Source organism: Poecilia mexicana, unplaced genomic scaffold, assembly GCF_051168715.1.
Source record: "Poecilia mexicana isolate PSO_F unplaced genomic scaffold, ASM5116871v1 scaffold_23, whole genome shotgun sequence".
Lineage (NCBI taxonomy): Eukaryota > Metazoa > Chordata > Actinopteri > Cyprinodontiformes > Poeciliidae > Poecilia > Poecilia mexicana.
In genome coordinates this window covers 16,402,166-16,938,688 of record NW_028263392.1, presented here as the reverse complement: position 1 = coordinate 16,938,688, position 536,523 = coordinate 16,402,166, and the positions used below count along the sequence as shown (strand labels likewise).

Sequence of the window (536,523 nt, the reverse complement as noted above, 5' to 3'; positions counted from 1 at the left end):
TCTTCAGGATTGGCCCGTGGGGATTTTATTGATTGATGATAATGCCCGACTTTTTATCGTTTTTGGGGAACCAATAAGCATCCTTAAAATGACTGGGGGAATGCCTGGAGTACGGCAGCATTTCTCCTCCGGGGCTGCTGGTTGAAAGCGAACGGCGGGAAGAGCGCTGAGGTGAGCGGATAGCCTGAACAGGGCGGGCGGCTGAGTAGCTGATGCTTACCGTGTAAATGTAGCTTTACCGAAGAACCGCACAATAAATTTCATATCCCGGTCTGAAGAAACAGGTGGCGGAGCGCATCGTACATGGCTGGTAGATGAGTTTCTGAGTGTGACCAGTGAAGGTGTCGTAAATATCCCGTATTGCTTCCCCCCGTGTTCGTCCCCCGGTCTAACGGTTCGTCAGTCCGCTGGTCTATTTCCTCCCCTCCACCCCATGTTCGTTCATTCGCCCTCTCCTCCCACTCCAGGCGGCATTTCCCGTATTTTCAAACCCAAAGCGTGACAGGTTAGGTGGCAAGGTGAGTTTAATTAATCTATTAAACTCACTGAAGATGAATACATAAACTAAAAGCTGGATTGTAGACATTTTTTATAAGCATATTTGTGAGCCTGCCTCTTTGTTATTAAATTCAATATAATTTCAAATTTTTCTATAACTTTTCTTCTGGTTAACTTAGAAAGTGAGCTATTATTGTTACAGGTTAGTTTTCTAAACTACAAAAAAGCAACTGTTAGGGATGCTCAAATATGAAAAATTGGACTGATAGTAACACCGACCGGTATTATGCCAGATTTACCAATATTTAATTTTATAATTTTTTTTATCCGATTACTCGATTAATCGTAAGAATAATCGATAGATTACTCGATTACTAAAATATTCGTTTACAACAGCCCTAGAAACAATACAATTTTGATCTGATTTAACTTCAGACAGGAAGGAAGAAAGGTTTATGTAAACCTTAGCTAAAACCTTCTGTCATAATATTCCAACAGTTTAATGAGCATTTAATCAACTTGTTATATTATTATATTACTCCTATACCTATAAAATTCAACAACAATAAAGAGCATAAAACTATTTCTACTGAGTGTTTAAGTCATATCATTCTGCTTAAAGAGTTAGTTTGTTAAGCTTTAGAAATGAAGTTGTGTAAATATATAACAGGTGAAGTTTCTCTTACCTGTAGTAGGAAAATGTTTTAGCACCGTCTTCAACAAATCCTAACAAATGGTGGAAGGATTGAAGCTAGTAGGTCACAGAAGTCGGCCTTGTCAGCTGAGTCTTTCAGGAACATTTTCAATCACTGAAACCAACAAAACAAAACGCCATCAACTGATGTGAAATCACAAAGTTTACTCTGTCTTGGGCAGATTCATACTACCAACAGCATCATAACTTCATCAGTGATTCTTGAGAATAGGGACAAAATGGGTTTTAATTTTCCCATATTTTTTTTTTTTTGTTATTTCTCAACCTTATGTATGCAAATATGACAAATAATGTTTAGGAAATGTAAAGATGCTAAGGTACAGGCTCCCAGATGCAACATTTTTTTTAAAAATAACATTTTTAATTGACCCGACCTAGAACGTTGTCATCACAATCTGACAAAAATAAATAAAAAATATTTTTTAATGACCCTATTAGTGATATTTTACTCATTTTACAGACAAATGCTTCTCAAGAAACAAAAGAAATATTATTTAAAACCAAAAACAACCAAAAGGCCATCTGACGGGGTTGACACATAACTGAAGGTGGTGACAAACTAGTGAATAAAATGAAAAACTTGATACATGTGAAGTAATGCAATTCATGTAAAATACATTAAAATGAATTATTTGCACATTTAAGTGAGATTTGACAACAATTTCACTGAAAGAGTCAGAAAAACTGATGGAGTTTAAAAACAGCCAAACCACCTGAATTTATATGATGTTATTCTGAAGGAGGCCATATTGTAGCTCATCAGGTCCATAAAATCTTTACAGTTTACCAGAATTAAGCTTTTATTTCACAAAATTTCATCAAAGTTTTGTAAATTGTCAGTTATGGAGTTGACACATCATGGTTGTGACAAGCAACTTAGGAATAAAACAGAAGAAAAAACTAAAGAATAACTTAAGCTAACCAGAGCTAACTAGCCCTCCTAGCAAAGGAAGAGGAAGGAAGTGGTCATGGGGTCCTCATAAGTTCTGGTGCCCCCCAATAATGCCTGATTTTTTTTACATTCTTTTCATTTCTGACGGTGTTGACAAAAACTAGGGACAAATTTCAGTGGAGTTGGAAAATATAAAAAAATGATTTTTAATTCAATTTATTGATACCTCTAATTATTCATATGACTACTTATACTTAATTGTTACAATATATAATTTTACTATTTCTGTAATTATTTTAAACTATTATAATGTATTGATTTCTGCTCCTGGTCAAGGGCTTTTACAGGCACCATCCACTGACTACAATGTTTAAAATAAAAAAATATTCAGCAAATACCTGGAAAATATACATTGTTGTGCTCACATGATCCAGGTTAGTTTAGTCAGATATTTGAAAAAATTATATTTTGTGTATATTTTATTCAAATTTTGTGCTTTATCCATAGGACCTGTTTTGTCCCTATTCTCAAGAATCACTGTCATATGAAAATACTGAAAAGTATTCAGTTGTTCAATGTTAACATCTGCTTATATAGTGATGTGTCCCACTAATGCCAACATTTTTATTCCGATTCTTTTTAAATCACTGAAATCAGTCAATTTCATTGAAACCTGAGTAGATTTTAATTTGCACCACTCAAAGAACTTATTTAATCTCCAACAAGCTCAATATTCAAGTTCAAGTATAAGAGTTTTAGATCAGCTAGAGTTTTAACCAGCCCAATTTCACAAAGCTGAAGTTGGTTTCCAATTCTAGCTTCCAATAGCTAAAGGGCGATTCCACTTAATTTTTCACTACTTTCCGCATCTTTAATCAACTCTAGTTTAAAAACTACTACACCTAGACTCTTGAAACCTGGACTAGGTTATTCTACTCTAATAGCAGAATATTTATAACCATGCTTGGGATTTGTGAAACATTTCTCTGATTTGTGAAAACTCAGTAAAATTCGAATTTCACCATATTTTTTCATCTGGATCACCATAAATTAGCTTTAATTAAAAAACTACTACAGCTAGACACTTCAAACCTGGTATAGATTATTCTTCTCTAATAGCAGAATATTTAAAACCATATTTGGGATTTGTGAAACCTTTTCCTGATTTGTGAAATCTCAATGAAGTTCAATTTTCACCATTTTTTGTCATCTGGATCGCCATAGATCTACTCTAATTAAAAAACTACAACTCCTAGACACTTCAAACCTGGAATAGATTATTCTCCTCTTCAAGCTGGATACTTAAAACCATGTTTGGGATTTGTGAAACATTTTTCTGATTTGTGAAAACTCAGTAAAATTCGAATTTCACCATTTTTTTCATTTGGATCACCATAGATCTGCTCTAATTAAAAAACTACTACAGCTAGACACTTCAAATCTGGACTAGATTATTCTGCTCTAATAGCAGAATATTTAGAACCATGTTTAGGATTTGTGAAACTTTTTTCTGATTTGCGAAACTTCAAAAAAGGACAATTTTGCCCTATTTTTCAGTCTCGATCACACAGTACCTGCTCTAAATCCAAGACTACAAGACCTAGACTCTTCAAACTTGAACTAAATTATTCTGCTCTAATAGAATCATGTTTGTGATTTGTGAAACTTCAACAAAGGTTGATTTTACCACTTTTTTGCATCTGGATCACACTAGAACTGGTCTAATTCCAAATCTACAACACCTAGACACTTCAAACCTGGATCAGCTTATTTTCAATTAATAGCAGAATATGTAAAACCATGTTTGGGATTTGTGAAGCTTTGTTCTGATTTGTGAAACTTTCAAAAAGTGCCATATCACCACTTTTTTTTAATCTCAGTCACACGAGAACTGCTGTAATTCCAAATCTACAACACCTAGACTCTTCAAACTTGGACTAAATTATTCTGCTCTAATAGTAGAATATTTAGAATCATGTTTGTGATTTGTGAAACCTTTTTCTGATTTGTAAAACTTCACTTAACAGACCTCTGCAAAAGAACGGTCCTTCCAACAGCCATTATCATCTACAATAACTCTTTGAAAAATTTATGAGTTACACCAACATTTTATTTCCCATTGGGATTAATAAAGTGGTTTTGATTTAGAATTGAATTTGAAAAAAACTGCATGGAACATATATGAATAGTAAAGTGAAGTTTCACAAATCACATAAAGGTTTCACAAATTCCAAACATGGATTAAAATATTCTGCTATTATAGCACAACAATAAAGTTCAGGTTTGAAGAGTCTAGGTGTTGCAGTTTTGGAGCTGGAGTGACCAATATCCAAAACATGTCCGAAATCAGCCTTTACTGAAGTTTCACAAATCAGAAAAAAGCTTCACAAATCCCAAACATGGTTTTACATATTCTGCTATTAATTGAAAATAATCTGATCCAGGTTTGAAGTGTCTAGGTGTTGTGTATTTGGAATTAGACCAGTTCTAGTGTGATCCAGATGCAAAAAAGTGGTAAAATCAACCTTTGTTGAAGTTTCACAAATCGGATAAAAGTTTCACAAATCACAAACATGATTCTAAATATTCTACTATTAGAGCAGAATAATTTAGTTCAAGTTTGAAGAGTCTAGGTCTTGTAGTTTTGGAATTAGAGCAGCTCCTGTGTGATCGAGACCGAAAAATAGGGCAAAATTGCCCTTTTTTGAAGTTTCACAAACCAGAAAAAGGTTTCACAAATCCCAAACATGGTTCTAAATATTCTGCTATTAGAGCAGAATAATCTAGTCCAGATTTGAAGTGTCTAGGTGTTGTAGTTTTTTAATTAGAGCAGATCTATGGTTATCCAAATGAAAAAAAATGGTAAAATTCGAATTTTACTGAGTTTTCACAAATCAGAAAAATGTTTCACAAATCCCAAACATGGCTTTAAATATCCAGCTTGAAGAGGAGAATAATCTGTTCTATGCTTGAAGAGTCTAGGAGTTGTAGTTTTTTAATTAGAGTATATCTATGGCGATCCAGATGTCAAAAAATGGTGAAAATTGAACTTCATTGAGTTTTCACAAATCAGGAAAAGGTTTCACAAATCCCAAACATGGTTTTAAATATTCTGCTATTAGAGCAGAATAATCTAGTCCAGATTAGAAGAGTCTAGGTAGTAGTTTTTAAACTAGAGTTGATTAAAGATGCGGAAAGTAGTGAAAAATTAAGTGGAATCGCCCTTTAGCTATTGGAAGCTAGAATTGGAAACCAACTTCAGCTTCGTCCCGATTTCAAGGTTGTCTACAGATGCTAACTGGAGCGGAAAAGCCATTTGGCCGAACCAGATGCTAACTTAGCCTCGACAAAAACAAAACACCACTTCATCACTGCTAGCTTCATAACAACCAATAACAGCAAGATAAAAGCGCTCTAAACCAAACCCGCTAAACAGTCAAAAGTTAAACAACTGACAACCAAAGCATATTTTAGATGCAAGATACGCTAGCAGGAATGCTAACGGTCGGTCATCCGCTAGATTAACTTCGACATTTTAATCTATAAACTGTAAACCTTTACATGTTAAAAAGTTAACGTAAAACTTACCAGCTTTTACGAAGACTGCGAACTTGTTATATTTTTCATTCTGCAAATAAAAAGGTTTTTCTTTGGTTGATCCTTTTTGTTTGGTACAGGTATAGTAAGAATCAAGATGGCGACCGGAAGTGACATAAACTTCCTCTACATGTATTTTTTTTTCTTTCTTGCCAAAGACGTTTTTTTATCCATACTTTTAATTTATAAGCATATATAAATAACACATTTTGTTTCTATATACTTATTTAGTTCAGTTTTATTTAATTAAATGTATTATGATTTACTTATTTACAGAAAGATAATTATTTTTCAGATTATTGGACTTTCACTTAGTAACAGTGACTTAATATTATAAAATGTTTACTTCACCCCTCCATTTTTTATTTTTTTTTATTAATTTCTTGCAAGAAATTGAAATGATCAAAAATGCACAGATCACAATCCATATATTTCTGGTATTTTCTTCATGAAAACAAAACATCTTAATAATGACAGTAGGAAAATGTCTTCGCTAAAAAATTTAATTCTGAATTACAGTATAATTTACAATGCTTACAGGAACAGCTGCATAAAGATGCACAGGCACACCGGAAACAAATATTACAATTATAAATTAGATATATTAAAGCATAAGCATATTATGTCATTTATGTCATATAAAGTATTGTTCTGATTATGCCACTGATTAGTGTCACACCATTCAGCAGCCCTCAGGCTTTTGTGATTTTTGCAATCAGAAAACTACTGCTACAAAACCTTTACTGATTGTTCTGCTGTTGAACATTACAGAACCGTTTTTATTCATTTTCATCATGAATCAAACTTTGATAGTACAGAAAACCGTCAAATCAAGGTAAACTATAATTTTTCTTTTAAAGAGCAACATGAATGTAAAACTTCTACAAAAGCATCCACAGTGGATTGTTTCTGCAGCTCTTAAGGCACAAAATGGTTCTGAAGTTCAGTCTGGGCAAAACAGATGTAATGTTTGGGTGAATTGAAAAAAATCAACCTAATTGCTCCAATATGTAATTAGAAATATTACATATTTCTAATTGAAATATGTAATTTCAATTAGTGACCAAAGATCACTCTATACTAATAAAGATGTTTACTAAGACATAACCTCTCCCAGAGTGGGTCAGTCATGAACTTTTTCAGATTTATGACTCCACACAGGTTTGCGTTTCTCTAAGAAGGCCTGGATTCCCTCCTGTCCATCTATAAGAGCCAGGTTGTCCACCATCACTTTGGAGGCAGTGGCATATGCTGTGTCTCGGCCTTGAGCCATTTGTCTGCAAAAGAACCAGAAACACAAGAAGTTAATGCAATCTAATGTGTCAGGTATTCACTGCAAACCATTAATAACAGCGTACCTGTGGAATGTGGCCTTGCCAAGAGCTACAACAGGTCGACTGGACTGACACACTCGCTGGGCGATGGCTAATGTCTCCTCCTCCAACCGCTCCTCTGGCACCACCTTGCTAATCAGGCCATGCAACAGGGCATCACGGGCTGAGACAGGAGACCCTGTCAGCAGCATCTCCATGGCAACCTGTTCACAAAAACAAAGTGATAAGAGTTCAATCGAGGACTTTAATGATGTGGGTGATTTCCTGTGGATCAACTAAACAGCAGAAAAGAAGGTTCTCAATGATCTCACCATACCTCCAAGTAAATATTTTAAGCAGCACAAATAATTTAAAATACCACATTTTAAATTATTTCCCCAATACTACTTTGATTCTTGATATAAATGTGCAACATTCATTGTGAATAAACAGCCACCAGGTGGCGCATGTATCAGGTGAAAAAATATGTCATCAATTACACAAGGAAAAATGTTGCCAGGTTCAGTAAGAACTTCTGGGTTAAATCCTACCCCTGCTGAATATCTCAAAAGTGAAACAAAACCACTTTATGTCAGCAGAATCCCTTCAGTTCGTACCGTAATAAAAGTTTTGAAAAGTATCCGTCTGTACCTTTCTTGGCACCGCTCTGCCGATGGCCACCGCCGGCGTCGAGCAGAACAGACCCACATTGACACCCGGAGTGGCAAAGCTGGATTTCTCAGTTGCAATTGCGATGTCACAGCTGGCGACCAGCTGGCAACCGGCTGCCGTGGCAACGCCGTTCACCATGGCGATCACTGGAATAGGGAGGTCTTGTATCAGAGTCATCACCTGAAACACAAACGTTACTAACAGCTGAGGTTATGAACACGTGAGGCCTTGTTTTCATACCTGCACTAAACTCCAATCCAACAGGTATTTTATGTCAGAAATGTTTAAAATTAGATAAATATTGACAAGTTCAGTGCTTGCTTCTCTGATGTAAGGATTTATTTCCCAACTGGAACATGTTTTGACTCTTCAGCTGGAGTTTCAGTCCCATTCCAGACACAAACTGACCTCTGAGCAGGTTTGAAACACCTTGGTGTGGTATTCTCGGCCCTGAGTGGACGTCAGCTCCTTCAGGTCGTGTCCCGACGAGAACACCGGACCTTTGGCTGAAACAAACAGCGCAAACGTAAGACAAACTGCTTCCTGTCTCTAACATGAACTAGCAATTAAAAACAGACCTGATATGATGATGACTCTGAGATCTTCGCCATCAACGTCAGTCAGGATGTTCTCTCGGAGAGTTTCCAGCATGGACAAGGACAGAGCGTTCCTCTTCCTAGGGTTGTTTAAAATGATCCTCCTGGTAGAAATGTAGATTTTTAACACATTAGAAAATATTTTAAAGAACGTTTGTCACAGTAATATTCTCTTAAACTGACACTTTTTTATTGTTTACATACCACCATATGCGTACAGTACATTTAGTCAACTCTAATTTATTTCATTTTATAAATTATTGCCAATTGTTTCTGGACATTGTTACCTTTATGTTCACTATTTGAAATGTTTCTTCATAAGGTTCTTAATTTATTACTGTATTTTAGTCTTACAGTTAACACTGTTTTTTATTACTATCCAATTACAATTAAATTGGTGACAGTTTGTGTTATGTTTAGTTTGTTAATATCCAGAAAATTTTACAGTTACAAATAAACCTTGAAAAATAATAAACAGTCAGCTCTCTGCCTTTCTTTTTTATCGACTGTCGGCAGCAGCTGTTGGATCAACGATCAGTTACTCTACCCAACTGGGTTCAGAGTCATGTTTGCTCAACTGACTGAAGTCGGTCGGTTCTCCTCTCACACAACTGATGCAGACTTTCCCAGGCTGGGAATCGGGGTAAAATCGGGTCAAACTTGTCTTGTCCAGGACCAAGTCCAATCCGGATTGGACTTTATTGAGATAAATATGCACTCCAATGTATTTCTGTATAATTGGGTCCATTTTCCTTGTAGAAACTAAACAAAGTGAATTTAATTTAAATGTATTTAATCGGGAATGAGGTACAGACACCAGATTCAGGGCCAATTTCTTTCAGAGGTTGTCATGGTGATAAACTGCTCTGCAGCCACTTTAGCGTAATATCATTCTATTTTTACTGTTTATGTCTACTCAGTACAAAATATCCTTATGTGTTGAAATATTTCAACATGTTTTTAGTTTTAAATACAAATTAAAATTTTAGATTGCTATATTAAGATTGTCCAAGACATTTATATAGATGCAACCCTGACAAAACTAAAACGGGAATTTAGTATTCCCCTTTTTGTAGTTTTGTATAAACTCTGTAAAAAAATGTAATTTATGTAAACTACATTTCAGGGGATATTCAGGTTGTTCTATTGCATAATAAATTTCGGACCTGGACATTTATGTCCACTTCTATTGAAGTGAAAGTAAGCTCTTTACACCAATAATAAAGCGAAATGTCTTAATTTACCACAAGGCGATAATGACCGCGGTAATATTTCAGCCGAATTTCCACTGAGACCGATTAAGATGTTCTGGTTCAGTTTGTGGACCACAGAAAGCAGCTCTCTTTACTGAATCCTCAGTTTCTCCTTAAATGCTCTGTTTCTACATGAGGGTTCGGGTTGGTGAAGCGACGTGTTTTTAATGGCAGCACCTGATTCCGTGCTTCTGTTCCCTCAAAGTCAGCGGTTCCGCTTCCGACTGGGAGTAACACCGGGGAGCGGACAGCAGTGGTATCCTCCTGCTGAGCTGAAACGCAGAAACACCTCTACACAACATACTGCGAGCCATTATTCAACCTTCTTTCCACTACTTCCGACTTATGACGTCACGTGGTCAAACAGACCCGGTCTGCGCATGTGCAGAAATCAGACCTAAAAATCAAAAACAGGTTCCACGGAACAAACAGGAGAACATTTCATCTTTCTGCTAAAATATTTATTGTAGTCATAAATTAATCAGATGATCTTTCAGTTGTGCTTGATTTTATTTCATATTTAAAACGATAAAAACATAAAATTACTTGCAAACATCAACAGTGACATTTTGTTTAGACTTTTCCTTGTCCTAACTGATTAAAAGAATAGTAGAACCCTCACATTCCTTCAAACCGTTAAATTTTTATTTCACAGATAATTACAAATTATAACACAGTTATGTTACAATTAGTTTGTTTTGCTGTCTTAATTTTTACAGCTGGCCAAAGTCAGAATCACAGTTTTTTACACTGATCAATTAGAAACACCTTCATAAAATAATTAAAAATAAAAGGAGTAAAACCTATTATAATCCCTGGACATTCCTTCATTGTAAACTTAATAATTTACAATAAGTTAAACTAAGATTGTATGAAGTAACAACTGATATTATTTGTAAAGTTCTGAACACAGGCAGTCATCCATCCACTGCGTACATTCACCTGTCCTTGCTCAGGATGTGTCACCTAAAGAACAAGAAACGGTTGCAGAAAGTGCAGGAAAGCAGAGTTTCTAAAGATGCTCTTCCACTGCAGCAGTGATTTTCTGCGGTGCGATCTTTATTGGGACCTCGCTCCAGGTGCTGATGTATGGAAACAACCTGTCGGTGAAAGTGTGTGTGAAGGTGTGTATGTGTGCTCCAGTTTCTGCGTCTGAAAACAACAGCCGTCCTCCATCATAGTCCAGGAAAAGCCGGATCCTTCTTGGGTTTCCCTTCACAGAGACGTCAGATCCCAGATCTGTTGGGGAAAGTGTTTTGTATTCTCCTTTGCAGAACATGAGCCTCCACAGTCCGGGCCAGATGACGCCTTTCCTCACATCCGACCCCACTAGCACACCCAGAACGTAGGCATCGTTTTCTCCTACCTCCACCTCCCAGCTGTGACATCCTGAGGTGAAACTCTCAGAGCCAACGACAGAAATAAAGTGGTCAATCCTCTCTGGATTGTCAGGAAGTTCCTGTTTTCCCGTGCCCTGCTTCAGACTGGTCAGATCGTCAGACAGAGTGAGGTCTGGATGGGCCGTGTTTGGATCCAGGACGACAGGACTGAAGGAGATCATGTCCTTCATCTTGCTCCAGACGTTGAAGCTCAGGTTTCCCAGATATCTGGCCTCATCGATCAGCGCTCCAGAGATCAGGTCCGGATCATCAGGAACCGGCTGCTGCTGGATTCTCTCCACCGTTTCTTTGTAATTCAGCAGAAACTGAACATCTTTTGCTCTCAGTTCGTTTTCTGTGGTTTTAATTAATCCTGACAGATCTGAGATCTCTTTGTTCAGCGCTCTGATCTTCTCCTCCATCATGTGACTCTTCTGCTCCTCTTCCTCCCGCAGTGCATTCAGCCTGGCCTCCTCCTCCTCCTCCAGAAACTGGTGAAGCCTCTTAAACTGCTCTTTGATCTTCCTCTCTGTGGCTTCAGCCTGAGTTTTGATGTGACCTGCAGTTTGATCACAGCTTCCCTTCACTTTATGGATGAGCCTCATCCTCTTTCTTAAGGGCTTCAGTGAATCCTGCAGCGTTTTCTTGGCCTGCTGTCCGGCCTCTTCGGTGAGCTGGAGCTTGTGCTCGCTGTGCGTCTCTGACTTCCTGCAGACGCGGCACAGAAGCTGCTGCTCATCCACACAGAACAAGCTGAGTGTTTCTGCATGCAGACTGCAGAGCGGCTCAGATCCTGACGCTCTCGCCTCGTCAGACGCCATCTTTAGAGAAAAGTCAGGTACAGGTATTGTCTTTGATGACCTTCTCTTGCAGACCGGACACTCGGTAGTTTCTCTTTCTGCCCAGTTTGTCTTTAAACAGGAGACACAGAAGCTGTGCTCACATGTCAGAGTTACTGGATTCTCAAAAATGTTCTGGCAAACTGGGCACAGAAGGTCTTCCCTTTGGATTGAAGCCATGACTAGACGTTCCTCTGAAATACGCAAACAGTTTCGCTTTTGAATAAATCTTCTAGTTCTTGTTTTTCTGCCAGCAGCCGATCCGTTTTACCACCTGCAGCATTCCTGGTGTTTCTCGAAGCATTTCATCATCCTTCAAGAGAAACTCTTGAATTTGATCTCAAAGTCGAGGTTTTTGTCTTCTGTTGGTTTATTCCAACGTCTCTGTTGAGGAAATCAGCAGGTTTACTTCCTGACTCACCTGAAAGACAGGTCTGACCTGCAGGAAATGCCAGCCCCGCCCCCTGACTCTGATTGGTTGTTTTACATTTCTTCAGACCAGTAGCAGCTGTGAGGAGGTGGAGATCGATCTTTTTACAGATTATCTGTCTCATGTTAAGCTGTCATGACATGGTGACAGTTTTAACCAATAAAACATTTTATTTATCAAGATATTTTTGTTTACTTGATTTGTGCTTCAGGTTATAAATTCAGATTCTATCAACAGTTTAAGTTTGATACGAAAATCGTCTTCATTTTCAGAAACTTCTGCTCAAATTTTGACAAAATGTGACAATAGAAACGATATTCATAACAAGTTGGTGCATTTATTGTCAAACACAAAAATACAGAACATTAGTGATTGGCTTGTTATAATTACTGTTAAAGAATGAGAAAGTACCTTCATGTCTGCACATCCAGAAAGCAGAAACACTTTGAATAAGTCAGAAAAATGAGATATGAGATATGAAATGACGCCGTTTGAGCCTAAACTAGCAGTTATTTCTACTTGGATTAGCATTTTGATGAGCATGGTTGTGCAAATTAATATTTTCTGAACATAAAGTGCTGCTTGATGTTATTTACGTGGTTTTGTTCTGAGAAAACATTCGGCAGCTCTTTATGAGAAGGAGAATACTGACATAGCAGCATTTAGAAACATGAAGGAGTCTTCATGAACGTCCATGACTGTTGTCATAAAGCATCAGTCGGTAAATAATGAAACGTTTAAAGCAAAGTTCCTCCAAAACCTGCATTAAAAGTGCCATTATTTACCAAATGACACTTCATGACAACAGTTATAAACATTCATCAAGACTCCTTCATGTTCTTACAGATGTTATGTCAGTCTTATACTCACCCCTTCAAACAAAGTGTTACCAAACATCCCATAAAGGTGTGTGTGTGTGTGTGTGTGTGTGTGTGTGTGTGTGCGTGCGTGTGTGTGTGTCAGTGCAATCACCTCCTAATGAAGATAATAACAATAATAATAACAACAACAACAGACGCACTGAGACATGAGTCTCGTTGAGGAGGGGAGCAGGAGCAGGAGGAGTCCCGTCAGAGAAACAGTCCTGCTCCTGGCCCGGAGGAACAGCGCACCCTGCAGGAGGAAGGCCTCATGTCAGGTGACGGCGTTCAGGCTCTGGCCGCCCTCCGTAGGGGTGAAGAACTGCACTTTGGGCGGAACCAGCCCGGAGTTGTTCCTGCGCAGGCTGCCGCCGCTTTTCCGCATGGAGTTGTTGCGTCTCATGGAGTTTCGCTTCCTGAGGGAGTTCTGGTGCGACAGCTCGCTCTTCTGCAGCGTCTGGATCAGGATGTACGGCTTCTCGTCCAGCTCCCGAGCGCTGCAGCTGGGCGTGCTCACCTTCAAAACAGCAGCCCGCTTTAATTATGCTACTTAATGTAGTAATTATTGAATAGTGACTAAGAACATTCTTACATATGTTCTTACATATCTGTGCCAGACGTTAAAGTTTGACCTGAAGCACTCACTTTAACCGTATTGCCGAACTTGGAGTAGTCCACGGAGTACACGCCCTCCTCCTCCGTAACGATGGGAACGAAGCGGTGGCCCCACTGGATCTCCTCAGAGACATAGGAGGTCCGGGCCTGGGTGGTGATGCCCGTCGTCTCCACGACTCCCTCCAGGATGACGATCACCTCCAAGTCGCTGCACTGCAGCTCCATGGCCGAGAGGTCGTACAGCGGGCTGAGCGGACGAAACATTCACAGAAAACACAAGAGAAAAGAGCAAAAAGTCCTAAATTAGTAATCAATCAGAGGTAAGAGTAAAACGACTTCAAAATTACTCGAGTAAAAAGTATTTGACTAAAAGTCTACTCAAGTACTGAGTAACTGATCAATTTATCAATCATCTAATATTTAAAAATTACATCATTAGATGGACCAAAATATAAAGTCAAGTGGAAATTTTGGTATTTTAAGTGTGAAAATGACATTAATTTACGTAATTAACAAAAAACACAATCAGGCAAAAATAAATTTTTCCAAATCAGTTTCTTTCAATAAAAAATGAAACTTTAACAGAACCTGCAGCTCTGAGTCTGGTGAATGTTTGGCTAAAACATGTTTGCTTTTCATTCAGAGGATAGAAAATACATCAATTTTACTCAAGTAAGAGCAGAAATACTTCAGAATAAAATAAAAATAAAAGTACAAGCATAGTAAAAATACTCCTAACGGTAAATTTTTCTCAAAGTTACTCAAGGAAATGTGACTCTGCATTTAATTGATTTCAAAGGCACAAACTGAACAAAATTGAATATTGTCAAAAAGTTCAAATATTTTTGTTTCTCATTTCAGAAAGTGAAACTAAATATTAATTTGATTTATTAGACAGTAAAATATTCCAAGCATTAATTTTTGTTCAATTACAGAAAATTAAAACCCAACATTCAGGATTTCTGCAGGTTTCACCAAATCAAATTTAAGATTTTTTAAAGACTATTATTAATGAAATGTAAGACCTGTATTGCCTTAGTTTCCTCAAAAAAACAACAATATTTAAGACTCGTGATTAATGTATTTAAGGCTAACTTGCTGTTTTTACTTAACTTAAGACATTTTAATAACTTAATTCTAGATACATCAATTTATTCAATTCAAGGCTGTTAAATTTTGCCTGTGTACAGATAATTCTTTACGATATTCTGATATTTTGAGAAGAAAGAAAAAGTCTCCACAGCTAAACTCAAGTTTAAAGAGGAACTGGAAAATGGAGACGTAAAGTTTTGCGGTGAACCTGTTTTTGTCGATGACGTGGCAGATGATGAGCGGGGCGAGGAGGAACAGGCTGTTGCTGGCGATGGCGCTCTCAGTCTGAACGTCGATCTGGTGGATGGGGATTATCTCGCCCTCTGGAGTCGTCGTCTTCCTCACCACCTGCAGGCCAAACCATTTCAACCAATCCTGAAACATTTCCCTTTCTTCTGTGTAAAATATATTACAAACAAAACAGATAAAAAAAACAGACCTCGGAAAATATGTTGGATATATGAACCTTTAGCTGTCAAATGTTGGTGAAAATGAAAGCAAACTTTATCTATTCCTTTGCTCAAATGCTAAAAGTTCATTTTCTCTTTGTGCTCTGGATAAAAATAATCTAAACCCACCTAAATGAATCCATAAATAAATGAATTATTAATTCAAATTACACTACAGTACATAAATAAATAAATAAATAAATAAAGTACATTATTAGCATCACGCCGCTAAGCTACCAACCTGTTCTGCTGAGCTAAGCTAGGCTAGTTAGCCATTAGCATGCTGCCCTTTTCTGTTTACATTTTTGTTGTTTCAACACAAGGAATATGTTTCTAATTAAACAAACTGGGTCTGTGAATTGTTTTGTTACAAAAAGATAGTTTTATTATGCAAAGAAAAATATTTGGGCTGGGAGAATATCTTTTGCTAAAGCTAAAAACTAGAAAAACCGAAGTTTTTACATGCGTTTTTCTGACTAATGAGTCTTAAACTGTGAGCTAAATGTTAAGATCCAATGTTCTAATATTATTCATATAAATATATAATTGCACATGTTTTGTTTCTCTTTATTTATTCAGTTATTAATATTAAAGGACAGACAGCAAATTGTCCTTGTTATGTGTTTTTTAATTTCCATTTTCTCATAATTAATAATCAAAGGTGAATTTTATTTGATGTAAAAGACACCTGACTGTTTTAAGGCCGGATTTTCTATATAATGCTCTTTGTGTACCTCTGTTGTCCATTTTATAGTTCCAATAACAAAAAAGAAAAATAATAAAAATACTTAATTATTAAGATTTGCCTAATATTTTTTTTTATTCCATTATTCTTCACTTTAGTGTTGAATTAATATAAATATAATGTTTTAATGTCAGCTTGTTCTAAGAATCAGACACCAAAAAGAGCTACAATATTGCTACTAGTTACAAAATACTGTCAACCAGTTTAATCCTCAGAGGTCAAAGGAGATAATCCAAATTAACAACCTGTAATCTGACGGTTGCTCCAATAATCATGCTCTTCCTCAGATCTCCAATGCGAATCATGAAGCACAGACGGTTGTTCCTCACGGCGATAACGGCGTGGCGGCTAAAGATCAACGTCTCCGCTCGGCGGTTCGACTGAGCCGTCTTCATAAAGATGCAGCCTGAGAACGGAGAAACGCCCAATAATATCCAACTCTTATAGTCTCTGATTCGTAGGTCGTCTCTGCATCAGCAAATGAATGTTTCTACCCAGCATGACGGCGTTGATGATGAGTCCCACTATGTTCTGCAAGATGAGGACAGTAATGGCCGCCAGGCAGTGTTCTGTTATCATCCGACCTCCGAAGCCGATGGTCACCTGAACCTCGATGGAGAACAGGAAGGCTGAGATAAACGACCTGGGAAAAGAGAAAACACTGAAAAACTCAGACATTTTAAACAAAAAATCACAGTAACACAAACCTATCAGGTTATTATTTTAATAATACTGTTTTACACAGAAAGATATGTGTTTTATCATTGGTGCTGTTAAATGTGCGCTCTGTGTTTTTCTGCATCACTTTTTTATAAGTTAGGTAGGTTCCATTTTGATTGTTACAGATTAATTGTTACAACACTCCACTCAGGTCATTTCTACAACATGAAGTTGTGTTAGAGTACTGCATAGGCAGAAAATTGTCATGTAATGTTGGAATATTTTGGGCTGGAGTTTCCATCTTAGATGTTTCAGTTGTCATTTAAGAGATCCTGTATTCTCTGAAACCAGTGGTGAAGTTGGATGTCATCTGCATAGACAGAATACGATATATTTTAATTCTAAATATACCTTAAGATGAGCAACAACAATGGATGCAGAGTTCCCTCCACTGGCTATGGGTCACCATGTGTTGGTCGGCTGCCATGTAGGACAGGCAGTGACCAAAGACCTTGGCGGTTTGATCACTTTATTGTTGAAGTTGCCTTGCATTGATCCACAACTGCAGGAGCTGGCTCCCAAGATGTGTTATACCTCTCTGGTAGGGAAGGAACCTGAGCTAGTGAGTGAGGTCGAGAGGGTCCAGCTAGATACTGTTGGACTCACCTCGACGGGTCTGGAACCAAGAGAGGGGATGGACACTCTCCTGCTCTGGAGTTCACCACTAGCAGGAGTGGGCATACTCATCGGTTCCTGTCTTGACACCCACATATTGGAGTTTATCCAATCAGTAACTCAGATTGCTCATTCTTTTTGGAGTCTGTGCAGGGGTTCCTGGTAAGCACTCCTGCTAGGGACTCTCTTCAGCTGCTGGGGGATTCCAAGTCTCACGTGGCCATTGACAGTGAGACCTGGAGGGGGGTGATTGGGGGGAATCTGAACCAACCAGTGTTTTGTTATTGGACTCCAGCACTCTTCATGGACTGCCCGTAGTGAAAACCAAGTTCAAGCATAAGAGTGTCCATATGTGCCGCAACTGAACGACCGACTTTGTTGATGTTTCATTTGATCTTCGGTCGCATTTGATCTTGGACACTCAGGTAAGGAGAAGGAACAAAACTGTCAACCGATCACTACCTGGTGGTAGAGGATGCTGGTCAGTCCCAACCTCTGGTGCTGAAGCCTCTGAGGTGATTGAAAAGGTTCTCAGTGGTAGGGTGGATTCGTACAAAGGTCCCCAAGGTTCTAGATGTTGTAGGGTTGTGTTGGCTGACATGTCTCTGCAATGTCAGCCAGTTCCCCTGGATTAGTAGACCTCTTAGTTGGTTCCCCAATTTAAAAATGGGGGCTACAGAGTGTGTGTCTACTACAGGAGAGTCACACTCATTAGCCTCCCTGGTCAAGTCTAGTCATGGGTTCTGGACAGGAAGGTCCGCCCGATAGTAGAACCTAGGATTCAGGGAGAGTGGTGTGGTTTTCATCGCACAGGGTCTTTGAGGGTGAGTAGGAGTTTCCCCAACCAGTTTACGTGTTTTGTGGACTTGGAGAAACCATTGGACCGTGTTCCTCAGGAAATCCTGTAGGATGCTCCTGGAGAGAGTTACCAGGTCATTCTTGGATGACTGGTGTCAGAGCAGGGTCTTGATTGTTCCTGGTGAGAGTTGGACTCGGTCAAGGTTGCCTTTTGTCACCGATTCTGTTATAACCTTCATGGACAGAATTTCTAGGCACTGCCAAGGTGTTAAGTGGATCCTTTTTGGTTGCCCCAGAATCTGGTTTCTGAAGGTGATGTGGTTTTGTTGGCATCATCAGATTATGATCTATAGCTTTTCCTGGAGTGGGAAGTGATCGGGATGAAGCTCAGCACCTGCTAGTAATAGACCAGGGTCTTTAGCTGGAAAAGGGCAGAGTGCCTTCTTCAGGTCGTAGAAGAGAGGAAGAGTTTTAAGTATCTTGGAGTCTTGTTCACTAACGAAGAAAATATGGAGTTGGAGATCGTAGGACAATGGTGGTGATTGTTGGAGGAGTTTGTCACCAAATTGGTGGGTTGCCAGTTTGATCCCCCTCTGTCAGAAAATAATACTGTATAAGTAGAGACTATTTACCATCAATAGGCAGATTGGTGATGCCTATTGATAGGAAAGTTGATAGCACCTATCAACTTTCCTATCCTCATCTGGGACAATTACATCATAGAGTGAGCAAATTTAGCAAGGCCTGAAAACAGAACCCTGTGGGACACCAGTTTACAGACAAGTAGAAACCTGGCAAGATCTGGTTAAAATGAACCACCAAAGTTAATTCACAATACCATCATTATTAGCCATAATTATTTGGTGTTTGCTATATAAAACAATAACCGTTTCTACTTTCTTCTCATTATTATTTTGAGCTGCATTGTTTGAGAAAATCAATTTGAACCACAACTTTTCCCGAATATTTCCAGTGAAAGTTAGTTTGTGCCTGAGATTTAGGCAAATACGATTTTTGCTTCATTAGCAGCCAAAAGAAACGAACATAGAGTTCAATAGTCTGATCACAAAGCAGAGAACATCAAGAGAACTTAAATAGATGGATGCTGAAAAGTAAAAACATTCTGAAACCTTTTGGGAATAATCTATTTAAAAATCTAACAGGTTGAGTTTTTTCTCCTCATCTTCCTCTGCTGCGTTTTAAACGGAGAAAGAAGAGGGAGGGAGGAAGAGATAACTTACACTAAACCTACTTTCACTGTTCAAGTTTAACTTTTTCACTTTTCTGGCTCTTTGAGAAGTTTCTTACTCGACATCGGTGACGCAGTGGGTCTCGTTTTTCCGCGCCGGGTCCATGTCTCCGTGCGCAAAGGCCACCAGCCACCAGCTCATCGCGAACAGCAGCCAGCTGCTCACGAAGGTCGTGGTGAAGATGACGAGCGTGAAGCGCCATTTAAGGTCCACCAGCGTGGTGAAGACGTCCTGCAGGAAGCGGCCCTGCTCGCGGATGTTCTTGTGCGCCAAGTTGCACGAGCCGTTCTTGGCGATGAAGCGCGCCTTGTTCACGCGGTCCCGGAACACCGGCTTCCGCGGCAGCCGGGAGGCGAGACCCGGCAGCCCGAACTCCTCCGGGATGATGCTTTTCCTGGCCAACATCTCGCTCCTCTTCCTCAGCCGCCCTGAAGCCCAGATCCGCCTCACTCAGTGCGCCTTTACGCGCGGAAACATGCCGAAAATGCGCAAAAGATGAAAACGTCCCGACTTGAGAGCAGCGCGCCGCCTCTGCTCCGCTCCTCTGAGGGCTGGGACAGTGTCCTCTGTCCTGTTGACGTCGTCCAACTTCCAGAGTCCAGTCCCGATCAGGACTGGAAGCTGCTGCTGCTGCCTTCACGGACTCCACCAGCACCGTCGGAAATCATACAAACTACGCGTAACAGAGGAAATATTGGATTATAAAAACTATTTTACAGCATAATTTTGATTAGTTATGGACTTTCAAGAACCGATAAACTAAAACTCATATCGGAAATCAGAGTTTATTAAGCTTTTCTGCTATTCGGTGGGCCGATTAAATCCACATTTTCCACATCTTTTTCAGCTGAAACATCAAAATGTGTTTATTTTTGATGTCATGGCTTTCCTTTATTTAATTTATTATAAATATAATCTTCGGAATCGACCAATTTTCTCTTAATCTGCCCCGAATGATGATCGGCAGAATTTATTTCCTGCTCTTTCATAAATTATAAACTAAAAACATAAAGAAAATCTCTATTTCAAATCGAATAAAAATCTTATAAACGTTAAAAACAGCATAAATAAATTGGAATAAATCTAAACAGACCATAAATTAATCAAAAATAAAGCTAAGAAATTAAAGCATGAGTCATAATTATGTAACATGGTGACAATAACATCAAAAACGGTTTTAACTCTCAGTTCTGTAAGAGCAATTCACAGATTTAACGCCAGAGGGCGCCATTCCGCAGGATATTCCATAACCTGCTTTCTGAGTTTCAGCTGGAAAACAGAGTCCGACTTTACTTAAAACGGTTTTATTGTCATTTCATGTGTAAAAAAAATAGGCACAAACAATAAATCATTGTTTTATGTTATTAAAACCCTTAGATATGCAAACAGAATTGACACATGCTTATAAAAATCATATAAAACTTGCATTTACCGTCTCTAACAGTCGAGTGAATTCAGAACAAGTGAGACTTTCTGCATAGAGTTGCTGATGTCACTGAATTTTTTAATTAAGTCACAATAATTTGTTTCATCTTGTTTTCATTGCTGCCGTTTTTCACAGACAGTTTGTTGTGTTAAAGGAGTCCAGCAGAGACGAATGCAGAAGAGTAAATATGCAAAAAATTGATCTCAGCTGCAAGGATAACGCAAAACAAAGGGAGAACAATGTTAAGAACTGAAGAGGAAAGATTTTAACATCAGTGAGTGAAAAAACAAACCTGGTGATGTTTAACTGAAGCAGAAACGTCTTGAGATGAAACATCAAAGAAAAGACTGAAATAAATCTAATAAACCTGGTGTTTTCTCCTGACAGAGGAGAAGCCATAAAATAACATAAATAATATAAAAATAGTTTAACTAACTAGAAAACAGAGACAGAGAGGTGAAAAAATGTTGCTGAATTATTATAAAATAGCATAAAACTAAATACAGTAAAGGCCATAATTATGACTTATTAGTAGTTTTGACTGTAAATACGTGAAATATGTTTATTTTAACTTAGTAAAAGCAAATAGCAACAGTTTATATTTAAAATATCATAAAAGAACATAAAATAAATGTTTTCAGGTCTGATTGGCAAATAGGAAAAGTTATAAATTATTTTAGCAGTAATTAATGCTCTGCAGATGAAGATTCACCTGAAAACAAAAGAACAGCCAGTAATAATCAGATTATCAGAGCAAAATTATTAATAGGAATATAAACACAATGCAAATTGCTTCCAGAAATACAATCTTGTTTTTTTATTTTAAAAAATATATAAAATGCTGGCAGCAGGTTAAATTGGCCATTAGAAAGTTTTTAGTTGGTAAAACAAAAGATGCAACAAAATGTCTTTTTAAATCACGAAAAACTTTCCAGTAAAATTTAACCAATCATTATTCATAAAAGTTTCTCCCAGAAGCTCCACTTTATTTCTAACTAAATGAACGTAATTTTTAAAAATCATATTAGAAAAAGTTTTAATCAGACTTTACAGAAAATCACCTCTCAGGTACCGAAAGCCAAAAACGCTCAGCAAAGCACGACTGCAGACAGACAGCAGGGTCAGCGGCTGCAGGCGGAGCCGCGGCGCCTTACAGTGTTCGCACTGACGTCTGCACAGAAATACGACCGACTGAGCGACAACATGCAGCAGAAACATGCTGCAGGTGAAACAGATTGTTTCAGTCCAGAAGGTTTGATGCTTAACAAAAAAATTAATAAATCAGAGCGAGAAGTTAATTTTTTTAATTAAAAATGCCAATTATGCAACTTCAAATATTTAAGTTGTATTATTTTAGTGGTGGGACTACATCGACATTTTTAATGGAGTTAATTTTAGGGTCTGAAATCAATTAATTGTAATTAATCAAAACCAACATAACAAAATAAACATTTCAGTTAAACTTTTTGTTGCCAAATTATTGAATTAAATGAGCTCAATAAAGATATTTATTGCTTTTAATCTGTTCACGGAGCATCTTTAGAAATGTAGACTGTGGACGCTAACATTAGCATTAGCACAATTAACATTAGGCTTAAATAGCTTCGCTGATTCGTTAACTCATTTTAGCACATGAACACAACAATAGTCTTTACCAATCAGATCTTTTAAGAAGCAAAAATTAACCCGCAGTGGGCTGAGAGAAGCGACTTTGTTGTCCATTACTGTGTGTTAGATTTACAGCCGTACCAGAAACATGGAAATTCAAAGGTTCCGGTTTCAGGAATCACTGAGAACCCCCCCGCCTAAAAAAACAACAACAAACGATTATTTGTGTTAAAATTTTAACCCGTTCTTTGTAATTAATTAATCAAAGTTAACGTGTCAAAGTACCAACTCTAATTATTTTATATTGTGCTCATGTCCTCCCTTTCCTGATGCCACCCTGGACAACTGCCCATATCAAAAACTACTTCATGGTTAATAATCAATACTAGGAGCAATATTCATCATGACAGACTGAAAAGATTAGAGGGAATATTTTCAGGTAATTATTAACCTTTTTTGTTTGAAAACAGTTTCTGATCTTGTGTCACTAACAGACAATGTAACCAAATATATAACAATCTGCTGCTCAGGCTTCATCCTCTTCCTCCTCATGAGGAACCAGTTCAGTCTCCTCTATCAGTCGTATTTCTGTGGCAGAACCTTAGAATAAACATAAGAGTAAAATAAAAACAAAATAGTGAGAAAAACTGCATGAAGTACCAAACACCAGCCAAAATTCAAACCTTCTGCATTATTATTGCTTAGCATCTGTGTAAAAATTGATAAAAGTCTAAAAGTGTTGCAATATGTAAAAGTTAAACAGTTTAAAAAGAATGACATCACAAAAGGTCCTAAAAGCACAGAGCCTGTACAAACTCAGCAAGACAAAGAGGTAAAACAACTGGGGGCTCGTCCGGGATCACCAATATCAGGGTAAATTTCACTAAATGTTTAAAAATCCAAGAGGCACAAAAACCAGTGACAGCAGGTTTTAAAACCTTTAAAGAAACACTGAACTCATCTGGGACAATTTAATGTGGCGGATTAACGCACGTCTTCCTGAGTGTGTTTGCAGTTCAAAGATGCTAAATCTTGAATTCTATCTGGAGTAATTCAACTTTTGTTTTTTGTAGAATCTGCTGAAAACAAGAAATAAAACAAAATAAATGCAATTAACCGCATGTTGGCCTTAATCTTGGACATATTTGGAGGCATTTGTATTGGTCGTGAAACCAAGAATAAGAGTTCATAGAGAAATATGGACAACATTCTAGATTGGAGAAGCCCGTCAACACTGATGGGGAGACTCCCGCTAATCGTGGAGCTAATTAAAATAAAGCTCGACATGCGAGTGAAGTTTTAATTGTTGACTGTTTGGCTAACGACTTTGAAGTGGGGGAAACTCTTTAGCCTATGCAGCAGTGTTAGCAAAGCAACTATAAAACTGAAACCATGAGTGAGAAGTTTGTTTCAAATAATCTTTTCCTGTAGTGCAAACAGAAGTGTGTAATGACAAATTTGATCCAGTTGAGGGCGCTATTCTATGATGTAGCTCATGTTATTGACACACAGTGGGGATCATCATCATTAAACTTAGCGCTTTAGCATTAGCGTTACATACCCGGCTGGTGTAGCTGCTTAGCGTTAGCAGAGCTAATGTTTATGATTAGTGATTTAGGGTTAGCACAGCTAGCTTTTTAGTTAGCACTGCCCACCCGCTACTAATGTTGGACAAACTTATAGCCACACAAGGAACCACAGCCTTTAACGTAGTAAATTTATTTTAATTCTCCACTTTCAGGTTTAATTAAATTTATTGTGTATAAATTATTATTTTTTGTAGAAAATGCACAACTAAGATTTAGGCTAAATGATCTAGACTTTACAGTAATTTGGGGTTTGAATTTATTCTACCTCTTTATTTAATCTAGTAGATCTAATTACTGACAAACACCTGATAACTGTGGTTTTACTGAAAACCCCATTGATGTTCAAAACCTTTAGAGATGATGTATAAAACTAACTGAAGTAACGAGACGTCTGTGTTTAATGTGAGACTTTTCCTACAGATTGTGAGCATGATGCTGATCCAAGATGAGATTAACTGGATTAACACGACCAGTTTCAGCTTGTCCACAGCTTCCTGCTGCATCGTCGGTTTAGACGTGATGTTTCTGTGTGTCCTTGTTGCAAAAATGAGTTTGAACTAAAGAGTCGAGGATCAAACCGATCCGTCGGTTGTTGGAGTCTACATGTCGGCTTTGACGAAGGAAGCGAACATCCCATCTTCCTGCTCCAGCAAAGTGTCCGGTGTGTCGTACTCCAGGATGTTTCCTCGCTTCATCACAATGACCAGGTCAGCGGTTAGGATGGTGTGGACACGGTGCTGCAGACACACAACAACGGGTTAGCTTCCTGTATCGGCAGGTTAGCTTCCTGTTTCAATCCATTTATCCATCTTTTCATCCGTACTTTGCAGATAAAGGAGAACTGAGTTTAATTTTTCCTGTAAGGGTTTCTTGAAACAAGCCGTTTTAAATATTGTTCTGTAGCAGAAGTTCAGTGCTGATCAGAGAGCATGCAGCAGTTCATTTGGTACCAACCAGGCAGTCAGCGGCAGTAAGGCTTCAGCAGGGAAAATCAGGAAAACAGACAGAAACCAGAAACCAGAGGTCGGAGGTCAGAGGTCGGCGTTGGGTCTGAGCGGATCCAGGTCTACTTGTGAGTCCTCACTAGCACACCGAAGAGGCTTTCTTCCTGCGCTAGGAGGTTGGGGCCCGAGTCACTTTCCACCAAAATCCCAGAGGAGAAGACCAGCACCTGCTCCGCATCCAAGATGGAGGAGACGCGGTGCTGGAGGTCCGACGAAGAGGAGGAAGAAGAGGAGGAGGAAGGAATGGAGAAGGAAGAAGAGGAGGGGGTGACATGACGCAACACAGAAAAAGGAAAGCAGGTAAAAGAGGATGAAGTTTGCAGGAAATGTATTCAACGCGAATGCAGGAAAATGAATTTAGTTTGAAGGAGGAAAAAATCAGGAGAAATGCTTAAAGCTGCAGTTTGTAACTTTCATAAAATATATATTTTATGAAAATATATATTTATATATTTGTTAAAACATGTCGTGGCCGTTTAATATGAGACAGATCATCTGTGAAAGGATCGGTTAGTCCTGTCTGAAAAAAATGCACCAAAAACAACCAATCAGAGCCAAGAGGAGGGGCTTAGCGCTACCAATCACCCTCATGTACTCACCACTAAATGTGCTAATGTCGGAAAAACAACTGACCATTACAGGAAAACTGTTTATCTGCCTTTATGCTAACTAGCCTTAGCATCCATGACAGGTGATTCTGGCTAACGGAGAGCAAAGGGGAATGATTAACAGCACTAAGGCCCGGCTCCTGCCTCTGATTGGTTGGTTGTTTCTAGCTAGCACTGGAAGAAAGCAGAGGAGCTCAATTATTTCAGATTGTCTCACATACCAAACTGTCGCAACATGGTGACAATTTCAACAAATATTTAAAAGTATATTTTTAATAAAAGTTACGCAGCCTTAAAGGAAAATGATCAAAAAGCTACAGATCTGCATCGATCTCAGCATTTTGCAGCGTCAGAGTTTTATTTACAGCCGAAGCGAAGCGACGACTTACTGCAATCGTAACGACGGTTCTGTCTGCGAACGCCGTCATCACGACTTTCTGCAGGATGTTTTCCTGCAAAACACACAAAACATGAGGGATAAAAAATAACTCAGCAGAAAGCATGTAGCAGAAATATAATGATGTATGATTACACCATTATTAATGCACAAATATGACTTTTCAGAAATCTGTCTTTAAAGAAAACTGTCACATTAATGTTCTGTCAGGTTTTAAAGTAGCGTTTAATCCCAAATCCATGGTTTCAGAATTATATCACTGGTTCAAGTAACAAATTATTTTCATGCAGACGAAGGAAACGTTTGCACATCTATCTGTGTCTTTCTAAACTTCTATTTCTGGAAAGACGATTTAAAACTAAAGTAAAATTCATTACACAAACAAAATAAAAGTGTTTTTTTCCAACAGGGTAATAAGAAGTTTGGGCATTTTAAATATATAATTTCTTTTTAAAACATGATTTTCTTTTTTTAAAGTAGTTTTTTAACAATTTTATTTTTAAACATCTTTTCATATTGTTTTTTCTTAAATATTTTTTAAAAATATATACATATATAATACATACATATTTACATATATTTTCTTTTTCATATTATTTTCTATGTTTTATATATTTTTTTAAATTAATATTTGTTTTTTAAATAAAAGTAATTTCTTAAAGGCTACAAACAGATTTTGAGTTAACCATGTCAGCTTTATGCTTACGCCCTTTTGGTCACATTTATTAATTATTTTTACTATTTTCATGTCTCCTTGTCACAGACTGTGCATCTCTCTTGATTAATGACAATCATGTCTTTATTCTGGTCAATTAAATTTTAGACATGGCAACATGACTAATTCCTCTCAAATTTTCCATCATTTCTTCTGGTTTTACTGTATTTATATCATTTGATTTGAAACTGATGTGAAAAATGTCTGAATCTGTCGTAAAATCGTCCGTCTGTCCTGGTTTTCCTCATGCTGGGGGACGAACCGTCGCCATGTCGATGGACGCCGTGGCTTCGTCCATGATGAGGATGCTGCTCTTCCTGACGAAGGCTCTGGCCAGGCAGAAGAGCTGCCGCTGCCCGACGCTGAAGTTTTCCCCTCCTTCTGTCACAACGGCATCTGGACACACAGAGGCAGGTTCACTGCACCTGAAGACACCTGAACGATCGATTAGTTATCAGCAAACATACCGAGTCCTCCAGGAAGCGATTTGACCAGGTTCTTCAGCTGAGCGATCTCTAGCGCCTCCCACAGGCGGTCGTCAGTGCACATGCGCTCTGGATCCAGATTAAACCTGCAACAGGATTAATTTACAGATTATGATGAGTAACAAACGACGACAGGATCTCTGGAGGAAGACAGACATGAAAACGTCAGTTTCAGTTCGACACAAGCAAAATAGACAGAAAAAAAACACTGAAATTTTCTAGGAATAAAAATTTCTGAGTTTGAAAAGTTGAAAATTCTAATGAGAATAATTTTAAATATTTTATTTATATAATTAAAAAAAATATTTCAGAAAAAACATGGAAATTTCTGCCTTTCAAAAAGTTAAACATTTTCAAGTTTCGAAACTTAAAAATGTTCAGAATTATTTTCCTTTCTAGGAAATTTTTGACTTTTCATACTCATATTTTCTAGGAAAAACGTGGAAATTTCTATGTTTGAAAAGTCAAAAATTTTCTAGAAAAAATTCAAATTTCGCAATTAATCTTAGAAAAATGAGGAAATAAGAACAAAATTTTACTTTAAAAAGTAAAGATTTTTTGACTCCAAGTTGCAAAAGTGGAAAATTTTAGACTTTTGAAACTCAGAAATTTCCACATTTTTTTTCTAGAAAAATCTATTTTTTTTCTAGCAAATCTTTTGACTTTTCAAGCTCTAACTTTTTTTTATAAGTAAACTTTTTGTTTCAAAAGTTATTTTCTAGAAACTTTCTGGCATTAATCTCAACATCTGTGAGGTTTCCATCAGGTTTTGCTCCTTTGTCTCCCTATAACTTCCTTTTTCTGCCGCTGTGTTTTAACTGAGTGACTCTTCGTGTTCCTGCTGAGATTCTCACTGTCTGAGCATTTGGTGCTTTCAGGAAGTGAGTGAAGCAGTTACTGTCGACCATTCACCCCGGCCTGCGCCGTCTCTCACAGCGTTATCTGAAGCAGCGTAACTGTCCAAACAAACACCACATGCTCCGTCTTTTTCAACAAACAGTCGGCGTGATTAACTCGTAGCACAAACACGAGGAGGAGGACGGAGTCGGGGCGTCCTTCGTCTCCAGTGACCTCCTCCGTCTCTGACGTCTGTGACAAAGTCGGGTCGTTTCAGTCGGAGCTCCTGCTGCGTTTCAAACCCGCAGCTGGAGCCGCCGCCAGCTCAACTATTCTCCTTCTTCACACACATTTGGAAGCATGAATTTTTGTTTCTGCTCATTTTGGTGTAAACTGATAATTTTGAACTTGAATAAAAGAATGCCCATATTTAGACTCGCTAACAGAAGCTGGAAATGTCAGAAATGTTTCAGTTTTGGTCCCAATCAAACCAAATCTACCGGAGGGAAAACAGATGATATTCCTACCAGAACCAATTAAATTTCTGTAATACTAACTGTATTTGTAACTAATTATGAGTTATATGGCTCAAAATATAAAATCTGTCTCAAAAATAACCCGGTGCTGGACTGAACATTTGTGATTAAGCAACAAAAAAACTCTTGAATCTGTTGTTCAAAACCACATTAGGAGATTATAAGAAGGTCTGGCTGCTTAGAAGGCAAATATTATTGTTGTCTTTATTATTTATGATTATTATCTGACTGGAAATCACATCATGGGTCCATTTTTAATCAGGATTTTGTCAATTCTGAACGAATGAATCGTCTCTGATTTCAGTTTTTTTAAAGAACTTCAGGTTTCAGAGTAAAACAAGAATCTGTTAGAAAAGAAAAACTCCAGTTTCATTTTTAAAAATACAAACAAGCCTTTTCTGGTTTTAACCTTCATCTTTGCGAATCAGGAGAAACCAAAATCATAAACTTGTGTTGCTTTGATAGACAAACATAAAACAGGAAGAGGAAGCTGTTGGGTCCTGATGAGTCCGGTGGGACGGCGCGGGTCAGCAGTGTGTGTTTGTGTACCTTATGGAGCCGCTGAACAGAACCGGATCCTGCAGGATGATGGAGAGTCGAGACCGGAGCGTCTGCAGGGGAAGCTTACAGATGTCGATCCCGTCGATGACGATCCGCCCTACAGAACCAGTCCAGGTCCAAATCATGATTGTTTTAGTTACAGGCTGGTTCAGCTTAATGGTCGTCTATTTCTAGAGACGGCTGGCGACCGGGCTTCGCTCCAGTGCCAGGTCTGAGATTGTTTCATGGAGCTCTGGTTAGTGTACCATAACACCAACGCTGCTTCATCGCTCCAAGGTTTGCTTACAAATGTCTGAAGGTAAGGAAGAGTTTTAAAATAACTATACAGATTTTAACGTAATTAATCACATTTTTTTCCAGGTGGAACCATTTTATTTGTGTGTTTCTGGTACACCCATAAATCTGGTGCACATGGTTCTAACAGCGACAGGACGAAGCCGCTTCTCTCTTCGCCCCACTGGGTTTTAGTTTCTGCTTCAAACGATCTGATTGGACGCTGGAAAAGACGATTGTTGTGTTCAAGTTGTGCTAAAAGGAGTTAGCTCATCAGCAAAGCTATGCTAGCCTAAAACAGTACGTCAAAGCTAACCATGTAGCTAATGCTAATGTTAGCATCCACATTTCTAAAGAAGCTCCATGAATGATCAGAGCTTCAATCTGATGGCTGAATAAAAGATTAAAAACTTTAAATATATTTGTTGTTCAGCTCATTTTTCTTAAAGTAATAATTTAATTAATAAATTAGCAGCAAAAATTGATTTTGAATTGAAAAATTTGCTTATTTTGTCGACAAATAGTTGAATTAATTACAGATCCTTTAATAAAGTTCCACCTCTACTTTTTATCTAAACTATATTTTCCTTTGGTGTCTAGAATCGCCGTCTGCAACCTCTGTAAGCGAAAAGAGACGTTTTCATCAAATAAAACTTTATTAGCTCCAGAAATGTTAAGCTTATAATTTATGATTGATAAAAATATTGTGTTTTAAAAACTGCCATTTTATAAATTCAAAGAAAAGTGCAACTTATGTGCATAAAATTATTTTGTATAAAATATAATACAAAAATATTTACTACCTACAAAGTTTATATATTTATAGTTAATGTCAAAATTCTTGTTTAGGAACAAAATTTCAAAATTAGTGAAAAAAAAACAACTACAAAACATTCCTGATTGTTTGGAGTCATTATTTTGTGCAATTATTCCATCATAAAAGTGCTAAAACTTGCATTTGTTGTAATAGTTTTAATTAAATATATTATTTTGTTCTTTATTTGTGAAATCTAGTGAAGCTTGTTTCTACTGAGTGTTTTAGTAAATATTAAGGCATATTTAGTGTTTAAAGTATTAAAATGTGTATTTATAAATGTTTTAGAGGAAGTCTAAAGTATTTGTGGATTGTAGTGAATCAAGAACAGCTGTGTGTTTAAAATTGATTTTTTAATTTAAAAACTTGATCTAAGTTTTCTTATTGTTGAAATTCAGAATAGATGCTTTAGGTACTTTGCTACTTTAAAATAAACATAACTGAGTTTTTTTTCTGAAATATTTTCTCTGGTTTAATGCAAACCTGCAGAACACCAGCAGTTGATTCAGAGCAGCCGCCGGTTTTACTTCACTGCTTTATAAGGAAGCGCCGCTGACACAAAGCTCTTAATTTACAGTGTGATTAAATAACCGCCCAGCTGTATGTGCGTATGGAAAAAGTGACGGTGTAATCTTTGAGAAACCTGCCAGGGAGCATCCATCATCCCTCAGAGCGAAAACAGAGAAAGCTACAGCTGGCTGCGGGGCTTTATCGCCGCTGTCCTGCTGAATTATGACCTGCGTTTCTGTTTTGGTTCTGTTTTAATCCTCCACTTCAGGTTGTTAAACCCAGCAGACACAAAGAGCAGGAAGGAGGAGCTGCAGGAGTGTTTACAGAGAGCGGAGCAGCAGACTGAAACAGTTTGTGTCGCGTAAACAGGAGCCGCTATCAGACACCGAGGATGAAACATGTTTAAATATGAGGCGGCCATATTTAATGGAACAATGCAGGAGTTATTTCACTGAACTAGACGTTCAGTTTGACGAAATCAGAGTCTGAAAAACTTCAGAAAATCAACAAAAACTGATGTTTGCATCAATATATTTAGGCTAAAATGTGTATTTTGTTTCTTTAAATTTATGTAATTATGCAGCAAATTGTCTGACTTCAAGTTATAAACTGCAAAAACACAAAATTATAGCAAGTATATTTAGTCTTGTTCTCGCGCAAATACCTTATTACACTTGATAAAAGATACAGAAGCTGGTTTAAGTAAATAATTCCTAAATACTGATGAGAAATTGGCAGATAAATTTACTCATAACAAGACAATTTCCTCATGTTTGCAGTGAAATAATCTGATGTTTTACATCAATATTAAGTAATTATTGACTTAAACCAGATTCTATATCCTGCCCTTGGGTTAGTTTTGTCTTACTTCAAGAGAACTAAGATATTTGCACGGGAAACGAGACTAAACACACTTGGTAAGACTTTTTTCAGTGTGTTGGTGAGCTAAAGTTAGAAACCAGATCTGAAGGTTGCATCATTAAAAATGGGTGAATCATTGGAAAAGTTTCCATTTCCAATCCGGTTATAAAAACAGGCCTGAAAGGAGAATCGTGCTTCATCCTGGCATCAGATTCACAGATTCTCATTCTGGAGGCAGAAAAAAACGCAGATCTTACTCTGAACAATGAAAATAATATTTTTTTTAACTTCCTGATAGATCTGAATGATTGTTTTTCCAACATGGAAAGATTAAACGTTATAAAACTGCATGAAAAGAAAGAAATCAAAATCAAGACCTGGATGTCAACTCTGAGGCACGGTAGAGGAGGCATCATGGTGTGTGGTCGTTTCAAGCTTCTGGCATAATTTTGTCTCCATATTTTACCACCTTTACATTAAAAACCAGCCCCACACAGCATGATGCTGCCACTGGTTGACATCAAATTCTTACTTTTAAATTCGAGCCCAGTTTTTAACGATCTTTGAAAATATTTATTATTATTATACGTCTTTATATGATCTCAAAGTTATATTATCTTTTATTCAGTTGCATGGTTTCTATTGTCACTTATTGTAAATAATATTGTTTTCTGCACATTTTAAAATAATCATTTATCAATGAAGCATAAAGGACAGAGAAAGGATCAATAATTTAAAACCCACCTTCAAAAATATCCACCATGTTGAAAAAGGCGAGCGACAGAGAGGACTTCCCGCTGCCGGTGCGGCCGCAGATTCCCACCTGGGGAGGAAGAGGAGCGAGAATCAATAACCTTCATCTCGCTTCGCGCCGCCACGACACAAAACTCACCTGAGTGCCAACCGGCTGGAGGAGACGTGATGCTGCTGCCCAGGTGGGAGTTTACACCTTTACCAACCAGAGTCATTCAGAGTCTGGTTGGCGTTTTGTAAATATTCCCACAAACTTCAATTAATTTTAATAAGATTTTATATTAAAAATAAAAAATCTACCCAAAAGTAGTGGAGTTCTACTGGCGTTGCTAGGCAACAGGGCGGGCTCCACTGGGGTTGCTAGGTAACGGAGCAGTGTGACTCAACATTCCGAAGGTTTTTGAAACGGATCATTTTTCAGACACTAAAAACCAGATTGGTGGGTTTTTATAATTTTAGAAGCAGTTTAAACCAAATTAACAAAAATGTTCACAATGTGAATTTTGAATACTAGATCCTCTTCCAGGTTTTTTTTAAATTGTAGCCCATAGAAACATTTAATAACAGTTTTACTGTTTAAAATTCAACACCAAAGCCGACAGAAAGCTGCAGGTGTGTGAATTACCAGCTATGCAGAAATCTGTCACTTCTGTGCAACTTTTAGCCTCAGTTCTTCGTGAATGTAGCCTGGAAATAACTTTTAGTTTTATTAACGGTCAGTCGGGGGTCGCAGCAGCTCCTGCGACCTTTCGCAGCATCGTGTTAATTACCTTCTGGCCCGGCTTGATGTAGGCGTTGACGTGCTTTAGCACGGGCTTGAGCATGGGGTCGTAGCGCACACACAGGTCGTGGATCTTTATCTCACCGTCATGAGGCCAGTTCTCAGGGACCTGAGAGGCGTCTGCAGCCAGAGGACAAGAAACACTCAGGATTTTACTATCTGCATGTCTGAGATCACAGCAGCGAGGGAACAAGACCACAAACCGCTGCCAGCGGCTCTGCACTGCAAAAACACAACATCCAACAGAACATTTTTATCTAGATTTAAATACAAATATCTTAATGCACTTTAAATAAGATGAAATTAACTTATAAGTAACTTTTCAACAAGATCTGAGATTGTTTTATGTAGAAATTCTTTAATATTCATTAAAAAACGTAGGGCTGAAATGATTAATCGTTTTAATTGTGATTAATCGGTCAATGACATTATCAACTAATTTAGTTGTTTATCGCTAACAGAGACAAAAAGAGGCTATTTACTAAAAAACAACATGTTTAAAGTTGTAATTACAACAAATATATACATTTTGCATCTAAGATAAAAACTTTAAGATTAAAATTAAAGGAGGGAATTTTAGGCAATAAAATGTTTATTTCCTGTTTTAAAAAAGGAATTGAAGTATTTGTTTAGATTCATATTTTATTTCTAATTTTATATAAAAAATATTAAAGTGGTTAAATGAAAAACCTGCAGAATGAGGTTTTTTTCTTCATTCGATTAATCGTCAGAAAAACCTATAGAATAATTAGTGAGGAATAAATCAGAGATATTTCCTATCCAGATGAGCAGAAGTTACCCATCGATCCCTCGTAATTCTCGGACTCTGTGCCGAGGAAGCTGTTGACTTTCTTCACCGCTGCCATCTGGACCTCCAAGTCGGCCAAGTTCCTCACAACCCAGTTCAGGTAGTTGGTGATCTGCAAAAACACAAACAAAACCTGAACCATCTTTTCTCTCATTTTCATAGGTCACAGAGAGCTCTATCCAACCATTTTAATAAGAAAGTTGAGTGGAAGGATGAACAAGTAATGAATACCAGCCGCTTTGAGAGGATTTTGAGGCGGTCTATTAAAGTAAACAGAACAAATACTGAGTGTAAATATTACAGTAGGCCCACAATACTTCATTAAAAATACATTTTTACTGGTTACAATGAGCCAGAATCATCAAAATAAACAGAAAGGTTCAGATGTGCGTATGAGAGCCGACGCTCAGTGACTCACCGTGAGGGCGTAGGTCAGGCCGAGGCCCACCAGGCCTTTGGCATCGTTCTGACAGGTCCAGATGGAGGCGACAGCCACCGTCAGGACGATCACCGCGCCCAGGTAGTCCTGAAACCCAACAGAGAGAAGAAGAAGAAAACGCCTCCGGGTTTTAACATCTTCTCAGAACCGGCTGCAGTCGAGGCTCAACAGTTCACTGAAAAACATTTTAGTTAACTGGAATGAATAGAAACCTTAATTAATGGGAAAAATGTGTGTTTATAAAACAATCTGAGTTCACAGAAATACTATCCATTATTTTCATGTTTATTAATTTATTTATTGGCCTTTTGAACTGATGTGAACATGATTAACCCGTCAGAGGAACCCATCTTTATGTCTCATTATATAAAAATGGTTGTCAATACGAGACATAAAATGAGAAACGAGTTTGTTTTATGAACGTTTCTGTTGGAAGGCGATGCCGTTCTTGAATTTATTTCAAACGATGGAGATTAAACTCTTTCATCTGGATGTGTTTAAATAAATGTCAAAGTTTTTATAATTAACTAAAACTAACAAAATAAAAACTGAAATTGATCAACCTTAACACATAAATAAAAACGGTAATTAACGGGAACTATATTGTGCATTTATAAAATTAACTAAAACATGACAACCAAACTGGCTGTTATTGTTTGTTAATATTCTTTGTTTATTAATCGATTTATTAGCCTTTCAGTTTGATGTGAAATGTATTTTTTCTCCAAACTGTTTACGTCACCGTCGTTTCGTCTCTCCTTTCTCCTCCATCTTAGTCGGCAAAATGGGAGAAAACGACGAAATCAGATGGTCTGTTAAATATTTATTACCACGTCGATGTAAACATAATCACAATACTAAAAATACTAAAAATTTACTAAAGCATGAAAACTATATAACTAAACAGTATTTAATTAATAAAAATGAGCAAACACTATTTAAAACTAGATGATTTAGACCAACTAAATAAAACTAAGCTTTAATGAAACGAGAGCTGTTCTCCGGCTGGTTCTGGTCGGCTCCTCACCGTTCGGACCTCCAGCCAGCGGTTGGCAGCAGACAGAAACAGGTAGGCGGTGTTGTTGGTGTCTGTCAGCTCCAACATGCGCTGCTTGAACCTCGCCTCGTGTCTGAAACAGAAATCTGAGCTTAAAACTGTAAACAGGAAGCAGGAACAAAACCAGTCAGCCATGTTGTCTGGAAAAGATGTTTTTCTACCACGGAGACCAGTGATAATAATGGGAACGATCCCCTGATTTACTGGTTCTGAAAGATGTTTACTCGTGTGTGAGATTGTGCTGAGCGTTGGTGTGTTGGTGGGAAGGAGAAATCCTCCGGGACAGAAAGCGTGAGAGCAGCTTAAAGCTGGACAGCAGCACCGATGGGAAAGAGACGAGAGACAGAAATACAAGCAGGACACAGAAAGAGCTGCTCTGCTGCTGGAGCTTCATGAAACAACCTGCCAGTCCTGCTGGGCAGCCATGTTCACGGCCAGCATGGCGTACCTGAAAGCTCTGATGGTGGTGAGGCCTTCGGCGGTCTCAGAGAAGTGGCAGAGCAGAGGCAGCTGGGTGGAGTCATCCAGGTCCTGCAGGTCCCTGTCAAAGCAAGCAGACATCACAGGGGGACAAACAAAACTTTATGTGGCTCTGAGACGCCACACTAAACGCTTAGCTAGCAAGCTAAACAGCTAAACGTTTAGCTAGCAAGCTAAACAGCTAAACGCTTAGCTAGCAAGCTAAACAGCTAAACGCTTAGCTAGCAAGCTAAACAGCTAAACGCTTAGCTAGCAAGCTAAACGCTTAGCTAGCTAGCTAAACGCTTAGCTACCAAGCTAACAGCAACCAATAAGTAACGTCACTGTTTCCACAGGGAATCCTGATTTACTGCAATTTGTCCATGTTTAATCAAAATAAAAGATATTTTACTATATCTATGAACATTTCTCAGATGAAACTGTTTTGTTAGCTAACTCCCTAAACAGTTTAAACTTTGCTCTGCAGACTCACTTGGAGGCGACTCTGAAATACTTCTGAATAAAGTAGAAGGCGACGGCGAGCGGCACCAAAGGTACGAGGAAGATGGGAGTGATGGAAGCCATGACCCCGATGGCGGACAGGCAGAGCAGGGTCGACCGCGTCAAAGACTCCAGCGTTGGAGGAATGTGCTGAAAAACAACAGAAACAACCAGATACATGATCCGTAAATCTACAGTAAATCAGTCAATAGCTACAACTCTTCACTCCAGAAGAATATTTGTCTGCGTTTACCTGGTCGATGATGTTGGTATCAGCAGAAAATCTGTTAAGGATCTGCCCCAAAGGTGTGACGTCAAAAAACCTGAGAAAAATCATCAGGAAGGTTTAAAAATAATAAAAAGTAAAGCACATTTCTATATGCTAAACTGGGGTTATCGTTTTTATTGCTTCTACAAATCAGCCCTGATGAATAACATGGATTTAATATCAACATGAAAACTAACTTCTACAAAGTGACTGCAGAAATATTTACTCCTTTTAAAGTGACCTAATCCAACAGGTCCAGTCAGTTGGTGCTTCCTGTCTCACAATGTCTCTAATTTCTTAGTTTGTGTTAAATATTTTTATTTAACCAGTTTCCACTTTGACGTTAAACTTTTTTTTTTTCTAATTCTCCATTGGCACAAAAAATAATTTTGTTGATTGTAACAGAAATAAAAAGGTAAAATTATTCAAGAGGGTGAAAACCGTAATTTACCAGAAAGCTGGACTCCACTCATTTACAAGTAGCTTTAGCATTCGTGACAGCTAGCTGCAGTGTAGCATAGCCTGTGATCACACTGAGGTGATTGACGGCGCTAAGACCCGCCTCCTGGCTCTGATTGGTTATTTATAGTTAACACTAGGAGAAAGCAGAGGAGCTTGAACTCAGATTATCTGAGTCAAACTGTCACAACATAGTGACAGTTTCAACAAATCTGAGCAGTTTTTGGGAGCTTTGGGTCCCAAAACGTTCCCTGGACCTGGTTTACCTGATGGGGGCGTGGATGATCTTATTGAGCAGGTTGTGATGCAGGTTGGTGGCAGCAGAAAGACCCAGAAACTCCACAGAGAGGGAGGTGATGAGGCACAAGGTGATCCCCGCCGCGCAGAGGACGAAAAACACGTGTAGGTAGTACATGTTCTGCTGCAGGGTCATAAAAACACAAAAATTCATAAAACAATAAATAAAGCAAAAACTGACACAAACAGTCAATTAATGATGGATACATAAATACCTATAAATTCTAACAAATTCTCCTGATAAACAATAATATTCTTGTTTTCAAACCATTTTTGAGTACAATAATGGTAATAATGGCATAATAATACAAGAACACATTTTCAAAGTTCAATCAATTTAAATTCTAACAAACATTTAACAATAACTGGAATACATTTTAAATATCCAAAATAAATAAAACAAATAAAGTGAACAATGAATTCATCCTTCAAAAACGTCTAAAACTGGAGATTTTAATCATCCAGTGTTCGGTAGAAAGAAAAAAACAATAAATCACAAAAATGAAAATGCAATTTATCATGTGATTGATTGATTGATTGATTATTGCAACAGGCCTGAAGAGAAATAGATGTTTCTGTTCCAGCACTGAAAAGACATTTATTTTGATTTATCATACTTGGCAATTTAAATACTTTTTATCCATAAATATTCTGATCATAGGAGAGATGACTCTCAATGCTTCACACTTTTAAATCCAAATATTTTATATTTTTGTTGTATGTGGAAAAAAGATGGTAATAAAGCACAGCTATAGCACTTTATTAATCATTATGCTAAAACAAAAGTAGTGACCTCAGGCTGAGGAGAAACATCGGTGGAGTTTATGGAGTCGGTCCAGTTCTGCAGGAATGCTGGCGTCTGATTGGCTGCGGTCCAGTTCTGCAGGAATGCTGGCGTCTGATTGGCTGCGGTCCAGTTCTGCAGGAATGCTGGCGTCTGATTGGCTGCGGTCTGAAGGTTTGCTTTCGTCTTATTGGTGGAAGTCCAGAGAGCCAGGCAGTAGTCAATGGCAACGATGACCGAGTGCTTCAGCAGCTTGGACGAAACCATGAGGAAGACCATGAAGAAGCCTCCAGAGGAGAGGTAGCAGCCGCACATCTGGAGACACGGAGCACAGAGCGGAGAGGCAGACATGCCCACAAGTCAGCTTCTACCAGCCCAAGGCAATTCCCAGCAAATAAAGTCCCAAGTCCAGCTTCAAGTCCTGAAACTAGACTTGGACTTCTCTCACAAGGACTTGCCTAAATCAAGTCTCAAGTCTCTCATGTCCCAAGTCTTTGAGGGTCAAGTCCAAGTTAAGGCAAATTTACTTGTGTAGCATAATTTGTGTGCAAAACAATTCAAAGTCCTTTACAGAAGAATCAAGAGAAAGAGTGTAAAGCATAAATGAAACCAGTCAAGTTCCAAGTCTTAGTCAATTCTGACATCTTTTATTTTTATGACCAGAGTCAGAGTCTCCAACTGGTTACCTTCCACGGGATCTTGGACCGTCTGCTGGTTGTGGTGGAGAAATTATCGTCATCTTCTTCCTCCTCTTCCTCCTCTGGAATGAGAACGATCTGATTTAGTGAAAAAGCTCAAAGCAGCAGCAGAAGAAGAGAAAGTTTCCATCACCTTCGTCCTCATCGTCCATCTGGTTCTTCGGTTCTCTGGAGTAGAACGCTCTGCGCAGCGTCTTCCTCTCCAGAGTCGTCTGACTGTCCTGCTGAATATCCTGCAGATTCAGCAGGTTAAAATCACCACCAGTCCCAGGCAGGGCCGAACACAGCATTTTTGGGGCCCTAAGCAGGTTTTTATTTGGGGCCCCCTTAACAACATGCTAGCACCATTAGCTTTATCATTGCTAAGCTACTCTATACCTGCTATCATTAGCATAATTAGTAATTCGCTTATTCCAGTTTATTATGGATATTGATTCTAATATGTAGCAAACTAAACAAAACATTTGGATTTTGAAATATAGGGTGGTATTTAATCTTATATTTCCTCAACAACTATAAATTGTTCTCCAGCATTTAGTTTGTTTTATTCACTGTTACTTTAAATCTATACTTCATCATGTTAGCTTGGTGCTCTTGGCCCCCCTGGTGGTGGAGGCCCGGCCTGATCCCAGGTCATGTGGAGTGAAACGGTGCTCTACCTTCTCCAGCTCCTGGTCCTGCCTGTTCATCAGAGTTTTCCAGTGATCGTAAAGCTCCGTGTCGTGAGTCTGAATGTCCTTCAGGGTTCCCTCTCTGAGGACCGAGCCGTCCTTCATCGCTATGATCTGGACACAAAACGCCAACAAACAGGACAGAAGGACTCACATCTGGTCACCAACGCAGCTCCGCTGTGCGTAGCAGCTGGTGTGCGGCGTTTGTTTTGATTGGTTCCCTCCAAACATCGTGGTCAACTCTTCGTTCTGCCAAACGGTGCTGCAGGCCTTCTGGAGCTTTGCTAACCTGGAACTACCAACTTTTTCATGGCAGTCCGATTCGACCAATTCCGATCTTTTCACTAGGTTTGGGCATTTATCTTATCGTTTATCATTTATCGTGATAAGAAGTTACTCAAGCAAATATAAATGAGTAAAAGTAATTACTACCAAACTCATTTTACTTATTGCAACCGGCCTACATACATTATGTACATATTTGTTCCTTTTATTTGAACTTGTTGTCTCCTCTAAAGTTGATTTATTTATTCTTAAAGTCTGCATTCTGCTGATGTGTGAAGCTGAAGTCAAATTATTTGTTTCTGCAAACAATGTTGTCCAATAAAGATGATCTTATTCTGATTATATAAGCTGCAGAGGACTTTAGGCCTTATAACCCTTCACAGATTGGTGGACAGACATTTACTTCTCTAAAATTCATCACTGATGTTTTACCTATGCGTTTTCTTCTTTGGCTTTGTTTTCGCTAATTAAATCACAATAGTGTGGAATCTTTCACCTGTTTTTTGACCTTCATGGTGACTTTAGCATCAGTTTTGGATTTGGGAGCCTCACCCAGTCTGCGTGTATGAGGTACTGCAGCTTGTGGGTGACGAGGACCACGGTTCGCTTATCGTCCTGCAGAAACTTCAGGATTCCCTCCTGCATCAGGTGATCGCTCAGGTGGATGTCCAGCGCTGAAAACGGATCGTCCTGTATGACGTGGAAACCATGAACGCATCACAAACCAGATCGCAATCAGAATCCTCGGAGAGAAAAAACCCCCCAGCAGCAGCAGAGAGCGTGAATACTTCAACGCCTTTCCTGAGGTTTTGAGTTTACACGGGGTGTGAGTTATCTTCACTCTGTCTGGCGCCCGACTCTGTTTGGATAATTAAAAATTCAGCCACACCAGAAAGCGTCTGCCAAGCGTCGGAAACGTTTTCCACATGATGCTGAGAGCGCCTGACGTCAGATCAGATATGTTCTGTCATATTCAGACGACGTCAAGGAAAACACAGAGCGCTGCAGACAGCGAGGGCGCAGCGCAGCGCCATGACCGAGATGGGAGTTAATGTGGAATATCTGCCTGATAAGAATTTAAACCAACAGGAAATTATACAATTCAATTAGGAGCAGATTCACATGTGAATTCTTGTTTGTCTCATTTAAGAAACTCAAGGCTTCCAGAAGGAACCGCAGTGGATTCACACACCAATGTTAATAGGAAACCCTCAAGCTTCCATTGTGACCTTTAACCTTTGTAACTATTATTTGGTTTGACATTTTTTCTGTTATGTTGCAGATTAAGGTCCAGATTCTGGCTGAACCGATCTGAAACTTTTATCTGCTTCTGGTGAAGCTAATGCTGTTAGCTCTAGCTAATGCTGTTAGCTCTAGCTAATGCTGTTAGCTCTAGCTAATGCTGTTAGCTCTAGCTAATGCTGTCAGCTCTAGCTAATGATTTCAGGTTCTGCAAATGGTATTAGCTCTTGCTAATCATTTTAGATGTGGCTAATAGTGTTAGCTCCAGCTAAGGGTGTTAGCTTGACCTAATTTAGTGAACAGTAAATTCGCTGATTACTTTAGTTGGTTCTGGTGTCTAACTGCACATAAAGACTTTGATGCAGAAGACGTATGCTTTTATGTTAAATGTGCTAAATTTGAATTGTTCCTCCATTTTCATACTTTGTGCATTTCAGGGAAACGGTAACTTACCAGGAAGACAATGTTGGTGTTTTGGTACAAAGCCCTGGCCACACAGATTCTCTGCCTCTGCCCCCCACTCAGGTTGATCCCCTGAAACACAGACATCACAAAACATCAGGACAGACTCCGGGATTACTCCACAATATGACAGTAAATATTTATTACTTCAGTAATAGATTACAGACACCAACCCTCTCCCCAATCTCAGTCTGGTCTCCAAACGGCAGCAGGTCGATGTCCGGCTGAAGGGAGCAGGCATCGATCACAGCTTTGTACCTAAAAACACCCGAACCCAGAACAGAAGTCGGAGTCAAGACAGAATCGGAGCTGCTTGTACTTGAACGGCCAAGCCGACAGTTTGCTGCACAGAACTCCAGTTTCTAACTCCAGCTGCTTATTAAGCAACATTTCCTCCAACTTAATAGTTACGTTACAAAGACCTAAAGATCATGATAATGAATGAAACGTCCATTCATTATCAAGATTTGTTGGTTTCCAGGTAGTTCTTGCTAATGGTGTTCGTTCCAGTTGCAGGTGTTTGCTTAGTTAATGGTTTCAGATTCTGCTACTGGTGTTAGCATTGCTAATGGTCTTAGCTCTTGCTAACTCTTTAGCTTGTGCTAATGGATTTAGTTTCAAATAATGGTGCTAGCTGTTGCTAATAGTGTTAGCTCTAAAAATAAATTCAACAAAATGTAGTAGAACTTCAGTAACCTAAGCTAACCTTAGCGACCCTTGACCTTTTTCCTCAGTTTGTCATACTACAATGACAAACCTGAAGGATTTTATTTACATTTTGCAAACAAACTGCGGTGATGTGCCAGACGGAGGAAAACTCAGCGTTACCGTTGCTTGTTGAAGGGACTGCCAAAGGTGATGTTGTCCTCCACCGTGGCGTTAAGCAGCCAGGACTTCTGGGCAGCGTAGGCTACAGAGTTCCTGTTCTTGCTGGAGGAATTATGGGAAATGGAGGCAAAGAGACATTAAATGAGAACCAAATGTTCTGCCTCCATGAAGCTTCAGAGAGAAGGAATGCTGATGGCGAAAGGACGACGACGTTTGGAAAACGGTCAAACTCCACAACACAAAAAACAATTCACCAGATATGAGGGATAAAGGCGGAGGATGGAAAGGGTTAAAGATGACCTGCGGGAAAAAAATTAAACCAGGATCGGATAAAGCAACTCATAAAAATAAACCACCGTAGCGCCTTGCTGGGAGTCTCGACTAAACGCTGCTGAAGGAACAAGAACTCAAGAAGCTCAGTAGTTTATTCTGAAACATCATTTGATGCCAGATCGTAAATCGTTCAAATGTAAATCTGCAACATTCTGGGGTTAGAATAAACTTATCTTGAATTATCGCAGCTTTAACAGGCATGGAAAATGGAAATAATCAAAACGATCCGGGAACAATAAAAAGATCATAATCTCATTTACATCAGCCATGTTGGGTCCAAGTTAATCCAACTCCAATCCGTTTGTCTTGAAAGTTCGGCTCAGTGGAGAAGGTTTGATAAATCGGACCAAAAAAATCAAACTCTGATCCGCCTACAAACTTTTAGGTTCGGCTGAAGTGAACTCTGGTTTGGTTTGAATCTATATGTGAACACCAAGCAGACCAGAGACCGCTCCAAAAGCAGGAAGTGGACTACAGCGCAGGGCATTCTGGGTAAAAACAACCAAAGCTAACGTGCTAGCCTAGCGCTAGCAGCAGAAATGGCTCCTGGTCTTTAGCCTAAAGAGAAATCCTCCAACCGCTAAAATCTGACGCCTCCATCTTGTTTCCATCTGGTGAAGAAGGAAGTTGCTCTCAGTGTCTTCAGAGGTTTTTGTGTCGTTTCCTTCAGTGGTTCTTGGTGCAGCGCCCCCACAGGCCAGGAGGGGAACAGGTTGGTTTGATTCAGAGCCACAGCAGCTGGAGGTGGAACAAACTGGATCCAAGTGAGTTTACCAAACTATTGGGTGTGAAAACACCCTTAGAAGAACATTATCAAACTTTTTTCGAATATTATATATAACATTTTCCATACCATCTGTACTTTTTCTGATTTTAAGTTGCAGGATCATCTCTATTGAAGCATAGAAACAGCTACATATGTCAGATATTAGCGTTTTGTTCAGCAGAGCGACGACTCCCAGCATTAACAAAACAAACCACTCCAGGATCAGATGGCACAAACTGACGGCATTCTCATGGGAAACCAGCAGCAGATTCACTAGATAAAGCTCTGCAGACGGCGGTTTCTCCTAAACACACGAACAACGACAGCAACTCAGCAGCAGAATCTGCTGGTAGGAAGACTGTTCATATTTTTACAGCACAGGAGAAAATGTGAACAGTCTAAAACCAGTTTGTCCTGCAACTTTTAGATGTCCTGAATCAAAAAGGGAAGATTTTATCCTCAGCATAAAGTTCTTCGAAGAGATTCAGACACAAAGAAGAAGTGAAACATCTAAAAGCTGTAGAATGCTAACTGAACTTTAGCTACATGTTTCACCTTTTATAAAGATTCACAAATGCAACATAAAAATAAACATGGACAGTATTTTAGTACACTTGATAAAAAATGAAAGTAGTTTTGCACATGCGTAGGTGTTCATGAGCAAGTTCAAACCAGCATCCTCTTTTTTAAGAGGCACAAAAATGAACAAGGTTAGAGCGGATGAAGGGAGGAGCAGGAGAGGCGAACGACGGGTCAAACGGGTCACGATCAGAAGAGCTTGTACCTCCCCACGTCCTCCTCAGAGTCCTCTGTCTCTGACCAACTGTCAAAATCAGTATCTTAGTCAGAATTCACCCACGACTCAATTATCCGCCATTGAAAACGAGCAAAAACAGACAAAGCAGCGAACAGAGAGAGAAATGCATGGACCTCAACATAAAACGAAAAGCTAGCATGTCAAACTGCAGACGGTGATTATGTGTTATTAGATGGCCAGCTGATTATCACATTAACCTTCCCACCCAGGAAAGAAGAGTAAGTGATGCTGTCACTGCCTGTCTGCCTGTGATAATTAGGTTTTGTGGCTTCTTCGACAATGATGTCTCATATTTATGGGCTTCAGGGATTTAAAGCAGCTTTTATTTACTTTAGTTGTGAAGTTTGGAAGCTGGGTAAAGTATTTTAAGGGTGACTGTTAATCATAACATGCTTCATAAAATAGATGAGCACTTTGCTTGTATCTTGCGTATTTGTGCATGCTTTTACTTGCTGTGACTCAAATTAAAATACTCCCCTTAACATAAGCTGTCAAAAGAACAGTTAAAGAAACTGAGGATAATTTTAGACCCTCTTATAGAGAGAGGTAACCTAGCAGAAACCTTGCTCACTGTTTCAGGATGAACACACCACGGACAGAAATAAAGTACCTGATGTTCCCTTCGTGGGCCATCTCACAATCAGGCAGCCTGATTGGCATGAAGGCAGGAAATAAAGTGAAACCAAAGACACGAAAACAGACAAAAACACAACCAAACATCTGCAGAAACGTTAGTGTGCAGCTCTGGAGCATCAAGATGTTCGTTAGAAACTAGGATAGGAGAACGTTTGAAAATCACTTGGACTTCTCAAACAGACCTTAAAGTTTAAATCTGTAACTGTGATTAAATTAAATTCCACTTATATGAGTCTACTCAGGGACAGCACATCACATTCCCTAAAACCTCCACTTTCCTTATTCTATCTATTTCTGTGTTGCTTTTTAATATTTTCTGTCTGCATTCCTTCATAGCAATAAGGCCTGCTAACATTAGCAGCTATCTGAACCGGCTAACAAGTCCAAAATAAGTAAAATCAATAACTTTTAGCTCCAAAGCTACTTGTTTACCTGAAGCAATTAGCAACAAAACACAAACTGCCACATAAAGGTGCAACAAAAAGTGTTGCCCTAATTTATGCCTAATGTACCAATTTGAGAATTACTAAGCTATTTATTCTGTCAAAAAGGCATAAAGGTGGATTCCTGTGTTTTTAAGACAATAGCACAACAGTAACCACACTTTCTGTTAGCAGAGTTAGCATTAGCAGCTAGCCAAAAAATGTCCTAAAACCTTTGAAGTTTACTTTTTTCTTCCAGCTCTGTGAAAACAATTTAATTTCTCAAATCAGTTTTACATTTTTTTTAAGTTTTCCACTTTTTGTTTTTATAAACAAAAGAAAAACATTATTAACATTATCAAGAATAACATTCACAAGCAATTTTCCACTCCAACTTTACATATATTGTGGAAATATAGGTTCATACTTCACTTTTTACACTTAAAAATGTAGCAAAATGAGTCAAAAATAATAACTAAAGAATGTGTTTCATAGTTAGCATCACTGGCTAGCTCACTAAAGCTGTCCTATGAACAGAGGAGAAATGCAGCTTTTACTTCCCACTCTAACACAACTGAACCTTTATGTGAACTTTCCATGGATGACATTTGAAAAGCAGTGAAAGGTGCATCAACACAGCAAATGGAGCCACATTTTTGGGGGAAAGCTAGCATTGGTAGCTAGCCTTGGTTAGCCACCAAAAATTGACTTAAAAACAGGAAACTGTGAGGTGAATTTTAGCTCCAGTTCTTTAAAAGCCACAAATTCCACAAATTAATAATAAAAAAATAAAAGTTGTTTCTGTTTTTGTTCATTTAAAAATTACTTTAGCAAAATAATGACCAAACAATAAGTAGCTTTATTCTAATCTCGCATCTGTTAGATGTTGCAAACAAACATTTTCATTTAGGAAAAGTGCTTAGAGGTGTAAATACATTTTTTTTACATTCCTGCTTCTGTATGTAAAGCACAAAACATAACAGGAGATATAACTAGCAAAGTTAGCATTAGTGGAGAGCTAGAGAGCTAGCCAAAAAACAAACAGTGAAGAGCAGCTTTTATATAACTGAACATTTACTTGTTGAGCTTAATGTGGCTTTTTAAATACAGTGTCTGCAGCAATGCCATGTTCTCTACCTTAGATATTCTCCAAATGTTATTCCACTGACTTACTTGCTCCAGAAAACTCTTCCATCGATTGCTTGCATCTCACCCAGCATGGCCAGCAGCAGGGAGGATTTCCCACATCCCACCTGACCCACGATCATCGTTAACTGACCTGGGATGGAAACAAATAAAACACGAGGTGCATGTTTTCATCTACTGAGCAAATTAATGACAGTTACATTAAAAGAGCAATATTGTTCTGCTTCCTGTGAGTACTGTAAGCTATAAATTTTAATTAAAAGAACATGTATGGGTTAAACTGCAGTAATTTGAAATGTAAACAGGTCACTGATTTTGTTGCAAACATCCTGGAAATGTTCCGCCTCCAGTGACTTCGTTCATTACCAGTGCTACATTTAAACATATGCAGAACATGTCTAAACTTAGCCGTCTTTCTGAGTCAACCTTGCAGATTTGATTTCTGAAGTAGAAACCTTTAAGATGTCCAGTTACTTCCTCTTCAGCACTTTGGCAGAGAAGAAAAGCGCTGGAGCCGCTGCTTGCTTAGTAGTAGCATGACTGGGATTGCAGGGAAGTCACATCCCAGAGGACGACTGGAGTGAGTGAAACTCTGCATCTGTCCGGCCCGACCCGGCTTCCCGACACTCGATCTGCACGCGGCCCGACTCTGGTTCAGGCCTGACTGCTCAGCTCAGATTTAAGCAGCATGCTAACCTCAACTCTGAACCATTTACCTGATGCTTCAGCTAATCAGAAGCTTTTGACTCCAGAACAGAAAGTTATTTTATGTCCTCAAATAAGCCAGCTTGCTAACTTCAAAAAACGGTTCTAAAAAGTTTAATTTTCTCATAAAATATAACTGAAAAAGCTTGTTTTTATTTAAATATCATACTGTTTAAATAAAATTAACACAAATACTCATGCAGATGGACAGTTTGAGAAATTCATCAACACAATCTGGTGTGGAGTTTTCCTTCTCAGTCAAGGAACTGGCCTTTAGGAACTTAAAGAAAATTTTTGTTTTTCAGGATAATTTTATGATGTAGTGCCAATTAATAACTAGAGAAAATGGCCAATCTAAGTGCTTTTTGCACCAGTTTAAACAATGTTGCATTTAAAAACTGCCAGTCAAACCTAAAGTGCATTATTCCCCAGAAAATGTCTCAATCGCATTTATAAAACCTTAATGTTTTCCCTTCATTTGACTCTTGACTCAACTGATTCGGTTGTTGCAACACATTTTATTTTTTTATTCCATTCACTCAAGAAATATGAATAGTTCATGAAATAACTAAAATAAATATATGAAAAGGAACAGAAAGAAGTGTTGTGACTTTTTTACACTTATATGTTGTTCAGTATATTTTGCATGATAAGTGACTGATTTACACTTATATGTTAAGCATAATTTACATGATGATTATTATTAATTGTATTGAACATGATTGTATATAATTACAAAGGTGAAGTGGAACATATTTAAGTGTGAGACATGATTTATTTGAATAGAGGAAGTCTTTTATTTTGAAGAATGCTTAACAGGATCTGGTTCTGTTTTGTCACTATCTTGCTTTTGTTGATTTTTGGTTGCTAGGTTACGAATTAGGAACAGCTGTTGCCATTTTTCTCTTCAATAAAAACTGAACAGGAAGGTAACATTTTGGTGCCGAAACCCGGGAAATAAGGACTTTTTTTATTTCTCTGAACGAAGTGAACTTTGCAAGTTTACTTTGCATAAACTTGCAAAGTATCCAGGTCGGGTTATTCCTGTCACATCAAATTTAGCTGGATGATAAAATTGTTGTTTTGAGACCATTTTCAACTAATATAAAGGCATTAAACTATAAATTCTAATGAACATGGAAGATATTTTAAACATCCAAAATAAATAAACAAAACAACAGATGAAATTAAATTGCTAATTGTGACAGGCCAAACCATCACCCCTCCACCGCCGTGCTCAACAGTTCTGCATTGACATTATTTTGTGTTGTGGAGAACCCAAACACAGAGACAACCATGAGAGCTTGATAAACATTTATTTTTAAGGCAGAAAGGGAGGCTGACCTGTGGGGATGCGTATGCTGATGTCTGACAGCGTCAGCTGGTTGTTTCCCCAGGTGAAGGAGCCGCTGCTCACCTGGGCGGAAACAGAGAGGAAGCAAACTGTGACTGCATCGTTTTGGAGACATTTCGTAGCAACAGCAGATGTCTCAGCCTGACTACGTGCCGTTTCACTGTTACGCACTGACCTACAAGAGCACAGCACATGACCCGACCCGAGTTTAAGAAGTCCTGTGAGCGAGTTCACAGGAGTGGACAGTGGTTAGATAACAGCTTCACACAAGGAACGACACGTACTGCGTTCACAACACGGGGGAAACCAAACAGCTGTCAGCAAGTCTGGTTCTGCAAAAATACCAGAAAATCTGCAGAAATAAAGTTCACTGACTTTCATCAGAGTTACATGCTACAAAAACAATGAGCTGGAAATTTTGAGGTAACGATAATAAAGAAAACTAGAAATGTTTATTAATTTAAAAGACAGGTTAAAAACATTGATTTAATGTCCATCTTGATCTTTAAATTTTCCCTCTAACAGGTTTTCACTGTTTTTCTTTTGGACTGTTCTTTCCACTCATTTTCAGTCCAGTAGCTACAGTACAGCTTAAATAACAATGACAACAAATAAAAACGAATACAGTATTTCACCTTCTTAAACCCTCCCACATTCTTGTGCTGAAAAAGTGCTGAAATTGGCTTGAGTAAAACATAAAAAGCAGTAAAAGTGAAGTTCCTACATGCTTGAGGTTGCATTATGTTTCCTTTATTTACCAATATTAGCCAGTAAAAGTATTTTAACACATAATAAATGTAATAAAAGGATGAGTTGGCATGTTTAACAGACCATAATCATTAAGCAGCAGGAGGATTTTTTGTGATTGATGTCTGCATAGTACTTATTTCTATAATGGATAACAAACAATTATGATAATAACTGAAGTGTGAGATGATCTTTAAACTGAACCAATTATACAAAATTCCCATTTTTTGTACATTTTTGTGCTGCTCTTTATGTCTCTACTGCTTCCAAAAAAGGAAAACCACCCAGAACATTTATTGGCAATAAATTAATGATTGTTCATGTTGGAGAATTAGCCATTTCAAAAACCTCCCATTTGTTAAGTCACCGGACCGTTACCTAGCAACCCAGCCCCGTTACCTAGCAACCCCAGGAGAGTTCCAGAACATTTGGTCAGACTCTATAAACTTGTTAAAGGAAGTGTAAGACTGCAGCAACAGCAGCAGAGAAGTCTAATCACTGAAACCTTCTTCCTGCTCAAACTGTTTACATTCCTCCCATCTGTTGCTTTTACATGTTTATTTTTATGTTTATTTTATCTAACAAGAACCCCCCCAGGTTTTTTATTCCACAGTTCCCCTCGCCACATGTTACTGGTCCCAACAGGAATCTAGAGAAAGCAGCATCTTTTGTTTCTGTTAGGGAAAATACTCACGATAAGCTGCTTGGAGTTTGTTTTTGTTTGATTTGGGGAAAGATTTAAATAATAGACGGAGAGAGACGCCGAATATATTAGGTCACATTTGATGCACATGGAGAAAGTGCACGGATAGATGCTTTGTGCCCAGATTGCAGAACTGATTTTGGTTATTTTTTCAGATTTTTATAAATTTTGTGATAATAAAAACATAAAAAACCAGAACACCCACAGATAATGAACAATAACAAACATAGTGGACATCACAGACTGGTGCCAGAGCTCCCGTGGGAAAAATTAAGAAAAACAGGAAAATGAGGAGAACACATGTAACAAAGGGCGACTGAAGTCAGAAAATGAGTTCAGGGTTTGACCAGGATTCAATCTAATTACACCAGCAATGAAATAATCCAGTACAAGCTGGAAAACATTCTCCTTAATAATTAGAAAAAACTTCAATTAAAAAAAGCCAATAAAACCCTTCATATTTCTGCTAATGTTCATGTCTAAATTCAAAATGTTAAAAACTCATTACCAGACAATGGCAGCTGGAACAAACAGCTGTTTGTCTTCTACATAAAAACAAAACTGCATCCATGAACAACAAATTAGTTTTCTGCAAAGTTGCTCCAACGTTGCTGCGACTAACAATTATTTCAATACTTAGTATTTATTATTCTGACTATTAACCGGATAAAAAATGTCTCATTCTTCAGATTTTTCAACCACATAAGCCTTTTTTATACAATATTAGAAAAAATATTAAAAGATATAAATAAATGAATCCAATTTTAAAATCAGAAAATAAACATTTTATTGCCTAAAATGTAAAAATATAGCATTCCAGGTGAAGCTAAAACTGCCACATGAAAAGTTTTGGCTAAAACATATTTATAGACAAAGATTTTTAACTTAAATTAAAAATGTATATCACCACTTTTATCCAGTCTGTTTACTCTAGATGAATCGATTACTAAATTAGTTGACGATGATTTCAATAAACGATTAATCACGATTAATCGTTTCAGGCCTGAAAAGTGAAATTATTTTTCTTTTGTCCATGAAACCTGAGTCCTGATGCTGACTGAGCGTCTAACCGAACAGAAACGGAGAAGTGATGCGGGTGGGAAGCAGCAGCAGATTCTGCTTTAATCAGCCGACGGTCGTCTGGACCGGAGCGTCACTCCGCAGGGATGGGACAGGAAGAGCAGCGTTTACAAAGCGGCTGAGAAAAATCTGGACACTTTCACAAGACCCTGCAAGGGGCAAATAATTCTCGTGTGAATTCTGCATTTCCTGTGCAAGACGACGCACAAACTCAACACACGCAGAGTCACGTGTTTACACACTTTTTACATTTTAAAATTTACATGTTAGAGCATAGCTGCAATAAATGCTAAAAATTTTGCCTCTTTTTTTGTTTTCTTTATTTAACAATTTGAAAAAGTTACCAATCAAACTGTTTTCTGCTCTTTGTGTGTCTACTTGTTTTGCTTTTTATTTTATTTTGTAATTATTTTTTATTTAGTCACGTTACCAATCAGTTTTTAGCCAAGTTACAAAACTGCTTTTCTGTTCTTTTGGTTATTTATTTATTTATTTGGTTGGAGGTTTTTTATTCTTACACATTTTCAGTCACGTTACCAATCAAGGCAGTTTTGTCACTGTAGGTAATTTAATTCTGGCCATGAGAGTCATCAGACTTAAGAGGTTTAAAGTAAAAACAAAGCATTTCTAACTGGGTCCAGAGGTGAAAACTCATCAGAAAGTCCTCTGATCTTTCAAACTGCTTTCCTCCTTTACTGATCATCATTTCTAGTCTTGAAAACTGAACAAAGAGTTTAGGTTTTGTTTGCTGTATTAGCTTTAACCCTTTCAGAGCTGCTGAACTTTGACCCTCACCTTTACGGCCACATCCTCCGTCTCGATGGGCCTCATCGCCCGCCGGCTCGGCTGCTCGTAGTTGTCCATCTGGTAGCGCATCGGCTGCTTCCTGTTGATGGCTTTGGTCTTTGAAAGATGTTAAACATTCACCATGAAACAAAGTCTTTACCATTAATGCATAAACAGAAAAAATAAGAAGAAGTGCAAAAAATAAAATCATTTTGCGACAAGATAAACAATTTTTTACTGAATTTTGATGATAAAACCAAAACTCAACTGGAGGGAAAGCTCTAATTTCCAACTATAAATCAGAACCTGAAAGCCACACTTGCTAGTTTTTCTGAATAATCTGTTAAGAGTAGCGCTCACCATCCCCAGGTGTTTCTTCCCTACGTCCAGGGAAACTGATATATCTCCATTTCTCCAGCTGTCGTCCCCGATTTCATCGCTCTGGAGAAACTCGCCAAGCTTCTGCACACTTTAGGGAAACACACACAAACACACACACACCGGTCTATGAGAAGTGTGAACGGTAAGAGTTTAATACCAGCAATCTCTCAGGAGTTTAGAGTTTCTGTTCTCTGATGTCAGCCTTTCCATTCAGCAGATGCAGCAGCTGAAACATCTCCATGTTTGGTAACGTCCAGAACAACCAGATCTGCTGTCCTCACCAGTAAAACACCCACCTGACCAGAGCCTTCACCGCAAATCTGACCACAGTGGAGAGCAGGAAGAGCGGCGTGACCAGGATGTGGAAAAGCGCCAGCGCTGCGAAGGCTTGAGAAGGACTGGGAATGCTGCTGGTGAGGAAGTGATGAACCCCAAACGTCTGGACAAGAACAAATTCAGATTTCACCTCTGATAGCTGCTGCAGAAATCAAGATATGAAATAATTAAACTTACAGCAAGAACGGCAGCAATGGGAATCGCAGCGTTCATGAAAACTGCAAGAAGAAGATCAAACAGGACATCATCCACAACCCGAGGAATCTGTGGCATCCTCTGCCTGGATGCTTCACCAATCAATCGGTGGAGTTCATTTAAACTGGGTGGATTTCTGGGACAAACCCGACTACTGGGAATATAACACATTTTCTCAAGGATTGAGGGAAGACCATTTCTTACGATGGACCAAGCCCTATTTTTGGTTTGTTTTATCCACTCCAGGACCAGATTATGTGTGTAAAGTGGAGTCAAGATGAGGCTTTCAGGTCAAAGAACGCCGTCCCAACTGGACCCGCAGTGGAGCAAAGGCGGACGGCTACTTGGCTTGCATTCCCACCAGCTGTGTTTTAACACAACTCCACTCCGTTTGCCTAGGAAATCCGGTTGGGTTGTGAGGTACAAAGCCTACGAAGCTCGGTCTGATTCGGTTAAAGTGTTTCAGGTAGTCTGGTAGATCACTACAGGGGAAAACAGCCTGTACCTCAAGTGAAATGCTGGACGGTTAAAACCTGACACAAAGATACGTTTTCTTATGGGGATAATGAGTTTTAACCGTTCATTAAGGTTTTAATCGCCCTTCGTTCCTCTGGCAGTAAAACCCTCCTATTGGGAAAGCCTCACCTTGACTCCTCCAAACATATTTCTCATCACTGAGAGAATATGTTTAATCAATCTTTGGAAAACAACTTGGTAAATTTTAATTAGCTACAGAGAAAGGGATGACAGGGCTTAACAGATACTGACTATTTTCTGTAAAGCTTTCAGGAACAAGGGGTTGGATCTCTAAGGTATTTCTTAAGTAAAATCTTCTTATTGGAAATCTTTCTTTTGTCATGAACTTCTGCAGTTTCCTGTAAGAAGGCCATCCTCCATTCTTTCTTCTTTATAGGGGATGAAATCCAACTTTCTGTAAAAGAAGCTAATGTTTGTAGAAAACCTTCATTAGGCCCATCTAACGACTACCAAACAATGCCTGAGCTTTTGTTTGCCGTCTTACTGGACATGGAGGTGTAGAAAGCAAACGTCCTGAGGCTGGTCAGCTCTTTGCCTCTGGTTTGCTCCACGCTGTCGCAGAAGATGTCCTCCCAGGCGTAGAGCTTCAGCAGCTTTATGCCCTTCAGGATCTCTGTCGTCTGTTTCAGACGGTCTGTGGAGTGTTCCTGCAGGACCGGGTCGAGACACGGCCAGTTTAATACCCATTCCTTATAACGTGTCTGTTTCAGTGTGCAGAGTTTCAGGAAGTGATCGGTCATGGAGCTGTTTTAGAAATGCGGACTGCTGACGCCAACATTAGCATTAGCTTGAATGGCTGCGCTGAAAGTCTTTTCTAGCGACCAATCACAATAAAGTCTGTTTGATTTCAAATCAGTCGTTTGAACAAGACAAAAGAAATGGATTTCCATACTTATTTCAGTTTGTGGTTCTGATGTGACAAATGTAAAAAGCTTAGAGGTTTGAATACTTTTGCACAAAAACTGAACAAATATTCAAGTTTACTGCTTACCAGGGCGCTCTTCTGAGTTTCTGCCAGCTTTGTGGCGATGAGGTACTGAACCGGCGCCAGCAGAACTATAACCGACGCTCCAACTAAGGCGCTCCAGCTCAGGAAGTTGTAGAGCAGAATCACTCCCATCACAATCTGAAACGAAGAACAGCACAGACTGAACCAGATCCACATTTACAGCTCAGGTTGACGACGTTTGTCAGGAAAGCAGCCGTGATTCACCTGAACAGGCATGGCCCAGAGGTTGGGGCAGAGGAAGAGGAACCACATCAGCTGGTTGGTTTCTATGGCGACCAGGTTGTTTATCTGCCCCAGAGTCATCTCCCCCATCGACATGTTGGAGGTGGACAGTCGTAGGATTTTGTTGTAGATCATCGCCTTGGTAACGAAACATAAATACAGACCTGAGGATCACCAGGTGATGGCGAAACATTTCTGCAAGCAGCTAGCAGTGAGACGGAGATCCAAACTTCCTCGTGTGCTCTCTAAGCCTCCTGAAAGTATTTACACTTTTACAATCTTAAGAAAAATCCTCTGGAATATTTAAAGGTTTTAACATCCGGTCACAGGAAAGGTAAACAATGGCAGCAAATAATCTGCTGTGCGTTTTGTGGCCAACAAAGGTGCAGAGTCTGGTCCCTTACGATTTGTTGGTCTACTCCCCCTAGTGGTCTGGAGGACTTACATTTTGTAGAGGAAGTTTGCACCGTTTCATATTTTATTTTTAAATAAAGGTGCAGCATTTTGTTTATTGATCGCAGCATTTTTTTCTGTGATTGCAGCGATTTTTGGTTGCATTTGTTTCTTTGTGTGTTTTGGAGTTTGCATCATTCCTTGTATTGTTAAAAACTGGGTTTTCTAGCTGAACTGTCACATTCTCCGGTTTCCTGATGCGTCCCTCACCAGCAGAGCGCCCCTCAGGTTGATGCCCGTCTCGATGGTGACGTAGTAGGACGCCTGCAGGAAGGTTCTCTGCAGGACCAGCGCCAGGAAGAGGAGGATGGCCAAGACGTAGCTGTTCTCCAGGAGCTCGGTGGTGTCCATGAAGTACACACGGAAATGGTTATCCTGCAAACACAAACAAGTAAACAACGTTCAATTTACCAGGCGATGCTCGATTCAAAAATGTTTTGTTTTGAAGATTTAATTAAATTTTTTTCACCCATATTTCAAAGTGATGTCAGGGCGGCCATCTTGTTTGACGAGATGACAATAATATGAGAATAAAATAGTAATGTTATAAGAACTGCTACATGAAAAATAAAAAAATTAAAACGAGTTGAGCATCTTGGGAAGTTATATGTTAGCATCGGTTTTACAAGTAAGGAAAATATAATCTTTAACAGAATCTAATTATTATCAGCAGCAGGGCGTTGAAACGATTACGAGAATATTGAATAAAGATCCACACAGCCTGAGCTGCTCATATCTGATAAACGTACTCAAGCTTCTTGTCATTTTAAGCTGATATTTAATTTTTAATAATTGTAGTCCCGTCATAACACACCTCACAGAAAGGAGGATGAAAGCGAAACTGCAAAAACACAAAATATGTGTCTATATTTTTATTCTAGTTTCTAGTGCAAACAGCTTAGGAAACTTAAAATATATATAAACAAATCAATTTTAAGATATAGAAGGTTTAAGTAAAACATTAATTATTGGCAGATTATTTCACTTCGTCTGGTTATAAGTGAAATAATCAACGTTTTCAACATTAAGGATTTTTTACCTCCAATATCTTCCTGAAAAGTTTCTTGTTAGTCAGTTTTATCTTATTTTAAGTCTACTAAGATATTTGCACTGGAAACTAGATTTTAGTTTCAGATTTTATTTCTAAGCCCTGCTGATTTCTTTATTCGTGTTTCAGCTAAAGTTGTGTTAATATTTCAGATCAAATTTTCATCCCAAAGACAACTTGAGCACTTTTTATATTTCAAAGACAAATGAGAGAGTTGAGAGAGATGCTGAGCTCTGCTCTCTGTCTCTGCAGCCCAGCTGGACCCACTAAAACACACTTGACAGCATCTCCAGTAAACTCAGACCAGACAAACCAAACGCAGGAAAACTTCCTGTCTGCACAGAAGCGTCTGCGCTGCTTCTCCGACTTTCTGAGGCTGGCATGAACTAACGAGGTGCTAACGTCTGCTTTCCGTCTGCTTTCCGTCTGCTTTCCGTCTGTCTGCTTTGCCTCGTTTACGCTACAAAAGTTTTAAAAAGTCTTGAAAAATGAAGCAAACGATCTTCAGCGTCCAAATATGGCTTCAGGTTTCGCACAGCTGACCCGATAACGACCTCGTTCCAGTTCCTGGCATCGGCCTTTGGATTTTTTAAATAAAATCTCCTGGTATTTCAGAGTTCATGATGCCATGAACTCTAAACAAGTGGAAAGTAGAGAAACAGACCCAAATCCTTTCATTAGAAAACTTCAAATGCATAAAATCGTTTCATCATTTGAAAATGCAAAAATATAAATAAAATTGTTTCCATTTTAAACCAGAAAAAAACATGTTTGTGCACTGAATGACATGTTCTCCTGTCTTTCCCATTTTGAAGGGAGTGTAAAAGAAATGGGTCTCAGTTTTATACCATCAGGAAACAGGAAGTTTGGGATTTCAAAGTAAAAGTTTGATTTAAGACACAATGATCACCTTTAAACATAAAATCAACTAAAAACTGCTCTGAAAAATAAACTTGATTTTTCCAGTTAAGTTACTAAACGGTGCTGCTATTTTGTCTTGATCTCAACAAGGTTTTTTATTTTTAATCTCAAATTAATGGTTGGATTTTTGTAATTTTTAGTGTGAGATTATGAAGCTGCAATAAAATCTTTTTACATGAGGAACAGAAAAAACAGAGAGGCTTAAAATATCAATTAGAAAGACGTTTGCAGTTCTTCAACACTGAAACTAAATCACAGTGCAGCATCAGGCCTGACATGATCAGCAATTATATGAATATATGATAATATTCAGATAACTTTCAAGTTATTTAATTGTAATGACGCAATAAAACAAGAGTAATAAATTTTAAATTCTATTGGATATATAAACACTGGAACTGGACGATATTAAAATATCCAAACTAATTAAAATGAATTATGAAGTCTGTAAAGTTAGACTGAAGATTTTATGGAAAAAGAGAAGAACGATAAATCATGCAGATGGAAATGATTGAGTTGTTTTTAATTCATTGTGCGTTTAATTGATTTACTGCCTAATGATGACGAGCTGCTGGTTCTCATTTTGATCCGGCAGGAGGAAAGCCGCGCTCACCGTGTTCTTGTTCGCCGACGTGTTGTTGTTGTTGTCACCCAGGTTGCGAACGATGCCGTAGATGCAGAGCGGCCCGGCGAAGCCCAGCAGGTCGGCCAGGTACCGGAAGGTGCTGCTGAGCAGGATCGGCCGGCCGAAGGCTCTGTACATGGAGCGCCAGATGGACGGCGCTCGGTCCGGGTCTTCGCCCGTCTGTGTTGAGGAGAAACGGGCGAATTAAAGCGGAGCAGCAACCGGACCCGGTCGGACCGTCGCTCGGCTCACCCTCTGATCCTCGTAGGCGTCTTTCAGCCTCAGGTAGTTGGTCAGCGCTCTCATAGCGATGGGCAGCTTCCCGATCTTCTTCAGCTCTATCGGCCTCTTGTGGGCGCTAATAATGAGAGGGTTCATCCACCAATACGTCGCCTAGACAGCAGAAACGGAACAAGAACAAACTCCGTTTTCTAGGATTTACATCCAGATTCAAATAGATTTGACAAAATATATCTTTATTCTTAACTCTCATGCAAAACGTAATTATTACTCCTCAAAAACAAAAGTATTTTGGTCTGATTTCTAGTATAAATATCTCTGTACACTATAAATAAAATAAAACTAACTTACATGTAACTTTTCATCAACATTTAGATGCTTTTTCTAAACCTCCCACTATGCAAAATTCACATTTTGCACATTTTTGTTTTTCCATCTGGATCTGAAAAGTAGGCCTGTCATGATAACTAATTTTGTTAGTTGATAAATTGTATCAGACGTTATCCCAATAACTGAAACTATAGTTGCTTTGAGACAATTTTCAAATGATTAAAGGGAATAATAACGCAAGAACACATCCTCAAAGCTCAACAAACTTTAAATTCTAATGAACATGTAACATGGAACTGGAAGACATTTTAAATATCCAAAATAAATAAACAAAACAACAAATAAAATGAATTATGGAGTCTCTGGAAACAAAATTATCCTTCAGAAAAAGGGTTAAATTAAACTCTTAAAACAAAAAATGCTCATCCATTTTTTGGTAGTAAGGAAATGTCTTTTGGTGTCTAGAAAGCGAGGCATTCCAAAAGCTAATTTTGAATTAAAGCTTAAAACTTTAATTCAAAATTAAATTCAAAAGTGCTTTATTGATTCTAAAGGGAAATTAAATGTCACATTTGCCGTTACCTAGCAACCCCAGCAGAGTTCCGCCCCGTTACCTAGCAACTCCAGCTGAACTTCTGTAAGTTTGGTCAGCTGGTATTACTAGGGCATGTGATGTACAATGGCTGCTGAAAAAGACCAGTGTTTTGTTGTTTATTTGCTATCCAGAAACCATTTACTGCATTCTTGTTGGTTGTGCAGGAGGTTCCACTTCTGCTTTTCAAAGATGTACGGTTGTATAATTGCACAAAATGTCATGTTTTAACTGAAATAATCTGCCAGGAAGGTAGTATTTAATATTCAAGAAAATTTAACTTAAAACAAGCTCTTCTATCTTCATGAAAAGTTACTTGTAAGCTAGTTTTGTCTTCTTTCAAAACTTGGTAAGACAAAAAAACTTGGTAAGATTTTGTGTTTTTTCAGTGCAGTTAATTATAAGAAGCACCTTAGAGAGCAGATTGACGAACGGCTGCAGGAAGCGGACGCCCAAGTCCTGTAAATCCTCCGGCGGCTTCACCTTCTGGGGGTTGGTGAAGAAAACGTATTTCTATAAAAAGAAAAGAACAAAATTAGGGAGGTAAAGCAGATTGTTGAGGTTTTTCCAGAGCAGGAGGGAATGCTGTGGCGAACCCGGACTCGGATGACGTTGATCTCCACGGCCATCAGCAGTCCGTACAGGATCACCAACAGGGCCGTGATGCAGAACCGCAGGTACTGGAACCAGACGCCAAACTCTGCAAACTTCCACAGCTTGATGGACTTGGTTATGAACGCCAACACCCAGTAGATGAAGAGGACTGGGAGCAAAGAGAGACGGTCAGAAGTTTACATACACCCCGTCTGGAGTTACATCATCTCCTGTTTCAGGTCTGAAGGTTGGTGGAAGTAACGAAACTATTTCTATTTGCTAAAAGAAACAATAATGTAAGGAAGGAAGGAAGGAAGGAAGGAAGGAAGAAAGAAAGAAAGAAAGAAAGAAAGAAAGAAAGAAAGAAAGAAAGAAAGAAAGAAAGAAAGAAAGAAAGAAAGAAAGAAAGAAAGAAAATGTCAGATTTATTTATTCATGTCTCTGAGGTCAGAAGTTTACATACATCTCCTCGGTGTTGGTAGCGTCTTTAGATGTTGCTTCAATACTTCCACTCACCTTCAGTTGGGATGGTTCAAGCGTCGAGTGTTTCCTAAAAAGGTCATGATGGCCTTTATGTCCACTTTAGGTTCATCTTGTCTCCAACAATGAAGCTGTTTGTCTCTGTGGACATTTGAACTGTTTCTTTTGGGGTAACGGCTTCTTCCTCGCTGAGCGCCCTTTCAGCCCAAGTTGGCAGATCACTGGATATGCTCCTATTGGATGCTTTTATTCTTATTATTTGTTGTAATATATCATATGTATATTGGTTGTACCCTGAGGGTGTACAGATGAAAACTAGCCTATATGGCTAACTCTGGCAGATTATGTGATGTGATGTAAACTTCTGATCACAAAGACATCAATAAACACATTTCTGACCTAAAAAAAGAGAATTTTGATGTGATTTAACTTCAAATAATGAGAAATCTTACCCAGCAGCAGTTTGGGGAAGTTGGACGTCTCTATGTTGTGGTAGTAAACAACTGATGTTGTTGCAGCGATGAAACCCATGAAGGCAGGCATGAAGAGATGGAGGTGGTTGGAGGTCATTGTCCTGCAAGAAAGTCAAGACTGTCAGTATCCATGAGGGGACAAAATGTCCTCCGGATGCTAGTCGTCCTGCAGACTGACGTGTTGGAGACGATGCCCTCTGCGAACTCGCACACATGGACGAAGAGCAGCAGGAAGGTGAGGATCCACCGCATGTTGTGTCCGGGGAAATGAAGCCATGTGTTGTGATGAATCTGAACCTTGGAGCTCTGGCTGCCCCAACCTGGAAGACAAGATGGATGCTCTGAAAACGCCTGGCTGGACCTAGCCCCGCCTTCGAGGCGCAGCTCCTCCCCCACTCAGCTCCTTCAGACTAGCCAGCAGCATTTAGCAAACACCCAGACACAAATACACACCTGCAGTTTTTGTTAACGTTTCGTAAGTTTTTCATTGAAAGAAAATAATTTGGAAAAATGTTTTTTTTTGCCTGACTTTATTTTTTGTTACTTATATGAATGGTTGCCATGTTGATCCTTAATAGTTCCACTTTGGTCCATCTGATGATGATGATCCCTAAATATTAAATGATTGATCATTTGATTAGTTACTCTGTCGACTTTTTACCAAATACTTTTTTACTCAAGTAATTTCTTGCATGGCTACTTTTTACTCTGACTTGAGTAAAAATATGTTGAAGTAGTGCTGCTCTTAGTTGAGAACAACCTCTGTATTTGATACACAGCATTTTTATGACAACTAAAGGTAAAATAGATCGAAACACATAACTCTGCCCCTTTAAGGTAACAAAAAAGCAACAACATCGTGTCAAGCTAGGCTCAGTTTGGGACATTTTCTCCAACAACTGATTCATCTCCAGCAGATCTCTAAACTCCAGTAATCCTGGTTCAGCCACACTTTAAAGCTGCTTAAAGTTCTCACAGCGTGGCGGGTAAAAACAGGAAGTTAATGCCAACTGCACATCTGCCTTGTGGAGATTACACCAAGCTGCACCTTCCCACCCAACTCAATGGGGGCACAGAAACCAGATCCTGTTCTAGAGGATCCAGATTGTTGCCACCATCCCGTTCCCATCCTGAACACATTCCAAACGCTGAGGAAGAGGAGGTCAGCCCTACCAATGAAGAGGATGGGGAAGGTGATGAAGAGCAGGAAGACGTGAGGAACCAGGTTGAGGGCGTCCACAAAGCAGCCATTGTTGAGCACACTGGCGTTGATGCCGTATGCACTGGGAAACTTGTCGCCACAAAACGACAGCGGCATGCCAGCAGCCATTGGTTCCTCCCAGACCCGGAGTCAGACTGGCAGAAACAGAAATCCGTCAGGTCAGCGTTTTACTGCCATGGAGCGTCACAACACCGGCATGACACTCAGCCGTGTGAAGCCGTCAGAGCTATTTTAGGACAGTGTAAATCAGGGGTCTGCTGATTTCAGGACTGGAGGGCCGGTGAAACTTTCAGATCCATCTCTGATTCAACACACCTGAGTTAAACGATGAGGTCATCAGCAGGACGAAGGATGTTCGCTCAGGTGTGTTGGACCAGGAAGTCGTCTGGAACTGAAGAACCTGCTGACAATAGATGACAAAACACAAAGGGATCTACTGGATCGTTTTACTGTAGCAAAGAGTTTGAAGCTGAGCTAAAGATGGCGGCAATTTTTAATTTACATTTATAACAAAATATCAGTGTTACTAGATGGATGGAAGGATGGATGGATGGATGGATGGATGGATGGATGGATGGATGGATGGATGGATGGATGGGTGGGTGGATGGATGGATGATATTGTTTTGGGTTTTTCTCTAACATAATTTGTCAGTATTTTTTAAATTGGAACTTCTTCCTGTTTTCTTCATCTAAATGTTTTATTTATAAATAATCAGATCAGTGAAAAGTTACAAGTGGATTTTTTTCTCCAAAATCAATAAGCAACAAGATACTAATCTAATTTATTTAAACTATTTTAAAACAGTTTCCCGTTTGAATCACTTAAAATTGTCATTTCTAAGTCATTGTTTTTATTCTTTGTTTCCATCTTTATTCTTATCCAATTTCCACGTTTAATAAAGCGAATTATTTTTAAATAAATAAAACTTGACGATAGTTAGATAAACTAAATGGAACATTAATATCTGGGGTTTTATCAGAACAACATTTACTTGCAGCCTAATTTACCAACACAAACAGTTCTACACTTCAATAACCAAAATAATTCACAAAGCTAACGCACATTTAGCTCAACAGAGTTGCTAAAATTAAGAAAATTTATTAAACCTTCGATAAGAAAAGTGTCTTACCTGGGAATAAAGGGATTATCCCGACTGGCACCGTTTCATTCCGGCTGAAATTTTATTTTAAAAATACAGCAGAGAGAGAAAAGAAGAAGAAGAAACAAAATACAGTGAGAGTTGGAGAGTTAACAGAGGGGATTATTTTTAGCCCTGGAAGTCAAGAGCGAGATCAGCTGCTCCAACTCAATGCGCGCTGCCGACGGCGTCAAGGTAGGACGCCCACGAGACACAACTTCCGGCTAAGACCTTCAGAATAAAAGCGTTAACTCTTCCTTTAAAGATAAACGTAAAACACATTAAAACGCTTTTTGTGGATATACACAGACTTTTGATGGTTAAAAAATTAGCCAACAAGGAGCTTCTAGCTTTTACCCAAATATGTTTGGAAGAAAATGTTAGCATAGCTTTGCTAGCTAATGTGGTATTTTTTACACTTAAACACTTAAACTTTGAACTTGTACCAGTTCAGAGACATCAAATGGTTTTCAGTCATTGGGAAAATCTATAATTGTGTGTTTCTGAATTTAAAATCTCATGGCTGCTATGATAAAAATAACAGCTAATAACTATAATTTGTTTTTTCACTGTCCTTTAAAGTAACCTTCAAATTCAGGTATGTCCTGTTGCCTATAGCAAACACGATGGCTCACCAGGTGGTGAAAATGGAGCTCAAACTTAAGCTGAGTTTATTTTTAATACTTACTTGATCATCTTTATTAACTAAATAGTGAATTGATAAAATAAAATAATTCATAATAAGGTTCTATTAAAGCTACAATTAAAACTCTACTCCACTTTTCGCTTTGTCCGCCACAATTACAAGAACAAAAATCTCTCATTGCTGCATCGCTAATTAGCTAATTTAATGGCTAAGGGACTAAAGCTAACTGACATTATTTCTGTGTAGTTTATCAGTCATGTTCACAAACAGATACTGTAGAAGTAGCAATACTAAATAAATTTGTATTTATGTTTAAATACTAATTTCATGCTACTTCTACTGCGTTTGATATGGCAGCCATGTTGGATTTTGAGGGTCAGGTCGCTAAGAGATCTCTCCAACTTACAGCTCTGAAATATTAGCTTTTATATACATGTCCAAACTTACTTGCTGTTCTGCATTTCAGTTCATTTATAAATCATTAAATCAGTTTCACACATTATCAAACATCCATTAGTTGCTTTATTTGATAAGGAGATAAACAGATACAGATGGTTGGACAAATTAATAAAATTAAGAAATAATAGATATCCTCCCTTCATTTCATTGTAAAATATTCCAAATTCTGTGAAACAATAACGTCACACTGAAAGCCTAACTACACTGCAAGTACTTCTCTGCTTTGAGTCATTGCTTTATTTTGAAGTCAAAAAATGATTCGTTTCCGCTAACAGTCCGTGTAATTTCTGCTAACTTGGTGCGATGCTGCCTCATATCAGATTTCCAAACTTGTACCAGTTTGGCGGTGAGAAGAGAGTTTATAATAGGCTTCCTCAAGGGTCCTGACATGAAGGCCAACAAATAAAGTTTATAAAAATAACTATTTGCATGGCTGATCGTTCCTGAAGTTTTTATTTATTTTACTTAAAAAAAAATACAATAAATAAATTATACCAACCTTGAGTCAAAAAATGTGATTCACTTTCTGGACAGGGTTTTTAAGAAATATAGATGTTTAGGATTTTTTAATCAACATCTGAAACGCATGCAGCAGGCAGGAGTCCCACGCTTGCTGTGGGATGTGGGGGAGCAGAAGGACCTTGGATGCGGTCAGCGGGGTGAAGTCATGCAAGCTGCACGTTTCAGAGCAGCGACAAGAAGCGCAACCCTGCCACATAAATATGAAAATAAATGATCAGAGCGTCACAAAACGATTTATCCAGCAGCGTCCTGCTACGTGACTCACTCCTATTTACCAAAATAGCTTTTAAATATAAATAATTAAACATTTCACTAAAAAACAGAACAATATGTGTTGGTTAAATTTGGATTTGGGTTGAATTGAACATCTAGTAAGAAAACGTTACCTATAAATAACGTACATTTGAATTTTTACGTCTTAAGCTTCCTAGATGAGTGTAAATTAGTATTAAAATCTGCAAAAATACATCCAATCAGCGCCTTTAATAGAAGCCGAATTTAACTCCTAACTGCAAATATTTTAAACATTTAATGAAGTTTATATTCAAGCCGCAGTTTTTACCGAGATTTAATTTAAAAATAAAAATAGAGTGATTCTTAAATGAAGTCTGGTGTCATTCACGTCAAGAGAACGTTCTCTCTGAATGGAAGACGTCGCGTGTCAGCCTACCGAGAGGATGCTGCTGCCTCAGTGTGACAGAGAGAAATCCCGACCTCAACACCAAACCGGCGCAGGATTTCGGGTCAAAGCGTCCCGTCCTCCCGGATCTTTACGTCCCGTTTGCGGTTTCTTAAAAAAAAATGCGGTTTATGCTGAAGGTGCGGCGACAGGAAATGCCTACATGTTGAAATTCCTCTTCAGTTATGGCGGAGGACGCGCAGGCAGATTGAGGATTTTAGCGATTATATTATTCGTAGCTCATGAAAAATAGGTCAAACTGAAGTAAAAGAAGCACAATGGACTGATTTATGATAAAAAAAGAGAGATAATGATAATTAAAAGGTACTCACCAGCATTTTCAGCCTTACAGAGAGACTCTCTGGTGGGAATTAAAGAACAACAAAGAAAAAAAATAACACCTGCCGACCTTCTCCAGGGGCGTAGCTAGACACAGGGCCACGCTAGGGCACCCCGCCTGGAGATTAAGTTCACACTAATATTAATGTCAATATTTATAATGGGTGTAATAGCATTCACCAGTCTGATAGTTGAATAACCTAAATAAAAGATTAAGTCAATAAATATCCTTTTTGTTGAGCTCATGTCTATTTATTCAAGAATTTAGCAGCAAAAAGGGTTTTTGACTTTAAAATATTTTTTCAATATACATTTTTCAATTGAAATTAAATTCATTTTGATTAATTACAGTCCTAGAACCTGAGCTATGATAGTTTTGAATTTTTCATTATAGTTTATTTTTATTTCGTTGAGACATTTTTGACTACTTTAGTTAGTTTTTTAGTTTTTATTAGTTATGGAAGTACTTTTAGTTTTTCCGTTCTTTGGTAAATTTTTAGGTGCAGAATTTTAAAAAGTCACAGTATTCTGATTATGTTGGTAATATAACATAAAATTAAGAAGTGACTGTTCTTAATTTTATTGTTTTATCAATTATTGTTGAACAACAAACTGATTCTGGTGTTTTGTTCCCAATTGTTGCGAATACCGTTAGTGGAGTGCCGTAAATCGCCGACAGCTGACGTAAACTGCTTGTGTTCTTGGGGAATTTTTTTTTTACATCAGCTCAATAGGCTAATAAATAAAATTAATAAGTACAAATTATATCTGTAATTATTTCAGTATGTTTTAGTTTCATAAATGCATAATATAGTTCCATCTAAAAATCAATTCTCCATTTAATTGACGTTTTTATTTCAGTTAACAAAAATCTTTCTCAATTTCCATTTTTGTTATTTTATTAGCTTTATTTCACTGTAACAACCTTTATTAAAGACTTATTAACATCTTAAAAAGAAAAAAATTAATAAAAACAAAAACATCTCCCCTTTATTCGCCTTCAGGGTCGATGACATTCGGTTTTCAGAGCAACGTTTTGCTGCAGAGACATATTGAATAAAGGTCAGCCGTTCTGGATGGAGAGCCTGGGACTCCTTCTGCTGCAACCGGACCAGAGGAAGGGCAGAGGTGGGAGGATTTGTGTGTGTGTGTGTGTGTGTGTGTGTGTGTGTGTGTGTGTGTGTGTGTGTGTGTGTGTGTGTGTGTGTGTGTGTGTGTGTGTGTGTGTGTGTGTGTGTGTGTGTGTGTATGCATGTGTGTGAGTTAGTGAAAGAGGAGATTCCCATCTGCAAGTGTTTCCCAGGAAACAGTGAAGGGAAGAAGCTGACCTTCATCTTCTACATCCACACAATCATTTCCTGTAGACTCTGACCCAAACTTTAAACCCGACGATAAAGTCAGATGTTTTACAGGAAGACATGTCGCTTCAGGTCCTGACATCGTCTTTCTACCAGAGAAGAAGAAAAAAACAACAGTAAGAGAAACCAAACACCTTTAATCCTGGTGTCAGTTTCACTGTGACCCAATAAAATGGAGAGTTTAATATAAAAACTTTTCTTTAGATGTTTTAAAGTTGGATCAACACTCCCTAAATTAGCCTATTTGTATAAAATTTGTGTTTATGTTTCCAGCATCATGTCATGTTGAAGTTCCAGCGTGAGAAACATCAGAGCTTGAGGCCGGTACAGGAAGTGACTGTTCTTTCTGCAGATAAAAGAACCACTTTAAATTACAAATGAATCATCTCCAGAGAGCAAAACCAAAATACCAAAAAAAAAAAGACTAAACTTCCCATAAATATTTAAGGATCCCAAATTCCTCCCAGCAGGAAAGTCTCCTAAGTTTGAACTTTATCAGCAGAAATACAAAAATGTTCATGTAAAGAAAAAGAAAATGTGCTGACCTTTCCTATTTTAGCTACAAGAATATTAATGCTGCATCCTTTTCTAGTTATTTAAGTCGTTATCATTGTTGCTTTCCATATTCTTATAGAAAGAGCAACATTTTGAAATTTCAAAAATAAATTTGCTTAATGGAAACAGGACAATTTCTAAAGCAAACCTTGTTTTTTGATAAAAGTTTTTGCGATATAATGAGAAATGTTTTTTTTTTTGGTTGTAACAAAATTGCTTTAGTTTGCAAAACGTGAAGAGAACGTGAAGACTTTTCACTTTGGATCTTAATGTTCCCACCACTGTGGTTCTGATCCGGGGATCCTCACTGTGGGAAGAGCTCGGTCCAAACCTCTACAGAGAAGCACCGAGAGGGCATCTTGATAAAACCGCATCAGATGACGCATTTAGAAGAAACTCAACTTCAAACTCTTTTCTTGGGTTCATTTCAGAAACTTTTCAGCCCAAAAAGATATTTTTCATTTACCACATTTACTGGAGTAATATGCAAGAATCGTTCTTTGTTCAAGAACCTCAGGTCAACAATAAAACTATATTTATTAGCTTAAGTGAGCAGAACATGTAAACTTAAGCAGCTACAAACAAATAATCATATTTTATTTTGTCTGGTTGTCCCACAACAATCTATAACCGATTCTGGTCAAATTACAGTCAAATCCCTGCGTGTAGAGAAAATCCGCTCAAATGATTGGTTCTGATTTCATATGACTGAGACAATATCGCCCTCTTGTGGCCGAGGCAAAGAATAATAAAAACAGAACAAACTTATGACTCAAACTGTTTATTGATTTCTCCATTTTATGACATTAACATACATATCTGGATTAAATCTGATCGTTATTTATGGAAAATTGGAGAAAAAAAGGAGGATCTAACCCATTTGTAGATAAATTTACTGACTCTGTCAGTGTTCAGTACTATGGGTGTTTTTCTCAAAACAATCAAAACATCAATGATTAAACATTAAAGATTAGGCAATAACCACAATTGAATTTCTAAGCAGTATATGGATATTTAACAAAAGAAATTAAGTGGAATCAATTTATGTAAATTTTAATTTTTAAGAAATCAAGATTCTTTATTTTTATTTTTTCTTAAAGATTTTTTATTTTGTTTATTTGCATAAATATATACAGCAAAGCAACTAACAGAAACCATTTGAAATAAATTTTTTAAGTCATCATTGTTACATTATTTAGTTCTGGATGAATTTGAGTCTATGATGTCTCCTGGTTCACCTCAGGGAAAAAAAATATTTAAATTTATTTCAGAAAAGAAAATCAACAACAAAACCAACTGGTTGGCAGAGAGAACTAAGGTTTGTTTGGCCCTGTCAAAATAAAACAGGTTCATAACGGGTCATTTTTCAATTTGAAGCAAACCAAAAGCAGCATAATAATATTAATAATATTCTTTATCATTCTATGGAAAAAGAAAAGAAAATACAGATAAATCTTAGGAAAACCATCCCAGTTCACAAATGGGACTGAATCTCATTATTAGAGGATTATTCTATTAATGATTCTTTATAAACCCAGTAAAGATTTACCTCCAGGTTATAAATCCTCAGATCGGCTGCGTCACTGGTGGTGAAAACAAAGAAACATGATTTTATGGCGATATTGGCCCAAAGTTTTTGTTTCTGATCCAAACCTTCTCAACAAAGCGACCGCAGCTTGTCTATGTCTGCGACGTCTCACCTGTGTGAGTTTTGGTGTGAGCTCTCAGTTCGGTGGTGCTGCTGAATTTTTTCCCACACGTGTCGCAGTCGAACGGTTTCTCCCCGGTGTGCCTCCTCACGTGATCCTTCATCTGGTGCAGGCGGATGAATCTCTTCCCGCAGTGCTCGCAGGCGTGAGGTTTGCCGCCCGTGTGCGACATCATGTGTCGTTTCAGCTTCGAGGCGTTGACGAACTTGTTGCCGCACAAGCGGCAGACGTACGGCCGCTCGCCCGAGTGCGCCCTCCGGTGGCACAGCAGGGTGTTGCTGTGTTTGAACTTCTCGCCGCAGATTTTGCAGGCGTGCGGTTTCTCGTCCGTGTGGATGGTCACGTGCCTCCTGAAAGCCGACGGGTCGGCCATGCTCTTTCCGCAGACGTTGCAGAGGTACAGCTTCTTGTCGCCGTGGGTTCTCGTGTGGAGTTTAAGGTGGTCGCTTCGTCTGAACGTTTTCCCGCAAGTCTTGCAAGCGTGCGCCTTCGTCCCGGCGTGGGTTCTCATGTGGACTTCCAAAGACAGACGGAGCCGGAAGATCTGTCCACAGCTTTTGCAGGAAAGCGGCTTCCTGCCCGTGTGAGTCCTCATGTGGCGATCCAAACCGAGCTTCGTTAGAGCCTGGCCACAAATGTCGCAGAAGCTCGCCTTCGCCCTGCAGAGGTTCTTCTTCCTGGAGGCGTCGGGTTTCAGAGACTCTGGATCAGACCGACTCTCCACACTCTTCAGCTGTACCTGCTGTCCCTGTTTGCTGGTGCAGGGCTCTTCCTGGTCTTCCTCCTTAATGGGTGTTGCCTCTGGATAATCCTCCTCCTCTTTAATAATCTTTTCATCAGAAGTGGAACTCCTCTCCTCGTTAGAAAGCTGCTCATCAGGCACAAGCTTCTCTTCTTCTTCTTCTTTAATGTCACGTTGTTCCCGAAGGTCTAAAAAAAGTGACAAGAAAATTCAGTCATTCAAGTATCTTCAAAGATTATTGTGCACAGCGATGCTGTGGGCAGGAAGGATTTCTAATAGCAGTCGGTCTTGCATTGATTGTGAGGAGGCCTCTGACTGAAGACTGTTGCTGTGTGACAGCCTCATGACCACCATGACACGCTAACAGCTCGACATCCAGGCAGCAGAGACGATATTCCACAGTAACAGGTCCTGGATCACATGATTAGCTGCTAGCATCTCTGCTAATCCACCTCCTTTGCTTTTGCAGTTCCTCTTTAAACAGGAGGATTGTGATCAAATTGACTTGTTTTGAGCTTTGTATCATTTCTTTGATCAAACCAAAACAGTTCAGCCTCAAAAAGAGGGAAAGTAGTTTCCAATGAGTGGAAAATGTTTGGGTGGCGGCAAAACTTTATTGAAGGTTAGCTAAAAAGTGAAGCTAATCATGGAAGAAAAGCTAATCTTCTAGGAAGATCTACATTAGCGTGCTGCTGTTTTTGTTTCGCTAATTCACTGTAGCTAGCGTTAGCGGTGCTGCTGAGGCCTTTTAGTGTGAAGCTGGTTTTTCTTTGTTTTTATTCTGATGCTGTTTAGACAATAGTTTGATGTTTTCCTGAGAATGTCCCAACACGCACACCGTACTCCTCAGCAACTCCCCAAGCAAGGTTAACGTGCAAGGAGGGATTGCAGAGAAATATGAAGGAGAAGGTGAGCTCTTATGGAGTTCCTTTCCGCTTCTGAAGGGAACCAAATGTTGTCAAAGCCACGTGATTTGTTGGTCACGATGAGAGGAATAAACACAGTGAAAGCCTTGCGGGTAAATGAATCTGTTCCCATTATGGAGCGGGAACAGATGACCTCAGCCCCGAAACCAACTAAATTCTGGTTTCAGTTCATCACCAAAGAACAGATGTGACATATTTTCCCTACCTGCTCTCTGCGCATCAAACTCGGACTTCATAACATCGATCATCTTCTGCTGAAGACGGCTCTGCTCCTCACACCGAACCACGGTGTCTTCACACGCAGAAAGCACTTCGTCCCCGGCCGCCGCCAGCCGCTGCGTCAGAAACTCCCTGAAGCCGCGAAGAGCCGCCATGACGGCCGCAAAAGACGCAAAACAAGCCGCAAAGCTAAGCTAACTGTCTGCAGACAAGCGAACAGCAGCCCCAAACCGATGTTCGCATTGTTTCTCTGTCGGTTCTACTGATTCTTCTTCTTCTGAACAGTGAACCTCATGGCGCCCTGCCGCCACCAACTGGTGAGGAGGGGTATTGTCTTTGTCAGGCCAGTAAGAGCGCTGCGAAAATAATGCAAGAAAAAGCTGATTTATTTGGTAATTGAATTGAAACAAATATTTAAAAAAAAGTTGATGTGTTGATCAATGTCATGTCGCTGATATTGTTCAACGTTTATTTCTGATTATTCAGAAATAAACGTTAATAGAGACCCAAACATTAGTTAATGAACAAAGTTAACTAATGTTAACTTTAGTTAACATTAGTTAACTAAAGTTATAATAGAGACCCAAACATTAGTTAATGAACAAAGGATTTATAAAAATTCTTGTAAAAATGATACATTTTGATCCACAGAATGACCAGCTGTAAAACGGACAGTCACAAAGGTTACTTGGTAAAGATGGTTGTTCATAAAGTAAAATATTAAATAAAAACATTTATTGATCCCAAAGGAAAAGTAGATTTTGTTGTAACTCATATTATTCAAGTTTCATAAAGATTTATTTTGTAAACGTTGATGGTCATGGGCAGGAAAGATCTCCTTCAGCAGGAACTGTATTTTAATCAGGAAGGCAAAATCGCCTCATGTTGATTTATTTGGTACTTGAAATCAAAAATGAAAGAAAAAACACTGGTTAATCTCACAGAGACTGATGTAGTTCAAAGTTTATTTCTGTTTATTTAAATTATTCTGGCATAGCCAAAATGTAGATATCAAAAATTAGAATAGCAAATAATTGTTTTATTCTAGTAAAGTGATGTATATTAATTTTAAGCATCACCTCCAGGATCCACAGTCGTCCCCCGAACAGAAAAGCCTCATTTATGGACTTGTCGATCCAAGTGGCTGCTTCTGATGACCAACAGATACTGGAAATAAACGGATGAAGTAGCAGCAGCAGAACCGCTGCTACCGCTGGTGGCATCAGCATGATGATGCCACCAGCATGGTGGTGGCATCATCATGCTGTGGAAATGCCTTTGAGCGGCGGTACGTCCTGGAAGGTTTCCGAAGGCAAAGGGACGTTGATGCAGAACAACTTCAGCAAATCCTGTAAACAAACTGTTAGAACGACGGAGGAGATTTAATAAGGCATCGACTCCAAGAGCTGCAGAAATAAGTTCACAGACAACCGGGCAGATAGTCTGGAGAGGCCAAAGCAACACAGAGGTCAAAGTCTGAGACGTAAGAAAAATATATTCAGCATATTGACGATTTTTGTCTAAAAAAACCAAACGATGCTGTCCACATGTGCACTAAGAAAAGCAGCTAAAAGGATGGAATGCACCTTTATGTGAATGTTAAAGAAAAGTCACTAATTAAACATGAGCTTTAAAAAAAATCCCACTTAAGCAGAATAAAATAAAAATGCACAAAGTTTTAGTTTTAACGGTTAAAGAAACATGATCAAATCAATAAATGTAAAAATCTGTGCGCAATAGCAAGACCAAAAAAGAAAACTCTGGGAAAACAAATAAAAGTGATGACCTAAAAATAAACAATTTCCAAAAAAAGGGTTAGGGTTAGGGTTGAATTATAGATGGACTGTTTTGTTTTAGCGAGTGAAGGTGATCAATCAGATCACAGACAAAGGAAAGCTAAGCAGTAAGATCACTCAGTTGTTTTTATTTGGTATTTAGGAAGAGCAAAGACTGATGTATTATATTTGTGAATCAGAAAGCGGTTTGAGTCCGCAGTCAGTCCTCCGTGTTGACCAAATGTGTGAAGGAAGAGAGGACCGCTCCGGAGAAATGAGCCCTGACCGGCTTATTCACCGACAGCGTCCGTGTGTTTACTGGCAGCAAAAAGCTCGCCCGTAGCGATCCAACAAATGGCTGTAGCGCGATATTTTCACCTGTACTACGCTCCAACATGCCTCTGCTAACGGAAATAACAGATTTATAGTTTGTGTGAAGCGATTTTATGTATTTTAGGAGACGAAATGTGTAGAAAACCCGGCGCTCGCTGCTGCAAATCACAGCGTGTGTGACAGGTCCGAAGGGTCCTGGGAGGAAAAGAGAAAGTCCTGCGAACCAAACCAGGGGTTAGTGTTCAGACAGGAGGGTTTTCTTCCGGTTACCTTAAGATTTACGTGCCAAGGGTTGAATTAGTTTGTGATTTTGATCGTAAAACGAAGCGGAGAAAACACAAGTGTGGCCATGTTTGAGGCAGCAGCAGAGCGCGCGGGCTGAGTTGTCTCTTCACGGTTCTCATGGATGTTATAAGTGCCGCCTCCTGCTCTGAGCCGGACACGTTGAGAGGAAGATTGAGTGAGAAAGATGGCAGAAGAAGCTCCAGCAGCGGTGAAAGCCCCGGCGAAAGCTCCGAAGAAGAAGTCCGCTCCCCGGGCCAAGAAGGACGGACCCAGCCTGTCCAAGCTGATCGTGGCCGCCGTGGCCGACTCGAAGGAGCGCAAGGGAGTTTCTCTGGCGGCGCTGAAGAAGGTGCTGGCCGGGAAGGGCGTGGATGTGGCCAAGGCCAACAAGCGCATCAACACGGCCGTCACCAAGCTGGTGACCGGAGGAACCCTGAGCCAGACGAAAGGCACCGGGGCCTCCGGCTCGTTCAAGCTCGCCAAGAAGGAGCCCAAAGCGGCCAAGCCGGCCAAGAAGGTGGTGAAGAAGAAGGCTCCGGCCAAGGCCAAGAAGCCCGCCGCCAAGAAGGCCAGCACCCCCAAGAAACCCGCCGCCAAGAAAGCGGCGGCAGCGGCCAAGAAGTCCCCGAAGAAGGCCCCGGCCAAGAAAGCCGCCGCGGCCGCCAAAAAGGTGCCCAAGAAGAGCCCCAAGAAGGCCGCCGCCGCCGCCAAGAAGCCGAAGGCCGCCAAGAAGCCCGCGGCCAAGAAAGCGCCAGCCAAAAAGCCCGCAGCCAAGAAGGCCAAGAAGTAAACATCTGCCCCCAACACTGCTTCGCGCACCAAAGGCTCTTTTCAGAGCCACCACCTCCACGCATTAAGGCATCGTTCCTCACGCTGTGAAGTTACTCCATGCTGCACTTGGAACAATGTTGTATAGAAATAGCAATGTTACAAATAGGTGACGATGTTAAAAGTAAGTAACAATGTAACAAAATTTATCCAACATTGTTACATTTTGGTAGCAAATTTGTAACATTTCTCACTGGGTTCAACTGCTTACAATGTTGCATTTTACTCTATCGCAACTCAATCCCGTTCAACTAGTGGGATTTTTACCTCCAAACGATTTTACTCTTGATTGCAAAAAAAAAAAAAAAAAAAAAAATCTGTTTTCATTCAGCTGACGGTAACATGCACGATGAAATTATGATTCATCCCATGGATCAGCACCACAGTGAACAGTTTTCATTAAATTATTGCTTTTAATTTATTTTTTAAAGAGAAGCATGTAAAGTACTGATACAATCACATTACTGAGCCCGTCTTCATTTATATTCATTTCTTAGCTGTTGGCCAGATCACTGAACCTTTTGAAATGAAAAGAACTGATTTAATTTTCACAGACATGATTCTGGATCCGTTTTACTGAGATTGTGCACATATATTATATAATGATTGATGTCCTCAATCATTTTAATACTGAGCATTGCAGTTAAAAAGCAAAGCATTTTGTAATAAGGATCCGTCGGTCGAAAATCCAACTTTGTTTTCCCTGAAACTGTAAACGCCTCCTCTTTTGTTAGTTAGATTTCCATGGCGCTTTATTTTGAAATTTCAAATCTAACCAATAGCCGAGTCCGCTGCGTTTCACTACGTCAGCAATGTGAGCCAATCAGAAGCTCCCTCGCGCCCCCAGCGTCCTTATAAAGCCCCGCCGCCCGACTGGAGCATTCACCCGTTCACCAGTGCAAAACGTGAAGCAGAAAAGCGAGTAAGCGCTATGGCCCGAACCAAGCAGACCGCCCGTAAGTCCACCGGAGGGAAGGCGCCCAGGAAGCAGCTGGCCACCAAGGCCGCCCGCAAGAGCGCCCCGGCCACCGGCGGAGTGAAGAAGCCTCACCGCTACAGGCCCGGTACCGTGGCTCTGCGAGAGATCCGCCGCTACCAGAAATCCACCGAGCTGCTCATCCGCAAGCTGCCCTTCCAGCGCCTGGTGCGAGAGATCGCCCAGGACTTCAAGACCGACCTGCGCTTCCAGAGCTCCGCCGTCATGGCTCTGCAGGAGGCCAGCGAGGCCTACCTGGTGGGTCTCTTCGAGGACACCAACCTGTGCGCCATCCACGCCAAGAGGGTCACCATCATGCCCAAAGACATCCAGCTGGCCCGCCGCATCCGCGGAGAGAGGGCTTAAACACTCGCCCGGCCTCCACACGGAACCAACGGCTCTTTTAAGAGCCACCGACGTGCCGATAAGGACAAACTTCCTGCTTTGTACTGAAGACATTTAGCCGAAGCCGTCTACGCACACCAACATGATGCACTCCAACACATTTAGACACTTCAGTAAAACATTTACAGCACTATATCCGACAGGGGAAACGAGCCTCCTCTGTAATAAACGAGAACACGAATCGCTGCAATTACTGCCACCTACTGGCGCTGTTGAGCAATCACTGCTGTTAAAATACGGCAATTATCCACTCGGACTGAAGAAGAAACTCTCCTTCATTCATTAGGAAAGCAGAATTGATTTAACCGCCTAATTCAGCTGCTTGCTTCACTCTACGTCACTTCTTTAAAAGACACAAACCCGCCCACTTTAAAAATCTGCATTTCATTTTTATAAACAAACTCAACAATAAGGCAAGGAGAACTTCACTAAAACCTTGCAAATAAGCCAAGCTGCGGCATTTTCAGGACTAAATGTCGTTATACCTGGACTGAAACACTGGCTTCAGCATGGATATCACATTATTTAACATGACAGTAGGAAGACTACAAAAACATTGATTTCAACATATGTAGAACTGGACCAACATCTGGAGATCTTTCATTTAGGGTGGATTTAAAAAGCGCCAAGATCTAAGAAATTACCTAAGGAAATATTTACAAAGCTTAACATCACTGGAGTTATAAAGCTCTCCAGGTTAAAATCTGATGTATAAAATCAGTCTGTTCACCTTCAGGAAACCTGCTATGCACACGAAGTAGGGCAAAACACTAAGGGCTTAAGCCTTTTATTTTAGACAGTTAAAGAGAAATGAACACAAGCAAAGGTTCCGATCAGACAGACAGGCTTTTCTCTTAGGTCCATTTGTGTGGCCCTTAAAAGGGCCGTTGTTGTGTTGGTGGCAAGCGGCAGGTTTACTTGGAGCTGGTGTACTTGGTGACCGCCTTGGTGCCCTCAGACACGGCGTGCTTGGCCAGCTCACCGGGAAGCAGGAGGCGCACGGCCGTCTGGATCTCCCTGGAGGTGATGGTGGAGCGCTTGTTGTAGTGAGCCAGGCGGGACGCCTCGGAGGCGATGCGCTCGAAGATGTCGTTGACGAACGAGTTCATGATGCTCATGGCCTTGGACGAGATGCCGGTGTCGGGGTGGACCTGCTTCAGCACCTTGTAGACGTAGATGGCGTAGCTCTCCTTCCTGGTCTTTCTCTTCTTCTTGCCTCCTTTGCCGGCCGTCTTGGTCACGGCTTTCTTGGAGCCCTTCTTGGGCGCAGACTTGGCGGGTTCGGGCATCCTCACGGCTTCCTGGGAAACAGGGACAGCGAATGAAGTGCGCAGGCGCAGGGACGCTTCTTATGCAGGCTGCACGCTAATCTCACTGTGCCGTCGCCTCGATCTCATTGGCTCAGCTCGTCACGCGCTCCAAGCGGCCGTTGGCTGTCGCGTCTCCGCTGTCTGAGCCCTGCTTCGGCTTCTCCGGTTCACGACTTCATCACCGGCCGCTTTCTACCCGTCATTGCCGACCTGGGGACTCAAATGCTTCAACTCGCTTACGGCTGTATTTGTATTCTCGCTCGTCTCTGATATAAAACAGAGCTGAAATATTTAAACATCACCGGATAACGACATCTGAAAGCACTTGATCTCTTCCTAAAGTCACATTTTTCTCTTACTGATGGCTCACAGTTGGCTTTGACGTGGTCACAGCACTACGCCAAACTAAAACACAACCAAAAGTTCACCGAGACAGTGACATGGTAAATTAAAGTCATAAAAAAATATATATAAAACGTCCACTGGCTAATCCAAGACTTTACAAATAATCTCAAGCAGCCTCTTGACTTAAACTGGCCTTTTAGGCCTCCAGCTTGTCTCAAATCATGCATGATGCGATATAAAACACATAAACTACATTTATGGCAAATAAACACATTAGAAGACAAACGGATGAACCCATGTGTGGTTATATTTAGTCATGTTCAGATGCAAATATGATGTTAATGAAGCTTTTGTAGAGGGTTGGTTATAATGACGTCAGGTGAGTTTATTGAACAGGTTAGTTTATTTCTCAAGAATTTCACGAGGGGCTGGAGAAGGCTCCAGGAAATCATGCAGGCGCAGACAGAGAATACAAAATCTGTTAGAGCTCGAGGCCGGGGGGCCAAATCTGGCCCGCCACAGCTTTTTATGTGGCCCTTTAGGCTCCAGGTTACATCAATGAGTCCCTCCAGTTTTTCACAAATCTGCAAAATCCACACAAAATCAACAGATCCCCACATGTCCTGATTTTTAATGAAAATTCTTCTTGAAATTGTCTGAAAACACTGGGTTTAACCCTTGTGCGTGCGAGGACTGAGGCAAATGATACAAGTTTTATGTGTGTGGGGGGTCGGTTGGGCCCCATTTCTGGACACAAGGGTTAAGTGACTGCTGCCCCTCAGCCCTACTTGATGTCAAGCCATTGTCCGTGACCAATATGGCGAGTAATAACAGTTACATTTAAGCATCATATATTAGCAAAAACAAACCGCAGGCATTCACAAAATCCTGGACGGGCTGGTCAGTGTGAAGAGATGTTCAATATTTGTTTTGAAGAAAATGACACAAACAGCCTTCATTGATATTTTAACAGCTTAGTGTTTTTTTTTGTTTTTTTTTACATTCTGGCACAACCGGCCCTTTAAGAACGTTCAGGTTTTTGATACGACCCGAAATGAAAAGCCCCTGCATCGGATCAGTCCGTTTAGAACACGACATCTGACAGCAATAAGTGTACAAACAGGTCGGCGTCATAGTTCCACCACATCTGATTATTTCAAGTGTTGTCAATAGACCAGTGTAAAATGGAGGAAGCATGTCTTGAGAAGTGTGGGTGGCTCTTAAAAGAGCCGTTGTTTGTTTTGTTTGTTTGTGGTCGGGTCAGATTTAGCCTCCGAAGCCGTACAGGGTGCGGCCCTGCCTCTTCAGGGCGTACACCACGTCCATGGCGGTCACCGTCTTCCTCTTGGCGTGCTCCGTGTACGTCACGGCGTCACGGATCACGTTCTCCAGGAACACCTTCAGCACGCCGCGGGTCTCCTCGTAGATCAGGCCGGAGATACGCTTGACTCCGCCGCGGCGAGCCAGGCGGCGGATGGCGGGCTTGGTGATGCCCTGGATGTTATCGCGGAGGACTTTACGGTGCCGCTTGGCGCCGCCCTTCCCGAGTCCCTTGCCTCCCTTTCCACGGCCACTCATGATTCTCTCGTTGTGCGTCGATGACGATACACTGACCCCGGAAGGCTGAGCGTCCGGATTTAAATACATGTCGCGGACCTAAGTGACGACAGTCGACCAGACACGTTTCTACTTCCGCCTCAAGTTGCCAACTTCCAGCGGACACATTTCCGCTCAGAGAATTGGATTGGAAAATAAAACACCGTCAAACTAGGAAGTACCTGCGGAGTTGTCACGTCTCAAAGTCTCCTCGTGATTTCATGTGGAAATAAAAGCAACATAGAAACAAAACAAAAATTAATTTGACCGCAATAAATCCCAATTGTCTGTTTTCCTCTCATGAATCAACCAACAGTTCCAACCGTCTCAAAATTATTAGGAACCGTCCAGTAAAATTACTGCATTTTGCCTACTTTGCTAATTTCAAAAGACGGCCACAAGTTTGCTTCTTCAAACATGTTGAAAAAGCATACTGCTCAAAAAAATAAAGGGAACATTTCACTTTAATTTTGTGTGTGGCTCCAAATCCAGGCCTCCATTGGTTAACAAATTTGATTTCCATTGATGATTTTTGTGTGATTTTGTTGTCGGCACATTCAACTTTGTACAGAACAAAGTATTCAATGAGAATATGTCATTCATTCAGATCTAGGATGTGTTATTTGAGTGTTCCCTTTATTTTTTTGAGCAGTGTACATAACTTGCTAAAATTATAACGTGAATTTCTAACGGTCACGCTGGTATTTTGGGCTTCCTTTACTCATTTTCCTCAGGTGTTTGTGTACATGCAAAAGCTTATTGACGAGCAGCAGATTCTTCTCCAAGAACCACTTAAAGGATCTGGATCTGGTGCTTCCGGATGTTGCCGGACTGATTTTCTAAAGGCGGCACAGAGCAACGGAACCAGAGTTATAACTGAAGGTCTGTTAGATTTGTGAGAGGCACTTAGTAATTTCATGTTTATTCCCTTTTAAGGTCAGTCAGCTTTCCCTCGGTTTTCTCAACTTCAGATGTCCGGTGTTTACCGGGTTTCAACCCATCTCAGACCTTATACATTTTAAGTGAATTCTAGAAACTTTGACCCTTCAGACGGAAGTAGGTGGCTCTTAAAAGAGCCGTTGGGTTGTCGCTCGGGCTGCGGACGTTTACTTGGCCTTGGCCGGCTTCTCGGTCTTCTTGGGCAGCAGGACAGCCTGGATGTTGGGGAGGACGCCTCCCTGAGCGATGGTCACGCCGCCCAGCAGCTTGTTGAGCTCCTCGTCGTTGCGCACGGCCAGCTGCAGGTGGCGGGGGATGATCCTGGTCTTCTTGTTGTCGCGGGCGGCGTTCCCGGCCAGCTCCAGGATCTCAGCGGTCAGGTACTCCAGAACCGCAGCCAGGTACACCGGAGCTCCGGCACCGACGCGCTCGGCGTAGTTCCCCTTGCGCAGCAGCCTGTGAACACGGCCCACGGGGAACTGGAGCCCCGCACGGGACGAGCGGGTCTTGGCCTTAGCTCTGGCCTTGCCACCGGTCTTTCCGCGTCCAGACATCTTGTTTCGATCAAATACACTTTCGCTCTCACCAAACAGGAGGAAAGAATGCGTCAGAACAGGAGCGTCGGGGATTTATACCTGCCATCTCTTCACTGATTGGTCGCACTTCAGCACAAACGTAATCCTCCAATCAGAACAGCGCGCGTCAAGCTCTCACAGTAGACACAACACTTCCGCTCACCGCCGGATGGGGCCTACAAAATAAAACCCCGACGCCTGGCGGCCTAAGTGATGCTTACGGAGCACAAAATGGCTGAGATAAAATAATATTTGCATATATTCTCCTGTATTTATGATGTGACCAATAATTAAATAAAAATTGTTTTCATTAAGAAAGCTTCAGGCTTCAGGTCAATGATGATCTTATTTTATAGATCATTTATTGAATCTGTGCTGACCATTTTAATCCTCTGTTGTTTTGGAAATCTTAATATTAGGTTAGGAAATGCATTTAGCAGAGTAATACATGTATATTTAATAAGATCTTAGGATTTGAACAATATACACTTACAGAACTGTTTAATAAACAGAAAAGCTAAAGACATTCTGACAGTTTTACAAGCTGATTTCCAGTTCCAGTCCTCAGTATAAAAACTAACAGCTACAAACTTTTTTGTGTTCGTAAAGCATTTTTTCTTTTTAATGCAGGACAATGCAGGGATTTTTTTTTACCATTTCTTTTAGATTCATTTATTTTATTTATTTCATAAGCTTAAATAATTATTTTAGAAAGACCTAATTTTCTTAATTTCTTTTAAGCACAAAAATAAATCAAACGAGAACAAAGACCATTCAGTGAGCCAGTCCTCACGCGGTTTTCCTGTCACATGATCAGCCGTACGGCTGCTGCTCACCGGTTCGGTGGGAGACTCCCGGTCTGATGTGTGACTGGAAAAAAAAAAAAAAGCTTCACCTGGTAACGCGCTTTGCTAAGTGGGAACTGGTCTGTTTTACACAGGCCATCGTTCTGTTCCTGCTCCAGATCCTGATTCCTGATCTGGATTCCAGTTCTGATGCCTGTTTCCCTGTGGACCAGACGAGCTAACCACCCACTGAACCAAAAGAACCGTCACATCCCTGCAGCTCCTTCCAGTCTGGTCGGAGGTATTCTCCTCATCCTCACTCTGCACGGAACCAAACTGAATTTGGATCCGTTCCCATCATTCCTCTCACCTCCATCAGCTGAACGGTTAAATGTTGCCTTTGATAAAGGAGGGGGAAAAAAGCATTTCTGGTATTTCATGGACTATTTAAAGTACTTCTTTGTGTGTATTGTTATAAATATTTAATACACTTCAATAATTTTGCGCTGTGTGGTTGTCTGTGTGTTTATCTCTCCCTCCACCAGTCGAACCAGCCTCATTATTAACTAACTCATAAGTAATCATTCTACTATGTAACATGTTACAATAAGGGAAGCGCCTCATGCCGGGCTGTTGGTTGATTATGATTTTTGTTGTCAGTCGAAAATGATAACATTTCTGTACAGATCATGTATTGATTTATATTTGATGTCTTTTTTATTGTTTTTACTTTTTAGCTTTTCATACGTTCTTAGTTTTTATGCGTGTTTATGCAAAGAGTATTATAAATATAGCTAAATTCCTGCTAAAATATGTATCGTAGTTATAATGTGATGAGTGTGTTTTAGCGCCCTCTTCTGGTTGGCTGTAAATATGTTAGGAAACCGGAAAGTCCCCGGTTTGTTTCGCGCTCTGCTGTGGTAAGTCATACATTCCGGTGCTTTTTGAAAAGTATTATAAAATATGTTCAAAGGATAACTTGAGATTTGCTCTAATTACGCATTCAGGACAAACCAGAGGAGCAAAGCGCTTGGTTTCTGTTTTCCAGTAAAATCCCATCTGATCCAACCCTCTGGCCTCAGAGTATTTATGATATGAAACTATTTATATTCATTAATCTCCCATTCGGGATTGTAATAAATCTGAATCTGTTATGTAACACACTCTTAAACAAGAATCAGGTTTTAGCATCAGTTCAGCTAAACTTTGGAAAAATAATTACGGATCACTTTGTTAGATAAAATATTCAGTGAAATTAGTAAATGTTCCAACAACATTTGCTCTTTAAAACAAATAAAGTAAGAGCAAAGACAACTGGAGGTAAATTACTGTCATAACCTTCACTAATGACGTCACTGATATTATTGAGGATTAGGTTAAATTAGTTTGCTGCAGCTTCTTGAGGTAAATTAAAATAAGACAACTCAGAAAAACTGACTTGGAAAAATATATGACACCTTATTTTTATATTATTTTTGACAAATAAGAATCCTATTGTACCTTAAACATTTTTGGTTTATTCTGATTGATTTAACAAGAAATCTCTCAATGTAATAATTCAGATCTATTCGGTTAATGAAGCAGGATAATACGGTAATAAAGGAATATTTAGTTGTATTTATTACATTTCATGCCGTCAAAGAAAAAGGCCACAAGGTGGCAGTATTTTATTGGAAGTCCCACTGCAGCGTTGGAATTTTTTTAATCTTTATTTCAAAACAAATAGCATTGACATACATAGAGGATCTTTCACACAAAGATAAATATCACAATATTATATAAAAAAAAGAAACAATCACAGACATTGACAGTGTGGATCTTAAGGTTTTGCAATTGTCAAAGTACAATGAATAAAGTAAAAAAAAAAAAAAAGTTAAATCAATCAATGAAATTTTATTTGTATAGCACATTTCAGCAGGAAGGCATTTCAAAGTGCTTTACATAATTAAAAAACAGTATGTCACATTGAATAAACAGTAAGAAAGAGAAAGAGATTTTGAAAAAAAAATATTAAAAAAGATAAAAACATTAAAACCTGCACCCCTTTTCAACCAGGGGGGACGACACCCGCACCCCATCCTTATCTGGGACTCTAACCCTCTGGGACTTTAGTCAAAATTTCGTTTGACCAGGACTCCAACCTCTAGGTTTTTAGTTGAAACACCGTCAGCTGGGACTCTAAACCCCGTAGGACTTTAGTTAAACGTCATTTAAGTGGGACTCTAACCCACATTTTACTCAAGGGACTCTAACCCAAATAGGGCTATGAGTAGGGGACAGTACCCGCGACTCTCAGGGGGGGGGGGGGGCTGTACATTATTAAAAAACTAAACACAGCATAAACAGTGAGAAAGAGAAATAAAAATAAATTAATAAATATTTAAAAAGTAAAGATAAAAACATTAGAAACATTGAAGACATCAAAACCCGCACTCCAACCCTTATGTCGCCATAAGCAGCTCTAACCAGATGGTTTCAAGTTGAGATTTAACGGCTCTCAGTGTTTCAGCTTTTTTACAGTTTTCTGGAAGTTTGTTCCAAATCTGTGGTGCATAGAAGCTGAATGCTGCTTCTCCTCGTTTGGTTCTGGTTCTGGGGATGCAGAGCAGACCAGAACCAGAAGATCTGAGGGGTCTAGACGGTTGGTACAGCAATAATAGATCTTTAATGTATTGTGGTGCTAAACCATTCAGTGATTTATAAACTAACAGTATTTTAAAGCCTATCCTCTGAGCTACAGGGAGCCAGTGTAGGGACTTTAAAATTGGTGTTATGTGCTCTATCTTCCTGCTTTTAGTGAGATCAGCAGCAGCAGCTTCTGGATCAGCTGCAGCTGGATGATTGATTTATTAGTCAGACCTGTGAAGACGCTGTTGCATTAATCAATGCGGCTAAAGATAAACGCATGGATGAGTTTCTCTAGATCACGCTGAGACATCAGTCCTCTAATCCTGGAAATGTTCTTCAGGTGACAGAAGGCCGACTTTGTGACTGTCTTAATGTGGCTCTGAAGGTTCAGGTCAGAGGTCATCACTACTCCCAGGTTTCGGGCTGATCGCTGGTTTTCAGTTGTAAAAACTGAAGCTGCGCATTGATTCTAGATCGCTCCTCTTTAGGTCCAAAGATAATAACTTCAGTTTTGTTTCTGTTCAGCTGGAGAAAGTTTTGGCTCATCCACACATTTATCTGTTCTAAGCATCTGTTCAGTGATTGGATGGGGTCAAAGGTCACCTGGTGACATCGTGATGTAGAGCTGTGTTATGTTAGTTATGGTAGCTGATCTTATTTCCTGTTATAACCTGAGCCAGTGGGAGCATATAAATATTGAAAAGAAGGGGCCCTAGGATTGAACCTTGGGGTACCCCACATGTGACCTTTGACCTCTCTGATGAGAAGTTCCCGATTGAAACAAAGAAATCCCTGTTCTTTATGTAAGACTCAAACCAGTTGATCACTGGAGCGGAGAGTCCAATCCACCTCTCCAGTCGATTCAATAAAATGTCCTGGTCAACAGTGTCGAAAGCTGCACTGAGGTCCAACAGAACCAGCACTGTGGTTCTCCCACAGTCTGTATTTATATGGCTATCATTGAACACTTTTACAAGGGCCGTCTCCGTGCTGTTTAGTTCTGATAAACCTGTTTGTAAATTTCTGTTGCATTATATTTGTTCCTTCGATTGAAATGGAGTCAGGAAGGTTTAGATCGTTTAGATGTTTTATGCTAAACAATGTAAACTATGAAGAACCGATTTAATGACCAATTAAAATTATTTTTAGATATATCTATGTCATTATTGTTAATGAAATGCTTATATACTATTGAGGATTTGAAAGGTGGCTATACTCTTAAATATCTAAGTAAAAGAAATAACGTACAGAGACGTAGTTCTTGCTGCTAGGCCATAGACGAGCCGGAGATTTATTACACAACCATGGATACCTCGTTACAGTTTCTTCAGTTCAGTACAAAATCTTCATCGTCATTTCTTGTCACAAAAATCTCCCCGAAGTCTTAATCTCGACCTGTTTTATACTTTTCCATCTTCATCAGTGTGTTGGAAAGTTTCAACCAATGGCGTGCTACTGTTGTTTTGCAGAAAGATTCTGGCACGCTTTATACTGAGTGTGTATTGGGCGACCTTTAAAATATTTTGGACCTCACGAATTCAACATCTGCTCCATTTCAGAATTGCTGAATAGCACAATTTATCTCAAATTGTTGATTTTATCTTGCACAAACAGACATCCTTTCTAGTAAATTCTGGCTCCATTTGCGCTTTGCACGCAAATGGAAGGAAAGAATTCGGTCAGGTTGACTTAGTGCAAAGCCAAAGTCTTCGCCGAGGCGCCAATGTCTTTTTTCCACCAAACAACTCCTTAGATAGTATTTCCCCTCTCACAATACCACTCACCATTACTGGTGAGTAACTGATTATCAAATTACTATTATTATCAACCCATTTATGAAGAAACAATCATTTGTTTTTATGTATTATATAAACATTGTTCCATGTCATGCAGTAATGACAACAGTAGTTGTGTTTATATAGAAAATGCCAACATAGAACCTGCTGATGAAATTGAACTAACTTGACTGGAAGTTTTACAACTGAGAATCGACAACACAATAAAACATTTAGAGCGACGAGTTTACTGAACCGAAGATTTGGGAAAATATTCCACATGGAGTTTTGATTGTTTAGAAATCTCTTAATCCAATTAATGATTAATATTAGATTAACGACAGTAAATATCAAAGCATCTAAACCTCCTTCAGCTAAAGAGTTTGAGAGCATTGAAGTGTTTTTCTACAGATATTAAAAAGCCACAATTTAGTTGTTTCCACATTGTTTCTACACTTTTAAATTTTGTAGAGTGATTATCAACTTTTTCCATAATACTGTAATTTACTTGCTTTGCATGTCTAACAGAACTATAAAGTTTCTAGTTTATCTTTATTTTTAATATTATTATTATTGTCGTTTTTAAGCATGAAGATTAATTATTTGTCTATCAGTAAATCATGCAAATATTATTTTATCTCAGCCATTTTGTGCTCCGTAAGCATCACTTAGGCCGCCAGGCGTCGGGGTTTTATTTTGTAGGCCCCATCCGGCGGTGAGCGGAAGTGTTGTGTCTACTGTGAGAGCTTGACGCGCGCTGTTCTGATTGGAGGATTACGTTTGTGCTGAAGTGCGACCAATCAGTGAAGAGATGGCAGGTATAAATCCCCGACGCTCCTGTTCTGACGCATTCTTTCCTCCTGTTTGGTGAGAGCGAAAGTGTATTTGATCGAAACAAGATGTCTGGACGCGGAAAGACCGGTGGCAAGGCCAGAGCTAAGGCCAAGACCCGCTCGTCCCGTGCGGGGCTCCAGTTCCCCGTGGGCCGTGTTCACAGGCTGCTGCGCAAGGGGAACTACGCCGAGCGCGTCGGTGCCGGAGCTCCGGTGTACCTGGCTGCGGTTCTGGAGTACCTGACCGCTGAGATCCTGGAGCTGGCCGGGAACGCCGCCCGCGACAACAAGAAGACCAGGATCATCCCCCGCCACCTGCAGCTGGCCGTGCGCAACGACGAGGAGCTCAACAAGCTGCTGGGCGGCGTGACCATCGCTCAGGGAGGCGTCCTCCCCAACATCCAGGCTGTCCTGCTGCCCAAGAAGACCGAGAAGCCGGCCAAGGCCAAGTAAACGTCCGCAGCCCGAGCGACAACCCAACGGCTCTTTTAAGAGCCACCTACTTCCGTCTGAAGGGTCAAAGTTTCTAGAATTCACTTAAAATGTATAAGGTCTGAGATGGGTTGAAACCCGGTAAACACCGGACATCTGAAGTTGAGAAAACCGAGGGAAAGCTGACTGACCTTAAAAGGGAATAAACATGAAATTACTAAGTGCCTCTCACAAATCTAACAGACCTTCAGTTATAACTCTGGTTCCGTTGCTCTGTGCCGCCTTTAGAAAATCAGTCCGGCAACATCCGGAAGCACCAGATCCAGATCCTTTAAGTGGTTCTTGGAGAAGAATCTGCTGCTCGTCAATAAGCTTTTGCATGTACACAAACACCTGAGGAAAATGAGTAAAGGAAGCCCAAAATACCAGCGTGACCGTTAGAAATTCACGTTATAATTTTAGCAAGTTATGTACACTGCTCAAAAAAATAAAGGGAACACTCAAATAACACATCCTAGATCTGAATGAATGACATATTCTCATTGAATACTTTGTTCTGTACAAAGTTGAATGTGCCGACAACAAAATCACACAAAAATCATCAATGGAAATCAAATTTGTTAACCAATGGAGGCCTGGATTTGGAGCCACACACAAAATTAAAGTGAAATGTTCCCTTTATTTTTTTGAGCAGTATGCTTTTTCAACATGTTTGAAGAAGCAAACTTGTGGCCGTCTTTTGAAATTAGCAAAGTAGGCAAAATGCAGTAATTTTACTGGACGGTTCCTAATAATTTTGAGACGGTTGGAACTGTTGGTTGATTCATGAGAGGAAAACAGACAATTGGGATTTATTGCGGTCAAATTAATTTTTGTTTTGTTTCTATGTTGCTTTTATTTCCACATGAAATCACGAGGAGACTTTGAGACGTGACAACTCCGCAGGTACTTCCTAGTTTGACGGTGTTTTATTTTCCAATCCAATTCTCTGAGCGGAAATGTGTCCGCTGGAAGTTGGCAACTTGAGGCGGAAGTAGAAACGTGTCTGGTCGACTGTCGTCACTTAGGTCCGCGACATGTATTTAAATCCGGACGCTCAGCCTTCCGGGGTCAGTGTATCGTCATCGACGCACAACGAGAGAATCATGAGTGGCCGTGGAAAGGGAGGCAAGGGACTCGGGAAGGGCGGCGCCAAGCGGCACCGTAAAGTCCTCCGCGATAACATCCAGGGCATCACCAAGCCCGCCATCCGCCGCCTGGCTCGCCGCGGCGGAGTCAAGCGTATCTCCGGCCTGATCTACGAGGAGACCCGCGGCGTGCTGAAGGTGTTCCTGGAGAACGTGATCCGTGACGCCGTGACGTACACGGAGCACGCCAAGAGGAAGACGGTGACCGCCATGGACGTGGTGTACGCCCTGAAGAGGCAGGGCCGCACCCTGTACGGCTTCGGAGGCTAAATCTGACCCGACCACAAACAAACAAAACAAACAACGGCTCTTTTAAGAGCCACCCACACTTCTCAAGACATGCTTCCTCCATTTTACACTGGTCTATTGACAACACTTGAAATAATCAGATGTGGTGGAACTATGACGCCGACCTGTTTGTACACTTATTGCTGTCAGATGTCGTGTTCTAAACGGACTGATCCGATGCAGGGGCTTTTCATTTCGGGTCGTATCAAAAACCTGAACGTTCTTAAAGGGCCGGTTGTGCCAGAATGTAAAAAAAAACAAAAAAAAACACTAAGCTGTTAAAATATCAATGAAGGCTGTTTGTGTCATTTTCTTCAAAACAAATATTGAACATCTCTTCACACTGACCAGCCCGTCCAGGATTTTGTGAATGCCTGCGGTTTGTTTTTGCTAATATATGATGCTTAAATGTAACTGTTATTACTCGCCATATTGGTCACGGACAATGGCTTGACATCAAGTAGGGCTGAGGGGCAGCAGTCACTTAACCCTTGTGTCCAGAAATGGGGCCCAACCGACCCCCCACACACATAAAACTTGTATCATTTGCCTCAGTCCTCGCACGCACAAGGGTTAAACCCAGTGTTTTCAGACAATTTCAAGAAGAATTTTCATTAAAAATCAGGACATGTGGGGATCTGTTGATTTTGTGTGGATTTTGCAGATTTGTGAAAAACTGGAGGGACTCATTGATGTAACCTGGAGCCTAAAGGGCCACATAAAAAGCTGTGGCGGGCCAGATTTGGCCCCCCGGCCTCGAGCTCTAACAGATTTTGTATTCTCTGTCTGCGCCTGCATGATTTCCTGGAGCCTTCTCCAGCCCCTCGTGAAATTCTTGAGAAATAAACTAACCTGTTCAATAAACTCACCTGACGTCATTATAACCAACCCTCTACAAAAGCTTCATTAACATCATATTTGCATCTGAACATGACTAAATATAACCACACATGGGTTCATCCGTTTGTCTTCTAATGTGTTTATTTGCCATAAATGTAGTTTATGTGTTTTATATCGCATCATGCATGATTTGAGACAAGCTGGAGGCCTAAAAGGCCAGTTTAAGTCAAGAGGCTGCTTGAGATTATTTGTAAAGTCTTGGATTAGCCAGTGGACGTTTTATATATATTTTTTTATGACTTTAATTTACCATGTCACTGTCTCGGTGAACTTTTGGTTGTGTTTTAGTTTGGCGTAGTGCTGTGACCACGTCAAAGCCAACTGTGAGCCATCAGTAAGAGAAAAATGTGACTTTAGGAAGAGATCAAGTGCTTTCAGATGTCGTTATCCGGTGATGTTTAAATATTTCAGCTCTGTTTTATATCAGAGACGAGCGAGAATACAAATACAGCCGTAAGCGAGTTGAAGCATTTGAGTCCCCAGGTCGGCAATGACGGGTAGAAAGCGGCCGGTGATGAAGTCGTGAACCGGAGAAGCCGAAGCAGGGCTCAGACAGCGGAGACGCGACAGCCAACGGCCGCTTGGAGCGCGTGACGAGCTGAGCCAATGAGATCGAGGCGACGGCACAGTGAGATTAGCGTGCAGCCTGCATAAGAAGCGTCCCTGCGCCTGCGCACTTCATTCGCTGTCCCTGTTTCCCAGGAAGCCGTGAGGATGCCCGAACCCGCCAAGTCTGCGCCCAAGAAGGGCTCCAAGAAAGCCGTGACCAAGACGGCCGGCAAAGGAGGCAAGAAGAAGAGAAAGACCAGGAAGGAGAGCTACGCCATCTACGTCTACAAGGTGCTGAAGCAGGTCCACCCCGACACCGGCATCTCGTCCAAGGCCATGAGCATCATGAACTCGTTCGTCAACGACATCTTCGAGCGCATCGCCTCCGAGGCGTCCCGCCTGGCTCACTACAACAAGCGCTCCACCATCACCTCCAGGGAGATCCAGACGGCCGTGCGCCTCCTGCTTCCCGGTGAGCTGGCCAAGCACGCCGTGTCTGAGGGCACCAAGGCGGTCACCAAGTACACCAGCTCCAAGTAAACCTGCCGCTTGCCACCAACACAACAACGGCCCTTTTAAGGGCCACACAAATGGACCTAAGAGAAAAGCCTGTCTGTCTGATCGGAACCTTTGCTTGTGTTCATTTCTCTTTAACTGTCTAAAATAAAAGGCTTAAGCCCTTAGTGTTTTGCCCTACTTCGTGTGCATAGCAGGTTTCCTGAAGGTGAACAGACTGATTTTATACATCAGATTTTAACCTGGAGAGCTTTATAACTCCAGTGATGTTAAGCTTTGTAAATATTTCCTTAGGTAATTTCTTAGATCTTGGCGCTTTTTAAATCCACCCTAAATGAAAGATCTCCAGATGTTGGTCCAGTTCTACATATGTTGAAATCAATGTTTTTGTAGTCTTCCTACTGTCATGTTAAATAATGTGATATCCATGCTGAAGCCAGTGTTTCAGTCCAGGTATAACGACATTTAGTCCTGAAAATGCCGCAGCTTGGCTTATTTGCAAGGTTTTAGTGAAGTTCTCCTTGCCTTATTGTTGAGTTTGTTTATAAAAATGAAATGCAGATTTTTAAAGTGGGCGGGTTTGTGTCTTTTAAAGAAGTGACGTAGAGTGAAGCAAGCAGCTGAATTAGGCGGTTAAATCAATTCTGCTTTCCTAATGAATGAAGGAGAGTTTCTTCTTCAGTCCGAGTGGATAATTGCCGTATTTTAACAGCAGTGATTGCTCAACAGCGCCAGTAGGTGGCAGTAATTGCAGCGATTCGTGTTCTCGTTTATTACAGAGGAGGCTCGTTTCCCCTGTCGGATATAGTGCTGTAAATGTTTTACTGAAGTGTCTAAATGTGTTGGAGTGCATCATGTTGGTGTGCGTAGACGGCTTCGGCTAAATGTCTTCAGTACAAAGCAGGAAGTTTGTCCTTATCGGCACGTCGGTGGCTCTTAAAAGAGCCGTTGGTTCCGTGTGGAGGCCGGGCGAGTGTTTAAGCCCTCTCTCCGCGGATGCGGCGGGCCAGCTGGATGTCTTTGGGCATGATGGTGACCCTCTTGGCGTGGATGGCGCACAGGTTGGTGTCCTCGAAGAGACCCACCAGGTAGGCCTCGCTGGCCTCCTGCAGAGCCATGACGGCGGAGCTCTGGAAGCGCAGGTCGGTCTTGAAGTCCTGGGCGATCTCTCGCACCAGGCGCTGGAAGGGCAGCTTGCGGATGAGCAGCTCGGTGGATTTCTGGTAGCGGCGGATCTCTCGCAGAGCCACGGTACCGGGCCTGTAGCGGTGAGGCTTCTTCACTCCGCCGGTGGCCGGGGCGCTCTTGCGGGCGGCCTTGGTGGCCAGCTGCTTCCTGGGCGCCTTCCCTCCGGTGGACTTACGGGCGGTCTGCTTGGTTCGGGCCATAGCGCTTACTCGCTTTTCTGCTTCACGTTTTGCACTGGTGAACGGGTGAATGCTCCAGTCGGGCGGCGGGGCTTTATAAGGACGCTGGGGGCGCGAGGGAGCTTCTGATTGGCTCACATTGCTGACGTAGTGAAACGCAGCGGACTCGGCTATTGGTTAGATTTGAAATTTCAAAATAAAGCGCCATGGAAATCTAACTAACAAAAGAGGAGGCGTTTACAGTTTCAGGGAAAACAAAGTTGGATTTTCGACCGACGGATCCTTATTACAAAATGCTTTGCTTTTTAACTGCAATGCTCAGTATTAAAATGATTGAGGACATCAATCATTATATAATATATGTGCACAATCTCAGTAAAACGGATCCAGAATCATGTCTGTGAAAATTAAATCAGTTCTTTTCATTTCAAAAGGTTCAGTGATCTGGCCAACAGCTAAGAAATGAATATAAATGAAGACGGGCTCAGTAATGTGATTGTATCAGTACTTTACATGCTTCTCTTTAAAAAATAAATTAAAAGCAATAATTTAATGAAAACTGTTCACTGTGGTGCTGATCCATGGGATGAATCATAATTTCATCGTGCATGTTACCGTCAGCTGAATGAAAACAGATTTTTTTTTTTTTTTTTTTTTTTTGCAATCAAGAGTAAAATCGTTTGGAGGTAAAAATCCCACTAGTTGAACGGGATTGAGTTGCGATAGAGTAAAATGCAACATTGTAAGCAGTTGAACCCAGTGAGAAATGTTACAAATTTGCTACCAAAATGTAACAATGTTGGATAAATTTTGTTACATTGTTACTTACTTTTAACATCGTCACCTATTTGTAACATTGCTATTTCTATACAACATTGTTCCAAGTGCAGCATGGAGTAACTTCACAGCGTGAGGAACGATGCCTTAATGCGTGGAGGTGGTGGCTCTGAAAAGAGCCTTTGGTGCGCGAAGCAGTGTTGGGGGCAGATGTTTACTTCTTGGCCTTCTTGGCTGCGGGCTTTTTGGCTGGCGCTTTCTTGGCCGCGGGCTTCTTGGCGGCCTTCGGCTTCTTGGCGGCGGCGGCGGCCTTCTTGGGGCTCTTCTTGGGCACCTTTTTGGCGGCCGCGGCGGCTTTCTTGGCCGGGGCCTTCTTCGGGGACTTCTTGGCCGCTGCCGCCGCTTTCTTGGCGGCGGGTTTCTTGGGGGTGCTGGCCTTCTTGGCGGCGGGCTTCTTGGCCTTGGCCGGAGCCTTCTTCTTCACCACCTTCTTGGCCGGCTTGGCCGCTTTGGGCTCCTTCTTGGCGAGCTTGAACGAGCCGGAGGCCCCGGTGCCTTTCGTCTGGCTCAGGGTTCCTCCGGTCACCAGCTTGGTGACGGCCGTGTTGATGCGCTTGTTGGCCTTGGCCACATCCACGCCCTTCCCGGCCAGCACCTTCTTCAGCGCCGCCAGAGAAACTCCCTTGCGCTCCTTCGAGTCGGCCACGGCGGCCACGATCAGCTTGGACAGGCTGGGTCCGTCCTTCTTGGCCCGGGGAGCGGACTTCTTCTTCGGAGCTTTCGCCGGGGCTTTCACCGCTGCTGGAGCTTCTTCTGCCATCTTTCTCACTCAATCTTCCTCTCAACGTGTCCGGCTCAGAGCAGGAGGCGGCACTTATAACATCCATGAGAACCGTGAAGAGACAACTCAGCCCGCGCGCTCTGCTGCTGCCTCAAACATGGCCACACTTGTGTTTTCTCCGCTTCGTTTTACGATCAAAATCACAAACTAATTCAACCCTTGGCACGTAAATCTTAAGGTAACCGGAAGAAAACCCTCCTGTCTGAACACTAACCCCTGGTTTGGTTCGCAGGACTTTCTCTTTTCCTCCCAGGACCCTTCGGACCTGTCACACACGCTGTGATTTGCAGCAGCGAGCGCCGGGTTTTCTACACATTTCGTCTCCTAAAATACATAAAATCGCTTCACACAAACTATAAATCTGTTATTTCCGTTAGCAGAGGCATGTTGGAGCGTAGTACAGGTGAAAATATCGCGCTACAGCCATTTGTTGGATCGCTACGGGCGAGCTTTTTGCTGCCAGTAAACACACGGACGCTGTCGGTGAATAAGCCGGTCAGGGCTCATTTCTCCGGAGCGGTCCTCTCTTCCTTCACACATTTGGTCAACACGGAGGACTGACTGCGGACTCAAACCGCTTTCTGATTCACAAATATAATACATCAGTCTTTGCTCTTCCTAAATACCAAATAAAAACAACTGAGTGATCTTACTGCTTAGCTTTCCTTTGTCTGTGATCTGATTGATCACCTTCACTCGCTAAAACAAAACAGTCCATCTATAATTCAACCCTAACCCTAACCCTTTTTTTGGAAATTGTTTATTTTTAGGTCATCACTTTTATTTGTTTTCCCAGAGTTTTCTTTTTTGGTCTTGCTATTGCGCACAGATTTTTACATTTATTGATTTGATCATGTTTCTTTAACCGTTAAAACTAAAACTTTGTGCATTTTTATTTTATTCTGCTTAAGTGGGATTTTTTTTAAAGCTCATGTTTAATTAGTGACTTTTCTTTAACATTCACATAAAGGTGCATTCCATCCTTTTAGCTGCTTTTCTTAGTGCACATGTGGACAGCATCGTTTGGTTTTTTTAGACAAAAATCGTCAATATGCTGAATATATTTTTCTTACGTCTCAGACTTTGACCTCTGTGTTGCTTTGGCCTCTCCAGACTATCTGCCCGGTTGTCTGTGAACTTATTTCTGCAGCTCTTGGAGTCGATGCCTTATTAAATCTCCTCCGTCGTTCTAACAGTTTGTTTACAGGATTTGCTGAAGTTGTTCTGCATCAACGTCCCTTTGCCTTCGGAAACCTTCCAGGACGTACCGCCGCTCAAAGGCATTTCCACAGCATGATGATGCCACCACCATGCTGGTGGCATCATCATGCTGATGCCACCAGCGGTAGCAGCGGTTCTGCTGCTGCTACTTCATCCGTTTATTTCCAGTATCTGTTGGTCATCAGAAGCAGCCACTTGGATCGACAAGTCCATAAATGAGGCTTTTCTGTTCGGGGGACGACTGTGGATCCTGGAGGTGATGCTTAAAATTAATATACATCACTTTACTAGAATAAAACAATTATTTGCTATTCTAATTTTTGATATCTACATTTTGGCTATGCCAGAATAATTTAAATAAACAGAAATAAACTTTGAACTACATCAGTCTCTGTGAGATTAACCAGTGTTTTTTCTTTCATTTTTGATTTCAAGTACCAAATAAATCAACATGAGGCGATTTTGCCTTCCTGATTAAAATACAGTTCCTGCTGAAGGAGATCTTTCCTGCCCATGACCATCAACGTTTACAAAATAAATCTTTATGAAACTTGAATAATATGAGTTACAACAAAATCTACTTTTCCTTTGGGATCAATAAATGTTTTTATTTAATATTTTACTTTATGAACAACCATCTTTACCAAGTAACCTTTGTGACTGTCCGTTTTACAGCTGGTCATTCTGTGGATCAAAATGTATCATTTTTACAAGAATTTTTATAAATCCTTTGTTCATTAACTAATGTTTGGGTCTCTATTATAACTTTAGTTAACTAATGTTAACTAAAGTTAACATTAGTTAACTTTGTTCATTAACTAATGTTTGGGTCTCTATTAACGTTTATTTCTGAATAATCAGAAATAAACGTTGAACAATATCAGCGACATGACATTGATCAACACATCAACTTTTTTTTAAATATTTGTTTCAATTCAATTACCAAATAAATCAGCTTTTTCTTGCATTATTTTCGCAGCGCTCTTACTGGCCTGACAAAGACAATACCCCTCCTCACCAGTTGGTGGCGGCAGGGCGCCATGAGGTTCACTGTTCAGAAGAAGAAGAATCAGTAGAACCGACAGAGAAACAATGCGAACATCGGTTTGGGGCTGCTGTTCGCTTGTCTGCAGACAGTTAGCTTAGCTTTGCGGCTTGTTTTGCGTCTTTTGCGGCCGTCATGGCGGCTCTTCGCGGCTTCAGGGAGTTTCTGACGCAGCGGCTGGCGGCGGCCGGGGACGAAGTGCTTTCTGCGTGTGAAGACACCGTGGTTCGGTGTGAGGAGCAGAGCCGTCTTCAGCAGAAGATGATCGATGTTATGAAGTCCGAGTTTGATGCGCAGAGAGCAGGTAGGGAAAATATGTCACATCTGTTCTTTGGTGATGAACTGAAACCAGAATTTAGTTGGTTTCGGGGCTGAGGTCATCTGTTCCCGCTCCATAATGGGAACAGATTCATTTACCCGCAAGGCTTTCACTGTGTTTATTCCTCTCATCGTGACCAACAAATCACGTGGCTTTGACAACATTTGGTTCCCTTCAGAAGCGGAAAGGAACTCCATAAGAGCTCACCTTCTCCTTCATATTTCTCTGCAATCCCTCCTTGCACGTTAACCTTGCTTGGGGAGTTGCTGAGGAGTACGGTGTGCGTGTTGGGACATTCTCAGGAAAACATCAAACTATTGTCTAAACAGCATCAGAATAAAAACAAAGAAAAACCAGCTTCACACTAAAAGGCCTCAGCAGCACCGCTAACGCTAGCTACAGTGAATTAGCGAAACAAAAACAGCAGCACGCTAATGTAGATCTTCCTAGAAGATTAGCTTTTCTTCCATGATTAGCTTCACTTTTTAGCTAACCTTCAATAAAGTTTTGCCGCCACCCAAACATTTTCCACTCATTGGAAACTACTTTCCCTCTTTTTGAGGCTGAACTGTTTTGGTTTGATCAAAGAAATGATACAAAGCTCAAAACAAGTCAATTTGATCACAATCCTCCTGTTTAAAGAGGAACTGCAAAAGCAAAGGAGGTGGATTAGCAGAGATGCTAGCAGCTAATCATGTGATCCAGGACCTGTTACTGTGGAATATCGTCTCTGCTGCCTGGATGTCGAGCTGTTAGCGTGTCATGGTGGTCATGAGGCTGTCACACAGCAACAGTCTTCAGTCAGAGGCCTCCTCACAATCAATGCAAGACCGACTGCTATTAGAAATCCTTCCTGCCCACAGCATCGCTGTGCACAATAATCTTTGAAGATACTTGAATGACTGAATTTTCTTGTCACTTTTTTTAGACCTTCGGGAACAACGTGACATTAAAGAAGAAGAAGAAGAGAAGCTTGTGCCTGATGAGCAGCTTTCTAACGAGGAGAGGAGTTCCACTTCTGATGAAAAGATTATTAAAGAGGAGGAGGATTATCCAGAGGCAACACCCATTAAGGAGGAAGACCAGGAAGAGCCCTGCACCAGCAAACAGGGACAGCAGGTACAGCTGAAGAGTGTGGAGAGTCGGTCTGATCCAGAGTCTCTGAAACCCGACGCCTCCAGGAAGAAGAACCTCTGCAGGGCGAAGGCGAGCTTCTGCGACATTTGTGGCCAGGCTCTAACGAAGCTCGGTTTGGATCGCCACATGAGGACTCACACGGGCAGGAAGCCGCTTTCCTGCAAAAGCTGTGGACAGATCTTCCGGCTCCGTCTGTCTTTGGAAGTCCACATGAGAACCCACGCCGGGACGAAGGCGCACGCTTGCAAGACTTGCGGGAAAACGTTCAGACGAAGCGACCACCTTAAACTCCACACGAGAACCCACGGCGACAAGAAGCTGTACCTCTGCAACGTCTGCGGAAAGAGCATGGCCGACCCGTCGGCTTTCAGGAGGCACGTGACCATCCACACGGACGAGAAACCGCACGCCTGCAAAATCTGCGGCGAGAAGTTCAAACACAGCAACACCCTGCTGTGCCACCGGAGGGCGCACTCGGGCGAGCGGCCGTACGTCTGCCGCTTGTGCGGCAACAAGTTCGTCAACGCCTCGAAGCTGAAACGACACATGATGTCGCACACGGGCGGCAAACCTCACGCCTGCGAGCACTGCGGGAAGAGATTCATCCGCCTGCACCAGATGAAGGATCACGTGAGGAGGCACACCGGGGAGAAACCGTTCGACTGCGACACGTGTGGGAAAAAATTCAGCAGCACCACCGAACTGAGAGCTCACACCAAAACTCACACAGGTGAGACGTCGCAGACATAGACAAGCTGCGGTCGCTTTGTTGAGAAGGTTTGGATCAGAAACAAAAACTTTGGGCCAATATCGCCATAAAAACATGTTTCTTTGTTTTCACCACCAGTGAAGCAGCCGATCTGAGGATTTATAACCTGGAGGTAAATCTTTACTGGGTTTATAAAGAATCATTAATAGAATAATCCTCTAATAATGAGATTCAGTCCCATTTGTGAACTGGGATGGTTTTCCTAAGATTTATCTGTATTTTCTTTTCTTTTTCCAGATTGATATTGAACTTTATATACATATATAATTAAATACAATGTTTGTTTTTTTGTTTTGTTTTTTTACTGAAGTTGTCCAGGAGATATTAGTAAACAAACATTTTCAGTTTCATTCTTATTAAATCCTAAGAACTAATAATCTAACAATTATGTCTTAAATTATTTTAAAATGATTTCTGGTAATTTGTGACCCTGACTTTGGGAATTACAGGAGTCTACTTCCTGTATATTAATGATGCAAAATAAAAGAAATACTTTCAACATCAGTTTGTTTTCTCTTTACTGAGATGGAGTTTAATATATATATTGCTTAAATTTGCAGACAGTAATTCTACTTAACTTCCACTGAATTTGCTTTAGTTTATGACTTCAGTTGTTTATTGCTCAAGAATGTTGAAAACTAAAATCTGCTTCAGAGGCAATACAAGGAGAAAACCAAGAAATAATAATTTAATCTTTGATATTTTATTGATGATTTGATCAAAAAGAGGCAATAAACCCTGGCAGAGAAGTGATGAATTGAGCTGAAACTGGGTCAATTTCTCCTGCAGTTTCCTCATACTTCTCTCTAATATTTGCAAAAAATCCAATTTAATCCTGATGTAAATATTAAAATGGAGAACACAAACAGTTTGAGATTTGATGTTTGATTTGTTTTTATCATTCTTGGCTTTGACCACAAGAGGGCGACTCTGTCTCATATTTTTCTCACTTAAAGCATTAAATAGTAGATACTTGAGTGAGGCTGCAGTTTTTCTGTTGGGTTATGAAATCAAAATTTGTTAAATATAAAGTAAAAATACAACATAAATGCAGATGAGAAAAGTTTGGTAGAACCCAGAAAAAGAGGTCAAAGTTCATTATTTAACAATAATCGGACCAAAGACAGAACAATGGATGCCCCACATTAGCTGAAAAGCATCTTGATGATGCCTGAAACTTTTTTTAAAAAGACATTTTTTAAACAAGTCAAACCTCAGTTTCGGGGCAGCAGGATCTCATACCTTAAATGTTCCACTTTGCAGGAGTTCAGACATGATGCTCCATCCTCATTATTTAGTTCATTTCAGTGCAGAGGAGCAGCAACTTTACTCTGAACCATTCACAGATGACTGACTGCCTCACCTTATCAGGAAGCCGTTCTGCCTCTTCTCTCCCTAATCTCGTTCTTTCAGTCTCTGCCTTCGACTCGTGGCCACAGGATGTAGATTGGACTTTGATCATGACGGATGGCTCCAGTCGACATGCTGCCTCCCAAACAGACACGTGGAAACTTTCTGGATCCTAAAAAAATCAGGAGAGAAAATGCTCTGAGGGTTTTAAATGTTCATCTTCTGTGGCTGAACCTGAATTTCTTCTTCTATTTTTAGTTTTCTGGAGAAATATGTTGTCAGAGTTCAAGTTGCTTTGTGTCACATTTTGATTTAAGACTCAGCTAAAATTTGCACCGTGGGGATTTGTTCCTTAAAGCAACCAGTCCGACTCCAAATGGACTTTCTGTTGCTCTTGACCTTTTTCAAGTTCATTTTTACCTTCAAATAGGTTTACAATAGTTTTGGATTTTTCATTATACCTTGGTTTGTTGTGACTTGTTTTGTTAAATTCTTACTTAAACTTAAGTTTTAGAGTGTGTTTGCTAGTTTCTATGAGTTAAATATTTAGCTTTAGTTTAGTTTTTATTAGATAAATTAGTAGTTCAGTTTTTTCATGCTTCGGTTAAATTTTAGGTTCAGAATTCAAACAGGTTGTGATTATGCAGTAATGAACACTCAACAGAAGACACATAAAAAAAAACGTATTCAACTGAATTTGGTGGGGGGATTTTCACAGCTTTTGTAAGTGCCGCCAAGAGGAGTGCCGTAATTTGCCACAGTTGACGTAAACTGCTTGTGTCGGGGAAAATCAATATCACATCGGATCGAAACTCGAAAATGAATGGTATTATAATTGTAGCATGTTTTAGTTCGTTTGATAAACGCAAGATATAGTTGCAGTTACTTTTTCTCCAGTATATTTTTATTTATTTCAGTTGTTTCTAAGTTTTAGTTTTTGTCATTTCCTTAGTTTTCGTTAACAACAGCCTTGCTTTAAATACAACCATGTTCAGTAATTTATAAGTTTAGTTTATAAGACTAATAGTGTATTTTGTTAACACGTTGTTCCAGGTTTAATGTGAGGCATTTTAGTAAGAAGCTCCAGAGTCTAGTTTAATCACAAGCCAAACACAATCTTTTACACGCAGTGACAAGTTAAAGCTATAAAATCTGCTCCTTTGAAACGACTTTTCCAATAAAACGGCTCCATTCTTCGAGTCGGCCCAACCTTCTCTCTTGTTCCATTATGTTTTATTAAACAAAACACCCACAATTTCATTTTTACTACATAAAAAACATATTGTGGCCTTTATCGCCTTAAATTATTCAGCGCATCTTGTCACAAACGGAGCCTCAGGACAGAGAAAATGTTACATATGAACGAATCGCAGTTTTTACGAGCAGCGCAGGACACTGAGCCGCTTCCTGCGGATGAATACTAAATAAGGATTTTTTTTTTTTTTTTTTTTTTTTTTTGGGTGGCTCTGATTGTGGATTAGCATCGAAACTAAACTGGCAACATCCACTGCAAGCAATCCCTGCAGAGCAATTTGAGGGAGCAAGCCGCACACAGTGCAGAGTTCATCCCGGGTTGTACACAGGCTGTAAAAGGCAGCGGCTGTAATCAGAGAGCACCGTGTTTTCCGCAGCGCAGTAATTCATCAAAGTGACGGCTGCCAATGAGTCTCCGTCAGCCGATCAGTCATTTCTCTACCTGCTCTTTGTTTCACAGCTGTCTGATGAAATGTTTCAGCAGCTGCAGATCCATACGGATGCTTTTTCCTGCACAGTTTGGAGTTTGCTAAAGACAAAAGTAAAAGTAAGGAGGAAAAAATAAAAAACAATGAGATCAGCTGAGTTGCCATTAGAATTAGCCAAATTAATTTTTTATTTTATTTTATTTTTTAAGTTTTTCGTTTTGTGTTTTGTGCTAGGATGAGATGTAATTCCCAAAACTGCGTTTGGAAACTGTTTTCGCTTCACTCCAGTCATGTGATCAACAACCGGATGTTACTACTGGCAGAAACAACGAAGAAGACAAGAGGAAGTGGTAGGAGGATGATGGATTGTTTTTGTTTTTTGAGACAATGCAGCTGCCTCCACCAGATCTCTCACAGCATCACACAGTTCATAGAAAGTTGTTCATCATTCCAGCATGTTGAATCCATAACCCTTCTGAATAAGTGTATTCACTCAGTGCAATTTATTCATTTTTTTTAACGAAACATCACAATTGTGAGAATGTGATTTTGTTTTTCGACAGCAGAATATAGATAAAGATTTGTGCACATTTGTAATGAAAACGCAGCTAATGAGTTAAACACGTTTCTTCAGATCTGCTCAGATTCAAGACGTTTAATCTTCTGGTGAATTCATTCTTTATTGTTATGCTCAGTTCAGTTAATTTATATATCGCCAATTCACAATAAATGCCAACTTGAGGCACTTTACTAAATTAATCCAAGTTATCAAAAGGTACAGTAAGTTAAATTAATTATTCAAAGGAATTAAAAAGTTTCTAAGGAAACTCAGCAGAGCATCGAGTTGTTGACGTCCTCGCTCCTACTGGACGACCAACAGCAGAAAGTCACATGATGAACCCCAAGGTCCAATTCTAGGACCCTCATATTCAATATTCTCCCACCAGCTCAGGAAATAATATTAGCTGCCATAATCACGCAGCCACAGTTGGTGCCTGTATCATGATTTATTTTGTTTTCATGTTTGTATGATTTTACTCTTTGAACTGCCCTGTTGCTGAAATGTGCTGCACAAATAAACTCTGATTTGAGTTTGAGTTCTGGGTTTCATATTTTAGTTGTTTTCTTTTGTTTAGTTGTAGTTTTTCCATGTGTAGGTCCACTAATCACCTCCTCAGTATTTATGAGCCAGCCAGTTTCTGTCACTCTTTGCCAGATCACTTGCTTTCTCTCTAGTGTCCCATTTTGTTCCATTTTTGTTCTGTTACTATTTCTGACTCCAGTTATTCCTAATTTTTAAAAATTATTTCTGTATTGATGTCAATAAATCTTCTCTGTATCATTTTGTTTCATTTTGTCACAAAGCAGATCAGTGACGGCGTTTTTATGCAGTGAGGGAGTTACACGTCCCAATCTGCTGGATCTGGAATAATAACAATGTTAAGATCACTTTTCTGGACATTTGTGTCTATTTAAAGCCAAATATAGTTTTCAGAGCAGAGCAATAAAGTAAGAGTCTGTGAAAGCACAGACAGTGGGATGTAAATTAAATAATGCTGAATGGCAGGACGATAATCTGGAGCTATTAAATTCAGAATATTATTTACTGGTTTGTGATGTAATGAGGCTGTTTTACTGTAACTGAACATAAGAGCAAAGAATAAAAGTGTATTTCAATAAAAAAAATTGCAGGAATATTTAAGACGAGCTGTTAGTTGATGATTGCTGTTCAGCAGTCAGTTTTTTAGAGCTTCAGCCAGCTGTAGTCGCTCCTTCTTTGATTTATATTTCTCTCTGACAGGATCCGTGATTGGAAAATCGAACGGTAACGGATCAAACAGGTCTGCATTCATCTTCTGTGTAATTATGGAAGCAACAAATTGAGCGATTCTTAAAGTCCATTAAGGAGCAAATCAAATATCAGTGCAGCATCAGCGTGGGACTTGTTAGCAGCGCAGCTGGGAGTGATTACTTACATCACAGATATCCATCTCTGGTTGTGTAATGAGATCTTATCAGGTCTGAGGAGGAAAATATTATTGGAAAAAAATGATTGCAGCAGTCAAGATCTCTTGATGAAATGTTGCACTTAACAGATCCGGTTAGCTCTTAAAGGTATTCCTACCTGCTGCACTCTTTTAGTTTTTGTGTTTCTTTCTATAGTACAAACATGTTTGTGTTTTATTCTTCAAAATCCTTAAATTCTGGTTTTCTTCTTCAAACAAAACCAGAAAAATAAGCAGAGGATCCTTTCATTTAGCTTTAATTGAAAGTTTATTGAATAAAACTGAGTGTTAAAAATGACTTTCTGATCCAGGTGAATATGAACATGCATGTTTATTGAATTGTAATATGAGCTGTACAGACTGAAAGCAGGAAAGTGATAAAACAAAATAAAACAAAGAAAGAGGAATCTATAAAAGTGAATGGTTAAAGTTCAAACAGGGCCGTATTTATTTATTTTAAGGCCCAAGGGCAAAACACGACCAATTGGGCCCTTTAATTCTCTTCCCTGATTTTCAACCTTTTTTTTGGTTTTGTTTTGTTTTTTTATACAATCAGCTTTTTTTTCTGCCAGATGATTTTCATCTGAAACTTTTTAACTTTTCATCAAAGCACTGAGCATTTCTTTGTCGAGTCACACAATAATATTACCAATGTAGACCTGCTGCTGTTCTTTAATATTATAAAACACAGCAAGTTTGAAAAAATATTTGAAGTATAAAACACATTTTCTTCCTTCCTTCAGTTTTTACTGAGGTTTGTTCCCACATGCTTCTGTGGTCGACTCCCCCTGGTGGTCTGGAGGACTTCGGTTTTGTGGAGCAACTTAGTAGCATTTTATTCTTGCTGTTGTTTTTGCTGCAGTTTCCTTTTTCACAGAGGAACATTAGGGCCATTCTAGATGGAAGAGCAGTGAATTTCCAACAAAAAAAAGAAGAAATTTTCATCTAAGAAATTTTATAGAAAAATATTTGGAAAAAATCTCGACTGGTGCAATTCAGTTTTTTTTTTCCAGAAAATTTCAGAAGTTAATCTCCAGATATCTGAGTTTTCTTTGAGTAAATTCTTAACTTCTCAAACTCAGAAGGTTTTTCCAAAAAATTCTTAGGCTAATCTCAAAATTAATGGCCTTAACACTTTTACTTGTATTTTCTTGTGGTTGTAGCATTTTGTCTTTGTTTTTTGCTTTTTCTGTTGCATATTTTTGCTTGTGTGGTTTAGAGTTTGCATCATTCCCGTGTTTGCAGCTTGTTTCACTGTTTGCATCTGTTGACAGTAATATTTGACATTTTAACAATTAAAATAATTTAAAACATTTTTAGAGAGAGGTTAAAGTATTCACTACTCCTTTTTTTAAAAACACATTTAAGCATCCGATTATGCAAATACAATCTGATCTATTAATATCTATTAATTTCTATAATTACTATTTCTGTTAAAGGTCATTTGAGGGAGTTTCACAGATAATCTAAGCAACTTATTTTAGTCAGCAACTCAGCTTCAGAATGATAAATGCCTCCATTTTCTTCCAGATTTCAGCCTCCGTGGTATAAGAAGTTTATTTAGATTGTATCAACTCTCCCTGGAGGTTTATTAGAGGTGTAAACTGGAGAGTAATGTGAATGGCAGCTCTGACAGCCGAATATTATGTTTGTGCAGATGATTATCCAGCTTTGCTCTTCACTGTCCTTCAGCGGTCCAACAGTCTTATTTACATACTCATAAATCATTCACGTCCAGCTTCCCTCGCGGAAACAGACCCACCTGTGGGTTGTTTAATAATGAGCTGCTTGAGCGAAAACAGACACATTCCTATGGATTACCTTAATTTGACCAAAGTTAAATAAAACGGCTCTGACCATTCTCATTAAACCGTATGAATATTAATTCGATGTAACTGTTATTTCTTCAGCAAGCTGAAAGTTTTGTGCATTTTCTGATAACTCAGTAAGATTGGATGGAAAGCATCATTGAAATGGAGTCACTTCTACGATTAAAGGGGCGATAAAATGTTGAATTATCTTTTTTGAGTTTTCCTTCATGTTTTAATGTTTTTTTTTATCATCAAAAACAAACATGGAGTGTTGCTTTGATCAGTTTATCTCTATGGCAACCATTCAGCTGTGCAAAACGCCTGGGTGGACCTAGCTCCGCCTTCGAGGCGCAGCTCCTCCCCTACTCAGCTCCTCCAGACTAGCCAGCAGTAATTAGCAAACACCTGGTGGAACTGAGGTCATTATAGGAGCTGCTGCTCAGAGCCACACTGGTAAAAACATTGTTAAAGCATAAATAGAGGAACCATGTTGGGATGACTTCCTGAGGCGGAGCTTCAGAAAGAGCAGTAGCTTCTTAAAGAGACAGAGGCCCATTTCAAAGCATTACATCAGGAGGTAAATTTTCTTTTAAGTCACAATTGGTATTCATATATATATATATTTATATATATACAGTGGGGAGAACAAGTATTTGATACACTGTTGATTTTTCAGGTTTTCCCACTTGCAAAGCTTGTAGAAGACTGTAATTTTTATCATAGGTCCTCTTCAACTGTGAGTGATGGAATCTAAAACAAAAATCCAGAAAAATACAATGTATGATTTTTAAATAATTAATTTCCATTTTATTGTGTGAAATAAGTATTTGATCATCTATCAACCAGTAAGAATTTTGGCTCTCACAGACATGTTAGTTCTTCTTTAAGAAGCCCTCCTGTTCTCCACTCATTACCTGTATTAACTGCACCTGTTTGAACTTTTTACCTGTATAAAAGACACCTGTCCACACTCAATCAATCAGACTCCAGCATCTCCACAATGCCAAAGACCAGAGAGCTGTGTAAGGACATCAGGGATAAAATTGTAGACCTGCACAAGGCTGGGATGGGCTACAGGACAATAGGCAAGCAGCTTGGTGAGAAGGCAACAACAGTTGGTGCAATTATTAGAAAATGGAAGAAATACAAAATAACGGAAAATCTCCCTCGGTCTGGGGCGCCATGCAAGATCTCACCTCGTGGAGCATCATTGATCTTGAGGAAGGTGAGGAATGAGCCCAGAACTACACGGCAGGACCTGGTCAATGACCTGAGTAGAGCTGGGACCACAGTCTCAAAGAAAACAATCAGTAACACTCTACGCCGTCAAGGATTAAAATCCTGCAGTGCACGCAAGGTGCCCTTCCTCAAGCCAACGCATGTCAAAGCCCGTCTGATGTTTGCAAATGACCATCTGAATGATCCAGAGGAGGAATGGGAGAAGGTCATGTGGTCTGATGAGACAAAAATAGAACTTTTTGGTTTAAACTCCACTTGTCATGTTTGGAGGAAGAAGAATGATGAGTACAACCCCAAGAACACCATCCCAACCGTGAAGCATGGCGGTGGAAACATCATTCTTTGGGGATGCTTTTCTGCAAAGGGGACAGGACGACTGCACCATATTGTGGGAAGGATGGATGGGGCCATGTATCGTGAGATTTTGACCAACAACCACCTTCCCTCAGTAAGAGCACTGAAGATGGGTCGTGGCTGGGTCTTCCAGCATGATAACGACCCAAAACACACAGCCAGGGCAACTAAAGAGTGGCTCCGTAGGAAACATCTTAAGGTCCTGGAGTGGCCTAGCCAGTCTCCAGACCTGAATCCAATAGAAAATCTTTGGAGGGAGCTTAAAGTCCGTGTGGCCCAGCGACAGCCCCGAAACCTGAAGGCTCTGGAGGAGATCTGTATGGAGGAGTGGGCCAAAATCCCTGCTGCAGTGTGTGCAAACCTGGTCAAGAACTACAGGAAACGTCTGATCTCTGTAATCGCAAACAAAGGTTTCTGTACCAAATATTAAGTTTCATTTTTCTGGTGTATCAAATACTTATTTCACACAATAAAATGGAAATTAATTATTTAAAAATCATACATTGTATTTTTCTGGATTTTTGTTTTAGATTCCATCACTCACAGTTGAAGAGGACCTATGATAAAAATTACAGTCTTCTACAAGCTTTGCAAGTGGGAAAACCTGAAAAATCAACAGTGTATCAAATACTTGTTCTCCCCACTGTATATATGTGTGTGTGTGTTTAGTTCTTATATAAATGACGCATATGTTGTTTACATAAGAATACTTATTTGTATAGCTTCCTTTTAAAAAAAACGTTACTGTTGGGTTCCTGGGTGTTTCCTGTATGTTGCTGGGGTTGCTGTTTCTCCGTCCATCCTTCATGGGGCGCCTGGCAGTCATTGGAGGGCGTGGACCAGCTGATATGAATCACCTGCACTGCATGATCTCATTTGGAGGAGCATAAGAGGAGGAGGCAGCCTACACACCAGTGCCAGAGTGTTTTGCCAGTTTTGGTATTACAGGCCACCTGAATTTCTCCAGTGATAGCTCTTCGTGAACTCCTAGTGATTTTTTTTTGTGTGCCTCCACAGGAACTCTCACTGTAGAAGCTGTGAAACCCTTTGTGGAGATCCAGCGCAGAACCTCTCCTTGTGACGCCGGTGGATTATACCCACTGGATGCCCAAGTCCCTGTGTCTCACCTTGGTGATCAAATCTCCACGCTCGCTGCCCTCCTCTCTCCTGCCGTTAAGAAACCCGCCCAGACCTCTTCCAACCCAGAAGCACCGATTCCACTCCGGACCAGTTTTTTCCCCTTTGACTGTTATTCTCTGCAATAAATATCATTTTACTGATTCCCCTTCTACTGTGGGTGTTCTTGCATGTGGGTCAGATGATTAAAACCCGACATGACAGTTACAGTGTTTTACATTAAAAAAAATAAATTAAAACAATATCATAAATGACAAAAGAAACACAAAAAGTATACCAAATCAATTACAATGAAAGACAAAGTGAAATAATAAAAATTATATTCACTGAATTCCCATTTAGCATCTTGTTGCTATGTGGTTTCCTAAATGTAATAAATTATGTTAACTTATTAGTAGTAGTTTTGCTTGAGAATAATTTTGACAAAGTTTAATTGACTCTCATATCTTTTCAAGCTTTTTAACACTAAAAACAACAAATTGCTTCTTTACTAACTTCCCGTCTCAGCAAGCTGTGCTACCGTATAAACAACTAAAAATGTGTTGGCTAATATGGTTTTATTTCTACCTTGATCTATAAAATTTGAATCTAACTTTTTTTTTTTTATTGTCATGAAAAAATCTTAAGTTTACTCTTGAAAGTTGAAGTTCAGAAGCTGTAGCATTCAGCTGCCACAAGAGGGAGCTGCAGCCTCAACAGCCACTTATTTCCGTCGGAAAGGAAACAAAAAGTCAATAACTAAACAATGCATTTTAGATTAAATTACATGTTCACATGTTTTTTTACTGCAAAGGGAATACAAATCTATTTTATACTATTCTACTTAGCTGTTTTTGTTGTTTTTTTCAGTAGGTATTTACTACAAATATAAAAGCTATCTCATGTATGAGAAAATTAACTTTTCAGTAGCAGAATAAGCTGCTTTTTTGTGTGTATTGATAATTTTTACGCCTATTTGAAATATTTTCTTCTTAGTATAAACAAAATACCAAGAACACCAGCAAAGATTTAAGTGAAATAAACTCACATTTGTACTTGAATAATCATCTCTCTGCATTTTCTTTTTGAGCTACTCTGGTTCAAGTTGTTCCCGTTCACTGATGCTTTCTGTAAAACTCAGGAGACTTATGAAACAAAGGGTCAGGCCTCCGAACGGCTCTGTGTCAAGGATTACTTCTCTCACAAATTCTCCAATAACAAAGCCTCCATTGTGTCCCAGCAGACCCTCAAATTAGCAGCGGGAGCGAATGAACGCTTAACTGGGCTTGACAGCTCCGCCACCCTCCCGGAACTCTGATGACTTCTTATTCCGTCCCCTAAAATTAGAAATGATTTGAAGTGTGAGCAGGAAATAAAAAAAATGAACCCAATTTATATATTTGAGAAGATTAAACAAGTTGTTCTTAATGTCCACCAAAGCAGGAGTCAGTCTGAAAATGAATAGGCTGCAGTTTTTCTAACATCTCTTAGAAAAAATATTGGGGTTCATTCAGGCATTTATGACCCAGCATGGATTTATTTTTTGGTTTTTATTTTTAAATTCACACAGTCAGTCTCAGATTTTAATTACACTTTATATATATATATATATATATTTTAAAATTCTCTTTAATTTAAACCAGAATTTAATTTGTGAGTAAACTTTTTATGATGCAGCTTGTCTTCCTGAAAGGAATTTCAAAATAAAACTCCATTTTGCTTCTTGGAAACAAAATTAAAGAGCTCAGGATTGTTTATTTCTCAAGGCTGTGATAATTCTTGCTGCTTGATCACTGTTTTTCCTTCCACTAAACTTTCAATTAATATGTATTGATCAATCAGCTACTTAGGTAAAACTTTTAGCTGGTGGTTGCAATAACTGCATGCTCTACCGCTAAATCTAGAACTGCAAGTTTCTCATAACTTTGTCAAAAACAAACAAGCAAACAAACAAAAAACATAAGGAATTGAGCAGTATTTCAAGATCTAAACTTAAAAAATAATGCTAACCTTACTATTTCTTACACTGATAGTGTTGGGATTATTTTTTGCAATGTATTTTTTAAATCTTTGATGTCATTCATGCTTTCATGTGGGGTTGTTTTCTAAAAACTAAATGTTCCATTAAAGAAAATACGAAGAATCCCTTTACTTTAAAACCTAAGACAAACTTAAAATATTTTTTTCTTAGCTTTCTGTTTTAATTAGTTTAGGCTGCTGATATCTGACTTAGGTCTTAGCACGACATTTCTATTTTAAAAAATAATTTATTTATTGGTCTGATGTGGTATCATTTTCTGAAAAAGGGGTGCGGGTTGGAGTCCACCTTTCACCCCCTTTTTTGTTTTTTTTGATGAGGCACCCATAAGGGCAGAACTTCGACTCTGCAGGAAATTTAATGTTTTTAATTGTTGATTCAATGTTGCATGACTCTGTGTTTTTGTGTTTAATGATGTAAAACACTTTGAAATGCCTTGCTGCTGAAATGTGCCATACAAATAAAATTTGATAGATTGATTGATTGAACATTTTAATTGTAGGAATTGATTAGCTTTAAGCTATTCCTCAAAATAAATAATTGCCTTAGATATATCACTGTCTGTGTTTAAGCTTCTCTAAAGTAAATTGCTATATTAATTAGATTATGATTTGTCCAAATATGATTGTGAATTGTTTTTTATCCACTTTTTGGGTGTGTTTTTCTTCATTTTCAGTTTTCGTTCGGAAGCGTTTTACTTCGAAAGTGAGCAGCCGGAACTTCCGGCGGTAACTCCTGTGTACGTGACGCAGCTTCTCCTGCCTCCGGGGAGTTTAGTGAAAGGAGGAGGAGGAGGAGGAAGAAGAAAAGCTCTGCTCCCGTCTCATTTCAAAGCTCCTGGAAGGAGAACCAGTTGGACGTGAGCTCCTCTTCTTCTGGACTCTTTTTCGGTCGCAGCGGACTCGGACATGTAGATTTAGCCGAGTTTCAGGGGGACGAAGGAAAGAAAAAGAAGTAAAAATCTCGGTTTTTTAATTAATTTATTTTTTGTCGTGGGAATGTCGTTCAACTGAAACTTCAGGAGACACTTTCAAGGATTCATTTCGGCCCGAATCGCTTTCCTCACAGCAGGATGTGAATTTGGAAACTTTTCCGGGAGCCGCCAACCACCGGGAGTTTATTTGAAGCGCATTTTCTGGAATATCGTGAGGAAAAGGCGGCGTGTGGATTCAGAGGTTGGTCCGTCTTCTGTCACTTTCAGCCGCTGCTGTCAAGACTGACAGACAAGTTTCCCTCATTTTTTAAAACTACGTTTAAAGCTCCAGGGAGAATTTAAAGAGAGTAAAAGCTTTATTTTAAGAGCTCTGACTATTAAACGTGTTTGGATAATCTGAATTCTGACCTAAAATAAGATGCTGTATGAAGTATTGATTCATCAGTTAGCTGTAATGGCTACAGCTGCTAAAATCATTATTGGAGCAGAAAAAAAGCTTAAGAATGGGTCAAAATGTTGTTTATTGTGTTGAATCCAGATGTTTCTGCTTCTTTGACTCCAAATGTTATATAAACTGTGAATTTTGTCCTCATCTTGTGAGTTTGGACTAAAATAGACTCCGAGCTGCTTATTGAGAAACATCTGCAGCATGTTTAGACTCTGCTTTGCTGGTATTATGACTAACAGGAAGATCCAACCAGTCCAGCGTGCAGTTTGAGGATTTATTATCCTGCTCAGCTCTATTATAAAACTTTTGACAGGGGGCTTGGCTTGGAGCAGATACAGGAAGTGCTTCACATTTTTGGACTGTTTGGTTGCAAACTAAACCCTTAGCAGAAGAAAAAAAAGAGGAAAAATAACAGTTGCATAATCTGAATCTGCAGGACTGCTGGGTCATCATCAGTGATCAACCCAATGATGCCAAGTTTTCCTTTAATGTCTTCAAATCTTTTGAAACTTATCCAGAAACTTCCAGCAGGAAGGAAGGTGACTTCATTACTGATTCATTTTCTAGTGAAGTGTTGCTTTATCCTTACATAAATCAACATTCTTGTGACGTGAGCGGTAAGTTAGTCCAACCAGAACCTGCTGTGGTGAAAACTTCGTTAATGATTCAAAGCTAAACAGATCCAAACTCGCCTTGACGCTGGATTTACAGGAATCATGTGGGATGTTTGTAAGTTTGGACGGATCGCACAGCGTTTCATCATTCTGATCTTTCCCAGTGTTGCGTGTCGAAGCCGTTTATGAAAGCTGCCGACCTCGATGATGAACTCTGTGGACTGTACTATAATAGATTAGTCAAGACAGATCAAAGGGCTTTACATTATAAAAACACAATAACCAATTATGGAACAAACAATCACAATTACACTTAGTCAAATTCCATCATCACTGGCAGCTCTAACCAGCTGGGTTTTTAGCCTTGATGTAAAGGAACTCAGCGTTTCAACTGTTTTGCAGTTTTCTGGAAGTTTGTTCCAGATTTGTGGTTGTAGAAGCTGAATGGTGCTTTTCCATGTTTGGTCCTGGTTCTGGTTCTGGTTCTGTTCTGCATCCCCACCAGAAGACCTGAGAGGTCTGGAAGGTTGATACAACAGCAGCAGATCTTTAGCTGTTCAGTGATTCATAAACTAACAGAAGTATCTTGACGTTTATTCTCTGAGCTACAGGGAGCCACTGAAAACACTGTTGCAGTAATCAGTGCGACAAAAGATAAACGATGAGTTTCTCTAGATCTTGCTGTTCTTCAGGTGATAGAAGGCTGGCTTTGTAACCGTATTTATGTGTTTCTGAAGGCTCAGATCTGAGTTCAGATTTCAGCCTGATCTGTAGTTTACCCTGTAATAACTGAAGCTGTGTGTGTTGACTCTCCGTCATTCTTTTTTAACAACTTCTGTTTCTGTCCATCTGAACAAAGTAATGACACACATTGACTTGTGATTGGATGGGTTCGGAGTCACCTGGTGACATCATAATATAGAGCTGTGCATCATCTGCACAGTATTAATCTGATTAATTGTTGTGGTCTGAGCTATTTAGATGTTAAGTAGAAGGGGGCCCAGGATTGGACTTTGGGGTACCCCACATGTGATTTCTGTCTGTACAAATAAGAAGTTACCTGTTGACACAAATGGGTATTTAGGTCAGACTGGAACCCGTCCAGTTCTGTCACCTAATAATGACTGAAGGACTCCGCTGAGGTCCAGCAGAACCAAGACAAGCCATTTATTCTCAGGAGGTTAGTTTTGTTTAACCTGAAGAATTAAACCAATCTTGTCTAAAAGTTTGCTTGAGTTTAGAGTCAGACCTTACGCTGATGATGTGATGGTTTTCTTGAGTTCTGAACTGTTGCAATGACTCATTCGTTCTCAGGAAAATGTCAGTCAGCCCTCCCAAAATAGATTTATTTCACAATTTTGTAAGTAAATTGGTTTAAAGGCAACGTATTTGCTGAGTCTGGGAAATTTCCAGCCTGTCGTGTTGAAAGAAAACCATTCTTGACCTCTGTTCCTCCATTTTCCAGCACCGTCTTGTAATGTAACTGAGTATGCTAATCAGAGCAAACATAATGAAATCCACCTACATTATCATATAAATATCCCCACTTACAACGTCTGTTTATACAGACGTACATTCATCACTTTCAGCTCTAGTTAGTAAAAGTTCACACGATAAAACACACTGTCCAGGAACAATGACGAGGTGGTTTTATCCGGTTTACAAGCTTTTTATACAGGAGGCTTTGTCAACCATGAAAGAAAATAGATCCTGGCAAATCTGTCTGATTATTAAACGTGGCTTAAGTAGAGGGTGGAGGTTCTGTTGGTTTGTTTATAAACTCAGCTGTCAGAAAATGTTGTCTACACTGTACGTGTTTCAGACTGAAACCTGTTTGGAGGAATGCTGCTGGTGGAGTCGCTCAAACAAACGTTTTGGTCACAGGAAGTTATGGTGGTGAGGTCAGAGTTGACTCAACCCGGCCTGAGAATATGATCTCATTTTAGTTTTCAGCAAAGTGAAAACTCTTTGCAATCACATCAATTCCTTTATGTTTTATGTCTGAATAATTCCATTTAATTGACCGATCGGGTATTTTGTTGATATAAATAAATATTTCATTTTAAACCCTTTTTGCTGATAAATTATTAAATTAATAGACATATGAGCTTAACAACAAAGGTGTTTATATATCCGCCATCTTTATCCCTTTATTAACTGGTTCCACTAAAGAACATTACTAGTTAATCAATTTGAACTATATTTAAAGTAGTAAGCCATTAATTAACAATTAATGGTAAGCTGATTAATTGTTGGACCCAAAAACAAATGAGAATAATTTATCAAATCAATCTTAAATATTTGCCACCTCCTGGTGTGTTTTGTTTGTCCAGCTGGTAATGAGCTGCTGTGAGCGCAGCAGTGATGGAGGACGGCCGTCTGGCTGATTGCCGATCTGGTCTGCCTCCTCTTTAGAAATGATAACATGTGAAACACCTGTGGCGCCGGTGTTCTGGGAGTTAGCTCGCAGTGACGCTGTGGGATGAACGTTGTGGGGGTAAATTGATGCGTTGGATTTAAAAAGGGTGTAATGACCGCAGCTTTAATTGCACGGCTCGGCGTTCGCCTCCGGTGGATGCGGTCCGGCTGGTCTGGTGATGAATCAGTGGCGTTCCTCCTGTCTCGGCTGCACTTTCCTCCCCATTCACGGATCACTTCACTAATTTTCTGCCATTCAAGCACAATTTAAGCAGCTTTGAGGGAATCCAGCATGGAAGTGAGGTGCATTGTGAAGCTGAGGCCCTGCTGAGGAGCTCAGATGGTGAGGCCGGTCTACATCACACATATAGACCGGTCCTGATTTTTCATCTCATTGTTCTCACTCTCCATTTCCAACAATGCAAAATATCCAAAGGGCTTCAAGTCCCAGTTTCTCTGTAATATTCATCTAAAGTCTTGGTGAGGAGGTTTGTTCTCAGAAAAGTTCAGAACTTTACTTTTTACTGTTACAGACTTTAATAAATTCAACTTTTGAGTAAGATCCATTTTTAGTGTTTATTGAAGGACAAAATCCCATGAAAATGACAAAAACTTTTCGACAGATTATAAACCGGTGTGAAGCTGTAAAGATCCAGTAACCAGTTGTGATGCAGAACCTTAAACTGCTGCGGCACAAGTTACCCAGCAGGCTGTTGCTAGGCAACCGAAGAGTGAGCCAGTTAGTTGATTCCAGTTTAGCTTAGCTAGCCGTGAGAGGTTGAGCAGCAACAGCATTTCCTCTGCCTACATCTCCCAGAATGCTGTGCGGTTCTGGACCTGAGTCCAGTGACTATTCTATTTATTGAATATTCCATCTGATAGTGTGTCTGTCTTGATACATATTGTTATTTATTGTCCACCATAGATTTAGCTTAAAATCTTTTCGGGTCTCCTCAGGTTTTCACAGTAAGTGACGGCGTGTTGCGTCTGCGGCGCTGCAGCTTATCTGTGAGTGAAGGACAAGGTTGTATGCTGACCTCCAAGTAAGGAAGTCAGGAATGCGCGGTTCTGGCAAATTCTATCTGGCGCCGGCGTTGTGAAGGGGAGAAATAATAACAGCACTGGTTCAGAGAGGATCCCCTGCTGTGCGTGCCACGATCTCCAGAAGCACAGCTGCAGCGATTAATTGCTCTGTCACTCAATCATTTAGTCATTAATGGCTATAAATTCCTTTATGGGCTCAGAGAAAAACACCTGAAACCAAACCCAGCTGGCTGACTCCTCAAACTTAGCAAGTATTTTTGTCTTATTTTCTACTGCAAATGTCTTAGTACACTTGCAATAAGACTAAACTAACTTACAAGTAACTTTCTAGCAAGATGGAAGATAAAATAAGATAAAACTGTTACAATGTCTGATTATTTCACTTGTAAGTTTGCAAAAATGTTTCATTAGCACCAGTGAAACTAGTACTTTTAAAAACATTTTATTAAGGAATTATTTACTTAAAACAAGCTTTTAGACTTTGCTGAAAATCTACTTTTCAGTTAGTTTTGTCTTATTTTAAGCATACTGAGATATTTTCACAAAATCGAGACCAAAAATAAGTGATAAGTTTTTTCTTGTTTTTTGCAGTGCATCTCATTTTCTGCAGCTGGTTCAGTTTGTTTTATTGGAGTCAGTTTGGGAACAGCAGAGCCTGGTCATCAATCAGATGCAAAACTGTACATTCACTGCAAAAACACAAAATAGTTCCATAGTTTTGTCTTAATTCAAGTGTACTAACTTGCAAGTAACTTTTCAGCAAGAAATATGAGCTTGTTTAAGGTCAATAATTCTTTAAAAGATTATTTCACTTCAAACATTTTTCCCATGTTGTAAGTGAAATAATCTGCCTGTGGAACTACAACTTTTCCTTATGAATATTAAATAATGACTTACTTAAACCAGCTCCTGTCTGTTGCTGAAAAGTTACTTGTAAGTTAGTTTTGTTTTATTTCAAGTGTACTGAGACATTTGCAGTAATTATTAGACCAGATTTTTGGTCAAACTTTTAGGTTTTTGCCTTGGTGTCATAATTTTCTGCAGCTGGTTTAAAGTTTGTTCTTTAGAACAAGAGAGACTCGTCGGTGACATTTTCAATTCAAATGCAAATCGTTATGTTTGAGCCTCCGCATTGTGACAAATCGTGAAATAATCTGTCGATTTAATGTCGTTCATTTCTGCGACTCTGCTGAAGGAGATTTCTGTGGTGGTTATGGAAGCAGTGCAGAGATGTAGACGTTCTGCTGATCGTTCCCTATTGTTTCCTTATTTCAGTCCGTCGGCCGCATTGTGATGCTCAGGGAGCGAGAGGGGAAAAATCCCATCAACACACCCCACATTGTCTTGTTGATGGAACAATTTGTACATCAGTTTTGTCAGCATCACGCTTTTGCAAAACTCCCAAGAGTGCAATGTCTGCAGTCTTCCAGCCGTGAGGCGTCATTTTATTTCACCCCAGACGGCCTTTAAGCTTCATCATCTTGACTGGCGATACATATGCACGCCGCTTGTAGCCACCTGTCACGCACTCAGCAGCAAAGCATGATGGATCCTCCTCCGCCGCCGAGTGAAGAGCGGCGAGCGCAGAAGGCCGTTTAGCAACCTGGGCGCCGTCTCCGTCTCTCCCCGTTAATTCAGCATCCCGTCAGTCAGAAGCGAGGCGCTGCACTCCAGAAAGACAGAGTAATCATTAAGTGAATAAAAGGCTCTGCTTGGTAAAGAATGGAAACATGAAAGGAGATGCAGAGACAAAAAGCAGTGGAGGAGGAGAACTACAATGCCCTTCAGTCGAATGATTCCAGCCAACTTCTATTTCCATTTCTCGTCATACAAAGGCTTTAATTACTGGCTGTTCCTGTTGTGTAGGTCTATTGTGTGGGTTTGTTGCAGAGGATCACAAGTTCAGCATGTAAAGAGATGGATCCATGTGAAGCTCCTGTCTGACGACGAGCTAAAAAAGACCAACAAGTTTCACGATCTTAGACGTTCAGTCTGGGGGAAAATCCCCAAAAAGGTTTTGAAAAAGAGTTTCTAAATTTGTGTTAATGTTGAAAAATATGTTTGAAAATACGTAAAAAAAATTAAGATGAAACAAACAAAAAAATGAACATAAAAAGAAGTTTTAAGATCTTATGTGTTCAATATGAAAAAAGTTTTAAATAAAAGAGGAACAAGTTTGTAACTAAATTAAAAATATAAATAAAATGTAAAAATTAAAAGGAAGTCAAGTTTTGTGATAAATGTTCAATAAGAAAAATTTGTAATGAAATAATTAAAAAACAAATTAAGTAGAATATATTTTATATTTAATTATTTAAAGTAAATAATAAAAAAATACTTCCAGCGTTATTTAACCAATGTCCAACCCAGTTCTCCTCAGGGTTCTGGTCACTTTAATTGATCAGAATCAGACGGATTATAAGTCATTTTAGTCCAAATCAAGAAATTTCATTCAGCCTCAACAAATCCCCCTGAACCGTTGTAAACAGGCTCCTAATTAAAGGAAAAGTTAATAAATTTCCCGTCTTCTTCGTTTTCTGCGTCCTGAGGGGCCAAACTGGCAGCGAACCACCAGAGGAAAGAGACGGTTTGTAGAAAATTAACCTGGAGGAGAGTTGCTGCTGCTGGGTGGAGGTTGCATCAGCATGAAGGTGGGTCGTTCGGATCTACTGCAGATGAAATCAGCCCCAAAACTTAAAGTTTAGATATTTATTTATAAAATAACAGAATCTAGTTTCTGTGGCTTCAGCCCAGCTGAACTGAAACAACATTTAGTGGTTTTACAATCAGCCGTGAAAAGAAAGTCAGATTAACAGATTATATGTTGGCTCAGCTGCAGAACCAGAGAACGAACGTGTTTCTATCAACAAGTGACCAAAGGTCGTGTTTGCAGAAGATGGAGCTGTGTGTGTGTGTGTGTGTGTGTGTGTGTGTGTGTGTGTGTGTGTGTGTGTGTGTGTGTGTGTGTGTGTGTCCTTGACTCCTTTCTGTTTGACGGCAGCATAAAAGCTCAGAAGCTCGTTCAGATTAGCTTCTGTTTTAACCCAGGTGTAAATCTTAGTTGTATTTTCTCCTGAAACAGAAATCAGAAAGATTTTTTACATTGTTTTGGAAAATATGGATCTTAAGCTACATATGCTAATAAGGTCATGCTAACGAAACTTCAGTTATGATAGCATGACTGTGGTTAAAAATGATTAATCTGCTACTGATTAGTTTGCATTTTCACAATCTTAAGACATTCTGCTAATATTACCATATTTTCATAATTAAAAATTCTTCCCCTCAGAGAAATGACAGCTACTTTTGGAACATATTTTCTGTCATTTCTAATCTTTCTTTTGGCTAAAATCAGAGGTTTCATTTTTAAATCCAGGTCATGCAGTAATCTGGCTGGGATGTGGAAAGTTTTCGGTTTCCAGTGGGAATGTCTGTGTTGAGGAAATCCTGGAACATCAATCTGGTCTCGGCGGCGGGTTTTCCTGCCGCTTCACATCTAAACTCTGAATTTCTGCACACCTGGACCGTTTGCTGACATCCCAACCTGACCTGCCATAAGATCTGGGGGAGTTGCACTTTTGCCAAAGTGAAACCCTGTGCGTGGCGTGAAGGGCATCAGGTCTGCATGGTTCTGGGCTCTTAAAGGTGACGAGGTCTGTGTGTGTGTGTGTGTGTGTGTGTGTGTGTGTGTGTGTGTGTGTGTGTGTGTGTGTGTGTGTGTGGGCTCTGATTAAAACCATGTGTCGCCTAATGACACGCCTGCAGGCTCTGCAGTTTGTGGGGAGGAAACGGCTCTGAAGGCGAGACGACCAAGAACTTATTCTCTAATTTTTAAGTTTTTATTGTTCAGGCTTTATTTTTTTTAAAAAGAAAATAAATTACAAATTACAGAAATTGCTTTCAAAAAGTGTCTTTTATTTCAGTCTTCCATTCTGTGAGTTGTATGACAGATTATCAGGACGAGAATAAAGTCACAATAGTAGCAGAATAAAGACGCAATTTTACCAGTAAAACCTTCTTAATATAGTGAAACTTTGGTGGAGTTATCAGGGTTTTATGTGACCGGCTCAGGTCAGAAATAAACACTAAACTGTTGGATTCAAAGTCCTGATAATTATTTAATGCTGATTTGTTAAAAATTAACACATTTATACCAAGTCTAAAGTATGAGACTTTGGAGTTATATTAAAGTTATTCTGATGCTCAACATTCCTGATTTAAATTTTAACATATACTTTGTACTTACTTTGATATAAGTACAAATAAAAAGGCTGAGTTTAGTGTTTGATCATGGCTTTTATCTGCCGCTCACTTCCTGTCAGAAATCAGCTGAGACTGTGGCGTTACGTTTCTGTCCATGTGGCGAAAGCAGCAGAAAACTTCCTCACATCGAGCTGCAATCAGTAGTTTTATCATCCATCTTTAAACTGGATGATAAATGTAAAAACTGTTATCATAAAGTAATTATTATACTTTAGTATAAGTTATACTCATCATTTACATTGTTGGTGGTTTTTTGGTTTGGCGTTCTCATAAATTTACTACTTTATTCTGATAATATTATGACTTTCTCTGGTAATTGAAAGAGAAAATCGGTTATAGATTTGAATTCAAAGTCCAAATAATTAGAAGTTGTATAACAAACAAGATGGCTGCCTTGGGTGTGCTGACTTCACTCTGAACTATGGAACCCCAAGGAGCGCATTGATGAGACAGTATCCAGATTTTACCAAAGTTCAATCTTCAAAAAGCAAATATTTGATGAATTGTTAGCCGATAATCGATTAATTGTGCGTTGCGACTGTGTTTTCCCGGCTGTTAGTCGAGGTGTGTGTTCTGCAACATTAAGAGCCTGCATGGTGGCCTGCGAGTGTGAATGCATGTCTGTGTGTGCAGCTTGTTTCACATGTGGTCTGCTTCCTCCCCAAACACTTGGTGGTGAAGTTTGCACACAGACACCAGCTGGAAAACGCGCTGCACGTTGATCTGGCCGCGGGCTGACCTCGCGACCGCAGGAAACCCCAACCACATTCCTCTCCTCCTCCGCTCCTTCAGGAATCATCTTCTCTCATGTCGGGTTTCTTCGTTTCTGATCATCTCTCGGTCATTTAGAGCTCATTCAAATGACAGAGAATGAGCAACGAATGAACGGCTCAACCAAGACCATTCATTCATTGGCCTTGGTTGAGCAGAGTGGATCAGAAATGGTAATCATTATGAGAGACAAAGCATTCAGATTTTAAATTGGTTGTTTTATAAGTTTATAACTTTGTAGGGAGCCATTCTACAAAATTCACATTTTGCATGTTTTGTTCTTCCATTTTGGTTTTTGCTGCTTTTAAAAACAGCCTGAGCACTTAAAAACATCACCCAGTTATGGTTTTTCACATCTGGAAAACGAGCCATTTCAAAAACCTTCCAAATCAGCAGGCACTGCCGTTACCTAGCAACCCCAGCAGAGTTCCGTCCGTTACTTAGCAACCCATGTGGAGCTCCAGCATGTTTGGTCAGCTAGTTTTACAGCTGTATTCACTGTATAATAGTGTTTTGTTGACTTTCCATCCAGAAACCACTTGCTACATTCTTGCTGGTTGTGTAGGAGGCTCCACTTCTGCTTTTCAAAGATGTATGGTTGTGTGATACACCCTGTTTTTTTTAAAATAAGATGGATTTTTTTCAGTCTTGTGACGCCCCCGCTGGATGCCAGACTTCCTCGTTGTATCTTTAATGTCATTAGATCAGATGAAGTGTTGTGACTTTGGATCCGTTGGCCTACTTCATGTTGTCAGACAGGTTCTTGGTTCTGGGCGTGGCTACGTGGCAAATTAAACTATGTAAGTGTTTTTTTACCGGTTGCTTTGTAGACCTTTTTCCTTGTCATAAATGACTCATTATATTCAGATCCGTCATGAGGTAAGGGAGTTGATTCTCTTTTGAACATTGATTTTCGTTTTGGACAAACTGGGATCAAAGCCGGAGCTCCTTCAGGGCTGCAGCTCCTGGATGTTTTCCAGACTTTGTGAGCAGAAAGAGCCACACCTTGCTGTGTAAACAGCAACTGAAACTGGTTTATTATTCAACTATAGGGCTGTCATTGTCTGATCAGAGGGAACGTCTAACTGTAACCTGAGTGTGAGGCTTTGCTCTGATGCCCTCTGTAACGCTGCTGCCTGTCTTTAACTCTGGGATCCTCAGAGACGACTTCGTCTTTGTTTCGGTTCTGACCCATTTATGAAAGCTAACAGGATTACCCAGCTGTGTAGGAAACAAACAAAGTCTGTTTGCTTTGTGGTGAAGTCCTCCAGATCAGATTAGAAACACTTAGCCCTGAGCGATACGACTTCAAAATAAAAGCTGATTTTTTTTTTTCATTTTTAAATATTTTCAAAAAGTGTTTTTTAGTTTTATCAGTGGTACGATGGAGTTTTAGGACCAAGACACGAGAATTTCTGTTTACTTGTGAAAATATTGTCATAATAGCAGAAAAAAGATGCAATTTTACCAGAAACAGAAAACTTCGATAGTTGATGTCATCACTTCAGCCTCTGTGGCTCTTTCTTCGTAATAAACTCAGTTGTTTGCTTGACGTTTCAAAGTCCTGCTGTTGATGATAATTTGATGCTGATGTGGAGAAAAAACTGATTGCTTTATCTGCAAAACACAAGAATAGCTTAACAGGATGCCCAACATTCCTCCAAGTTCTCATAAGATTAGCGCTTCATCCTCCTGACATTACAACTTTATATTATGACTTTGTCGTATTATTACTCGTAATAAAAACTTATTCTGTAGCTTTTGACCTGAATTCAAAGTCCAAATAATTAGCAGCTGTAAAACAAGATGGCCGCCCTGTCCACGCTGATGTCATCATGAACCACGGAAACCCAACGAGCGCATTGGTTTAAAAAAATCTAGGTTTTTCAAAAAGTGTCGATCAAACCAATAAACTGATTTATCGTCTGTTTAACATCCTGAAGTTGTTTCTTTGGTGATTTTTTTCTGCCAGTTCCTGTCAGAAGTAGAACATGTCCTTGCAGATGCTCCTTGTTTCAGTTTTTCTTTCTGAAGTCACCCTCACACCCTGACTGCTTGGAGTCATTTTCTGGTTTGAGTCATGTTGGAGGCATCAGGTCACATGGCGCCATAACGGCAGCGCTGAGCCTTTGGTTGTGCGGTAAGCAGGCGTGTTGTGCAACAGCTGCTTACAGTGAGTATTTGTGCTGCGTTTCTGTGTTTAGTTTGCTTACAGTTCATGTTGTTCTCATTTCCTGTGAGTCGGATCCCTCTCGGCTTGGCTTCAAGCCTTCCTCTTTATTTCTGCTGCTTGGCTTCGTTCTTTTACCTCCTCAGGTTTCCTTGTTAGCCTTTTCTCAGGAACATTAAACAACAAGCTCACAAAGTCAGAGGCAGCTTTTCTCCTCTGCTTCTCTCAGCCACAAAGTTCCCTTTTCTAAAACTTGCTTATCTTTGCTGTTTAATTTAGTCTTTTAATTAGAAGAATATCTTCCATGTTGGGACGTTTCTCACTGGCTGCTATTTGGTCTGTTAACAAAAAAATAAAAATTTAAATCTTGTTTATGTTGAGTAAATTATTGAATGGCTGGCTAACTTTTATTTTTGAATATATAAATTCATTTATGTTTTGTCAATAAGCTGTATTTAAGTTGCTGCTATGGGCTACACTATTTCTTCTTTTTAATATTTTTAAAAGTAATTTTTATTAACCATACTTGCTCCCATTTGTACTCCAATTTCACTTTTTTTAATTAGCCTTTTTTGTGTTAATTTATTTTAACTAAATAAAAAATGGATAAATCTACTTTATTTAGTGATTGAAAATAATTTATCTAAAAGAAATGAATACAATTGGAACTAATACGAATTAAATAACATTGATTTAATTAAATAACATACAGTTATCAATTTCTTTATTTGATGGAAATAAATGAACACAAAAATTCAGATTGTATTTAATTACAAATTAATACCATAAAATTGAATAAAAATTTTAATTAAAAAGTCGAAATAACAAAAGTAATCAAAGTTAAATTTAAGTTAACAAATTAAATAAATGGAGACTCAACTATTAAAGTAGATTAAAATTAAAAAATAAACTAATTAATACTACTCAATAAAAAGACAGACTGCAGATTTGACAGGATTTTTCTAATATAACTAGAGAAATAAATTCTTTGACCCAGAGTAGCAAAACAAAGTAAAACTTTATAAAATGATAAATTCCCTAATAAACCAAAATTTGCAAACTGATGTCATAATTCAGCAATTAAAAAACTAATTTAATTTAATTTGTTTATTTAAATCTCTGAAAGATTTAAATAAACAAAAAGGGTTCAGTTTGTTTTCTTAATGGGGTTTTGTTGAGCGTTTATGAGCGGTCAGTATCTAACCTGCAGCTGATAAATCCGTTCATTAGTTTGTTGCTTCTGATCCAGTAACATTCAGCACATCTCCCTTCCAATCCCAGTTCTTCCAGCTCCTTTTACTGGTTACAGATGTAATCTGGAGTTTTCGCTTGAATGTGGATTTAACCCTTTGTCAACCTGAATCATAGTCTTCTTATTAATCTTCTTTATCAATAAAGATAGGGTAATAAAGTCAGATTTATTACCTGCACTTTTTCTTTTTAAATGCCAGAAAGAATAAATGAGTTTTTGAACTTGAATAAATCTTGATCCATCCTTGTGTTTGTTGTTTTTTTTCAGTCTTTATTCCTTTTATTCCTCTGTGTCCAAAACAAAGCAGTAAAATAAAGCTTTAGCAGTTTTTTGCTGCTAAATGAAACCAAATGTTGTTGTTTTTTCTGAGCAGCAGCAGCAGACTCCGGGTCGGGTTTTAATGCCCTGCTGTGAGTTGTGTCAGCAGTTTTCTGATTGTTGGTTTGTCTTTTTAGAGAGACTTTCTGTGTTGTGCATGAGGTAATTTTAGCTTCTCAGTGGGGATTCCTGGCAGAATTAAGAGCAGATCAGAGGGTTGTGGGAAGGTCAGGACATCAGTGCTCCGGTTCCGTCCATGTCCTACAGATATCCTGTCAGTGTGAATTAAAACCTCGTTTCCATGCAACTCGCCGTACGTGGGTTGAATAATTGGTTGCACATTTATTTGGTGAGATATGAGCGGATAAACATCCTGCAGCTGGGCTCCAGGAAACCAGGCGGCTGCAAACCGAAAAACTGAACTCAGCTGATGTTCAGGAGGAGTTGTAGTTCGGGGTTTTAAATTGTACTTTAGTTTTATTTTTTTTGTGAAGTAGTTTTTACAGTGAATTTCATACTTGCCAAGTATTTTTGGTTTAGATTCCAGTGAAAATATCTCAGGACACTTTCAGTTAACTTTTCATCTGGTTTTAAGTCAATAATTCTTGAATATTTACAAAAAGAACTGGTTCCCCTGGCAGATTATTTCACTTATAAATTTTTCACAGGTTATGAGTGGAATTGTTGAATATTGATTGCAGTGTGAATATTTTAAGTGTCAGTTGAGCCAGTTCTTTTTGTCAATATTCAAGAATCATTGACTTAAAACTAGTTGAAAAGTTAAATGTAATTTAGTTTTGTCTTTATTTCAAGTGTCCTGAGAGATTTGCACTGGAATCTAAAGGAAAACTACTTGGTACGATTTTGTTTTTGCAGTTAATGGATAATAAACATTACATTTTGTCAAAATGCCATCAACAGAATCAGAGCAGATATGATCAAATATATTGATCAGTGTTCCAGATCTTATGAATCAGTCGGCTCTCGGTGGGTTTTTAGCTGTAACTTAAAGGATATCAGTGTTTCGGGTGTTTTGCAGTTTTCTGTATTTTTGTTCCAGATTTCAGGCTCATAAAAGTTTATTTTCTTTTTAAATCTGTTTTTCTTGCTACAGGAAAGACATTTTTCAGATCTTGCAGCTGAAATGCATATTTCAGTTCTTCTTCTCTTGTTTTTTAAAAACAAACCCAGACGTTGGTGGAGGGAGGAATGGTTCTGATGAACTGCAAAGGTTTTTTTACTGGTTCCTCCCTTTTTCTCCCTCTGGGATTTTTTTATGACGCTCGTTTCAGTAAAGGCCGTTTGACCTCAGAGGTGACTGATCATATGGGTTCTTCTCTCCCTCTCCACTTTTTCTGTTCTTTTCTCACGTCTTAGACTTTCCCTCTTCCTTTTTTTTCTCCTCCCTCTGTAATGTGAACCCCTCCACTGCCAGATAATAAAAACAGGAAACTAAAGGAGGATTTCATTAAAATGCTGCATTAATTGAGACAGAAAGCCCCATCAGTGATGTTTACTCGTCGAATTAGCGACTGCGTCCTCGCTGATGAATATTCTGCGTGTCTCTCGCTCTCCAATGAGCTTAATGTTGTGTCAATTAGAGAGGAGGGGGAGGGGTCGTAAAAGGCTGTACACACACACACACACACACACACACACACACACACACACACACACACACACACACACACACACACACAGATGTGTTTACATTTCCTGGCTGCCGCTCTGATTATGAAGGAATGTGAGGATGCTGCGGTCAAGTCGCCATCGTTTGAAATGCTCAGTTTGAAAACATTACACCCTGATGGAAATCGAGGATTTATGACCTGAGATAAACTGAATGTTTTTACTAAAGTAAAAATGTTTCTGGACGCATCTTGTTGACACTGGTTAATACTCACTGTGTTCTGGCTAACTAAACCAGGGAACGGTTATTTACAAACTATGCTAGGGCTGCAGCTAAGAGTCATAGTAGTAATCGATTATTCTGACGTAGCTAATGCTAATGTTAGCATCCACATTTCATGATCAGTTTGCTCCGGTCTGAAATAGGGCTGAAACGATTAATCGTGATTAATCGACTGTTCAAATATTCATCAACTAATTTAGTAACTAAAAAAACCCCCCAACATATTCAGAGCAGTAATTAAACCAAAACTATACATTCAGCATAAAACACATTTCTGTAAATATGTTTTACCAAAACTCCTCCAGTGGCTTAGTTTTAGTTTCACCTGGTTCAAATTCACTAAACATTATTGCATTTTAGGAAATAAAGTATTCATTTTCTTATTTACAAAAGGAATTTAATTATTTTTTATTTGCATTTTTTAATGATTTTCTAATATTGTATAAGAAAGTTTGAGGTTAAATGAAAAATCGTGATTAATTGATTACTAAAATAACTGTTGTTTGGAACTCGCTGAATAATCTAACAAATTATAAATAATAAATATCTTTGAGTTCACGTCTGTTTGTTCAATAATTTAGCAGCAAAAAGGGTTGAGTTGAATTGAAAATGTTGCTTATTTTGTTAATATATAGTTTGTAGTTAATTTGAACCTGAAATTAACTTAGTTTTTTTTAAATATTTTTGAACTATCTGTATTACTGACGCTTTCAAAATTAACTGTTTTAGAAGTAGCAGAACAATAAATATTATTAGCATAGCAGTGATAAAAGATATAACTGAATAACTGAAGACGGTGGTGTAATGATCCAGATTTAAACTGTTTATTCTGCATAAATAAAATGTAACCAAGACAAAACCCTGCAGAACTCCAGGCTTATTTGAAATTGAATATAGGAGCAGAAATATTTAAGTGAACCAGTTCAGAGCCTCAACATTCAAGATCTGATAAAAGACTAAAAAGTTTCACAGATTTCATTTAAATAAACGAAGGAAGCCTGGAGTTGATCACATCGCTGTTACACACAAATAAATACGGACTGAAGCACATTTTCCTTCCTCATCTCGTCATTCCAGAAACATCTTTTAGCTAAATTTAAAAATAATGAGTGGAGAGCCTGACTGGTGTGAGGTCAAGGTCCTGGGAAAGTTACTGGATTTGAAATGGAAATGTGGTGAATGGCCTGGAAGGACGTGGATGCGAAGCAGCATGTGTGTCTCCACAGGAGGCGAACGCTGCATCTTATTAATGACCGAGTGGCAGAGTGGGCTGATGCCAAATAAAACGACAACAGAAACATGTTTTAAGGTCTTTTCTCAAGGACGTTGGATGCTTATAAAATATGACAAACAGCACTTTTGGTTACAGTTTGCAGAAACTGACATGTTTTATTCTTGATTCATATATTTTAATGAATCTTGGTGGTTTTGTTAAAAAAGATCATAATAGTGGTGGCCGTTTATAATTTATCGTGAAAATGTTCTTTTTATAAGACTTTGATTCATTCTTATGATAAATTTCAGCTATTAATACAAAAACAAAATGATCAAAAATGTCGTTTTTTCAAATTTCGCCACTGTTTGTTCCACAATATCAGTAAATTAAAAAAAAAAAAGATTAAATGCAGTTACTGTGCATAGTTTAGTGAAATAAATCACTTTTTAGAAGGAAGCGTCGTTCTGGAGAAGGAAATATTTCAATACAATTCATGAATGTCCTGAATGATCCTGTTTGGTTCAGATGTTTGGACTAAAGTCCATCGGTTTTTAAATTAATTTAACCTCATAATTTACCTTCACTCCTCATTTTGGGGGCATAATTTCATCCTGTGATGATAATCGGCTTAAATAAACACACAGAAATGAATTAAAGTAGTCAGACATGGGATATTTATATTCTCACTGTGTGTTAACTGTATGTAAATATTACTAGTAGGACTCGATAGATATTTTTTAAATTCAGTCTGTAATGAATTAATCAAAATTTGTCACATTTTAGCTGAAAACTATATAAATATCTATAAATATTTTGCTGCTAAACACTTCAAATGGCACCAATTAGATGGTTGAATAACCTAAATAACATAATAAAAACAGCATCTTTGTTGTTGATTATTCAGCATCAAAAAGAGTGATGATTCTTAACTTTCTAAATAAACATTTTTATTGGGATTTTACATTGAAATTAAGTATTTTCATCAGTTTTGTGCCAAAAAAGCCCAAACAAAACGCTGCAACCACAGGAAATACAAGGAAACGGCTGCAATCAGCAAAAAACAGTTATTTTTTGCTGACTGGATGTTAGGATTTCACAGGATAACCGAAAGAAAGAAAAGCTTCATGACTTTTAGAAAGAGAAGAGCAGCATTTTTATGTAGGTATTACTGACTCTGGACTCCCCCTGCTGGTGTGGAGGACCTCCAGTTTGCAGCATTACATATTTGTTGTTTTTTGGTATTTGTGGCATTTTCCTTGTGGTTGCAGCATTTTTCGTAGACTTCCTTTTGTTGCATTTGCTTTTATTTGCACTAGTTTGCCACCATCCCATGTGATTTAAAACTCTACTTATTTTATTGCCTTCTTGGTGTTTGCTTGTTTTCTTGGCGTTTTATCTGTTTTGTGGATGTTTTTAGTTGTTTTTTTATTCCCTTCTATCTGTTCAGCGCTTTGTATAAATAAAGTTTTGTTTGAATGTAGCTGCACCATTAATGGTTGGTGGAATCTCACCAGATTCATATATTTATTTAGAAAGTCAAGAGTCACAGCAAATATTTAAAACAGTTATTTAGAAAAAACTGCAATGTAAATTATTATGGTTTAATAATCACAGTGATGCTATAGGATGGATTTTTAAAATCTAATCATAAATTTACATTCAGAATGATAAAACCCAACATGGCAGTAAATCCATTGTAAGTTATTTGCTCTCCGTTTCCCATACAACTCAATAATAATCACGTCTGCCTGCAGATTTCTGCCTCTGAGGCTGGAGGAAGATTTTAAAGTTTTCCTCAGCAGTGATTGCTCCATCTTGCTTTTCTTCTGTCGCCTCCATCAAACCAGGTGTCCTAATTTTCACTTTCTATTCACCTCAGACTTCTTTCTTATCTTTCCCTCCCTCTGCTTCTCGTTTTCCTCCCTCCCAGCGACGCTCTTTTCTTTTTTCCCTTCCTGTTCCTGTTGTTGTCGCTGAGCTTTGGACTCTGGCTCTCGGTGACACAGACAGAATGATCTGCTGCTCCGCTCAGGAAATTAGACCTTCAACAGTCTGTATATTGGAAATGAAATTCCTTTGAAAGCCGCTGATAACACCCGCCTGGATTTAACTGGACGGTTTTGTCTGCAGACTCCTGATTAGCGCTTTAATGATTTCTATATTTTAAAACTGTATTTCTGCACAGGTTAAAATGGAAAATGATCCATCGGATTGCGTTGAAGGGTGGATTCTCTGAGCAAATTACAGTCAACATTCCCTGTGATTTCATGGTAAAGACACGTCTGGACGTGTTAAATACAGTCTTCAATCTCTGGTATCGCTGATACCGCAGCAACAGAAACCAAAAACACATTTCTTTGTAAATTTCTAGTTTCTGTTTGCAAAAACTCAATTTGCAGTTGTTTATTTTCTGAAATGTTTCACCTTAATGTCTAACAAAACATTTCTTATCTGGGTACTCTGCAAAAACACCAAATCCTACCAGGTATGTCGAAGTACGATTGAAAAACAAAACTTTGTTTGGAGTTTATTTGCAGTGTAATCCTTATTTGTGACCTTAAAGGTGGTGAATTTGAATATCTTCACTTCCCATCTGCAGATAAGAGACATCAACGTTTTGTTTCCTAAAGCAACTCTTTAGTAATTTTAGATTTGACATTTCCAGGCTGATTGTGCAGCTTTCTGTTCACCATCAGTCCTGCTCTTAGTATTAAAATTCTTTGGTCGAACGCCTTCAGAACCGTTCATTTCCATCGCCGCAAATTTGCCAATTTGTCCTGCAGGCAGTTTGTAACCCTGAACAGAAATCCCCATTAACCTTGAGGCTGAAGCGTTTTGGGAAGCTCCAATTAACCACTGCACCTGCTCGGTTTTTTGCAACAGCAAAGATTGGAGGATAAAGACTCAGAACTTCAGGTTTTTATGATTGGAGAATTAATTTTTTTCTCTTTCTGGATTATTGGTGAAATAGTGATCATAAGTTAGCTGGATGATGAGCATGACCATAATGTGGTTTGGGGGATTTTTTTTAAAGCTTTCTTTCCCTGATAGTATTAGAAATGTAAATATCCATAAAATAGATTTCTGTTCCTCTATGGGAGATTCTGGGTTGAATTTCTAACGCCGGATGTTTATTTTTAGACTCCAGTTTCCTCCTTGGTTTCAAAACGGTCAGAATAAAAACGGAACAAGATCTTGATGCTCGATTCCATTTTTTTTGGCTGAAATCAATTTATTTTTTTCATGCTATTAAATAAATGCGACTGCAGTCAGACTTCTTTACGAGCTGCTCGCGCAGAAGAATTGGTTAAATTATTATTGTTCTTTATCACGTTATTTTATATGTGGAGCCACAGCCTTAAGCCAACAACCCCTGCTCAGATTGCTAACAGAGCTAATAGCAACAGTTTAAGGACATTAATTGTAGCTAATCCTAAACAGCTAATTATGCTAACTACATCCTGTGATATTAAATGTAGCTAACCATGCTAATTATGCTAACAATGCCAGTGTCAAATGTAACAAATCATGGTTAATCAATGGCTAGGTTATTTGTTTTAGTGCAAGTGTCAGAACAATGCTAATAGTGCTAAAAAAACAACTGGTAGTGGTATTAGATGTAACTAACCATGTTACCGCGGAAACATTGCTAACAGCTAAAAGCTACTTTTACCTCCATTTCTAGCTGGAATAATGACGGTAATGATGCTAATAGCTACAGTTTTGGGTGCTAACTGTAGTTCATGCTAATTGTGCTAACAAACGAAATGACCACCAGGATTTGAACACAAGCTTTTATGAGCCTTGGTGTTTTTGTAACTCTGATTATAGATGATTATTTGTGTGTATCAAAGTGTTTTAAATCTTTGCCAAGTTCTCCTGTTTCAAGTTCACAAGTTAAAGTTTATTTTGCACATGGTGTGTTCAAATGTTAAAACCAACAGCCTGAATGTGATCAGGTTCCCTAGAGGTGAACAGTATGGCGGATGGTTCTGACCTCATGGGTTCTTAAATACTTATTTAATTTTGACATAATGTGTAACAAGTGGCAATTTGTCGGATGAAGTTAATGATGCAGCTTGTTTTCCCTGCTTCTTCCACCATCAGTTCTTGTTTCCTTTGTCCTCCTCGTTCTTCAGCAGCATGTGTATTTTCATCCCAACCTCGTTCTGCTGAGTGCCACCATACAGCAACTCTGAGCTTATTGAATAAACCACAATCCTGCTTCAGAGAGCCTGGAGGACAGATTAGATTTCACTCTGTTTACTTTCCCTCCTGCGTCTCCTGCTCAGTGTTCTGTGACCATCCACTCGCATCGTGTAAAACTAATGGAAGCATGTCCACCCATCCACAAACACGCATGCGAGAGACGGTGAGGGTCAGCGAGTGTGAATGGGAATCTGGGGTCATCTTTGTTCAAACTGACCAGGCTGCAGAGCAAATGCAGGCTGATAAACATTTGTTATTGGAAAATTGCCACAAACAAAATAAGATGGAAGTTGGGGTGAAAACGGTAAATGTTTGATTTGGTTTCTGATTAATATTTGGAGCCTCGTTCAAGATCTTCCAACATTTTCCAGAGTTTTTGGTGTTTCAGTGTTTAGTAGTTGATTGTAGGCCTGTCAGAACAAGCAGAGCATTTGGTTTGCAGACACTTCATAATTCATCTTATTTGTTGTTTCTGTTTATTTATTTGGGATATTTAAAGTGTCTTCCAGTTCCTGTATTAAATGTTAATTAGAATTTAAATTTAAAGTTTTCTTGAATTATTATGCCATTATTAACATTTTATTACTTGGAAATGGTCTCAAAACAACAATATTATCATTTATCACAATAACTTTTGAGACAATTTATCGTCCAGTAAAATTTCTCATTGTGAATAAGGCAGTTAATTATTCTGATAATTAATTGGATAAAAATAATTGGCACATTCTGCAGACCTTTTGTTTAGCTACAAGAGAAACATTAAAAGATGCAAATAATTCAATAAAAATCCAATAAAATAAACATTTTATTGTCTAAAGTGCAATAACAACATTGGTAAACACTTGATAATTTGCATCAAAGGATACATCTGCATTGTCGTCGTCATCTGGGTTTACCCAGAATGCCCTGCGTTGTAGCCCACTTCTTGCATTCAAATCTCCCGAGTTCACTTCAACCAAACCGAGACGGAGGAACGCAAACGGACCAGAGGTCGATTACACGTTCACATCTCCCCAAACGGACTTTCTAGACAAACGGACTGGAGTTGGATTAATTTGCGAGTTGTAATCTGCTGCAGAACCCGAGAGAACAGAAGCTGAAGTGAGTTTTCATACCTGCAGGAATCTGTGGCTCTCTGGTCAGGCTCTTATCTGCCTCTAAATCAAGATGTCGGCTGCTCTCGGGGGGAACGGGACGTGTTCTGACTGTTTGTGTGTCCAGATTTCTGCTGGAAGAAGACGCCTCCTGTCAAACATGATTCATTGAATTAGTTCCTCAAAACCCCGAGAGCGCTCCGTGTTAAACTGAGGAGATGGATGAATAGTTGGCCTAATTGTTGCTACGACTCTTCTGCTACAGTTCATCTATCTGTGAGATCGCTTCTAAGGTCGCAGTGTTTGGAAACTGCGGCGATGGGCGTCTCAGAAGAGCAGCGGTTTGATTGAAAGTGACACCAAGCAACTTATTTACAATTAAGATGCTAAATGTTCTATTTAAGCAGAAAATGGCTGATTGGAGGCTGATTCTAAGGAGAAAACCAAACACCAAGTTATACATAGTTTTAAAATAAAATCTAATTTTATTTATTCTCACCTCATATTGCTTCTATTTTGGTTAAATTGACTCGATAATAGATAAAAACCATAAATGTTTGAAAGTGGAATCGCCCCGCTGTGATTGGCTAAAATAAACATTATTTAAAAATAAAGCTACAAAACAATCAGGCTGCAGATGACAGATTGCTCTGAGCTGATGAGGTATTTGTGGTTTTGTAGTAATTTGTTTAGTTTTGAACACATAAATCTATGGACATGCATTATTGTGCATGTTTTAAGTCTTTTAATTATTTTCTATGTTGAGCATTTTCACACCTTTTGCTACGTTTTTGTCCAGTTGACCTGCAAATTTTGATTCAATTTTTTAACTGTCGCAAAATAATAATTTTAGATTTGAGATGTAGATTTTCTCACTGCTTTTTAATTGAAAATCATTGTTTCTGAATCCATTTTAATCTCGGTTCCTTTTCTCTTTTTGCTGATCTTGTTCAGTAAAACATTTTTAAGCACTTTGCACATAAATGTCTTATTCTGTCAGTTCATTAAGCTTCAGTGAGTTTAACTTTGTTGCAGAAAGCCATCAGATTAACTAATTCATGATTGATTTGGGTTTTCAAAGATCCCAAATGACCTATAAATGAAAACATTATTTATGACAGAATAAATACATTTGATGACCAAACAGATACCTCTGATAAATCTCCCATCTGGTTTCCACACTTTGTTTTTATTTATGCTCTAACCCAGGCTGGACGTGTTCAGTCCAGCTCCTCTCCGTCTGAAAGGGCCAAATAATTTATGACTTTCTTGAATTTCTCTTTAGTCAAGTAGTTCAAAACAGGGAGCCCAAAGAATCTTATCACACAGAGCGAGTAATGGTCGAGTCGCTGGTATTGATCTACGGCCCCATCAAGCCCAGCAGATATATGGTGGTCATTTCTCTGCTGTGGGGCCAAGTAGAAATCTTTGTTATGGCCGTCTTAAAATATAGATGCCAGCTATTAATGAAATATGACTTTTCCCTGTCTTCCCATCTGTAAACTGCCCAGTCGTAAAATTAACATTTTGCACAAAGCTGGGACAGGACGCTGTTTGACTCGACCCAAAAAGACGAGACAAATGAAACGGCAGCGTCTCAAAGTGGCTTTCTGGAGTCAAATCTGCTGCGAGGCAATAAAAATAATAGTTCTCAACACGGCTGTAAAAAAATATTGATTTAAGAAGGTAAAATTAGCACAGGTTGACGGCTCTCCACAGAGATCTGCATGGATATTAATACTACTCTCCTTGCAGACAGCAAATTTCATAAATACCTCCAGCTCATAACTTTTTAATCGCTTCCTTCTGACTGATTAAAACCGATTATTTGATATTAGAAATAAGCAGATTCAGTGACGGACAGTCTGGATATGATATATTATGCTTCCAGCAGTCTAATGAGGTTCTGATTGGCCGCAGGAAAGACGAGGTCATAAAGATGGAGAGGGTTTAATAGACCACCAGCTGGGAAACGAGGCGGTGAAGAGCTTCAGTCAACCTCCTGGAAATCTGCTGAGTCTCGTTTGTTTTTCCTGTCATGTTGGTTCTGAGAGTTTCGTAAAGCGTTTTTAAGCCAGGATTTGATCAGTTTCCAAGGGAAAGATGCACAGCAGGAGCAACGGGGCAACTATTGAAATTTTATGAGTGACGCTGGGTTTGTTGAAATCATTTCATGTTTTTACCCATAACTGGAGTTTTAAGGGAAGAGTTAACATTGAACATAAATGAAACAAGAAAACGCAGCGATGGCAGGACGTAGAAGCAGAAGGGAAAACACTGAAATGGAAAAAAAGGGCAAATATAAAACACTGATAACTCCTCCTGGCCACTAGGGGAGCCGACAAAAAAGTCATATGGGACTGGATGTTGCGATTTTAGTTAGAAGAAAGTTGGAGGAAGGAAGAAAAGCTCCGTTATTCTTCATGTCGTCGACCGTATTAGAGAACAGCAGCATGTTTACGAAGGTAATGTTACCTACTCAAGACTCCGCCTAGTGGTGTGGAGCATATCACCAGAATGATTGTAATATTACTACGATAAAGTTTACGACAATATTTTATATTAAAATATTTGCTATAATATGAAAAAAGCCATAATGAGTCATATTACCAGAATAAAGTCGTAATAATACAATAAAAATTTCATTATATGAAGAAAATAGTACAAGACAAAGCCATAATAATACGAGAATAAACTCATATTACCAGGAAAATGTAGTAATTTTATGAGAACTTCTAAGCAAAAAATGCTAAAAAAAAAAAAAAATAAATTAAGCTTGTACAGTTGTACGTTGGTATCAATTTTACAAATATAGAAAAAATAATCTTTTTAATTATTTATCAGTAACAGGACTCAATAAATTAGTCATCTTCACCTTTTCTTTAATTAAAAATAACTTTTCCTGCTCAGTTTTACAGTTTTTTTCTGGTAACATTGCATCATTATTCTGTTAATATTATGACTTTTTATTCTCGAAAGTTCAAAAGATTAAATCTTAGTCTGGCCCTAATACTCCTTTGGAGAAAACGGGTAATTATGTCAAAAACTCATGATAAATATTTTAAAGAGTGGGTGTAATCTCTGCTGCATGCTGCATCATCACCAGATTCAGTTTGTTTGGGGTTGTTTCATATTTTCTTGCAGTGGTAAAGCTCCATGGTGGCTGTTTGGTGATTTCCCAAACTCCATTCTTCTTCTATGGTTTGTATTTGTGTCATTTCCCCCCACCAGATCTCCCTGGTTTCTTCACAATGAGCTTTCCATTATTTATGTGAGAATTCGTCTGTTATTTTCTACCATAAACATCAATTTGCCTGAAGACTTTCTGAGAAAAACACAAAATCTCCACATTTTATGACCAAAGAAGCTGATTTTTACCAACTGCCTGAGTGGAAAGAGTGACATTACGGCTTCACATCTCAGCTCAGATGATTTGAAGCGAGTTTCCAAACTAAGAGCTCCCCTGCTGCTGTGACAGGATCTCTGAAGACGGTTTGTGATGTAAAGCCAGCAAAGGAGCGAGTTCGTGCTGCTTGTCCTGCCTGCTCTCCGAGGAAAGACGGATCGGCTGCCATGACGGCATTTCAAAGCTGTCAGAGAGGGAAGATGAATACCAGGGTCTCTCTCTTGCTGTGCAGAAGCACCTGAACAGGTATCTGTACAAATCGCAGGATGGAGCTGTTGGTTTCTGACAGAACTTTGCTGATATTTCAGCATCAGAAACCATTTCTCACAGTTCCAGCTGAAAATAAAGCAGACTAAAATATTTATCATCTCAACGCTAAACATGTTGCTAATGCTAATGTTAGCATCCACAGCCCACATTTCTGAAAAGCTCCATGAAGGATCAGGACTTCCTGAACCTGAATAACAGATTAAAAACTATAAATATCCTTATTGTTGAGCTCATATGTGCATTTATTTAAAAACTTGATCAGAATTCTCTCCAATGAATGTGGAACAGTGATTTTTTATTTTATGGATGTCAAAAGCTGCCCTGTTGGCACGGCAACCATGTTTTACACCACGGCATCGTTAGGGAGGAGGGCTGTAACTTTTCACTTTTATAGAAAACATTTGACACCAGTAAATCAGATCAACTGCAGGAGAAAACCTAGGACTCAGCTTTAAGGTTATTTAACCGAATGGGTCAGAGATGGGGTTTTACAGCCGTTACAGGCCGTAAATCATAATTATCTATGACGTGGATAATTGGTGTAAACATTACCAAAACCCAAAATGCAAATATAAAAATATTCGTGGACCAAAATGATGTGATTTGAGTCAAGTGTGGTGTCGGGAACCAAAAAGCTCCGGAGGAATGCTGTGGATGTTGACGGTGAGCGTGTCGAGGTTAAAGGAGTTCATGGTTTTATTGGTTTATTGGCCCGGCTGGTCCTGGATGAGTCTCATCTTAACTGGTAATAATCCCCATCACTGTGGAGGTAAAGTGATAAAACGCGCTGCCTGATCAGATTTGAAATAATTTATCTTTTTCACCAGAGACCCAGATGATCGCAGCAGCTTTTAAACTGTAACATGACGTGTCTGAGTCACTAAATCTCAGTAAAATCATCTAAAATGGTTTTTGCTCGTTAAGCTTGTAGATGGAGTTTATAGGTGCAGAAATAAAGAGTTTCATCAAGGTCATCTACAAGATGTGCAATTTATTAAATCAATGCAATTTTAATGGAATAAAACTCTTTAGTGAAGGTAAAGGTTTGAGATTTCTCAATAAATCAGAGTTATGAATTAGGATGAGTAGGATCCCAGTGATGTAAAACTGTCAAAATAAAAGAGACGGTGAAACCTTGATCTGATTTCTGACCCAATGACTAAATATCTCAGGAAGCTTTTCATTAGAGATGCACATGATGTATCGTGACTTTTTGGACCAAAACTTCATTTTTCTGCAGAAATCTGAACTTCTCCATGCAGGAATGTGTCCCTTCTTTTCTTGATTTGGTCGACTTTTGCGGTTATAGAGGCAAAATATTGTGCTGCATATCTGATAATTGATATCACTGCAAACGTTGGAAGTTTAAAGAGTTTCTGACAGTTTGAACCATTTTTTATTTAAAAAAGTGGCAGGAAAATCTGATAACTTCTTGTTGTTGTTTTATTGTTATCCTTGATTTTCTTGTTTAATGAATTAAAGTGACTGAGAAAAACCTACAAATCTAGTTTGAGTTTCTAGTTTTAAACATGAGTAAATGTCCAAACCATGGATATCAATTGGCTGTAATGCTAAGATGGTTTCCGTTGTTTGTATTAATGGATGTTAAGGTATATTTGGTGTTTGAGCTATTAGAAATTACATTCTGCTTGGTTGAAATCAACGGTTTTCCTGCCGTGAAGCTGTGAATCTTTTCTCTCTGAGCTCTCAGTGTTTTTCTTCTAAAAGGTAATTTAGCACTCATGGTCACAGAGAGCAAATGCTACATTTAAAGTTGTGCTTTTTTATCCATCATGTCAGAAAAATGTTTTTTCTTATTTTCTCAGCTGTGTAATTAGAGGTTATTTTCTGTGGAAGATTGTTTGTATCTGCTGTTGTATAAGCTATTATTATTCTGGCTTGTTTTTATGCTGTCCAGCTGCAAGAAAATTGATTTTGCTTTAAATTCTAATCAATGGAAATGTGCTTCCTATTGTAAATTATTTATGAGTAGAAACTGAATCAAATTGAAACTGTGCTCCAGGAGATTTTCCTCCTGACGATATAAAACTAGTTTGTTGTTGACTTGAGTCAGATGATGGTCTGTATTAGTGAGGCTGGGACAAATAAACCTGCAATTTAAAGTCCTAATAACCCACAGCTATGATTGGTTTGAAACTACCGCTGCCATTTATGCTACTGTTGGATACATAAAGTTGTATTTTATATAACCTCTCAATTTCACACCGTATGTGGAACAACATATCTGAAGCATTACTGCATACATCTTTACAGCGATTCAGTCTTGGAGAATTTTGTGCATCTGGCTTGAAAATATTTTTCATTTTTGTAGCTTTTTAAATTTTATTTTTGTAAATATAGATTTTCTAAAGCAGCTTTGTAACTAATACACATTAAATTACATTTATCTCTTAATAATTACCATGATTAGCATGTTGTCATGTTGGTGTTTATTAAAAAACCTTTAGATTTCCGTTGCAAAAGTAAAATTTTTATAATTGCATTGCTTAGTGGTGAAGCAAGTTGCTTCTTTTCCCATGTTTTCCTTCTTGTGTTGCCAAGTTTCTCTCCAACTTCAGCAGGGGGTATTTTCCTTAAAATGATCACACTTTGGAACAGAAACCATGTTGGTGTTTGGAAAAGCAAAACTTTGAGGTGAAGCCAGAAATGAGACCAAAAGGAAAGAAGAAAACTGGCATATATTGCAACTGATAATGTTATTGCAATATTTATAAATGTTATCACCAGACAGGGCTTCAATATTTACCAAAGTTATTGTCGTCACAATATGTATCGTTATCGACATCGCAATACTTGCCAACATTATTTTAATCGCAATATTCACCAGTTTTATCGTCATTGCAAAATTTACCAATGTTATTGGGTTTCTAACATCCTGCAGATCTAATTGATGCTTATTGTCTTATTTAAATGAAGTATCTCCATCTTGATCCTGGTGACTTCGACTCTGAAATCCCCAGTCGCATCAATAACGATAAAATCCAAATTTTCTGCTCAGTTTTGTCTTCTCCCTCAGCCTTTCCAACCTTTCAGGGCTGCAGAAAATCAATGCCAGCTACTGGACAGTTCTCCACTTGGATAATTACATCTGTTTACTGGCCATTCGCTCTCCTCCTCCAGTGGATGTGAACATGAACCCTGACGCCTCTTAGGCTGATAAAGTGTAAGGCTCTGTATCATATTTCCTCATCTTGGCACCACCAGCCTTCCAGTGCTTCTCACCTGTCAAAGTACTTTTCAGCTGATAATGGTGGAAAAGTTCAGGTTGTCTGTGATGCACCTGATATATAAAAATAATTTGTTCCATTAAATTTCTTGCATTCCTCTGAGCATTGATGTTGCTGATTTAACAACTGGATGTTCTCCTGTCTTCCGGCGAAACTCCGAGTCCTGATACCATCTGGCATCCATGTTGCATACCATCCATCTTTTTTCCTCTGGATTTCCCAGCTTTTCCCACTCAGCTATCCGAAGCATCATAATAAAGAATAGCGCTCAGGGACGCGTCCTGGCGCTGCAATATATCACTGTCGCATTTAAAGTTTTTTTCTTCCCTCCAGTTCGCATGCTGTTCAGAGCTGCACGAGTTCTCTCAGTGCAGATGAAAAGTGAGAAAGAGCGTAGCCTTGAGTCGCAGAATGTGAATCCACAGCAGAATTTTATCATTATGCGCTGCATGTATTTCCATAATGAAACCGCTGGGGAGAAAAAATGATATTGATACCAGAAAGAAGTGCTTGGCTTTAGTCTTTGTGCAGGTAGTCTTCAAAGGCCCGCCGTAAAACCTCCGGATTTTAATCGGATGCTGTGCAGACGCCTCGTTGTAATTATGTCCCAACATATTCCCGCCTGCAGAGACACGTGGGTGGAGGGTGGTCGTGTTTGTGTCCAGCTGGTGTCTCCTCAGGGCCACTTTATAAGCCGTGTTTTATCACATGTGGGCCACAGGTATGATATTTACACAGATGTCTGTTGGTCTGTGTGTGTTTACTGCTTATCTTTTCCACACTCTTCACGCAGAGTTACTTTGGTCTCAGTTGGATGTGAAAGGAAATCTCTTGTCTGCAAAGCTTCCACTACAGGCACAGACCTGTGCAAGTGTGTAAATGAAGCCTTTTCTATGCCACAGTGGATTAACCACTGGGTCTGATCTGCAGCTCTGAGGCTGAGAGAGAAACCACCAGTGGAAAATATTCACAGCAGATAAACGGAGGGGAAAGAATGGGACGTTTCCTACCAAACAACAACAATTAATGCAGTTACGGCTGCTTTAATAGTCAATTTGGAAGTAATTTTCTTTAATCTGATTGTCGTCTACTGCATGAAAAGTGGAGCAGAGTTTTTATAGCAGGTCTGGTCTGATTTAGCTTATTTCATCAGTTATCTGAGCCACAATGTTTATGGTGTGTTTTCACAAAATAACAGCAACTGTAAAAACATTCAACTGCAACTTTTAGTAATCGATTAATTGATTATTCTTAAAAGTAATCGATTAATCAGATTTTAAAAATTAACTGCTTAAGCTTTTGTATACATTAGAAATTGGAAAATTAAAATATGCAAATACATACATATTTCTTTTATTATATGAAAATAAACATTTTATTGTGTAAAATGTAATAACACTCTTAGTAAATCTGAAGCTAAATTTATTTATATTTTTCGTACAGTTTTTCTTAATTGATGCTCTGAATGTCTTTTTGCCAAATGGCCCTTTTGAATCTTCAGCTAATAGTTAATCGATTGCTAAATTAGTTGATTATTTCAACCGATTAATCACCGTTAATCTGATTAATCATTTCAGCCAAGTAAGATATAATTATAGCAGAATACTGCAAGTGAAAAACATCAAAATGCATCAGGAAATTGATACATTTTTGATCTTAACTTTGCCTGATTATTAGTGATCATCTGCCAGAAACAAGATTTATTTTTATTCCACCATAAACCACAGCTGATTCATTTCATTTGCATGTAAACCACTAATAAATGACCAGCATATTCACCGTGTTTCATTGCAGGAAATGTAATAATGTCATATTATGTTTTGCAATCTTTTCTTTTTCTGTGCTAAAAGTAAAGAATGACTAAGTTTTGTCCTTTAGAGGAAGATATGAAGGTTTACACCTCCAGATTGCCAACTTCTTTCTTTCCTGTATAAGTCGAAGCTGAAAAACATGTTGGATGTTTTAGACGAGGTTTTTTCTCAGATTTACCTTTCTGAGCCTTCAGGGAGGAGACAAAGGCTTTTGCATCCAAATTAAGTGCTCAGTTTCCCACAGTGCTCTCAGAAAGCTGCAGACAATTCTGTTTTTTATGCTGCTTTAAAGAAAAGCCATTTCTCATTCTTTAGCTGTAGGCCTGATTAAAATATTCAGGTTCACCAAGAATCATGAAACAGTGCAGGCCTGCGGCTGCCTGACCAGATACTTAATCAGAAGAATCAGCATGCTGGGAGTTTCAGAGGATGATCTAAGCTTCCAAAGTAGAAGTGGGTGGTTTGGTTTGCAGAAACTATTTATATATTCAGAATGTGGCCTCTGGATCCAGCTGCTTTCTGTGCTCAAAGCATGAAGAAGCTTGTTTTCAAACTGGCTCTGCTCTTTGTTCTGCCACGCCAGACTGTTACTCAGTTCACTTTCAGCGTTTCTCAGCTGTTTTAACTTAAAGAAGTAAAAACGTTTCATTGGTTTCATGGAAGTTATCTGGCCTCCCAGCAGCTGCAGGCCAGGTTGATGCTAACGTTTCCTACAGTGGGTCTTAGTCACACCTGCAGCAGCGGCAGTGAGTCCAGATGGTTGTTTACCTGTTCAACAGGTGAGGTAAAGTCAGTTAGTTTTAAAAAATATCAACGTAAAAACTGATTGAAGTATTTACTAACAATATTAAGTCATATACATCAGACAGTCCTTTCACAGTTTAGCTTGTTTTGTGGAGCATAAATTCAAACCAGACTTTTTCAGATTTTTTTTTTTTGTTGGTAGAAAGAAAGTAAATTGGTATACAGCAGTGATTGAATTACGGTTGGATATTCATTGTGATGAATTTCAAGTTTTGATTCATTGTTCCCATGATATTCTAATTAAAACTCCCCAAACTGTCCGTATTCTTTCTTTATTCAATCTTTGTTCAATGAGAGTATCTAGAAATATCACGACGTTTGAAAATATGATTAATACAGTAAAATTGTTCAGTTTAGTGATGCAAGTCTGACTTTTGTATATGATTGGAGTCCTGGAGAAGCACATTACAAATGAGAATGTTTTTTAAGAGCTGTGTGTGTTCTGTGAGAACCACACCTAAAAAAGGAGTAAAAAATATTTTTTTATCGTGATAAAACTAAGTCCATATCGCTGACCACTGGTTCACATATACATAATTCTCATGTGACGTCACACTTAAGTGAACTTTGTAGCTGGCAGCCATCTTGGTAGGCGGTTGCTGTGATAACAATAAACAAGCCACAAGCTAACTAGCTCTTATCTCTGTGCCACTCTAAGTGAAATATTGGTGCTGTACTAGCAAGATGAATGTAGCTAACGAGTTTACGAGGTCGTTAACTAATCGTAGTTGGAGATCGGAGGCAGCTGGTCCACACCGTCTCATACGGGTCGATCTCGACAGCAGCCATCTTGTTGAACTTTGGTTTCTTTTTGTGATCTGCGCTGCGCTTGCCTACCAAGATGGCGCGGATCACTTCTGGTTCAGACTTATGGGAGTCGTAATAGTTTTTGTTTCATCTGGTTAAAACCATTTAATATTTTTATTTCTGATGCTAAACTGTTCCTGATTTATCCTCCAGTCGTAGTCCACACTTTCTGCTGCTTGTCTTTTTAACCTCTTGTATTGTTTTGAACTGCGCTCTCCATATATAATGCATGCAGTGGATCGACTTCTGCTTTTATTGCATTATTTATTTTCTAAAGCTGCAACGTAAAGTGAACAGCTGATATGAATATTTACTGCATCTGCCAACAGATTCCCGGTGCTGCCAGACTTGCTGGGTGGCAGCATGACGTGTGCTCCGCTCTTGTTTTATCTGGCCGTGGTTTCCTAACGTTTCATCATCATATTCCCGTTGTGATTTCCTCCTCACCTCGCCGCCTGATTCCTCGCCGCTGGTTAATGAGGCGAAGGCTTCATGTGAAGCGGCTAAGCTGCCGCTCCGCTCCGCTCTCAGGCTGCAAGTTCTCAGATAAAGAGAGCATGCACAGCTGATTTATAAGGCTCCTCCACTCCTACTGTGAGCCTTTTAGCTGATTTAAACAACTTTAACTGTAATAAACTATCGTGACAGGGAATGTGCATCAGCCTGCAAATCACAACCCGGCGTTTACAGTCTTTGTTTGCTTTCCGGGCGTTTCTCCGTGTTTTCTCTGCAGCTTTTCAGGTTTATATGTTTACCTCCCTCCCATGTCTAACACAGCCTTCCTCCCTTTCTCTGTAAGCTGAAGTCATTTGATGCCGGCGTCGATATTAACTCCTCCTGTTATTGGATTTCCATCCAGAAGGCTCCTCCTGGTGTTTCCACAGCGCCTCGGCTCGTCTGTAACTGAACATCAAGCCGGAGAGAGTTCATCTCATTGATGTTAATCAGGTCGGCGGCCATTATTATCATGGAGGAAATCAATGAACATTGCAGAGCAGCATCAATTTATTACCTGGCTGCTAGCAGATTTACAGCAGCTGGGGCCAGTATAAATATGAACATTATGACATGATGTCGTATTAGAGCAACACATGTTTAAAGGTATAGCGACTTATTTATCGCCACTAACACGTTTCCCAGGACGTTCATATCTGCCACATTCAGTCTGAATAAATGTAATAAAACACCTGTACTTTAAACTGTTGAGGAAAAGGAGCCTTTCAGTTTGGTTTGACATCAGAACCAGAGGCGACGTCACACTGTGTGAGAGAGAGCAGTCGGTTTTACTTTGCTAAACTGGGTTTCACTGATATTTAAAAGCAAACAAAATAATTAGAAGTCACAGCTAAAGCTGTATTATATAACTTTTATGAAAAATATGTTTTTTACATAATTGAAACTTTCTCCATGTTACAGTTGGCTATGAGACAAATAATCTGCGAAGAGATCAGAACCGGTCCTGCTGGTGGTTTTCTGTTACTCTACTGCTGAAGGAAATGAATGTGTGAACATGTTTTAATATAAAACAGTTTTTTTTAAAGTTGCATGTCTGTTGACGTTCTCAGAAATGCTGAGTCAGCTCCGGTCCGCTTCCTTTTGCATCATTTCGCAGTAAAATGTGATGTTTTGTCTGGTTGGGTTGAGTCACAGCGGGGGGCAGCTGGAGATGACCTTTGAACCCTGGTGTTGATGTGTGATCTTAGATTAAATACGTCTACATGCTACATATTAATTAATAATGACACGTTGCTCTGTTCTGGAAAACACTTGAAAATCTGTGGCTGTAATTTGATTAAAGAATATTTAGAGTTTTCTGTGAACAGAGAATAAAAATGATTTTGTCTTTTTGTGCAGGACAGCGAGCCGCTTCATGTCATGAGAGGCTGAAAACTGAACAGGTGAGGAAGACGGTTGTTTTCTGTCTCTTTTGTTTTTGTTTTTCTTTCTCTGTCTTTCACTGTCCCGTTCCTTCTCTTTTCTTTCTCTCTTTTTCTTTGCTTTTCTCTCTTCCTCCCTCTGCTGTCTTTATTTTTCGACAAGAAGGTTTTAAAAGTTTATTCTCAACTTCGCCACAGTCTCCAGTTAATGAGGTACACCAGGTTATATTACAGTTCCAGTGTTTTTACCTCTACGATAAAATAAAGAGGGTTTTCTCAAATTATCCTCCCATTGTCAATAAATGGCTGAATGTCTCTAATGAAGCTGCACCCAGAACCACAAACTTTTTATGGCCATTAGTGAGAGTCTGGTGTATTTTTAGGAGCCAAGTTCATTTAAATTTAATTGTTGTTTGAAGCAGACTCAGATTTGAGGCACCAGGTCAACGATTGTTTGTTTGGAATAAAATTACCAACGTTTCATCTATCTGACTCTAAATGTCCGATTTAGATAAAGAAACGTTCACAAGAGATTTTTACTAAAGAGTAAAGGGTGTATGTATACATTTGAGCCCTTTTATTTGCAGTCTGTGTAGGCTGGAGGAATTTCCTCATGAAGTTATGTGTCATAAAACCCTAAAGTCACGTTTTATCATCGTTCCGCCCTTAAAAAAAAGACTCAATCTTGGCAAAGAACCAGTTCTAGTGACAGAAACAACTGGTTCCAGTTTCTTCAGCTGAATCGGTTAAATCAGGGGTGTCCAAACTTTTCGCAAAGGGGGCCAGATTTGGTGTGTTAAAGATGCAGGGGGCCGACGTCCTCGGACGTTCTTTACATAGAACAGCAACATATTTAAACACATGTCAGCAAGCCATTCTGTTTTACATTTGCTGTTTTATTTTAACTTGAGCGATCTTAAGGCTTAGGTTCATTTGAAACAAGCATATCATATGCAATTGAATATTCACTTAACTTCACTTTTTAACACTAAATTTGACCCCGGGCCGCATTTGGCCCCCGGGCCGGACTTTGGACACGTCTGGGTTAAACGGACCACAGACGACACGGTTTGCCCTCATGGTCTGCATGACAGGCAGTTATTGATGAAGGCTTTAAGGCATTTAGGACGTTGTTAAAGCTGCTTTCTCTTCTCTTCTTTAAGAGAAATCTGGTTTCTGCCTCACTTCTGTTATTTTATAGATAAATCGCTGAACTCACACAAAGGCCTCCTGCTTCTCTTTCTCTTGCTAACATCATATAAAAGTTTGATAAGTCTGAAGTTGCTGTGTCAACATGTCTCTGCAGAGCTGCTGCTCTTATTTCAACAGACTGTTTCTGTGCAAACACATCAGAGCCTCTCTGGCTGGTTTAGAAACGGACCGCAGGAAGATCAGGCTGATAATGGCACCAAGACGGGAAGTAGTTCTGCTGTAAAGAAAACATTTATTAACCCCCAAAGATCTCTGAATATCTGAGTGTTTACCAGACTTATGTGCAGCAAACAGAATAATTTAGGCTGGAAATTTTCTGTATTTTGTCATGTTTGTTGTCAGAAGGATACGTTTTCCTCTGAAAGCTCAGTATGGATTCATCTTTTAATAGTGTCTGTTTCTCAGGAGACCCTGCTACTAAAAGGATTCCCATGTTACCCAAATATCAATTTAATGTAATAACTATGATCTTAACCTCATGCAACACTATGCAAACGCTTAGTGAAGATGCACTCACCTTCAGATGCTGGGTGCTTGAAAATCAAACTGAAACTGATGACATCACCTGATTAATCACTTTACTCTTGTTGACTTCTGCGATGCTGCGTTCGATGGACAGTTTAAAAAACTGATGTTTCATTAGCACAGGAACTAAACAAGGTGACGTCAGATTCACTCCAGATGCACGTCTTTAGTTTGGAGGAAACAGGAGTGGAGGTGAACAATTAATCATGATTAACTTAACTGGAGGAAACAGTTAAAAATGCCATTTGCTGAAAGAACAACATATTCAGAGCAGTAATGAACTCAATACTGTACAAAAATAAAAACATTTCTCATTTAAGACAATAAAACACATCTTTACCTTAATCTACTCAGAAATCCTCAAGTCTCATTTTTAGCTTTGCCTGATTAAAATTTTGTAACATAAAAAAAAATTAAATCTCCTATTAAGCACCTTTTGCTATCAATTATTAATCAGTTAATCTAAGAAATAATCAGCAGGTTTGCTGAACTTTGACAGAAGAAACCAGAGAATGACAACAAATGTGACAAAATACAGAAAATTTCCAGCATATTTGATAAATGTTCAGATATTCAAAGAGTCTTTTCCTGTTTTGTATCTTTTCTCAGCCTGTAAACTTCTGGAAGAGTCTTTCTCTCCAGAAAACTTTAGAAAAAGTCAAATTTTCCTCCAACTTCCGTCTGTTTAAGTTTAAATATTAGGCTGCCGTCTCCCACAGAATCACCTGAAATCTGCAGCAGGTTTCCATGTTTGCGCAGACGCGGTTCACTTCGTTGCAGATTTCGCCCTGAGGGAGGGATTTCTGTGGCTGTAGAGAGGAGATTGAACGCCTACGTTTTGTCTTGGTGGAGATGTTGCATCCTGCGGAGAGCGATGAAGGACATTGTTCCCAGTTAGTCGGTGGATCGGGTTTATGAGGGAATCTGTGTTTGTTGGATTAAATATGCTTTACATTTTCATCACACTGGATGAATTTGGCTCATTTTTTAAAATCATAAAATAGTGAGGATTTTTCAGCAGCTTTTTCACTACGAGGAGTATTTTCTTTTCAGTATTTTTAGAGCAGAATTATGAGCATTATTACATGTAGAGCATCTCTGATAATGATGTCCTAGGAGACGGTGTCATGGCATCAAACATTTGAGCAGCATGGATCTATTTCAGGGGAAACACTGTGGGGGAAAGAAGGACCTGACTTCCTAAAAAGTAAATGACATGTCCTAAATATTTTAAGCACAGCTGCTTCTTCATGACTGAAAAAAAAAAGCAAACCCAAAGCAAAGTTTCTGTTTTATCTTTGAAGCAGAGCGTGGAAAGGCGGCAGCTCTTCCTCTGCTGGTGAATGACCTTCCATTATTCCTTCAGGGCCTTTCTACCAATTTTTAATGATGTTTTGGTTAGTGAGATCAGACACGATCATCTGGCCATCTGTTTAATGCATGAATTAATATTTGCTTCCAACTTTGTCTCCGTTTGTTAAAGAAGAAAAAAAAGTTTTAGAAATCACATCCAGCTAATACAGGACCTGTCTGACAACATGAAGTAGGGTCTGAAAAAGCAACACATCAGAAAATTAAGAATGGATGAGAAACAAAGTCATTCATTTCAACTATTTAATGATAGTTAGTGATGCCAACAGTTCCTCTGATTTTGTCTCATTTATTAAGAAACTCGTTGCTTAATTTGACGTCAAGACAGAAAACGGATCATTCTGCACTGACTGCAACTCGTCTACGATGGACATGTTCAGCACATAGAAATAACCCAGTCATGACGAATTAATATTTTCATATCAGGACATAACTGGATCAAACCAGAGGTTGGACCGGCATAAAACCTGAGTCGAAGGTTATCCCAAAGTTTCTACTGGTACATTTAGACAAAGATCTGCTTCATCTTTGTAGTTAATTTTCTCTTCATTTAATTGAAGAAAACTATCAGCCTTCATGCTTTAATTGAATCCAGATATTTTAGTAAAATGTAGAGTTTCAGAGATATACAACTAGATATCATCGGCATGGGCATGATGGGGAATATCCTTAAAATATAGAACAGGACAAAGAGGAAACGGGTAGAAAAGAAACAACCAAGGCCCCAAAACAGAGCCCTGTGGAACATGAAAAGTACAGGAAGGGGATTGTTCGTAGATGTAGCCAAGAACGTTGATCTATCAGACAGGTGAAGGTGATTTCACACCTAATAGTCCAGTAGAATAAAGTGCAACATTTCCAGCTACTGTGGTTCTTTCCCTCTGCTCTGAGTCAAACCAGTCAAACCTTTCCCCTCCTGGCCTGTGGGGGCGCTGCACCAAGAACCACTGAAGGAAACGGCACAAAAAAACCTCTGAAGACACTGAGAGCAACTTCCTTCTTCAGCAAGAAGATGGAGAGCCGTCAGATTTTAGTGGGTGGATGATTTCTCTTTAGTGTTTGTCTAAAGACCACAAGTCATTTCTTCCGCTAGCGCTAGGCTGACACGTTTGTTTCGGTTGTATTTACCCAGAATGCCCTGCGCTGTAGTCCACTTCCTGCTTTTGGAGTGGTTTCTGGTCCACTTGGCTTTCACATATGCATTCAAACCGAACCAGAATCACTTCAACCAAACCCAGACCGAGGTTTGTTGGCACAGCAATGGTCAATTTTGGCCGATTACACGTTCACACCTCCCCAAACGAACCGGACGTCCTAGTCAAACAAACTGGAGTTGGATTAAAGCAGACTGAACAGAGCCGGTGTGAATGCACCCTCTGTCAAAATATTGCAGAAGTAAACAAATTTCCATGAGTGAAATCTATATCAAATGTCGAAATTTGCACAGAAGCATAAAGCTGGGACATGCTGGACGGACTCTGTTCTGGACTTTCCTCCAGAACCTTTTATCTTTGTGATAAGTGAAAAAGATTTTCTGACTTTTTGACAAAACATGTTGAAAGAAAACTCATCTGAAAGATTCACAGATCTTTGTGTTGATCTGTGAATCCTGTTCTCTCCTGTCAGGACTAAAGGGTTTGTGATCTATTCCTAGACGTCTTTAGAAAGTGGCAGCAGACACTGAAAGCAGAGATGGTTACAGGAGAGAGGTGGGAGCAAGCACATCTGGTTCTACTCAACATGACTGAGATTCCTCAGAGACGGGGGGAGCCGGAGCGAGCGAGCGAGCTGGTCTCCTACACCACCGCCTGTCCGTCCCAAAGGACTTCGGATCAGAAACAGAAATCCAAGACGTAGAAAATCTGATGCAACCAAAGGGTGTGGAAACATTTCAGACTCTGGACTTCAATCACACCCACTTCAGTCAATTCTAATGTTCTTTTCCACGTTTCAAAGTGGAAAATATTTTCATGATCCTTCCAGCTTCTTCCTGGCAAATCTGCAGCTAAACATCAGATTTTTAGGACAATCCAAGAATTCCCAGACAAGACTAAAAACAACCCGGAGACTGAATTTATTAAACCTGCTACTAAAGTTAAAACAGATCAAGGTTGAATCCACTGGAGTTGCACCAAATCATCTTAAACAACTGGTCCCTGGTGGTTTTTTCCATTCTAGTAAAAGTTTTTGGTCTTTATTATCAGATTTAACCGAGCTAAGAGGTAAACCAGCACCAGCCTTTCACTGGGAAACAATCATCTGCACCAACATCATGATCATTAGTAGTTTGATTTATTCAAGTTTCCAGCAGTTTCCCTGTAAGCATCTTAATGTTCTCTGGTTAAAAAGGTCAAACCACAAGTGATCCATCTATCAAGACTGAAGAACCACGTTGGGGTCAATGGAAAGTAATGAGCTTAACGACCAAAAGAAATCTCTAAAAATACACCAAAGACGACTGACGTCTGTCTAAACCAGGAGTGACCTGCCTGACCCTTGGTCTGATAGCCAATCAGGGAGGAAGATGAGTTGTTTAGTCTTCTGAGATACAGAAGACTCTGTATCTCAGAGTCTTTTGAGACTCTGGTGGTACCAGAGCTTCTGGTACCACGGCGCACCAGAAGCTCTGGTGGACATTAGAGACGTCTTTGTATCATTTTTTTGTTAAAAATACTAATCAAACTCTTGGCATTGGTTCTTCCCAGTCGGCCATGTTTGTTTACCTCAACTCACGTTCAAGATTTTGAAAAATTTCCCATTTGACGTGAATGTTGGTGAGTGAAATTGGTTCATGTGTGACGAGTTAATCCTGCTGTGTAACTCAACACCACACTGTACAACCAAACCTGTTGTAGCTAAGATTTTCATCGTCATTTGTGTGATCTCTCAGGTTTTGAAAATAGTCAGATAATTTACCAGCCTTGTTGTGTGAACCAAACAAACAAACAAACATGTTTGGAAATTTAATGTTTTTATAAGTTACCTTTAGGAATTGATTATAAAATGACAGAGTCATGGGTGGATAATTTACAGTGTCCCACTGTTCAGGACAGGGCATCTTACTTTATGACGTTGTTTTTTCCTCATACATAACATATGATTATTAGGTAGGTGATGCCATCAGTTTCAAGCATTCAGCATCCCAAAGTGAGATCATTTTCACCAGTCCAGATTGAGTGTTTGATAAAATACCACTGCAATTTAGTTAGCATTTTTCACACTAGTCCAGATGAAAATGTTGGACCTTCTGGATGACAAGCAGCTGAGCTGATGCAGTCATACTAAAGATGACCATAAATGTCTAGAAAGAAGATTTATGGACATAGTGACCAGAGAACATTGAGAAATATAGAAAATATGTAACTGTAGAGTTAATGACCTGCTTCTGTCTGATTTGTGGTAATCAGACAGATTTATTTTTAAGTTAAAAGCAGCCCCTCACACCAAGGCCACCTCCACAGAAACTAATCGCGCATGCAGAAGGCCTTTAAAAGAAATAATATTCCAAACACACAATCTAATCAGAAAAGAACAGCAACCTCTGAAAGCTGCAGCAGTGGAAATCTTAACTTGTCTCTCTGTGTGCCAGAGAAAATGAAATGCCAAGCCTGGCTAAGGACATAATGAAAAAGCTATTATCAGCATAAGCTTTCATCAGCACAGCATTCAGCCGTGTTCAATACGAACTGATTCTCTCATCTCGTGCCGTTCCAATCTGAACGCTGGGATATAATAAAGGAGGTGAGATAAGAACGAAAGATCACTTTTTTCCAGCTGAAGACATGCATCAGCACATTTACTGATGAGCCGGAGCTTTCACAAACAGACGCTCTCGCAAAGGCCAAGACAATCAACGCGTCGTCGTCGCTTTAATTCACGAAGCAACTCTATGCATTTAAAAATCTAGATTTGCTTCCACTTTTTGTCCCGCTTCTCATTTTCCTTCCTTTACTTTGCATCTAATTATTGGCATTCTCTTCAAGTCTCCATCCATCAGCCAGGTCCAGAACTACAGTCTGAATTCAAATGTAGCCTCCTCATACAATATTCACAGCTACTCTGAATAATGCATATTACGATACAATATTCGAACTATATTCAGGGTGTATTAGGCTCTAATGAAGATGGGCTGATGTCTATGAAGGAGGCATCAATTTGTATAGAAAATATCAGAAAACCAAACCAAAATGGTGCAGAAACGTTTAAATATTGGCTATTTAAACACTTTCTTTTCTGGCCAAGACTCCTGAAGGTTTTGGCCAAGCAGTTACCTTCAGTCACAGTTTTATGAATCCCATTTAATTGAAACGGTTCTACTCAGAGTCTCAAACCTTTTAATGCAGATTGATTCAGGTAAATGTTCTATGCTGCTTATATTAAATCTGATGTCAGTTTTTGGCCTATTGACAGTCAGATAGTTGGGTGTTCCAGATTCTGCTTTTAGATTACAGTTTTGTCTACTTTAATTCAGCTCCAGTCCGTTAAAGTCTGATTCATGTGGGGAGGTGTGAATGTGTAATTGGACCAAAAAAAATCTAATTCTGGTCCGCCGACAAACCTCGGTCTGATTTGCTTGAAGTGAACTCTGGTTCGGTTCGAATTGATGTGAATTACAAGCGAACCGGAGACTGTTCCAGAAGCATGAAGTGAACTACAGCGCAGGGCATTCTGGGTAAATACAACTAAAACAAACGCATTAGCCTAGTGCTAGCGGGAGAAATGTCTCGTGGTTTTTAGCCAAAGAGTAAAACCAAATCCTCCAACCGCTAAAATCTGGTGAAGAAGGAAGTTGCTCTCAGTGCCTTCAGATATTTTTGTGTCATTTCCTTCAGTGGTTCTTGGTGCAGCGCCCCCACAGGCCAGGAGGGGAACAGGTTGCTCAGAGGGTTTGATTGGTTTGACTCAGAGCAGAAACGGAACCACAGCAGCTGGAAACAGAACAATTGAACCAACTGTACTCAACTTGGTTCAGATAGTGGCTACTGGAGTTGAATTTTGTAGGCCACGCCCCTCAGTGTCTCTGACCTATGAACTTCTGGTACTTCTAGGAACTCCAGATAGGTGTCGGTAACGACATGACTGGAAGATGGTGGGTTGCTGGTTGTTTCATGCTTGATTCTCCTCTACTTGGAAGATAGTTTGTAACTTTTTTCTCAACACGTTTCTTGCGACTCTTTTTACAACAAATTGTTTGATGTTTCTTTGATCAATCCCCTCTGAGACATTTGGTTATTTTTTTACTTTTCAGTGATTCTCTTCTCGGTCTATTTGGCCTAAAATGGACCTCTTTGTACCTTAGATTTCTCTGGAATTGTTTTTCCTTTTCTATGTGTCTAACTTTAGCTCTCCTAACATACCACCATGCTTCCACCGGCACAAATCTGTTTAGTTTCCACATCACTTCAGGCCCGGGATGCCTCCACGGCTGGATCAGAGCATGCCAACAGATTCAACATTCTCAGTCGGAGGGTTAAACAAACGCCTGCAGCTCCATTCGATTTTATCTCCTCTTTATCATTTCCAACCTTCCACATTCTCATTCCATCCTATCCATTGGCTTTCAGGGGAATTTTATTGTTTTTACTGGAACCAAAAACTCTCTGGGAGTTCGAAACCTTCAGAATTAAATATTACAAATATAGATACTTACTTTCATCTCTGAATTGTCAGATAATTTACCAATCTTATTGTGTGAACCAAACAAACAAGCATATTTGGGAATTTAATGTTTTTATAAGTTATCTTTAGGAATTTATTATAAAATGAGAGAATCACAGGTGAAGATGTTGTTTTTTCCTCACACAGTGTTAAGAAAAACATCAGATTTTCCTCCGATCAGCTCGTCTCTGTCAGTATTTAAGTGAAAAGCTGATCGTTTCCCCTCCTGATGAGTCTTCCGGTGAAGCAGGGAGTCGCACAGACCCAGAGCAGAACCCCAGAGGGTTCTGACCCGCATTCCTTCGGCCTCATAAACAACCTGATTAGCTGCGTCTGTCCTGTGATCCGGCGACACGGAGCGCCGGCGGTCGGCTCTGCCAGCAGAGGAGGAGACTAAATGCTGTTTGGTGTTTGGGAAACGGGTTGAGAGGAAGTTGGGTTTTCCAACTTGTGCTTATTTTTCGTGATGTTTTGCAGCTGAGATTGAGCCGCAGGACAGTGTGGGAATTTAGTATTTCTGCATGCCTGCAGTCCAGAGGGAGCCCAGCGCTCCTCTGCTGCAGCTTCCTGCTCTAATTGTTAAAACTCCCACACAAACAAGCCTCCACACACGCTCGCATTTACTTACTCATTCACTCATTTTGAGTGCTTAGCTTAAGGGGAACTTATGCAGATGATTGTAGAGTTTCCCCAGATCAACACTGCAAAAACACAGTCATACCAATTATTTTTATTTAAATTTTAATAAATTGTAATTTAAATTTGTTACAACTGGCTGTAGCTAGTTTGATAACTAGAGTAAATATCTTAATGCACTTGAATTTAGATCAAACTAACTTACAAGTAGATTTTCAGCAAGATAAAGGAGCTTGTTTTAGGTAAATAATTTCTTGACATTGATGAAAAAGTAGTAGTTCTATTAACAGATGATTTAACTGATAATGAGGAAAATTGTCTTGAAACAAACATGAACACCTTAATGTTTGTTTCATCAACATTAATGAATTGTTTACTGAAAACAAGCTCCTCTGTTTTGCTGAAACGTTACTTAGTAGAGGTGTGCCGATCGATCGGTCACCGATCACAATCGGGCCGATTTTCGTGAAAAAGTGCATGATCGGTGATCGGCGATCATTGTCTCTTTTACCGATACCGATCACCTGCTTCTTATTTCCAACCTGCTTGTGCAGCTGGTCTCCTCTTTCCTTCACTCTGCACAAACGCGCAGCAACAAATCCTAAGCGATGTGTAACTATAACGCGCTGAGTGAATGGGAAAGTTTGCTGCGTGTTGCGGCGGAAAATTGAAGCAGGTCAAAATGCATCAACACGACGAATCTAGTATGGAATAAAAACAAAGCCATACTTGACGGAGTTTGGCTACATCGAGGCTCACTGTAGTAAAAAAGACATATGGAGGATCAGATAGCAGGTAAAGCAGCGCACAGCTACAAACAATCACCCGGATTAGCATGACGGTCAGAAAGCTAAACAAATAACCCGCAAAATTATTTAAGTCTTCGAGCTGCGATGTAAGACGCTGGTTCTGCTCTCCTGTTGAACCGCCGCTACGCTACAGGTAGTAATATTTGACAGACGGAGCTTCGCTTCTGCTCCACTGGTAGCGACTCTCACACCGAACCTGCTTAAAGCTGCAGCATCTAACCTAAAAAAATACATTTTACATATGTATTAAAACTTTCGCTGTACTAACATGAGACAGATAATCTCTGAAAAAATAATCGATCTCCTCCCTGATCTGCATAATTACTCCGCTCAGTCAGAAACAGCCAATCAGAGCTAGCAGTAATCAGCTAGCCGCCATGCTAACAGGAAGTTTTCATTCAGTAACTCAGGATTGTTTATTGTAATGGAACCTGTTTTTGCCTTTGAATGTTAAGTTTTATACTTGAACTTCTTGGCAATGTTGAGAGGTTTTATTTTGGCTCTTTGTATTATTTAGCCTCTTCAGAGCCTTCATATGTTATCAGTCTGTTAAAGATAGTTTTATCAATAGCAGTACAATTTGCACAATGCCTGTTTTGTTTAGTTTTCTTGGAAAAAGTTATTAAAAAGTTTTTGTCTAAATTAAGGTGAATTCATGGTTCCTTTTTCCACATAATGTAACCAGTAGTGTTTATGATAATAATAATTATGTGATCGGTATCGGTGATCGGTATTGGTGTATCGGCCCTCATGGGTGATCGGTATCGGGAGGAAAAAACCTGATCGGCACATCCCTATTACTTAGTAAGTTAATTTTGAGTGATTTCAGGTGTAATAAGATGTTTACATTAGAAATGAGTCTAAAACTACTTGCTAAGATTTTGTGTTTTTGCAGTGAAGCGCCGTTTTTATGCAGCGTTTTGTGTTTTCAGAAGCAGGTGCCTCTGCTTTCTGAGCAAACATGCAGCACGCTCTGGGTGTTGATGCTGCAGCCGCTGTTTGGATTGTCTTTCTTGGCACATGCCTGCTGACCCGTGGTGTGTGTGTTTGTGTGTGAAACAGAGGGTGTGTGTTTTTTCCTGGCATCGGGGTCAGGCGGCGAGCAGATCTGGACCTGCTGAGTGAGTCTGTCGTCCGCCTGCCTGAAGGCTGAAGGAAAACTGCTGTCCACTCCTTCAACATTACGCTTTGAAAGTCATTTTCCACCCAAATTATTTACATTGTTATATTTACGTTGTTCCTGCTACGTCCATAAATCTGACCCCCGTCTGTCAGTTACTCCTTCCATCCAATCAACTTCAATCTGCCCACACCTGGAGATTTAAGGCTCACATAATGTCGAGTTAAAGATCTTCAGTCCAGCTAAAGGACAAAAGATGAATATTTATTACTTTTTGATTTACTTTAACACAAATTGAACAAATTACATGTTTCATTTGTTCAGAATGAAGTCATTTTAACACTTCTAAATGATGGGAACCTAAAATAATGGAAATTATCAGGTTTTTTGTCAGTTTTTGATGTAAATCGCTAAAATAGATCGGTCATTTATCTTTATCTGTCTGTTCATCCATCCACTGGTCCATCCATCCTTTTATCCATCCAGAACTTTTATTCTTTCATCTGAGCCAGAATGGGTCGATGGTTCTGGAAGCTTGGCCATGTAGAAGCAGGAAATCTGTGGGAACCTCCATTGTGTCCAGATCAGATCGACTCCGGTCCAAACACTAATAAACCCGTCAGCTCCTCTCAGCTCGGCCTCACTGGGTCCAAATCCTTTCAGAATAAAATCCTCCTCATCATTAACCGGATCCTTTAATCCCAGCTGATGCCGTATCGGCTGCCAGGACCGTTCCCAGGTACTTTGAGATGATGGAAGGGAAAACCGGCGGACTGATGCGCTGCCATCTGGATGTTTGGATCAGAACATATGGCCGGCCCGGCTCTGCCATCCAGAAGCATATGGCTGCCTGAGATAGAGCAGAGACAGAGCGGGCGGTTCTGCTGGGCAGCACCGAGGGCCTCCGGATCGTTAGAAGTGCTGCCAAACAAACTTCACAACACACACACACACACACACACACACACACACACACACGCTCTCTGCTCGTGGCGGCGTGCGCGCGACACTGATTCTCGTCCTCCATGAGCGAATAAAGCTACCTGTAAACTGGGGCTTATTCAGCATTATTTCTCTTTCTCCTCGCTGCGTCTCATTTGCAAATAGATGTTCTCGTTTTAAAAGCGTTCGCTCTGCTGTTGAGCGTGTTATCGTTAGCGGAGGAAACGCAGCGACTCTGCTCTGGTTTCAAATTAAAATGCCTTCAGTGGAATGTGTTTCCTGATGAAAGGCCGTGTTTGAAGCGGGCACCGCTCCAGCTTTGCTCCATTCTTTCTCTGCTCCCAGATAATACAAGATTTCTGGCCGTTTGTTTGAATTAATTATGAGAAATAATTATGTTTTACATTTGTGGGTCTGAGCCTGGTTTCGTTCTGATACAAAGGCGTCTCTGTAGCTGCATTCGTGATCACACCGGCACCTCCAGGGGTTTGGCTGGACCCGGATGTTCAGACGGTTCTGATGAAGGAAAATAACGGCTGGTTATTTTTGCTAAACTTCAGCTGAAGATGTTTTCATGGTTCGAACATCTGGTGTGATATTTTAGGTTGCTCTTTGCTGTGTTTGTGGCCCCAACTGCAGTTCAACAGATATGTCTGTCTCTTTCAGGAGATCGAGGTCATCTGAGGTCGCTCACTTTGATCAGGTAAGGATGCTTTTATTTTGAAATCATCAGTCTTTGTGGACTCTCATAGTTTTTCCTTTCACCCTGATGGCTGCGTTGACGCTTTGACAGTCAGTATAGCTGCTTTCTTCAGCTGAATCTGTGTTTCTTTGTAATGATTCAAGGTCAAAGGTTAATTTCAGGCTCCAGGCTGTTTCTCTAACACTCCACACAGAGGCGAAGTCATTACTGAAACAACACACTGTTTTTTGTTGGTTTTTATCTTTTACTTTTATCACCTCAGGGTATTTTATTGTGACTTTATGCGATAAAGCAGCAGAAAGCGGCGCATAATCGTGACGTGGAAAGAAAATTATACTGCAATGTTTTACAAAAACACATTTTCATTCACCTCATTTAATCCAAACCTTTTAAAATTCCCAGATTTAGTGAGGAATCATAAAGACAACAACAAAAAAGGATTATAATTGGCACTCAGAGTGATTTTTATCATAGCCCCACAAACACAAACTCTGCTTTTGAATACATTTCTTTTGGACACGTCACATAAAAAGTGATTTTTATCAATAAACTGCTCACAGCAACACCATTTAATTTTATTTTGACAACTATTGATATTTATTGATACTTTAATTGAACAAACTGGAGAAAATGGTGAAAATAATAATTCTGACAGTCATTAACTGGAATTTATTGTGACAATGAAAAATCAAAATTCTTATCATGATGATAAATTTATCACGATAAATGATAAACGATACGATAAATAATCACTTCTAATAATAAGAGACTGAACGCACTGTCCCCACAGCAACACACGGTGGTGGCAGCATCATGTTGGTCAGACGCCATATAATCCTAATCAGACGCTGCAGAAGAATTGAAACTGGGGTGAAGCTTCACGTCCTAGTCAAAGCCCAGATCTGAATTTATTTTGAAATCTGTTGCCAGGCCTGATTAATACATATGTTCTCCAGCAGACTGAATTTCCTCTGTTTTATGAAGGAGAATGAGCAGAAATCAGACCTTTTCCGGTTTTAACACCAACAGACTCTAAATTATTTCAGTTTTTTCCTGCAGAACAGAATCTGAACAGTTTTTAGACCAGTGGAGTCATTTATCAACACTTCCAGTTCAGATACGGAGCCAGAGGCATCAGAAACCCTTGCTGGACCAGAATCAGCCCTCCCAGTGTGACCAGTCGATTTAAATGGCCGTCACATCTGAATGTGTGGTTTTCTATGATCCGCTCGCGCTCTGCCAGCTCGGATTAAAGCGTGACGCCTCTGTGTGAGACTTTCCTCCCTCCATCGCCCGTCATGGCCGTCGCTTCCAACACAACTTCTACTCAGTCCTTTCTTCAGTACACACCTTTGTTTTCTGTCTAATTCAGTTTCATTTCAAGTCTGGATTGGATGCAGATTCCTTGGGTTCAGTTGGCTCATTGCTTTATGAATAAGCTGGCAGGTTGTGTTTATTACCTGGACAAAAGCTACAGAAATTACCTTTAGAGATGCACCAATCCGCTTTAATCCGACTCGTCTGTTTGCCTAGAAAGTCCGGTTCGTTTGTGGAGGTGTGAATGAATAAAAATCCAAACCCTGGTCCGCCGACAAACCTCGATTTCGGTTTGTTTGAAACTACCAAAGCTAACATGCTAGCCTAGCGCTAGCAGATAACTTGTTGTGTTTAGAAATAAATTTTTGTTTCCATTTGGTGAAAAAGGAAGTTGCTCTCAGTGTTTGTTTTGTATCATTTCCTTCAGTGGTTATTGGTACAGCGCCCCCCACAGGTGAGGAGGGGAACAGGTTGCTCAGAGGGTTTGGTTGGTTTGATGACCAGAACCAAGTCAACCAGAACCGAGCCGGTTCTGATAAAAACAGCCTTTAAATGACCTTGGAAATACAAACTTAACGTTTTAAACTGAATTTGATTATAAGTGAGGATGTTAGCAGTTCATAATTCATCCAGGTCTTTAAGACTTTCCTATAACTTATAGAAACCCCTGAGTGCTGGAGTTCATTCAACTATTTCCTGGTCTGGAAGTGCTGTTTCGAGCTTTGACTAGGCCGTTCTGGAAGCTAAATGTTAAAACCAGTTTGAATGTGTTTGGGATCAGGGTCCATCTGAGTCCAACTGTTGATTTCAGTTGGTCTGTTTGGAGGTTGAGTCCTTTTTATTATTCCATCTGCTTTTTACAACGGACCAGTAACCCCTCAGCATCATGCTGCCACTGCTGTGCTCGACAGTCAGGGCAGCGTTGAGTTGTGTAAGATCTTCCTCTTATCAGCATTCAGTAGAGACTACGAGAGAAAAGCTGAAGTACCAGAAACCGGAGAAAGTTTTAATGAAGCCGTTTCTGTTCAGTCAGTCGGGTCAGAGCTCTGGTCTGCATGTGTGGGTCCAGCTGACTGTTGTGTTTGGCCAAAACCCAGTGTTTTTAATGGCCTCCGAACCGGACCGGAGTCAGCTGGACCGGAGTCGGAGCTCGGTGTGTGTCCATCTTCTTCACCGCTTGTTAATTTATGACCTCAACCATGAAAAGAGAAGAAGAATTAAAGATGGAGGGAGAAAACTGGGATGATGGAAAAAGTCTGGATGGTTTAAATGTGCAGAGAAAGAAAAGAGAAGAAAGGCGAAGGCGTGACAGACTTGGAAGGCGAAGTTGATGACTTGGAGCGGAGTTTTATCAGCTGCCAACTGCTGCTGCTGGGGTGTGTGTGTGTGTGTGTGTGTGTGTGTGTGTGTGTGTGTGTGTGTGTGTGTGTGTGTGGTATGAGTGAATGGTTTCAGGCTTGTCGTCAGTGTTTTACTGGGTTCAGTCTGGATGCATGAACGCTCATGTGCTTTTCTCCATTTTCTTTCCTGCAGCCTTTCTTTGGTTGTGGACCAGAGGGGCAGCGGAGCTAGCCAGACGTCTGTTTTCTATCAGCGCTGTTGCTAAATCTTAATGTTCTCCGTTTTAGAGCTGAGCAGAAAACAAAGCCGCTGCTTTTAAGGATTTGGATCCGTGTTCTTCTGCTTTCAGGCTCCGTTTAGTTTGGATCCGATTCTAAGAGAGAATTTGTGTTTTGGAGCTGAATTGTGGTGTGGATGAGAAATGATTGGCGACTTCTCAGAGTTGTTGCAAAGAATAGTCTGAAATGTGTAGCATATATCTGAATTAATCGGTTAACTCTGGCCTTTTCTTGTCTAAACATTTTGTCATCAAATAATCAAAAGTACTTGCGGCTATAGGAGCTAAAATAAAGGACATAAAATGGTCTGATTTGATTTTTTTGTGGTATTGGATCTGATTTATTGTAGATCCAAACCTTAAAAAGTATTTCGCACGTTTGCTAAATGTAACCAGTTACCAGATTTGGGTACTAACTAGTTACATTTACCTTAGTAACTTTTTTTACTACGCTGCACTTTTAACTTTTACTGGAGTAATTTTATGAAGAAGTATTTTTACTCTTGAGTAAAATTTCTGGATTTTCTACCCACTGAATGAAAAACAAACATGTTTTAACCAAAACTTCACCAGTCAGACTCACACCTGCTGTTTCTGTTAAAGTTTCAAGTTTTTTCTTGAAGGAAACTGATTTGAAAACTTTTTCCTTTGTCTGATTTTGGTTTTTTGTTATATAAATTGTCATTTTGGTCCTTAAAATGCCAAAATTTCCACTTAACTTTATATTTTGTTCCATCTAATGTCATTTTTAAGTATTAAATGGTTGATAATTTGATCATTTACTCAGTACTTCGGTAAAATCTTTGGGTTCTCTACCCACCTCTGCTAGTTACTACACAATGCTTTGTATTATATTTGTTTATCTGCTGTTGATGATAAATTTGTGTGAAAATGTGCAGAAAACCCAATTCAGAGGAGACGCGTTTTGTTTGTCCTTCACTCCTGTTTAGCTCATCTCTGCGCTTCTGGCTTTCATCAATCAGCCATAATGAGAACCTAAAGAGCCCTTAATAGCTGTATTAATAATAATCACGGCTCGTGTGTCATTTTTAGCTGCAGGAGAATCACAAACACCCAGCAGCTGTGTCTTTTCTTCCATCTGGCGCCCGCCCCGAGGCGTCCCTCTATTGTTGGTCCGAAGCAGCACTTTGATGTTTCCCAGCAGGAGTTGGCTGTCGGTCCTTTGATTGCTTTTTCTGTCCTGAAGACGGCTGAGTCAGGGGTACCTGCGGCTCGCTGCTGTTAAACAGCAGACTGAGAAGGTTTCAGTGGAAAGTGAGGAAAAGAGGAGGAGCAAGGAGGCAGACTTTCTGCGTTTAAAGATGCTTTCACACCTGATAGTTCAGGATAGTTCAGTAGAAGTTTGGTTAGGGACCAAAATGGCAACTTTAGTTACATTTTCAGCTTGTGTGGTTCAAATTTATATTTAACCAATTGAAAAACCTGTTCCCCTCCTTGCCTGCGGGGGCGCTGCACCAAGAACTACTAAAGGAATCAACACAAAACATCTAAAGAAAAGACTGAGTGCAACTTCCTTCACAAAATGTAAAGAAAAATGGAGTGTTATCAGATTATAACAGTGCAGGGATTTTTTTATTGATATACATGACAGGTTTGTACATCGCCTGTTAGCCGCTAACGCTAGCGACGTTCCTCAGGCGCCATTACGACGCACTGAGTCATTCCGTCACATCAATGTTCGTAGCGCTGTTATTCTTACATGATTCCTATGAATAAGGCTTAAATTAAAGTTGAGAAAAATTTTAAATATATTTTCTCCCTAGATGTAAATAAATCTGTAAACAGTTTGGTTTCTGTCACAATGCGAGAGTACGAAGCAAATTCCTCCTTTATTTTTCTCAATAATTGAACTTTACATAATTGGCACTGCTAAAATTAGCTTAAAATTTATACTTTATGAAATGTTTCTTTCTATTTGATGTTATATTATGAATATCGCCAGGTTCTACAAACAAACCCGGCAGTTAGTCCTGTTTTTGTTTGTTGAAGGTTCAAAAGTTGCAGTGGCTGCATTGTGCTGCAGCGAAGGGAATATTACGGCGATGAAGAACTAGAAATACTTATATTCTGCTTTTTATGTTTGTTGTTTATGTCTGGCTACGCTACACACAGACTTGTTGCCATAGCAACTGACGACAACGCCAATATATTTCAGGATTCAACATCAAAAAACACTCAGAGTTGGTATTTAGGTCACTTTTTATTATTATTTTGTAACTGAACTGAAACAAAGAATTCCACAGCCTGTCTACGGTTACGGTTGTCATAGTCAAGCTAGCATGACCTACTTCCCTCTCCCTTGCTATTTTTTTTTCTTCATTAAAACTTTTTCCTGACCTTGTTATCTAGTTGTAGTAAAAAACATCGTGTCCCTTTCTCTTTTGTATGTCAGGCGTACATTTAAAATTTAGTGTGTTATATGAATAACGGCTAAAACCAATGCTAGCCATCATTAGCAAGCACCGTCTTGCCCTCCAGCAGGGAAATGGGGCAGGATCTAGCGCGCATGATGTCCATAGTTAACTTCCTGCTTTTGGAGCGGTCTCTGATCCGCTTGCATTCACACTGCATTCAAACTAAACCAGAGTTCACTTCAACCGAATCAACACAGAGGATTTTAGGTGGATCGGAGTTCGCTTTTTGGGTTCGATTGCTTGTTCACACCTCCCAAAACGAACTGGAGTTGGATGAAAGCGAACTGAACAGGGCTAATGCTGTAATGGATGACAGCAGAGATGCTGTGCAGCTCTGATGGCTTTAGCAGCTTCCTCTCCACTCTCTCATTCTTTCATTCCTCTCTCTGTGAGCGAGGGAGTCGGCCCGCAGCAACAGGTTCAGATTTAATGCCTTTCACATATGACGACGGAGCCCAAATGAGTCATGCTGCAAGTGAAACGCACGTTCTTTTCTAAATTAAATCAGCAAATCTGTGTTCAGCACAAAGTTTTATTAGTCATAAACAAACTGAAGCATTTTTCCCACCCTGTACACAGACTATGCTGAATTTCTGCCTGGAAATTGAATTCTTCAGCCAAACTAAATGGCTTTTAGTCCCAGTGGGTAAAACGCACTCAAAGAGAATTTTAAGAGAATCTAAAACCCCAAAGCTGGAGGTTAGAATAAAAATACCTAAATTAAAGCCTTAAGTAATGATTCTGCAAAGATATTTAGAAGTTTCAGATGAGAAATGACATGGCAGTTAGAAAGCCGATCAATATACGATAACGTTAATCCAGAATGGAAATGGTGACAGCAAAACGGAGAGAAATCTGTTTGGTTGCAAGGAAAGAACACGTTTCAAAAGTCTAAATCAGAAAAACATAAAAATAATTTAAAAGATTGAATCAAATCAAACAAATTTGCAAAGTCTGTCTCAAATTACAGTGGCAACTTTTGAGCTTTTTATGTCTAAATACATTATTATATAGTTTTTCATTTAAAAGGTTTGAAATAAACCAATAACAAATTAAATAATATTCATTGTTTTAATGCAGGCCAATTACCTTATTGGGATATGAATAAAGCGAGAAACATTTATTATTTTTGGTATTTTCTGTGTATTTTTGCCTTTTTGACAACTCTACACTGCAAAAACACAAAATCTTAACAGTTTTTTTTTTATCTAGTTTCTAGTACAGATGTCTTACCAGTAACTTTTTAGCATGAAATTGGAGCTTTAAGTCAATGAATCCTTCATATTGATGGAAAATATACCTGCTGCGTCGGCAGATAAATTCACTTTATAACATGGGGAAAATATCTTGTTGTTTGTGAAAGAATCTGACAACGTAACTAGCACTTTTTCCATCAATAGTAAGGATTTATTGACTTAAAACAAGCTCCAATATCTTGCTGAAAAGTTATTTATAAGTTAGATTTTCTTATTTTAAATGATAAAAACCAACTTTTAGTTGATTTGGTAAGTGCTTTGACTTGTAAGTGAAAACACTCAGACTTTGATTTACCAAATACTTTCCTACTTTTGAGTCATTTCCTGGACGGCAACTTTTTACTTGAGTAAAAATCCTTTTGCTTGAGTATAATTTTTGCGGCTAACCTCTGCAGAGGACTTCCTGTTGGTGCGTTCAGCATTTCGTTGGGATAAATGGCCGACAGCAACCGGAGGATCGAATTATTCTGTCAACATTACATTCTCAGATATGAATTTCTGTCGGTTCGTCTCTCATTCTTCTCCCAGCTCCAGTGATAATAAAACTTTCTAACGTTTGCCACAGGCTGGATTTTAATCTCGTGGATCGTTTTGATCTCCAGAATCATTCGCTGTCATCGTTTTTGAATTAAAGCCGCCTTGAATCTCTGCAGCTCTGCCTTTATTCACAGGATTGTGCAGCTATAAACAATCACTTTTCCACATATTCGCCCCTCTGGGTTCTGTTAGTCAGAGTGTTTGTTGGCTTGTGAAAGTCTTAAAATGTCTTTAACGGCAGACTGGATTCCTCTCCAGCTCGGCATTTTGCTTATAAATGAGGTTTTATTTGTCTTGTTAGAGCAGCAGCAGCAGCCAGATTTAAAATGATTTAGAGACAAACGAAAGACACAAAGTCCTGAGAAGACGAGATGAAGACCGCAACGTCCGTCCATTTGACTATTTATTCATCTACATATCCATCCATCCGTTCATTACCGTATTACCTTAAAATGGTTTCAAACAACAATATTATTGTTTATCGCAATAACTTCTGGGAAAATTTATTGTCCAGTAAAATTAATTATCATGTCCGGCTTATCAAGAATCTCTTCCTGTTGTTTCAGCTTTTTCCAACTCAACTTTCCATGATTATCCTTGTAAACTGCCTCCAATAGCAGCTATCTACATGTTTGTAATAATCATGTTTATCATCGGCTCCATTAAATTAACCACAAACCATCAGTAATAACAATTTTAAACTCGTTCCCTCCTGTGTGTTTGCTCCGGCTGTTTCATTTTGGAGTTGCTTTTTGTTGTCCTGCAGAATGAAATGTTGTTTCTGCGGCGTTCGGTCGGCGCCTGGAGCCGAGCGCTCAGCCGTGCAGAAAAGACGGCAGCGACTCCGAGAGCGGCCGCACCAAATGTGATGAATAGTTTGAGTCGCCGGAGACGCTTTGTTGCTCACAAATCATGATTGGATTTTCAAAAAGGAATGCTAACAGACTCTTATTATCAGCAGCCAGTGGAGGAACGTGTGTGTGTGTGTGTGTGTGTGTGTGTGTGTGTGTGTGTGTGTGTGTGTGTGTGTGTGTGTGTGTGTGTGTGTGTGTGTGTGTGTGTGTGTGTGTGTGTGTGTGTGTGTGTGTGTGTGTGTGTGTGTGTGTGTGACCTGAATGCTGTTTTTTCTGCCCTCACACTCGTCCCTCAGGAATAAATTGCGGGGTAAAGTAGATGGACTTCATTTGCTCTCTCCTGGATGTGGAGTAAGCGCGGAGGAGATGATGAGCTTTTGTTCCCCTCGCCGGCGCTCCGAGGATCTCGGCTCATCTGAGGTTTCATGGCCTCCATTAGAGATGAGCGGCGTGTCGCCGGCTGCAGACCGGCTTATATCGCCTCTTTAAACTTCTCGGCTTGGGATAAAAACCTTTCAGTTGAAGTTTTGCCTCCAGCTGGTTTAGAGCTGGACATCAAGTTTAACTCCAAATTAGAAAATATCAGTAGATTGTAAATTACCTTTTATTCGCCAAATTATTTGCGCAAAATTAGCATAATCACTGATTTCATTACATTATTCTTTTCTTGGATGCTTTTTTCTTGGAGCTTACTTAAAATATTGGAATATTTTTATATAACTTTAGTTTGTTTGTCTAGAAAGTTCAGTTCATTCATGGAAGTGTGAACTCTAATCAAACTCCAATCCGCCTACAAACCTCGGTCTGGGTTCGCTTAAGTGAACTCTGGTTCGGTTCAGATGCATATGGACCTGAATGTCAATTGGACCTGGACTGGGGCGGCTGTGGCTCTACTGGGGCGGCTGTGGCTCTACTGGGGCGGCTGTGGCGGCTGTGGCTCTACTGGGGCGGCTGTGGCGGCTGTGGCTCTACTGGGGCGGCGGTGGCTCTACTGGGGCGGCTGTGGCTCTACTGGGGCGGCGGTGGCTCTACTGGGGCGGCTGTGGCTCTACTGGGGCGGCTGTGGCTCTACTGGGGCGGCGGTGGCTCTACTGGGGCGGCTGTGGCTCTACTGGGGCGGCTGTGGCTCTACTGGGGCGGCTGTGGCGGCTGTGGCTCTACTGGGGCGGCTGTGGCGGCTGTGGCTCTACTGGGGCGGCGGTGGCTCTACTGGGGCGGCGGTGGCTCTACTGGGGCGGCGGTGGCTCTACTGGGGCGGCTGTGGCTCTACTGGGGCGGCTGTGGCTCTACTGGGGCGGCTGTGGCGGCTGTGGCTCTACTGGGGCGGCTGTGGCTCTACTGGGGCGGCTGTGGCTCTACTGGGGCGGCTGTGGCTCTACTGGGGCGGCTGTGGCTCTACTGGGGCGGCGGTGGCTCTACTGGGGCGGCGGTGGCTCTACTGGGGCGGCTGTGGCTCTACTGGGGCGGCGGTGGCTCTACTGGGGCGGCTGTGGCTCTACTGGGGCGGCTGTGGCGGCTGTGGCTCTACTGGGGCGGCTGTGGCTCTACTGGGGCGGCGGTGGCTCTACTGGGGCGGCGGTGGCTCTACTGGGGCGGCGGTGGCTCTACTGGGGCGGCTGTGGCTCTACTGGGGCGGCTGTGGCTCTACTGGGGCGGCTGTGGCTCTACTGGGGCGGCTGTGGCGGCGGTGGCTCTACTGGGGCGGCTGTGGCAGCTGTGGGTAGAGTAGTCGTCTTGCGATCAAAAGGTTGTAGGTTCGATTCCAGCTTCCTCCTGCCACGTGTCGATGTGCCCCTAGCGATCTGCGTATCGGTGTATAAATGTGTGAGCGTTTGTGAGTGCGAATGGATGAATGTGACTCTAGAGCAGAGGTTCCCAAACTGTGGGGCGCGCCCCCTAGAGGGGGCGCCGTGCCATTGCAGGGGGGCGCGGGAAGCCGTCTGGATGAAAAATAAAAAGGCAACATGAACGCTGTATGCGCTGGGTTTTTACCTTAGAATGGCCAACTCTCTGTGGCCATTCTAAGCCATACAGTAGAGGCTTCCACACTTCCCATATTTGTGTCCTCTGTCACTTTTATCAGCAGTTAAAACTGTTTAATCCATTGTTAACATGTTGTAACCTGTTTTTCCGACCTGCCTTTAAACGCAACATGAGCGCTACGACGCTAGCGCTGGGTTTACACCTGTGTGGCAGTGAAGGAGACCTGCTGCTGCTGGGCGGAGCTACGTAGGTTTGTGTTAGAATCACGGCAGCAAACCAGCAAAACGCAAAGAACTTTTCACAGTTTTTCCCCCAAACTAACAGACTGTTGAGTAAAGCTGTTGGATGCAGGTAATGTTAGCTAAAGGATGACTAGCTAATATCAATACAGAACCTTAAGCTTAGTAGCCTGTAGGCTACCGATGTTGGTGTCTATGTCCAGCTACGTATTATGTTCCCTCCCCCCCTGCCCCCCAACACACACACACGTCGTTCAACCAGACAGCTATTTGTAATCCATAGGGGGGAGGGCCAGAAAATGTTTGGAAACGGTTGGGGGGCCCAGGAGAAAAAGTTTGGGAACCACTGCTCTAGTGTAAACGCTTTGAGTGGTCAAAAATGATTGGATAAAGTGCTACATAAGTTCAGTCCATTTACCACTGGACCTGACACCGCTCCAAAAGCAGAAAGTGGACTACAATGCAGGGCATTCTGGGTAGATACAGCCAAAGCTAACATGCTAGCCTAGCGCTAGCAGCAGAAATAATAACTCTTGGTCTTTAGACCAAATAGAAATCCTCCAACTGATGAAATCCATCTTGTTTCCATCTGGTGAAGAAGGAAGTTGCTCTCAGTGTCTTCAGAGGTTTTCTGCCATTTCCTTCAGTGGTTCTTGGTGCAGCGCCTCTAGTGTAGAGAAGCCTCTGTTCCCCCACAGGCCAGGAGGGGAACAGGTTGCTCAAAGAGTTTGGTTGGAAACCAGTGCCTCAGCAGGTTAATGTTGGCATATTCCTGTTATTTTGATCTCAAACTTCATCTCACAAATTCAGTTTTCTTTTCACTTCTTTTGTTGTATTTCTACAAAGTACAGAGAAAATCTGAGCGTTTAAAAAGCATCAAAGATGTAAAAAAACATTCACCGATTAAAATAATAGTCTAGCTGGTTTATGACTTGCATGAAAGTGCTTATTCATCGAGTTTTGCAATAAATCAGTGACTTCTTCTGCTGTGTTGGTCTGTTTCGGGTTCATGAAGCGTCCCGTTTCTAATCACCTCTAAATGCATCGTAAAACTTGTTTGTAAGGCGACATCTCTTCCTCCCTGCATCACTCTTCTCTCCTTTTTGGGAGGTTCTGACTCGTGTCTCGTCCCCTCCCCTCCAGACCGGCCAGGATCATGAGGATTACCCGGGTTTTATGTTTCAGCGAGGAGAAAGATGAGGGGGAAGAGGAGCGAGGAAGAGGAGCGTGTTGGCACACTAAGTGAGGATGGAGGGATAAAGATGGAGGAGGGCAGGAACTCCGGGGATTCTGGAGTTTTTCCTTTCCTTTATCGTCTCTGCTGTTGAGTTTTTCTCTCGCTGCGCTTCGTAAAGCTCAGGCTTTTACAGACACAACCTCATTATGGCAGCCAAATGTTTTCAGACTACAGAGTGGAAATCCAACACCAGACACACCCCAAACTGTGGGACTCCCACACACACTCTATCAGCTCTGATTTACAATAAATCATATTCAGACATCGCCTCAGAAACGCTTCATTTCTGCTTACAGTCCACAAACAGTCATCATTTATTATGTTTATGCAGTAAAATGGAAAAGAAAACATGAAGTTTTCCACATTTTGTCTCGTTTTAACTACAAACTTAATTATCGACATCCATAAATATGAAATATTCGACCCCTTTATGCTGATGATTTCATGATCTCTCACGATGATAAAAATCAAATTGATAAAATCGCTACTGTTGCAGAATGAGCAAATTATTGTTGAACATCATGACATTGTCTACAAATAAACTGACATTTTTCCGTATCCTTTCCAACGGAACACTTTGGGAATGATGTCAACCTTCCAACTTATGTTACAGCTGAAGCCAGAAGTTTACATACACCTTCTTTTCTTGTTTTACTTTCTAAAAGCCAGGAAACGTAACTAGAACATATTAAAAGATTTATTTTTCGGTTGCTTTCTTTGAACTCGTCAGTTTACATGCATTTGGTTGATATCTTTTAAACTTTGACTTTGGTCAGATGTTTTAGTTTCCCTCCACAAACTTCTAATTGGTTAACTGACATGTTTAAGGTAACAGATGCTTGATGAACCATTATACCCAGTACAGATATGATGGGAATGTCCAACCATTATAGTGCTCAGGAACGAGACAAATTCTGGTCCAAATTGACTCCAGAACTAAATCCGGAGACCTTGAAGATGCTGCTGAGACCGATGAGTCCTGCACCGACATGCTCTGAACAGCCGCTCTGCAAAAGAACCAGTTCCCAGTTCTCTACTGGGTCCAACACTTTCATTTCTGGAGCTAGTATCTCAAATCTAAAACTCTTTAAAATATGTTCTTTTAGGTTTTCTGGCTTTTAGCAAACAGAAATCATTTTGGTGATTCAACAAAAGCATCAAAATGAAGTGCTTCCTCCCTGAAAAGTATTAAAAACAGAATAAACTGTAAACATGAAGTGAAATTACCACAACTTAAATCAAATCAGTAGCTAAATGATCACAAAACAAAGTATCAGAATAAGAAGGCCCAGTTTGACTGAGAATAATAAACAACCCACCAGAGGCGCAGAGGAACCATTATGGGTAAATGACTGCAAATAGGCAATAAAAGCAGGAGAAACAGAAGAAGATTCAAGAGAAACATTAAGGAACCAACAGAAATGAGAGGAAAACCGAACCCAGAGTGAAGTGGAGGTAAAGAAAAGCTTCCCTCCATCTTAGAGGTTTTATTTCAGTGGGGAGGTATCGGGGTAATTAGCCCCCTGCTGGTGACCTCAGCACTCTGCCGTGATGAATGGACCCGTCTGCCGCTGGTTCTGCTGCAGACGCAGAACCAGCGGCAGTGTTGAGACGTTTTCATTACTTTTCTGGAAAGCTCTGGACTGAAAATGAAGGAAAAAACACCAACTCTCCGCCCCACTTACCCTGATGCTCCAAAATAAAACGGCGCATGTTTAATTTCATTACTTTAAATGATTACTTGACAGTTTTCCCTCCAACCTCCTGCAGCTGCTGCACTGAAGATGAAACAGAATCAGAACCGTGTCGTTGCATCGGATAACATCCTCCTATCTCCTGGTTTGTCCTTTATTCTGTCTGTCTTTCTCCATCTTTCCATTTGTTGCCATTCGTCTCGTCTTATCTGCGTCCCCGGCTGTCGGGCAGCATCTGCGATAAGAAATGGCAGCTGGATCGGCGGACAGACTGCAGTCGGCTTGACGACTGTCACTTTGCGTCTTTAATTTGGAAACGATTTGTCATACAGCCACCTGGCTCTGGACAGTGGACATGCTCTTCCTGCTAAATACGGGAAAAAACGAATTCTGAGTCATTATCATTAATCAGATTCTCTGTGGTTTAGTTAATTATTTCAGTAACTGAAAAAATGTTTTGAGTCTGAATACTTCAGTTAGAATGTGCCAATTTTCTTTTATCCAATTAATCGATTAATCAGCAGAATAATCGATTAAGTCTGTGAAGATGAATCATTTATCAGAATAATCGCTTTCTCAAACAATCATTAGTTGCCTCCCTGTTCATGATGGTGTGAATACATATTGTGTTTGTTAAACTACATAACAAATGTTGGAAAATATTTAGTAAATCTTGACTTTTAGTTCCTTTAACTTAAAGTTTAACTTTGTGGTTTTATTCTCCATAAAAATGTTTAATTATTTGGACTATGATTGACTTTATGCCCAACATTAAATTTGTTGAATTATGTTTTTTACTTTTAAAACTTAATTAATTAATTTAACATATTTTTTTAACTAACTTATTCATAACTAATTTTACTTTAACTTTAGGCTTAAATTTAAACTTTAAACTGAAACATTTTTTTCATGCTGATATTAAATGTTAAGCTTTGAGTTTTGGTAATCTCTAAATTAATTTAAACTTTAATCTTCCACTTCATGTTTTCTTTCTGAGATTTTAACTTTTAACATCAACCATTACACTCAACCTTAAAACTTTGCGTTTCTAGAAAATTCCTGGTTAAACTTTTATCTTTATCAAATTGAGCTAAAAGTTTAACTTCAAGCTTTAGACTTGAAAAACATTTTTGCTTTTATCTTTAAATGTCACTTCAAGCTGTTTTTTTTCTTCTCCTCCCATCTGGGTTTTTATCCGTTTTTATTTATTTGCTTTAAAAATTAAGTTTTATGTTGGAAATCCATGTCCAATATATTGTTTTACCATATTTCTTTTTGCAAAATGTGCTGTTGTGATTGGCCAAAGAGTCAATTAAGCAATTTATCAATCTTTGGTTGATACTTTTTCATAAAACTGTATTTTATTTTTAGTTCTGTCTGGACATTTTCTGCACCATAGCTGTTTTTTGCACCAGTTTTCCCAGCCTGCATCCGAGGCTGAGGTGGTTAAAACCCGACAAGTTCAGCCTGAGACTCTGGAACCATTTCAGTGGAAACCAGGAATGTGTCTCTCCGTTTTTCTTCCTTATCTGGTTTGGGGTATTGAATCAAAACGGTGAATGTCGGTAGCAGCAGAAGTGAATCGATGAGATAAAAGATGCTGAAGAGCTCGATAGAGATGAGGCGGAACTGCTGGAAACGACTGATAATCAGCCGAACTCTTTCAACTCCTTTAAGATCGCCCATCTTTGCTACCCGATGGGGGGATTTTAAAGTTTACAGGGTCTGACAGATAAGACTAGAGTGGCTGTGTTAGGAGAAAAGTTTTTAGAAGCAAAAACCTCCCATATGCTAAATACTATATATGTTTCATATTAACCCAGTAAGGACATCAAAGACTTTTATAGATGAGCTTTAAGGGCAAAACATTCATAACTCTGATGCTTTATTTATATATTTTTACCCCATTCTTTCATTAACAGCTCAAATTAGGACTTCACGACATAAGAAGATCTTGAGTTTTCAGCTAAAATATCTGCCTGTGTTCTTCTTTTCTCTCTTTCTAAGCTGTCTGAACTTTCGCATTTTTGAAATCTGACCTGAACCTTCAGAGACACATAAAGTCAGTTACCAATTCAGCCTTCCATCGTCTGAAGAGCATTTCCAGGATTAGAGGACTAATGTAGAGAAACACATGTATACATGCTTTAATCCTTGGTTCTATTGATTTCTACTGTGTTTCTATTCACCATATATAATTGCACAATTTGACATTTTAAAAATAAATAAATTTTCTTAAAGGAAGCAATTTTGAAGAAACTTGATTAAAAAACGTTTTGTGCTAGGATGAGGTGGTGTTTTTGGTAGTATCAAATTTTATTTCATAAAACTGCAAAGGATTTTTTTTTTCACATTTTATGAGTCGCATGATCAACAACCAGATCTTACCACTGGCAAGAAGACGATAGGAAGTGGTTGGCATGTCATGGAACGCCATGTTTTTTAATTATTTCAACTGATTCATGTGATTTTAATTATGTTATTTAATTTTTTTTTTTTTTTTTTACATTAGCATACATTTTAAAGAAAATGCAGCTAGCATTTTCACAGGTCTGCATAAAAAGTCAGGCATCTGATTCTGCACGCGTTATCACTAAATTCCCATTTTCAAAATTCTCTTTTGTTAGTTTATAAATCACTGAACTAATTGGCACCAAAATGAATTAATTTAAAAAACAAACAGCAGCTAATGTTTATTAGAAATCAACTTTTTTTCCCAGGAAACATTCAGATTTTATTAACGGGACAAAAACTGATCAACTGACCCAGATCTGATGATTGTTGATTTAAAGTTATTTATATTACTGCTGTTTGGCGCTAGAAGTCGAGCTCCAGTGTTGTTTAAGCAGAGAATTAACATTACACACTTAAAGCCTTTCATCGTCGTCGCTGGACCATAAAATTTGCTGTAACTGACAGCAAACGTGACCCCCCCCCCCCTCCTTCCTGAGGTTACGACCTCCTGGGAAACATTCCTCCGCTTCCACAGAAAGGGAAGTCGTTGGCAGTCGACTGTGCAGGAAATTAGTTTTCATCCATGTCTGGGCATAAAGAGGCAGGAATGTGGTTCTGATTTAAACCGAGCTTTTTGGAGCCGTTCTCCATAAACAGCCAAACGGAGCGAAGAAGAACTTTAACATTATCAAACATTTAAAAACACATCATCAGAAGTGGTTTTCTGTACTTTTCTAATATTGTTCCACTTTATTCACTGTTGCAGACATTAGTTGCACCATATTGTGGAGGTCTGGACTTTGACTAGACCATAGCAACGCTATTATTCTTTTATTTATCGGCCATTTTTCTGTAGATTAGCTGCTGTGTTTGGGATTACTCTCCTGTTGGTGACCCGGTGTGATCCAAGTTTTCAGTTGGTTTAACTTGAAAATGTCTGTGCATTGAATTGAGGGACAGCCTTCAGATTTTCCATCATAGTTTAAATAAAATGAGAAAAGACAAAAAGTATTTGGTTAAAGTGACCCCTGATGGTTATCTTCAACTTCCTGCTGTGCACCACGGCTATTTGCACACCGGATAGTCTGATAGATTCAATCTTTGTTATATTTTCAGCTTCTCAAACCAACCAAACTATTAGAGCAACCTGTTCCCCTCCTGGCCTGTGGGGGCGCTGCACCAAGAACCACTGGAGGAAATGACACAAAAAAGAAGCTGAGTGCGACTTCCTGTTTCACAAAATGTGAACAAAAATGGAGTGACATAAGATTTTAGTGGTTGGAGGATATGAAAAACAAACACAAGCTATTTGTCCCGCTAACACTAGGCTAACACGTTAGTTTTGGTTGTATTTACCCAGAATGCCCTGCCCTGTAGTCCACTTCCTGGTTGTCCTTATAAATGTATAAACGTAGTTTGCCTTCTTCAGGCTGAACCTACTATGCTAAAACAAATTACTTGATGTTTATTGGACTGTAAGGCGTAAAAAACAATTTCAGACTTTATAATAACAGGAAGAAGTGGTTGATTCACAAAGTGAGATGATGAAAAGGTGAGAGACAGAAAGGAAGAACAGGAGCGAGAGGAGCTAAATTTAAAGTGAATAGGTGTGAAAGTTCGACAGGGTGAAAACTGGGAAGAGAGTGGAAATATATGAGGAGAGGTGAGGTTACACGACGCTGACGGAGGGAAAGGTGATGAAAAGTAAATTAAATGAGAACACCTATTGGAGCTGTGATGAAACACGTATTCAGGCTGCAGATGCTTTTTATTAAGTCACACAGCGATTCAGTCGGCCATCGCATTGGATTGTAGTTTCAGGCTTTTCTGCTGATATTTAATCATGTCACAATCCTCCTGCTCACTACTTTACTCTCTTCTCCCTGCAGTGTAAAATTAAATTTAGCAAAAACAAAGATTCTTTTTGTAAAAACTAAAGTTATAGTGTTTTACTGTCTGAAATTCAGTCAGGAATGTTCATATAGTCCCATAAAATCCTGGAAATTACCTGGAAAAATACCAGATGAAGCTGCAGAGTTTCAGAATGAGGACGCACCGATCGGCCGACCCGATACGGAAAAACAACTGAACTGACTTAAAACATTTCTTTTTTAAACACAGACTTAAACATACTGAAATACAAATTTATGTAATAACACTTAGAAACAACAGCTTCACAAGTTTGGTCAAATATGTACAAACAACTTTAATCCTCCACTAATTTCATACAAATTAATTATTTTGAGCTTTTTGATTTCTGTTTCTAAGGAAATTAGGAAATTGGATCAGACTAACAGTAAAAAATGTTTCAGAAATGTAATGTTCTGCTGATTTTAATGGATTATTGTCTCAGGTTTTCCTGCAATAGTCCATAAATATTGAAGGCTGTATTTATGGGATGTAGAGAGGAAACTGAGACTTAATTTCAGGTTTTAGTTGGATGTAAGGAGAATCAAACCAGGTTTATTTTTTGAATTGAGCTACATTGATTTTAGAAATTTCAGCTCATTCAGCTAATTTTTTGTAAAAACATCCTCATGTAATTGCACAAATCAAAATTACGAAAATAAATTAGCTTTGTGTAAACAGTCAATTGCGAAAAAGCTTTTGAGCCAGGATTAGGTAGTTTTTCAGCTTTATTAAAATGATCCAATTTTGCAAAACTGTGATGGAAACACTTTTTTCGCATCTAAAGAGTCGTGATCAACAATCGAATGTTGCTACTGGCGGAAATGACAAAGAAACCGACAGGAAGTGGTCGGAGGACGAGGTTTTTTTTAATGAGCTGTGATTTTAATTGCGTTCCTTATTTAATAGAAATTGTAAAATCACGTTTTATTTCAACATTAGCGAAATAATAATAAAATTTCTTCCATATTTGTAATGGAAACTCAGCTAATGACTGATAAAAGTGACCTTAATGTCAGATTTGACTCTGCAGGCCTATTTTCTCAGCTATTAAAGCAGCTGCTCCTCTTTTGTGTGCACACTGTGGTACTGCAGCTTATTGTAGTTTATAGAGCTCTTTTTGCTGCTAAAGTCCAAAGAAAACGTTTAAAGTCCTTTCAGATAGTCTGGGGAACTATTGATCTGACCACTTTAAAAGATTACAAGAAAGTCTTGGTGCTTTAAAAGAAAAACTTAAAGAAACTTTGGCTAAAAAAAGTTTTACTCTTTTATATATTGCTTAGGATTACATAAATGCAATAAGTACTGAATGCTAGAAGAACATAAACTTTGCTGTGGTAAATGAGAGAGCAACGTAGAAGAGCAACTTTCACTTCCAAAAACTTCAGTAATTGGATTTTGAGAGAGGAGGAACTGCCGTTCACCTCTCAGGACGATGGATCAGATAGAAGCTGGAGAAAATGACCAATTCCCCGCGTCTGCCTCCCCATGGGTCGGTTAACGCGCCCACAGTTGAAAAGTTCAAAGCAATTTGTCTCTCTCCCACTCAGTCAATACAGCGAGGAATATTTACAGCCTCTGTGTTTTATTATAACAGGGCAGCTACAGACTGAACAGATGTAATTCTGACCCACCAGAATTACAGAGATATTTGGTTGGAAACAGAAATGAAGTTGTTTCATGGTGTTTCCTGACTAGTTCACAGATTTAATGCAAAACGATGTGAAATGATGGTTTATTATACATCTATTATGAAAACTAAGATTTATTTTTCTATTTTCTCATTAAAACTAGTAACCTCTGACACTCAACCAACAGTAGCTTCGCTCTTTCATTTACTTTGTGATCGCCAATAAATTCTGTCAGTTTTTTAGTTTTCAAGCTAAAATCTGCTACCAGGCCCTCGCTTAGCATTCTGAATGAAATTAGATGCTTTTTACCTTTTTCCTTCTTTTCTTTTATTTCCTTTTTACTTTTTTTTCTTCTATTACCATTACCAAATGTCCTGTAAATATAACTAAAATAATCCTATTAATAATATTTCTTTTCTAGGACAGAATAACTGAAATATGTTCAGAAAAATATTAATTGGTAAGGGGATAAAAGCATAAATTAAAAACCGTAGGCCTTAATATGTCCACCATTTCTATCATCCTTGTGGTTCTATAAACAGAAAATGTCTGTGAAACTTAATTTTACTTATTATTTTAGATAAGTTATTGAACGCGGTTGATGGTCTGCTGGTCAGATTATTGGAGTGAATAACTAACAGTTGTGTCGATTCTTCCTGGAGTTCATATTTTGTTCATATTTTCATAAAAACCTTGGAAATTTTAACATTTTCTTATTACTCTGTTGAAAAAGACGATCAAAATGATAAAACCACTGAGTTGTATGAATAAGGCAGATAAAGAGAGTAATGAGAAAGCCAGTTACTGTGGTGCTTGATGTTACCTCCATGGTGGATAACAAAGTGCATTAATGATGCAGCGTCTGAACTCCTGAGCAGGAAACTAATATCCAGCTATTGTCGGGTTTGGAGGAGAACTGAGGGGGAAACCGTATATTAAAACGGCCTGTGGCGCTCTGAGTCCATATCGCTTTATATTCCAAACCAAATCGTCTCAATATTGCAGCTCTGACTCCTGCTTACTAAAGAGATGGTCGTCTTGGCTTCGCTGCAGCCTGAAATGAATGTTGGCAGCGGCTGATGGGAATCGGATCGGTTCATCGTTTCCTCACCTCCATCTTTCCAAACTTCTTCCAGAAACATCATTTCTTTATTTTCTGCTTCCGTTGCATGAGGTCTTCGTTTCCAGGAAAATGATAAACAGCCTCAAAAAAGAGAAAATATTTAGAAAAATCTTCTTCATCTTTCTCTTCATGTTACTGTCTTGTATGTGTTGTAGTTTTTTACTTTTTAATAATTTCCTAAATGTTTTCCAGCAGTTTTCTGCTTTTCAGTTTTAATGGTTTGACACTTTCTCCACCCTCTGATTTTCCTCGTGAAGCAGAGGATCGTTAACGAACTTTTTCATCGACCGTCTCCTCCTCTGCTTCCTCTCCTCTCTGTGCTCATCAGCAAATACAGGATTTCTACTAACTTCACCCGTTTCCCTTTAAGAAGTTGAAATTAGCTCTGTCTGATATTTCGACTCAGGAAAGGAGATGTTGAGAGAACAGAATAAAACTACAAAATGGAGCAGAAAAATTCAGGTTTCTTAATTAGGAAGTTATTTAATGACAAATCATTTTAGTGTTTTGAAGTCTGAATAAATGAATTAAACACAACAGAGAAAATAAAAGCAGACTTGCACCAGTAGCCACGTTTCCATTAACCTTAAAATGGAGCAATTTGACATTTCAAAAATAAATTTGCTTAATGGAAGCACGCCGATCTTGCAGGGGTGCGGGGGGGATTTTTCTTTCAAATCACGAGTTGTAATTAACAAGATGTTACTACTGTTGGAAACGACAAAGAAGAAGTGATAGGAGGAGGAAAACTGTTTTTAATGAATTATCACGTGAACAATTTTATTCACGTATGAATTTAATTGTTTTTTTGTATTAAATGAAAACAGTAATTGTGAAATAGTTTTTTTTATATATTATCAGAAATCAAAGTTTTGCACACATTTGTAATGGAAACGCAGCTAATCAATCTTTTTTGTCCTACCACAACAAATGTAAACAGCTAATCACTCTACTTACTTCAACTGGAACAAATGAGATTAAGTTGAGTTTTTCACAAAATATCTATTAATCCTAAAGGAGCAATTTAGAATAAACATAAATATTGAATTATATTCAGATTATATTAAATTCCCACTGAATTGTGAATTAGAGTATTTTCAACAAAAGCAGCAACAATGTAAACTTAAAATCTGTTCCTGATGCTCAGTAGTTTTTTATTTTTTAATGTTTCATCACAAACACTGTAAAATCAGATTTTTAAACTCTGTAGTTGACTTTAGGAAAAGCGTTTCTCCCTGCGCCTCCACTGAGTTTACAGAAAACAAAGAAAAGGTTGATGATATACAGATTTTTGCCTTTCTGTCTGAAGTTAAATCAGATTAAACTTTTTCTGTTTTACGTCGGGTACAACCACCAAAATCATTTCTATTTCCTAAATAGAAACCCTGGTGAGAATACTTAGAGATTATTTTGTAACGTTCTTTGCATATTGTGTTTAAGCATTTCATTTATCTTAACAGGATTTGTTTGGATTGTTTCAGTGTAACGAATATTTATTATTCTTTCTGACTCAATGATTGATTTATCATCTTATATTTTATATGTTAAAGTTATTAAAATTACATGATTTTTTAAAATTAAATTTGTGTTCTCACATCAGTCAGGCCTAGAGGGCGACATTTTAAAACATGAAATTTTGTTATATTTTAATTTACTTTGCCCCAATAAAAGGCCAAAAACTGATCAATTATATCATATAATAGTGAATTCTTTAGTGTTTTTATCTCCAAAGTGTTGCTGGAAAAGTTTAAACAGCTTGAATTTAACTGTGAGAAAAGTGTTTGAAACCTGAACTCTTACTGACATCAGATTAAAGATTTCTGAAGAGTCGTTTTCCCGTCAAACCGGTTTTACTGGAGGCTCAATATTTTCTGAAAACATTATTAAGAATTTGAGTTTCTAATCCCAGTTTGACCCCAGTTGGATAACCAGCTGCAGCGCTCCTTGTCCCTCCTGCAGCTGCAGCTAAATCCTCCTGGTTCATCATGTTTGAGCTGCTTGTATTCGTTTTGGATCCAGCTGGCGCCTGCGATGGATAAGAATCTGCGGGTTTTTGCATTGCAGCGTGTGTGAATGAATATGAATCAGCACTCTCCATCAGTCACCTTCTGACTGCATGCTTCCCTGCAGCTGGAGGTTCCTGCTTTTGTCACAGAAACATAAACACACGGTGTGTATCGGCAAACAGCAGGCCTGTAACATCACACACACCTCTGCTGAACCTAATTCAGTCTCCCACGCTCACGTCTTCTCTTATTGGCTCTTCTATCTCCCAAAACGTGCATCGCCTCAGATTGCTGCAGTGAGCCGGCCCGGCTGGTCCAGGCCGGGTGGAGACGCTCTGAAAATTACCACCTGCATCAACCCGCCATCACTGGCGTCTTCCCGCACATTATCAGACGTCCCAGCAGCTCTTTTCTAATTAGCAGTAGGGTGAGCTAACTGCGGCGCGGCGCTGCAGGAGGTGTGGCCCGCTGCGATGCTTCTGCGCTTCTTTTTTGGTTCGCACAGCAGGTGTGACACACCTGCGGTTCGTGATTGTGTGTTTTTTTTAAGGCATGCAAGTTCATTTGTTCCTTTTAAAATGGAAAAATAATGTGTTTTTATGAGGAAAAACACCAAAAAGATGAAGTATTATGATTGTTATGTGCAATTTAAGCATAAAACGCAGCAATTTTTGACCAAATATTCACACAGGATGCAGAGGCGATAACGTTTGAAAACAAAAACGAGACAAAAAAGTTTTAATCCACATATATCTCTGTTTAAATATCTCAACCGTAGTTTTTTGTAGCCATTAGCAAACGTCCGGCATCATTCTGTGTTGATAATTGGTCATTATTGTCATAAACAAGTCGTGTGTTGTTCAGTTTGTGTGCATAAAAATTAAACGGTGAGCCGAGCTTGTTTCCCAGCAAAGCACCACGCTCCTTTATTTTGGAAAAGATGAGTGAAAAAGTGAGTAAAACTGCCACAAAAATAATGGAAATGAAATGAGAATATAAACTTACATCACCTTCAAAAAGATGAAAAAATATTGATGAAAAATTATTAGTTCCAGTGGCAGATTATTTCACTTATAGCATGTGAGAAATGTCATTTTATAAGTGAAATAATCAGCCACTGGATCGATATTCAGGAATTATTATATTATAGAACTATGACATATTTTTACTCAAGTAAAAGTAGCCACCAAAGAAATTACTCAAGACTAAAAGTATTTGGTAAAAAGGTTTCTCAAGTTCTGAGTAACTGATCAAATTATCAATAATTTAATATTTAAAAATTACATCATCAGACGGACTGAAATATAAAGTTGAGGAAACTTTGGTATTTTCAGGACCAAAATGACAATAATTCATATAAGTAACAAAAATAACAATCGGGCAAAATAAAATTTTAAAAAGTTTAATTTTTTCAAAATAAAACTTAAGAAACTTTAACAGAAACTGCAGGTCTGTGTCTGGTTTGTTTTTCATTCAGTGGGAACAAAATCCAGAAATTTTACTAAGTAGAAAATTACTTGAGTAAAAGTAAAAATACTCCTAAAAGTATTTTCTTTTCTAAAAAGTTACTCAAGTTACTACCAAACTCTGAGAATGAAGGTTGGTTCTCCGGCTCGTCTTCGGACCAGAACCGGCGCTTTAAGGCGGCAGCGCTGGCGATGACTCGGACGCCTCCATGTTGGTGCCAACAGGTTGGGCGGTATGCAGCGTGTTTCCAGGGCCGCTGTCATCAGGGATTAGTTCCATCGTGTCCCAGATTGGAGCGTTTTAAACGGGAAGATCTCCTCGTTTCTCTCCCTTTTATCTCCGTCCAGCTCATTGATATTCACGCGGATCTTCACCTCTCCGCGTCGCCGTCTCCCTGGCGGTTCCTTTGCTTTCTAATAAAGGCGCTCTTTCACAGGCTGGTCTTAGTTTAGCATCTTTCACAGGAATAAAAATGTGTCTGCAGACGGCGGTTTGCTGCTTTTATTTACAGGCTGAAGGATTTCTGGGTTAAAACCATCAAACGGGTCCAAATTCAGGGAGACGAATAAGAAAAAATAACCTGATTCATAGTGTTATTATATAACAATCCATCCATCCATCCATCCATCCATCCATCCATCCACCCGTCCATCCATCCATCCATCCATCCATCCATCCATCCATCCATCCATCCATCCATCCACCCGTCCATCCATCCGTCCGTCCGTCTGTCTGTCCGTCCGTCAATCCATCCGTCCGTCCGTCCATCCATCCATCCATTCATCCATCCGTCCGTCTGTCCGTCCGTCCATCTGTCAGTCCATCCATCCATCCACCGGTCCGTCCATCCATCCATCCATCCATCCATCCATCCATCCACCGGTCCGTCCGTCTCTTCCTTTCATATTTCCACCTGTCAGGTCTAATTATGTTCATCACTGAATTAAACAAATGTTACTAAAAGAGTCAATAAATTTGGTACACAATGATTTAAAAAGTGATTCTTCTTTCATCCTCTCACCTTTGGTTGAGTTTCAGTTTAGATGAAAATCTCTTCTTACTATTAAATGCATTTATCTCGTCTCCCACCTGAATATCACCAAGTTTCTATTAAACGTCCATCTGGTTGGTTTAATTATTTCCCTGCTGGCAGCTTGGATGTTTGGTCTAACTACATGATTTACTCTTCATCCTTCCAGAGACAACCAGACCGAACATCTGCTTCTTACAGAGATACATTTCCTGCTCCATAATTCACCACTTCGTTGGTGGTGTCTGCACCTCTTCCTCCTCATTTTCACTTCATAATTAAAAACTGCTTTAAGCGGGAGAAGAAACGCAACATCCAGCCTGGAAAACATCAGTCTGCTTATATCTGGTTTGATTTAATAGACAATAAAATTAATTTTCAATGGAGTCGATGCAAAACGAAGATGATGAGCATGCAGCTCGCGACAATAGGAAGGAAAAATTAAGAGTTTATCTTTAGTAAAGTTGGATTTAAAGTTCTGGCCTAGTTGGGCTGAAAATAAGTCAAAATGCTGGCCACTGATTGGCTAGACTCAGGGACACAGAGTTACTAGAATCCCTTTATAAAAATTCACAGCAGCAACTGAGCATGTTTGGATATTTAAGGATGTTTAACTTGTTGCGTTTGCTTTGTTGCTATGGTAACCCTACTCACACAGAGCTGTTGCTCAGTTGTAACGGAAAATGTCCCAAACTGCATAGAGCTGTTTCACACACCGGACAGCGGTGGAAAATAGTTTAACTAAATAAACTTTGTTTTGAAGTTAAGCTGTGTAAATTAATTATTTAAGGTGCAATATTTATGTTCCTTTGCAAATTTTGACTTTTTTGTGTAAATTTAGTTTTTACTCAGTGCTGCCCTCTTTGGGCTGAAGGGTTGCTACTGCGGTTGTTGCACTATTTCAAATGCATCTAAATACAGCAGAATCCCATTTCCACGCAGTCCCACAAGCTGTTTGCATCATGAAATCAGTTTTACAATTTGAATTTCAACATATATTTTTGAGAAAATATAGATGTTTATTCTTCAACTCAATATTAAAAAATCCCTTTACCCTTCTCCCCCTGATGCTTTTATCCAGTTTCTCAATAAATTAAATGTTACACACTTTTTTATCATTGATTATAGTTTTTGAAGATCCTTAGTCAAAATACATGCACATAATTCACTAATTCTGCAATTATTATTAATACTGGTATTACTCGTTTCATTCCTTAGTGGATGAGTGTCGCTAAAAAGCTTCAAACCTAAAATTCAAAATAACTTTTAGAATTTTGGTTGCATGTTGTATTTAGAAGACTTTAGTCAGGCTAATGTTTGTTTGCTCACACTTTGACCATCAGAGCTCTTCTTTTTGTCTGTATTGTTAACAGTGAAAGCAGTTTGGAGCTAATTAGCCTCAGCAGCTCATCGGGGGTTAATCCAGTGGGTTCATTTTAAAACTCCTTCCACTGACAGTAGGAGGTTTTTGGAAAATGTGCCGAACGTCCAACAGGTTAAAATCCTCCACATCTCAGAGGAATCATTGTTCTGGCTGGATTTTAATGAGTCGGTGTGCGTGTGTGTTTGTGGGTCTCAGCCTGGGAGGGAGCGTTATCTTTGTTTTAATCAGCCTTGAACAGAGAGAAAAAGAGGGCAGGCTCTGCCTCCTTCTCTCTCTTTGGATCTGTAATAAGCCTTCTTGCTCTAAATCCTTTAATCTGAGCAGGAATGAAGGCCATATCTCTGTCTTCTGGCTCCAGAGAACAATCACTCTCTCTCTCACACACACACACACGCATCGTTTCACCAGCCTTGTTAACATCGCGGGAACTCTTTCTGTCTGTATGCATTTGTATTGTATGCATTTCTGAGGGTTAGAGTGAAAAAAGTCTCCCAAACTTTTTAAGTCAGCAGATGAAAACAGTTAAATGCTTGAACAGAAACAAGCTGATGTTCTGTTGTGAGAAGTTTGAGCTGAAAATCTGCAGGATTGGCTGCAGTCTGCTTCCCGCTCCGGAGCCTCCAGGCTGATTTAAAATTTATGAATTTAACAGAAAGTTTCTCCTAAATGATCCAGAACAATTTGTTTGTTTTTTGTTTTCTGGACTAATTTTTTTCCTCTTTTTGTGTCTTTTTCCCAGGCTCGACTCGTGGACTAATCCGCCCTTCAGACTGAAGCTGTGATTAGCCTGAATTACGAGGTGATTAATTATCCAATTGTTAAATGAATTACTTCCTGTTTGCTCCATCAGAAGCTTATCTGAAGAGGTTTTCATTTCCATTGTGGATTTATGGTTAATAATGAAATAAAATGATTGGGATTGTTGGCAGGATGAACTGCCGGCTGCTTTTATCTCCTAACTCTCTCCAGTAGTGACAGTAATTACGTTTTCGATGGTTTAACCGGCAGCAGCAGAGCAGGTGGGAGGATAAGAAGTCATTTCATGCAAGGAGGAAAAATAGGATTCATCTTTTTAGCTGCAGAGTTCCTTCACAACCCTAAAACACATTGAACAATATGGAGTTATTTGGGGATTTTCAGAGCTTTGATGGAAGCAGCTTGACTCCAAATGGATCATTTTTCTCCTCTGACTGATCCATTGTGTTCATCACTGATGCATTTGTATAATTAGATCTTTTCATAACTTTTCTACTAATTATGGTTTTAAATAAAGCTTGCAAATGTCAAGAAAATCCAACTTGAACAGTTTATTTCAGATTATATTAACAGTTTATGACATAAAATGAAGATAATAAGATACCAACTGTGTGATTAAATATTGTTTTATCAGTCAGATCAAAGCAGGTTTTTTCTGTTTGCTGCTGGATTTCATCAGTCATTCTTGCGCTTTTTCAGGCTAATGATGAATTGTGAGTTTATTGAAAAATTTTTATGCAAACGATGTGTCAGAATAACCTGTGACCAAAATTATGAAAGTTATTTCTAATTTTGGGTTTGAGGCTTTTTAGCAACACTATAAGGAATGGAAATGAGGAATGCTGCTGTTAAGATATTAGGAAGTAATATAATTTAGGGATAATTGTAGAAATAGTTAATTATGCTGATTATGAAAACGGTGACTTGTTTTCATAAGGACACAGGATATAAAAGCTTCCAGCTGTATTAAAAACCCTGCAGGATAAAAACCTGAAACCTTTCAAAAATACGTAAAAATTCAATTTGCAACAGTTTTCATGAACAGCAGTGGGATTTATCCGTTTGAAATAATGCAAGTATAAAAAAGCAATGGCATTATAGGATATATTTGACTCAATTTCAGTTTGAGCATGAACAGCATCAATAAAATAACTTTAGTGCCTGGTGGATCTAATTAGCATCATAGCTAAATTTACACTATTTATAGCTCCAGTGTTTAAAATTATCTTTAAGTTAAAAAGAAGTATGTTTTGGTTTTTTGGGGGTTTTTTGTAATAAAAAAGAAGTGGTGCAACGTTTCTCCTGCTGCTCAGTCGATATTCTCGCCCTGTTGGAGACGAATCTGATGATTTATATTTTACCATAACTGGTTCAGCAGGAGAAGATGGAAGATCACAGATCTAACTAAACGTGAACATCAACCTTTGACTCATAAATCCAAAAAATCTGAGGTCATTTTATTCAACCTAAAACTTTTTTGTTGCTTCGTTCACCGATAGTTTCACATTATCAGCAGATAAACAAATAAAACTCTTTCGCTTTGTTTTTGGGAGCTGATTGATTCATTCCAGCTCAAATCGGCTCTGACGTCCTTTGATCCGTTAAAGGCAGCGACAGAACACCTGTCAGCTCCGGGTTTTCTCCCCTCCTTCGAATCCCAGTTTCATCTTTTCATGTTAAACGTCTCGATCCGGATCCGGCCCCACTGAGGGCTTCACTCACAACATCATAAGGACTTCAAAATGAGTTGACATCGGGACGCGCTGACGGCGTTTCAAACGCGAGCCGAACGGGAAGAGCGACGGCCGCTCCAACGGGAACGCCGGCAGATGTGTGGATTTCAGGATCTCTGCTCAGGTTTCGGTTAGTCACTCGGTCCGGCACCAAATTACATCTGCATATCTGTCCGCAAATTTACTGACATGAGTTGGAATCATGTTTTTTTTCTCCTCTCTTTACTCGCGGCTCAGCAGAAACACGTCTGGGTATTGATCCAAGTCATATTTATTTAAGGAGATTGATTCCTGTCCTTCCCGCCGCTCCGCGGTTCTCCATTCGTTCCCGAGTGATTAAAGAATAAATTTAGTTTAGTTTGCTGATCCGACTTTGGATTTACACCTGCAAGGCTCCAGGAAGCAGGAAAACCTTCAAAAACCTGAAAAAATATTAATACTCCAAAGATTCCCAATTAGATTTGTGTGTACTTTGACTAGACCAAACATCTGCAACCCTTGCAATCCAAACATGCCCACGTTCCTTCCGTACAATACCAATTTTATTTATAGAGCATTTTAAACAGCCACAGAACCAGTGATGTACACAATCGCATAACATAAATATGATCAATTATATTAATCAATAAGCAAAGTAATATCTAAATAAAATAGTAAAAATGATTAAATCAGAAAGTCACAACATTTGTTTAAAGCCGCAAATGTTGCAGAGCCTTCTTTTAAAAACTCAACTTACAATTTTTGATAAATATTTGCTATAAGAAGTTTTTCATTTTTTTAAAAAATCCCTATTTTTCTATTTTTCTTTATTTTAGTTTTAAAATAAAAACATAAATGGGGCTTCTATCTCTTTAAGAAGCTCCTGCTCTATCCTATCAGTAATCAGAAAAATGCTTTAATCTTTTCATATAATTGTATTAAATTACATATTATATGAGAAGTTTGGTCCAGTTAACGTCAGATAAATAATCCTAACGTTTAGATACTTCGGTTTCTGAAAGGTTGAATTAATTTTTTCAACAAGGACAAACAGAATATTTGGGTTCTGGTTTCTTGTTTGGCTTCAAAACTTTCGTATCATCATATTTCCATCTCTGTGGAAACTGGGAGCAAACTGGTTGACTGTTTTCCTTTTTGTTGCACCACTGGTCTGAGTGGCCCTCTGTTTTTATCTCTCCTCCCAACAGTCGGCCTTTGTTCTGATGCCGACCCGACTCTGTTTCTGCTCTCTGTGCCGCTGCCCTGCTGAGATGTCACCAACTTGCACTTTGCAACCAGAACTTTCAATGACAGCCTGCTTTAAAGTTGATTTATCAGCAGAAGTTGCAGAAGCATAAACGAAGCAGTTCATCAGCCCTCCTGCCATTTTCCTCTGATGAACTCTGGGTTTATGTGGCAGGATGTTTGTCTCTTTGGAGAATAAAATCAGGCGAAAAGACGCCGAGTCGGATTCAGAGCAAAGCGTTTGTCAGGTTTAGTGTTTGTTGTTGAAACTAAAAGTACATTTCTGACTCTTTTATTGCCTGAATCTTCAGAGGGTTCACACTAAATTGAGACAAACCAACCAAACCCTTTGAGCAACCTGTTCCCCTCCGGGCCTGTGGGGGCGCTGCAACAAGAAGTGCTTTTTTTGTTTGGCTTTCCTTCTAGTTCCTAAATTTTAATGTCTTTCGTTGTCCCTTCAATATTTCTACCTAATGTTGTTGTTTCCTTGCGATGCCATCTTGTATATTAAATGAATTCATTTCCAGTTGGGACCTTGTAGGATCTGGTTTTTGGAGATTAGGGTTCACTTTGTCTAAGTTGGCTTGAATTTTGGCATAAATTAAAGCACATTTGATTCATTTATTGTTTGACTAAAAGCTGTCCAACTTCCATTAAACTCCCTTACAGTAATTAAGTTGTGATTTAATCCTAATTATCATTAAGAACTCAGCCCGCTCAGTTTTGATTTTACTTCTTGGAACCAAACATGGCGCCCATCTCTGATGCTTTTTGGCCGCCGCATGAATCCCTGCCTGCTGATAAATGTTATCGGTCCTTCGCTGCCGTTTCCCCTCCACTGAATCGGTCCTTTTCACTTCTTATCTGAGCCGGGGAATAACTGGACTCCCTAAAGAAACTGCGGTCACTGAGCTGCTGCTTCCACAGACGGTGGAAGGGAAAGGAGTCACAGCTTCCCTGCATAACATGCCAGACACACAGGGCTGCAAATAACCTTTACTCTATCGATTATTCCAGTGATTGATTGGATAAAAAAGTTAGCACATTCTGCAGATTTTTTATTTAACCACTTAAATATATTTTAAACATTAGGAATCCATAAAAGATGCAAATAAACAAATAGTTCAAATCATTTTTAAATACGAAAATAAACATTTGAATAAATGCAATAACCTTTAGTGAACATTTGATCATTTGCTGCTAAAAAACAGCTTGACTTAACAGTTTAGGGCTGATCTGCTCAGTTTTTATTTACAAAATATGAACCTTGTGAAGCTAAGCTAGTTTTTTATTTTAAATGCAAAATGGTTGTATTTTTTGTACAGTTTTTTTTATTAATTAATGCTTTATGTTCTTTAGCAAATTGCCTTTTTTAGCCTGTTTACTCCATTTATCAATGAATCGATTACTAAATTAGTTGGCGATTATTTCAACAATCGTGTGTCTCGTCTCAGCTTGCAGCTGGCAATTACTTTCACATAGTTGTTGTATGTAACCATGGCAACCAGGTGTTTTTACAACCGGGAGCAGCTAATTAGCATCTAAAAGCTCAAACAATACCTGAACTTTGACCCCTAATGCCAGATGAGGAGAAAGACTTCATGGACGGAAAGCAGACAAAGAGGAAGTTCAAATCATATCCCCCACTCCAACATCTTCTCACCATCCAACCAGACAGAGATTTAAAGGGAAGCAGCAAAAGCAAAAGAGGTGGATTAGCAGAGCTACCAACAACTGATTCTTCTTAAAGGAAAATCAACAGGGCTTTAATCCGTGTAAGATTTAATCTTATTGCAACCAAGAAATACACAACCAAACATGTTGCCTCGTTTTTTGTGGCCATTTCTTTCACCAGAAACCTTAAGATTAAAATGACTCTTAAAAAAAAAAAAAATATATATATATATATATATATATATATATATATATATATATATATATATATATTTGTTAAAACTGTCTTTATGTTGTGACAGTTTGAGACAGAAAGTTTGTGAAAAGATCGATCTCCTCCCTGAGTTACTGCCATCTGAAGAAATGCACCAAAACAACCAATCAGAGCCAGGAGGAGGGTCTTAGTGCTGCCAATCATTCTCATGTATCCGCTGTGAACAACTTACCATTACATTTATCTTTGGTGGCTATGCTAACTGGCTTTAGCATTCAAGTCAAGCTAAGCTAGCTGTAGTGTAGCAGAGAGGGGTAGTGATTGACTGAGCTAAGACCCGCCTCCTGTCACTGATTGGTTAACGCTTAGAGAAGGCAGTGGATTTATTATTTTCAGAGATTATGGTGACATAAAGGTACATTCTGCAGCTTTAATGTCGATTTAGTATTAGAACTGAAAATGGACACCGGCTAAGGGTCAGATTGGGTTTATAAACACATTATTATACAAATAATTACCAACCAAATTCGCTACTGAGCCACAAAACTTGCTTATAGTTAAATAAAGACATTTTAAAAGTTAAAAGTTAGAGAAGTTCTGCTGAGGAGGGAAGTGATCGGACCAACTCTAACCAGGCAGCTGTTCTCAGATCAGCGCCGTTTCATCGCATCGGTTTTATTTTCCCCAGGAACTCCTCAGGTGCCGTTTGTTCCTCCAGACTGCGTCGTCTCTGGGACTGATGGAGGAGATTGCCTGTGTGTGTTGATAGACGAGCTCTTCCTGCTGTGTGTGTCCGTCCTGTTTCCTGCTTTAGCTTCACTTTCCCTCGCCAGGCTCCTTCATTACCGCCAATAAGGAGTCCATTTTCCCCCGGGGTTCCTCCAATTACAGCCACTGCGTCCCTCCAACTCTGGCCAATCAGCATCCATGTTCCTCTGGCCCAATGTCATGAATGGCTAATGTTTCCCCAGCGGTGGGCTGGAATGTAAATCAGGCGTTTTGGAGCGAAAGTTGAGGTGAATTCGACGATAATGAACAGTTTTGGTTGCAGGGAGGTGAATAATGAGGGAAAACATGGCGGTTGTCAAGAACAGCATCCAGTCAAGGTAGAACATTTCAGCAGCAAACATCAATAAATACCATCAAAGTCAATTATTGTTGATCATAAGCAGTTTTAAAAAATTTACTGTTCTGCAGTTATCTGCAAGTTTGTTCCACATTTCCGGTGCACAAAGCTGAATCAATCATAACACATTTCAGCAAGGAGGCAGTTCAAAGAGTTTTACATCATAAAAACACAGCAATAAAAACACCAGACAGTCACAAACATTAAATTTTTATCAAATGCCATCATCAATAATTACCATCAAATTCAGTTATTATGAATCAAAGAGATCTCTAACTAGGTGTGTTTTAGTCTAGATTTAAAGGAGCTCAGTGTTTCAGCTGTTTTGCCATTTAGAGCTGGATGATGTGCTCCATCTTCCTGGTTTTAGTCAGAACGCCAGCAGCAGCATTCTGGATCAGCTGCTCTGAAGGTCAGAGTTCAGCCTCATCTCTCTCCTTTTAACCTTTTTATCATCTCCTTTCTGGTGCACCTCCAGACTTGGCAGCATCTCATCCCTTCAGAGGAAAATATTAGACATCTGAATTGTCTCCAGGCAGAGAGTAGATGACTTTTAACCACATTCATCAAATGCATGTGATATCAGATGAGTTTTTTGAGACAAAAATGCCAGACAGAAAAAAGAGACATTCAATCAGCAGACTCAACCACGGTCGGCCTCAGATGTGCGCAGTCCCGGTGGGACGTCGAGTGTCAGAAAGCAAGGATTGTTTGAAGCGGTTCCCACGGGTTGGGATGTGGAGGGAGGCACACGCAGAGAGAAACATGCGAGTGATGAAGAGACGACTGAAGGAACGAGGCTTAAGGAGGTTAGACAGGAGCAGAAAATCTGTGAGGTTTTATTCCCCCGACTGGAGCTTCAACACACATTCCTAGATTCAGTTTCACTACAGACTTTTCAGCCAGAGCTTTTGGCTTTTAAAGACTCCCACTCGTTTCAACCTGTGTTTTTTTTTAAAGTTTCCATGACCATGTTTGTACATTATTCCAGTTTTCTACCAAATAGGGCTTGCTGGTGTTCGGAGAGGCGAAGGCAGATTTGTTGGCAGACTTCTGTCTGACTCGTAAATCCTTAAATCAGACTTTTAGATGCATACTGGCTGATCGTTTCTGGAAATACAGTGGCAGAGCAAATATTCAAAACATGTCCTGGCCTTAGGAGTCTGATAATTCAGAAGCCCCTGATTGCTACAGATTAGCTTCTCTAACATTTGGTGTAGATCTCAGGATGGTTTCACACCTGATGGTCCTGTAGTTTCAGTTCGATTTGGAACCAGAACTCCATCATCTGCTCCACCTCCATCTGCTGTGGTTCTCTGAGTCAAACCAACCTGTTCCCCTCCTGGCCTGTGGGGGCGCTGCACCAAGAACCACTGAAGGAAACGACACAAAAGCCTCTGAAGACACTGAGAGCAACTTCCTTCTTCACCAGATGGAAACAAGATGGAGGCGTCAGATTTTAGCAGTTGGAGGGTTTCTCTTTAGTCTTTAGTTAAAGACTATTAGCCATTTCTTATGCTAGCGATAGCCTAGCACATTTGTTTTGGTTGTATTTATCAAGAATGCTATTGTAGCCATTCAGCTTTCCAGTGTTTCAGGAAGTCCTGATCAATCATTGAGCATCTTTAGAAATATGGACTGTAGATGCTAACATTAGCATTAGCAACATGTTTAGCACTGAGATGCTATTTTAGTCTTGAATAGCTTAGCTGATAGGCTAACTCCCTTTAGCACAACTGCAACATGACAGTAGTTTTTTTCAGCGTCCAATCAGATTGGTTTGAAGCAAAATGTAACCCGCAGTGGGAGAAGACGCTTCATCATTCATCACTGCTGTTGCTTGTGCGTCTGATTTAATGGCGTACCAGAAACACACAAAATCAAACGTTCCATTGGGAACTTTTGTATGGAAAAAACAGAAAAATGTAATTAATTGCGTTAAAATTTCTTAATAAAAATTAAAGCCCTGACCCTAATTTAAAAGCTTTTCAGACTCTGAAAGAACAACTCCATTTTGAGGGGAATAATTTAACTGCTACACCTGGAACAAAAGTCAAGATTCCTACATTATCTGGAGCTGTCCAGAACTTGATTTAGTGGAGTTTTCCAAACTTATTCCACTTTGTCGAAATGTTTCATCCATCTATTCAAATGTCTTGACTGAGTCAAAAAGTCTTGAAAAATGTTTAGTTCAAAACAGTAGCAAATGTAAATGTTTTTCTACCGTGTTGTCGGGTTTCACACCAGAATTTTTCTCCTTTTTAAAGCTGCATAATCCAGCAGTTCACACATTAAAAGTGTCACTCACCTTTTCTCCCTTCAGGTAATTTCTTTGCTTAACTGTAGGAAGTGGAAATAATTTCCGGTTCTCAACGTTACCTGTCAGATCAGTCCATCCGTCATTCAGTAAAAATCCTTTTCATCCTGAAGAACACTGCAACGATTTATAATGGTGAGCCGGTGGCACAAAGGCTTTATTGAGGCCGCTGATCTTCTAAGTAGTGATCCTTCTGTTTGCGATAATTATCCTAAAACCTCATAATAACCCTTCAGTGGTTTAATTATGTTTATATAGTGAGGCAAGGTTTTTATCCTCAACAAGCTCTGAAAAGGGGCTTTACCTAAACGTTTCACATCCATAAAATCCCATCTGTTGTTTTCAAGAGAAACACAAACACACCTTCGACACAAACCGAGTTTATTTCAGCCCTGACAGCAGTCAGGCTGAACTGGAGGATGAAAAACGCTTCAGAGAGAAAAGAAAACCGGCTGAGATGGCTTACGGAGGAAACAGAAGATGATTTTAGCCCTTTGATGTTGCAGATCCTTAACAGGACGAGGCGGGGAACATACCTGCTGGGTTTGGCTTGTTTTAATGTTACAGGGAGAAAAGGTGTGACATTTAATGACAGCGACAGATTAAATTTATGATAAGTGTGAGGCTGACTCTAATAAGCTCAGAATGTTTCGGTTCACTGACTGAGAAGATCCTGCAGCCCAATTCAAAGATAAATTCAATTTAAAAATACTTTATCTATCTTATTGCTTTCCTGGACGATAAATTGTCCCTGTAATTTCTGCGGTAAACAATAATGTTGTGATTGTGAGACAGTTTCAAGTAAAAGACCAATAAACTTTAATTTAAGAACACTTAACATTGGAACTGGAAAATAATTTAAATATCCAAAATAAAAAACAACCAAACACAAAAGTAAAAACAAAATAAAAACCAGTTAGAACTGAAACTGACAGGATTAGTCACCACTTACATCGCCCAGATGTCTTCAGTCGCCGTGGAAGGTGAAGCTGCAGGCAGAAAGGATCTCCAGTAGCAGTCAGTGTTACAACAAATCTAAAAAGGCCTCTGACTGAAGGCCATTGCCTCATGACATGCTAATCCCCTCGTTTAGACAGATGTTGGAGTAGGGGATACGATCCTAACAAAAGAGATGGTTTGAACTTCCTCCTCCTCTCTGCCTCCTTTTCAACTCCACTGGGATGATTTGGGGTCAAAGTTCAGGTGTAGTTTGAGCTTTTGAGATGCTAATCAGCTGCTCAAGGTTTACAAAAAACTAAACACCTTGTTACCATGGTTACGCATCATATAAACTGCAAATAAAAAAAAACAAGTGAAAAGGTATCCTAAAAATTAAATCATATTCTGGCCCATATATTTAATGTCTTAGTAAATAGAAGCTGTAAAACAAGATGGCCGCCCTGGGTGTTTTGACATCTATAGAAACCCAACAAGTTCATTGGTGGGGAAAAAATGTGTATTTTTCCAGCCCTCTATATGTAATGTAAAATTTGTCACCAGATTATCGATATGTATTTTATTTAAATCTACTTGTTAATTTGTTTTTAATTAAACTTTTCATTTTTGTATATATTATTTTATTTTCATTAAGCTTCTAGAAACATTTGTGTGAACATTCATCATTTCTCTATTTTATTAAATATATTTAAATTTTGATTTATCATGAAATTTAAGATTTAAAATAGTTGACCACTAGGGGCAGCGTTCCAATAACTGATGTCAGATTGATTTTTTTTTTTTTTGCATTCTGAAATCTCACCACTAGGTGTCACTAAAACTGTAATTATTTAACAACCAGCTGGTATTTTTCTGGTTTTGTCTTCCAGACACGATGGAGCGGTGGTGGGCGTGGCGGCTCATTGTGGTTGCCATGGTGACGGCTCACCTCGCCCCGTGCCGCAGCGTGGACGCGAACCCGGAGTTTTCGTCCACCACGCTGATCAACAACGTGGTGGTGCACCCCGCCACGGGCCGGCTGTACGTGGGCGCGATCAACAACCTGTACCAGCTGAGCGCCGACCTGGAGCTGGAGTCCAGCTACGTTACGGGGCCCAAACTCGACAACCGGCAGTGCACGCCGCCCGTCACCACCGTCTCCTGCAAGGACGCAAAGGAAACGCCCAACTACAACAAGCTGCTGCTGCTCCACCCGGCCAAGAACCAGCTGGTGGTGTGCGGCAGCCTGTTCAGGGGCCTCTGCTCGCTCAGGAGCCTGGACAGCGTGCAGGACGAAGTCTACTTCAACGACAACAAGGGCGAGAAGTCGTACGTGGCGAGCGCCGATGAGACCGTCTCCGTCGTGGGAGTGATGTCATACTACAAGAAAAACAACGAAAACCTCACCGTTTTCCTGGTGAGGAGGAAGCACAAGCTCCACCCACTTCTCTGTGTTTAACAGAATAAAATCAAAATATTATGAGAATAATGTCAAAATAAAAATATGGTAAAAATAACAATAATGGAAAAATATTACATTACTATTGTAATATTTGCACTATTACATTAGTAATGTAATATTTTGCGAATTAAGTCAAAATATACTTTGTCAGAATACGACTTTATTCTCGATGTAAATAACCCAAATTTAAGCTCCTTATTTGGTGTATAACATGTGATTGACTTCTGGTTTTTGATTTAATGCTTTTATTTTGATAAGAGAGCTTCTGCTGTTTATATTTTAGAACGACAAAAGGAACGAAAGACAGCGAAGTAAAAATGTATCTTATTAGCGACCCATCTCATTATTTTGAATCTTTAAAAGAGACAGATGCTCTCATGGTGAAACTGGGTTTACTCCCAGTAAACCTCGCTATTATTATTATATTTATGAATAATAATGGCAAAAAACAACTTAATTTAAGAAATCTCCAGACTTACATTTGCAGTAATCACAGTAAAAACCCCTGCTTGGTGTGTTTCTCCGTCAGGTTGCCAAAGGCCACAGCAGTTTGGACAACATGAAGCTCATCTCCACCCGCGTCCTGGAGGAAGAGGGCGACTGGGACGTGTTTGAGAACATCATCGAGACCGCGGCGGTCCAGTCCAATCCCTTCAACGTGAAATACGCGCACGACTTCCGCTTCAGCTTCAAAAGCAACGGCTTCGTCTACTTCCTGTTTTCCAGGAAGCTCAACTCGCACAACCACAAGAACTTCACGTTCATCTCCCGGATCTGCGAGGAGGATCACAACTACTACTCGTACACGGAGCTGCAGCTCAACTGCAGCGCCGGCAATGAGTTCAGCAAAGTTCTGGTGAGGAGAACCAGCCGGTCCGGATGTTTATTATTGCTACTCATATTTATAATAAACCAAACTTCAATCTGCTTTCTCTGATTTTCCAGGCGGCTTTTGTTGGGCCAGCAGGCGAGACTTTGGCTGAGAGTCTGAGCCGGTCCCCTCGGTACGGCTCTGAGTACGGACCCATCTCGGCTCATGACGAAGTTCTGTTCGCCACCTTCAGCAACGAAGACGACAACTCAGCCATGTGTATGACACACTTTCATGTTTTTATAGCTTTTTTTATCAGTTTGGTCTCAGAAAAATGTTTCCTATAGATTAATTTGCAGTCAGATTCATAACAGACGCCACCTTCTCATTCTGTTGTAAAAAAAATCATCCTTCATTTTATTTTCAAAAAGAGAGGGGTCTTCAATGCTTCTGTTCTGTTTGTATCTTTTTCCTGTGACTGTTTTCAGTTTTTTCAGTGAGTAGAAGAAGAGCACTTGTTGCTCGTTGTCTGTGGGGCTCAGCACTGCCCCCTGTCAGTAAGACACGGTACTTTCTCTGCACATTTATGGCCAATCAGAAAGATATATTAATTAAATCTATCCATCAGGAATATCAACACATGTAGGAAATGTGTAATTAAACTAGTATGTTAGCTATATGATATATGCAGCGCCCCCAGAGGTGAGGCACGGCACTGCACTGCCTCGCCTCGGTCTTCAAAAACTTTTTATAGAAATGTTTCTCATCATTGTTAGGATCTATTTTACTTCTCGTTTACTTCTCCACAGTGAATCAAAAGATGAAACACTGAGCTTTCTTTCTGTGTACACAAAATATTTTAACACTGAGTATTTCTCACAGAACACTATAAATGAAACACTGTTGCTGTTTTCTTCTGAAGTAATTCAGTAATTGGGTTATTTTGGCAATAACTTTTATAAAGCTGGTTCATTTGTGCTCTTTTGGACCTCCAGGCCAGCAGGGGGCCCTAAGCAGTGGCAAAATTTGCTTATACCTCTTTCTTTTTACATAGTGTTGTGGAAAACTATATAGCCTTTACATATTTCTTATGTTTTAGCTATTTTGATGTTTTATTTTCTTAATGTTTCATATTTAGCTTGAGTGGAGACGGATTTTGTTTCTGCTCCTGTTTTCAGGTATGTACCCTTTAAAGTTCATCGACGCACAAATTTATAAAGTCATAGACGCCTGTTACAACCACGGGGGCCTCATCAACAACCAGCTGGCGGTTTATTCGCCTTATTCTACTTCTAATTCCAAGCCTGAGGAGCTGTGCAGCGGAACGGTACTAAAATCCTCTCCTGAAACGAAACTGAAACACAAATCTGATGTTTTAAATGGAAAACCTGCTCTTTCACCAGAGAGGCATGGAGAAATGTGGAGCCGAGCATCTGCCCTCACCGCTGGCCAGTAAGGCCGAATTCGCCTTAGTGGCTGAGCCGTCATGGACGCATGGGCGTCACCTGACTGCTGTGGCTGTTGCCGTGGAGATGGACCATGCTGTGGCGTTCCTGGGCACCGTCGATGGACAGGTGACAGATTTTTAAATCATGACTTTATTCACTTACTGTTTGTGGGTTCAAAATTATGCTAAAAATGCATTTTGGTTGACAAAAGCTAGCAAGCTAACATTAGCCCCAGTCTTTACAAATGTTTTTATTCAAAGCTACTTAAAATATATGCAAATATTTCCTTGTGTCATCTTGGATTGTCTGCATATCAACTTGTTGTAAATGTTTTAATCCGTTTCTTTATGGTTTTCGGCTTTATGAGGGACTCATATGATAAATTAAACAAACTCGATCATTTTTAATTGCATAATTTATAATTTTCTCCTTTTCTACCAAAAACTGGATGACAAAAGTTTTCAGTTTTTTTTATTTTGAATCTTTAAAATGTCTTTCAGTTCCAATTGCTCACTAGAATTTAAAGTTTATTGTTCTTGTTTTATTTCCACTAAATTTCATTCATCACAGTATCTTCTGGTTAAAATGTGTTTTAGCTGTCGCCGTCCTGCTGCCACTGTGGTCCTGCTCTGCGCTGGCGGTAACGTTTCCACTTTCTGTTTCTCCTCTGCAGGTGCTGAAGCTGCATCTGTCGGCTCAACCCAAGGTTTACGGCCAGCCGCTGAGCAGCACCTCCAGGCACAAGGTCAACAAGAACCTGCTGTTCGACTCCAGCCTGCAGCACCTGTACATCACCACGGACAAAAAGGTCGGAGCCCATTGATTGTTCCGTTTGCCGGATCCATCGCTCCGCGCTTCCACCCGTCCAGAGCGACCCGGAAGGTCGCGGCGGCGGCGCTAGCTAGCTCCTGTTTCCCCCTTTCATCCATCAAGCTGCTGATTTAATGAGCCCTTCATTTATTCCCTCTGTCCTATTTGATCATTTATTCTCTGTCGACTAACACCAACACATCCGTCTGCATTACCGCACACAAGTCGCTGCTTGATTTATTCACTCCGTTTCTCTTCCTCTCCGTCATCCGTCTTTCTTTGCTTTGTCCTTTCATCTTTTCCTCAGCCGAGGTGAAATAGATGTTATTGATTTTAGAAATGAATTAATTACAAAGCACTTCAAGAGAGCAATTTGCTTTGATCAAGTCGAGCGACGATGCTGGAGCTCGTTCCATCTGCTCATTTAAATTTATTAGACGGCGCTCAGCCTGTCAGAGAGCAGAGCCGCTTGGAAGATGCTCAACTTAAAAAAACATCAGGAGGAAGAATTAAAGCTGTTTTAAAGTAATGAGAAATCTGGGATTAGGATAGAATTTCAAATTTTATATATTTTTTTACTGAATTTAAACATGAATATGTAAATTTTTGGTGTTTTTTGCAGCCAAAGATTCTCTTCAGACAGAAAAGTCAACAAGTACAAAACTATTTATAGTCCTTAAACTTTTACAAACTTCAGTTTATTTGATTAACTGAGATTAATCAACATAAAGTACCAAAAATGAAGAAAACATTAAAACTGCAACAAAGTTCTGTACAAGATCATCAAACACAAACAGCCGATCAATAACAACACAGATCAATAAAATACCATCGATAAAAGCAGCTTCCAGATTCTTTAAAATAAAATTTTGAAAAATCATTCAGTTAAAATCATTAAAACATTTTAAGAATATAAAAGTTTAAATATAATTTATTTGCCGTAAGATTGATTAAATTTTTTTTTATTAAAAAATGTTTTAAAATTATTTTTGCATGAGTTTTTTATGACCTGCTTAGGATTGTAAATAAAGGATTTTCTGGAACACAAAACAAAGTTTAAATCTGACTTTGTGATTGTTTAGTAGTTTATGAATAAAACATTCTAATAAGATTAATTTATTTAAATAAATTCAGAAAAAATATATATATACATATTTTTATTTATTACAAAATATATATGCATAGAAATAAATTAAATAATTAAAAACAATTTAATGAAAAAAAAAGAATTAATTACAATAATAATGAAATTGAATGAAATGAACTTCTTGTGTGTCCAGATCACCAAGGTTCCGGTCCAGACCTGCCATCTGATGACCGACTGCCACTCCTGCGTTCAGGTGAAGGATCCGTACTGCGGCTGGTGTGTCCTGGAGGGAAGGTGAGCGACTCCTGAACCGCTGCAGCCTGAAATGGGATCCAATAAGCTGCCGGAAATCAAGCCGCCATGTTGTTTCTCCAGGTGCACCACGAAGCAGGCCTGCAGCAGGTCAGCAGAGAGGAACGCCTGGCTCTGGTCTCCCAACGGGAAGTGCGTTGAGATCGCAGCCTTCGACCCGCCGGACATCAGCTGCAAGAAGACGAACCAGGTGGGTGAAAATCCCAGCAAAGAATCAGAACAAAGTTTCTCTGATGAGACGCCATCTTTTATTTGATTTTAAATTGTTGTAGTTGGTGCTTCTTATTTCTGTGAATTATGCATCAGCAGAGTTGAGTAGTAACTAGTTACATTTTCTCAATTATAGTTACTTGAGTAACTTTAGAAGTATTTCTACTCTTGAGTAAAATTTCTGGATTCCCTACCCACTGAATGACAGAGACAGAGATTTTCCTTGTGGGTTTACGTTAGCTATGTGAAAGTCTGGTTAGCCAGCTAGCTGCTAAAGCTAATCTTAAAAGCTGTTTTAAGTTTTAAAGCCTTATTTTAAAAAATATATCTTTATCTGGTGAGCTTTTCTAGACTTACTAACCACTAACCGTAATTAGGGAGCTGTTAAAGCTAACATTAAAAGCTCGTATAATGTTGGGTTTTCATACAGTAAACTTTTATTTTACACGTCAGAAGTATTAAATTTAAATAGATTTCAGTCGTTCAGTTAGGCTTTTAATGACTTTTCTCCTTAAAAATGAATAAAATTATATCTCATTCTGTCTTTTCTCGTATCTAAAAAATCTAAAATATATATTAGAAAATAGATTGAGAGTAGCACGTAACGATTAAGTAGATAAATTTCAGTATGAGCGCTGTAGCCCATATGTTTTCATTAGCTGAACTCCTGCAGAGGATGTATGATTCTGTCTGAACCTGAATTAATGGGACATTGATCCAAGGGTCCGGGAGGCGCAGTGTCCTTCAGCCTGAGTTTACAATGTAAAGTATGAGTTCTTTTTTTATTTAAGGAGAGATAGAGATGCGTTTTAATGACATTAAATTAATCAGATGACATGAATATTTGCTTTATGCAGATTGCTGCATTAGTTGATGGCGCTCTCACAGTCATCCTCATCAGATGTGTGATAATGCAATCAGATCAGGCTATAACAAAACAAAATGCAAACAAGTTGATGTTTGAATTATTTTAAAATGCAGCAGTAAAGACATTTATCTCCGTTTTCTAATCGTTTTTAGAAAATTAGGAAAGTTTTTGCACAGTTTTAGAACAAGCAGAAACATTTAATGAACAGAAACATAACTCAAAGTGAGTGATATTGCACATATAAAGATTTCAGAATCGTGCATTAATTTCAGAATATTATTTAAATCCAGGAACCCAGAGATGAATTATGAGAGCTTTGCAGCAGAGCCCTTCCTGCATTCATCTTGTTTGCCCTGTTGAACAGGATCCTCATGAGATAAATCAGTTGTTTATAAGCGACACTTATTTTTAATCAACATAATGTGATATTCTTTTGCATAAAAATGTTGGGTTTTTAGAAATATCTGAAATAATTACATGGAAAGATGATTAAGCTTTTTGGGAATTTAAAATAATATTTCAATGACATCAGGTGCATATTTAGCCTCCTGCTGTTTAAAATAATTGAAGATTATAAGTGGAGATGAGCTTTATGACTGTGAATAATAATTTGTCATTTTGAAGAATGAATACTTACAGAAATAAAATCTTAATCAAATGTAAAGAAAACTGAGAATATTTCAGTCTTTTTCTCAGACTGGAGGATTAACACTGATTAACACCAGTTCTAATCTCCTCACTAAATAATGGACTCAACAGCATCTGGCTTCTTTTGGTGCAGAATAATGACATAAAAGTCAAATAAAATGAATTTTAAAAAGTTGTTTGACAGCAGATGCTTTAAAAACTACTGGATATGTGTCCAATCTAGTTCTTCATAAAAATAAATCTTTTTGGGTATGAAAAGATCTGAATTGGTTCAGATTTTCCTCATTTATCCACAGTTTTCACTTCAAGCCGTTTTTTTATATTTTTAAGAAGATTTGAAGCACGGAGGAGAAACTTTAAACTCAGCAGACTGTTGCTAGGCAACCAAAGTCGGTGAACTTGAAACTTCTTCTTACCCAGCAAGTCGTTGCTAGGCAACCAAAGAGCGAGTGAGCTAGTTGATAACACTAGACTAGCTTAGCTAGCCGTTAGAGGTTGAGCCTCAGCGTGGAGTTTGCTTTGATTAAATCTGGAGTGCTGAACATGACCTGCAGAAAGACAACAATGTAGAAATCCAGTTAATTTAGTAAATTTGACCTTGACCTTAATGACTAACTTATGAGGAGTTCTGGCCTCAGGTTTTAATCTGATAAGAAAAGCGAATCTGAAATCTCCAGTGTAAGAAAAGTGACTTTGTTCTGGATCTTCTAAAGTTCAGAAGCTTCAGAGGATCAAGAAGTTTGAAATTAGAACTTCAGCAGCAAAATTAAAACAGTTGAGGTCAGCAAAGAGTAATGAGGAGCTCATGTTTGAATAGCGGAGTTGAATCGTAATTATTACTGCACCACACACACTCACACACACTTTCATGTGCCCTCACTCAGTCAGGGAGACACATTTTATCAGGTTTAATCCAGTCTTGCTGGCCCGTTTTAGTAGAAACATTGCTGCAGACGTTGAGGCGTGTCTCTGTCCTGTTTGTCTCTGCAGGTGAGCATCAGCGTCCCCTCTCTCCCCCGGCTGAGGTCCAGCGACAAGCTGCACTGCGTCTTCAATTCGTTAAAATCCGACGCTGTGACGCGTAAAGATGATCCAACGATGGTGGTCTGTTCGCTTCCCGACCCCGGAAAAATCCCGCCCACTCCGGAGCAGCAGGGTACGATTCACCACAGATTCTTATTTAAACTCTCAGGCGTTTTTATTCTGTAGACGTGTTGCATGCTGTTGTTTACATTGGGAAATTTCAGACATGCAAAAATTAACAAATTGAAACCTGGAGATGTAGCTATTATTAATTCAGTGCAGTGCGCCACAGCACAGCGAAAATACAGCAGAAAAACTGCTGAAAAATAGCCCTAAACCACTGATATTCTTCTTTTTCTCGCTCTGTGTTTTCCACGCTACAAGCAGACCCATTGTCATGGCAACTGACTTACAGCAGCTTCACTATATGTATCAAGATTCAACACCAAAAATCACTCAAACATTTCCCTCACAGAGTACAGAACATTCAGAGTGAACATGGCAGGCTGTTTGCAGGCTTGATGTTTATTTTATGATTATTAGAAACTGAGCGCTGTGGTAGATTAGCTACTGGTGATATTAGCTAAGCTTGATTAGCTAATTTAAACAGCGGCTCTACTGATGAACAATCAGTTGGTGTGTGAGTCAACTTTATTTTTTAACTGACCCGAAACACAGAATTCCACAGCACATCTACATGTTAGGTTGTCATAGTCAAGCTAGCATAACTGAATTTCTTCCCTCTCCCTGTTTCTTAATTAAAACATTTTCCTGACCTTGTCGTAGTGTTGACAATTAGTAGCAAAGCTCTGCGTCACTTTTTCTTTTATACGTCAGGCATATATTTAAGATTTTGTGTTATATTTAGAACTTAACAGCTAAAACCAATGCTAGTCAGTGTTAGCAGCAGCTTGTTGCCCCCCAGCAGGAATGGGGTCGGGGTTTTGTGCTTGTCATGTCACACTGCAACGGGTTCATACGAGAAATGCATAAAAATGCAAATAAACAAAAAGTTTTTCCTTTTTTTAATCTAAAGTACAATAGCAGCATTCATTTAGTGAACGCCTCAGCCCCCAACTACAATTCCAGAATTATGCAAATTTATTTGTAATTTTTATCAAAAAAATATTTTCTGCATATCTGTTAAAACTCTCACCATGTTGGGACAGAAAAGATCGATCTCCTCCACTTCCTCCCTGAGCTGCTTTTGCTACTGAAGAAATGCACTAAAACCAACCAATCAGAGCCAGGAGGAGGGACTTAGTGCTGTCAATTAACCCCAGGTCCTCGCTGCTAAATGCACTCATGACGGATAAACAACTTACTGTAACAGGAAAACTGTTTATCTGCCGTCATCAGTGGCTATGCTAACTAGCGTTCATGACGGGCTGTGCTAGCGGTTTCTGTCCTGCTACCATTCTCCATTCTTGTTCACAAATGGCCCCACGCCGCAGTTTGGACCCCTGAACCTCTGATTCTTCCTCTGTGTTCAGACTTCGTGTCCGTCCCGATGAAGATCCTGCTGAACGAAACGGTTGAAGTGACGTCTGGAGAATATCACTTCTACAACTGTGCAGCTACCGTTTGGAAGAACCCCAACACACCGTAAGCTGCATCTCTCTCTCACACACGCACACACACACACACACACACGCGCACACACACACACACCTACACACACACACACACACACACACACACACATTAACACCCAGCATGATGCAGCCACATGTCCCACCTGTGTCCAGGTGCATTTCCTGTGTGACCAGTCAGTGGGGCTGCCAGTGGAACACCAAGGATTACACCTGCGGTGATAAAGTCGAAAATCCGGAAGATCACATAGTCAAACCTTCACAGGTAAATTTCTTACCATAAATTCAGTCACCAAAGGTTAAAATCCTGGTACAAAATATATAAACTCACATTTATTTCTCTTCTGAAGCGGGAAAATTGTCCTCAGTTTGAGTCTCCGGAGCCATTGCTGATCCCTGTCGGCTATAAGGTGCCCATCGTCTTCCAGGGCAGGAACCTGGAGAGCTACGAGGTGCAGCTCAGTCACACCTGATAAATTCACAATTACCACTCAGTCAGCATGATAAGTTAATCATTTTCATTTAAACAACAGTCGTTAAGGAGATTCTCCCCTTTGATATTGTTGAAAAGCCGCCATTTTGACACCTTGTAGCTAGTTTGCACTACCTTCCTCTTTTGCCTGTTTAAAAAAAAAAGATAAATAATGATGATTAATTTTTGAAACACAAGACTTTATAATCCATTTTATTTGTTGTTTTGCGTGTTTTGTTTATTTATTTGGGACATTTAATATGTTTTCCAGTGTTAAATGTTCTTTAGTATCTCTATACTAAAGAACAAAATGGCCTTAAAATGACAATATTGTTTATCGAATCATTTCTAGGACAATTTATTGTCTAGCAAAATTCGTCATGATGTGCCTACATGTGCAGATTTACAAACAATGTATCTAAAAACCATTTATTGTGTTTTAAAATACAATTTACCTAAAAACAAGCAAACCTGTTGGTGGAATATAGTTAAAAGACCCACTTTTTGATGATTTTCTAATCTATTAAGATGCAAATTAAATGTTTTTACTAATAAGGCAAAGAGTAACCCAAAATAAGCAAATAATTTAAGTATTTGAATTGCATTTTTCTGCAGGGGAAGAGCTTCACCATCGGCACGGAGCTGATGGGGAACACTGAAGAAAACGTGATGAAGACTGAAAACTCAAAGTTCAGATTCAACGGTTACCAGGTGAGTTTGAGACGCAGATTTATCCCCGAGTCTGTAAGTTTGTGATTCAGATTGTTAAAATGATTCAGAGAATAAAGCATCTTAAAGAAGAGTAATCAATGTTGTGGGCAAACAGCGACAGATTAAACCCGTTTAACCCGCTTTAAGAAACACTCTGATTATTTAATTGAAACATCAGCAGCAGCAGTCAGCTCTTCACTGCCTCCTAAAATCAGCCACTCTGATTACTGTTGATTTAGAAGTTGCTCAACATGATTGCAACATTTATTTTGTTAGCTTAAAACTCAGTTTCATTATGCACTTCATGATTAGTTGTTTATATATATATTTTGCTCATGAATGTAGATAAAAAGTTGACGTTTCTGCTAAAAAAAACGGCTAAATGCTGTTTGCTTCCACCTCGTTATCTCTCCCATTTTCCTCCCCCTGATTCTCTTTTATTTCCTCCACTTTTCGCTGTTTATCCTTTTTTTTTCCTGAAAACCTCCAGAAGAAAACATCCTCTGATTTATGAGCACAATTGTGCGTTTGAGTTGACCTTCACAGTTGGACCGAGGCGGTATAATTTAGAATCGAGCTGCAAGCAGAAGGGAGACGAGGTTTTGTTTGTGTTTCACCACAAATCCAAACGGGGACGTTTGGACTCATTTTGCTTGTGTTTTGAGGACATAAATGTTTTAAAAGGTCACCTGACGCACTGCACAATCGCACATCTTTGAAAATGAGACAAATCCTCACTTTCATAACATCTATTCAGTTATTAATATTTGTCTCTACTTCTATTTTGAGCATTTTCTATATAAATGAGGCGTCGTTGTGATTTGTGCTGCACTGAAACTGTGACGTTTGGTTCAGTAAAAGCTGCTAGTTTTCTACTGGATTTCAACTTTAATGATTAATACTAAAATGTATTTTCTGAAAATCATGTTTCTGCATAAAATCAAGCAGAAATTACATAAATATTGTTAAAATTCTACTAGCCCCACCCACAAAAATTCTTGGCTCCACCCATTTTTGTGGGCGGAGCTTTGTATCCCCTTTTATCATAATAAAAAAGGTGTTTGAGTCAAATGTTGAAGTGATGAGACTAAGAAAAGTGACGCAAACTATTTTTGTGTAGTCGATAAATGCTAACTGTTAGCATTTTTCTTCGCTACACAATCCTAATTTAGTAACAGTTAATGAAATTGTGGAAATGTTTCCACTGACAGTTGCTGAAATGACAATTACTTACACTTGAGGTAATAGTTTCCCTGTTAGCACAAATACCACTGCTAGCTGACAGCTATCATTAGCATGGTATCTCAAATACCATTAGCTGATAGGTTAACTGTTAGCATTTTTACAGGCTATAGTCCAATAAAAATGAACTGTAGCCTGTAGCACAAATACTGTTAGCTAAAATGCTAACTATTAGGAGACAGTTGTACTTTTAGCTAGCAGTTTATTTATTCAGATGTTAAGTCTTAGCTGAAATAGTATTTTATCCATCTAAAGGTTCTGCTTCAAATCAATATGTCAACAATCAGACCTGACTTTAGTCATTTAAAAAATGTAAAAGTTAAACCTGGACAAAAGAAAACTAGATGTTGCAGCAAGATGAGTGTTGTAAAAATTAGTTTTTTAGCTATAAAAGCCTTTGCAGCCGCACCTGTAGGAGTTTTGTTTGTACCTGTGAAGAAACAATGCTGTATGTCTCTGTATGCAGTTTGCTTACAATGACCAGCAGGAGGTGAACATATCTTTCCATATCAAAGACCAAGACAGGAACGCTAAGATTGACAGCACGCTGACAGGTTGGTGTGTCACTCTCAAACACACAGAAAAGAGAAACAAAGAAGTTTTTCCTCTTATTTTCAGTTCTGATCCCCTCTCATCTTCTCCTCCCAGTCACGCTGTATAGCTGCTCAGTGGGAAGAGAGGACTGCAGTCTGTGTAAACACGCCGACGACAAGTACAACTGCGAGTGGTGCGAAGAAACCCCTCACGAAACCAATGATAAAAAAAACATGAAGTGTGTATACAAGGAGATCTGCAAGTCATCAGAACCGACTCCATGTCCCGAACCGACTATTACTGACGTGAGTCCTCAAAACCAAAGTCTCCTCCTGCTATTTATCATCATAAAACACTGCACCACCACACAATACACCACCAGAACTTTGAGGTACTTTCCAAGAGCTTCCAGGTACTTTCATGTAACTTACTGGTTGCTTTCCTGAATTTTAAGCAAAGTATTTCAGAACCTAACAAGTTTTTTTTCTGGGAACTTGTTATGCAAAATTCACATTTTACAATTTTGTTAATTCCATTTAGAAGATTTCAACTGCTTCTAAAACCATCCCAAGTTCTTAAAAAAACCCAGAAAAAAAGCCTCGCATAGAACGGCTTTTGACAAAAGTTCATGATCTTTTGGTGTCTGGAAAACGAGCCGTTTCAAAAACCTCTGAATTGTAACGTCAGGAATCAGCAGGCGCTGTCCCATTAACTAGCAACCGCAGAAGAACTCCACTGTTACCTAGCAACCCCAGCGGAACTCCGCCCGTTACCTAGCAACCCTAGCAGAGTTCCAGCATGTGTGGTCAGCTAGTTTTACCGCTGTATGCGCTGCACAATGGCTGCTGGATATGACGGTCTTTTGTTGTTGACTCACCATCCAGAAACCACTTGCTGCATTATTGTTGGTTGTGCATAAGGCTTAACTTCTGCTTTTCAAAGACCTATGTTGCATGGTTGCACATCTGTTTGCAGCCGTCGATTTCTTTAAAGTTCCCAGAAGAAGAAGAAAAAACTGTTAAATTGCTTTGTACATTCTGTGAAACTTCAAACTCAGTTTTTGTTTTTTTGTTCAGGAATTTGTTCAAGGTTTGTTTGTTAGATTTTTTTAAAACTTTGCATCTTCCCTCAATGTTGGGGAATCAAACTTTTAATGAAATTCCTGAACCCCGAACTTCTCCAGCACTTCCTATTAGACTTTGACTTGATATTCACTTTAACTTGAACAACTTTAAATTGTTGCTGCTGTTCTAACTTTCTGTATTTGTCTCACATTGCAGGATGTAGTAAAATATTTTAGAATATCAACTTCAGCTGCTAGATGATGCAATTGTTTTCTGCTCTGGCAGTTTTGGGGAAATGTTTTCACCCCCAATAGTTCAGAAAATATTGAAGTTTGTTTTTGTAAACAATGCAACATAAAATATCTCCTCCAGTGATCATAACTCAAACAAAACTACATTATATATATGAGCTTATTTTGGGTTTTTTTCTCCATTTAGAGACTTTTCTCTCCTAGAAAACAGATTACTGCTGTCAACCACCAGAGAATTTCTGCACCTCTTAATAGGGCCGGCGATTCATTTTCTGTTTCAAAGTCCTTTGTGGATATAAATCACAACATTTCATCTGAAATACCACATAATGTAAAATCACCACAGATAAATGCTTCTGGGGATTCCTGCATGACTGCTGAAAGATTTCACACACAGAAATGAGAGGCAGAAATCAAAGACTGAAAGCATAGAAAGCTGCGTATTACAGGATGTACATGGAGGCTTTGGATGTTGTTTTCTTTTTGCTAGGTATTATTTTGCTATATAACAGTTAGCTTTTTTGCTAGCTGAGCTAAATGCTAACTTAACATTTAAGCAGACAGTTCTCTTTTTATCTTAAATGGCAACAGTAAGCTTTAATTATTTGTATTATAGTGACAGTGTAGCAGGTAAACTGATACGAAGGCTCACACTAGCTGTAATGGATTCTTCATAAAATCAAGTAAATTACAGACGACCCTGAACGTCTTTCGTCAGGTTTGAAGTGTTTCTGTCGATCGTATGTAACTTGATGTCCATTATTCCTCCAGGTCATCCCTCGCTTTGGGCCGCTCAACGGCTCAATCGCAGTGACCATCAAAGGCTCCAACATGGGAATAAAGAAGGAAGACGTGAAAAAGATCACCGTGGCCGGAGTGAACTGTAAACACCTGGAGGACAGATACTCTGTCTCCACCAGGTAACGACGATAAACGCCACGTAGCTCTTCACATGAGCAGGATCTTTGATCTGATGACATATGGAAACCATAGCAGTTGATTATGGGTTATTGATTAACTGCTCTTTCTGTCCAAAGTGTGGTGTGTGAGATCGGTCCCAAGCGAACGCCGCCGTCCGACCTCCCGCCTGACACGTCCAGAAGCGGACCGGTGATGATAGAGGTGGAGGGAAACAGAAGCACCATCTCTGGAATAAGCTTCACGTATCGGGTGTGTTTTCTTACATTTCCTTAATAATTAGAAACATTTCATCTGTGGTGACCAAACGTTTTGCCCCGGCCCCAAAACTGGCAAATTTAAATTATTGGCCGGCCACAAAATTCATTAAAATAAAAATGTAAATATTTAAAAAATAATTATTTTTTCGTTTGACCTGCTCAACAGTAAACAATAAAAAACTGAATATCATTAAAGAGAGAAAACATTAAAAGAGCTTTAATCCGTTCACTTATTAAAAGAAAAAACATTTCCAGTAGTTTCTATTTTTACTGTTCTGGACTTGAAGTCAGAGTCCAGATAAAATCATCTCCAGGCCCAAAAATGGGCCCCCAGCCACGCTTTGGACACCGCTGCATTGCATCATATTGAAAGACAGAATTGAATTAAACATAAACCACTGACATTAAAATTCGAAGGTATTATTGATCTACATCAATCAATCCCTCCAGTTGTTCATGATTCCATAATTGCACTTTTTCACACTAATGCATTACTCTGAGTTCACTGCAAATTTTCCGCATAGATGGGCAAAAACGTTGTTTCAGTGATGCTAACTCCAACCTGTTGGTGGCAGTATTTCACATTTCTACTTCACTGCTGCCTCAGCTTCACTCAGCATCACGTGTTCATCCATTATTCATACGCAAGCAACAATAAGTCACATTTATGAGCGCACACATGAACGCAAATATTGCAAAATTTACTGAAAATATTTCCAAATTAGCTCCTCAGAATTAGAAACTAAATGGAACTGAAGTCAAATGTCTTGTTTTTATGCAGAAACTTGGCTGATAAAAATGATTCTGACAACAGGAGGGTTTTAAAAACAGTTCAGTCTTGTCAGGAAACCTGCTCTCCACGTTTCAGTCGATAAAATACTCAGAGACACTCGAGGACCCACAGGTTGAACCCCAGGAACTTGAAAAAGGTTTGTGATCATGGAAAAATCTCCCTCAGCGACACCGAGATATCAGCTCTCTGCAGAAGAAACGAAGCGCAAATAAATCCCTCACAGGCAGATTCGCCGCTGCGCACAACTGCATTTAAATGTGTTTTTATTCTTTCCTCTCTGTCTCCCGCAAACAGAGAAACAAACAGGATCGAAATAAGTTTCACCTGCTGTTCTGTTTTGTTTCCTTAAATATCGCTGTTCACTTCTGTGTTTCCTCTTTGTTTTGAGGAGCCAAGAAGTAATTACAGAAAACCGCTGAGACAAAAATGATTTACTCCACCGGCGGTTATTCCGCCTGCAAGCTCTCGTTTCAGGAATTTAAACTTTCGCTTGCTCCTTTGTTGGTTCTTTCTGACATCAAAACAGGAAATATTAAACACTTGAGGATAAAAGTTTCAAGGTTGTAAATGGTCCGCTTTGATTGTGTTTAAAAAAAAAGAACAATTCAGTTATTTCAGATGCATCCAGTTTCCTGGCAGATTTTTACCTAAAATGTTCTCACAAATCAAAAACAGTTATGATGTCATGAACTAATACATGATTTGTTTTTTCTTTGTTTTATAAGGCCTTAGAAGATAAGTTAAAGGGCACCTATTATTCAAACTTCACTTTTTACAGGTTTTAAGAACATGTAAAATTCAAAGCACTTTAAAACAAAACACCAAGCCATTTTTTTGGCAATAGGTTAATTTTTTTAGATTTTGGAAAACAAGCTAACTCAGTAACGGGGTAACTGAGGTTACCCCGTTACCGAGTAACCTCAATGGAGTTCCGCCCCGTTACAGAGTAACCTCAGTGGAGTTCCGCCCCGTTACCGAGTAACCTCAATGGAGTTCCGCCCCGTTACCTAGCAACCTCAGTGGAGTTCTGCCCCGTTACCTAGCAACCCAAGCTGAGTTCTGAAACATTTGGTCTGCTGATATTACTGCTGAACAATGGCTGCTGGAAAAGAACTGTTTTGTTGTTGACTTGCCATCCAGGAACCACTTGCTGCTTCCCTGCTGAGTGTGCAGGAGGCTCCACTTCTGCTTTTCAAAGATGTACAGATGCATAGTTGTGCATCTGTTTGCATGCGAGTGTACCGTTGGTTTGGAGGCGTGGCCAGCAGCAGCTACTGTGGATTTAAAGTGACAGAAGGCCCTAACGCAGCTGATCTCACCAAAATCTGGTTGATTTGTGCTAAAAATGTAAAGAACATGTTTTGTGTAGGCCATATGCCTATCCTAACCTGTTTGGGGAAGCATAACGGATTCAAAAGCTGCAAACCTGCCTCCAACAGTTAAAATATTTCATCACCTCCCGGATCCCCACATCTTCTAGGATGAGTGGAAGGAAAACGTTGAAGCTTGCTTTGAAATCTGGAGGAAACCGACGCCGAGAGCCTGTTTCGGTTTTCAAGCGTTGAATCAGGCTCCCGTGTTCAGATCTGTCTCCTTGGTGTCACAGTCTGAATAAAGACTCGAAGGCGACGCAGTCGCCGCCTCCTCCTGCGCCGCTGCGGTGAAGCTGCTCTGAGTTTGTCTCTCTTTGGAGATGTTTATTTTTATTTCCTGCTCTCTTTGTGACAACAGCAAGAACAAATCTGGAGCGCAAACAAGACAAATGTGCAAAGCACAGCTGGACTCCTTCACTTTAAATTTGTTTTTATTTTTTTTGAGTCCCTTTAGCCCTGCTGTGTTTTAATCTTTGAGTTAAAGTTTCCAGAGTTGAACCAATTAGCTTTTTATCCTTGATTTCCTCCAACATTTATACATATATGCATTTTAAGACAGTTAAATTCTTTTTTTGTGCACAAAACCTTTAAAAGTGATAAATACGTCCAGATTTTATTTTTATGTTTTATATTTGATTTATATTCAGTAGAAAATTGCAAAAAAGTTATTAGATTTTTTCTTTTGCACAAAATCATTTTTAGATTATGAGATTTTGTTTGCATTGGAGCGCCCCAAATGAACAGATTCTCTGACTCCAAACGAACAGATTCTCTGACTCCAAACGAACAGATTCTCTGACTCCAAACGAACAGATTCTCTGACTCCAAACGAACAGATTCTCTGACTCCAAACGAACAGATTCTCTGACTCCAAACGAACAGATTCTCTGACTCCAAACGAACAGATTCTCTGACTCCAAACGAACAGATTCTCTGACTCCAAACGAACAGATTCTCTGACTCCAAACGAACAGATTCTCTGACTCCAAACGAACAGATTCTCTCACTCTAAATGAACAGATTCTCCGATTCCGAACACACTAACCCGTTCCCAAACTCTGAACGAACAGATTCCCAGACCCAGGGTAAACAGATATATATACACACTGAAATTACAAAATCGTGGGGGGTTTTTTCGACATTACGAGAATACTAACAAAGTTTTTTGCACATTTGTAATGGGAAAGCAGCCTCTGCGTTGTGAATTACCAGCAGGAGTAAAACGCAAATAGTTTTGGAGTCAAACCGGATGTTTTAAATGTTTTTGTTCAGGATCCTGATCCAAAGTACATTCATCCGAAGGAGGGTCCTGCAGCTGGAGGAACGAATATCACCATCACCGGAGACAATCTGGACACGGCAACCAAAGACGACGTCACCGTCTCCATCGGAGGCATCGCCTGTGACGTGTAAGCTGAAACTTTCCCGTATCGTAAATAAACCGTGACAACCCGCGTTCACTTCCTGTTTCCTTCAGCTTATCGTTTGGGACGAGCATCATCTGTAAGACCGGCAGTTTCAGCGCTGCTGCATCTTTTCCGGTTTCTTTGAAAGTGACGGTGAAGTACGGAAGGAACACAATCAAAACCCTCCTCGATCCCTTCAATTACACCGAAAACCCAAAGATCACCGGCTACAGTCCCAACACCAGCTTCTTTTGGTGAGTCCGTTTATCTGCCTTGATCCTCCTCCTCCTCCTCAGCAGTCAGACTCATTACTCCTGCAGTATTTTACTTCCCGTCTCATTTCTCTGGTTTTAATCTGCAGTGGCGGTCGAAGGATCGTCGTGACGGGAACCGGCTTCAATCTGATCCAGTCAGTCTCCATGAAGGCTCTGTTCAACACCAACAACGGCTCCACTGTGGAGGTAGGAAACTTAACGAGGTTTTATTCAGGATTTGATTAAAATTAGGAAAACAGTCAAAAACTGATCCAAACTCAGACATTTGACTTCCTTCTTTATTTCCTTCATTTTTCCTCATATTTATAAGAATAATCATCCAAATCTGGCCCAAATATGGCGATTTGTGTCATTTATTATTTTTATGTTGGGTTTCTATCCTTGGTAAAATCTTTAATGGCAGCAAATTGTCACCTTGATGCTCCTCCATCTTTGTTCAGAGCAGGAAGTCGCCGGCGGTTTCTGCATCTTTCCGTCTGTCAGGAAAGATGGCGGAGAGTCACCTCTGTGGGACCAACCAGACCCACAGGAGGAAATAAAACATTTTCTCATCGTCTCTTCATCTTTCATGTCTTCCTCAGAACAAGTCAATGTGTAAAATAATGAATGACTCCGTCCTGGAATGCAACTCACCAAAGGTGAGCAGCCAACCTGTCATGACTCAGCTGCACCTGGACAACGTGAAGGAAAACCTGACCTTCAAGTACTACCCTGACCCGACCTTCAAAGTCGACACCTTTACAGGCCTCACAGACACCAGCGTCATCGTCGTCACGGTGCGTAGAGACTGAACGCCTGACGATGAGAAGCAAAATGTCTCACCAAATGAGAAACATGGACGGGCCTCTGCGGGTCGCCCGGTTTCTCGGTCGCCCCTCTGCGGGTCGCCCGGTTTCTCGGTCGCCCCTCTGCGGGTCGCCCGGTTTCTCGGTCGCCCCTCTGCGGGTCGCCCGGTTTCTCGGTCGCCCCTCTGCGGGTCGCCCCTCTGCGGGTCGCCCGGTCGCCCCTCTGCGGGTCGCCCCTCTGCGGGTCGACCCTCTGCGGGTCGCCCGGTTTCTCGGTCGCCCCTCTGCGGGTCGCCCGGTCGCCCCTCTGCGGGTCGCCCCTCTGCGGGTCGCCCGGTTTCTCGGTCGCCCCTCTGCGGGTCGCCTGGTTTCTCGGTCGCCCCTCTGCGGGTCGCCCCTCTGCGGGTCGCCCGGTCGCCCCTCTGCGGGTCGCCCGGTCGCCCCTCAGCGGGTCGCCCGGTCGCCCCTCTGCGGGTCGCCCGGTTTCTCGGTCGCCCCTCTGCGGGTCGCCCGGTCGCCCCTCTGCGGGTCGCCCCTCTGCGGGTCGCCCCTCTGCGGGTCGCCCGGTCGCCCCTCTGCGGGTCGCCCGGTCGCCCCTCTGCGGGTCGCCCGGTCGCCCCTCTGCGGGTCGCCCGGTCGCCCCTCTGCGGGTCGCCCGGTTTCTCGGTCGCCCCTCTGCGGGTCGCCCGGTTTCTCGGTCGCCCCTCTGCGGGTCGCCCCTCTGCGGGTCGCCCGGTTTCTCGGTCGCCCCTCTGCGGGTCGCCCGGTCGCCCCTCTGCGGGTCGCCCGGTTTCTCGGTCGCCCCTCTGCGGGTCGCCTGGTTTCTCGGTCGCCCCTCTGCGGGTCGCCCGGTCGCCCCTCTGCGGGTCGCCCCTCTGCGGGTCGCCCGGTTTCTCGGTCGCCCCTCTGCGGGTCGCCCCTCTGCGGGTCGACCCTCTGCGGGTCGCCCGGTTTCTCGGTCGCCCCTCTGCGGGTCGCCCGGTCGCCCCTCTGCGGGTCGCCCGGTCGCCCCTCTGCGGGTCGCCCGGTCGCCCCTCTGCGGGTCGCCCCTCTGCGGGTCGCCCGGTTTCTCGGTCGCCCCTCTGCGGGTCACCTGGTTTCTCGGTCGCCCCTCTGCGGGTCGCCCCTCTGCGGGTCGCCCGGTCGCCCCTCTGCGGGTCGCCCGGTCGCCCCTCTGCGGGTCGCCCGGTTTCTCGGTCGCCCCTCTGCGGGTCGCCCGGTTTCTCGGTCGCCCCTCTGCGGGTCGCCCGGTTTCTCGGTCGCCCCTCTGCGGGTCGCCCGGTCGCCCCTCTGCGGGTCGCCCCTCTGCGGGTCGCCCGGTTTCTCGGTCGCCCCTCTGCGGGTCGCCCGGTTTCTCGGTCGCCCCTCTGCGGGTCGCCCCTCTGCGGGTCGCCCGGTCGCCCCTCTGCGGGTCGCCCGGTTTCTCGGTCGCCCCTCTGCGGGTCGCCCGGTCGCCCCTCTGCGGGTCGCCCCTCTGCGGGTCGCCCGGTTTCTCGGTCGCCCCTCTGCGGGTCGCCCGGTCGCCCCTCTGCGGGTCGCCCGGTTTCTCGGTCGCCCCTCTGCGGGTCGCCCCTCTGCGGGTCGCCCGGTTTCTCGGTCGCCCCTCTGCGGGTCGCCCGGTTTCTCGGTCGCCCCTCTGCGGGTCGCCCCTCTGCGGGTCGCCCGGTCGCCCCTCTGCGGGTCGCCCGGTTTCTCGGTCGCCCCTCTGCGGGTCGCCCGGTTTCTCGGTCGCCCCTCTGCGGGTCGCCCGGTCGCCCCTCTGCGGGTCGCCCGGTCGCCCCTCTGCGGGTCGCCCGGTTTCTCGGTCCCTCGCTCTGCGTTAACTTTTCTCTCTCTCTCTGAACAGGGCGAAGGTTTCTCCAAGGCCATCACGATCAGCGAGGCGAAGGTCTCCATACAAGACGTACCGTGTAACATCAAACTCCTGGAGGTATGCACAGAGTTCATACAGGTGCTTGAAAATCCTTGAAAGTGCTGGAATTTAAGTTGGTGTTTTCAAGTTTTAGAAAATGTTTGAAATTCAAACTGCACCTTTTGTAATAAAGTGCAATTAAAAGCCTAAAATTGAAAACTTACCTATTTGTTCACTTAATAAAAAGTAACATAAATATTTTTTAAATCAGAATAAAGTTTTTAGGTCACTTAGAATCATAAAAACTTAGTAAGGACGTTTTTTTAGAGCATTTTTTTACTTTCTTTGTACTTTGTGTTTGGATTGTTTCAATGTGATGAATATTTAATTTTCATAATGACTTGTTGATATTTTTATATTTTTTATGTCGAACAATGTTATTGAAATAAGAAATTAACTTCATGTTTTCTTCAAGTACATAAAGCGACATTTCAGAACATAAAATTTGATATAAATCATTCTTAGAATAATGTCTGCAGCTACCTAAGAAATAAGTAGTAAATAGTTTTTATGTTAATTTTTATTGTCAGAATAATACTACTAAATATCGCCCACCATTATTAATAACTGTAAACTTTAACTTTTTTTAGTCATTTGTATTTTTTTTATTTCTGGTGTGTGTGGTGGAAAAGTTTGAAAACTCACCTTGAAAATGCCTGAAAAGTGCTTGAATGTCGCCGTGGCAACGGTGCGTTCAGCAGGTTTTTGGCGCCTCTGATGGATGAAGTCATGATGCGAAGGAACGGGAGGCGAGACGGTCGCCTGTTTCACGCTGAAAGCTTCATCTGATTCCCTTTTGAAATGCGACTGGAGGCGACGCCGTCAGGCTGATCCGAGGCGTTCGGCCAAACCGAACTCTCAGCGCCGCGGATCAATCGAGCCTCGGATCAAAGGGAATCGGTGAAGTTTTCTACGCCTTCGCTCAAAGTTCAAACTCGCCTGAAAATAAATTTCCTTCATGGTTTCCTCTCGTCTTCCTGTGACTGACGGAAACTTTGCAGGAGTTTCTGTTTCTGCGCTTGGATCAAGAATCACAACACGGATCTGGGAGGAGAACGGATTCAGGAACCGCTTTTAAAAATCTGGTTCTGATCAAACTGGATTCGTTCAGTTTGATCAGAACCAGAGACTTTCTCTGCGATCAGCAGCTTGACCCAAATAGTTCTTTCTTTCTCGTCTCTTTGTTGTTTGTCATTCATTTATTCCTTTGTAATTCGTTCTTTCATTTTTTTCTGGCATTTGTTATTTTTTGATCATTCTTTTGGCATTCATTTGTTCTTTATTTTGTTTTTCTTTGTCCGTTCTTCCTTTTGTTGCCTGAGATTCGTTGCTTTCCATTCAGGAGGTTTTCCCGTTTCTTCTCCTCTGCAGGACGATAAGTTGATCCTGGGGGCTCCTTCTTCTCGGCCGACACCCACATCCAAGTCCCAGAGCGCAGAAACGGCCGACGACACGATGGACCTGGTGGTAAGCAAACCGACTCGGTTCTGTTTCAGTTCTGCTCCAAACGATCCCAACACGGTTCAACGTTCGGCTGAAATAAACTCTAACTGGGAAACATGGAAAAGCTTGGACAATTAAAACTAAAACATTAAAGATTTTAGTTTTTCCAAACATTCGGGGTTTATAAATTTCTCTTTCCTTCCTTCTTTGCTTCTTTATTTGTTGACATTTTTTCTCCTTTTTTTCCCTTTTCTGCTTTGATCTTTTCCATTTCTTCACTCCTAACTTCCTACATTTCTTTCTTTGTTTCTTTTTTCTGCCTTTTTTCTTTTTTTTCTTTGTATTTTTTCTTTTTTTCTTCCATTTTTTCTTTACTGTATTTTTTCATTTTCTGCTTCTTTCTTTCTGTCTTTTTTCTTTTCTCTTTTTCCATTTCCCTCCCCATCTTTCTCCTTGTTTTTGCAGATTTTCTTTTAAATTCCTGTTTCTTCAGAAACATCTGCACTAAACTCAAAGTGATGTTTCACATTTATAATTCAATCAATGTAATTATAATTTGAGTTTAAAATTGTTTGAAATTAGGCTCTCATGACTGAATATTTTTACATTTTCTGAAACTTTCAGTAAAATGGGATTATGATTGTTGCTGTTTTTAAACAGAAGGAAACATTTACTAATCTGAATGTAGACAAATCTAAGATGCTGTTTTTATTTCAGGTGCAGTTCGGTGATGGGAAATGGATCGCAGGAAAAGTTTCATTCACCAGGGAAGTAATCATTCCTCTCCCGATCATCATCCCAGCCGTGATCGTCCCCATGCTGGTTTTCATCGCCATTTCCATCTACTGCTACAGGTTTGATAACGTTCTTAAAAATGCAAAAATGTGGCGAGAATAATAAAGAAAGCAACAAACCGCTTGTGTTTGTTTCCCGTCAGGAGGAAAAGTCAGCAGGCAGAACGGGAATACGAGAAAGTGAAACATCAGCTGGAGAATCTGGAGGAAAGTGTTCGAGATCGCTGCAAGAAAGAGTTCACAGGTATTCATCCAGAAAGCCGCAAATTTAATTTAAAACACAGAATTAAACCTAGTTTATGTTTATCAAGTTAATTTTACATCTTATGCAGGTTTTCTGCAGCAGATTCAGTAAAACCTTCTCTTTATTGACATTACATCACATTGAATTTAGAAATTATTCTCCTTGACAGCTTGTCTCCGTCTTATGAACCTCTGCCAACTCAGTTCTGTGAAACCAGCAGCTTTTTGGCTCAACTCGTTAAAAACTTCGCCTCAGATCTTCTTGGCACTCTCTGCAAACGGTTTCAGATTAATCTGACTCTTCTGTCATTCCTCAGGACAGTAACTGCAGATCTGAGAGCCAGGGACCATTACAGCAGAGTCATCGATACTCATAAATATTTATCAATACTCAGAACACAAAAAGATTTATTCAGTTTAACTAAATTATATTGTGAAATTCCAGCTTGTCACAAAATTAGCCATTAATCAGCTAGTAATAATTATTATAAAACACAGATTGATTCAGATCTCTAAATTATGTTTTACCTGTCGCTGGATTTGTTATTTTTACCCGTTTACTGGGTGAAAGCTTTAGCCTAGCTTAGCTCTGAGTTAATGAAAAGTTATCTGTGTAATTATCATTTTTATCGTCTGTTTACTATTAAATGTTTGTAGAAACTAAACCTAGCACTCATCCTTAAAGTGGATAAGTTTGACAGGCCTCAGTTCTGTTCCGCCGGTAACAGTAATAGTTTTTTGTTTTACTAGCTAACTAGGCATGGATGCTATTTGAATAAACAATGGAAACTTTAGCTTTATACATTTTTTAATTAAGCAAATTAGTAGCCAATAAACTTCTGATTTGTTGATAATAATCTAAATTCTTCAAAAGTGAAGGCGATTCTCTTCCAGTAGCAACAGTTATGCTAATTTATCTTGCTAATACAAGGTAACAGACAAAGTTAGCCTTATTTTGGTGTTAAGTTTGCAAAAGTAAGTTTCTAAATAGTAAAAATATATATAATATGGCTCATCACACAGTGGGTATGTTTTCTGAGACCTGAGTTATGTTCTGTCACTAACAGCAATCAGCTAACTTTACTAGCTAAACAAGCTAGCTGAGAACGTTAGCCTAACTTAGCTCTATTCATTGGTTTATTGGTAATGGTACGAAGTAAGTCTTACTTTTGTCTCACTTGTGAGAAAGTAACACAAGTTAGTTGATAATAACCCAATCACATCCATGGATGGTGAATATTTTTTCTAAAATCTGATTTATGTTTTACGAAGATTTTACAGGTTAGCTAAAAAACTATTAGCTTCTGTAGTGAGAGAGTTTCTGTTAGCTGTTTTTCATAATGTTTGATTCTTTTTTGTTGCAGATCTGATGATTGAAATGGAGGACCACACCAGCGACCTCAGTGAAGGTCGAATCCCTTTCCTGGACTACAAAACGTACACAGACCGAAACTTCTTCCTGCCGTCCAAAGAAGGCGATAATGACCCCATGATCACTGGAAAAATACAAATCCCAGAGTCCCGCCGGGCTACTGTGACTCAGGCACTCAACCAGTTCTCCAACCTGCTGAACAGCAAACCTTTTCTCATCAACGTGAGTTTTAAACTTTTGGTAGCATTCCTGCTTCCTGAGATGCTAAATTAGATGCTAATCATTTTATTATCATTATCTACGCTGATGAAGCTGAAATTAATGTCGTCTTTTTTCCTTCCCAGTTTATTCGCACGTTGGAGAGCCGTCCGGACTTTAATGCCCGGAATCGGGGAAATTTCGCCTCCCTCCTGACGGTGGCGCTGCACGGCAAACTGGAGTATTACACGGACATTATGAGGACGCTGCTGCTGGAGCTGATGGACGAACACGTTCAGAATAAAAACCCCAAACTGATGCTCCGGAGGTGAGAACATACCGAGGAATTTTATTAATTTGACTTATTTAAACTCAGAGGTGGGCAGAGGAGCCAAATGTACTAAAGTTAGAGTAAAAAGGTATTTGGTAAGAAGTTTACTCAAGTACTGAGTAACAAATCAATCATTTAGTAATAAAAAATTACATCATCAGATGGACCAAAATATAAAGTTAAGTGGAAATTTTGGTATTTTAATGACCAAAATGACAGAAATTCAAATAAGTAACGAAAAATAACAAAATCAGGCAGAATAAAACTTTTACAAATCAGTTTCTTTAAATAAAAAGGTTTTAAAATATTAACAAAAACTGCAGGAGAGTCTGGTGAATTTTTGGTTAAAACATGTTTGTTTTTCATTCAGTTTGTAAAAAAATCCAGAAATCTTAATCAAGTAAAAGTAGAAATACTTCATAATAAAATCACTCAAGTAAAAGTAAAAAGTATAACGTAGTAAAAATACTCCTGAAAGTTACATTTTTCAAAAAAGTTACTCATATAAATATAGTTAATATAACCAGTTACCACCGAACTCTGGACCAAAGCGTTTGATAACAATCTGATGCTCAGATGTTCTGTTCAAGACGCCTTTTTGTCCACCAAGCCACCTTAGTATTGTTAATTTAACTGCTTCTATGAAAAAATAAACAAACAACTCCAAAGATTACTGGCGGGAAACGGCGGCCATGTTTCTTTTCTGGCTGTCAGTTCCTGCTCAGCTCTAACTCTAAAAGTACTTTTTGTTTCAAAAAAGTAACTGAAGTAAGTGTAACTAGTTGGTCCACAGCTCTGTTTATATTTGCAGATGTTGTTTGGATTCCCTGCAGAAACTCTGAGCCGTTTTATTTGCTGTGAATTGATGATTGCGACTGCAGAGGAAGTCGCTGCAGCGTCGCTCTGAAGCGTGGAAGTAATCAGGCTGTCTGACTTCCTGCTGCGAAGCTGACAGCTTTGTGATTGTGCAGCGGTGAAAAGTGAAAGCCTCCTTGCAGCTGTGAAGTGATGAAGATGATTCCTCCTGGTGTTTCTGTGGATCTCATGTTTCTGTTGCTGCTGCAGGTCGGAGACGGTGGTGGAGAGGATGCTCTGCAACTGGATGTCCATCTGCCTGTACCAGTTCCTCAGGGTAACAGGCTTTTCTCTACTCTGTTATTCAGTATTCTCCTATGAAAATAAAGTTTTTTAGACCAGATTATTACTTCCAGATTGCATCAGTGTTTTATTACCGTCTCTGTAATTAAACGCATTTCTGAGAGCAGTGGATGTGATCTCTGTAACTTATCTTTAGATCAGATTTTTAACACAAATATTTGATGATTTGTTTTATTTGCTGGTAAATTTAAACATATTTTGGTTGATATTTGAATTATGAACCTGTGCTGTAAAATATGGAAGCCCATTCCTGCCGTGAAAGAAAAAATGAAAGCCCAAAGGGAGTTTTAAAATCATAAAGTCAGTCAAAATTACGAAGTTAAGGTCATAATTTTTAAATACAAGGTCATTACTTTAACTCTCAATGTCACAATTATGAAATAAAAAGTCATAATTTTGATGTTACAAGTCATAAATTTGAGAAAACATTTATAATTTTCAAATACAAGGTAAAAATTATGAGAATTTTAAAATGTTATGAGTTATAATTTTTCTATCTAAAATTGCTATTTTGAGATATAAATTCATAATTTCAACTTTAAAGTCATAATTTTGGCTTTCAAAGTCATTAGTTTGAGATACAAAATATTAATTTTGAGATATAAACTCGTTATTTACAGTCATAATTATGAGGTGGTAACAGTTTCTCCAAGGAGGCTTTGCTCTAATTTCATGATCATGTCTTTAAATTTCATAAATATATCTTTAAAACTTGAAATTATGATGTCGTATTTTTCTGGTTTATTTCAAATTATTAATAAAAGAACTGCAGCAGATATTTTCATTTTCATTCAGTGTTAAAAATTCAGTTTGTGGTCAAACTCCGACCTTAAAGACGACAGAAAAGGAATCTTTTCTGGAAACGCCTCATAATTCCAGCTGATTAGTGAATATATTTATATATACAGAATCATTTGGTGACTCTGTGTGTTTGTGTCTCAGGATTCGGCCGGGGAGCCGTTGTACAAACTGTACAAGGCCTTGAAGCACCAGGTGGAGAAAGGTCCGGTGGACGCCAGGCTGAAGAAAGCCAAATACACGCTGAACGACACGGGGCTGCTGGGAGACGACGTCGAGTACGCCGCACTGGTCAGTCTGCTTTCTGACGGCTTTAGCATTTAAACAAAGACAGGAGGAAAAAATGTACTTTTTGGAAGTTAGAAGTCGGTTTTATGGTTTAATGAAATGAACCGTGGAAGTAAATGTTCTTAGCCGAATGAACTTCCTCCTGACATCAGGAAGAAACAGAAGCCAGGAGACGCAGCGCAGACGGAAACCTGCGCTGTGTGTTTGGGATGAAGGTGACAGGTGTGTGTGTGTCTGTCAGACTCTGCAGGTGCTGGTTCACGGCGAGGGACCAGACGTGACGCCTGTCAAGGTGCTGAACTGCGACACCATCACCCAGGTGAGTTTCTGTTTCCACATGAAGGCAGAGGAATCCACCGCCTGCTGTCTGATGTGTTTGTGTTTCTGCGTTCGCGCTTACAGGTTGTGTTTTGTTTTGTTTTCTGTTTCCTGCAGGTGAAGGAGAAGATCATTGATCAGGTGTACAGGAACCTGCCGTATTCACAGAGACCAAAAGCAGAAGGCGTCGCGTTGGGTGAGACATGCTAACAAAAATAAAAACTAAAAAATTACAAGAATAAAGTCATAAAATTATAATTTTATTTTTTTAATTTCTTAGTATGGCCCTAAGTCAGCAACCTGTTCGTTCTTAGTGTGGGAACCTGTTCGTTTGTTCGGAGTTGTGAAATCTGTTCATTCATGGTCTGGGAATTCATTCGAAAGGAACTATCATAGTTTCACATTTGCTGTGTTTCCATTAAATAAGAAACACGATTAAAATCACGTATTTCAGTTTGTTAACATGATAAATCATTAAAAATCATCATCCTCCTTTTACTTCCTGTTGTCTTCTTCTTCGTTTCCTCCAGTAGAAACATCCGATTGTTGATCATGTGACTCGCCTGATGTGACAAGTGTTTCCGTTGTAGTTCTGTGATTTTGACACAGCTGAACAACCAGCTCATCTCAGCATAAAACATTCACGTTGTTTTTAATTGTCATGTTTAGCAAATGTATTTTAATAATTGCAGTTTCTATAATTTTATGGTCAATGGAAGCAAATATTGACAAAGTTTTGTGTAGATTTGTAACAGAAACTACTGACTGCCTGGTAAATTAATGGAGATAAATTAGAGCCAGTCAAACGTATTTTATCTCTGAAATCCTCGTAATTCTCCTTGTAATTCCTTGTTTGTCCACAGAGTGGCGCCCCGGCTCCACGGGTCAGATCCTGTCTGACATGGACCTGACATCGCAGACGGAGGGGCGCTGGAAGCGGCTCAACACGCTGGCCCATTACAACGTGAGTTCAGCCCATTCCGGTTGAATTGGGTTTTAAATTAGATATTTGTAAATTTATAAATGAATGAATAATACAAAACCCATTTTTCCTCTTAGTTCTGGCTAAATAACCAAAATTATTTCTATTGATTTTTGACTGTAGCTGCACTCCGTAGAACGTGCCGTTGCTAAATCTTGTAGTTTAGATTAATCTCCTGTTTACCAGCTGCACTTTTTAACAGGTTGAAGTAAAAATGTTTCTCCCTTAGTGCCAGCTTAACCTTGACGTGAGGGGTCAAAGGTCAGCCTCACCATGACTTTAGGTTTTCAGGTTTTCCTCTGACGTGTCTCCATCTCATCTTCTGGCGTATTGAACCAGAGCAGACTCATGATGCTGCCACTCCTTCCTGATGCTTTTAATCAGCTTTGTTTCAGCAGAGACCTTTACTTTTTCACCCAAACAACCGAAAGCTGAAGAGCAGGAAAATGTCGAGCCACTCGAGACTCGTCTGCACGCCGCTGCAAAACCAACAGAAACTAAATCACTCCTGCTGTCCAGGCTCTCCTGACATTTAAGGAGGATAATTAATTCACAGGCGGATTTTGCCTCTAATAACTCTGTAGCTTAGTTAAACACTTTTCTCTCTGTTTGAACAGATTTTTATTTTTTATTTTTGCAGGTTCGGGACAACGCCACGTTGGTTCTGTCCAAAGTTTTGCACACGCAGTCGTTCCACCAGCACCAGGACAGCCACGATGAGAGTACGTCTCCTCGTTTTTATTCCACGTCTGGGACTTTTAACTGCAGCATTTCCTAGTGTTTACGCTCGTTTACCGCGCTGTTAAGTTGTTCTGGATAATGGATGGAAAAAGTGATCAGAGATGTTAAAATTAGGCTAAAAAAATCGTAAAGTCGTCTGTTTTGTGTTTGTTTATCCACTAATCAAACATTTGCCAACAAAACTAGTTAAATACCTAAATAATTAGTTTAACTTTAAATTGACTTTTTCATGTCTGCATAAGCAAAACAACATTAAAAGTTTTTCCTCAGCATTTTTGATTAAAAGTTCACCGCAATAACAATAATAACTAACCTTATAATTTTCTCCAAGGAGTCATTTATTTTAACTTATTAACTGGAATAACTACATCTTCTAATTAGTTTTAGAATAATCTCACCATCCCAGAAGAGGGAAGTTTATAAGTGGAATGTAATAAACCAGAGGAGGTTAATGTGATGCAGAAAATGCCTTCAGAGGTTAATTCAATCATAAATCATATGACAGCAGGGCTAACTTTAATTTCTATCTTTGTTAAAACACATAAATCCTAGAATATTAAAAATATATTAAAAGGGGAAACTTCCATTTGGGTCTCAACTCCTAATTAAAACTTAACATCCAGACGACATTTGGCAATAAATTTGTGTTTTTTGGTGAGGCGTCTCAAAAACCTCTCAATTGTTAATTCACATTCCAGCAACCCCAGCTGAGCCCAGTCCTGTTACCTAGCAACCCCAGCTGAGCCCAGTCCTGTTACCTAGCAACCCCAGCTGAGCCCAGTCCTGTTACCTAGCAACCCCAGCTGAGCCCAGTCCTGTTACCTAGCAACCCCAGCCAACCCTAGTCCCGTTACCTAGCAACCCCCGCCGAGCCCAGTTCTGTTACCTAGCAACCCCAGCTGAGCCCAGTCCTGTTACCTAGCAACCCCAGCCAACCCTAGTCCCGTTACCTAGCAACCCCAGCCGTGTTCCATAGTTCCATAACATTTGTTCAGTTTTTTCCCAGCCACTCACTGGTCTGTTGTTCAGTAGCCATCTTGTAGCCCCAACCTGAAGGTGATTTTATGATGTCGGCTGCAGAAAACGCGCTGCTGGAGGACGACAACACGTTCCACCTGGTGAGGCCGACGGACGAGATCGACGAGGTGAAGTCGAAGCGAGGCAGCATGAAGGACAAGGCCATGACCAAAGCCATCACAGAGATCTACCTGACCCGGCTGCTCTCCGTCAAGGTGAACATCCACTTTAAACTCGCTTCACTGACACGACTTTAGCATTAAGCTAAGCTAAGCCTCTTATTATCATATGAACACTTTGCTGTGCTTAGCTGTTCCTTCATATATGCACATCAAAATGTTGAGCTTCTTCTGGATATTCCTGCTATGTATTTTGGTAACTTACGTTTTTATAAATTTTGAAATATTTAAAGTTTTATGCAAATTGCAGCCCATGCATCAAGATTTTTTGGATTCCACAAAATTCAGCAAAAACGTTTTGACCCTCTTTGACAGCTTACAATGTCTGCCTGCTTCAACTTAGAAACTCCTTTCAACTTCTAAACAAGCCACCAGGCATCCAGCTGTCTTCAGATGATTCAACCTTTTCATATCTCTTAAAGTTTTTCTAAAATCATGATTTGAGTTTTGGCCATTTTCAGATTTACAATGTGTTTCAATGACAGAGTGCTCATTTGTCAAACAAAATGCTGCTGTTCGTACGTATTTCACTCTCCAAAACGAATCATGCATCAAAACGCAGCCATGAGTCTCTGCTCTGAGGAAGCAAAGGGTCGATGCAGAGTGTTTATAACGATTGTCTTTAAAACACTCATGGAGTGTCTGCAGACATGTCTCCCCTCCTCCATTGGGTTCTTGGCCATTTTGTAAAGAACAGAAACTTTTTCTAGCTATTCTTGTTCTTGTTGTGTTGCAGGGCACCTTGCAGCAGTTTGTGGATAATTTCTTCCGCAGCGTCCTTTGCACCACCGCTGCCGTCCCTCCGGCCGTCAAATACTTCTTTGACTTTTTGGACGAACAGGCGGAGAGACACGACAACGTGGACGAGGAGACACTGCACATCTGGAAGACCAACAGGTACGCTGACTCAGACCGCAGAATATTTATCAAAATAAATACATTTAAATGAATTAATAGAAACTAGATTCCAACGCCAAGATGGCCGCCAAAGACCAGGCGTGTCTCTGAAAGAAACTACCCAACTTGTACCTCCTGGGTGTTTCCTCAGCCTGCCGATGCGGTTCTGGGTGAACATCCTGAGGAACCCGCAGTTCATCTTGGACGTTCACGTGACGGAGGTGGTGGACGCGTCGCTGCACGTCATCGGCCAGACCTTCATGGACGCCTGCACCAAGACGGAGCACAAGCTCAGCAGAGTCAGTTCGACTTTACGCTTCTTCTGGGTCAAACTGGAGTCATTTAAAAATGTGAACAAACTGTGATGGATTAATGGTAACAAAACTAGAAAGTTTGTTTGTTTTCTGTCTACATTCTTTGAGTTGAGATGTTTTTTTTTTATTCTTATAGCGATTAACTAATAAAAAATAATCTCATAGTGGCTGAAAATGAACAGCAGCTATATATAAATCAACTGAAGTGATTAATCACATTTTTTCGATGGCGTATTAGAGGTAGGCTAAGGAAAATAACGACTGAATCTATTTTCGAGTGATTTCTTATAATTTTGCGACAGTTTTTGGTAAACCGCGTGTTATTCTGCTAACATAATGACTATATTCTCATAGCTTAAGTAAAATTCTCATATCCTTCCCTAATACTCTGTCAATCAACTCACAGAAGGGATGATTGAAATAAAAGCCACATTTTGAAAACATTTCTGGGAGAGAAAGAGAGAAAAAGAAGGAGACGGATTAATCAGCCCTGAGGGACGCCAGAGACCAGCTGAGGAGTTTAGCCAGTTACTGCCAGAGATCAGCGTGTTTGTTTCTGTCTGCAGGAGTCTCCGAGCAACAAGCTGCTCTACGCAAAAGAGATTTCCACCTATAAGAAGATGGTTGACGAGTGAGTTCACAACACCGACTGTTGTTCTGACCCAGTTGATTCCTGCATGAACGAGTTTGTTTGTTTCCCTCAGTTACTACAGAGGCATCAGGCAGATGGTTCCAGTCAGCGACCAGGACATGAACACACACCTGGCCGAGGTGTCCCGGGTAGGAACCGCTTTACCTGTCTGCAAAAACCCTCCAGAACCAGAGATTCTGGGTCAGAACCAGCTGGACCGGTTGGTTCTGGGAGGTTATGAGTAACAGAGCGACCCACAAAAGTATTAAAATGTTCATCATTTCACATTGCGTTACAGATGAAAATCTGAAAAGTGCGGCATGCCTTTGTTTTTTTAGCCTTCCCGAGTCAGTACTTGGTAGAACCTTCAAGTCTTCTGGGTTTTGTCAGATTAGATGAGGAGAATCTGTGGGCATCAATTTTTAAATCCTGACACATTCTCATTTGGATGGACTTTGACTAGACCATACATTTGGGGTGAACCTCCAAACTAGTCTCCGGAATTTATCGGTGGAAAGGGGGTGAATAAATAGATGCTTCATGCTTATTTATCTACAGATCAAAGTTTTTTGTTTCTCTTCATAGTGTTACATAAAACTGAAGCTTGTTTGTAGCGTTAGCATGTTGGGGAAAAAAGAAAGGGTTTGAATACTTGAAAAAGGAACTGTAGTTATAGATGAGGAGAGATTTGTAGCTAGAGCGCCCTCTACAGGTGTTTCCAGCTGAACAACAGAAGATACTGAAGTGTTTAATTTACTAATTTTTAGGTAATTTTTTCTGTCTCAACTTTGTTGTTTTGTGCTGCATAATAAATGTGCTGCTCTTGTTCTTGCAGCAACACACAGACAAGCTGAACACCCAGGTGGCCTTACATCAGCTCTACCAGTACGCCAGCAAGTACTTCGACCTGGTGAGGAATCCTCTCCAAATGTTTTCATCACACAGAAAACCTGAAACTCGGACAGAAAACGGTGGAAATGAAATTCAACATTGATACTAAATTATGACTTTTAGTTTTTTATTTTACTACATTTGCATAATCACTTTGCAACGAGTCATTAGCATTCTTTAAATGAAGATTATGATTTTTTTTGCATTTAGTGAGTTAACTTTAACTTGTATTAAGGTTAAAATTGTGATCATCTGATTTTCATTGAAATACGCAAAAATATTATTTGAAATATGCGCGTATATTTAAATAATATTTAGGTCAGTATGTCTGAAAAACAATATTTTCTATAAAGATTTTAATTTGTTTTTAGTGTTTTAGGAATAAATGTAACTCTGATGTTGTTTTCGTCAATTTTTGATAAAAATAAAATGAAAAATGTTGTTTTGTTCCTCAGATCATCCAGTCTCTGGACGAGGACCCGGCCGCCCAGAACAGGCAGCTGACACTCCGCCTGCAGCAGGTCGCCGCCGCCCTGGAGAACAAAGTCACTGACCTCTGACCTCACCAAGGGGGCGGGGCTTCTTTTCTATTGTGAGCGTACGGACTCATCTGAATGAGAGTCGCTAGCAGAGCCAGAAGAGACGAATTTCCACTCAGCGCCCAAAAACAAACAAGCAAAAAGAAAACATCTTTTTGAAATTCACCAAAAGTTGAAGAAAATCCAAGTGAAGCGACAGAACATTTTGTTTTTTGGGACGTTTTGATCGGACCTTCAGCTGCTCCAGGATCGTTTTCCAGCTCTTTCTGCTGGACGGTACGGAGGCCCGGCGGGTCCAGATGTTCGAAACATCAGCGACTTTCTTTAGATTTATTTTATGTTTTCTGTTTGTATCCTGAGTTTCTGCTTCTGGGACACCAGAAACCAACGGCTGCATTTCTTTCATGTTCAGGAAGTTAGTTAAAAGATAACTTTTAAAAATGCACCAAAGTCCAGAAAATCTGAAAAGTAAAGTAAGTTACGTATTATATCATTTAAAAATCATGCGACATAAACAAATTCAGCTAGCTTAGAGATAAACTAGATTCACATTTGTGAAGAAAATGTTTAAAAAATGAAATATTTCAGTTGTAATCGCGCCTTCCCACCACTGGGAGTGCTGCTCACAACTTATAGTTCCCTTCTGAATTATTGCACAACCAACTAAAAAAGGTACTGCTTTGTTTTTGTTTTTTTAAATCAGATGAATCTTGACTTGCCTAATCATTGTTTTCAATTTATTTATTAATTCATCCATTTATAGTTCATTTTTACGGTTCCGCATAAAATACTTTGAGATTTTCAGCACAAAATATATAAAGACTGAGAGCTAGTTTGTGGAAAAGTTGGTCGGTTTCAGTCATTTTCAGTAAATTCATAAAACAAACAGAAAATGAATGATGACCCTGGTTGGTTTAAGCCCCGCCCCTGAAACACCCAGCCTGCTCTGATTGGACAGCAGCAGTGGTCTGATCAGGCTCCGCCCACTGAACGTGACAATTATATTAATCATGAAATCTGCTTTCATTTCAGCTCAAATTTCCATAATATAAATGAAAATACACAAAATGTTATGAGTCGAACTTGTTACACACATCATGACGTAAATTCAGAAATGTTTTTTATATTAAACATCGTATCAAATCTGTAAACCATCACAGCTTTTCTCAAACTTTCACTGAAGCCACTTTGGTGCCAAATGCTCTGAATCTAGGACATGTGTGAGACTAAAAGGATTTTCGGTACTTTTACGATTAAAAAAATGTGAAACTTTTAGCGACTGTGTCGTTGACGAAACGTCCGGACGAACTCTTGTTTTCGTGTTTTCATGTTCGAAACATTTTGCAGCCTTCGTGGATGAACAATATGTCCGTCTCTGCCGACGCTTGCTTCTGTCTGCCTTCTCTTTGCCACCAGCGAGTGCCTTAAAGAGTTGAAGTGGATCTGAAAGGAACAAACCGACCAGAACCGGATCACAGAACTGAATGTTTCAGCTGTTTAAGTCAAGACTTGGCACTAACTGAACAGCAGAGGGCGCTAAACATTGAGGATGAGACAAAATGTTTTATGCTAGCAGTTGTTTTTTCTGACAGAAATGTTTGGATTGGATCAAAAAATAGACAATTAAATGTTGGATGTTTAGAAGAACCAAACAAATTGATCCTGAACTACTCGTGATTTGGGTTCAGAAAATCAAAATTTGGACAAAAATAGTTATTGTCAATCCTCAGAAACATGTTTATAATCCGACTGGAGGCCATTTTTCAGATTTCGAAACAGCGTCCCCAGTACTTGTACAACCGATCCGATCCGTCGGTTTGCACCGCCTTCTCACTGAGGATTTTTAGTTTCTAGGCGACAGAAATTGTGAAACTGTCCCTTTAATTTCTTGTCCTGACGCGATTATGATCAACTCCAGTTTGTTTCAGGCAGAAACAGAAACTGAAATGTGAACTTTGCTGCCAAATGTTCTGATCATCTGCAGGAACCGAGTCGAGGGTCTTTGTGTTTCTGTGTTAGAATATGTTGACGAACATTAAGGCGCACCTGAAAAGTCCAAATGTTTCTTCATCCTGAAGTCTGATCCAGCAATGGACTTTAAAGCCAGCGTTGCCGTTGGTTACGGTTGTGAGGCGACAGCAGGAATGGCTTGAATGGACCAAGCTTTAGACTTTGAAATGGACTCGAATGGGACTAGATGTTACCAGAACGGGTCTGAACTGAACTGAAGCCCAAATCTGTTACTCTTCTGTTGAAGTGGGGGGAAAAATCCAGATCTAGGAAGTCCAAATATCCAATAAAGTATGTTTATACAAATGAAAGAAAGGCGTCTTGTTTAATTTGTAACATGTTTTTATGTTCAATGCTCTTAAAATGAATTTACTGGGTTCCAGCTGAATGTTGCTCTTACTTTTCTGTGTTTTATAGATTAAATCCTAAAGAAATGTGCTTCCTTGCAGATGATATGTCTGCAGCAGCCATATTGGATTGTCAGGTCACGGTTTGGAAGAACCTCAAACTTTCCAAGTTGAAATCTTTTGACTATCGTCCAGCAGAATTTTGGCTAAAATTAATAAGTAGACTTTTGTAATTTTTATGTCTATTTTAGAAAGTTAAATTAATACCAGCTGGACGCTTTACTAGAACTTGGACCAAAGTGCAAGAGATGGGAACAAACAGTTTTTGGTTAAACATTTATATTTTTATCCATCCTTGCATGTTTTAACAGTTTTCAGCTCCTTTGTGACGTTTAAACCCAGAAGGATCCTGTGTTTCGGTTTCTCCCCTCTAAAGCGGACCAGAGCAATTCTGAGCCTCCACAGGTGTTTCCCATTGACCTCAACAAGCCGCCATATTGTACATCCACAAACCGGAAACACAGGTAAGTTTTTCAATTGTCTATTACGTTAGTTTCTCCTTTAATAGTTTGTGAATTTAGAGTTTATATATTTTTAAGGAATTTAATAAAAGGGAAACTCATCACCCAGAGTGATCTGTTTCAAACGTTAGTTTGTTAATTTGGATTTAAAAAAATAAAATCAGTTTCTCGGGACGCTACAGTATTAAAATTAGACCCATTAAATGTAATTTTAAGACAGAAATATAATATTTTTGCATAGACGATCACGGGGAAAACCGCTGACACCCATCGGAAGGCTAATATTATTAATCGGATAACCGGATTAATTAGAATATAAAAGTGGGGTGAACTTATTCAGTTATATACTGTGTATACATTAGTTAAACTTTTGTATTACCATTAAAACGGTTCAACTGAAATGTTCGCTAAACACAAACAAACCCATCAGTCTCACCAACGGAGTTTAAAAGTTAGCAAGTTCCTGTTTTTATTTGGTGAGACCACTTCCGGTTATCGGCAAGCGAATGTTCGCTAGATATTTATCTCCGAGCTAACTTGCTAACGAAATATTTAGCTTTGAAATTTTGTCACTAGCATTCAATTTTTATATTTATTTTTAAATCAACCAATGAAAATCATACGTTACTTTTTAAATGTGGTTCAACAGAATCATAGAAATAACAATAAATAAATGACTGTACCTGAAACTTACTCTAAAATATTTCTTTTTAGGCTAAAAATTATGTTAAAAAAAAGAGAATAACAATAAAAGTCTATTTAATAGTAGCAGCCTAAACAAGAATGCGATGATCCCAATTCTGCTGTGCTTTCTTTTTTAACAGAAATGATCTGCAGACCGGAACCGGACCGGACCGGTTCTGATCAGAGGCGAGTTCATAATTTCGGGTCAGTTCATCAAAGGTTAGGGATTTAATTCTTAGTTAAGCAGCAAAATCTAGTTTTTAGATAATCGAGTTTGTCTACAAAATAATAATTTCACTTTTATTTTAGGGAAAAGAAACAGATTTTCCTTTTTATGATAAAACACAAAATAGTTTTTAACTGGATTTAATTTTATTTAACTGCGTTGTATTTGGGTTTAATTATAGAAATGTAACACTGCCACCTTGTGGTCAATGAATACAACACATCCTGCAGAGATTTTTTTGTATTTTATAAACGATGTTTTTAACCGCTGGTTTCCAGGTAGCTTTATTTAAAAAAAAGAAAAAACCTTCGCACAGAATTATGGGAATTGAAATTTCGATCTTTACCTATTTGGCAGCTCAAACAGAAGATTTATTCAATAAAAACCAAACAGGAAACATTAGAAATCTTAACCAATCTCATTATTTAAAACGTTCTTAAAATGTTTTAAATTAATAAGAGGTATAACTTCTAATAGTTGAACATTTTCTGGAATAAATAAACATGCAAAAGATAGTTTCATAAAATAACCTTCAGATTTTAAATACATTGAAAGTTTTTATCTGCTGATTTTTTTTTTCTTAACTATCGCACAGCATTATGGGAACTGAAGTTTCCAACTTTAAATAATTTCTCAGCTCAAACAAATGAGAATTAAAAGTTTATTCAGTAAAAACAAACAGAAAACATTAGAAATCTTAACCCACCTCTTTATTTAAAAGCTCTTAAAGTGTTTTAAATAAATAAATAACAGATGTAATATTTCTAATAGATGAACATTTCTGGAAGAAATAAACATGCAAAAAATAGTTTTACAAAATAAGAACTATTGATTTTATTTCTGGATAAAAGAGGAAAAATTTATGCTTTAAAAAATAAGTTGAAATAATTTCCCTTTAGCTTAAACTTTAACCACTGGTTTGCAGATAACTTTATTTAAAAAAAACCTTCACACAGCATTAACTAATTTGGTAACATTTTATAATTTCAGATTTACAGAATCTTATATTTTAGTGGTATAATTTAAGTAATTAATGTATTAAGGAACCGCTGCAGCTGTATGTTTTATTGTTTATTATTAATAATGTGGAGGTAGACAGACGAAGGTCAGCTGGAGGTCGTTCTCAGCTGAGGTAGGTGAGGACGACGGACTGGATGGGCATCCTGCAGACGGGGCACAGCTTGTTCCTCCTCTTCAGCTTCCTGGCGCAGACGTAGCAGGACATGAGGTGTCCAGTGCGCCCGTGGACGATGCAGCCGTTTTTGGGTCGGGACTGGCAGATGAGACACGGGTCCAGACACGAGTCCGGCAGCCGGGACTCGGCCGACACGCTGCGCTCCAGGTCCGGCACCGGGTCCTGGGAGTCGCCCGACGACGATGGCTGGGACTCGGGCGCCCAGAGCTTCTCCTGGGAGGAAGAGGAGGAGGAAGGCTGGGAAGAGCAGAGGGCATTCTGGGAGTTTGGGGTGGAGCAGTCGGACCAATTCTGGGAGTTCAGAGGAGTTTTCGCTCTTTTTCCATCAGGAACGTCGACGCCGTCGTTGTCCTCCACATCCGAACCTGCTGGAGACGCACAGGGAGTTACAACAGGAAGAGCAACACAGCCAGAGCGGTAATTAAAACTAAAAAGCTTCATATTTCTGCTCAGAATTCTGCAAAAAAAAAAGCTTTCCTGAGCACTTTTTGTATCCAATTATTAATCTGTTATGAAAAATAAACACCTTTGCACTGCATTTGTTAAATAAAGCAGAAAGGACTGAACTTTAGTTATAAATGGAAGCATACACTCAAAGGCATTTATGCTGAAAGAACAAATTCAGAGCAGAAATTAAACCAAACTGCACAAGAATTATTTACATTTTGAATCTTAGATTTTAAAAAAGTCTTAATATTTTCTGCCCAAAACTCAAGTTGCAGCTTCACCTGGTTCAAATTCTCCTATTAATCATCATTTTGTATTCCATTATTAATCTGTTAATATAAAACAATCAGCTCTTCATCGATGTTCAGCTGAGCAGGTTTTAGCTGCAGATGCATCGTTTGCTACTAAAAGTTTCGTAGTTTTGATTCAGACTAGCCGTTAGCTTTAGCCTCCAACAAAAACATCTTTTTTGTTTTGTTGCCTAAACAAAGTTTGATTGAAATTAACAAACACACTAGAACCCACCTGGAGTTTCTTTGGCAGCTGATTGGTCGGTGGGCTTCATGGGGAGGGCTTTGGGGTCGGCGGACGCCTCTGGCAGCCAATCGTGTCGCAGCGTCCAGCAGCGGAAACAGTTTCTGGGCAGCGGCGGGTTCAGCTCGTCACACTTGGAGCAGCGCCAGTAATCCTGAGAGAGAAACCCACGAAACTGAGTGAAGAGAGGCTAGCGCTAAAGCTAACGCTAATGCTAACACGTTTCTACTCACAGCTTCTGTGATCTCCGTGTCGTCGTCAAACGAGTCGTCGTCCTCCGCCTCGAAGATGGTGACTTCATAAACCTGAGGAGGAAATCGATGAATAACAAAAAAAAGTCAACATTCAGTTTGTTTTGCCACCAGAATTGAAACCATTTTGGCTCAGTAATAATTTCCGTTTTAGCTGATCTATAATCGATTGTCTGCGGTTTCGTCTCACCTGGTCGTCGGCGGACAGCGACGCGTCGTCCTCGTTGTAGTCGTCCGAGTCGACCGACTCCACCTCGAACTCCACGCTGAAGTTGTCGCTGTCGGAGTCGGACGCCGCGATCGTGACCTCCGACCTCCCGGACCGGACGCTGTGGGAGTCGGACGACTGGCTGCCGCGGTTGTCCCGCCCACTTCCCAGCCCTCCAATCACACACCAGGACAGGCTGCCGTCGAACGTCAGCGAGTAGCTGTCCGAGCGCCGCCGCTTCCTGCTGTCGTCCGACTCTTCGTCCTCCGACTGCTGCTCCTCTTCCTCTCCCTCTGTGCTGCGGGACGGACCTGAGAGGAGGGCGGGGTTTATGCCAGGTGCATGCTGATTGGTCGGTTTCAATCAGCAGAAACTCACCTGAGTTGCTCCGTCTCCTCCTCCTCCTCTGGTCGGTAGATGAAGATGAACTCTCAGCTCCCTGAAACGCAAAACATCAAACTCAGGATTAAAACAAAACAAATAGATAAAAATAAACGTTTTCAGTGCATTAAATTATGAGCAGAAGGTAATTAAATGGTTAGTAAAACAACATTTTAGACAAAAATGGAGGATCATCATCTTTTACAGGACCAAACTAATAAACTTTTAATTTATCACTGAATGTTTTATTTGAGTTTATTTGATTAAAACATTTGAAAGTTAGATTAAAAGTCTCCAATATTAAATGTTAATACTGTTTTTCCTTTATAGCAGCAAACATGACCGAATTTAGATAAAATTTCTGTTAAATTCTAGTTTGATTCACATCAGGGGTGTTCAAGGTGTGGTTCAGGGGCCATTTGTGGCCCTTGAAATGACGTCATTTGGCCCCTGATCACAAGTCAAAAATAATTTTAAAAATTTGGCCAACAAACCAGAAAACAATTAACTAAAAAATGTGACTAATTGTTAAGGTGACATTTTGAAGCCTTTTATGTTTTGAATGATCTAAAGATTTTATCTAATTGTTTTTTATTGAGCATGTAAATAAAAACAACAACAAAAAAAACACAGTAAACTAATATTTGTAATTTTTGCCTCCAGGGAAAAATAAAAAAAATAAAATAAAAAATGGCAGATTCTCCATATTTCTTATTAAACCAGTTCAGCCTTTTAAACAATATTAGAGAGAAATTAAATTTATTTCTTTACATTTTATTGCCTTAAACACATTAAAATCATTTTAGTGATGCATCTGCAGCTAAAAAAAATTTAATAAAATCTAAATTAGTTTATTTCAATAATCCATCCATCACAATCTATCAGATTATTTCAATCCTTTTAAAATTAAAATATACATTTAGACATGAAAAACTGTAAAAAACCCTTTCTGAGTATTATTGATGACATTGATCAATATAAATATTGATAACATTGTAACGACTCGTCTCACCTCCGTCCGTCTGTCCGTCTGGCTGCTGTGAGCTTCACTCGAATCCGTTGCTGAATCTGTGAAGAAACAAGTTTTCTCAGTTTATTTACATTTAACATTTCAATCTAATAAAATGTCTAATATTTAATGTGTTCACTGTAAAACCTGACAGGATCATTTACATTACACACATTTTATTTTCCAATTGGATCAAATTTCTTTCCTAAAATGTTTTATTTCTCTCTTATTTCAGTGAATTCTCCTTCCAACTTGTAGATTTAATCTGAGAAAATAATCTGTAACATTTATTATGAGCCTAATTAGTTTAATTTCTTTACAGACTGAAGTGTGTAAAGACAGGAAGTCGGCCGACCTTGGTTCTTCACAGCCTCCAGGTTCTTGGTGATCATTGCAAACAAAACCCTGAAACAGAAACACGTTTCAGTTCCAACATGGCGGAGGAACCAGAACCAGAACCAGAACCGGAGGAGACTCGGACTCACCTTGGTTCCTTCACGGAGAAGCTGTCAACGCCCAGAACCCGGCCCAGAGCGTCCTGAGCGCAGTGGACGATGTGCTGCTGGTTCTGGTCGTACAGCTGCCTCTGCATGATGTACTGACCCAGGTAGAACATGACCTGGACAGAACGGCCAATCAGAACGCAGCATTACAGAAAACCCACCATCTCTGGACGAAACTAGTTTCATGCTACAAACATTAAGATTTTAAAGAAAACCAACTGATTCTCTGGCACAGAAATTAAATTGTGGAGAAAAAAAAAAAGCCTTTGGTCGTCATAACAACGGGAAGACTAAACCCTCACATATCCGACTAAATGTAGCCGATCCTACATTTTTACTTTGACCTCTTTTAAAGACGGACAGATGGTCTGAAGTTTCACACCGAGGACGTTCTGTACCTCCTTTATGGTGAAAACGTCTTTGGTGGCTCCGGCGTGTTGCAGCAGAGAGCCGAACTCCACCTTCGGTCTCACCTGAACACAAACAGGAAGTGAGTCACGCAGTAAAACCAGGAAGTTGCGGTTTCTACGGCAGCAGCGCTCACCAGCTTGTTTTCATTGGTGAACTCCCCGTCAGCTGACATGGTGATGCCGGTTGCTGCGGCGCACAAACATAAACAAAGTGAGTTATTACTGAGGTTCTGCTCAGTTTGACCCAAACTGGACGGATTAAACCAGAAACCTGAAAATTAATAAGATCTGTGATCAGTTTAACACAATTAATACGTTAAATAAAAGCAGAACTGAGCAGCTGGACTGACTTAGTTAAATGTGACTAAATACAACAACCTCAGTTTGTTAGTGTAGAGAAACAAATGTTTAAAAAAAATTAGAAATTTTTCCTTAGTTTGCATTTCAGAGCCAAAGTGGAAAATATTTCAGACAAACAGGTGATTATTCCAAAACAACAAACATTTTTAACTTAAAATGTTTTCCTGAACACAAAAAACTAAACATGGCTGTAATTGATTAATCACGATCAATCGATTACAGTTTAACAGTTTTAGCTTCACCTGGTTCAAATTGTGTAAATAAAATCTTAACAGCTTCTGCATCCAACTATTAATCGATTGGTGATCAGATCTTCACTGTATTGATAAGATGAGCAGAAAGCGTTGATTTTTAGCTGCAGATCATTTGCTACAAATAGTTACTAAATAATGTTTTTATTCCATGTTGGGAATAAAATTTATTTATTTGCATCTTTTAATGCATTTCTAATATTGTATAAAAAATTAAGAGGGACAATAAAAAAATTGATGAATTTTGTCTGATTAATTACAGATTATAAAAATAGTTTGTTTAAAAAATTCTGCTGAATCTTTTAGCTACAACATTTAAGTAAAAATCAATAAATCAATTAACCGCATAAAAAATTAAAACTAAATTTCTCTTTCTAGCAAAAACTGGATGATAAAAGTTTTCAGTTTGGAGGACAATGTTCATAATTAATTAGTTTATTTTAGATATTTAAAATGTCTTCCAGTTGACTTTAAAATTTTCTGAATATATTCTTGCATTATTTTACCATTTTATTACTTGAAAATAGTTTCAAAACAATATTATGGTTTATCATGACAGGAACATCTACATCCAAATTAATAATCAGATTCCAGACACGTCCAGTCCTTAAAATCAAACTATTCAGATTATTTATTCACCTCAAACCGTCACAATAAGATTAGAAATCCTGAAAATAACTTTTCACTCCAGATGAAGCAGAAAATGAGTAGAAATGATCATTTTTACCTGAGTTTATAGAAGATTTGCCCTCAGCAGCCCATCCTGTGCAAAGCAGAGCAGATAAAGTGCAGTGAGTGGTGCCAACAGAACCGGCACCTCTTATGCTCCCACTCAGACATGTTGGGACTAGACCGGCTGTCTGGGCCGGCCCGCCTGAACCGGGCCTATCAGCGGCCCTGCAGGGCTGACTCAGCAGCAGAAACCCAGCAGCTGATTCAATCAGCTGCTGCTGCAGACATGCCAGGACTAGTCCACCATGACTCAGCTCTCCCTAGTTAGGTCGCCATGACAACCAGCTGGTAACCAGCAACCAATGTGTGAACGCCTCAGTCAGGAACAGGAAGTAGTTCCTCCATAAACAGCTGGCAGAACATCAAATTACTGTCATTCATAAAAAAAAAAAAAAAAAAAAAAAACGCATCACTTCCTTTTTTTTGTTTTTTTTCACAGATTTATCATTTTTCCCCAAAAATAACCCTGAAGTAAGAGTAAAAATATTTTAACATATTTTTACTTGTTTGGTAAAAAGTTTACTCAAGTACTAAGTAACTAATCAAATTATCAATAATTTATTATTTAAAAATTACATCATCAGATGGATCAAAATATCAAGTTAAGTGGAATTTTTTTTAAGGACCAAAATGACAAAAAATAATATAATAAAAATAAAATCAGGCAAAAGGAAATGTTTATCAGTTTCTTTCAATATATAACTTATGAAACTTTAACAGAAACTGCAGGAGTGAGTCTGAGCCTGGTGAGTTTTTGTGGTAAAAATACTAACGCTAATTTTTTTCAAAAAAGTTACTCAAGTAAATGTAACTAGTTACTACCCAAGTCTGATCTCAGGAAAGTCAAAATTATCCCAATAAACTGTTAATATATTTGTTTCTGCATTCTATTAGTTCTTCTTAACATTAAATAATATTGAACATCTTTTCACACTGATCAGCTCCTCCAGAATTTCTCGATTGTTTTTGTGATTTCGTAACACTAATTTAGACAGAACACATGAAGAGCTGCGGCGGGCCAGATTTGGCCCCCGGGCCTCGAGTTTGACACCTGTGCTCTGTCTCTTGAAAATGAATAAAACGTTTGTCTGGACATGTTGGCTGGTTGATTTTCCTCCAGTGTTGGGCAATAAAACGGTTTTAATAATTTAACCAGAAACACAAAATGTAAATAGCAAAAAATGAGTTTTAAAATTAAATAAATCACAAAAACGACAAGAACCTGATTTACCTCGTTTTCTGGTTGTTTTCAAACATAAATGCAGTTTTTTAACGACACTAAAATAACAGAATATTACGATTATTAGTATATAAAATCCTACAGTCCTTAGTTTAAAAAATTTATAAATTTAACTCAAACTTTTCTTAAGTCTTTTAGCACCTCGTTTCATTTGTTCCCTCTTTCTGTATTGAAATAAATACTTAAAAATTTGAAACCCTTGAAATAATAATAAAATCCAGATTATTCCAGTAAATTTTAATTGTCTGCCACATTTAAAAATGTCTCATCAGAACTTAAAATAATAAATTTTAACCATCTTTTTCCAACTCAAACTGACTTTAAATAATTTCCCTCTTTTTTATAATATCTAAAACAGGTTTTAGTAGAAATTAAAAAATGGAAATAGGGAATATTTCCTTAGTTACTTTTATAATTTGGTGTCCAATATTAAATTCTAAGAACATGTAAAGAAACTTAAATTATAATATCTTATTTAAACTTACCCTGACAAAAAGGGAGAAATAAAGTTTGTTGTTAAACTAAAAAAAACATTTTTAAAAAGTAAATGTATATTTTTCACATGATAGTATTTTCACTAATAATATTTCTTAATTTAATGTATAAAAACAAAAGTTTATTAGTTTTATTAAGTTTACCTAAAGTTTTATTTATTTTTAAAGTGTACAAACTGTTTAGATTTTTTTTTTACATATAATTTTCTTTAAACATAAAAAACCCTAAAAGTTAAAGGTATTTCTTATTTTTTAGCAAATATTTGTAACTTTGATAATATTTGCCCATTATTGATATTTACAGAAAAATAATCCACACAACTTTTTTATTTATTGTCACATTTTTGTTCAAATGTTTGAGAAAAAAAAATCAAACTTTTAAATTGCCTAAAATTTGTTTCAAAAGATTTTGTGATTTGATTAAAAATATTTTAAATATCTACTGATATTTATGTTTTTCTAACAAACTTAATGCTGCAATTTGAGATCCAGTCATTTAAATAAAACTGTGTTTAAGTTTTAGTTTCACTAAATTTTGTTGGATTAATAATTTTGGTAGAAATTTGGCATATTTTTGTGCCAAATTGTTATGCGTCATAAAATAATCGTAATTTTCTGTGTATTTCATTCTGTTTCTAGTTGTTTACAATATGTAAATATAACTGATTAATGTTAATGAAATGGGTAATAAAAAGCAGAAGCACCCAGACTTGCATGGATGAGTGTGGGCTCATGTTTTTGTGTACCCGTCCAGAAAGAACAGAATGTTTTGGGCCGTTTCTGGTCCGAACCTCACGTGTTGGACGGATTTGTCCTGACTTGTCCCGCTCCCCTCCCGCCCACTCGATGTCAACAGACCTCAGTGAGTCAAAACAAAGTCTCCCATAAGCTCCGATAACATTTTATTATTTCTACACACATATTAAGGGAAGATTAAAAAGCAAAAACAAGAAGATTTTTTTAAAATAAATGTACATTAAACGGTGCAGTCAAGCTGTCTATTTACGCACTAATCTTTATAACGGCTGTGTTAGAAAACTACATGCTGATTAAACTGAAGTTGCATTCATAAAAAGAAAAAGACGAACAATTTATTTTAGATAAATAGCGAGTTTTCTAACTTTGGAAAAACAAAGCATTACACCAGGAGCGTTCCTCCCTACCATTCCGGTACGTTTCAGTTAGGAAACTCCGAGGCTCTGCGGCCTACTTCTACTAGCTTGACAATAACTTCGTATTTATGCTGAAATTACAACGTAAAACACTTAAGTAATTGGCCTTAAATTACTCACCTTTGACAGCTCGGTAAACAAATTCCTTAAATGTTAATTAAATGTCCAGTATTCCGAAAAGACTTTCGAGTATTTAGACTTCGCTTCGTTCCTTCTAGTTTATATTCGGCGCCTCTAGTGATGTTATGGCGCCCCTAGTGTCCGGAGTCTGTGGTTACGTAACTCCAACACGGTGAAAAAGTGTTTACACATTTTTACGCAAAATAAGGCTAAAATATTTTATTTTCTCTATGTGGATGATCCAAAGATCCATAAATGTCTCAAATACCTTATACCTGTGTTCCTCAAATCCAGGCCCTTCAACTATTAGATGCGTCCCTGGTGCAACACACCTGCATAAAATGGCTGATTTACTTCAGTGTTATGTCAGGTTCTCCAGAATCCCGCTAACAACCTGATTAAACCTGCAACAAATGGTTACTTCAATAATCCATTATTCTAAAATAAAAAGTCACATTCTGCAGATTTTCATTTAACCACTGTAGCCTTTTACACTAAATATTCAAATACATATTCGCTTCCTGTTTTAAATAAGAAAATAAACATTTTATTGCCTAAAATCAACAATGTAACACTTTTTATTATTTTCCTGAACAGAATTTGGAAAACTGCCACTTGAGTTCTGGGTAGAACATATTTACTGATGTATCTATAAAATGCAAAATGTGTATTTTTTGTACAATTTCAGCTTGTTCTGCTCTGACTTGTTCTTTCAGCAAATGGCTTTTTTGAGCCATTATACTCCAGCTAACAGTTAAAAGATTACTAAATTAGCTGCAATCAAATTTTTTATATAGAAAAATTTAATATTTTAATTTTCAACAGTTGGTAGCAGCATATACTTTGTGGACCTCCTGGAGTTGTCCAAAACATAAAGATATTTGCTCCTTTTTTGTCTTTGGGAGAACAAAAACAAGGATTCATCAGAATTTGATTATATTCAAGAGGAACCAAAAGTGAATATCCACAACTCTGCTACAAGAGAAAAGCTTTTATTTTGGAAAAAAAAAAAAAAAAAGGAACAAACAATTTAGAAAAACAAGAGACTAGGAATTCAAACAATGTTCTGAATTTGTGGAGGTTCCTCTGAGGTCACGGCTGAAGGTCGTAGCCCAGCGGGCCGAGTCCCTGATCCAGCAGAGCGAGCGACGAGTCCCGCAGCTTCTGGAGGAACCTCCTCAGCTCCTCTTTAGAGAAAACCTGCAAAACAAAAAACCTTCATCAACATTTCAATGGATCAATCAATGTCATCTCAGAGCAGAGAACTGCCAGGCTGTGTTAGGGCCACTAAAGAGGAAATTTCCTCTGAACAACTCAAAGTTTGAGATTACGCTCACATATTTTCTGAAAATATCAAACATTTGTTCAAAACAAACTCAAATTTTGGGATTAATCTGGAGGTTCTTAGTTTTAAAGTAAAAAAAAAAGGCTAAAAAAAAAAAAAAAAATTTTTTGACTTTACAGATTTAGGAGTATTGAGATTAATCTCAGAAATTTAGAGAGAAATCTAGGAAATTTCCAATCTTTTCATAGCAAAATTCTGAGATTAATTTGGAGATTAATACATATTAATGCCAATATTCCTGAGTCTTTCCTTTTTCTCTCACACATTTTTAACTTTTGGAGCACAGAAATTTCTGAGTTTTTTTTCTAGCAAATTTCTGAGAATCTCAAATTTTCAACCATCTAAACTTAAAAATTTCCAAGTTTTTTCTTGCAAATTTTGGAATGTTGGAGCTTGGAAATGTTACTGTTTTCCAAGTAATCACAAATTTTCTGAATTTTCTTTAAACAATTTTTTTTTACTTTTTGAACTCAGAAATGTCCATTTTGTTCTGTAAAATTCCTGACATTAGAGTCTTCAGGGTAAATTTACTTCTTGTTTCCACCTACCATGGGCCTAATATCCCGTCGTAGAGAACTGACATTTAGAGCCGATTAAAGCTGGAGTTTATCCGGTTACCTGGTAGAGTTTATGCTGGTCAGATGAGATGATGTCGGCGAGCCGCAGCGCCTCCTGGTGTCTGGAGGAACTCTGCAGCACGCTGAGCAACAGGAAGGTGAGGCGAGGAAGACAGAGGGAGCGCAACGCTGCCATCTGGTGGCTTCGCTCCTCATCTGACTCAGACTCCTAGGAACAAATACGCACGATTAGTGCGTTTAGGTCTATCGCTTGATAAATTAAAACAAGCTCAATAAAATGTTTTATTTCTTGTATTGGGTTGTAATATTTTGGTTCGGTTTATAGCTAAATGAGGGAAACCTAATGGCAAAATGAACGAACCTCTCTGTTGTCGACCATCCAGCCTCCGTCTACGAACAGCAACACGTTGTAGATTCTCTCCTTCACGTCTTCAGTCAAGACGTCAAGGCGACTCGACCACTCCGTCCTGGAGGCCTGAAGCACAAAAACACTCGATTCACACCCAACTGGAGCTGCAACATGGCCGATCTTTATTCCGATTTCAGACAGGTTGGAACTAAACTTCCTGTTCTGTTTGTTTTTGAACAGAACATTTTATCTCTGAATCTCAGAGCAACACAAGCAGAGTGTTTTCTTCCCCACCGTCGCCTCATGCTTGCTCAACTGGAGGAACTGCAGCAAAGGTAACAACTCAATGAAATATGTTTGCCTTTATCAGAAAACTGGAAATTTAACCATTTATTTGATTTGAATTGGCTGCGTCCCTGAAGGCGGGGCTAGGTCCACCCAGGTGTTTTGCACAGCTGAATGGTTGCCATGGAGATTAAAGGACTTCTTAAACATGCATTAAAGGATTATAGCAAAACTCCAGGTTTGTTTTTGATGAGGGAAAAACTTTATAACATGATATAAAGATAAAACAACGCAGATTTTACACGATGCCGCCTAAGAATCTGTTTTTACCTGGTACTCCTTCTCTTTCATCTCATTGGCCACTCTCTCTGTGAATTTGGCCTCTGGCGCCAACGCCGGCCTCTGAGGAGCGGAGCTGCTGTGGCTGAACCAGTCAGTGAACGCCTCATGGGCTTCCTGTAAACGGATAGCGTTAGCATTGGTACCGCACGCTGATGTCATCAGAGCCCCGCCCACTGACCAGGTAGGCTCTGATGCACAGGTGCTCCCTGATGGCGTTCTCGTCCTCCGCAGGAAGGGGAGCGGTCTGACCGACAGCGGTCCACTGCGAGTAAATCTCCCTCATCGAATCCTCGGGAACTTTGGAGAAAACGGCCTTGGCCGCGTCGTGTTTCTGCAGCGCTGAGGCAGAAACAAGATGGCGCTGTCAGTCACAATACCAGGAGAAAAGGTAAAAAGAAAAGAATAAAAAATTCCAGACGGCGAATCAGAAGTACCCAAGAAGTTCCTCATGATGGCGTTGGACTGCTTCAGCGCCTCGGCCCGGTGGGCGGGGTCAAACAGCAGCCAATCAATGACGTCAATCTTCTTCTGGTCGTCCTATGAGAGCAGAGGAAACGGTGACAGGAAGGAAGAAAGGAATTAAGGATGGATGGAGAAAAGGATGAAAGGAAAGTAGGAAGAAGTTTAGAAAGAAGATTGGAAAGGAAGAAAGGAAATAAGTAAATTAGGACACATGGATGGTAGGGAAGAAGAAAGGAAACAAGGAAAAAAGCAAAAAGGAAGAAGGGAAGGAAGGCAAGAAGGAAGAAAGGAAGGAATTTAAGACACATTTGATGAGTCAGATTTTGCTTCCTGGTTCCATGTTGAATAGAAAAAGATCAACTGTAGTTTAGGAAACCCTCCAAGAAATTAATGTTAAATATGAAGCTCGTCCTTGAAAACATCTGGTTTCAGCTGTAAATAACGTTTTAATCCGACGCTGGTTTTTACCTGAGTCGTTCCCGTCTCCAGCGTCTGGCTGTGATGCGTAAAACCTGCGTCGTCTCTGCGCCGCACCGTCTCCACCACCAGCCGGGTGATCGCAGAAACGTCCAGACCTGAACACACATGGCCAGTGTTATTCAGAGCGCTGGCCACCAGGGGGCGCAGTGGAGGCTTCACAGCCAGTCAGTGTTATTCAGAGCACTGGCCACCAGGGGGCGCAGTGGAGGCTTCACAGCCAGTCAGTGTTATTCAGAGCACTGGCCACCAGGGGGCGCAGTGGAGGCTTCACAGCCAGTCAGTGTTATTCAGAGCACTGGCCACCAGGGGGCGCAGTGGAGGCTTCACAGCCGGTCAGTGTTATTCAGAGCACTGGCCACCAGGGGGCGCTGTGGAGGCCTCAAAGTTACAGGGAAGGTGAGAAAAAAATGCTAAATAATATTTATCCCATAAATTAAACCCTACATGTTTTATTTAATCTTTTTTATATAAAAAATAAGTTAAAATAATTTATTTAAATTATTAAAATGTTTCTGATCCATTTTCCCAAAAGTTGTAGCAATGAACAATAATGTTTATTAAGACCATTTTAAAGTAATATTATGATGATAAAAATGTAAGAAGACATTCTCAAATATCAATAAACTTTAAATTCTAATGAGTGTTTAACACTGGAGCTGGACGACATTTTAAATATCCAAAATAAACAAACAAAAACAACATAAAACAAAATAAATTATGAAGTCTGTGTAAACAAAATTATCCTTAAAAAAAGGCTAGCTGAGATCAAAACATGAAAGAAGACTTTTCATCCAGTTTTTGGTGCAATGAATTGATTTAATGTTACATATTTTATCATAAATGGACAGGATTGTTATTAAAAACTTCATTAATAATAACATTTTCTGCTGCAGAACTCATGGTCATCTAAAATCCAAATCTATGAGGCAACATTTACACTAAATTATTTGTAAAAATTATGGAATGATGAATAAAAAACTAAATGTTTTGCAGCAATGTCTGCAGGTTTGCAACAACCAACCTGCTGCAGTTGCCAGCTGCAGGCAGCGGGGGCGCTGCTCTGGCTGGCTGACCGTCTCCAGGAAGGCGGCGTACTGGTTGGTGGCCAGCGCCGCAGGAAGCTGACCCACGTAACTCGCCACCAGGTCGGTCTGCTGGTCCCGGATCAGGAGGGAGACGTACGCTTTCAGCACGTCCACACACGCTTCCTCCTTCAAAACAAAGAAATTACCTCACTGCTACTTCCCTTCACGTTTTAAGACATATAAAAACAAAACCTTACCTTTAAAGCCAAACCCAGGGAGCGGAAAAACAACACCAGGTGAGTCATGAAGCGCAGCAGGTGCAGAGGGAGGGGCTTAGAGGCCGTGAGCCAATCAGAAAACTCCTCCATCAGACCTGATGACGACACAAGAGTCAGAATGAGCAAAAAAATAAAAATAAAAATCAGCAAAAATATCAGGAACTGGAGATAATCTCACCATCCAGATCGCCAAGAATCACAAACTTTTGGATGACGTGAAAATGTTCTCTGGTTTCCTCCAGAACTCTCTGCTCCAACGACACAGAAACAGATTCACAGGTTTACAGTCATGTGTTCATAACGTCGACCCTCATTCATTCATCAGGAGGTTCACCTTCGATTCTGACGCCTGCAGCTCCTCGAAAACTTTCTCCATGGTCCAGCTGAGAGGAAGGAAGACAGCAGAGAAATCAGAGCCAGGCTCCTCCTGCGGTTCCCCTCCAGCTCTGTGTGTCTTACTTGGCCTCCAGATATTCCCGCGGTAGTGTCTCCAGCTCCTGATGCGTCATGCCAGATGACATCAGATCCTTTTCCACCAGCGAGTCCACCATGACCCGGAAGTACGCCCAAACGCAATCCTCCCACGACTCGCACACGGCCAGGATCTGAAGCACACAAACGGCCAGCAGCCAGAAACTTTAGATTCAGATTTATTATCGAATAACGTGAAAACGGATAAATCACGTAAATGTGACAGATTTAGCCAGAGAGGCTAATTTCCATATGTAGTTCACAAACAGGTTATATTATATTATTACTATGGTTACATTAAATGTAACTTGGAATATTTTATAGTGATGATATGAATTAGATTTTTTTGGTCCAAAGTCTAAAATTCCATAAATTTTTATTTAATATTTTTTAATGAAAATCAATAACCTAAGTATTTATACTGGTGTTAATACTTGTACATCCACTGTAATAATTGGACCTTATTCTTCATTTTTGCTCTTAGAAAAAAACATGCAAACCGTTTTATTAACGTTAAGGTGAAAATTTGATGCACTGCAAAAACATAAAATCTTACCCAGTGTTTATGGTCTAGTTTCTAATCCAAACATCTTAATTCACTTGAAATAAAACAACTTACACGTAAATTTTCAGCGAGTTTGTTTCAAGTCAATAATTCCTTAATATTGATGAAACATAGTTAGTTTGAGAACGGGCCCAGTGTTGAACCTTGGGGTCCGTTTCATTCTGAGCTACATCTGAAGAGAAAAACTCACCGGTTTGATGTTTCCACTCAGGCTGGCGTAGATCGCCCGTTCGTATCTGTTCAGCTGCTCCTGGAACAAGAACAAAAAATTCAGATTTGAATCAGGGCTGAACAATTAGTCGTGATTAATCGATTATTAAAATAATTGTCGACTTAGTAATCAATTAATCATTAACTGGAGAATACAATCTCAAAAAATGCCAATTTGCTTAAAAAGTAACAAACTCAGGCCACTACCAAGATGGCCGTCAGCTACAAAGATCCTGGAAGTGTGACGTTGCATGACAACTATGCATTGAGCTCCTTTTGATTTATTTTTTTTATTTGCATCTTAACATATATCTAATATTGTGTAAGAAAATAGGCTTTTATGAAAAATATGCAGATTTCTTATCCAATTAACAGAATAATTGATCACTACAATAATCTTTAGGTGCAGCTCTGCTTTAAGTGTGAAATGTGTCAATTAAAATGTTGCCTAAATTCAGTTATGTTTGCTAGGAAAAAGGAAAAACAATAGAAAGCAATAAGGGAGACTTTTTCATTTAACTTCCAAACATCTTAAGCTCAATATTTTGCTTCCTATTGGACGCAGCAGGTGAAGGTGAGCGGACCTCCTCTGCCATCCTCCAGCAGCAGGCCTTCCAGATCCCTCGCTGTGGGTTTCCCTCAACAGGCTGCAGCTCTGAGTTTCCTGCAGGAACAAACACTCAGGTTATTCCTTATTTTTCTATCTGTGGTCATCATCACTCCTATTTTAAGAACAATAATCATGTGAACATTTGGTCAGTAGTGACCTGAGGTCATGTTGGGGTCATGGTAGAGTTTCCAGCCCTCCAGAGTTGCTGCTCTCCAGGCCTGACCGCAGCGTTTACAAAGCCTCTGAGCCTGGAAACAAAACCCAAAACATGCAAAAACGCAATAAAAGCTGAAAGAGAAAAATCCTGATCAACGAAGTGAAGTTTGCTGCACCTCGTCTGTCATTCCTGCTCGGATCAGGGTGAACAGGTTCTTCAGCAGCCGGGCATCGTCTTCTCTGTCCAGGTCCGCCAGGGGGCGCTGTTGTCGGAGGGGAGCGTCTGGGTCCTGAGCAGAAAAATGCAACCGTTACATTCTTACATGCTAACGACGCGTACGGACCGGTGTCCTCTGCAGAACCGAGCCTCACCAGCTCTGTGACCAGAGGAACGTGGAAGTCGGAGGCACTGCTGCTCCTCATCTTCAGAGCGTGAAGCGTGTTCTCCCTGAAACGCAGACACGCGTTTTAAAACACGCAGGTGAGTTTCACCAAGGAATCATTAACAGATAAACTCACCAGCAGACGTTTTTGGCGTAGTATTCAATATTATCGGAAAAATCTCCGATCTGATCCTTGGCGATGCTCTCTAGCCAATCAACCACCAGCTGCAGTAAAAAACATTTTAATTTCAATATTGTTTCAGTAGAATGAAGTCCAAAAATTTGCAAAATGAGCAAAGATTCATCTTTAAATGAAATTCATATTCAAAAATATAAAAATACTTTATGGATCCTAAAGGTAAATTTAATAAAACATAAAAACCTGAGTTTTCTCTAGAATCAGGACTGACCGTCTTTCCACAACATGAAGAACTGAACCTTTCATAATATTCTGAATAAACTGAACATTTTAATTTTCTCATTAGTACATTTAGACACATGTTTTTTTCAGCAAGTTAATGATTAATTGATTACTAAATTAAAGATAATTTCATTAATCGATTCATCATGATTAATCCAATTAACTGTTTGAGTCTTAAATGATTTGTTGTTGCATCTTAGGCAGTAAAATGTTCAACTCAATAGATTTCTTAATTAATATTTTTTAATATTACATAAAATAAGCTTAAGTGGTAAAATAAAAAACATGCAGAATGTGCCATTTCTTGCGCGTTACCTGGCTCTGTCGAACGATGGCGTCTCTCTGGAAAAGTTGCTCCACAACAACCTTCTCACTTTCACTGGGAACCTGCAGACAAAAACTAAAAATCTCATCTTTTCTTCAGATGCATCACAACATTTTCTGACATGTTTATTGTTCAAACGTGACGGCGGCTAACAAAATTAACGCTGCGCGAAGAAAGAAGTAATAGAAATTACTTCTTCCTATTTTTCTTCCAAATTCAGGAATTCTTCTAATCTTGCAGCTTTTGCCTCATTTGTAATTTTAAAAAACTTCCACTTACAACCATGTCGATCATCATGTCCTCCTCCAGCGCCAACTGGACCCGATCTCTGCAGAATCAGACCCCAGGTTAATTTAAAAAGGAGACGAAGGCGGAATGAGGGAGTTGGATGGATACCTGTAGAGAGAGGCGATGAGCCTCCAGGTGCAGTTCTCCTGCTGCAGCAGCCAGCGGACGCCCGCCGTCTTACTGTTCTGACCCGCTCGCAGCACCACGGACTGCAGAACGTTCACCTGCAACAGAACCAACATCAGGTTCTGTCTATTCATCAAAACGCAGCCAGGAATTTAGACTTTTCATATTCTATTTAAAACAATACCTAAACTTCATAATCCATTTTAGTTATTGTTGTTTGGGTTGTTTTATTCATTTTGGATACTTAAATTTTACAGTTACAGTGTTAAATGTTCTTTGGAAATTAAAGTAGTTTTTTTTTTATCTTAGTGTCGGTATAATTGCATTAATATTACTATTTTAGTTCAATGATATCCAACTAACGTCACTGTTTATCACAATCATTTATGGGACAATGTAATAGAACTACAGCTGGAAAACGTATCATATCAGTCGATATTATTGATTCGTTTTTTGTTTTAAATTTCATTTGGTGTGGCGTTTCCTGTTTTATACAGTTTTTCTCTCCATTCTTTTTATTTTTATGCTGTTTTGAGGCAGAGTGGCAGAACATTAAACTGCTGCTGCGCCAGTTACCCAACTAGTTGTTGCTAGGCAACCAAAGTTGGGGGGTGGGAGGACTTGAAACCGCCAGCAGGTTGTTGCTAGGTAACCAAAGAATGAGTCAGTTAGTTAACTGTATCAGAGGTCAGCAAATATTCTAAATATCTCATATTTTATCAGATGTATTAACTATTTATTCTGATCACAATAAATCAATAACAATATATCTCTTGATAAATGTGAGATATATTGTTATTGATTCGTCATCCAGCCCTAAATAGAATAAATAAAATGTAAGAAGCAGAACTCCATGGTTCTGTTTCTGGTACCTTCTCCTGGCAGATGTTCTGATAATCCTCCAGCAGCTCAAACACAGCAGAAGAAGAGTGTTTCAGGAAGGAGGCCAGGAACTCTGGGAAAAGACTGGCGGCCACTGAGCCAATCAGAGAGCACGATGTTAAAACGTGACGATCAAAACAACACAGCAGCCAATCGGACAGGAGTACCTCACCATCCTCTCCAGGGTCGTCCTCCTTCAGCAGCGCTGAGCTCAGGTTCGCCTCGTCGTCTCTGAAGAAGCTGCTGCTGTCCAACCCGGAGACGGGGGACATATACAAGCTGTTGGTCCAATCGCTGTCCTCCAAGTTCTGCTCACACGCAAAAAAATTAAATACAAACAAACCCAAATACAAGATGGGCTTCTGAATGCGTGTCTCACCACGTTGTGTCGGGGTGTGTGTGTGTATCGTGGCGTCCGAGAGCCAGAAACCAAAATGGAGGAGACGTCTGGAACTCTGGGAGTGACTTGGAGACAAAAAGACGGGAGCAAAGTTTGGGGTTTAGTCCAACATGAAGTGGTTTGATGGCAAAATAGTTGGACTGGGCTGGGGAATGAAACTAATTTTTTGGTTTTGAAGATTTAATTTTTGGAATATCTGGATTTTTTTTTCTCCCACCAATCAACTTTTTGGACCTCCATAGTTCAGTAATGTCAGGGCGGCCATCTTGTTTTGGACTTTGAATACAAGTCAAATTTACAGTGGAGTATTAGGGCCAGGCTAAGATTTTCTTTTTTATAAATAAAAGTTATGATGATACAAAAATACAGTTGTAATAATACCAGAGTCAAAGTTGTAATTTGAACAACTTTGACTGGCGGCCAATTACAAAATTCTTGTAATTTTAAGCCATTTTTCTGGTAAATATATCGTAACCTGACCCTAATACGCCTCTGTGCACCGTCAGAAAGGATGAATTAAAATAAAAATCCCTTTTTGAAAATATTTTTTGCCAATTGTAATTTATATTTTAGAAATTAAGATTGGAAACCATAACTAGATGGAAATTCATTTATTTTTAACACATTGCCCAACCCTACGTTGAACTTTGACCCTCACCAGCCTGTCGGAACAGGGAAGCTGGGGTGTTCCTCTGGGAGCGGGCCGGGGTGAACGAGGGGCCGATGGGGCTGGCGCTGGGTGACGGGACTGAGCACAGGGTCAGGAACATAACCCAAACTTTTCTCTAACAAATGATTGCCATGACTAGTTCATTTCAAACCTCCTAAAAAAACAGCAGTTAGCAATTGATCAACTAAACAACAACTGTTCTCAATATGTGCTGCAAAGATACTTAACTATGAGGGACACAAACAGCATTTTAATAACTTTACTGGACTCTGATGTTCTCCAATAGGATCTTTAACCTCTAAACTCCTGATTCACAAACCTGTGATTAAAGGAATCTTCATCATTCAACTCATGTAAAACAAAAATAATCTGTTTTCTCCAGGAACAACAGTCAAAATCAGGAGGTTTTTTTTTAATCTGAGCTCACAAATAAAAGTATTTTTCCTTTAAGGATACAGGCCACTTTCTTCCTCCTGCGGGCGGCAACCGTCACCTCATCATCTCGCACCACCGGAGACGGCAGCTCAGCCTGACCCCTTCAGGACAAAAAGACACATGTTGGTATTCCAGTTGGTATTTTATTCATCTGATCACTTAAAGTTGTACATTTAAGAGCAAAATATGATGAAATAGTCTGTATATGGATGGAGTTAAATGGGTTTTTCATCCACTCAATTTTCCATCATTGTGTTTGTATGCATTGCTCTCTGAAGAGCATGCTCATTCAGCATAGACTTTTTATCATTTACCATCTAGAGAAATAATCTATCGTTTTCTAGACAACTGCCAAGTCAGCTGTGTGCCCAGTGAGCAGATTGGTGCATTTATTAACTCTATTCATGCTTTATATCTGTGTAACTTCATGTTATGATCATGCAACATGCAACATTAACACCATAAAGTAGTGCTAATGTTGCATAAAGTTTTATAGCGTACTATTTGAGTATGCTAACCCTTGAATAAGTGTCGGTTGCTTCTTAACAGTCGTCTTACTGGGTTTGTAACTCTCATACTTTCTGGAGAACATTCCTAACTAATCTAATTGTTTACATCCAACACGGGTGTGTTTTCAATTCAAATTAAAATATGCTTTATTGATCCCGAAGGGATATTAAATGTTGCTCTTATGGATGCTGGATTTTAGCAGTGATTGTGCACTGACATCTACTTGTCTGATACAGAAAAGTTCTAACATTAAAAATCATTAATTAAAGCGGGTCATCAACTCCGTTATTATTGGTTTTAAAGTTAAACGTCTTTATTCTCTCCATTCTATTACTCACGTTAATGAATTCATTTTCCCATTTCCAACTATGATCAATTTAAATTAAGTGTAAACAAAATTAGTCTGCTAGCATCAGCATTCACAATGGAAGGAAGGGTTAGCATTGTTAGCATAGTTAGCTGCCGCTAAAGAAAACGACGCAGCAAGAAAATGAACACAAGTAGAATATAAAACAAGGAGCAAATTAAACACAACTAAAAAGTTAAAATTGTAAAATGACTAATTTTACCAGTCCATTTTGGAGAGCTGTCAGTTCCCGCTTCACGAGGTTTAGCAGGCTTTCTTCTTCTCTTTTAAACTCTCCGCCAACTGACATGCTTAATACTCTCTTCTGCCCCCTAAGGTAAAGAGTTATATTGCACCCACACGGAGCCTGTCAAAGCCATTTTTTGAAAGTTAACTTAAGTTTCTTCGTGTTTAAATGTTAAAGAATAACAACAGTAATAATTAATTTACTTTTACAGCCCTTTACAATATTCACTGGGCTAAACTAAGTGTTTTACTATGGATAAAAAAATAAAATATATAAAGTCAACAATTTTGAAAACCCAGTATCGTTGATTACATTGTGTCAAGTGCCTTCAGTCGGAAATTATTACAATTTGTGTAAAGATTCACTATTTCCTACACCCTCGTGTTTTGCCAATTGGATGCTTTCATTGGAAAGTAATGAAACATAAACAGATTGAAACTTTATTTTTGAGTTCTAGAGTATTGGGGCCATGCTAATAAAACAACATTTTGAGAATAAAGTCATAATATTACGAGAATTACGAGAAAATGTAAAAAAAAAAGAAAAAAAAGAGAGGTTTCACGAACATAAAAAATAAAGTGTTTTTCTTGTGTGTAGTGAGCCATCTCTCTGCCAGACCCATCTCTGCTCTCCAGTCCCCCCTCCGCTCCGTTAGCTGCCGCTGTGGCTCCGCGGTGTGAAACTCGGAGGAAACAGGAACAAACAGGACGATTCAGGCTTTAGTCAGTTGGACCGCTGCATGTCCACGGGCTGGGAAGAATAATCCACAGGTTCGGCAGAGATTCTGGATCTGGAAACCCCGGGACTGCAGCAGGAAGCACGGGGAACCGAGGCTGGGATTGGCTCGGTTATTTCCGGAGCGGATCTCGAAGTGAAGCAGGGAAGGAGAAAGGAAGATGGAGAGCCCCAGGTAAACTTTTCTTATTGCGTGGCAGACTCTCAGACACATTGACAAGTTGTGTGTGTTTTTCTAAAATTAAAACTACATTTCTCATTAAAGCTACAGGAACTCACTTTTAAATTATTTATATTATATTTAATACATTTGGGATAAAAATATAAGTAAATTTCCCTGTTCATAAAGTTTTTAAACTAAAGGATAAATATAAATCTTTGGAGTCAAATGTCTCCACTAGAATAACGAGACTGGTTTGATTCCTGTTTTCGTGTTGAAAGTCATTGTAGTTTCAGACTTTATTCTCTGTCCTGAAGGTAAATTCATCCAAACGTCCATTAAATTGTTGATGCATTCATTCATCTGTTCATTTGTCCATCTTTTCAACCCTCAATTTGTTTACGTGTCCAATAATTTGGTGAAGTTTTGTCCATCCATTAGCTTCTTATGCAATTAATTTATCCAAAATTCATCCTTCTATCATCCATCTATTTATCCATGCGTCTGTCCGTCCTTTCATCCAATTGTTCGTCCATCCATTACCCATTTGTTTATCCATCCATCCGTCTGTCGGTCCATCCATCCATCCATCCATCATCCATCCATCCATCCATCACCCATTTGTTTATCCATCCATCCATCCATCACCCATTTGTTTATCCATCCATCCATCCATCCATCCATCCATCCATCCATCTTCTATAAAAATTATATTATATCTGGATCTGTTTGCTTCTGTAGTTCAATATAAAATAATAATAATAATAATAAAAGTTGAGTTTATGAACTTTTTATCAACTTAGTTCTAATATTCTTATCTTTAGATTATATTTTCTCCGATCTGCATCAGTCCTGTGTGTTCCTCATTGATTTGCTCTTTCCCCTCTGCAGTCCTACATTTTGAGTGTGACAAATCCGTCCTGGGAAAAGTTGACCTGGGAGCCATCCGGAACCATGACCCGGCAGCTCTTTGGGTTCTCAGCCAACCGGCGCATCGTCGGTGGCCTGCTGGTCAACCTCTTCTCCTCCATCTGCATCGTCTTCATCAACAAGTGGATCTACGTCCACTACGGCTTCCCCAACATGACCCTCACCCTCATTCATTTTGTGGTCACATGGTTGGGACTCTACATCTGCCAAAAAATGGACATTTTCTGTCCAAAAAGCCTCCCAGTGCGCAGGATCATGTGGTTGGCGCTCAGCTTTTGTGGCTTTGTGGCCTTCACCAACCTCTCTCTGCAGAACAACTCGATAGGAACGTACCAGCTGGCCAAAGTCATGACCACGCCCGTCATCATCCTCATCCAGACCACCTACTACAAGAAGACCTTCTCCACCAAGATTAAGCTGACGCTAGTGAGGAAAATCTATAGGGCTCAAAGGCCACAATTAATCATTACTAATCGTGATTAATGGAGACTAATCTGATTAATCACAATTAATTGCATAAATTAAAATTTATTGGATTAACTGCAACTAATCAGATTACTCACAATTAGCCAGATAAATCCTGATTTATCAGATTAATTTTGACTAATTGGGTTAATTGCGGCTAATCAGAATATTTGCTACTAGTTTGATTAATTGCAATAATCTAATTAATTTAAATTAATTGGATTAATGACAATTTATTGGATTATGACTAAACTGATTACTTATTAATCAGATTAATTGTAATTAATCTGCCTAATTAAGTAATCAATTCATTTTATGCAAATAAATTTAATTGTTTGTTTGCATGTTTTAATGTATTTATAATATTGTATAAAGGAGGGTTAAGTGATTAAATGATAAATCTGCAGAATGTGCTAATTTTTTAATCGATTACAAATATAATTGCTAGTTTTGGTAATAAAAGACTGATTTTGGAAATCTGCTGTTTCCTTGATAAAACATTCACTAAAGGATCAGAGTTTTGCTTCATTTGTCCTTCCAGGTACCCATAACTTTGGGGGTGATATTGAACTCCTACTACGACGTGCGTTTCAACCTGTTGGGGACGGTTTTTGCCACACTGGGGGTTCTTGTCACTTCACTTTACCAAGTGGTGAGTAAATATCCACCCATGGATCCTCTTGAGAGCAGCAAACTAAACTGAAGTGACAGAAAAACCCTTTTTGTGTCTCAGTGGGTGGGGGCGAAACAACATGAGCTCCAGGTGAACTCCATGCAGCTTCTCTACTATCAGGTAAGAAGTCTGGTGCAGGTCGAAGGTCAGTTCGACCTTCGACCAGTTGGGACTTCTCTTATCACAACTGACTTGCAAAACTAATCACAGCCTGCACAGTTTTTGCCCTCCATACCATGTTGATCAAAAAGAGACGCTGCATCTGGCAGCATCATGCTGAGGGGGTTTGTTTATAAAGCAGAGGAACTCCTAAATACTGATTGATTATAGGAAGAACATTTCTGAACACAAACATTCAGACCAAGCTTAGATGTTTTAGATCAAAACATATATTAAAATGGCCTAGTCAAAGCCCATACCCAAATCTAGCTGTTTTACAACTATAACTGCTTTTCAGAGATGCGCTCCACCCAGTTTGGCTAAGTTTGCTAAGAAGTATTTGCAAGAATTGCAGCGTCTAGACATGCAAAGCTGGTGGACACAAAAACTGAATAGCCGGAAAACAAATGCATGCCACACTTTTCAGATTTCCGAAGAGAATTTTGAGAATCTGTGCATCAATTTTTCCTTTATTTTCATTTTTTGTATTTTTAAATTAATTTAATTTCTAAAAATATTTAATTTCATCATTTAAAATGTATGTTACATAATTTAATGAGACATTTATTTATTTATTTCATGACATATTTTGTTAAATCTTGTCCCATTTGGCCCTCCGTACACCTCAGGCTCCTCTGTCATCTGCCGTCCTCCTCGGGATCATCCCGCTGTTTGAGCCGCTGGCCGGAGACGGTGGGATATTCGGACCCTGGTCACTGACTGCTCTGGTCAGACATCAAACATGCTAACGCTAACGGAGTGGCTAACCCTGGTTTTTTCCTGAAGTTTTAACATTGCTGTTCTCCCTCCAACCAGGTGGCGGTGCTGTTCTCAGGCGTGGTGGCGTTCCTCGTTAACCTTTCCATCTATTGGATCATCGGGAACACTTCGGCTGTAACGTATCCTTCAGGCACGGAGGGGGAAGGGTGGTGATGAGGGCTCAGGTATTTCAGGAGGGATTATTTATTTATCCGTCCGTTTGTTGTCCCTTGACTCCCTCCTTCAGCTACAACATGTTTGGTCATTTCAAGTTCTGCATCACTCTGATTGGAGGATATCTGCTTTTCCAGGACCCACTGTCACTTAACCAGGTGAAGCTAACTTCCTCTAGCTCTGCTCCATGGAGTCAAACATTACTGTTCTCCTAAACTCACTTTTTCTCTCTCTCTCTCTCTCTCTCTCTCTCTCTCTTTTTCTATCTGTCCCTCAGGCGTTGGGAATCCTCTGTACGCTGGCAGGAATCCTGTCCTACACTCACTTCAAGCTGCTTGAACAGGAGGAGGGAAAAAGCCGCCTGGCTCAGAAGCCATAGGCTGACCTCTGACCCCTCACAGCAACTAGATGAAGAAACCTCCTTAGATGTCTCAGAATGTCCTTTAGAGGAACAAAACATTTCTTTAAAATTTTACTCTTCAGGAAGAGAAGCGGAAACAAATCGCAGCATCGCCTCGACTCGAAATCCAAAGCAGTGTTAGCTTCAAAAAACAAAATTTTTATTTTCAACAAAGATCAGGATAACGGCCTTTCAGGAGTTTTTGCCCGGACAGATTTGGGTCTGAGTTGTCTGCAGAATTTCCTGCAAATGTTTGAGATTTAGTTAACAAACTGGATGGCTTTAGAGCAACGGATCAACAGAAATCAGACCAAAACAAAGCATTTACCAGCAGGCCCCCCTGACGCTGCCTATTCTGCACATCGTTTGTGCTGCCACTCATCATGGGCTTCAGTGTTCATTTTAGGTATTTAATGATTTATTTACTCATATTTGAGGGTCAATTTGATTATGTAAAACAAAGACTGCCTTTTTATCAATCAAGTTTTAAGCACACAGGGTTTTCGCAAAAAAGCAAAAATACACAAACGTTAATGTTTGGTTAAATGTTTGAAGAGCAAAGAAGTCGACTTTTTCAGATCATTAACTCCAAATACATAAAGTCTTACAAAGTATTTTTGTCTAGTTTCTAGTTCAAATATCTTAGTATGCTTTAAATAAAACAAAACTAACTTACAAGTATTTTTTTAGTAACAAATAGGAGCATGTTTTAGGTCAATAATTTCTTAATATTGATGAAAAAGTATTAGTTCCACTGGCAGATTTTCACTAGTAGTTTTTCATCAATTTTAAGGAATTATTAACTTAAAATAAGATACTGTTGCTGAAAAGTTACTTGTAAATTAATTCTGTCTTACTTCAAATGTACTAAGATATTTTCACTAGAAACTAGACAGAAATACTTGGTAAGACTTTGGGGTTTTGCAGTGTTGTCTTGTTGAAACACGGAAACCCGAGTTAAGTAGACATCTAACTATGGACTAGCTCTTGGGCAAGGTGATGGTGGTATCATGTTATGGGGCAGCACAAAATGGACGGAAAGAATAAAGATGGTGGGCTACCTCCACATTTTTTGACTTCACCTCAAATCAGCAGCTAGATGTTTGAAACTGGGACTCAGTTTGGTGAATCAGGAAACCAAACAAAACTTTACCTGCAGGAATCAGTTTTAGCTGATAACTCACTTTTTTCTTGGCTGAATTTAGCCTCAGACATTTCAGCGATGCAGTTTTTTCCTTGAATGGATTCATTTCAGTTTTATTTTTACAGCAAAAAATAATCATGCTTTCATTGTCGTTCAATTTTTTCTTACCGATTTCTTTATTTTATTAATTTAGTCTGGCTTATTATTTTATGTTTGTAGTTTAATTACATTCTGCAGTAGATTTATTTTTTATTCGTTGTCTTTTTGTTTATGTTTTATTGTTTTGATATGGAATAAATTGAGTTGTAATAAATCGGGTTGTAATGTGAGAAATTGCAATATTCTGCAATAAACTGCTGAAATTATGCTGTAATTTCCTCGAGTTTTTAACTTCTGTACTTTGAGTACATCTCAAATTAATTTTCATTTTAATTAATAAATGGTAAGAGAACCTTTATTTCAGGTCTTTTTAAAGAATTGATATGATAAAACATATTTGTGGTCCTGAAATTAGATTTTTTTTTCTTTACATATAAATATGTCAAAAACATAAATCAAACATAAACTGAGTACAGAAAGTATTTTTTGAAATGATGATTTCATTAGGTGAAGAAAAGTTATGCAGCACACCAGTGACTCAAAATAAAGACACAAAATTAAGGTTTTGTTGTGACCAAGTTAAAGTTTAGATTTGAATCTGATTCTGATGTTGTGTGATCTTTGTAAACTATTTAAAAATAGTAACTATAAAAAATAATAGTTAATATATATTAAATGCGATGAAAAGGGTAATATAAAATTTTAAATGATTATTTATTTTATTCCTTAGTGGGAGTGTTTGAGGAGAGAAATTGCTGGTTATAAAGTTTTATATTAGCCGCTTAGCATACAACTACAGGCGACCTTAAAAATTCCAGTTGACACAATTTAAATTTGCCAAATATATGATAAAGTAAAATATACATATATTAAAAATAAATTTGTATTGATATAGACCAATTATTTTTGCTGCCACAAAATTACCCATGTTTGTTTTATTTACTATATTTTTAATCGGGCAAAACGTATAGTACCAATATAACAGGGTCCTTCTTCGGTTAACTTGGAAACCATTCACCGATGTTTGTTTTGGAGTCATCCGTAGGTAAAATTCATCTTTTTACAACCACATTTCCACCGATTTGTGCCTATATCTGTTATTTTACGCTGTATGTTACTTACAGTCAACATTGCCACAGCTTAATGCGCATTCCCGGGGTGTATAGACGTCTGTTTATGTCGGTTCATACAATGCGTTAGCTAATGCTAATGCTAACTTATGAATTTCTAAACACATTTTAACGCTACAGCTTGTTAGTAGCACCCTGAAATGAAAGCACATCGACGAGTTTAGCTGTTAAGAGCTGAAGGAACTTGTATTTTTTCAGTAAACGTGTCAGCTAAGGTCTGTGGTTAAAAGGCGGTTCGTTGGTTTGATTTCCGACTCTTCCTCACGATGCAAGCAAATGGTTTTGTCGTTAAATTAGGTTTTGAAATAACAATTTTTAAAAAAATCCCTGACTTGTTACAGCTCCTACGGTTTAAATTACTTTTTTGCGTGGTAATAGTTGGTAGTTTGAAGAAATGGTGCAGCAACAGAACCGTGTGGAGTTAAAATCAAATTTTTGTCTTTAAAACTGGTAACTTGTAGATTTTTTATTTTTATTTATTTTACAAAATAAGGAATGACTTCTTTTGCGCAGGGATTTTAGAAGTTGTTTTAATCAGCTGTTGCATGTTAGTGTGTCAGATTGCCACAAAAATGACTTATTATATTCAAGTGCAAAATTCATCTGCTCTGCATCAAATTCAGAAATACTTTATGAATCCCAAAGGGAAATTAAATGTTTTTGAGACTCATTAATTAGAATCCTTTAGAGAGGTTTTGTATATGGTGAATTATTCTTGAAGAAAAGTCATAATAAGTTAAATATTCACAATCGTTATTGGCTTTTTGAACAGTTTTATGTTTTTCATACCAATGAAGTAAAGCCCAAACATCCAGTTTGTATCTGGTTTAATTTAAGTTATCTGGTATGTTTTGACAGCACCTTAAGTTTAAGGATATTTTCCTTTTTGATTAATAAACAGTTCTCTAAAAGGGTTCAGCTCTGAAATTGGTATAAAAGCAGTGTCATTTATTAGGATTTTACTTTTTAATGGCTTCAACAGATAGAAAAGTTGCTGATTTTAAGCTTCAGTTTAGTTTATGCTTCATGGTTTTTAAGGAATCTGAACAGTTTTCTATTTTGTTGAAGTTTTTGTTGTTCTCCATCCTCAGTATGCCTGCTGAGAGCAAGCCCTCAGTAAACATGGATGAAAAAGACGTCAACTCCTTCAGCAACAAAGAAAAAGAGAAGGACAAAGAGGCTGAACGGAGGGCGGCATCTGCTAGAGACAAGGCTAAAGAAGAGGCGAAAGCCAGCAGTAAAAAGGATGCAGGCAAGGAGGAGAAGAAAAAGCGCTTAGAGGAGGAAAAGAAGAAGAAGGAGGAAAAGGAGCGAAAGAAGAAAGAGGAGGAAAAGCAGAAAGCGGAGGAGGATCAGAAGAAGAAAGAGGAGGAGGAGAAGAAGCAACAGGAGGAGCTGCAGAAGAAGCTCGAAGAAGATGAGGCCAAACGGCAGCGTGAGGAAGAGGCAGCGCTGCTCAAGTGAGTCATGAGTAACTTCATAATGAAGAAGAAACCGAGTGATGAGGTCAAGTTAAGTTTGGATTAATCCAGTTCATTAAGAAGATTTCATTGAGAGATTCTGGCTTTTATTTATCCAGTTTAGGAATTAAGCATAACGCAAATAGAAGCTGCTAATTTTATTATATCAACGAGTCACAAAACAGTTAAATTTTTGTTAGATGCATTTAGATCAAATCCATTAATTCTAAAATCAAAATAATGTCAGACTTTCAAATGTAAACATAAATATAACATGATTCTCCGTGTTTGGAACCAGAAGACATGAGAGGTCTGGAAGGTTGATGCAACAGCAGCAGATCTTTAATTTATAAATTAATTATACTATTAATTTATAAATTAATAGTATTTTAAAATCTAAAAGGTTTAAAATAAAAACCAGTATTTTTGTCTAGTTTCTAATCCAAATGTGTTGGAACACTTGAAATAAGACAAAACTAACTTACTAGTAACTTTTCAACAAGATGCAGGAGCTTAAGTCAATAATTCCTGAATATTGATGAAAAACTGCTTGTTCATTTGCCAGATTATTTTACTTACAACAAGATATTTTCCCCATGTTTGTCGTAAAATAATCTGCAGGTGGAACTAGAACTTTTTCATCAATATTACAAAATTATTGACTTAAAACAAGCTCCTTTATATCGCTGAAAAGTTACTTGTGAATTAGTTTTGTCGTATTTTCAGTGTAATAAGATATGTGCACTACAAACTAGACCATAAATACTTGTTAAGATTTTGTGTTTTTTCAGTGTAAAGAAAAACCCAGAACTACTCAAACCCTGGTCCACCATTGTCTCTCGTCTCCAGGGAAAAGGAGGAGGGCCACCAGCTGCACCAGGAGGCCTGGGAACGGCATCAGGGCCGGAAGGAGCTCCGCAGCCGGAACCAGAACGCCCAGGAGGCCCGACCCGAGGAGGCCTTCTTCAGCCGCCTGGACTCCAGCCTGAAGAAGAACACGGCCTTCGTCAAGAAGCTGCGCACGCTGACGGAGCAGCAGCGCGATGCGCTCTCCAACGACTTCGCCTCGCTCAACCTCAGCAAGTACATCGGCGAGGCGGTGAGCTCGCTGGTGGAGGCCAAGCTGAAGATCTCCGACGTGGGCTGCGCCGTGCACCTGTGCTCCCTGTTCCACCAGCGCTACGCTGAGTTCGCTCCGCTGCTGCTGCAGGCCTGGAAGAAACACTTCGAGGCCAGGAAGGAGGACAAGGCGCCCAATGTGAGCAAGCTCCGCACCGACCTGCGCTTCATCGCCGAGCTCACCATCGTCGGCCTGTTCACCGACAGGGAGGGGCTGTCGCTGATCTACGAGCAGCTGAAGAACATCATCGGGACGGACCGCGAGACGCACACACACGTGTCGGTGGTGATCAGCTTCTGCAAGCACTGCGGCGACGACATCGCCGGTCTGGTGCCGCGCCGGGTGAAGCTGGCGGCGGAGAAGTTCGGCCTGGCGTTCCCGCCAAGTGAGATCATCAGCACCGAGAAGCAGCAGCCGTTCCAGAACCTGCTGAGGGAATACTTCACCTCCCTGACCAAACACCTGAAGAAGGACCACCGGGAACTGCAGAACATCGAGAGGCAGAACCGGTCAGATCAATCAATCGATCAATCTGTCAAGTTTATTTGTATAGCACATTTCAGCAACACCGGAGTTCAAAGGACTTTACATAATAAAAAAGACAAAAACGTTAAAAGAGTAATAAAAACAACACACAGTCATCAATTGTGAAACTACAAACATTTAATCTTATCAAATACTATCGTTAAAATCATCAATACACATAAAATATCTTGATCAATGTTTAATTTATTACGGTTCCAAAGCAACTTAACTGGTGGGTTTCTAGTCTAAATTTAAAGGAACTCAGTGTTTCGGCTGTTTTGCAGTTTTCTGGAAGTTTGTTCCAGATTTGTGGAGCATAGAAGCTGAAAGCTGCTTCTCCATGTTTGGTTCAGACCAGAACCAGAACCTGAGAGGTCTGGAAGGTTGGTCCAGCAGCAGCAGATCTTTAATCCATCCATCCATTTTCTTCCTCTTATCCGGGGTCGGGCAGCAGCTTCAGAAGGGAGGCCCAGACTTCCCTCCCCAGCCACTTCTTCCCGCTCCTCCGGGGGAACCCCCAGGCGTTCCCAGGCCAGCCAAGAGACATGGTCCCTCCAGAGTGTCCTGGGTCTTCCCCTCCTCCCAGTGGGACATGCCTGGAACGCCTCACCAGGGAGACGTCCAGGAGGCATCCGTACCAGATGCCCAAGCCTCAACTGGCTCCTCTCAACGTGGAGGAGCAGCGGCTCTAGTCTGAGTCCCTCCCGGATCACCGAGCTTCTCATCCTCTCTCTAAGGGAGAACCCAGCCACCCTGCAGAGGAAACCCATTTCGGCCGCTTGTATCCGTGATCTCGTTCTTTCGGTCATGACCCAAAGCTCATGACCATAGATGAGGGTGGGAACGTAGATCGACCGGTAAATCGAGAGCTTCGCTTTTTGACTCAGCTCTCTCTTCACCACGACGGACCGGTACAGCGCCCGCTTCACGGCAGATGCTGCCCCAATCCGCCTGTTGATCTCCTGCTCCCTTCTTCCCTCATTCGTGAACAAGATCCCCAGATACTTAAACTCCTCCACTTGAGGCAGGACGACCCCCCTGACCCGGAGAAGGCACTCTACCCTTTTCCAGCTCAAGTCCATGGCCTCGGATTTGGAGGCACTGAGCCTCATCCCGGCCGCTTCGCACTCAGCCGCGAACTGCTCCAGTGAGAGCTGCAGATCACGATCTGATGAAGCCAACAGGACCACATCATCCGCCAAAAGCAGAGATGTGATCCTAAGGCCACCAAAACGGATCCACTCAACACCTCGGCTGGTCAGAGATTCTGTCCATGAAAGTAATGAACAGAATCGGTGACAATGGGCAGCCCTGGCGGAGTCCAACTCTCACCGGAAACGAGCCTGACTTACTGCCGGCAATGCGGACCAGACTCTGACACCGGTCGTACAAGGACCTGACAGCCCGTATCAAAGGGCCCGGTACCCCATACTCCCGGAGAACCCCTCAAAAGGTCCCCATAGGGACACAGTCCAACGCCTTCTCCAAGTCCACAACACATGTAGACTGGTTGGGCGAACTCCCAGAACCCTCCAGGACCCTGCTGAGGGTGTAGAGCTGGTCCAGTGTTCCACACTGCTCTTCCTGAATCCGACGGTTCGATCAGTGATTTATAAACTACCAGCAGGATTTAAAGTCTCTTCTCTCAGTGAATGACTGTAGAGTTGGGTGATGTAGACGTTTTCGCTCATTTTCATTTCACTATGAGATGACTTTCTATTATTTAAACGCTATCAGAATTATAAATGAGCTCCTCAACTCAAGGAAAGTTGACAGAAAATGGAAAAGTAAATTAATTTTCCTGTAAAATGTATTTTTAAGCACTTTGACCTGAGCTGAGGTGTTCTGCTGTTGGTTTCAGGCGGATCTTGCACTCCAAAGGCGAGCTGAGTGAGGATCGCCACAAGCAGTACGAGGAGTTCGCCACGTCTTACCAGAAACTGCTGGCCAACACGCAGACACTGGCCGACCTGCTGGACGAAAACATGCCGGAGCTGCCGCAGGACAAGACCGTGCAGGAAGGTGAGCGAGCGGCCAGCAGGGGGCGGGCCAGCAGGGGGCGGGCCAGCAGGGGGCGGGCCAGCAGGGGGTGGTCCTCAGCTGCATCAGATCAAATTACAGGATACTAGTAATTAGTTACTAATTACTGATTACTTCCCCAAAAAAAGTTATCCAGTTATTATACTGATAACTTATTGTCAAAATTAATTATTTACTTTAATAATCACTTTAGCTACTTGACAAAAAAAAAACATAAACCACAACCTGAACAATACACGTTTGAGCCAAATTCTATTTTTTATTCATATTCCATAATATGAAATTTAATAAAATGAAACAGTCTCTGTTTTAAAGGTGATCTATTACTGTGCTTCATAGGATGATACGTCTATGGAGCTCAGGCTGGGGTTGCTAGGTAACGGGGTGGAATTCTGCTGGGGTTGCTAGGTAACGGGGTGGAATTCTGCTGGGGTTGCTAGGTAACAAGGCAGAGTCCGTGGAATGTGACTTAACAATCAGGATGTTTCTGAAACGGCTCATTTTCCAGACACCAAAAAACTGTAACTCATTGGGCAAAAAAAGGCAGTTTATTAAAATTTTTGGGGAGGGTTTTTAAGCGCTTGGTCTGTTTTTCAGAGGCAGTGGAGACCCTAATGAAAGTATAAAGATGCAAATTTTGTATGAAACTATCCTTTTCTGAATAATTTGGTTGGATGAAGCCCTGGCATCAGCTGTTTTCTCCCTCAGAGCACGGCCCCGGCATCGACATCTTCACCCCTGGGAAACCCGGAGAGTACGAACTGGAGGGCGGCATCTGGGAGGACGAAGATGCACGAAACTTCTACGAAAACCTGATCGACCTGAAGGCTTTCGTTCCCGCCATCCTGTTCAAGGACAACGAGAAGAGCGGCCTGAGCAAAGACAAGGACGACGCCAAAGGTACGTTCATCACTATTCTGTGCTTTCTTAGTTTGATTTGTTTATTACGAAGTATTGCTAGTCTTGAGAAAAATTTCTGGACACTATGAGTAAAAACTTATAAACTTTTATTAAAATGTTCCTAAGTTTCATATTGAAAGAAACTTATTTGAAAAAAGTTATTTTGTAATTGTCATTCAAGTGATTTATTTTCTTTTTGATCTTTAAAAACAGAAATTTCCACATAACTTTATATTTTGGTCCATCTGATAATACAGTTTTTAAATATTAGATTAATCAGTAACTCAGTATTTGAGTAGAATTTACCAAATACATTTTTACTCTTGAGTAATTTCTTTTTACTTTTACTGGAGTATAATTTACTTTACTTGAGGCCGAGATTTGTAGGCGAACCAGATCAGATCAGGATTCACACCTCACCAAAACAAACTGGACTTCCTGGACAAGCGGACTGGAGTCGGGTTGAGCGGCTCAGTGGGGCTGGTGTGAGTGATGCGCTGTTGTCCTCAGATGGCAGAGAAGGGAAAGACGTGAGCGCCACAGAAGAGCTGGAGCTGGAGCTGGAGGCGCTGGACATCGCAGACGAGCCTCTGGAGCTGGAGGGAGGAGACGAGGTGGAGAACGAGGAGCTGGCCAAGAAGCTGCTGGATGAGCAAGGTGGGAACTGACTGACTCTAATCTGACATTTTCCTCAACGATTCAACTGAAAAACACGTCTGAGGTGGAAATAATAACATAATCTGACTAAACCGAAGTATTTTACAGATTATTAGTTGCTCTTTTTTATATTTTTGCTCGTCCTGCTATTTAAATATCCCTTTTTTAATCTTATATTATCATTTATGGCAATAATTTATTGTGACAATTTATCTATCAGATCCCTGATTTGTTTCTAGAACTGCAACTAACGATTATTTTATTAATCAATTACTCTGACGATTAATCTGATAAAATTTCGAACATTCTTCAGTTTTTTCATCCATTTTATACAATATTAAAAATACATTAAGGTGCAAATAAACTAATTCTCTTCCATTTTTATATAGGAAAATAAACATTTTCCTATATAAAAATGGAAACACCTGCAGCCAAAAAAACATTTAACATGTGAAAAGTTCTTCTGCTTTTGCTTGACTTAACATGAGAACAACGTATTTATTCATTAGATTAACTGATTAATAACAGGATGCAAAAGGTGATTAATATAATAATAGTATTTTGAATAAAAGATGGAAATGAAGTCTGATTATTAATGCCGATTTCACTGCATTCTTTTCTTTTATTGGCAGGTTTTTAGTTAATTTAGATTTTAGACGTTATTGTCGTCTTTTTGTGCAGAGCAAGAAGACGAGGAGGCCAGCACCGGGTCGCACCTGAAGCTGATCGTGGACGCCTTCATTCAGCAGCTTCCTAACTGTGTCAACAGAGACCTGATAGACAAGGTGAGTTAATCTGAGGTTCAAACCTCAGATTAACTCAGATTAACTCTGCTGCAGCTCCAAACAGTAGGTAAACGGCTGATCTGGACTCTTTCAGGCCGCCATGGACTTCTGCATGAACATGAACACCAAGTCCAACCGGAGGAAATTGGTCCGGGCCCTGTTCACCGTCCCCAGGCAGAGGTGAGGTTCATACCGGGAATCGCCACACAGAGGCGCTGTCACACCGTGTTTCTGTTTGGTGACCAGCTGATGTTTCAGGTTGGATCTTCTGCCTTTCTACTCTCGCCTGGTGGCGACGCTGCATCCCTGCATGTCAGACGTAGCCGAGGATCTTTGCTCCATGCTGAAGGGAGACTTCAGGTTCCATGTGGGTCGTTTTTCCATCTTTACACCTTTAAATTCACTGCAAATACAGAGAGAAATCCATGTTTCTGCAGATCTCAGTATTAATTAAGCCTTTCAGGGTTTATTCAGCTGCTTGAAATACTTGAAAAATGCTTAAATGTTTGTATTTCCATGGTTTGGCTTCATTTCTGTGTGAAGTCGTTGAACGTACTCTATAATCAAACTGCACAGTTTGATAATAAAGTGCAATCTAACATTTGATTAAAAGCCTAAAGTAGAGAAATGTTTTTTGTAGAAATGTTGGAAATGCTTGAAAGGTTCTTGAGTTTTACTGTGGCCAAAGTGTAAAACCCTACAATTTATTTAAATATAGAAAAACCCAAAAAACATAAAATAACATTTGAAAATATTTGCTTTAGTAAATGTTTGTTCCTTTTTTAGATCCGTAAGAAGGACCAGATCAACATCGAGACCAAAAACAAAACGGTGCGATTCATCGGAGAACTTTCCAAGTTCAAGATGTTCTCAAAGACCGACACGCTGCACTGCCTGAAGGCGAGTCTGGACCTCCGGACGTCCTCTGGTTTCCTCAGATGTTTGATGAAAAGGTCCGTAAACGTTTCCTGTGCCCAACAGATGCTGCTGTCTGATTTCACCCACCACCACATCGAGATGGCCTGCACACTGCTGGAGACCTGCGGCCGCTTCCTGTTCCGCTCGCCCGACTCTCACCTGCGGACCAGCGTCCTGCTGGTCAGTCCGCTCCCTGGAGCCCCAACCTTTCTGTCTTTATGAGCACAAAAACCAGAAGACGGATTAAATCTTGAATCTGTAGCAAATGTGCACAAAACTTTCAGCATTGCACAAAAAACATTTTGCGATTGTGATGTTTCTATTACATAAGAAACAATTAAAATCATGTGAATAAGTTTATTCATGCGATAAGTAATTAAGCACGCCACCGTATCATCCTCCAACTACTTCCTGTTTTCTTCGTCGTTTCTGCCAGTAGTAACATCCTGTTGTTGATCATGTGATGCAGAAAAAGTGTTTTTATTGCAGTTTTGCAAAATAAACCAATTTTGACTCAAAAAAAGCCATTTAATCCAGAAGGTTTTATCGAAAGGTTTTTCTTCTCATTAAGCATTTTCTTTCCTGAAATGTTAAATTGTTCATCTACATGGAAACACAGCCAATGTTTGTTTTTTAATGTTTTCATGTTTGGGAAAGTTTCTAAAGATTTTCTCTCTCTTTTTTTAAAACAAAGCTTAGAATAAGGTTGAAACTTTATAATTTAAAAATGTTCCAACATGACTTCAAATTCTCACACACTGACTAATTTAATGGGACTCCTGGTATTTCAATTAGGGCTTCAGCGTCTGATTCTGCATATATTTTATTTAACCACTTATGTCTTTTTACAAAATATTAGAAATACAGTAAATGCATATAAACAAGCAATTAAGCTTCTTTTTTAAAATAAGAAATTAAACTCTAGGTAGACATTTTTTGAAGGACTATTTTGTTTAAGGAGTCTTAATAATTCATTTGTTGTTTCTGTTTTGGATATTTAAAATGTTTTCCAGTTTCAGAGTAAAATGTTAGAATTTAAAGTTTGTTGATCTTTGTGAATTTGTTCTTGCATTTTTATGTCATTATTTCCATTATATTACTTGAAAATGGTCTCAAAACAGCAACTTTATCGTTTAACGTCTGGGACAATTTATCCTCCAGCAAAATTAGCAAATTCTTTAAAATGTTACAAATGAAAACAGTAAAAGTGTTTTTAATAAGTAATTTCAGCAGATATTCAGCTCAGATTGTCTCTGCTCTGCAGGAACAAATGATGCGTAAAAAGCAGGCGCAGCACCTGGACGCGCGCTACGTCACCATGGTGGAGAACGCCTACTACTACTGCAACCCGCCGCCCATCGAGAAGGCCGTGAAGAAGAAGCGGCCGCCGCTGCAGGAGTACATCAGGAAGCTGCTGTACAAGGACCTGTCCAAGGTCACCACAGAGAAGGTGCTGCGGCAGATGCGCAAGCTGCCGTGGCAGGAGCCCGAGGTGAAGGGCTACCTGATCTGCTGCATGATCAACATCTGGAACGTCAAGTACAACAGCATCCACTGCGTGGCCAACCTGCTGGCCGGCCTGGTGGCGTACCAGGAGGACGTGGGCATCCACGTGGTGGACGGCGTCCTGGAGGACATCCGGCTCGGCATGGAGGTACGCTCACACCAAACTCTAAGATGGTCATGAAACTCCAAAAGGTTTTGGGAAAAAAATCACCTTTAGCTGCATCTCTGCTTTCACTTGATTATGTTTTTGTTATGAAGTATTTCTGCTCTTACTGGAGAAAAATTTCTGAGTGAAGTTTTCTCTTAATTTCAACTCTGAATATGTTCTTTCAGTTAATGGTGTTTCTTTGAGTCTGTACACTCTAGTTAATGATTAATTAATTGCTAAATTGATGATTATTTCAATAACAGGTTAATCACAATTAATCCGATTAATCGTTTCAGCCCCACATGTTCTTCTATTAACATTTCTAATGTATTAAAATGTCTCCTGTGCATTAAAAGCATCGATAGACGTGTAAAAACAGAAACTATTCCAGGTTTCCTTTGCTGTTGCAAAACAGAAAATTTGAATCCTGAGTTTCACCTGGAATGTTTCAGCTGCACAAGGAGAGCCGTCTGCACATTACTGCACACATTCAGCATCCACCCTGTGGCACCGAATGGAAACACTGGGCCTTTTGTCCAGGCTGGTTGACAGTAACTACAGTATGTTAGCTGTGATTTTAGACCAAAGCCCAAAGGATTTGTGAAATGATCCCAGTGGGAAATCTGCTGGACATTAGTTAGATTTCAGTAAAATCTTTTCACTTCTTTATTTTCTGTCCAAAAACCTGCTGCACATTTCTTAGGTGTCAGAGTAAAAAAGTTGTATCTGTGAAAATCAGAACCGGTATTTCAGACCTCAGATACAACCAGAAGTTAGAATCTGTCAGAATAATCCAGCTTGCATCTTTTTTTCTGACATGTTACTGAGCTGCAGTGACTCAGTGCAGATCCTCCATCAGCCTTTCTGCTTGATTTAACATCAGCACAGTGCAGGGCTGATCTGGAGATTAGTTTTAGAGTAACTGACTCACAAGGTGCTTAAGAGGAGATTTCTTTACTGAATCTGGAGCTAAAATTTCAATTTACGGAGTTGTGGGTAGAAAATATTAAGTTTTTTAAATCTTGAAAGCAAAATGTTTTTTTTTTTAAAATTACTTCTGAGTGTCTCTCTTTCATTTGAGCCTTTACACTTCAGTTAATGATTAATCGATTACTAAATTAGTTGATGATTATTTCAGCAATTGATTAATCACGATTAAGCCGATTAATCATTTTAATTCCTAACGGCATATTTTCATAGTATTCCCTATATTCTGCCTTCTGAAAGTGAAACGTGCATCACTGAAACTACTGGAGTATTTTGACATCAGATGGAAATAAAAGGATGGAAATGAAGTCAAACCTTCAACGTTCCGGTAAACAATGTGGCTTCCCCACAGCATGATGCTGCCACCACAGCCTTGATGGTTTGCTGTTTCCAGGTCAACCAGCCCAAGTTCAACCAGCGGCGGATCAGCAGCGCCAAGTTCCTGGGTGAGCTCTACAACTACCGCATGGTGGAGTCGGCCGTGGTCTTCCGGACCCTCTTCTCCTTCATCTCCTTCGGGGTGAACCCGGACGGCAGCCCCAGCCCGCTGGACCCGCCGGAGCACCTGTTCCGCATCCGGCTCGTCTGCACGCTGCTCGACACCTGCGGCCAGTACTTCGACCGCGGCTCCAGCAAGAAGAAGCTCGACTGTTTCCTCATCTACTTCCAGGTCGGTTGCAGCGCCTCCCGCCGCTGACATGCTAACAGAACCACAGGGTTCAGACGGGGGCTGGAATCCTTCAGGATTTTGTGTTTTCAAGGTTTAGAAAGTGCTTGACTTCTGCATCAAGTCCTTGAAAGTGATTCATATTCAAATGGAGCAGTTTGATAATAAAGTTCAATCTCACACTTAGTTAAAACGTCAGTTTGAAAACAGATGTTTTCATCCACTTTTTTCTCGCAGTCTGAAGTTGAATCAGAATAAACTTTTCTTGTTTTGGATCAGTGAGAATCACCCAAATTATTTCTATTTGCTAAATGGAGAGAAAATCTCTGAGATTTTTTTCTAACTTTCTCTGTATTTATTTTTGTTTTATTTCACCAGAATTCATTTAATTCTTATGTACTATATTGTGTTTACGCCTTTAATCTGAGGAGGAAGGTCTGGTACCTTTACATGATTTCATATGAATGGTCTCATTAACACATATTCATAATCGCTCAATAACTTGTCTTATATTTTATATGTCAGAAAATGTTTTTGTTAAACTCATCTGGAATCATTTTGCTATATTTTAGTGAACTTGTTCCTGCTGCAGGATGCAGAAAACAACCACAAACTAATTAATAACAGTTATAACTCATGTCATAGGATAAGAACCTTTCTGCAGGTTTAATGAGGTTTGTGTTTCTGCAGCGCTACATTTGGTGGAAGAAGAGCGTGGATGTTTGGACGAAGGACCACCCGTTCCCCATCGACATCGACTACATGATCAGCGACACGCTGGAGCTGCTGCGGCCCAAGATGCGGCTCAGCTGCTCGCTGGACGACGCCACCAGGCAGGTGGCCGACCTGGAGAGGGAAGTTCTCGTCAAACTGGGTGAGGATGAGTTTCCGGGCGACGCGGTTTGGCGCTGCTGCTGGTTTCTCTGGTTTCCTCCCAGCAGAGCCGCATTCCCTGCTGCGTAGGAGGAAACGCTTGCATACCAAACGCGTGCGCTCACCCAACGATCCCGTCAGCACGCAGCATCTGGGATTAAATGTAATCACGTTTATGGATTATTTTATTCCAGCTGCGTCACCAAAACAGAAATTACTCATTGAAATTGATTTAATTGTTTTGTTTTCATCCGAGTAAGATGAGCTGGTCATCATTAGCTGCTATTTTTAGACTCAGTGAAGCAGATTTCAGTAAAAAAACAAGTTCAACACAGCAGAGCAACATTTTTAAACGAGAGAGATTCATGATCTGACCTGGCTGGAAAATCTGCATTCCCCTCACAGTGAAGGCGGAGTCTCACTGAGAACGTCATGAAAAGATGAAAAATGAAGGTTTAGTGGTGTGAAATCTGGCCTCAGATGGGAATATTAACACCTCTGGAACCAGAGGTGGAATATTTACTTTACTTACAGAACTACAACTAACGATTACATCACTAATCGATTGATTGACTATTAATCGATAAATCTGATTTTTTTTTTACATGGCACGTTTTGCTGATTTTTAATTTATCCACCTAATCCTATTTATACAATGTTAGAAATTAAAAAACACTTCAGACAAATGATTCAGTTTCTTGTACAAATAATAAAATAAACCTTTTATTTCCCTAAAATAACAACATTCCTTTAGTGAATGATTATCTGCAGCTAAAAGAAACGATTCCAACATGTGAGAAGCTCAGCCCGTTCTGCTTGATTTACCATCAGCACAGTGTCATCCGTTTTATTTTTTTAGATTAACAGACTCATTATACATTAATAAGATTTTTTTACAGAATTTAAATCTCTTGATGATTTCTGGGTAGATTTACAGACAAATAATTATTATTTTTTAATCCTAAATGCAAAATGTTGATATTCTTGTTTAATTACTTCTGAGTGTTTTGCTCTTACAACTATTGGCAATTTTTTGAGTTAATTACTAAATTAGTTGATGTTTAATCACAATTAAGCCAGTTAATCATTTTGGCCCTCGTTACGTAGTTGATATTTGGTGAAATATTGTGACATAACTGGACTATAACTGATTTAATTAAACAAAATTAAACATATTATTTAAAATGCAGTTATAAATGCAGAAAGTTAGCACATCCTGTAGCCATTAGGCTGGAGTTTAGTGAGTTTGCACAGTTGCTTGATGCATAAATTTTATAGCAAGATTTCTTTTCAACACTAATCAATTCACGAAACTCTTTACCCTTCAACAATCTGACCGTTTTATTCATTTTAGAAAATATTGAGTTTTAGTGAAACAAGAAAAAAAATTGTGAATTTTCTGCTGCATTTTTAAATTAGATTTCTGTAACCATCCACTTCTTCCAAATTGAACATTTTGTCCTTGTTGGCTAAAAGTTTGGACGCCCTGCTGTAGAAAGTCAACCTGGAAGCATCATGAGAGAAAGACGTCATCCAGAACTCAACCAGTCTGTCCTGCAGATTCACCTCCAGGTCAGACGGAGCAAAACAAACAAAAAACTCTGAAGTCAAAGGTTAAAGTTCATGACAGAATCATTTAAAATGAATGGCTTGTTTTGAAGGGTTGAAAGAGAAAGCCTCTCTACAAAACAAGATGGCTGCCAGCCTGCAGAAACAAGTGTATTCTGAATAACCAGTAGAGTGTGATGTTTTGGTATCTGCTGTGTAAAACCCCAGGTCAGGATGAGGGTGTACTTTCTTTTTAGCGTGGCTGTATTTATAGAACGGCCTGGTCTTGCAGCCTGGTTTAGTTCCAGTCTGTCTGAGGTGAAAGGGAAGAAGGAAGCGATTCTGCAGCAGGTGTATCTGGCTCCGCAGCTCGATGACAGCATGAAAACTCTGCTTTGTTCCACAGTTTCAGTGTGTTGCACTGGAATGCAGAGAAAAATTTGAGCTCCACCCTCTAAGAAAGTGACTCAGGTGCATCAACCTGGAGTTAAATTAGCTCAGAGGAGGAAAAACTACGTCTAAATCAGTCTATAAATACTCCTGGCAGGGATGAAAACAATTAATCTACTTACGGTTAATGGCCTTTGACGGGAAAAAAAAAAGAAATGAAAAAAATTAAATTACGAAAATGAAGTTACAATTTTCTAATAAAGTTAATAAAATGTGAAAATAGTCGTACTATTACGAGAATGAAGTCATAATATTGCAACTTTATCCTCATAATTTTGACCTTTTTCTTGTATTATTTAGCTTTTTTCTCCTACAACTTTATTCTCATATTATCTCCACTTTATTCTCGGATTATTTTGACTTCTCATAGTTAATGTTTTGTTTAGCAGTATGGCCCTGGTTCTTCGTTGTTTTTGTCAATTTAATGGTTTACTAGATAAAATTAATCCCAATCGACTAACTAAAAACGTCCGTTTAGATATTATTTTGTAGTTGTAGTTTGGCCGCCATCCAGCAGAGGGCGCCGCTGGTCATAAGCAAAACTGTTAATATAGAAACAAGATGGCGGAGAGATCTCTGAACTAGAAAGAGAAACGGCCAGAGTTTGTTGTGGAATCGAAAATGTACTTTCTGCGGTTCTGTTTTGAAACATAATACACACAATATGCTTGTTAAAGTTTCACCTTTAATAGCGGTCATTCAGCGAAGAAGCGTCAATTTCTTATTTATAGATGAAGGTGAGAATGTGACCGAAAGCTAACGGAGAAAAACTAACATGGTGGGGAAAAAAATGACGGTCGATTTTAAAGACTTTCGAGATTTAATTCACTTGTTACGAAGTTTTAGCATTCATTCAAGTCAACCACAGACGGTATTTCTTTACATATTTCATTATTTATTTTTCTATTCGGCAACCTCAGAGATATCTTTTTTAATAAGGTAATAAAACTGCAATTTTTGCCTGTATTTGACACAGCTGACATAAAATAATGTTAAATGTAACGGGGGGTTTAGGTCAGTATATTATGAATAATTTAGCCTTTTGTGTTGTGGAGAGACGGTCGTCCCTCTTGATAAAACCAAAAACTTTTAAGAAATTGGCCGCCTATCAATTAACCGTTAATCAATCAACTTTAGATGAATTAATTCTTAAATTGATAACTTGCATCTCAAACTCTTGGAATTATTAGAAAAGATGCAAAAGTCAGACTTTTGAAAGATTTGTTGAAGTAACGGCGCCCCCTAAAGGAGGGTATGAGAAGTGAGGAAGGGTTTGCCGGTTTTTACCCTGTAACTTTCCACGCTGGTGTTGAGTGTTTTAGTGACATGAATGCTGTAGAGTAGAGAGTGATTGATGGACATTCCTCAGGCCTTCAGACACACCAGACCTGATCTGCAGCCTCAGATCAAGTCGTTACACCTTCCTTCTGTCAACATGTGAGCGGTTTAATTGCCTCCATGTTTAATGTGTTCATAACAACAGTGTGTGTGTGTGTATATGTGTTTTATTGAAGGCATGGCCATGGAGAAGGACGGCCGCTCCAGCGCCATGAGTGAAGGCGAGCCGCTCGATGAGGAAGACGAGGATGAGGATGAAGAGGGAGCCGCTGACACAGAGGAGCAGTCGGGCAACGAGAGCGAGATGAACGAACAGGAAGAGGATGTGAGTCCGTTTGGTTGCTATGGTGACACGTCATTGTTTACATCACGCTACAGAGACGTGAGGCGGTTACGGAGTTTATATTTCCTCTTTTCTTTTTCTGTATTTTTTTTCTTTCTTCCTTTTGTCGCTGTTTTTCTTTTTTCTGCATTTCTTTGTATTTTCTTTCTTTCTGTTTTTCTTCCATTCTACCTGTCCTTTTCTGTCTTTCTTTTTGGATTTTCTCTTTTTATTTTATTTTCTTGTTCAGGTAACAATCAGGTTTTTTGTCTCCACAGGAAGGATCTGAGAATGATGAAGAGGAGCGTGAGGAAGAGGAGGAGGAGAACACAGATTACCTGACCGACTCCAACAAGGAGAACGAGACGGACGAGGAGAACAATGTATTCATGTGATGGATCTGCTGGCGTCATGGTGGATGGTCTTTGTGTTAAATCGGGTTTCTTGTTGCCAGGAAGTGACGATCCGCGGCGGAGGACTGAAGCACGTCGCCTGCGCTGAGGACGAAGACTTTATCCAGGCTCTGGATAAGATGATGCTGGAGAACCTGCAGGTCTTCTCTCCTCCTGTCCTTCCTGTGGGATGTGGCGACTCTTCCTGCCTGCTGACTTTCCGCTTCCTGCTTCTGGTCTCTGCAGCAGCGCAGCGGCGAGGCGGTGAAGGTGCACCAGCTGGACGTGGCCATCCCGCTGCAGCTGAAGAGCCAGCTGAAGAAGGGCGGCTCCGGCCAGCAGTGCATGGGAGAGGGCGACTCGGACGTCTCCGACACCATGCAGTTCGTCATGCTCACACGCAAAGGAAACAAGCAGCAGGTGAGGAAACGACGAGAAAAACCCTCAGAGGTTCGACTGATCTGGATCATAAAGATTCTTTTTATGATGATGATTCATTACTTTTTGTTTCAAATTCTAAAATTATCATTTATTTTGTTCATCTTTAACGTTTCCATCCAAACACAATGCGAAGCAAAACAAAAATCAAAACTCACAGCAGGAGGCCTTCAGTAAGCAGGTGTGTTGGTTTAACAAGAGTTTCCTCAGATCAACACAAATTAACTGTATGGAAATGATGAGCAGCAGCATAACATGGAAAATCATTTATGACATTTATTTATTTATTTTTAGAAGTCATTAGAAAAAAAGTAAATATTTAGAATTTTTTTATATTTTATAAAATATGAACTGAAATATTTTTTTAAATACTTGATATTTCAGTCGTTTTTGACATTTTAGCTTTTTCGTTATATATTAACTATCACAACCATAAATCTTATTTCATGCACGTGTTTTATTTTAGCATTATATTCAAATGTGTTTTTATTTATCGATGCTTTCAGTGAAAAATCAGTGGAGAAAATTGTAAAATTAAATCCCAGAAATACGGACAGTTTTAAACATAATTTATTGGAATTTATCATGGTAATTATTGGTAAAATTATTATTATAAAAAGATAAATGCCCACCCCAATGTGATATCATCAGCAAATAAATGTTAATAACTTGGATACATTGAATATATAATACAGTAAAAAACGTTTAGGACCGAGCAGTGAGCCTTGTGGGACTCCATCCTGACGGGTGATTTAAATGTTTTAGCAGCGTTGCTCTGCTGACGTCTCCAGTTAAATATCTTTGGGTTAAATCTCTCCGTCCGTCCTGCGGGGGAGAAACCTGCGGTTTGAGGGTCAGGGTGTGTCCGCCTCTGCCTGCCAGAGTCGCTCCGGTTAGCCGTCAGCGCGGCGTGAACACAGAGCTGCTTTGTGGTTTTCGGCGTGGAGGGGAAATGACGTTTGTTCCTGTGTAAACACTGTGTGAGTTTAGCTCTAACTGCAGCTCTGAGCTCCGTTTGTCCGCTCGTCTTCAGCCGCTGCTCGGCACTGAAGGAGTTCTTTCAGGGAGAATCTGGAGCTTCCAGCACTGAGTCGGTTTGTTGTTGAGCTTTGAAGATTCTACTGGATGTGTTTCTGTTAGCATGAGGCTAGCAGTTTCCCTTTGATTCCAGTCAATAAGTTATAATAATTTATCATTTTTCTGTTTTCTCTCTCTCTACCAAAAACTGGACAACAAAAGTCTTCAGTCTGGTGCTTCCATCTCAACTAGCCCCCTTTTTTTTTTCTTTTGAAAGAGTTTAATTTTTCAAAAATTTTGACTTTTGAAACTGAGATTTCCAAGTTTTATATAGTAAATTTCTGAGATTGTTCTGAACTTCATGAGTTTTATTGTCTTTTCTATCTGTAACCTAACTTCCTGTTTCTTGTGACAGTATAAGATCCTGAACGTCCCGTTGTCGTCCCACCTGGCGGCGAACCACTTCAACCAGCAGCAGGCGGAGCAGGAGGAGAGGATGAGGATGAAGAAACTCACCCTGGACATCAACGAGAGGCAGGAGCAGGAAGACTACCAGGGTACGCACATTGCTTTATTTAGCTATGCAGCATTAGCATCTGCTATTTCTTTATGTGACTAACAGTTTGGAATTAGCTTATGCTTTTTTTTGTTTAGCGGTTTATTATTGGCTTCTGTTACTTTTTGTGCATAGTTGTTTAGAGTTAGCTTGTGCTAATTGTTTGAATTTAGCAGTTTTGAGCTAGCTTCTGCTATTTTTTTGTGTGTTTAGCATTAGCATAGCTAAGACTCTTAGCTAAATGGATGGTTAGTGAACATAAGCAGCATTAGCATCTGCTATTTTTTTAAAATGTGTATAGCAGTTTAATGTTAGCTTCTGCTTTTTTATTTTGTGTTCAGGGTTAGCTTATGCTACGTTTTGTGTCTAGCAACTTAGCATTAGCTTCTTTATTGTGTTGTGTGTAGCAACTTAGCATTAGCTTCTTTATTGTGTTGTGTGTAGCAACTTAGCATTAGCTTCTTTATTGTGTTGTGTGTAGCAACTTAGCATTAGCGTGGCTAAGACACTTAAACAGATTAACATGGATTTATTTCCTGAAGCATGACCCAGTGCAGCTGAGAACATGAAGCTGGAGCCTGTCAGAGGAAAACCCAGAATCTTTTCTTCTTTCATTTCATCTTTATTTGTGTTTCATTCCTTCACGTTCCTCAGAGATGATGCAGTCGTTCGCCCAGCGTCCGGCTCCGGCCAACACCAACCGGGAGCGCCGGCCGCGCTACCAGCACCCGAAAGGCGCTCCTAACGCCGACCTCATCTTCAAAACCGGAGGAAGGTGAGACGTGGTCCAGAGCATCGAGGCGGCAAACGGAGAGAATGTTCCAGCTCCGGGTGTGATGTCTGAATCGCCTCCTGGTGTCTGTTTTAGCAGAGAGAAAAGGGCGAGAATTGAAAAGCATGAGGTCCAAGGCAGGCAGAGGGACAGAGACAGGAAAGCCAAGCAGCAGAGACAGCAGGGACAAGCTGTGGAATAAAACCTTGAACACCCAGAGACAGAGACTTAGATCGTTTTATATTTTCACATTTAGTTTTTTACGTTTCAGACTTTTTAAAATAAAAGCCAGTTCAGCAGCAACAAGCTGCATCTGTTGTGTGTTGGATTCACTGCAGCAGGATCCAATAAAACTGATCTGTTCTTTATCGGATTCCTCACTCATTATTTATTCTCCTCAGATTAGTTGGCGCTAAAAATTATTTATTTTAGCGCCAACTTCTGCTATTTTTTTGTTTATCAGTTTAGCGTAGCCTTAGTTTATTTAAGACTTTTCATTAATGGATTAATGATTAACGTGCCTAACTTTTTCGTCAGCCGTGTCCGACTGGCTACAGCTCCTTCTGACAATAAAAGATGATGAAAATATTCGTTTTCAATTGTTCAAAATATGCATGCAATGGTTTGACTGTAAACACATTTGTCTAATTGCTGATTTTGTGTAAAAATAAATTTCCATGACAGCCATCATCATGAAAACTAAAAAAAAAAAGCAAAAACAAACGCTCCATGACGACCATCCTGAAAAATGTCCGCCATCTTGAAAAAGTGGCTCATTGATTTTTTTTCCCCAAAAAAGCAAGCTCTTGAGCTGAAATATTTTATCTTTTGCAATTTATTAATCAACACAAACATCTCAGGGATTACAAAAAACAACCAAAGTAAAGGTCAGGATCATGTGACTCCAGGATAAGCTTCATAGCGGCTACCGATGCCAGATCCTAAAGGCCATTAAATATTCATCCTCCAAATACTCTAATCCTGGGAACAATAACGTCCCAAACTAATTTTAATTCCCAGTTACAGGAGCAGAAAATTAGAAGGTAAGTAACGTATAAATTCAGAAAAAATTACATCTAAAAAAAAAATCAAGTTGTTGCAATGGTCCAATCAAAGCCCAGATAGAGATTTGGAGAGGTAAATTTTTGTTTACAAAACTGTTACCTAAAACTAGCCAACAGTTAGCTACTCTTAGTTAATTAATAATTAACTAAAAAGTAACAAAAAGCTTAAACAGGGCTAACATAAATGACAGCAAGAGCATAACGCCCAGTGGTCCCTCCAGGCCACTAGGGGGAGTCTAGAGCAGGTGACTTCTATCCCTATAAACGTGCTGCTGCTCTGTAATAATTTGTTCTAATCATGATTAATCTGATTAATTGCTTCAGCCATAAATTTGATTCTTTTTTAATTGTCTTGTTTCCATTAAGCTGTTTTATTTTCCTAATTCCATTTTGCGCGATGGAAACGCAGCTGTTTTTTCGAAATGTTTAAATTTGAGTCGTGTAGAGAGAAAGGGAACGTTTGGACCGCATTTGGGAGATGAAACCGTTTCCTGCTCGCCTGCAGTAACTTCCTGCTCTGTCCTCCAGGAGACGCTGATGGGAGACGGCGCCGGGCCGAGCGAGCGAGCACCAGAGAGAGAGAGAGAGGGAGGGGCAAGCGAATCCCCCGGACGCCGGGTCGGACCAGAACCCCCCGGACCTGAACACACACTGTTAGCAAACCCCGGGAGGAGAGGTCAAAGGTCAGGGCTCAGACAGGTGGCTCTCTTCCTTTTTTGCCTGTTGTCTGAAGAAAAACCCGGCAGCGGTCGGGTTTGGAGGACGGACCGGACGCGGCGGCGGAGCGGCGGTGTCACCGGGTTGAAGGAAAATAAACCGATTTATAGGAGAACACGTCTGCATCTTCTTCTTCTACTGTTTCCTGTGTGCACGGATCCTGCTGTAAGACCGCCTGACTGATCGCCAGCGCAGGAACCTTTTAGTTTCCTGGCAAAACGAAGAAGATTTCCAGTTGAATCATGAAGCAGAAAAGATAAAAAAATAAAACTCACCTTCCCGATGGTTTTAACCTGCTGATTATTCAGAGAATCGCTTCAGGCTTTATCTGCAGCCATTTTTAATTCCTGTTTGTCCCATGATTTATTTCAGTTTTAAAGTATTTGTTTATTAAAATATTTGACAGTTTGCACATATTTGGGTTTTCTGCTTTTGCTAAAATGTGGCGCCTTCTGGCTCAATCATGATCCTCCGGAAGGTTTTGGCGGTTAAAAACTCTGATTTTTCCCTCTATTTGAATTTTCTGTGTTCAGTCAGACAATTTGCAGAAATGGTGGCTAACGGTTGGTTGAGCCCCGATTTCTGAAGTCTAGGGGACTATGGATGTTTTTTCATTTGGAATATTAATTTGATTCAATTTACTGATGGAAAGTTTATTTCCTTTCAAATGGTGCCACAAAGAGTCACCAGCTCCTCTCTGCTAAAGCCCAACAAATCAAAATGGTGCTCTAAAAGCAAAGGAGGTGGAATAGCAGATGGTATCCTGTGGAATGTCATCTCTGCTGAATGGATATTGAGCTATTAGCAGGTCATAACCAGGGCGATTAATACATTTTTATCAATACATAGATCAAATTTTTTGTTTTTTGTGATTTTTAATTTCTGGAAAATTATTCTTTCCATAGTTCAGTGATGTCAGCGCTCGCAGGGCGGCCATCTTGAATCTTAACTCACAGAACGGATGTTTGAAATTATCTGTCATTTGTCATTTCTTTTTAATTAAAGAAAGCAAGAAAATTTATTAAAATCAGATTTGGTAGGAAATGTTTTTTTGTTTTTTTTAAGTCATAACGCTCAGCCTGAGTCAGAGGCCTTTTCAGATTCACTGCAACACTGACAGCTACTGGAGCATCACCATCCAGAGCCTCTTAGACTTGGTTGATATGACTTATAATGGCTGTTTTGGATTAACTCTTTTTCAGAAAAGCTGAAAACAAACTCAAGCTGACGTAAAAAAAAAGTTTTTTGCTAAATTGAGGGAGTCATTTCAAATTTTGACGCTTCCGTTAAAGTGACACTAAAATTCACATTAAAGAAAACATTGATGGCCATTTTGTGACAAATGCTGGTTGAAGAATTTGATTAGTTTTGGTCTAAAATGATTTAAAATCCTGACAGATTTACATTTAAACTTAAATTTGCTTTAGATTCATCTTTCATTTTGTTATTTCAATTTCAAGAAAATTAAAATTATTTTCTATAATCAACAGAAAATGATTTATTGGCATCACAGCTGTTTTTTTTTTTTTAACTTTTATTTTTTCCAGTTTTGTTTTTATAAACACGTTTTCTGTTTTCAGGAGTAAGCAAGAAAATTCAGCAGTTTGCATCTTCAAAACTCAGTTTTTCACCTTTTTGTGTATTTTAGTGACTTATGAATTAAATATGTAGAATTAAATCAGATCTTGACGACACAGCAGAAAAATCGCTTATAGAAATGTTTTAAAGTGCTTTTGTACGGATTTTAAACCGTAGATTCCCTGAAGGACACCCGGGTGTACATATTTACCTTTTTTTTTGTTTCTGTGGAGATTTCTCTTCCTCCTTTTGGACTAAAGTGTTACTGTGTGCCTGAGAGTCTTCCTCAGTGACGACCTTTGCTCTCTTGTTAGATTAATTTAATCTGTTCAAGCTTTAGATGGTTACATATAAACTGCTGCATGGAGCTTTTAATTTGTTTGCTGCTGTAAAAACTGGTAAATCTTCGCGTTTCTGTGCCTAGATTCAGGAATCTCTTCCCGCTGAAGTTTTGTGTCGCCACTCATGATGAAGAAATTTCAGCACAATAAATCTGTGGAGGTGATGGATGTTGTTTTCCTGAGTTTTTCAGGGTGCGTCCTGTTTGTCGAGCTCTAATTACAAGGCAGCAGGAGAGTTTCCTCATTTTCTGCTGCCGCAAAGTTCAGCATGCAGAGAATAAAAGCTGCTGTGAAGGAAATGCTGCAGAAACACAAAATCTAACCAAGATTTTAGTCTAGTTTCTAGAGCAAATATCTCATTACACTTGAAATAAAACTAATTTACCAACAACTTTTCAACAAGTTAAAAATGTTTTTAAGTCAATAATTCCTTTTAATACTAATGAAAAAATGCTAGTTCAGCTGTCAGATTGTTTCCAGAATGGCATTAAAGTGAATTCGGATTGAAAAAATGAGTAAATTTCCACCAAAAAACTAAAAAAAATTCTAGAAAAGACAATGAAATTTCCAAGCTTCAAGTCAAAAATTTGAAAAAAAAAAAAAAGCCAACCATTTTGAGAGTAAGCTCAGAAATTTTGTGGTGAGTTTCAAATGTCAAACATTTGTTAGTAAAAAAAAATCAGAAATTTTGTAGAAAGAAAACATGGAAATTTCTGAGTTTCAAAGTCAAAAATTTGCAAGAAAACACTAAAATTTTAAGCCTATTGTCAGAAATCTTTTAGAAAAAACATTGACATTTCTGAGCTTCAAAAGACAAAAATTTGTGACTTAAAATCGCAAATGTTTGATTTAACATCTGTGATTCCTTAATTTTTCTGGAAAACTTCTAAGATTATTCTCAAAATTATTTTTTTTGTTGCAAATTTTCAACTTTTCAAACTCAAATTCCAAATTTTTTCTATTTTTCCATCCATATTAAAGAATTATTGACTCAAAATAAGCCTCTATATCTTGCTGAAGTTACTTGTAAGTTAGTTTTGTCTTTTTCAAATCTACTAAGATATTTGCACAAGAAACTAGACCAAATCTCTTCAGTCAGATGTTGTGTTTTTGCAGTGAACGGTTGTAGAAGACTCCAGTTAAACTATTTTAAAGGTTTACTTTTTTCTCTGTTTTTCTGTTTGGAGCATCAAGTCGACCTGATTTGGTTTAAAATTGAAATCCTGGAAGCAGCAGCTCTTTAAATTACGTTTCTGTACAGATCAGATCAAATTTTAATTCTTTCTAACTTTTCTTCAGCTCATTGAAGTTTGCAGATTTTGTCTTTTCTTCAGTTCTCTGAAGTGTTTCAATAAAGACGAGGTCTGGACTTTGACTGGGCCTTTATTTTCTGTTACTCTAAATTCTGAAACACTAAATTTCTCTAAGGGACTTTGAATTGCCTTCCCTCAACAATTCTTTCGATGCTTATTCCTGTTACTGGTGTATCTTTTTCTTCCACTTAACTTTCTATGAATATTCTTGGTGTGCAACTATTAGTCCAACATACAACTTTTTCACAATATTCTGATTTTGCGAGATAAAGATTTGGGTTTTTATTGTTTGCATGCCACAAAGTTGCAAGAAATCATCCAATATTTCAATCTGTGACGGTTAATATTTGAATTTCATTTTTTAAAATTACGACAATAAACTGTTTAGTTGTACATTTAGCAGTTTGTATCTTATTAAAGCAGTGACACAAATGTTCACAATGCAGAGAAACGCGTTGTTAGCTTGGTTCCAGCCATTCCCAGCAGGTTTTTCTGACTTGCCTCTGGAACGTGGTTTGGTTGGGCGGGAAATAAATCCAAGATTCCTGTTTTGACCTCTGACCCAAAAGGCATGCAGCATCCAACCAACATGCTACAGCTGAATTATTAAATTGTTTCTCACAGCCGGTCTTTATAAAAGTTAGCATAAATTATTGGCAATGTAGCTCAAAAAACCATGAAAAATCATAATGGTAAAGTCAGATTTAAGATAAATCTAAATTGTGACAGATTATTTATAAGAAAAACAACTCAATCATGCTGTTTGTTTTAGATTCATGCTGCTCTTTAGTGACATTTAACAGAAAATATTCAACTAGCAGCATTCATCAACAACAGGATGCCATCTGTAAAGTTACACAATCAAAAAGTATGTTATGTAGCCTGTCATAACAAAAAAAATTAGGGTTAGTTTGTTTTGTCATATTATTCGCCAGGTTATAAATTAATTTATAAATGTCAGTTTCAAACTAAATGTTTAATTAGTCCATTAAATATTTACTTTTTATGTAAATCAGTAAAAAAGTTGGCTAGCTAAATATTTAATTTGCCAACTAACAGCTCAAACCTTAATTTTTAGTTCTAAGTTAGCTAAATGTTTAGCTGACTCTGAGCTAGCGTTTGCGAGCTAGCAAATTCACTTCCCGAAAGCGGGCTATCAAAATAAAAGCTGGGTCTGCGATCCACTGATAAACGGCTCATCCTTCAATTTAAGTTTAAACGTTATACAAGAAAATAAGAAAACGAAACGACAACGAATGAGCGACATGAATCTATTCAAAAGCAGGAGTTTATAAAAAGGTTCGGTTCAGAAGACCCAGTTTTTATTTTGGCGGCCCACTTCCGGTTAGCTTTCGCTCTGAACTATATTTAGCTTCAAACTAAAATGACACTGACATTTATAAATGAATAAACAAGGCGAAAATATCACTTACTTTTTTATTATTATTACAGGATAAATAACTCAACTATTGCAGTTATTTGTTAATTAATGCCACTTGACTCATCAGACGCCATGACAGCCAGAACATACTGTGGTTGAGTTTGTAAAATTGCGTAAATTTATCCAGATTGTTCTTGATTAGAAATAATGTTTGATACTGATATACACAGAGATTAAGTTTTATAATTCGCAGACGAAACTGAACAGGTGTCTAAAGTAAAAAGAAAAAAAAATAGTTTAATCTCACATTTAGCAAACAGGAATATTTGGATCATCATAACTGACCTAAAACAGAAAAGTTTTTAATTTTATGTCTGACAATGATATATATCTTTTTGAGTGTATTACTGACAACAAAACATTTAAACATTATTTAACCAAAGGTTTTTATTTCCCACATTCAACACAAAACATATTATATTTACATCGTGTTATTATACTTTACAAGGGGAAAAAAATGACAGTAGATGTTAATATATACATACATGTTACAAGGACATTTCAGGCTAGCAGCAGTTTCACATGGCAGATTGTGTCCATTTTTAAGGTTAAATGCTCATGTATGCTTTGCAAAGACATTTCCTCCTTGTGTGTGTTCAGCAGAATGTCATTATCTTCTGTCTGTTTATGCACCATTTGATACTTCAAAGACTGTAGATGAGCTACAGAGAACCGGAGTCCGTAAATAAAATTTACTAAATATACTTCAAAAGTTACTGTAGGTGAACTACAGAGGCCGGAGTCAGAACACGCACACACACACGCACGCACACATGCACACACACATCACATTTAAAAAACACACACAAAGGTTTTGACAGACTCAAACTCACAGAAGTAACCCGCGATGTATTTCTAGGCTGGGTGGTTTTACAGCTGCAGTTCTGCACAGTGAGAGTAGTTTTTAAATTTCTCCTTCCACATGCTAAAAGCGTCCAAGTCCTCTCCACATTCCCATTCCAGCAGCTTGTGGTTGAGTGTGGGATGTTTGTCTGTGGAGTAAAAATACCATCCAGCTCCACATTCTCCAGAGAAATTGCACGTTTGCATCAATGCATTTTGCAGAATCCTTTAACTCCGTTGTTCGTTTTTCCTCCTTACGCGCAAGTTTCAGTCATTAGAGGTAATAAAACTGCAGTATAGAAAAGTGCCTGCAGTTTTTCCCAGCTTTGATCGAAAAGAGAAAAATAATCTGCTCACTAAAATGCCCAGTTGGTACACAATCATAAACAATGAAAAATAGCAGATACAAGACATACACATCTATATATCTTTCAAAACTTTTCAACTATTCCATGGGGAATATTTTGAAAATGCACATCTAAAGAAAAAAAATCATTAAAACTATTTTAGTGCGAATTTTCTTATTTTTACAGAACCATTGTATTTAGATGTTTATCCTTAAATTTGTTCATAAAATATTATGTACAATTTGAAGTTGGAGAAATAAACGGGAGCCAGAATTTGGAAAGTTGTCTACAAATCCAATATGGCTGCCTCTGATCATATCTACAGTAATTATTTCTATTTTTTCACCTCCATTTGTTTTTCACATTAAAATGGTCAAATACATTATATTTTACAACTTCTGTTAGTAAATATGTTATTATATTTAAATGGATATATGTATATTTTCTCTGTATTGCTAATGTTGCTAATTGCTAATACCAGTTAGCTTAACTGAGTTGTATGGTTGAATTAAAGTTTGAATTTGCAAGTTTATATTTGGAAAAAAAAAAGAAAAAGAAAAAAATAATCAACTGAAACTGCAGAATTGGAAAATCAGATCTCAAAATCCAATATGGCTGCCTTCCTAATAACGGCTGGTCATATCTAAAGTAATTATTTAATTTTATCTCCATTTGTTTCTCACATTAAATTGGTCACTAAAATTGTTTTGCACTACTTTTGTTGAGATGTTATAATGCTTAAAAATCTAATGTAGGATAGTCAAAGTATTGCTAATTGGCTAACAGTTAGCTAAATGTTTAAGTTGGTTAAAGAAATAGTTTGAGAACAAAATGGAATAAAATGAGAAAGGAATCTACATAATTCTGATAAGCGCAGAATTCAGCGAATTTAAGGTCACAAATAAGAACCTGACAGACAAATGGTTGGAAAATGTGCAACTAATCCCTTTTCCCATGATAAATATATTTACATTTGAGCTAAAAAAAGAGGTGAGACAAACAAAATGATCCTTGACTCCCCTGTTGCCCTTCTTCCCACAATGTCTTACTCAGACGTACTGTCCACAGCGTCTTTGATGAGATTTCACAGAATATCTTGAACCAGCCGAGATTTTTCTGAGAAAGCAGTGTTGAGTAAAGGTACTCTATTTTTTAAAGGTTTGACAGTGAGGAGTGGCCCTTCAGGTCTGTCAAGTACCAAGATTCCTCTGTAAAAGCCCGTTTGCCTACAGACACACCTCATTCTCAGACAATAGAGGAAACGTTTTGCATACCATTGCCATGAGCAAAGCGACGCAGATATCATAGTTCAGTCACTGGAGACTGAGAGGTAAATCTGCAAAGGGTTGATTAAGAGTCTTTCAGCAGTCCTAGTCTCCTCAGTGCCTCCCTGCGTGATTCATTCATGGCTCCTCGTCCACAAAACTGTACGGTGATACCTTGAGGACGGAACATGCTGCTGGGCCTTCGCCTGTATTCTGGAGAAGAGGCCCTTGCTGGCGGTTTCTGGGGAAGAATGCCATGGTAGGACTGCCGAGGAGGTCTAGGGGCTGGGGTCGGCGGTGGAGGTTTGACACTTCTAGGTCGGCCTTCTGAAGTCCGATATAGCCCAGAAACAGGGTCAAAGGTTCGGCTCTTTCCTCCAAACCTGTTTGCCTCGACGGCCGGTGGCTCTGGCTTGGCAGGAATGGTTTCCCCTGTGTCGATATGAGAGCTCAGGATGTCGGGTAGATTGGTCCTTTCTACAGGTGGATTGGCAGAAGTCATGACTTTTGACTTTCCTCCATAAGGATTGGGCTCTATTGGGTTAGAAGGTGCAAGTGGAAGGTTTTGGGGTTCAGGGGTAGTTGGAGAGGTTGGAGCGTCGTTCTTCTGGGATAAAGAGGGATGGACCACAATGGATTTCCCTCCAAAGGTGTTGAACGCTGGTGAGGTGATGTCAGCTGGAGGAGAGGACATTGTTGGAGACGATGGGTCCAGCTGGGAGCTTCTTTCATCGTTGCTCCTGAAGGAATGTGAGGGCCAGGTCTCTGTATTCTTGTGGTCATTAAAGCAGACTGGAGGGGGTACTGGCATATTTGGTTGTGGAAGATCAGTGCTGATTTTTGCTGTTGGGGTAAGACTGAAGTCTGGCGATGAGACTCTGGGGTCTGGACCTCTGTGAGGATCCTGCGAGTTGTTGTCAGGTATCATTTGGAGTGATGTAGCTCTGCCCCTTGTCAAGCCCAGCTTTGACAGGGCCTCCATCCTGGATTTATCTGGCTCTGGGTCTTTAAAGGAAATACTACGGGATGGACTATTTCGAGTGTTGTCTTCTATATCTTGCAGCAGAGAGTGGGAAGTACCTGCCAGGTGTGCCAACATCTGCTCCTGTCGCTCATGGATGTTTACGTTAGCCCCTGGTATTTGGGGCTCCTTTCCACCATGAACCACATGGATATTTGGAGGATAGTGGGCTGGCTTTGATGAGGGAGGAGGACCATGTTTCGCAGAAATATTTGATCTGTCTCTGGGTGCTTTTTCCGACTCCATGCTAAGGCGACGGAGCAAAGACGAAGGATGCAAGTTTGATGTTCCATCTCCCTGGTTCTCTGCAAGCTGCTGGGCAATCAAAACTGGAGTGGGGACACTGCCTGGAGGGTGGTAGGAGGAATGGCTGTCTGTTGTCCCAAAGCTTGGACTTCGTAAAGGAGGGTTGTACTCTGAGGGGAACATGTCGTGCCTTGGTCTTGCCTCAAAGTTGCTTTCAGGAGTGTCGGGCATGTGGTAAAAATCTGGATGTAAACAGATAAAACACTCAGTTCAGTTCACCAAAATGTACAAAATGATTAAAACACACTTCTAGACTCAATACAAGCACCAGTGGGACATTGTACCTTGATGGCTGGGGCTATAGACTGGCTCTCCAGTGTGGACCAACTCTGGCTCTGAGTGGACCAGGTCGATTATGTTCGGAGCCAGGCTCGGATGTCCGTCAACTGAGTCGTAAGGCTGACTGTTGCGTTCAAGGTGCCTCCTCTGGCCAAGTCTTTGCTGCTGCTCATCTAGACCATCGTCCAAAGACTCAATGGTTTCCTCAAAGAACTGAAGGCACTCCTGTTCCTCTCGACTCAGAAACTTCAGAGTGTCTCCCTGTAGAAGCCAAAACATTGAAGAACGTTGAGAAAGTTGTTTTTATACTAAACAAAAACCATTTTAAACCAAGTTATCTGTCACAGTCTCTCTTCTGCTTGCCATGAAGAACTGCTGAACGTCTTTTTCAACCGTTTCTATACCTCTTTTTCTACCTGGCAGTGTCTCTTCTATTTCGAAGTCAGAGCTCAACTTTGGTCTCTTCCTACTTAAGCTTCATGTTGTTAGTTCAAACGTAGCAGCACAACATCACAAGATATTCAGCAGCAAACTCTGACACATTTTTTTGTCCCGACACGGATCAACTCCATCTAATTAATCATAATCCATAAAATTATGATAAGTAGTATGACAATGTGTAATGCAACTAAAAATATGTTTTTATCAAAGGAGGGCTGATATGACTCAAAGTGAAATTTGGGAATGACTTCACCCAACCGATGATCTAAAACGAAAAACCAGGAGGACAATCCAAGAAAATAATACATTTCTCTAAACTTTAAGCACTAAAGACATATAACAAAATTAGTTTGATACTAGTAATAGTATCAAATAGATGAGAAACATCTGGCATTTATCGGTCTGGAAAGGATTACAAACGTCTGTCTAAAGCTTGGGACTCCACAGAACCAATATCAATAAATGGAGAAAACATTTATGGATATTCAGAATGTACAATTCCCAATAGGGGTTGGCAAACCAAAATTACTAGAATTTTGAACCTCTGGTAAGGCACAAACCCAGCAGTGGATGGGGGACATTTGCTACATCAGAACTTATTCAACAAATGTGTTTCTGTCTCCCATTTAGCAGATTAACTCTTTATTATTTGAAATTTTGCCATTTCAATCAAACTTACCTAATCCAGTACTTCAAAAAAAAAAAGAAAAAAACCTTAATAGAAACATGGCTAATGTTTCAAAGCACACCAGCAAGTTAAACGCTAATGGTTTAAAAAATGTTTTACAGTGGTCTAGTAAAAGTGTGAACATAAATCTGACTGTAAAATGACCTTTAAATGGCTTTTTATGCTGTAAAACCTCTTAACATGGCTAAGCTAAAGCAGTTCTGCATAGAGGAATGGTAGGTTGATATGTTTACTCAGGTTCTACTTTTCTAGTGAAATCTATTTGCACTGAAACAAAAAGCAAAAACACAGAATCAGTAAGGATCAAATACCGTACATTCCTGCAACTTTCAGAAAAACTAACACCCAAGGAAGAAGTGAATGCACCATTTAAGTAAAAATCAATAGATCTAGTTTAAACAAACCCAACAACACACAAGACTGGAGAGAATCTGGATCATTTAAGATGGAAAAGTATGTTAAGGTTATTTTGCTGACACCAGGGTTATGGAAACCACCCCACCAAGATGACTGCATGCTTTGTTTTGCCTTAAAGATATGGACACAAAGACACCTGCAGCAACACCCAGCTGAAACCAGTGCGAGATAAACACCAGCCTGCTGGTTTCAGCTGTTATGAATGTTGGCCATTGTAGTGAAGCAGCTCAGGATGCAGAAAACTGCAGCTCAACTGGTTGGACTGTTTTGCCTGCTGATAATGAATATCATTACCAAAGGCAAACAATGGGAATTAGTCGTTAAGCCGGTGTGATTTCCCAGAGTTCATGTTCGCTGATTGCATTGTGTAAACATAGAGCAGCATCAAGGTGAAAAAGAGTTTGATCTGTTAGCCATCATCAGATAAACTGAGTTTAAACAGCTCAGCTGATCTGTCAGATCTCTATCTGGGTACTCAGAGCTGGTTGGCACCAGTTTGACAACAATTAAATCAGCTTATGAACAGTAATTTACCAAAACATACTCATGTCTATTGTAATTAGTAAAAAATCTAAAGGTTACTCCTAAATGTTGCCTTTAGTTACAGATTAAAACAATGAGTCAGCCAGGCTTTGTCTGAAAGACTGTGAATCAGGGAACAGAATTCATTTTTAAAGATTAATTTGCAGGAGGGAAAAATCTATTAAAGTGGTAAACATAAGACTAAGTTGACAGAATGTCAAAAATAAGTTTGTAAAGCTTTATGGGTATAATGACAGCAGTATAAGGGGATGTTAGCTGAGCAGTTAGCAGTGGTCACTTTTAGCAATAACTAGCTGGCACTAAAATTCTGAATTACAAACAAAAATGCTTATAAAACAAATCACTGAAACAATGTAGTGTGGAGGATTGTGTGTTTTTACTTCTTTGTTTTACTTTTTAAAGTTTATGTAGAAGAATAGAAGCCCTGTGTAGGTTCACCCTTTCCCTCCAAAAATTAAGCTAAGCTAAAATAAAGATAAATAAAAATAAAAAGCACGGATTTCAAATCAATAGAGTCACTATATGTCCCAATTTTTTTTTTTTTTACTACGGACAATCTATCATGAGTGTGTAACCATATTTTAAGCTCATATTGTTGTTGTTTTCTTGGCCCCTAAGCTAACAAATATTCTTGGCTAGCTGTTACCAAACCTAAAGGCGGGGCTTTTCTTCTTCTACCGTTTTTCTTCTTCTTCTTCTTCTTCTCCTGTTTTTCTTCTACTACTGTTTTTTCTCTTCTGTTTTTATTAAATCAGTTCTAACCTCCATACAAGCAACAAATGCAGTGAAATACTCACTCCAGGACCAGAGTTTCGAGTCGCGCCGCCGTTGACGCCGTAGTGGAGCTGAGAGTTGCCCTGCAGACGGACGTCCATTTTGGAGAGGGGTTAAAGGTCAGCTGGCATTTGGTCTTCCTGTGGTTTTGTTTTGTTCAGAAGGATCATCTAATCGTCTCTGAGCGATTCTGTAGCAACAGTAAAGGGAATAAAATGTGTTTGAATTATTAAAGTAGGCGTTTAAAATTGTTTTCAGAGGAAATCTCGAGTATTAGCAGATTTTAGCTATTCGCTCGCCATGAAATGGTCTTTTACATTTAGAGTTACAAATAAGAACAAGAAAATTATACGTGTATGATTGACTAATATATAAATGTAGTACACGTTTTTAGTACACTTTATTCAGAAAGTTTCTAGAGAAATGTACATTTTTCAGCTTGGAATGTCAAAAATCTGCAAGAAAAAATGAAAATTTTGAGATTCTGAGTTTCAGAAATTGAAAATTTTTGATTTTGTAGTTCAGAAATTTTCTAGAAAAAAACAATAAAGTTTAGATTAATCTTAAAATTTGTGAGTTCTTTTCTTGCACATTTTTTACTTTTAATGTTCAGAAATTTCTACAAATTTTCTAGAAAATTTCTGAGATTAATCGCATAATTTCTGAGTTTTCATTCTCGCAAATCTTTAACTTTAGCAAATTTGAGCTCAATTTCAAAATTTTAGTTTTTTGGTGGAAATTTACTCCTTTTTTTAATCCAATATGAATATATAGTAGTTTTCATATTTATACCCCTTAAATAACAGGATCGGGATCCATCTTTTTTAACATTTAAAGCAGTACTTACAAATTAAATCTTATGATGTGAAGGTAATATCAATGTTTTATGGTAAAATAAAAGATTAAAGTGTTAATTGGACCTATGGGAGAAGCTTGTGTTGGAAAAAAGGTTGGAACCTGCAGGTTTAATCTTTAACAGTCCTCTGGGATTTATACTCTTATCTCTGTTGCATAAATGTGCAAAGTGCAGATTTCCTGTCTGAAATGTTCGCAGCGTTTGGTGACTTTCTGTCTGATGTTTCCGGTTCAGCATCCCACCTGATGGACCAGTTAACCCACTACAGGCGGCTGCAGAACCGGCTCCAAATGAGGCCGAAACCAGCGAGACATTCCGATCTGACGCTGTGAGAAACTTCCACAGAGAAGTGAGTGACTGCAGCTCAAATATCAAGATTAAAAACAGAAACAAGTTTGGGGTCATTAAGTGGATATTTATCCAGAGAAGAAAACCAAACCTTCAGGTTATGCTTTTAAAAAGTACTGAAAGAAACAGATGAGCTGTTTTTACTCAACTTACAGCTGGTTTACATTTTTACGCAGTTTTTTTTCCTCTAAAATCTGTCAAAGTTTGGCCTCATTTAAACTGTATTTTTCATTAAAGTTCAATTTATCATTAAAAACCATTAAAATAATTTTTAAAAGAATGAAAAACATTTTACTTTTCTTTATTTGGGCTTCTTTATTTTAGGTTTTAAAGGTTTAGTACAGAAGAGCTAAATTAAAACTAAATAACTTTTATTTAGAGAATGAAAACATATTATTCTGTTTTGAAAAGGTTCCTGTAAAATATTTAGCAGAAAGTTACAATCTAATTAAATTAATGAGGTATTTGTCCTGTGAAGACGTCACAGTAAGATAAAAACAGCAGAAACAGGAGTGAAAATTACAAATAAGCAAATAAGTAACTCTGGTTTTCAGGAATAATCTTTAAAACTAAATTTGAAATAATAACACTTTTATTTCTTCCAGTACAAAGTCAGTAAAAACTCACCGCACAGATCAGTCATAATAAAAGCAGCAGCAGCAGGAATGTGAAGCGTCTCTGTGTGAGCCTCCAGCTGAACACACCATCTTAAACCACCAAGAAACTCCGCCCACAGCGTGTGTGTGTGTGTGTGTGTGTGTGTGTGTGTGTGTGTGTGTGTGTGTGTGTGTGTGTGTGTGTGTGTGTGTGTGTGTGTGTGTGTGTGTGTGTGTGTGTGTGTGTGTGTGGTTTCATTCAGGTGTAGTTGGGAGGTGATGGTGACACAGTGGAAAGTTATTTTTCTGGGTTGGGTTCAGAGCCACTTGGACATTCAAGTTTTGCTGCAAATGAAACCAAGTTAAATTCTTTTTAGTTTCATGTCATTAAACAAAAATTCAAACACAGAACAAGATTGTGGGAACAAATCTTGAATTATTCTTTCCATGTCATACACTTTAGATTGAAATTATTCCTTCTAGCAGATTTAGATTTAAAAATATGTTATTCAACAGAGAAAACAGTCAGAAATCTTTCAAATTAATGTATAAAGAGTGTTTTGATGAAAAAAAAATGTTTTACTGATATTTTGTTACAAATTACATGTTGACATTTATACTCTGAAGTTGCAAACAAAAAAATCTTTATCAACATTACATTTGCTAGGGACCTTTCTTACAAGCTTCCTTTTGTGTTTTCATGATTATTTGTGTTGCTGAGCTACAAGCCTGGGCCTAATCATCCTAATCTTTAATTGCACCCAAACATTCAGGTCAAGACTCCAAACTTTATCAGGAAATTGTTACCAAAATGATTTACTGCCTCCGGCAGTTTAAATGCTTTCGTTTTATATTTACTCTTTTTTGAAAACTCTGTTTCTAAACACATTGCTTTTGGTTTATGAGTCAAATTTGCCACTCACAACATGGCAGATACAACAGCACACCACCATACAAAGAAAAAGGAGAATAAAATTTTCAGCAAAAATCTGAGAAATTTTGAGATTAATCTAATAAATTTTCTAGAAAATGTTTTGGTAATTTCTGTGTACCAAAAGTCAAAATTGTTGACTTTTGAAACAGAAATTACCAATTTTTTTCTAGAACATTTCTGAGCTTAATCTAAAAATTAATTTTTTTTTCTAGCCTATTTTTTTACTCTTCAGACTTAGAAATTTCCTTGTTTTTTCTGGATATTTTCTGTGATTAATCTAAAAATTTGAGGGGGGTTTTCAAGCACATTTTGGATCCGTCACTTTCAGAAATAAGCTTTTTTTTTCTTTTTTAGAAATTCTCTGATATTAATCTCAAATTTTCAGTTTTCTTTTTTTTAGCAAATTCAAAATCAGAAGTTTTCTCTAAAACATGTATATCTGAATTTAATTTCAAAAATTTTGTTTTTGTTTTTTGTACTAATTCTCAACTTTTCAAACTGAGAAATTTTCTTTTTTTTCTGGAAATTTCTGAGATTAATGATCTGAATTTTTTTGGTGAAAATTTACTCCTCTTGTTAATACTCTGTTGTATAATATGCATATGCACTGAGACAAACAAATTGGTAATTATTATATTAAATAAGGTATTCACATCGTTTAAGCTTCTGGTGAAGATTTTAGCAAAGAAATCACCTTTAATTTGTCTTGAATTTACTTGATCAAACCCATAAATTAAATTAAATATAATCTAATTTTATTAAGCTTTTTTTTAAATGTTTTGATTGTTTTTCTCATTAAATACCAAATCCTTCTGGACGTTTTGTTATGTCCTCTGTGTTTTGCCGAACATTTCTGTGTTTTTCTTATGAATGAAACCTTTGTTGTTCCCAGCATTAGAGTAACTTTGGCGCCCTCTGCTGGCTGAGTCTGATAAAACAAACTAATTCTAATTAAAACACAGACGAAAACAAAATAATAACTTAATAATTTACTTCATATCGCCTAAAACATGGCAAGGATTTTTTAAAAATGGTTTGCCTGTTGAAAATATTTCACGTATAAATAATAATAAAAAAAAATCTTAGAATGAAATGAATAATTAAGTATAATATATTTAAATGTTACAGAATCTGATCAAGGCCCGCAACTAAAATAAAAAAGGGGATTCTGATTTTAATGCCGGGGTCCTGAGATTAAAGGAAGAATTCAGAGAAAATTTTTAGATTAAACACAGCATTGTGGGATTAAAGTCACATCAGATGATTGTGGTTTTAACATTTATTTCTTTTCTTACGCCTGAACTTAAAATTTATATTTTACTTTTATTTGATGTATTTAATAATTGCAAAATTTTGCAAAAGAGGATGACTGTAAATGAATGACTGCGTTTCCTAAAACCCAACACAGGAGTGCAGTGAAGTCCAGTCTGACTGCATCCTGACAGTTAATCATCTGTTTTCCGAGCCGTCCTCAAACGCATCTCCCGTCAGCCTCTGCGTCAACAGCCGCTCCGGTGTGTTTGTTTGTTTGTTTGTCGGCTTGTTCCGGTGACTTACCGGGAGGCAGACCCTCCGCCCGGCTGCTGTCCTCACGGTGAGTGCTCGGCTGTCTTTAACGGTTACCGGAGCCGTTTTATTTCTCCGGTTGAACACAACAATGTAGCCCGTTAGCATCTCCCGATGGATGATGATGATGATGCCATATACGCTCATTATCGGACGGCGTCGTTTTGCATTTCTGTTTGCGCAAAATATAAAGTAGACAAAGCGCTTTTTTGTTGTTGGTTTAACATGTCTGACATGGACGGAGTCTGCTTCCATGCATGGTTGGTGTCAGGTAGCACCGGCTAGCTCTAATGCCAACCGATAGTAGCCTGTTAGCTTGCAGAAGTTAGCTTATGATTCATACCGTCTCATTAAAGGGCTGTTTCACCCTTTTTTACGCTATTAGTCGGCTTTAACTTTAAATTTAATATGAACTTGGTTAAACCTGATGTGGATTATTTAAAGCTGATTAAATATTCCTTAAAGTACAATATATGATGTGCGAAACCTTAATTATAGTCATGGAAACACTAAAAGGTCGATTAGCTGCACCTTAAATCGACTCCTTATAGGTTAAAGTAGATATCAATTTAACTGTTCAAGCCTGCACTTAATTATTTATAATAGTCTAATTTTGACCAGTGGATGTGTTTGGATTTTGACGGTGGTTCAGATCGGTTATTAAAAGGTGAAATGTTATTTTTATTAAATCAGAAGCTGACTTCAGAGCTGCACCCTGAACAGGTGAGTCTCTGCTGTTAAACAACACCTGTCTGGGGCCTCAAAGGGAAATTTAATGCTGTCGTAACTCATATTATGTAAGTATTTCCAAAGAGTCATTGTAAATGGTGAGGCTGTAGATAGGAAGAAGCTCCAGCAGCAGTCAATCTTGCAGCAAATCTAAAGAAGCCTCTGACTGAAGACTTTTTATGATTGTTGAATGACATCCAGTAGAGACAATATTTCACAGTAACATTTCCTAGATGAGATCATCAGTTGCTTGTGCTGCTTCTGGGCTTGTCATTATAATATTTTGCTGGACAATAAAATGACCCAAAAATTATTGCCATAAACAATAATATTGTTATTTTGAGATAGTTGTTTAGTAATGGCATAATCAATTAAGAAAACATTCTCAAAGATCAATGAACTTTAAATTCTAATGAATGGAAGACACTTAAAATATCCAAAATAAATTAACAAAACAACAGAAACAACAAATGAAATGTATACTGAAATCTCTGTAAACAAAATTGTCCTTCAAAAAAAGGGCTGGATGAGGCTGAAAACTTGTCATCCAGTTTTGGGTAGAAATAGTAAAACAATAAATCATGCAAATGGAAATTATTGAGCTTGTTTTAATTTATTATGTGATAAATTGATTATTAAGAAATGCTTAGCCGCTTCTCTTTAAGTCTGTCTGGTTGGAAAGATGTTGAAGTAGGGGATAAGATCTTTGTTATGATGGTTTGAACTTGCTGTTCCTTTTTTCCATTCTCAAAGATTTAAAATGTAATAAATGGAAGACATTTTGAATATCTAGAATAAATAAACAAAACAAGAGAAACGATAAATAAAATGAATAATGAAGTCTCTTTAAATAAACTTGGTGGGGATAGCTGAGACCAAAAACGCCAAACTGAAAACTTTAGTCATCCAGTTTCTGGTGGAAAGAGAAAAACTATAAATTATGCAAAGGAAAATTATTGAATTCGTATTAATTTATCGTGCTATTAATTAATATATTGCTTGTTGAGACAAGCTTCTATTTGAATCTTTGTCTGGTTGTATGATTAGAAAGATGTTGGAGTAGGGGATAAGCTCTTTTGTCATGATGATTTGAACTGCCTTATTCTTAACTCCCCTAACTCCCCTTTGGGGTCAAAGTTCAGGTGTTTGAACTGTAAAGAGGCTACAGCAGCAGGGCAGGGTGAACGTTGTGACGTTTGAAGGACACGACGTTCCCTCTGCTGCCTCCGGCTGTTTGTGGTCATAATGTTTTGCCTGGTGTGAATAAGTGAAACTGCTGGTGTTTCCATGTGTGACGGGTAAATAGATACGCGTCGGGATGAGCCAGTAACTGGATCTGAGATCGGCAGTGTCGGGTTACCACGGCTTTCCAGGACCGGTCGTCATGGAGACGGGCCGAAAGGGGAGCAGCGATTGGTCGGTTTCAGACAGGTGGCGTTTCACCTGAGCTGTCAGTCAGCGTGTCACCGTCATGGCAGCTGGTGTGTTTACGCAGGTTTTCAGCATCCTGGACCTGATTTAAACGACTTAATGCTGATTTTATTTACTTTTATTTGATTAACAAATAATTGAGTATTATAAAATAAATACATTTAGGATCAAAATAATTCAGAATATGTGAAGAATTCAATAAACTTTGAAGTTCACATTATGATTTTTCTTAAAAACATTTTTTTTATTAAATTTTTTTTTATATTAAATTTTTGTTCAGCTGCTGTCGGAGCATTTTGTTGCTCTGACTCGGGAACCTGCTGGCCAATCAGATTGCTCCGACACTTCCTGGTAAATCCGTGACGCTCCCAGCTGAAGGTTAGCAGGCGTGGCGTTAGCCGCGGCTCCGTCTCACGGCGGGACGCTCCCACCTGTCCGTCAGGTGAGACCGGTGTGGAGCAGAAAATAGAGCCGCCGTCGATCCGGTTTCCACTTCCTGTCTGAGTTCCTGCTGGAGTTTGAACCGCAGAGAGAAACCAGTTTAATTATAAACACCATAAACATTCCTGAACTGGGCTGTTTTATTTTCCCATTGTCTTCCCAGAAACAGTTTTACTGCCTCATCAATCCCTGAACTACAAAGGATCTGCTGTTGGACTCTGTGAATAATTAAACTCATTTATTTAGTCATGAAGTAAAACTCAGAACCAGCAGTTCAGTCATGAAATAAATCCTTCTTGTTTAGATTCATTTAACTGAATTTATCCCATTTTATTAAAGATCTGGTGGAGGCCGAGTGCTGGGTCGATTTATGTTCATCTAGTTTCTCTGGAAGCAACCAGATTTACTTTCCATTATTCTTCTGCTTGTTAGAACGGCTCTGAGACGAGGAGAGGAAAAATCATTTTAACTGCATTAAAGGAAGAGAGGGAAAAGAGAAAGAGAAAGGAAAGAACAAAATAGAGAAAAAATAAGGAAAAATAGAAAAACAGGCAAAAACAAAATGGGTTAAAAAGAAGAGAAACGCCAAAAAAAGGGCCGGGGAGAGAAAAGTTAAAGTGGATGGTTTCTGCACACATGCAGCCTCTGATATGTAGTAAATGTTTCTGCGCCGTTTCGATGTGTGTTGAGTCAGGAAAATGGAAGTGGATCAGAATATTGGTTGGTCAGAAACGCCATTAATCACATGATGCTTCCTGCAAGGCGAAACCCAGGGCAGCACAGCCGCCTCCACCTTCCCCCACCTGTTTCTGCTCAACAACAAAACCAGGAGGGTTTAGGAATCAGCGTTTGTAGCTGTTCGATCCGGGATAGATTCATTTATGGATTTTTATTCCCAGCCTGCTGAAACTGGGACAGTAACTGGTTTCTCTGTGTCTCAGGTGAAGGACTGTTGGTGCTGACCTGGAACCAGAACCTGCTGGACTCTCCATCCAGAGCTGAACATGGTACCTTCACTGTCCGTTAGTCCGTCTGTCCACCTGAGTGTCCGTCTAAAGCCAAACCAGTTTAAAAACGTCTGCAGTAAATTTATCTGAAACTTTTTCATAACACTTTATCTGACGAGGTGCATCAGACTGACATGAACATGAAGGAGTCTTTATGAATGTCTGACTGTCATCCAGTGACATTCAGTACATATTGACACTTTTAATGCAAAGTTGCTCTAAAAGTTGCATTAAAGTGTCATTATTTACAAAATAATGCAACGTTGGGACCTTTAATGCAACTTTTAGAGCAACTTTGCATTAAAAGTGTCATTATTTACTGAATGTCACTGGATGACATTCATAGACTCCTTCATGTTCATGTCAGTCTGATGCACCCCGTCAAATAAAGTGTTACCACTTTTTCTTTATTAATATTTTTATTGTGGAAATTGTCTGAAAGTAAAATTAGAAATCTGAAAATCTGAGTCTAGAAAACAAAATTAATCATGAATTCCTTCTCAACTTTTCCAAACCTAACGGATCATTTTTATCCGTCAGCTTTCCACAGATTAGTTTCAGTTTTTTAAATTTCTTCTGGTTTTGCTCCCAAGCAGCCAGACTCTGGGTCGGCGGTTCATCTGCTAGTTTTTCATCTTTCTTCATGAACTTCAACAACATAAAGGGTCAACTGCTGACTCAGCGTTTTGTCTGCAGCTGAACAGGAAGTTGAGATGTGAAGCAGGAAGTTGAGATGTGAAGCAGGAAGTTGAGATGAGAAGCAGGAAGTTGAGATGAGAAGCAGGAAGTTGAGATGAGAAGCAGGAAGTTGAGATGTGAAGCAGGAAGTTGAGATGTGAAGCAGGAAGTTGAGATGTGAAGCAGGAAGTGTGTGTGTGTGTGTCTGCAGGCTGGATGATGTCTGACAGCAGCTGCCATGGCCTGCAGCGGCGCTCAGAGCAACGCCGAGGCGCTGGAGGGCTTCCACGAGGTCAACCTGGCCTCGCCCACCACACCTGACCGACAGGTAGGGGGCGCCGGAACCAACTCAGGCTTTCAACCAGTGGCACAAAACTTATTATATAAAACTACAAAACTTACCTGCTTGGTAATAAACTAATGATTTTATGAAATCCTTAAAGATCTAAAGCATAAATGCTTAGTTCATTGAAAAGCAGATAAAGAATATACAATATTAATTTCTCATTTTTTAAAACTTTGTTTTATTATTATTATATGTTCAAATTAAAGCTACAGTATGTCAGTTTATATAAAGTATTTTCTACATATTTGTTGAAACTATCAGCACGGTCTGAGAGAAAACTGTAGCCTGTAACATATTTAGCAGTGAGTACATGAGGTTGATTGACAGCGCTGAGCCCCGCCCACTGGCTCTGATTGGTTGTTTTTGGTGCATTTCTTCAGACAGTGATTGCAGCTCAGGAAAAGATCGATCTTTTCACAGATTATCTCTCTCCTAGCCAACTGTCACAACATGCTGGATGTTTTAACAAATATGTTTAAAAAATTTTTTTTATAAAAGTTACGAACTTTAAGAACTTTTTTTTCTCATGTGTGAGGTCATCATTTGGTTTTTCTCCTCCAATCTTCTTCTGCAGAACCAAGCAGAGCAGCGCCCCCCCACCCACCACAGCGCCCCGCCCGCCTCCCTGTACCGTGCCCATTCTCTGGGGCCGCCCCCTGCTGGCCTCCCCACGTCACTGCGAGCCGATCAGCTCCCCACGCAGCCGGTTTACTCCACGCCGCGGCACAGCCACAATGGAAGGTAGCGCAGCTGAAACCGAGCGAAGCTTTTCTCTGCAGCTCAGTCCTGATGTGAGATCATTTCCTGTTGCTGTTTTCACGCCGCGCAGCGTGCCGGGCCTGGAGGCGGAGCCGGCTGAGGGCGGCTTCCTGTCCGGGGACGACGGCGACGAGTGCGGCGCGCTGAGCGACAGCCTGTCGCGGCTACGCAGCCCGTCGGTGATGGAGGTCAGAGAGAAGGGATACGAGAGGCTGAAGGAGGAGCTGGCCAAGGCTCAGAGGGTAGGACACACACACACACACACACACACACAACTGGGGTTGAGTTTCATCTGAACATGCAGGCAGAGATCCAAAGTAATGGTTTAGATCAAAGCTGATTCACGTCTTAGAGTGGCCTAGTCAAAGACCAGATCTGAATCCATGTGAGAATCGGAGGTTCACATTTGTTGTCCATCCAGTTTGACTGGAGAAGTTTAACTAAGAAAATTTATCACATCAGTTAGAGCTGAAATGATCTCCATATTTTATTTTATTTTATTCCATATTTGTTGTCGGAATAAAGTTTTTTTTGTTTCACCTCCATTTCCTGTTATTTTTGCCTCCATGCATTCATTTTGTTTGTTTTTCTGTTGTTTTCTGTTTGTTTGGTTTATATACGTGTGTGTGTGTGTGTGTGTGTGTGTGTGTGTGTGTGTGTGTGTGTAAGGAGCTGCTGTTGAAGGATGAGGAGTGTGAGAGGTTGTCTAAAGTCAGAGACCAGCTCGGCCAGGAGCTGGAGGAGCTCACCGCCAGTCTCTTCCAGGTCGGTCCACCTCTCCTTCATCGCTCCTCCTCATCCTCCTCTTCGTCTGCTTCCTGCTTCCTGTTCTCCTCACCCAGCAGCCAATCAGAAACAGGACAAAAGGAAACAAACTTGTACATTTTCCCTCTCACTTTTCCTCCCAGAAGCAGCTGGGACTCTGTGTGGTTTTCTTCATTTCTTGTCGCTTTCTTCATCGTTTTTATGACGTTTGTTTTTGTTTTGGACGTTAGCGGTGAGCTAAGCCGTGAAACGGTTGCAGAAACGTTTTGTTTGTGTTTTCCAGGAGGCTCATAAGATGGTGAGAGAGGCAAACGTGAAGCAGGCGAACGCAGAGAAACAGCTGAAGGAAGCTCTGGGCAAGGTGGGTTTTATTCATACGGTGCTTGAAATCCTTGAAAGTACTTGGATTTTGGTGTTTTCAAGGTTTGGAGAGTGTTTGATATTCAGACCAACAGTTTTGTAATAAAGTGCAATCTAATGTTTGATTAAAGCTTAAATTTGGAGTTGAAACCAGATAATTTCATACTTTTTATCCTCACAGTCTGAAGTTAAATCAGACTAAACTTTTCTTGTTTCAGTTGGAATCACCAAAATAATTTCTGTTTGCTAAAAGCTGGAAAACTTTGTGAGAACATTTTTTACTTTTTATTTTACTTTATGTCTGAATGAAATCCTGTTTTGCTGAGTATTCCCAGTCAGAATCAGATGTAGATGTGATGATTAGTGATGGCTAAAGAGAAATGTCTCCGTCAGATTGACGTCCTGCAGGCGGAGGTCCAGGCCCTGAAGACGCTGGTCCTCTCCTCCCCCACCTCCCCCGTCGCCGAGCTCCCGCCTGCAGGCAAGACTCCCTTCAGGAAGGGCCACAGCCGCAACAAGAGCACCTCGTCCGCCATGTTGGGGTCGCAGCCCGACCCGGCCGCCACGCAGCCCATCGTCAGGGAGTGCAGGGAGGTGCGGACCCAGAGTCTGTCCAAACGTTTTGTTGAAGCTTCGCTAACGCTGCGCTCGCTAACGCTGCGCTCGCTAACGCTGCGCTGGTTTTCTGCAGGTGGACAGTCAGCTGTTCGCTGAGTTTAAAGCGTGGAAAGAGGCGCCGACGCTGGACCGGAGCTGCAGCTTCCTGGAGAGAGTTTACCGGGAAGACATCCACCCCTGCCTCGCCTTCAACAAGAGCGAGGTGCAGAGACTGAGCTGGCACACAGTTAGCATACAGAGCTGACGCACCGAGCTAACCGCTGCTGACGCACTGAGCTGACACACCGAGCTACACGCCGCTAACACACCGAGCTACACGCCGCTAACACACCGAGCTACACGCCGCTAACACATCGAGCTGACACACCGAGCTACACGCCGCTAACACACCGAGCTACACGCCGCTAACACACCGAGCTACACGCCGCTAACACACCGAGCTACACGCCGCTAACACATCGAGCTGACACACCGAGCTACACGCCGCTAACACATCGAGCTACACGCCGCTAACACATCGAGCTGACACACCGAGCTACACGCCGCTAACACATCGAGCTACACGCCGCTAACACATCGAGCTGACACACCGAGCTACACGCCGCTAACACACCGAGCTACACGCCGCTAACACACCGAGCTACACGCCGCTAACACATCGAGCTGACACACCGAGCTACACGCCGCTAACACATCGAGCTACACGCCGCTGACACACCGAGCTACACGCCGCTGACACACCGAGCTACACGCCGCTGACACACTGAGCTAACACACCGAGCTACCTGCTGCTGACACACCGAGCTACAGGCTACTAACACACCAGGCTAACACACCGAGCTACCTGCTGCTAACACACTGAGCTAACACACCGAGCTACACGCCGCTGACACACCGAGCTACACGCCGCTGACACACCGAGCTACACGCCGCTGACACACCGAGCTACACGCCGCTGACACACCGAGCTACACGCCGCTGACACACCGAGCTACACGCCGCTGACACACCGAGCTAACACACCGAGCTACCTGCCGCTAACACACCGAGCTACACGCCGCTAACGCACCGAGCTACACGCCGCTGACGCACCGAGCTGACACACTGAGCTATACGCTGCTGACATACTGAGCTACAGGCTACTAACACACCAGGCTAACACACCGAGCTACCTGCTGCTAACACACTGAGCTAACACACCGAGCTACCTGCTGCTAACACACTGAGCTAACTCACTGCTAACACACCAAGCTATACGCCGCTGACACGCCGAGCTACACGCCGCTGACACACCGAGCTACACGCCGCTGACACACCGAGCTACACGCCGCTGACACACCGAGCTACACGCCGCTGACACACTGAGCTATACGCCGCTGACGCACCGAGCTACACGCCGCTGACACACTGAGCTACACGCCGCTGACACACCGAGCTACACGCCGCTGACACACCGAGCTACACGCCGCTGACACACCGAGCTACACGCCGCTGACACACCGAGCTACACGCCGCTGACACACCGAGCTACACGCCGCTGACACACCGAGCTACACGCCGCTGACACACCGAGCTATACGCTGCTGACACACCGAGCTACACGCCGCTGACACACTGAGCTATACGCTGCTGACACACCGAGCTACACGCCGCTGACACACTGAGCTATACGCTGCTGACACACCGAGCTACACGCCGCTGACACACTGAGCTATATGCTGCTGACACACCGAGCTGACACACCGAGCTACACGCCGCTGACACACCGAGCTACACGCCACTGACACACCGAGCTACACGCCGCTGACACACCGAGCTACACGCCGCTGACGCACCGAGCTGACACACTGAGCTATACGCTGCTGACATACTGAGCTAACACACCGAGCTACCTGCTGCTAACACACTGAGCTAACACACCGAGCTACCTGCTGCTAACACACTGAGCTAACTCACTGCTAACACACTGAGCTATACGCTGCTAACACACTGAGCTATACGCTGCTAACACACCGAAGCTAACAGTGAGGAGTTCGCTTTAATAATATTTGAATTTCTGTCCCTGGTTTTCAGTTTGTTCTCTCTCCTCCAGCTGGGTTCGGCCATCTTGGACGCTGTGGAGCAGAACACGCTGAGCGTGGAGCCGGTGGGTTTCCAGCCGCTTCCTGTGGTCAAAGCGTCGGCGGTGGAATGCGGCGGCCCAAAGTGAGAAAACACATATTATCTCTTCCTCCTCCATCGAACTTTCACTCCATCTTCATCTTCCCTTAATTCCTCCTCTAGCGGGCGAAGGGCGGCGCTCGTCACGTAAGTCTGACTCAGCACTCTGCTGCTATCGCCCCGCCTGGCTCCTCCAAACACTCCTCTAACTCTCTCCTCCAGCGATCAGAGCCGACCTCTTCTCTTCTTCTCCTTCCTCTCTCCTCGCCTGTTAATCTGCAGCTTGATTCTTCTTCTTCTGTTTCTGAAGCGAAATGTTTCTGTTTCCGATAGAAAGTGCGCCCTGAGCGGTCAGACCAAAACCTGTAAGCACAGAATCAAGTTTGGAGACTCGTCCAACTATTACTACGTTTCTCCTTTCTGCAGATACAGAGTAAGTACAGACGCTGCCCCCTGCAGGACCAAACCATCACTGCAACAAAATCACCACATTTTATCAAATTGTTCTGACAATTATTAATTTTGCTGAAACTGAGCTGCTTCTGACATTATACGCTAGTTTTGTCTTGGTTTTTTCACATTTTGATTGTTAGGTGATTTTATAATTTTAAATAATAGATTTTTTCCCCACACAAACTAGATTCTCTACATCAGAGAATTAGAGCGACGCTAAAAGAAAAATAATTCCAAGAATAAAGTAATAAAATTACCAGAATAAAGTAGCAATATGACAATAAAGTCTTAATTTTTCCAGAATAATTTTGTACGTTTCGTTTTTATTATCGTCTCTAAGAAAATACTGAATAAATAAATTGAAACTGAACAGTTTGATTTTAATATTTTAGAGATTCATGGAAAAATGATAAATTAATTTTCCATTTCTACATTTTCAGTGTTTACATTTTACTTCTTTCTCCATCAGAATCATTTATTTTATCTCCTGTATCCTGAGATAATTACTGAAACTTCAAATCAAAATTAAAAAATATTATTTTGAGTGAAATCAATGAAGTTAAATTTTTGTTTCTTGTCCATCTTTGTAGATGAATCTCTATAAATCAGAAACATATTAAAGTTGTTTTATTTCAGTCATTTTGTTAAAGAAGTGAATTTATTGACAGAATTATCTTTTTCATTATAAACTAAATCACTGAGATTATGACTGTTTGCATGTTTTTAAAGTTTCACAATAAAAGCCTCTGACAGAATCAGGAAAATGATCTGAGGATAATAAATCCTCCAACAGGGGGCGCACTTTCCCCACGCTGATGCATTTAATCTGAATATTTAGTTTTCTGAGGACTAAATGTTTAAGCTATTTTCTGTCTGCTGGTCCAAACAGTAACTCCGCCTGTCCTCCTCAGATCACAGCGGTGTGTAATTTCTTCACCTACATTCGCTACATCCACCAGGGTTTGGTCAAGCAGCAGGACGGTAAGCAGATTAAATAATCCCGTCCAGATTAACAGACGGTGGATTTTATGTGATGTACCAACTCTGGGCTGTTTTCTGGAAGCAGCTGATTAGAATCTGAAAAGCTCAAATAACACCTGACCTCTGACCCCAGACTAAAAAGAGGAGCAGCAAAAGCAAGGGAGACGGATTAGCAGAGCAGCTAGCAGCTACCCATCACAATGTTATAAACAGTCTTCAGTTAGAGGCTCCTTCACAGCTTGAAATTTGTAACTTTTAGACAAATTTTTTTATAGCATTGTCAACAAATAACACCTAAAACCTAAAAACGGAACTAAAATGAAAGTTTAAACACAAAAACACATTTTCTACTGTAGATTTAATTCAAAAGATTTGTGGTTCTAAACAAATCTTCTTTATCAAACTGTGTCCTAATAAAGAATCTTGTTGTTGCAGCAGAGCAGATGTTCTGGGAGGTGATGCAGCTCCGCAGGGAAATGTCCTACGCAAAGCTCGGATACTACAAGGACCAGCTGTGAAGCCGTCCAATCACAGCAGAGCCTGACCAACAAGTCCCGCCCCTTGCGGTGTGAAGGAAGGACTGTTTTTGTTCCTGGAAGCTGCGGCGCGGACTGAAAGGCCGCTAACGATCCGGATCGTTCTTTAGGTTCTGTTCGCTTCGTTTTCATTATGTGACACTAAAAAAAGCTTCTCCTTGCATTTAAATTAAATTATAATAAATAAGAAAATACTTGAACTGTTGTGTAATAAGCTACGAGCCTGAAGGAAAAAACACAACAATTTATAAACTTCATAATATTTCAGTAACTTTGCAGTTTATAAAATCAAAGTTTCACATTTTTGTGGAACAGAAAAGCATCCAAAAGTATTTCCAAATGCAAAAAACTTTAATTTCACTAAATTTTCCTCAAAAAAAAAACAATTAGAAAACTTTGAAGTGTTTCTAAATGTTTCGCCAAACAAAACTCATTTCTTTATTTTTGCAACTTAGTAATTGTCCAAGACATTTATCTTTAATTAGTTTTTGGAGAGAAAAGCTAAAATATGAGAAAACTTGAACAGGAATTTTTCTTTTCATTAAAATTTATTTCAGGAGTATTTTTGTTTTATTTCGCATGTTGCGAATTATAATCGGGTGTTTAATCCTCATTCCTGTAAACTGAAGCTTTTTCTTTTAAAACAAACTAAATCTAAAAAAAATCCCTATTTTTTTACCCAGAATTTATTTATTTTCATTTTCAGATCAACTTCATTCCAGAAATGATTTATTTTATTTCCATTAAAATATCCCGAATTAGCTCTCAGTAAATATGAACTGATTTCCTTTTTGTCATAAATGTTTTGTTTTATTGTTATAAAATATTTAATTTACATTCAGGCAAATTTTACTGAAAATCTTTGCAAAATTTAGTTGGTTTTTTTTGTCAAAAATTTGCCTTAAAATATGGACACGTGTTTTTGTTTCCCCTCAAACTGACATGAATGATTAGATGTTAATCAGTAACTTAGTTCTTATAATCACTGTTTTGTTGGTAGAAATGATTCTTGTGGTTTTGTGCGGATGAAGGCCTGAACACAATAATCAGTCAGTTATTGTTTGGAGACGAAGCTCTTGTTCAGTTTATTTTTGCTGTTTTGTTTGAGACGTTTCTGGTTGGGGGAAACTTTCCGTTGTTTTCTCCTGCGGTTTACCTGCAGCGGTGTTCTGTGACGTTTGGTTTCATTTTAAGCAACGCCGTCTCTCTCCCGGTTTGGTTTAGTGCCTTTTCTCTCAGACACTCTGAAATAAAAACAGTGATACCTCTGGAACGGCGGCGCTCTGCGTGAATCTGTTGGTCCGACAGGAAGCAGCTGGAGCTTCGTTTGGTTGTCCGGTGGTTTCGGATCTTCATCCTGCTCTGTCAGGTTTTGGTATTTAGCAGCGGATTCCTGGCTGACATGATGAAGAAACTCTGCAGGTACGTCTGACCATCGCTCCTCTAGCAGAGAAACTGACGTCTGATACTGGAAACAATTTCACATTAATAGATGATCAAATAAAAAAGTCTCAGGTTCCTCTGAAGTCTGGAATTTGGCTAATTTATTTGCCAAACTGCGGCAGAAAAAAGTGAATTAAAAATGACTTCATCACTTGGACCAATGTTTAAATGTTTGATCCAAATATCTTCAAGTTTTCTTTACGCTCCATTGTTAAGACAAACATATCTGCCATAAACCTTCATGGAAACCTTGTATTTATAGTTAAGAAAATATTTAATGTTACACATAAATGTAGATTTTTTTATGTAAAGAAATATTGTAAAAAAAAAAAAAGATATTTAAAAGTAAAAAATGAAAAAAAAAATGTTGGAAAAAATAAAGTAACCTTTAAAAAAACTTGAAATTAAATTAAAATCCAGAAATTAACACAATTGAGATGTTTAAAAAACCTAATTTGATCCATTATATATTTTATCTAAATAAAATAAACCTGAATCTTTTTTGCCTCTGAAATTAAAAACGTGAATTCCTCCATGAGGTTCAGGTTAGCATCAGTTCAGACGTTAATCTCTGAAAAAGCCTCCTGTTGCCTCCACGGCGCTTTCTTTTACATAAATCCCCTGAATGCATCATCGTAGGAGCATATGGAAAGGCGCCACCTGGTGGTTACTATGCGCCCCTGCACCTTCAGGATAACATCCCGTTTCACTCAACATGGCAGTTCTGTGCAAAAGTTTTAAATGTGCGAATTTCTTCGTGGTGCGTTCACTGAGCAGATAAAGGTCGGAGTTTTGAGCGTTACATTCCTGAACTGTTAGATGTGAGATATGGAAAGCTGTGAAAGATTTAATCAGAGAGTCGGAGCCGATTTACAAAGAATGATCAGTAGTTTATTAAACTCAGTGATTTTAACTCGTTTTGTGACGTCAATGATTGAATCGTTTCTCTGCAGGTTGTAGGAATGAATTTACCAAACGATGATGCTAATCCTCATGATCAGAAACACACAGTCCGTATCCTCGGCCTACCGGGGCCACAGGCCCCAGGCCAGGCCCGGCAGGAAGAGCGCCACCAGCACCGAGGAGAACAGGTTCACGGCGTTGTTGTCCATGATGGGCTTCCCGCAGATCCGCCTGGTGGTGGCCGACTCGTAGCTCACCACCTTCCCGATGCTGGAGTCGAAGCCTGCGGGCGCAGAGGGCAGCGGGTTGGTGAACGTGGCTTTAACCCGGCAACCAGACGGCGAGCGTCAACTGACCTGAGTACTGCATGTGAGCGCCCAGCAGAGAGTCCAGCATGGAGCCCAGCAGCCCCGCCACGCCGCCGTACAGAACCACGGGCCACTGCGGGTCGGCCAGCTGCAGGTCACCCACCGCCAGGAGCTGCGTCGCAAAGTAGGCCACGCCCACCGTGGCCCCGCCCAGGAAGCTGGCCGCCAGTCCCACCGGAGTCACGCCTCCATTAGTTCCTGGAGGAAACGGTAAAAAAAACATTCAGGAAGCTTTTCAGAGTCTTTAAACCTACAGAACTGAAACGATTAATCACGAGTAGTACAATTAATCGATTATTGAAATAATCATCAACTAATTTAATTAGATTAATTGGAGAATTCAGACTTGGAGGCCATTTGCTGACAGAACCCTGAGTAATAAATCTCAAAAGAGATTCTAGAAAATTCAGACCATATTTGTATTTTCAGATACAAAAATATTTTATAAAAATAATTTAATTTTCAGAAATGAAACGATTGTTGATCATTTTTGTACAGTTTTGGCTCATTTACTGCTCAGTGTGGTTCTCAAAGAGTCCTGATTAGAAAACTGGTTGACAATTATTTAGATTAATCATTTAATTTATAATCTAATCCAGAGTAGATTACCTGATCGGAGCAGAACAGAGGAAATTTGCATCTCTTAAAATTAGTTGATTATTTCAGCAATCGATTAATCTGATTAATCATTTACGCCTTTGTTCTTCTAACACATAAAATCTGAAAAGTGTGGCCTGCATTTGCATTAGGCTGAGTGAAAACCTTTACTTGTTGTTCATTCGTCTCCAGGATCTTGCTCTGGACTTTGACTAGGCCCTGGACCTGAAGAGGTGTCTCACCTGCTGGGACTTCCTTCCAGGTGGTTATGAGTCTGGGCTGTGATTGGCTGAGGACTGGCCCCACCTCCGACGCCCAGGTGTCGCCGGCGCTGCAGGCGAGCGCGCCCAGCAGCGACAGGCACATCCAGGAGGCCGAGTACTGCTTCCCGAAGTCGATGGGAATCTCTCCGGGGCCGACCTGCAGCAGAGCGGCGGCGGTGAGCGAGGGGGCGGAGCCTGACGGCCAGCGGCTGGTTCGTGTTTTTACCTCGATCATGTAGAGCAGCGCCAGCTCGGTAGGAACGCCGCCGTTACAGAACACCTGGACCCAGTTCCTCTGACCGCCTGGCAACAGAACCTTCAGCTTCATAACTTTTTATTTAACAATAAATAATAAGTCTGAATCAGAAGTGACCTGCGCCATCTTGGTAGGCAATGGCAGTGCGAACCCACGGCTTCAAACCAACAAAAAGAAAATATGTGGTCAATATGAAAGACAAACATGAACAAAATGGCTGCTGTTGGAGTACATGCAGTAACAAACATGTAAAAGCTACATCAGCTAAGCTAATTTTGCCAGTTCTTCAGTAAGTACTACAGTAAATATCACTGATATTTACTGAGTGCAGAGAACTCAGACAGCTGTAATGTCCTTATGATATTTATAAGCTAGGAATGAGGCGAGATCTAGTTGTAAGCTTGTGGCTTGTTTATTGTTGTCATAGCAACTGTCTACCAAGATGGCTGTCGGTTACAAAGCTCCCTGAAGTGTGATGATGTCACAGGAGAACTGTGACATCATCACAGTTAAATGGTCTCACCTTCTTTATACTCGGCGTCTATCTTCTTCTTCTTCTCGGCGCCCCACCGGGTGAGCCGGCTGGAAGTGAAGAAGAATGCCAGCAGGGCGGAGAAGAAGCTCAGGTTGGCCATCGTCAGCACGAAGCCCACCAGGAGAGCTGCAAAGGTCAAAGGTGAAGCATGAGGTAACCTGTGTATCAGGTTGATTTATTTCTGTATATTTATTTTTATTTGTCTTCAGTGCAGCGGGTCTCTTAAACCCGTTTTCTGGTCAGACGTGTCACAGGCAGGTCGTTTACAGGAGCTGAGGTCAGGCATGGTGGTGGCAGCATCATGCTGTGAAGACAGATTTCTGCCACTACGTTTTCTAACTGAAAATCAAATCGTTGTGGTTCTCAGTGTTTGTGATCTCTGTGACCATGTTTGAACCATTTGCAACGGGATCTCCAGTAGCAGTCAGTGTTGCAACATAACAGAAGAGACTTCTGACTGAAGACGGTGTCATCACCATCCTAACTGCTCGATATCCAGCCAGCAGAGGCAATAACATGTAACATGTTATTTGAGCTTTGAGATGCTTATCAGCTGTTCCCAGATGTAAAATAAAAAAAAAGACTTGTTGCCATGGTTACACATCACAACTGTCCGAAAAAGCAAAAATGCAGAATCAAAGGAAACAGTTCTCCAAACATGCGAGAGAAATATGAACAAATATTCAGAAAAATAGCAAACAGAACCAAATCAGAGCTTCTCCACCATGCTGCCACCACCGTGCCTGACAGTTGGAACAGTGTCGCTATGGAGTCTAAAAGCCACAATTCGGCTCCTTCAAACATAGTTTCCATCACCCAATAATAGTCTGATCAGAAAACAAGTTGACAGATAAAAATTCAAGATATTTTATTTATTTTCAAGAAAAACAGACCAGATTCAGGATCATATCTGAGCCTAAACTGTTAAAACCCACAATAAACTCAAACTGATTCACCTGTTTCCTTTAAAAGTTGATGTAGTTTAATGTTGTATAATTGTCCCGGAATAAAAACGACGTTTCTAATAAATCCATATAAGGAGGAAATCACCAGAAGAAAATGAAAAATCTTTTTCCCAAAGTGTGGCGATCTGAGCTCTAACTGCAGAACGTCTGATTTTCACGCTCAGAATCACCAGAACCTCAGAGAACAACGAGCCTCTGTGTCCAAATGTTGGCTGACCTCTGACCTTTTCAAGGTTAGTGTTCTGCTGCTGTCTAATCTAAATCTGTGGGTTTTTTTATGGAAGCAGAATGACGCAAGACGAGTACAGCTGCAGCCGTTTTAGGTCTAGTGAGGCTACGGTGTAAGCAGCGTCTTACCAGAATCTTCTGAGCCAAACTTCAGAATAATCTAACACAGTTTATCGGCTCATTGGAGGCGTTGTGAACACAGCATGCATTGTTTCGTTTCCTGAAAGGTTTCTGGTGCAGCTTATCATGGGATGAAACAACATGACAGGTTTTCATGGGAAGGAGGAAATCTGTACCGGACCAAATGGAGAATGTGTTGAGTGACCTCAGGATGTCAGCTGCTTAAATCTCCATTAAAACCGTCCAGAAAAGGTTTTTAGATCAGAATTCACTCATTTTATTAGTGTTCGAATGAAACTCCCAACGGGAATTTGTTAGATTTCAGGAACTACAAAGTTGAGCGGCCTAGTCAAAGTGCAGACCAAAATCAGATTTAAAAATCTGATCTGCCTGAGCTGGAGCTGTTAAGGAAACGATAACGGGTAAAAATGTCTGCAGAGGAACCTGGAAGTAAAACTGATTTTTTTCCCTCTGAGCGTCGGCGCCAACTCACCGCCCAGCGCTCCGGACCGGTCCAGGCTGCGTCTCTTCAGCGCTCGGCTCGTCAGCATGAGGGGAACCAAGATGGAGAACAGCCATCGCCATGGCGACACCGGCTGCAGGTTCCCTTTGGGAAACAGAAACAAGCCTCCATAGGTGTAGAAAAGAACAGAGTTCAACACTTTTCCCAATAAAATTCAAGAACTTTCCAGGTGAGTTTTCAAACTTTTCCATTCAGCTCCTTAAATATCCTCCACGGTGGAGGCAGCATCATGCTTTGGCAATATTTCCACTTTCTCACATTTTTATGACATTCTGTGAGAATTTTCTTATAAAAATGACATTTTGCACTTACATAAACTAGGGCTGAAACGATTAATCATAATTAATCAATTATTGAAATAATCGCTAACTAATTTAGTAATTGATTAATCGTTAACTGCAGTTAAAGAACAATATACTGGAGCAGAAATTAAGCTTAAATTTCATGAAAAAAAAAAGTCTGTAAATATCTGTGACCCAGAACTTCATTAAACCAACTTCAACTGGTTTCAACTATTAACTGATTAATGCAAAAATGTATCAATTAATCTACAAGTGATCAAGCGTTCACTAGAGAAATGGTACATTATTGCATGTTAGGCAAAAAAAAAAGTTTTTTCTTATTCTGAAAGTTTTGTCATTTTGTCATCTGCAGAATGCGTCAAATTGTTCATTTGATTAACTGATTATTCATCCGAATAATTACTAAAATAATTGTAAGTTGCAGCCCTAACAAAGCAACATTAATACCCAATTTAAAACTTTAAAAACATCCATGTTGCTCTAGCTATCAGATATTATTTTTAATATTTTCAAGTGGACTGTTGAATATCCATGACCTGGTTTTGAAACAGCAGCAGCTTCAGATCGATTCTGGGAAGGCGCATGGTTTCACGGTTTGGTTTTACATGGTAAGTTCTGAGCTGATCCCTGCGGCGGCTCACCGGACACGGCGCTCATGGTGAGCGAGACGATCCAGAAGGACAGCGACAGCGCCAGGGTGATGCACAGCACGATCATATCCGTCATCATCTTGAAGTATTCCTTCGACAGGACGTTGTTCTCAGAGTCCATGATGATAGAGAGGTGCAACTGCAGAGAACAGATTTTTTCACATAATAAACACAGACTCGTTTCCACCATACGGGCACCAACGGCAGAAATATTATTTCTTATCGTCATTTTCTTTGTTTAACAGCCATTTGTTCATGTGTAAATGCAAAAATAGATGCTAAATATCTTCCCCTAAAGATGACAAAGTTTGGAAACCGTTTCTTTAGACGTGCACCAAAACACCAAACTCCACACCAGCTATGAGGCACGGCAGTGGAGGGATGATGATTTGGGCTTGCGATGCAGCCTCGACTTCTCGGTACCTTGCAGTTTTTGAGTGCAGCATTTACTAAAATATTGTAGAGTGAAATATTAGATAATTAACTCAAACTTGAATGAAGAAACGCTGGTAAAAAAGAGGATGTGACTGAATAAATTACTTAAAAAGGACCGTAAGTTTTGCTGCTGAAGGAAGGTGGCATTTAATTCATTCAAACACACTCTATACTAATAAACAAAGTTTAATGTGTTAGGTTGCTTTTTAGGTGGTGTCATTAATTTTACTTCGATTAAAACCTATATTTTCTCCTCGAGGTGACGAGAAAAATTAGGTTCGTCTTTAGTTACCCGGGTTGAAATAGTAAATAGGATTTCATTCTCTTTGAACATCTATACATATTTTCTCTTGATTTGATTTTGTCGACTAGTTTGTGGCATAAAACGGTTTAATATTGACAAGTTGCGAAATTTAAGACGTGTTTTGACTCACCGGTTTCCATCGGAGCCATCCTAATCACTCCCTCTCGATGTAACATCAAAATTTAACCGTTTGATTTATTTTTATGCAAAATTAGTTTTATTCCTTTAGAAAATATGGAGACAAATTAACTACTTTTAGCAGAATGGTAATTAATAAAACGAGCAGGTCCTCGTCTGAAGCTTCGCGATGACCGTTGTCCAGAGGGGAAATACGCCGGCGGATGAATCTGACTGCCGGACTCATTTCCGCCAACAGCTTGTCTCTTAAAGTGACAGTAACCATAACTACAGCTCGTATTTAATTTTAGTGTAGCTATTTGTAGCTTCATGTATTCCGTAGATGTAATCCTTTTTATAAAATAAAACAGTTGCTGGTTTATTTTTTTTTCACAGTGGCTGTTTTATTTTAACAAATATCTAAAAGCCAGTGTTTATAATGTCATTAAGATCACCATACATTGCTTCGGTTTACCTTTAGCAACATAAAAATTGTATATAAAATATTTATTAATGGTATTTCAATAAATACCATTAATGAATGGTATTTATTAATTATTAAATGACATAACTAGTTGTCTGAGTGAGTGCCTTGTGCACAGTTACATTCATCTAATGCTGCAAATTCCTACGAAACTGATTAGTTTCAGCACCAGACCCTCTTTTTTTACACCCATAAGGACCAATAAACTAAAATAGATATTTTGGTGTCTAGAAAATTATCTGTTTCAAAAGCCAATGGAATGTAAAGTCACAAATCGTCAGGCACTGCCCTGTTATCTAGCAATCCAAGGAGAGTTACAGCACATTTGGTCAGTTGGTTTTACCACTGCGTGTGTTGTACAATGGCTGCTGGAAAAGACAAGTGTTTTGTTGTCAACTTTCTATCCAGAAACCACTTTCTCCTAAAACATCTCACTCTGAATTGAGAGATTTTGTGCAAAAAAATGTCAGCTGTAATGAACATAGACTTATTCTAACCTGTTCATGAAGCATAATTGGTCACTTTTAAAGGTAATAAAATGTAGGCAACGGTTCCTTTTTGTAGATTTTGGTGGAAAACCACATTGAATCCATTTGAAAGAGTTTAAAGCAACAAAAGTCCAAAATCTCAGTGTGACCTGAGCAATATTATAGAAAGCTACAGAAAGCACAGGTAGAACATAGTAAGCTCACCATTTTCTCTTGTGCTTCTAGCAGCACGTAGTTCAAAGCTTCATTGGTGAAGATCTCTCTCTGCTGTGGTCCCATGTGACAGGATCGCATCCCAACAGCAGGAAAAGCACCAGAGCACAAACGGCGCTCTGTCTCCAGAAAAATCCCCAGCGGAAACAAATACTCCAATCAGATGACTTTAAACAAGCTCCCAACAGCTGGTTGGTCGTTTCCCGTTCCCATGACAACGCTTTGAGTTTATCATGGGGTTCTGTGGGTCTTACTGTGTATTGGTCAGATCACACAGAAGCTGTATATGGAGCTAAATTGGGGACATAAAGTTTATTCAAAAGAAAAGAAAATTGAAAGTGAAAAAAAAGATTTTCAAATGAAAATAGATTTTTATTACTGAAAAAAAGTCTGAAACTGGAAAGAAATTATTTGAAAGTGATGAAAAAAGATTTGGAAATTGAAAATAAGATTTCAGAATTAAAGATTATAAACTTAAAAAAAAAGCTTTGAAACTGAAAACAATATTGAAAATAAAAAGAAATATTTTTTTCAGATTAAAGGCTTCTTTCAGTTTCAGACATTTTTCAGTTCAGTTTCAAAATATTTTTTCAATTAAAATTATTTTTCTTTTGAACAAACTTTACGACCCCAGTTGAGCTCCGTATAAGCTCACACAGCAGGTCTTGATCCTCAGTTCCATTATATATGTATTTTTGCGTGGTTGTTTGTTCTAGTTAATCTCGACCAGTCAGACTTCTAGGTGAACGGTTTATGACCCCAAAGCGACCCGTATGTGCAGAAGAAGAACGGAGATGTTAAACATCAGCTCTCTGTTTATGACATTAATAATGGCCGCCACCCTTATTAATGTCTATGAAGGGCTTTTAAAGTATTTTCAGCAAGGGAAGCCGACAGGATTGTCACAAAATCAAAGCAAGATGAAGGAAACCCAGTTAACAGAAACGGCCTTTAGGATGTGGGGTTGGACCAGACTGGTTGCACTGGGATGTGATGCGTTCACTGACTCAGACTGCTTTCATCAGTTCGTTATTATAATTTTCAGCCATTGTTTATGTCGGGTTTATCGCATCTAGCGTCTTCTGATGTAGATTATGACACATCTCACGTCAATGACGTAAAGGTTGGATAAAATCAGACTGCAGACACTTTGAAAACTATCAGATACGTTCAGTCTGACACAAAGAGCAGCGATTTCTTTAGGTCAATAGGAAACTTATCATTGGAGTGGAGAAGAGTCATAAGTGGGGTCCCCCAAGGTTCAGCCTGGGCTCCCTTCCATTTAATGCCTACATGGTGACTCCAAACAGAAGCTTAGAACCAATAAATGTCCCATACCTTTCTCCAGTTGAACAGAAACTGAAGTTATGAACTCTTTTTAGGTCCAAAGTTAACACACAGCTTCAGTTATTACAGATAGAAACTAGAGGTCAGGTTGACATCTGAGTGTAGTGATAAACTCTGACCTGAACCTTCAGAGTTGCATAAAGACGGTTACAAAGTCGGCCTTCTGTCACCTGATGAACATTTCCAGGATTGAAGTACTAATGTCTCAGAAAGATCCTGAGTAGTGATGGGAAATTTGGCTCTTTTCAGGAAGTTGGCAGAAACGCGTCTCTGTCCTGAAAGACCTTCTTGAACTTTTCCTTGTTCTGGATTTTGATTCATACGGTGGCCTAGATGGTTCAATAAATACAAAAGCTTCAACATAACAACACAATTCAGAGTTGTTCTGTTAACTTCTGTTTCAATATTATTTATGTTGTGATTTTGTTGGTACAATTTTCGACTTAGTTGTTTTTAAAAATTCTTGTATTTATGTATTGCATAATTATTTCCTGAAAAAAAATACCAATTCAAATACATAAAGTCCAAAACTAATATTGATGCTCCTTATGAGTAGATTAAAACTTTTAACCAGACATGCTGATTGTTTTGTGAAATATCAGAGAAAAATTAAACTTATAGAGACAGATAGGTTTTAGCTAAATATCTCCACAACAAAGAAATTAGTTTCTAATTAGAAATTCTGCATTCTGGATGTCCAAAAACATTATTTTACCAAAAAATAAGATACAAGGATTAAGATTAGCATTTCAGCTGGAGGGTTGGATGTGATCACAATACAAAGGAACACTAAAGACAGCATTGAAAAGTAAGAAGAAACACCTAGTATAGAAACAAATCAGCCAAATTAGTTTGGAAAAATGAACTGAAATGGTATAACAGCAGGGTTAATTTTACTCTTTGAAATTAGCAATTTTTAAATCAGTAGCAAGCTTCACTTTAGGACAGTTATACTTCAAAAATCTAATAAATGAGCCGAAAAATGATGCTGAATCACATGACTGCAGAGGGATTTGACCTACCAGCCGAAGAAGCGTTGATGGAGATGAGAGCAAATGTGGTTTGAGATTTTTTTAAGCAGCTGACCGTTTTTAAATGGAACGAAGATCCTCCCCGTCTGGAGCCAAATTCAGGGAATGTTTTATTAGCATCCACAGGATTCATAAAAGAAATACTAACCTCGTTATTAAAATGATGTTTACATGCAGCAGTTTAGGGAAATCCTGGAGAGTTTGCAGAAAAGTGGGTCATATTTTGAATTACAACACATGCTTTCCAGGGAGAGCTTGGTTTTAATCTGATTTCTAAACAGAATCCAAGTTCTGTAACAACTACTTTCAGCAATTATAATGCCAGACAAATGTATGTAAATACAAAAATCTATTTAAAATAATTATTTAATGAGAGAAAAGAAGTGATCCAAACCAACCTGCTCCTTAATGAAAACAAATTCCTGCTCTCATTAAATTGTGAATAATAAAATTTGACCCAATTTAACATCAAACTAATCAAACCACTTTCTGATTAGTTACCTTTTGTAAAGTTACACTGTCAGAAATTACAGCAATAATTTGGGTTATTTAGCCTGTGGGTTAATTTTTCAGTCATATTTTCAACATGTTATTTAGATCCAAGCTAAATATTGGAACTAGCTAAATATTTATTCCAAAATCCAAATATTTAGCTCTAAACTAAATACATAGTTATCAAATTTAATAATTACTTAACTAGCTAACTAGTTACCTAAGACGCTGAAGAATTCAGCTTCAAAATAATTTATTTCTGAGTATTAGTTTAAGCTAAATACTTATTAGCAAGCTAAATATTTATCTCCACACTAATCAAACTAAATAATTAATTTGAAGCTAAATATTTAGCTTGATGGCTAATTATTTAATTTTCTAACTAAATATTTTGCTAGGAGATAAATATTTAGTTTTCATTTATCTTGATAAGATATTCAGTTTGAAACAGTGACATTTATAAATGAAGGAATACTATGGTGAAAATATGACTGAAACATTTGCCCCCATTTTTTCTTTTGATAGGCAAAATAACCCAAATCATTAATTTTTGACAGTAGCTTTACAAACTGCACTCCTTAGATTAAAATCAAACATACAGAATCAAGAAATGACTTAAGTAGAGCATGAATTAGGCTACAAACCTCAAGAAGCAAAACATTGTGCTCAAATCTAAAGATAATCAAGAGCAGATGAGAACCAGAACAAACCTGGAAGATTGTTTGTAAAATCTTTGTGTTGTCTTTACTCTCATCTATTTGCCTCAGGCTATTTCACATATCCAAATAACCGACATCTAAATGGATGGACAGCAGCTCTCTATTAAAGCTCTTTATTTTTTTACAGCTGTATACAGAAACACAAAGTGTCCTGTATACAGCTGTTTCCACGAATTTTTCCAGTGGAGCTCCATGCAGAATGTTCTGTGTTTCTCTTTGCAAAGACAACTGATTCAAATTATTTTAATCAATCACAGTGAAGGGACGTAATTGCATTGGCTCCACTGCTGTGGGACAAACCAGGATTCTCTGAAGAGAAAAATGATTTTGTATCAAAGATAAAGTCAGAGCAGCAGACAGAACAGTGAGGTCTTTAATCCTTTGAAGAAGATTCTTGTGGGATGAGGTTGTTTTGCAGATGTTTCAGGAGACTTGGGAATAAATCTCAGTTTGCAGTTTTGTACTCAGAAGATATCTGTGTGAAAGAATCTGACTGAAAGAAAAGAAGCCATTTTAAATGTACTAAATATAACTTTATGCATAGTATATATGTTTCCAGTATATATGTTTCTGTTTGTGTCACACACAGATTTTTGTGTGACACAGACAGAGAGTAGGGTAGACCTAATAAATCACTAGTTATGTAGCTCTATACTAATAAATTATTCGAAATTTCTATTCTAATAAAGTTTAAAGTGAGCAGTAATACTGCTTTAACTGTCCATTCTGTGTAGTTGGATAAGTAAAGCAAAATAAAACGGCTATTAGTTCAGAACATCCCAATGACTGAATGTTAACAGTCAGCAACACTGAGTTTGGAGTTCAGTAGTAACTAGTTATTTACTAAAGTAATTTTTACTGTGCTGTACTTTTTAATTTTAGAAATTGATTTGGAAAATGGTTTTTCCAAATCAATTTCCAAATTTTTGGCTGCTTATATTATTTTGTATGACGGAGTATTAGGGCCATAGTAAGAAAATACAAAAACATAAAGTAAAATTACCATATGTGAATAAAGTCTAAACATTACTAGAATAAAGTTTAACTTGTCTTTTGAGAATAAAGTCAGAATATTATGACTTTATTCTTATAATTATATACTTTAGTTTTCTTAACGTGGCAATACTCGTAATTACTTCGTAATTTTGTAATTCTGCTTTTGAGATTATTTTCATTTTGCTTTTTAATATACCAAAATTTACACATAATTTTATGTTTTGTTTGGTTTGATTATGTAATTTTTAAATATTGAATTATTGGTGTTTTGATCAGTTACTCAGTATTTGAGTCGCCTTTTCAAACTTTTTTTCACTCTTGAGCAGCTTCTTGTGTGGCTACTTTTTACTCTTACTTGAGAAAATTTTTTGGATACTCTACTCACCTCTGGTAACACTGAGGGTCAAAGGTTTCTTATCAGGCATCGTCAAAATTCAATCGCTTTCTTCCCAGGAGTTCGTTTGTCCTTCTTAGCTTTCCGTAATGTTTACATCCGGTTTAGTCAAAATGGCGTCGGAACGATAAACGGTTAGCCAGTCTAACACTTAAAACAGCTTATGTGTTTTTCCAGCTCATATTTTTCGCATTTTTTCTAGTTTAATATGAACATTTACGCTCTTTTCTTGTGTAAATCTCAGCCTGTTGGCTAACACCGAGCAGCCCGGAGCCATGGCGGAGGTGGAGGAGCTGCGGCCCGTCCCGCGAGAGAGAGCCATCCTGGAGAGCTTCTTCGCTCAGCTCGGGATGTTCTCCTTCGACCGGGCCAAGGACTACGTGGAGAAGGAGAAGGACAGCAGCCGGAGCTCCGGGGCCATCTGGGGCTCCCTGCTGGCGGCGCTGGCTCACCTGGCCGCCGCGGAGAAGGTGTACCACAGCCTGACGTTCCTGGGCCAGAAGATAGGTAACCGCTCACCTGGAAGATCCGCTTTAAACGTGGCCGAGAAATAATTAAAATCACAAATACGGCCGAATAAATCAAAAACTAATCTTCATAGATACGACACACCAACGGGCAAAACTTTATGACCATCAGCCTGTTTATCGTGATGGTTTATAGAACTATGGAGACATTTAGTGCCACTTTTCTTTGCAAAGCAGCTTAATTTAATTAAAATTAGAGTGTTTTATAGCATGAATGGTCTATTTAAGGTCCAGACTTTAAATAGGCCATTCAGAAACCTTCATTTGCTGAGCCGTGTTGCATGATCTTGAGAGAAACAAAAAGCCCAAATGGCAACCCACCATATTCTGTACAACTTAACAAAAGTATAAATATTTCTGGTAAAAAAAAATAATAATAATAATAAAAATGAGATGAATAACTGAAACTCTGATTTTAAAAAATGCATTTTATATATGTATCTTATAGAAAAGTAAAGATTTTTGTGCTTCTCTGTATATTGAGTGTAAGATGAATGAACTTTTCTTATTGTTAAAGTGTTTTTGATCTGAGATGTTTAATCAATCAAGTTAATTTGTGCAGCACATTTCAGCAGTTCAAAGTGCTTCACATCATAAAAGTAGTCATAAAAGACACCAGTAAACATTACATTTTGTCAGATGTTGTTGTTACACATCAAAATGTTTGTCAATATTTCATTTGTTATGCTTCATAAGTAACTATAACAGCCGGGATTATAGTTGTAGATTTAGAGGAACTCACTATTTAAGTGGAAAATATTATTTTAACGCAGTTAAGGCTGCTGAAAGCCGCCACCAGATGGCGCTGTAGTTGCTGCATTAAGATGCGACAGTCTGTCCAAATCAGCAGCTTTGAAAAAAAAAAAAGAAGAGGTTTTTGATCTCAGTGGGACTTTTCTGGTTAAATAAAGGTGACATAAAAAAAAATACAGATAAAAATACAGATTTTCTCTGGTCTTTCCTGTACAGGCGGCCAGTCGTTCTTCAGCCGGAAAGACTCCATCCGCACCGTCTACACGTCGCTGTACAACGAGCTCAGGAAGGTGGTGACCATGGGGCGCCACAGCCAGCCCTCCGCCTCCTCTTCATCATCCTCCTCCTCCCTGGAGGACCTCCTGTCCCACCTGTCGGAGCAGCTCTGCCACTTCACCCAGGCCCGCATGGAGATGGCCGACCTGTACGAGAAGCTGCACTCGCTGGGCGCCCAGAAGAGCGTGAACTCAGAGGAGCTGGTGTCTGCGCTGGAGGCCGCGCTGCACAAATACAGCAACAAGTCAGTATCTGAGTCGGTTCGCAGCACGAAGCTTGAGGATAAACTCATGTAGCAGCGTTGGGCTGTGTTGGTTTAAATGATTAACTACCTCTGCATCATGAAGCATGTTCCCGCTATATTTAGAGGAGCAGAAGCTCCAGGAGAAAGTGACACATTGAGGTCGGTGGAGGGAAAAAAGCAGGAAGAGTTTCCTGTCAGCGAAATGGTGTCCCACTGCAGAAAATATCCAAAACAACGTTTTCCCCATGTTGATGTGAACTAGTTCTTTTTAGGACTGAAACAATCGACTACTTTAAAACAGCCAATTTGTGAAATAAAAACATACAAAGAGCAATAATTACATCAAAATTGTACAAAAATTTACTCCTTTTTTCACTTAAGATAAAAACTTTATGATAGGTTTTGCCTCATTTTAATTGGTTAATAAAAAAACTAGTCAACAGATCAGCCCTACATCGTGATGGAGCAGGAAGGGTTGAGCTTTTCATATGTCCGTGCTTAAAAGTATTTTTTTAGCTGCAGATGCATCCTCTGCTACAAATGGTCAAATGTTTCCTGAAGGAATGATGTGAATTGTTTGCTTTTTTTGTGTGCATGTCTAAAAAATCATATTAAGTGGTTAAAAGAAAAATCTGCAGAATGTAATTTTATTTTTCAGGTTAATCAATTAATTGTCAGAAGAATCAAGAGACGATTAATTGATTGGTCTGAAAAAAAATCAAGTTTTGCGGAATAATCAATTAATCAATCAAACTTAATTAATCAATTATTCTGATGATTAATATATGGATCGTCAGAATAATTGATTAATTAAGCCTGTGATGAATAATTGTTAGAATAAACAGTAATCAAAATAAACAATTAATCAAATAATCCTGTTGATTAATCAGAAGAATTGATTAATTAAGACTGTGATGATTAATCGTAAGAAAAAACAGTTACTACAATAATTATTAACTCTAGTTATAAAGTCGTTGCACCTGGACGCGACCTGTGCTCGTTAACCCGACCAGAACCGCCCGGCTCCGCTGCAGGTTCCACCACCCGATCCTGGCCCGGGTGGAGGAGGGCTTCCAGACGGAGGTGGACGTGGTGACCCAGCTGCTGCGCTGCCAGGCCCAGGTGTCCGAGTGGCACTTCCTGCCCGCGCTGCTCAGCCTCCACGGCGCCCACACCAAGCTCACGGCCTGGGCCCAGCTCTTCCAGCGCCAGAAGGAGACCCGGAAGAACCTGTTCGGCGGCCAGTCGCAGAAGGCCGTGCAGCCGCCGCACCTGTACGTGTGGCTGCAGCGCTTCCACGCCACGCTGCTCGCCAAGTTCAGCTTCTACTTCCACGAGGCTCTGAGCCGGCAGACGGCGGCGTGCGACATGAGGGCGCTGACGGCCCGCACCGCGCCGGACTTCTACGGTAAGATCTCCGCCTTCATCCGGAAGCACGACGCCAGCAACGTGTCGCTGGTGTTCGACAACCGCGGCTCGGAGAGCTTCCAGGGCCACGGCTACCACCACCCGCACTCGTACCGCGAGGCGCCCAAAGGGGTGGAGCAGTTCCCGGCGGTGGTGTCGCTGCCGTCCGGCGAGCGGCCGCTCACCCACTGGCCCAACGTCATCATGATGATGAGCGACCGCGCCGCCGAGCTCAACACTCTCGACAAGGTGGTGCAGTTCTACGACGACAAGGTCCAGAGCACCTACTACCTGACCCGGCCCGAGCCGCACTTCACCCTGGTGGTCATCTTCGACGGCAGGAAGTCGGAGAAGGACCAGCACATCACTTCCTTCCTGCAGGAGATCTCCGGGTCGCTGCGGAACTGCAAACCGTTCAGCATCCTGAAGCCGGGATCGAAGGGGTGAACCACTTCCTGTCTGAACTCACAACGGGTCCGAACGGTTCTCTGACCAAAAATATTTCAGCTCCCGATCCGTTTTACCGCTTGGTCACTGAAAACAGCAAAACTTCAAACCAGTTTTATAGTTTTACAAACCAAATAAAGTTTTCTGAAGCTTCTTCTGTCCAAAATGTTTTTCTCTGGTTCTTCAAGATGAGATTAATTTATTCATTTTAGCCTTTAGTGTTTACTTGTCGTCATTTCTCCTGCACCGTGTTTGACATTTGGACATTTTGTTTCGTCGATCCAAAGATCCAGGAACCGAGGAGGACAAAAAGCTGGAAATATGACCTTAAAATCATAATTATAACATTTTAAATTAATCATTTTCTGAATTTTCACTTCAGTCTTAAAATTGTCATTAATCTCAGGATTCTGACGTTGATGTCACAGTTATAACTTTTCAAATTAATTATGACTTTGATCTCAAACTGTAACATTTTAAATTAATTAATTCTGACCTATCACTTTTTAAATTGACATTAAACTCAGAATTATGACATTAAACTTAAAATTGTTACTTTTTTAACTTAATTATGACAATCTCAGAATTTTGACTTTATTGGAATTATGACTTTAATAACAAAATGTTTTTAATTCTGGCCTTAATTTTAGAATTCTGACTTTTAGTAATAAGTTAATTCTGATATAATCTAAGAATTAATCTTAATCTCATCATTTATAACATTGATTTCAGAGTTCTGACCTCAGTTAAGGATTATGAATTTAATCTCAGAATAATGCAACTAACTGTGACCTTAATCTCATAATTCTAACTCTTTGTCGACTTTAATCTCAGGATTCTCAGTGAAGGCAGGACAGGAAGAGGCGGTGCGTCTGTGGCTTGAATGCTAATTTATTCAGGTTGATTTATGATATAAATACAACACATTGATACAATCCATTTGGCTATATGAGCTCCGCTTCACGGAGCTCCGACTTCCAAATACAGCAACACTGACAGACAGAAACCGATTCTGTTATTATCAAACACATTCAGAGAGAGCTCCCCCTTCTGGTAAAATGCACCAACATGTCATGATGCTACATGCCAAGGACACAATCCTATACATCAAAGTGCAATGTCACAATGGGTTAATGATAAAGTCTTAATTCAGGAATCTACTAAACACTTTTATGAATATTTCATTTGGAGTGCTGCTGCTCTTTCAGTCAGGACATGCGCGAGTGTAAGGAAGAGGACTGGGACCGCTGGCAACAAGAGAAATTATGACGTTAATCTTGGAATTCTGAAAACAGAGAATTCTGACATTAATCTCCAAATTACAATTTCTGAATTCTGACTACAATCTAAGAATTCATATTTTAGAATATACTCATATATAGAAGAAAAAGACAAAAATCTGACTTTAATCTCAGGATTCTGACTGTAATCTTTAAATCCCGACTTGAATTAAGAATTTAATCTCTATTTCAGAACTGTGACTTTTGATTTCTGACGAAACAGATTTTATTTATTTTCCCTCTGAATTCTGTGAAAAAGTCTTAAATTCTTCTGTTCCAGTGGCGCTACAATCCTCTTCTAAATGAGTGGATTCACAACTCCCAAAAAACACGAGGGTTTAAAAAAAAGGCACTTTCACCAAAACACACACACACACGCGCGCGCGCACGCACGCACGCGCACACACACACACACACACACACACACACACACACACACACACACACACACACGGAGCCCGGTCCAGTTTAACACTCCACATTCACTGTGCTGTTCAAGTGTAGTTTTGGGCGTTTTCACACACGGAGCCCCACCCTGTTAGCTTATTGGAGAATTTAAGGTTAACTAGTGACATTAGTGTAACACACACACACACACACACACACTGCAAGTCGACAACCTGAGTGCAAAAAGCATGCCACCTCTTCTCTATGTGTGTGTGTGTGTGTGTGTGTGTGTGTACACACACACACACACACACACACACACACACACACACACATAGAGAAGAGGTGGCATGCTTTTTGCACTCAGGTTGTCGACTTGCAGTCGTGTGTTGTGGCACTCAAGGCAGGCATGAATTATCTATTCTGCACTTATAGGGGAGCACGACGAGGGCGGGCGAACACACACACACCGACACACACATACACACACACACACCGACACACACACACTGACACACACACATACACCGACACACTAGCTGCGTTTACATTTTTACATTGTCCATAAAATTGCACAAATTGGAATGACGATAATAAATAAAACACGGCAGTTTGGAAAAAACATTTTTCTATAGTTTTTGCGCTTGGATGCTTTGTTTTTTTCTGCTGTTTTGAAATTGGCATATTTTGTAAAAAGGCGATGGAAAAGCATCACATCACACAAGTCGTGATCAGCAGCAAGATGTTACTACTGGTGGAAACAACAAAGACAACGACAGGAAGTGGTAGGACGATGATGGCGTCTTACCACTTAGTTACGTATGATTTTAATTGTTTTTTTACTTAATGGATGATTACGAATTAGTTTTTACTCTCCACATTAGCAGAATATCGGCAAAGCTTTGCGCACATTTGTAATAGAAATGTCATTAATAACTGCGTTTTCATTGTCTGTAAAATTTAGCAAATTGGAATTACGAATATAAATTTGGTCAATGGAAACACGGCAATTTAAAAAAACTCCAGTTTTTAAAAAAAGTTGCTGCACTAGGAAGAGGTGGTTTTCAGATGTATTTGACAAAACTGAAGGAAACATCAGATCACATGTGAGCAACAACCGGACTTATCACGTGAACAAATGTGAAGTTCTTGAATTGTGTTTTATCGATATGGGTATAATATTGATAAAGGTTTGCAATGGAAACGCAGCCAGTGCCTCGCTCAAACAAACGAGAACAAAGTGAGGACGAGCCGCATCCTCCTGCAAACACAAGAAGGCCGCCACCGAACATTCAGTAAAGATGGCCGAACAGTCGTTAAAAAGCTGAACACATTCATTAAAGTTGTGGTTTTTTCTGTCACCGAGCGCCAGGCTGAGCGTAGCAGCGGAAACCGTCCAAGTCCTCCATTAGCCGACCAATCAGGCGGCGGATGCAGCAGCCAATCGGGTGTCTTTGGGGACACGACATTCACTTCACTGAAACTACGTTTTACGGGACTTTCCGCCTCACCAGCAGTTCTTTTAGCTAACCTTTGATTAATGCTTCGATACATGGAGAAAGAAAACTCCTACACACCAAGAGAGTACACACCAACCTGACGACACAGAAATATCATGGCATATCATATCATAGGTCATGTCATAGATTATAATTTGTTACTACATTAAAAGCCTTTCCTACCCTTTCTACCTTCGTGTTGATTAGAATCGTTGCGGTACCCTGATCTCCTTCTGGCCCAGTTTTGGCCCGGGTCGGCCTGATTCGGCCTGGTTTGGCTCACATGGTGCAGGATTTGTCCAGCGGGGGCGCCAGAGGCGGGGTGCTGCTTTTGGGGGGCACTGCGGGTTTCGGTCTCAGGGCGGGGGGCCGCAGCGGGGCGCCCATGCGGGCGGCCGTCACCAGCTTGAAGGAGCCCAGGGCGTCAGGGGACGGGTTGGCGGGCCTGGGCGGGCCGGGCAGCGGGCTGATGGGGCTCATGGGGCTGAGCGGGCTGGGGGTCCCGGGCGTCCCCGGGGTGCCGGGCGTCCCTGGCGTACTGGGCGTGCTGTGGGGGCTGGGCGACTCGGAGGAGCAGCTGGCGACTTGGCCGTTCTTCACCTGCTCCAGCGTGTCCAGAACCACGTCGGGCGCCGGCCGGCGGTCCTGCCGCTCCAGCTGCCGCAGCTCGCCCAGGGCGACACTCACCGTCTCCTCGATGTCCTTCAAACAGGAAGTTCACAGATTAACCGAACGGCTGCAAAACTAGTCAGTTTAGCTGGAAAATAGATTGAACTCAATGTGAAAAAATCAAACATTTATGTAAAGAACATAATAAAAATTTTCCATGTAGTGAAGAGAAATGAAACGTGACGTTGCCATTTTGTCAGGTTTTGTCAGCCAACCAGTATTTAGAGTTGTAGGTAAGTGCGTAGGGATCGGTGGTACCAGTTGCACCAGTACCTGGGCCAGCGTCTCGGCGTCCATCGCTCTGGATCGCAGCGAGTCGCTGAAGCTGTGCTGCCCGCTGCTGGAGCGCCGTATGGGCGTGTCCTCCGGCCTCCGCAGTGAGTCGTGGCGGCTCACCGTCATGGTGACGGCGGCGGAGCGGCGCCGGCACTCTGGGCTGTCGAGGGGCGGGGTCATGCCCTGGCCCCGCCCCAGGAGGAGATCTCTGGGGCTAAAGTGACCCGTCACGGGCGGAGAGCTCCGCTCCATCACGCCGCCGTTGCCATGGTTATCGTTGGAGCGACAGAGAGGGCGGCGGAAGAGGCCGTCGGTTCGTTTCCTCCTGTGGCTGTCATCAGGAAATTACAGAAGGTAACTTTACTTAAAAACTCTTTGTGCAATATTTAATTCAAGTTTCTAATAATGAGAATAGAACATTAGCGTTTAATTATATCAACCATTTCTGCTGAAATTCTGGTTCTGTTGCTTCCATCTTTGTTTCTGAGCAAATTTTGACATTTTCAAGTTAATTTTTGTTCTGCCACATTTAGCCTAAAAGCGTCTCAGTGCTGCCCTCTTTACATTAAAAAGGGGCTACTGCCTTTAATTCATGTTTACGTCACTGTGCTTGCATTACTAAATTCATCACTCGACTTTTGAAGAAAAAGTTGCTGCAGGGTCTGAAAAGTCGCTAAATTTAGCGACAAAGTGGATAAATTGGCAACAGTTGTTTTCCTCGCTCTGTTCTCAAACGTAACCACGCCCCTTACTGTCTCTAGACTCCGCCCACTTCTGGGTTTTCCAAAAGGGGGCGGAGTTTTCTGCCAGGATAAATCAATTAAAGGTTTGATCTTTGAAAATTAAATTGTTTTTTTAAGCAGTGAACTCTGCCCGGAGTAGTTATCTTGTTATAATAAAGACGTGTTTTACAGTTTGTACTTATTTTGATTTTGAATTCATGTCAACTGAATAGCAGAGCTAGGATAAGGTTTTAATTACGACATTGAAATCGAAATGATATGAGAATAAAATGTTAATGTTGCCAGAAAAAAGTTGGAATATTAGTAAAATAGTAATTTTATGAACTCCAACACAAAAAATAAATGAGGAATGTTGAGAGTTTTGTGAAGTCTTGCTTTGGTGTCGGTTTTACAGATGAGGAAATATTTAATCTATTAACAAATCAGCATCAAAATCTGATCAGCAGCAGGACTTTGAAATGATTAAACAACTGAATGTATTTCAAAGGAAAAATTACAGATCTCACTGATTCTAGAAGCTTTTTCCTCATTAAAACATTTTTTACTTTTTTACTTTGCCAGTATTATGACTATTTAATTCACTTAATTACAAAAATTGTTTTAGCCTGGCCCTAATACTCCATTATCCAATTAACAAAAGGGAAGATTGAAATATAGCTACTTTTAAAAAAATAAAATTCTGTCATTTATTTTTCATAAAAGGAAGCAAGAAAAAGTTACATCTGGTATAAAAAAAACATCTGAGGTTTTATTTCTAAGCCGAATCATCCGCCCTGTTTCATAGATATTAATTCTTTCTTAAGATTAGATTCAGATTAGAAATGGTTCATCTTGTTCTTCTTTCTAGCAAAAAGTTTTTATAAAGCATAAAAAAAACATTAGATGAAGTTATAATCATGTAAATCTGCTTATTTTGAAGCCAGTTAACATAAAAACCTCAGTTTTTATGCATAGCCGCCATTTTTTCCATGTGATATTTGGTTTCTCAGGATGTGAGGTGAGAGGAGAAAAGGTGGCAGGAAGCAGCAGATCTGCAGGTGTTTACAGGTGAGACAGGAAGCGGGTTTCGGTGTCGGACCTGTTGAAGTTCTCCGGCGGCCTGATGTCGGTCGGGGAGCTCAGCTCGCTGCGGGACCGCTTGTCCTCGGTGCTGCTGCTCCCCCCGTCGCTGTCAGCTTTCTGGCTGAGCGTATCGGACATGGCGTCCGCCCTAAAGACACAGAGCACAACTCAGTCGGGACAAATCGCTGCCGAGGCAACAAAACGCTCCGATCATCAATGAAGTGATCAATAGCAGAGAGGTGAGAGACTCCCTGAGTCCAATTAGTCTGTTAATCAACAGGGAGAAGATCCAGTTAGCAACAAATCCACTGAAATCCATCAGAGCAGATCGTCAATTAATCACACACTAATTACTGTTTCACTATAAAACAGGCTGGAGAGAAAAATTATGATTATTTTAAACAGAAAAAAGCATGTAGAAAACACTGAGGTGATGCAAGTATTTCAACAATAATAATAAAACTAGTAAACCTTAGAACATTAAAGAAAATATACATTCATTTTAATAATTTTATCAAATTAATCTTTTAAACTGATTTCCATATTTTGAAGAATAAACAAGTCAGACTTTAATAAAACTAATAAAGATAATTAGTAGTTAATTAGTCATAGATTTAGACTTACTGTACAAAGACGAAACAGTGAATTTGTTCACAAAATGTCAAATAGTCAATTTTAGATTAAATTTAAATGGTAATTTTTTTTTTCATAATTTCTGGTTCAAAAAAATTTAATTTGGCAATTTAGGAACTTCAGGAAGAAAAATAAAATGGATTAAATAAAGAAAAAATATATGGTAATTTAAAATGAAATAATTATATTAAAATATACATAACAAATAAAATATATTAATGTTGCTTTAATTTAATATGAAAATGTTTTTAAAAATTTGAATGAAAGGAAAGATTAAATTTAACTGAAAACATTAGAGTTAATAGACTGAACTCAATTAGAAATAAATCAAGTCTGGAGTCAAAATAAAAAACAAAAATTAAATTCACCAGGAGAAATAAATTACAATTTCTTAGATTTGGTGTGAAAATAGATTAAATTTAATCAAAAATTAAACAATATTGAAATGAAAAAAAATGAAAAGAAATCAGATTAAATTCAATAGAAAAAATACTAAAACAAAACAAATTAAACTGAATAAAATACATAAGATTAACTAAAATAAGATACAATTACATAGTTATTTAATAAATCTAAAACATAGCATTATGTTTCTGAACTTACATTCGTATGGTGAAATATGTGTTATGGTTTCTCAATTTATTACATCTACACACAAAAATGCAAAAGAATAAAAAAAACATGAAATGTGACGCATTAATTTTGTTATGCTAATCATCAATATTTAGGGTATTATTTCAGTCACATATCAAACTCAAGGCTCGGGGGCCAAATTTGGCCCCACATAGTTTTTTTTATGGCCCTCTAGAAAGGCACATAAAATTACAGCCTTCAAAATTACGGTTGTGTGCCTAAATATTTGATCAATTAAAGCGTTTTTTTCTACCAAATTACATCGTGAAAAAAGTTTCATGTTTATCTTTAAGAATGATTCATCAAATGCAGAAACGTATATTTATTCATATTTTAACAGTTTAATATGTAGGTTTATTGATAAATGTTGCCACAACTGGTCCTTTGAGAATATTCATGATCTTGATGTGGCCGGAAATAAAAATGAGTTCCACAGTTCTGCTTTAGGTAATGGCTTTAAGATATGAGTAAATATATAATCTAAAATATTGAAAATGTTTGCTTTATAGTTTAATAATAATAAAAATAACAATGAATAACAGTAATGTTTTGAAATGTGAATAAATTATTCAATTAACTGAAATTACATGTTTTAAAAAATCAGTTTTTGAGTTCTAAAACATTTTAAGAAGTGATATTGTAATGTCGGACGTGTACAAACCATTTGGGACTGTTCACTCGCCTGTCCTTCACCACGATGTACTGATGAGGCACCAGGCCGCGGCTGCCGTTCAGCCGGCCCTCCCACCAGTCATGCGACGCGCGCTGGAACAGCTGCAGCGACGCGCCCTTCTTGAAGGACAGTTCACGGCCGGACCGGCCCACGTAGTCGAACCGGGCCACCGCCTCCACGGCCTCGCCCTCTGCTGGGGAGAGACCAGGTGAGACACGGAGGTGAGGCCGACGGCATTCCAACAAGATGGAGGGCTTCCGAGCGGGAGTTGAGAACGAGGGATTGTGGCGTCTCCATGGCTGCTGTTACCACAGCAACCATCTCTCCACGAGGAGATAGAAAGATGGGCGTGTAATGCTGCGTTCCAGTTGTCCTCGGAACTTGGAAATCCCGACTTCCCAGTCGGAGAAAAATCAACTCTGAAGTCTGTTTTTCCACTAGTGAGAGCAACTTTGACTATCCCCAGTTACCACTTATAAGGACGGCTTCGGGTTTCAATATGGCCGCTCCTCGCATAAAGCGTATAAAAATATTCATAACCGTCGACTCGACACGTTTAAGTTCCGAATTCTTAACCAGAACGCTTCGGGTTTAACTTCCCAGGCAACTGAAACGCAGCATGTGAAGGTCAGGGGTCAGCGCGTACCCTCGTCGCTGGTCTGGGTCTCGGTACCGGCGTCCGGCTCGGTCTCCTCCAAGGCCCCAGGCTCGCTGAACGGACTCTCGCTGCAAGAAGATGAAGAGGAGGGAGAGGATCAGGCAGCGAAGCAGACTGACAAACCGTCCATTCAGCGCGGGAACAAAGGGAGGAGGACGCGTGCACAGCAGGAGGCGAGGCGCTCCACAGAACCCGACAGGATGTCAGGATTTACTCAGGGTGGTGAGGAAGAGAAACACTCGTTCCTGCCAAACTAGCTGACAAGTAACATCTCTGTCGCCCTCACAGCATGTTAAGAGGATCTCCCCCAGCACCGTTTACATTCTCATCAACTAACATCCTATTTTATATGTTGTGAAGTAAGGCTGGGCACTAAATAATTAACAATATATATCGCGATAGATACGTGGTTAATATTAATAGAAAATACGTACGATAGAATGTGTAAAAAATTTCACTGAACTCCGAGCTAGACCGCACAGCATTCTGGGGGATGTAGGCTTAATCCCTAGTTTACGCGGCAAGGTTTTTATGTCCCAACCAATTTCCCCTTTCCAACAATCTTAAGATGTCACGATTATCGAGATAACTCTAAATATAAACTTAAGATATATCCCTTGCGTATGCAGGGTGTTTAGAGTGTCTGGTCCGCTTTTAAGGGCGTCGGGTGTCCACAAACTATTGCCATTGCTTCCTCCCAGTCGGCCATGTTTGTTCAGATTTCCCGTCTGACGTCTGAACGTTGGTGAGTGGAACTTGTTCGTGTTTGCTGTTTGGCTCGATACTACAAACTGTAGGACCAAACCTATTATATCCAACATTTCTTAACATTTGTGTGTTCAGGTTTCGAAAATCGACCGACAATTCAAAATCTTGACCTTTGAACCAGGTATTAGCCGTTTAACCTCTGACGGGCTAGCTAACTCGCCCTTTGGTTACCTAGCAACAACCTGTTGAGTGAAGGGAGAAAATAATGAGACTGGACAAACCAAGACAGTTCACGTCACCAGTTTGGCAGTATTTCAGATATTTAAAGAAAAAAAGAAAATATTGACTGATATGAAACTTTTTTGTTAAGTTTCAGTCTTATGTAGGCCTGTCACAGCAATACATTTCTCTGAACAATAAATTGCCCCACTAAATACTGCAATAAACGATAGTAGTTATTGGAAATTAACATTTGGAGACCAGTTTCAATGGCACAATAATGCAAGTTATACTCTGAAAAATCAATAAAAACTTAAATTTTCTAAAGAAAAATTGGAACTGGAAGATATTACAAACACCCAAAATGAAACAACAGCCAAAAACAATAAATAAAATGGTGGGGAAAACACCACGCTTACAACAGAAACCATAAATTGAATTATGATGTTTCTGTGAATAATATTTCCCTTCAGCAGAATGGAAATTGGAGAACTCATCTACTTTGAGGTTAATGTGAATAGAAAAGGAAACATTAAATAAAATGTGAGGCCGGTCTCACCAGTACTGGTCGCCGGTCATGCACTTCTCATAAACCGGGCCTGGAAGCTCCTTGATGTCGGGAAAGATATTGTCGTGGTGCAGGATGACCGTTTTGATGACCTCATTGACGTGCGCCTGGCAGGCCACCTGGTCCAGCGTGTCGGGCGTCGGCAGGAGGGTGGGGCCGAACACGATGGCCAGGTTCCCGGCGTCCATCATGTTCTCATCGCTGTACTGGGAGAGGCTGGCGGAACAAGGAGGAATATTTTTCTTAGTAAATTGAAACAAACCTTTGGTCACTTGAGTCAGAAGTATTGGCACCAAGAAAAAAAACAAGCAAATTAAGTCTGAATTGAAACAATCCTTAGTTCATTTCCACAAGCTAATAAATATAAAGGTTCCCACATTGCCCCTTTAAATGATAATAAAAAAAACAGACTAATTGTTTTTAAATGTATAAGGACTAAAGCTTTGTACATTATCTATTTTTATATCTTTGAGCTGACATACTGACACACTCCTGAATGCCTTTCCTCTTCATCAGAACCCCAATTAATGCAGCGGGAACATCACACCTGCATGTCACACTTCCTGCCTCTCCATCCCTCGCTGTGCTTTCGTTCTATATTTATCTGAGAGGCGGCAGAACCAAACTGACTAGAGAGGCTTGTGTTCTCTCAGAGGGGAAGAATGAGGCGGCAGACACTCACTGGTTGAGGAAGGCGAACAGGTAGCGCATCACCACCAGCGTGGCCCTCGGGACGCCCAGCAGGATCTTCCTGATGCACTGAGCTCTCTCATACAGGTTTTCCATCCCTGCAGCAGGAAACAGATTGACGTTTCCAGGCTTTGTTTGAAGGGACAAACTTCAGAGGCAAACGGACATGAGATGGTTAAACTCCCTCACTTTTCCTCCGGTTTTGCTCAAAAATGGAATCTGAGCATTCAGAGAGACTGATTTCAGTGCATATATTTATGTAAGCGAACCATAATTTATGTTGTGTGCATTTAAATCACAAACGTTCACTCAACACGTTTTCTGGCTTATTGTGCTTTACTCTGATAAACTCTTGCTCTACTTGCTTTGTTCCTGCTCCTCATGTTTGGAAACCCAGGATGGCCGAAAACAGGCAACATTTTATGTGTGTTTCAGATTGAAATGTGTTTATAACATGCTAACCGCTGTGTTCACAACTTAAAAGTGATATATTATGCTTCCTTGGAGAGTTTAGGATAAGTTTCTGGGCTATACAAAACATCTTCATTGCATATTTTGCACAAAATCATTCTTAGATAATGAGAATTTAGTTGTTCGAGGGCCTCTTCTCACTTTAAATCCAAATAAGCAGCTGCTGGCCACACCCTCCAACTCAACTTTTACACTTGCAGATGAAAATGGTTACAAACAGATGCATGATTATACAAGCATATGTCTTTGAAAAGCAGAAGTGGAGCCTCCTGCACAACCAACAAGAATGCAGCAAGTGGTTTCTGGCTGGTGAGTCAACAAGTAAACACTTGTCTTTTCCAGCAGCCATTGTACAGCAGTAAAACCAGCTGACCAAGCATGCTAAATCTCAGCTTGAGTTGCTAGGCAACAGGCGGAACTCTTCTAGGGTTGCTAGGTGATCTGTGACGTTACATTCTGAAGGTTTTTGAAATGTTCCTTTTCCTTCACCAAAAATCATTAATATATTGCCAATTCTTATTTTAAGAGCTTTGGTTGTTTTTGGAAGCATTTGAGGCCCAAATGGAAGAATTAAAAACATGCAAAATGTGAATTTTCCATAATAGATCCCCTTTAAAGCCAACTACATATGGTGGGTTTTTGTCTAATCAAAGTATTTGTTGGATGAAAAAAGAAACAAAACACTGAAGAAAAATTAAAAGACTACATAATTAAACTTTGTAGTCTTTGAATATATAGTTAAGCATACAAATATGTTTCCATTTTGCATTTCTGGTTGTATTTCAACATTTTTTGAGTTACTATGACGTGAAAAACATCTGACAGTTGTGAAAAGCTTTTGTTTGGCACTGCAAACAGGAAACAAAGCGGATGAAATGTCGAGGGAAGCTGAGAGTCTGGGCTGGAGGTAAACGCGTTCAGGCGGCGCCGTCGGTACTCACGGACGCAGGAAATGAGGTCGTTGAACCTGTCCTTTGGAAACAGAGGGTTCTCCAAACCCCTGAAGTACAGCTTCAACACCCCGGCCACAGAGTTGATGTCGTGGTTGCTCTCCTCGTCTATGAGCGGGTCGTTACCTGGGCAACCAGCAGAAGCGGCGTCATCGCCTGACAGTTTTACAGCTTATCGGTCATGTGCCCCTCTGACCTCACTGGTGACCTCTCACCTCTCTCAAAGCAGTTCTTGATGTCGTTGACCTCGACCTGTGAGCCTGAAACCCGGAAGATGCCCTGATGCTGAAGACCTGAGGAAAACATCTGGGTTTGACTGGAAGCTGCATTACACAGGTAAGTCTAACATAAACATGAGGGGCTTTTTTTTAGCCTAGTTCACAAACATCAAGCAGTTTCTACTTAGAAAAAAGACTTTGCACACCCGTTGATTTAACTCACCAAATTACAGCAAATATTTCTGAAAAAAAATTAATAAATTTCCAGGCCAGAAAATAACAACAGTCCACTTAGGAAAAAGAGTGATTCATAAAAATTCATATAAACTGAGTATTGAAGTCACAACAAAATAAATGTGAAGAGAAAATAAGAAACATCCAAGCTAAAAACGGAGACGTACCATGTAGATTAATGTAGCGGATGCAGCTTTCCACTAGCAGTGGTATGGCTTTAGTCGAATCCTATCAACACACCAAGAGAGCAACTTAGAGAAAAATGTTTGCTTTCAATTCATTTAAATAAGAATAGAGCAAAAGTACAAGAACTGCATTCTTTCAACTGGAGGAGAAATCATCCAATCACAGAGAAGAAAGGTTATAAATAAGTTTAGTAGGGATGGATGTTGTGCTGTTGTAGGCATGAAATTATTTCAATTAAAAACTAGAATTAAAATGCTTTATTTTGCTGCAATTTTTTTCTTTCACATCATTTTTTCACATACTTTAAAATTGTATCAGTTGGTACAGACTAAAATTTCATGTTTTTTCATGTTTATTAACCTCAGTTGAGACTACATAAGTGCTGAAAGCTTTGGGTAGCTTTAAAACCAAAGTAAGGTTTCACCTAGCGCAGCGTCAGAGCTAATGCTAACACGTACTTTAATCTGTATGCCCATGACACTCTCCTTCATGTTTACATTTTTATTTTAGATAGCAGTCAGCTAAACGAGAAATATAGTGATTAAACTGTTGAAATGGTCAGATTTAGATGTTTTTAGAGGAATTCTCAAATGTTTTATAGCTAATCACAGATGACTACAAGCAAAACCCGACCGACCCCTGACCCCGGTGTCTACCTGGTGCTTGCTATGGGAGTTCTTCCGCCCACGACTACGATGAGCAGCAAAAGGAGGAAGAAATGAAGAGAAAGAGGAGTTTCTCAGAATTCACAGTGAAGTGATGAAGGAAGCAAGACTGGTTATTAACCTGAAGATAAAATGAGCATGAAATGAGAAAAAGCCTCACCTGGTAGTCAGTAATTCAGATTTATATCCTGCAACAGGAAGAACAGAGAACATTTAAAAACATGCAGGTTATGGTGCGTGAGCCCTGAAAGACGTCGTTCTTACCCTCAGCTAAGGCTTTCTTTAATATGTCGTGTTTGGCCTGGAGTTTAGAGATGAGATTGCTTCCCTCTAAATACTCGCGAAACTTCTGAGGACGGAAGAACAGACACAGAGCTTATTTATCCCGGAAAAATCTGCAGTTTCTGCTGAAATAGAGCAGATACAGTGATTCACAGTATTATTTAAATTTGGATTATTGAGCCTCATATTAGCTGAAAACTAAACATTAACCTAGCATCTAGATAAATGAAAGCTAAATGTTTAGATTCTTAACTAAATATTAACTTAGCAAGCAAAAACATTTGGCTCCAAATTAAATATTAACCTACCAGTCTAAATAAATCAGAATATAATTTTGCTTTCAACTTTAATTTCTGAATTTTGATATTTTTTCTCAATCTCAGAATTTGACTTCAACCAGCCATGTAAAATAATCTCTAAAATCCAACATGTTCCTCCACTAAGTTCTCCTGCTGCACAACTCTCGTCTTTGTCATTGCAGCAGATTAAGATGTGGATTTTTTTTCAGAATCTTAAAAGTCCGTGATGATCCGGACTGATGTAAAACAGGAAACACGTCTGACTTGTGATCTAAGGTGAACGATGTTTCTGTTCGCTGTGTTTCTCCAGTGAATGTAAATGAGACGCTTCGCTGCCGTTTCCTCACATTGAAGTAGAAAAGCTCCGTCTCCTGCTGGTTGGCTCGTCTCTTGGCCAGACTGGGTTTGTTCAGGTAGCCGTCCGACACGCTGGACTTGACCGACTCGGAGGACGGGCTATGGGTGAAGCTCTGCGACACGTCGCAGTCGTCCAGCACCGTCATGTCCTGCAGCGTGGTCAGAGTCGCTCCCCACGTCTTTTTCACCTGAAGGAAACACATTTTAAAGGTGCAGTGCTTTGACTTCCCTTTCAACCACAACCTTTAATGAGTTTTGCTGGGTTTTTATGTGATTGACCAGAAAATGAGACGCTAATCTGTTAATTAAAATATCTGAAAAGTGTGGAGTGCCTTTATATTCAGCCTTCCTGAGTAAATCAGAGTGCAAACTGCAGATTGAAATTTCTGCCTATTTTTTCATGTGGAAAATCTCAAGTTGGATTCACATCTGGACTTTGACTAGGCCATTCTGACACTTTCCACTTGTTCAGGGTTGTTGCCCTGCTGGACGGTGGATCTCCAACCCAGACTCAACAGGTTTGGCTTGTGTAGTGCTTGAGTTGTCTCCAGACTTTCAGGGTTTTAATCTGGATCGTTTTTCTGCTCGTTTTCAATCCATTTAATCTCAGAAAGTAACGTTTCGTTGCTTGTTCAGCCATCGAACTGCTGCAGCCTCTCAACATAAGGGACAAGCCGGGAGATTTACAGCAAAGTCTGACGACTTAAATGAAAACATAAAAACCAATTAGGGGATTTAATTCTTTACACACTCTTCATATGCAGAGTGTGTTTGGCTGGTTTTACGGGCCTGTGATGATCGGGGCGTGGTTCTGTGTGCGCTGGGAGCTGCTGAGACGTGCAGATGCTGCTCATTAATCCCGACTCCTTCAGCATTTTTATGCCCTTCAGGCCGAGTTAACAGCTGCCCTCTGCGCTGCACGACAGCGGGGACACAGACTGCAGCAGCAGCCAGTCGCTCTGCTTTACTTTGGGACGCTGCATCTGCTACATTATCACCCAATTAAAACTGTATAAATTACCACGACTCAAGAAGTTCTAATGCAGAAAAACATGTGATCTGAGGGGTTTTCACCCAGTTTAGTGTTTTTATTTCACACTTTGAGCAAACAGCTGGAAAAATCTCTGCAGGATTCATGGTCTCAACATAAATCCACTTATTTTCTGATGTGTTTGCAGGTCGAATGTCCTAATCTGTTTGGATAAAAGTTGCAGGATTGTCCGTCTGCAGCTCTGCGTAGTTGGGAAGCAATTTCTAAAAAAAATAGTGGCAAAAATTTGGATTATTTAGCCTAACATAAAAGAGAAAAGTAATATTTTAACCATGTTAATTTATTTATAAGCATAGTTTAAGCTACATATTTAGCTCCAAACTAAATATTTAGTTAGCAAGCCACATAAGTATAATAGAAACTACATATTTAGCTAAACTAAATATTAGGTTAGGAAGCTAAGTATTAAGTTTACATGTTTAGTTTAAAAACTACATATTTAGTTAGCTAAGTGTTTAGTTTGTAACATGTCGATGTATAATAAATCTTCTTATAAAGTAACTTTAGAGAGTCCTTTAATGTAACTGATGTCTGGTTGTTGGTGGGAAGCCTGTCCAGTGTGGTTGTTAATGTTTAGACAGATTTGAGATCTCTGACCGTTGTCTGACTGCGTTTGTGAGTCTGACCTCTTCGTTCTCGATCTTCAGGGACGCCAGGCGGGTCTGGAGCTGAGTGAGGCGCAGCGACAGCTCAGCCTGGACCTGCGGCTGCGAGGCGATCTGGGTCGTCTGACAGAAGCAAAACGTCACCAACACAAGAAGAAGAAACTGCAAATCCTCAGGTCAGAATCCTGATTCACTCTGGTTTACAGCTGCAGTAGCTGAGTCTGTTTCCAATTATGACAGGATTTGTCCTCCATAGATTACCAGATAAATACGTATAGAAAGAGACGAATCAGGAGTTTTGTTGTCATTTTTCAGACTGAACTCACTGTGTCGCCCATGTGCGCCTGGAATCCGAAGCGCTGCGGTGGGCAGAAGGCAGTGGGGTAGAGGCCCAGCAGGCGCTGCCTGTCGCGGGCCGGGTCCAGGTTCTCCACAGCCCCCTCCAGCACCTCCAGGCCCGCCCGCCTGGAGGCTTCGAGGCTCAGTTCGGCAGATAGGTAGGTCCTCAACGCCCGGCTCAGACTGGAGTGGTACCCTAAGTCACAGCACTGAGAAACAATCAAGGCCAAGTTTTAAGACTTATTTCAGGAAAATCCTTCTGCATGTTTGAAGAAGACGCTGAGCGCAACTTCCTTCTTAACGTAATGTGGACCCTGAGTTGTGTTCACCAGACAGAACTCCGAGCAGCAGATTGTTGTACTCACGTCGATGATGTCGGGCAGATCGTGGATGTAGTATTTAAACACGGAGGCATTGGTCGCCTCCAGAGTCAGTAAATACTCATTTCTGGCTTTCAGAGTCTTCAGTTTGTTCTCTGAGTATTTTGCCTTCCTCTGAGAACAAAAGGAACAGAACGTTAAACACATGAATCCTTTCCTAGTTCTGCACTGATTCCCCTAACAGTTATTCGATAGTTCACCTTCTCTCTCATCTTCTCCATCTTGCGGGCGGCGTTGCGCCTCTGGTGGCGCTCCTCGATCCGCAGGCCGAACACGGGCTCCACGCCGCCGCCCGTCCCCGACACGCCCTTCACGCGGCCCTCCTGCCGCTCCGCCTCCCGCAGCTTGGCCTCCGCGCTGATCATCTCCGCGTTGTACATGTGATACGTCTTCATCACCTTGGTAACGGCAGCAGAAAGACAATTTGCACCTTCTGGTTCAGTTTCAGTCGTATGGGCGCAGAAATAAACGTTTTAATCAAGTTTTTTTACATGATAAAAATCCTGTAACAGACTTTGAATCCACTGAGTGAAGGTTGAAGCAGAAGTTTATAAAACATAAAGCTGTTTCTTCTGCTGTGAAACAGTGAAAATGTCTGTTACCGTGTAAAGCTCGTTCAGAAGCTTCATGAGGTCGTCCTGCAGCTGCTGGAGGATTTCCTTACTCTGACACCAAAGAAGAAAAATATCAACAAAACTCCAAAACAAAACGTCGTTTTCAGCCAAATTTACAAGCTTTGTTACAACAGTCATCTAAAATACACCTGACATTCAGGATATTTACTAATCAACGTCTCATTGCAAGCAAGGATAAAAATAATTGTCGTGTATCCGTATTTCTGACAGCATGTAGCACCATTGTAGATGGAAACAAAAATTCAGTCAAAATTTCCTAGAAAAATTAAGGACATTTCTGAGTTTGAGATGCAGAAAACCTTCCAAACGTAAAAAAAAAAATAAAATAACTTTTTAAATTCAGAAATTTCCTTTTTTATTTTCAGCCAATCTCAACATTTCTGAAATTTTTGGCAGAAATATTCTACTCCAATATTTTTTCTACGATGGTAAAACAAACACATTTTATTAAAACGTGTAAGTTTTGTGTTTTTCTGTATGGAATTACATTAAGCAACAAAGATGTTGTTTTAAAAATTTAGAAGTAAAAAATCCTCCAAGGAATCTAATATTTTAGAAGATTAATTGCAAAGTATGGAAGAGGATTATGGCAACTGGAAAAAAAAAAACATTTTAACTCAGAATTCTGACTTTAATTTCCGTATAATGAGTTTAATGTCTGAAGATTGAAGTCAGAAATCTGAGAAAAAAAAAAATTGTTTCCTTGTTTTTCCAGTGGCTCTAATCATCTTCTGTAAACTACTGGACTATAAAACCCAGTTTCAGGCTTACATTCTGAGTTTTTAGCCTCATTTTGTGGCCATATTCTGTTGTGTTAATATCATTAATCATGAAAGCGGCTTGCAGAACATTTTCCTGCCTCTGCCTGAGTGAATCTGCTGTTCCTCTCTGAGCGCAGGCCTCTACATGTGTCCTTTTTGTCATTACTGCAGTAACAGAGTTGATTTTAATGAGAAGTAAAGTCTGCAGATCTCCGCTGGGCCTGCTGCGGACTTTAACAAATTAAACACACGTGCACGCTAACTTTAGCTCTCCGTGTTCATTATTAATCTGGCTTCCGGCTCGTCTTTTATTCATGCCAGCTAAAGTGCAGCGACTGCCAGCAGCTCTGAGCCGAGGACCTCCATCACATCCCGCGCCGCTCGGCGGACAGACGCCCAGCGGAGCCGGCCGCCCCGGTGGCCATGGCGACGCCGACGAGCCGCGCCCGCCCCCAGGAACGGGATTCGTCCATCCTGGGATTCAAGACGGTTTAGCGTAATGCAATATTTATGCTGCCACATAACTGCTTCCCCAAACTGCTGGGCTGTTTAATGCATGAGTTCAGCTTCAATTATGAATGCGTTTGTTTGTGTGCGGTCAAATCCATTTCTTCATCTGATGCTGCTTCTGGCTCTCAGCGTTTACAGACCCTCAGATTATTTAAGGAAGTAAATATATTTACAGTAATGAAGTGCAGCAATCACTCTAGTAGGTGGTCATGCTTCAGATGCTTTGTTTGTAGATGCAATAAACCGAAAAATCTAGAAAAAATAAAATGCTGGGTCATATGGAGCCGTAGGAAAGAAAATAGTACAATTTGAATATATAGAAATATCTGATTTTCTGCAAAGGATGGAGTGAGCGCTTTTACTTTCCTCAAATATCCTGTGGAAATTTATGGAAGCCCATTTGTGCCACTCTGATGAAGAAACAAAAGTTTCATATGAACCCCATAAAACTGAAGAGGATTGTTTTCTGCTCATCCACCATAAACCTTTGCTCCTTTGAAAACGACCCAAACAACTGGAAATGTCTACGCAACAAGTTAAACCGTATCGTCAAGGCGACCATTGGTGATGTTTGTGAGCATAAAGTTGCTCTGGTTAGAAATGATGGAGCTTTTATTAAACAAGTGTGGAAATTTCATGTTTCCAAAGTCCAAAGTTTTTTACTTTTGGACATTTTCTGAGCTTGAAAAGTCAAAAGCTTTGACATCTCAACCCCAGAAATTTCCTTTTTTTGGTGTAAATTTACTCCTTTCTTTCTCTCTACAATGGCCATAATACAATGTTGTACAGTCACACTTCTCTGACGGGTTTGGATTATTTTATTACTTTTTCAAATAGTTTTTTTAAATATTTTAATTTATTATGTTTCCTACAGCACTCACCCTTTTCAGGAGCCGAGCCGAATCCTCGCTGATGTGCGTCAGGCGGCTGATGACGTTGTTCAGGTAGAGGTCACTGAGGGTGGCGTGGTCTTTGCTCTCCCTCCTCACCTTAAAAAACAAAAACATAAATCATGGTTAAAATAATTGATCGTTTCTCCGTGTCTGAGATTCCTTTGGAAAACACGTTAGCTCACCTGGTTTAGCAACAAGTACCAGCAGTTAACAGGAGAAAGCAGATTCTGATCCTTCCTGGAATTAGAATATTAATATTTTATAAATTTGGCTTTAAAATAAATATTCAGACATTTATTTGGAATGTTCCAAATTATAAAATATAGAAAGAAAAAAAAAGAGAACAATGAGAAGCTAAAAAATAAACCATGTTTGGAGTCTTGTAGCATGCTAGCTCCAAATCGCTAGCTCAAATGCTAGCATAGAGGAAAGCAGATTTTTTATAGCTTCTTACAGCTCTTTTCTTATTAACTTTAAAAGTTTTCTGTTAATAGTCATAGTTTGAGTAAATGCCGTATGAATACATCTAGAGGTCGTGATAAATCTGTGAAATTGTTTCAACTATTGATGCTAGCCTCGCTAGCTGGTGTGATCATCTAGCTAACTTCCTTTTTAAGCATTTCTGTTGTGAACACATTGTTTTAATCTGCTGAGCTTGTTGCACTAATATTCTGGTTAATTTAGGAAGAAGAAAATAAAATGTAGAACAAAATAAGTTTATGTCTGTCGTCTCTGTTTTTGCTGTTTTCACATCAAGCTGGAGCTACATGCTTAGATCTGTTCATTAACAACTGTTATGCTTTTCATTATTACATTATGTTATTTGCTTAGTTTTCTCTTTGAAGACAAATAATTTGTAAATATATCTCAGAATGTAACAGAGATGGCTAATTATTTTGTGAATATCTGATGATTTTATCACTACAGCCACACCTCAGTGAATAGTCCTGAAATCGAGGCTTAGAGATGCAAATTTGTGTGTGGCCTGTTTTCAGCTCATAATATGTGGAAGCACAAAAAGTTATAGCATTAAAATACCAGCTGACCACACGAAAATTGCTAGATTTTTTTCTCGGGCTCATTTATTACATAAATAATACTTAATTTTACGACTGTATTAGGACCCTTGGAGGTAGAAAAAAATGTAATTTTCACTAAAAAGCAAAGAGATTAATCTCAGAAATTTTCTAGAAAAAACAAGGATACTTCTAAGTTTTAAAAGTTAAAATTAAGTAGAAGAAAAGTAGAAATTTTCTAGAAAAATCTAGGGAATTCTCTTAGTTTCAAAGGTCACAAATTTTAACTTAGAAATTTTCAAGTATTTTCTAGAATTTTCTGAGATTAATCATAAAATTTCTGAGTTTTTTGGCTGAACTTTACTGCCATCTGCAGTTGCTGTAATACACCGTTTAATTTTTATCCTCACATCACTTATTTTTCTTTCCCAAAATGATTTCCTGCTAATTCCAGATGTGACCTATCGCAGCACAGATTTGAGCGTACTTGTATTGCTGATGATCTTTTGTGCTGCGTGTTTTGGCCATGAAGCGCTCTGCGAGCTTCTCCAGGTTCCTGGAATACTCCGTCTCGATCTCGGCCTTCTTCCTGAAGAAGTCCTGCAGGTCCTGAAGCAGCTGCACCCGCATCTCCGTCTGCTGCTCCAGGCAGCGCTGCTGCTCCGCCAACTGGGCCCGCACATCTGCAGCACAACCCGAAACACGACCCACGGCGGTAAGTGACAGAAAAACAGATTTCCATTCTTGCCGCTGCTGTAATTTATGGGCTGATGTAAAAGTGTGATCGGTGCCCATCAGGATGAGATTTCTGTCAATGAACTGTGAGTAACCAAACCATCAGGGGCAAAACGATGAGCATCATCTGGAGATAAACACAACAGAGCTGCAGGAAATCATGTTGTCTGCTGGAAATATTCAACTTAAAACCTTAAAAATCTGAAAAATACAGATTAATCCCCAGATTTCTGTTCTTTACACATGGACACAGTTTAAATTATAACCCAAAGACAATCTTCAATTAAAATTAACCAGCCAATTTAAATAACAGCGGCAGCAATTCAAGTTAATTAAATTATTTTTGATTTATTCGTTCACTTTTTAAAACTGCAGATTGTAATTAGTATTCATGCTCCCTCTAGTCTAATATTCCTATGAAAAACTCTGGTACAGCGTTAAAGAAATTACATTTCAGGTCCAAAATCCCCACATACAAAATAATTTGAATTGTTTAATAACACAAGTATAAAGAAAATTAATTTTTCTATCTGTAGCCAATTTTCTTTTATAGAGAAAATGTAAAAACCAAGAATATGAAAGCAGCAACAGTTTTAAAAAAAACCTAAAGTTCATCTTCTATTTCTGAGTTTTTGTTATTAATCTAATGTGAAAATTTAGAAACGCCAGTAAAGGGACTAAATGCACAATGTTTAGATTTTTGGTTAATTCTGAATTGATGTAGAACGTTAATTTACTGTTTTGCTTTCCTTTGAGTCAGTTTATCACATCTGTCAAAATTTGAGGGGTTTGAATAATAATAATAATGAATTTTGGTTAAACACGTTACGTCAACAAGCTGATTAATGTAACGTTAAACAAACCACCAGCATTTTTCTGAGCAGACTGATGAATAAAACGCTGCATGTCCCACAGGATCATCGCATTCACAGATTTGCTTATTTGCTGATTTTTTTATGGAAAATGACTCAAATTATTTGCAAAAAAATCAGATTTTTTCCGTGGAGCATTTCTAAAAGATGCATCGCAAGACAGACACTGAAAAAAAAGACTATTTTTCTCACAATTCTGATTTTTTTTCTTTCAAATTCTGGCGTTTCTAAAAGTCTGACTTTTTTTCTCAGTATTATAAAAAAAATTCTGGGATTTTTTTTTTCTTCTGTGATTTCTGAACATTTTCTAATTTCTTTTTTCTCAACTTTCAGATTTTTTTTCCCTCAGATTTAGTTTTTCTAAAATTTCTGACATTTTTCTCAGAATTATTTTATTTTCAAATTAAAAATTTTTTTTATCAGAATATTTAAGAATGAATTTTATTTCCGGTGGCTCTAATCTTCTCCCGTACATCAGTGATGTTTCTGGACATTTTCATACAAACACATGAAAACTACAAAAATGTCTGTGGATCACAAAGGACGAATGTAGAGCAGATTCAGTTTCTTTACTCATCTGAAATAATTCAGCAGCTTTCATTCGAGAAGCTGATTTTTCTGCAGTCAATACTGATAGTTAATAATTGAAATTTTATTTTAAACTGATAAGCTTCTTGTTAAAATGCATAATTGGCTTCCTCTTCCTTCCTGCACTCATCCTCACAGATGAAGGCTGTCCATTTTTCTCCCAGGAGTCACCTTGGACTTAATCGTGTGACCGAAATGAAAAGGCAGCAGAGAAACACACACACACACACACACAGACAGACTTGTAGTCAGCGTGGTAAAGCCTGGCTGCATGCTTCGCTGCTTCGCCGTGTTTCAGCGCTCGATCTTTCTGCAGCAAAGCAGAGAGAGCGAGCACTGAACTCTCTCTCTCTCTCTCTCTCACACACACACACACACACACACACACACACACACACACACACACATTCAGCAGTCCCCAGAGAGCCCATCCACTCCACTACCTGTTGTCTTGGTAACCACACACAGTGTGTGAACCATGTGATGAGGAAGGTGAGGAGCTTGCGAATGCACCATCGACTTGCACACGGCTTCCAGATCTCTGTGGAAAACTGCCGAGTCTATGAAAACTCTTTTGTTGGATGCGACTGAGTGTTTTATTGATTCTGGCATCATTTCGCCTTTCTTTGCTTAGTAAATTAAAATGGCTGCCATCTCGTGACGCTCGCGTACGCCAGCCTTGTGGACGTCGGAGGCTGAAACGGTTTCGTATCATAAATGGATTTCTTCCTGAAACCAACGGTTTAAAGCAGCTGATCAGTCTGGTCAAAATGTTTCTCTTTAAAGCATTTGGTGGATTATTAATTATAAATATCTAGACAAAGAAAACAAAGGAGCCAAACACCACTTGGCCTGTGAGCTTGGAAGCTAACTAACCGATGGTTAGTTTTACTTTTATTCATGAGAAGCTGATTAAGCTCAGTGTATTCTGATTTTCTTATCTGTAATTATTTGTAGCTTTTTCAACTCTTAGGGTGTTATTCCTCCTGATAGTCCAGTCGACTCGGTTTGGTTTTGGACCAAAGTTGTAAGATTTGTTCCACCTCCAGCTGCTGTGGTTCTTTCTCTTTGGTCTGAGTCAAATCAACCTGTTCCCCTCCAGGCCTGTGGGGGCGCTGCACCAAGAACCACTGAAGGAAACGACATGAAAACTTCTGAGCGCAACTTCCTTCTTTACCAAATGGAAACTAAAATGGAGGCGTCAGATTTTAGCAGTTGGAGGATTTCTCTTTTGACCACAAGACATTTCTCCTGCTAGCGCGCTAGGCTACCGCATTTGTTTAGGTGGTCTCCAGTCCACTTTGTGTTCTCATTTGGATTCAAACTGAATCAGAGTTCACTTAAACTGAACTCAGACCAGAGTTAGCTTAGCATTCACACCTCACCAACCAAACTGACTTTTAGGTTTTTATTGGTTTTAATGTTTGAATAAATATTCTAGGTTAGGCTTATAAAGCTCATAGATCTGCAGAGAGGATCTTCCCTCCACACAAGCTGTTCAGAATAGCGCTGTTTGCAATAATGCTACATGCTATATCACTTGTTGTTCATTGTTGATTGAATTTCTCTGTTGCAGCAACAGAGGAATAAATTTAAAACCAAACATTCAGCTTCATTATGAACATCTAAAAATGATCTTAATAAGGTTTTATTTTAATTTTAAAATAAACTCAAAATCTTGGTTTTTGTAATTTGTTTGTTTTTTATGACCAACTACATTAATCATGAAAAAAGTTAAATCAGTTGACTAAAACTCATCAACTTATTATGAAGCAATAATGTAAAAATCGGCTTGCTTCAGTTTTAAACATAAAATATAAATTTGTTATCAACGTTGTTAACTCAAGTTAGCTTATAAATTCACATTTATAATTTTGAAAGATATTTCAGGTCTCCTGGCAAACAACCATGAGCTTCTTCCTCAAACTGTAATACAACAAAATGTCTTTGATCAGAGGCCTTTTCAGATTTGCTGTAATACTGACTGCTACAGGAGATGCAAACTATCAAAAATGCTAAAAACTTTTGATACTGCCTGGCAAACCTGATTTTCCAAGTCAAAATTACAACTTTTCAACTGGGAACAAAGAGAAAATAACATGAAAACATTCTGAAAAGAGAATTTTATTCTTTCTTAAATGTGAAAAACTGTAAAAACTGGTTCAAGATTTCATATTAAAATTCTTTAAAATGATATTGTAGTTCTCTATAATGCAACAAATTCACTTGTAACCGTCAGAAACAGAAACAAGCTGTGATGTATTTCAGTTTTAGCTCTATTTTCCCTGAATTCCCAGTTTGCTCTTCATCTGGGATTTCAATCCCAACATCAAAGACTGCGAATGCAAACTTGAGCGCCGACAAAATGATGTGAGAATTTCACTCCACTTTACATAATTTCCCATCAGAGACAAACATGTTAGTCAAATTAAACACCCGGCATCAGGAATGCAGCTGCTTCCAAACTATTTATTAAACTGTAGAAACAATCCAGAAAACGCCACAGGATTTGACTTTAGGCTGAAAAACGTGACTTCAGGAAAAAACGAGAATCTAATAGTCAAAAAAGCTACAAAGAATTGCAGATAAGAAAATAAGAATGAACTGAGCTCAATCGGCTCCTCATCAATGAAATTAAAACAAAAGCACGCTCGTTTCCTGTGAATAAGACAAAAATTCGGTTCAGTGTTTCAGAGCAGGAGGAGATTACATCAGTGAAACTCATCGGTTGGATCACAGCTTGTTGGAGGAGAAAAGAGGAAATCCGCTGTGCTTTTCCTGTTTGATCTCTGAAATCGCTCCTCCTGGAAACCTCCTCGTTACGGCGTGAACGGCGAGACTCGGCCTCTTTGATCAGAGGAGTTGCCGTCAGGACGCCGCAGCCAGCGTGGCGAAACATCGAAGAATAAAACCCAGGCAGAGACGCTGTTTGGGTTATATTCATGCAAACGTTTAATTGGTTTTCTCCTGTTTTAATCTCCTTTTTATTTGGTGTTTAATTCTGTTTATAGTTGCTTTCCGTCCTGATAGTCTGGTAGATTCGGTTTGATTTGGGGCCAAAGTTGCAACATTTGTTGCATTTTTAGTTGCTGTGGTTTTTTTTCACAAACCAACTTTAAGCAACCTGTTCCCCTCCTGGCCTGTGGGGGCGCTGCACCATGAACCACTGAAGGAAACAACACAAAAACCTCTGAAGACGATGCTGAGCACAACTTCCTTTTCGTGAAATGTAACAAAAACAGAGGCGTCAAATTACTTTCGTCTTTGGCTAAAAAACCACAAGTCATTTCTCCCACTTGCGCTAGTGCTAGCTTAGCATCTGTTTCGGCTATATTTACCCACAATTCCCTGCGCTGCAGTCCACTTCCTGCTTTCGGAGCGGTCTCATATCATATGCGTCAGAGTTCCAGACCTGGATTGGTGGAGCTGCTCTTAACCTTTTTACTTTGACAGTTATGACACGTAACCGTGGCAACAGTGTATCCATTTCTATAACTGGGAGCTCAAAAGCTCAAATCATTCCTGAACTATGACCCCAAAGGAGGAAGTTCAAACCTTCCATCCATCGTGATGATCAAGGATCGTATCCCCTTCTAACCAGACCGAGACTTTAAAAGGTTCAGCAAAAGCCCAGGAGGTGGATTAGCGGAGCTCTGCCATTGGTCAGAGGCCATTTTGGATTCGTTGAAAGACTGACTGCTGCTGGAGAACCTTGCTGCCATAGCATCACCATCCTCAACGACTCCTGGATGAGATGAGTTACGACATTTAGTTTCTCTTAGAACAAATGAAGTATTTTTCAATTGAATAAAATCAAATATTTAAAAAAATATATATAAAAATTACAGGTAAAATTTGAGCAAATTTTCAACTTTACTCAGTTTGGATTATATTCAGTCTTCCTGATTGTGTTTATGTTGACAGAATGTAGTTATTTACTGTAGTTATGAAACAGTTCCTTTAAAAACACTACAACTTGTACAGAAATTGTTCAAAAATGATACAAATGTCATGAATCTTACAGCAACGTTACGGAAAACTATACAACTGGAAAACAACGAGGAATATTGGTGTGAGAAAACGACAAATACGACTCAAACAAAAAGCTTAATTTGTCTCCTCTCGTTTCTCAAGACCAATTCTTCTCTCAGATTTGATTTGATTTTGTCTGAATACATCAAATATCCTGATAAAGCGGAGGGGGTAATTGTTTCGCTCTCAGACGTCTCTGTCTTCCTGGAAGCCTCTTTAATTGGCTGCTGATGAAGTTTCTGTAATTAGTTTCTAAAACCAACAGTTGATGTTGTGCATCAAAATCCCGTGAATCTAATGAGGAATTTTCTGATCAAGTCGCCATTTTGGTTAGAAATTACCTTCAAAACGTCTTTGTAATAATATGGAAGAATGATTGGAGATTTCTGCATCTGTATAAAGCTAATTAATGCAGCTCCGACCCTCCCCCACTTGTTGCTACTGGGTTTTTTTTCTTGTTTTGGTTTCGGATCATCGTCCTGCTGCATAACCTGCATAATTGGTTTCAGCTTAAAGTCACAAACATCAGATGTTCTCCTACAAGTCCTGTTGAGACACCGCTCTAAAAGCAGGAAGTGGATTACAACGCATGGCATTCTGGGTAGATAAGATCTAAACAAACACGCTATGCAAGAAGAAGAAATGGACTGTAGTCAAGAGAAATACTTAAACTGCTAGGATCTATTTCTACTTCACTTTAGTTTTCATTTGGTGAAGAAGGAAGTTGCGCTCAGTGTCTTCAGACGTTTTTGTGTCGTTTCCTTCAGTGGTTACTGGTGCAGCGCCCCCACAGGCCAGGAGGGGAACAGGTTGCTCAACGGCTGTTTTCCCTCCTGATAGTTCGGCAGATTCGGTTCTATTTGGGACCAAAACTTCACCATCTGTCCCACCTCCAGGTGATGTGGTTCTCTTTCTCAAACCAAACAAACCCTTTAACAACCTGTTCCCCTCCTTGACTGTGGGGGCGCTGCACTAAGAACCACTGAAGGAAATGACACAAAAACCTGAAGAAAACACTGAGGAGTGAGGACAGGTTCTTCACCAAATGGAAACAGAAATGGAGGCGGCAGATTTTAACGGTTGGAGGATTTCAAAAGACCACAAGACATTTCTCCTGCTAGCGCTAGGCTAGTGCATTTGTTTTATTTGATTTTATTTACCCAGAATGCCCTGGGCTGTAGTCCACTTCCTGCTTTTGGAGCCGGTCAGCTTGCTGTTCACGTGTGCATTGAACCGAACCCAGGTTTGCAGGCAGACAGGAGTTCACTTTTTTGGTCCAAATCAGTTTGATTACCGAGTTGATTTTTTTTCTAGCAAATTTTTGACTTTTTAAAAAATATTCTAGAAATAACCTTTGAGCAAAAATGAATCCCTGTTTTCGATCTACGCCAAGCAAATGCCACATTCACCCGCTCGCTCAACATTTATCCACCCAAGCGCAGAAACTACAGCATCTGCAGCGTCCCTTTTACTCTCCATTTAGAAATACTTCTTCGTCTTCATTTGCATTTTCTCATTAGCGCGATCTTCATCTCCATCATTCAGGCCGAGGCGGTGTCGTGGCCGCCGCCGGGAGCATGCTCAGTGGCTCTCCAAGCGCCAATATGTATTGTCAGCTCTGTGCATAATCAGCCCTCTACCTTTCCACCTCACCTCACCTCCCCTCTCGGGGAGCGGCGGCCACCCCCTGTGTATACATTACACACCACCTCTGCACCGACCAATCAGGAGCCGGAGCAGCGAGGCAGACTTGGAAAGCACATAGTTACAGCAGCGGATCCATACATTTGGACCGAGGCGGGTTCCCCCCGGTGCGCTGTGGCCCCTCGATCTGGTTCCAATTAAAGCCAATCACTCAATCAGAGGAGAGGAAGATGGAGGATAATGATGGGTGGAGGTGATGTAAGCTGCCAGGTTTTGATGTAAAGGTCATCGCGTGACTTCACCTGAGCATGTCTGCAGGTAGATTCCCGGAGAAAACCACACACACACACACACACACACACACATGCAGCAGACATACACACCTCTTCATCCTCATCCTCCTCCTCCTTCCCTGAGGCGCCATGCAGCACTCAGGATGAACCCAGAATCCTGACGTCTCACCGTGAGGTGTCAAAATCACACCCTACACGCGTGCATGTGCACCACCGCTGCAGCCAGGTGCATGCACAGCTGCAAAAAATGCAACAAAGATGAAAAAATGACCTCACCTTTCACTTGGCTCTCATATTCTGCCAGGATTTCTTTGTCCTTCTTGCTTTTGTTTGAGTTTGACATCTCGTCCTAGTGGAGGTGACCGATCAACCGGACTGCCGAAATATATTAAAAAAAAAAACAAAAACAATCCAAGTTATTTCCCTCCGTGTGCTCCGCCCGAGGCTCCCTCACCCGCACACATGCTCCTCACATCCATCCAGTGCCGCAGCCGCACAGCCAGTAGTGGCCTCGCACCTCCACGCTGAGGAGGAAGAGGGGGAGGGAGGAAGAGGAAGACCAGACACGTGCACACACAGGCGCGCGCGCACGCACAGTACTCTTTTTGATGCTATCTTAACCCCGCCGTCACCTTTTTTACCCACGCAGATATAAAACCAGAGGAAACGAAATGAATGAAAAACGCCGGTGGGGAGATGGGTGTGTCGGCGGCGTGGGCGGGGTTAGAGGCGTGACTGACAGCCGAAGAGGCCAATTAGTCACAGAGCACTCAGAGGGTCTTTTTTCCCCTTCTCACTTAAATCATTTTTAAATTTAATTCGCCTTTATTTAGTATTTTTATTGAATCATTGTAAATAAAAATGTTTTTACGTTAAATTAAGATGTTTTGTCATTTGTGGTCTGTTAAACCGGATTCCTGTTGCACACATGGCTGCCGTAAATGAGACTGAGATCAGTAGCACATGTCACAGTGTGAATTACAAACAGTTCAAATCCTAACAGGAGCTCAGAAATGGGTCTTTATCGCCACCTGGTGGTTAAAGTGGGTACTGCAACAGTTCAAACCCTGAAATCAGCACCTCTACTCGATATAAACACTTGATAACAATGAGATGCGGTTCCAGAAAGACTTTATCAATGTTTTTTTGTTTTTGTTTTTAGCAATGATTCAAATATTAATCTAATCTAATCTAAATCTAAAAACTCCAAGACTTAATCCAACCATAAACTTTATATAACCTTCTGGGAAAGTTTGATGGAACATTGAAAATCTGTGCTCATTCTTTGCAGATTTGATGGTGAGCATCAGTTTTCAAGTCTTGCTACAGATTCTTAGGTCTGGGCTTTGACTAGGCCATTACAACCCAAGCTTCTAAGCCATCTCTGGCTGTATGTTTAGAGCAGTTATCTGCTGGAAGGTGAATCTCCACAAAACTGCATTTAAAATGCACTTTTACTCAAAAATCTCATCTCCTACAGAAAAAAATCAAAACATCCAAAAATCTGAATTTGTTTTTCTTTACAGCTAATTGATGAGCCATGAGTTTCTTCTGAAATGTTACGCTGCAGAGAGGAAGACCTTCAGGACGTCAGAGTTTCCTCTGGGATGGTGAAGAATCACCGGAGCAGAGCTTGCTCAACGCTGGCAGCAGGTGGGTTGGAAGCTTCTGAAGCTGATTTTCTGTTCAGTCTAGAAAAATCTGGAAAAGTTTAATTCCTATTCAATTAAATTAATGTTTGGTTCTAGTTGAGAACCTGATTTGGCAGAACAAAAGAGTGCGAGTCCTCAGAATGTGTTAAAAGTCTCTGTAGTGGTGGAAACTGATGAATCATGACAGTTTGAATTCATATCACCTGCATTGTGCCGATGTCGTTGCTCAGCTTCAGGATGCGATAATATTCACAGAAAACCGGATATACACAAGAGCTAAAGTACAAGGGAACTGTCCTGATGATGGGTGGCAGTCGCACTAACAGGGTTGTTAAGGTCACTGATGGGGACATTAAGGTCAACATTATGTCGTTAAGGTCACTTGTGAAGGCCATTGAGGTCACTAATGGGCCAAAACCCGTTCGTTACCTTAGGACACAGCCCAGGTTGCTAAGGTCACTAAAGGGCCGTTAAGGTAACTCACTTTCGATCCCATTAAGGTCACTAATTATGCTGCTAAAGTCACTAACAGGCCTTCAGGTAACTAACATGGCTGTTAAGGTCACCAATGGGAACATTAAGGTCACGTTGCTCACTGGTTCTGCCCCGCTCAGTGTTTGGGTTAAGGTGCTGAAGAATCGTTCGGGGAGATGGGTGTTGGAGATGAAATCTGGGGTCGCCTCAGGTCAGGAGGCCGGTGCAGTGACTCGTCCCAGTCGCCCCACTAGTGACTTCAGTTTTAGTGGAATTGTTCTGACAGTTGATGTTCAGAAATATAAATTGTCAAACTGATCAAAGTCTGAACGGCGGACTTTGATCAGACTTTTTATTGAATGACTTCTTCAGTTCGCTTCACGATGAGCAGACTGTGTGTTTGCTGAGTCGCCACCAGAGGGCAGCAGACTTCTCCACATCCCGCAGACAATGAAAGCAGGTGGCGTTAAAGCCTCTCAGTGAAACAGGCTGTAGATCCTGGCGGAGAGATTAACCCACCATGACTGAGCTGCAGTTACACACCGAATCTGCAACGCTTTTTACTCCGTTTCCCTCTGGGACTGTTGAATTTTACACAAAACAAATTACAAAAGCCAACCTGGAAGAGAAAGTTAAAGCAACACCCAGGGATCTACTTCACTCTATAAAACATTTTAGTGTTTCTGGCCTGTTGGGTCATTTATGAACCGCTAAGCTCTGTTTTTATTTTTTATTAAACTGAACCTTAATACTTATTTTACTTCATATGTTGTCAAGTGGAGCCATGCTAAAAACAAACAAACAAAAAACTACATTTAAACATTGTAATATTGTGACTTCAATCTCGTAATACTACAACTGTTTTAGGCCCATATTAAGAAAAAAATTGAGTCAATTATAAAGTTAAAATATAGGTGAATAAAGTTGAAGTATTGCTTTTTTTCTCAGTTCTGAGAAAATTTAGAATTTTCACAAAAAAGTAAAATTCTGTGAAAATGTCAAAATTCTGAGAAAAATTAAAAGTTCTGGGGGAAAAAATCTAAACTTTGACAAAAAGTTGGAATTCTGTGAAAAAAGTCCAATTTCCCCCCCAGTCCTCTTCCATTGAGTTAGTATCACTGAAACAAAATGTTTTTTTTTCTTACTTTTCAGTAAACTCACCATTACGTATTAGCATGAAAAAGTGAATAGGTTTGTTGATTTTGGCTGAATTTCCAAGATCATGGAATCACCAAAAACAGCAGGTACTGGTTGGGGTAACTTTACTGCTAACAGATGAAAATTGCTTTGGTTTGACTGATGGCCACATAAAAAGCTATGGCGGGCCGCATTTGGCCCCCGAGCCTTGGGTTTGGCACACGTTCTCTAAGATGTCTGTTTTCTTATTGTGTTTGTTATTTTCCAAGTTTTTCTCTTTATTAAGTTGTTTTTCTGCAGTTGTGTTTTTCTTTCACCATCTGTTTGGAAAACAGCTTATAAAAAGCTAAATGAGCCAAACGTTCTCTGGGGATGGTTCCTCCGGACCGGCCCTCCGTCTCCTCTTCAAGGACATTTCGAGCCGCTCCCGTAACAAACAGCATAATTTTGCGAGCAGATATGATCAGGAGCCTCACTAAGGTAATAGCGTATGGAATGAAGTTGGTGTCCTGCAGCTATACACAGCCTGTGTTTCCACGGGGGAACCCGAGACCTAATGGTTCTGTTTGCTGGTCGCTTCCTGTTGTTCAGCCTTCTCTGTCCTGGTCAGAAAAACTCGAGTCAGCGCCGGCGAACCGCAAAACGTCACAAATCCTCAAGGACACAAAGAGTTAACGACCTTGAGCTCAAAAACCAGTCTTAATGAGATCCAGGTAACCGTAGCAACAAGAGGTTTCATTGGCTGTCTGGAAATCTGTTGCTGCGCACAGCCTGTCAGCTGGCTGAAAAAACACAACTCAGTAATAAAACACGTTTTTGTATTATTTTCTGAATAAACACAAAATCGAAGGATGTTACATCAATAATTTCAGTGTGTTTTAGTTTTGTAAACTCACTGTTCCAGTTAGTTTTTTGTTTTTATTTATTTCAATTAAGATAAATAGTTTTCTCAATTACAGTTTTTGTTATTTTGTTAGTTTTAGTTATAACATAGTCACACTTGTAGTTGCACTTTAAAGAAAATCAGATAAAAGTTTTTACGCTCTCTCCATTTAAGCAACTTTTTTATGACATTTTATGTATTTTGTTCATCCGGCTCGACGGTCCACAATTTTCTAGCTAAAGTTAGCGATTAGCATATTCTGCCATTTTTATCTCCATTTAGACGCATCACTTGGTGCATTGTTTCACATTCGAAGAGAATTTTAGTGATTTTTATGTTGTTATTTTTTATTTTTGGTGTGCAAGTGCCGGTAATGAGGAGGAATTACATGTTTAACATTCGATTGTTTTTTACAGAAAGCCTTTTCTATTCGCCGTTTTGCAGACGACTCTGATTTATTTCTGCTCGTCCTCCGTCTGACCTCGCCTAATTTCTTAGAAGACATCAAAGCTTCGGTAGCCATGAATTTTCTGAGCTTTAATAAAAAGAAAACAGATGATTTCATTCAGTCTCAACAGTAATTCAAACATTTCTCCTCCATATCTTCACAAGTCTTTGTGATTTTCTTTAATGCCAGGGCGCCAAACTGTCCCTGTTAAAACATAATCTGGAGATAATAATCTAATCTGTTATGATAATTTGACTTTATAGTTGTAATTTTATTAATTCTGACATGTAGTTTTAGTTTTTGTTGTTTTTCTCTCTTTGTCTCTTTCAGTAGCTGAGTTTCTGTTTTCCAGTTATTTTCCGCTGGTTTTGTTGTTGTGTGTTTCTTTTGTTATTTAATTGCTTCCTGTTGATATAAATAATGATTTTTCTCTATTTTACTTCTGATTTCCTCTTGTTTTTTGTTCCAGCTGCATCTGTGAGCAGTTTTCACCGGGGTTTTTTCATGTGCGGTCATTTTTCCTCCTCATTGTCATTTTTTTCATTCTTCACAAAGACGGTCCACATTTCCACCATTGTTGCGTAATTTGTTTGTGTCGCTTTTTGCAGCTTTGCCCTCACTGAGGCGCCTCCAACAGCTTGTGTGCATTTTCAGTTGATACATGAACAGAAAAAAATCCAACGCTTTGGTGGCAGAAACTCGGCAGCAGAGTATTTGATTAGGACATCCAAACATCATGCTGCGCTCTGCAGCAGAAATCCATTAATCCACATTCATGTTTCTGTCTGAAAAGGATGAAAAATGCGTCTGAAAAGCATTTCAGACGGAGCAGAAAAACTTATTACTGTCAGATTTATCTCCAGCCTTAAAGCAGCAGCGGCGGTTTGTGCAGCTTTTAACGCTCTGTGATGATAAACGACCATAATTGAACAGTTAGACATTAAACCTCCAGCAACGAGGCTCCTGACTGATAAGATAATATCCCACCCACGCACACAGAAACACACTTCCTGCCTTGAACTCATGTGCTGCCGTAGTTTCGGTGTGTTTTGTGTGCTGCAGGATGCTGCGTCACTCGCCGCCGGGCGATTCCTCTCTGCTGCTTGTTTGAGCTGAACTCCGATAATCTGTTGAAGGAACGTGATGGATAACAGAATCATTAACAGATTATCTGCTCCGGTCTTGGCCAAATCCTCCAAGAAGCCAAACTTATGCTTTGAATGGGCGTGGGAATTATTTTCAGATTTAATTTTAGGCTTTTAATTGAATTGTGAAAGTGAAATGCATATAGAGTGATTTGTTTTGAATGTTTGCTTCTTTTAGTTTAAAAGCAGCGAAGGGCCCAGACAGTGCGGTGGAAGAAACTGATAACACGCGCTCAGCTTGTTCATCAGACTTCCTGGATCCATTTGGATTGTGGGAAATGAAGGAATTTGTCCTGAGATTATCAGGAGGATGTTTTCCCTCCTGGTAGTCCAGTAGATTCAGTTTGATTGAGATCAAAACTTCAACACCTCCAGCTGCTGTGTTTCTCTCTCTGCTGAGTCAAACCACCTGTTCCCCTCCTGGCCTGTGGGGGCGCTGCACCAAGAACCACTGAAGGAAACGACACAAAAGCCTCTGAAGACACTGAGCGCAATTTCCTTCTTCACCAAATGGAAACAAGATGGAGGTGTCAGATTTTAGCGTTTGGAGGATTTCTCTTTAGTCTTTGCCTAAAGACCAGGAGCCATTTCTGCTGCTAGCGCTAGGCTAACAACATTTGTTTTGGTTGTTTTTACCCAGAATGCCCTGCTCTGTAGTCCACTTCCCGCTTTTGGAGCGGTCTCCAGTCCGCTTAATATCCATTGGAACCAAACCAAGTTCACTTCAACCGAACCGAGACCAGAACCATCCGGCGGATGAGAGTTAGCTTAGCATTCACACTCGCTAAACAAACCGGACTTTCTAGACAAACGGACCGGAACGGGATTAACATGAAGGCATCCTAAAACTCATATTTCCAAAATATGATGTCAATAACAATAATTTGGAACCTGACTCTTAAAAATCCTCCAACCAGAAGTTTCTATCCTCGTAACTCGAACCAAGCAGTAAACTATAGACGTGCAGCTGCTGCTTTGTAGCAACTCGTCTCCTTGGGGTTTATTTCAGGGTCTGCCCACGCCGGGGCTCCGTCAGTAAACTTCTCCCTGAGGTTACTCTTGTTTCGCCGCTTCCCGAGAGAGCGATTGTAATAAAGCAAGGATCAAACACGGATCATGTCAGATCGTATAATCTGGGCACAAGGTGAAGAAGGGTTTTAAGAACCGCGCTGATCCTCCCCTGAAAACCCCGCAGCTCTCCCAAAACAGACATTAAACACTTTAATCGCCATCGCAGGCTTTGGAAAGAGGCGAAGCAGCAGCAGCAGGTTTATTCTCTGCTTCTGTAAATTAGCTGCGACTCCGATAACAAACACAAAGAACTGAAACCAGAATCAAAACCATCTGAGTCCGAAAGCCTCGTCAGGAAACAGTTAAAATGTTCTGAAGAGTTTTAATAAAAAACTAAGATTTACAAGTTATTTTATCTTTTGAAAAGTAACAAATCAAACATCTAAACTGGAGATTTTTGTTTTTGTAAGAAATGTTGATTTTCTTTTACCTTCAACAAAAACACAGAGCAGGTGACAAAACGTTTACTGAAGAGCGAAGCAGATTCAGATTTCAAAGGATGCTTGAAAGACCTTTGCTTCACGTTTTTGAAAAACTTTGCAGCTTTTTTAGATCTTGCATTGTTTTATTTCACAAATTAAAGCCAGACAGTCGTTTCACTACAGAAGCATGTCACTAATTTGCGTGGAATGTGTTTATGCTGCCATGTTCCAGCTGCGTCCAAGACATGAGCAGAAAGAAAGGAATTAATACTTCTTTCAGTTATTAGGTTTAAATCATCTCCTCCTCGTGTTCCTTCCTTAAAGTGTTGAAGGAGGCCGGCAGAAGGGACGACTGATGGTGGAAAAGCTTTGTGCATGTGGAAGTGATAAGTGTGTGCTTTAGCAGTGCGGTTCACTGCAGGTTTTACTTTGAATTTATTCTTCGTATAGCCTTTGTTTCGTCTGTCCTAAAGGCTGGAAAGTAAAGTTTTATTTAGCCAAAAACAAAAAAATAACTGAAAAATGTCCCAATGAAAGAACCTAATCAGACAAAGTCTTTTCCAGCAGCCATTGTACAGTGCATTCAGTGCTAAAACCAGCTGACCAAACATGCTGGAGCTCTGATTGGGTTGCTAGGTAACGGGCTGGGCTTTGATACGGTTGCTAGGTAACAGCTCCACTCGAATGTGACATCTTAGCGGAGGTTTTCCAGACATTAACTTGTTGCCAAAAATACATCTGGGTGTTTTTAGTTCTAGCTAATGGACTTAACTTCTGCTGCTGGTGTTAGTTGTAGCTAATGGCTGTTAGCTAATGGTGTGAGCTCTAAGTAATGTCGTTGCTCTAGCTAATGTTGTTTCCTTGGTTTTTACCATCTTCTGATTAAACCATGTGGTTATTTCAGAGACTTCAGGGTAATCGTAGTTCTCCAGTGTTTATCTTCGTCTGTTTTGCTGGTTGTGCTATTCGCCCTTCAGCCACACCTGGTATTTGTCTAATTGCTGCTCTTGTTTGAGATTTGGTGATGAGCTTCAGATGTTTCCCGTTTCCTTTGATCATCTCTGTCATATTTGTGTCTCTGCTTTTGCCGTGTGGCGTATAAATCTCTCCGTCTTTTCTGGTTTAAAGTTCAAACGTTTGGATTATCTGCTGTTTCAGCGCCACAGGGGAAGAAAACCAAAAGGCTTAGTCAAAGTTTCAGTTCAGTGCCTGGAGGTTGATCACATGTGTTTGGGTTTCCTTTACATCAACAGTCTGTCTCTGTTTTTGTTATTTTTCCTCTAACAGTGATGTTGAAATTCTAATTATTAATCATATTAATTATAGATGGGTTTTACACGTTTAATAAAACTACTCTCGTACTAGAGGAGTAAATAAAATATTTTATCACATAATTCAGAAAGTGAAACTAGATTTTATATGTAGAGATAAATATTTCCAGAGGTCAGTAAAATACTCAAAACTTTTACTCAAGAGAATCCGTCCAAGAAATGATGCAAGTCGGATAAAAAAAGTTTTCAGTAAAAAGGCGACTCAAGTGCTGAGGAACTGATTCAAACATAATTTAAAAATTACATCATTAGATAGACCAAAATATAAAATTATGTGGAAGTGATTATAATTCTACTTTTGCCAAAATATTTTGGGTAAAAACAATTTTTCCCTTTTTTTTTTATTTTTTCAAAATTCACTTGGAAAAAAAATAATTTTTCATTTGATTTGAAAAAATTGGCTTTTTCTTTTTTTTTGCTAAAATGTTTTTCTTTTTCAAAAAATAAGTTTATAATAAAATTTAAAAAAATGAATTCTTGTTGAAAGGTGACAATATTTCATATATTTAATGTTTAGTAATGCCGTATAGTTTCAGTATCAAATTATTTCATATTACGTTTGAAAATGAGCTCATAATTCCTGATAAACTCCATCAAAAATGCACCCTGTAATCTGACACTTTTGACAATAAATTCACTCATCAGCTTTCCAAAAAAAAAAGCAACAAAACCAGTTTCCTGTTATTGCAGCAGCCGTTTTTTTGTTGTGGTTCTTAAGCACAATCGCAGGCCTGATTCTCGTGATAAAACTTTTGTTTCGGCTCGAGGATTTCTCCTCCTCCATTGTGCATCTTGGTGCATAATTTGATTCTTATCCGGTTTTGTGTTTTGATGTGATTTCACAAAGCGGCTCAACAATGAGGAGGAACGCTCCAGTATTGTTTGCTTCAAACCGATGACAGACAGGCGAACAAATTGATTAACAACAATAGAATCGATCAGCGCTGGCAGAAAATTCATGCAAAAGGAGCCACAACCCATAACTGAGTCTGTAGAATAATTTTAAACACATTTAATTTTTATGTATCTGAGGAAATTCTGAGACGCTGAATTTTAGGTTTTTATGATTTCTAAGCCAAAACAATAAGAAATAAAAACCTTCGTGTGGGGAAAAAAGGATTTCAGTTTCATAAATGGGAAAAAATCTTGAACTTTTTCCTGATCTCCTGGAGGCGTTTTTCTACATTTCTGGTCGCCACCTGCTTGGATAAAACCCAGAAAGGACAATCTGTTCTTTTTCTGCTGTTTCTCTCCATTCAGATCTATTTACAGGTCTCATTTGGTTACTGTCATTTATTTTGCATTATTTATTTGAAACATTTTGTCTTTTGTGACAAATCCAAACCGTTTTTCAGGCGGGTTTAAAACTTCAGGACAAAACGTTTATCATCATCTCCAGCTGTGTTTTGTCAAATAACATCTCAAATTTAAAGCTGTTTATAACATATTAATAATGGATGTTTTATGTTATATTCAGATCAAATTAATTATAGATTTATTTGTTTAGTAGGAGAAAAAAGAAATGTTTGGCTTTTCCTTTAAAGAGAGAATAAATTTCTTCCAGTTGGAGGAAGAAACTGAAAATCTGACGCTGGAATCAGATTTGAAAACTTTGTGAAAGCAAACGATCTTCATTCAGACGTAACGGGTTTTTAATCATCTCAGAACAACAGCAGCGATGCCTGAATAACTCGTGTTCAGCGTCCTTGGCTCGGTACTTTAAACTGTGTTGCCTTCAGATGTCAGTTTTTCCTCTGCAGAGAGGTGAACGCTTTGTTCTGCTTCCTCTGCTGAACGGGCCGGAGAACCCCAGAGGGAACGGAGTCAGAAGGGTTACCTAAAGCTGCAATGAGAAGGAGGAGCGAGGACCGGACTGACTGAGAAGGTCAGTGAATGTTTCAGACATATTGAGCATTTCAGCGTCTGAAACAGGAAGTGGGAGCAGAAAAACACCAGAGAAATGGAGCGAAAATTTTACAAAAAGTGTCTGTGTCAAATTATCAGTCATTAATATTTAAAAATTACATAATCACATGGATCAAAATATGAAGGTAAGTGGAAATTTTGGTATTTTAATTATAGAAATTACAATAAAAAGTATAAATAATAAAATCTGTCAAAATGAAAATGTCTCCAAATCAGTTTCTTAAATAAAAAACTTCAGAAACTTTGACTAATCTGCAGATGGTGGTGAAGGTTTGGTTAAAACATGTTTGTTGTTCATTCAGTGGGGAGAAAATCCAGAAATTTTACTCAAGAGCAGAAATACTTCATAATAAAATTACTCACGTAAAAGTAAAATGTTCAGTGCAGGAAAAATACTCCTAAAGCAGTTACCACCAAACTCTGCTGATCTGTTAGACTTTAAAAGATTTATTTAAAAGTTATTTCCTGACAGTACTTATAGTTCCAGGTAGTTATAGTTTTTCCACATTAATTACTGTTTTTATTTATTTGTTACCAAAAATATTTTGTCAGTTTCAGTTTTCAATATTTCATTAAATAACAAAAAGCTCCATAAAAAGAGAAACCCTCCAATCGTTAAAACCTGGCGCTGCTCCATTTTCTTTATATTTCATGAATAACGAAGTTGCGCTTCCTATGTTTTTGTATCGTTTCCTACAGTGGTTCTTGTTGCAGCGCCCCCACAGGCCAGGAGGGGAACATGTTGCCAAACGGTTTGGTTGGTTTCTGGAAGAAAACCACAGCAGCTGAAATTTACCAACTTTCCTCCTCAGTCAAACAGATTCTCCTGGACTTCATTTATGATTGATTTGTAAAAAATGTTTGTTGTTTTCTACCAACTTACTTCCACAGAACCCCATCAGAACCGCAGGTCCAGTCTCCCAGTCCGGTCAACAGGATCCAGACCAAAGTAAGGAGCTTTGACTTCCTGATGAGACGCTTCTCTGATCCGAAAAGCAAAACGTTTTCTTTTGGGAACACCGCCTTGTTTTCCCTTGTTTTCCTCAGATTTAAATCAGGTTAAATACTTAATGACGGACCTTTGATTGATTGAACCAAGAAGTAGGAAGAACCTGCAAAAATCCAGAACAAAATTTTCCTTTTGCTGACATTTTCCCTCTAAGTCCTATTGAAGCCGTACATTTTATCACCAAGCTGTTTGGCTTAATTAGGGTCTGAATGTTTCTGTTAATGTGATTTAAACAACTTTAGAAAGTTGTAAATATGTCTTGATGAGGAAATCCTAGAGTTAAGAGGGTGTACTTTCTTTTTCAAATTTCTGTGTTGAATTTTCAGCCTCAATTATTGAATTTTCTGAACGATAAATTGTCCCAGAAATGATTGTGATAAACAATAATATTGTAGTTTTGAGACAATTTTAAGGTAATATAATAGTAATAGTGCACGAACACATTCTCAAACTTTAATGAACATTTTACATATCTGAGTTCAATAAACAAAACAACAGAAACAACAAATAAAATGAATTAATTCGGTCAAAATTATCCTTCAAAAAATGGTTTAGTTTAATTTCAAGACTTTTATCATCCAGAATTAGATGCAAATGGAAATCATTGAGTTTGTTTTGATTATCCTTTGGTTTGGTTGTCCTGCTTTAAAAGCTGCTTTTAGAGCAGGAAGTGATGATGTTTGAGCAGAACCGAATCCGTGTCGGTTCCCAGTGACCGCCAGCGTTTCTCATCAGCTGCATCGCTCAGTCCGCCCTCTGGGATCCACATCAGCCTCCCAAACGGGAGAAAAACTGGAATGTCGTAAAAATCTGATCACAGAACGAGGTTAAAGCCAGCGTGACAGCGTTACTGGGAGAACATGTGGAGAACAGGAAGTATCCAAGTGACCTCTGACCTCCATCAGCCCTCCTAATGCCCCACATGTAAACATCGTCCAGTTCTGAGGCCAGCGGCAGATGAGAAGCAGCAAATTAATGAGAAGAAGAAGAAGAATTCCTCCATAGCAGGCTGGGAAAACGGGTCGAATGTACGCTTTGCAGCTTCAAACGTTTGAGCTGCAAAGCTGTTCCTTTGTGCCGCTAATTTCATTTTAAAGATATTAATACAAAGGTTTCCAGAGGTCATCATCATTATCTCCAAAGGAAACGCAGCACAAATGGAAATGCCGTAAATTGACCTCTGATGATCTCTGGAACCTTTTAATTAATGTCTTTAAAATTATGGAGACTCAAACGAACATTTACACTAATTTGTTAGATGTGGGTAATGTGGTTTCTCTTTTTTACCGACAAACTTTCAGTAAGGTCTTCAACGCAAAAAATTCTGCTGCACAAACGTAGCGCAAAAAATTTGACCTAGATTTGGTTAGGTGATGTGGTTGACAAAACATTTGGGAAGGAAGATGAATCATATTTGTTGATCGTAAATGTTTTAAGTAAGATGGCGCGTTACCATGGAGACGGTAGCAAATTTTTAAAATGTTGCAGAAATAAACTATAAATTAGTTTTTGTCTACTGGTCTGAAGCGACTCAACCAGAGCCAATCGCAATGTCGTCAGATGTTTACGTTACGTAAAGCTGTTTCAGTTTCGTACATCTGGTAAGGCAGAGACATACGAGTGGAGATGAGCGTCATTTTGCCAAAAAATGCGTCATAATCTATTCTTACCCGTCATTTTATAAAAATTAAAATAACATATTCAATTAATTTCATTTCCATTTAGTTTAATTAATATTCAACAAGCTGAACAAAGAAAACGATGGCTGGACTTTTAATGTTTTGAAAGTGCAGCTGCAACAATAGTTGTATTGTTTTATCATCCTGAACCTTTGAGTTTTATCCTGTTTTCATGAATTTAATCAAGCGACACAAAGTCTGTTATGGTTTAATTCCTTTAAAACGCGTCGTAAAGACTTGGAGATCATGGATCGCGTCAGTCTGCCAGTTGTTTCTCAAGAGGATCTCATAAAATTCCCAGAATTCATTGTCATTCTGATGCGGCTTAAATCAAACTTTATTGTGCCGTTATAAATCTTTAGTTTTGCTTTTTAAGAAGCTTGTAGTTCCCTTAAACTACAAACCTCAAGTCCAACAAAACATGGGATGGGTCTCCTGTTAGAGGGAAAACTTTGATCCTCGGTGGAATCGAGTCCCAGCAGATTTATGAAGCAGAGATTTACGTTTCAGCTCTGAGGCTTTGGGTTTTACTCCCTCCTCCGCTGCACAGGATCTGCTCTTCCTTACCGCAGATTTAGCTAAAAACACCTTTAAAGCCTCCATGTGTGATCTGCTGTAATGGAAACGATAATTCAGCTGCAGGTTCATGGTTGGGGCTTGGAGCGGATGGTGCCACCCTCCGCATGGTTCTGGACCTGATGATGAAAGCTTTTCCACTTTTTCCCGGCTCCAGTAAATATTTGAACTGGATGGAAACGGCGAGCAAACATGGATCCGTTATCAGGGTTCCAACATGGAAACAATGTTTTGGTCCCAGACTGACCTGATTGCACAGAACCTCTTCCCCCGACCCACTGAGCAGTTCTCACGCTGCGTTCCAGTTTTACTGGGAAATTCAGATTTCCCAGTCAGAAAAATCAACTGGAACGCCGTAAAAAGTCGGATTTCCCATTGGAAAAATGGGAAAGTTACGACTTTATAGGTTGTTTTTTCTTCAAAAAAAAAAAAAAACCCGACGTAAACGACCTGGGGATAGGGTTAGGCCTGTCACATTAAACCAATGAATTGCTTTATAAATTAAAACAAGCTCAGTAATTTATCATCATTTTGGGTAGAAGTGATAAAAGTCTTCAGTCTGGTGTTTTGATCTCAACCAGCCCTGTTTATGAGAATCTTAACAATTCATTTTATTTGTTGTTTCTGTTATTTTAATTATTTTTAAAAATTTAAAATGCCTTCCAGTCTCAGTGTTAAATGTTCATTAGAATTGAACGTTTATTGATCTTTGAGAATGTTTTCTTGCATTATTTTGCGATTGCCATTATATTAGATGAAAATACTCAATATTATCATTTAACACAATAACTTCTGGACAATTTATTGTCCAGAAAAATTTGTTATCGTGACATGTATTCTCCTCGCATCAACAATAGAAATATATGTTGGAAACAGGTTTATTTTTCAACACTCACATGTAAGAGTGTGAGTTTAAGGTAACCTATTATTTAAAATTCACTTTTTTGGACGTTTTTATTCTTCATTTTGGGTCTAAAACAGTCAAAGTACTTAAAAAAACTTTGTACTTTTAAGTCAAAGTACTTAAAAAAAAAGTTTTATAGGCAAAACATGTTGCCTATAAAGGCAACATGTTGATGTTTTTGGTGAGTTGTTTCATAAACAGCAGGCACTCCGCCGTTACCTAGCAACCAAAGCAGAGCCTAGCCCCGTTACCTAGCAACCAAAACAGAGCTTAGGTCCGTTACCTAGCAACCAAAGCTGAGTTCCGGAACATTTGGTCAGTTGGTTTTAACTCTTTATGCGCTGAACAAATGGCTGCCAGAGAAGACATGAGTTTGTTATTGGCCAGCAGCAGATTATTTTGACCAATCAGACACTTTGAAGATTATCGGATTGAATTTAGTTCCACACATGGAAGTGGCACAGATCTGATTTTTATTTTTTGGGGGTGGAAAGATCTGATTTGTGCCATTAAATTCCTTATTTATAAGAATCAACACACATCTACCTTATTTAAATGGCATGTTCTCTTGTTTTTCCCATTTTGAAGAATGCTTTGAGGAAATTAGACTGCTGTGTTTCATTGTAGTCATACTGATTGCTAAAAAGTCAAGTTTAGTTTAAGATTCTTTTTATACTTTATTAGGATAGATAGCAGAAACATAAGTACTTCAATTTCCCCTCTAAATAAATAATCAAATTAGATTAAGTAATTTATGGCTGCTTAGTTAATTAGTGTGAAGTGTAAAACTACACTATATGACAAAACATTTCTTCATTTCCAGTGTTCCATAAATGCTGTTTTTGTTTCTGAAATGTTGTCATGTTTGTGTTCCGCCCTGCAGAGTTCATCTCTGCGTGTTTCCATTTATCACCTCGATATTTTCACTCCGAGCCGTTTCAAAAAGTCGAAGGACAAACAGCTCATTGCTGCGGGAAAAAAGCCCAAAGATCCACTTTAAATGCACAAGGGCGGCCAGTGAGAGCTCACTGCTCACAAACACAAGGGCTAATTGCTGCTATAATTATTTCTGGGGTGACGGATGAAAAATACCCACATATGCGCTGCAGCTGCTTTAGAAAAAAATCAGTTGGAACAGTTCTGATGCTTACATAATACTGTACATTATGGTGCAAACAGCTAAAACCTTCAGCAACAGAAACAATCATCACTGAAAAATACCATAAATACTTTAGAGCATCTCCTGTTTCAGTCAGAATGAACAATATTATCTGTATCTAAGTTAGTTTAGTCTTATTTTAAGCATACGAAGATATTTCCTCTAGAAAACTGACAAAAACACTCGGTAAGATTTTGTGTTTTTGCAGTGAAGAATGGGCCAGAACTCCAACAAACTATTCTAAGCATCTTCTGTAAGGAAACTCAAAATGTTTGAACCACATCAGAAAGCTAAAAAATTAATTCTGTCAAATACCAACTTGGAAATCTGAACAAAATGTTAAAAATTCTCATTATTGGCATTTAGGAAGCAGAAAACATGCTGGTTTTGTCATGGGGTGGTGTTGGGAGGTGGTGGTGAGAACAAATGCTGAGACCCAGATGATGATGATGAAGATGAAGATGATTTAATAAAGAGAGCTCAAACAGTCCAACACAGGCGGCATGGCAGAGAGTTTAGCACATAGCTAATTACCGGTAGCAACTGAAAAACTGAGGACTGAATAAGGGAGCTAACCAACACAGGACTTTACAGTATGACTGTGATGGCAGGCAGACAGACGACAAATGACACACGAGGACCCGACAAGAGACGAAGACAACAGGTGGGACTAAATATACAGGCAGGAGACGCACCTGGGAAGCAATCAACAGAAACAACAGAGACTCAGGACAGAAACTGAACACAGAAAAACCTTCAAATAAATACACAGAAACACGGATCATGACAGGTTTAACATAACAGACATGATTTCGTCTGATTGAGTGAGAAAAATGTTTGTGTATGTAAACATGTTTGCAGCTGCATAAAGCTATGACAGACACACAAAACTGTCCACATGAAACATAAAAACACTGAAGTAAAAGCTTTTGCAGTGAATCCAGAAGATCCACACCTGGCCGTGTAGCAGGAACCCGTGACTGAGCCGCCGGGGGTCTGTGGATGTTTTCCATCTGTTTCTGTCTGCTGATCTTCCTCCTCTGCACTTCAGCTTCCTCACCTCGACCTGAATCTGGACCCAGACCCGATCCTGAAGACTGGACTCTCTTCCTGATCCTGAGTCAGCAGGACTCGACTTAATTGTCTAAATTGTTGTGTGTCGGCGCCGGACTCAGAGCGGGTTCAGCTTCCTGCCTTTGCCTCCATGGAGCGAAGCCATGAGGTGGATTAGCGCTCGGAGCTGATGGGTTTGGACAGGTTTCAGGGAGAAGCAGCTGATCAGAACATCATCCTCTCAACACACCAATTGGACACATAATTTAAGGCTCTTTCATGTCTCTGAGGAAGAAGCTCAACCTGTCTCTGAACTCTCATCTGAAACTCTGAGGATTAAACTTTCCTCTGAGGCGCAGGATGATTTATTAATAATACGAGTTGTGATTAACTCATTTAATGTCCATAGCTGCAAGCTGAAGCTTTTTTATTGACAGACACTTTGCATGTTATAAATAGTTCCCACGACTGGAAGTGATCCGTGCCTCTGAACCGCCATCTTGGTAGGCAGGAGCAGAGCATGGATGAGCCAACAAAAAGAAAGTATCTGGACACTCTTGACCAATGTGCAAGAGAGCAAATGGCTGCTGTCGAGATTGATAATGGAAACATGTCAGACGATGTGGACAAGCTACTTCCACTCTCCTACCATGACAGAGCTAATTACTTACTGAACATGAAGAGTGCTACACCATGGACACACAATCAGCATTTAAACTGATTATTAAAGGACATACAAACTCTTTATGTGAATAACAAGTTTCAAGTAAATGTAATAAACACATAGTGCTACAGTAAATATCACTGATATCTATCTTAGTATTACACAGAGGTGGGTGGAGTACTCAAAACGTTGTAATGTACTTGTATTGTTTATGTTAGATAGAAATGGGGTGAGAGCTAGTTCTAAGCTTGTAACTTCTTTATTGTTGTCATAACTGCCTACCAAGATGGCTGTCAGGTCCTGGAAGTGTGACGTCACATGACAACTATGTATAATAATACTGTTTATTACAGTATTTCCAGACAGACACCATAAGGCGACCAGAGCAGCTTCACTGTTTTCCTGTTTCAGTTAAAATCCTGAGTCATGATCACATGACCAAAACAAACATCACTTCCTGATCCTGAAACACAAACAGCACCAACATAGAAATAAACTTACATGTTCAGTGGAATCAACTCACACTCTCCTTGGTTGCCTAGCAACAACCTGTAGAGCAACAGTTTCAAGTTTCCCCAATGTCCCTAATAACTGCTTAAAAATAATAATAAAAAACAACAATGTGGAGAAGAAACTGGATAAAACAGGAAAGGTCATATCATATTTGGCAATATTTCAGATACTTAAATCAAAAACGAATCAATAATTATGTTATTGATTAGTTTTCCAGCCACATCCTCCAGAAACTGCTGAAAACACCTAAAAACTGTTTTAATCTATGTATTAAAAATAAAATCTACACACAGTGACACAAAAAGAAAAAAAATTACATCTACAATCATTTTATTAGTCCAATTTTTTCATGTTTTCTTTCACAGAAACAGAAAAACAGATTTTCTCTGATCTTAAATCTGATTTATCACCACTGGTCCATCTGGTTTGTGGTCCAACACTTTGTCCCCTGAAGTGAAACTTCTTTTCAACATCAGTTTCTGCAGGTGGAAAGTCTTTAATCAACAATATTCCTTTGTTTCGAAACATACAAGCATCGAGGTTTGACTCAGCTAAATCAGGGTTATTGATCCTCAGCAGCAACATTCCCCACTGCTGCGGCTTTTCTGCACAGAATACAAATAAAACACATTTATTGGCCCTCTGGGCGTCGCTCTGACTTTAATAAACCATGCATTACCTCAGTGAATCTTTTTATCGCTCTCCACAGTCCAGGTTTTGCAACTGGAATCATAAGCAGAGTTGAGAAGAAAGCAGTAAGACTGTAAACTGAAATGAACTTTATAGTTGAAGGGATTCACTTCTTCCACTCATCGAATTCATGCTAAGAGTTCAGGGTGTCCAAAGTCTGGACCCAGGGCCATTTCTGGCCCCTCTGAAGGATTTTTGGCTGCAAAAAGAAGTTATTCTTTTTAAGAAGAAAAATATTAGTTAATAGAACAGCTCATACTTTAATAGCTTATTTATTTGAGTCAAATTCCTTAATTGCTTCTTTTATTTCTGTTCGTAATTTTGTTTTATCAAAATCAATCATTCTTGGAAATTATATCTTGGATTTCAATGAGATAACATGTATAAATAAAGGACAAATTAAAATAAAATACTTGGAAAAAAAAGTTACAAATTCACATTTATTAACTATGACAGTGTATAAGGGCTATACTAAAAAAATAAAATAAAACAGTGAGAATAAAGTCAGAAAACAGACTAGAAATACATTTATCAGAATAAAGTCATATCATATTGTTGTACAATCAGAGACTTTATTCTCGTATTATTTAATTTTCTTGGCATGGCCCTAACGCCCCATACTAATTAAGTTTTTGCATTCATCTTGATGTTGGAGTAAATAGAGCCCCAATTATTGAGCTGTTTTTACTCAAAAACAAATCTTGCTGCCCAGAAAAATAATAAAAAAGGTCAGCCAAAAAAAATTTAAAAGCTCTTGGAAAAATATCTTGTTATAAGTGAATCAATGGAACTAATACGTTTTCACCGATATTAAATTATTATTGTCTTAAAACAAGCTCCTATTTCTTGCTGTAAAGTTACTTAGAATTTTTTGTCTCATTTCAAGTGTACTAAGATAGATGCACTGGAAAATAAACCGAAATACCTTGTAAGATTTAGTTTTTTGTAGCGCATTTATAGCAGAAACCATTTTAGCGCTAACACAGAAGACAACAATCTCGATCCTTCGCCACTCTAAGCAGTTCCACCAATCAACATCCTACGTATTGCCGCTCCTGGCGGTTCCACCAATCAGCAGCGAGGAAAATAAGCGCACTTCCTGGCTTGACTGCTTAGCGAACGCCTGAAAAAATCCACAAATCGGTAAATTTTCTCTAAGAATTTGGAGTTATCTTCCACATTAAAATCTATTAAGACATTTAGGTTCATTGTAATCATGTTTTATAAAAAGGGGAAAATATACGTTCAGAAAACTGATAGCTGCATGCTAATAAACATTTAAGCTAACATAATTTTAGCACAAGTTCTTGTTTTTTAAACGATAATTGCAGTTGCTTGTCGCATGATAACTCGACGCTGGAATATTCCCATTTCCGATTAATCATTAAACTCTAAATAAATCAAGAATTTATTCAATGGAAGGAGAATTAATGTCTACCTGACGTCTAACAGATCTATCTAAGAAATGAGCTGGAAAACAAAAATCCCTTAAAGATGCTAATGCTGCGTGGAAATGGTTGCATACATTAAAAAGTTGCCTTAGCTGCAGGATGTTTAACTGCAGTTTGTCAAAAAAGAAACAGCGAGTGAGAAATCGTCTCAGAAAGCAATTAGCACCCTGAGGTGTGACAGAGTGGAGAAACAGCCCGTAATTACCGTCGATGCGCGGCAGCAGGTGATGCTTTCTCTGCGTCTGTGGGAGTGGGAGCCACGGAAGGAGACAAATGTGACCTTTACGCTTCGCTATCAGGAGAAATCCTCGAAATGTAATGGCGTGTTTAAAGCTGGCATTAATAGAGATGACGGAGCGTCATGCTGCGCCCCTTCACTGATCGCTTTCTGTTCCCTTCTCAGTTTTAGTCCATTAATTACCATTTACAGATCATTTGAAATCAACAATTTAGTTTGTTTTTTCCAGGATTTTCCTGGATTTAGTCCCGTCTATCTTGTTGGAGGCAACACAATTCTTTCTTCCAATAATATTTCGAGAATAAACTTATAATATTATGACTTTAAAACAGAATAGTATGGATTTTTTCATATGTATTCTCAAAATATTAGTTTATTTTCTTATTATTTGGACCTTTATTCTTGTACAACTTAATTCTTGTAATAATATGACTTTGTCATATTTATTTATTATTCTATCATAATCTACAATAACTGAAGAATTTCAATTAATGTTGTTAAAACATTTCATTTCAACATTATTTTCTCATTAGTATGGCCCTAATACTCCATCTTAGAATAGATTTTTTTTCTGCTAATAAATAAAATTATTGCTAATTTTATTTAAGCTTTTTATTTTTACTAAGAATATTTTTATTTCTATTAAAGTTAGTTTTATCTGAAACATTTTAACGTAAAACATTCAACTTACTGATAAAAAAAATTAAAATTGTACAATGATGCATTTTTAATCTTAACCGTTGTGTTTACAAATGGGGTCCAACCGACCCCACATCACTTGTATCAGTTGCCTCAGTCCTCGCACGCACAGTCATAATTTTATGACTTCATTGTCATATTATAACGACTTTATGCTCCCATTTCGCATTTATTTTGTTTTCATTAGTATGGCCCTATTACTCCAGGATAGATTTTTTTCTGTTAACTAAATTTATCATTTAAGAGCAGATTATACTTTGTACTCAAGATATTTTTAATTTATGTCAAACTTAGTTTGATATGAAATGTTTTAATGCTAAATTTTTTTTTGAAAGAAACAACTTCATTTAAAAAAAATTAAATTGTGTTATGCTATATTTTTTCCTATTTTTCATCTTAAATTTACTAAATACATAAAGTCATTATAATTTTATTCTCATGTTGTTTTTTTGGCAGAAGGCAGAAATCATTTAAAAGGAGCTTTAACTTTTTATTTAATATATTTTAATTTGTGTTTAACTTAGTTTGACGTGAAACGATTTATGTGAAAAAATCCAGAGAAAACTCAATGTATTGTTAAAAAAATTAACTTTAAGTTGTGCTATTTTGCATTTTTTCCCATTTTTTTTTATCTTAAATTTGTTACATAAACACGCTGTATGCATAAGTAACAGAAAGAAACCAGAACCGGTGACATAATGGCTGATTGTGTTAAACACACGCAGCGTGCGCCCGGCGCGCTTATCGCCACGGATACCGGCCGCCATTATCTGTCAGTTCCGGCAAACTTTGACAGCTCCATAACTGCAGAGTCATAAATCTGTGAGTGGTGGCAGGTCTGAGCATTACCCACCATTGTTTTACCAGAACACATTATGTAACTGTCTGATCGGCAGCCGCCTCTGCTTCTGCATATAGATTGGACATTAAGAAACCAGCCGAGTTACTCCAGGATTTTTTCTGAATCGCGTCTCAAACCAGGTAGTTTTGAAAATAAATTCTACCAAATAAATACCAGGAGACTCAGTCGATAACAAATTTTCACACAAGTTATCGCAATAAATGATAATATTGTCGTTTTGTAACCATTTTCAAGCAACATAATGCTTATTATGGGTGCACTGATTTACCAATCGGCCAATTTATCCTTAATTTTAGGAGACTGATGATTGGCCCGTACTTGCATGTGAAAAGGGTTCTTATCTACCTCAGCAAAGGTCTAAAAATCAGCCACTGTCCTCTTCTGCTTTTCTGCCTTTAGAGGTTTAACTGTTAGACCCACCCACAATATTAACTCCGCCCACAATATTAGCCCCACCTACCAGGTTAGCCCCGCCCACAATACTAGCCCTGCCCACCAGGTCATGTCTGCACGTTTCCAGCTACCAATAATCTCTCCACTTTTCCCAACTTAGCAACTTTCTTGCAATATTTTGCAACATTTCAGATAAAAAAATAATTGGTATCAGCCAAAATCGGAATCAGCAGGTCAGGGTTTTTAAAGATCAATAATCAGCTATCAGCCAGAAAACCACAATCAGTGCAGTGCAGCCCTCATATTAATAATGCAAAAACACTTTCTCATATATCAATTAACTTTAATTTCTAATGAATATTTTAACACTGGAGCTGGAAGATATTTTAAATACCCAAAATAAACAAACAAAACAACAAATAATATTAATTATAAAGTCTCTGGAAGCAAAATTATCCTTAAAGAAAAACAGCAAATTGAAGACTTTTATCATCCAGTTTTTGGTAAAAAGAAAAAACAATAAACTATGCAAATGGAAGTTATTGATTTTGCTTTAATTTATCATGTGATTAATTGATTTATTGCTTATTGCTACAGGCCTGTCGTTGATACCGATGCTAACACCGATACTCTTTGTCATTTAAACTTGATTTATGATCAAACCGCTGACATTTTGGTGTTTTTTTTGTTTTTTACCTTTGAATTATATTATTAAAACTTAAGAAAGAATTTGAACAAAGTTGAATTAAATATTTTAATAGCTAATTAACAAGATAAACAGAAAGAATAGAACAATAAAGCAAATGTGTTTTTTCCTAAATAAAGCGCAAAAAATATATAATTTCAGAGAAAGTCAAAACAAAATCTTTTTTGAGGTGGAGTTAAGAAACTACAAAACTAAACTAAAATTTCATGAGGAAATGTGAAACTTAAGTTTCCATCTGTATATATTCCGGTGAAAACAGATTATTGTCTTAAAATGGGAGGGTTGTTTTCCTGTTGTGGATGTTTAAAAGACCCAGTTGGTTTTTTTCCTGCATCAGTAAAATCATCCGGTTCCTTTAGGAATCATAAAATGCTTTTAATCCAATAAAAGCGACTTTATTAATCCCTCATCAGGCTGAAAGCTTCAACTCCTGCTTTCCTGATGAAATCAGAGAAAGCTGAAGTTTCACCAACGTTGAATTTTATTTCTGTTTTTAGCTTTTTTCTTAATGGTTGGTTGTGATGAAACAAGTTTTCACACCCTGACCTTCATTTTAATGTTTTTTGTATTTCTCCTTCAGTAAAGGGATCAGTGAGTCTAGAGATTTAATCCTTAATTTTCTTCTGGGTTTCCTCATTTTTATTACTTTAATGTTTTCAGATAATCAAATAAACTTTATTACAGGCCGTTTTCATGATTATTTCATTTATTAGGAGAGTAAAAATCAATCCACCACTGCTAATCTATTATGTAATTGTTAAACAATTATTAAGATTCAAATTCAGATATAATCAAGCAATTTCAGCTACTTTATATTCTCCTGATAGCATTAAGCTAACCTTAGCATTTTAGCTAATACATGAATGTTAGCATACTGAGTGGAGTAGGTCACTGTTACTCAAAATGCTAGTGATAACCCCCATGCTAACATTAGCATTGTAGCTAAAATAACTATTTTATCACACTGAATAGAGTACGTCTTGCTAGTAATACCTGACATGCTACTGGCAGCATTTAAGCTTACGTTAGCATTTTAGCTCATTTTAGCTTATACACTGTTTGCATCCTGAGTGGAGTAAGTCAGTGTTACGCCACATGCTAGTGATAACTTACATCCTTGTGGTAGTATCAACATGCTAGTGACTCTGTGTGCTAGTGATAGCCCTCATGCTAATGTTAGCCTTATAGCTAAAATAAGCATTTTGGCTAAGAGACTAAGGATTTTAGCTAATTCTTTTAAAGGTTTTGTTGTCTCTATTGGCCTTTATTTGAAAGTAGTTTGACAGGAAACAGGGTAATGAGAGAGAAGGAAGACATGCGGCAAAGTCGCCAGGCCGGGAATCAAACCTGCGACCACCGCCACAAAGACTAAGGCCTCAATACGTGGGTCATGCTTTGCCCGTGCTCCACCACAGCACCCTGGATCTTAGCTCATTTTTGATGTGTTGGTCACATTTAGAATACTGAATGGAGTATGTCAATGTACAGCTACATGCTGGTGATGCTATTTAAGCTAGCCTTACTGTGTTAGCTATTTTAGCATTTTTATCATCAGTACACTGGATTCCAACGCACACTTTGGCAGGCTGCTTTTAAATTTCTTCAGAAAAGTTGTGGTAATTCTGTACAGTCCAGTGTAAAACAAAAGCCCTGAAGAACTTCTGGAGGTGTCGCCTCTTATAAAAGTTAGCCTTGATCTTAAAGGCGGCAGAGCTGGAACTTTAATCTGCTTTCTGCTCTGCCTGCAGGAGTTTTCCTTCTCCATCAGGAGCGACGCAGGTTTCCCTGATTAAAAAACAAGCCGAGCCTCTGAGGTTATCTGGTTGTCGACACGCAGACCCATTAATGTCACACAGACTCGCTTTAGAGCGAGACCTAGATCTGCTAATTAGATGCTGATTACATCAACAGTTGCTGTTGATGATGAAGATTATCAATATTTAATCTGTTTTTCTACAAAGCTCCAGTTTCTACAGACGAAACATTTTCTGTTGCCTGGAATCTGGAGCTGAATGAACAAGTTATGAATTATAGAAGATCAATAAAACTATATGTTAACTAGAAATGTAATTTCTATACTTTCAGTTTCTGGTTTGCATGAATTACTGCATCAATGCGGCGTGGCATGGAGGAGATCAGCCTGCGGTTCTGGAACCTTCAGGTACTCTGGATCATTGGTTCTGGTGTCTCATCTAAAACTGAACCGATTAATTGATTATTAAAACAAACATCAACTAATTTAGTAATCAATTAATCATTAACTGGCGCCTACAGACTCAAAAAAAGAACAAATGCCTTTTGGCAGAAATATATAAATACAATGTTTATGTTATTTAAAGAAGGACATAAAATAAATTGCAAAAAAATCACTTGGAAAAAAACTGTTTCTGCATAATCAGATGGAAATTTTGGTATTTTAATTATCAAAATGACAATAATTTGTATAAGTAGCAAAAAGTATCAGGCAGGTAAAAGAAATGTTTTTCCTAATCAGTTTCTTTCAATAAAAACTGATGAAACTGTAACAGAAACTGCAGCTGTGTGTCTGTGTCTGGTGAATTTTTGGTTAAAACATGTTTGTTTTTCATTCAGTGGGGAGAAAATCCAGAAATTTTACCCAAGTGAGAATACTTCAAAATAAAATTACTCAAAAGTACAGCGACGTAAAAATACTTTTCAGAAAAATACATTTTTTCCAAAGTGACTCAAATAAATGTAACTAGCTCCAACAGAACTCTGATTAAATCCATATATCAACTTAACTGTTGTTAGATATTGAGATCTGGGCTGGTTTTGCTGGTTTTACATTGTTTTGGGCTGGAGACTGTCAGATCTGGCAACCTGAGCGTGTTGACTCAGGGCACCAAACGGGCTAGGACCGCCCCTGCGTGCATGGGGTTTCCACAGGAACCTCTAAAAGAGGCAGACCCGCATCAGCTGCGCCCAGACGCAGCATCTCCTGCTGTTTGTCCCCTCTCCGCCTCCGTCTCTCCGGAGCGCCACCATGCGCTCCTTCAACGCCACGCAGCGGAACCTGAGCGGTACCGCCAACCACTCCGACCCGTTCGGGCGCAACGAGGAGGTGGCCAAGCTGGAGATCACGGTGCTGAGCCTGGCGTTCGTGGCGGCGGTGGCGGGGAACCTGAGCGTCCTGCTGGCCATGCTGCGCAGCCGCAGAAAGCTGTCGCGCATGCACCTGTTCATGAAGCACCTGAGCCTGGCCGACCTGGTGGTCGCCTTCTTCCAGGTGCTGCCGCAGCTCTGCTGGGAGGTCACCTTCCGCTTCTACGGGCCGGACTTCCTGTGCCGCATCGTGAAGCACCTCCAGGTTCTGGGCATGTTCGCCTCCACCTACATGATGGTGATGATGACCGTGGACCGCTACGTGGCCATCTGCCACCCGCTGCGCAGCCTGCAGCAGCCCACGCAGCGCGCGTACATCATGATCAGCTGCAGCTGGGCGTGCAGCCTGCTGCTCAGCTCCCCGCAGTACTTCATCTTCTCCCTCAGCGAGGTTCGGCCCGGTTCGGCCGTTTACGACTGCTGGGGTCACTTCATGGAGCCGTGGGGGCTGCGCGCCTACATCACCTGGATCACGGCGGGGATCTTCCTGGTTCCGGTGGCCGTGCTGGTGTTCTGCTACGGCTTCATCTGCAGGACGATCTGGAGGAACCTGAAGGGCAAGACGCGCAGGAAGAGCGCGGCGGACGCTTCGGCAGCGGGCGGCAGGTCCAGGATCCTGGGCAGGAACTCCGTCAGCAGCGTCTCCACCATCTCCCGCGCCAAATTACGCACCGTTAAGATGACTTTCGTGATCGTGGTGGCTTACGTGGTGTGCTGGGCTCCGTTCTTCACCGTTCAGATGTGGTCCGTGTGGGACAAAACCTTCTCCTGGCACGGTGGGTCTTACTTTCTACTCCCAAATTATACTAAAATATAGTTTTTATTCCTGTAGCGCTTTTGTAACGACGCGTAAAAGACGCAAATCTGCGCTTTTTCTCTGCAAAAACTGATTTTTAAATGAAAATAAACAAACTGTTCATTTTTCTTTTCATAACAGCTTTTAACTTCCTGTTTTATGTTTTATTTGATTTACTGAAGTTCTCTGTTTGTAATTTAGCTCAATTCCTGGAAAGTTTGAGTGTTTTTACAAGATTTCCTCCTGGTACCGCATATCTCACTTCCTGCTGCTAAATAATTATAGATTTTATTTGTATAGCGCTTTTCTAAAGAGGCTCAGATGCAGATCCGCGCTTTTAGTCTGTAAAACTGAAATTTTTATGAAAATAAATCAAGAAAATGTTTATTTTCCTTTCCACAATGTCATGTTTTATGTTTTGTTTGACTGCTGTCTTACATCCTGACACCGTTGGTCTTACTTTCTGCTTCTATATAATAATAATAGATTTTATTTATATTGGGAGTTAAAGGGCAGATCTGCACTTTTTGTTTGCAAAACGGAATATTTTACAAAAATTAATCAGCAAACTGTTGATTTTCTTCTCCCTAAAAGCTTTTAATCTATGATTAATGTCCAGTTTTATATTTTGATTCCTGAGTGTTTAGAAAAGATAAATAAAATTATTATTATAAGTTTTAGTATTATATCTTCATCCAAACTGTTCTTTGTCTCGTTCTAAACTTTTAAAATTAAATTATAAGTTAAATCTCTAAATGACGAAAACGTCTTTAGTACTAATTAATCATCCTGTATCCACAATAATTCACTTTAATTTATATTTGCTGTAATTAAATAAAAATGTAATCATACATTTATTTGTCTTCTGTTACCTAAAAATGCAATTTGTCATTTTTAAAAATGTAGTTTTTGATGTTTACACAAATTAGTTAAAGTTTCATTTTCCTTTAAAATCAACAAGAAATTATATTTTTTAATGAAAAAAACAGATATAAACTAAATCTATTGAGTTTTCTTTTACATAAAGAATGAACAAAAAAATATTTTACAGGAAAAAGTATTTTCATGAAAATTAAAACTATAAACCATTTTATTAATACATCAGAAGGTGAAATCATGAGGAAAAAGTGTTAAAATATAGAGGAAAACTTTTCACATGTTTGGATTCAATGGAGTGAAGAAGTGACAAATTCTTCAATGTTTGAAACAACAACTGGTAACAGCAGCTGAAAGTTCATAAAAATCTTTATCGGTGATGATAAACGGACCAATAATAACATCAGCCGATATCGATATATCGCATTTATTAATGAGGTTACAAAGTTATAATATTACAGGGGAAAAGTCAGAATAAAATCATATTGCAAGAGTAAAGCTGAATAAGAATAAAGTCAAAATAATAGCAGAAGAAAGTCGTTATTATACAAGAATATAGCGAGATTATCAAAGTAAAGTCGTACAACAATAATGTCCAAACAATGACAACAAAGTCGTAATTATTAGAGAATAATGTCATAACATTACCAGAATAAAGCTGTACGACAAAAAAGCTGAAATAATGCAAGAATTAATTTGTCCGACAAAAGAGTTGTAATCTCTTAAAGTCGTACGAGAAAAAAGTCGTAATAACTTGAGACTAAATTCAGAAAAAAGTTGTATGAGAATGAAGTCAAAATACTAGAAGAATAAAGTTGTACGAGGGGAAAAAAATGAAATATGAGAATAAAGTTGTTACAACTTTATTTTCAAAATATCACAACTTTATTCTTGTAATTTTATTGGGGCCTGCCCATAGCAATGCATAGGGAGAGCAGTGACTGACCTGCGAAGCAGGAACATAATGCTGCTTTGCAGCATTATGTTAAAATTTTCTAGTTTTATTTTATTTCCGTAGTTTGACCCCCATCACCAAATATGCAAATTAGATGTTGACATCATCCAGTGACTTTTATAGGCAGCCAATAGCTAATTCCCTTGCTGAGACATTTGTCAGTGGGTTCAGACTCCAGAAGCGATTCAAGCTGTTATTCATCCAGCTGTTGAAACTCAGCCTGGTGATTTTTAAAAAATGTAATTTTTTTCGCCCTGCAGACTCGGAGAACCCGGCGGTGACGCTGTCCGCCCTGCTGGCCAGCCTCAACAGCTGCTGCAACCCCTGGATCTACATGATCTTCAGCGGCCACCTGCTGTCGGACTTCCTGGGCCTGCTGCCCTGCTGCCGCCGGCTGCGGGACCGGCTGCGGCAGCAGGACTCGGACAGCAGCATCCGGCGCACCACGCTGCTGTCCCGCCTGCAGGCGCCGCGCCCGTCCGACCTCAACTTCACCTTCAAAAACTGTCCGCCGGCCACGCCGGCGTCCTGACTGCAGACCCGCCCGACCGGCTGGCATCAGCCCAGGAGCTAAAGGAGAGCTCGGTTCGGTCCAAACGGGGAACGTTCACTATCCGTTGTGGGTTCAGCAGCACTTTTCATGGCGGCTTTGTTAAAGGGGCAGTATCATGTAAAAACAACTTGATTTTTTTTAACTTTCCATCATGTTTTACTGTTTTTCCCTCTGAAAAACAAATTAGCCAGCAGCAATTAGCAAACACCTGGTGGAACTGCTGAGCTCGTTACGGAGTTATTCTCAGAGCAACGCTGGTAAAACCGTAGTTAAAGGGTTAATAGAGGAGCCATGTTGGGATGTCTTCCTGAAGGCGGAGCTTCTTAAAGAGACAGACCCTAACCCAATTTTAAATTACAATGCAAAACTTCTTCTAAGTAATGTTTGATATATACAGCGTTTTTATAACAGTTGACTGTAACATAGTTACTTAATCATGCTATAAAATGGAAAACACATCATACCGCCTCTTTAACATATTTCAGATATAACATAAAGGAATACGGCCGCCAAAAAGGATGGTTTACCAATACAAGCTGGTGCTAAGCAGTTATTAAATAAAAGTCACCTGGAAGCCATAATTGTTTTTGGCTTTAAGGACAACTAAGATAAAAGAAAACCTAAAATGTGGCCAAAAGTTTGTTTATTCACCTTTTTTTGGGTTGTAAATTCTTCTAAGCTTAAATAAACATCCAATAAATTTGGATTAATGAAAAAATATTGAGAATAATCTGGATTACCATCTGCTGGAATCCTAAAACTCCAAAACACAATTTAGATATTATTCATGGTTGTTCTACTTAGCTGAGCAAATTCTGGTTTTGGGTTAGACTTGAGGATCTAAAATGTGTTGTGAGCCAAAAAGCAGCTAAAAACAATAAAAACTGAACAACATAATTATGTTTCCAGTTTCCACTCATGTATTTTCCTTCGTAGGCAGAATGATGTCTTCAGAGGATTTGCTTTCTGTTTGTATTTTCTAAAAAATAATCCAGTAAGCTGTTCTCCTGGCCTGTAGGTTTGTTGTGTTACTCGCTCAGTTTCCTTCAGTAGAAAACGATGATTATTGTTCAGGCCTGAAACAGGGACATTAATTTCCTGACAGCTGGTGTCTAATGACCTTCATGGGAAGTTTAAATCTTCATTGTAAATACAGGAGCCAGATCTGGAATGTCAGCTTTGCAATTTTATTATATTCTCGGTATGTTTACATTTCTTACATAAATACTGAGAATATACAGGTTTTTTATTAACCTTAAAGCTAATTAGGTGATTAAATAACATTTCCCCAAGAGGAAAATCACTGATTCTCCTTGATAGAAACCATTAAAACCTTTGAACTTCTTGTTGTTAGAAAAGGAAAATGTGGCTGTAGTTGAACTTGATTTAAGTTAATTTCTTGAATGGAAACTGATTCAAACCCAGTTTATAAAACCTAATGGATGTAATTTAGTTTACATTCATGGAAGTTCTCTTTACCAAGTCAAACTCTTTACTGGTTGAGGTTTGGGTCATTTATTTACCTCATCCCCTCATACTGGTTTCAGATTAACCTTTTGCTGCATTTATTCTTGTCACTTCTCTTCCATCAGCCCAGTTCATCCCACTCATCATCCTCATAAGTTATTAACCCCAACATTTAACCCACTCATCCTCCTCATAAGTTATTAACCCCAACATTTAACCCACTCATCCTCCTCATTCCCATCCTGACCAGTTTTCATCCCACTCATCTTCCTCATTCCCATCCTGACCAGTTTTCATCCCACTCATCCTCCTCATTCCCATCCTGACCAGTTTTCATCCCACTCATCTTCCTCATTCCCATCCTGACCAGTTTTCATCGCACTCATCCTCCTCATTCCCATCCTGACCAGTTTTCATCGCACTCATCCTCCTCATTCCCATCCTGACCAGTTTTCATCCCACTCATCTTCCTCATTCCCATCCTGACCAGTTTTCATCGCACTCATCCTCCTCATTCCCATCCTGACCAGTTTTCATCCCACTCATCCTCCTCATTCCCATCCTGACCAGTTTTCATCCCACTCATCTTCCTCATTCCCATCCTGACCAGTTTTCATCCCACTCATCCTCCTTAACTTTGGAATAACTTTGCACACCATGATGTTTAAGCTGAAACTGTTATTGTTTGTACATTTTTTCTCATGTAAATATCTTGTTTACTTATGAGCTCCTCCAACAGGGGGCGCTGCAGACGCATGTTTAAATTGTTTACTCCATAAATTGACATAAAAATAGTTTAAACTGTGGCGGGTTATAAATTGATGTGCACTTTGTTTAATGCGATAAGTAATGTAAATATCGTGTTTTGTGATGTGATTTGAAGTTTTGTGATGTTTGAATTTTTGTGCGTTGCGTTTGGATGGTACTGGGTCCCTCAGGTGTTGCAGATTGTACCAAGCTGTTGTCTGTCTGCATGTTGTAGAGCACACATAATTAAAAAATGAAAATTTTATGTAATTTCATATCTTAGTTTTTGAGTTTTTTATTATTATTCCTGCTTTTGATGCTTAAACAGTGAAATATCCTCTTAGATATCCGGATATAGGACACCATGGACAGGAAATGGTCTCTAATCCATAGTTGTTACGCTGATTTTTGCCCCAATTTTGCCGTTCTGACAATGTTAAGAACACCCTGATCTAAAGGTAAACTTAAGCAATATTCCTGCAGGTTATGGAATGCCAGGAGTGATTCGGTCTGCTTGGAAGGACTTTAGAAACACTCCGATCCCAAAGTTGGGCTTTTCAACATGTTGGATTGTCTTGGCCTGATATTGCAACATGTATTGTGTTCACTAGAGTACAAACAAGAATGCAGCCTTTTGAATATGAGGAGTAACCAATCAGAAAGTGAGGTGAAATCTAAATACATCTGCCGTTGAGCACCAGGAAGTCCAGTGGACGTTGGCGACGTCTTCGTATCGTTTTGCTCTGTTAAACACAGTGAACAATCTATCACCGTTGCTTCTTTCCAGTCAGCCATGTTTGTTTGCTCTGAACTCATGATTGGTCTTGAGTGGTCTTCAGTTTGTAGTGTAGTGTTGGAGGATATTTTCTTGACACCATGTCTATGTCACAAAGCTCCAGCCGTCAGACTGGTTTCTTCAACATCAACGGCCTCCATTGTCACCAGATCTTAACCCAACAGTGCCACATCTTTCTACAGGATGATCTGGAGCCATGAGAGTCACATCATGAGATGTCCAGCAACTCATGAATCCAATCTTTGAAGAATGTTGCAGACCTGGGGTTGGTCTTGAAGCCAATTCTGGCATGGTGCGCCTGTAGACTTGGCTGGTAAGTATACCGTCTCATCTGGAAGACATCCTGAATGTGTCCTGATCAGATGCTCAACCACCCTTCAGATGACGCTCATTTCAGCTGATTGTGTCTCTTGAGAGTTTGAACACATCTGGATCAGCAAATCCAGATCTCCAAGCAGATGAAAGTGATCTATCCATCCTTCTGCTATCGTTTAGGAACAAAGAGATTGAGATATTTGAACTCCTCCAGTTGAGGCAAAGAGGAGGAGACCGTTATCAGGTCAGAGCTGTGGTTCCTGTCCTGGTTCCTTCACTCTTAATTGAGCTCCTTTACTGGGGAAGGGTCTTTGGTTGGGGATGCCTGTAGAACATCGTCTGGTAGAAAACCAAGACAGTCTGAAATTTGCAGATCTTTCTTTGTGGAATTTGCAGATTCTCTCCAAGTTCATCAAATTGTCCAAACAACATGCATGCTAGTTTGAGAGTAGAGTTTAAAAAACTGGTGAATAAACTGTTTTATAACATTTAAATTCACTAATTTACCAGGTTTAGTCAATGAAGAGTCCTTCTGCAAATGAAATAAAAGCACTAAACCGTGGATGTTCAAACAAAAGAATAAGAAAAGCAGAAGCCAGTGGAGGCAGACTGGGAGCTGCTGCTTCCAGATTCAACCTCTTTAGAAAGTCAGAAGCTCAAAGTGTTCCCCTCAGAGGTTATGATGAAAGGAACAATAATTTCCTGTCTGCGATAACTTAATTAGTTTGGAAGCACCTAAAGTGATTAAATAGCACACTTCCTGCTGGGCTTTTTAACTGCCCTGCTCCTGAACAAAAACACATCCCTCCGATGGGAAAATTATTGAAAGCTGTCATCCAGATATGCAACAGCTGTTAAAACAAATTTGAAAGAAAAAATTACTAATTTTCAGGTAGAAAACTCAGAAGCCAAAGCCAATGTGAAGGTAACTGTTCTGTTAGTGTTCATATGAAGTGTTTTGTAAACTATGACTTTTTGCTGTTTGAAATTTAGGAACTAAATTGTCTCCAAATTAAGCTATATTGACTCTTCATCTTCTTCTATTGCTAACTAGCTAGCACCTGACAGCACCAACACTTCCGTACCCTCCCTTCATCAATTTGTCCAAGCATGTTAGCTTGAGAACAAATTGTAACAATGTCAATTCTGATCAAATTGGTGGAGAATTTGATCAGAATTTGATAAATGTTATTTAATGAGCAAGCTAACTATTTAGCTCTAATTAAATACTTAGCTCAGAGATAGCTAAATGTTTAGCTATCAGGTAGCTAAGTATTTAGTTAGCTATGAGCTAAATAATAATAATAAATAAATAAATGATAATTACCAAAATAATTAACTTGCTAACTAAACCTTTAGCTTACTAACTGACAAATTAACCCCCATTTTTTCCCACTGAAAAACCCTAAAATATGGCTGCTAAGTTTTGACTGTTTAACTTTATGAACGCCTTCCCATTTATATGTTTATAAATGAAGCAATCTGTTAGTAAAAGGTTGAACCTGCTGTGGGAATGTTTTAGTTTTCCGTCTGGTTTTAAGGAATTTCAGTTCAATATCAATCACTCTGTCAACGCGGCCCCAGCTTATCAACGAGCTGAGGTCAGGAAATAAGAGAAAGGAAGTGCATTGTTTAAGACAGGAAGTGGAGATGAATGCAGCAGAGCAAGGCAGCCGACTCTTAAAAAGGAGCAGTTTAGTGATGAAAGTGGTCAGGGTGGAGACCCGTCCTGTACGCTGCCTTTAAGTAGCCTCTATCTGTCTATACATCCACATCCCAGCCTAATTTACATCTAGCCGCTGTAAGTGAGCCAGCATGTGGTCATTAAAATATTAAACTGAAGCTTTTCCAACTTCCTGTAGCAGCTAGCTGCACTGCAGTAAAATATTGTTGGGATCGCTTCACTTCCTTGCTATGGTCCACATTTCTCCCTGTGTTTGTTTTTTTGACCAGCTAAGTGTAATTGGTGCACAGCTTTAAATGTGGGAGGCGAAAATATTAATTGTCCTTTTTGACGCCAGTCACGGCTAAGTGCAGCCATGTTGTAATCTGAAGGAGAACAGAACATGTAATAATTAACTTTACAGGCAGACGGGTATCTTGTTAGAACAGAACTGCTTCTCATGTCTTTTAATGTCAACAGCGAACTGGATCACAGCTTCTTGTTTTGTTTTGAATGTATTCTAAGATGCTTTGAGTCATTTAGTCTCTTCATTGTTGTTTTTTTATTTATTTATTTGGTCTTTTTAAAATTACTCATTGAAGACCCAACATTATGCAGTATTACAGGTTCAGCAATGCATTTTTCTTAACACAATATGTTTTAAGATTAATTTTTATCTGCATTAGGAAGACGATACTATGCAGTAGTAATTTCACTGGTATCTGATAAGCGCTGCTTGCATCATTTATTGCATTTTTTTCATGTTTTCATAGCAGAAAAATGCAGATCAAGATACATATCTGGAAAATGGGAATATGTTCTGCAGAACCCAGATTCTGATCAATTGCAACCAAGAATGTTGATTTTAATCTTACCAAAGCTTCTCTTTAGCCTAATTTGTCCTATTAGTCAAGCTTTATGCATAAAGTTTCCAGTAAACAGCTATTTACTCCAGTTTCCTCCACAAGCAGAACCCCATGCTGGCAGTCTTAACTGGATTATGTTGCATCATATATGGAAAAACAGAAGTTTCAGTTTGGTTGGATGACGACCTTTTGGAAAGGCCTTGAGTTTTGTAAGATTTTTAGCAGAAAATTCAAATTCAAAAAACTTTCTAAATATTTAGAACGAATGTTGCAGGTCTGCCAGAGCGAGGAAATTGTGTGAGTGTTGGTACAATCTGTCCTGCTGCAGAAACACTTTTATGTTTAGCTGCCTGAATGTTTAACTTCTTAAATGTCATCCTTTCACAGCGTTTCTCCTTTTAAACTGGACCCGGTGACGGTGTCAGTCTTTGGGTAATGGTGCTGTCTTTTTCTCTGTCTGATTCACTATTTTATTTAATTAACAATGTTTTTAAAACAGTAAACCCATGGCAATAACTTTACTTTTTTCCTGCTTTTTTATTTTTCAAATGGATAAATTAAATCTGCAATTGAATGTTTGCCAGTTATTGTAATGTATATACATTTTATTAATCGGTTTTGTTTAATTTGGTCATCATAAACCTTGTAGTTGAATTTTAAATTAAAATACCAACAAATTTCAAGTTTTGATTTCTTCATTGTGCATAAATTAGGTGTCTTGCTGCCCACTGCTGGTCTAAGTGCTACCTTTGCTTGCACACTCCGTGGGCCGGCTCGGCTTTGCTCAATAAACATGGCTGAGAAGTATAACAGTTTCGTGGAAAGATAAGTAGTAAAAAAAAAGGATCAAAAAATGAAAATAAGTAAGCAAACATGACAAAATATCCTCAAATATTCCCTGAATTTAAAGTTAAGCGATGTTAATTTTTACGAGGAACTTGAACTGAACACACGTATTTAACGTGCCACCATGTTTATTCCTCCACTTTTCCCTTTTATTTATAGACTGTCGTAAATGTAAGTAAAGCCGAACTGACAACCGAGCGGCTAAATTTAAATGAACAAGCTTAGGTTTTGTCAACGGTCGTTTTAAGTTAGTAAAAGTAATATTTTTTAAGTTGAAGCGTTAGCTTCCTTTCGCAATACTGTTAAAGTGACCGCGTTTGACACGAAGCGTTTTTCACAACGACTTTCTGCCTATTTTAACGGTCCGACAGCACTAAGAAAAACATATGTGAATGAGAGAAGCTTTATTGTAAATTCGGCTGTAATGAAATAAAGCTTATATAAAGACAAAAAGTTAAAAAAAAAACTCCGTGACGTGATGACGCAGTTGGTTTGATTACCATTTTGGCATGACTTTTAAACTTTAAATAGGTTTTGGTTGATGATTTTTCTGAAGACTTGAATGCAAAACTGTGCAGTGGTTCGCTATTTGTTGAACTGAGTTTAGCTGTGCTGAAGGGTTAAGGCCGAAGTCCTGGACTGTCCGATGTTTAACGTGGCATCTTTCCATCTTTTATCTTAATTTATCAACAAAGAGACCTGGAGGTTCATTTGGGTCCAGTTCGGTGGAAACGGGTGACCGCAACGGGCTGCAGGACGTTTTCAGGTGAGTCTTCTTATATTTTTCCATCAGCTGGAAAAACATTGCAAAAACACATATCTTTACCAAGTATGTTTGGTCTAGTTCTAGTTCAAATATCTTGCTACACTTGATATAATAGAAAACTAACGGACAAGTCAATTTTCACAAGATATTGATGAAAAACTACTGGCTTTACTGACAGATTATTTCACTTATAACATGGGAAAAATATAATAATATCTCTGAGAATTTTTGTCTCAGCAAACATAGACTGGAAAAACAATCACTGCTAAAGAATAAGAAATACATTTTCTTTTACGAAATCTCTTTCTTACTGTTTATTCAGTGTCATGTGCTGTTCTTATTTTTTCTTTAATTATGTAAAGCACCTTGAAATGCTTTGCTGCTGAAATGTGCTATACAAATAAAATTGGAGTGATTGATTGAAATACATGCAATACGAATGAGTAGTACACTGGTAATATAGACAAGTATGAATTTTAAGTGCAAACAATACAATGTGTCGAACAATCAATTCAAATACATTTATATTTAATGATGCTCTCAATAAATAAAATGAAAAATTGTAAAAAGGGGAACCATTTACAATCACAATACAGACAATTTTGTCAACATTATTAAGTGTGATTTATTATGACAATAAATAAAAATCTTGAACATGACTTTAGTACCGATATAAAACATATCATAACTGACCATCCTACATGAAAATCATATGTAATACATAAGTTTCATATATGGGGGAAAATAAATAAGGCATGTATGTTGCCAAAAAATGCATCCCTGTGCTAACTTTAAGAAAAAAAAGTTTCTCTAAAATCAGTTCTGATGTTCAAAATGTTTACTGTCTTTTTGCCACCACTGTATGTTTAAATGGAGCTTAAAAAGCTCCAGCTGGGGTTGGATTCCTTCGCTCTAACTGCAGGCAGTCCTGTCTCTTCGTTCATTCAGGTTCTCTTATTGCTCCTTATCTTTGATGGATTTCCATGTTTGTAAAACGTGGACTGGCCTTGATTTGCTTCAGTTTCCATGGTTACATGGCAGAAAGGACAGAGATTTAATTGAATAAAGTCACATATTTTCACAAGCCTACACTTTCTCAGTGTCTTTCAGACTTGGAGCGAAGAAGATAAGTTTAAAACAATTAAAAATACTGAATTTAACCTGAGAGTCAAGAGAAAACTCATTTTAAAGCTGCAAGCTTTAAGTTTCTTTATAGAAAGGCTGATTCTGTTGCAAGGTTTGATTAAAATCTCCCACATCCACGATTGAATGAATTTTTCATTAAAAATGACCAAACAGAAGCATGCAGGTGCAACAAGTCACTGATCACTGCAGCAGGTTTTCCATGAGCGAGCTGAGAGAGATTCACATGAACAACCTGAATTATCAGAAACAAGAGAGACGGATGATGAAATGGCTTCAGATGATGGATAATGCAGCTGCATGTGACGGTGATTAAAAACTAAACAGATTATTTGCAGCAGGATAACACCATGACTACTGAAGTGATTCAGAGATCACAAAGCTGGAATCCCAGTAAAGACGATTAATGTAATATGAGAAGTTTAACATTTACTGTAAAAAATGACAAAGGCTCAAAAGATGTAGCTTAAAAACTTTCAACACTCTGAAGAATTATGCTAAACCGCCTCCCTCTAGCGGCCAAAAGGCAGAACTGCAACATATATTTCCTCTCCAATACGTCACTGTATTTTACTACGACGGCGATTGAGAAGTAAACTTCTGCCAAAAATTTAGAGATTAATCTCAGCTATTTTCTAGTAAAAAAATAAAGAACATTTATAAGTTTCAAAAGTGGAAAAATTTCAACTTTTGAAACTTTCGAATTTCCAAGTTCATTCAAAAAAAAATCTGAGATTAATTTCTAATTTTTTTTTTTTCTAGCAAATTTTTGTTTTGTTTGTTTGTTTCCTACTTTTCCAACAACTGGAAACAATGTTCTACCAAAACATCTCAAAGTTTTAGATTAATTTTACAATTTTTCTAGAAAAATTTCCAAGCTTGAAAAGTTGAAAAATTTTGACTTTTGACACTGAGAAACTTGGAAGTTGATCCTAGATAATCTGAGATTAATCTAAAAATTTCTGAGTTTAATTCTGAGATGAATTAAGTTTGTTTTCTGCTTTTCTATCCAACTGAAAACCAGTTTTTTAAAAGCCTCCAGATGAACTTTGATGCTCTCTGCTTTATCTCAGTTGTCACAGATTTCTGCAATCAGGTTTGGACTTTAGTTCCTCTCAAACATTGTTTGGATCAGTTTATTTAAACGCCACAAAGACAAAGGTGTGAAAGTGTCTTTAGGGTGGAAAAAGTCCACCTTAAGTTGAATTGATCAGAGGTTTCTGGCATGTCATCATCCGGTTATCTCTACGCTCCGAGTTCAACTGGGGTCATTTTAGAAGTTCAAGGTCACTTCGGATTATTTATAATCAAATAGAACCCAAATCTCACAATAAAATAATCAAATAAAACTTTTACAGTTGGAAAAATGTTGCATCAGTTAATTTTTATTGCCTCTTGGTAACTTCCAAGTGTCGGTGCAAACCTGATTATTAAAGGACATGCAGTGAAATCTGGTCGTTTTATTGCCGGTTGTATCTCAGGATAATAAACATGTTGGACTTTGAGTCGGATATATAAAGGCGGCTGCGCTGCACCGTGTTTCTCTCCACAGCTGATCGGCGGCCATGTCTCTGAGCTCTCCTCCTCCGATTCTCTCCGTCCGGCCCTCGCGGGCGCTGGTGGACGAGGCGTTCGAGGTCCTGGTGGAGAATCTGCCCCCGGTGTCGCCGTTCACGCTGCGCTCGCTGCACCACTCTGAGGACGGGGACGACTGGGAGGCGTACGGACACTACTTCAGCGACCACAGCGGCAGAGTGTCGGGTCGGTTCTGGTCTCCGTCAAATCAGCCTGAGGAGACAAATACGAACACCTGTTTGCTCTAAACAGAAAATGTTATGCAGGGTTTTGTAAAATCGACTGTCTTTTAGCTTTACTTCATGTTACGCCTGGATGGACCTAGCTCCGCCTCTGGGGCGCTGCTCCCCCTCCAAGCTGCAGTTCCCAGGTTTTAAAGAGACAGAGGCCCAATTTCAAGGCATTAAATTACAAAGTCAAATTTCTTTTAAATCATATTTGATTCATGTTTATAATAACTGAAGGTAACAAAGTTAATCTATTGTGCTATAAAATGGGTGAAAAACACATAAACCTGCCCCTAATAAAAATTAATACAAATATTTTAAATTTTACTGGAAATAAACGTGAATGCATGTGAAGTAAAAGGACTAAAATATTTACCACCTTGTAAATTTTCCTGGAAAAGCATAAGTTGCTGCTTGGGGTAAATGTACAACTCGGTAAATAAAAATATAAGATCAGTCATAAGATCAGTTATTGTTTTGCAAAAATCAAAGTAGAACCTCCTAATATGAAGATTTATTCCATCCTGAATAATATATTTCAGGTATTTAAAGCTCAATAAGTTTCTCAGAGCTTTAGACCAATAAAATAGGATTTTTAATATTAAAAAAGCTTTAAATCAATCAAACAAATAATTTTATATTATACATATTAAAGTAAATCTAAATATTTTAGTTTTTTAAGCTCTAAGCTGATTTTATCCCATTAAAAGAAAAGATGTCTCTAAAATGTCTTGTCAGCTGACTGAGCCACCAATGCAGTCTGGATGTCGATGCTTTCAGCTTGACTCGGTTTTCCGTCTGTGTTTAGTTTCGGAGGATCTGAGTTTTGGAGGAACCTACTCTGGCATGGAGCCCATGGGTTTGATTTGGAGCCTGCGTCCGGTTCCAGGCAGCCGCACCGGACTCAGGCAAGACATTTTCAACTCCAACGTTACCGGAAATTTAAATTAAGCTGAGTTTTATCACAATGGTTCCAAAACCAATCAAGTTCTGCTAAAGTAATTGAAAGATATCTGGTTTTTAGTCTTCTGACTAAAGATCAAATATCTAACCAACTAACCGACTGGTTAGTTTGGTTAGATAATCAACTGGTTAGTTTGGTTAGATAATCAACTGGTTAGTTCGTCACGTTTGCAGAAAGAAATATCGTACGTGTCATTTGTTTTCAGCGTCTCGATTGAAATTTTTGCGTGGCTCAATCAGATAAACATTAGAAATGATTCCTTTAACAGGTTAGGATGCGTCTCTGGTCTATAAAACATGTTCGGACATTTCTTGCACAGAATCATTCTTAGATAATCACATTTTAGTCTGTACTTGACCCTTGACCTTCAGGAGACGGTTCACTCCCATGTTGTTGTATTACCATTCTGGGTGCCACCACAGAGCACTTTTTCAGCAAGAGTGTGTGAGAATTACATCCTACATGACCAATCATCCTTCGTTCACATAGATATATGTGCTGCATCAATCTGGAAACGTAAATGTAACTTTGTAATTAACCAACAGCTGATTCTGCTCCACTCTTCCCTGGTCAGGCTGAGGAAGAAGGACGTCACCACCCCCATGCTGATCACCATCTCCCTGTACAATGGACATGAGGACTTCCGGGACAACAGCCCTCTGGTTTCCATGGTAACGGAGAGGTGGTACATGGGCCCAGGCATCCAGCGGATCGAAATCACTGACGGAGGATTACGAGGGGGTCTCTTCATACCCCCAGGTAAAACCGCAGTGCAGGACGATTTTATTTATTTATTTCAGTCATTTTTAACCTTTCCATACACAAGTAAAAAAACACAGCATGCTGAAAAACAAAGCTATTCTATTTCACTTTGTAATGAGTTTAACGTATTTTAAAAATTTCTTCTTACTAAATATTACGTTCATGTTTTTCACCACAATTTAGTGATAATTTATTTTTGTCTCACCTTTTCTTTAATACTTGTAATTGTCCTTGCATTCTGAAGCTGCTGCAAACTATTACCAGACCTTTATAATGTAGCATCATTAGCACATAAATGTTAATAACTTGGACACATTGCACATGTTATTTATGTGTTTAGGACCCAACACTGAAACCTTTGGTTCTCCACGTATCCAAGAATATTCTGCTCCATTAAAATGCTCTAATTTAACTCCCGATAGGAATGTCGCAAATCAGCAGGCCGTTACCTAGCAACCAAAGTTGAGTTCCGCCCGTTACCTAGCAACCCACGCTGAGCTCCAGAACATTTTTGTTAAATTCAGTTCAGAAATACTTTATTGATCCCAAAGGGAAATGAAATGTTGTTGTAACTCGTATTAAGTCAGCTGATGATCTATAGCATCAAATGCTTTTCTTTAGTATTATTATTATTGATAAATTATGAAAATCCCTTCATAAGCTTTTGTTTTGTAGCCTTCTTTGGATTCATGGCTCTTCAGTTTGAACATTGGATGCTCCTCCAGGTCCTGGTCCGTTCCCTGGGATTCTGGACCTGTGGGGCGGCGGAGGAGGGCTGCTGGAGTACCGCTCCGCCCTGCTGGCCTCGCGCGGCTACATCTGTCTGGCTCTGGAGTATTTCAAAACGGGGCAGATGAAGTCAACCGATTTGAGTTTTGAATACTTTGAGGTTTGTCTAACTTCTCTTTTACTTCGTCTATTTTCAGAATCAGTAAATCACTGAAAGTGGACGTTTCATGACTTTAAATCCTTCCTTTTTTACATTTAAGTTCTTCATTTGTGGCGATGCTTTGGTCTTATTCCTGGTCGCAGAGCGTCTCACTCATCCCGTTCAGTTAGTTTTGTAGCTTGGTGCAATAAAAAATAACGCCCAATCTCCTCAGGACTTTTTTTGGAAATATTCTCATTACCAATTACTACAAACAGTTTATACAGCAAATTCTGGAACATTTTTTCTTCTTTGTTTGATTATCTGACTCATTGCTGTGTGAAAAATACCAAGAATTGTGAAGGTTTGCACTTTATTTTGCCCTAAGACTCTAAAACGCTCATTCACCAAAAAACAAAAAAACCTTAGATTTCATTTTCCTTTCATATCCAAAGAACCTGATTATGAAAACATCCAACCAGCAGCCTGTGTGTTTGTGCAGAAGGCCTATCATGTCCTGAAGGACCATCCTCAGGTCATCCCAGACAGAGTTGGGATCATCAGTCTCTGCCTCGGCACCATCGTGACCCTCAGCTTGGTGGTGGAAAGCGCAGAGATCAAGGCAAGTCTTCCGACGAAGCTGAGCTTGATGAGAATCTTCAAAACGTTCCGGAAAGTTTGAGACTTTTCCTACAGATTCTTTGTTTAATCTGAAGTTATTTTGCAGAGATTCATTTTGTCAGAATAACAAAATTTGCTGGATGATAAATTGTCCCAGAAGTTACTGTTGTTTTGAGACCAACTTCAAATGATATAACGGAATAACAACGCAAGAACACTGCAACTGGAAAACATTTTAAATATCCACAAATAAATGAACAAAACAGGAACAACAAATATAATGAATTATGAACAAAAGTATAATTAAAACAAAAACCAGGCTGAAGATTTTATCATCCAGTTTTTGATAGAAAGAGAAAAATAATAAATCATGCAAATAAAAATTATTGAGCTCTTCCTAATTTAGAGTGCGATTAACTGATTATTGCATTTTTTGGTCAAAAAAGCCACATCATGTCGATCATGATTGATTTTTAAAGCAGCTTTACGGGTAAAACATCCCAGGGTGTAAATACTTTCTGTTCAGTGTATCAGTTTGATATCTGGTGTCTCCACAGCCTGGTTCCTTACCAGCCTGGTTCTTTACCAGCCTGGTTCTTTACCAGCCTGGTTCTTTACCAGCCTGGTTCTTTACCAGCCTGGTTCCTTACCAGCCTGGTTCTTTACCAGCCTGGTTCTTTACCAGCCTGGTTCTTTACCAGCCTGGTTCCTTACCAGCCTGGTTCCTTACCAGCCTGGTTCCTTACCAGCCTGGTTCCTTACCAGCCTGGTTCCTTACCAGCCTGGTTCTTTACCAGCCTGGTTCTTTACCAGCCTGGTTCCTTACCAGCCTGGTTCCTTACCAGCCTGGTTCCTTACCAGCCTGGTTTCTTACCAGCCTGGTTCCTTACCAGCCTGGTTCTTTACCAGCCTGGTTCTTTACCAGCCTGGTTCCTTACCAGCCTGGTTCTTTACCAGCCTGGTTTCTTACCAGCCTGGTTCTTTACCAGCCTGGTTTCTTACCAGCCTGGTTTCTTACCAGCCTGGTTCCTTACCAGCCTGGTTCTTTACCAGCCTGGTTCTTTACCAGCCTGGTTCCTTACCAGCCTGGTTCTTTACCAGCCTGGTTTCTTACCAGCCTGGTTCCTTACCAGCCTGGTTTCTTACCAGCCTGGTTCTTTACCAGCCTGGTTCTTTACCAGCCTGGTTTCTTACCAGCCTGGTTCTTTACCAGCCTGGTTCTTTACCAGCCTGGTTCCTTACCAGCCTGGTTCTTTACCAGCCTGGTTTCTTACCAGCCTGGTTCTTTACCAGCCTGGTTTCTTACCAGCCTGGTTCCTTACCAGCCTGGTTCTTTACCAGCCTGGTTTCTTACCAGCCTGGTTCTTTACCAGCCTGGTTCCTTACCAGCCTGGTTCCTTACCAGCCTGGTTCTTTACCAGCCTGGTTCTTTACCAGCCTGGTTTCTTACCAGCCTGGTTCCTTACCAGCCTGGTTCTTTACCAGCCTGGTTCTTTACCAGCCTGGTTCTTTACCAGCCTGGTTTCTTACCAGCCTGGTTCCTTACCAGCCTGGTTTCTTACCAGCCTGGTTCTTTACCAGCCTGGTTCTTTACCAGCCTGGTTCCTTACCAGCCTGGTTCTTTACCAGCCTGGTTCCTTACCAGCCTGGTTCCTTACCAGCCTGGTTTCTTACCAGCCTGGTTCTTTACCAGCCTGGTTTCTTACCAGCCTGGTTCCTTACCAGCCTGGTTCTTTACCAGCCTGGTTCTTTACCAGCCTGGTTCTTTACCAGCCTGGTTCCTTACCAGCCTGGTTCCTTACCAGCCTGGTTCTTTACCAGCCTGGTTCTTTACCAGCCTGGTTCTTTACCAGCCTGGTTCTTTACCAGCCTGGTTCCTTACCAGCCTGGTTTCTTACCAGCCTGGTTCCTTACCAGCCTGGTTTCTTACCAGCCTGGTTCTTTACCAGCCTGGTTTCTTACCAGCCTGGTTCTTTACCAGCCTGGTTCCTTACCAGCCTGGTTTCTTACCAGCCTGGTTCTTTACCAGCCTGGTTTCTTACCAGCCTGGTTCCTTACCAGCCTGGTTTCTTACCAGCCTGGTTCTTTACCAGCCTGGTTCCTTACCAGCCTGGTTCTTTACCAGCCTGGTTTCTTACCAGCCTGGTTCTTTACCAGCCTGGTTTCTTACCAGCCTGGTTCCTTACCAGCCTGGTTCTTTACCAGCCTGGTTCCTTACCAGCCTGGTTCTTTACCAGCCTGGTTCCTTACCAGCCTGGTTCTTTACCAGCCTGGTTCCTTACCAGCCTGGTTCTTTACCAGCCTGGTTCTTTACCAGCCTGGTTTCTTACCAGCCTGGTTCTTTACCAGCCTGGTTCCTTACCAGCCTGGTTCTTTACCAGCCTGGTTTCTTACCAGCCTGGTTCTTTACCAGCCTGGTTTCTTACCAGCCTGGTTCCTTACCAGCCTGGTTCTTTACCAGCCTGGTTCCTTACCAGCCTGGTTCTTTACCAGCCTGGTTTCTTACCAGCCTGGTTCCTTACCAGCCTGGTTTCTTACCAGCCTGGTTCTTTACCAGCCTGGTTCTTTACCAGCCTGGTTCCTTACCAGCCTGGTTCTTTACCAGCCTGGTTCCTTACCAGCCTGGTTCTTTACCAGCCTGGTTTCTTACCAGCCTGGTTTCTTACCAGCCTGGTTCTTTACCAGCCTGGTTTCTTACCAGCCTGGTTCCTTACCAGCCTGGTTCTTTACCAGCCTGGTTCTTTACCAGCCTGGTTCTTTACCAGCCTGGTTCTTTACCAGCCTGGTTCCTTACCAGCCTGGTTCCTTACCAGCCTGGTTCTTTACCAGCCTGGTTCTTTACCAGCCTGGTTCTCTGCTGATGGTTTTGATTCAGAAACCAGTTCCTGAACGCGCCGTGCCGAGTCCCACAGGGTTCTGTGCTCGGCCCGTTTTTATCCGGTTGAGTTTTGATGTTCGCCGTGTTTCTGTTTCAGCCTTCCTGCGTCGTTTGCATCAGCAACATCATCACCAAATCGCCAGGGAAAACCCTCAGCGGGTTCCACCGAAGCATTCCCAGGTAGGTCACTGGGAGCACTGGGAACACTGGAGTTTTTCCGTGGTTTGAGCCTCTGTGTGTGTTGGCAGCAAGTTCAATAAGATCCGCGTGGATGAGAACAACCATCAGATCTGGAGGGACGTGGGGCTGGCGCTGCTGAAGGAACCCTCCATGAAGGTGGACGTAAGTGTTTCCGGTTCGGCTTCCTGAACAAACGACTCCATGTCCTCACAGCCGATTTAAAGCTTTTATTTCTGCAAGGTGGCCAAAATAAACTGTCCACTGATGCTGGTCAACGGCTGTGATGATCAGAACTGGTGTGCGGTGGAAACGGCCGATGATGTGAGTTTCAGCTCTCAGAAGATCTTTGGATCTTCGCTCGTTTTTCTCAGATCGACGTTTGTTTACACACAGCCGGTTTTTATGAAAACAAATGTCTGACACATCATTTAAAATAAATACCATACAGAAACGTTTTCATCCACAGGAACCGTAAAATGAAATGAGAACAAAGTCCTAAAGTCATGAGAATAAGCTTGTATGAGATTAGTCATGTTATGAGAATACAGTGGAAATAATACGAGAATAAACTCTTATCAGCAGAATAAAGCCATAAAATTATGAGAAAAAATTAGCGCAAGAATAAATTCATAGCATTGAAAGAAAAAAGTCATGTTAAGAGAACTTCAACACAAAAAAATGGTTTTACAACGGCAGTGAAACGAGGATTTGAGAGTTTTGTGAAGTTATTGGTTTCATAGATTAGGAAATACTGAATCTATTAATGCGTCAGATTATTATCAATAGAGGACCTTGAATTAGTTCTTTAAGTGACTGTGTCTGTTTCTACAACTTTATTTTCATATTATTGTGTCTTATTGTTGAAGCTAAAAGTTCAGTCTAACGTCTGCTTCCCTTAAATTCATCAGATTCGTCTTTTTATTCCTTATCGGTTTGAATAAACCACATCAGAGCTCGGCTCTTATTTCAGTCTGCAGTGAAAGTTTCCTTGTTTCCCTCCAAGATTTCCAAGACGATGAACGCTGCGGGGAAAGGCCATCTGCTGACCCGGGTCGACTACCCTGACACCGGACATCTGATCGAGCCGCCGTTCTCGCCTCACTGCGTCGCCGGGAACTTCTTTGTTTACAGCTCCAACGAAAAAGGTGAGCAGCACGCTCAGAAAAGATGCTTTATTTATACTTATGCTACAGAAATGAGATGAAAACTGTTGCAGATTTGAATTAACAAATGTTCTTAAAGGGCCGGTCGACCCAGAATGCACCTATAAAACCCATTAAACAAACTGTTGAGTTATTAATAAATATTTCAGGATTTTATGACTATTTTATGATCAAAGTCACTGATTTTTGTGGAGCAAATTTCTAAATATTTGTGCCCTTGTAGGACATTAAATGTGACATTTTGTTACTCGGCACGTCGATAACAGATGAAAACTGGACATTATGTCAAACCAAAGCAGCAGAGAAGGGAGAAATGCTGCCACCTGATGGTAGGACTTGGCATCAATAAATCCAATATTTTAGCAGAAAATTTGCAATAAATTCACAATAATGTATTAGTGCAAAAAAGTGCAGGGTTCTGTTGATTTTGCATAAATGTAACTAGTATTTTTTTCTTCGATATTAATAAATTATTTACTCCTTTAAGCTCCTCCATCTTGTTGAAAAGTTACTGTTTTTTCTCCAAGTACATGAAGATATTTTCTCTAGAAACTAGACCAAACTTACCAGGTGAGATTGTTTTGTTTTTGCAGTGTATTACGTAGCATTCACATTGCTCCTCAGGGTGGTGGCAGCATCATGCTGTGGGTTTTTTACTTTTCAAAAGATGTTAAACATTTTATTCTCAACCAGAACAAAATAATTACAGATGTAATTTCCTTGCAGTAGGAAATGTGAAGTTCAACGCAAAGTATTCATCTTTTATGTTTAAAATTTCAAATGCAGGCCGCACCTTTCAGATTGAGATTGCTTTGTTTGACGAGGTTCCAGTAAGAAGCTGCTGGTTGTGGCAGGAAGGGGAAGCCTCTGCGGTTTGTGCTGAACGTGTGGGCTGTGTTGCAGTGATCCAGCGCTACGGAGGGAAAACGAAGCCGCACAGCGACGCTCAGGACGACTCCTGGAGGAAGATCCTCAGCTTCCTGCGCCACCATCTGTACTGCAGCCACAAAGCCAAGATGTGACGCGGCGACAGGTTCACACCTCAGCATCACTTCTGACACTTCATCAGGCTTTTCTGGGTTTTTACGGTTTTCTACACATTTTTGGTCAAAATAAACATTTTCAGAGGGAAAATACATTAAATTTATGGCGAAGACGGAGAATAAATACTCTCAAATTTCCAGCTTTATTTCAATAAGTCAAATTAAATTTGACTGAAATAATCTACAACTTTATGTACATTTATATATACATAAATGTACAGAAAAATTTAAATAAAATTTTAATAATAAAATATTATTTTTTTAATATTTAACTTTATTTAATAAAATATTAAAAAGTTTAAGTTTTTAAATTTAAACTTTAAAAAGATTTTTAAAGTTTTTAAAAAATCTTTAAAAAACTTTAAAGATTTTAATTATCTTTAAAGTTAATTAAAATTATTTTATTATTAAAAATTAATAATGTTGATATATTTTCTCACTGAGCTTTAAATGATTTACAAATCTCCTTCTGACGTCGGTTTAAACTGAAGTTTTGCTTTAATGTAGAGACTGAAAACCAAAAAGTTTACATTTATTTCAGCTTTACATAAAAAAATAAATGTCTATTTTGATTATCACAGCTTACATCCAATATTTCATTTTATAAAGATATTTTCCTTCCACTAAGCTTTCAACCTTTTTATCAATAACCTTTTGTATCTGTCAATGATGATGAATTTAATATTTCTGTACTTCAATGTTAAATTCTGATGTCTGAGCAGCTGAACTTTGTTTTTTGTAAACTGCAATCATTAAATTTAACATTAAATAAACTTAATAGATTTACTGTTGGGTGATAAATATGTAGATTCATATTTTATGTATTTTGTTGTTTTACTGTCTGAATGGACTCGTTAAAAAAATGTTTTTTAAAGTTTTGGATGGATGAATGAACGGTTCAGAAACTGACTAAAGTCCCTTCAGTTCCAGTTTTCCAGTAGGAACTCCATCAGGAATCATGTCCTGGATGAATGGTTTACAAGATGAATGGTTTACAAGATGAATCGTTTACAAGATGAATCGTTTACAAGATGAATCGTTTACAAGATGAATCATTTCCAGGATGAATCGTTGCCCTCCAGCTCCCTGGTGTTGCTTATGGAGCTAAATAATAACTTTGTAAAAATTATTTTTCATTAATAAACAAATGCAGCTACTGATTTTTTTTTAAAATCCCAAATTTTCCTGAACAAATCAGCCGATTCCAGTTTGATTTGCTGTAAAACTGATCATTTATTGATCACCCAGAGAACCAGTCAGGTGGATGTTATTGGACCTGCAGCGGCAGCATAATTCCTGCCGCTGATAAAGGCACATTCTGTCTGAGCATTTTGTTTCTGGAGTGATCTTCTAGCTTCCTGTGGCCTCAGCTGCGCTGGATGAGCGTCACGATGCGCTGAACGAGTCTTACAGTCGGTTTGCAGATCGGATAACGAGGCTGCAGCTTCTCCTCGGCGCTGGACGGAGTCACAGCAAACCTGCAGAGCAGAAAGAAACTAAATCATTAAAACAGCTGAAAAGTGAAAGTTGTAGGTTGTGTGTCGTGATTCCAGCTGCTGTGGAAACTTAATATGTTATAGCAAATACCCAAGATTTATTGTCTGACTAAAATAATAACCATATGTTATGAAATTTACTGTTTTTCTGGCAATAAATTTCGAAATTTGAGTTTTTTCTTAAAAATGTACAACTTTATAAGCTCACAAATTTATTTTTTAAAGCTTAATCTCAAATTTCAGTTTTTTTTCTAGCAGATTTTTGAATTTTCAAGGCCAGAATTTTTATTGTTTTTATTTTAGAAAATGTTTTAGATTAATCTAAAAACTTCCTTTTTTCTATCTACAGTTGTGCGCCTTCGTTAATACATTACTAATTTGGGCCTAGTGGGTTTTAATTATTCGCCTGTCCTGCAGTACTGTTGTGTTTGCCACTAGGCGGCAGTGCAGGCTCGATCTCCCACCTGAATTCCTCTCTGAAGTTCAGCTGCAGGTGCTGAGCCAGCTGGTTGCTGTACTGCAGACAGGCCAGCAGGAGGCGACAGCGCTGGAACAGCAGAACGGACTGCGCCGGGCTCAGAACCGACCCGTTCTGGTCCGACAGAACCAGAACCAGCTGCTGGGCCTGGTGGCGGATGAAGGGCAGCTGCGGAGGACAGACTGAGGTTAGCTGGAGGAGCTGAGCGGCTGGACTCCTGTGAGGAAGGCTCACCAGGTGGGGGTGAGGCTGAAGGACTCCCAGGACCCACGACACGGACACGAAGTTCTCTCCGGGGAAACATCGGCGGGTCTGAACAGAAGGAACGTTCCTAAAAACTACTCATTCAGTAGAGCCGGAAGTTCTGGAGGCATTTTCAGTCCATTTAAAGATTTTCTTAAACTCTTACAGCCAAGGTGAAAAGAAAGTACATCCCTGTTATTTATAAGATAATCTGCTAATGAAATGTGTGGAAAAACCAAGTTATCTATTTGAACCGACAGTTTACATCCCGGAACTTTAGTCGTTTAGATCTGGGGGTGTTTAGTTTGGATAGACATAGAGATATATGGATAGATGGGGATGTTTATAGATATTTCTTTACCAGAATTGAAAGTTGTAACTTCCTGCCAGACTCACCTCGTAGCCCAGCAGCAGCAGCTCAGACAGCAGCGAGCAGGCAGCATCCAGGTACTCTGAGAGCAAAGCCTGAAGCTGCAGAGACACAGAGGCCAACTGGTTGTTTTAGGACATATTTTAACAAATTTCTAATGTGAACCAGTTACCTCGGAGTCAGACGCGGATCCTCGACTCTGCTTCTCACCGCCAGGATCACAAATGAAGGCGAGCAGCAGCCTGGAGATCAGAGCCCCCCTGCAAGGAGGAAACAGCGTTTATGTGCAGAATGCAGCGAGAGCTGAACTTTCAGCTGAAAACGGCTGCAGACAGCGTGGTGAAATGTCAGAAATTAGCGTTAGATTTAGAGCAGAAAGAGCAAAACTGTCAGCCTGAACAATATGGAGTTGATTTGGAAACAGAAAAATGACAGAAACGTACAAAAAGAGAGGAAATGTCTACAGCTGACCCTGTATTAGGGACGTTAAAGATAAAAATAATAAAGGAATACATTTATGCAAAAAAATCAAGGAAAAGTTTGAAAATTCAAAAATTTGCTAGAAAAAAATTTACATTTTCAGATTAATCTCAGAAATTTTCTAAAAAAAACTTGGAAATTTCAGAATTTGAAAAGTTGGAAATTTTTTATTTTCAAATTTACAAGGTTTTCCTAGTTATTTTTTTCTTACAAATTTTTGACTTTTCATAACAGAAATAAAAAAAATCTTAAAAATGTTTTTTTTTTTCTTACATTTTTAGGTGTAAATTTACTCATTATTTCTTAAAATTACCATCATACATGCTGTATTATTCAGCTACTGAAATTTCATCACTTTTTGCAAATTTCAGTATTTTTTTTTACTCATGTTTCCAAGTTGACTTCAGTTTGTTCGGTTAACATCTCTATTCCTGTTCTGAAACTACTGCTAATTTGTGAATAGATTTTAAAATATATGAAAAATTTGAGTTCTTAGTTAATTGATTTTTTAATTATTAAAAAAAACATCAGCTTACTCGTTCACATAATTTGTGAGAATACATTAAACAAGCCTGGCAGCTGTTCAGCAGCTGGAGAAGGAAAATATCCCCCAAAGACACGACAGAAGCTTTTTTATGGGAGTTTTGCGTTACCTGTTGGCGAACAGCAGGCTGCTCCTGGCTGCTTCCACCTCCGTCTCTCTGAACATGATGGCGAGCGTCTGGACGATCAGCGTACTCAGCCTGAACAAGATCAGCACAAATATCTGCTGAAAATGGGATTCAAGCAACTTTAAACGCATTTAGACCTGGATGTGAAACCTTAACCTGACGTTTCATTAGCTAGGCTCAATTTAGCTTATTTCTCCAGAGCATAAAAATAAGAATCCATCCCACCGTACACCTCACCGCTGTCTCACATCCCTGACTTTTTCTTGTCTTGACACCCTATGTAAAGCCAAGTAGCTATAAAAGCATGGCTAAGTTTGCTACTTGGCTCTAAGAACCAGAGGTTTCGGTTCTGCTGAAACATCTCTCTCAACAATGATGCTAATCTTATACAGATTTGATCTAAATTTAACTTTAATTTTAGTTTAATGAAACATTTTCTGCTCCAAATGTCACTTCTTTCATCCTCATTATGACATTGATGATCCTGTTTGAGGTAAACAACCTCAGCCTGACCTAAATCTGCCCCCTGGTGGTGGAGGTTGGGACTGTCAACACGAGTCTCTTACAGGAGCTGATCTGTGGTGTAAACTCTGCTGAGGCTCTGACAGCCGTGAAGACATTCCTCCAGAGTCTGAACCAGGAAGACGAACGCCTCGCCAGACTGGAAACAAAAACAAGTGGATAAAAATCTTGATTTCTGTCCACATTTCCAGGTGTTTTCACTCCATCTGTTCTCTGTTTGCGGCTCAGCAGTGTTTCTCGTAATGTCTCACCCTCCAGAAGAGCCTCCTCAGCGTGACGTTGCGGTGAGCCGCCGTCCTCAGCTCCTGCAGCAGAAGGTACAGGTTCTCCACGGTGATGCCGTCCTGCAGGAGCTCCGAACTCAGCTGAGCGAACAGGTGAGCCGTCCGCTCCGCGCTGCAAACACCAAACAGACTCACCGTCTTTTCCTGCCTCAGGCTGGTTTTTAAATCAGGCATCTATTTGGATCTACTGGCTGATTTAGATGAGGAACGAGTTTCTGTATGTCCTCTCCTGTCTCTGGAGCGTACGCCATCTTCCACTGGGAAATCCACGCATGATGTTTTCACCCAGATTAATAACCCAGCGTTGTTTTTTTTTACTTCTTTTTTTTTTAAGTTTTGTTGGCTCTAGTGGCCTTTATTTGAAAATAGTTCAACAGGAAAGAGGGTAATGAGAGAGCGGGAAGACATGCGGCAAATGTCACCAGGCCGGGAATCAGAACCTGCGACCACCGCCACGAGGTCCAAGGCCTCAATATGTGGGTCGTGCTTTGCCCCTGCGCCACCGCAGCACCCAAATAATCCAGCGTTTGGTTAGAAGAGACGATCTGATTCACTCCTGAAATGAAATCAGTGGTTCCAACCTGATGGAGTCGGACGACGGCGTGCTTCTCCTCCTGTAGACCGGGTCCAGGAGCAGGGTCGACTTCTGGACACACAGACGTCCGGCTGTCAGACAGACGACCAACACAGAACCAGACTGACCTCTGAGTCTCGACCCACGATGACGAAGCTGTTCCAGCAGCTCTGCAGGTGGAGGTACAGGGTGGAGGTCTGAGAAACCACGTAAAGGTGCAGCTCGGCGTCCCTCTCTTCCCCGAAGTCTGCTCGGTCCCGCCTCAGCAGCCGGGTCAGGACGGAGCCGATCCTCCGGGTCACCTGGAACCGCCACGGGGGACACCACGCTCAGACTGGACCAAACAGAACGCCGTGACCTCTGACCCTGCCGTTTAAATCTACCCGTTTTTCAATGGCATTAGGTATTTAGAAGAGAAACAGGCCCACAGCATCACAGAACCTCCACCGTGCATAACAATGGGAACAAGGTCCGCTTAGGAAGGAAGGAAGAAACTAAGGAGATAAGGAAGGATGAAAGGAGCCAAGGAAAGACCGACGAGAAGGAACAAAGGAAACATGGGAGGAGCCAAGGAGAGAAGGAAGGACGGAGTGTTTATCCAGCCGGGAATGAATCTGGAATTGTTCTAAACTCTTCCAGACCTGGAAAATCCTGAAATCAATCCCAGGTTTTTCCAGACTTAACCCTTTATTTCCTCACTTAACTCGCCTGCCTGATTTGAAAGGTATGTTCTCCTTTCTTTCCCATTTTAAATAATTTCCACAAAACATTTGGAGTTTCCCTCCTTGTCATTTCTTGTCTTTAACCCTGATAATCTGAAGAAAGTTTTATTTAGCTTCTGGAAGCCGCCCTCACCTGGCGGCTCTCTGCTGTGTTCAGGTTTTCCTCTGGCGGTGATGAAGGAGGCGAGGGAGGAAGAGGATGAGGAAGAGGGATCCTGGGGAGGCCCAGAGTCTCCGGGTCGGGGCAGGAGGCAGAGCGGCTCGTCTTCATCACCGGATGGAGCTCCTCTTTCTTCCACCAGCTGAAAACAGCAACAGGTTCAACAGAGATGACAACGCAGCTCTGTAAAAATTTAATCTGGAGTTTAAGTTTAAAATGCACTAAATACTGGAGATATTAGTGCAAACATATATTCTCCATTACGACCATGGTGGCCATCTTGGAGATTCCTATTGTCCCAATTATGTCTGATTTGACACAAAAACATTCATCTATGATAAAATAACCACAGCACCATCTTGGAAAAGGTCTGCCATCTTGAATTTTTCAGTGACCCATACGTTTTCTTTTTAAATCCCAAGAGGACGTCTGCATATTCAGTTTTCTCCTGCTCCACTGGTGGATGTCATCGTTTTAAACCCAGAACGTTTCTGCTTCTCTCTTCAGCTGCTGTTTGTCCTCATTTTGTTCTGAACTCCTGACAGCTGCTGTTCCTGAAGGATTTAGCTTTTTTAACGGATGTGTTTAATGACGTCCCAGTGGAGCAGCACATGGACACATTTACACTCTGCTGTTTACATCAGCCTCCTTTGTGGCCTCCAGGCAGCCATTCACAGGCTGTGACAGTAAATCCTCCTTTCTTCGTCTCATTACCGTCGACACGCCGTTTCCTGACAGAAACTCAGAGGAATTAGCAGAGCAATACAATCCCAGGGGGCTGCAGCATAAACGGCAGAGCTGCTGCAGGATGAGACTTAAATCTGGATTAAAGGTTCAATTCAACCCATTTCTGTCTCTCCAGCAAGTTTTATTTTATTGGATTTGGTAGCAGTGGTGGGTATCGCTAACTAAAAGGTCATTACCGCTAACCCTAAACATTAGTTCACTTTATGCTAAAGCGCTAAACCAAAATGTTAAGCTGATGCTAATGTGCAACCAACAAAGTATTTAGCAGAAGGTAATGCTAAAAAACCAAAGCAACATTTAACTGAAGCTAACACTAAAGCACCATAACAGCATAGCATTTAGCAGGAGCTAAATATGGTTGCTGCTGATTCCTAAACATGGAGCAGAAACAAGTGAAAAGTAAAATCTTTAAAGTAGAAAATAAAAACTAATAGTGAGAATTTAAAAAAATAATACATTTAATTTGAAAAAATGTAAAAATACTTTTAAAAGATGAAAATGTATGAATGCATTCAAGACAATAAGAAAACTAATTTAAAAAAATTAATATATAGAAAGAGCAAACACCTCAGATTAAACCTTTCATTGTTATAACAGATCAACATTGGATAGTGTGGAGGAAAATCTCAAACTGGTAACCTGATCCGCCAGGAAGGCAACAAAATGAAAGTCAATACAAACTCCTAACATGGTAGAAATTCAAACAGGTGTGTGCTCACCTGTCTGCAGGATGTCCTGTGAAGGAAGCGAAGACACGGGGAGGTTAGGATTACAGGTAAAGATTTCAGAACGAAGGAAAGCAACACCGGCCTCTCGGTTTTCCTCGGATCAGATCACATTTTGTTCCGCTAGAAATTTAGGCTCTAATGAATCTGTGTTTAACTCTCAGCTTAGCTTTCTCTTTTTGCACCATAAGCACATCATGAGGATTCGGGCATTGTTCTGCTCCGGGTGCTAACATTAGCTTTACAGCTAAAACTAATATTTTAAATAATATTTTGATATAAAAGATAAACTTCACAGACTGAATAAACGAAAGTCAAAGTCATGCTAGTGAATCATTTATACTACTCACAGCATTTTAGCTAACATTAGCATTTTAGCTAATTTTACCTTAGACATGACTGTTAGCATATTTTAAGGCTTATTTAAAAGTCAGTCAACATGCTAGTAATAGCATTTTAGCTCATTTTAGCTTAGACACTACTGTAATCATGAGTCATGAAAACAAATTTATCTGCACCTTTTAAGTCGTGTGTTCTGATTGGACAGTGGCTGGCTCTGCGAGAGGGCGGGGCCACAGGAGGAAGCCCCTCCCTCTTCTCCCTCTGTAACCAATCATGTTCCTTCTCTGCAGGCCTTTCTGGGATGTAGGAGATCCGTATGTGCTGACAGCGCTCCCTGTCCTTTGAACTGAGGAAATCTGGGAGGTCGTTCACCTGCACAGGTAAAACAGGAAGTTCAGCACCAAGTCAGGAATATTTGACAGAAATATTAAGAAACTTTTCAATTTTTTCATTGCAAATTTATGTTGATTTATAGACTAAACATGAAAGCCATTGAAATCTCGTAATAAATTTCTGAAATTCCTTTATTCTTGTTTTATTTATAGAATAAAAAATGATGTCTCCTCTCAGTTTTCCCTGTCTGTGAATCCTTAAAGTCTTAAACTCAAGTATCTAAAATGAAGGCCTTAAAATGTCTTACATTTGTTTAAAATGTAAATTAGCCTTTAATCTTATTCCCAGGTCTTAAATTACCATTTTAGACTTTTTAATCTGTTAAAATTCAAACTTTTTCATTCAGGTTTGAGTCAGACAACTTCACTGCTTTGTGACTCCAGACGGTTAAAGCTACAACTAGCTAACTTTTTGTGTTTACTTCTATGACATTATAGGTCTTAATAATGGTTTAAAAATGTTAAAATTGGTTAATTAATTAAACTAAGGTTGTTAAACATTGCTGTAACAGAAATTACGTCATTTTGAGGTTAATTGTGTAGGAATTATGCACAAACTTGATGATTACATTCACTTATATATTGAAAATCAGCTACATTTTCCTGACCTCGGTGAATTTTCAGCATTTTTCCACCCTGCAGAAGCAGAGAGACGGAAAGGGGAGCCACGTGTTTATTTATTCAGGGAGTTTCACTAACAGAGATTGCCCAGGTGAGCTGCTGCAGCCATGATGGCGCCGTCAGACGTCGACTCCAGCAGTAATCCGTCACGTTAGCACAGACGGGATTATTGCTAAGCGTCTGACATAACAAGCTGTGGGAATCACAGATTGAGCTGTCGGCTTTCTGTTGTACTAACATTAAACCTATTTTCAGCTTCTGCACTGGGTCGGTCTGTTTAAAAATAATTTAACTCAGCGACTCGAATCACATAATCAGCTTCTAGTTGGAGTCTGAAAATAGATTTATTTTTATACCTGTTTGATTACATTGATTGAAATGTTTTTGATGTGGGTTTAATTGTAATCGTTGCCAATTTTATCTCTAAATTAAATGGGTTGCAGGACTTAAAATAAACCAGGAATTTGAAAAATTAAACCACATTTAGCTAAAAGAAGCTAACTACCGCTAGGTGTGGCTAATGCATGCATAAATTTCAGAACCCTGTTCCATCTAAAAACCTCAGTTTGTGACCTTTGGATCAGTTTGAATGCATAAGGGAACGCCAAGTGGACCAAAGACCGCTCCAAAAGCAGGAAGTGGACTACTGCGCAGGGCATTCTGGGTAAATACAACCTAAAGAAACGCACTAGCCTAATACTAGCAGGAGAAATGGTTCATGGTCTTTAAGGGCACTCTGTGTTTGTTTACATTTTGTGACAAAGGAAGCCAAACTCAGTGTTTTCAGAGGTTTTAGTGTCGTTTCCTTTAGTGGTTCTCGGCGCAGCGCCCCCACAGGCCAGGAGGGGAACAGATTTTTCAGAGAGTTTGGTTTGTGAAAGAGAAACACAGCAGCTGAAAATAAAACAAATGTTGCCTCTTTGGTTCACCAATCGAAACGACTGGATTATCATCACTTCTCACTTTCGTCTCTATTCTGCAGTTTTCATTATTTGCATTATTTCAAATGTTAACTTCATGTCCATCGTTTGTCTTCTCAAAACCTCCAGTTGGTTATTTCAGACGGCCGCTTGTACTGAGTCCAGTTCTGGTTCTGCTGGAGGTTTTTTCCTGTTGTCCCTGCTGGTGCAATTCAACGATTCAATGCAATCTCCTGAGTTTACATAGAAACTTTTAAACTGCTTTTCTGATAACTAGGATTCGTTGGAATGTATGGATGATTGAATTTATATTATTTTTTTAAAGTGCTTCCAGATGACGTTTTTTGTTTTATTGTTTTAAATTCAATAAAGAACTGAATTTAGACTTAACATGTTTCTCTTCAACTTCATCCAAAGATTTTGTGCCAGGTCCAATTTAATTTGAGAGAAAAACACAAACCATGATGCTGCCACCACCATGCATACAGTATGAGGCCAAAGTTATTCACGTTGAAGTCAGGGATGTGATCGTTGTGACGGCGTGTTGGGGCCAGAAAGAAAAGAGAAAATAAGGAGGAGTAAATTTCCACCCAAAACATTCACAAATTTTGAGATTCATCTCAGGAATTTTCTAAAAAAAAAAAAAAAAAAAATGGAAATTTCTATTTGCAATAAAAAACTTGAAAATTGTGAAATTCATCTCAGAATTTTTTTACAAAAACAAGTGGAAATATCTGAGCTGAAGAATCGAAAATTTATGAGGGAAAAAAAATAATTTTTGAGATTAATTTCACTTACATTTCTAGAAAAAAAACTTGGAAATTTTCTGAGACTGAAAACATTTTCAACTTTTGGAAATGTTCTCAGTTTTAAAAGTAAAATCTTTTACTTTTAAAACTGAGAACATTTCCAAAAGTTGAAAATGTTTTCAGTTGTTCATGTTTTTTTAAATGTTAAATCAATCTAAAAAATTTATAAATTCTCACAAATTTTGTGACTTTTCGAACTCAAAAAATTGTTCTCAAAATTTCTGAGTTTATAGAAAATTTTTCAACTTTTGAAGCTCAGAAAAGTCTAAGATTTCCTAAAAAATTTTAGAGCTTAATCTAAAAATTTTGGAAGTTTTTGGCAGAAATGTACTCCTTTTTTTCTACCGTGGCCCTAATGCACCTTTGCATTTTTTCCTGTTGTGAACCATATGACCCTGGAATTTGAGGTAAACTAAAAAGTAAAAAGTTATTTTTTCTTCTGTATTTTATTTGAATAAAATTTCTGCCTCTCACCTGACTTGTTGGTTTAACCGACACTTGAAGATGAATTTCAACAATGAAAACTATTTTTGACTCTTTTTTTTCTTTTCAGTTTTAAACTCACCAGCTCGATGTCGCGCACGCGCTCGAGCCTCACGGCGGCGGTCAGCGCGCGCGGCGGGAACTCCGTCAGATACACGCGCTCGTCACTCAGAACCGCGTACATGTAGACCTTGTTGATGACGTCAGAGACCACCACGCACGGTTCGTAGGTTCGGATCCGCTCGTACAGAGCCCGCTCCGTGTTCCGCTTCAGGAACGAGTCCAGCCGGGCATTCCGGCGGGGCAGGAGCGGCAGGAAGTCGGATCGACTCTGAGCCATGACCCGGGGCTCTACTTTCTGCAGCGAATGGAGACAGAAAGCGGTTCGGTTCCACTGTCCATCGAGTCGGTTCGTGTTTTACTACTGAAGCAGGCAGCGGGTCCAGTCAGGTTATGAACTAAACAGGTGAACCGCGAAGAGGGCGCACTGCTTTCTGATTGGTCCGCTTGTTTCCCTAGAGCGCTGCTGATTGGCTGAAAGATAAACCTCTATGTAATAGTTTAATACGGTTTTTTATAAAACAAAAACAGTTTTTAGATAATCTTTTACTAATTTAAATTGACGTACATATATAATATTGACTTGTTTCTGCTGACTTTTTCAGATTTGAATACATTTGATATTTATTTCATATTTGTTGCATCTGCTGTTAACAATAATGAAAAAATATTTAAAAATTGATTGTTAGAATTTAATAATATATTTTTAAAAATGACATATTGTAAAATAAAGGTGCTTGTTTCATATTCATATAGTATTTTTCTTTCATTGCTGCAGAACATAATTTAAATTTAATCTCCTAAACCAGAATAATTGGGCTTGACTACTGCTCCTGTTTCAGTGTAATTGATCTGTGGAGTTCCTGTTGTCTCACAGGAAAAAAGTAAAGTCAATGCATAAATAATTAATAATAGCTTCTAACATGTAAAAAAAATATTCATTAAATCACAATTTAATTAATTTTAATGTTCAAAGTAATTATCTGTTATTTTAATTAAAGAATAATTCATTTAAGTATTTAGTTCCAGTTTTATTTAGAAATACGTGATACATATTAAAAAAAATATTTCCACATTATTTATTGCATCTTATTTTTTTGACACTCGGTATTTATTAAACCTCCAAAAAAAACAAAATGTTTTCTATTTTTTTATTTCCATATGTTGTTTCGCCTTACTGCCGCTAGAGGGCATCAGAATGCAGTTAATGTGAAGCAATTTATTTTAATATGCGAATCCCACAAATTATTTCAGATATTTTTCTGAGTTTATCCTCTTAATATGTTATGTAGAATATTCTAGATTAATTTTAACTTGATAAATGTTAAGAAAAAATTAGCCTGAGGTTTTCTTCAGAGAATGCGACTTTTAAATAAATGTTGTGAGTGAAAAGATGAACAGAGTCTCTCACATGGACACCATGACAGAGATGAAGGCTGTGTTGTTTCAGCGTTTCTGAGACTCTTTTATACAAACACTGAGAGGAAACACTGAAGACATACAGAGAAAGACTCCAACTCATCTGATCCATTTAATACGATGCATATAGAGTAAATTTCTAAGGAAAACTTGGACATTTCTCAGCTTTAAAAGTTTAGAATTTGCTAGAAAATCTTGGAACTTTTTATGTTAATCTCAGAAAAATTCTATATAAAAAAGGAAATTTGTGAGTCTCAAAAGTCAAAAATTTTCACCTTCTCAAACTTAAAAAATTTCTAAAAGTCAAACATTTTTCACTTTTGAAACTTAGAAATTTCCATGTTTTTTCTAGAACATTTCTGAGAATCTCCAGATTTTTTCTAACAATTTTTTTTACTTTTCAGCCTCAAATTTACTGTTTTAATTTTATAAGATTAACCTAACAATTTCTGAGTTTTTTTTAAAGCAAATTTTAAACTTTTCAGAAATTTCCTTTTTTGTTTTTTGGCAGAAGTACTCTTCCTTTGTTTTCTATCTACCCTGGCCGTAATACACGGTTGTACTTTACTTCCTCAACATGAAGCTTAAATAAATTTAAAAACTGCTTTAAGCTTCATGAAAGACGACATGAAAAACTCTAAAATATGCCCTCACTTTTTATCAACTAGTTTGGAAAAATCTGTTGTTTTTGTGTGAATTTACAGATGAAGAACAATCAGATTAAGAATAATTTAGTTCATAATTTTTGTATTCAGCAAAATGTAACACCTAAACCTTAAGAAAAAATGCCTAAAGTAGAAAAATGTGATATTTTCCTATAAGGTGCAGAGTGTTTCAGTGTCTGTCTGGTTCTGGTCAGCTGATGGGCCGCTCCTCCATCATCACCATCACTGCGTGTTTGTGTGCAGCTGCGAACAACAATGGTGGGCTGACCGCTCACACTGCTGCTTTTGTTGTGCAGAAAGAAGAAAATGGCCCCATTTCCCCGAACAGGCGGGAGAATATAACACAAACACCGAGTTCGGCTGGCGGTGACCTTCCTGCCCCCAGAACGAGGCTCAAAGTTTAGATCAAATCCTGCTTTCTCTGTTTTGACTCACAGATTACAGCGCTAAAATGTTTTAATCCTTACATTTCTTTATTTTATTTTTTAAATAAGAAAACCTTTCCACAAGTTTGGAAAATGTTACTTAAATGGCTTGCTGACGTTTGTTGCCAACTGTCACAGCAAACAAACATTTAAAAAAATATAAACTCATTAAATTTGGTAACGAACATTAATGTTCGCACATATTTTCAGCTAGAGAGAAAAATTAACTCTTGTTGGGTTGATAACCCCAATTAACCTTCAACTTCCTCTTTTTCACAGCGTCTAAAACGTCTAAAACAGAAATAAAACACTTTGAACGCCGTAGAAATATTTAAGTAAAATATTTTAGATGATTTAACTTTTCTTTTGCTTTTGCAGTGACTCTGAAATGAGTCACAATGTAAACACTTTCATCCACAGGAGTCATTAATCAACAACCGGATGTTATTACTGGCGGAAACGACGAAGAAGAGAACAGGAAGTGGAAAGAGGAGGAGGGTAGCGCAACATGTTGTAATGACTTATCTTGTGACCAAATATATTTTTTTTAAATCTCCCGCAATTGAGAAATTGTATCTTTTCGACATTGTCAGAATATTAACAAATATAACCGGAAAACAGGCGAAAGACGACAGGAAGTAGTTGAAGGAAGATGGCGTCATGTTTCTTCATGACTTCTCACTGAACAAACTTATTTACATTGATTTTAATTGTTTCTTATTTAATGGAAACACCGCAATCGCGAAATTGTGCTTTGTCGACATTAGCGGCACAATAACAAGGTTTTGCTCACATTTGTTATAAAATGGCTCTTATTTTGGTATAAATTCAGGTCTAAATCACTTTATTTTAAATAAAAAGAGCTCAGATGCTTGTGTTTTAAATTAGTGGTCAATAATCACCAATATAATCTAATTTACTCGTTTGGTTGTTTATGAGACTGTTCTTCAGTTACGTGATAAATTGCAGTTAAACAGAATATCATTCCTCTTTAGCATTTAATTGTGATACATTTTAGTTTAATGTTAAATTTATTTGTCATCTCAAGGAAGACAATAATATTGACCTAAGGAGATTTTAACCGCGATTTCGTTGAGTTTTCACCTTAAAAGTCCTCAGATGTTTAGCATGCTTTACTTTCTTTTGTTTAGAAAATAAAAGACGTTTAAACAAAGGACAAAGACAAAAATGTCATTTTTTCCCCTCCTTGTGTTTCTGTAGGAGTTGAAGCGCAGCTGGTCATGTGCTCTCCTCCCAGCTTCAACCGGAGACTGCCGCCAAGCCCTGACGGAAATTACCGAGCGCAGCCGAAGTGAAGCCGAGCAGAAGAACCGAGCGGCTCGTTGAACAGCTGGAGTTCTCTCCGTTTTCTCCCCGCTGAAAGGTCCGAGGACACCGCAGAGATGACCATCCTGTCCAGCTGGGAGCTGTGCGTCAAATACGCAATCTTCATCTTCAACTTTGTCTTCTGGGTGAGTAAACATGAAATACTCCGGCTTTAAACACTGGAGGAGATTTTCTTTAAGCTAAAAAACCAACAAAAACAAAACAAAAAACGATTAACTGACATTTTACTTTAGTTTTATCACTTTATAAAACTAGCCAAATGGGTAATTTCACAGATTTTTTACAATTCATAGCAGCAGAGAAGAAAAACTTTAATAAAATTGTGAATTAAGCTTAAAGTTGGACTAATTATTAACCAATGGTGTTTATATGCACTGATATGGCATAATGTTAATGAAAAAAATAATGAGAAAATAACTATTTCTGCACATGTTGATGTGGGGGGGAAATATTATGTCATTTTACTTTCAAAGTTGACAGATATCTTAGTTTAATATCACACATTTGTTGTGGTAAATTGTCTTTTTTTTCTAGCAAATGTATGACCTTTTGACACCAGCAAATATCCACAAATATTCAGCCTCTGTGGCTGCATATTTTTTCTCCCTTTATCGATGTCTATAAATAATGAAATAATGAGCAGGTAAAAACTGAAATTATTTTGATTCTGATTGAAATTAAATTGAAATTTGTTTATTTATCCCAAAGAGAAATTAAATGTATCTCGTATCAAAGAGTCTCCAGTAGCAGTCAGTCTTGCAGCAAATCTGAAGAGGACTCTGACTGAAGACTGTTGCTGTATGAGAGTCTCATGCTAACATGCTAACAGCAGAGATGATTTCCACTGCTAATCCACCTCATTTTCTTTTGCTGCTCCTCTTTAAATCTCTGTTGCTTGAACTCACCAAATACTTTTTTACTCTTATTTGAGTAATTTTCTGATCGACTATTTGTTACTTAGCTAAAAATGTGTTGATGTACTAGCCCATTAGGGCCATTGCAGATAGAGAAAAGGAGTTAATTTTCTCCAAAGAACCTCAGTAATTTTCTAGAAAAAAGTCAGAAATTTTTGAATTTGGAAAGTAGAAAATTTGCTAGAAAACAGTTTAACATTTGGAGATTAATCTCAGAAATAAAAAAAAGACATTTCTGAGATTAATCTCAAAAGGTCTGATTTTGTTCTTGCAATTTTTCCATTTCTGATATACAAATGCAACTCAACATTCGTTGTGTTTGTAGTTCTGATACCTTCCACAGGGGGGCAGTGTTGAGACTTTCCACCTTTTAACTTCACCATAAACCAGAGTAAAAGTTCACTTTTCTCTACGACAATAGTTAACACAGAAAATGTTCAGTTTGTTGATGTCTTCAGGTTATATTTCAGATCCAGTAAACAGTTATCAGTTGGTTAATTTCGCTGACAGCAGAAATCTGCACCGACTGCAGCAGCTGGGAAACAAAGCTGCTGTTGTTTGGTTGAACTGGGCCTGCTGGGAACTGAGAGCAGCTCCAGTTACCTCAACCAGCAGCCGTCCCACTGGGCTGACAATACACCTGTAGAGGCTCAGACAGCCAGAAATAAAGACTAAAACCAAGATATCCATTCCAAATATCTTGGTTTTAGTCTTTATTTCTGGTGAATCGCTCACTAATGAAATAAATAACCAATATCTATTACATTTATGCAGAAAGAAAACAAATAATTTAAAGAAAATCTGTTGTTTCTACCAAGAGGAGAGGCCAAATATGCAACCAGGATGTCAAGGTTTCCAACCAACTCTCACTTTTTATTGCAGATGAATGTTGGGTAATTTCAATAATTCAAATAAATCATCAAAAGCCTGAAATTATCTAAAATCCATAAAACAAGAAAAATTTGCAAAAGTTGAAAATGTTTAAATCAAGCAAGGCATTTCAAAGTGCTTTATATCATTAAAACAAAAACAGAGTAATAAACAATCAGATAAAAATAAAAAAAGAGCTTAAACATGCAAACTCATTTTTAATGACTGTTGAATATTTAAAATGATTCAAATAAACCATTAAAAGCCTGAAATAATCTAAAACTCAAACATAATGGGTCGATAACTGAAACTGTAAATGCCTCTGGTTCATTTATTTTTATTCATATATAATGAATACATCTATTTATTGTGATATTTTGTAAATTCCAGTGAAAGTGAGAAATTATCATGTTTTATGTGTTGATTGGTTAGTTTATTTTTGGAGCCACATTCCTTCCATCCATGAACATTCAGGCTATTTTCATTAAATTGAAGACATTTTTTCTTCATACAAATAGCTGTAAGAAATGTTTCCACTGCCGTTTTCTGTTGAGTTTAGTAATTCCTGATGAAATCGCGGTTTGGGTCGTTAAATCTTAGTTTCTGGCCCGGTTCTGCTCCTCAGAGCCTGTTAATTGCTTTCACCTGCAGGCTGAGCTGTTAAACAGCACAGTTCCTGTTTTCTGGTGGAAACCAGTGAAGCTCCTCCCTTCCCTCCATGTTAGATACACCTTTTCCTCAAGCAAAGCACTTCCTCCTCCCCCAACAGTTCCCAGGTGAGCCTCACAAAGGTGTGGTTCCTTTCCCCTGAGAGCAGATTCTCCTTTTCCCTCTTCTGCCGAGTTGGAAGCTCGTATTTTCTGCTGAGGAAAGTTTAATCCTAAACTAAGAGCCATGAATGGAATGCAGTGCATCAAATATGTCATGTTTGTCTTCAACTTCCTCTTCTGGGTATGTAACAACCTCAGCCTGTTTGCTCAGCTTGGTACGAGTTCCAGCTTTAGACTGTGGCTGTTTTTATTTGATACGTTCGGCAGCTGTTTCATAAATCTGTTTTATGAACCTAAGTGTGTTGTTTTCATGCTGCTGGATTTAATAATGTTTCACATATTGACAAGCTGACCTCCATTTTTATTTTAATCTGTGAAAATGTTTGCTGTAAACCTGAATCTACTTGATTTTTTTTCTTCCTTCTGCATTTATTGTTTTAACTCAGTTTCACCCTAATAAGGATATTTTACCGACAGTTTATTTGGTTATTTCTAATATTCTTGTAACTCTCAGTCAAATAGGGAATAAGAAAATGGTCAAAGTATAAAAAAATGACTAATTTGAATGATGTGTTGAGTAATAGACTGCCGGTGTTAAAAACTGCTTACTGTGATTTATATTCATGTTGGTCCATGATGACTGAAAACATCTTAAAAACTAAAAGTTTTGTAATAAAAACTGTTCCTCCTTATTTCTATCGAGTTAAACTAAAACATGATGAAAAATCTTCAGTTTTCCATGTTAGGAGGGAGACGAGATAATAATGTTGCTTCATCTGAAGCTCTGATTACTTTGCAGCCCATCTGTGAGATTATACTGGGTGATTTCCCAGTAACCTGGATGAGGTTAATCGCTCCATAGTGATTATTACGTCTTTAGTTATTTTTGACAAACATTTTGATGACTGTAAACCCCTTCAGCAAAGGTTACATCTTTGTTTTAATGACTTGGAGGTGAATCAATGTTTCCAGCTTAGAATGATCTTTTAAAGGACCAAATTTATTTGTTTTTTTTAACAAATTTGTACAATTTGTAATTTGAATGTTTTGCTGTGATGTGGAAACTAGTGAGATTTTAAAAATTTTCTGCGGTTTTTGAGGAACAATTAAATGTTTTGTGTATTTCTTCCACATGCTAGTCGACTCTTGTTCCCTCTCCTCTACGCAGGTTACGTTCACGTTTTTTCACCGCACTTTGAACGGCTACTTTTACGTCACGTGACATGCGTCATAATTCTGTTAGCTAGGCTTTCTTTGGGTGCGTTCACACTGCAGCCTGAAGTGACTCAATTCCGATTTTTTTTTTTTTTTTTTTTTTGCAATTCCGATTTTTTTTTTGCCGGGGCCGTTCACACTGCCAGTAAATGCGACCTGTATGCGTTCTGCAGTGTGAACGGGCAAACGACCAGAAAGTGTCCCGCATGCGCAGTAGAGGGCGCCATGGCGTCAGCGTTATCAGTGTTCTGCCAACTGCCATAAAAAGAAGTGCTCAGTGTTTGCGGAAGTAAACATGGAGGCTAACGGTGGAGCTTAGCTTACATATTTGAAGTTGTTGTCCAACCACAGCAGCATATTAACAACTTAATCCTCATATAATCCGTCATGGTTGTTTTTCCTGCTTGTGCTTATCAGGACGCAGAATATTGAGATTTGTTGAGTCAGTGACATTCAGTTCAGATGAATGCGGCCAGAACATTAGGTCACATTTGAATCGGATATGAATAGGATATGGGTCACATTTGAAAAAGAATTCGACCTGTGCTGTTCATACTGCCATGAAAGGATCGGATACAGGTTGCATTACATCAAAAAAATCGGAATTGAATCACTTCAGGCTGCAGTGTGAACGCATCCTTTTATCAGCTTCTTTCGTCTGGTTGTGATTCAGTGACGATGCTGTCTGCTCTGAATAACTTTAAAATCCATTTGAAATTCAAAGACGGCGGCGGCCATTATTACTTCAGTAAACAGCGCCGCTGTGTGACGTCTACGTTCTTCTGCGCATGCGGGTTGCTGTGGCGACGTAACCGCTCACACAGAGCTGTGATTGCGGTCGGGTTTTATTGGAATTAAGACCGATCTTGCAAAAACATTGAATTTCAGCCAAAGAATGTGTTGGCTTCAGCTCGAAATCAAGTTAGAAATATGAGTAGCTGGAACCCCCCCCCCCCCCAAATTGCCATGGATTAAATGACAAAACATTTTGGATCGTCTCTTTGCCTGGCTGGTGGAATAAAGATGAATCTCAGACGCCTGAAAGGTGGGCTTGTCTTAAAGGTGGCCTGTTACTCTTCATTGAACAGGTTAGGATCGGAGTATTTGTTCAAACGCGTATCTTTTCCAGCAGCGGGAAAACTAGCTGACCAAATGTCCTTGAACTCAGCCTGGGTTGCTAGGTGACGTGCTGGGCTTGGCTGAGGTTGCTAGGTAACGGGGCCATTCCTCATGAGTGTGACTTGACAGTCTGCAAGTTTTTGAAACGGCTCATTTTTCCAGAAACCAAGAAGCATTAATTTTCCAAAAACAGCCAGGGGATTTTATTTAAAGCACTTGGGTTGTTTTTAGAAGCAGTCAGAATATTTTGCTTTGTGGGTCCAGATAATATTTGGACCCAACCTCAGAGATTAAAAGTTCCTGAAACATATTTTCTGTTTTTCTTTCTTTTAAATTGGAAATTAGTGAAAATGCTCATGCAGGTTTTATTTTGACGGACTGAGTGTAGCGTCGTTGGTTAATGTGGTTTGCTGGCAGGTTAGTCACCTACTTAAAGCTCCTGTTTACTCTGATGGTAGAGATGAGATTTGTTGATGTCATGCTCTGGTTAGCGGTACAGAACAGTGAGCTGCTGCGATGTTCCTCTCCGAGCCACTGGAGATAAAACTGAACACCAGACTTGATCTGTTTTTTTTCTTTTTAAACTGAAGCTGGTCACTAAACTGTTGCTGTGATCAGATGTCTTGGATAAAATCTCTTGATTTGTTGTTTTGATGTTTGCTGCTGAGGTTTATGAGAGCTAAGGACAACTTTGAGAGTAAAAGCTTTTTATATTAACATTTGTGTCCTTCACATCGTTTCCTGGGGACTTTTATCAAACATAAATGTCAGTCCACTGTGGGCATTTAGGATACCGGACTTCCTGCTTCTGTTTTTGCTGGGAAATGTGGAGCAGATAATTGGACCCAATTCCTGTTCAGGAAGGGGACATTTTTGTCAGATAACAGAAGCCAGACCAGATTTGCCATGAGGGAACAAAACTATAAAAATGTTTTAAAAAAACACAGAAAAATATGCAGCATAAAGTGATCCTAAGAGCTACAGGTTGCAAAACCCAAATCTAGCAGATAAAAACAGTCTTAAAACAAGCTAAAAGTTCAACAACTTTCGTTTTTAATTTGTTAATATTGTGAATCTGGTCCAAGAAATGAGTTATATTTTCTTTGCTGGTGCCAATGGCAAAGAAAATGTAAGTAAATTTATTTGGTATTATTTCTACAGAACAGATGTCAATGAGGGGCAGTTCTAAAGGGGCAGTGGCCCCCTGTTTTTCCTCTCTAGAATCGCCTATACGGCTAATAAGTGCTGTAGGTTTACTGCTTATGAGAAATAATCAGTCTAGGACTTTAGCATGTTAAAAATTGTAATGTAATTATTTGGGTTTTCTTTTTATAGAAGTCTTGAGTTGGAACCTTTGTATTCACTTGTTTCTGGTACACCCGTAAATCTGGTGCACAAGCAACATCCACAAACAGCGGTAGACGACAGAGTTGCTTTTAACCCAGTGGGGGATTATTATTTGCTTCAAAAAAACCATCTGATGGGACGCTGGAAAAAATTATAGTGCTGAAAGGAGTTAGCCTATCAGTGAAGCTATTCTGACCTAAAATGGCGTCTCAATGCTAAACATGTTGCTAATGCTAATGTTGGCGTCCAGTCCACATTTCTAAAGAAGTTCCCTGAACGATCGGGGATTCCTGAAATACTTTGCTCCAAACTGATGGTTGAATAACAGATTAAAAACAGTAAATATCTGTTGTTGAGCTTGTATGTCAATGATTTAGAGACAAAAATTATTTTTAATTAAAAATGTTGCTTATTTTGTCTTGATTAAAATGCAACTAACTCGATTAACTAAAAATGTTAGTTTTAGTTGATGGTGGTCAGACTGTTGATCAGGCTCAGGTTGAGAAATAAATGCCTATTCTCCAACTATCCTCCTGAGATCCTTTTATGACTAACCTGCATGTTCAAACAGGAAAATTTTTTTGTTTTGACAAGGTTTTGTCCGTTGCGTCAATGCAGAGTTGTTGCATTTGTCTTGTCTTTTTGACTTGTGTAAGAAGTTATGTTTAAGAGAACTAAACTGATGATTAAAACAGTCTTTCACAACAGACTGCAAATGATTCAGAGTTTAACGGCGGGTTTGAGCTTTGGGCCGCAGTAATCTTCTTCTGGTTGCGGTCTCATGACTCACGATGTTCACATCTTGTTTTTGAGCAGAACATGACTCCAGCAGTCGGCTATCAGCATCTTGTGGCTAAGAATGCTGAGCTGATGAATACATTTGATAATTTGAACATAAGCTATTGACGTAAATTTAAGTGTAATAATTTCCTATCTGGTAAAATGAACTAAAACATTCTTATCTGCCTGGGTCTGGCTCTTGTTTCTGAGCATGAACCTGACCTAAATACGTCCACAGAGAGGAACCATCTGACTCGTATTGTTAATTATATCAATAAATAAGGTTAAAACTAACACAAACTTTAATTGGCTCAGAAATAAATCTCGTATTGGACTGCTGCTAGCTGTAAAAGTTATGTCAGTTTTGTTTGGGATGCCAAAGGAAATGGCTAAAACTTTAACAAAACTGTACCTGCCAGCTGACGTGAAGATGAGGAACAGGGATAAATGTTACCGAGTGTTTCCCACAGGGCTTTAATGTAGAAAGTATCACATAAACATTTAAATATTAGTTGGGTGTTTTTTGCATTTCATGTTTTCAACTGAGAAAAGATTGTAATCTTTATAAATATCAGTAAAAATAATGTAACACTTTACAAAGAGAGATTTTTTTTTCTGGTTCCACTTCATTAATTCATTAATTTCCACTCGGAGTTGATCATTCAGGTCAGTTTGAGCCGCTTCACTTCGTGTGAATCTCCCTGTTCAACCACGTGAGTCATACCGCGGGACGTTGCAGCGGTTATTTGGGTGACAATGAAGATGATGTAAGCTGTTGCCACGGATACAGTGAGTCAGTTTTGTTTTGGAGGAGACAAATGACTGTTTTTGTGTGTTTTGAGAAACGGTTGGAGAATTGCTCCTCCAGACAGACGAAACATTTCACCAGATATTTTTCTTAAACACCGTGGCATGTTGCTTCTTTTAACGAATTTAAAAATTGGTCAACTCAATGAGATTAGGCATGAAAATGTCTGCAATGCCTTACAGATTTCTTCTACTTTTGCTTTCCTGTCATAATTTCGTGTTTTAGATCTTTAGATTTTAATGTTGCGTCACCCGTAGCAGCAGCAACAACTAACTTTAATAAAATGTGGTTTTATTGTTTTTATGCCCTCAGGCCTCCCACATTCATAACTCCTTGAACGCATGTACCAACCGCATGTTTTTAAAACTGGTTTGTATTGAGGCTAAACCAGTCAACCTGTTGGGGTTTTTTTCTCCTGAGGTTCAGGTGACTTGATGTGTAATCAGTTTATGCAAAACTCAGGATTTTCCTTATTTTGACACGCAGCTTCAATCCAGACTTCGGCAAATTTCTAATTAAACTTCATTATAAATCTGTCATGGTAGGAAATTCAGCTGGATAATAAATTGTCTCAGACATTATTTAAGTATTAATATGATAATGGCATAATATAAGAAAACATTCTCAAAGATCAAACTTTAAATTTTAACATTTAACACCGGAACAGGAAGACGTTTAAAAATAAACAAAATGAATTAGGAAGTCTCTGCAAAGAAAATGTCCTTGTAAAAAAGGCCAGTTTGACCAAAACACCAGACTGAAGACTTTTATCATCCAGTGTTTTTTTTTTTTTTTTGAAAACGATAATCATGCAAGTGAAAATTGAGCTCATTTTTAATTTATCGTGATTTTGTCAGGTCTGCCTCATTATGTTTAATCGCATGATGAATTAAAGTGAGCTCAATTTCTGTTCTGATTTTATTTGAAGCAGAATTTTTTTTTTCATAATCCATATTTTTTTGTTTCTTTACATTTTATTATTTTTGGTTTTATTTTCCATATTTAAAATATCTTCCAGTGTTAAGCGTTCTTTACAAAACTAAAGTTTGTCTTTGAGAGCCCTGTGTTTGTACCTAAACATTAAAGGTGAATTGTTTTAGGAACGGCTGATCTGAAGTTCAGAGCGTATAAAATGAGAAGGTAAATGTGAGGTTTGGCAGTAACGTCATCTCGTCTTCCTGTAGCTTGCAGGTACTGGAGTGCTGGCTGTGGGATTATGGCTTCGTTTCGACTCCAGGACCAAACCACTGTTTGAAGGAGTAGACTCGCCCTCTGTCTTCTTCACTGGTAAGGTTTAAAATATTTTTTATATGTAAAAAAAAAAAGTAGCACGTTCCTAATACAGACTTAGACAAATGTCTCTTTAAACCATTGCGTCTGCTGTTCAAGTCTTTGTGTTTAATTCTCGTTTTAACGAACCATCCACGCTTCGTTTTCTTGTGATGATCTCTGGTCTATAAACTCCTAAATGAGTTGATGGTTTTGTGCCGGACTGAGCTGCAGTCGGCGCCGCTGAATGAGGGCGGTCCACAGTGGGGCGGCTCCTGTGACCTGCCGGTGCTCTCCACACACAGCCGTCTTTATTCTCAGTGGGACAGTCGGGTCTTTGTGCTCCTGACGTCTCGGAGGATCCGTCCCAGAGACCGGCTCGCTCTCTCCGGGGCTTTGTTTCGCCTCCACCTTCAAGTGGGAAGCAGGGTGACAGAGGAATAAAATGACAAACATCTTAATTACAGCTTCGGAGTGGGGGATTTGTGTGCTGATGGTTGTTGTTCTCCCACATTTAATCTTCATATCCTTGAATTATGACTCATCCACATAAAATAAGTTGAAGAAAACATCAAATCATCTTTACGGCTTCTAAATCCCTTCTGTGGTTCAGAAATCCAGATCTGGGTTTGTGAAAACATACTGATGAAATATTCCTCCATCTGGAAATTGGAAATTTAGAAAAGCTGATTCCTCGTCAGTCAGATTTTTTGCCATTTTTACTTTAATTTTCAAAATCATTTTTGAATATAAAGTTTTATTCCACAGGCAGATATATGATTGGTTACCAAAAGCACAAATGTTTGCAGTAAGTGGTCAATATGATGGTGTTACCAGATGTGCTTTAAAATAAGTCAAGACTTGCAGAAATTTGCTGGCAGTTTGCTGACAAAGTAAAAATGTTTTTCCATTTAAAACAATTGGATTCCCTGATTTTCTTTTGATTTGAGCTTTTCCAATTTATAAAGTATTTGCCTAACCTTATCTTTCCTATTTGTAAAAAAAGCATTTAGTGAACTTTTCATAAGCTTTTCCAGTTAGCAGCTGCCCATTTTCTTTTTGATGGAAAAGCTTACTTTATCTGGAGCTTTTCCATTAAAAAAAACATTTTTTTTTTCTAGTATCTTTTCACAATAACAATCTTGGGTAGATATTCAAGATACTTTTTTATAAACTCCCACATTCCTGCATGAAAAGCATGTTTTTATTGGCTGATGTAATATTCTAATCTTTAAATGTTTTCATTAGCTGTAAGGTGAAAATAATCATACTTAATAGAAAAAACGGCTTGTAAACATCAATTTGTAATACTTTGGTACGAGAATATTTCTTTTCAATATTTCCAAACATGCTGTTGAAGCTCAGTTTTTGTTCATGTATACTTTTTGCTTCCCCCGTTTTCTGTAGCATGAATCTCGGTGTAAGCCTCCAGGTTCCCCCTCAGTGACTCGGCTTGTTTCCTCACAGGTGTGTACCTGCTGATTGCTGCAGGAGGGTTAATGATGGTGGTGGGATTCCTGGGATGCTGTGGAGCCATTAAGGAGTCACCCTGCATGCTGGGACTGGTGAGTCTTTACAGAACTCCAGTAAAAATAATCAAATTAGCAAACAAGATGGTCTTTATTTTAATGTAAAATGTTAAAGGGAAATGTCTTTGCTTTTTATATAAAGAAATACAAATTATATTCATCTTATTAATACCCATCAGCTTCTAAACGGAGAAATGCAAATGGATCAATACAATTGCACAGGGGGATACAGTAGGGTAAGGTGGTAAAGGTAGCAGTTTAACAAAATACATTTTTGTTTCTTGGTCTAGTTCTTCATCTTCCTGCTCATCATCTTTGCTGCTGAAGTGGCTGCAGGGATCTGGGGACTCTCCAACAGAGACAAGGTATGACTAAAACCTACGGTAAACCCTTTTCACTAATAAAATGGAATATTATTGAAAAGTTAATCATTTTCAGTCATGCTGTTTTTAGTTTTAATTTTTTTGGTTTTCTTTTGCTGTATTCAGTTTCTCCAAACATTGTAACTTCACATATGGGCAATAAAAAAAGTTGTTGATCCAGAAACGTGGGCCTATCCAGCAGTAAGTTGAAGCTGTTTTTATTAGGCCTGGACTCTAAAGCTGAAAAAGGTATCATGATATTAGCATTTCATATCAGTTCAGGGTATGAAATGCTTGAACCCCATCAAGCTAAGTGTTGTATATTTATTTATTATAATGTTTTAAACACCAGTAATGGTGATTGCAAAGACAAGTTGGCCTCTTTGGTGAAATGGTTGGAAGCATGGGGAGTATAAAAAAGTACAATTAAAATATATATATTTTCTCCCTTTTTTAATACTTTAGAATTGGTATTTGAATATTATAAATTTTTTCCCAATAACATAATTACTTGGTGATATTTTCAAACTTCCTGTCAACTTAAACATTTTTGTAGCTCAAACACTTGAGCTGTTCTCATTTTATTTTGAAGCAGTTTGTGGGGCACAATGGGAAATCATTGGACATGTTTTCTATTGATATTGTAAATCTGATGTGAAAACTCTTGTAAATTTATTTTATTTTGAACAAGCACAAACTAAAAGCAGGAAAAAATACAACAAATTGTCATGCCTGTTGACATGCAATTTTCCATAATTTGTTTGAGAATGAGCAGGAAGATCTTAGGATTTCCTGCTTCTCTCATACTCATAACCTACAAACATTTAAATCTCCCCACATCAAATAGACTTTTAAATTGTTCCTACATTGAATGACACTTAAACTTCATTCTCATCTTTAAATGTACAATTATTTATAGATTTTAAAAATTGCCAATAGCATTTTGGTCTTTGAGACGCCAATCCTATGCAACATATTTCCCAATAAGCTCTTTTGTTTTGTACTTGGTTAGGCCCATCATTTAATCCATTCCATAAATCAACCCCACACACTGATATGCAAAAACTTTGATAAGTTTTGCATACGTTTTCCTGTCTCTACAGGTGATAGAGGAAGTTACCGAGTTTTATAAGCAGACCTTCGACAACTACAAGAACACCAAACAGGAAGCGCTGAAGGAGACCCTCCGCCTCATCCACTTTGGGGTGAGAGCCCACACCTGATTCTTCCTTCTTTATCCAGTCATCAACAAATGACCAACCAGCTTAGACTCTGAATGGTTTCTATTTCACAGCTGGACTGCTGCGGTCCTACAGGAAGCTTGTTCGATGCTGCCAAAGACATCTGTCCGAAGCAGGAAGGACTGGCTGTCCTCGTTACCACGGTATTGAGATTAATTTGAAGCAGTGATGGTCTTCCTCAAGTAAAACTTTTAAAACTGAATTTTGTTAAAAGGCTGGAGAACAGTATAATGTGCAAAAGTCAACCAAAGTTATAGATTTTTAACAGGTTTTAAAATGCATTTAAAAACATACTTCATACTGTTTGACTTTTCACCAGTTTCTTTAATCTATAGATGTTAAGGTAGAAAAAGCCTAAAAATATCCATTAGTAAGAAATTTGCTTAATGCACAACTTATTTTCTTACAGAGCTGCCCAAAAGCCATCGACGAAGTATTCAACAACAAGCTGCACATCATCGGTGGAGTTGGGATCGGTATCGGAGTCATCATGGTGAGTGTGCAACCAAAGAAAGCCCTGAAAGTTAAAAGCTACATTGATGTTTAGTGCATTAGACAAATAAGGAAGTGTATTCAAGATAAAAAGATAGCTCGGCTTTTCTACTGGTGCAAACACTAATTTAACAAATGTCTATCTTTGTCCAGTAAAAAAAAAATCCTAACTAGGATAGCTTGGAGCTAGCCTTTCCACAAGTGAAAAAGCTCATTTCCACTGGATAAAAATGCTACTTTAGCACACACTTGCCTCAGCTTTTAAACTGTGGCAAAGATTTAGGTTTTCCACTGGTAAAACAATCCTAACTAGGCTAACTTTAACCTACTCTTTCTAAAAGTAAAAATGCTAATTCAAAAACTTGGCTTACCTTTTCCATTGGTTAAATATGCTAATTTTGCACACATAGCTCAGCTTTTAAACTATTAATTTGACAAATGTTGTTTAGCTTAAGTTTTTCATTTGTAAAAATCCTAACTGGGCTAACTTTTAGCCTATTGTTTCTAGGTAAAAAATAAAAATAAAAAAATAAAAAATTTGGTTCAGCCTTTCCATTGGCAAAAACTTGCAGTTTATCACAACTTTAGCTCAGTTTTTCCATGGGTGAAAATGCTACTCTAGCAGACATTTGGATTAACTTTTCCACTAATAAAGTGGAAATTCTGCACTTTTTACAATTGGTAAAATACTTAACATTATTGGTTCATTCATGATGACATTTCATAAAAATATGAAGTTTGCCATGAGGGGAAGGGTTTATGCCTGCAGTGAGGTAAAATTTGAATATTGATGAGGTTGTTGGTACATATTTCATTGTTTGCCAAAAAATATTAAATCCAACTGTAGGATAACTTTCCAGGTTGTATTTGTTCAAGAGTCGTTGATACAAGATATAGACTTTTTGTCCTTTAGCAGAAGGAGCAGAACAATCCTAAATATAAACTCAAATACAATAACCAATACTTTTGAGAACACATCCAATTACTACTTTTAAAAAATATAAAAAGATAAATTAAGCTCCGGCAGGCAGAAGTTGATCCTCATTCCGCTATTCTTTATACATGATTTTTGCTCAGATGCATCTTTCGGAAGTAATTTGTGCCAATTTATTTTCCTGCAGATCTTTGGAATGATCTTCAGCATGATGCTTTGCTGTGCCATCAAGAGGTCCAGAGAATTTGTGTAAACTGGAAAAATACTACTTTTTATATTTATCATGTTTGTAACCTGCTGCTTTTGAGTTTAAGCAATTTTAATTTGCTAGTTGGATTCATAACAGATGGACATATCAATCTGAGTGTATGAAGCCTCTACCATGTTTAGGATTTGCAGGAAGATTATTTTTGTACACAAGGCAGAACTGAAATATTTTGTGCTTTCAAAATAAACTTAGTTTTCATGAAACAAAAGGTAACACTTAGGACTCTTCTTCCCTCTGGTGGACACTTCTGTTTTTGTTTTTTAATCTTATGTTAAAATCCACTTGTTTTGTTTACAAATGCACTAAAGATTTGTGATGTAACCCAACTTTTTATTGGTGGATTACTAAATATTTTGACACAGTAAGGGTTTCTTTTTTTAATTAAGAACTGTGGAGTTTTATCCAAGTATGATGAATGCAGTTCATGTTTAAGATGCCAAATAAGGATCTAATAAACGTTTATTTGTGTTACAAAAGTATTTTTCAGTGTTTCTCAATTGTTTTCAAGGTGATTTCAATTCAGGTTTCTAACGACAATGCACTTTTAAATCTACTGAAGGGGAACATGGGGTCTTGTTTAGGTGTGGGGGGGAGCAGTTAAGGCATTTTAAAATTGAGATTTCAGACTATTTAAATTAAGTCAGATATTTGTGGTGTATTGACCAGGTGGTCCGTAAACCATCAAATATTTCATTTTGTTGTCCGGTTTGTTTAACAAGTCAATATTGATTTGATTTTACAAATTTTATAATGTCCCCTTTAATCAAAACTTTGTATGCCTTTTGGGGTAATCTGTGTTGCACATCTAGAGTCCAAAAATGTTTGTTGCTACAGATTCTTAACTGCACCATTATGCTTCTATGGGCAACACAAAACACTCCCTATGGCTCTTAAATAAGTAGTTCACATGCATAAAACCTTGCTGCTGGTTCGATTTGGCCAGTTTACAGCATAATCTCATGATGGGTGACTAGAAATTAACACTTTCTGAGGTGGTCAGCACCTTTTCACAATAACGAGTCAGGGTGGAAATTGAGTAGTTGAAAAGTTCTGAATTTAGGCCCTTTTATAATCTAGAATAAATGTCTAATTTATTATACTTAGAAAAAAGGTCACAGTCAATTTTTGACAGTTCAAGAAATTAAAACCTTTTATTTGAGATTTGCAAATTCTTGTAAATGTACAAAAGCAATATTCTGTGAAATTTTCATTTGTTAATGAAAAGTTTCAAACCTAAAGTCCAGCATAAAGACTGGGTTGTCTTTGACCTAATTCTCTCAAGGTCCCCACAATGTAGCTTGTCGACCATGGTCTTCACATCAACAGGTAAACAAGAATGAGTGTGTGCATGTTAGTCGTCCCAGGCAAAGTCGTATGGCTGGAAATCGTCTCTCAGCTGTTTGCAGCTGTCATCCTCTTCCTCTCTGCTCTGTTTACATTCCTTCCAGTCAGCTCGAGTCGGGATGTTCAGCACCGCCTCGCTGGCCAACACCTCCCTGCACACAATAGTTTCCATCAACAACATCTAATCTTATTTATGTCTTACTGAGTAATTTTAATACATTTGTGTTTACACATGCATCTAAATCAGTCTTGGTGTAAGACAAATAGGTACATCAGTATTATCTTTACCAAGCAGTTGGAAAAACTGATGGGCTCTCTGGCGCCCTCTCTGGCCAACGTATCATATGACAGGAGGACTTTACAATCACCTAACAATGGATCAGTTTCCAATCCATCAAAAAATCAGGAAAAACCTATTTAGATGGACTGTTTATTTCCCACCTTCCAAACTGCAGAGGAAAGTTTTTCTGAATCCGGTAGTAAAGTTTCTCCCCAGAGTCCAGCTCCACATAGAAGTAAGGAGTCCCTGGAGGAGCAATCTGAAAGCAGATGTTATGAAACTATAACTACTGAGCTAAATGGTAAATCCTCAATATGATTTTAGGCTGTGATTTCTGTTGCTGTAACCTGTTTGAGGTCTGTGTGTTGAGGAATCTCCATTAGCTCCATGTTTTGCTCCTGAGCCTGGACCATAAACGCCTCCTTGATGTCCTCAGTAGTGCAGCGGTTGAGCGGAACGGGAACAACCTGGAAAAAAAGGTGTAAAAACACAAAGGTAATCATCAGGGACCATGTCAGAAGTAATTCAAAAACACTTTATTGATCTTAAAGGGATACAAAATGTAACTCATTAATTCAAATTATTCAAGGAGTTATTGTAGATGGTGACAGCTGTTGGCAGTAAAGATCTCTTGTAGGGGTCTGTATTACAGTGAATTTGAAGAAGTCTCTGACTGAAGACACTTTTTCTTTTCCAGGACCATCCCATAAAGAGGATGTTCAAGGTTGTCCATATTTTTTTTTTTTTAAATCCAAGGAGTTACCGAACCGGTTTGAAATTAAGTGAATCCCACTGCAATTTAAAGAACAATGAACTTTTACACTTTCTGTAAAACTAGATGAAGATTCAGCTTTTTTCAATGTTTTAAAAATACTTGATTTAAAGAAACTTGGTGGTGTTTTTATCATTTATGATGATAGATATTCTGATACCAAAAATGTGTTATCAAAATGAGAAAGTCCAAACAAACCATTAGATTTTTTTATTCTAATTTGGATCCTAAATGTGTCACTGCCTGCTTTCATTGCGATTCTGAGCTGTGATGTTTTTATTCCCGTTTTCTTTCAGCCCTGAAAAAAAGTTAAATGTGTTTCCCAGGTTTCTGGAGGTCATGACCTCTGGACCTCACCTGCAGCTGCAGATGTTGGCTCCTGTAGTTCCTCTCAAACAGAATGCAGCGCTCTCCTTTGCTCTTATAGAAGTCCCTCAAGGCCGACTTGTACTTCTCCATCTCCTCCACCACGTCGGAGCTCAGCTCCACCACAGACTGGTAGTGGCCGATGGGCAGGATCAGAACGTGGCGGGGAGTCAGCGGGCCTTTCGCCAGAGCCAGGTAACACTGCCGAACAGAGACCAGGGTTTCCTCTACATGTAACTGATCGCGGTGCATCCAAAGTGTTTTATATTTAATATGGTAAAACAATGTAAAGCATATGAAATGCACACATAAAAAGGCTACATTTGCACTTCTATGACCATAATTAGTTTCAAATGAATGCAGAGCTGGTTACTGTGTGCTGCGCTGCTTTCAGGAATGAAGAAAACTAGAGGCTGAAGCAGAGGCAGAAAGAAAAGTACCTATGGAAGGTTAAGTTATGTTGCATTTGAATGTAGTTAGTATAGTTTGGCCTTCATGCGTAATGTTTCAGATACCTATTGAATAATTAATGTTGAGTCATTTTTTCTGTTGAGACTAACTTCTGGTTGCATTTTCAGATGAGAATATTAAAATATTTTCAGGTGAGGAAGGGATCCAAGGAAGAGTTTAGGGTAAAGTTAGATGGAAATATTTAGTCTTTACAGTTCCAATATAGAAATAAGTAATATTTTAATGTTTTCTAATATTGGTGACTGAAACAAACCAAACACTTTCCAATTGCATTAAAGAAGTATGTTTCAATAGAAGAGGCTGCAAACCGTGGCATTAGTTACTACAGTAGAGTTGTAATTTGTAAAAGTTTGAAATGGTCATAATTAAAACCACAAATTTTTCCAGAGTGACGATGCCGTCACCAGATTCAGATTGTGTTCAGAATAATGTGCAGAGCTGGATTTCCATCTCAAAAAGTTTATTATTAGAAACTCATTTGTAAGTCGTTTTGGAAAAAACTGCCTGCCAAGTGCTTAAAAATCAAGTTGACATCAAAACCAACAACAAGAAACCTGGAAGGAAGATTTTAGTCAAATTCTGTCAGAGAGCAAGTTGCAGAAAAGGGTAGAGCAGTAGACAGTGGATTCAGTGTTTTACATATAGATGATCAAAGAGTTTATTTCCTGAAAAAATAGATTCAATTTTGAGGTTATGATGTGACGGAATGTGAAAAGAGTGAAGAAAGCACCAACAACTTTAAAATAAACAGTTTACACTGAAGTGATTTCAGGATTTCTAGTTCCATAAACCTCTGCAGATATTAATGTGTTCATTTTTAATTTCCCAGGATGAACTTACATGTGTTCCTATGCTGACGACCAGATGTTTCTCCACCTGAGGGCTGGCCAGGCAAAACCAGCAGGGCCCAGTAGGCTGCGCTGCACACAGGAAGAGAAGGGGGAAGTTAGAAACATAAAAAGCTTTTTGGTGGCTTTTAATCTGGTAATGGCCTTTAGGATTTTCTTATTTGTTTCGGCACTCAGGTGTTTAACCAACAAGTTCCTGATATGAAGATAAAAACATCTCGACTTCAGGAAAGAAAAATATCTTTCCTGAAGACTTTTAAAGTTTTCAACATAAAATTTCCTGTTACATTCAGATCCGCTGGAATATTATGGAGATACTTCATATTTTCTACTCTATTTAATCAACTATTAATGTATTTAGATGCGTATTATGACACATTTGGGATTAGTTGTTGAATTTGCTGGTTGTTTCTCTTCTCCTAATAACATGAACATATACAGTTAAAACCAGAAGTTTACATACATCTAACCTTTGAGGTTAAATGAAACCAAACTTCTCTTATCGAACAAGAAAAGTCAAAAATGAGAGAATCCATCAGATTTATTGATAATGTCTTCAGCTGTGTGGTGTTTCTGAGCTCCTGCAGACTCACGGTGCCGGCGCGGTTGTTTGGGCTGCCCCTGAAAATGCCCGTCTCGACCTCGTCCGTCTGAGGGCCTCTTCCCGCCGCGGCCCCTGGGGGCCCCGCCCTGCTTCCTGCTCAGGTCAAAGAAGAACTGGTGGACCGGCTCCTGGACATCGCAGTAAAAACAGACAGAAGGTGACAGATGTAGCTCAAAAAGGATGGACATGTGCTTCTTCTTCACTCCAACAGGATTTATGTGAATGCAGCTTCTTGAACCAATAAAACGGTTTAACTGTCACGTTTAAAGAATATCACTGAAACAGAGGAAAACCAGAGCCAGTCCAAGTAGATTAGCACAGTATAGTGTTGTAGTATAGATTTTTGTTGGATTTAATCTAATTTTTCCTTCTATAATAATAATAATGAATGCACAGCAAAATCACAAAATCTTACCAAGAATTTTTGTCTAGTTTCTAGTGCAAATATCTTTATACATTTCAAATACAAACAAACTAACAAGTAACTTATCAACATATATAGGAGCTTGTTAAGACAATAATTTTTTAATATTGGTGAAAAAGTTCTAGCTCCACTGGGAGATTATTTAGCTCATAACATGGTAAAAATGTCTTGTTATATGTGAAATAATCTCAGTGGAGCCACCATATTAAGGATTTATTGACTTAAAACTAGCTTGTATAACTTGCTATAATGTTCCTTGCAAGTTAGTTTGTATTATATCGAGTGTAATAAGATATTTGCACTAAAAACTACATGAAAAAAAACTTGGTAAGATTTTGTTTTTGCAGTGTAGATGTCAATTTGGGAAAGGAGACGGGGAAAAATTCATAAAACGTCTCTACTCTGCGTTAAAACAATGTTTCACATCAGTGATTTTTACCTCTTCTTCTGTGGTGCTGAACGGCGGTTTTTGGGTCTCCGTTTTGTCGTTAGCCGAGCGTCTGTAAGGACTTTCCGTGATGTCCTGCGGCTGCTTCACCAGCTCTGTGGGATCCATGCTCTTCATGGGGACGATGTTAAAGGCGTACAGATACTGCCAAGAGAACAAACGAGGAAAATCCACATTTCTTCTTCTTCAACAGATGTGAAAAAGTTAAATGGTGGCTGGTCAGGTTTACTGCTGATATTTTGCATGGAAATTGACATTTTTAGCTAAACTCTGCTTATTTCAATCTCTAGAGCAGGGGTCTCAACACCCGGTTTGTGGGCCAGAAGTGGCCCACGTCCGCAACCTCATGTCAAAAATATAATGCAATAAGAGCCTTAAGATACTGCTGCTTGAAACAAAAGCATATCTATTAAAATTGTATATATAAAATTGTACAATAAGATGATTAAAATTACAATAATTTGACTCTAAAGACATTGCTGAAATTAGCAGTTTGTCAGTTTAGTGACAGAATTTAATTAGTTATTTAAGGACAAGAAAAAAAGTTGTACACAATTTGCAGTTTTGAAATTCAAATTTTATATTTTCAGAAATATTTGGGGTTTGTTGTGCCATTTAAAAACTCAAATGGCCGCCAATTCATTTGAGTTTGAGGCCTCTGCTCTTTGTTTGGAGCCGAGGCAGAAAATATTCGACTCCACGTTTACCTTCTTTTTGGCGGGGTTGTTGACTGTTGCCAGAGCAATGAAGCGACTGACATGTTGAGCATTTTCCTGGAGAACTACATGATTCCTGAGGAAAAGAGAACATCCAGTCACCTCAGTCAAACTGACTGCTCTAAAGAAAATGACTCAAAACAGTTTGGTAATTATGATGCATTTTAACACAAAACTGCAACTGTTTCCTGATTTGGCTGCATATTTTTAGCTTTAATTGACACAGACTGGGGCTGGATAATAAGTCAATAACAATTTATGGCGATAGTGATCAATATTAATAGATAATGCATCTGTCAGAATATTCACTGAACTTTGACTCAGAACTGCACAGCATTAACTAACTCACTCACTCTTTGGTTGCCTAGCAACAACCTGCTGGGTAACTTGCGCAGGAGCAGTTTCATATTTAGCAACTCTGCCTCATAACTGCTTAAAAAAAAAACCAAATAAATGACAACTTGGAGTGGAAACTGGGTAAAACAGGAAAGGTTGCGCCTTGATAATTATTGATTATCAATAAGCATTGATAATTATTGATGAACACTTTTATTGTGATACGTTTTCTGCCATCCTACTGCAGATCTCTGCTCTGCTGCATACCTGTATGGGAGCCTTTCATAGTGAGCGCCCTCTAGTGCAGCGAAGTGGTAACGCGGTTTCAGTTTGTCGGCGAGGCTGGCGATGGAGCTGCTTCCACATGACTTTGTGTTCACTTCCTGTGAGACAAAAACTTCCTTTAGAGTTAAGTACTGTAAAGTGCGTCCATGGTGACCTGGACTCAGAGAGGCTGGGGTTACCGGGTTGTTTCCGTACTGCCACACGCCTCGGGGCCACTGCGATGTCAGCAGGATGTCGACGCCTCTGAACTTGGAGCTGCTGGTGAGCGAGTTGACGAGCGCAGATAGGTCTTTGGAGGTGAAGCAGTGAGCCGGGGCCGGTTCCTGCAGGGCCTCCCGGCCGCCGACGTAGGCCAGCTGCAGTCCTGACGCGCCCGTGAACACGCCGCGCCGACCTGGAGCGCAGCGCCAAACCCGAAAGATTTTATCAGGAAATCTCAGACTGTCATTTTCATTCATATCGACAAGGAAAGCTGTTAGATTTAAACTTTTATTTGATACAGAATAAATATTGATTTTAATAACATCATATTTAAAATGTAAAATATATTTTAAATCTATTTTCATACAATTGTTATTGAATTTAATTTTAAAAAATATGGATTTTTGTGCAATTTATCTAAATTAAATTTATATAAATTTCATTAAATATACACAAAATGTCTGTCTAGAAAAACAGCATGACTTTTTCACTGCATTTAAAAAAAAAATAATTCAGCTTTAACATTTGTGAAATTAACACACAAAAATGGAAAAACAAAACATAAACTCTTTAGAAACTTTTGAGTTTTTTTTTTACAAAATTTGGATAATTGTGCCTTGTTGATGTGGGCACTTTCTACCCTCCAAATTAATCTAGATGCAGACAAGGATTAATCTAAATTCTTTTCATAGACTTTATTTTATTTATACATTTTTGCATCAATTTTTGAGTTCGGCAGTGTTGGTCCTCCATATTCCCCACTGGGCATGAAGTTTTTTTTGTTTTTTTTTTCTTTTATGTATTTTTCCATGTTTTATTTTTTTTCAGTCTCAGCCCTTCATATTAATCATCTCCAGAGGGCAGTAGCAGTAGTATCTATGTCTAAAATTAGTCATCATTGAGATAATTTTGATTTCATTAATAATTGTGGCAGTCTCTGGCCTCCATATAATGCTGTGTTATTGTGATGGAAGTGAAGCTCTGATCTTTGCGGTCTTACCCAGGTATGTGATGTTTTCAGCCAGTTCAGAACCGTCAGAACTGGGGAAGTTCTTCACCGTTTCCTGGCTTGCTGCTCCCAGGATGTACGTTTGGATCGGAGCTGGAAAAGAGAAAAAAGATTTGACAGAATTTGACCAGGAGCCACATGAAGGGAACTCGACTTATAGGAGAACTTTTGGACAAGTTTGCAGTTTGGAGATTTAAAGACGAGCAGCAAAAGTAAAGGAGGAAGATCAGCAGAGCTCGTCAACAACTAATTATGTCATCCAGGACATGTTACTGTGACACATCATGTCTACTGCCTGGATACTGAGCTGTTATTATATCATTGAACTCTAATACAGCAACAGTCTTCAGTCAGAGGCCTCTTTGTTGCAACACTGACTGCTACTGGAGATTTTTCATGAGTTACAACAACATTTAGTTTTCTTTTGGGATAAATAAATATTTTTTAACTAACCCCCTATTTCCCCCTCTAAACTGTTGCTCTGGTGTTTTCTTCCCACCTTTTTTAGCTCCAGTCTTGTATTGTTGCCACTCTGCTTCAGCTTCAGGGGTTACTCCAAAAAACTCCCCAACACATAGCAGCAGCTGCAGGAAAACATCTGTTTTAATTGAGGCTGACCGGAAGTCAAACAGTGGGAATAAAGTCAAACTCACATCAAACTGTCCTGTTTTCTTCTGGATGGCCTGAACTCTGTTGAACAGAGAGCTCAGTCTGCCCTCAACATCCCCGCACACCAAACTGTGGAGACACAACATACAGGCTGCTTTTACTGCTCGGTAAAAAGCAGATTTTAATCGATTTAAATCCCGACGGGTGGGATTTAATCCAGTAGTTTAAACTCACACTCTGACCGGCTGGTCTCCCATATTCTGCTTCAATTTGGCTCCGGATACCTTGGAGTTTTAGCAGCTTTGACGCATCGTCCGTCTCCAAAAAGGGTCCAGGTGAAACAAAGGCGGAACTATTTTTGGACAATGTATTTACTGTATTTTTCTTTACTTTTAAAAGTATGAACTTAAAGTTAAACCATAAATATAAAAGGGGACAGAGGGAGCATTTAAATACAAGCATTGAAGTGTTTTTCTGTTAAAATTAGTTAAATAAATTAGCAAATGGTATATTCACACTGGTTGCCAGGTTTGCCTTTTTCCACCTAAATCGATGTTTGTCATGTTTGTTTCAAAATTATTAAATATGTGCCTGCCAGCTCCCTTGCAATAGTTCTGAATTGTTCTTTTGGTAGACTTTTGTTAATCATTTATTTGTTTGGATAACTTCAGATTTGGATGCTGTGCAGTTGGAAGAATTTTTGCTTTTACTTACTTATCCAACAAAGTACTTATTTTACTTGTGGAAGTAGATTAGCATCTCAAAAAGCTCATAATATCTGATCTATGACTCCAAAATCCCAGAGAATCTGACAATGAGGCTTCATGGATGCAAAGCAGCACCAAAGAAAAAATGTAAAACAATTTTTTCCATCCATCATAATGGGCAAGGATCATATCCATGACTGCAACTAATTTCTGTCTGACTTCTTACTAGAGAAGAGTGGTGCAATTCAAGAACTTCAGGATTTTGTTTGTTTTTTATCTTTTTCTCTCTTTTTTTTTTTTGCTCCAAATGAACAAAAGATTTACTATTTACCATTTTAAAATAGAACTAGAGTCAAACCTGGCAACCCGTGGCCTCCGTGAGGCTCTCCTTCATCCTGGCACTTTACCTTCATCCTGGTACCTCGAAAGTCCCCGGACCAAAAACAGGAAGTAAGTAGCCAAATCAAAAGTAAAATTCACTTTCTCTTTGGTGGCCAGAGACCATGAGACGTGCAGGAGCGAAACCAAAACAGAAAAATCGTTTCAAAGCCTAAATCATAGCCAAAACTATTCAGGCGCCACAAGCGAGAGCTTGTCGACAAACATGGCGCCGCAGATTTTTATGTCGTCTTTCTTTTAGCTCGATGCTAATTGTTAGCTTCAGAGCAGCTGCAAGAAAAACCGAGAAATCTTGGGTTTTCTTTACTGGATTACGAACGTCTTGAATGTGACTCTGTTTCTGTTTATTGTTGTGTAGATGTAAACAATGCACATTGAGTGCCTAAATATATTTTTCTCAGCCTGACGGGGCCGCATTCCAAACCCCTTATACATAACATGTCATTTTATGCATTATTTTCTGATTCAGATATACTGTAAACATATTTTAGTGTAGTTTTCACATGGACTGAACTATAAATTACGAAGTTTGTAATTCGGCATGCATATTATATAATAATAATGATTATTAATGGTAATTTATAATAAAATAATCCAGAAAAGTACTTGTTGACATAGTTTCAAGTTGAAAACGGTAGAGGGAGACAGAGAGTAAAGCTAAATTAATTAAAAGTTCAATATTTTCTGTAAATGCATGACTAGTTACGGGTTATTTTTCAGCTATGCTGTATTCAGCTTTATTTATATTCATAAAACAGAATAAAACAATAAAAAACAAGCTTACATAGTCCCTTGTAAATATTTGAGAGTTTACCCTAATACAGTGGCCACAGAAATGATACAGTAACTGTCTTTCTTACAGTTTTAACAATCCAAACATTTTAATAAAGGCTTTGTTTTAGCAGTTGTGTCATCTTTTTTCTTTTAACTTATGTTTTAAAAGTAGTTTGCCAGAATTTAGCTGATATTTGCAGAGTTGTTTTCTTTGCACATAAAAACGTTTTTTGTTCTTATTTCTTTGTTCTGTTTTGCTTAGACTATGATTAGCTGCATTGTGCTCTACTACAGTTACACCCGGCTTTGTGTCGGGTTAGCAGCAGTTAGGTTGGTGTGTTTTGTGTTTCAAGCAGGTGCAGGATGAGCTCAGCAGCAGCAGAAGAACCAGCAGCGTTAGAAAGTGTAAAGCCCGTCACTTTGACTCATGACAGTGATGGCAGCATCATCCTGCACTGTCCTTCAAATGGTGGGTCAACAAGCAGACAACTCCGTAATACATTTTCAGTTAACTTTTAAAATGTAGCAAAATGATTATTGTTTTTAGGTGTGTTGAAGTCAACTAGCCACGTCAGTGATTTCATCAGATGTTAATGCTGTATATGGCAGAAATTTTCTCAAAGTGGCGGCTGCAACCGTTGGGAGAAAACACCAGCGTCAGTTTGTTGCTTTACAATAATTGAAAATATTTTATTAAAATGTTACGTTCTGTTGAGTATTCATGATCCAAAAGCTGTAAACACAATCTCAATACTTTACCTTTTTGAATTCTTCATCTAAAAATTAACCAATGTATGAAAAAAGTTAAACTACTACTGTAACTAATAAAAAAACTAAAATTAAACAGTATTTAACTAATAAAAACTAGCAAACACATTCTAAAAACTAATTAAAACTTTAGACTAACAAAAAGTCACAACGAAATAAAACTAAAGTGTAATGAAAAACCCAAAAGTATTGAAACCCTGACGTGTCTCCTCCCCTCTTCATCACATCGGTTCTTTCTCATAAAAGCCAAAAACCACCACCAGTTTTGGCAAAATGTAAGAAGTTATTTTTTAATTTTGCTATTTCCATCATTTCCATTTTTTCTTAAAAAAAATACTTCAAAAATGATCGATAGAAACACGGCTTGTGACTGCACTCGTTTTCTCACCTTTAAAATAAAGGAAAACAGAAGATTAACATGCAACCTGTACAACCGGGAAGCTTGTACTGCTGTAGCAAATTAAATTTAAATTCAAAAATACTTTATTGATCCCAAAGGAAATTATGATTACTGAGGTGTGAATGTGTTTGCAGATGAGGAGTTGGAGCCTCTTCAAAAGAAGACGCGAGTTTCCACAGAGGAAAACCTGGAGACGCCTCAGTTCTCTGTCATCACCAGTGAGATGTTTGTTTTTCTGTCTCTGACTTTTATTTGTTTACATCTAAAGGGATCAATTCAGGATCTCATAAGCTGCTTTATGTCACACTATGAACTGGAACAAACCAAGAACTGTCAGAAGCTGTGTTTCAATAACGGAGCTGCTGACGTCTTAGTTTACTCCAATAAACTGAGATCAAACTTATTCATCTCTTAGTTTATTTTAGTAAACTAAGAGATGAATAAGTTTGATCACGAGATAAGTCAAGTAGTAACATCCTGTTGTTGATCGTGCGACTCGTGTGATTGGAAAAAAGCATTTCCATTACAGTTTTGCAAAATGAAACAACTGCAATACGGCCAAAAAAACTCCTTCTCATCTAACCGCTTAAACTATTTATCAAAAATGTTAGATTTTTCAAAATTGCAGTGTTTCCTTTAAGCAAATTTAGTTTTGAAATGTCAAATTTTGCAATGTGAATGCAGCTAATGTGAATCAATAGTGTTGAGGAAAGAACAAAGACATTTTACTTTTTCATTAGGTTTGCCACCTCTGGTTCAGCCATTTCTCCTTCTGCTTATATCGATTGGAGCTTCACCATGTGACCACAAACAATACTGACACCTAATGGCTAAAACTGGTATTGACAGCTATGTCATTACATCTTCTAGACTTTAAAGTACAACAATCGACACATTTGCAATAAACAGATCTTAATTAAAATAACAAGTTCATTAACCGCTCAGCCACTGCTAAAATACACAAATACAACAAACATTCCAGATGTTTGAAATTGGAGCCACAAACCAAAACTGATGTGACAGTTTTAGATTTCCTGTTTTCTCTGTTAGTGTCTGAAAACGACGAGAGCTTTGAGGTGACGATGACGGCCACCGCTGAAGGTGACCTGCCTGAGGACGGCGTCACTGAGATCGAGGTAGACGTGAAGCTGGACATGGTGGAAGATGGTTCTGAGTCCAACAGAACAAGTGAAACAGAACCATTTGTTTCTGTTTGTGCAGATTCTGCATGAGGACAAAGAGCAGAAGGCTGAAGTGTCACCAGTCAGTCAGGCCTGGTTCACCACTAAAGAGGACAAAGACACGCTGGCCAACAAAGGTCCAAATGCCCACAGCTGTTATTTATTCAAAACATTTAAAGTGTTTCCTCACCTGGGAGTCCGGTAGACTCAGTTCAGTTCCACTGGAGATCAAAACTTAAACACTTGTTCATTTCTATCTGCTGTGGTTCTTTTTCTCTCTGCTCTCAGTCAAACCAACCAAATACTTTTAGTTTAATAATGATTTCTGTTCTTCTTCAGGTCACAGGTGGAAGCAGGGAATGTGGTCAAAGGAGGAGATCGACATCCTGATCAACAATATCGACCGATACATGAAGGTATGCCGTCACCATGGCGATCATCGTTTCTGTGTCTTTTGTTCACAAACGTGTAAAGTTGTGGTATCCAAATTTAAAAAAATCTGTTTAAAAACATAAAATATTTCTGTGAATTTTAAAAAAGCGGCCACTGTGCCGTTACCTAGCAACCCCGGCAGAGTTCCACCCATTGCCTAGCAACCCCAGCAGAGTTCCACCCATTGCCTAGCAACCCCAGCAGAGTTCCGCCCGTTGCCTGGCAACCCCAGCAGAGTTCCGCCTGATACCTACCCAGGGCCTGACTGAAAACCTTATTATCTAAGGATGATTTTGTGCAAAATAGAGTGATGAACATGTTTTGTATAGGCCAATGACCTATCCTAACTTGTTCAAGGAAGCAGAATAGGTCATATTTAAGTTTCACAGTGAAAAATGTTACCCTAAATAAATGAGAAACTGTCTATCAGAATGAAAAGTGCTGGCGGTCCAAGTTTCTACTATTCTTGAGTTGAAGTTGGGGGCCATATAAAATCATCCCAAGGGCCACAAATGGCCTCACATTGGACATCCCTGACATAAAGAATCATCTGTGCTGCGTTCTTTCAGCGGCGCGGCATCCAGGATCCGGCAGAGATCATCTTCGAGATGTCGAAAGAGGAGAGGAAGGATTTCTACCGCTCGGTGGCGCTGGGGCTGAACCGGCCGCTGTTCGCCGTCTACCGGAGAGTTTTACGGATGTACGATGACAGAAACCACGTTGGCAAGTGAGTTCAGGATCAGACAGCTGGAATCAGGCTGCGACCCAGTCAGGAGAGCTAACTGGTCCTTCTCCTCTCCAGGTATACTCCGGAGGAGATAGAGAAACTCAAAGCGTGAGTAAAACAGTGGGAAACTAGCATTTATTACCCAATTATCGAAACAGATCGACAAAATGAGTGGCAACAACTCAGTTTTAACTTTTTACAGATCTTTTTATTGTTTTTAAATTTCAAATCTAGTAACTGCAATTAATCATATTTTCAAATTTACGGATATTTCTTGACGCTCTCATGGAACAAGTGATTTAGAAAATAGCAAAAATAATATTTGCAATAATTCTGCCAGTTTTATTTTTGACTGACTGAAATTTATTGTGACTATAAATCTTTTTTTTTTATTTTTAATCAAAATAAAAGAAAAATTCTGGATAAAAAATTCAGCTGTTTTAGCAAAATTAACATTTACAATAATTCAGTTAATTTTATTTTATTTACCATCAATGACTAAAATTTATTGTGGAAACAATAAATCAAAATTTTCATCATGATTCAAAAATTTTCACGATAAAATTATGAAATGATAAAATGATAAAGCACTTTTTCGTTTTGTTGTTTCAGTAACAACTGCTGCCACCTAGTGGCCGGAGGCTCATTTACCAGCCAGTCCTGCTTAGACCTGTTTTTTTTTTTGTTTGTTTGTTTGTTTTTTTTAGGTTGAGGGAAAAACACGGGAACGACTGGGCGACGATCGGAGCGGCTCTGGGTCGCAGCGCCTCTTCCGTTAAGGACCGCTGCCGTCTGATGAAGGAAACCTGCAACATGGGTCAGGATTATAAGAACCTCGCTGCTCCGGTTTCAGCTGCCTGCTATCGCTAATGCTAATGCTACACATCAGGTAAATGGAGCGAGGAGGAGGAGGGACGCCTGGCGCAGGTGGTGTATGAAATGGCAGGTGTGTCGCCTGGGTCAGCGGTCACGGCCGGGGTTTCCTGGGCGACAGTGGCGGATCGGGTTCGCACGCGCTCAGAGAAGCAGTGTCGGTCCAAGTGGCTGAACTACCTGAACTGGAAGCACAGCGGAGGAGCCGAGTGGACGAAGGAGGACGACCTGAACCTCCTGCGCAGGTCCGAGTCCGGCGCCGGGCAGCCGCAGGCTCAGAGGCTGAACGGGTTCAAACACTTCCTGTTTCCTGTAGGATCTCGTCGGTGAAGGTGGAGGACGAGAACGACATCAAGTGGGAGGATCTGGCGTGGGGGTGGAGCAGCGTGCGCTCACCTCAGTGGCTGCGCTCCAAATGGTGGAGCATCAAGAGGCAAGTGGCCAACCACAAGGAGATCCCGTTCAGCGGTGAGCAGAAAAAGTAACTCTGTTCCTGATTACTTCTTAAAAAGTAGCTACTCCTGGCTCTGATTGTTGTTTCTAGTTATCACTGGGAGAAGCTAAATATTTTTCACACATTATCTCATAGCAAACTGTCGCGACATGGAGACAGTTTCAACAAATATCTAAAATGCGTATTTTTAATAAGTTACGTCCTGCAGCTTTAATCATCAGAATAATTGATCACTGGAATAACTATTAGCTCTGCTGTGTTTATAACTGAGTTTGTGTAGATCAGAGAAAATCCTCTGTAAATTCAAACTTGCCGTCTCAGTTTTTGTTTTGTTGAATAATCGTTCCACCTGGAGACAGATCGGTCTTAAAATTGGCCCCTAGCTCAGATTTACTGATGCAGCTTTGTGTTTGCGGTGCCAGTCCTCCTGAAGGGCCTGGAGGAGCTGATGACATCATCACAGACGGCGTCCCTCCCCGGCAGTCCCTCCTCTTCCTCGCTCCAGATCCGCCTGGCCCGGCTGGACGACAGCAGCGGCTGCAATCCCGTCTCCGGCCCACTGGCGGCGCTGCAGATCCCGGTTCAGATCCCGCTGCAGATCACTCACCTGGGTGAGAGCCGGCAACCTTCTGGCGACCCGACGCAGCCGGACATGTGACGAGCCGCTCTTCCTCCTCACTGTGTGTCTGTTTGCAGCTTCAGATGCAGCCGCAGACGGAGACGCCATCACTCTGAACTCAGGAGCGCTGCAGACCTTTGAGATCCTGCCGGTGAGTTTGACCCAGCAGGACACCGTAGTTTTAATTGTAACCCTTAAAGCCGCATCTAAAATTAAAAGGTGCCCTATGATGCTCCCTTAGGATGGTTCTATGGCCTATTAAAACATCTTTAACAGTTTTTTGCAAAAACCATTGTTAGATAATGAGTTGCTTTATGGGGTCCTGTCACTTTAAATCCAAATAAGCCACAAACCGCAACTCCATGTTTACACTTGTGTATTAAAATAGCTTCAAAATTATACATCTTTGAAAAGCATTAGTGGAGCCTCCTGCACGACCAACAAAAATGCAGCAAGTGGTTTCTGGATGGTAAGTCAACAACAAAACACCAGCAGCCATTTACTGCAGTAAAACAGCTGACCAAATGTACTGGAGATCAGTTTGGGTTGCTAGGTAACGGAGTGGAACTCTTCTGGGGTTGCTAGGTAACAGGCTGGGCTCAAAAGCTACTTCCTTCACAGTTTCTGTTCTGAAAACAGTTTTATTGTCAAATTTACTTCCCTGACTTGTTTGGTACACTAGACATGGTTTTTCTAGTAAGAAATAAAAAAAAAGAAAAAATGGGGGGAAAAAAGAAAAAAATGGGAATAAAGTTGTAATAAAACAAGAATAAAATTGGAATATCACAAGAAAAACGTCATAGAATTATGATATTTATTGTCATAATATTCTGACATTTTCTTGTGATATTATGACTCTATTCTCATATTATTTCAAATTTATTTTCATAATATTACATCCTTATTCTAGTACGACTTTAATCTGAAAAATTTAAATAAAAAATAAAGTTGACAGAATAACGACTTTATTACGGCTCTATTCTCATAATATTGCACCTTTATTCTAGTATGGCTTTATTCTGGTAATTTAATTGTATTTTGTTAGCGTGGCGCTAACTCTCTTAAATAGATAATTATTTGTTTGTTTTGTTTCCAGTCCTTCCAGCTGCAGCCAACCGGAACCCCCGGAACCTTCTACCTCCAGACGACGTCCAATCAGAGCCTTCCTCTCAGCCTGTCCAATAACGGCACCGTAACCCTGACAACAGGCTCCTCCCCCTCCTCCCAGGAACACATCATCCTCCACAGCCTGTCGGTGGGTCTCCCTCTCTCTCTCTCACTCTCTCTCTCTCTCTTTTGTCTGTCCGTCCGTCCTCGTCGTTTGTTTTTCAGCAGCCATCTTGTTTTTCCTGCGCAGACTGACGGCCTCTGCTCTGGAGATGGCGTCATCATCCAGACCGTCTCCGCTGACCCCGCCCCTTCGCCGGAGGGGCGGAGCCAGGACCTCAACGTCGCTGCACTCCTGGAGGAGTCAGAGGCGGTTGTCACGGCAACCCCTGAGGCAGGAAGTGAAGATTTCACAGAGAAGGTAAAAAAAATCTTCGGGAATGTAAACGACTCAGGTTTGGGTTTCCAGAACTGGTCCGACAGTCTGAAGAATCTGAACCAGGTTCTAAAAGTCTTAAAATAAAGAGAATAAATTAAACGACTGAGTCCCTGACCTCATCCTCTAAATGTTATCAAGGGTGCAGTGGTGCATCCTGGGATGCCGTCGGGCAGCGCCGTGCTCATCGCCTCTCCTCCCAACATCAGCAGCACCTTGACAGGTAACGGCAACGCAGCACCGACCAAAACGCTCCTGACCAACTCCTGTAACCCTGCCGACCTCTTTGCTGCCCGCAGATCCCATCCTGGAGAACCAGGAAGGTTCTGACTGACTGGATCGGACCCGGATCGGAGTCGAACTGTGAGTTGTTTTTATCGGGACGTTTTTAGCCGAAGATCTCGGGGAATCCCTGCATGAAATGTGAAGGCAGCGTCGACCCGAACATGACCTCTGGGACGAACCGAGCCAAACGGACTTTATTTATGAAATCATGCTTGTCGCCATGGCGACTCGCAAAGGACTAAAACTATTTCAGTTTTAAATGTTACCATTGTGAGAAATCAGACTTTATTTGGATCAGTTTTTACTGTCATTCAGTTTGTTTTTGAATTATTTCAACAGAAAATGTTATTTCACAGCCAAACATGAAATAAAATCTGTTTTATTTCATCCACAAATATTCCCACCTTCACCTGGAGGTCGAACCACAAACTCCAGAGCTTAAAGTCAGAAAGGGAAAAGTTTACACTGCGGCGTGTTACGGACATTTAGGCAGGAAAAAAGTAAATCTGTAAGAAAAAAACTATTAAATGTTTTATTTAATTTCAGAAATTTTCATGTAAAAAAGTGAAAATCTGATTTCCAAAAGATGAAAACTTTTGGACAAAATTCAGACATTTTGAAATTAATCTCAGAATTTTTTTTTAGAAACAAAAAAGTGGGAATTTCTACTTTCCAAAAGTTGACAATTTGCAAGAAAAAAATCTACAATTTTTAGATAAATCTCAGATTTTCTTTTATTTATTTTTTTAATTTCTAAGCTCCAAATGTTGAATTTTTTTCTATAAAATGTGAAATTAATCTCCAAGTTTGAGTTTTTCCTGTAAACTTTCAACATTTTGAGCTCAGAAATTTCTGTTTTTTCAGAATATTTCTTAGACCAAAGAAAGAGACAGTGTGAACAGGAAGTGAACCAGCATCTAGAAACTGGTTTCCAGTTATGATTCCTTCTTTCCTTCCGATCTTGAAGGAAATGTTTCGTCTCTGAGGCGTTCAGGGAACGTCGGCATTTCCACCAACATTCAGTCACACACAGAAGCCAGTTGACTGATTTTATTCAGGCTGTTACTTTATAAAATTACAATAAAACACATTAAAGTGACAAAATGGAGGGAAAACTGTGAATTTCTGTATGTTGAACCTAAAATCGACTTTCCTCTGATTTTGTTTTCCAGTTTTAAGGAACAGAAACGCTGATTCTAGTTTCCGTTCGGCTCTAGGCAGACTAACGATGCGTAACAAGTCCAGCTCAGATTTAACACCAGCGGGATTAACGGAGCAGATTATTTCAGTTAGGGCTGGGTGATATGATACAGATTAAAATGTAACTTTTTCATACCGGATCAGATTTTGTGGTTTTTATTTGAATCCGTCTGTGAGTTATACGACCAGGCTACTAGAATATGTTTAATTACAAGAATAAAGTCGTAATATCATCAGAATAAAGATGCAATTTTACCAAAAAACCTAAATTATGAGAAAAAAGTCAGGATACAAAGTAACAAAGTTGGTTTTTCTAGATTTTTCTTTGACAAATTCAGTCGTTTCCATGACAGTTTTAAAGTCCGGCTACTGATAATTAATGTGTTAAAAGATTTGGCATTTCTATTTATTATTTAATAGACTTTATTCTGGTAATATTACAACTTTATTCTGTTATTGTTGCGACTATTCTCATAATAGTAAAGCAAAATGGCCGCCCTGGGTGTGCTGACATCACTCTGAATTACGGAGAGAATTAGTGGACAAAAATACAAATTTTTCAAAATCCTCACAAACCAAAAATCGGATTAATCGCCCAGCTTGCAAGCATCTAGTAAAAAAGCAGAAACAGCTTCACTTGATCCCGGTTTAACGTGAAATCTCCCTGTTATGACTAGTAAACTAAAAGAAGCTTTGAATTCCTGACCGTAGAGCCGCCCCTGAACGCACCGTGGGATTTGACGTCCTTTTAATCCAAATCCGGAGGTCAGAGGTTTCCAGTTTCAGCCTCGAATCGGCCGACAGGAAGCTAAACTGGAACATGTTTGAACTTCAATGTTCAACTTTCATTCTGTGGTTTTGAATCACTGTGACTCTCTGGCGCCCCCGGTGGAGGAATAAATGTGTTCAGATCTTTATTTCCAATCACAGAAACACAAGTTGGATCCATCAGGGTCAGGATTCATCAGGACGTAAACGATTCTGTTTGAGTTCTGCCGTCTGAACTCTGACCCCGGGAACTTTAACCCTCCGTGTTTTTGGTCCCGTCTCGGTCCACTCGTCCACGTTGGACCTCCCTCTGTCAGTCAACGCCATGATGGCTCCTCTTCCTCCTCCTCTTCCTCTACCTGACGTCGAAGAAGTAAAGGTTGGCACATAAACACAGCAGCACGATGGTGGCCAGCATGTAGTAGATCAGATTCCTGAATTTGGGCTCCAGGTCGCCCTGCCGGTACCAGAATATCTGCAGAGCAAGGAAACGTTTCACTTTAAACTTTCACCTAGAAACACTGAATCTGGGTTTAATCCTTTTACGATCAACAGTTTCTCTGGGTTTTTGTAATTTAAAAGCAGAAAAGTTTTAAATCCTCATCTAAAATGTTTGTTTTATTATGTTTGACCAAAATACTGAAATGTAAAAACAGGAACAGAGTAAAAGTATTAAAGTACTTTTTTCTTTAAATTGCCTTCTAGACACAAAAAGAAGACTAAAGTTTGGGAAAATTTAGTCCAAAATTTTGTTTATCCAAACAAAATTTAGTTAATTAAATTCAGTTTAATAAATAAATTGAATTTATAAATTAATCTGAATCAAATGAAGGATTAATTTTAATTTAATAATTCAATTTATTAATAAAAATAATAAACTAAACTTAATAAAATTAAGTTTATTAGATTGAATTTCTTAAGTTTAATAAACAGGAATAGGTAATAATGACAATTAACAATGAAGTAAAGTTTGTTTTTTTTAAGTTACAACTTCAAAAACTCAAACTTTTGCTGCTGGATTTTCTTTACAATTTTTAGTGAAAATTAAAATGTTTCCATAATCTTCAGGAAGCCTGAAAGATTTTTAACAAAACTTTAAATCTGCTGGGAAGGAAAATGTAAAAGTTGGAGATGTGTTGCAGGCTGCTTGGAAAGCCAGAGAGCTGTTTAGTTACCAGCACGATGGTGGAGCCGCACGCCAGCAGGATGCAGACGGCAAAGAAGATGTTGAGCGGCCGCGGAGGCAACGAGGGGAACACGAAGGAGCCGATCACGGTTACCTAGGAGACGAGGAGATCAGCGTTCAGTCTGAACGTTCACTGCAGAGATCGGCTCGAATGGAAAGCAAAGGTTCTCTTTCTCAAACCAACCAAGCCCCTTTGTTCCCCCCCTCGCCTGCGTTTCCTTCAGTGGTTCTTGGTGCAGCGCCCCCACAGGCCGGGAGGGGAACAGGCTGCTGAAAGGGTTGCAACTACTGAGCTGCCATGTGTTGAAACAGCCTCAGAAGCTGCTGTCTGTCAGAAACCCGACTCAGAACTAAAGATGCAGGTCATGAAGGGGTTCAGCTGATTAGAAAACTCAGTAACTTCAGTTCTGGCAGTGGGAGGGGTCTGAAACTAAATGGATCAACAGCAGAACTCACCAGAACCACCACCGACGTGAAGCCTCCGACGACCATGTTGATGATCCGATCCTGCAGGAGAAAGTTCAACACGTGACTCCAGAACCAGCTGGAACCGGTAAAACCATTGAATCTTGAGCCAACTGGAGGTTTTACCCGAGCCGACGTCTCTCCGAACAGAGGGCGGTTATCCAGGCCGCTGGTGCCGTAGGTCCGGGTCGAGAACTCGTCCATGGCGGCGGCAGAAACCCGATCAGTCCCGTCTCAGCAGCGCCGCCTCCTGGAAACGCTCAGTTAAGCTCATCTCCAGCCCGGCGTCGGTGAATCGGTCAGAGCGAACGGCCGGGTGGAGACATGGCGGAGGCTGGAAGGCAGGAGAGACGCAGAAACCCGTTTTACCTCAGACTGAAATGTATCGAGTTGGGGACGGTTTTTATTCCTGAATGACGCAACAAACAGAACGGGAGGAGGAAAAATGAGTGAAAAACGAGAGAATGAGAGAGAACAAGAAAATCAAGATAAGAGAGAAAGAAATGGAAGAAAAACAAGAAAATTGAGAGAATGAAAAGTGAAAGAACGGGGAAAAAGAACTGAAAAATGGAGAACAAGAAGAACAAGAAAAATTAGAGAACAAGATAAAAACAATAGAACGATAGAAACGAGAATGACAAAAACGAGAAAAAAAAATAAAAAAACGAGGCAATGAGAATGAAAACGAGTGAAAGTGAGTAAATAAGGACAAAGAGAAAAGAAATCCAGGATAAGGCAGAAAACAGGAAGGAAAGGTTTTAAGGACAAAAAGGAATCAAGGATCCAACTTTTTCCCAGATCTGGAAAATTCAATTTAAAAATAAAATGTAATTTTAACTCATATTTAAGGTTTTAAAGAGATGTTGATGCTGATGGCAGGAAGGATCTCCTGTAGCAGTCTGTACATCACCTCTCTGAAGAAGCTTCTGACTGAAGACTCTGCTGCTGTCTGTAAAGATCCTGTTTTTATGAATGTGTGACTGAATCAGAAAAGGGGAAATTAAATCGGGATGAATGGAGTAAAGTCTGCTGGTTCTGTTTTGGGGAGGAAGGACGGACCGTGGTTCCCTCGTGGCGCCGAGTCACGGCCCCCCAGAGCTGAACTGATTTAACTGAACCTCCAGCTTTACTTCCTCTCATTTTCAGCGGCGATAACAAACCACGACCAAAAGAGGAAGATCAAACCAGAGCCACTTTCTTCACACTGAGTTTCCTTTTCTGGTCTTTCATGTAAAATCCCAGCAGTTCCTAAGGATGTAAATACTTTCCCGGGGTGTGAATACTTTCCCAGACTCCAGATCGGCTGCATGTTGAGGTACTGGATATGCAAACTAAGTGATAAGGTTGGTGTTGAAGTTTTTCTGGTTCTTCTGAAACGTTGACAAAGTAGTTCTTGTTTCTGCCGTGGGTTTTGGTGAACTTCGAACATGAACGCTTTCAGTTCAGAGATGAACAGATTGAGAGAAACGAGGAAGCTGTGTGTGAATCATCGGTCGATTCTGTCATCTTTGGTTTGTTTTTTTAAGGGTTTTCAAAGCAAAACGGAGCTATGATGCAAAAAAGGGGCGTGGCCAAGTCTGGAAGGGATCAGAAGGAAAAACTGACCTGCAGTAACAGCCTTTCAACCCGTAGAGGGCAGCACTGAAGGGGTTTAGACAAAAATATTGCAGAATTAAACAAATTATTTCACAGAAACTTAAAATATTACAAAGTATTTTTTGGTCTAGTTTCTAGTGCAAATATTTTAGTACACTTGAAATAAGAAAACTAAGTTTTACGTCACTTTTTAGCAAAATATAGGAATTTATTCAAAGTTCATAATTCCTTCATATTGATGTCTCGTTATAAGTTAATCTGCCAGTGAAATTAATACTTTTTTAATCAATATTATTGAAGTATAGGCTTAAAACAAACATATATCCTGGTTACATGTAAGTTAATTTAAGTGTACTAAGATATTTCCATTAAAGACCAATTTAGATATTGTACCTGCCAATAAATGGGTGATTTGTGGTTTAGTTCCACCTTAAATCATTGACGATAATCAATAATTTCCAACATGTTAGAATGAGCAGCGAACAGTTTGTAACCCAGAAAAAACAAAAAGCTGTTACTTTCTGGAGTAACTTTTATTTCTCAGAGAACCAGCAGGAAAAATGACTGTTTTGACATTTAAAAATACAAATACATTGATGGTTTCCTACCTTTTCTAGCAGGTTTTAATCATGTAAACCGTCATATTTCCGTAACAGCACGTAGAGGAGATTGAAACATTTCATTTTCGATTTCAAAGAACCTCCCTACTTCCTGTTTCTGTCAGCACACCTGGCGCCGCTGGCCTAAATTTAGACAAAACAAACTAAAACGAAACATTTCACATTCTGCTCAGAGCAGAAGTGATAAAAAGGGAAACAAAAGGAGGAGTGAGGAGAAAAGTCACGCAGCTGCGTTCATTTCCTCCTGTTCTGGCTGAGAAGACGAGGGAAAACGGAAAAACGCCTTCGCAGAGCTTTATCAGCAGAAAAAAACACCACAGAGAGAAAACAAGAGGCTCATTATAAACTGGAATAAACCTGGCCTAAAGCTACATTCCTGCACCGCCTTGTGATTCTCTAGGCTTCTTAAAATGAGCCCACAATGAAATATTTCACACAACATGAGCCAACATGTCAGCAAAACAGGAAAACATTCAATTAAATTCACAAAATTGGAGCTAATTTAGACAACAGTCCACCATCAGAGTAGATAACTTTAATTATTTAAGGAGTTGAAATTATCAAATTATTTTGTATTTTCAATAATTACCAACTCTGAAAGTAAGAATACACATTCTGCAGATTCATTCAAAGAGGAAATAAAATTTAAAAAAAATAATTGGAAAAGAAAAACTTTGATTTTCTATTTTCCTCCCTGCTGATAACGGATCAGAGTTGATCGGGGAAATATCGACTTGTTCCAATCACTGATTGGTGAATAATCTTTTTTTTTTCAGTGTTTTTGTGTTAAAATTTTACTTTCAAACTGTAACCCACATCTAAATTATAATCTGCTGTAACAAAGTGTTGCTTTAAATGAGCACAGTTCACAGCTTCTTTCAGATTTTTATTTGTATTTCTCTACTTAAAAAAATGCTCAGTTAAAATTCCGCAATAAAGTTGTAAAAAGATTTAAAAATGAATTTTTAGTAACCTCCTTAATTTCTTTTACTTTTAAACTGTTTTTATGATGCGTAACCGTGGCAACAACATATTTTTATAGAGAGAGGAGGAGGAAGTTCAAACCACCTCTTCAAGGATTTTATCCCCTACTCCAGCATCTTTCTAATTAAACAGTCAAACAAATTTAAAGAGGAGCGGCAAAAGCAGATTGGGTGGATTAGCAGAGTTTGTCATGTTATGGTGGAATATCCCGGATTTTGAGCCGTTAGCATGTCATGTTGGTCACACAGTAACATTCTTCAGTCAGAGGCCTCTTCAGAACGCTGCAAGACTGACTGCTGCTGCTTGTATATCCTTCCTGTCCCCAGCATCACCAACTCTTTGTGGAGTGGAGCTAAGGTATTTCTGAATTAAATGTAAAACGTAATAAATCTGGAAAGGTAGCTTATTTAAACATGTGATCCGTATCCAAACCCTGATTTATAATCTTTATTTTTAAGGCTCTTCTCAGCAACACAGAAACTAAAGAAACAAACTCAAGATAATCAGTTTGGGTAGACGAACATATTTAGAAATAAATCACCCAATCAGTAAAGGTTGCTGTCTGATAAGAAACACAGATTTATTAAAGTAAATATTTTAAGTGCTAGCTTGAATCAAACGGAGCTTATCTACTTAAATATACATTTTGTTTGTTTTAAAGCGTACAAATCCTCGTTTCCCCTATAGTAAGTGATTTTATCTTAAAGTTACGTCGAAAACATTATTTATTGATGTTAAACCAACAAAGAATTAAACATACGGGAGCAGTAAAGTGTCCTGAGATTTACTCGCTACTGGCTAACTCGCAGCAGGCAGAAGAAGCTAAGCTAACAGATCATCCGCTCGGAAAGAATCAAAACATTCAGCGAAAAAAGAGCCAAAACAAGCCGCAAACCTCTCGATTCCGACGGGTTTCACTCGCCTCACAGATCCCGAGTGGATCCGAGTGGAAACATGGTTTCACAGAAGGTCAGAGTTAAAGGGAATAAGCTCCGGTAGCTCCAGTTTTCAAGCTCCTTAAAGGTGACTTCACTTTAACTGTTGAGCCGACCGAGAGGCGTTCAGGGTCGCAGGCGCGCTCCGGAAATCTCAGTACGCCTGACATTACAGTAAAATATGCTCCAGCCAAACAATATATTTGTTGAGTTATAATTATAAAAATAATTATGTATCAAATAGTTAATTTCATAGTTATTGTTTAATTAATAGTTTATTATTCATAATCAGCAAAACTGATTATGACTTATTAGCATAATAAATTATAAATAATGATTTTTAATTCTAATTATTACAATAATAATTAATACTATTAATAATCATTATCTCTAATAATGACTATTAATAATAACAATCATTATAATTATTAATAATTTACCTATTCATAAGTTAATTGTTAATAATAATCATATTTTGTAATTAAGAATGTTCATGAACTGAAGAACTAAATATAAAGTTAGATGTTTTTGTTTTGTTCTGTTCTTATTGAATACAGCTGAACTCTTGTTTTTGTTGCAGAACCAGCTGGACTGTATAAGTCAGCTGATGGGATCAGTTGTCTTTCTACTTACAGTTAACTTTCTACATCAGGAGATACATCCTAGATGTGCATAATCTTCCCCCTTTGAAGTTACCATCACATGAGCAGAGTGTGACAGGCCCAGAGATTAATAACAGCAAAGAAAACACATCTGTAGTCCCGTATAGTCACGAGACGACCGAACATGCGTCACATTTCCAAGAAATATAGAAAAACAACCTTTGAGAAATCAAAAACTGCTCGGTTTTTATTTAATTTGTCGTTGTTTACCAGTTATAATGAACTGAAAATTAAACATTTTGCTTTTTTAAGTGAGCTGGCAGCTGTTTGAAGGGAAATAAAACTTTAATCAATCTTTTGCTGAATGTTAAGTTTTTCCGTTTCTTTTGCAGTTACGATGATCCGCATCATTTACAAGCCGATGAGGAGATCAGTGCGCCAGCGGAAGCGGAGCTTCAGCTTCTTTTATGATCCTTTCAGCTGAGTGCCTCGGGTGAAGGTTTTATTTTTTATTTTTTTAAGTATTACTGTATAGTGAAAACCTTCCAGCAGATGGCGCTGGAAGCATGTAAGAAAATAGGAGCTATTATGCCACTGATGAAAAATAAACGTATAACTGATTTTAACTTGGACTCTTTCCACAGAAGAAGAGGAGGACTAACACTGGTAGTATAGGATTATTACTCAATTATGAGATAGTTTTTTTATTATCAAAGTGAGTTTTTTTTTAAACTAAAACCTATAAAATTTCAGAAGATATTTTTTAAATAATTCAAAGAATATTTAAATCTATAAATAAAAACTTCTACATAAAACACAGGAATGCTTTTTAGAGAGAAATAGAGTTTAAATTATTTTTAGATTAATGTAAGCATTAAAATAAAAAAAATCAAAATGAAGAACAATTGTTCAAATATCAACGGTACTGAGAAATACAGAAATATTTTATTTCTTTAATTTGGTTTTTTAAAATTAATTTTTGACTGACTCAACAAAACAGCTTATATTGATTGTAAATAGTGTAAATAGCTGTTTGAAAATGACAAAGTAGCGTTTTGTATTTTAAAAGAAGTAGAAAAAGCAAGTAGAAAAGTTAACATTTGAAAGCTTCACTTGTTTTGTTTTTTATTTTTTCAAATTTATGAGTAATAAAAAAATCTATATTTTCCATGTGTTTATTTTTTACTTAAATAATTTCATTTAATAAAGTGCTAAATCGTTGCAACAACCAAAAGAAAGCCTCCATACTTATACCAACATAATAAATAATACCTGGAAGAATTGAGGAATTATGTGATGGTAAAGATTTCATCTTATTGGTCATGGCAATGATATTCACCATATTGTTTTATGTTATACTGTTTTATTAAAATCATCATTAACGTTTAAAAAACAGGATAAAGCAGCACAAGCCTTAAAATAAAGGAAAGTTGTCATTCACAATATTGCGGCAGCAGAGGCGCCGATGGACCATTACGCCGGCAGATGGCGACATTCTGAAATCACTTCCTGGTTGGAACGTAGAAGAAGAGCAGTTGAACTGGGCGGACAAACAAACAAACAAACCAGATGATGCTGTTGAAGCAGAGCAAACTAACTTGAGGCGGTGTGGATGAACGGTTCGGCTGAGAGATGAGTTCGTTCGCGGGTCGGATGAAGGAGTATCCCACCGTGTCTTTGGACCGGTTCGACAGGGAGAACCTGCACGCGCAGGCTTATTTCCTATCTCACTGTCACAAAGGTGATTAAACCGGAGAATATTTTAGCTGTTTTCGGCTGTGTCGCGTAAACTCTGACTTTATGGTTTCTTCTGCGTTTCAGACCACATGAAAGGACTGAAAGGACCTCTGCTGAAGAGAAAACTGCAGTTCAGGTGAGCACATCTCACCTGTCGTTTGGTTAAATATGACGAAATTAAATTATTTTTACCTCTGTTACTGCTATATGGTGCATGGGAGCTATCATTAAAGGATATGGAGTCTGAAACAAACTTTACCGTTGCAGCATGTAACTTTTATCAAAAACCTGTTTTCATATATTTGTTGAAACTGTCGTGACGATATAGTGTTGGACTATAAATGAAAAATTAACTGCTCTGCCTTCTCCCAGTGCTAACTAGAAACAACCAATTTCCGCCGGGAGGCGGGTCTTAGCGCTGCCAATCACAATGGCATGCTTGTCACAATAAAAATCTTGTTCCAATGATAAATTGTCCCAGAAGTTATAAAGATAAACAATAACATTATTGTTTTGAGACCATTGTTAAGTAATCTAATTATAATGGCATAATGATGCAAGAAAACATTCTCAGAGATCAATGAACTTTAATTTTAATGAACATTGAAAACTGGAACTGCAAGACATTTTAAATATCTGAACTAAATAAACAAAACACCAAATAAAATTGACGTTGAAGTCGCTGTAAACAAAATTGTCCTTCCTGAAAAAGGGTAGTTGTGACCAACGCACCAAACCGAAGACTTTTGTCCTCCAATTTTTGGAAAATGATAAATAATTTTAATTTGTGATGTGACTAATTGAGTTATTGGGACAGGGCTAGCAAAGCCTGTTGTGAATGCTAAGGCTAGATAGCATGGCCACCCTTGACGGTGGATAAATGGTTTTCTTGCAATGGTAAGTTTTCTCCGCCATGAGCGCATTTAGCCATGTGTACATGAAGTTGATTGACAGCAATAAAACCCTTTTCCTGGCTCTGATTGGTTGTTTTTGCTGCATTTCTTCAGAGGAGTTCAGTCTTTTCTCATATTATACGGTCACAACATGGTGACAGTTTTAACAAATATTAAAAAAAACATACTAAAATATTTAATGGAAGAGTAAATACAACTTACTTCCTGTTTGTGTTTGCAGTCGAACCGTCAGACTTTACTGCTCCTTTGTGACCAAAGAGTTGCTGCTAAACAACCCAAAGTACGCCTTCTGGGAGGAATATGTAGTGAGTACTTCCACCTCTGGTCTCAGGTCCAAACCGGTCACAGAGGCCATCCAGAGTTTCCCCCAGGAAGCCCAGTGGCAGGGGCAGTCATCCCGAGGCCTTCTGTGTTTTAGAGTTAAAAAATGTTTAAAGTTGACAGGAAATTTCTAAATTTCCTGTCAACTTCACAATTCTTCCCAACAATTGACTGTTTTGTGTTGGTCTGTTACATAAAATCCCAATATGATATAATTATGGTTGAAATGCTTGAAAGTGTTGCCATATAAACACTTCTCATAGGAAATACATGAATATTAGTGACGTTCGTTTAGTAACAAACAGATTTACCTTGAGTTAATTTGTACTATGTGTTGTTGGAAGACATTACCAATACATAAACACCAACTGTAAAGTCTTAAAATGCAGAGGTAAATAAAAATAAATTCTAAATAAATATAATTTCTTTGCAAGTCAACTGTTTTATCCTAATTAAGTTTTTTTTTTTTTTTTGTGCCATTTTGCTGTTTCACCAAAGAGATTCTTTAACCTGTTTTTGCTGTCAGTGTTATAATCAGAGTTGGGTAGTAACTAGTTACATTTACTATAGTAACTTTTTTGGAAAAAATACTTTTAGGAGTATTTTTACTGCTCTGCACTTTTTACTTTGACTTGAGTCAAAATATGTAGAAGTAGGTGGGGGTGCAAGTTAAGCCTGGTGTCCCGCCAGGCTTAAAATACACTTTGGTTTTGGGGTCCTTGCTGAGTTTGGTTTCCATCGCAGGTTCCTCTGGAGCTGGAGAGCCCCACTCAGATTTCCCTGGTGGACGAAGCGTCTGGAGAGGTCGGTGTGTTCAGGTCTGATGCTGCAGTCGGAGATTTTCAGCTTTTGTTTCTAACTTTGGGTTTCTGTTTGTGGGACAGAGAGAAGAGATTGTGGTGACTCTGCTTCCTGCAGGTCACTGTCCTGGATCCGTCATGTGAGTCGCATCTAGTTTTGTGGCTTAGCAAACATTTCCTCTAAAAACATTCAAGTTGTGGGCAGAAATGTAGTGAAAAGCAGCTAAAAACCCGAAGAACTGCTGATCCAGATCACTTGTAAGTGGAGTAAAAGAATGTGTTCAGTCTGAGAATCTGTTCATCACCAGAAATCTGGAGTGGGAATCTGCTTGGAGGCAGGAATCAGTTTGTTCAGTGTTAAAAACAAGGAATTTGTTGGTAATTAGGAACCATTTAAATAATCTGTTCAGAGATCTGACTGAACGAACAGATTCCTAATCCTGAACAGGTCCCTCCCTACTGCTTTGATCAGATCTCTGAACAGATTCTTTAAATGATTCCTAGTAATCACCTGTGTGTGAGAAGTTTAAATGTTGGGAATGTGTTCAAATGAATCTGTTTTGGGAATCAGTTCACCAGTCTGTTCAGACTCAGGAATCTATTGAGTCATGAATCGGTTCAGAGTCGGGAATCTGTTTGATCACAAAGGAAACAAAAGCAGTTGGATTAAAGAATCGTTCAGATCTGACCAGTTAAAAGGTCTACAGGAAGTGGCAGCGATGTATTTCCTGTTTCATCACAGATAGCCTGTACCTCGTGTTCTCAGGTTCCTGTTTGAGGGTTGCCATGGAAACGTGTTATACACGGGGGACTTCCGGCTGGCGGTCGGAGACGCGTCCAGGATGGAGCATCTGCACTCCGGCAGTAGGTGAAGTCAAGACGGGTTTCAAGCTTCTGGTTAGTGGGCTGGAAGTGGCTCTCACACTCCCTACTTCCGGCCCTCGACTTCATGTGGTCCTGGATGGTTCTGGGTCTTGACCGTCCGCTCCGTATCTCCCAGGGTCAAAGACATCCAGAGTGTTTATCTGGACTCCACGTTCTACGACCCACGCTTCTACCAGATCCCCAGCAGAGTGAGTCATCTTACTTTCTGCAGCTAATGATGCTAAGTGTTAAAGGTCCATGCTAATGATGTGGGTTGCCATGGATACTAGCTGTTCTCTAAATAGAACAGAATACAAGCGGTTCTATTTAGCACCCAATCCTTAAGATTCTATGTCGAGTGGTTACAATGCTAAGCGTTTGAGGTTTTGTTTTCATGCTAATGATGCTAAGTGCTTGACACTGCATTTAATGCTAGCGAAGCGAAATGTTTAAGGTTCTGTTTAGCATGCTATCATTGCTACGTGCTGGAGGCTCTATTTTAATGCTAAGTGTTTGAGTGTTTTGAGGTTTGGTTTTGCTTCCTGTGATGGCAGGAAGTGTGTCTGAAAGGGATTTCGGAGCTGATCGGAAACTGGATCGGCCAGAGTCCGTATCACGTGGTGTGGCTGAACTGTAAGGCCGCGTACGGATACGAGTATCTGTTCACCAACCTGGGAGACGAGTTCGGCACTCAGGTGAGCAGTTCAGGGATGTTTCCTCATGCAGGAAAAACGTTTATCCTGTTGGGTCAGAGCCCTTCCTGCCACCATTCCTCCAAGGCTGCAGAATCTGTTCAGACCCTAGGAACCTGCTCGTTTCCGTGGAAACGGTCAGATTCTGGAAACACGATGAGTTTTCCTGATTCTTTTTCATGACAGAAATCTGGAATCACAAAAGAGGAAATTTTCTGGTGGATAAAGATTCACAAAAGTGTCACCAATTTATCTATCCATCTATTGATCCGTCTGTTCATCCATCCATCGAATCTGTTCTCTACCTTCTGCTCTTTTGGTTCTGATTCTAAGGGAACCATCTGGTGAATCTGTTCAGGATTTGAATTTTAAATATTTATAATGTTTTAATATTATATATCTTGTATATATTTTACATTTTCTCCTTTAGATCCATGTTAACAGTCTGGCGATGTTCAAGAAGATGCCGGAGATCCTCAGCTACGTCACCACCGACCGCACCACTCAGATCCATGCCTGCCGGCATCCCAGGGTTTGTTCCCCTCGTCTCCATGGCAACTACATTATATTTTTTAACATTTTACAAACTTTTGTTACATTTAATCAAGTTGCACAGCAGGACTAATGCCCGGTGTCTTACTGCAGGATGAGGAGTTTTTCCAGGGCAACCGGTTGCCGTGTGGTTGCTCGGCAACTGACGGGTCGCCGCTCCGGATCATCAGCATCAAACCGTCCACCATGTGGTTCGGAGAGCGAACCAAGAAGACCAACGTCATCATAAAGTAAGAAAGAACTGTTCGCTTTGGGGAATGGGAATAAATTCGGTTCAGTTTGGCTAAAGGAAGTCTGTCCTCCAGAACAGGAAGTAGTTCCTACAGAGCTTGTTTCAGCTTCCACTCCTCCTACTCAGAGGTCAGACTTTCACTCTTATCTCCAACTTTGTTTTATCGGCTGGTTTCATTGTTTCAGATGAATGAAGGGATTTTTTTCCGGTTTGTTCCAGATTAAGGACTTCCTGTCCTACCTGCAGCCCGTCAACATTTTCCCGAGCGTCGTTCCGATCGGACGCTCGCTGACCGACGTCACGCAGATGTGAGTCCAACAGTTTAAATGCTTTAATGGAGGAAAGTTTTCTGAGTTAATTTCTTCCAGTGAGAAAATTAGCTAAGAATCTTCAATCTGGAAAATTCTGGAAAAATGGGAATTTGGCTTTTATTCTGTGTCTGGATGAGTTTGGAAAGAAACGGAGAGATTTGTGTTCCTAGACTTTATTCCATGTTTTTACTGTCCATCCATGCAACAAACCGTCCGTCCGTCCATTTCCTAAAAATACTGATCCTAGTTCAGAGCAGCTTGAGGTAAAATATTTTACTTGTTCAGAGTCAACAGAAGTTTCTGGATCAGCAGAAACGTTCTGGGAGATTTTCCAGTAAAACATCCCGAGTCCATCTGCTCCAGGAACCAGATTGGACCAGTTCTGTCTGTGCTGCCAGGGTTCACACCTGAGGCTGCAGAGTCATCTTCGCTCTGATGATGATGATGATGTTTGTGTCTCCAGGTTGAGGCTGATGTGCCGGAACCAGCCCGATGAAGCCGGCTTCGTCTACAAACCTCTGGGCGTCCTGAAGCGGAGCCGAGCTCAGCGGCCCTCTGACGGTAGCTCGCCCTAAACTGTTCACACAGAACCTGAAGACCGTTTCATGTTTTCCTGTCCATTTTGGACATATTTGGGATTTTTATCTATCTGGGACACCAACTGTATCCAAATTAGGGCTGCAATTAACAATTATCCTGACGATTATTCATCAGAACGATTGATTAATCGATCCATCATTTGTTAGCATAATCTATTAATCGGATGAAAAAATTACCCGTTTTGTATATTTTTATTTAACCACAATATCAGAAATTCATAAAAATACAAATAAACCTTTTTAAATAAAATATACAAATTTTATTGCCTGAAATGCAAAAAACAGCTGGATTATCAGCAGTCTTCACGTCAGCAGCCTGGTTGAAACCAGTTTAATGAGGTCAAGCTGTTTATTGTGGTAAACCAATTTAATGAGGTCAAAGAGTTTAAATGTGGTAAACCAGTTTAATGAGGTAAACCAGTTTAATGAGGTCAACCAGTTTAAATGTGGTAAACCAGTTTAATGAGGTCAACCAGTTTATTTTGGTAAACCAGTTTAATGAGGTCAACCAGTTTAAATGTGGTAAACCAGTTTAAATGTGGTAAGCCAATTTAATGAGGTCAAAGAGTTTAAATGTGGTAAACCAGTTTAATGAGGTAAACCAGTTTAATGAGGTCAACCAGTTTAAATGTGGTAAACCAGTTTAAATGTGGTAAACCAGTTTAATGAGGTAAACCAGTTTAAATGTGGTAAGCCAGTTTAATGAGGTCAACCAGTTTAATGAGGTCAACCAGTTTAAATGTGGTAAACCAGTTTAATGAGGTCAACCAGTTTAAATGTGGTAAACCAGTTTAATGAGGTCAACCAGTTTATTTTGGTAAACCAGTTTAATGAGGTCAACCAGTTTATTTTGGTAAACCAGTTTAATGAGGTCAACCAGTTTAAATGTGGTAAACCAGTTTAATGAGGTCAACCAGTTTAAATGTGGTAAGCCAGTTTAATGAGGTCAAAGAGTTTAAATGTGGTAAGCCAGTTTAATGAGGTCAACCAGTTTAAATGTGGTAAGCCAGTTTAATGAGGTCAAAGAGTTTAAATGTGGTAAACCAGTTTAATGAGGTCAACCAGTTTAAATGTGGTAAACCAGTTTAATGAGGTCAAAGAGTTTAAATGTGGTAAACCAGTTTAATGAGGTCAACCAGTTTAAATGTGGTAAACCAGTTTAATGAGGTCAACCAGTTTATTTTGGTAAACCAGTTTAATGAGGTCAACCAGTTTATTTTGGTAAACCAGTTTAATGAGGTCAACCAGTTTAAATGTGGTAAACCAGTTTAATGAGGTCAACCAGTTTAAATGTGGTAAGCCAGTTTAATGAGGTCAAAGAGTTTAAATGTGGTAAACCAGTTTAATGAGGTCAACCAGTTTAAATGTGGTAAACCAGTTTAATGAGGTCAAAGAGTTTAAATGTGGTAAACCAGTTTAATGAGGTCAACCAGTTTAAATGTGGTAAACCAGTTTAATGAGGTCAACCAGTTTAAATGTGGTAAACCAGTTTAATGAGGTCAACCAGTTTAAATGTGGTAAACCAGTTTAATGAGGTCAACCAGTTTAAATGTGGTAAACCAGTTTAATGAGGTCAAAGAGTTTAAATGTGGTAAACCAGTTTAATGAGGTCAACCAGTTTAAATGTGGTAAACCAGTTTAATGAGGTCAACCAGTTTAAATGTGGTAAGCCAGTTTAATGAGGTCAAAGAGTTTAAATGTGGTAAACCAGTTTAATGAGGTCAACCAGTTTAAATGTGGTAAGCCAGTTTAATGAGGTCAACCAGTTTAAATGTGGTAAACCAGTTTAATGAGGTCAACCAGTTTATTTTGGTAAACCAGTTTAATGAGGTCAACCAGTTTAAATGTGGTAAACCAGTTTAATGAGGTCAACCAGTTTAAATGTGGTAAACCAGTTTAATGAGGTCAACCAGTTTATTTTGGTAAACCAGTTTAATGAGGTCAACCAGTTTAAATGTGGTAAACCAGTTTAATGAGGTCAACCAGTTTATTTTGGTAAACTAGTTTAAATGTGGTAAACCAGTTTAAATGAGGTCAACCAGTTTAATGAAGTCACACGTTTTGTGTTCAGACTCGAGCAGCGACGACGAGCTCTTTGACAGTTTGGATCTGGCTCCGCTCCGGAAGAAACTGATCCTGAACCAGGAAACACACAGCGGTACATTTTTGTCTTCTGAGCAACAAAAGTTAGATGAGAACGTCAATTAAATACATTAATAAATACATAATCAGTACATTTATTAGTACACTTCTACAAACTTGTAGCTGTGTAGTATTAATAGTTTTGCTACACTGAAAGTATCTCTTCAACTTTAGCATGAATTGTATTTATTAGGATTTTTTGAATGCCAGTCTGGTACTGATGTATCGGAGCAAACAAGACGTGTTAAAGTAAATTTAAAAATATGTTAATTTTTTTTAATTTATTTTGGTGAAACTAAGAAAAAGCTGATACTTTTTCTTAATTGTTTCTCCTTTAACTGTAGAGACGCCAGTTGAGAGAACGGCGCCCCCTGTGGCCACGTCTTTACCTCTGCTGGTGTCTGATTCGACGTCTGCTGCTCAGAACTACTTCGACTGCACCGAGTCCAACGGCGAGGACGAAGACGATGAAGAGGAGGAGGAAGAGGAGGGAAAAGGAGACGTGAGCAAAGCGCCGAAGTGGGAGGATTTCTTTACGGCAGAGCCGCTGAGCGACAGCCAGAACAGCCAATCACATTCCTGCTGCTCCACCGCATCACAGACCCCGGATCTGTTCAGCGACAGCGACCGAATCCCGGAGAACCTGGACGCCTTCAGCCTGACGCTGTCCGCCTCCCAGTCCAACCAGTCCTCCCAGAACCTGGACGACACCCTCATCCTGGCCCAGTCAGAACTCGAGGAGCTGCCGGCGTCTCAGGCGTCCTCGGACTTCGACGTCCCGCCCACGCCGGAGTCGAAGGCGCCGCAGGCTGGCGAGCTGCTGCAGCTGTACAGGAAGCTGGCATCAGGACAGGAAGTGGTCATCAGAGGTCAGGTTGAGCGCGAAGGAGACGAACATCTGATTGGTTGATGGACAAAAGATCCATTCCGGTGTGTTTTTATTTTAGAAAAACAAGTAAGTACACCCTCTGATCCAGGATTCCTGTCACATGGGCTTTGACTAGGCCATCGCAGCACTTTTGTTTTTTCAGCTGATCTGTTACAGCGATACAGCTTAAAAACAATCTTTATTAAAAAGAAATTACAATTGACAGAAAATATTTAGAAAATATTTTGACTATTTTTGATGTTTCATTAGTGGCTTTTATTTTAATAACAAATTGTTTTTGTTTTGATTACAAGAATAAAGTCATATTTGCAGAACAAATACGTAATTTTACTACATGAACATCTTAAAATTACTGCTACTAAAAATAATTTGTCATTTTTTATTTTCATTCTCAGAAAATTTTCTACTTTTCGTATTACATTGTTGTATGACTTTATTCTAGTAATAAAAATGTTGACCCCAATAAAGGTTGTAGAGTTGACCTGAATTTAAAGCCCAAGTAAATAAAAGCTGTAAAACAAGATGGCTGCCCTGGGCTCTGACTTATGGAAACCCTGTGGCATATGGGTGAATAAAAAACTTTAATTTTTGGATAAAAAAACAACACAGAAATTCGAAACCAAAAATTTGCTTAAACTAGTTGATCGCCCAGCTTCAGCTCTGCTGCAGATCTGCTCTTCCCTCCAGACAAGCCCAGATCATTATGCTGCCACCACCTTACATGATAGTTGGATGTTCTCTGTTTATCCTCAGACGGTTTCTCTTTCTGGAGGACAGTGTTTCAGGGGTGTACTTACTTTGTCACTGTTCCTGGTTTATTTCTGGGTTCCCTTCAGTGTAAAACGTTCCTGAACTTTGTTGTTCTCTCTGAATGCGAGACGTTTTCTCATTTCCAAACCACTCTGACCTCATTCAGCTGCACTTTCACCTCCTTCCTGTCCTCCTGCACCTGCGCACACGTCACACCTACATTCCCGCTCAGCTGCCACCTTGTGGTTTCTCTGGCCTCGTTTCTTTTAAAGTGGATCAACGGGTGAAAAGGGAGAAACGTTTGGTTGTGCAATCATTACCAGTTACGGTTTAACTATTTAATTAACCTGTTTTGTATTTTCTCACATTTCTTTCTAAAAATGTTTATGAGAATAAACCAAGAGAATAAAAAATCTCAATGTTTGGAAACATACTGTCAATTTCGGAAAGCTTCCACTGGGGGGCGACATAGAGCTGAAAATGTGAAACCATAGACATAAGGATAGACCCTCATGGACCGCTCTGCCTATTGTCGCTGACGAGATTTAAATATGCTTAGTGGCTATAACAATAGAATAGGAATGGAATATTCTGATATCGATGTATGAAGAGCATATTACAAAGCACACAGCCGTTCATAATTTATTTAATAAATTATTTAGTAATATCAATACATATTTATATAATACATGTTTATATGTATGTATATACATAAATATAGACACACACGTGTGTGTGTGTGTATATATATATATATATATATATATATATTTATTTACTTCAGCCGACGAGTTCTAGCTTCAGAGATTCAGCAGCTGAGATTGAGTCTAAAATCCGATGAGATTCATCCGTGCTGCAGTGAATCCGTCTCTCTTCATAGATTTCTCCCTCTTCTTCCTCACATCGTGTCTTTAGGAAACTTTCAAAACAAAAACGGAAGATTTGGGATGTATCTTACTAGTGAAAGAATATAAATAATAGTCTTTACCACCTGTGTAAACTTTGCTGGTGAATGTTATAACACATAAGTTTTATAATATGTGTTATATTGTTTCATTTCTAATATAGGCCCTTGTGTCAGATAATCTAAGTCAATATTAGAGAATAATTATTTTTTTTTAGATTTACAGAATCTCAGTTAGCCTTCATAGCGGGGCTGAACCCGTATCACACCAAGCACTGTAGCTAATATTAGCTGGTATCTCGCCGGTGGACATAAATACAGTAAAGTTATATTCTAATCACAATATATACACAATAATATGTCCTTCTTACTTGTGAAATGTTGTCTGTGGAGCCCTCGCATCAATAATCCATCGACCAGAACAACAACATCCCTCAGTGCTGAGGCATCTTCTGCTGTTTTGATTGAGCAAAGTAGGAGGGTATACCGCTCCAAGATGGCCGCCGCATTTCCTGCGCCGGAGCGGCCAATGCGGGGTCTACTCTTATGTGTGAAATCATCATGATTATTCAGCTGTTAACGTTTTCCTTTCTAGTGAATAAACTTGTAATCTTTAGTCTTCGTCAGTCATTTTCGAGATTCTGCGGAAGAGAATTAAACGCGGAAATCAGGTGATAAAACGTCGACTTTGACTTATGTGACTCTGAGTCCATTACTGGTTTCTAAAGCCGTTTTCGCACTGCAAGGAACGGAACGGCACGCTTCGGTCCGGTTCCACCCGAACTGCAGCCCTGTTGTGTTTGCATATAACTGAAGCTGTACCTGACATCATTATTTTTGAAACTAAATGGTTTCGATGTAGCGGCCGAAGCCTTTTCCTCAGAGATGCGGCGGAAAACTTTCTCATCCCTCGTTGACCGATCTAGTTCATTGTTCATCAGCGAGTAAGCGGAGGAAAAAATTACCTCATCATGGGACCAGGTAACAGCAGAATATTGAGAGGAATTAATAGCAAATTTAAAAAAAATGTTAAAAAGAGCACTCCTTACAAAATATAGTAAGAAGTTTAGTGAGAGCCAGCTGGACCCAATCAGCTGCTGATTCTAAGCAGCCCCGCTTGGCCGGTCCGGAACCGGGTGGAACCGGTCGGAAGTTCTAATGCAAACACGGTCGGCTCTACTTTGAACCCGTTCCGTTCCTTGCAGTACGAAAACGGCTCTGAAGCCTACTTTAGAAAATAACTTCAATTTCTTGTATTTTCCTTTATTTAGACAGAAGAAAGCATTAGGCTCCATCAACACATTTCTGAAAATAATCACAAGCAAAAGTACTAAAATGTGTTTGTACTACTTCGTAAATGATAGAAACTCGAATATTTAACAAAACAAAGTTTAAATAATAAGGCAGTTATTTTTTTTCTGGTCCTCCAGTTGAGTTTGACCAGCTGAGCTGAGCATACTTGATTGACTAAGAGCTGCTTGAGAAGGCAAAAGGTATTGTAGACCAAAAATATTAAGAGGAAAAACAAAATACTTAGATTTTTCTTACACGCTGCAAAGCATTAAATGAGTAAAGTAGTGAAACATTTAGATAATAAATGTTATCTAAATGTGATCTAAAATTACTAATGATTACAATAATTTGTAATTTTCAAAATCTCTTTCTCAATTTTGAGCAATAAAAAAAGATTTAGGTTGCTTTTATTAAAAGTATGTGGCAAAATTTAATAAGTTCATTAAAATCTGAGCTTAATGCTGACCCTCGCAAGCAGATGGAAAAAGCTAAGATTGTAGCCAACATTTGTATTAAAAATAAGATGACTCCATCTGCATCAAACATTTCTGCCACTGGCTGGGAAATTTGTATTATTCTTCAATTGCAGCCAATTTGAATCTAATCTACAATTACATCGTTTACATCCCAACTCTTGATCAAATGTTTAAGTTTGTGAATGCTTTCAGTAAAACCAGCAGCCTGACTGTCTGTTGAACCAGGTGGAGATGAACGTGGGGATTCCCTCTGACGAAAACGCAGAAATGAGATTGGCTCTGCTGGATGTTTCTCTGATAACACAAAGGACACCTGCTGCGTCTGCTCCTCACCAGATAACCGTATTTCACTCTCCTCATGCTAAACGGATCGTATGCAGTCAGGCGGTTAACAGGCGAAAACCAATGTTAATTATCTGAGTAAAACTATAGTATGATGTCAAAAACACAGTATTATATAAAGTTGAAAATGTGCAAAAGTTGCCATGGTGGAGTATGGTGTCAAAGTGCTATAATAATTCATAATATAGTATGATGTTGAAAAAATATACTGTTAGTACGACGTTCTATACTTTGACAAAAATTTGTTAAAGTATAGAACGTCATCAAAAAAGTGCAAAAATGACACGTAGGTTAGTTTGACGTAGAAAAAGTGCAGAAATCGCACAGAAAATGTGCAAAAGTGACACGTAGTACAATATGATGTCGGAAATTTGAAAAATTAGTCATACTATAGTGTATGGAAAATGCAAAACTGAGTCGTAGTACAGTATAGCGTCAAATAAAGTGCATAAATGATACTCTAACTATACTATAACTAATTTTTGCATATTTTTGACATCATACTATATATGACTCATTTTGCACATTTTTGAGGTCAGTTGAGCTGCAAAGTATTACAGCTAAACTGCTGACTGTTATCGTTCCAGTCGAGGTGTGAAGGTGTTGCAATGTGTGCTGTACTTTTGAGCAAGGCAGATAAACTGATTCAGTAGATTGCTAAAGCGTGAACTTGTTTGTGTGAAGTTACAGATGTGTTGCTGGTAGAAACATGGAGAAACCAAAATCCTCAGACAGAGCAGAGCTGGAAGAGACAACAGGGCTGGTGGAGGTAATGGTGAAAATCCTTGCATGTCAGGATGAGTTTCTGCTGATTTTGGTGCTAAATTGTCAGCACTTACATGCTTTTTAAATTGCTGTGTGTATTTATTTTTTTTCTTAAGGATGGTGATTTGCCTCAAGGTGCCGAAGGTGGAAAGGTGGATCCTCGAACACCCAGGAAGAGCAGCTCATCCCGCTCTTCCCATAAGAGTCTGGACTAACGACTGAAGGTAACGACCCTCCTTCTGCTCACCAACGCCCAACATTCAAGTCTCTTCAGAGTTCAAATAAATGTCACGCTGTATCTCAGGTGTGTTTTATTTTTGAATGCAGGAGGAGGTGACAAAGTCTTGTCGTGACAAACATGGTCGCTGGACAAACCCCTGGCCAACATGGCGCTTTCCTTCCTATTCTATGCTGTTCAGATTTCTGGTGCTGGATAAAAATCACAGCAGTGTGGCAACAAGCAAAGAGGTAGGAAACCACTTGGATGTTAAAACCTGCAAGTCACTTTATTTTACTGTAGATAATTCAGAGACTTTTTAAAAATAACAGTGTTTTATTAGTGGACTAGAGAAAGAAGAACCAAGTCTGCAGTGCTCACATTTATGGAGTCTGCTTATCGCTCTGCTACGGAAGCACATTGCTATCTCGCAGGAAAAAAAAATTTCAGCGCTATCACGTTATAACGTGATACGTATCTTGTTAAAATGTGTTTCAATTCAGATAAAGGTTTCACAAATCACAAACTAGGTTTGAAAAATTCTGCCATTGGCGTAGAATAATCTACTCCAGATCTATGTTCGTTTTTAAAGCAGAACAAATGATTTCTTAACATTTATATGTTAAATATAATTTCCATGATTAGTTACTTATTTGCACTCATATGTCAAGTCATATGTTAAGTATAATTTACATGATCATTATTATTCACTGAATTTAACTTGTTTGTACACAATTACAAAAGGTGACATGAAAAATAATTAAATTCAAAGCTTTATTTATGATTTATTTTGGAGAGAGGAAGTCTTTTATTTTGAAGAATGCATAACAGGATCTAGTTTTGTCTTTTGCCACTACCCTTCTGTGATTTCGGTTGCTTGGTTACGAACAGCCGTTGCCGCAAGTGTACTGTTAAAACCAATCTGAACAGAAAATGTTCAGCAAATCCATCTGAACCTCCGTTATAATCTCCCTTTAGCCATTTCCCGAATCAGAAGCTACAATCAGAAGCCAACTTCAGCTTCGACCCAGACAGTCAGGAACGCCGCCACACCTAGAGGACCGGACTGATGTCTCCTTCTGTGATCCTGTCAGAGTACGCAGGCTGTTAATGGTTTTAACCACAGTGCAAAGCAGCATCCGTATCTCTATGTTATAGACCAAACATGAAAGGAAACCTGAACAATTCATGTTAGCCACTGTACTAGCCTAGCATAATGCCGCCACTTCCTGGACATAAAATTATCACGTTTTAACAAGATTCGTATCAAGTTTTAACAAGATACGTATCACGTTATAATGTGATAGCGCTCGAATTTTTTCCCCCTGCGTGATAGCAATGGACCTTACCAAGCCCCGCCCAGAAACGCCCCTCGACAGTCCCACGTGGCTGCAAGTCTCACAAACAAAGCCTCGCGGGGCTTAGTTTCTATGTAAACATGGCGTCTTTCGTTTCAACTGACTCTCTACAAAGTATTTCTGAGTCGATTAGTGTAGCATTTCTGTCGGATTTTAAGAAAATATCAGCCACGAAAATGGACAGGGGGACAAACGAGTTCATATCATCTTTTTTGGACGAAATCAAGGTGTTTGAGCCACGCGATGCCTCCAACATTGTGCGCGTCGCAGCTAAATGCTACCGGTCAATGAGGAAAAGAGATCTTCACACCCTCAGCATAAATGTAGCTGTGGACAAGATCAGTGATGCCTGTTGTTCTTGCAAGGCTGGGTAAGTTGGGCATTCATGGTTTTGAGGGTTACTTTTGAAATCAGTGATTTCTGTTGGCAAATGTTTGAGTGTGCCTAGGCCTGTTACTCGGTGCTAGCGTGGCTAACACGATTACAGTTTCGTAAAAAACCTTTTCAGGTAAAATAAAATCTTTAATGTGTGTCAGATACGGTACACATTGCATCTTGATCTGCTCAGCTAACGTAAGACTGTAACAGACAGGCTTCAAAGTGTAGCAGTTGTATCGGTACTGCCATTATGCTGTACTTAGCTAAAATGTTTTCATAATGAATGCGTTTATTATTGACTTTTTTCAGACTTGGGGGTCATTGTTCACACATTATAGGCCTCCTTAAGACCTTACAATATTTCAAGCTTCAAAATTCAAAAGGGATCGGGAGGTGCTGGTGCCCATCTCTAGCTAACGTTCCGGGCGAGAGGCGGGGTCACCCTGGACAGGTCACCGCGGTAAAGCTAGCAGGTATAAAAGTGCGCGGTAGCTCAAGACATTATGGTACACCCATTTACGTGTTGCTTTCACAATAAAAGCGCACATCCGGTCCATGTTTGAGCTACTCAAATCCAGCCGCAGCATTTGCAAACAGAAAATAATATATGCTGAGAAACTAATACAAAATAAAAACTAATCTCTCTCCTCTCTCTCTCTCTCTCTATATATATATATATATATATATATATATCAGAAAGTGGCGACTAGATCTGATGTATAATTTCAAAATAAAAGCCTATCAAAAAAGTCAGTTTTTTATCTTTTTCCCCTAAGTTGCAGTGCCCATTGCTGAGAATCTCTCTGTTTCCAATGAATCCTACCACTTCTGGATGACAGAGGGACACCTCTAGAACAGAACCAGAGAGTTGCAACTAGATCTGATGTGTAATTTCAAAATAAAGACCATTAAAGTAGTACTTTGGATCTTTTTCCCCTAAGTTGCCGTTACATTTACTCTGATTAAACTTTTGATCTGCCATTTATGTTCTATTAGGAATAAAATATTATATGTTGCCACCTCCACATCATTGCATTCAGTTTTTATTCACAAATTGTTTAGTGTCACAACTTTTTTGAAATCTGGTTTGTATATAAGTAGTACATGTATAGGAGATTATAGAAAAATCTGTATATAAATAAGTTGATTGAGTGAGGCAGCTCTTTACATTTTCTACTTATTTTTATATATAAAAGTAAAAAAAGTATTTTAAAAGGATTTAATTATGAAACTATAGATCATAAGGATTTGATATTTTCTGGTTCTGTTCTAGAGGTGTCCCTCTGTCACCCAGAAGTGGTAGCAGTCTTTGGAAACAGAGAGTTTCTCAGCAATGGGCACAGCAACTTAGGTGGAACAGATCCAAAGTACTACTTTAATGGTCTTTTATTTTGAAATTACACATCAGATATAGTTGCAACTTTCTAGTTCTGTTCTAGAAGTCTCCCTCTGTCATCCAGAAGTGGTAGGATTCATTGGAAACAGAGAGATTCTCAGCAATGGGCACTGCAACTTAGGGGAAAAAGATAAAAAATGACTTTTTTGATAGGCTTTTATTTTGAAATTATACATCAGATCTAGTCGCCACTTTCTGAGATATATATATATATATATATATATATATATATATATATATATAGAGAGAGAGAGAGAGAGAGAGAGAGAGAGAGAGAGAGAGATTAGTTTTTATTTTGTATTAGTTTCTCAGCATATATTATTTTCTGTTTGCAAATGCTGCGGCTGGATTTGAGTAGCTCAAACATGGACCGGATGTGCGCTTTTACTGTGAAAGCAACATATAAATGGGTGTACCATAATGTCTTGAGCTACCGCGCACTTGTATATTGTGTGCTGGGCCGGCTGGAGTCAGAGCCGGCTAGCTTTACCGCGGTGACAGACCGCCAATCTGTCGCAGGGCCACTCAAAATATCCCCATTCACTAAACACAAATAAAGCAAAGTAATAATATTTACACCAGCACACACTCCTTTGTTTTTATTGATCCTACGACGGTTGAGCTGCAAATGCGGTCGTGCACAAGCTTTGAGCCAAGCTAGGCATTCCGTATCTGATTTGGGAATTCTGTGAATTTTATTTCGACAAATACGATCAGGATACCTGACATCACCTGTACAGATTCCCCACTGACAGAGGAGAACCATTCTTATTTGAGTTCTGTCGCAGAAACTTTGTGTAGATTGTGGTCTGCTAGTCCACAATCTACATGAGCATGTGTTTACTACTTTAGCTTTTGTTTGTGAGACGGTGAAGCACGTGGTAGCTGCGCAGTGACGTCAAATGGGCATTAGCCAATGAAACGCGGACCCTGTGGTAAGGTCCATGCTTCCGTACTACTCTGCTGTAATAATTAGTATCACAAACTCATCTTCCACAGCCCTGAGTTAACATGCTGTTATTTATAGCTGCTTCTGGAAACTTTGCTGTTCACTGAGGGATTATCTGGCCTTAAAAGCTGCTTTCACGCAGCATAACAACAAAAAACATTGAATTCTTGATTTGCAACAGTTGTTTGTATATTGTCCATTTATTGGACTTTAGCTGATAACTTATGAGCACAAAAAAATCTGAAAAGGGTGACATCCATTTGTATTCAACCCCACTGAGGCAAAACTTTGTTAATGGGCCTTTTATCTGCAAGGTCGTTGTCCTCAGAAAGTTTTCTTAGCAGACTCTCTAGTGTTTAGCTGTTAACACTTACAAATACAAATATATAGGTAGAATGATGAGCATGTTTAAAAAAAAATATATATATATTTTTTTAAGTAAGTCTAAGTTTCTTCTGTCCTCCCTGCTCTCCCCACAGGTCCTGGACAGTGAACTCCCAGTATTGGAGCCCTACTTTGTCCAGAATCCAGAAGCGTTGGACTCCTGCTGGTATGAGGGTCACCTGGCTGGGCCACGCTACAGTTCTGGTCAACATCCTGACCGACCCCATTTTCAGCCAGAGAGCATAATTTCTTCAGTTCAGGAGGACCCCCCTGCACAGTGGAACAGGTTCGGAGATCTTTCATGTTCTTGCTTTTACTTTGTGAACAGACAGAATCCTTTGAATCAAACCTGGCTTTATTCAGCTCAGTCCTCTACTACAAACAGCTGCCGAGGACAGACGCCGTCCTCATCAGCCACTCTCATTACGACCACCTGGATGCTGGATCTGTTGCCAGCCTTAATGCACGCTTTGGAGGGGAGCTACGCTGGTATGTGTTCCTGTGCAATACGATGCATGTTTTAACAGGTTCGTACCCCTGGGTTTGATGGACTGGCTGGCCAAGATGGGCTGTGAGAAGGTGATGGAGCTGGACTGGTGGGAGGAAAACTGCGTCCCGGGTCACGTTTGTCTGCACACCCACTGGAGCAACCGGACAGCGTGGCATGATAACCGGGTACTTGATAGTAAATGTTGTAGTGTGTGGGGACTGCCATCAGTTTGGTTTTATAAACAGCACTGATAATCTAAGTGCTGCAATGTTATCTTTGGGCAAGTGAGCAGAAATGTATTCTGTGTGATGGCAGCAATTTATTGAAGAGTCTGCAGCCCAACATTTTTCAATGGAGAAGAAAGATTAAACAAAAAGGGCGAAAATCTTTCTTTAATTTCCTGCTGCACTAAAACTGTCAGAATTGTAACCATTTAACTTTTTTTATATCTTTTCAGTCTTTATGGAGTAGCTGGTCTGTTTTGGGTCCCAACCATCGATTCTTCTTCACCGGCGACACAGGCTACTGTCCGTCCTACCAGGAGATCGGACGCCACTTTGGGCCATTCGACCTCGCAGAGATCCCTATTGGAGCAAACCTGCCCAGGTAGAGAGGCACACACCTCTGGGGCATACTTATGTGTTTCATTTGAAGTTATTTAATATGTGCAGAAGCCGACAAATTCACTGAAACCACTGTTACAGGTTCATATTTTAGTGCAGTAGCGTAGTCCAACACTTGCTAAGTATACCAATGTGTAGCCAGTGGTACTCGGTTTAAGGTCTCCTTTCATACACAAATATCTTAATGTTCAGTTTCAGCATTTTAATAAGCATTAAGCAGGACTTCTGTCATTTCCTGTTGGGTTTTCAGGGATGTGATGAAGGGACAGCATGTGGATCCAGAAGAGGCTGTTCAGATTCATCGGGACCTTCGCCCTCGCCTATGAGGTAGGATGTTAGAAAAGAGTCAGCAGCAGTCACTACATGTAATGTCTTAAGTTAAAATAGAAGCAGCCTGCCTTTATACAGTGTAAATTAAATGTCAACCATTTGTTAGGATGGTAAAAATTGGTCTTTGCTCAGAGGTGAGGAAGTCTAGACTTAAATTATGTAACCAGTTCTACCTCATACTACACTGAGAAAGAAAACAATATTTAGATACTATTTCTTTCAACATTATCTGGGAACCCTCTAATAACTGACCAGTGTTTAGTATGAAACCATAGATTTCTATCTTCTTAAACTCAAGTCCTTCCTCCATTTCCACTGAAATGGAGGAAGGACTTGAGTTTAAGATAACAGTGCAGCACCAGTGACCTTCCTGTGTAGAACAAAAACTATAGTTTCCAGACTAAGTGAATCTGAATATAGAAAAAAAATCAAGATATTATCTAGAATCTTTTCTAGATAATATCTCGAGATTAAATCTAGAAAATCTAGAAAAGATTCAAGATATTATCTAGAATCTTTTCTAGATAATATCTCGAGATTAAATCTAGAAAATCTAGAAAAGATCCTTTTCTAGATAATATCTCGAGATATTATCTAGAATCTTTTCTAGATTTCATCTCGAGATTAAATCTAGAAAAGATTATCTAGATTTTAGCTAGACTCTTTTCTAGATTTCATCTCGAGATTAAATCTAGAAAAGATTATCTAGATTTTAGCTAGACTCTTTTCTAGATTTCATCTCGAGATTAAATCTAGAAAATCTAGAAAAGATCCTTTTCCAGATAATATCTCGAGATAAAATCTAGAAAAGATAATCTAGATTTTAATCGAGTTGAAATCTAATCTTTTCTAGATAATATCTCAAGATAAAATCTAGAAAAGATCATCTAGATTTTATCTTTCCATAAAAGGGTTCCCACATAGTGTTGAAAGAAATAGTATTTTTAAGTTCATTGATGTAATATGCGGTACAACTGGTAATATAATTTAAGTCTAGACTTCCTCACCTCTGAGCCAAGACCTATTTCTAGTGTTCTGACCTCATCTCTCCATGCAGTACTACCTGGAGCCGCTGGTCCGTCTCAGAGAGGCCCTGGAGCAGAAACCAGAATCCTTCTTCACTTTGCATTACTGGGAGTCCTGCATCATCCTCGCACAAGACAGAGACGTCTTCGACTGATGTCTGCAAAAACAAACATTTCATTAAAAAACTGAAGATTTGAGCTCAGCCTAAATAAAAATGAATGTTTTATGGTGCATACATTAACTGTTTGGCATCTCACAGCTGCAGGAGTTGTAAATACAACAGTTTGTCCAAGGATCACACTTTGATCTAAGGTGATTCACCTTCAGTCATATGATAAAATATTATTATTGCAGACATGACAGGAAGAGATGACTTACATGCTGATTCTCTTAGAGTGGAGGCTTCAGGGGGTGTGCACACTGCCTCAGAACCCTTTGAAGCCTGAGGAGGAAAAACAAAGCGAGGTCAGAAAAGGCTTCACAGGACAGGATTTAAAGTTAAAACCCATCCCTTCTCTCTAAGAACCCAAGTTTTTCAGATTGTGTTGGTTTAAAACTCTAGCTTCACCTTTCAACTTTAGACTCCTACATGAAGAGTGTTATTCTTTGAGATGAGTGCTGCCATATAGGAGTTTTGTTTTTTCTGAATGTGCTACAGCCAATCCAGAACTGGTACCTGTGATGTTTACTTTCAACTACAATTGTGAAAAACATGCTGATGTTGAGCTGGGCTCAACTGCAAAGTGATTTTGTTGCAGCTTCAGACAGTTTTTCTCCAAATTTCGGTTGTATTTTCTTTTATGGAGCAAAAATAGAAGAGTTTTGGCATTGCTGTGACAGAAACTTTACCGTCTGACCCTGAATGTAAAACGGTAACAGCACAACGTTGAACCCACTTCCTGCAGTAACATGTGAGCCTGAACAGCCAGTTGTGCTTTACACTTAATCACTTTCTGTAAATGTCACATTAAATACACTATTCGAGTTAAATGCATGTGTTTTGTTGTTCAAGTGGGGACTAAAAGGGACTTAACTTTACTAGCAAGAAAAGAGAAATGCTTCAGAAAATTTTGTACTAGATTACTAATTGTTCCAAGAAGCACAAGTGTTGTACTGTTTTCCTCTACAACAGGGGAAGAAGAGAACACAAATACTCACTAGAAACGAGCCTGACTTACTGTCGGCAATGAGACATACTATACTATGACTAATTTTTGCAATTTTTCAACATCATACTATACTATGACTAATTTTTGCAATTTTTCGACATCATACTATACTATGACTAATTTTTGCATATTTTCGACATATTATACTGACTCATTTTAGCATATTTTCGACATACTATACTATGACTAATTTTTGCAAATTTTCGACATCATACTATACTATGACTAATTTTTGCAATTTTTCGACATACTATACTATGACTAATTTTGGCAATTTTTCAACATCATACTATACTATGACTAATTTTTGCATATTTTCGACATCATATTATACTGACTCATTTTAGCATATTTTCGACATACTATATATACTATGACAAATTTTTGCACATTTTCGACCTCATACTATACTATGACTAATTTTTGCAATTTTTCGACCTCATACTATACTATGACTAATTTTTGCAATTTTTCGACATACTATACTATGACTAATTTTTGCAATTTTTCGACCTCATACTATACTATGACTAATTTTTGCAATTTTTCGACCTCATACTATACTATGACTAATTTTTGCAATTTTTCGACCTCATACTATACTATGACTAATTTTTGCAATTTTTCGACATACTATACTATGACTAATTTTTGCAATTTTTCGACCTCATACTATACTATGACTAATTTTTGCAATTTTTCGACATACTATACTATGACTAATTTTTGCAATTTTTCGACATCATACTATACTATGACTAATTTTTGCATATTTTCGACATATTATACTAACTCATTTTAGCATATTTTCGACATACTATACTATGACTAATTTTTGCAATTTTTCGACATACTATACTATGACTAATTTTTGCAATTTTTCGACATACTATACTATGACTAATTTTTGCAATTTTTCGACATACTATACTATGACTAATTTTGGCAATTTTTCAACATCATACTATACTATGACTAATTTTTGCAATTTTTCGACATCATACTATACTATGACTAATTTTTGCATATTTTCGACATATTATACTGACTCATTTTAGCATATTTTCGACATACTATACTATGACTAATTTTTGCAAATTTTCGACATCATACTATACTATGACTAATTTTTGCAATTTTTCGACATACTATACTATGACTAATTTTTGCAATTTTTCGACATACTATACTATGACTAATTTTTGCAATTTTTCGACATACTATACTATGACTAATTTTTGCAATTTTTCGACATCATACTATACTATGACTAATTTTTGCATATTTTCGACATATTATACTGACTCATTTTAGCATATTTTCGACATACTATACTATGACTAATTTTGGCAATTTTTCGACCTCATACTATACTATGACTAATTTTTGCAATTTTTCGACATACTATACTATGACTAATTTTTGCAATTTTTCGACCTCATACTATACTATGACTAATTTTTGCAATTTTTCGACATACTATACTATGACTAATTTTTGCAATTTTTCGACCTCATACTATACTATGACTAATTTTTGCAATTTTTCGACATACTATACTATGACTAATTTTTGCAATTTTTCGACATCATACTATACTATGACTAATTTTTGCATATTTTCGACATATTATACTGACTCATTTTAGCATATTTTCGACATACTATACTATGACTAATTTTTGCAAATTTTCGACATCATACTATACTATGACTAATTTTTGCAATTTTTCGACATACTATACTATGACTAATTTTGGCAATTTTTCGACATCATACTATACTATGACTAATTTTTGCATATTTTCGACATCATATTATACTGACTCATTTTAGCATATTTTCGACATACTATACTATGACTAATTTTTGCAAATTTTCGACATACTATACTATGACTAATTTTTGCATATTTTCGACATCATATTATACTGACTCATTTTAGCATATTTTCGACATACTATACTATGACTAATTTTTGCAAATTTTCGACATACTATACTATGACTAATTTTTGCAAATTTTCGACATACTATACTATGACTAATTTTTGCAATTTTTCGACATCATACTATACTATGACTAATTTTTGCAATTTTTCGACCTCATACTATGACTAATTTTTGCATATTTTCAACATCATATTATACTGACTCATTTTAGCATATTTTCGACATACTATACTATGACAAATTTTTGCACATTTTCGACATCATACTATACCATGACTAATTTTTGCAATTTTTCGACCTCATACTATACTATGACAATTTTTGCAATTTTTCGACATACTATACTATGACTAATTTTTGCATATTTTCGACATCATATTATACTGACTCATTTTAGCATATTTTCGACATACTATATATACTATGACATATTTTAGCACATTTTCGACATCATACTATACTATGACTAATTTTTGGATATTTTGAGGTCATACTATACTATGACTAATTTTTGCAATTTTTCGACTTCATTCTATACTATGACTAATTTTTGCAATTTTTCAACCTCATACTATACTATGACTAATTTTTGCAATTTTTCGACCTCATACTATACTATGACTAATTTTTGCAATTTTTCGACATACTATACTATGACTAATTTTTGCAATTTTTCGACCTCATACTATACTATGACTCATTTTTGCACATTTTGAGGTGATACTATACTATTACTCAATTTTGCACATTTTGAGGTCATCATGCACATTATCAATCATTTTGCATATTTTAGACATACTATACTATGAAATTTTTTTTGCACATTTTGAGGTCATACTGTACTATGACTCATTTTTGCATATTTTCGACATGATACAAATTTTTGACAAATTCTTTGCACATTTTGAGGTCATACTATCTATGACTCAATTTTGCACATTTTGAGGTCATTATACACATTATGAATCATTTTGCATATTGTAGACATCATACTATACTATGAAAAATGTTTGCACATTTTGAGGTCATACTATATACTATGACTCATTTAGCAATTTTTTGACATACTATATAGTATGACATTGAAACAATAAAAATGAGTCAAAGTATATATTATGGTGGCGAAAAAGTGCAAACATGAGTCATAGGTTACTATGACATTGAAAAAGTCAAAAAAATTACACATAGGTTACTATGACTTCAAAAATTGCAAAATGAATCATAGTATAGAATGTGTAATACTATTTAATGTACAAAGGGACGAGATGGGATATATCAGAAGACTAAATTTGTCTACTGGAGCTGCTTTGTATTTTAAATGTATTTTAAAGAGAAAATTAAAGTGGATACCACAAGACAAAATATACATAGAACCCAAAATAAATGAATACAAAATAAATATACACAGTACTGCAGTAGATCTTCCATACATTTGTGCACAACAGTCTTAAATTTCCCCAATGGTCAGCACAGTGTCTGACCAACACACATTTGAAAAGTCCATAGTTGAATTGTCCAGACATTTGAGATGACAATGTCCAAACGCAAGTCATTTCAGATGAAGAGATGAATAGTGGATTGTGTGTCTGTGTGGTGAGATGGAGGGGAAATGATACAGACCATAAGGCTCCTACCAGACCAGTATGGAGTGGATCTCAGGTTCTCCTGCCCCCAGCCAGTTCTCAGAAGCTCGCCATCCTTTAGCCCTAGACAAGAGGGTCACCTGGCCTGTATTGAAATAAACAGGACCAGTAAAATACCAGCCTGCTAGTAAACTAGACTTTTTCAATTACATACAGAAATAAATGCAATTATATCCAAAATCTAAACTTTCAGATAATAAAAATAACATTTATCTGTATCTTAAACATGTTCAATTTAAGAAGTTAGATCATATAACAATTAATGATCAACAGTTAGCATTGGCTACCACCACCAACGTGCTAAACAAACAAAACAACATTGTGTTCACTACTCACCAACTCCATTTATAGTTCAGTGCATGACAGCTTCATGGCTCCAAGCTCACCGGATGTTCAGATCTACATGATTTTTATATTGTAAGTTTTTAAAAAGTGCATAACAAACAAAGGGATGAACTGATTGTTTGGAAGCACCAACCTGCAGCTCCTTTGTCTCCAGCTCTCCCCCTCACACCTGACTGGGAAAGCTGGAGCAGGCCTGAAGAACTGCCTCAGGTGCGTTAATTGGCTGAATGCACTGTGTGACTGACTGTCACTCTAACCCAGGGGTGTCAAACTCAATTTCACCGAGAGCCACTTCAGCATATTGGCCACCCTCAACGGGCCACATTGACGGTACAAATCAGGAGTGCCCAGGTCCAGTCCTCCAGGCTGCAACTTTTAGATGCATCCCTGCTAAAACCCCCCGGACAAAAGGTTGACTTCCCTCATCAGCAGCAACTCAGGTCTGTAGAGGTTTATAATGAGTCAATGATCCAGGTGTGTTAGAGAAGGAATGCATCTAAAGTTGCAGATAGTAGCTCTGGAAAACGAGACTCGGGCAGCCCTAGCACAAAATGTATGAAAATACAAAGTTAAAACTAAATTAAACACCTCATATTGTTAAATAACGCTTTGGAGCTTCTGGTTAGGAAGCGCATTCGAAACCTTTGTTTGAAATGGAGCGTTAAATTCAAGTCTCCATTACAGACCAGAGACAACTAAAGAGAATGCAACGTTGTATTAATTCATTTGAGGAGCCGGAAGTTTATCTGGAGGAAATAAATGACGATGCAGAAGTTAATTAGACTGCAACATGCGCAGTGCGCTGCTCAACCACTGCGGAAGTAACTCATCCAGCGGATTTAACAAATGGAGCCTCCTGGGTTCACGTTACCCAGGCGAGCGGCGCTCTGGAGGAGCTGCAGACGTAACATCTGAACACCACGCAATCAATCAATCAATCAATCAATCAATCAATCAACCAATCAATCCTGGTAAAAGCGCACACCGGACCGCTCAGGGTAAAACACTGAGTTCAGTTGATCTGTTTGGATCAGACAGATCCAACTGACTCATGAATTAGCGCAGATTTTTCTGCAGATGGGAACCAGGAGGAAGGGCGTTCAGACCCCAGCGGGTGAAGTGATGCTAATTTAAGTGAAGTCGCTTAATTTAATTTATTAAAAGTTATTGGGGCCTCAGTCAGTGGTTTTTGTTACTACGGAGAAAAATGTAGATACATTTATCTGCTTAATCTGTGATGGGATCTGGATTCACCGTGAATATTAACTAAACCGCATAAAATGCGACTAAATAGCCGATGTTACTATGATTGTAATTTCACGGATAAAAATAGTACATGACCGAATTTTTTATGTTGTCGGTCAAGATAAAGTCTAGCGCCACCTGCCGCCCTGACACCAACTCACACATTTTCATTCATAGTCTTACTTGTAAATCGATGTTTCTTTTCTTGGACGTTTTGATGTTAGCTTGTCCATGTCTCAGTTTTATTCGCTGGTAAAACCAATCAGCAGCTTGAGGTGACTCTGCTGCTCTCTAGTGGCGAGAAGCCGTAACGTTGGCTGGTAACAATCGGAATGCATTATGGGAGATGTAGTTTGAAGTCAATTCGTGCTCAAAACCTATTTTAAGTCAATCTTGGGCCTATAAAACGCTGGGTGGCCACATAAAATGACATGGCGGGCCACATGTGTCCCGCGGGCCTTGACTTTGACACATGTGATCTAACCAATGGAGCAGCAAAGGCGGGATTAAGGACAGTTTTTACGTTTCATATGACGTTGAAAAAGTGCAAAAATGATTCAGTATAATACGTCAAAAAAAGGTTAAAAATTTAGTCATAGTAAGGTAATACGTCAAAAATAAGCAAAAATGAGACATAGTACGACGTCTGTTTTTAAATGAGTCATACTATGGCGGCAAGTAAGTGCATAAATGACGCATCAATATGATGTGAAAAAAGTGCTAAAACAACACATAGTATCATTTCGAAAAATTGAAAAGTGAGTCATAGCATAGCAATATGCCGAAAATATGCAAAAATTACTTATAGTATAGTATGACATTGAAAAGGTTAAAAAATATTACATTACATTGAAAATGTGCAAAAATAATAGCTTGTCATGAGCTTGAAAACATGCTTATGCTAAAACAAATAACTTACAGTTTACAATGATGTTCAAAATGAACAAAAAAGTTTTATAGTCCACTTTGACATTTAAAATGAGTACAATGAGTCGTAGTTGGCATTTAAATTCTTAGTGGATCACGGATTAACAAAAAAAATCTGATCTTAATTGGAATTTCAGAAAGTACACAACTTTTCACTTCTAAGAAAATAAATTAGAGTATTCCATCAATACTATCTTAATCTATATAAGTATACCGAGTCTGTAGTGATGCATCTTTTCAAAGAAAATTGAAATTTTTCTTTTTATCTTTAAGCACATTGCCCGTTTTGAGTTTTATTTATATGAATGGTTTGTTAAGTTGCTTTTGTAGTGAATTTACTTTTGAGGAAAGTGGTAGTTACAAACTAGATGAATTAAATAAAGTCATGCATCTGAAGTGGACAGTCAACATTAAGGGGGAAAAAAATCTGTTTTATTCAATGCAGTTTGAATGTAATTTCTAATTCTGCCCACAAGGGGGCAGTGTTGTCCCATTAAAATAAAACTTTTCTTCTTCATGAAGCGTCAGGATAATAGTACATTTTATTCTTAATGCATCTGCACACCTGAAGTAATATTCACTTGATATACCCAATTAAAAAACTAATTGGGTATTTTAACACCCAATTAGTTTTTTAATACTAATTGAGGTAATATTTTAAAGTTAATCCAATTCTAGTGTCAGTCCCTAAAAATGAGCTGCTTTACTTTGATATTTTTGTTTTTAGTCTTTAAATGGCTCATCTGTTGTTCATACAAAGCTGGTTCTCCTCTTTTTAATATCATTTTCCCTCAGGTGTAAAGATTCGTGTCAACTCTAATCATGCTCTTAGCCGCCAACAACTGAAAATCCATTGCAGTAATGTTGAAAATACATTTTTTAATACCTCGTACTCTTAGTTTCAGGTCAAACTTTCCTCTTAATAAAACCGCAAACTCAAAACAAGCATTTACAGAATGAAATGACGGCTGCACCGAGTTTTTCACTCGTATAGTTTTTATTCATGAGACTTCCTTCCACAACCAGGTTCAGCACATTTCAGTTTCCATCAGTTTTTCACAGCAAATAACACAAGAAAGGCATCTGCTTTACTGAGGCCTGATGTGTGAGGAGCGACTGAAGCCTGCAGTCGCTCCCAGTCCAGCGTGGCACAGAAGGTTTTATGAGGTGAAATCTCATATCAAACAGTAACAAAAGTAGAAAAACCTGAAATATGGCAAGAAAAACATCAGATTTGAAGAGTCAGATATCCATTTTACCCTGAAGATGTGAGAACAAGTCTGAGCAAATTAAGCTAGCAGCTTCCACATGAGTTGTGACTTCCATGATTATTATTTGCCTCCTGATCCAGTTGAAGAGTTGATCATGTCCTGAGGTTTGAACGGTTCCCACAATCCAGGAACTAATCCATCCTTAATTCACCTAAACTCAGTTTAAATCCCTAAATTAAACATTAAATTAAACTGGATTTGTGTTGGAGCAACAAACAGCCATCCTGCTGTTATGAATAAACCTGTTTATTGACACAAAGACTAACTTAAAGTTACAGCGTTCACACAAGATTTAAAGTCATAAAGAATGTTTTGATGTATTAAGACGATACTTGAATATGTCAGTTACAGATAAAATAATATTTATATAAAGTTTCTGAGGCAGTTTTATACATATGGATTAATTCTACCTCTAAATTAATGTTAGTTCTTAAAATATGTTTTTATGAAATTATTTAGAGTCAGATACCAATATTGGCCACCGGGTGGTGCTCTCGAGTATTTTTCTAGCTTAGTCTCATTTTTGGTTAGATTTATAAATAAATACATAGAAAACAAAAATGTTAAATGTTTGGTTTTATAATCAGTTATTTTAGTGTGTGTTAGTGCACATTTGATCTATTTTACAAATAAAGAAATATATTTTTGCTTTTTTGTTGCAATTTAACATTAAAAAAATCCTCAGCAGTGATGAAAAACTCATTTCTGAGGGGAACAAACCAGTTAAATGGTTTCCTCTCAGTTTGCTGAAAGCTCTGCTCTGGTTTTAATCCCAGCCGTTCTAAAAGCAGCTCTCTCTCCTTTCAAGTGCTAATTTTAAAAAGCTTTTCCACGCAGATAAAATTACACTCAACTAACGGGAGTGAATCTCAGGTTGGAAAGACTTCACTAAGTCCTGAGGCAGAGGACTTTTCCTCCCTGATGTACTGAAGAAGGAAAAACTAAATTTAAATCCTTTTCATTTCTGAGAGCAGCAGAAATATGACGATTTCCTCCAAGTGTAACCTTGGAGTTTTGTACCTGTTTAAATTAGACATGCAGAAAAATAAATGCTTTTCTATAAAAACTGAACTATTACGGCAATCCCCAGCCGCCCAGTGGCATTTTAAATTCAAATTTAGTTACTGGAGATACTTACGACACCATACTAGAGCCACTGTAGATAGGAGAAAGAAACAAAAAAATTTCTAAAAAGAAATTAAGTACATTTCTTTGCTTCTAAAATCAACAATTTTCTTGGGAAAAAACATCTTGAAATTAAGGTTAAACGTCAGAAATCTTCTGGAAAAAAATTGGAAATTGCTGAGGTTCAAAAGTTGAAAATGTTGGACTTTTGCAACTCAAAAAATTTCTGAATGTCAAAAATGTATGATTTTTGAAACTCAGAACTGTCCATGTTTTTTCCAGACAATTTCTGAAATCAATCTAAAAATTTAAGTTTTTTTCTAGCAAAATTCTGACTTTTCAAACTCAGAAATTTCCAAATTTATTCCAGAAAGTTTCTGAGATTGATCTCAAAATTTCTCCCTTTTTTATGGAATACACTTTCAAGTTTTCAAACTTTTTTTTTCAGAAACTTTCTGAGATTAAGCTCAAAGTTTTTAAGTTTTTTTTGGTGGAAATTATCACCTTTTCTCCATCTACTAGGATCCTAATACGCCATCAAAGATTGTATAATCTTGTATTAATCAATTTAAAGTTTTGGCTTTAGGTATCTTAGCCTTAATTTACATATATGCTGAATATTGCTTCAAATTAAGATTTCATAAAAAAAACACAACTGCACTGTTAGCTAACTACTGTTAGCTGAACGTTTGGCTAACAGCTGATACTTCTTTACTTTCACAGCTGGTTTATTAGGATTAAAATAATCCTAATAAACAGATAAATGTTGGTTTATAAAACTAGATAATCTGGAAAAATAATTATAGCAAAATCTTTTTCAACCTTGTTGCTGTAGGCAACCTGATGCTGCTAGCTAGCCTGCATTAGCTGTTAGCGCATAATTTCAAAATTAAAAGTTGTGATTAGTTACGTTGTACAGCAATTGATTTGATTTAGTTACTCATATAACCTTAAAACCTGCAGTTAGTTCACAAACGTAGTTTTCTGTGAAAAGGCAAGACCATAAAACAATCAGCAATATTTGTTTTAACCGTAGCTTTCTAAGAGCCTTTAGACCCTCAAACATATAGAATTAAATACATTTTAACTGGAATAAAAATTACAATTAATCTCTATATCACTTTTGATTAAATTGTAATAAAATATATACAATAAATGTAGATATTATAAATATATTAATTTTACCAACAACTACCTGTCTATAAAAAGAATGAAACATGAACAGTTAGCATAGCAGAATTATTTTTGAATTTAGTTAATAAATACTGTAACAAGTATAAATATTAAATTATAAATTTGTATAATGTTATGTGAATGATTATGGAAATTATTCTGACCAAACTTATTTTAGCTTTAGCATTAGCTATGCTAAAGCAATCAGCTCACTACCTTAATAAAGATAAATAATTAGTGCATTAAAAAAATTAAAAGCAATTCTTACAGAAATAATGTTATCAATAAAAATTCTTCATGGATACATAAAACACACCTTGAACATGCAGAAGAAATGTTGAAACGCCGTCTGCTAACTGATAACTGTTTATGTAGTCAGCCTTATTTATTAATTTAAATTATTTAAGTACAATTTTAGTTCAACATGGACAGATTGTTCTGAAAAATACAAAAGTTCAAAGTTGTCTGCCTTTTTCTTCCTTTATCAATGTAAATAGACCAAAAGTAAGCTAATATATTTTTAGTTAGTTTTAATGGCTTCTTTGAAGTTAAAGTCTTATAAATACTGAACAATTATCCTGAAATACTCGCTGTTACCTTCCTAAATAAAATGTTGTTAGACGTAGAAAAATCTTAAGTTGTGCTTCTGATGTCAGAAATGTACCAGTGGTTGAGGAAATGTAAAATTAGTTAAACATGTTTTATATTTTAATGCAAAAACAATTTCTGTGCAACTGAATTCAACATTAGACTGGGGAAGAGGATCAGGGCCAGTGAAAAAAACAGAATGCTAACTTTATTCCTCAGAATTCTGACTTTATCCTAAAAACTCTGACTTTAAATTTATTTTTTTCCTCAGAATTCTGACTTTAATCCCAAGATTTTGACTTAAAAAAATCAGAACTCTAATAAAAGTAACAATTCTCCAAATTTTGACTTTTCGCCCTTTAAAAATTTTTACAATTTTGACTTTAACCCCAAAATTCTCACTCAGAACTCTGATTTTTTTTCTCTCAAATTGTTGACTTTAATTCTGATTTAAATTTCAGAATTCTGGCTTTAATCACATAATTTTGACTTTAATCCCAGGATTCTGATTTTTTTGAAATCAGTAAAAATTGGTCATATTTTGACTTTAACCTCAGAATTCTGACTTTAAACTCAGAATTCAGGCTTCTCTCTCAAAATTTTGGCTTCAGAATTCAGAATTTTTAAAAATCAGAATTCAGAAGTTTGACTTTTTAAAAATTATAATTCTGATTTTTGAACCCAGAATATTACAGAATTCTGATAAAAAAAAAAATCTAAATTATTTTTTTTCTTTGGCACTAATCTTCTTCCATACTGAAACAGATAGTCCAGCCATCATTTCTTTTAGTTTTTGAAATCCTTTCAGTTTTTCCTGGCTAAAACGTTGTTTTCACTTGGCAGCTCCTTTTCTGCACATGTCGAAGCCATAAACCAGCAGCAGCCAGTAAAGCCAACCTTCGATGACCTCTCACCTCGTTTGGTTTGGGTCGGTGTTCAGAACCTGTTGCTCAGTCCATCACAGTCTGAAGCACCGTCACCAAGCTGAACCCAACTGTCAGTCCGTTCCAGGCGGATCCGGCCGCAGCGCCGCCTCGAGGCAGTAATGAGTAATTGCAAGACGGGCTCGGCTCAGCTTGAACGCGGACTGTTGCCGAGGCGACGCGTCGCAGCTTAAAGTCGTGCTTCATTGCAGAATATTGTTCTGGACCATACGGGACGCTGAGCGTTTCTGTCAGAACCTCGTGACCCGGATACGACACCTGAGACCAAAATGAGAAGGAAAGAAAAAAATGAGAAACTTTGACTTTTTGTTCCTGCAGGACAGATTTGACATCAGGGACATAGTTACATTTACTCGAAAAACTGTCATTTTAGGAGTATTCTATGTTTTACTTTTTATTTTTACTAAAGTAGTTTTATTAAGAAGTATTTTTACTTTTACTTAAGTAAAATTTCTGGATTTTCTTCCCACTGAATGAAAAAAAAAATGTTTTAAACAAAAATTCACGAGACTCAGACACTTTTGTTATTTTTGTTACTAATATGAGTCATTGTAATTTTTGCCATTAAAACTAAAACATTTCTACATCATTTCTTTCCTGCAGCCATTTGTAACGAAGCCTCGCTCTGCGTCGCCTGATTCGCTTCAGATGGAAACACGGCTAATTTGCATTTTCTTTTAAGAATTTGCATTCCTTATTTGAAAAGATTAGTTTTTTCCTTCTTGTGCTGCCATGCATAGTTTAACACCTGAGATCTAATCAGTGCAGGTAAAGTTTAAAAAGTAGTAATTGTCATTTACTTTGAAGGTGTAGTTTCCAGGCAGCAGCAAGCGGTAATATTCTCCATGCTGGTTGGTTCTGAACGGACACATGTTCCTGCGACCCTCGACCTCCACCACCGCGTTCTGCACCGGCATCCCCCAACCATCAAACACTTGACCTTTCACCCCTAAGAGACAGACAGAGACCCATCAATCCTCTCGGCGCCTGGTGTTAGCTTCGGGCTAAAGCTAATACCCGGTTCTCACCCAGGTGGACCTGCTGGATGTAAGCTAGCAGAGCCTTTTTGTTGTCCATCCACAGGGCAGGAAGTTCTTTGGGTTGAGGAAACTTGCAGCAGGAAAGCTCCAGGGTCAGCTCCAAACACTGCGCCCAAACGTAGTTGTAGTCCTGCATCCCACCTGGAACCACACAGAGGCTCTTAAAGGGGCGGTGTTATGCGTTTTCCAGTCATGATTACCCATAGCTTCTGTATTTTGTTTTGTCTTTTAGTTGTTTATTGTCGTTAGATCAGGTTTATTTGCTCCTGGGGTTCTTTTAGCCTTTAGGTCAGGGGTGGCCAAGTCCAGTCCTCGAGAGCCACCATCCTGCAAGTTTTAGAAGTATCCTTACTCCAACAGACCGGGATCAGCTCTACAGAGGCCTGATAACGAGCCATTCATTTGATTCAGGTGTGTTGAAGCAGGGATGCATCTGAAAGTTGCAGGATGGTAGCTCTCGAGGACTGGACTTGGCCACCCCTGCTTTAGGTTTTTGTTTTGCCTCGTTGCTCCTCTCTGCCACACCTCTCTCACTCAGCCTGGCTGCTGCTCTCCCCTCACAGCTGCACCCAGTTTCTAATTAGCACCGGCCCATTCTTCTACAAATTAAGCTCCCAATGTCAAACTCAAGGCCCGGGGGCCAAATCTGGCCCACTGCAGCTCTTGACATGGTCCCTCAAACTCCAGATGCCAAATTCATGCATAATCAACAGATCCCTGCAGTTTTTCTTGCAAATGCATAATTTAGAGCTTAAAGTAAATTTTCTATAAAAACTGACAAAACACTGAGTGATGCTAACTTCCACCTGCAGGTGGCAGTATTTCTTACTTTTACACTTCTGCCTCAGCTTTACTTCATGTCTGTGATCAATATGAGAAACAAAAAGACACGTTTAATGTACATGAGCACAAAAATCGCAAATATTTATAAATTAGCACTACAAAGTCTGTGATTTTGATTGGAGAAACTGGAGAAACTGATCAATATGAAACTTTAACAAGAACTTATGGAATACAGAACAAATATTGATTAATATTTTCACAGTTTGTTATTGAGTTTCATCATTCTGGTACAACTGGTCCTTTAACAACATTCAGGATCTTGATTTGGCACAAAATGAAAATGAGTTTGACTTTCCTGACTGAAAAGAACTTTATTCATGTTTTAACACCGTGAAATTGGGCCTCTGTCTCTTTAAAACTCCTGCTCTTTCTGAAGCTCCGCCTCCAGGAAGTCATCCCAACATGGCTTCTCAATTAACCCTTTAATGTTTTTAAACATTTCTCTGAGCAGCAGCTCCCATAATGAGCTAATTTACTAATTGCTGCTGGCTAGTCTGAAGGAACTGAGTGGAGGCGGAGCTGTGATTCGAAGGCGGAGCTAGGTCCACCCAGGTGTTTTGAACAGCTGGATAGTTGCCATGGAGATTAAAGGATTTTTTTCAAACAAGCTTAAAGAAAGAACTAACATAACATGATATAAATATTTTTAAAATACTGTAGTTTAGTTTTTACAGTTTTTGTGCTCACCTTCCAGCTTGTACCAGCTGTAGCCATTAGTGATGCCGTCCTGGAAAGGGCCACTGTCGTCGCAGAGGTTCCCCTTGTGCATGGAGGCGTGGTTGTATGAGTAAACCTTAGCCAGGTGGACGAACACGTCGTCATCAGGCGCGATGCTGGGCGAGACCATCCAACCAGAACCTGCAAAACCAGCCGGGAAACTGAAACCATTTCTAAAACCAATTAACACACCTTAAAGAAAAAGATACAGACTTAAATGGTTCAATTAAAACCTGCAGCAGAATTCAGCAACAAGAGGTTCCTGGGTTTGTTTCTACCTTGGTCGCTGTTGTCGTAAGGATAACTGGCCACCATGGCGCCTCCATGAAGGTTGGCGGAGAGAACAAAAGTTTCGCTTCGCAGCCAACCAATCACAGCTCTCACCTGCATCACATGACCAAAAAATCAGCTGAACAAAACACAACCGGACCTTAAATACAGCTGATAGACCCGTCACAATAACATTTTGCTGGGTGATAAATTATCTCAGAATTTATCGTGATAAGCAATAATATTGACCTTTTCCAAGTATTATAATGGTAATAATTCAAGAACACATCCTTCAAGATCGATAAACTATAAATGCTAATGATTATTTAACACTGGAACTGGAAGACGTTTAAATGTCCAGAATAAATAAAGCAACAGAAACAACAAACAAAATGATTTATATAGTGTCTATAAACAAAATTGCCCTTCAAAATAAGGGCCTAGTTGAGACCAAACACCAAACTTAAGATTTTATCATCCAGTTGTTGGAAAAACGATAAATCCAGTAAAATGGAAATTATTGAGCTAGTTTTAATTAATCATGCGATTAATTTATTTATTGCTTATTAAATATGGATTAATATAGCTCTACTATGGGGCTTTAGGAAGGCAGTTTAAATAAAATACTTATGTTGTTTTCAGCAGAGCTGGTTTGGATTTATTTATTTCTCATTTTTATATCAGGATGTGGTTTTTGCTCAGCTGCAGGGGAGGAAAGGAGCAAAATAAACTTCGTTTTCCTTCTTTAGTGGCAGGTCCAGACAGAAACTCCAACATCTGCCTGCTGGCATTTATCTGGCTGCTGCAGGAAAACATGACTGAACACAGATAAGTCAGGAAAGCACTATTTTGATTCATGTTTAAAATTGGTTGCAATATTTTTCAGAAACTGGATTGATCAGTCAAAGAAGTTGGTAGCTAGCCTCAGGGCATCTTAAAGCTACACAGGTAATTTAATGTTTAATAAATATCCACCATGACAGCCATAACTCATAAACCTGGTTGCCCCCCAAGGCATAGCACTGGAGCTTCTCCTATTTGCAATACAAACCACCTCAGTGGATCATATCGTCTGATCACCTGGATCTGTTACAATGCTAAGCTAATGAACCCAGCTAATGAAATTATAGGCTAATGATATTAAATTTAACCTCTCTCAAACTGAACTGCTCGTCTTTCCAGCCAAACCAAAATATCTGCACCCAAACTGAATCCTTATTTCTTACTAAATAAAAGTTCATGTGTCATGATCAACGACCAGCTAACTTTTATAGGGTAATAGTACTTTTAGCTACAGAGCCACTTCGTTTGTTAGCTAACAGTTTTTACAGCCACTTTGAAGGGTAGCTAGCAGTTAGCTGCCTTATAGCTATAATGCTTTACCAAATTTGAAGAGCAGCTAATAGTCCTTATAGCTAACAGTTTTTATAACTAACAGTTTTTATAGCCATCTAACATAGTACCTAACGGTATCATAAAACAACCTTAAAGGGAAGCTAATAGTTAGCCACCTGATAGCTATATACTTTACCAACTCTGAAGTAGCTAACAGTTCTTATAGCCATTTTGAGGAGTAGCTAATAATGCTAACATCCACTGTGAGGAGGAGCTAACAGTGTCTTGCACATTGAACTCCTACCAGGAATCATTTGAATCCTTTTTAAACCTAAATTGTTTAATTATAGATCTCGAAACAAGTACATCTGATTGTCAAAGTGTGTAAAGTTAACACTCTAAAAATGACTCAAATTAGGCCAAATTCATTAAATAAAAGCTCAAACTCCCTAACAAAAGGAGGAATCCCAACTGAAACCAACCTCAGCTTCCCTTTGCTCCTCATTCAGCTCCTGCTGCTTTCGAAGGCCAGCAAAAGCGTCAGGAAATCCCCGATTCAGATCGACGCCGTTATGGTTTGCCCTAAAGCGGACAGAGATCGATCAGATCGGAGGGAAACATCAAGACATCAGAAATGTCTGAGCCAGAGAGAAACGAGAGGGTGGGAACCAAACTGGAACAAAGTCAGTAAAATAAAACAGTGAGGAATTTCCTGGAAGAAAACCAGTTAGAGGAAAGGTGTCCAAATTGTGGTGCGTGGGCCATTCGTGGCCCTCAATGTGACTTTGTGTGGCCTGTGATCACAAAAAAAGAAAAAGCTCAAAATTGGTTTTGCATCTGAAAGAGCTTTAAAATATTTATAAAAGACAATAATCTCACAAAAAATGTTTCTTTAAAAAAATATGGCAGCTAACACACAAAGTACTCATATTTTATCACGTTAATTCAGTTTCATATTAAAACCAGATTTCTACTGAAGAGCATATGTTTGGTAAATATATCCTGACATTCTGTTCTTCTTACAACGATATTGTTTTGAGAAAATGTTTAAATAACATAATGGTAACAAAAACACATTCTCAAAGATCAATAAACTTTAAATTCTAATGCACATGGAGGACATTTTAAATATCCAAAATAAATAAACAAACAACGAATAAAATGAATTATAAACAAAATGTCTTTCAAAAGAATGGAAATTTGAGACCAGAGAGGCAGATGAAAGAGAGAAAAGAGAAAAACAATAAATAAATTATTGAGCTCTTTTTAATTCATTGTGTGATTAACCGGTTTATTGCTTATTACAACAAGCCTAATCAGAAAAGCTAAAATCAAAAACATGCCACACTTTTCAGAATTAAATCTGTGAAAAAGTTTGAAGTTCAACTAAAACAAATTTTAAAAAATCCGGTAAAAATCTGAACTCAAGATAAAACATCGAGTTTGAAGAAAATGGTGCAGAACTAAGAACAAATCAAGTTTCTGCCCCGTTCTGTTTAATGCAAGAGGAAAAAATCATTCTAAGGTTTGGAACCCACAGACCACACACTCGGCTTAATGAGGTCGTAAAACACACACACACGACGGGACGCCGAGAGCCTTTAACCATCTGTCTACAATCTGACCCGTCGCCATGTGCGGTTTCCTGGTAATAAGAGTTTGGGCGTTGGAGCAAAACTGTTTAATTTTTGCACAATAAACATCTGATGCCACGAAATGTTCAGCTGGATTATTAGCTGCCTGTTAAAAAATATTTGGTAACACTTTATTTAAAGGGACTGACATAACACCCGTCTTTATGAATGTTTATGACAGTTGTCATGAAGTGTCATTCGGTAAATAATGACACTTTTAATGCAAAATTGCTCTAAAAGTTGCATTAAAAGTCCATTAAAAGAGCCAACTTTGCATGACTTTGTAAATTATGATAATTTAATGCAAAGTTGGCATTTTTAATGGACTTTCAATGCAACTTTTAGAGCAATTTTGCATTAAAACTGTCATTATTTACCGAATGACGCTTCATGACATCTGTCATAAAGACTCCTTCATGTTCATGACAGTGTCATGTCAGTCTTATGAACACCCCTTCAAATAAAGTGTTAGCCAACATTCTTCCTATTTTGATTTTCCATTTAGATTTTAAAATGTCTTAAAACATTAGAGGAAAGTGGAAACTAAAGGAAGTGATCTCCAGCTTTAAGGAAAAAACATCCTTGTTCTAACTACAGTACAACATTTTAGCTACGTTGCCATAAAATGCCTCATTTTATTTAAGTTTTAAATACAAATCTGATTTTAAACATTTACAGAATGTATAAAAAAGATGAAATATGAAAATATTTCTCGTAAAAATTATCAAAACAAAAAATCTGAACATATTCAGACATGAAATCTCCAGTAATACAAAGCTTTTACACCTTTCCGAAAGTAAAAACTAATTTTCAAGATTTAACTTCAGACAGTGAGAAATTAAAAAATTTGTCTTTTTATTAAGCGAATGTAAATACCTGGTTGCAACTGTTAATAATCTTTTCAAAATTTACGCTGTTAACCAAACATTATATTGCACTTTATTACCAAAATGTTCGGCATGAATTTTAATAACTTTCAAGCACTTTAAACAGAATTCAAGTACTTTCCAAACCCTGAAAACACCTAAATTTAATGACTTTCAAGAATTTCAAGCACCATACAAACCCTGGTACATAACTGCTTCCATTCACAAAAAATAAAACTTTGAAATGTGTAAGAAGAATTTAAAAAGCATGCCGCACTTTTCAGATGGTTACTCAGGGAAAAAAAGTGAAGCTCTAAACTCGTTCTTCATTTTTACTATAATCACCATTTTGTCTGTGAGATAAAGTCCCAGTAAAACGAAGTGGTTTGGGTTTACCTTCCCTGGCTCATCAGGCAGTTTGTGTCGGCCTCGTCAAAGCCGTCCGGGTTCATGGTCGGCAGGATGTGGATGCGCGTGCTGTTCAGCAGCTGCAGCGACCAGGTCTCGTTGTCACGGTAACCGCGGACCAGCTCGGCGATCAGCTGGAGGAGGAGAACGCGACCCAGAACCTGAGCAAAACCAAAAACAGACAGACAGCTGGTCAGTTTGTGTTTAACACAGAGGGGTTTGTTTACAACAAACAGGCTCAGGAAATGATTAGTCGACTGTTTCCATGGCGATTCCCGCCTTTTTACAGCCGGTCTTCGTCGCGAGGCAGAGTGAAACTACGAGCTGCGACTAAAAGCTGCTGAGAGGCAGAACATCTTTACAGCGTTTTCTGCTGGTCGTATGGAAGGCTGCAGACATTTAGAAGATTTACGGAAAAAATTCAGAATTCTGACTTTTTCTCATTTTCGAAGAATTTTGACTCTAAACTCAGAATTTTGTTTTTCAGAATGAGACCAGAAGTCAAGATTTTGAGAAGTCAAAAAAAAAAAAAATCACAATTTTGACATATGTTCAGAATTCTCAGGAATAAAAATCTGAATTTTGATTTTTTTTTTCTTACAATTCTGAATTCTTCAAAAAAAAAAAAAAAAAAAAAAAATTCTCAGAATTTTGACTTTTGGCTCAGAGTTCAGATTTTTTTTCTCAGAATGAGACCCCAAGTCATAATCCTGAGAAAATGTCTGAATTCTCAGGCAGAATTAAATTTCTTTATTTTTTTTCTCAGAATCTTGAGTTTTGGTTTTTAAATTTTTTTCTAATAACTCTGACTTTTTTCTGAATTTTTTCTTTAGCGGCCCTTTTCTTCTTATGTAAAAGCGAGCCTTTGTTTCAAGATCTAATAGAGGAAAGTTTTCTAAAAATCAGAGCTGAAGTGTTCTGGGAGTGAATTCAGGGTTTGTCAGTGTGAACTCTGAACTCTGAGCTGATTTGACATAAAACTGTGTTTCCCACAGCAGCAGAAACACACTGGGTGGAAGAGCCGAGAAATATATTTGTTAAAATGAACAAACTGTACATGTGGACATTAAACTGAGATCATTTAAACTGATTTGAATGAAATCAGTTTAAATCTGAAATAGTTACTGAATATTTGAAAAGGGTCAAATCCTAAAGGGTGTGACATCATCAGATATGGAAAAATGTACAAAAAATTCTACAATTTAATGCACAAATGTATAAAAACCGAAAATGGTATCAAAGTAAAAATATATTTAGAAAATCTCCAACTTTCTGTTGTTTCTGCTGTGAAGTAAAAATAAGTTATGGAGCTACAATGAGACTTTTGTTTTGCTTAAACGTTGCTAATTGCATGAAGATTGAAAACTGTATCGTCACAAAAAGCAGGAGCTAATTTTTCCAGACTGAGTCACTTGTTTAGTGTTTTTGTTTTCAATTCTAGACGAAAAAATTACAGGAAATGAATAAAAAATACATCCATAATAATGATAAATATGCTTCGATGTATCACGAAAAGAGAAACTGTAGCAGATATATTTAGTTATTTTGTGTTTTGTCTTTGAAGCAATGCGAGTCGGAGAGGTGGAAACCAGATCCAGTCACAGGTAGGCGGCTCTTCCTAGAAGGAAGGGGATCGTATTGGGAGAAAAGGAAAACTCTGTGAATGACTGCGAGTTTCAGGAAGCAGAAAAGGAGAAGGGTGGGAAAGGTGAGAAGGTGTAAATGCTCAGAGTCTTTAGAGACAAGTCAGGACGAGTCGCTGCCTCCAGCCATCGTTCTTCTCTCCTTTGTCATCCATCTGAACGGCTTCCTGTCACAGTCAAACACACCCTGCTGGAATGGTTGCACAGCACGGCTGCGGCCCCAATAGAAACTGTTCTGTGTTTTTATTGCGCGCATCGAAAGGCTGAGATCTCAATCTTCTGTGGCACAAAGCGCCATTGTTCCCAAGCAGACATCAGCGATGCTCTTTTTCCTGCCATGTTCCTTTATCTGATGTTTATTTAGTCTCAGCATCAAAAAAACACACAAACTAGATAAATACAATGTGCTTGAATTGTTGCGCTGATTCAAACACTTCCAAGGAAAAGCTACAAGATTGGGTTAAATTTGTGGAAAATTGTTTCATTTTTAAAGTGAGAAAATGGAAATTTTCTAAGCTTTTGTTCCCAAATTGATCCACTAAGTTATTTTTGCCTCTAAACAGGTAGAATCTGGTTAGTACCAAGCTAGCTGCAGAAAAGTTTGATATCCAGTCTGGCAGCACATATGATGGAGCTAAAACGTTAGCTGCACTAACCCCATAGCACTAATCATGAAGATTAGCTCTGCTAAACACAACAACACTGGTATTTACAAGAAGCTAATGCTAAAACGTATCCAATACATTGTTTAACTAAGCTAATGCTAAAGCATATCCAACACACTCTTTAACTAAGCTAATGCTAAAGCATATCCAACACACTCTTTAACTAAGCTAATGCTAAAGCATATCCAACACACTCTTTAACTAAGCTAATGCTAAAGCACTGCACCAACACAGTATTTAATGAAGCTAATGCTGAAGAGCTACACCGACATTAGTATTTAGTGGAAGCTAAGGCTAAAGCACTAACTTCAATTCAAATTATATCTCCCCTTGAAAAACTATAATCCCCAAACATCAATTTATTTTTATGGATTTAAGACTTTTTAAGGTCATAATTTTATATTCATGAAATTAGGACATTTTAAGGATGTTTTGAAAGTTAACATCCCAGTAATCTGGAAAAATTAATTTAGGGGAAGCTAAGTGCGCTAAATGTTTTCAAAGTTAGCAAAAGTGCCAAGTGAAAAACTAGCTATGCTATTAGCGGGTTAGCGGAAGCGTGTCCACTGCTCTCCTGTGGTTCCCAACAGCAGAAATCAGCCTTTCAGTCCAGCTGTGAACTAAAGGAGCTGGAATGATTTTAATGGAGGGATTTAAGTAAAGACCTGGATTAATGACTGAGCCTCAGAGATCATCTCAGCTCCAGGTATCTCAATTTAGCTCCAGTGTTGTTGAGTGTTTGGGCCACATCTACTCCTCATCAGTCATCAGATGTTTCTGGTCAGTTTAGAAAGAAGCTGAGGTTTGTTTATCTTGCTGTGCATTAGCAGAAGGGTTCAGCTTTTCAGCGAAGTAAAGGTGGAACATGTTAAAACCGTCTTCAAAAAGACGAAGCCTGAGGGAAGTTTTCTGCTAGATTTAACAGGAAGGACAGGAAATCTCCTCCTTTCCCCCAAAAGAAACAACATTTCTCAGCTAAAGCAGCTTAATCAAAATAATAAACACACCTTAAGGTGGAGAGGTTGTTGTTTTTATGCTGTTTTTCCTGTTGGTCCATTGTTTTTCTTGCAAATCATTAGCTAATTCAGCTAATATTGTTGAGTTTATTTAAATCTAATTCCTCCAACCATTTGCAGAGACAGAGGCTTGATTGAGGTTTCATGTTTCTGTAAGAACGCAGCTGTTTAGATCTGCTTCACTGTAAGAACAGAGCAAGCATTCATTTACTGTATCGGCGCAGAATAACAGGGCAGAATAAAACAGAGGCGCAGTGAAAAGTGTCTTTACATGCAGCTGCCGATGACTGTATCGTTGTCTTAAAGGTAAAATATAAAAAATGTAAAAAATAAAAGATGAGGAAAAACAATTTTTTTAATGCATGTACAAGGAAAAGTAAAAGTAAAAAAAGTCATTTTTGACAAAGGCACTTACATAAGAAAAAGTAAAAAGTGTATAAGAAACAAAAAATAAAAAATAAATATATTTTGATGAAAATGAATGCATAAGGGTAATAATTTTTTTTTACAAAAAAGCATGTATAAAGAAAAAAAAATCCATATTTTAGCTTTTATTTTTAAATATGTCATTTTTGGTCTTCCATATGAAATGGCTACTTTGATGGTGAAAGTTGCTCAGGTTTTGATTCGCCCACCCTGATGATGATAATAAAATAATCAATGATTCGGATGGGCAGAACCCGATCTCCTCAGGATAAATGAGGTCTGCAGAAACCGAACTCCACTGAAGGCAACATGAGCCGGCGCTCCTGCGACGTGTCTGTGTGTGTGTGTGTGTGTGTGTGTGTGTGTGTGTGTGTGTGTGTGTGTGTGTGTGTGTGTGTGTGTGTGTGCATACGAATCAGGAAGAAAGAAAGTCTTTTTCCGGACGTTTCTTCTGAAGCGACACACTCCACTGGTTCTGTTAACCAACCCTGTGTGTGTGTGTGTGTGTGTGTGTGTGTGTGTGTGTGTGTGTGTGTGTGTGTCCAGGCGTGACTCGTCTCTTTAAGGACGTTCCCACTGACTCGCACGCATTAGTGGCGCCGACGGACAGCCATGGTTACCACGGTTACGAGATGCTAATCGGCAGCGCCGGAGCTTTTCTGTTTCTTCACTGTTTGAACAGGAAGCGGTTTAAAAACGCAGGACGAATGCGCGCCGATCTGTTTTAAGCTGAATTTATCCGTAAGACGCCGGACTTGCATCAGCTCGTCTGCTTTGCCACAACGATGAAGAAACTCGTTCAAAAACAAATAAATCCACCCTGTTGACCCTGAAGGCAGCACTGCAGCTGGCAGCAGGAACAGCTTCACGTCTGAAATATTTCATCAGTCTTCTCCGCTAACTGGCTGAAGCTAGCAAGTTAGCGGAGAACATCTGGAAGAATGAGCATGTCTGTCAGGGCTTTGACTAGGACATTCTAACACGTCTCTAGCTGCATGTTTAGGGTGGTGATGAACCTCTAGGAGGTTTTCTGATCTGAATCCATCATCCTGTCATCTGTGAACAGCTTCCCCACAGCATGGTGCTGCCACTGCCACATTCAGGTTGGAAATGGTGCATTTATAGTTAAAGTTTTCAAACACGATGTGAGACTTTACATCTAAACCAAGGAGTTAAAATTATGACTTTATCCTGCTAATATTACAACTTTATTCTTGTAATTTAACAAATGAAAATCTCAACCTAATTACTCCATCACAGAGTTAACCAAATAAGCAGAAGCTGTAAAACACATTTATGAACCAAGATGGCCGCCCTGAGCGCAGTGGCATCACTCTGGGCTTTGAAACCCCAAAATCCTGATTTTCCATAAATTAAATCTTGATAAATCTATAAACCCGAAGCGTTTGGTTGGTATCTGAGGAAACTCCTGTCATTCTCTGCAGCAGAAAGCGAAGGAGGAAGAGGGTAAATAACCGTCTCCTCTCTGGTTGGCTACTTCCTGCTGAATGAACCGATGTCTGAGTTAAGCTGCTTCATGTTGACTCAGCCGCTGTCCGGTCTCATCACGCTACAAAGCGGGCCGCCCCGCTGCCCGTTGTCCCAACACAAAGCGGCTCACCGACCGAGTCGGACTCTGAAAGCCTTTTGTGGGTCGGTTCATAACCGCTTCCTGCTAGCTGGGTCGGTTTTGTTGGACATGTTTGTTCACCCACCTCGTTTCCATGCATGTTGGCCACATATTTGAACTCCGGGACGCCGACGGCGTGACGGCGAGGGCGAAGACCCAGAGCCAACACCCACAGCTGCTGACCTGGAGAGAGAGAGGGGTGGGGGGGGAGAGAGAGAGAGAGAGACAGAGGGAGAGAGAGAGAGAGAGAGGGGGGGGGAGAGAGAGACACAGAGAGAGAGAGGGAGAGAGAGAGAGAGAGGGGGGGGGGAGAGAGAGAGAGACACAGAGAGAGAGAGGGAGAGAGAGAGAGGGGGGGGAGGAGAGAGAGAGACACAGAGAGAGAGAGGGAGAGAGAGAGAGGGGGGGGAGGAGAGAGAGAGACACAGAGAGAGAGAGAGAGAGAGGGGGGGAGAGAGACACAGAGAGAGAGGGGGGGGGGGAGAGAGAGAGAGACACAGAGAGAGAGAGAGAGGGAGAGAGAGAGAGAGAGACAGAGAGGGAGAGAGACAGAGAGAGACAGAGAGAGAGAGAGGGAGAGAGAGAGAGGGGGGGGGAGGAGAGAGACAGAGAGGGAGAGAGAGAGAGAGAGAGAGAGAGAGAGAGAGAGAGAGGGGGGTGGGGGGGAGGAGAGAGAGAGAGAGAGGGGGCGGAGAGAGAGAGAGAGAAAGAGAGGTAGAGAGAGAGGGGGGGAGAGAGAGAGAGAGAGAGGGGTGGGGGGGAGGAGAGAGAGAGAGAGAGAGGGGGGGGGAGAGAGACAGAGAGAGAGAGAGGGGGCGGAGAGAGAGAGAGAAAGAGAGGTAGAGAGAGGGGGGGGAGAGAGAGAGAGACAGAGAGATGTTTTAGTCTGGAGACAATCAGACTTTATACAGAACTGAACCAAAACTGATTAGATTATAATGAATTGATTGGATGGATGGATGAATTGATTGGATGGATGGATGAATTGATTGGATGGATGGATGGATGGATGGATGGATGGATGGATGGATGGATGGATGGATGGATGGATGGATGGATGGATGGATGGATGGATGGATGGATGGATGGATGGATGGATCATTAATTCCATATTTCTCCGCAATAAAACATTCAGAATAATAATTCTGTGTTTTGTGCCTAAACTCAGAAACTGGATCCATCAGCATTTATAGATTATAGATTAAGAGCAAAGATTTTCTTGTATTGATTTTACAGACACGCCTGCAGCTCCCTGGGAGAGGGGAGTCACCACCGGACCGACCAGACCGACCCGGACCGACCTGGACCGACCAGTCCGACCCGGACCGACCTGGACAGACGAGGTGAGAACAGAAAGAAGGAGGCGTTTTGGAAGGAGGCCAGTTGGCGTCCTGGATTAGCCCAGATTAGCGGCGTGCCGGTCTGCGGGTGATTAAAGCGTCCCGTCATTCGATCGTCAGACGCCCGGCCGCCGTCCAGGTTGCTACGGTTACAGACACCTGATGCTGCGCGGGTCAACGATCAGAGCCGTCTGTCCCTCTGCATGTGGAAACAGAATCACTGCAGATTTAAAACATTTTTGCTTGGATTTACTTGGAATTGCAACCAAAAGTTTTTCTAATTCATGTTTATTTTTTACTTTCCAATTTCTGTTGATTTTTCACAAAAAATTCAGATAAAATAAATTTTTACAGCAACTGTGCACAAATTCAAAGTCTATAAATACTTTATAAAAACTATCAGAACCAGGGTTATAACAGCTTTACTTTGTTTGTCTAATTCAGTTTTTTTAGTGCATTTACAAACTTTTATTATTAAATATTGTTTAGTTTTAACTTTAGTTTTTAATAATTGTAGCAGTAGTTTCAGTTTTTACACACTTTGGTTACATTTTAGGTGCAGAATTCAAAAAGGTCAAAGTATTATGATTATTGATCGGTAATCAATACTCAACAAAAGATATTTTCAAAGAATAAAAATTCTAATTATTGTTGAACAACCAACTGACTGATATTTTCCTCCATTTTTTGCCGACAGCTGACGCAAACTGCTAGTGTAGGAAACAATCTATTTCCCATCCATTCAAACGGCCAATAGATTCAAAAACAGGAAACAAACTTCGGAAGGTTTTAGTTCGTTTTATAAATGTGCTCAGATGTTGAAAAATAATTTCCTGCTCCTGATCATTAGCTGACTTCAAATCCTGCTTTACTGATGATCTGTCAGAAAGTTGGTGTGTTGGTCAACTTTTTACGTTTTTTAACCTGAACACATGGAGTTCTGCAGCACATCTACATGTTAAGGTTGTCATAGTCAAGCTAGCATAACTAGCTACTCTCCTCTCCCTTGCTACTTTATTTTAATGAAAACTTTTCCTGACCTCGTTATCTAGCTATCATAGTTTTGACAGTTAGTAGCAAAGCACTTTATACCTTTTAAGTTTAGCGCGTAATGTAGATAACTTCACAGCTAAAGCCAAGGGTCGTAATCGTTAGCTAGCAGTTTTCTGCCCTCCAGGAGGGAGCTGCGACTTTTAGCTCAGCTCGCCTATTCACTGTTCAGTGTTTGTGCATAATTTTCCAAATTATTCGTGCTTTATTTTTCACAGAGTTTATCTGAAATTGGTTCGGACGCTATAGGTGCAATGCTAGCTGTTGGCAAGCAATTAGAGAAGCAGCCAATCCAGGAGCACCATTCACTTTCCTTGCTGCTAATTAGCTAAACTGCTAAGAGAAAAGCCAGTCGTAGATGTTAGCTTCTGCTCTAGCGCTGAGGCGGTTTCCATAATGATTTTTTAGTTTTAATTCTTAACATAAGCAGTTATTGGAGTTTCTAGAAGAAATCTCATGCATTTGTGAATTTTGGCTGCTGTGTGTCCTGCTGCCGTTACCTTTCACCGACTTGCCGATGCTGTACAGGTGTGTGATGTCGGGGTTGTCGGCGCTGACCTGGACCAGGTACTGCTCAATTTCGCGGTTGTCATGGTAACGAAACTCCAACATCAGGGTGGGGACGAGAAGGGAGAGGAGGAGGAAGAGGGATGAAGACATCCCTGCAGCGTCACCTGGAAGGTAAAAACAGAGATTTGATGATGATTTTCAGTTTTATTCTGTTTTTATGTGATTTGGTTTCAATAAACTGTCAATAATTTTAATTGTTGCAAAATTTCTATGATTTTTAAGAATAAGATTTTGTTTTACAAATTTATATTTTTTAAAATGTAAAACTGAAGCTAAAACAGAGTGTTGTTCATCTGTCAGCCATTTTTCCTTTATTTTAATATTATAGTAGTCAGAGCCACAAGTCTCTGGTGATTATTGTAATTATTTTATATTATTTTAATTTAAGAAAAAGAATTATTATCACTAGCAGTATTTTAGTTCATTTAAATTTAAATTTCCTTGAGGATCAATAAAGTATTATTGAATTTAATTTGAAATAGGAAAGAATTTCAAGGACTAAAATAATAAAATTTGACTAAATTAAAAACTGTACAACTTTCATTTATTACGCCACAAATCTGAGTCCCTTTTTCAGTGGGAAAACTTTAAAAATACATATTTTCCAACAATAACAGGATTTTACATTAAATCTTTGTCTATTTTTAATAATTTCATAATTTTTATTGCAAACTGGTAAAAATAAATGAAAACTACATAAATTTAATCAACTGTAATTAAAAATGTCACTTTATGGCGCCCCTAGTGGTCAATCTAAGTCATTTAATCATTTATAAAAACGTCAATGGTTTTTAATTTATGGTTATTTCCTGAAATTGTGATAAAAATGTTCAGCTTTTGGTCTCCATCATTCTGACTGGAGGTAAACAAGATGGCTCCTCCACCTAATCACAGGCTGGGACGCTAAATGCTAAATGCTAAGTGCTAAACGCTACTTTTAAGGACAAAAGATATAAACATTAACTAGCTTTACCAGCAGAATCGTCTGAAACTGGAAATAATCTGCCAGATGTTCCTGGTAACTTATTACAACCGTCAAGTCAAAGTTCAGCCTGGTTCTGTTCTGACTGAACCCCTCAGGCTCCGTGTCCTGATTGGTTGAATAACTTCCTGTTTCTGTTAAAATTCACAACAATGATGAACTTTTTCTGCAACACAGTCAGAAAATCTTCTGGGAACAAAGTTCTTAGCTTCACTCACAGAGACGAATTGGAAAAATAAATACATTTTAGAGACATTAAATGTTTATTTTTATATCAATAACTAAACAGGTTCTTGAAATTGTTTTTTTTAAAAAGAGGCAAATGTCAATTAAACACCAAAGATGGCACTTAAAAAAGAGAAAAGAAACTTATTAATAAAGAATATATAGGTTTTATTTACCTATCAATAAATAAACTTTTCAGAGGAAGTAAATGTTTCTTTTACTTTGATAGAGATTAACAGAAGTTTTGACTTTGTTGTTTTTTTTAAGTATTTTTAATAAAATGCAGAAGATATTACTGTAAAAAAGGAGAATATATTTATTATTAGTTAAAAAAACATGGGCTATTTTCAGCTATTATCAAATAAATAAATAAATATTAAATACACTTAGATGCTTTAAATGGTCTTGATTTAGTTTCTGTGGCTAGGCTGCCAAATTAGTGTCAAATTACCTAAATTTTAAGTAAAATAATAAATGTCACCCAGCAGAAATCAGTTGATTAAAAAATAAATTAAAATTAATAAACTATATTATTTTTTTAAAGTGAAAGAACTAAACAGATCCTTTAGTTTGAAATAAAAGAAGGCAGCTCAAATAACAAAATTATAAATAATAATAATTTTACATAACTGACAATGCGCTGCTGTTGGTAAATCCCCCCAAAGAAGCTCCAATAAATAAATGCTACAATAATTAACTTTTTATTGTCATTGAGTGATTATGATAAAACTGTCGGGTTCAGCTGAAGCTCATGGTTTCCATGGTGAAATAAAAACTTGATGCATCAAAGAAAACCACATGAAAACAAATAACTAAAGAACCACCGAAATGTCAGAAGACATAAGAGAAAAACAGGCGATATGAGGCAAATGACCGGCGCTGCGGGGTTTCTGTCACCACAAGCCCGTTTCCAGAACCCGGCAGAGAGTTCTGTCAACAGAACCAGAACCGGAACCGGAGTCTTACCTGTCCGGCTCCGGCCGTCTCCCCGCTGGGCTCAGCGACACACCGACACCGGCAGACTGACGTGGAGCCGCATCTGCAAGAGAGCGTTACTCATTCATCACCGGCACCTCCCTGACTCATCCGGAAGGGCGGAGCTTAGCCGTCTAACAGGTTCATATGAATGAAACAGAGCGCCGATTCATCCCGATTTAATAGATTCAGCGTTTTACCTCATTCACATTCTAGTTTCACTGGTTGTGGACGGAGCAGAAGATGTAAAATTACTCAAAAGAATAATTTAATTAGATTAAAGTGGACAACAAGCACTCCTTCAATCACTGCCTATCTAACACGTAAAGAGATACAGTTTGAGTTTCTGATTCTGCTCATTGCTGCCCTGGTACCCCGAAAATAACTAAGCTTTCTTCTTCAGGAAGTGAAAACTAACGAATTAAAAGACTTTAGTAATTTTGGTGACCTTTGAGGAAAGCTCCGTGTAGGGAACAGCTTTAGATTGAAACCCTCAGGGAATATTCTCTAAACATTTCCAAAAGGTAGTAGCTTTCCAAGTTTGCCTCTGGGAACATTCATGGAATGAATGAAAAGTTCCCTGAAGGATATTTTCTACTTTCAAATATTAACCTCAATTAGACCTCCAGGAAGTGTCATTTGATGATTCCATGAATTGGTGGCTGCATGAACCTTGTAAGCTTTCACTGCTAGCCTTCACTTGTAGCTAGTAGTTTCTACTAATAGTTTAACTACTAGTTTTTAACACTAGTAGAGTAAAAACTAGCATAGCTACAAGTAAAAACTATTAGACTACACCAGTAGCTAGTAGATTTTTACTATTAGCTTAGTAGTAAAAGTTTGTAGTTTTAGTGCATATTTAGGAATGTTTGGTGTTAAAATATTAAAACAAGCAGTTACACGCTTTTATAAAGATATTTGTGGGTTTTAGCTTTTTGTTGCGGTCCGTAATCCCTGAAAATACAAAAACATCAACTGTTTACAGCTTTGACCTGGAAAAGGAGTGATGTCAGATCCCTGAATTGGATCTGATAAAAGTAAATAAAACGACAGAATTGAAGTTATTTATGAAAAACGCATTAAATCCTAAAAGAAACAATTAAATTTATGGTAATAATCCCCAGTAACGCTGGAAGTAAAAATAAATGCTGTTAAAGATGAAGAACTACTGTCGGTTTGATCTTTGCACTTTATAATTTCTCCATGAATTGAAGTCTTTTATGTGAATGAAACACCTAAAACATTCTCGCTGCTGTTTAATTTCCGCCTCAGTGGCTCTAAAGTTAAAATAACTGAAATACAGCAAGAACAAAAACGGCTTCAGTACCAAGACGTTTCTTTTAAAGGACTGTGGCGCCATCTGGTGACTGAACTTGCACACTGCAGGACAGAAGATGATTAAACAAGAGCTGAAAGGCGCATATTTATTTTTAAATGACTGGTGGGAATATTTTATGACATTTACTGAGGTTCTAACAGTCCTGAAAATGATATATGAGCTGAAAACCCATATGTCATATATTAGATTTCCTCTTTCTTTTGCTTTGCTGTCTCACTAAAATGTCTAAGATCAAACTATTTTTATAATCAGCTAAGAAATATCCTGAGTAAAAAGCAAAAAGCAATTTTCAAATGTAACTTGGGGGTAAAACTGATCCAAAACATCTTAGATTAATGGCAAAAACTAACGTCTCTCCTTTGCTAAATCATGAATTTAATGAGGAAAACATATTTTGAATATAAAAATTTCAGTAGTCATGAACAGACCTTAATCCTGCTAGGATTGTAGAATCAAGTAGGCCAAATCCAACCAATGAAGCTCCACAGCATCATCCACACATGGAGAAAAACATCTAAAGCAACTCTTTGAAGTCAGCTGTGTAATGTGACCCACAACAATATTTAATATCCATCTGGGGTTAATAGAGTATTTTTAATTGAATATTCACTGAGATCATAAGGCAGTTTTTCCACCAACAGATTTGCTTCAATTGGAGAACAGAATTGCAACATTTGTTACATTTTCAGTTTCTGCAGTTTTCTGTCAGTGTGTCAAACGAACAGAAAAACCTGTTCTCCCAGCCTGAAGCATCAGAACCACTGAGGAAAAAGACATGATAAACCCCTGAAGACACTGAGCGCAAATTCCTTCTTCATGAAATGTAAACAAAAAAGGAGAGGCGTTAGATTTCAGCGGTTGGAGGATTTCTCTTTTGTCTTTGGCTAAAGAACACAAAACATTTCTCCTACTACCATGTTTGTTTTAGTTCCATTTACCCAGATTGCCCTGCTCCACAGTTCACGTCCTGCTTTTGGAATGGCCTCCGGTCCGGTTGGCGTTCACATATTCAAACCGTGGCAGAGTTCACTTCAACCGAACCGGGAGCGGCCAGAGTTCACACCTCCCCAAACGAACTGGAGTTGGATTAAACTGGACTAAACTGCTGGTGTGAATGAACCCTAAATGTGTCTCAGTGGGTATTTCTCATGCAAAGGTGTTTTCTGTGACATTCCTGCATCAATTTGATAACAAAGAACACTAAATCAGGTACACGACTGAGCTAAGTTAATAAAAGTCAGAACTTTTTGCTTCTGTTTTAGCTGTACCACTGCAGAAATTAATATTCTGGTGTCTCAACCATCCGAGTTTTTTCAACTTCTGCTCCTATTAAAGAGCAGCACGGCGCGGTAGCTGTCTGTAAGCCTCTGTGTGCTGCACTGAGGTAATAATGTCGGAGTAATTGCAGCTCTTGGGGCAGAGCCGGCTGACTGACAGCTTATTTAATCAGACACGGTCAAGAAGATGAGGAGCATGGTTTAGAAACAGGAAGTTAATGAATCTGGAGGGATGAGCGACGGGTACAACACCGATACACCCATCTGTCTCTGCGTAATTGAAATCCTTATTTAGTGGAACATTGATTCACCGCCTTTTTTCTTGAAGACAGGAAGAAGTTTGAACTGACCTCGTAGCAAAGATTTACTGAAGTGAGAACGGGACGAGGAGAGTTGAATCAGGTCTCAGTTGTTAGTTGGATTCAGGTTTTACGGAAAACAGAAGTTGATGAAAGACTTAAAGGACATATACATCATGTTTTATAACTTTTAGACATTAGAAATGTCAAATACCAGCCTGATAGTGCTGCCATTGCTTGGATTAATATCTTAAATAAAACAAATACCGTCAATAAGTTTGGATTTGGTCAGTAGTTGTTTCCATGCCAGATTTACGTAAAACCTTGTCGATATTCCGCTAATGTAAAAACACTTTCACAACTGCTGTGTGACCATTAAATGAAAAAACGCAACTAAAATCACCATCAATAAGTTTGTTTACACAGTAAGCGCCATCCTCCACCTACCACTTCCTGTCGTCTTCTTCTTCGTGGCTTCCGCCTGTTGTAACATCCGGTCGTTGATCACATGACTCGAGAGAAAAAAAAGTTTCGATTGCAGTTTTGCAAAGTTCCGATGACATCAACATTCACCTCTAGGATGGTGGATTGGAGCCACTGTAGACAAAAAAATTGAGCAAATTTATGCCAAAAAAATCTGTAATTTTGAGATTAATTTCTAAAAAAAATCACAGACTGAAAGCATGTTGGCAAAATGCCTGCTCCTCATGTCTGAGCATTGAGAGGCGACTATCTGTGTCTTTGAGAGAGAAACTGATGAGAAAACAGAGAAAGTTAATCCAGAGGAAAGACTTTGACTCTCAGAGAGAAATCCCAGATCCAGACCATCATATTTCCATAATCTGCCTGATGCTCTAATATTCCAACCAGGCAGTTCTGATGCTTTTCACATTACCATAATCCATCCAGTCTGTAGTGACGCTAAGATCCACGTCTGCATACTGAGAAGTGCAGCTGAAATGCAAACTGTTTGTGCTGTAATTATTCCTGAAGTATCAACATCACAGGCAGAGCAGCTGATGAAGAGGCGACACGCGAAGCTTTACCTGGCTGACAGCAGCTGACGCTTCAGGTTGGGCTCATAACGCCTTAAAGCTGCAGGAGGCAACTTTTATTAAAAAATAAAGTTTTCTACATATTAGTCACCATGTTGTGTTTGTTATGAGACAGATAACAGATGGCAGATTAGGGCCATTCCAGATAGAAAACAAAAAAGTAAATTTCTCCCAAAAATTTCTGAAATTTTGAAATTAATCTAAAAAAATTCAAGAATTTCTCAGTTTTTTAATTTTTGAAACTCAGAAATTTCCAAGTGTTTTGTAAGAGATTTCTGAGCTTAATCTCCATGGTGCTCATGATTGACAGCGCTAAGACCCGCCTCCTGGCCCTGATTGGTTGTTTCTACTCAGCACTGGGAGAAGGCAGAGGAGCTCGATTTTTTCCCCCAGATTATTTGTTTCATACTCTATTGTCAAGACTTGGTGGGAGTTTCAATAAATATGTAGACAAGTTGCTGCAGCTTTAACTGCAAAAATTAAAACATTTCTTAGGCATGTCAGCATGACGGCTCCTGTTGATCTTAAGCCAGGCGATGTTCATGTCAGTAACACAACAAGTCCCTGCAACCGCCTGACATTTAAACACAAATATAGAAACAGACTGGAAATTATTGAATATAACTGAACAACATTAAATAAAATGCATCTCCAGGATTTTTATTTGCTGCGAAAAAATCAGTTTGGTTGAAAAAAACAAAATTAGTTGCGTGTAAAACTCTGTCATACGTGTTTTGGGTGTTTCTTTGAGTCAGAGTTGTTCTGTTTAAAGTGAGAACTGTGGTGCTTCAAATAAATACTTTATTTTCAAGGAAACAACAGTAATCTATTTGCTGGGGAATATAAATATATGAATATATAAGGTTCAGTTGAACTGAAAGGACCAGATTGTAAAGTGGACTTCAGCCTGAAAGGAACATCAACCTTGTCATCAAAATAATTGCTCCTTATTTAGAAACCACCAGAATGTCCAGTATGTGAGCCCTTTCATAATGAGAAGCTTTCTGGCCTCTGACACTTTAAATCCAAATAAGTTGCTGCTGGCCACGCCGTCCACCTCAACGTTTACACTCCTACGTAAAAATGTCTGCAAACAGATGACCAACAACAAAGCCATACACCTTTGAAAAGCAGAAGTGGAGCCTCCTGCACGGCGAACCAGCATTCAGCAAGTGGTTTCTGGATGTTAAGTCAACAACAAAACACTTGTCTTTTCCAGCAGCCATTGTACGGCAGTAAAACCAGCTGACCAAACGTGCTGGAACTCGGGTTGCTAGGTAACGTGCAGTGTGACTCAATAATCAGGAGGTTTTTTAAATGGCTCATTTTCCAGACACAAAAATATGATTAACTTATTCCCAAGATGCAGCTGGTGGATTTTTAAGCGCCTGGGTTGTTTTTAGAAGCATTTGAGACCCAAACCGAAGAACAAAAATGAGCAAAATATGAATTTTGCAAAATGAGTCACCTGTAAGATCGAAGTCTACGTTCTTCTTCTGCACCTTCAGGTGGCTGTGGTGTCGTAAACCGTTCACACAAAAGTCTCATTGCAGTTGGGTCTAACTAATAGCAGGAACAACCATGCAAAAAAATAAGATAAAATAAATAAATAAATTGGAATTGAACATTGAAACCTGCTGGTGGAACGTTATAATTTTAAAACAATTTTTTAACATAATATGAAGAACATTTGATTTTTTTTATGTTTTAACAAAATTATCAAGTTTTAACAAGTATAATTTTTGTGCATTATTAGTGTTTGAACATTAATTTTCCTCTCTTACATTAATATGTTTCTGAAACTGAGAATTTAATAAATGGATATTAAAGAGACTTCAGGGACTCGGAAACACAGCGAATTTCTGATTAACCACCAGAAAATCCAGCCTGAGAGTCTGCAGCAAGAATCTTCACACGGAAAAATACTTTCAGTTTATCTTGATCTACTCGTCTGAGCAAAGCCTTCCTCACAACTCACAATTACTTCCTGTTAAAATAAGAGCTTGTTTTCACAGAAGGCAGCTAGAAATTCAGCCCTGGAGCTTGGTTTTAAATATTAGAGAACAAAACACCTCAAATCTAACCAGACCCACTACATCACGTTAACACCCCACCAAAAGGAAATTCCCATAACTCATCCATCATAAACAGACGTCGGCATCTTAACCTCTTGGACCAGAGAAACTTGGTTAAAACTGGCCTCATTGTGCAAAATTCACATTTTTGTTCTTCCATTTGTGTCTCAACTGCTTCTAAAAAGAGCCAAAGTGCTTTAAAAATGTTATTGTAGTTAGAAGTGAAGCATTTCTGTGAACTCTGGAACTGACAGCCATTTCCATAGGCAGTTGCTATGGAGTTGCTATGGCAACAATAAACAAGCCTAAAACTCTCCTTGTTTCTCTGATGTCTAACTTAGAAACTATACAAGTACATTTCAACTACTTAAGTACTCTACCCACCTCTGTGTAAGATAAAACTCACAGATGTTTACTGTGGTAATTGTCACACTAGCAAAATTAGCTTAGCTAATGTAGCTTTTATCTGCTAGCTAAGACGAACATGTGGCCTACGTGTTTGCCTGCCAGGCACCAGAACCTCGTTAATCACATGAAGAGTTCGTAGGTCCTTTAACAGTCCATTTAAACACTGATTGCATGCATCCATGTTGTTCGCACTCTTCGTGTTCACTAAGTTGTGAATTATATCGTAGTTTGAGGTCGGAGGCAGCTTGTCCACATCGTCCCATTCGGGTCGATCCCAGAGCAGCCATTTTGCTGATGCATCCTTCTCTCACAGATTGGTCAAAAGTGTCCAAATATTTTCTTTTTCTTGGTCTTGGCCATCGGTCCGCTGTGCTTTATGCCTACCAAGATGGCGTGGATCACTCGTGGTTGGAACTGTCTTAGATCTGATCAGTTTGCGAATAAAAATGGATTCCAGCAGGTGTTTGAAAAGTACAAAGTGTTTCACCATCATGTGACCGACGAACATTATCCCAAACATTTCTGCTGTAGCCGTTTGAGCGACATGTCAGGGTTTCTGTTAGCATCTTGCTTTCAGGGTGAATCTTCTTGCACAGCCAAACCAGGGCGTGTCGGAGGATGTTTTAAACGCCTTTTATTTTCTGTATGTTGAAGCAGACTGGAGCAGCCTGTTAATACAGGCAGGACTTAAAAAGTGCTGATCACACAGGTTGTCATCAGCAGCTTAACATTTCACTGTGAACTCGTTCTTGTTCTTTGCCAACAGTAATTACCTCTCATATTTACCACCTTTACAACTGGGATGATTGACTAAAGATAATAACTTAGTTGGACACAGAAAGGATTAAGAACTTCATTTAAAAGGCTGAATGATCTTCCATCTTTCATCTGAGAAGGATTGGGGCAGTTATACGATCGAACGCTTTCAGGTAAACAGAAACTTGACAAATTGATCAAGACATACGAGACGTTTGCTTTCGGCTGCCACTCCCTCACACACTGCATTGTTTTCCGGCCTGATGCAAATAAACACTTTGACCTACTTTGCAGTAAATTTATTTATCTCCAACTGGAAAAAACAAAAACAATTTTTCCGGCCAGAATATTTCTTCCACACCAAAACTGGAGCTAATCTTCGTTGGTAAATTTAGGTTTGGGTTGATGCATTATTCTACAATCAAAAGTTATTTTCTGTGCCATGTTGAAAATGGATAATCTTTAAATTATCAACACATATTGGTAAAAACAAACTGATGTTTACTAACCTTACTTTCTGTTTCTTTATGAACAACTGAAAAGGAGAATAAAAGATAAAGGAGCTAAATATTAAATTATGAAGGTAATTTCTAACTTTTGTCTATAAACATATTTAATTTTTGCATTGATTCTTGTATTTTTTCCACTTCTGTATCTCCGTTCTTTGTGATACAAAACAGGAAAACAGTTTTCCATAAAGTTTCCTTTAGATTTATATTTATTAAAAATACATAAAGTAGCTCAGCAGTTCCATCGGCTGTTTGCTAATTGCTGCTGGCTAGTCTGAAGGAGCTGAGTGGGGGAGGAGCTGCGTCTTGAAGGCGGAGCTAGGTCCACCCAGGCATTTTGGTTGCCGTGGAGATTAAATGATTGCCAGACATCCATGAAAGAGTCAAAGCAAAACTCCATGTTAGTTTGTGATGAGGGAATAACTTCATAACACCACGATTAATGTGACACTGCCCCTTTAAATGAAAAATCCTGACTGATGTCTGCATTATTTTTCTGCATGTTGAGTCGGAGGAGCGATGATCAGAGGAGCAGAGTTCCTGCCGCCGTCGTTCGGACCGGGACTGAAGAACGGGAAGAGTTTCTCTGTGAAGGAAAACCCGGTGAAGGAGTGAAGCAGAACCGCCGCTTCGACGTCATAAAACGACACCTGACCCTCCTCGTAATCCACAAACACTCGCACCCAGTCCGGATTATAACCCACCGAGAGAGGAAGCGGCTTGCTAGCCAGCGCGACAAACTCCTTCCTGTTCTGGAGGCGGATGGTCCAGAAGCCGTTCTCCGGACTCAGGTCCAGTTCGACATTCCGGTTGACGGACTCCCTGGCGACGCCGAGCGTCCAGGCGGTTTTCCCTTTCACCTGGACGTCGTAGTGAAACCGCCCGCAGGCGAAGCCCCGCCTCCCCAGGACACCGACCAAAGCTTCGAAGCGTTTGGACTCGTATGGCAGCGTCTTCCCGCCGTCTCCCAGCTGAACCCGCCTCCGATCGTCGGACAGCCTGAGGGCGGGATGCGCCGTGTCCGGGTCCAGATCGACGTCCACGGCGGAGCGGTGGAGGTTCGCCGCCGCCGCGTCCTGCAGCGTCTGCATGGCATTCCTGATGGCGTCCGTCAGCTGGTTGGTGGCGCTCAGCAGCGCCGTGCGGGTCAGGCCGTCGTAGACCAGCGGACACATCCTCAGCTGGGTCCAGTCCTTGGTGGCCGGGACGGCGTTCAGAGCCGGGAAGCTCTGCAGGAAGGCGAGCGGATCGCTGGAGCGCGACAGCTGCTGCAGCTGCACCTGCCGCCGCCGCAGCTTCCCCACTTCCTGCTCCAGGTCGGCCATCAAACTCTGGCTCTGCTTCTCCCTCGCCCTGCGCTTCTTCTCGATCGCCCCGATCAGCTCCGCCTGCGCCGCCTCCAGAGTCTGGATCAGGGAGCTGAAGATCCGGACGCCGTCCGCCATTTCCCCGTCTGCGGCTTCTTCGCTCTGCTGCAGGGAGCGCTTCAGCTCCTGGATCTTCAGCTGCCGCTGCCAGATCAGCTGCCCAGGTCACGAAAAGTAGAAAAAGTTGCTACAATCACTAACGCTTCAAAACCTCACCACATGACTGAATCTGCACTACCTCAGAGTATCTTAAGCCTGGCGGGCCACCAGGCTTTACTTTCAGAAATATCCAAACATTTTTCTACAAGATCTAGAGTTTGAAAAGTTGAAAATTTGCTACAAAAAACTCAGAAATTTTCAGATTAAACTCAGAAATATTCTAGAAAAAAGTCGTTATGAAACTTAAATAAAAGTGAAACTTTTGAAACTCAGAAATTTTCCAAAAGTCAATCTTTTTTTTACTTTTCAAACAGAAATTTCCAAAAATCTTTCTAGAAAATTTCTTAGATTTTCCTGGCAAATTTTCAACTTTTTAGACTCATAAATCTTCTGAGGAAAAAGGTCAGGATCCTCTGACGGCCAATCTGGGCCATAGTAAGTAGGAAAATAAAAGAGGAGTAAATTTACGCCAATAATTTCAGAAATTTCGTGAAGAACCTCAGAAATTTACCAGAAAAAAAAACAAGGTAATTTTTGAACTACTAAATTAAAAAATTTGCAAGAAAAAAATCTGATTATTTTGAGATTAATCTAGAAAAAAAAAAAAAAATCTGATTATCAAAAATGAAAAATTTAAAATTTTTCAAGCCTCGAAATTTTTACATTTTTTCTACAAAATTTATGAGAATCAAAATTTCAGAGAGTTTTGGTATGAATGCACTCCTCTATTTTCTATCTAAGCTCAGAAGTTTTCTAAAAAAGGTTTTATAAGTAAAAATTTTAAACTTTTGAAATTCTGAAAGTTTCAAAGTTTATTTCTTGAGTTTTTTGGCGGAAATTTGCTCCGTTTTCTACCTACAGCGGCTGCAATGCGCCGTCGTATCATTCTGAGATTAAAGTCAGAATCCTGCGTTATTTTGGTCCTAACCTGCTCCGTGCGGCAGAGTAAAGGTAAAATGAATGAAGGACCTGCTGGATGCGGGCCTCCGTCTTGCCGAGCTCGTCTTTCTTCTCCTGGTACTCGTCGCTGAGCGGAACCAGCTGGTGGGATCGGTGTGCGGTGGCGCCGCAGCGCCGGCAGATGCTAATCTGGTCATTCTTGCAGAAGAGCTCCAGCGGCTCCTGATGCTCGGAGCAGACGCTCTCCGCCTCAGACAGCAGAGTCTCGCCGCCGCTCAGGCTCTGATGGAGATGCAGGTTAGCCGTGAGCAGCAGCAGCAGCGCCAGCAGCGTAGCAGCTAGCAGCAGCCGGGACCTGGAGGACCGCGGTTTGGGTCTGACTGGAGCTCCGCACGGCGCTTTTCTCGGCTCTGCGCAGCTTCCAGGTTTCCTTCCTGCACTCTGCCTATACTGAACGGCCAGCTCACTTATGAAAGTGTTCACGCCCAGCTTGTGCTTCTTGTCCACGCGCTCCTTGCACATGGGGCACTGGCGCTGGGGGTCAGAGGTCAGGTGCTCCTGGATGCAGCTCCTGCAGAAGTTGTGTCCGCAGGGCAGCGTGACGGGGCTGGAGAACACGTCCAGGCAGATGCAGCACCACAGATGCTCCTCGCTCAGCTGGTAGCCGCCGACAGACATGCCTGGCGCCGGCGTCCGATCCGGCTGAGCGGCACTGCAGGGAATGCGGTGAAGTCAGGGAGGAAAAATGCATGAGGAAAAATAAATCCACCGCTTCAACGATGGAGAAACACATGGAGCGTTAGCTGGAGATGATTTGGTTTTCCATCGCAATAAATGAACAAATAAACCCTGAACTGTTTGAAACAGCCACGACGAGAAAATACAAGAATAAAGTCAAAATAATACAACTGTTTTATTGTGACTTTAGTCTCGTATTACAACTTCACTCCTTTGATATTTCAACTATTTTCTCATATGACTTGTAATTTTATTTCTTTTTTATTATGGCGTGAATACTCTGTTATAATTTTGAATAGAGTCACATTGATTTTGCGACAGCGTTTTGAACGTTTCTGCTGCGTTTATCCCTCCAAAAAGATAAAATACTTCAAATAACTCACAAACAAGATACTAACATGTAATTCCTACATTAAAAAACTTTATATTTACTGTAAGACTTTCAGTATTCAACTTGCTGCATGAACTGAGGAGTAAATGCATCATTACAAGAGAATGCAGAAGAAAAAACTCCCCCTGAGGGAATCTGAGAAAACAGAAGGTTTAGTTTCAGAAACACAAAGTTGTGCAGGTAGAATAAAAAGCAGCTCAGTCTGGTTGGTTTGTCGTTTCTGCAGCAGGACTCACCGGGTCGGGCTGGATCCTGGAAGAACTGTGCTCTTCTGACACGAGTCCGCCTGTTTCAGGTCGGCGTTCGGGAAGCTCCACCCTGACAGCCACACCAAGGGACAGAGGTAAAACAATCAGTTTAAGTTTTACGGTGTTTGCAGAGTCACCTGGATACGTTTCCATGTTGATTTGCCTGTGGGTGTCTGTCTGCTGAGCTGCTTTGCAAATTCAACGTCATTTAAAAAACTCTAATAATTAAATCGTTCAGATAGAACGGAAACACACATCAGAGTTCATGTTCTTCAAGGAAACACGTTTAAATGCAGAAATAAGTTTTAAGTTTGATTTATTGGAAAGTATTTTCAGTTAAAATGTTGATTAGCAGATAAATCGGCTTCTTTTGTTTAGTAGCAACATCAGATGATAATGATAAGAAAATGAAAGAAGAGAACAAAAACAGAAATGTTTGCTGTCATAACTGTCACACGCTTCAAACTCTGAGTCACAGATGAGAAATTACAGGATCAAAAGGTTAAAACTTCATAGCTAAGATCACCAAGTTGCTGCAAACATGCAGAGAACCACAGAACAAGTTACAAACACAACAATGATGCAATCTCCACAACTGGAAAAGAAAAAATAAACAAATTCAAGAGAAAAATGCTGCAACCAGAATGTGGTGGGATGGAGTTCCACCCTCCCCCTCTCTGCGCACCGGGTGCAGCAGGAAGCGCAGCGTTGATTGGTGGGCGGGGCAGGTGCCTTAATAGCTGGGCAGGCCACTGTAGGTACAATCGGCGGCTACATGTTGGCCTGTGTGTTTGATCGGCTTGTCTGAGATCTGTTGCTCTGCTGGTGTTACCGGCTGCAGCTGGAGGTTGCTGCGGCTTCCATCTGGTCCTCACCTGCTGACCTGCTCCTTCCCGGGTTAGGCTGTGTCTCCACCCCTGGGCACCTGATTGTGGGTTGGGGCTGCAGCGCTTTGGACGCTCTGCTATCTTGTCTTGCCATTGTTTGTTTGAGCCGCTCTCAACTAAACCTGTTGCTGGTTGGGCAGGCTGTGTGGGCGGGGCGTTACTCCTCTGGCCCCATTTGGAACTGGATGATGTGTTCCATACTTTGAAGTGTTTCCTTTTACAGTTTGTATTTGTTTGTTATTGAAGTTACTAATTTGTTTTCTTTTTGTTTGTTTGATTTTTGCATGCAATGCAAAAATTTCTTTTGCATTGCATGTTTTGTTTATTTCTTTTGGAATAATTGAACTTGTCCGTCCTTTATGTGTTCCCTTTTGTTCCAGGGACCGAGTCGTAGGCCTGAAGCCTCGTTTTTACAAAAATAAATGTTTTAAGGAAATTGTTTAATAAAATATTGTGCACTGCTCAGTCTGTGTTCGGCTGCATCTTGTAACTTTTAAAAAGATCTCCACCTCCTGGTCACAAAAAGCAAATATGAAACGGTTCAAACTCGCTCCACAAAACGGATGTCCTCCAGGCCACTAGGGGGAGACATGAGCAGGTAGTATTACATTATATAACATTATAAAATACTTTTGAGTTTGAAAAAAACATTTTGTTACTTCCTCCAGATTTCTTCTAGCCATCCTGTCTTTACCTTGATTTGTTGGTTGACTCCCCCTGGTGGTCTGGAGCGAGTTTGCAACGTTTCAAACTTACTGCTTTTATAATTTGCAGCATTTTCTGTTTTGCTTCTACTTCCTGTAGTTGCAGCATTTTAGCTTGGACTTGTTTGGTTGATTGCAGAGTTGTTCTGTTTGTTTCATGTTTGCATCATTCATGTATTTGTACTTTTTAAACAACATGAATGAGTTTTGGAGCCAAAAATCAGGATCCATCGAAGCGGCGATCCAAACGTAGATTATTGGGCAAATTATTAATAGTTGTTGAAAGCTGAAAGGACCTTCTGTCTCGGCACCACACAGTGGAAATGTTTTCATCTTGATTTTAGAGACATTCAAAGAATCACCAAACGTTTCTTAGAAGACAAAATGGCCAGATCAGATAGATGTAACTGGTTTTTGGTTTCTTTTTGGTTCAACATCACCCATCCACAACAATTCAGAAAACACAACCTGTCCTCACATAAAGCCTACTCCTACACGGTTTCAACATGTTATAGTTCCTGTACAAACAAATTTATACTACCATGACAAGGAAGGAAAGTCAACAGATGGACAGATAAGGCCGAACCGCAGGTGTCAAATATCTAGACCAAACAGATCCAGGTGGCTCAGCTGAGAAGTACCATCCCTATTTGACTAAAAAATAATACGGCATGCCAGTAGATTCAAAATGTAAGGATACAGCAGCACTCTGTTCATATCATCCATATTAGCCCCGCCCCCTGGTTATCTGGGTCATGTGACCAGCCGTCAAACATGGAGGCCAAATGGCCCAGGCTCCATCCATCCATCATGTTTTTAATTCTGACTCGGTTCTTCTCAGCTGATCAGATCCTGCTGATGACCCTGTCGCCTCCAACCAGAGAGGGGATCCATCTTCAAAATGAACACCAGGGGGAGGAGGGCTGTGGGGGGCATTACTGGAATCTGATTGGCTGCTGTACCTTCATATCTGCTCTGCAGCTTCAGTTCATATGTTTCACTTTACAGAAAGATGGTTGAAAAGTAACCTGTGGTTCCCGTCGACGTGTCGATGTTTGGTCTGTTTGGTCTGTTTGCTCTGCGGCAGGTCAAAGGTCAGGACTCTTGCTTGGCTCTGTGAGTCAGATTGGAAAAACAAACACAAAGTGAGGAATAACTGAAAAATAAAAAACTAACAGTTTCCCCCCCTTTTCTTTGTATATAAAAACACTAACTGCCATCCTGGCTTCTGTTCTGACTCGGCTGAAAAACTGATCAGAAATAAAAACATTTCAAATCAGTCGATATCAATAATTATTGATTCGTTTTTTTGTGTTTTAAATATCTTTTCTCTCTAAGCCGTTTTAGATTTTTAAGCTGTTTTGGTGAAACTTTAAACTGCTGCTGTGCCAGTTACCCAGCAGGTTGTTGCTAGGCAACCGAAGACTGAGTCAGCTAAAGCCTTCCAGAGAAATGGACCTCACCACAGGGGCCGCGTTTCATTGGCTAATGCCCATTTCACGTCACTGCGCAGATACCACGTGGTGACCGTCTCACAAACACAAGCCACAGTAGTAAACATGCTAATGTACATTGTGGACTAGCAGACCGGCAGAAAGTTTTTGTGTCAGGACTCGAAGAAGTCTGTCAGTGGGGAATCTGTACAGGTGATGTCAGGTATCCTGATCGTATTTGTGGAACTAAATTTCACAGATTTCCAAAATCTGAAACGGGATGTCTAGCTTGGATCAAAGCTTGTGCACGACCGCATTTGCAGCTCAACCGTCGTAAGATCAATAACAAAGGAGTGATTGTTTATCTATTTGAGATTCTGCTTTACAGCTTCAGTAATAAAAACATCCATTATGAAAACCTTTTAGCTAAGTACAGCATAATGGCAGAACCGATACAACTTCTACACCTTGAAGCTTGTGTAACTCTTCTTATTGTGTTGTTGGTCACCTACCAAGCACAACAAAAGATGAAAAACTCCTCACAATGTGATTGACCGCAGCCAAGTGGTCCGACAGGCTGAAAAATAAAAGACACAGTTAGCGCCGTGACCTAGTGGTCAGCCACGAACACCAACCGGAGCAGCTCCCACTCATAGGGTCACATTTTTCCAGCCGAACCACAAGAAAACTTTACAAATTATATTTATAAATGTTAAATATTCTTACAATACCTTGTTAATTGTTGAACTAGAAAAATATTGCCCTAAGTAAAAAAAGAAATGAAGAGCTGCCTCTCTCGCACCTCCACCAGAGCTCCTCAGGATTCTGGTGGGGGAAGCAGCGAGAGTGCCGGACGGACCCGTTGCATGCAGTCACTCATCACACCACTAGGTGGCTCCAAACAAACGCATTGATCAAAAATACATACAACCATCACTATAATCATTTCGATCAAAACTCACACAGACACAGGAGCTCTTCTCTCTGTTACACCTGTCTGTTACAGTCTTACGTTAGCTGAACAGATCGATATGCAATGTGTACCGTATCTGACACACATTAAAGATTTTATTTTACCTGAAAAGGTTTTTTACTAAACTGTAATCGTGTTAGCCACGCTAGCACCGAGTAACAGGCCTAGGCACACTCAAACATTTGCCAACAACAGAAATCACTGATTTCAAAAGTAACCCTCAAAACCATGAATGCCCAACTTACCCAGCCTTGCAAGAACAACAGGCATCACTGATCTTGTCCACAGCTATATTTATGCTGAGGGTGTGAAGATCTGCTGTTTTCCTCATCCACCGGTAGCATTTAGCTGCGACGCCACAATGTTGGAGGCATCGCGTGGCTCAAACACCTTGATTTCGTCCAAAAAAGATGTGAACTCGTTTGTTCCCCTGTCCATTGTCGTGGCTGATATTTTCTGAAAATCCGGCAGAAATGCTACACTAATCGACTCAGAAATACTTTGTAGAGAGTCAGTCGAAGTGAAAGACGCCATGTTTACATAGAAACTAAGCCCCGCGAGGCTTTGTTTGTGAGACTTGCAGCCACGTGGGACTGTCGAGGGGCGTTTCTGGGCGGGGCTTGGTAAGGTCCATGACTGAATATTAAGTTATATCTGATGTTTATTATCAGATACAGAAAAACAGCTGAAAATGAAGCTGAGTCATTTTAAATTAATCAGTTATTCTAAATTAAGAAGAAAAATGCTAAATAAAAAAATTGAGTCAAAGGAAAGACTTGAAAAGTTCAAAACTCAAATATATTACCGTAAAATTTAACTTCAGAAACATCAGAATCAATCCTCTGGAGGAAAATAGCTGAACATTTCTTTAACTACACCTTCTTAAGCTTTAGACACACTCCAGGTAGGAAGCTGTGTGGACGAAATATCATTTATTTAATGTTTCATTACGTTCTCACAGGAGGAGAGAGGCTCGTTTATTCTCATCAGGAGAGCAGCAGTGAAACAGGAAATCAGAAATTAACTATCAGTGAAACGATGTGGAGCTTTTACATAAAGTTTGCTCGGGTGTGAGGATGCAGTTCTCCCTGCCACCACTGGAGGGTGCTGCACGTCTGTCCATGGCTTACCTTCTCTACTCTCCTTCTGCTTCATCCCATTTAACTTCCTGCCATTTGTTTCAGTCTGCTGGTTTGAAGAAAAGAGGAAAGAAATGATCACTCTTCTTTCCTGTCATCATTTCTCAAACATCTTTTTCTTTAAATCCACCTGATGCTCCTCCTCCGTTTCCACTTTGTTTCAATATTAGCAGAAGGAAAACTTTCAGATTCCTCCATCAGCTCGCCATGTTCACCGAAAACCTCAAAGATGCTAAAGGTTAAAGGTCAGCAGTGTCTGAAAGGGTCGATGCCCTGCCTGGTCTGGATGTTTACTGGTTTAACACAACCTGACCAAACAAATGGAAGATTACCGGGCAGAACATTATGACCAGCTGAGAAGTGAATTCAGTCACTTGAATCCGATGTGTTGGAGAATGGAAACATTAGGGCTGTTTTCCTCCTGACAGGCTGGTAGATTTGGTTCGATTGGTGGAGAAAAGTAGCATCATCTGCTGCTCCTCCAGCTGCTGTGGTTCTCTGAGTCAAACCAGCCTGTTCCCCTCCTGGCCTGTGGGGGCGCTGCACCAAGAACCACTGAAGGAAACAGACACTGAGAGCAACTTCCTTCACCAAATGGAAACAAAATGGAGGCGTCAGATTTTAGGAGGATTTCTCTTTAGTCTTTGGCTAAAGACCATTAGCTATTTCTGCTGCTAGCGCGAGGCTAACACATATTTTTGGGTTGTATTTACCCAGAATGCCCTACACTTTAGTCCACTTCCTTCTTTTGGAGCTGAGCATTCAAACCACAAAAGAGTTCACTCAAACTGAACCCAGACTGAGGTTTGTAGCCGGACCGGAGTTAGCTTAGCATTCACAGCTCACCAGCCAAACTGGACTTTCTAAACTTTCTGTTGTTGGATTAAAGCTTCAAGTGAGATGAACCATGTCTGAAAAAACTTCCCATTCCAGCTGAGAAATGGCTTCTTCCTCATTATATCTCTTTTCTTTATTTTATTTTTTATTGATTCACTTACTTCCTTCACCTCTACCTTTTTTTTCTCCTACTTCCTCGACCTTCTTGAAGCCTCGTTTAAAAGAAAAACTCACTTTAAAACTAAGACAGTCATTTTTCTCCTTTTGGTCCTTCAGATTATTCTCCCTCATCTTCTTGGGCTATATTTTTTTGTTTCGTAATCTGTCATTTCACCTCATCTTCCTCGTCTCTTTGTCCCCAGATTAGAAATCGAACTTCCAGCAGATAGATGGATGAGTCTGAACAGATGGGTGGCCTACTTTCTGCCTCTCTCCTCCACCTATCGATCCGTCCGCCCTCCTATCAATGATGTATCATGCATCCATCAGTCTTTGTAAAACACAGTGAGGAAGAGGAGGGTCGACCTCTGCTGTAGGTTCTTCAGTTTGATGCAGACAGAAAGGAAGGAGTGAAGGAGTTTGGGTCTAATTTTGCAGGCAGAGATGTTATTTAAATTCCTGCTGAAGCATGAAGCGCCAGCTCCTCACTGCTTCATCAAGTTTCTAACAAATTAAAGAAAAGATCACAATTACAGAAACTGAAAATAACTCAAGTCTTCCTCACAGTTGGATTCAGTTTAGGGTGAAACTAAATGTTTTCCAGTTTATAGACAAACATTGCCATTAATCTCCAGGGGAATCTTTCTTCCAGTTCCTTTATTTTTTAACGTTTAAATGTCCTCTGATGATGTGCCATTAATTTTGCATCATTTAATACTTTCTCTCTCTGCTCTGTATCAAACCAACCAAACCCTCTGAGCAGCCTGTTCTCCTCCTGGCCTGTGGGGGCGCTGCACCAACAACCACTGAAGGAAACGACACAAAACCTCTGAAGACACTGAGAGCAATTTCCTTCTTCAGCAGATGGAAACAAGATGGAGGCGACAGATTTTAGCGGTTGGAGGATTTCTCTTTAGGCTAAAGACCAGGAGCCATTTCTGCTGCTAGCGCTAGGCTAGCACGTTAAAGTTGGTTGTATTTACCCAGAATGCCCTGCGCTGTAGTCCACTTCCTGAGGTCTCTGGTCCACTTGGTGTTCACATATTCACCCAAACCGAACCAAAACACTTAAACTCAACTCAGCCTTTGTAGGCTTCAAAAACAGGAAATGGACTACAGCGCAGGGCATTCTGGGTAAATACAACCAAAATAAACCTGGGCTAACGGGAGAAATGGCTCCTGGTCTTTAGCCAAAACCCAAAGAGAAAACCGCTAAAATCTGTCGCCTCCATCTTGTTTCCATCTGGTGAAGAAGGAAGTTGCTCTCAGTGTCTTCAGAGGTTTTTGTGTCGTTTCCTTCAGTGGTTGTTGGTGCAGCGCCCCCACAGGCCAGGAGGGGAACAGGCTGCTCAGAGGGTTTGGTTGGTTTGAGAAAGAGAACCACAGCAGCTGGAAATATAACAAATGTTTGAATTTTGGTCCCAAATCAAACCGAGTCTACTGGGCTGTCAGGACGGAAAACAGCCTGAGTTGATTAATTAATATTTATTTGTTCTTTATCATCTTCTTGTTATGTTGCACCTCTATCTGCTCCACGTTTATTTACTTCCAGCAGAAGTTTTGCAGAAGTTTCAAAAACAATTATGTGCATCCTGCAGCTGGTTGAGCCGCTTTGTTACAGAAAACATTTTTATTTCCTCACCTCGTTTCCCTGGGAGACAGGAAGTGTGTGCGCCGTGTGTGTGTGTGTGTGTGTGTGTGTCAGCGGCAGGTAATCGGCTCAGCTCAGAGCTCTCAGACCTGTCCCGGGGGATTGTGGGTGTTTTTGTGCGTCAATTCACATCAGGTTCAACACACAGAGAGTTCAGCACAGCTACATTCAGGTCAACACACGCGCTGCGGTTTGTGTGTGTGTGTGTGTGTGTTGCTTCCCCCGGGTGTATTAATCATCCAGGTGTGGAGCGGCACTCGGCCGGAGCGCAGCAGAAACACCTGACTGTGTCCCCCGCCTGTCAATCACCAGGTCGGCCTCACGGAGTGACCGCCCACCGGCCAACACTTCCTGGTTTTACTCCTTCAGCTTCATGTTTAACCTCCAGCAGGAACTCTACCAGGGATTCAGACTGATGATGTTTTAACGAGTTTCAGAGATTAAGATCACTGATTTTTAACTGTCAGCTGCAGCAGAAAGGCTTCTATAAAATACTAATATTTTCCTTTGATTAAATCTCAGTTGGAAAAAGATAAAAACCTCAAACACCATGGACACTTTGCTCATTTCAGGGATAAAAATGAATTAATTTAGATTAAAAACATATAAAATATATCATTCAGATCCATCACACTGCAAAAACAAAATCTCACTAATTTCTAGTGAAAATATCTTGAAATGAGACAAAATTAACTTACAAATAACTTTTAGGAGCTTCTTTTAAGTCAATAATTTGAGTATTTATAAAAGTTCTACTTCCACTGATATTAATTTTACTTATAAAGTTTGAAAAATGTCTTGCTAGAAGTGAACTAATCTGCCAGTGGAGCCGAGTCTTTTCATAATTATATTACTTAAAAATAGTCTCAAAACAACAATATTATCATTTATGGCAATAATTTATCATCCGGCACAATTTGTTGTCTGATTGTGCAAAAAACAGATTTTAAAATTGGTTTTAATTCGGTTTTCACTGAGATTCATATCAGAACCAGCAAAGAAATGTTAAAATCCTGGGATCAAATTTACCGCTGAAAACTTTCACCATGTTTTCTCAGCAAGACAAAATGACGATATTTGAAGTTTATTTGCGGAAAAATGTCTAAGTTACGACAAAATTCAAGCAAAAAAAAAAAAAAACTGGGATTGTTTTGTCGCTTTTTGCGATCGGTTCTGGTTCAGATCACCAGAACTCGTTTAGTTTGGATTCCCTGTAGTTTGCTAACCGAGTCCAGTCGAGTTTTTAAACATCCTGACTGACTCTGTTCTGCCATAAAAGAAAAGTTTAAACCCTCGGAGCGCATTTGGACCGTCGCTGCGCCGCTTCATATCCTGTCTGAGACGCTGCAGCCTGGGAGCCACGAAGGCGGATAATTACAGGAAGAGACGGCGGCAAAATCAAAGAGCAGCGGCGGCGACGTTCATCCATAAGTGATGGTTCAGATGATGTTTAAACACTTTGAGCAACGACATGCGGCTCACATTTAATGTGAATTAGAGAAGCGTAAAGCCTGTTTTTATCCAGCATTAAATATGAACAATCGTCCTTCATCGTCTGCCTCAGAATGCTGCAAGGTGGAGATTCACTCTTCGTTATTAAGAACTTAAGATGAACAAGCCGCCAATTTCTGCTGCCATACTAAAAGAAAACCAGACGACTGATTTATTTATAAGTGCAGGTAAAAGTTGGAGGAAGTTTGAGTTCAGGAACCAGAAGAGGAGCAACAACATGAGGACCGTTTATGAAGTTACACAGGTAAAAAAATAACAGCTATAATTTGAGTTAGCTAGCATGTAATGACAAACAAATCAGAAAAATAACATGTTTACACAATTCATTTTTAAATGTCATAAACATTTAATTAGAAAGATAAATATTTACTATTTAAATATTAAACTCCAAATTAAATATTTAGCCTTTTAGCAGCTAGCTCTGTTAACTTGTAGCTAAATATTTAACTAGCTGATTTATTTGCCAGCTCAGGTCTAAATATTTAGTTAGCAAAACAGACATTTAGTTAGGAAGACAGATATTTAACTCTGAGCTAGCTAAATATTTACCTAGCTTAAAGATAAGTAGTTAGCAAGGCAAATATTTAGTTAGAAGTTTAATACTTAGTGTAGCAGCTAAATATTAAGCTCCAAATTTAGCTCCTATCTAAATATTTTGTTAGCAAGATAAATATTTAGTTAACTATAAACATTTAACTCAGAGCTAGCTAAACATTTAGCTAGTTTAGAGGTAAATATTTAGTTAGAAATATAAATATTTAGATCTGAGTTAGCTAAATATTTACCTAGCTCTAAGCTAAATATTTAGCTAATATGCAAATTCACCTGCCAATAAGAAGAAGCGGACTATCAAAATAAAAGCTGGGTCTTATGAGCCTTTATACAAACTCCTGTCATATCTATATTAACAGCCTTTAAAACGTCCTTTGGTTCAAGCTGAAATTTTGTTCAAGGGAAAAACCGGTGATTCCAACGATGAGCATTTTGAAACGATCTAGAATCACAAATCTGCCGCAAGCAACAAGGATAAGGAGGAACAGAATTAAGATTTGGTATAAATCAAAGCCTTCTATTAGTCAAACAGTAGCTTATGAAAGTGTGTGTGTGTGCGTGTGTGTGTGCGTGTGTGTGTGTGTGTGTGTGTGTGTTTCCAGCTGTATAATGGATCCTCTGTCATGGCTGCCTCCAGGTCAGTTCCCTCCAACCTCCCATTCATCTTCTTTGCCTCCCTGCAGGAGGCGTATTGTTGACTTCATTCTGCAGAAACCGCAGCAGCAGCTTCACTTTAATCCAGCTCTGACTCATACAGACTGGATGATGACTTTTTTTCTATATTTTATTACCATCTCAGCTTGACTGTGTCCTGCTGAGAGCTGTGATGAACATGCTGAGGCAGTCACAAAGTGATGCAACACAGCCTGTTTGATTGCTAATGAGCCACACGCTGCTAAAAACTGCAGGGAACTGACCAATACGGCAAGTTTTTACAGTCAACAACCAGAGAAAATTCAGCTGGAGAAGCTCTAGCATCTAAATCTTTCTGACAAAATGTAACTGGGACGTAAAATGAGAAGCTGAAGAAACAATAAGTAAATAAAATCCACAAGAATGTCAAATTAAATACATGTATTCACCATTACTGAGCCAGTTAGCTTCACATAACCAGAAAGCTAGCTTTGTTAGCTTGTAGGGTTGGGAAAACTTTAGCATCAACAGATATGGTTTTCGTTAGCTGGCAGTTAGCTACATAGCTTCTTTACTTTGCTAACAGTTTATGTTAGCATAACTGGAGCAAACTGGATTAGCAGGTTATTTTCAGGCTCCATTAGCGGATACTGGGATGAGACACTTCAGGGTGCTAGCATCATTCCATTATGTTGCAAATGGAGCAACCTAGCTTACATACCTGTTAGCAATTGTATGGTGCTAACTTAGCAAACTTTGTTCAGTTTCCATTAGCTTGTATGCTACTACCGACTTCCATGTTTTGTTAGCTTGAAGTGCTAACAAACTTAGCAGATCCTATTAGCAGTAGTTATTAGCTGCGGTTTTGCCTGGTACTTGTCTGTTAGCCTGTTTGTTGCTAACCTGTTAGCATATTTTGGTATGGCTGCCTCACGACCCTCAAAACACAGAAGCATATTATATTTAATGATTAATTTGTAGATTTTTGTAATATAGGATGTTTTAGGCGACAGCTGATACGAAGCGGTAAAATAAATGAGGATTCGTGTGGAACAGTTAAAGTATGATAAAATTTTCAGTTTCTGTGATTTTCTGATTTATCAAAGTTAAATATGTGTTTGCAGATTTGTATCAAATAAATGTGCATGTTTAAGTTCAGAGCTGGACATATAATTTAGATTCTGTGATGTTTATTATAAATTAGTTGTTTCAGATCTAAACTGGTTTCTTCAGTGGATTCCCCTGATACTCTGGATCTAAAAATGTTTATAAAATGAAAACCAGGATCCCAGTTATTTCTGCCTATTTCTTGTCCTTTATTCTCCCCTATTACCATAAATCCATACATTTGAGCTGCTTTTAATCAAAAGTGGCATTTTTTCTAAATTGACACTTAATGTGAAGAATTAAGAGTCTGGTAAATTTTATAGAAGTTTGTTTCCTCGTCTGGTGGTCAACCTTGGCAATCCTCCTGTGATTACCTCCGTTTCAGATTAATTAGATCTCATTCATCTTTTCCCTCCAGAAGTCAAGGACACACACACTTTATGTTCACAAACGAACACAGTGGGAGTTTCCCCACACATCTGTCCTTGTTATTACCAACTATTCTTCTGATTATGATTCATATCGCGTCATTTGGAGCAGCTTGATATAAAAAATTAGATTTTTCCATTCTGATAAGTTGAATTGCTCCACTTGAAACCAAATGTTTCCTCTTTGGTTTGGGATTAGCTGTAAGCTAACGTGGCAGACAGCAGGTTCTGACCAACGACGGCGGCTAAAACCCAGAGAGTTGTTCTGAGATCAAGCTGCAGATCTGCGTCTCGTAACGGCGGCTGAGCCATCCATCAAACTGCAACCCGGCATCCATCATGGACAGGAGAGATACAAGAGGCAGAACAGACAGATCTGTCAGAGAAAAGGACGAGGAGGAGAAGATGATGGAAGACAGGAAACGAAGAGGAGACGCAATGGAAAAAAAATTAGACCGGGAAGAAAAATGGCTCTTCAGTGGAGAAACTGGAGGGGAAATGAGAGGTAAACGAAGAAAAGAAATGAGGTGCAGCAAAAATAAAATATTTTACACAAATATGATGTAAAAACGACACCAGGAGGAAAAGAAAAGAGATAAAAACGGTTAAAATCCATTACTAAATCAGTTCATTATTTCAATAATCGATTTATGAATCCAATTAATCATTTCAGCTCTAAAATAAACATGAGAGATTTCCAATAAAGTCTTAGAGAATCACAGTGAAAGCTGCAATGATCCACTAACGAAAATAAACCTGAGAACGCAACCGATCCTGACCGGGACGAGTTAAAAAAGAAGAGAAAAAAGAGAAAGACAAAAGGGAGAAAGAGAAAAATGAAGGAAAAAAGGAGAAAAAGAAAAAGTAAAACCAAGAACAAATGAAAGAAGATAAAGAATGGAAAAATAAAAAAGGAAAACAGAGAAAGATGCTGATGACTTAGTGACTTGTGTGAACCGACCAATCAGAGACCATCAGGAAGTGACAAAGTTCATCAGAAGTCGCTAAACGTCTGCAGAGAAAACATCAGGAAATCACACCTTCCACATTTAACTGCAGGCAGGAATAAAAAAGGAAAAATGATTCGGGGACGAGTCTCTCTTTGTTCCCGTCTTCCTGCTGTCGCCATCAATTATTCACGCCACATCAACACCATCATTTTTACTTCTTCACGCCCCAAACAAACCGATACGATCGCTGCTCCGCCGCGGTCATTTGTGAGAAAAAACCCCAGAACATCACGCTCAGTCAGAGGTGCTCATTAGTTTCTGTAAAACGCTGCAAAACGAGCCTGAGGAGCTGCTGCTCATACAAATCACAGCGCCGCCATGAACTGCCTCCAGAGAGCCGGGCTGACAGCACTGCTGGTAAACAGGATGGTTAATGTGTGAATATGAAGGCAGTCGATATTCTGATTGGAGGTGAGGAATTAAAATCAGCTAGAGGGAGACAGAGCGCCAACAAGACGTGGCATCGGTTTTTCTGTTTGGCCAGAGGAAGCTGCTCACGCGGCGCGGCGTCTGCAGGTGGGATCATCTGAGGAGGTTCGAGAAGCCAGAACACAAAGCGACTCACCGTCAGCAGGGCGCCGACAACATGGCCGACCTGGAGAACATGGCCGACCTGGAGAACATGGCCGACCTGGAGAACATGGCCGTCCTGGAGAACATGGCCGTCCTGGAGAACATGGCCGTCCTGGAGAACATGGCCGTCCTGGAGAACATGGCCGACCTGGAGAACATGGCCGACCTGGAGAACATGGCCGTCCTGGAGAACATGGCCGTCCTGGAGAACATGGCCGTCCTGGAGAACATGGCTGACCTGGAGAACCTGCAGGCAGAAATGAAAACTATAATAATGCATGAAAACACAGACGGGTCTGATTATGTCGTTATTTTAAAGTTTCTGCAGTTTAAGACGCTAAAGTCCGTCCGTCTAAATTGGTCCAGAACCATTTTCAGGAATTAAAACCGATGTGGTGAAACACGGTGGTGGCAGTGTGATGATCTGGTCCAGTCACCATCAGAAGAGGAAACCAGTTTCCATTGGCTAACAGACAAGCTGCTCCTTCCTGACTGGTTTTAATTCAACATTTCATGATTTTATTGGGGATTCTGGGAAAACTGAGGAAGACTGGGAAGACTGGGAAGAATCCCAGTTGAGCTTCGACAGAGAATTAAATGTATTTTTTAAACAACTTTATATTCATAAGTTAGATTCTTAAAAAAGTCTTCAGTTTTTGTCCAGAACACGGATTAATGAGTTTTCAGCTCTGCTTGGTCTAAATATCCGTCTACACAC

The 536,523-nt window shown here is 39.3% G+C and overlaps 34 protein-coding genes, 3 long non-coding RNA genes and 3 pseudogenes across 56 annotated transcripts; 20 read left to right on the top strand and 20 right to left on the bottom strand.

Moving 5' to 3' along the window:
- Positions 1 to 6,189: 6,189 nt before the first annotated feature.
- echdc3 (enoyl CoA hydratase domain containing 3) lies at positions 6,190 to 9,898 on the bottom strand. The gene is made up of 6 exons (XM_015002329.2): positions 9,714 to 9,898; positions 8,266 to 8,387; positions 8,096 to 8,193; positions 7,667 to 7,867; positions 7,061 to 7,239; positions 6,190 to 6,979 (listed from the first exon to the last, which is right to left on the bottom strand). The coding sequence occupies exons 1-6, from the start codon at positions 9,848 to 9,850 to the stop codon at positions 6,826 to 6,828; spliced, it is 891 nt and encodes a 296-aa protein (XP_014857815.2). The 5' UTR covers positions 9,851 to 9,898; the 3' UTR covers positions 6,190 to 6,825.
- Positions 9,899 to 10,027: 129 nt separating this feature from the next.
- On the bottom strand, positions 10,028 to 12,199 carry LOC106927020 (zinc-binding protein A33-like). Its single transcript, XM_015002307.2, has one exon. The coding sequence runs from the start codon at positions 11,932 to 11,934 to the stop codon at positions 10,549 to 10,551; it is 1,386 nt and encodes a 461-aa protein (XP_014857793.2). The 5' UTR covers positions 11,935 to 12,199; the 3' UTR covers positions 10,028 to 10,548.
- Positions 12,200 to 12,501: 302 nt separating this feature from the next.
- Positions 12,502 to 20,035, bottom strand: kcnj8 (potassium inwardly rectifying channel subfamily J member 8). Its single transcript, XM_015002317.2, has 6 exons — positions 19,387 to 20,035; positions 16,440 to 16,588; positions 16,191 to 16,351; positions 14,960 to 15,099; positions 13,690 to 13,906; positions 12,502 to 13,561 (listed from the first exon to the last, which is right to left on the bottom strand). Exons 1-6 carry the CDS (start codon positions 19,731 to 19,733, stop codon positions 13,319 to 13,321), a joined length of 1,257 nt encoding a protein of 418 aa, XP_014857803.2. The 5' UTR covers positions 19,734 to 20,035; the 3' UTR covers positions 12,502 to 13,318.
- Positions 13,847 to 16,693, top strand: LOC148152548 (uncharacterized). The gene is made up of 2 exons (XR_015762151.1): positions 13,847 to 13,979; positions 16,233 to 16,693. It is a non-coding gene; the product is annotated as an uncharacterized LOC148152548 (long non-coding RNA).
- A 581-nt stretch (positions 20,036 to 20,616) lies between the features above and the next one.
- On the bottom strand, positions 20,617 to 61,902 carry abcc9 (ATP binding cassette subfamily C member 9). The gene is made up of 40 exons (XM_015002251.2): positions 61,813 to 61,902; positions 61,449 to 61,631; positions 60,454 to 60,595; positions 60,255 to 60,376; positions 59,325 to 59,491; positions 59,140 to 59,241; positions 57,819 to 57,959; positions 57,555 to 57,746; positions 55,183 to 55,347; positions 54,502 to 54,657; positions 54,280 to 54,414; positions 53,773 to 53,935; positions 52,734 to 52,774; positions 52,517 to 52,659; positions 52,200 to 52,308; positions 51,849 to 51,956; positions 48,514 to 48,586; positions 46,492 to 46,597; positions 42,345 to 42,446; positions 41,690 to 41,774; positions 41,508 to 41,588; positions 40,365 to 40,502; positions 39,516 to 39,641; positions 38,990 to 39,089; positions 38,845 to 38,918; positions 38,168 to 38,473; positions 37,344 to 37,498; positions 36,604 to 36,673; positions 36,343 to 36,500; positions 35,839 to 35,931; positions 35,361 to 35,463; positions 34,313 to 34,420; positions 33,886 to 34,006; positions 33,076 to 33,206; positions 32,297 to 32,375; positions 29,083 to 29,191; positions 27,143 to 27,246; positions 26,938 to 27,071; positions 25,953 to 26,015; positions 20,617 to 24,688 (listed from the first exon to the last, which is right to left on the bottom strand). The coding sequence occupies exons 2-40, from the start codon at positions 61,603 to 61,605 to the stop codon at positions 24,551 to 24,553; spliced, it is 4,800 nt and encodes a 1,599-aa protein (XP_014857737.2). The 5' UTR covers positions 61,606 to 61,631; positions 61,813 to 61,902; the 3' UTR covers positions 20,617 to 24,550.
- Positions 61,903 to 67,961: 6,059 nt separating this feature from the next.
- LOC148152547 (uncharacterized) lies at positions 67,962 to 71,115 on the bottom strand. Its single transcript, XM_088003384.1, has 2 exons — positions 70,779 to 71,115; positions 67,962 to 69,835 (listed from the first exon to the last, which is right to left on the bottom strand). Exons 1-2 carry the CDS (start codon positions 70,945 to 70,947, stop codon positions 68,877 to 68,879), a joined length of 1,128 nt encoding a protein of 375 aa, XP_087859510.1. The 5' UTR covers positions 70,948 to 71,115; the 3' UTR covers positions 67,962 to 68,876.
- Positions 71,116 to 73,353: 2,238 nt separating this feature from the next.
- LOC148152546 (histone H1 pseudogene) lies at positions 73,354 to 74,474 on the top strand (annotated as a pseudogene).
- Positions 74,475 to 74,911: 437 nt separating this feature from the next.
- Positions 74,912 to 75,534, top strand: LOC106911353 (histone H3). The gene has a single exon (XM_088003067.1). The coding sequence runs from the start codon at positions 74,945 to 74,947 to the stop codon at positions 75,353 to 75,355; it is 411 nt and encodes a 136-aa protein (XP_087859193.1). The 5' UTR covers positions 74,912 to 74,944; the 3' UTR covers positions 75,356 to 75,534.
- A 631-nt stretch (positions 75,535 to 76,165) lies between these two features.
- LOC106911355 (histone H2B 1/2-like) lies at positions 76,166 to 76,724 on the bottom strand. The gene has a single exon (XM_014978137.2). It carries the CDS (start codon positions 76,681 to 76,683, stop codon positions 76,309 to 76,311), a length of 375 nt encoding a protein of 124 aa, XP_014833623.1. The 5' UTR covers positions 76,684 to 76,724; the 3' UTR covers positions 76,166 to 76,308.
- A 1,557-nt stretch (positions 76,725 to 78,281) lies between these two features.
- Positions 78,282 to 78,675, bottom strand: LOC106911354 (histone H4). Its single transcript, XM_014978136.2, has one exon. The coding sequence runs from the start codon at positions 78,625 to 78,627 to the stop codon at positions 78,316 to 78,318; it is 312 nt and encodes a 103-aa protein (XP_014833622.2). The 5' UTR covers positions 78,628 to 78,675; the 3' UTR covers positions 78,282 to 78,315.
- A 433-nt stretch (positions 78,676 to 79,108) lies between these two features.
- Positions 79,109 to 80,192, bottom strand: LOC106911351 (histone H2A-like). Its single transcript, XM_014978133.2, has one exon. It carries the CDS (start codon positions 80,136 to 80,138, stop codon positions 79,752 to 79,754), a length of 387 nt encoding a protein of 128 aa, XP_014833619.1. The 5' UTR covers positions 80,139 to 80,192; the 3' UTR covers positions 79,109 to 79,751.
- Positions 80,193 to 86,200: 6,008 nt separating this feature from the next.
- Positions 86,201 to 87,276, top strand: LOC148152545 (histone H2A-like). Its single transcript, XM_088003070.1, has one exon. The coding sequence runs from the start codon at positions 86,247 to 86,249 to the stop codon at positions 86,631 to 86,633; it is 387 nt and encodes a 128-aa protein (XP_087859196.1). The 5' UTR covers positions 86,201 to 86,246; the 3' UTR covers positions 86,634 to 87,276.
- Positions 87,277 to 87,715: 439 nt separating this feature from the next.
- On the top strand, positions 87,716 to 88,103 carry LOC148152544 (histone H4). The gene has a single exon (XM_088003071.1). It carries the CDS (start codon positions 87,758 to 87,760, stop codon positions 88,067 to 88,069), a length of 312 nt encoding a protein of 103 aa, XP_087859197.1. The 5' UTR covers positions 87,716 to 87,757; the 3' UTR covers positions 88,070 to 88,103.
- A 1,558-nt stretch (positions 88,104 to 89,661) lies between these two features.
- Positions 89,662 to 90,219, top strand: LOC148152543 (histone H2B 1/2-like). The gene has a single exon (XM_088003072.1). It carries the CDS (start codon positions 89,702 to 89,704, stop codon positions 90,074 to 90,076), a length of 375 nt encoding a protein of 124 aa, XP_087859198.1. The 5' UTR covers positions 89,662 to 89,701; the 3' UTR covers positions 90,077 to 90,219.
- Positions 90,220 to 90,852: 633 nt separating this feature from the next.
- LOC148152542 (histone H3) lies at positions 90,853 to 91,473 on the bottom strand. Its single transcript, XM_088003069.1, has one exon. The coding sequence runs from the start codon at positions 91,438 to 91,440 to the stop codon at positions 91,030 to 91,032; it is 411 nt and encodes a 136-aa protein (XP_087859195.1). The 5' UTR covers positions 91,441 to 91,473; the 3' UTR covers positions 90,853 to 91,029.
- Positions 91,474 to 91,910: 437 nt separating this feature from the next.
- On the bottom strand, positions 91,911 to 93,033 carry LOC106911352 (histone H1 pseudogene; annotated as a pseudogene).
- A 2,241-nt stretch (positions 93,034 to 95,274) lies between these two features.
- Positions 95,275 to 98,027, top strand: LOC106911356 (uncharacterized). Its single transcript, XM_014978139.2, has 2 exons — positions 95,275 to 95,607; positions 96,551 to 98,027. Exons 1-2 carry the CDS (start codon positions 95,439 to 95,441, stop codon positions 97,507 to 97,509), a joined length of 1,128 nt encoding a protein of 375 aa, XP_014833625.2. The 5' UTR covers positions 95,275 to 95,438; the 3' UTR covers positions 97,510 to 98,027.
- Positions 98,028 to 109,889: 11,862 nt separating this feature from the next.
- Positions 109,890 to 230,865, top strand: LOC106922715 (plexin-B2-like). The gene is made up of 44 exons (XM_088003291.1): positions 109,890 to 110,299; positions 143,988 to 144,031; positions 156,950 to 156,986; positions 183,899 to 183,958; positions 194,030 to 194,556; positions 195,131 to 195,457; positions 195,547 to 195,691; positions 196,591 to 196,739; positions 196,816 to 196,986; positions 197,534 to 197,668; positions 198,951 to 199,051; positions 199,133 to 199,259; positions 201,786 to 201,951; positions 203,312 to 203,423; positions 203,567 to 203,675; positions 203,761 to 203,862; positions 204,498 to 204,593; positions 206,302 to 206,389; positions 206,484 to 206,674; positions 208,456 to 208,604; positions 208,722 to 208,854; positions 212,301 to 212,437; positions 212,506 to 212,688; positions 212,796 to 212,895; positions 213,291 to 213,485; positions 215,341 to 215,424; positions 216,778 to 216,873; positions 217,567 to 217,703; positions 217,787 to 217,887; positions 219,251 to 219,480; positions 219,603 to 219,784; positions 220,853 to 220,919; positions 221,888 to 222,034; positions 222,273 to 222,350; positions 222,467 to 222,545; positions 223,213 to 223,313; positions 223,972 to 224,053; positions 225,153 to 225,304; positions 226,005 to 226,165; positions 226,317 to 226,464; positions 227,046 to 227,110; positions 227,184 to 227,259; positions 227,946 to 228,020; positions 228,457 to 230,865. The coding sequence occupies exons 5-44, from the start codon at positions 194,035 to 194,037 to the stop codon at positions 228,559 to 228,561; spliced, it is 5,604 nt and encodes a 1,867-aa protein (XP_087859417.1). The 5' UTR covers positions 109,890 to 110,299; positions 143,988 to 144,031; positions 156,950 to 156,986; positions 183,899 to 183,958; positions 194,030 to 194,034; the 3' UTR covers positions 228,562 to 230,865.
- Positions 230,866 to 232,975: 2,110 nt separating this feature from the next.
- mdm2 (MDM2 proto-oncogene) lies at positions 232,976 to 241,774 on the bottom strand. Of its 2 annotated transcripts, none has more exons than XM_014995361.2 (12): positions 241,636 to 241,774; positions 238,605 to 238,640; positions 237,401 to 237,453; positions 237,255 to 237,329; positions 236,839 to 236,972; positions 236,709 to 236,758; positions 236,357 to 236,412; positions 235,342 to 235,402; positions 234,946 to 235,274; positions 234,738 to 234,809; positions 234,496 to 234,679; positions 232,976 to 233,888 (listed from the first exon to the last, which is right to left on the bottom strand). In XM_014995361.2, exons 3-12 carry the CDS (start codon positions 237,437 to 237,439, stop codon positions 233,452 to 233,454), a joined length of 1,437 nt encoding a protein of 478 aa, XP_014850847.2. In that variant the 5' UTR covers positions 237,440 to 237,453; positions 238,605 to 238,640; positions 241,636 to 241,774; the 3' UTR covers positions 232,976 to 233,451. The 2 variants fall into 2 exon arrangements, with proteins under 2 accessions (XP_014850847.2, XP_014850851.2); XM_014995365.2 differs by having other exon boundaries at positions 234,496 to 234,658; positions 241,636 to 241,773.
- Positions 241,775 to 242,608: 834 nt separating this feature from the next.
- On the bottom strand, positions 242,609 to 253,909 carry nup107 (nucleoporin 107). Its single transcript, XM_014995358.2, has 27 exons — positions 253,801 to 253,909; positions 252,743 to 252,822; positions 252,275 to 252,364; positions 251,596 to 251,681; positions 251,389 to 251,524; positions 251,207 to 251,310; positions 250,317 to 250,432; positions 250,200 to 250,248; positions 249,911 to 249,982; positions 249,311 to 249,399; positions 249,164 to 249,239; positions 248,968 to 249,081; positions 248,793 to 248,883; positions 248,610 to 248,689; positions 248,006 to 248,065; positions 247,239 to 247,384; positions 247,114 to 247,162; positions 246,958 to 247,027; positions 246,759 to 246,874; positions 246,498 to 246,687; positions 245,465 to 245,571; positions 244,969 to 245,071; positions 244,713 to 244,873; positions 244,523 to 244,648; positions 243,920 to 244,033; positions 243,599 to 243,766; positions 242,609 to 242,835 (listed from the first exon to the last, which is right to left on the bottom strand). Exons 1-27 carry the CDS (start codon positions 253,806 to 253,808, stop codon positions 242,728 to 242,730), a joined length of 2,709 nt encoding a protein of 902 aa, XP_014850844.2. The 5' UTR covers positions 253,809 to 253,909; the 3' UTR covers positions 242,609 to 242,727.
- Positions 253,910 to 254,103: 194 nt separating this feature from the next.
- On the top strand, positions 254,104 to 259,796 carry slc35e3 (solute carrier family 35 member E3). The gene is made up of 8 exons (XM_014995360.2): positions 254,104 to 254,734; positions 255,611 to 256,075; positions 256,656 to 256,766; positions 256,848 to 256,907; positions 257,576 to 257,674; positions 257,763 to 257,845; positions 257,953 to 258,037; positions 258,157 to 259,796. The coding sequence occupies exons 2-8, from the start codon at positions 255,674 to 255,676 to the stop codon at positions 258,256 to 258,258; spliced, it is 942 nt and encodes a 313-aa protein (XP_014850846.2). The 5' UTR covers positions 254,104 to 254,734; positions 255,611 to 255,673; the 3' UTR covers positions 258,259 to 259,796.
- A 660-nt stretch (positions 259,797 to 260,456) lies between these two features.
- upf2 (UPF2 regulator of nonsense mediated mRNA decay) lies at positions 260,457 to 283,935 on the top strand. Of its 3 annotated transcripts, none has more exons than XM_014995354.2 (21): positions 260,457 to 260,563; positions 261,744 to 262,112; positions 262,962 to 263,741; positions 265,619 to 265,779; positions 266,506 to 266,697; positions 267,208 to 267,354; positions 268,036 to 268,139; positions 268,234 to 268,319; positions 268,398 to 268,506; positions 268,926 to 269,039; positions 269,121 to 269,237; positions 270,322 to 270,711; positions 272,093 to 272,368; positions 273,056 to 273,239; positions 276,751 to 276,899; positions 277,175 to 277,279; positions 277,351 to 277,449; positions 277,535 to 277,708; positions 279,159 to 279,300; positions 279,954 to 280,074; positions 280,168 to 280,439. In XM_014995354.2, the coding sequence occupies exons 2-21, from the start codon at positions 261,745 to 261,747 to the stop codon at positions 280,271 to 280,273; spliced, it is 3,924 nt and encodes a 1,307-aa protein (XP_014850840.2). In that variant the 5' UTR covers positions 260,457 to 260,563; position 261,744; the 3' UTR covers positions 280,274 to 280,439. The 3 variants fall into 3 exon arrangements, with proteins under 3 accessions (XP_014850840.2, XP_014850842.2, XP_014850838.2); XM_014995356.2 differs by lacking the exon at positions 280,168 to 280,439 and adding an exon at positions 281,664 to 283,935 and having other exon boundaries at positions 260,469 to 260,567; XM_014995352.2 differs by having other exon boundaries at positions 260,469 to 260,567.
- A 2,959-nt stretch (positions 283,936 to 286,894) lies between these two features.
- On the bottom strand, positions 286,895 to 295,413 carry proser2 (proline and serine rich 2). The gene is made up of 4 exons (XM_014995351.2): positions 295,281 to 295,413; positions 293,473 to 293,639; positions 290,592 to 290,847; positions 286,895 to 290,489 (listed from the first exon to the last, which is right to left on the bottom strand). Exons 2-4 carry the CDS (start codon positions 293,548 to 293,550, stop codon positions 289,066 to 289,068), a joined length of 1,758 nt encoding a protein of 585 aa, XP_014850837.2. The 5' UTR covers positions 293,551 to 293,639; positions 295,281 to 295,413; the 3' UTR covers positions 286,895 to 289,065.
- Positions 295,414 to 297,631: 2,218 nt separating this feature from the next.
- rab3ip (RAB3A interacting protein (rabin3)) lies at positions 297,632 to 310,286 on the top strand. 6 transcript variants are annotated; one of them, XM_014995344.2, is made up of 14 exons: positions 297,632 to 297,777; positions 301,292 to 301,357; positions 302,247 to 302,363; positions 302,956 to 303,122; positions 303,211 to 303,382; positions 303,810 to 303,905; positions 304,189 to 304,266; positions 304,659 to 304,859; positions 304,957 to 305,085; positions 306,976 to 307,088; positions 307,167 to 307,190; positions 307,377 to 307,476; positions 308,408 to 308,477; positions 308,916 to 310,286. In XM_014995344.2, exons 3-14 carry the CDS (start codon positions 302,274 to 302,276, stop codon positions 308,993 to 308,995), a joined length of 1,320 nt encoding a protein of 439 aa, XP_014850830.1. In that variant the 5' UTR covers positions 297,632 to 297,777; positions 301,292 to 301,357; positions 302,247 to 302,273; the 3' UTR covers positions 308,996 to 310,286. The 6 variants fall into 6 exon arrangements, with proteins under 6 accessions (XP_014850830.1, XP_014850829.1, XP_087859125.1 ...); XM_014995343.2 differs by having other exon boundaries at positions 308,913 to 310,286; XM_088002999.1 differs by lacking the exon at positions 304,957 to 305,085 and having other exon boundaries at positions 308,913 to 310,286.
- A 1,039-nt stretch (positions 310,287 to 311,325) lies between these two features.
- Positions 311,326 to 317,258, bottom strand: tmem19 (transmembrane protein 19). Its single transcript, XM_014995348.2, has 8 exons — positions 317,036 to 317,258; positions 316,158 to 316,305; positions 315,185 to 315,298; positions 313,367 to 313,504; positions 312,814 to 312,890; positions 312,567 to 312,744; positions 311,716 to 311,925; positions 311,326 to 311,642 (listed from the first exon to the last, which is right to left on the bottom strand). The coding sequence occupies exons 2-8, from the start codon at positions 316,285 to 316,287 to the stop codon at positions 311,482 to 311,484; spliced, it is 1,008 nt and encodes a 335-aa protein (XP_014850834.2). The 5' UTR covers positions 316,288 to 316,305; positions 317,036 to 317,258; the 3' UTR covers positions 311,326 to 311,481.
- Positions 315,246 to 327,006, top strand: kics2 (KICSTOR subunit 2). 4 transcript variants are annotated; one of them, XM_088002997.1, is made up of 4 exons: positions 315,246 to 315,383; positions 323,431 to 323,693; positions 324,683 to 324,986; positions 326,000 to 327,006. In XM_088002997.1, exons 2-4 carry the CDS (start codon positions 323,462 to 323,464, stop codon positions 326,838 to 326,840), a joined length of 1,377 nt encoding a protein of 458 aa, XP_087859123.1. In that variant the 5' UTR covers positions 315,246 to 315,383; positions 323,431 to 323,461; the 3' UTR covers positions 326,841 to 327,006. The 4 variants fall into 4 exon arrangements, with proteins under 4 accessions (XP_087859123.1, XP_014850828.1, XP_087859122.1 ...); XM_014995342.2 differs by lacking the exon at positions 315,246 to 315,383 and adding an exon at positions 323,230 to 323,320; XM_088002996.1 differs by lacking the exon at positions 315,246 to 315,383 and having other exon boundaries at positions 323,271 to 323,693.
- Positions 327,007 to 330,285: 3,279 nt separating this feature from the next.
- On the bottom strand, positions 330,286 to 356,192 carry LOC106922701 (SLIT-ROBO Rho GTPase-activating protein 1). The gene is made up of 23 exons (XM_088003169.1): positions 355,831 to 356,192; positions 347,878 to 348,073; positions 346,557 to 346,611; positions 346,363 to 346,470; positions 344,178 to 344,240; positions 343,776 to 343,973; positions 343,561 to 343,689; positions 343,183 to 343,404; positions 342,878 to 342,979; positions 341,191 to 341,388; positions 340,527 to 340,611; positions 340,423 to 340,450; positions 340,254 to 340,287; positions 339,579 to 339,639; positions 339,175 to 339,252; positions 338,951 to 339,085; positions 337,531 to 337,636; positions 336,840 to 337,064; positions 335,342 to 335,421; positions 334,684 to 334,888; positions 332,773 to 332,904; positions 330,949 to 331,282; positions 330,286 to 330,708 (listed from the first exon to the last, which is right to left on the bottom strand). The coding sequence occupies exons 1-23, from the start codon at positions 355,895 to 355,897 to the stop codon at positions 330,286 to 330,288; spliced, it is 3,264 nt and encodes a 1,087-aa protein (XP_087859295.1). The 5' UTR covers positions 355,898 to 356,192.
- Positions 334,793 to 337,899, top strand: LOC106922703 (uncharacterized). The gene is made up of 2 exons (XR_015762103.1): positions 334,793 to 335,575; positions 337,365 to 337,899. It is a non-coding gene; the product is annotated as an uncharacterized LOC106922703 (long non-coding RNA).
- Positions 356,193 to 381,595: 25,403 nt separating the features above from the next.
- Positions 381,596 to 387,431, top strand: LOC106922698 (arg8-vasotocin receptor-like). Its single transcript, XM_014995332.2, has 2 exons — positions 381,596 to 382,538; positions 384,650 to 387,431. The coding sequence occupies exons 1-2, from the start codon at positions 381,644 to 381,646 to the stop codon at positions 384,919 to 384,921; spliced, it is 1,167 nt and encodes a 388-aa protein (XP_014850818.2). The 5' UTR covers positions 381,596 to 381,643; the 3' UTR covers positions 384,922 to 387,431.
- Positions 387,432 to 391,725: 4,294 nt separating this feature from the next.
- On the top strand, positions 391,726 to 404,633 carry LOC106922697 (acyl-coenzyme A thioesterase 1-like). Its single transcript, XM_014995329.2, has 12 exons — positions 391,726 to 391,813; positions 392,338 to 392,408; positions 395,104 to 395,312; positions 396,162 to 396,261; positions 396,892 to 397,076; positions 397,805 to 397,968; positions 398,450 to 398,569; positions 401,544 to 401,626; positions 401,695 to 401,788; positions 401,867 to 401,947; positions 402,630 to 402,771; positions 403,693 to 404,633. Exons 3-12 carry the CDS (start codon positions 395,117 to 395,119, stop codon positions 403,809 to 403,811), a joined length of 1,284 nt encoding a protein of 427 aa, XP_014850815.2. The 5' UTR covers positions 391,726 to 391,813; positions 392,338 to 392,408; positions 395,104 to 395,116; the 3' UTR covers positions 403,812 to 404,633.
- Positions 404,634 to 405,180: 547 nt separating this feature from the next.
- On the bottom strand, positions 405,181 to 415,653 carry cunh12orf56 (chromosome unknown C12orf56 homolog). 2 transcript variants are annotated; one of them, XM_014995328.2, is made up of 14 exons: positions 414,954 to 415,653; positions 411,823 to 412,018; positions 411,299 to 411,314; positions 409,806 to 409,974; positions 409,097 to 409,252; positions 408,958 to 409,022; positions 408,344 to 408,488; positions 408,137 to 408,231; positions 407,553 to 407,642; positions 406,592 to 406,679; positions 406,446 to 406,520; positions 406,041 to 406,118; positions 405,793 to 405,974; positions 405,181 to 405,310 (listed from the first exon to the last, which is right to left on the bottom strand). In XM_014995328.2, the coding sequence occupies exons 1-14, from the start codon at positions 415,209 to 415,211 to the stop codon at positions 405,199 to 405,201; spliced, it is 1,725 nt and encodes a 574-aa protein (XP_014850814.2). In that variant the 5' UTR covers positions 415,212 to 415,653; the 3' UTR covers positions 405,181 to 405,198. The 2 variants fall into 2 exon arrangements, with proteins under 2 accessions (XP_014850814.2, XP_087859308.1); XM_088003182.1 differs by having other exon boundaries at positions 405,793 to 406,118.
- Positions 408,370 to 410,679, top strand: LOC148152541 (uncharacterized). Its single transcript, XR_015762108.1, has 2 exons — positions 408,370 to 408,469; positions 409,830 to 410,679. It is a non-coding gene; the product is annotated as an uncharacterized LOC148152541 (long non-coding RNA).
- Positions 415,654 to 418,756: 3,103 nt separating the features above from the next.
- On the top strand, positions 418,757 to 433,184 carry LOC106922699 (CD9 antigen). 2 transcript variants are annotated; one of them, XM_014995333.2, is made up of 8 exons: positions 418,757 to 418,912; positions 427,795 to 427,897; positions 429,347 to 429,444; positions 429,699 to 429,773; positions 430,874 to 430,975; positions 431,065 to 431,154; positions 431,421 to 431,504; positions 432,625 to 433,184. In XM_014995333.2, the coding sequence occupies exons 1-8, from the start codon at positions 418,844 to 418,846 to the stop codon at positions 432,688 to 432,690; spliced, it is 687 nt and encodes a 228-aa protein (XP_014850819.2). In that variant the 5' UTR covers positions 418,757 to 418,843; the 3' UTR covers positions 432,691 to 433,184. The 2 variants fall into 2 exon arrangements, with proteins under 2 accessions (XP_014850819.2, XP_014850820.2); XM_014995334.2 differs by lacking the exon at positions 418,757 to 418,912 and adding an exon at positions 421,313 to 421,522.
- Positions 433,185 to 433,827: 643 nt separating this feature from the next.
- On the bottom strand, positions 433,828 to 441,766 carry cwf19l1 (CWF19 like cell cycle control factor 1). The gene is made up of 14 exons (XM_014995326.2): positions 441,653 to 441,766; positions 441,463 to 441,547; positions 441,309 to 441,393; positions 440,801 to 440,902; positions 439,779 to 439,993; positions 439,582 to 439,697; positions 438,970 to 439,054; positions 438,254 to 438,406; positions 437,380 to 437,518; positions 436,779 to 436,858; positions 435,459 to 435,668; positions 434,677 to 434,796; positions 434,491 to 434,588; positions 433,828 to 434,201 (listed from the first exon to the last, which is right to left on the bottom strand). The coding sequence occupies exons 1-14, from the start codon at positions 441,673 to 441,675 to the stop codon at positions 434,057 to 434,059; spliced, it is 1,656 nt and encodes a 551-aa protein (XP_014850812.2). The 5' UTR covers positions 441,676 to 441,766; the 3' UTR covers positions 433,828 to 434,056.
- Positions 441,767 to 442,213: 447 nt separating this feature from the next.
- On the top strand, positions 442,214 to 451,920 carry dmtf1 (cyclin D binding myb-like transcription factor 1). 2 transcript variants are annotated; one of them, XM_014995324.2, is made up of 17 exons: positions 442,214 to 442,575; positions 443,655 to 443,767; positions 444,601 to 444,684; positions 445,517 to 445,602; positions 445,688 to 445,784; positions 445,987 to 446,063; positions 446,649 to 446,806; positions 446,882 to 446,914; positions 447,514 to 447,623; positions 447,696 to 447,924; positions 447,996 to 448,147; positions 448,556 to 448,744; positions 448,830 to 448,903; positions 449,849 to 450,007; positions 450,110 to 450,280; positions 450,437 to 450,518; positions 450,595 to 451,920. In XM_014995324.2, the coding sequence occupies exons 1-17, from the start codon at positions 442,433 to 442,435 to the stop codon at positions 450,627 to 450,629; spliced, it is 1,992 nt and encodes a 663-aa protein (XP_014850810.2). In that variant the 5' UTR covers positions 442,214 to 442,432; the 3' UTR covers positions 450,630 to 451,920. The 2 variants fall into 2 exon arrangements, with proteins under 2 accessions (XP_014850810.2, XP_014850811.2); XM_014995325.2 differs by having other exon boundaries at positions 443,652 to 443,767.
- Positions 451,616 to 458,452, bottom strand: tmem243b (transmembrane protein 243, mitochondrial b). 2 transcript variants are annotated; one of them, XM_014995323.2, is made up of 5 exons: positions 458,295 to 458,452; positions 454,326 to 454,533; positions 454,191 to 454,241; positions 453,724 to 453,828; positions 451,616 to 453,023 (listed from the first exon to the last, which is right to left on the bottom strand). In XM_014995323.2, exons 2-5 carry the CDS (start codon positions 454,401 to 454,403, stop codon positions 452,904 to 452,906), a joined length of 354 nt encoding a protein of 117 aa, XP_014850809.1. In that variant the 5' UTR covers positions 454,404 to 454,533; positions 458,295 to 458,452; the 3' UTR covers positions 451,616 to 452,903. The 2 variants fall into 2 exon arrangements, with proteins under 2 accessions (XP_014850809.1, XP_087859328.1); XM_088003202.1 differs by lacking the exon at positions 458,295 to 458,452 and adding an exon at positions 456,404 to 456,855.
- A 1,932-nt stretch (positions 458,453 to 460,384) lies between these two features.
- On the top strand, positions 460,385 to 470,168 carry dclre1c (DNA cross-link repair 1C, PSO2 homolog (S. cerevisiae)). 2 transcript variants are annotated; one of them, XM_014995321.2, is made up of 15 exons: positions 460,387 to 460,677; positions 460,758 to 460,809; positions 461,808 to 461,892; positions 462,653 to 462,712; positions 462,793 to 462,848; positions 463,475 to 463,576; positions 463,709 to 463,781; positions 464,127 to 464,267; positions 464,695 to 464,796; positions 464,910 to 465,046; positions 465,122 to 465,176; positions 465,268 to 465,356; positions 465,823 to 465,920; positions 468,030 to 468,116; positions 468,445 to 470,168. In XM_014995321.2, exons 1-15 carry the CDS (start codon positions 460,569 to 460,571, stop codon positions 469,008 to 469,010), a joined length of 1,812 nt encoding a protein of 603 aa, XP_014850807.2. In that variant the 5' UTR covers positions 460,387 to 460,568; the 3' UTR covers positions 469,011 to 470,168. The 2 variants fall into 2 exon arrangements, with proteins under 2 accessions (XP_014850808.2, XP_014850807.2); XM_014995322.2 differs by lacking the exon at positions 468,030 to 468,116 and having other exon boundaries at positions 460,385 to 460,677.
- Positions 470,169 to 470,555: 387 nt separating this feature from the next.
- On the top strand, positions 470,556 to 481,660 carry LOC106926645 (N-acyl-phosphatidylethanolamine-hydrolyzing phospholipase D-like; annotated as a pseudogene). The gene is made up of 9 exons (XR_015762120.1): positions 470,556 to 473,523; positions 473,636 to 473,743; positions 473,847 to 473,987; positions 478,297 to 478,487; positions 478,587 to 478,690; positions 478,729 to 478,876; positions 479,149 to 479,297; positions 479,565 to 479,641; positions 480,702 to 481,660. The product of XR_015762120.1 is annotated as an N-acyl-phosphatidylethanolamine-hydrolyzing phospholipase D-like (transcript).
- Positions 479,327 to 515,157, bottom strand: cpm (carboxypeptidase M). 2 transcript variants are annotated; one of them, XR_015762119.1, is made up of 16 exons: positions 514,049 to 515,157; positions 510,678 to 510,750; positions 508,435 to 508,608; positions 505,630 to 505,727; positions 500,153 to 500,325; positions 497,739 to 497,838; positions 495,930 to 496,035; positions 495,622 to 495,792; positions 494,080 to 494,232; positions 493,852 to 494,000; positions 493,022 to 493,309; positions 485,770 to 485,832; positions 485,411 to 485,518; positions 481,049 to 481,112; positions 480,708 to 480,827; positions 479,327 to 479,634 (listed from the first exon to the last, which is right to left on the bottom strand). XR_015762119.1 is itself a non-coding variant. In XM_014999018.2 (11 exons), exons 3-11 carry the CDS (start codon positions 508,592 to 508,594, stop codon positions 493,058 to 493,060), a joined length of 1,362 nt encoding a protein of 453 aa, XP_014854504.1. In that variant the 5' UTR covers positions 508,595 to 508,608; positions 510,678 to 510,750; positions 514,049 to 515,157; the 3' UTR covers positions 488,929 to 493,057. The 2 variants fall into 2 exon arrangements, 1 of the variants encoding a protein (XP_014854504.1); XM_014999018.2 differs by lacking the exons at positions 479,327 to 479,634; positions 480,708 to 480,827; positions 481,049 to 481,112; positions 485,411 to 485,518; positions 485,770 to 485,832 and having other exon boundaries at positions 488,929 to 493,309.
- Positions 515,158 to 518,595: 3,438 nt separating this feature from the next.
- Positions 518,596 to 536,034, bottom strand: LOC106925012 (E3 ubiquitin-protein ligase TRIM39-like). 2 transcript variants are annotated; one of them, XM_088003200.1, is made up of 6 exons: positions 535,798 to 536,034; positions 527,335 to 527,389; positions 524,827 to 524,912; positions 522,196 to 522,277; positions 520,900 to 521,542; positions 518,596 to 519,927 (listed from the first exon to the last, which is right to left on the bottom strand). In XM_088003200.1, the coding sequence occupies exons 5-6, from the start codon at positions 521,506 to 521,508 to the stop codon at positions 518,893 to 518,895; spliced, it is 1,644 nt and encodes a 547-aa protein (XP_087859326.1). In that variant the 5' UTR covers positions 521,509 to 521,542; positions 522,196 to 522,277; positions 524,827 to 524,912; positions 527,335 to 527,389; positions 535,798 to 536,034; the 3' UTR covers positions 518,596 to 518,892. The 2 variants fall into 2 exon arrangements, with proteins under 2 accessions (XP_087859326.1, XP_087859327.1); XM_088003201.1 differs by lacking the exons at positions 527,335 to 527,389; positions 535,798 to 536,034 and adding an exon at positions 525,744 to 525,881.
- Positions 536,035 to 536,523: the final 489 nt, after the last annotated feature.

Coding starts and splice junctions, on each gene's coding strand:
- echdc3 (XM_015002329.2), bottom strand. CDS start 9,850: ATGGCTCGCAGTATGTTGTGTAGAGGTGTTTCTGCGTTTCAGCTCAGC. Junction 8,388..9,713: donor GAACAGAAGCACGGAATCAG/GTGCTGCCATTA, acceptor CATTTCTACCAG/GAGGATCATTTTAAACAACC. Junction 7,868..8,095: donor TGTTTCAAACCTGCTCAGAG/GTCAGTTTGTGT, acceptor TTTGTGTTTCAG/GTGATGACTCTGATACAAGA.
- LOC106927020 (XM_015002307.2), bottom strand. CDS start 11,934: ATGGCTTCAATCCAAAGGGAAGACCTTCTGTGCCCAGTTTGCCAGAAC.
- kcnj8 (XM_015002317.2), bottom strand. CDS start 19,733: ATGTTGGCCAGGAAAAGCATCATCCCGGAGGAGTTCGGGCTGCCGGGT. Junction 16,589..19,386: donor CACTGCGTCACCGATGTCGA/GTAAGAAACTTC, acceptor CTCTTTTCCCAG/GTCGTTTATCTCAGCCTTCC. Junction 13,562..13,689: donor AGTTCGGCAATACGGTTAAA/GTGAGTGCTTCA, acceptor GCTGTTTTGAAG/GTGAGCACGCCCAGCTGCAG.
- abcc9 (XM_015002251.2), bottom strand. CDS start 61,605: ATGGCTGCTGGCATGCCGCTGTCGTTTTGTGGCGACAAGTTTCCCAGT. Junction 27,247..29,082: donor CTGTTCAGCGGCTCCATAAG/GTACACAAACAC, acceptor ATCCTGTTGCAG/GTTTAATCTGGATCCAGAGC. Junction 27,072..27,142: donor ATCGCTTCCTGGAGGACTCG/GTATGTTTGCTG, acceptor CTGTGTGTCCAG/ATGCCGTTGTGACAGAAGGA.
- LOC148152547 (XM_088003384.1), bottom strand. CDS start 70,947: ATGGCGGCTCTTCGCGGCTTCAGGGAGTTTCTGACGCAGCGGCTGGCG. Junction 69,836..70,778: donor GTTTGATGCGCAGAGAGCAG/GTAGGGAAAATA, acceptor CACTTTTTTTAG/ACCTTCGGGAACAACGTGAC.
- LOC106911353 (XM_088003067.1), top strand. CDS start 74,945: ATGGCCCGAACCAAGCAGACCGCCCGTAAGTCCACCGGAGGGAAGGCG.
- LOC106911355 (XM_014978137.2), bottom strand. CDS start 76,683: ATGCCCGAACCCGCCAAGTCTGCGCCCAAGAAGGGCTCCAAGAAAGCC.
- LOC106911354 (XM_014978136.2), bottom strand. CDS start 78,627: ATGAGTGGCCGTGGAAAGGGAGGCAAGGGACTCGGGAAGGGCGGCGCC.
- LOC106911351 (XM_014978133.2), bottom strand. CDS start 80,138: ATGTCTGGACGCGGAAAGACCGGTGGCAAGGCCAGAGCTAAGGCCAAG.
- LOC148152545 (XM_088003070.1), top strand. CDS start 86,247: ATGTCTGGACGCGGAAAGACCGGTGGCAAGGCCAGAGCTAAGGCCAAG.
- LOC148152544 (XM_088003071.1), top strand. CDS start 87,758: ATGAGTGGCCGTGGAAAGGGAGGCAAGGGACTCGGGAAGGGCGGCGCC.
- LOC148152543 (XM_088003072.1), top strand. CDS start 89,702: ATGCCCGAACCCGCCAAGTCTGCGCCCAAGAAGGGCTCCAAGAAAGCC.
- LOC148152542 (XM_088003069.1), bottom strand. CDS start 91,440: ATGGCCCGAACCAAGCAGACCGCCCGTAAGTCCACCGGAGGGAAGGCG.
- LOC106911356 (XM_014978139.2), top strand. CDS start 95,439: ATGGCGGCTCTTCGCGGCTTCAGGGAGTTTCTGACGCAGCGGCTGGCG. Junction 95,608..96,550: donor GTTTGATGCGCAGAGAGCAG/GTAGGGAAAATA, acceptor CACTTTTTTTAG/ACCTTCGGGAACAACGTGAC.
- LOC106922715 (XM_088003291.1), top strand. CDS start 194,035: ATGGAGCGGTGGTGGGCGTGGCGGCTCATTGTGGTTGCCATGGTGACG. Junction 197,669..198,950: donor ACATCACCACGGACAAAAAG/GTCGGAGCCCAT, acceptor TTGTGTGTCCAG/ATCACCAAGGTTCCGGTCCA. Junction 213,486..215,340: donor CCAGCGTCATCGTCGTCACG/GTGCGTAGAGAC, acceptor CTCTCTGAACAG/GGCGAAGGTTTCTCCAAGGC.
- mdm2 (XM_014995361.2), bottom strand. CDS start 237,439: ATGTCAGCTGACGGGGAGTTCACCAATGAAAACAAGCTG. Junction 235,403..236,356: donor AGACGGACAGACGGACGGAG/GTGAGACGAGTC, acceptor TTTGCGTTTCAG/GGAGCTGAGAGTTCATCTTC. Junction 233,889..234,495: donor AGCTGCCAAAGAAACTCCAG/GTGGGTTCTAGT, acceptor CGTCTCCAGCAG/GTTCGGATGTGGAGGACAAC.
- nup107 (XM_014995358.2), bottom strand. Junction 249,983..250,199: donor ACATGATGATCGACATGGTT/GTAAGTGGAAGT, acceptor TTTTGTCTGCAG/GTTCCCAGTGAAAGTGAGAA. Junction 248,884..248,967: donor GAGCAGGAATGACAGACGAG/GTGCAGCAAACT, acceptor TTTTGTTTCCAG/GCTCAGAGGCTTTGTAAACG.
- slc35e3 (XM_014995360.2), top strand. CDS start 255,674: ATGACCCGGCAGCTCTTTGGGTTCTCAGCCAACCGGCGCATCGTCGGT. Junction 256,767..256,847: donor TCACTTCACTTTACCAAGTG/GTGAGTAAATAT, acceptor TTTGTGTCTCAG/TGGGTGGGGGCGAAACAACA. Junction 257,846..257,952: donor GGGAACACTTCGGCTGTAAC/GTATCCTTCAGG, acceptor TCCCTCCTTCAG/CTACAACATGTTTGGTCATT.
- upf2 (XM_014995354.2), top strand. CDS start 261,745: ATGCCTGCTGAGAGCAAGCCCTCAGTAAACATGGATGAAAAAGACGTC. Junction 267,355..268,035: donor GAAGCTGCTGGATGAGCAAG/GTGGGAACTGAC, acceptor CTTTTTGTGCAG/AGCAAGAAGACGAGGAGGCC. Junction 268,320..268,397: donor TTCACCGTCCCCAGGCAGAG/GTGAGGTTCATA, acceptor CTGATGTTTCAG/GTTGGATCTTCTGCCTTTCT.
- proser2 (XM_014995351.2), bottom strand. CDS start 293,550: ATGGACGTCCGTCTGCAGGGCAACTCTCAGCTCCACTACGGCGTCAAC. Junction 290,848..293,472: donor CTCGAAACTCTGGTCCTGGA/GTGAGTATTTCA, acceptor TGGCTTCTACAG/GGAGACACTCTGAAGTTTCT. Junction 290,490..290,591: donor CTATAGCCCCAGCCATCAAG/GTACAATGTCCC, acceptor GTTTACATCCAG/ATTTTTACCACATGCCCGAC.
- rab3ip (XM_014995343.2), top strand. CDS start 302,274: ATGGCCTGCAGCGGCGCTCAGAGCAACGCCGAGGCGCTGGAGGGCTTC. Junction 303,906..304,188: donor TCACCGCCAGTCTCTTCCAG/GTCGGTCCACCT, acceptor TGTGTTTTCCAG/GAGGCTCATAAGATGGTGAG. Junction 304,860..304,956: donor TCGTCAGGGAGTGCAGGGAG/GTGCGGACCCAG, acceptor GGTTTTCTGCAG/GTGGACAGTCAGCTGTTCGC.
- tmem19 (XM_014995348.2), bottom strand. CDS start 316,287: ATGGACTCTGAGAACAACGTCCTGTCGAAGGAATACTTCAAGATGATG. Junction 312,891..313,366: donor AGACGCCGAGTATAAAGAAG/GTGAGACCATTT, acceptor TTCTGTTGCCAG/GCGGTCAGAGGAACTGGGTC. Junction 312,745..312,813: donor CGCTGCTCTACATGATCGAG/GTAAAAACACGA, acceptor GCTCTGCTGCAG/GTCGGCCCCGGAGAGATTCC.
- kics2 (XM_088002997.1), top strand. CDS start 323,462: ATGGCGGAGGTGGAGGAGCTGCGGCCCGTCCCGCGAGAGAGAGCCATC. Junction 323,694..324,682: donor GTTCCTGGGCCAGAAGATAG/GTAACCGCTCAC, acceptor TTTCCTGTACAG/GCGGCCAGTCGTTCTTCAGC. Junction 324,987..325,999: donor CTGCACAAATACAGCAACAA/GTCAGTATCTGA, acceptor TAACCCGACCAG/AACCGCCCGGCTCCGCTGCA.
- LOC106922701 (XM_088003169.1), bottom strand. CDS start 355,897: ATGTCAAACTCAAACAAAAGCAAGAAGGACAAAGAAATCCTGGCAGAA. Junction 340,288..340,422: donor TCTGAATTACTGACTACCAG/GTGAGGCTTTTT, acceptor TGCTCATCGTAG/TCGTGGGCGGAAGAACTCCC. Junction 337,637..338,950: donor CGACCTCATTTCCTGCGTCC/GTGAGTACCGAC, acceptor TTCCTGCTGCAG/GGATGGAAAACCTGTATGAG.
- LOC106922698 (XM_014995332.2), top strand. CDS start 381,644: ATGCGCTCCTTCAACGCCACGCAGCGGAACCTGAGCGGTACCGCCAAC. Junction 382,539..384,649: donor CAAAACCTTCTCCTGGCACG/GTGGGTCTTACT, acceptor TTCGCCCTGCAG/ACTCGGAGAACCCGGCGGTG.
- LOC106922697 (XM_014995329.2), top strand. CDS start 395,117: ATGTCTCTGAGCTCTCCTCCTCCGATTCTCTCCGTCCGGCCCTCGCGG. Junction 397,077..397,804: donor GGGTCTCTTCATACCCCCAG/GTAAAACCGCAG, acceptor ATGCTCCTCCAG/GTCCTGGTCCGTTCCCTGGG. Junction 401,948..402,629: donor CGGTGGAAACGGCCGATGAT/GTGAGTTTCAGC, acceptor TTTCCCTCCAAG/ATTTCCAAGACGATGAACGC.
- cunh12orf56 (XM_088003182.1), bottom strand. CDS start 415,211: ATGGCTCAGAGTCGATCCGACTTCCTGCCGCTCCTGCCCCGCCGGAAT. Junction 409,253..409,805: donor ACACAGCAGAGAGCCGCCAG/GTGAGGGCGGCT, acceptor TGGCGGTTCCAG/GTGACCCGGAGGATCGGCTC. Junction 408,232..408,343: donor TGAGGAGGCTCTTCTGGAGG/GTGAGACATTAC, acceptor TTTTGTTTCCAG/TCTGGCGAGGCGTTCGTCTT.
- LOC106922699 (XM_014995333.2), top strand. CDS start 418,844: ATGACCATCCTGTCCAGCTGGGAGCTGTGCGTCAAATACGCAATCTTC. Junction 429,774..430,873: donor GACTCTCCAACAGAGACAAG/GTATGACTAAAA, acceptor CTGTCTCTACAG/GTGATAGAGGAAGTTACCGA. Junction 431,155..431,420: donor TGGCTGTCCTCGTTACCACG/GTATTGAGATTA, acceptor ATTTTCTTACAG/AGCTGCCCAAAAGCCATCGA.
- cwf19l1 (XM_014995326.2), bottom strand. CDS start 441,675: ATGGGAGACCAGCCGGTCAGAGT. Junction 439,994..440,800: donor TGAAAACATCACATACCTGG/GTAAGACCGCAA, acceptor GCTGCGCTCCAG/GTCGGCGCGGCGTGTTCACG. Junction 438,407..438,969: donor ACAACCCCGCCAAAAAGAAG/GTAAACGTGGAG, acceptor TTCTCTTGGCAG/TATCTGTACGCCTTTAACAT.
- dmtf1 (XM_014995325.2), top strand. CDS start 442,433: ATGAACAAAAGATTTACTATTTACCATTTTAAAATAGAACTAGAGTCA. Junction 442,576..443,651: donor CCCCGGACCAAAAACAGGAA/GTAAGTAGCCAA, acceptor TTGTGTTTCAAG/CAGGTGCAGGATGAGCTCAG. Junction 446,064..446,648: donor ATATCGACCGATACATGAAG/GTATGCCGTCAC, acceptor GCGTTCTTTCAG/CGGCGCGGCATCCAGGATCC.
- tmem243b (XM_014995323.2), bottom strand. CDS start 454,403: ATGGACGAGTTCTCGACCCGGACCTACGGCACCAGCGGCCTGGATAAC. Junction 454,242..454,325: donor TCGGAGAGACGTCGGCTCGG/GTAAAACCTCCA, acceptor TTTCTCCTGCAG/GATCGGATCATCAACATGGT. Junction 453,829..454,190: donor TCACGTCGGTGGTGGTTCTG/GTGAGTTCTGCT, acceptor CTCGTCTCCTAG/GTAACCGTGATCGGCTCCTT.
- dclre1c (XM_014995321.2), top strand. CDS start 460,569: ATGAGTTCGTTCGCGGGTCGGATGAAGGAGTATCCCACCGTGTCTTTG. Junction 460,810..461,807: donor AAGAGAAAACTGCAGTTCAG/GTGAGCACATCT, acceptor TTGTGTTTGCAG/TCGAACCGTCAGACTTTACT. Junction 465,177..465,267: donor TCCACTCCTCCTACTCAGAG/GTCAGACTTTCA, acceptor GGTTTGTTCCAG/ATTAAGGACTTCCTGTCCTA.
- cpm (XM_014999018.2), bottom strand. CDS start 508,594: ATGTCTTCATCCCTCTTCCTCCTCCTCTCCCTTCTCGTCCCCACCCTG. Junction 497,839..500,152: donor TGCCTGATGAGCCAGGGAAG/GTAAACCCAAAC, acceptor TGTCCGCTTTAG/GGCAAACCATAACGGCGTCG. Junction 493,310..493,851: donor CTGGAAACTACACCTTCAAA/GTAAATGACAAT, acceptor TTTTGGTCTCAG/GTGTCGTATCCGGGTCACGA.
- LOC106925012 (XM_088003200.1), bottom strand. CDS start 521,508: ATGTCTGTCGGCGGCTACCAGCTGAGCGAGGAGCATCTGTGGTGCTGC. Junction 519,928..520,899: donor CGGAGGCCCGCATCCAGCAG/GTCCTTCATTCA, acceptor TGACCTGGGCAG/CTGATCTGGCAGCGGCAGCT.